This window comes from Tamandua tetradactyla, chromosome 16, assembly GCF_023851605.1.
Source record: "Tamandua tetradactyla isolate mTamTet1 chromosome 16, mTamTet1.pri, whole genome shotgun sequence".
Lineage (NCBI taxonomy): Eukaryota > Metazoa > Chordata > Mammalia > Pilosa > Myrmecophagidae > Tamandua > Tamandua tetradactyla.
This window is the reverse complement of record NC_135342.1, coordinates 75,506,884-76,034,815: the sequence shown is the minus strand read 5'-3', so window position 1 is coordinate 76,034,815 and position 527,932 is coordinate 75,506,884. Positions and strand designations below refer to the sequence as shown.

Here is a 527,932-nt window from a genome sequence, read left to right as displayed (position 1 = left end):
CAGGCTCCAGCCAAGCAAAGATCTAGACCGCAGAAATCAACACTGGATAGGCTCAGCGATCTCTCAAACCCTAATGTTTCCACATGGGAATGTGGAATGTAGCTGTCATTTTGTTCAAACATTAGGTACTCAATAAGGTGCCAATAAATTGTCAGTTTGATGAGGACCTAAGACCAAGGTCTGAAAGAATGTGGACAAGAGGCCAGCATTCCAGATAAAGCAGGATAGGGCTTCATCGAATCATCAAAGTCTTCTTTAACCAACTCAGAGTCACCAAGAAAGTCTTGGGTTTGTATCCTGCACCAGTCAAGATTTTGGAGTCACTTGCAGGAATCAGAAAATATATCTGCTTTCAGGGCAATATAAGAGGAGGAAAGGATATCACTAGTGGAAAATCCAGACTTTTCCTTTCTTTAATATGCAGCTAAAAGTATTTATGGATGAAATGATAAAATGTCTTCGGATTTGCTTCTAAGTAAAGGGAAGGGGGGAAGTGGATAAGGATAGAGATGACTAAAAAATGGCCATGGTTTAATAATTGATGTAGAGATTCATTGTACTCTCTTCTGTATTTTTTTGTGTTAAATTTTCATAATAAAATGTAAATAACAAACAAGATATGCAGCTCAAGCTTATCTTCTCCATGATATCTGTCCTGCCCCACTCCCTGGGAGCAGTTGACAGTCCTCTCCCTGAACAGTTGCCAAACTTTGAACATTGCTCTGTCTGGAAAGTTATTGTAATGGGTTTGTTTATCCATATCACCTGCTAGCTCACATCTTATTTTGTGTCAGTTCCCAGGTCCCAAACACAGTGCTTGCACATGGTAGTGCTCAATGAATGTTGGATGGATGGAGGGATTTTAAAAACTGAATACCAGATACCTAATAAATATTTTCTGAATTGCATTCCCCATTCTTAATGTTTGTCTTCTTTCTCAACTGGGCTGTTGTTGAAGTAAAAAATGGCATATATGAGAGGGACAGTTCTCTGTACAATTTCCATATTTCATAAATACCTTTGACTAATTGCTTCTTCAAATGTCAGAGGTTCCAAGCAAAACAGAGCTCAAAAACAGAGTCACAGTGAGGTAACCCCAGAATGGGAGTGTTGCTTTAGTTGAAGTGTAGGTATTAGTCAAGCAGGCTCTTCCTAGTACAGGTGAACTGTTTCTGTGTTTTGACGGGAGGAAGGAATAGAATAGTATGGCGGATTGAGTTGTGTGCCCCAGTTTGGACATGTTCTCGGTCTTGGTCCACATTCTGGTGGGTGTGGACCCATTGTAAATAAAATCTCTGCAGAATGTTACTTTAGTTAAGATAAGACCCAATGAATTAGATGGGGCTTTAATCTGGATCACTGGAACCCTTAATAAACAGAGTGAAAAGACAGGGAGCAGCCAGAATCTAGAAGTCAACGGAACCTGGAAGAGAAAGGAGAAGACTGCCAGGTGCATTGTCATGTGACAGAAAAGCCAAGGAATCCCAAAGATTGCTACCCAGCCAGGAGATACTGACCCTAGGAGGAAGTAAGCTTTCTAGCCTCTGAAACTGTAAGCCACTAAATTCCTGCTGTTAAGCCAACCCATTGTATGGTATTTGTTTTCATAGCTGAGTAACTAAAACAGATGGCTTGGGCAGAGGGTCAGGGAAAGGGTAGTTGCTGGCTTGAGAGGGTCACATGTAATAGGAAACGAATCAGCTGAAGACTTTATGTATACTTTTGATGCCATCCCATTGTTTCTGGTACTCCCTGTTCTCCCCATCTACCTGCTGAACTCTTATGAATCAAAACTCAACTCAAACATAACCTTGAGAAAACCTTCCCCCAACCAACTTCTAAGGGCAGAGTGATTAAGTCACCTCTGTGCTCCCTGTGCTATGTCACGTTCAGTGCTGCATTTACCACATGACACTGTAATGCATGGATTTATACATCTGTTCCCCTATTGGATCATGAGTTCCTGCAGTATAGGAGCAGGGTTGTATTTATCCACATGCCAGAGACTCACATCATACCTGATGCTCACATCATACCTGATGCTTAGTATTAGGTGCCTTCCGAATGCTTTATATACGTAGAGAGAACAGTGATGGCAAACCAAGTAAATGATCTAGGCAGACGATGTCAGACAGTAGGAGCAGGTGGTAGTAATAGGAACTGGGGAACGTGCACACCATCTGAAATGGGAGGCTACCCTCAGCTCCAGCTGATTGGTCCATGAGATAAACACCCAGTAGTGCCAGATCTAACAAATTTTCAAGAGATTCTGAAGATTCAGATTTCAATTGGGATTTCCCAGTATTACAGCATTACAAACTAATTACACATAGGGGAAAAGGAAATGTACAATGGATCAAATTTTGTCTACAGACAGGATCTAGCCTCAGTTCATTTCTAGAGGTAATAGGGAAATTGTCTTAATCAAAAGAATGCTGAGTTCTCAGTAAAAATTGTTGAGTTGAACTCAGATGTCCAAGAAAAGTTCATTCTGTTGCTCTGGGAAAGGATTTGGGGGCTGAGTCCACCCTCCAAACTGCTGCTGCAGCCACTCCTGACTGGGCTATGATCTGTTTTGCTTGATGTTGCTCAAATTGAGCTGCCCTTGATATGATTTGGGCCCATCATATCATATTTTGTGTTTATTGTGTCTCTACATTCCATAGCTATCTAGCTACCAGACGTCAACGGTGGTTGTGAAATGTGTAATTTAAGAGATCCAATATTGTCCTGGCAATTTCAGTCTCTGATGACTGTAACTGAATGCTCCTGGTTTAGAAGCTAAACCCCAGAGCAAGGGTTTGTTTTTTTTTCTTAAGCGCTTTCTTTTGATGTTCATGGGAGTGTATTCACAAAATATTAATAGTAGTCATTCATTCAACAAAATATATTAAGTACCTTCTAAGTGATATATGCTGAGACCATGGTGAAATACAGAGGTGTCTCAGCGGTGTCATTAAGGCATTTTACTTCTTTGTATTTTTCTCTATTGTTCACCTGTTCTGCCCTTAGCATATATCATTTTACAAGCAGGAAAAAAAAAAATACAAGAAACAGTCTCCATTTGCAAAAAAAAAAAAAAAAATTAGTTCTTTTACTTTTGAAAAATAAGCTCTTGAAGAAAAGAAGAATAACCTTGGAGTTTGGGAGGTTATTATTTTTTTTAAAACAAATGTTAGAAAGAGGAGAAGCTAAAGAGGAATCAAGTAAAAGAAATACTATAAAAAAATTAACAGTTGGAATGTTCTTTAGAAAACATCTAAATCCAGCAGGCTCATTGCATGGATGAGAAAGTTGAAGCACCACGAGTGAAGGACTCACGTATGACTTCATCAGGACTGAGGCCTGGGTCATTTTGTCTTCCAGCCCTGTAAGCTTTTCAGTTATACCAAAGTGACTCTTCTTAAGCATGAATTTGGTTGAGACAATCTATTCTGATTCAATTTAAGGCAGCCTTCAAATATTTTATTAGGTAATAAAATAGGTAATTTTATTAGGTAATCTGTGATTTTCCCAAATCTTTATATAGCTGTTTTCTTTCCAGAAATTTAAGCTATTGCTAAGTCAGAAAACATCTCAGTATTTATAATGCTTGACAGTTGGTTCTATATATTTCCGTGGTACTCAGAAATGTCTCAGACACCAGTGCACTAATTAAATTGTAATGAAGCTCCATGTAGGTAGCAACTGTTTCTGTCCAAATCTGTGCTGCACCCCCCAGCACTCAGCACAGTGCCTGACATGTAATGGTCAATAAATATTTGCTGAATGAATAAAGGCTAAGAGATAGGAAGAACTGAGATTTTTCTGTTCAGGATGGCTTATTTCAGATTTATTTTCTATATTCCCCACTGTATTCCAAATTGGTATATCTGACAGCCTGTTTCCAATTCATTCTCTAATTGAATATCAAATAAGCTTGTGGAATGTAACATGTCAGAAAATAAACTCCTGGTTTTATCCCTTAAATCTAATGTTTAGACTTGTTTAAATTTCTATGAAGTCATCTGAATTCCTTTAAATAACTGGCTTTCCTAACTGCCTTCTCCCTGGGTCTTGCTCTCAACCCTTGGATAAGACTTCAGATAAGTTACTTAACCTCTTCAGTCTCTCAGTCTTTAAACTTGGGATAATATAGTACCTCTTTACAGAAAGGTTGTGAGGATCAAATAAGATGATACTAGAAAAGTGCTAAGAGCAGGGTCAGGCACACAGTAGGTGCTCAATAAATGCTACATGCTGTTATAGTGATAACTGATATCACCATCATGGTCCTGCTTTTAGGGGCAGCCTTGCCCAACTCAGGAAGCAACAGCTTCTAGTTGACTTTCATGTCGGCATACAGCCTCTTTATCTCAGTTCCCAGGGCCCCCACCAGGCACACCTTCTCCAGTTTTAGGCTCACAACCTCCCTTCTCATTTTTTCCCATACTTTAATGCTTGGCTTTAGGTGAACTTCCTCTATATTCTATCTGACATCTTTATTTCCTATTCTAGGTCTTAAAGCATCTCATTCTATTTCCTTTATTCCATGCTCCAGGCTTTTAGTTATTTTTTAACATTTAAATTCTTTCTGATATTTCCTAAAAATCCATCAGACCTCTTCTTTAACCAGCAAGTTTGTAAACTAATTGATACTTTCATGCATTTATTATCTTTTAAATCTTTCCTTATTAGGGTAACACAATAAAGTACGCTACTCAAGTGTATAGCCCAATGAGTGTTTCCGCATGGTTATAGCCATGAAATCACCAACCAGATCAAGATAAGAAAAATTTTCAATAATCCAGAAGACTCCTTCAGCTCCCTTTCCAATCAACAGCAGCTAGAGGAATCCACTCTTCTTTTTGCTCTCAGTATTGATTAGCTTTGCCTGTTTTTGAACATTTGTGTTTGGCTTCTTTCACTCAATTTTCACTCCTTGAAACTCCTCCATTTTGTTGCTTGTGGCCATAGCTGGTTCTTTATTGCTGTGAGTATACCATTGTGTGAATATGCCACAACTTATTTATCCATTTTCCTACTGATGGACATTTGGATTATTTACAGTTTGGGGCTATTATAATAAAGCCTCTGTGAACATCCTTAAGTCTTTTGGTGAGCAGATGCCCTTTTCTCTTGGTGCCATGTCTAAGATTTCAATTGCTAGGTCATGGCCTGGGTCTACGCTCGGCTTTCGTCGATACTGCCAAAGAGTTTTCCATAGTGGTTATACCAAATTGCACTCTCACCGGTAATGTAGGAGAGGTCTGGTTGCTCCACATCAAGTAATTGGTGGTATCAGTTAATTATACCCATCTGGTGGGTGTGAGGTGGATTATCTTGTTGTTTTAATTTGCATTTCCCTCATGAATAATGAGGTTGAGCACATTTTCATATACTTTTGGACCATTGAATATCTTTCTTTTTGTTAAGTGTTTGTTCAAATCTTTGACTCATCTTTTCACTGGAGTTTTAAATTGACTTTTAGGAATTCTTTATTATATAAATATTTAACCACAAATTTCTTTTACCAGTCTGCGACTTGCCTTTTCACTCTATAAATGGTGTCTTATAAACAGACATTCTTACTGTTAATGCAGTTCGATTTATCAATCTTTTCTTTTGTAGCTAGTACTTTTCTTGTTCTGCTTAAGAAATCTTTGGGGTCGTGACGATTAGTCTCTTACGGGTTGTTTTTTGTGTGTTTTCCGTTTCACATTTACGTCTATGAGCCACCTCAGATATGTGGATTTTCTTAAATTCGGCTCAAAATTCAATTCTTCACCGGCTCATTCATTCATTCATGCTTTTAATCATTCATTCACTTAACAAAAATGTTGCGCATCCACCATCTGCCACAGGCACTTCTGAGAGACCAAAAGCAGTTAGAGAGTTGAGATTTAAGGAACTTACAGACACTTAAAGGAAAAGAGTGAGATTTGCACATGAATACTATCTAGAAAGTAGTGACTTAGATGGAAAACACGATGGGGCCTGACTATCCAAATATACCTCCCAGAGCAATCTCCTCTGAACGATGGCTTACTCCCCGCACCTGCCAGTGATCCTGTCTTTGCTATAGTTCACGGTCCCCCATTTCCTCCAGGAAATTTTCTCCCTCCTCACCGTCCTCTGGACATCACTGCCCTCCATCCTAAACCCTCAATGCTGACCCACCTGAGTTCCTGAGCAGGTTGAGCTGTTTTCACTCTGCTAGTTCTTTGTAGCTGCTTTTCCCTCCTGCCTGGAACCCTTCTTCCCTGACTTTGATGCCTGAAGAACTTCTGCTCCCTGCTCCAGCATCACCCTCTGCAAGCCTCTCCTGGCTTCTTTCTTTCTTTGCTGAGTTTTGGAATCTACCTCTGGAGCCAGATTGCTGGGCCCAAATCCTGCCTGTCTCACTTACCAGCTCGATGACCCTAGATATGTTATTTAATCTGTTTAAGCCTCAGGTTCTTCACTGGGCACCATTGTGGCCCCTGCTTTATATGCAGAATAAAAGAAATTATTCATATACAGTTGCTTAATATAGTGTCTGGCATAAAATAAATGCTCAGGAAAGGTTAGCTTTAAAAAATAGCCATATCCATCATATGACATTCATTTCTTAATATATTAGTATTTTCACCAGACTGGGAGTTTCTTGAAATCAGAGATCATTTCCTTAATTTTTCTACAATTGCACTTGTAGTGGCTCTCCTTTGTGGAGTTCTTACTCCATACAACTCCCTGTACAGGAGCTTTATGTTCATTAGCCCAGTGAATCCTTCCATCCGGAAAGAGAAGTATCAGGATTTCCAGGCTGTGGTTTAAAAAGAACCTGAGGCTTAGAGAGATTCAAATCTACCCAAAGTCCCTCAGCGAATTTGTGGAAGAGCCAGGATTTTGGATCCCTGCTGCATCGTAAAGCCTGTGAGCCCTTCTGTGCAAACCTGGCACCTGTACAGTGAGTTTGATTAAGTATTAAGTAAATGGGAATGAGTGCAATAAATCCTGAACCTTTCCAAATTTGTCAGGAACATGGGTTTATCTGGGCTGCTCAAGTTCTGAATATACCCCTCAAAATCCAGCCATCAGTGACTGAGACCCTTCAGGCAAAGCAGATGACATCTAGCACAGGTGAATGTGTCTTCAGTTTTTACCTCTTGGGAAACAGAGATTTCGACATCAATAATTTGTACTTTGTGACTTCAAGGTGTGCTCTTTAATTGACACAAAGCTGCCTTTCCAGAGGAACAGGTTGTCACTTTTGACAAAATTTGTCCTATTTAATGAAACTTTTTGTTTGGTGTCTAATTACCTGCCACTGCTTCTATTGCAACCTTACAGTCTCCAGCTTCTAAAACGGTGTGCCAAGAGTCTTGGGAAGACCCTTTTCAGACAGATTCTGGAAGCTTACCCTCTCCAGACCAGTTGTAAATGAATCAAGAGGAGAGACGGCATCGTGTCCGTCTGTCTGTCCAATGGTACCTGACCTTGGTCAGGCAGGAATTCAGTTAAGTATTTGCCAAATTCATTTTTCAAGCACCTGTTTCATGCTAAGCATTGGGCTGGGTCTTGGAAGGGAGAAGAGAGGAATCAGGAGCTCCCGGTCTAGCCCAGGAGATGAGATTCAAGCATAAACAACTAACATCTGATATGGAAAATGATGTGTGCAGTGGGAGTGTAGCAGAGACCTTCCCTGGGTAACCTCCAAGATTTGTGGGGAAGAGTCCAACATTACAACGAGCATGGATATAATATGGAGTACAGTGCAACATGTGCGTGCATTTTAAGGTCAAACAGAAGATTTCAAGGTGCTATGTAAGGTAGATACCCTGCCGTCCTCCTTGGTGAGGGGGATCTCCTCTCCTCTGCCATTCTCAGTGTTTTGGTGGAAGCTGAATGCTGCCATTGGCATTGGACAGACCAAGGTTTCAATCCAGGTCTTGCTGCCTTGCTTCTGTGTGACTTCAGGCAAGTGGCCCGAGTTCTCTGAATCTTGTCTTTTCTTCATGGTTTCTGTGGGGATTTTTGTTTCATATAAAGCTTTCCCACCTACATTGTAGCTTTTATATTTATTGTGAGGAAATGAACTGTGGGTGAATGGTTGGATGGATGGATGATGGGGTAGGGAATAAACCAGTCTGTCGCTACATAGCAAAAAAAGTCACCTAGTCCCTCTGTCATTAATACTTTGTAGTTCCATGGCACTTTCATATTCACAGAAAATTTAAAGAAAGTAGAGCTATCCTTATTAAATCCTTAATCCTCCAAGCTGATGCATGCAAAGGTTCTTTACTTTTCTTTTTGAAAATGTGAAGCAAGCGATGGATCCTACCCTCTTTAAGCACACACATACACTTGTAAGTTGTTTCAGGAGGTCCCTGGGCTCCCCGAGGCCCCTCGTTGCCCCCTCAGATGCTCAGGCCTCTCTAAAGCAAACATTCTGAGCCTTACTAGGCCGCAGAAACCACCACAGCCTGACCAGCACAGCAAACGTCAGTGGCTTCAGCCAGGCACAATTTGCCACCCCAGGTCTATAATCATTTTAATTTGTAAAGTTTATCTTTCAATAAATACACAAAGCCAAAGCATCCATTTCCCTCCCAGACTTTCGCAAGCGTTGGAGGAGATGAGAATGGAGATTATCTGTATTTTATAGACCAAACTTGCCTGTGTATTAATGGAATTGGGTGGCACCCAGTGAACAGGGCAATGCTGAGATGAACTATGATTATTGGCCTCAGGCCAGGCAGTGTCTTCATCATTGTGAAAGCCGAAATTCTCCACTGTAGATAAAGAACCAGGCTCACAGCTGAGGCCGTGCTGTTCATATGCTCACACAACACATCTATTGAGCACCTACTGTGTGCCAGGCACTATTCCTGACCCTTAGAATACATCTGACTCTAAAACCAAGAAAACTCCCCAGGGTAGTTCATATTCTAGTGGGGAAGACAGACAAATACTAATAAACATTAAATAAGTAAATTACACACTACTTGAGAAAGTAAAGTGTGCTATGGGGGAAAAAAGGAAAAGTTAAGCAGGATACGGGGATTTGGAGTGTGTGCAATAGAGAAGGCAGTTTATGATGTTCAAGTTTTCAGGAAAGGCCTCACTGAAGGGGAGATTTTGGCTAAATCTCAAGGAGGTGATACCACCCAAGTTGCTGGGGGTAATTCCTGAAAATAAAGAACCAAATGCTTCCAATAATAATGCTATTGGTTAGTAGCATTCACTCAACAAATATTGAGTACAGTACAAGCAGGGCACTTGTGGATGGCTAAATAAAGGCTCCCAAAGATATCCAGGTCCCAATACCTGAAAATTGTGAATATGCTACTTTATGTGGCAAAGGGACTCTGAAGCTGTGATCAGGTTACCGATCTTGAGATTGTCCTGTGTTGTCTGAGTGGCCCAATATAAGGGAGGGAGAGGGACATTTGACTACAGAAGAGGAAGAAGGTTTGACTACAGGAACCAAGGAATGAGGAAGCTGGAAAAGGCAAGGAAGATGCTCCTCTAGAGCGTCCAGAAGGAATCAGCCCTGCTGACGCCTTGATTTTGGCCCCATAAGACTCATTTTGGACTTCTGACCTCAGTAACTGTAAAAGAATAAATCTGTGTTGCTTTAAGCAGTACTAGGGAACAAATACAGCACTGTCCTACACGCTGGGGACACAGCTTATAGCTAAGAGCAAAACTCCCTGCCCATGTGGGCGCCGCATCTGTGACCACTCACTCTGAGCCTGGGCTGGCCTGAGTCCTGGGTGTGCAGTACCCCTGCAGTTATCACATCCAGCCTAGGAAATGCTGCTCTTGTTCTCCACATTGGACAGGCAGGGAAGGGCCTGGGAAGGGGAAGAGCCTGTCCAAGCTGCCGCAGTAAGAGGAGGAACCGGGATTCAAGCAGAAGGTAGTGGGCTCCAGAGCCTCTTGAAGAGCCTCCTGAAGAGCCTTCTGATTGTCCAAAAATTGGTGTGGATTTCTTGAGCGATGACTATTTTGGATAGGCCAGTGATCTGCTTGTGCCATCTGTGATTGCACTGGTTGCAATCACAACCAGTGATTTGGTCCAGGTTGACTGGACCACTCTGGGTCCCAGGGAAGTTGGTCCCTTCCTCTCTCATTGTGCCAGGGGTGAGACCCTTCCCAAACAGAGGTGGACTGTCCTTGAGTCAAGCTTCTGTGAGTAGCATCCTCTGCGAGAATCGCTCAAATAATCTTAACACTTACATGCAAGTAACTAAGTGGCAGGACTGTTCTAAGGGCTTTAAGAACATTAATTCATTTCATCACAGTAGCCCTATGAGGTAGGTTCTGTTATTTTCCCTGTTCTACAGATGAGGAAACTGAGGCACAGAGAGGTTAAATAACTTGTCCAAAGGAATAGGTCATAGGGTAGTCAGGGTCAGGACCCAAAATCCATTCTCTTACCTGCTTTTAGGGTTCATTAATAAAATAGCTAAAATGTATTGAGCAGCTACTAGGTGTCAGGCAATCTTCATTGAAGTTTCACCTCTCTTTGGCTGAGGGACTACTATGCCTATTTTATGGACAATGAAACTGAGACACAGAGAGGATCAGGAGCTGGTAGTGAGACTGGGGACCCTGCTCTTTACTTACTGAGCTACCCTTTTAGTCCAGTCCCAGGCACTGTATTAGCCCCAAGGGCAAGTCATGAATGAGATTGAGACACTAAAGCTGGTGATTGAGAAGTTGGAGTTTGGAATCTCAGTTACTAGCCATGTGATCTTGGGCAAGTTACTTAACCTTTCTGAGATACAATTTCCTCATCCATATTATTGTTATTATTTGTTATTGTTATAACAAGAAAGCTCAGTTCCTGCCCTTAAGGACATCAAAGACTAGGGAGGATATTAAAATAATGTGATTATCATGTCCCACCCACATTAATTCCAATGGTAATTTGAAGAGCCTTGAACTAGGCTAAGGCCTCCTGATGGCCCAAACTAAATGGCACACGGTAAACAAAATCAGAATGCTATAATGACCTTCAGACATTCATGCCTTTCATGGTTACCAAAGCCACCTACCACCTCTCCTACCTCTGGAATGGGGTATAATCTACAGGGATGTCAACTGTCCTCAGTCCTTCAGTACACAAGTGATGCACATAAATAAAGAAAATACTGGTCAATCCCACCAGGATTTATGACTTTGTGAATGGAGCACAGATGTGTTGGACTTACCTGGATCTTCACCAGGACCCAGTGATGATGATGGAGGAAGATAACTAAACCTCAACTGCAGGAAGAGCCATGCCAATCCCACTGCCTGAGGCTTCCATATTGGCTTCCTGGTCTCTGGTGCATGGCCTTGCTAGGGCCAGCAGAGATGCTGCCTTACCATTGTTCTTGCTGGATCCAGGAGACATCTTCCAGGCACTGAAGGAAGAAAGGGGATACATCTTTTGTTTCTACCTTGAATTTTATCAACCCCAAAAGATGACTGTTCTGCTGGGACAACTGAGCATCCACATGCAAAAGAATGGAGTTGGACCCCTGCCTCACATAGACCAGTGGTTGTACAAAGTTTTTGGGGTGGTGATGAAAATATTCTAAAATCTATTTTGGTGATGGTTACATGTGGTAGTTAGATTCAGTTATCAACTTGGCCAGGTGAAGGTGGCTAGTTCTGTTGCTATGGACATGAGCCAATGGTACGTGAACCTCAGCTGTTGCTCATTACATCTGCAGTCAGCTAGGAGGCATGCCTGCTGCAACACATGATGTTTGATTTAGTTGGCTGGTGCTTAAATGAGAGAGCTCAATGTAGCACAGCCAAAAGCAGCTCAGCATACCTCATCTCAGCACTTGCAGCTCAGCCCAGGCCTTTGGAGATGCAGAAAGGAATCACCCTGGGGAAAGTTGTTGGAACCCAGAGGCCTGGAGAGAAGGCCAGCAGAGATCACCCTGTGCCTTCCCACGTAAGAAAGAACCTCAGTTGAAAGTTAGCTGCCTTTCCTCTGAAGAACAAAACAAATCCCCTTTTATTAAAAGCCAATCCGTCTCTGGTGTGTTGCATTCCAGCAACTAGCAAACTAGAACATTGCACAACTCTGTGAATATACTAAAAACCACTGAATTATATACTTTGAAAGTGTGGATTTTGTGGTATGTGAATAAGATCATAAGAAAGCTATTATTTTTAAAAAGTGACCGTTAGCCCTTGATTGTCCTTGAAGAAGCCATCAAAGACTTCTCTTTAGTTAAAAGTAGATCATTTGTCTTTAGTTGAGTGCACATAAATCAAGGTCTGGCTGAAATTTTGTCTTTTGCTACGGCCCATCTTCAGGTTTTCCAAACTTAGCATGTTCTCTCCCAACTTCATGCTTTTACACACGCCCCTTTCTCCATCTGAATCCTTAGTTTCACCTTGCTACCTACCTGCTATCATCGTGAACATATCAACTTCCTGGGTCCCAAGACGGCATTTGGTGCCCTCTGAATGCTCCCCCTTCTTAATCCCATTCCCCAGCGTCATGGTGGTTTCCTTGGCTGGGTCCTTCATTGTTAGACGCTCCCTGGGCTGGGTCCTTCATTGTTAGACGCTCCCTGAGGACAGCTGAGATACTGGTTTTGTTCACCATCGTATATTAAGGAAGGAAGGAAGGAAGGAGGGAGGGAGAGAAGAAAGGAATGTATGCTTAAAAAACAATATGTATTTACATACAGTTGGGAATATGGGGGATAGGAAAGAATAGGAAAAAGTAAGTGGGGAAAATTTGAGCTAAAATTACAGTAACACATGTACACATTTTTTCTATTTTTTGAGAAATGTATTTTCTGAGCTCTACAGCTATTTTGACCATTTGACCTGTAAGATCCCAGAACGACTTCATAGTTTCCTATGAATCAAGCCAAAAACCTTTGGCCTTTAAGGAAAACATCCAAAACTTTGTTCTTCTACTCTTTGGCTCAGAAATCCCACCTTGGGAATCTAGCCAAAGAAAATAACAACAACCACCTGAATTTAGGGTGGGGGAGGGGATCAAATGCTGGAATTTCATATATAAATCTACTTACCTTGGTGTTATTTATAATAGCCAAAAATTGGAAACAATCTAAGTGTCCAACAGTTGTGGAGTGGCTGGGTAAGTACATCTTGCCATGTCCTGAAGATGCACCCATTTAATGAATTTAATGAGCTGGGAAAATGCTTGTGTCATATGTTAAGTGAAAAACAACAGGTTATAAACTGACGTGTAGGTTTATAACCCAGTCACTAATATGTAAAACTGTGCACAGAGGGGAAAAAAAAGAAAGAAAGAAAATAAAATGCTGGAAAAAACACACCAGGATGATTTCAATGGTTCTCTCTGGATGGTGGCACTGTAGGCATCTTCTCCATTCCTTTTTTTTTTTTTTAACCTATCCATACTTTCTACATCATCACGATGTATTTTTTCATCAGAAAACAAAACAAAAAACCTCCTCTAATTCTCTCGCTCTTTCCACTGCCCTTTCTTGGGAAATTCACTCTATACGTCCTTTGGCTCAGTCAACCCACAGCCGCCTCACCCCCAGCTGCACCCAACCCACAGGGACCACCCCTTGCCAGGTGGCTCTGGAGCAGCTCCTGAAGTCCCACCCTCCCCGGGAAGCCTTTCCTGCCAACCAGGAAGAGAAGAGGCTTCCTCATTCCCACCCTGTCCAGACACAATGCTCCCCCAGCTCTCCATGCAGGCTGTGCCCAGGAAAATATTCTGTCTCTCTGCTGGTGCCCAACCTACATCAAGAGGACACTTCCTGATGCCACCCAGCTGGTGCTGCCTGCCCGGTGCATATTTCTCTGCGGGGTCTCTGTGTACAAACTGCCAGCAGGGAGTTGAAGTGTGGAGGCCATGGATTTCATCATTGTTGCACGATGAGGAAGATGAGGATGACTTTTCCACCTGCATGTCCTGATCTGCCATGGGAAAGACTTCCCCCGGTCATTTAAAAACCACCCAAACAGTCTTTAAACAGCTTCAGGAGTGATCAAAGGTGTTTGTGCTTAACCTGAGGGAGCAACCTTCTGAAGGAAGGCAGCCCGGCGCTGGCCGCGTTGGTTAGGAGAAAAGGAGAATGAAGCAATACTGCAGATGTGACGCCAATGCACTTATGTTTCTTGTAGAATGATTTGGCCAAGTCCATATCCAGTTTATTCCTGAATTGGAATCAAATTAGAGGAACGTGGAAGGGAAAAGTTAGGCGTCAGTAAATGTTTGAACACCTACTGCGTGCCCGACACTTGAATGTCTTACATCCCTTGGGAAATGCTATGGTTTCATCAAAGCAATAAACAAAGCCTGGGTGATTTTTTCCTGTAGAGCTTCCTGGTCAAAGATTACACCCACATGAAGCATAACAAGGAAGTCTTGGCGGATGAAATGGACTTTCCAGCAGCTCCTTCAAAAAGGGAGAGTGCATCTCAGATCTTGGGGAGGTTTGAGCTGATCCCTTGGTTTGCATGTGAAATATGATGGAATTAAGGATCAGGATAAATTGAATATCTCAGTCTATGGTGTTTTTGAAACGGAGAGGAACAGATTTGGTGCACCAGACTTCCTCATCTGCCTGGTATTTTACCTCTCATTTTAAACAAGGTAAACAAACCATGTACATATTTTTCCTCCCCACAGAAGTGCACCCTTTTGTCAAGGTTAGGTCTGGAACTATTTGGCAATCGGAATTGAGTGGCACAGAGGTGGGGAAGTATGTCTTTTTATTACACCCTCTTCTCAAATACTTGAAATAGAAGAAGTAGGCATTGAAAGTCTTTCACTTTTCACATTTTTCAACTCTTTTTCCCTCCCTGCAACCCAAATGCAGACCTCAGTGATGCTTTTCTTAGGCCACCCTAGCTGATCTTTCCTCCTGCTCCATCTTCATGTGGCTGGAGGTAATTCTGAGAAAGAGAGAGTGGTCTCTGCTCTGCCAGCTCAGGGTCCGTGTCTCTGTTGGGGTGTACAAGCTGAGGGTGACAATGGAAATGCTGGAGATGACAGGCAGAGGCCCAGGGGAGGGGAAAGAGGAAACATAGTGGAGAATTGGGGGTATTACCGTGTGCGTTGTATGTGAACTCTCTTCTCTGTCTTCCCAGGAGATCTTCGGGAAAATTCCCATTACCTGTTGGTGCATTATGGAGTTGGATCTGCCTTTTGGGCATCCATTCATTCGTTCCACAAATATTTACTGGGTGCCTGCATTGTGCCAGGCAGCGTTCTAGCTGCTGAGGATAAAGTATTGAATAAAATATACACAACACGCAATAACTTGGACGAATCGCCAGGGAGTTTTGCTGAGGGGCAAAAAGCCAATCCCAAAAGGTTAATACTGTAGCAGTCCATTGTAACATTTTTGAAATGACAAAATTGTAGAAATGGTAATTGCCAGAGGTTGGGGAAAGGTATGCAGGGCAGGAGGGAGGTGGGGCTGGGTATAAAAGAGCAATAGAAGGGACCCCCTGGTGATGGAACTATTCAGTATTTTGACTGTGGTGGTGGATACACAGCCTACACAGAGGAGAAAACTGTGTAGAATATAACACACACACACACAAGTGCAAATAAAAGTGGGGAAATCTGAATAAGATTCCTGGGTTGGATCAATATCAATATCCTGGTAGTGATATTGTATAATAGTTTTGCAAGCAGTTACCATTGGGGAAAACTGCATAAAGGGTAATGGGCTCTCTCTCTGTATTATTTCTTACAACTGCATGTGAATCTACAGTTCTCTCAATAAAAATTTTAAATTAAAAAAAAAAAACATACCCAACTCCCTGTCCTCATGGAGCCTACCTTGGAGCAGAAGCTAAATGTGGCTTCATGGTGGCTTCAGGGCAAATGCCAAGGCCATCCTGGAGAGGACGGCTGCCTCTGGGTTATTCCACCCAAGGCCACTGGAGATGCTGTCCCAGCCTCAAGTCACATCATGGAATCCCCGTTGGTGGTTGAATAAAATTCAGGCTCCAGGAGGAGGCAGGTATAGAATTTGGGTGCAGATACCAGTCATCCTCAACTAGTGATGTGGGTGCCTGGGAATTATCTGGCCTGCCCTTGGTTCTTTAAGTCATGCACCAGGCACCTGGTGAACTACCAATGTGAGGACCAGATGTCCGCAGGGCTCCCAGTTGTCCCATGGAGTCTGGCTTGACTTGTTCCCAACTGCCTCCATCCCTATTGCCACTTGGCTCAGAGACACACCAACCTCCTTTCCCTGCTGCCCAAATGCCTGACCTGACATGCCGTGCATGACGCTGGGAGAACCTTCTTTCCGCCATGCGCGCCGACTTGGCTCATGTTCTGGTTCTCAGTATCAGGCAAGAACTCCCCGTGTCAGCCACGGTCCCAGGACTCAGTCAACCCTGGCTAGTCGGGTCAGCGTCCCACCCCTCAACCCTGCCTGCAGAAGGGAGACCAACACAAATCTGTTAGTCCCGTTCCTCAGTCGTACAACAAGGCATCTTGTTGGCTACAAGCTGTCTAGCTCTACAACTCTCATTTATTGCCTTAGAAGAACTTCAGAGGAAAGAAGCCATGTAAAAATAAAGTGAGGTCTGAATCGACTTTAAAGTTTTTATTATTTTGCATTATGCCATGTCTTGCACAGAATGACCACAATGCAGCATGCCTTCCCAGCCACATAATTTACTAACAGGGCATGGTTGAGAAAGCTAGAATTCCCAGAGGTCTCATTTAGTCCATTAGAAGGAAGGAAGGCGGGAGGGAAGGAAGGAGAAAGAGAGGGAAGAAGGAGCAATGACTAATATTTATCTGTTTCTTCTCTCATGGGTTAGCGGTTTTGTTTTTCTTTTTTGGAGTCCATGGGCTGGGAATAGAACCTGGGTACCCCACATGGCAGGTGAGAGCTCTACCCATGCACCCCTTGATAATAGTGATTTAATACAATATCTGATTCACGATCAAGGCCTTTGTAACAAAGAAAAGAGGCTTTCTTCGAAGTGCTATGGAGTTAATAAATATTTGATTGACTTTCAAACAAGTGTTTTTGTGACTAAAATAAAATGAAAGCAAAGATTCTGACAAGCTCCATCTCCCATGCCCTTGTCTGAAAGCACCCACAGAAGGAAGACATACAAAATGAAAGATGGACCCCCCTCCGCCCAGAGAAAGGAATCAAGTGTAGAGCCCTGCAGGATGCTGCCTAGGAGACAAGCCTCGGCTCCATCAGGTCTGTGCAGCCGCCTCCCCGACCAAAGCCCCGTCCTGCTGTTCCTGGGAAGGCACCTGCTTTCTCGCTTCCCCATCCACGTCTGGAATGAATAACCCGTGCAGGTCCAGATGCATTTCCACATCAACAGATGCACGAGCCAATTCCGTGAAAGTTTTGGCATCCAGAATAAGCAGAAAAGGCGGTTTCAGAGGATCGGTGGAGATGACAGCTGATAAGATAATTCCTTTGGGGAGCACAAAAAGAGATGCTCAGTAAAAAATGTAGCCTTGGACCTCTTTCGGGTAGAGGGGTAAGTTTCTCAGCTGTGACTCTCTGTCACTTTTGACTTTAAGTATCTCATCAGAACAGAAGGGCAATGAATGTGATATTCTGTGTGAGCAGAAGGGAAAAAACAGAAGGGAAAGGAATGGGAAGACCTGGCTCTAAAGCTTGGCTGGACCAGTCCCTTTACCTCTCTGAACCTCAGTCTCTTCATTCGTAGAGTGGGGATCGTCAGACCTACCCTCAAGAAATTGCTGGGTGCCTCTCTGGCCTGGTAGTTTGTGAAAGCACATTGTAGATTGTTGTATGTGTTGAAGAATGGCTATTTTCCTACTAGTTTGTAGAAACTACAGAAAATTAGTTTTGGTGCTGTGCTTATCACACATGACATTCAGCTATGCTTGGGCTAATTGCACTCAAATGGCATTTGAATGAGCCCAATTTCCCTCTTGTATGTGTAGCACCCCAGGAGTCTCATTTCCACCCTCCTTAAAATGGAACTACTCCAAGTGCTCACCCTCAGATGACAGAGGGTTAAATAAAATAATGCATATAAACTTCCAGCAGGGAGTCAGCATCCAGTAAACTCTAGTGATTCCTCCTAGGCCTCCCGGGTTGCACAGTGGTCAAGCACAGGGGCAGTCAGCTCAGCCTGGATTCAAATCCTGCTTTGGCTGAGTGGCCTTGGGTGTGTCATCTTTGGTCACACAAAGACCCTGGCATTCCCTCTCCACTGAGAGAATGTGCATGGAGCACTGGCCCAGCGGGAGAGGGGCCACAGCAGGAGGTCGTGCCAGCCTGTACCCCACTGATGAGGTGACAGTGACATGGGGGTCTCTGGCCTGAAGTGCCATGCCTGGATCCACAGCAGACCAGGCCAGGGGAAAAGCCATGCTCTTCGCACCTGCAGGGAAGAAGGGGGCAGGCCCAGTGGAGGGCCACCCTCCCGGCAGGTGTGCGTGCCCCCTCACTGACCCCACCCAAGGTCCTGGACATCCCCAGGGATGCGGGAAGGACATTTCTGAGGCTGAGGCTGAGGCAAGACGGGGAAGGAGCACTTGTTCGTGTAAAAATCTGGGAAAAAGAGGGAGGCCACAAAGATGCATTTCCAGGGACTCTGCAAAAAGGCTAGACTTAGAGTTTAAAACTTGGGTCCGATTTCCACTTACTAGAAGAATGGGAAAATCAACAAATCAGAAGAACCCTACTGAAATTAAGGTCGACAAAGGACAAACAGGAAGGAACGTCTGCCACACTTACGGAAAATAAAGGGTTAACGAACAAACTCAGAAATGTAGGGGGAAAACGATTCCGATCTGGCCATGCCGATGGGTTCTCAGACCACGGTTCTCTGCCCCGGGGGCGTGTGCTGTCGCTCAGTGTGGGACATGGGCTCTCCTGGGAGCTGTGCCAGCTGCGTGAGCTGGGGGTCAGCTGTCCCCGAGGGTTGCCTCTGTTGGGAGTGGCAGCGAGTAGCCTGGCCGTCTCCGAACCTTACCATCATCCTCCTCGCAGCTGCCCGGCGTGGGTACGAACAGGGGCTCCGCAGGCCAGCAATGCTCCTCTCCCCAATTTAAGGATGACTTGGTGCGCAGGTCATATTTCAGTATCTGTGCATCCAAAAGGGAGAAAGGTGAAAGGCGTGTTGAGACCAGGCTTAGACCTCGGGCACCGAGGCCCACATGGCGCCAGGGCACGCCTGCTGGCACGTCCTCCCAATGCCAGCCAGCCCTGTGACAGCAGAGCCCCAGAAACGACAGGAGCTAAGCTGACCTCTCTCCACCCGCTTTTAGCTTAGGTCCTTTGGCCAACACAAAGCTGACACTGCACGCTGAGTTCTTTTAAAAATAAAAATCCTGAACTTCTCTGATAATTGGCACACTGATGTACGGGAGGCAAACCTTTCACGTAGAATACAATTCCGTTGTTGTTCTGAGAGGGGAAGTTCCTGGCACTCTCTTTATCTCCCATAGGTCTGCATCCCCCCAGGCTGGGGATTAGTGGAGAGGGACTCGGGTGTGTGCATCGTGTGTGTGAGAACCTTAATTTTTTGCATTGTGCATTTCTGCACTGTCGGCATTTTTAAAAATGACTTTCCATTTTGTCATTTGAAAGTGGAGATTTGAAGGGACAGGGGTGATGGTACACTTAGCACAGGCCTTCAGACAGAGAGAGTGCTCTGCAGAGAGGAGCTAGGAAAACCAAACCAACCTCCAAGTTTCACTACGCCTCTCTGCTGGGACTTGAGAAGGCCAATTCCTTAAGGACAGGGATCAGGGCCCCCATCCATTTCCTTCTCATCATACCCACTGCATTGCAGCTTATGGTAGGGGCTCAGTTGATGCATATAGAATAAAGAAATCAATAAATGAATTCTGGCCACAACCTGTTGTCTGAGCTTCAGCCAGTTTAGTATGACTCCCTCTCTTGGGTGGTTCCTCATTTCTTGAAATCAATTTTTTCCCCACACTGGCCTCACTGTCTGACCAACCTCCTGTCCCCAGGGAAACCTCGCTTTTGCTCTCCCCTCTTCTGATCAAGCCTCACCTAGTCTCCAACCCTCAGAACTCACCATGATTGCGGGGAAAGGCAGCCTGTGATAACCCAGGAATGAGTACCTTGGTTGGGACGGGACTCCACTGAACTTCCGCAGCAAAGACATATCGGTATGGCTTCCCATTGTGAGCATAATTAATCCGAGGTAATTCCAAGCCTAGAGAGAAATGACACAGCTGATGAAGCCCCTGTCACGGGGTCTGGGATTGCTCACATTTGGTGCAAGGCTGGGCACCCTTTCCACAAAGACAGCTCCCAATCCCAGGGCTCCTGAGCTTGGGTTAGGCCCAGGGTCGGATCAAAGGAAATAGGAACTCATTGGAACAAGGAAGCCAAAGGGCAAGGGGAGGGGAACATCTGACAATTAACCTGACTCTATTAGAAGGTTCAGGAACAAGGTAAGATTGACCTGGGTTTTTAAGAGTACAGACATCTTTAATTATCCAAGATAAAAATCAAAGGAAAATGCATGGTTAAAATCAGAGGCTACTGTAATTTCTTAATGCTCTTTTAAAAAGAGTATGGTTGTGCACGTGTGCATGTGTGTGCATTTGTGTGCACGTGTCTGTGTGTATATATGCATGGTATGCTTATGGATGTGAGAGAAGCCATCTAAAGCAACATCAGTGGGGAATAGTTACATCAATCTGGTGAACTCATATAACAACTTATTAAGTAAAAACAATGTTCACAAACTATTTTTCAATAACATGAGAAAGTGTTCATACTGTAAGGTTACTTGAGTGCTAAAGGCTAGTTATAGATCTATCTTCAAAATAAACAGAAAAAGCCTAGAAGTATTACTGGGATTGTAATTTCTTTCTATGTGTATATTCTATATGTACCTTTTAAATTTTTCATTAAGTGTAACTATTATAAGAAAAAATTTTTTAATGTTTCTATATAAATATATATGCTTATATGTACCTGTTGTGTTAAATTAAATTTCTAAGTTCAAATACTGAAATGAAATTCTCCCTAAAGCCTCTTATGAACTAGTCCAGGTAACTGGACCCAACTGCTGGTGAAGCTTTAACATCTCAGTCCAGAGGAAGCAGAGCTGGAAATGCCCATCAGGGAAAGGTTTTGTAAAACAGACCTTGAGGTATAACTGCTTATGGGGCTCAGCTGAAGATGGAGTGGGAATGGAATGTTGAGATAGGAAGGAAATGCCCAGTCCCACAAGTTGGTAGTTAAGAAGCTTCCAAATCCCAGAGTCATTTGGGCAGTGAATGAAGAAGTGTTTGCAAAGTCCCTGTTCTAGTTTGCTAACTGCTGGAATGCAACACATCAGAGACGGATTGGCTTTTAATAAAAGGGGATTTATTTTGTTAGTTCTTCAGAGGAAAGGCAGCTAACTTTCCACTGAGGTTCTTTCTTAGTGGGAAGGCACAGAGTGATCTCTGCTGGCCTTCTCTCCAGGCCTTTGGGTTCCAACAGCTTTCCCTGGGGCAATTCCTTTCTGCACCTCCAAAGGCCTGGGCTGAGCTGTGAGTGCTGAGATGATTTAAGCACCAGCCAATTAAGTCAAATGTCATTCATTGCAGCATGCATGCCTCCTAGCCGACTGCAGATGTAATTAGCAACAGATGAGGTCCACGTACCATTGGCTCATGTCCGCAGCAACAAAACTAGGTGCCTTCACCTAGCCAAGTTGACAACTGAATCTAACTACCACAGTCCCCTTGCAGAACTGGGGAGAGAGGAGGAAATATTCAACTTCCCCATTTGGAGAATTTCTGATATTCTTGCCAACAATGGGGACAACCACATCAATAGGCTGAGCCCTTGATCTTGGGGTTCACCCCTTTGAAACTTATTCCTGCAAAGGACAGAATAAGCCTACTTAAAATTAAGTAGGCTTAAGAATCACCCAGAGAACCTCTTTTGTTGATCAGATGTGGCCTCTCTCTCTCTCTAAGCCAATACGGAAGTGAATTTACTGCCCCCCCAACCCCCACCAAGTGGGATATGACTCCCAGGGGTGTAAATTTCCCTGGCAACATGGGACGGAACTCCTGGGGTGAGCTGGGTCCCAGCATCAAGAGATTAAGAAAGCCTTCTAGACCAAAAGGGGGAAGAGAGAAATGAGACAAAATAAAGTTTCAGTGGCTGAGAGATTCCAAATAGAGTTGAGAGGTTATCCTAGAGGTTATTCTTATGCATTGTATAGATTTTCGTTTTTAGTGTATGGTGTATTGGAGTGGCTGGAGGGAAACACCTGAAACTGTTGAGCTGTGTTCTTGTGGCCTTGATTCTTGAAGACGATTGTATAAAGATATAACTTTTACAATGTGACTGTGTGATTGTGAAAACCTTGTGTCTGATGCTCCTTTTATCCAGGGTATGGACAAATGAGTAAAAATATGGATTAAGAAAGTAAATAAATAATAGGGGGGACAAAGGGTAAAATAAATTGGGTAGGTGGAAATACTAGTGGTTAATGAGAGGGAGGGGCAGGGGCTATGGGATTATGAGTTCTTCTTTTTATTTCCTTTTCTGGAGTAATGCAAATGTTCTAAAAAATTATGGTGGTGATGAATGTACAACTGTGTGGTAATATGGTGGGCCGCTGGTTGTACACCATGTATGGACTGTATATGTGTGAAGATTTATCAATAAAAATATTTAAAAATAAATAAATAAATGAAGGAAGCTTCAAAAAAACAGGTCAAAGTGAATGTGAAGAGAAGGGACCATCCATAGACTAAAAAGAGGGAAAGATGCCCACAGGTGGCCCCCAATTAGACCTGAAACTTCTCATGACACTCTCAGTTCCTGACCTAGGACCCCACCTCCCACCCCATGAATGGCCAACCCTAGGCACTTGGCTAAGTGAAGTTTAATTCATCCCTGCAATGAAATTCTGTGCAGTCATTAAAAGCCAGGCTCTTGAAGGAATCTTCAGGATATGGGAAAATGCTCATGTTGCATTGGTTAAGACAAAGAAGCAGTTTTAGAACCCTCTCGAAGGTATGATATATATCTTATAAAAGTATAAGTGCAGATGTTAAGGCTGCAGGCTTTTGAGTTGGAGAAACCTGGGGTCAGGTGCTGGTTCTCCTGCCTCTCCTTTGTTAAGTCACTTACTTGCTCTTAGCTTTGCTTTCCTCATCTTTAAAATAAGAATACGTAGCAACTCCTGCCTCTGAGAATTGTTCTAGTAGCACCCACCTCTCCTAAGCCAGGCCCTAAACTAATCCCTTTATGAGCATAAACTTGTCCGATGTCAATAATAACAAATGAGGCTGTTGGGACCACATGAGAGGACATCTGAGAAGCCTCTAGAAGTTGCCTGGCATCTGCTAAGCCACTCATCCATGATGGAAAGATGGGATGGAAATCTCCAAAGCGCTGTCTTGGGCACACCATTATAGGTGCTTTGTCCATAGTTGTACATTTCGGTATTGCCCGAGTTTGCTACAAGAAACAAGAATGCTCTTCTCAGAATAAAAGGGCCATAATTTTTTCCCCCTCCATCTGCCCGTAGGGAGGAGGATCTGGGACAAAGATCTACATATTTCTTTCTAGAGACTCCAAGAGGCTGGAATGCCACACAGACTGGTCACAGGATCCCTGGACTTCCTTCTAGGGAAGGAAGTAGATTCACAGGGGCCAAATCTAAGGCTGTCCTAGGTGAGGCCACAAAGATCATGTGTCCTTCCTATGCCTAAACCTGGCACGGGGCAGCCGATAGAATCAGGCCCCTCGAAGAAATCCACACTTTCCCACTCTCTAGTTGCACAGCCTCAGGCAAAGCCAGTGCATCCACCCTCTCTGCTGGACCTGTCACGTCCTGGTGATGCACAGTGAGCGCACACACGTGGCCCTGGCCTTAAAGACTTGGATTCTAGGGCAGAGCTTCTCAACTGGGGTTTTGGTCTCTCCTCCCCCCACCCCAGGGGACACTGGCATTTGGGGGAAGAGGCTATAGGCATCTAGGGGCAGAGCCCAGAGATGCCACTCAACATCCCACAGTGCACGGGACAACCCACCAGAAAGAATTACCCTCCCCAAACATCCACAGCGCTGAGGCTGAGAATTTCATTCTGTGGGGATTTGTGTTCTGGGTGCAACTCAGCCTCCCTGAGGCCCAGCTTTCTCAGCTAGAAAATGGGGTTGATAATATCTATTCGGCAGCCTCACTGCGAGCACGTAGAGGTCGAATTACAAATGCACTTTGCCTGGCACACAGAGAGAGTCGAGTTCAAGAAGTCGCAGCATTTGCAGAAGGCTGGGAAAATCGGCGGGTCAACTGCCACCCCAGTGCCTTCCTGGGAGGAATGTGAAGGTACATTAAAGAGGTGAGTCCTGAATGCTTCTCAACATCCCAGGAGCCCTCTTCTAGGTCCCTGCCCAGGCACATTGCCTCTCCCAGGGAAGGAGGTGCGACAAAAAGATGCCCGAGGAATCTCCGCGAAAGTCCGCCCCTTCTCCAAACGCAGCTAGAGGTTGCATTTTACCTTTGCAAAGCAATTCAGGCTGGCAGTACACTTGGTCATCCTTTTCCTTGAGGGCTCTTGCTGTTGTGGAGGCCAGCTGGATTAAATTCGAGCCCACTTCTGCATTCTGAAAAGAACCCGTTTGCAATAAAATGAGACCTTGTTATCCAGAGCAAACATTTGCTTTGCCGTGTACACTTAAAATAATGCTTTAGCATACATCATCTTGTTTCCACCTCACCTTAAGGATGGGAAGTAGCTACTGTGTTGTTATTCTTTTTTTTTAGTTTAAAAAGAACGAGAATGGGCAAGAAGTGAGCTCCCCAGGACTGCACAGCTAGGAACAAGGAGGCCTAAACCCGGGGCTCTTTCCCTCCCGCTCTGGGCCACCTTAGCCCTCAGAGGTAAAATTACTGTGCTTATAAGAATGAGTTCTCACTTTTAAGATACTGGATGATTCACCTATTAAAGGCTGCATCAGTCATTAAAAGGATGTTTATAAAGAGTTTATAATAACATGAGAAATGCTTATGAATTAATGCTGAGTGAAAAAAACAGCAGAGCAAATTATATACACAGCCTGAGCCCAACCATGTAAAAAATTTTACATAGAAAAGAGACTGGGGGAAAAAGATCAAACATTAACAGTACAGTGGGTGCTGGGATTATGGGAGATAGTATTTGCTTTCTCTACGCTTATCTGTTTTTCCCGTATTTTTTCCTATGAAAATGGATCAGTGCTGAAATGAAAATAAATATGCAATGAAAATTACTTGAAGAAAAGGAGCTTTCAAGGACATTTCTTGGTCTCAAGTTATAGCCAGGCTTTGCCCCATTCAGTATTTTACTGCCATCTTTGTATATTCCAGAAAGGGATTTAATGTGGTCAATTAAATATCCACTGAGCATCTACTACTTCCTATTTCCCCCCACATCCAAGCTCTGGAAGCTTGAGCAAATCACCTAGCCTCTCCTCAGCTATGTCCTCATCTGTCTAATGAGGGTGATAATAGAAATGTTCCGCACAGATTAAATATGATGATCCATGCAAAGGGTTTCCAAGAGCGCCCGGTTAACAGAGTGTGCCCAATAGATGCTAGCTGCTGCTGCTGCTGCTGATGGCAGGATCACTGCTATTATTATGGCTGTCGTTATGCTGCTGGGAGTGGGTACAGGGACGGCACTAGAGGACACTGTGGAACCAGACCCCAGGCCTTGTCCCCAGGGATGGCAGGAGGATTATCCATATGTTTGACGTCTCCTATTCAAACTCTCCTTTCTAAATTTTCCAAAATGAGACTTAATAATTAAAACAAACCCATTTACATTATAACAGTTATCTGTTGGGAGTGGAGGGAAGTTTCTAGGATTTTTGAGGTCAAACTGCAAGGATCCTTAGAGATGTGCTTAGTTCAATCTCCCTCAATTTCTAGAAAAGGAAACTGAGATCCAGAAAGGGAAGGTGACCTGTTCAAAGCCACAGAGGAAGGAGCGGGAGCCTGGGGCCCCAAGCCTTTGCATTGTAAATCCTCTTCCTGGAAGTAACAGTATTGCAGGCAGATGCAAAGCAGGTGCAAAGGCCCTGAGGCTGACCTGTTCCCAGCCTGTGAGTTTCAGCTCAAGCACCCCCTGCACAGAGAGGTCTTTCCTGATGACTCAATCTGTATTTTCTGCAAGGCATTCCTCAGAGCTGTAAATATCTGCTGGGTGGATATTGTCTTTCATGCTTGTCTTCTCAGGGAGAGCAAGGACATGGAAAGCTCATGGCATATAGTCAGCTCCCTGTAAATAACTGCTGAATGAATGCATGACTCGATGGGGCTTCTCCTTCAGTTGTTAAGGGGAGAAACATCTGCTTTGCAGGGTGGTTCTAAGATCGAAAAGAGATGAAGTGCATGGAAAAGGACCCAGTGCCAGGCACATCAGTGGTTTCTTACAAGCAGGAGATCTCGGTGCCTCCGATAGCAAGCCCCTATAAACCAGGTCAGAGGCCACGCTGGGGCCTGCAGGGCTGGTGACAGCAACAAAGCCTCCCAGGTGTGTCCCGGACTTGATCCTCAGCGAGCTGGTCTGCAGAGAAGCCACAGACCTCCAACTGAAACTGGCCAGACAGATTGAGGGATAAAATGGGAATTTTTTTTCCACCGAGGCAGTAACAAACCTGACTCAGCTTTGGGCGGCATCATGCTCAGTGTGGGGAAGAAACTTCTTTCCAGCCAGAATTAACAAAGCCCTGCAGGCTTGCCTTGAAAATACTAAATTCCCAGGAGAAGCGGTAATCTTTATCATCGCTCACATGCTGGCTTTGGGATCAGGCAGCCCCAGGTATGGAGAAGACCCTTTCACCTTGCTGAGCCTGTGCCCTCCTCTGTGAAATGGGTGACTCATAACTTCTGGGCTGGCGGCACATATGGGTGGTGAGCCGCCTATGGGTGGTGAGCGGCCGGTGCTGCTCTGACCTGCCGTGGAGGATCAGGGTTAGGATTAAATTAAACAGCAGCCATGGAAACACCTTGTACAATGCAAGACACACTGAGGACAGAAACTGGGAGCCAGATGGGCATGTACTCAAATCCCACGAGTAATCCTGACACATTGGGCAAGTCACTTTCTCAACTGTGGACTGGGAATATTAAACACCTCTGAAGGACGTGATGATGTGATTAGATGAGAAGAAGCACACAAAACAGGCAGCAGCTGAAATCTGTAGGGCTCAGGGCAGAGTTAGGTCCAACTACATCAAGCAAATTCATGAGTGAAATACCCTTCTCTCCCCTGCTCTGACAAACATTATTCCTTCTCAATGTTGCACAACCAAGCTTTCCAGACAGCAACCACCAGCCACGTGAGGCTATCCCGATCTAATTTTAAATTCATTAAAGCAAATTAAATTGATCATTTGGTCCCTCCATCGCACTGGCCACATTTCAATAGCCCAACAACACACGTGGCCAGCGTCTAACGTGTCGGGTGGTGCAGACAGAAGAGGTTCCCATTACTGCAGAACATTCTAGTGCACAGTGCAAGTCTGGAAGGAGGGGTATGAATATACAATTCTGGGACTCCTTGGAGTTCTGAGCTGGGATAGGGCGACCCAGCGAGAGCCAAACCCTGGCCTCTGGCCCCTTCTCTTCCCCACGCCCAGCTCTATCCCTTGCCTGCAAGCTATATGGACACCCAGCTAGCACAAGCAAACCACAGCCAACCCTGGCCACCTTGTGAATTTGGAGTGAGCACAGCAGTGGTGCAGTCTGCTTTTAAGAGGACAGAGGCAGCACTTGAAGCTCTCCCCGGGGCCATTTGGGCAGGGAGTTCTCAGATCCCAGGTATCTGGAGCATGGTTGGGGTGGGGGAGGGTGCCACTCTGGGTGGGCAAGACCCCCTCACCCTGGGGAGAAAGAGCTCTGCTGGAGAAAGGCCAGATCAGGGCCTTCCAAAGTGCCAAGCACAAGGCAGGACCCCTGGGACATACTGAACTCTCCATAAATGATAGCTTCTTACATCTGTCTATATTTTTGCATTTGGAGGGCAGAAAGCAAATCTCCTGAAGAGGCAGCTGAAGCTACCCCCTTTATGGCCTCCTGTGATTGTTCCCTATGGACAGAGGGTGTCGGGAGGGAAGTCAGTGCTATGGACCCCACTTCCGAGGCCAGAGGGAGCCACCTGGGGGAGGGCAGGGAAGCCGGTTCAGAGCTGTCTGGACATGCCCATTTCCCTCCCCACCTGGTCCCCTCCCCAGCTGAGCCCTGCCTTGGACACCCCCACACCACCCAACACAAAGGGCCAAGGGTGCCCAGAGGCCCTGCCAGCCCTACCTCCTCTCTGCCCCCAGTTGGCACAGACCTGCAGAGAATCTGGGGCAGTGGGCAGGCCTCGGGCTTTTCAGTATAACTCATGACTACCTGCTTTGCGTGGCAAGCACTTCTTACTTGGCAAATGTTTTAAAGGCTGCGAGAGGACCCATATCCTTTTAGAGAACCTGCCTTCCACTTTCCATCCATCTATTCTCTCGAAATATTCAAGTGCTTAATGAGCACCTCTTAGTGGCAGGGCCTGCCAAGGCAAAGGAATGAGCTGCTGAACAAGACAGAGAGTTCCTCTCCGACCCTGCCTCAGCAACAAGGCGGCGGGGGGTGGGGGGGTGGTGGCAAGCAAGTTAAGTATATTAGACATAAATGCCAAGCAAAAAGCTACAGAGTGCCTGCTGCAAGAGTGGGCACACGAACTGATCTGAGCATGAGTCCCGTGGCTGAGGGCTGAGGATGCGGGGGCTTTACTAGACTCGGTAGCTCTCTGTGCCTGCCACGGCCTGGGGAGCTGAAGCCACGATCCACCCCTGGAGACAGGAAATTAATTGGTCGGCACCGTCTCAAAGCCCCTGCCCGACCCCGTGGGCAGCCAGGGTTTGGCGTCAGCAGATGGGAATGGCAGTAGTAGGTGTGACGGCGGGAGGACAGCTCTGCGGGCAGAGGGGACAGCCGTGTGCAAGGGCCCCCAGACCAGAGGGAGCCTTTCAGAAAGGACAGCCATCTCCCTGCTGTCACCTCCTTAATAAATCGTTGACTCCCGTGGAGTCACAGCAGCGATGGGACACTTAAGCCCACGCCCACCTGCTCGACGTCCCTCTTTCAATGTGCAGGTGGAGTGACTTGAAAGTGAAGTTACCGAGACATTTTTAAGGGACAATAAAGAGCAATTTAAAAGCGTGGCCAGAGCTACCTTTCCCAGTACTACCTCCTCTCTGCTAGTTTCAAAGCAGCAGATGGCTCACATGGCAGGCTTTAAAACATACCTGCTCAGCTTCTTAGACTGGTTCCACGGAAGCTAATCAATTCTCAAGAGAGCATGATAAAGGCTCTGAAATCCCAAGTTGGGTGGGCAGTAGCATCTCTCAGCCCAGGGTGGTCTGAGACAGGGGCCGGGTCTTGGGGTTTGTCCCCGAGGGCTTTGTGACATGAACATGTGGTGTTTCCCAGAGCAAGGGGTCCAGAGGCCAGGGGTGCAATGATTTTATGGGACACAGTCCTGAATCACACTGGGGAGAAAATTAATTCCTTTTTCTCTTCCACTCTTTCTGCCTGTGTCCTGGAGAACGTCTCAGTTAGGTGCTATGTCTTTTACGCCTAATATTTTAAAATATGATCTGGCTAGAGTTTCAGACCTTTGTTTGATTTCCTTTGTTTTATCTTCAACCACTGTCTTCTAATTGCAGCAAGCAATGCTGGCTTTTCATTGGATCCTGAGATGTTTCCTTTCAAACGAGTTAAGTAAAGAGTGAGTTGATTTTATACAAAACATGAATTTGTGACTGTTAATAGAGGTGATGTGAAATATGGCACAAATGATGATGGAGACACACAATGACTGTGGGGAATATCAGAAGGAACCCCAACTCCGGAGTCAGGCAGACCTAAGTTCAAATCCCTGTTTCCCTGTTCACAGGCTGGAAGCATGGCTAAAACCCGTACTGGAGAGCCCTCTGCAGTGTGCATGGAAGAAGTTTCCCCCAGACCAGCAAAAGTCCAGGGGAGAGAAGAGGAGTCAGCATGAGCTACAGGAGCTTGTTCCTTCCAGGAATTAGCCCTGGGAGAAGAGCAGAGTCACCCTGCCCCAGAAACAGTGATAGATAAACATGAGGGTGCAGGGTCCCATCCTGGTTCTGCCATTGTATGCTGTGTGGCCTTGGGCATGTGCCTTAACCTCTCTGAGCCCCAGTTCTTTCATTTGTAAAATGAGACTAACCTGAGAACCTCGTGCATAGGTTTTGATCATGAAGTGAAGTGAGGTCAAGAAAATGCTTAGCAAAGCACCTGGTACACTTCGAGCCCTCAAAATTTAATTTCATTTAATTTGGTTTCGTTTACATTAATTAAGTCATGAAGTCAGTAGGTTCTGGAGCCAGAAGCGTCTATAGCCTCTTTCAGTCAAGCCCAGAGCCTTGGCAGCAGTCCCTGACTGAGGGTGACGTCTTGCCTGATGGACACTGTTAATGTAAGAACAGGATGACTCAAGGGCAGGGCAGGGGGTCAGCACACGGTGCTACTTCCCTAGACTGCCAGACAACAATTAAACCTAATGTTGGAAGTGAGTATTTAAAGTCATGGACATATGCTGAGATATACAAATAGGTGAGAAAAGCTGTACACAAAACAGTGTGTACACATTAGATAGTAAAAATAACTGATGTCCTGGGTGCACAGGTGGTTCAGCGGTAGAACGCATGCCTTTCATGCAGAAGACACGGGTTCAATTCCCAGACCACGCACCAAAAAAGAAAAAAGAAGTCCTGACACATGCACAGTGTGGGTGAACCTGGAAAACATCACCCTCAATGAAAGAAGCCAGACAGCAAAGGTCTACATGGATGATTCCATTTATACGCCATGGACAGACACATCCACAGGGACAGAAAGTAGATTCGTGGTGGGCAGGGGCTCGGGGGTGGGAGGCGGTGGGAGTGATGGCCAAGGCAGCGGGGTTTCTTTTAGGAGTTGTGAAAATGTTCGCAAATCGATTGCAGTGATGGTTGGACAACAATGTGACTATGCCGAAAGTCACTGAGTTGTATATCTTAAGGGGACAAAATGTATGGTATGGGAATTAAATCTCAATAAAGCTATTAAACAGCTATGCACAGCACAACTTCTTTTTTTTAATGTCTGATCTTATTTATTTGTAACTCTTAGAAAATCTTATTTCAGACTGGACTCAGACCTAGCAGCTCTCAGAGAGGACAGCCTCTGTCACTTGGCAATCTGTTCCCGGCATTTTTCTTTAGCCTCCTTTATTCTCTTGGCCAAAAGTTTAGCATATCCTGTGGCCTCCTCCTTATTTTTCTTAGTATTCTGATGTTGATGTTGCCGGACATGTGAAGTAGCCAGACGCTGAATCTGCTAGCTCTTTTGGGCCCCAGGTGACAAGGCACAGTAGTATCAGTCAGTCCAGGAATTTCCTTCTCTCTTTTTTAAACAATAACGGTTGAGCACACACAGATTGGCACACACAATACAATCACCTTGAACAGATTTGCACTTTCTTTCTCTAGTTCTCCTTGGTCCATAACAGGAACGCCCCTTACTCAGCAAGAGACAGACAGAGCCGTGGGCCAAGACGCCCTGTTTCATGGGGAAACCTTGTTTGTTGTTTCCACCACTGATTCAGACAACATAACCCTTCCACCATTCGCCCAGAGCATCGGCAGCAACTTCTGTGGCCGTTCACTGCTCATAAAGGGTACCAAGTTTGCATTCATCTTCCACTTCAATGAGCTCCTGGCAGCCACTGGCTGGGAAGCAGATGTCCAGCTTTATGCTGAGGCAGCCAACTACCTCCTAGGTGCCACGAAAAAGAGCAGTTCAACTATTTTCAATCATGAGTTTGCAAATGGTACCTCTTTCATTCTAATTCAGAGCTACGGGGTTCTTTCTCCCAATCCTCATTTGCATCTCCCATCTCCCACAACGAGAGCTCTGGATTCCCAAAGTATTCATGTATTTATTCATTTGCTCAATGTTATGCTATATACAAAATAGCTTCAGAAATTGCTACATCTATTCCACTATCAACACCAACCTACTAAGCAGGCTTCAAGATTTTGTGGTTTTGTTGTTGTTCTTTTTTTTAAAATTAATTTTATTGAGACATCTTTGCACACATACAGTTCGTACATAGTATACAACCAGTGGCTCACAATATCAGCACATAGCTGTGCATTCATCACCATCATTTTTTTTTAGTTGTAGAACGTATTTCAGACTTTGGCATATTTCACAATTTTAGGTTTTTACTTCTAGCTGCTCAAAAATATTGGAGACTAAAAGAGATATCAATTTAATGATTCAGCATTCATATTCCTTTGTTAAGTCCTATCTTCTATGTATAATTCTACCATCACCTTTGATATTTCCATACCTCTCTTTAGGCTTGTTTGGGCTATGGCAATTCTAAATTTTTGATATTGGAAGGGTCTGTCACTAATATGGGGTAGGGAGATGAAACTATCTGATGTTCTGGAAAGACTGAGCTAAGTTTCAGGATTTATCTGGACCAGGGACCCATCTGGAGGTTGTAGGTTTCTGGAAAGTTACTCTAGTGCCTGGAACCCTTGTGGAATCTTATATATCGCCCTAGGTGTTCTTTAGGATTGGCTGGAATGGTCCTGGTTGGGGGTTGACAGGTTATGACAGGTAGCAAGGTCTACCTGAAGCTGGCATAAGAGCAACCCCCAGAGTAGCCTCTCGACTCTATTTGAACTCTCTCTGCCACTGATACTTTATTACACTTCTTTTCCCCCTTTTGGTCAGGATGGAATTGTTGATCCCAAGGTGCCAGGTCTGGATTCATCCCTGGAAGTCATCTCCCACGTCGCCAGGGAGACTTTCACCCCTGGATGTCATGTCCCACGTAGGGGGGCGGGCAATTATTTCACTTGCAGAGTTGGGCTTAGAGAGATTGAAGCCACATCTGAGCAAAAACCGAGGTCCTCCAGAAGTAATTCTTAGGCATGCCTATAGGTAGGCTAAGCTTCTCCGCTACCTACATAAGCTTCACAAGAGTGAGCCTCATGATCGAGGGCATGGCCTATTGATTTGGATACCCCTGAATTGTGACACAGTATCCGGGGATTTCCTGATGGTAAGGTTTAATAGTTCCATAATCTTTCTCCCCTCCCTCAGAGGATTTTGCCAATACTTTTAAATTATCTCCTTGACATATTCTAGGATGTTACCAGGCATTACAATAATCTATACAGGATTAAAGAACCTCTTCCTTATTCTGGGCTTCCTGTGTTTCAGTTGTTCAAATGAGCTATGCAGATAGGTTGAATTAGATTATGCACTACAGAAAATTTCAGTTCCAGATCAAATAAACCTTTCTTTCATTGGTCTCAAAGATCAATGGAATGTGTGGTTCTAAAATAAAGACACTGTCTTCCTTACCCCTCTGCTCTGAATTACTTTAACCCCAACCTGTTCAGCTTCATTCTTATCTCTAAATATCAGGTTATATATATAAAACAGCCTCTCAAAATCCATAAATAATAATCACCACTCTGGACTTAATGTATCTGCTCTAAAAGCTTACGATCTAGGCCCCTGTTTTCTTACAAGCATTTTCTAAAGGTAACCATAACATTGTTGTTTTTGTTTCTGGCTTATTTTGTCTCATCAAATGTCCCACAGGTTCATTTACATCGTCACATGCCTCACGATATTGTTCCTTTCTGTAGCAGCACAACCTTAGTTCACCATCGTTCGCCAGTCTACTTCTCCATCAGTGCGTCCTTCAGCCACCTGCATTTGTCGGGCATCACGTAGAGGGACCAAAGTCCACAGTCCATCAACATTCTCAATTTTAGATAATTTAATTGTTCCCAAGAGACAGAAAACCAATAAACACGTCCTTACCAAATAGGAAATCTAAATCTCCTCTTAACTCTTGTCCCTCACCCCATTATTTACCTCTGCTGTGGCTGTGGTAGTGCTGATGGTTTCCTTTTGAACATAGCTCATAGCATGCAACTTCGTGCTTTGGAGTGCAATGACCTATACATGTCTGTTAGCTGTAATTCATTTATCAAGTTATTTGACTTCTCTATTTCCTTGTTGATTCTCTGTCTGGTTGTTCTATCTGTAGAAGAGAATGGTGTATTGAAGTCTCCTACTATTTTTGTTGAAACATCTATTGCTCCCTTCAGTTTTGCCAACGTCAGTCTCATGTACTTTGGAGTGCCTTGATTGGGAGCATAAATATTTATGATTGTTATATCTTCTTGGTGAATTGACCCTTTAATTAATATATAGTGTCCTTCTTTGTCTCTTATGATGTCTTTACATTTAAAGTTGATTTTGTCCAATATTGGTATAGCTACTCCGCCTTTCTTTTGGTTACAACTTGCATGGAAAATCTTTTCCATCCTTTCACTTTCAATCTATTTGTATCCTTGTGTCTAAGATGAGTGTCTTGTAAGTGGCATATAGCTGAATTATGTTTCTTAATGCATTCTGCCAATCTGTATTTTTTCACTGGTAAATTTAGTCTGTTAACATTCAAAGTTATTACTGAAAAGGCGTTTCTTGATTCCACCATCTTATCTTTTTTATTTTATTTATCAGATCTATATATTCTTTTCCCTCTTTCTCTTTGTATTCTTTAAATCGCTCTCAGTGGTACTCTTCAATTCTGTGCCCTCCCCCAGACCTCCCTCTCCTGTCTTTTTTTTTCAGCCAACAGAACTCCTTTCAGTATTTCTTGTAGGGCCAGTCTCTTGTTGACAGATTCTTTCAGGACTTCTTTGTCCGTGAAAACTTTAATCTCTCCCTCAGTTTTGAAGGACAGTTTGGCTGGGTACAAAATTATTGGCTGGAAGCCTTTCTCTTTCAGGATCTGGAATATATCATATCACTGCTTTCTCGCCTCCAGGCGAGTCTTACTTGATTTCCCTTGTCTGTATTAGATTGTTTGTCTCTTGCTGCTTTCAGGATTTTTTGCTTCTCTTCAACATTTGACGGACTACAGCAAAATTTGTTTTTTTAAAAATTGATAAAATAGGTATACATATACATACATATATATAACAGACACTCTTATCCTTCCATATATATATATATATATATATACATACACACACACACACACACACACACATACCTATAAAGATTGGGAGACAACACAAATATACCCACACATGCTCATATTGTGCTTATGGGGATTTTAAATTTTTTTACCTATATTTTACAAATTGCTGCCACAAGTACATTCCATTTTTGAAAAAATAATGAACACCATTTTCTGCTTTTCTTTAAGGACAACTCACTTCCGGAGTTGAATGTCCACCACAGAATGGCCCCAGTACTCTGCCAAGGCCCGACCCCATGACAGCAGACTCTGTTTTGGCCGCTTACCTGGGGCACGTGGAGGGGCACGGCGAGCCTCCTGAGGCTGGGGATGGACGTGGCCCTGGAGTTCTCCTCGAAGTCCTGGTTCAGGTTCGCCAGGTAGAAGAGCTGGTAGAGGCTGCTGTCATCGTAGGCGATGACGTCGAAGACCACGCAGCCCCCCTCTTCGTAGGCATTGACGTGATGAAAGACAACCATGGTGTCCGTGTGAAACCTGGCCGGGACAGGCTTCCTGGTCCTCCGGTCGATGATGTGGATGTACGTCTGGAAGAAGATGGACAAGGAGCGCTCGGTGCCCCCGCCTTCTAACCAACGGTCCCTGCGGCCATCTGGGTGCTGGGGTCAGACCCGTGTGCACGAAACCCGGCCCTGCTCTCCACCAGCTGGCAGGCCTCGGAAGTCCTCTTCCCTCCTTGAGCCTGTGTCCTACCCCCAAAACCACCAGACACATAAGAGCACCCAGGAGACGGGAGCTGTTCCTTGTTGCCTGTCCATGAGCTTGGCTTTAAGATGGAGAGCAGGGAAGCTTTGCCCCTGGGGCTTCTGGGGCCACCTCCAGGAAAGGGTGCCTTGACCCCTTGCTTTGCCTCTGACTTCCACTCCATCCCAGGAGGGCCACCTAATACTGCCCACCGGGGAGGGTCTGCCGGGGCCTGCTAGGTCTCCGTGGGCTCCATCCAAGTCCAGGGGGCTTAAACCCCAAGACCACCTCTGCCCTTCTAGGTTCCTGACTTCTGCTGCAAAGGCTGTTTTTCCCAGTGTGCCAGGACCTGGCTGTCATGGCAATGCCCACCCGCCTTCCCCAAGGGCTGCAGAATGGCCTGGCCCCCGTTCTGTGCCAGGGAGACCACCTGGGAGCATCAGCTCACTGGACTCTGGCAGCCAGCATCCCCCTGGGTGGTCATGAGCCAGATCTGCAGCCAAACCCAAACGGGTGGGGCGGGGGGTGTTTTTCTCCTTTGGCACCTCTGGCCTAACCATCCTCCTTCCAATAGGGAGGGGCCCCTGCAGGTGCCCTTGGCACCTCCTCCTCGACTTGTTTGCCCCTTTCTCCCCTTCTCCGGAATCGAAGTTTTAATTTTAAGAGGGGATCAGAGGAAGCAGGCTTCCACGCACGGCAAGGGGAAGTGCCGGGACAGTGTCTGTAAGGGAAGGCCAAGAGAGGTGTGATTAGTTTAGTCTTTCCTTCCCCATAACCCCAATCCTTGGGCCGCTCACAGGGACTTTTCAGAAAGTTCTCTTCCAATTGCATTCAAAGCCCTTCCCAGGGTTCTCTGCCCTGCACACGGGAGCTCGCACTCTACTCTCTGTGGGACCTTCCACAGGCCCAGAGATGCCAGGGCTGCAGGTTCCAGGCCTAGCACCCTGCCTTCCCCGCAGGGGTGTGTGTGGGGAGCTCCATCACGGTTTCTGGGAAAAGGGTTGCAGAGCCGACTCAGTCTCAGCCGGCACCCTGCCCTTTCCCCCACTCTGCAATTCATCCCACACAAGTTTATGGAGGGCCTACTGTGTGCCAGGCACTTTTTGGGGAACTGGAGAGACAAAGGAAACCTAAGGCTCTGCTTTCATGAAGCTTATGTTCTAGTGGGGCCGACAATAACAGACAAAATATAGACTGTGCCAGGGACTAAAGAGTCACTGGGGAGAAGACAGCAGATGGAGGTGGAGAAGCCCAGGGGCTCTAACTGTGAAACCTGTGGGTCAGGGGACATGGAGGGAAACCCCAAAACGGAGGGAGGAAGCCAGTGGGAGGATGAGTGTTCCAGAGGGGATGGAAACGCAGATGCCTGAGTTGGGAATGTGGACAGGCAGGGATTTACAGACTGCGGTGAAGCCTCTGGACTTTTCCCTCCCCCATGTGCAGGCACCGGGAATCGAACCTGGGTCTCGAACCTGGGTCTCGGGCATGGCAGGTGAGAACTCTGCCTGCTGAGCCACCGTGGCCCGCCCAAGCCTTTGGATTTTATTTTGAGGAAGACAGGAAATTTCTAGAAAGTTCTGAGCAGAGGAGGGCCTTGACCTAACCCCTGTCCTCCCAGCGGGTGGCCAGCCACAAGGGGGGCAAATCCTTACAGATGGACAAAAAAGTGCACGTGAAGATACAGAAAGGGAGCGGAAGGACGCGGTGGCGGCTCCCTCTCGAACGGGGCGGGGGGGGGGGGAACTTTCTTGTGCCACCCTCTGTATTTGTGCAATAGTTGACTAGAGAACACTGAGCATTGCTTGATTTAAAAAAATAATAAAGTAACAACAGCAAAACATAAAACAAAATGAAATCAAGTTGGAACCCGGAGCTCTGAGGCGTTATCTGGACTGAGCAGCGGTTCCCGCTGCGCCCCGAGGGAAGGGCCTGCCGCTCCCGCGTCTGCTCCGAGGCCTCCTCTCCCAGCCCATGCTACGGTGCTGCAGAGAAGCGGGAAGGGCCTCGGGCGGGGCAGCCACCTTGCCCCAGGTCACATCCTCTTCCTGGACGACCTAAGGCTCGGGACCCCTTGCCCCACCTTGGGACAACCCTGGAGGTCCCGAGGGTGGGTTGATACCCCCCATCCTGCTCGTCTACATCCGGAAACCCTCCCCAGCAGCCCCCCTGCAGGCTCGTCTGTGCCTCGGCGTCTACTTCCGGGGAGCCCACCCAGGGCACCCCCCTCTGGACTTCCTCCGGCTGCAGGCCCGGCCAGCTGCCCTGGGCCGCACCTCCCGGCCAGGCCTTACCTTGTCCTCCCGGTGGAGAGCCAGGCAGGAAGCCCAGCTGGTTCCCCGGATGTACGCGGTCGCCATCTTGGGAATATCCAACCTGAAGGGCTGCTCCAGGAAAATGATGTAGTTCTCGGTGACTCCGAAGCTGTGGTGGTAGCTCGGGGAGAGGACGGAGTGGGAGGGGATGGAGCAGAGCACCTCTGTGTGCTTCAGGGGGCTCTTGCCCGCCTTCTCGGCCCCTAGAGCAAATCAGTCCTTGGGAACAGTGTGTGTGTGGAGGGGAGCCTGGCTGCCCCCAGGGTGCCCGCGCTCACCTGCAGCCGGGCTCTCACACTGACGCTGGTGCTGAGAACTACCCAGACACAAGGGGAGCTGCTGCAGCTGACACAGGACAAAGGCTCAGAAACCTTGCTGCCAGCCCTCCCTCACCCCTCCCTGCCTCCTCCTCCTCCTCCTCCTCCTCCTCCTCCCTCTTTCACACACACAGACACACGCACACACACTGGTGGGACCTGGTTCACAATCTGAAAACCACTGGCCACAGAGTTAGGCCTCTAGACCTGCGGTCCACCCACTATGGTCCAAACCCGGCCCTCCACCTGTTCCTGTAAATAAGGTTTTACTTGGAGCAGAGCCACAGCCGCTGGTTTAGGCACTGTCTATGGCTGCTTTTGTTTTCCAGCTACAAGAGTGGAGCCAAGTAGATGCTAGAGAGACCATATGGTGTGCAAAGCCTTCACTATTTGCTATCTGGCCCTTTACAGAAGTTTGGTGGCCCCTGTAATGTGCATGTGAATCATCTGGGATTCATACGAGAATGTGGAACCCTGGGGTGGGGCCTGAGATTCTGCGTGTCTGTTGAGCTCCCAGGTGATGGGTGAGCCTCCCGGGATTCAGCTCTGGCACTCTGCTGGGAACCATTTGGCATAGACCTCACAGGACCTTTGTGAATTCTTCCTAGCATTGCCCATTCCAGAATGACTTGAAATGGGGATGAAGTACCTAATGTGTTTTTATAGATGTCCTGACAATGAAGATAAGCTTTATGATCTCCACTTCACAGGTTCTTGAAACTGACCATGGGTGGAATGGTCTGCCATTATGACCAAAGCCAAGGAGATAAGCCAAGAAGACAGCTCCCTTAGCCTTGGCTTCCTTCTCTGTTTGGGGGGGGGGGGGTTATAACACTCAGACAGTGAAGGTAGGAACAGAATGAAATAATATAGAAGCTCAACTTCCTTTGTCAGTTCTCAAAACACCAGGAGTGCTCCATATATGCTCCTTCTGCTGATTCCTATGCAAGGATGCATCATTCACTGGCCAAAAGGCCTCCCCACCTGGGCCTGGGGCTTGTTTATAATGAGTGATCTGCAAGCGTCCCCACCTTTCCTGTGGCCACCTGTGCACACTGGTAAACAGCTGGCTGGTGGGAGGGATGCCATGGGGTTGTAAAGGAAACTACCTTTCCTTACAAAACAAATGGAGCACAATGCAAGCTGAAATGAAAAGTACATGGGCCTGGGAGGCAGGATTCCAGGCATGAAGCCCAGTGCAGCCACCAGCAGGGAGCAGGTGTTCAGAGGGCAGCTGCTTGGAAGAGGTCGATGGCTCCTGTGTGACCGTGGGCACATCACCTGCTCCTCCTGGAACTCATACTCTTCCTCTGTAAAAGCACGGCAAATTCAAATGCCTAGATGATGCCCTGGTCTGACATTTTAGGATTCCAAGCTAAACCCGATACTTCCTTTATTGGCTTAATTAATGGGTGTTCCATTTAACAAGAATTATTTGAAGGAAGGCCAGGTACTCATTGTACCTTCTGACCTCTAGGGGTTCTTATCTCCCAACAAAACCTGGTAATTTGCTCAGGAAGTTCTACGGGACGGGGATGGGGTAGGAGACCAGCAGGGATCACAGATGGAAATCAGTTTTCCTACGCCAGAAGGTCCTGTCGAGCACACGTGTAGGTTTTCACTCTGTTTCCTGAATCCTTGGAGGTCTAGTTTCCTGGGTGTGGTTCCCAGGAGGGTCCTGAATACACATGGGCTAGGAGCCTTGCCCTCCTTCCCCTCATGAAATTACAATCACAGTCAGCCTGGGCTTTGCTCCAGCATCCTAGCCCAAAATGGAGACGGTCCAGGAGGCCCAGGGAGAAGGGTGGGGATCTGGAGTGGTTCCCAGCAGGGTGGAGCTCTCTGAGCCAGTCTGGCTTCAGGGGCTGGGGGTGAAAGTGGATGGCATAACCCTGGCACATAAAGGTTTGTTAAGAGACTGACAAAAAAAAAAGAATGAATGAATGGATGGATGACAGATGGATGGATGAATGGATGATGGTTGGTTGGATGACTAAATTAATGAATTAATGTACTAAATCCCAAAGAATAGGATAAGTGGATGGATACACGGATGGGTGATGGATGAGTGGGTGGATGGATGGATACTGTAAAGAGCAGGTTAGAATGAAAGGGATTCTCTTCTTCCATCTGCCTCCAAAGGGAGCCCAGCAATTTCCCTTTCCCCTATAGAAGAAAACTATCTTTAGGGTCATCTGAATAATTTATGGGGGAGGTGTCAAACTGAGTCTTGTGTCATTAACATAATTCAAAACTCTTTAAAAGGAGTCATATTTGTCCATTTATGCTTCATTATATTTCCCAGAGAGACAAACAGTGGGTCACCTCCTACCTGGGGCTGTAGCGGGGATCTTAAATATCACATATTTTGTCTTCCCCTTGTCCATAATGGATGTGCCTATGTTGAGAATGTTTCCATCCGCATCATAATGAGGATGTGATGTTGCCAGATTTACAGCCACATATTTACGATAATCCACCTGCAAAATACAACAGCCATTTAGTTTTTAAAAGAAAGGAAGGTGAAATCCTGTGCCCAGGATTTATTCTAGGTTCAGAGAGGTTGTGAATATTTTTGCCTGTCTCCTGACCCAAAAATAAAACAGAATTCACCTTAAAGTCCTGTTCACTCTTGGGACCCGATATAACTTCCAAACAAGGGGTCTCCTATAGCAAATTGATTGCAGGAGAATGAGTGAGCTGATGGTGTTTTGGGGGGTATTTGTTCTGGTACAGCTGCCTGGCCCTGCCAGGGGTTCTTCAGTAGTGGAAACAGGCCTCCTCACCAGAGGAAGCTCTAAGCCATGACCACGCTGATGTAACCAGTGCCTTGCTGGCAATGGTACCAGCTGAGCCCCATTCCAGGTTCAGGGGTCCCACTGAGAAAAGAATTTAGACAAACAGAGGGCAATAAGGAATAAGTAGTAAAGTTTATCAACGAGAAAGAGAAAGAATACAGGTTAAAGAGGTTAATGCTGATGGGCCCAAGGGAGGGATTCACACTGAGTGGGAGAGGGTTCGGTGCTTTATGGGAAGGTTTTGCTAGTGACAGGTTTCCATGGTAACCTTTGAACACTAGAAGCTTACAAGGTTTGTATTAACTGGTGCTTACAGGGCTAGCATAGTTTCAGGAAGAGAGAACTATTGATGCTGGTGGCCAGCTGGTTATGTATCCAAAATTTGTCTTTGTACAGATGTTTAGCAATCTTTACAACCCCAGGCTTTCAGTTATTCTTTCTGTTTTTAACTAAGAGTTTGCTTTGGGTCCATGATTTTACAAGCTTTTTTGGTTCGAGGAGGTTTTGATGGTTTGGGGAGGTTTTGGGGATTTAGGGAACATTTTTGTCCCAGGATGTTTGCAGCTGAAGTTTGCAGTTTGCCTTACTTCCTCTGGAGCTAGATAAGAAACGAGGGACTTGCTGTTGTCCATTAATTCTGTTAAGAGGTGGATAGGAAACTAGAGCCCTGCAGTTGTCTGTTAGCTCTTTCAGAGCTGGGTAGGAATCCAGGGACTTGCAGTTGTCCTATTCTGTCCTGCCTCACTTAGAGTTAGCCTTGGAGTTCATGTTGGCTGTGGTTTAGGTCATTCAGGTGAAGTCACTTAGATATTTCCCTTTCGAATTACAAGGAGGCATAAATCTCCAGGCCTCTCTCCTAGGATTCTTCTGGTAATGGAGAGGTTACAAAAACATCTAAGAAAGTGAAATTCAGCTAACAAGCTACATAATGACCCCTTAGCCCAACAGGCACAGCTCGAGAACAATGCAGTGGCCAAGGACCAATTGTCCACCCTTCCTTCCCGTGAACCGCAGAGGCTCCAGCCAAGACATTCTCCGTTCTTTCCCGCCATCTACTCTCTGTAACTTTGGGGAAAACGTACATCAGTTGGGTCCATGCTGTCTTGCTTAAAAAAGCTGGCCGTAATTTCACAGCTAAGAAAAGTACCCTCTTTAACAGATCGTTAAACTGCATTGTGAAGACATCTGGGCTTTGAACAGCCAGCTGGAGAAAGCGGAAAGTGGGTCTATTGATTTTTATGAAAATGTTGACTTGAGTTTTCCCAGGAAAGGTATCTATCTGCTGGGGCATTTATTTTTGTGCCCTTGCTTTCTGCCTAATGCCTCCCTCTTCAGGTCAATAAAAGGTAGGGCTGCTGGGAGCCTCGGACATCCAGCATCATCAGTCATTCAACCCCCCACAGAGCTCCTACATAGATAAACACAAAGACGAAAATAACAAAGGAGCTTAGACTCTAGGGCTAAATGTTGTGTGAGGAGAAGCCCAGGATCCAAGGAAATTAGAGCCAAGCCGGCCTCACCCAGGGGCCCCCTTTCTTGAGTTAGAAACTGATGCTGATTGTAGATTTGCTGATACCTTCTCCAGGGTTTCCAGAGTCTGTGGGTTGATTTTCCTGATATAATTGGTCTCTGTGGTCGCATAGAAGTCTTCTCCGCACTTCATGATGTTAATCAGGCAGTTGTCTGTGAAGTCCGGGATGATGTGAGACAAGTAAGAGAAAGCTCTGGGGAGAAAAGCCAATCAATGGAGACAGCAGCTCTGCTCAACTAGCTGGAAGGTTCCACCCTGGATGCCTTTATTCTTCCTACCACTTAAAGCACTTTACTTCAACTAAGGGTGAAAAAAAGGACTGGGTCCCAATGGGTCATATGAGGAATCCCGAGAACTCAGATATCAGGTTGCCCAAAGAAATCACCATGCTGAATCAGCTAAGGAGTGAGTCGGCTGAAACAACGTGCAGCCGCCTGAACAACCCCACCCCCACCAGGCTCGCAAAAACCCAAAGAGGCTTGGCATAGCCAGCCAGCAGGAGCTGGCAGGTTGCTCTGAAGGATTTCAAGAAGCTTTGTGGAAATCATACATGTACCATTAATGGCCCTCAAAGACTAGCAAAACAGCAAATCCCAGCTTTTGGCAAGAATGTGAATGCACACTGATGGCCTCAAATTTGTTATGGTAATAGTTTTTTAAAACTTGGAAAACAAGTTAATCATGAGTTAAGAACTCATAATTAAACTCAGTAGGAACAAAGAAAAAGCAAAGGCTGGCGTTGGTGACCTTGGCCGATTCTAGATCCACGTATTGGTTAGTGTGCCCCCTGCTGACAGATGGTGCAACAGCAGGGATGCCTTACAGATTGTGGCTTTAAATTCCTTCCCTCTCTCCCTTTCCTTTGCCCTCCTCCCTGACTCCTCCCCAACTGCAAATGAGAGTTCAGTGCTCTGGATTCTGGAAGCGGGAGGATGAACTCAGTTTTGGAAAAGCAGAAGCAATTTTCACCCCTGGGTCAGTCTACCCGTAAGGCATTTCATTAACTCATATCTATGTCTAAGAATTTCGGGAAGGAAATACTGAGGGCAGGCCTGATCCCCTGGCCAACAATTTAATTTAATTGTTGAATATGTAATTCATCCATTGACATCATAACCTAGATGCTTTAAAAGATATATACCTACAAAATTTCCCCCATCCTTGTCCCCCATTTGCCTATTTTCCATGCCCCTCATATGTCCTTCCAGAATTTCTTTACAATAGCCAATCTAGAGTCCCTCTTCTTTCTATACAGAAAATATAGCATAATATATGCTCTTTCTGCTCCTAGTTTTTTTTTTTTTTAATTTTCCTTTTCACTTAAGAACATATTTTGGAAATCTTTCCATGCAGGCAGAGAGAGCATCTTCATTATTTACCTCTGTGTCATATTCTCTTGCATCATTTTACTATTATTTATTTAACCAGTCCCCCGTTGCTGGACATTTGGATTGTTTCCCATTTCTTATTATTAGAAATAATGCAGCCATGAACAACTGTGGACATTTGTCATTTCAGATATGAGTAAGTGTATCTCTAGGCTAAAGGGAATGCACCTTTGTAATTTTGGTAAATAATTCCAAATTGTCCTCGCACCAGCTATGTGGGAGAACATTAAATAATTTGTCAAGTGCCCTTGGCCTCTCTTGCTATCAGTGATCCAGAATTGCACAGAGTGTGGCCAAAGGCCAGATGGGAAATTCTTCATTAGTCCTAAAGAGAACTGTCAGAGGAGCCAATGCTAGCTGTTTGGACCACCCAAAATAATGAAAACCATGAGCAGATTAAAAATGGGCTGTTACTTAGAAAATATGTTTTTGCAAGGGTCCGGATAGGCCATTGTTCCAAACTCTGACACCACAATCCTGTTTGCCTCGATGTTGGCGTTATAGGTGTCACTTCTCAGATATTTGCTTCTGTATTCGACTTCACCTGGAAGAGAATAAGCAGCATCTCAGGTGGACACCTCTGCGGGGCTCTGAAATTGATGTCAGCCCTGCTAGGGTCTTTCTGGGAACGTGGGGCAGATTCGCTGTGTAGGACATTCTCCTTTAACATTTCTGCCCGATACAACTAGGATTTGTAGTGTGTGGTCCCACACATTTTCTAACTTGAGGCTCAACCCAAGGTTACTCTTCCTATTCTTAACTCTATCTAATACACGAGGGAGCTGAGGCCCACAAATGTCCACAGCATTGCCCAGCATTGCCCAACAGAGAGGTCCTGACCACCCAATCTGCCTTATGGGGATCCTCCCCAGGTTAAAGTCCAGATCTGGAGGACTGGACCAGGAGGCTGCAGACTTGGGCTGAGTTTCCAGGCCCTGTTCAGTCCTGGTAGCCCTGCCTTCAGCAGCTTCCTTTGACAATTTCATGCCCCTGGAATGACATTTGATATCTGCTGCAACCAGGGAGTGACCTAACACCGAATTCTGTGTACATTTCAAGTCTGTACATGTGCTTAATGTCTGATTCGTGTGGACACCGGAGAGAGCCTGACTCTTTCATAAAAGCAATGTGTGGTCTCTTGACCAGCCCATCAAGACCAACCTCAAATATGCCAGGTGCTTCCTGACCTATATTAGTTTCCTTTTGGCGTGGTAACAAATTACCAAAAACTTAGTGACAACACAAGTTTGTTATCTCATAGTTTTGTAAGATACAGGGATAAGGAGAGAGAAGGAGAAGACAGAAAGAGAGTGAGAGAGAACAAAAAAGAGAAAGAGAGATCCTTCCTAGCTGGGTGTGGATCAGGAAAGGCTTCATGGAGGAGGTGACACTTGTAATAGCCCTTGAAGCATGAGTAGGATCTGACTGCAGTGGACTGGCGAGGGGTTAGGGGCGAAGGTAGAGTGCTCCGATTCACCTTTCCCAGGAGCTCTGTAAGTCAAGGTCAGGAGGTGGGAAGATGCAGAGCATGTCCCACTTGAGCAGAGTCAGGCTGGGCTGCAGCATGAGGTCAGGATTTGGGAGCAGCAAGAATGAGATGTGCTTGTGGGGTGGGAGAGTAGTTATGGGGTGGGAGGGCAGTTGAGGGTGGGAGGGTGTCATACTGGCCGTGTAGTCCATGAGTGCCCAAGGCTCTCACACTTCATTAGGTAGGCAATGGAGACCTTGGAGAGTTTTTTTAATTCAGTTTTATTTTGCTGCTAATTAGCAAATGAAAATATGTTAATTTTTTTCTTAGTGGACACATTCTTAGTTGTAGTGTAATATGTGCTTCCAGTGCTAGTATGATTACTGGTGTGCAGAAAAGGGGGCACCAACTGACATTTTTATTCTAGTAAAAAAAAAAGTGATAAGAGAAATGCCCCAGCATATTCACTGCCACGGGAGAATATTTATTAAGCATCTATGGTGGGTCAGGAAGTGGGGCTGTAACCTTGAGCAGGGCAAGCAAGGGCCTCACCCTCAAGGAGATTAACTTCTCCACATGCATACTGAGATGAAAAAGAAAGATGGGTCAAAGGCTTCAGCTCTGGGCTTAGTCAGAACCCATGCTTTGTAGCTGCTCCATCTTACACAGCCTCAGTTTCCCCATCTGGGTACCAGGGATCAGAAAGTCATCCCCTCACAGGGCTGGGAATTTGTGCCTTTGGAAAGTCACGGGTGCTGTAACTCTGGACTGTCCAACAAAATCCTGGTGGCAGGAAGGCCACACAGGGTGGACCTCAGACATGCTACATAGAAGGAGATACCTGTTTCACGGCTGTCTGGCCTCCTTGTGGGCCCGTCTGTCCTCTGCTGGTCACTTCCAGGGCACTCACATGGCATTGACCATGGCCATATGGGCCGTTTGCCAGAAATTCTGAATTTTGTTCCCTTGAAATATATAGACCGGGCTGGCTTGTCAACAAATGGCCCATTGCCTAAAAACATCCAGCCACAGAGCACAGAGCTCCCAGGGGCCACAGGGGTAAATGTGTCTCTGGAATTGCTCAAGGCAGACACTTGAGTTAGAGGTTGAGGTTAAAGAAGGAGCCACCACATATTCCCCCACCCTGCTGGCGGCGGGGGGTGGGGGTGGAAATTAGCCCCATTCCACCTGGAGGGACTCAAGTACACAGACGTGCTGCTGCTGTGGAGCGCCTAGAAATGGGTCATGCTTCATTCGGGGGGGTGGAGAAGGAAGGCATTTACCTAACAAAAAAGCAAACTTTCCAAAAGAATGCTTGGGAACTACAAATAGAAAAAAGCCGCGCTGCCGAAGCAAAATTCTCAAGAGCTCCATTTGCTTCAACTCATGGTGACTCTGGTCCTTGGAATTCATGTGGTCAAGTCCTCGAGGGACACTTGGAAGGACTCTGCTTCTCATTACAAAATTATCAAACATCAAATGGAGAGAGACCAAATCCCTATGCCTACTTTTTTTTTAAAGTCTGAACTGATTTTATTTTTAACATTTTAAATTATGAAATATAACATATATACAAAGAAACAAAAAACAAAACAAAACAAAAAAACCTGATACATTTCAAAGTACATTGTAACAAGTTGTCATGGTCAGGTTCATGTGTCAACTTGGCCAGGTGGTGGTACCTGTTTGTCTGGCTGGGCAAGTACTGACCTGGCTGCTGCAATGAGGACATTTCATAGAATTAAATCATGATCACGTCAGCTGCATCCACAGCTGATCCATTTGTAATCAGCCAAGGGGAGTGTCTTCTTCAATGAGTGATGCTTAATCTCATCACTGGAAGCCTTTTAAGGAGGATTCAGAAGAGTCAGGCTCTCTTCCTGCTTCGGCCGGTGTTCTAGCTTGCTAGCTGCTGAATGCAATATACCAGAAACAGAATGGCTTTTAAAAAGGGGAATTTAATAAGTTGCTAGTTAACAGTTCTAAGGCTGAGAAAATGTCCCAATTAAAGCAAGTCTATAGAAATGTCCAATCAAAGGCATCCAAGGAAAGACACCTTGGTTCAAGAAGGCTGGTGAAGTTCAGGGTTTCTCTCTCAAGTGGAAGTCACATGGTGAACACAGTCACGATTTCTCTCTCAGCTGGAAGGGCACATGGAGAGCATGGTGTCATCTGCTAGCTTTCTCTCCTGGCTTCCTGTTTCATGAAGCTCCCTGGGAGGTATTTTCCTTCTTCATCTCCAAAGCAGTGGCTAGTGTACTCTCTGTTTCATGGTGCTGCAGCATTCTCTCCTCTCTCTGAATCTCCTTCATCTCCAAAATGTTTCCTCTTTTATAGAACTCCAGAAACTTATCAAGACCCACCCAAATGGGTGGAGACATGTTGTCACCTAACCCAGTTTAACAACCACTGTTGATTAAATTACATCTCCAGGGAGATGATCTGATTACAGTTTCAAACATACAATATCGAATAGGAATTATTCTGCCTTTACGAAATGGGATTTTGATTAAAACATGGGTTTTCTAAGGTCATTACATCCTTTCAAACCAGTGCAGCTGGCGAGCCTCTCCTGTGGAGTTCGTCCAGACCCTCCATCAGAATCGTCGGCTTCACAGCCTGCCCTGTGGATTTTGGACTCTGTGTTTCATGGTTACATGAAACAGTTCTATAAATTTTATATTTGCGAGTGTTTCCTGTTGATCCTGTTTCTCTAGGGAACCCTAGCTAATACACAAGTAGTTATAGAACAGATTTCAAAGTTTGGTATATGTTACAGTTCCACAATTTCAGGTTTTTCCTTCTAGCTGCTCCAGGATACTGGAAACTAAAAAGAAATATCAACATAATGATTCAGCAGTCATATTCATTTGTTAAATCCTAATTTGTCTATGATCATCCCTCCTTCTCCTTTGATCCTTCTCCCAGTCTTTAGGGATATTTGAGCTATGCCCATTCTACCTCTTTCATGTTGAAAAGGGGTATCAATGATATGGTGGATTAATGATACTGCTTTCACAGTGCCCGTCCATGCGAAAAACAAACAAACAAAAATTATGATTATGGAATCATTGCGTAGTTATTTCTCTTAACTTCCTACTATATTAGAATAGCCATGGGGAAACACCTAAAATTACTAAACTGTATTCCAACTGCCTTGATCTCTGGTAATGATTGTATAACTATGCAGCCTTTACCTTGTGACTGTTAAGACCTTTTGTCTGCCCCTCACTTATATCCCCTTATCCTGTTCTTCAACTTTAGAGTCTTTTTTTTTTTTTAACATGGGCAGGCACCAGGAATCAAACCCAGGTCTCCGGCGTGGCAGGTGAAAACTCTGCCTGCTGACCCTCCGTGGCCCACCCAACTTTAGAGCCTTATGACCACTAAAGACAGCCCCTAGTGTTTATAATGAAGGGCGTTTAGTCAGCCCAGAACTAACCCACCCCAATTCCAAAGCCATGTTGATGGACAGAGCTGGATCTAACCAAAACGGGCCCACCTGACATGTGCAGTAGCTTTAACTTTGACTTTCAAGTGACCTTTACCTTATTATAATACTAAAAATCATGCCCATCATCATTTTAAGGTGGCCATTTTCTAACACACATTCTGTGGCTAAGCATGTACTCAGTCTGCACGTGCTCAATAATTAGACTGTCTCTGACCTCATCATCTCCAGCTATTGTGCTCACTATCCTAAAACCTGTGCAGCTTTTGATACTCTAAAGCCATCAGAGTTACTGCAGTCTAGGGAGACATATTTTTGAGCCGATAGGTGATTGGATTTCCTGCTTCGCGCCTAGCAGTCAACTCTTTCTTTCTCTGAAACCCCGGGTGTCCCAGGAATTGGTCATTTGAACGCATCAGGTGGAGAACCCACTGCTTTTGATCAGTATCAAAGTCTTTTCTTATTGGTTTGTCATTAAGTGTAGATTCTCCATCTTGGTTCATTACAACTCACCTAACCAGAGGACAGCTACTGACGTCAGGAAATTGGCATACTTAATAATACTATTACGTGAACTAGAGGCCTTATTTGAATTTCACCAGTTTTCCCTTTCCCCCCAATGTCCTTTTTCCAGTTGTTGTTGGTCTCCCTTGGGTCCCCTCCAGTCTGTGACAGGTCCTTAGTCTTTCCTTGTCTTTTACAACATTAACACTTTTGATGAACACTCGTCAATTATTTTGTAGAGTGTCTCTTGATTTATGTTTGTCTGATGTGTTCACATGGTTAGATTCAGGTTGTGCATTTTATTGGCAAAAACACTGAAATGATGCTGTATCCTCCTCAATGTGTCATATCCGGGGGAAACATGCCATGAATGTGTCATTTTATTGGTGATGTTGTAACTTTCACCACTTAGGTAAGGCAATATCTGTTGGATCTCGCCACTGAAAAGTTACTATTTCTCCCTTTTAATTGGTAAGTACCTTGGGTGAGATACTTTGTAACTATGCTAATATTCTGTTTCTTCTCAAGCTTTTGCCCACTAATTTTAGCATCCATCAGTGTGCCTTGCATACAGCGATTAATATTACTATGGTATTCTAAAATGGGTTTCCATCTCCCTCATTCCTTCTACATGCATTAATTGTAGTTATTCTGTAAGGAAGAATTGTTCCTTCTCCCCCATCTGTTTATTTCTTCAAGTATTTCTTTCTAACACTATGGATGCCTGGATATTTATTTTATTCTATGGGTTATGATCCAATACTATCATTATTTATTTTGTTCAAAGCGTTCTGGCTTAGGCCATTTGGAGCTCCTTCTGGTTGGATCCTTGGTCATCTTTTGGGCACTTCCATATTTCCTTCTAACACCCACGTTTGAAAGGTTGGAAAACTGAGGTTGCTCAGGGAGAGAACAGAGGCACCTAAGGCCACACTGTGGTTAGGGGGCCAAGACCAGCTCCCAGCCCTCTCATCCGTGCCAGCATTCCTCCCTTCTCCATTCTGCCTCAATTCAAATCCTTATTATTACCTTCTTTTTTTTGGTATGCTGTATGGTGGGGAACACATTTCATTCTTTTTCCATGTCGCTATCCCATTATTGCAACACCGTTTGGGGGTGGGGTGGGGAGTGCATTCACTGGGAATGGAAGCTGGGTCTCCCACATGGCAGGCGAGAATTCCACCACTGGCTACCCTTACACCCCGTCTTACTGTTACTTTTTTTTTAACATGGGCAGGCACTGGGAATCAAACCCAGGTCCTCTGGCATGGCAGGCAAGCATTCTTGCCTGCTGAGCCACCGTGGCCTGTCCACTATTACTTTTTGAAAGCATTAATGTCTGCTGTCCTCTGCAAAAGAGACCTATTTTTTTTTTCTGCCTTTTCACTTTTGTGCTCCAAAGTCTTCTTCTCACTTGGCTTTAAATGTAGTTTCTCCACCCTGACTGCACATTGGAATCACCTGGAGTGTTTTTTTAAATTAAAGAAGTCTGGGCTCCACCCTCCAGCACCTCTCATTCACTTGGTCCTGAGCTGGCCTCTGCAAACAGGCTGAACTTTCATGGTAGAGCGAGTCTCAAAACTCAGTGTACTTGGGCTCCCCTGGGAACCGTGCTAGAAACAGATGATTCACTGAAGTTCTGGGTGGGGATTTGCATTAAGAAGCAGCCTAGGGGATTGAGAAACACTGGCTCAGGTTACCTGCAAATCAGATACCCTGATTTCTATGTGCAGGTCCTCTTCTGAATCAGCTGTAGTTGTGTTTAGCACTTGGGGATTTACTTCCATCCTTAGATAACAGGGAGCTACCGAGAGTTTTAGAGGAGAGGAGAGAAGAGACTGGGCTGTGCCACACCATGATGTTTGGCCATCTGTTGGCACCAAGAGTGCTGGTTGGAGAGCTGGGGAAAGACAGAAGCTGGGTTGGAGTTAGGATTTGGGATACTGGATTTTAGAGCATTGGGTTTATATCCAGCCTCTGTCACTTCTTAGCTGTGTGTCTTTGGGGGAGTCACTTGATCTCTCTGGGCCTTGGATCCTCCTCTTTAATATGGTGATAATAACCATGGTACCTGGCTCAGGAGATGCAGTGAGGGCTGAGGAGTGGCTGTGAATGAAGCAGTTAGGGCATGTCAGCAAGCACCCTCTTCATGGAGCAAATCTTAAGGAGATCAGTTGAGAAAGCGTTGCCTTCTTCTTTCCAGACAACATCCACATCATCATACTATTTCAGCTCCATCAAGTTTCCAAGTACTTCTCTGTGCCTGGCTCCATGCCAGGTGACAGGAGCCCTGTACCCCGGGGCCTCCCAGCCGGCATAGGATCCCAGTAAAGCAAATCCCATTGCAAAGCCGAGTGGGACACACACCATGGTACCTGCACAGGCTCAAAGGTGGGACAGCAGAGGGAACAAGTAGTTGAGAGTGTTCCCTGTACTTCCCATTTCCCCCCATAGTTTCAGATTCTGAGTGAAAACTGTCCCTTTCATGCTCCTTACTTTTTTTCATGTAAAATAAGACTTTTATTAGCTAAAGGACAGATTATATTTTACATTTTCTCAAAATACTAAAATAGCACACAGCATGGTAATTAAGCACACAATGTAAACTGATACATACAATCAATAATCCCCCAAATGATTATTTTAAGTCTTACTTTGGAACACCTTAAAAACTTATACACAAAGATGATTCTTAAATGACTTTTATCAAAGTTATCCACATACAACAAAAGGAGTTACTGCAAAACAAAACAAAAAAAAGAAAACACCAAAGTGTAAAAGATTGATCCCTAGAAACTGGGAACTTACTGCAATGGAAACATTTCAGTTGCCTCTCAAAAATACCCTTCTGTTATCACCCAGCTTGTCAAGGGTTTAAATGGCACTTAAAGTTCTCGAGTCCTACAAACTGATGCAGGAATTTAATGGCCGCACTGTTTGCATCTAGATTTAGTGTGAAAGAAATCATTCTAAGACAATTTATAAAATTAATCTCACTGTTTCTATTGTTCTTCCTGAGCCCTAACTATGGCATAACAGATTTGCTAATCCAAGAGCTCATGGAGCCATTAATCCCAGTGTCATCTGCAGAACATCGAATGCACTTTTTACACTTGCAGACGTTTTCTTGTATTCTATTGTTTGCTCTGAAATCCTGGGCTTTAATGAATCAAAGAAAACATATTTTGTCTCATCACTCAAGAGTTCTTCAGGACACGCCAACAGGGTTGCAGAAAAGATGGAATGCAAGCCAGACACTCCAACTCAGAGCCCATCCCTTGAGGAAAACACTCGGCAGTTCATCCACAAAAATTCCCATTTTTAATTGCAGCAGATTCGGTTTTTGATGGCAGGGTCATTGCGACAGTCAGTGCCCCCACCAGAGCCTGGCCAGCAGTAGGGCACACCTCAGCAAAGTGCCTTTCTACTGGAGCACAGGACAGACTTGCGGCTGTGCCCGGAGCAGCTGGGGATGCTTAGTTTGTTCTTAGTGATCCTCCCAAACACGGCAGCATTTTGTTGCCATTGAGAAGCAAGAGGTCAGTTTTGCTCAAATAATTTTTCATTTTCAGTTGTTCTAGTTTGCTAACTACCAGAATGCAATATACCAGAAATGGAATGGCTTTTTAAAAGGGGAATTTAATAAGTGGCTAGCTTACAGTTCTAAGGCTGTGGAATTGTCCAAATTAAAACAAGTCTATAGAAATGTCCTATCTAAGGCACCCAGAGAAAGATATCTTGGTTCAAGAAGGCCAATGACATTCAGCATTTCTCTCTCAGCTGGAAAGGCACATGGTGAACATGGCAGCATCTGCTGGCTTTCTCTCCAGGCCTCTTGCTTCATGAAGCTCCCTGGGAGGTGTTTTCCTTCTTCAGCTCCAAAGGTTGCTGGCTGGTGGACTCTCTGCCTCTTGCGGCTATGTCGTTTTGAAGCTTTCTCCAAAGTGCTTTCTCTTTTAAAGGATTCCAGTAAACTAATCAAGACCCACATAGAATGGGTGGAGACACGTCTCCATCTTATCAAGTTTAATACCCACAATTGATCTGAGTCACATCTCCATGGAGACAACCTAATCAGGTTTCCAACCTATCGTACTGAATAGGGATTAGAAGAAATGGTTGCTCCCACAAGATCGATTAGGATTAAAACATGGCTTTTCTAGAGTACATAAATCTTTTCAAAACGGCACAGCAATGCTAACTCATTCTGTGACTCCCCTTTTCTGGCCCGCTGCTTTAATGACCCAGGAAGACGGGTGGAAAGGACTCCCCCTCCGTTTTCTGTCATTAGGCCTGTGCAGCCGAGGCGTGTCCTCCCGCACCTCGGCTGTGGCCAGGCGGCTGCCAAGGGCCCCTCTTCCATCCCTCGTGTTCTGTATCCCTCGACTCAGGGAGCCTGTGAGGAAGGCATTCAACGGACCTCACTGTGAACCTGCAGGCGGGCTTGGCGCACCATGGAAGCTGCGACTAGAGCGAGGGAAGTGGATGCGCAGTGCCAGGCCGGGTTGGAAAAGATGAGCAGCTGCGGGTGGGACTTTGCAGAAGACCCCATAGGAGCCGGCGCCGCGGGAGCCACAGCCAGGCCCAGCGCAGCCACTGCCGGATAGAGACCCGCGCGCTCCCCAGGGCCTTGGCGAGCTGAGCAAGGGAGAGGGGGCGAGGCCGGCAGGTGGGTCGGGCTGGGCAGCTCCGCCCATTGCTCGGGAAGCGTCTCGGGGCCGTGTCACTTACCTTTTACAATAAAGATTTTGAATTTGAAAACCTAGTAAACTTTTTGGAAAGTCTAAACAGCAAGGGATAACTTTTGTCCCTCATGTGTTTAGCCTGTTGGAGGGTCTTAGTGGACCACGGTGTGCTTCCTCCCTAAGATAGCCATTTGGATAGTCGTCTCCCCCTGTGTTACCTGTGTCCCTGGTGGTCTCTGTGGAGGTTGCGGGACCCTAAGCTCTGGGAGTTGTAGGGCGCCCCTCAACCCGTGCCGGTGCAGGCGGGGCCATTTCAACAACCTGCCATTCCTTGGGTAGTTGGTGTGTGTGTATGTGAGTGGGAGAACAGTTTAGGACAGCAGAGGACATTATAAACTTTAACTCCGGACAACACAGGTTCAAATCCCAACCCTACTTCAATGGTGTTGGATGTCACTCTTACCCCCTAAAGTTTCCTTTTCCTCATCCACAAAGAGGGGACAAGAATGACTCCCACACAGCGTTAACATGAACCCTGGAGGGAGACCGCGAAGGACCTGGTGGCCTGGCAAAGCAGAGCCTCGAGGGAAGGGAGCCATTGGTTGACCTTCTGTGCACCTCCAGACCAGCACCCATTTCCCCAAGAATCATCGGCAACTTCTCTTTAGGAAAGGGGCTTGGGGGGTTCATAAGACTTAGGGCTGTTGGGGAATATGGCACCACCTACTCTGTTAGCTGAGGCACAGTGAACTGTAAGCTTTTAGAAACTCAGAGCTTATACCTTCGTACATGTTGCCCCTATTCATTAAATGTTAGGGCAAGCTGCTGGCACAGAGCATGAACTCAAAAAATAATTGTGGGCTAACCTGAAGAAATTAGCTGTCATGGGAACATAATAGCTCATACTTAGTGAAGCTGCTCACACATATTCATTCAAACCTCACAACAACTCTGTGAGATAGGTGACTGATAGGTCCGTTTTACAGATGAGGAGACTGAGATGCAGAGAAGGTCATTAATGTGGCTATGAGGATGGACATGGGCCACAAGCCACAGAATGCAGCCTCTAGAAACTAGAAAAGGCATGGGATGGATCATCTCCTGGGGCCTCCAGAAGGAACACCTGACAACCCATTACAGACTTTTGACCCCCAGAGCCATGACAGAATAAGCGTGTGCGGTTTTGAGTCGCTCAGTCTGTGGTCAGTTTTTACAGCACTCTCACCGTCTCTAATCGTGAAGCTGTGGAGCAAGGCCAGGCCATCGAACCAATGGTTGTATCTCGTCTCCCCCACTGTGTGCATCCCAGGCCCGTTGCGAAGAAGGATTCCCTGCAGCCATGCTGGAATCTTGCCTGTGAAGAGAAAGGATGCTTAGTTTCCAATCTGCAAGTCCAAACTAAAAAACTAGAAGTGGTCATGGAAAGGAAGCGAGTCCCAATGTGGCATGTGCTCATTTTATCAGCAGTCATTTCCAGAAAATGGGTAATGTGTCTGGCACTGTGCTAGCACTGAGGACACTGAGCTGAGTGGACATTTTGCCTTGTCCTCTCACTGCTCATGTTGTCTGAGCTGACCAATGAATCCACGGACACTGAAGATACACTGTGAAAAGTAGAGTGCTAAGGACTCAGCAGGCGGTGCTGCAGGAACCTGGAACAGAACTTCACCCTGAGGTAGGTGAGAGCTGGAAGGTGCAGAGTGCTTCCTGGAGGAGGTGACTTGGCTGAGAATTAGAGAACAGGGGTGTTGGCCTTGGAAAGGCATAAGGAAAGGATATTATAAAGCTGGGCTATCCAATATGGCAGGCACCAGCACCATGTGGTGACTGAGCACTTGAAATGCATCTAGTCTGAGTTGACAGGTGCTGGAAAATATACACAGGACCTCAAAGACTGAGCATGAAAATAGGAATGTAAAATATCTTGTTAGTCATTACTTATATTAATTCCATATTAAAGTGATGATATCCTAGATAGGCTGTGTAAAAAGGGATTACTACAATTAATTGCATCTATTTCTTTTTACTTTGTTGAATGTGGCTACTAGAAAATTAAAAATTCTGTGAGTGGCTATCGCATTTTATTTCTATTGGAGAGATGGGGTGCTATAGCAGAGCTGGTGGCATCTCACTCATGTCCCTTCTCCTGCAAATACCAGTGGTTCTCTACCTTTTGGCCTTTTATGTTTGGCCGCAGGAACATGTTTCATCCAAACTTTGGATGATCTACCCACCATGCAGAGTAACGTCCCTGAAAGCAGTTCTCAACCAAGGATGAATGGGGAGCTGGTGAACAAATACCACAACTCCATGTCCTCGGCTGGGATAACTCCAGCATGTTTGACACTGTCCCTACAACTCCCAACAGGACTGAGCTCTGATTGTTCACAGTGTTCAATGGCTTGATAACTCTTTCTTCATTGGCTTTCCTCCCAGTGTCTCTTGGGATCAATTCCTGTGCTGGTTTGAAACTGTTGTGTACCCTAGAAAAGTCATGTCCTTTAATCTTCATTCAATATTGCTGAGTGGGATCTTTTTTATTATTTCCATGGAGATGTGACCTACCCAATTGTGGGTGGTAACTTTTGATTAGATGGTTTCCATGGAGAACCATTCAAACTGGGGTTGCTTACTGGAGCCCTTTAAAAGGGAACCGTTTTGGAAAAAGCTTTAGTGTTGACAGAGCACACACAGCCAGAGAACTTTGAAGATAAAGATGAAAATGCCTCTGGGGAAGATGTCTGAAACAAGAAGCCAAAGGACCAACAGATGCCAGGCTCATGCCTTCCCAGCTGCCAGAAGTATTCTGGACCCATCGGCCTTTCTTGAACCAAGGTATCTTTCTCTGGATGCCTGAGTTTGGACATTTTTAAAGGCTTAGAACTGCAGAGTTGCAACTTTATTAATTTATTCATTCCCTTTTTAAAAGCCCTTCCATTTCTGGTATATTGCATTCCGGCAGCTTTAACAAACTAAAACACCTTTGAAATAAACGACTTACACTCGAATCCTTGTCTCTGGAAGAACCAGACCAAGACAGATGCAATCAGTCCAAAGACCAGGAGATGTGTAAGTGAGACTAACCCATAATTTTTAAGCAAGGAAGTTATGAGAAATGAGGTTGGAGAGTTAAGTAGGGTTCAAATGACAAAGGTCAACAAGACTGCAACCAAGAGTTCTGATTTGAGCCTCAGAAGAATGGGGCCCTATTGAAGATTATAAGCAGTGAGTGATGTAGTCAGCTTTCTTTTTGTAATTGTCTTAATTGAGATAAAATTCACATCAGATTCACCATTTTAAAATGTGCAATCCAGGGGTCATTAGAATATTCACAATGTCATGCAACCACCATCACTATCTAATTCCAGACCATTTCCATCACCCATAAAAGAAGCTCGAAACCTATTCACAGTCACTCCCAATCCCCTCCATGCCCCACCCCCTGGCAACCATGAATCTACTTTCTGTCTCTATGGATTTTCCTGTTGTGGACATTCCATATAAATGGAATATGATCAGATTCGGAATTTCACAAGCTGTCTCTGACTGTGGCATGGCTGTAGATAGGCAGGGGAGCAGGAGCAGAGAGATGTTAAGATGGCAAGATGGAGGATCAGGGTGGGAGCAGAGGGATGCAGAGAAATGGATGGAGATATGGAGGAGGGAGAACTGATGGGACTTGAAGTAGATTGAACATGGGCATAAGGGGAAGGGCAGACTAAAAAATGACAGCCAAGTCTCCTGCCTTGGGCAACTGGGTGACTGATGGGACTATTCCAGGAGGCCCAGGACACAGGAGGAGCAGGTTTGCAGCAGAACAGGGAGAGAAGATGAATCTGAGAATTAAAGCCCTAGGTATGATAACAGCAAGCATTTATTGAGCACTCACATGCCAGGCACTGTATTCTAGGTGGAATAAATCATTTAATTCTTGAAGCAACCCTATGTGGTAGGTACCATGCAAACTTGAACATCTAAGGAAACTGAGGCAGGGATGGTTAAGTAACTTAGCAACAGCAGGTCTCAGAGCCAATAAAGAGCAGCCAGACATGAAGCCAAAATGTTGGTATGGCCCCTCCGGACGAATGGGTGACACAGGTGCAATCTTCAGTTAGCTATCTGCCAGTGGACTTGACCAACTGCTTAGGCTTGACCCGCGGCCAGAGACCTGGACTGAGGGTCAGGAGGCCCAGCCTCTGTGGGCTGCTCTCTAGCCCTCCGTTCACATCTGGGAGAGGCGCTGTCTACAACAGTGGCTTTGACCCCTGGAATCACCTGGGGGGCTTGTGGAAGTGCAGGTGGCTGGGGCCCACCCCTAGCACGTTTGATTCTTGGGGTTTGGAGTAAGACCAGAGAACTTGTGCTTCTGACAAGCTCCCAGGTGATGCCAATGCTGCAAGTCTGGGAACCTCCCTTTGAGAACCAATGTTCTAGATGCTCTCAGGGGGTCTGTCCAGCCTCTCAGTTTCTACGACACTTATTTTCAAAAATTTCCAAGGATTTCCATACAGCCAATAAAGCATGACAGGTAAAGGGAGCGATGTCAGGGCAAAATGTTCACCATTTTGTTCACCAAACAGAGCACAAAACAGTGGGTATCTTTTGGTCCCTTTTTGAAAATACAAAGTTAACAGTAAATATACATTTGCTTTTTGAAAGCAATTCATATATCTATATAATAAAATATAACAATCTCTAAAAACTCAAAGGAAATATACCAAAGAAGGAATACAGTAGTATTTAGTTCCTTCTGTTTTCCTTTATGCTTCCAAATTACATACAGATACATATATATACCATTATAGTGCATTATCTTTGCAATCAGAAAAATATATACACATGAAAGCACGATTTCTTTAAGAAGTCTTCTAAACCCTATCCTAAACTGCAGGTCTGAGATCCTTCTCCCAGAGCGCGCTCTCTGCTGCCCTCTGCTTGCGAGAAGTCCCGAGCCCGTGGAGGAGAGGCGGAGAGGCCCCCGGCTGAGGCTGGCCTCGAGCTACAGGGCAGCGGCGCTCCGGGGCTCAAGGCCTTCCGGGCGAGGCAAGGTGGTGCCAGGCCGCACAGGAGGGGAAAGACAGCGAGAGAAACAGGGAAACGCCAGGCAGGGAGCCCCCGGAGGGGCGGGTCCTGAGGCGGGGCGTCCCTGGGTCTGTTTTCCGCGCTCTGCGGGGACTCCCAGGCCGCGTGGACGCGGGCATCGGCAGCGCCCTGCGAGAGCTCACACCGCTTCTCTCACCATTGCAAAGTCCACTCAGGGCACGGGCGTTTGCACAAATACTGCACATGTTCACACAGACAACATTTTGCATTATAATCTCCCTTTTAAAAATTCATGGTGCCATATGAAACCTAAAATTTGCCAATTTAACCACATTTACGTTTACATGTCAGCGACATCAGTTACATTTATTTGCTGCCATATCATCGTCACCAAAACTTTTTCACCACCATAAACAGAAATTCTATAACCTCATTATATTTATATGTAATAAACAATACATATAACGATATATAATATAGTGTATGGTGTGTAATAATATATAATAACATATAATGAGATTATAGAGTTTCTGTTTTTACATGTAATTATAACTATTAAATGTATATAGGCCAATTATAGCATTCCTGGGACTTTCCCCCTGGAAGCAGCGAGAACAACTCTCCTTAGGCACCTTGAGTTACAATGTACACCTAGATTTTCACAGATAAATGCCTGGATTATGGGCTATATTTTTCTTTTCCTATATACTGTTTTTTTTTTTAAAAATCATTTACAAGTATTACTTTTATAATCAGAGAATGTATGTACATAGCAACAGAGCAGCAAGAGCCCATCTCTCATGCAACAGTGACTCACGCTCACCTGTGACCTTGGCCTTCACAGGTTCCGGCTGTTCTTTCTTATTTTTGCCAAATATTTTATCCATCATGGGAGGGTGCTGAGAGGGACCCTCGTGGTGAGCGCCGCCCTCCTGCGCTTGGAGGGAGTGGCCGCCCCTCTCCCTTCCTTTCTGTTCTTCTGCCTCGGCCTCTATCCCCGGCTTCCCGTCCGCTTCCCGTCCGAGGCCGTTTATTTCTCCTTTGGCGCTTTTTGCTCCTCGGTCTCCCTTTCCCAGTCCGAGGGCCCGGGACCTTCTGGGGCCTTGGTCGAAGGTCACTCCCCAGCCCAGCCGAGCGGCAGCTCCCCTTGAAGCCTTCCTTACTGGATTGCCCAACTCAGCTGCTCCAGTTTCACTTCTGGCTTAATCTGGGAAAGCTGGTTGGGTCCTAAATTGGTGGAGACAGTTTGGTGCATTCCGCTTAATTATGTTGTGGCAATAGCCCAGTTCAGAGGCGGCAATGGCGGGTGATGGGAACCAGGAGAGAGAGGCGCGGCTGGGAGAGCTCAGAGGTGCCTAAGTCGGGGGAACCCACAGCACCGGCACCCCATGTGTTGCAGTCACACTTCAGGGAGCTGCTTAGGCAAGGATGGAAAGATGCTTTGTTTTGTTTGTAATAAAGACCCCTGACCCTCCCTCTTAAAATCATAAGTGAAGAGCCGCTTAATGAGTTGTTTTCATTTTTGAGGAAAGAAATAGAAGCTGTTCCGTGTACCCATTTGAAAAATAAATCCAGGAAACAAACAAAAAACTCTACCTGGGAACTCTGAGGAATCGTAGAAACCGAACTTCAGTTCTATCTTCTAGCCCGTTGAGAGGGTGAAAAGTTGCTTGTATTTGCGTTTAGGGTTTTCTTATACAAGATGTGAAGCTGGCCTAAAATTGGTATTCAAGTTGCAAAAATTTTGGGTGATGAGTTAGTGAACAATTGTTTCTTAAAGGAAGAAAAAAATCCCCTCTCATTCTCTCTGTGGGTAGACTAAGCTAAGGGTGTGGGGCCAAACTTTAAATAAGGTGGCTGGATCTGGGTTTTTCCATCTGGGCTGAGACTTTGTTCCAAGGACTCAGAGCTGTTTCTTCCTGAGGGCAGAGTGAGCTAGGGGCTGTGCTGCCAGCCTCGGCTGAGCACTCGAATGACCTGGTTGAGAGTTTTTGAAATGCCCGTGCTGGGGACCACTCCAGCACCACTGATTTGGAATTACCTCCAGATGATTCTAATATGGGCAGCAGGAGTTGAGAAGCTCTGGTGCGAGGCAAAGAGGCTACATGTTGGCGTTGATACTAGATTCAAATTCCAGCTCTCCCTTTCCTGTTTGTTTGGGGCACGTTACTTACCCTCTTGAGCCTCCATCCCCTGAACTGTAAACTGGGGGTGTAATGACCTCGGGGTCTCAAGGCAAAGTCAAGGGTCTAGCGGGGAGCCTGGCTCTAAATAGTTCTCCGTCGATGTTATTTCCCACCCCGTTTTAAGGCACTTTTCTTTAGACCCACATTTCCATTGAGCCCCATAACTTGCCTGTTTTATTTTCTGCTGTCTGGTCTAAACTTGTATATCCACTTCAGATTTATTTATTTCTAGGTTATGAGAGCCATGTTCTTGTGAGGATTAAATGAAAATGTCGGGCCCACACTAAGGGCTCGGAAAAAACTGCAAGACAGCTAGGGAGCAGACTGCAAGCACAGGGCCAAGAGCTCAGAAGACCGTGTGATTTAGTCACACTGAGGCTATTGTCACACGATCCCTCTGAACCTCACTTTTCTCATCTGCAAACGGGGATGGCAATACTCACAGGGTTTGTTGGGAGGATTATGATGACATTTTATAAGTGAAGACATGACTGTGCCTTTTAGTTTGCTGAAGTTGCCAAAATGCAATATACCAGAGAAGGGTTGGCTTTTACGATGGGGATTTATTAACTTAGATGCTTACAGTACCAAGGCCATGAAAATGTCCAAATTAAGGCATCAACAGGATGGTACCTGGACTCTGAAGACAGGTGCCGGCATCCTCAGCAACTCTGCCACAAGGCAAAGCATGTGGCAGGTCTTCTCTCCCCAGTTTCACTGCTTCCAGCTTCTAGCTTCTCCATCTGTGGCTTCCTTTCTTGGCTTCTGTTTCTTTTTCTCTCTCAGCTTCTCTGTCTTTCCCTCTTTTCTCATCCTCTTATAAAGGACCCTAGGAAGAGGATTAAGACCCACCTGGGGCTTGCCTCAGTAGAAATAAACTAGTCAAAAGGTCCAACCCATAATAGGTCTACACCCACAGGAATGAATGGATTAGCTTTGAGAAGATCTGGAGTGCATAACATCTCCAAACAGTCACACCGTGTCATCATTTCTTCTTCATTTTTGCAAATTGAGAAAAGCAATGGCCCAGTTCATTGAACACTCTCTGAGTCTGCTGAGTATTTTATTTTATTATTGTTTTTTTAAATACCAAAAAACACAAAGAAAATGCAAACATTCCTATTTTGATCATTCCATTCTACATATATAATCAGTAATTCACAATATCATCACATAGTTGCATATTCATCATCATAATCATTTCTTGGAACATTTGCATCTATTCAGAAAAAGAAATAAAATGAAAACAGGAAAAAAATTTATACATACCATACTCCTTACCCCTCCCTTTCATTGATCACTGGCATTTCAACCGCTAAGTATTTTACATGTTTCAGCTTGCTCTGGGTTTACAATAATCCCATGAGTTGGGTCTTCTAATCACCCTTCTAGAGAGGAGGAAACTCGGAGAAGATAGCTTGCTTGCTGTAAATCAGACAGCTACTAAGAGACGGAGTTGGAAATCAAAGCCAAATGGCCTGACTGCAACGTACATACTCTGTGACAATTCTATACAGCTCCTGATGCATACAGGATGTTTGTCAGATTTTTATTGGATGAATTAATGGTCATATGTATCAATGGAGGCATGGCCCTGAGAGGGACAGTCTTATGTTGATATCATTGCCTTTTATATAATACTGAGGACCCAATTGCACCCCACAGACAGTTAACACTGTAAGTAAAGGTGTTTTGATGGCGGTGATGTTAAGTTGATGATAACAATAGATATTATTAAGGTACAATGAGTTAAGAGATGACACTTTGGCTGCAAGTAACAGAATGTCTAGTGAAACCCCAAGGATGTGCATTTATCCTAGATATCAAGTCATCTGGGGGTGGGGGTCCCGGGTTGCTCAGAAGCTCCACTGGGCCATCAAGTCAGGGCCAAGTTCATCCTTCCAGACCATCATCCTCAGAGGAGGACTTGCTTGTCCCTATCCTTGGGCTTGTTCAGTTTTGGTTACAAACGTTTGCCTCTGGTCCAGGAATTACATCCTTGATAATTGCCAAAACAGGGAGGTAAGGTGGGGACTGAGGAGTTTTCTTCTTGCGCCTCTTTTTTTTCCCCAGAACCTTCTGAGCAGACTTTCTCTTATAGCTCGTTGGCTGAACTGTGTGACGTGCCTCCCCCCACACCCCCGCCAACCCAACCCATGGCAAAAAGGAACAGGAGTGTCTTGATTTCCATAAACCAATTGCAAGTCTCCCCAGGCTGCTGCATTGCCTCTGAACCATTGGGATCCCATGAGCAAGGAAAAAGAAGGGGATGGTGTGAGATAGATGGCAACGTAGAGTATCTTAAATGCGTGCATTCATTCATTCAACATATATTTACTGAGCAACTATTGTGCACTGGAAATAAAGCGGTAAACAAAACAGAAAAAAAATTCTGTAACTTCTTGGCTCATACATCTACTATGTGTCAACTGGGGATATAGAGGTGTGAATGAGACTCAGACTCTGCCTTCTTGGGCTCCCATCCTGTTCCTTTTGTTCAAGGGCAGAGGGTGGACATGCATTTCCCAAAAGCATTAGGGCTCCTGCAGTGATTAATGGAATGCTTTCCGGCTAAGCATCTGTCCTCCCGTTTTATAAACAGAAATGACAAGAAGCAGAGGCTTCACTCTTCCAAGTAGTTCTGGGCTCATTCTGGCTCCCTGGAGGCCTGACCCCTGCTTCCTACATTTTAGATAACAAGGTAAGAGCAGGACAAAGGACTTGTCCCCAGTAGGAGCTGGTTCCAGGCCTGATCTGCTCCAGCCTGTGATAGCCTCTAGTCCCTGGATGCTTGCCCTGAGCCAAGCACTGTGCCATGCATTTCATTAGCAGTCCTTCCTCTACTCCTCTATGTCCCTGCAAGGGGGTCACTGGCAACCTTACTCAGAGATATTAAGTCCCTCGATCAAGGCCATGCAATGAATCAGTGCATGTTCTTCCCCACTGCGTGGCCACACCTTCCACTTTTGTGAGCTGCCAGATGGGAAATAGAAGTAGATATGAGAGCAAAAGTGGATATCCCATTGGCAGTTTCTATCCTGTATTCACTGTTTTAAAATAGGATTGGGAACTGGCCAGTGCCTGAGAGAATAAGGGCACTGGGAAGGTAGAAGGAAGTAGTAGACCTTACACAAGCATTTCAGTTATTTATGGCTGTGTAATCAATGACTCCAAAACTTACTGACTTGAAGCAACCACCATTTTTAATACCCCTCCCAGTTCTGCTGGTTGACTGGGCTCAGCTGGGTGTTTCTTCTACTCTTAGAGCTCAGTATCCCTAATATGGCTGCAAGATGGGTGGTGGCTGGCTAGGATGCTGAGGGGGCTGGGCCTGACCTTACTCCTTCTCCTGGAATCTCACAACCTCCCTCTTGAGACTCTCCATGGGAGCTCTCCAGCAGGGTAGCCAGACTTCTTACATAGCACCCAAGGGCTCCCGAAAGTGAGTATCTCAAGAGAGAGAAAGCAGAAGCTACCAGTCTCCTTCCAGGCTAACAGCAGAACTCGCAGAGTTCAACTTCCTTTGCATTCTGCTGGTTAACACAAGCCACAGGGCCCCCAAGATTCAATGGGGAGGGGCTACATAAGTGCATGAGTACTGGGCTCTGGACCATGTCATTCTTTGGGGGTGACTTTTGGAGACTAGCTATGCCAGCAGGCCCATTAGGTTGTGAGCCTCAGCTCTTCCACTTCCTGAGTGTTCTCCAGCCACTTACTTAAATCTCGGACCCTCAGTTTTCTAATCTCTAAAATAGGGGTCATAAGATCTGCTTGGTGGGTGCAAAGTTTAAATTAAAGAATATAAGCTCTGTGAGCATGGTTGTCATGGTGCTTAGAATATAATAGAAGCTCACAGCTTGTTCCTTTTCCTGTCTTTTCTCGGGGAAGAGAGAAGAGCTGGAAAGATCTGCCAATATGATAATTAATTGCCGTGAGCAATTACAATGCAGGAAGCTTTGGCCCATCCCTGAAACAAGAAGTGACACCAAGGGCCTTGGGTCAGGTGTCAAGTTTCTTCTAACCTGGATGTGGAGTGAAGACAAGTACACAGTAAGTGATAACTCATTGTCCCCCATAACTGTTCTCTAACAGGCACAGATAGGAAGCATCGCAAGAGTTCAGAGGAAGGAGAGAGTGCTCATGCTGGGAGGGTTTGGGAGGAAGGCTTCCTGGAGGAGGAGACGTACAGCCAAGCCCTATAAGGTGGGGAGGATTTGGATGGACAAAGAGGAGGAGGAGGCCTTTCTAGGCGGCAGGACCAGTGTGGACGATGGCACAGAGCTGAGCAATGGGGGATGGGGAGGGCAAAGAAGCTGGTTGGCTCTGCCAGGGATGTAGAGAGAGGGAATGATAATTATAGGTGAGATTTATGGAGAGCTCCCTAAGTGCCAGATGCTCTAAGCCTTTTGTACTTATGAGTCGTGGCCTCCTGACAATAATCCTGGGTGTGGGCGTTTCAGTCCCATTTACAGATGAGGGTGAGGCACAGAGGGATTTATAAGAACTGGGACTTTATGTTGTAGGCAGTGGTGTCCTAAGTCAAGAGGTGATGTCAAACGATGGCATTAATGTAAGAGCTTAGCTGTACTAGTCCCATGTGCCTATTTAAATTTAATCATAAGCTGATCATGATTTGATTAAATTATAATTCAGTTCCTTGGGTGCTCTGGCCCCATTTCCAGGGCTCCGTTTCCACACGTGACTGCTGGCTGTCCCACTAGACAGACCATTCCCATCACCCCAGAAAGTTCTATGGACTGTGTTGAGCTAGAGGGAGAGCTGCTACGATGGCCTTTACCTGTGGAGGGTGGACAGAGAGTGAGGACCAGCATGACAGGTCAGTTTACAGGGTATGAGCATCAGAGAGGCCCGTGGCTGACAATGGTTAGAATGCTAACTTGTCCATTTGTTCATTCATTCACTCATTTATTCAGTTCATTCATCTGTTCCATAGATACAGAGTCTCACCTGTCCAGGGGGAGCAGCTCCATGTCAGAGGTAACAGCCCCCCATGGTGGGTGGGAGGAACCAGTGGAAAATTCTCCACCTCACAGAAGGCTTCCAGACGGGAGCAGTGCTTGAGGCTCAAAGGATCTCAGTCAGGAACTGTCGAATAGAGAAGATGGGGAGAGTGACATTACAAAGGGGAGCAGGGTGTGCAAAGTTTCAGAGGCATAACCCAGCACAGCTGCCACACAGTGGTTCTGTGTTATTGGAGGGAATGGGGTGTTTATTAGTTTCCAAGGGCTGCCATAACAAATTACCAAGTGGGGGGCTTAAAACAGCAGAGATGTACTCACTCACAAATCTATAGGCTAGAAGTCTGAATCAAGGCGTTGGAAAGGCCACGCTCCCTCTGAAGGCTCGAGGAGAGGATCCTTTCTGGCCTCTTCCAGCCTCTGGTGGCACCAGGTGTTCCTTGGCTTTTGGAAGCATCACTCCAATCTCTGTCTCCGTCTTCGCCTGGCCTTCTTCTCTCTTTGTATGGATCTCTGTGTCCGAATTTCCCTTTTCCTGTAATGATACCAGTTATACTGTTGCGGGGCGCACCAGAAGAGAGACCACACAAGTCAAAGCAATTTGCAAGCCAATCAGGAGTCATTATTAGCTGGCCTGCGACTGCCTCAGAAACTCAAGAAGAAGGAATCAGAGAGCAGCCCTGAGGAGTTCTCAAGGGGGGCTTATAAAGGTAAAAACCACAAGCATATCCACAGAAGCAGGAAAAAGGACATTATCTTTTTGAGCCACATCTTGGTTTGCAGCTGTAAGCAAGCAATCTTATCTACAGAAGCAGAGAAATGCCATTTGCTCTTGCACAATACATCCCATTCTTTTTGTTTCTTAACAATGATTATTGTTCACTTTTAACTCTTGGGAACTTCCCGCCCTGGATCTTGTGACTCTGGATACCTTCTTCTAGCTAGGGCCTGATTTATTGCCTGATTTATTGCTCCTGACCCCCCACAATACTGCCCTAATCCAGTATGACTTTATCTTAAATTTATGACATCTGCAAAGATCCTGTTCCTAAATAAGGGCACATTCACAGGTACCAGGAGTGAGGGCTTCACTATATCTCTTTGGGGGACACAGTTCATCAGCCCATGACGGGGTGTGTTGTGTGGAGGCCATGGTAGGAGAGAAGAAGGAAGGGGGAGCAGGGGCCAGGGGAAATGGTAAGCAGGAGAGGAAGGGAGGGAAGAGGTGAGGAGATTAGGACTGGAGGTGTGAGTGGCTGTTGAAAAGAGCAAGGAAGTAGGGTAGAGAGGAGAGCTGGCGTTCCATGGAGGCATTTACTAATGCCCCTGGGTGTTGGGTTGGGCATCTCCAGAAGCCTCTCCCAAATCATACATGTTTGCACAAGTTGGCAATGCTGCCTCGGTAGCAATCCAGAGACTTGGAGAAGAGGATTCACTTCCAGAGGGTGGGGGTGGAGACTTGGGACAGAATCATACACTGTCTGCCCTCGAGGGTCCTAGCTGCTCACTGGGAAAGCAGGAAGGCTTCAACTCTTCCTCCCTTTGAGAGGGAGAAAAACCACGAACATTGGGATTAGAGAAGGAAGGGATTTCACATTATGGCATGCTCTCTGCTCTGTATTGTACACACATTACATCTGCTAATACTGGCAAAGACCCTGTGATGCAGGTAGTAATCTCCCCATTTTACAGATAAAACAACTGCAGTTTGGTGAGGTTGTGCCCCTAGGTCAGAAATCACACTGTAGGTGGCAGAGGTAGAAGATTTGATCGTGGGATCTTCTTACTTCGGTAATTTGGAGGAAGGAGTAGGGAAGAGGGGGCTATACTTCCCTGGGACCACTTTTTCCATAGGATGCATTGAGACTATAAATAGTCATGATGTTAGGAAGTAAAATTTAAATTCATAAAGAAAAGCTTTAGCATTGGTCTTATTTTGCAATTTTGTATCTCCTGTTACAAAGTTATCTAAAATGAGTTAATATTTCCCTTTCGTTATCATATCTAAATTACTTTACAATTTTCCAATTAAGTCAGCTTCTAAATGATGCCTCTAATTAGCCAAGGTGATAAGGTGAGCAGATAACATTGAAATCGTTAGCAAGAATAGCAGGGTTCAAGGTGACAGGCAAAGTCCCACAGTGCAGAGGTGGCAGCTGCCTCCTCAAGGGAGAAGAACATTGGTGCTGAGACCTAGAAAGAGGAACTGTTCCCTCTCTACAGGCCTGGTTCAGGAAGCAGGATCTAGAGAGTAGTTAGAGAGCCTTCCTAGGCCTCTGGGAGAGAAAATTTCCCCGCCAAACAAAAACCCTTAATTATGCCATTTACATTTAATAGACTCCATTAATTCCACAAAGTCCTACTGACCAGCTGGGACTGGCATTATGTTAGACCTTAAAGATAAGACAGTGGGATATCATAGCTCCTCACCTCAATGAGCACAAAGTCTAATAAGGGAGATAGAAATGCAAATAATAATTACAACATAATTTGATGCATGCTGTAGTTTATGTAATAATAATGTATAATACTGATATGCTGTACTCAGGAGGTAGAATTGGCAGGAATGAAATACCGAGGGTATTACTGGTAGAAAAAGAAGGGTCTCCTAATGCCTGAAATGGAACTGTTCAACTTTCCACCTATCAATGAAGCATGACAAATATTTATTTAAAAAAATAACTTTTGAGTTATCATCTGGACCGAATTCTGGCAATTCTACCTCCAAAATAATCTTTTAGATTTGTTCCTCTCTTCCCTAGCTCCTCAGGCACTGACCTCCAGGGAGCAGCCTCCTCCCTGCCTCTAGGCCCACCCACTCCAATTCACCTATCCTGGTGTCACCAGGTAACCTGGCCGAAATTCCAACCTGATCATGGCACTCCCATGTTTAAAATCGAGTCTAGCACAGCGCCTGGCAAATATTTGTGCTCAACAAATATTTACTGAATGAACGAACAAATGAATGAAAGAATGGAAGTGACCTCATTGCGCAACATAGAAATTTAGCAAGACAATTTAAAAATGGTGATAGAAAAGGCTGTTGATAGATTTGCTTTTTTGCAGACAAGTTCTGGTAGTTCCTCTCTTCCTCTCTTTTTTAAACCATGCCATCATGTTTAAACAGTGCCAGAATGGAAGCATATTAGGTTGCTATGTTTGCATAGGAGCTATAGCATTAACTCTTGCAGAGTCTGGGGAAGGCTTTAGAGAGAAGCTTTATATTTGAATTATTCTTGTAAAAGAGTTTAAGTTTATAAGCAAGTCTATATGGGAAGGGATTCTCCATCAAGGAAACGTGTGCAAAAGTGTGGAGGTGTGACTGGGCAGGCACTGCTACCCATCGTGGGATCAGGTGTTGGTGGTTGTGGTTTAGGTTGGACCTGGGATACTGGGTGCGTGGGTGGGTCAGTGGTAGAATTCTTCCCTACCCTGCCAGAGACCCGGGTTCGATTCCTGGCCCATGTACCCACCCCATCTCACACCCCCCAAAATCAATAGAACACGGCTCACCTTTCCAATGACTCAAGTTACTCTCAGTTGCTTTGGGGTGGCCCCCGAGCAAACAATTGAAACCATCAGGAATGTCGGCTGGATTCTGCTCAGCCGTGTGAACAGAGCCCCAGGATTTGATCCAGCTGTCGGAGTCTTCAGGCAGGATCAGTAAGCCGAGCACCCAGCAGAGCACTGAGTTCCCAGATGTGCACGCCTGGGGTCCAGCCCTCCCAGGCCTGGGAGTGTACCTGTCTAAGTCAGGGTCCTTCAGAAACAGAGCCTGAGACAAGGATTCAAGCACAAGTAGTTGATTTGGGAGACAAACCCAAGAAATGCCAGTAGGGAAGTGGGACCGGGAGGGAAAGGAGAAGGAGCATTATCAGACCTGTTACCTTTGTATCTTGGCCCAGTGGGGAGCTCTGGGAGACGAAGGGAACATGCCTCAGAGTTACTGGATGATGATGGTAAACTCTCGACTTGGACGATGCTGGTCATCGTCCAAGTCGAGAGTTTCTCCTGAGGGGTGCTAACTCCCAGGCACTTCCACCCCATCCCAAGGGTGCAGAGGGAGTCAGAGTCACAGGTGTTACATTCCGAAGTCTGAAGTGTTAAATGTGAGGGTTACAGGGTGGGGTGGGGACTGACAGTGCCTGCTGCTGTCCCTGAGGCATCGTGCAGCCCAGGCTACATGTAAAAAAGTGCAGGAAAATGTTCCTAACGGTGTGGCCCGGAATCCCCAATCCAGGTGACTGAAAGAAGACCGGACACTACACCAATGCCTGGCAATGTGGGAACGGCTTAGTAAGTGTCCATTCAGGGAAAGGGGGGCTAAGCCACGTGGCAGGTCAATTTCAAGGTCCATTAGTGGACGTGGATAAGGTTTACCCTCCAATGCTAAGGAGGGAATGCGGGATGCAATATGAGCTCGTTATACCCCCACGGGAATTGTGCCTGGACAAACTTCTGTCTGCAAGGGAAAAAGCATACAAGGGACCTGGAAAGAAATGAAAAGGTATTAAGGCGGCTTTCGCTGTGTCATCATTTTGACCTAAAAGAAGACAAAGGATGGATATGACAATAAAGATGCCAATCCACTTAGAGAGCTGTACTCCCTCCTCCTCTGATGGTGATCCCCTGAATCATTCCCCCCTCCCCGTGGGCCACCCCCTTATCTCCCCCAATAAACTGCTTGCCACTGAATATCCCCTGCACTGAAAGGTTAGGGCCGCGGGGCGTACGCATCTTTATGGTTCTTTTTATCTGACTCGGTGCCCTGCTTAAATCAGATTTGTTCTCATGCTGTTTTCATGTTGCTCATACATCTCGCAGGCCCAGACAGCTGGATGAAATCATACGAAACACATACACAGAGGTTCAGCCACACTCTGCTTGCTTCCAATGTGAGTTTCGTGTACCCAGAGGTTAATGCACATTTGGAGCCGACAGCACCAAGATGTACTCCAGACCCAGGAGTCTGCGATTTGTCAGAGTGTAAAGCATCCTCAAATGGAATTTAGCCCACAGATCTGAATTCATTATCAAATGTCTCCAAGCATGTTCCATTAGGGAAATAAATGAGGCCTTTACCCGGGAGATAACGTTATCACCGCGTGCAGCCATCCACATCGTTTTCCAGTGGAAGTCATTAGGAGTTTGGCCCCCAGAGATAACAGACCAGATCTGTCCAGGCTGTGAGTCAGCAGCGAGACCACGTCCTGTCCGGGCACTGGCCCTTCTTTACATTCTGTTGGGAAGAGCCACCCCACAGGGTTTAGAAGTTTCTAGGAAAGGGAGGGGAGATGGAACCAGATGGCAAGTGTTCACTGACTCTTACTATGTGACAGCCATGGGATAAGCAGAGATGGAACGATACGGTGCCTCTCCCTAAGTATCTCACTGAGTCACATAACCCAGCATCCATCAACTGATGAATGAATGTAAACAACACGTGTTCTCTCCATGCAATGGGATTTTCTACAGCCTTGGAAAGGAATGCAGGTCTGGTGCAAGCTACAACATGGATAAACTTTGAAAGCATTTTGCCGAGTGAGAGAAGCCAGACACGTATTGTATGCATCCATTTATATAAAATGTCTAGAACAGGCAAATCCTCAGAGCCAGGGAGGTGATTCGTAATTGCCAGGAGCTGGGGAAACGGGGAAGGACAGTGACTGTTTCACGGACACGGGATAACAAAAGTGTTCTAAAACTGTGAGTTTGCACAGTTCTGTGACCACACTAAAACCCACCAAATTATACACTTCAAATGGGCAAATGGTATTTTATATGGATTTTAACAAAAATATTGTTTAGAGAAATAAGAAAGAAATTCACAGAGAAGAGAGGCATATCACGTGAGGCGAGTTCTGCAAAGCTCACCAAGGCAGTGAGGTCCGAGCCGAGTGAAAAGGATGAGAGGTGGCCAGGGAAGGTCAGCCCAGGCAAAGCACAGGGATGTGAAGGAAGATCACCACCAATGGAACAGGAGAGTCAAGCAGAGCTGGGGTTTTCAGTTTAGGTGGGTGGGGAGAAGGGGGTCATGATGGACCAATGAGATTAAAAAAAAAAATTATTATTTTTGAACTGGGTAATACATTCACATCGTACAAAGCAGAAAAGTTGCAAAAATATGGCCAAAAAACCCACAAAAGTCCCCCTCCCTTCTCTATCTCCCAGTGACCTAGCTCCTCTTTCCTAGACAAGCACCATTGCCAGTTTCTTGTTTGTCCTTCAAGGGATCAATCCTACGCATATAAATAACTGCACATATAAATATAAGGTTTTATACAGATGATTAGTGGACCATACACAGTGTCTCACACTTTGCTTTTTAATATTAATAAAAACCCTAAAGTGGGTGGAAGGGTAGTTCAGTGGTAGAATTCTCGCCGGCCATGCGGGAAACCCGGCTTTGATTCCTGGCCCTTGCACTTCCCAAACAAACAAAACCAAAAAAATGAAAAAGTCAACAAATGGTGCTGCAATAAGGGGATACTCACATAGAAAAAGAATGAAATGTGGCCCCCACCATACAGCATACAGAAAACAAAAACTAAGACAAAATAGAGAGAATTAGCTCATTTTTAATTGGGTATGTAGGATGTACCACATTGTGTTAACCTGTTTCCTACTAATGAATGTTTCCGGTGTTTCCAGTTTTTCCCTCTTGAAAAGTTCTGCAATAGACAACCTTACACAGTCAGCATTTTTGCACTCATATAAATTTATCTGTACGATAGATTCCTAGAAGTGGAATTGCTGTAACAGAGGGTTTGTGTATTTTAAATTTTGACAGCTATCGCAAAACTGCCCACTGTGTACTAACTTATACTCCCATCGGCCCTGGGTGAGAGTTCCTGTTTCCCCACATCTTGCGGGAAGTCTTTGAAAGTGGTGGCAGAAGCCAGATATTTCAGAGTCTGTATACCAAGCCGAGAAGTGTGAACCTGATCCAGAGGTGATGGAAACCCACTGGTGGGTTTAAGCAGAGGCGAGGATGAGCAGACATGAATTTTTGAAAGGAAGCTTATTTTCATGATGACATCTAATGAATGTAGTGAAGTTTTATTCTCCAACCAGGCATGAGTGATAACATGACGAATCAGAGAGAGGTACAAATATCTATTAGGACTTAAGTCAGGCTGGGAGAGAATGATTATCCTTTGGACACACCTGTCCCTCTAGACAATAGAACTGGACATGAAGGCGATGTGGGGTCTTTGCCATCCCATAACTCTAACTTTCCTCCTATTTTTTCTTTTATCGATTGCCTCCCACATGCTTCTCATGAAAGAGCTGGCTCTCAAGGGTAATGACATAAAATCGATGGAAGGATTTTTTTTATCAAACACTAACAGTTGACCAAATGACAAACAGACAGAAGATAAAGCAACTTTATCTTTCTCCAGAAGACAATTTTGCATATTCATCGGGTTTGGCACAGGCTTTGAACACAGAACTGGGCAAGACAAAATGCAGACACATTCATCCTGAGACTTTTGTTTATTGAACAAAAGGTAGCCGCTATGATTTGATGCAAAGAGACAAGGAGAGACTGATGGCTGATGATTGCCAAAAGACCAGCATAAGAAGTTCGGGAGAGTGAGCGCCATCGAGATGCTCCCATAGCAGTTCAAGGATGAGTGCAGGGGGCTTGGTACTCTTGGGGCTCACTCTGAGTTTTAGGGCCACTGCTGCTAAGCCAGAGAACAGCCTCTGCTCTCAGAGCCAGGTAGCCTTCAGAGATGCTTGCTATGAATTTGTACCACTCAGGCATACCTTCCGTGGTGCCCAGAGCTGGTGCGAGGGGCAAGGAGGCCACTTGGTCTTCATTCGGGACGAAGGCACCCAGCAGTTTCTGCAGAAGCACATCTCCCAGGACAGAGAATGGTGGATTGGATTCATGGGAAAATCCGCACAGAATGGAACAGAAGGTAGGTGATACCTACGGGAAGCTGGCAGCTGAAATTCTTGCCATCTCTTCTCACCCAGAGCTTGTGGAGCAAATTAATCTTGCCCAGTACTCATGGTAAGAATAGCCTCCTCTTTGTTTTGAAGAGCAAATAAAATAATTCATGTATGGTGCTTAGCACCAACTCCAGCTCATAGCCGATGCTCTAGAAATGTCAGGGTTTTTCGTATGCTCCAAATAATAACAAAAATTACAATAACAATATTGGAGATTGGATCACACCCCCCACAAAAGACAGGTTTAGGCCCCAACCCCTGGTCCTGTGGGTGTGAACCTATTTGTAAACAGGATCTTTGAAGACGTGATTAGTTAAGGGTGGTCAAACTGAATGGGTAGGGGTCTTAATCTAAAATGACTGAAATCCTTAAAAGCAAAGGAAAGACAGAAAGAAAGGCAAGGGAAGAAGCCAGAAATCAGTGGCCTCAAAGGAGAAAGGAAAAAGCATAACCATGTGCATTGCCATGTGACAGAAAAGCCAAAGAGCAAGGGTCGTGGGTGGCCAGCCCTGGAGTTCCACAGGCTTTGGGGAGAAAGCATGGCCTTGCTAATGCTGCAATTCTGACTTCTGGCCTCAAAACCATAAGCCAATAAATTCCCATTATTTAAGCCGACCTATTGTATGGTGTTTGTTTTAGCAGCTGGGAAACTAAAACAAACAATAACAACAGCATTGATAATAATAATAATAGCTGTTACTTCTGTTCTTACTAGCCAGGCCTCTGCAGACTGCTTTAAGTCTGTCATTGCGTTGACTCCTCGCAACAACTGATGAGGTAGTTATTCCTGTGGCCCCACTACACAGATGAGGAAACTGAGCTCCTGGGCTCAGAAAACAATTGCTAATCTATTTCAAAGTGTTCCCACATGTCTTTTCCCACTTGCTGTGAGATTAAAGCAAGTTGAGCACCTGGCAAAACTCCATTCTCTCTTTTTTTCTTTTTTTGCATTGGGCGGGCACTGTGACTCGAACCCGGGTCTCCGGCGTGGCAGGCAAGAACTCTGCCTGCTGAGCCACGGTGGCCCACCTCCTCCATTCTGTTTTGATAGTCTCACTTTAATCATCCTCCAGGAAACTCTTACTTATCCTTTGGGGTCCTCTGACCCACCACCACATCCCGCCCCACCCCAGGCGCAGTCTGGTGAGTCCTTCTGAATACACCTCTATGATAGTACCTTGGGCATGACTTAAATCATTCAGGCAGCTGTCTTTGCCCCACACTGAGTGCTTCTAGGGAAGTGCCTTAGTTTCCTAGGGGTGCGTATCACAAACTGATATGGCTTAAAACAACAGAAATGTATCATCTCAGGGCTAGAAGTCTAAAAGATTCCGTGGGGCCCTGCTCCCTCTGGAACTTGGAGGGGAGGGGGCCTGCCTCTTCCCACTTCTGGTGTTTGCCGGCCACCCTTGGTGTCCTTTGACTTGTGGACACATCACTCCACTTCCTGTTCCTCCACCTTCTCATGGTGTCACCCTGCGTCTGTGTGTCCTAAAGTCCTCTCCTCATAAGGACACCAGTCATCTTGGGTTAGGGCTCACCCTGAACCAGTTTGGCCTCATCTTAACTAATCACACCTTCAAAGATACCATTTCCACGTAAGCCACATTCTTAGGACCAGGGGTTAGGACTTGAACATGTCTTTTTTGGGGGGACCCCATTCATCACATATGCTGGTCATTTTGTTCCCCCACGACCTGCGCATAGCAGCAAATGAATAGCTGGACACTTGGCTTCCATTCTTACACTGACCCCCGGACACAACTCCCCTTACTTTGTGGAGGAGGCAGAGGAAATCCAGAGAGAGGAACTGACTCACTCAAGATGACCCAGCTTGGGAAGGGCAGTGAGAGGCTGAACCAAGTTGGAGCAGCTCCTAAGACCAGACTCCACTTCCACTGGCTGCCCAGACACTCCCTTTGTCCCTGCAGAAGCTCCTGGGTTTAGAAATGCATTACTTGGTCCGAGCTAAGCACCTACAGAAACATCTCAGAGTGGATGGAAATGCTGGAAGTCATGAGCAGTTGGGGAAGCACATTAAGGAAATGCACAGCCAAAGGGCTTTGAATTCTTAAGTTGCATCTTCAGGCAGTGTCTACTGAATGGCTTCTTGATGTGTAGACATTGCAATTGTGAACTTCTTTGTATGCAAAGTCCATTCATATGGAGTTAAAGGAGATATGTCTACTTAAACTCTCCAAGAAATATTATGCAGCTATTGCAGAAAATGAGGTAGATCTAAGGCTGATATATAACATCTTCTAATATAGCTGTTAAGAATAATTCTGAAAACCTAGTTAAGAAGCAAGAGGCGGCCTCCGTGTGCAGTATGATGGGATTTGTGTAAGCAGATTTCAGGCACTCATAGATGCTGATAGATGGTTACAGTCCTGCCTGGAAAGGGACATAAGAGATTTACATAAATAATAATGAGCGGTTCATAGATTGGGAGAGATGTTTATTTTTCATCTGATACATTTTGCCCTATTTTTTTTTCTTACCGTGTGATTGGATTTATTTTCTTTTTAAAATTAAAAGATACATTTTGGAATCCTCTAGAATGTAGTTTAGATCAATGTCACCCAAATTGTTGTCTAGCACTCTAGTGTTCTTGAAATGCTTTTCTCTGTCTCTCTCATGCAAACACACACGTGTACACACATGCACACACACACGTGTACACACGCACACACGCGCACACACACACAGGAGGCACCGTCTCCAGAGCCACATCCGTGCATTGACGTCTCTGAAGAGTCCTGAAGTAAAGAAGAACATTCACACTTTAACTCAGCCTCCCCCAGAGGGGAGCTGTGGGGGGGGGGGCGGGACGCCTTTGAACGCCCAGACACACTTCCGTGCGCTTTTGGATTATGGTTAGATGGAGCCGCACGCTTTGTTAATTTAATCCATCACCCTTTTATGGGTTCTCCAATTTGGTGTCCAAGTTTTCAAGTCAGGCGGGTTCTCTTGTTCAAGGGTTTGACAAGAATGATCAGGAAATGTCCCTCCCTGGCCGGGGGACGGGAGACCCTTAGCCTTTCAGCATGCACGGAGCATTACTGCATAAAAGTGAGGAGCTAGAGGCAAGCCCTGCACATTCGCCACGTCCTGACCCTCTGCTCCATCGCAGGGCTGGGGACCTGGCTGGACACCTCCAACCTGAGCTACAGCCACTGGGGCGCAGGGCAGGACACGGCTGCCCCCGGCACCTGCGGCTACATTGGGAGAGGCCCCTTGTCCTCGTGGGCTGCCGTGGGCGACTGCAGCCAAGCCTTCGCCTTCATCTGCGAGTTCAGTAAGCCGGCCCTTGGGCTGGGCTCCCCCTCTTCTTGCCCTCTCCCCCTTCCTTTCTGATAGCCCATTTTCTCCAGCTGTGTCTTTTTCTCTCCTCGTGGTGCCTCCATCTCTCTTTGACCCTCTCCTTCTCTGTGATGCTCTGTATCTTTCTCTGCCTCCCTCTCTCTCCCTCCACCCATGTGATGTTCTGTCTCTGTCTCGCCGTCTGTCTGTCTGTCTGTCCATGTCTCTCTGTAAATGCCTGCCTGTCCCACCTCCTCTGTGATGCTCCTCATCTCTCTGTGTTTCTCCAGCACACATCCCTGCTGCCTCCCTGCCCACCTGCCTCTGTCTCCAACTTCACCCAGGGGGCCTCAGCTCCACTCACCTCCTTTTCTGGTGCTTCTCATGAACCGAAGCGAGGCGGCCAGGATGTGGCCCGCCCCCACCCTGCCCCCACCCTGCCCCTCTTGTGTCCTTGTGTCTCCCAGCCCTGGCCCCTGAGAACCTTCCAGAACCCTGCCCTTTGGTGGCCGGGAGCCGTCCTGAGGTGTCTCCCGCCCCTCACTGCAGGGCGCGGCCAGGGCCTGGCGTGCGAGGGCTCCACTGCCACCATGCACTGCGGCTCGGGGGAGGCCATCCAGATCCAGGAGGCCTTCTACGGGCGCCAGACCCCCCATTACTGCACCCGGGACCCCCGGCGTCCCCCACCCCCGGAGGAGGCGTGCGGCTGGCTCAGCGTCAAGGACGAGGTGGCAGGTAGGCCCCCAGGGCCCGTCGCTCAGGCTGAGCGCAGAGGGCGGGTCCCAGGGCTCTGTGCCAAGGACGCCCGGCTCCGCAGGCACCGCCGCCTGCCTCTCCCGCCTCGGGCCTCCAAATGCGGGGAACCCGGGCGGCCTCCGCCCGCAGAGCTGCGCGGGGAAGCAGGGGGCCTGGGGCTCGCCGGGCGCGGGACACCCGAGCCCACCGTGGCGGAGCAGGCGAGCCTTTGGCTCTCCTGCTGCACTGGGATGCCCGAAACATCACGGTTTTTTTTTCTCATTTTAACTTTTATTTTGAAATATTTCAACCATATAATGAAGAATGAAAAATATTTCACTGAGCTCCCATATACCTAACACCCAACTTTGTCAAATCTTAACATGATGCCTTCTTTGCTTAAGATTCCCTCCAGGGGGAAAAAATTGAAATTGAATCCAATTTTACAGCAGCTCAGACCCCTGGGCAGCCCTCCCTGGACCCGTTCCTGTTGTGAATTCTGTGTTTACTAATTGCGTACATTGTTTTCTATTTTTGCCTTCAATTTATGCCTCCCTAAAGAATTGATAACATTGCTTTGCAAGTTTTTTAATGTTTATGCAAATGGTATCATACTGTGTCACTGTGCGTTTTTTTGGGTTTTTTTTTTTTTTTTTGCTCATTATGTTTTTGAGATGTATTCTCTATCTTGATGCATATCCTTCGAATTTAGTCATTCATCTCTTGTATAAACAGGCCGAGATTTGTCTGTCTTCCTTTTGAGAGACTGGTTCTCAATCTTTGGGATGTTTCTTAACCTTTGCCCGTGGGAATAATGCTGGAACCTATTCCTGACGGTAACTCTTGATCAGGCAGGGAGGTTTTCCCCCAGGGTGGCAGGGATCTGATCTCAGGGTTACGGGGCAGCCTGCACCCTCCCGGCAGGTGTAGAAGCCTCAGAGGCCTCTGTCGTGAAGGCTCAGAGACCTCCACTGTCTCCCCTCCGCCGCTCTGAGTCCGGGTCAGCCCGCAGGGTCCCGGGGGGGGGCCGGCGACTGCTCTCCCTGGCTGTGCACGCTGAAGGACCCGCAGTCCTCTTCCCTTAGAGCCGCTTCTTGCTCCCCTGCCCCCACCACAGTCCTTTGGCCCACAGTGTCCTCGCTCCCCCGGGAGTGGATGAGGGCGCAGAAATGGTGAAATCAGCTCCTGGCTTCTCTCCAGGCTCCTGTCACCCCCACGCCCGGCACATGCACTCAGCAGGCCGGGCGGGCTCTTTCCTCAAAGTCTTAGCTGCAGGTTCCCTCAACGTGAGGACACCATTGGGGGACCCCTGCACCCACTTGGGAGGCATCGGAGGAGAAGCGTGCAGGCCCTGGGGGTGTCTGTAGCTAAGTTCCACTATCACTCGCTCATTCGATCAGTTGGTCAATAAACAGTTGCCGAGCCCCAGCGTTGGGTCCTGGAGTTCCTGGACTCTGGGGCTAAGAGTTGAATAAAGCACTGCTCAAGGGTCTCTCCACATCTGGGGGTCCTCGGATGGAGAGAGGAGAGGGTGGGGGTGGGTGGGGACGGAGAGCAGACCTACCCTGGGGATGCGAGAAGCCTGGGTTCCTCTGTGATAACTAATCGGACACCCCGACTGGGAGCTCATGGGGAGGGATGGATCGGGGAGTCGTCAGCACATGGCTAATGGCAGTGACACCTGGGAGGGATCCAGGGCCAAGCAACCCTCTGGATGGAGGTGGGGGCAGTGCCTGGCTGAGCGACTGGGCAGGCAAGAGAGCATGTCAGGGTCTGGAGCAAGCATGGGTTCCTAAGAGGAAAAGAGACCCCGGCATGGGGGACAGCCATGAGGATGCTCTTGGGCCGGGGAGGGAGCCAGCGCCCCAGTGGCTGCATGGCCTGCGCCCCCCTGCCCCCAGGCTTCTTTGCAGAGATCTGACACGGACGATGGGCTGGAGGGAGAGGAGGAGGGGTGACCCCGAGGCTTTCGGCAGGGCTTTTCATGTTCTTCCTCCTGTGGGCACCTGGCACCCTGCTGTCGGTCGTCAGGTGTGGCTTTCTACTAGATGCCAGAAGACCGGTGATTCTCAAAGCAGGGTTCCGGGGCAGAGGCAGCACCTGGGAGCTCCTGAATCAGAAACTCTAGGTGGGGCCCGGCCATCTGTGTCCTGACCAGCCCTCCTCTGGGGCGATCTGGCACCTGCTCAAGTTTGAGACCCCTGTGTCAGACCATGAGCTACTCGAGGACAGGAATCCTACTTCTTTACTCTCTTAGTTCCCACCATGGTGTCTGGTCTGAGTAGACACCAAGAGATACTTGTTGGGTGGGTGTCGGATAAACTGAGGAACAATCAGTCTCTGTGCAGCTCTGTCTGAAACATACTTCCCTTCTGCCTTCCACGCTGCTCCTGCTTCTGCTAAATGCGGCTGCTTCTCAGGGCAGTGCCAGGGGCTGCAGGCATGCCAGGTGGCAGCAGATGGGACCTACTTTGGAGACCTTTGTCCCGCCATGGGCAGCTACCTGTGGGTGCGCTACCAGTGCCAAGAAGGTGAGTCCCCAACTGGCTCAGAAACGGGAGTTTCCATCTTCTTTCCATGGCAGGACCAGCTCCCTGGGGAGCAGAGGTAGCGGCCACCCATGTGGGCCCACCTGAAAAAAGAGATTTTTCCCTGCAAAATACCTTCCTTGCAGCCTGACTATTCCATTTGATTTAGCCTCTTTGGGGCAAAGATTTGAAGCTCCTATTCCAAATGTTCTTTAACAGAAACAAGCCATTAAGCCAGGAATTAAAAAAAAAAAGTTTCTTTGGCCCCAGGAACCTTCAAATTAAATTGTATAGGGTGACCCAATAAACACAACAGAAGCAAGGCTGCTTTATTGAAAGGGATCACAGGTCCCTCACCCCCACACCCCATACTCATTCAACTACCACCCATCCCATAGTCGACATTTGGAACACATAAGGACTTTTAAAAAATAAAAATATTGAAAGCTATAAAAATAACCCACATTATCACAATTTATAAAAATTTTATAAATTAAAAAGGTAATATCTTTCCTTTAAATTCTACTATCTTATTTCCCATAAACAAATCACTTCTAAGTGTTTAGAATAATTTTTTTAATGTTTGCATGCACATGCAGAGCTGCATGTGTCGATGAATACATGTACATCTTCTATAAAAATATAATCATGTTAAACGTATTGGCTCACGTTTTAATTTTATTGGTCTACAGCATAATAATTTATCCTGGCCTCTTTCTAAGGCACCCTCTTATCCTTTTAATGACTGCATAGATTTCCATCCTAAAATTATGGCAGAATTTATTTAACCAGTTCCCTTGTTGATGGACATTTTTTGTTGTTACATATTACACTGCAATGTTCATCAGTCTTAGGCATTTTTGTTTCTACATGCCTGGTATTATTTTGGAGGAGGGATTCCTAGTAGTATGAGTTTTGGGTTAATAGAATTGCCAAATCACCCTCCAAAATGGTTGTATTGATTTCCATCCCTAGAAACAGTGTATGAGCGCACAGGTTTCCCCTAGGGCTATGAAGTACAACATGATGCTATTGTTTGATGAGCTAATGGGTCAGCATAGCTCCTTCTACTGAGAGCAGGGGCTAAGGCAGCTCTGCAGGGAAATGATGAGTCAGGGGAGGTTGGGGTCCCCAGCAGGGCCTTGTGGTAGAAGGAAAGAGGACAACACAGAGGAGAGGGGACAGCAGCATCCAAGACAGATTATTCCAGTGGCATTGGTTTGTTGGACACGCCTGGGTGAAATAAGAGCAAGCAAGACGTCACCTTCTACTTTCTGGGAAGAAGTCACGTGTTTTGGAGTGACGTCCATTTGGTGGTTTTGCTAATGGACAAAAGGCGCCTGATGCCCTTTGGATGGCTGCCAGGCTAGTGCTGGCAAATGCATGGCTTAGGGCAAAGGGTGTGTCCCGGTGTCTTAGGTCTAGTGACCACACGGGCAGATTTTCTGCCCCATTCCTGATTTCAAATGTTCTGCTCCTCATGGCCTTGTGAATCTCTGCGTCCTGATTTCTGATTTGGGAACAGAAAGATTTTATCCAGCCCCAGTGAGTGTCCCCAGAAGGGCCTAGTGACCTCCGGAGCATTCTCAGGTGGTTGTAAATCACTCTGTCCCCACAAATGGGACATGATGGCTTTCTTGTTAGCTCATGAAAGCCCTTTTCATTTGCATTCTGTTTCTTGTATCATTTCCCTTCTCATTTTGTGCTAAAAAGCTGAAAGATTTTGCTTCCAAGTTAGCCCAGGACTGTGTGAAGCCCCGGCAAATTCTACTTCCTTCACCTCATCCCCCACGCCAGCTTTTGAAGCTAAAGGTTTTGTCAGATTTAATGCCCTGAATGTCTTACGATGATTCACCAGCCAACTAAGCTAAGCAGATTTTCTTAAAGGTGCTTTGCCCTTTGTCTTTTTAAACATTTGCGCAATCAACAGAATCCTGGTTAAATAAAGAGGGTACATTATGCCACTATTAAAAAAGAACAAAGGTTCTAAATATTCATATGGAAGTAAATCCAAGAAACACTAAGTGAAAAAAATAATAATAAGGTCCTGAATACTGAATATACATGCACCATTTTTATAAACAGAAGGTACGATGTGCCTGTGTAATGTGTAGAAGTCTCTGGAAGGTGACCAGGAAACCATGGTTGCCTCTGGGGAACACAACTGGGTAACCCAAGGATGGGAAGGGAGGGGACGCCTTTTCGTCCCTGTACTCCCTTTTACACATTTTGAATTCTGTATCTTGGGCTTGTATTACCTGTTAACAAAAAACAAAATTCAAAATAGCTTTAAAAGGTAAAAAGAAAAGTTTAAAAACTTTAAAAACCCCAGGGAAGAATAAAGGGCCTGTGGCTAGGAGAGAGCAGGTTTTAAACAGAAACCTGCAGTTTTGCTTTGCAATGACACGGTGTTTTTGCAGGCCTGCAGCTGATGGTGGCCAATGAGAGTTTCATCTTTGACAATGTCACCATCTCCCTGACGTGGCTCCTCTCTCCCTACATTGGAAACCTGTCTTGTCTCATTAATATGGGAGATGGCCACACTTTTGATCCCTACTACCCACCCAGGTAAGATGAATCTCTGAGCCTTGAATCAGGTTGTGTTGAATTGAATCAGGTTGCTGTGTAACAAATCACCCCAGAACTCAGCGGCTCAAAACAACATTATGGGGTGCATGGGTGGTTCATGCGGGAGACCCGAGTTCGATTCCCAGCCGATGCACCCCCAAAAAACAACAACAATGAACAACATTATTTCTCATGGTCCCTGGGTTGACCAGATAGCTCTTCTTGTCTGGGCCTGCTGAGCTGGGGCCCAGTGGCCAAGGAAGTCCTCACTCTCAGGTCAGCGGCTTAGCTGGACATCACTGATGCCATGCCTCTGTCATCTCCAGGTTCCTTCCCATGGTGGCAGAAGGATTCTCAGCAGCCAGTGAGAGCAACCCCCAATATGCAAGCTCTTTTCAGGCCTCTGCTTTTATCACATTTTCTGATGTCTCAATTGGCCAAAGCCAAGATTCAAGGGGTGGAGAAACAGACTCCAACAGTGGCAGAGCCACGCTGCATAGGGGGCTCATGCACGGAGAGGGATCGTGGCTGCCATTTTCACCAGTGACCACTCAGATAGGTTTTCTCACGGTGGAGGCCATTGGCCAAGTCACGAGAGGGCGCTGGGTCCTTTTGACCTGGTTCTGTCTAGCCTCTTTGTCAGCTGGGTGCCACTCCAAGGAGTCAGGGGTGAATAGACAGAAAGGCTCATCTCAGGGGCGGAGAGGGGACTTTTTTGTTTATTTGGGTAATAGAAATATTAAATGCAGTTCGGCTAAGCAGTTTTCACCCCCAGTTCCATTTAATCCTCACAAACACCATCATAAGCCAGAACTGTGGTATCTAATCCAGAGTCACCTGGACACATGTGCTTACTGAGCATTTGAAATGTGGCTGGTCTGAATTAAAATACGGTCCCAGGGCAAAATACATAGGGGATTTTGAAGACAGTACAATTTTTTTTTTAAATAGTGCAATATCTTGTATTTTCCACAGTGATTACATGTTGAGATGACAATATTTTGGATAGATTGGGGTAAAATATTGCTTTCAATATTTAAAAATTGCTTTCACCTGTTTCTTTTCAAGGTTTCAATGCAGCTATTAGAAAATGTAGCATTCGACACATAGTTTGCCTCATATTTCTTTCGGACAGCACCGAGCTGGAGAATCATCTTGTTTTACAGATGAGGGACTTGGGGTCAGGGTGGGACAGGGGCGTTTCCCAAGCCACGCGGCTGCGGTTGTCTGGCATTCCAAGCGCAGACTCATCGGCCTCCGGCCTCTCTGCCTCTCCCCTGGAGCTGGAAGCGCTTTCCCTAACCCCCTCCCAGTTGTGCTTCTGGGCCCACTGGAAGCTAAACCCAATTCTTAACATTTCCAGGACTTCCTTAGGCCTGGGGAAAAGGCAGTTCTGTCCTTGTGGGTGCCCCAGACTGATCCTAGAATCTCCAGGCCCTCACCGGGTTTTGGGGGACCATACAGAGGACCCCGATGCAATCAGGTTACCCAAGGAAATCAGAGTGGCCCAGGCTCCCCGGGCAGGAAGCCCTTCTCCTAAGCCCCAGGCAGCTCCACTCTCGCCTGTGGAGCTGGAGGTTCTCAAGCCCGAGTGACCCATTGTGCCCTGCAGCCCTGAGTGGGGTGGACCAGCAGGGACACAGCCCTGTCCAGAGCCCAGCTCTAACGCAGCGAGTACAGAGCTCATGGGTGCCACTGACATGGCACCATGATGCCAAATCAAGTGGTTCACACTGGGTGCCTGGAGTCTGAGGTTCCAACCCCAGTGCTGCTGCTAAAGGGATGTGACACCCTGAGACCCGCCCGGCCTTGCTGGGCTTCCCTCCACTTCCCTGCAGGCTTTATATAGTCACCTCGATGGCTTCATGGGGTAAAATGAGAACCCATAATGTGAAGGTTCTTCAGGAAAAAAAGTGTCAAAATGGTAGAAATATTTAAGGCATTGTTCTGCTTGTTTCTTCTCTCTTTGCTATCAATTTATCAGTAAAACAATAGATACTAAATTACATAATCTTTTAGCTCCCAAATCTTATTCAACTTGAATTTGACATAATTCAAAACCAACTGTATGTCGTCCTAGTAAGACCTTTACATACACGATTACTTCCCCAGAAATAAACAAATAGTGGTTAAAAATGAAAGCAAATAGGACAAAATGCTCATATTTGTTAATTATGGATGGTGAGTCCAAGGGTATTTGCTGATAAGTTGTAGACTCCAGGGCATTATCTCTAAGTGAAAGTTGCTGGCATTTTTTTTTTTCTCTTTTAAAAGAAATGTCCTCTCTGGTATCCCCCCAGCCCCATCACTCTGCCCAAATAATCCAATTTCATCTCCTTACTGATGTCTTGGACCATGAAGCTACCTAACTACCTTCTTTTATCATTTTTGTTTACATTGGAAGATACGTTTCTGGTGCTTTCTTATCAACATAAGGAGCCTCCAAGCTCATTTCACAGCATCAGAAAACGGTGTGATTTTTTTATTATAGAGAAGCCATATACTTTATAAGAACATCACACAGCTTTTATGTTTGTACGCTCCCCTGCTTTTCTCCAGTCCTTTTGAGGCTAGGCAGTAGATGTTTTTAAATTGGTCCCTCCATCTTCTCCATCAGTGATAACTAACATGGCTTATGGGGGAGAAGCCAGCCTCAAATAGCAGCAGCACAATAAAAGTCAAAGGATTTCCCCTTTAGAAGCTTCTTCTCGCCTTGAACTCCCCATTTCTGTGTTCAGTCAGCAAGGTGAGCTGCTTCGCTCCCCTGATCGTCCTAGAAAATTTCTGTTTCCAAAAGTTTATCGTGGCCCTTGGGGGAACAATTTGCACAAGGTGAAATTTGCCCAATTCCTGTACTGGGGAACTAGGTGCTACCTACTGACTAGTCTGGGGAAAAGGAAAATCCTTTGATTTTTGTCATTCTATTATGCAAAAAGCTACAATAACTGAGTCTACTACATGTCAGATATTTTCTCAGCTGCTGTCTCATTTAAAGCATACAACAATCCAGCAAAGATTGGCATTGTCTCCATTTTGTGGACAAGGGACCTGAGGCTCACAAAGGTTTGTTGGGTAATTTGGTTACTCAAGTAACTGGTGGGGACCTAAGGAATATAATTAGCGGTTCCCTGACGTGGCCTACCTTGGTCAGATGGCTTTATCCACCGAAGCTGCGATTTGTCATACATAATATAATAAGATATGATACAGACTGTAGTGTGTTCTTAGCGATTTGGTTTTATGAGCTAAGACCAACATTGTGAGCTTTCCTCTCCATTTTCTTTCTTTTTGAAGAAAATTTGCATCAGCTATCAAATAACGTGTATAAATCACTGAATGACAGTCTTGAACTACTTTTCAACTTTATTTTGAAGTATAATGTACATCCAGAAAAATGCAAAAAGAGTATAGCTCAATTTTCACACACTGAACTCACCCATGTAATCAGCACCCACAGTAGTCAACAAAGCATGACTCATCTCCCAGACTCTTGCTCATCTCCCCTTCCCGTATCCCACCCACAAGGATGACTGCTAGAGTGATTGCTAACATCAAAGACTCGTGTTGCCAGATTAGTGTAGATTCGATATATCAGTTCATATGCATGGAATCATAAAGTATATACTTTTATGTGTTTGACTTGGGCTCAACATTTCGTTGAGGTTTATCTATGTTGTGGTGTATAAAAGTGATTTGTTTGTTCTCATTGTTGTATAAACTTCTATTTGTGCTAAAATATCTCAATTAACTAATCCATTCTAGTGCTGATGGTCATTTGGGGGTTTCACGTATTCAGCTATTACAGATTGTGCTGTTGTGAATATTCTAGTACGTCTTTTGGTGAATATATGCATTAATCCAGGAGTGGAATTGCTGGGTTATAGGATGATAGCACACATTTTTGAGTTGCGTCTCCATCTCTTTGAATTCCAAGCATGTCTTTCCTTTGCTGGCAGCAGTTTCTGAAACCACTTTGTGGTCTTTTCCCTTGGGTGAGATCACTGAGGGAGAAATCAGGAAAAATCCATTTCTCTGCTCTTTAGGCCTAGGCAGTTTCAGTTGGGACCAGAGCCCAGAGAAAAGAATGAATTGCTTTCTCCAGAACAGATGATTGAAAAACAGGTGGATTTTTGCTATTCAAAACCATCCTTTGCATTTCCATAAAGGGTTACTATTTTCTTGTTCTGAAATCTACATTGTCTGGTGTTAATGACGGCTGCTCCAGGGTTCTTTTGATTGGTATTTGCTGGTACATCTCTCCTTCATCCTTTTACTTTCAATCTACCTATGTCACTATATTTGAAGCAGGTTTCTTGTAGAAAGTATATAGTTGGTCTTGTTATTCATTTGTTTTTAAATCTGATCTGGCACAATAATTGGTGTGTTTAGGCCATTGACAATTAATCTAATTACAGATATAGTTAGATTTAGAACTACTATTTTGTTATTTATTTTCTGCTTGCCCCTTCTGATGTTTTCCTCTGCCCCCCCCCTCCTTTCTTGCTTCCTTTTGGATTATTGGAAGATTTTTGGTATTCCATTTTAAATTATTTACTGGCTTTTGGCTAGATCTCCTTACATTGCTCTTTATAATGATTGCTCCAGGGGTTACAAAAAACATATTTAACTGTTTGCTGTCTACTTAGAGTTACTATTTTACTACTTAACATTGGCACCTTATTATTGAAAAGGTTTGTTTACTCACCTTTCTTTATAATTGTCACATGTATGATATCCACATACACTGAAAATCTATTTCAACAGTCATAACCTATTTTAAAGAATGTACATGTACCCAAATATTTACCATGTCTGTTGCTCCTCAGTCCTAAAGTGCCAAGTTTCCCTCCAGTATTATTTTCATTCAGCTGGAAGAACTTCTGTTAGCATTTCTTTCAGAGCAGATTTTCTAGCAAAAAATTCTCTTTTCATTTATATGAGAATGCCTTTATTTTGCCTTCATTCCTGGAAGATATTTTTGCTGGATATAAAATTCTCGGAGCCTATTCTTCTCTTTCAGTACTTTAAAGATGGTTAGTGGTTTTCTGGCCTCCAGCGGTTTCTGTTGAAAAATATGCAGTCATTCCAATTGTTGTTTTCTCCTATATGTAATGTCCCATTTCCTTTTTGTATTTTCAAAATATTTTTCTTTATCTTTGAGTTTCACTAGTTTGATTATTATATGTCAGGGTGTTGTTGTTTTTTTAATGAGTTTTTCCTGTTTGGGGTTCACTTGTTGAATCTGCAAATTTATGTCTTTCACAAAATTTTGGAAGTTTTCAGTAATTTTTTTCCCTCAAACATAACTTTTGTACACTGATCTGTCCTCTCTGGTACTTCAGTGACACAAGTGTTAAATTTTTTGAACTATTGCATGAGTTGCTGGTACTCTGTTCATTTTTAAAAGTTTAATATTTTTCTCTTTGTTCTTCAGATTGAATAGTTTCTATTGATATAGTTTCAATCCACTGACTTTTTCCTCTGCTGTCCCTATTTTGCTATTATACTTTTTCAGTGAATTGTTTGTCCCAGATATTGTATTTTTAATTTCTAAAGTTTCCATTTGGTTCTATTTTATATATATAATTTCACTCCAAAAGTGTTTACTTTTACTTCACAGAGCATGGTTATAATGGCTGTTTTAAAGTCTGTATCTGGCCATCCCAACATCTGAGTCATTGCAGGGTTGGCATGCATTGATTATGCTTTTCCTTGAAATTTGATCACATTTTTCTGGTGCATTGTATATCAAACACTTTTGGATTGTATTCTGGATATTTTGAATATTATATTTTGAATCTCTGGGTTTTACAAAAATTTTCTGGAAAATTTGTTTCATCAGGCATCCAACCTGTTCAGACCACAAGTTCTGCCTTGCCTTTTGTGATCAGTGGTTTCGCAAATGTCAGTTGGCTTTGTTGTGCTGTTTGGGTTTGCCCCAGGCATATGCCACAGCAGGGTGGTGGTTTATATTTTGATTGATTTAGTTTGCAAAGCCTTTGCAAGCTTTCCTTGGGTGTTCCTTGGGTCTGTTCCACACACATACAGTTTGGAGGGTGAGCCCATGATTGTTGGTTCATACACAGAAGGGATCCCCTTCTCTAGATTTCTCCTTTCTAGGATTTTCTCCACCTCCCCAACAACCAGAGTCTCCTTTCCTCAGTTCCATTGGACAGAAAGATGGAATTTCTCTTGGGACTTCAGGTGCCAGTATCACTGCCACACTGGTGGGGCAGTTTCAAGTCAGGGGCCAGGACAGAAAAAAAGAAACAAAACCAGTGCCTTTTTATGTACTCTCTGGCTCACCGAACCCCTTTTCCTGGACCTCTGGCCAAACAGAGTGGGATTTTGTTGTCTTCACCCACTGTGCAATTGCATGACTCAGGCCACCCTTGGGTCAAAGCTGACAGATAAAAGAGATTTAAAAAACAAAACAAAACACTGAACTTTCATTGTTACAGGTCACTCTTCAAGTTTTTACTTTCCTCCCCAGTGTACTCACTATTGTTTAATGTTCAGAGCCCTCAACTAGTTTCTTTTCGTGTTGCGCCCAGAGTTTTTAGTTGTAGTTGGTAGACGAGATAGGCTGTCCTGGGCTTGCTCCATTTCAGCCAACCCTGAAAGTTGGATTACTGTTTTCCAAGCTCTTTCACAAATATATACATTTGCCAAATATTCCTTGAGCACTCACTATGTGCTAGACACTACACTAGGTGCCATATTTGTAACAGAGGACCAGACAGACATTGAAGCTCTGATGGCGTAGCAGGGAATGATGGCACTGAATAAGCAGCCACAGGTGATATGAGTGCCCCACAGGAGAAACAGGGGAGCTGTGGCAGCTAACCTAGCCTGCAGGTGAAGGAAGGCTTCCTTGGGGAGGTGATGATTACGCTGAAAATGGAAGGAGGAGGTGGAGTATGAGCAAAGAGTTGGAGAAGAGCCTTCTGTGTCATGGGAACAGCGCATGCAAAGGCCTTGAGGCCTTGGTCTATGCTGAATAACCGTACAGTTAGCAAAAGAAGTGTGGCAGTGTATGAGCAGGGCAGGGCAGGATGGCAAGGACATATGGAGATTTGCATGCTCTATTAGAGCTTCTTTTATTTAGGAGATGTATTAGGAATTTATTATAAAGATTGAACTTTATGCAGTTGTGGTTCTGATAAAACCATCTCTGCGAGGCTGTTGTTTCGGCATCGGGGACTGGCACCTGAGTCCCACAGCTCAGGCAGGTGGGATGGGAAGGTGAAAGGGAAATGAAGGAAGTAAGGATAAGCTGGGGCATGCAAGGCTGGGCTGGAACCCACGTGGTCTAGATGGGATGCTCATTAGTCTCCAGTTCTCCAACTTTGATGATGGGGAGGACCTGCAGAGAAGGTGCAGGACTTCCACACACACACCTGGCCTGGGGTGGAGAAGCTGAAGAAGGATCCAGCAGGAGCTGGAGGTGCTGCGGACTCAACTGCAGCCCCATGCCAAGCGGGCGAGCCAGTGGATAAGCAATGACATGTATGAGCTGCCACAGGACCTCCTGCCCATGCAGCAGCCTTTGGTGCATGAAAAGAAAGCTGCTGTTCCACTCTGCCTTCCACATCTTGAGCAGATATCTCTTGTGGCCTACACTAAACCCAAATTATGTAGGGAAGAGAATTCTGGGAAATGTAGTTCCTACTTAGCTAAACTGGCATAATACAATTCCACCTCAGTCTACCCTTTATCAACTGGGCACACTTAGGCACTGCTTTCAACAATACTTAACTTCCAAATAAAAACAGTAGCACAGTCACAGTTCCATCCTATTAACATAGGACAGTTATCCTCCATGCTACTAAAAACGTGCTGATCCTATTTCCAAAATTGGATACAAAGTCCCATTATCCAATTTCAGATGATATTGATTCCTCTTCTAATTGTGTCACATTTTTCCTTTGCTGTCCTGTAACCTAAAAAGTGAGATATAAGGTTATGTACTTATGTTTTAGAGAGTTTTCATGAGGTGCCTTAGGAAAGTGAGGGAATAAACATACCCATAACTCTGCCATGTTTACAAAGGGAAAAATAAAGCTCAGAAAGCTTGACGAGGACACAGTATTTGACTTATGAAGCAAGCGGGTGCAGAGAGGGGGATTTGTAGTGAGATTTACAGGGGGAGTAAATGTCAGAAAAGGGATTTGTAGCCAAACGTTCAACTCCCCGATCTGCGCTGTTTCCACCAGTCTTCACCTCCTTCCCGTCATCTCAATGGAACTTTCGACAACACCAAGAGTTTGGGTTGGTCATATACAATGTTTTTCTTAAACTTATTATCTCTGCAGAGCAGGGAGGTGTGAGGTACCTGACTGCAGGTGTGCACACATGTGTGAATGTGTATGTGTTGTGCGTGTCTCACATGGCTAATTCTCCTAATGCTGGCAGTTTGTCCAGCGACGTGATCCACCAATTCACGTCTCCCGGGGAATTCACCGTGTTTGCCGAGTGCACGACCAGCGAGTGGCATGTGACAGCTCAGAAGCACGTGACGATACGAGATAAGATGGAGAGGCTCAGTGTGACCGGATGTTCTGGCCTGTCTGTGTCAGGGACCGACCCCCTCTGCTGGACTGTCTTTGGGGACCCCATGTGGATCCAGGTGGAGCTGGAAGGAGGTAAGCCTGCAGAAATGGTCAGTTTGAGGCCACTTGTAAAATCTTTCTCAGTTGCCTCCAAGTGTATCCATCTAGCTCCCAGGCCCACATAAATAATGACTGCTCTCATGTATTGAGTTAATTTGTTAGCTATCATTTCTTCACCTATTTATCACCAAGTGTGTACCAGGCATACTTCTGAGGGCTTTACGTGCTCTAGCTCACTCAGTCCTCACAACCATCCTGTGAGATATGCACTGTTATTGTCTCTATTTTACAGATGAAGAGACGGAGACACGAAAAGGTTAAGAAATTGGTCCAAAGTCACAAGGCTAGTAAGCTAGTAAGAGCTCCCTGCCTTCCAGGATTCTCAGCTGCACATGGGCAGTCACCTGGACCTGTAGGAAATGCAGAATTTGGAGCCACACCTGTATCTATTGATTTAGAATCTGTATTTTTACCTGCTCTCTAGGTGGTGTGGGCACATTAAAGTTTGAGAAGTACTGAGCCAAAGCTGAGTTTCATGCAAGGGGAATTAGACACAAGGCTTTGTTTTAAGAAGGAGCCTATGAAGCCATTTCCTTCTAATGCCACTGGTGACCCCCGACCCCTGCCCAACTGAACACTCAGCCTGCTCCTTTGAAAGTGGGATCTCCCTGAGAGCTTGGGGCTGGTCATTCTAACTGGATGCTAAATGGATTTTAAAGTTGTGGTTAACTTTAAAAATCGGATTTAAACCAAAATTAGGAGTCTTTCCTATAGAAAACTAAGCTATGGTGTTGCTTGTTTCTCTACTAGCTCTTATAGCTGCTGCCCATTCTGAATTATCACAGTGTCTTTTCTCATTGGTCACAATGTCCATTCTAATTCACTGAGCATCCATTCTGATTGGTCATGGTGTTCCTACTGATGGATGACCTCCATTCTGATTGGTAGTGGTATCAATTCTGATTGTCATAGTGTCCATTCTGATTGGTCATGGCATCCATTCTGTTTTGTCACAGCATCCATTCTGATTGATCACACTGTTCTAATTCGTCAGAGCATCCATTCTGATTGGTGGCAGCATCCAGTTTGATGTTGCCAAGGGTGCAGATTCTGACTCATGGCATACATTCTGATTGGCAGGTGCCTGCCAGTTTCAGTTAAATATTTTAAATAACATGACCATTTTCAATGTCCTCACCAAGGACAGCATCTTTCCTCAATGCACAGGCCCAACTTGAGATCTGGGGGGAGGCCCCCTAATTTAAACTGTGCAGGTGAGGCCATGGCTTGGTGTCACCTTATGTGCCATGTGGGGCATCGCTTCCAGCCTTGATTTAATGGAGTGATAATGGGGCTTCATTCGGATGCTGGTGGGAATCCTTTCTGTCCTTGTGGGCTTGTTGGCTAAAGATGGTTGATAAGTGCATTTGGGGACATTTAAAATATGTATTTATTCACTCTACAGATAAAACTGTGTGCCTGCTCTTTGCCAGGTCCTGGGAGGCAGCAGTAAATATGAGTCAGGGTTCTTGCTCCTGTGGGACTTATATCATTGTCCTCCTCCTCCTCCTCCTCCTCCTCATCATCATCATCATCATCACCATCACCATCACCATCACCACCATCATCATCACTCAAACAAGCAATACCATAGCTTAGTTTCTATAGGAAAGACTCTTAATTTTGGTTTAAATCCTATTTTTAAAGTTAACCACAACATTTAGCATCCAGTTAGGATGACCAGCCCCAAGCTCTCAGGGAGCTCCCACTTTCAAAGCAGCAGGCTGAGTACTGGGTTGGGCAGGGGTCAGGGGTCACCAGTGGAGTTAGAAGGAAATAGCTTCACAGGCCCCTGCTGAAAACAAAGCCTTGAGTCTAATTCCCCTTGCATAAAAGTCAGCTTTGGCCCAGTACTTCTCAAACTTTAATGTGCCCACACCACCTAGAGAGCAGGTGAAAATACAGATTCTAAATCAATAGATTCAGGTGCGGCTCCAAATTCTGCATTTCCTACAGGTCCAGGTGACACCCATGGCAGAGGTCCAAGGAGCAGGGTTTCATCTGTAATACTCTAACACTTGGCCCTTAAGTCATGGATCTCTCCCCACCCCCTCACATCTTGGCCTCCTTAAGACATCTTGGCCCCTTCAAGCCTCCCCAACAGTCACTGACTTCAGGAATATGATTTACACTGCACGAAGGAGGCAACTAAGAGGGTACACTGGCCAGCATCCCCAAAAGAATGCTCCCTTCTCCCAAGATGTCCCTATCAACAAAATGTTTTACCTTTCTTATTGCAAAATTTAAATTACACAGGTAACATACATGCAGAATAAATTAGAATATGCAGATGAGCAGAGAGGATGCAAAAAGATAAATTGCCCATTAACCCAAGCCTCAGAAATAACCACTGTTTATATTTGGGGGGTGTACGTAACCTTATATCTTTATTTCTATCACTATCTATACCTATAGCCAGCTCCAGCTCCAGAATCTGACTTTAGAACTTGAGTCAGAACGATCCCATTATATCAACTTCATAAATTCTTAAATGCGTCTTAACCCATTTAGGAGCCGGGGTGACTTACACCGTGCTGTCGGGTGACGTGACCCTGGCTGAGTACAGCACCCAGAGGGGCGCCCTGCCCTACAACCTGACCCTGGACCGAGCCGCGCAGCGGCGGGTGGGCCCCGGGGTGCACGCCCTGCAGATCTGGGCCCGCGGCAGCACCGCGCCCTCCGTGCTCTCGCGCACCGTCTCGGCGCACTTCCTGGAGCCCTTGCTGGGGCTGCAGGCCGCCTGGACTTCCGGCCGCCTGCAACTCGGACAGGACCTCCTGCTCAACGTGTCGGTGGCTCAGGGCACCCCGGAGGAGCTAACCTTCCAGGTGACAGGTCTCAGCGCAAACTTCACCCACCAGGAAGAGAGCTCCGGGGCGCCATCTGGGATTCACCACGTGCCAGTCCCTGCTGAAGGTACCGGGGGTCGGTGGCTTGGCTTCCATTCGGGTCTGACCTGTCGCCGCGGTGGAGGCAGTCCGTTCTTTTTAAGTGTGTCCCGGACACAAACATGGTTAATTGCATCCCGCCTGGGTCACAGAGTAAGGAAGAGACAGATATTGTCTGCTTTATCCTAGGGTTTCTCAGCATCCCCGGCTCCTGCCCATACATGCCACAAGCACACACCCACCCCCGGTCCTGACGACTAAAAATATCTCCTGATAATATTGACAGATGCCCCCTGGGGGATAAAATCACCCTGGTTGAACATCCCTGGGAGAGAACAGGCAGATTTAGATTTCTTCCATCATTTGGTCTGGAGACAGCAGGGAGAGGGATGGAGAGGAGAGCTCCCTGAGCGGGCTGCAAAAGAAATAGACCTGGCAGACTGGCTTGGAGGGGTGGGGTGGGGGGACGGGACTGACATGCACCAGCCAGAGGAGGAGGCCAGAGCAGAAACTTGCATTTAATCTGGAGGGAATGGAGAGTCCTGGTGGGAGCTGTGGTGAGGCCCGGAGGTGGCTTATCCCGCCCTCCACCCTGCCCACTGCTCCCCCTGGATATCGGAGGTGAAACTGCAGGCGGGGGTCGCCGCACCCTCAGCAAGAGATTGGCATAATGGCAGGGTACGGTAGATCTGAGCAGAAAAACACTGGACGTTTGCCAGGTACCAAGGGTCCAGCACGGAACAGGAGAATCCAGAGGTCACTGAAACTAAAAAGTTTAATATGCACAATACATAGGATATAATCTAAATGCAAAATTGTCTTTGTCCCACTGTGCCTATTAAAGTTACTCAGTGGAGGCAGTTTGATAGAATCTCTGCATACTCCATGCCTTTTCCCCCTCACTTTTAGATGGTGAACAGTCTTCTCCTCCTTCCCCTGACCAATAAACTTATCCTCCTCCAGGGGTAAAGGGGGAGGGAGGGAAGAAAGGGAAAGCAGTAGGATGTGGGAACATTCTCCGTTTGTGTTGTAGCCCGATCCTGGCTGACTTGGCCCTCTGGGCCAAGGAGATGTTTGAAGCCGCTTCTTTTAGGAGCTTCTGTGGGCTCTTGAGTTGCCTTGCTGGGCCCCTGGACCACTTTCCTGGGAAGTGGATATGCCCTGTTCCCCCCCCCCCCCCACCGCTGCTTCTCCTGGGTGCCTCCCCACTCTCTCTGTGGAGTCCCTCATTCTCCTTACTCTTTTCAGCACCCCCTCTCCCCAAGACCACATCTGGCCCATAGAAAACTTATCCTTCCTTGGCCTGCTGCCAGTGGACAATAGTATTTCCCAGTGCAGAAATGCAGTGTCCCCCTCCCCTATTGTAGACTCTTCCTTTAAGGGCATGAAAAGGAACCTGAGCATGGGGTCCCTCAACCTCAAAGAACTTATGCCAAGTGCTCCAAGGGTTCCAATTGAAGTCCCACTCTCTAGACTTGAGAAGAGAATAAATGACACCCACCATCCCTTCTCTGCCGGAGAGGTGTGGGAGATGCGTATATTAGCAGCTCTTTCAAAATAAATGTAATTACAAATCCTACTCTTTCTTTTCTACTCTCTTGACCCTTTTAAAGAATTCTTAAAGTACATGGGGAAGTTCAAGATTCGTGGAACTGGTTCTTAATGGGAATTAAGAAACCTCTAGGGGAATCTGCCTACATTCACTTTTGTATCTAATACGCATCTATATTGACGCCTTCATTGAACTATCAAATATTAACAACTTGCTACAATACCTTTAGCAGTACACAATGTGATCAGTCATTCTTCCTTTCAACAGTTACTTACTGAGTGCTAAGAACTGTGCTGGGAAGGGGGGCGGCGAGGAATCAAATAGTCACGGGGTTGGAGGTGTGAGGGCAGAAGATGCAGGGTGGGGGGAGTCTGGGGAAGCACATGGGTGTAACCCAAGTGCAAATTGGATTGTCCATTCACACCCTGGTCCTTCCGGGTCTTCTTGCTAGTAGAGGAAGAGGACGGCATTGTCACCAGCATTCTTGCCCCTTCTGAGGGTAGGATGGAGCCAGTTCAACCATCTGTCATCCTTTCTTCTCCTTCTTCCCATCTGCCATGACCCCCTGAGTCTGGCTGGAGTTTTAGAAAATGGGGTCTTTCCTTAGAATCTTCCAGAACCCTTCACAAAAACGATGACCGCCATTTGGGGCAGGACCTAAGATGGAAACGCATAACTTCACATGTGTGGTTGCCCCTAACAACTGGTGATATCTTTTATCTGACTAGTGCAATATGCATGGATTCCGACTGATTTCTCAGAAGATAATAGGAGCTTATGTTACGGACAGAAGAACCATATTAAACCAGAAATATCAGGCTTTTCAAAGTAGAGATTTAAAGTAATAGAAAGCATTCTCCCTTACAGACCCCCACCCCACTAAGTTGTCAGGGGCACCCCCTCCCTCAGCCAGCAAGCCCCAACTCACAGAGAGTGCTTGTTGATATTAAATGGAGTCTCCATTTTTCACAATGTTTCCCGGTAGTATCCCTTTAAATAATGAATTCCAAACCTATGTAAGATGTGAGTTGAATATTAAAAATCAATAATGCTCATCACCCATAAGATAAGCAGCCTCCTCTCCTGCCCCACACTGTTATTTCTAGGCTCACCTGGTGACTGTGGAGCTTGTCTCTCCCTTCTCTGCTGCCCAGGGCATAGCTCTTTACCCTGTGTCACATCATGAATATTATCAACTGGGTCTTCTCACATGCGTTGTCTTTTCAGCTGACCTCATCTCCTCCACCACCCCTAACTTTAATATTCCTTGGGATTCTGTGCTTGGCCCTTCTCGTTTCTCCTTTATGCTCTCTCAGAGATGTATCTAGTTCTGTCCCATAGACTTAATCCCCACCACAGGACTCCCATATCTCTATCTCCAGCCTGGACTCTTTTCCTGACCCACCAACCAGGCATCTCCACCATTATGACCCATGGGCTTCTCAAACTCACTACATCCCAAACTCAAGCTATCATCTGTACCCCCTTCAATCTGATCCTTCTCCAAAATTCCTGCCTTGGCAAATGGCACAATCAGGGTTTACAGTTATCCAAATCAGAAACCTGGATTCACAGACAGGTCTTCATTGCTCAGCCCCCTTCAGATATCTTTGGAACTTCAGTTGTAAGCAAGGGACACTAGGTCATGCTAACCAAATAGGAAAGAGAATTTTAAAAATATTCCTGGCAGAATCTGTTGCTCCATCTTAGGTCACATGTCCATCCCCTGACCTGGGCCAGATGGGACACCTTGCTTGATGAGTCTGCCAAGGCTGTATGCTGTCGGAGGTGGGCAGGGATTTAGTTTCCTTGTTACTAATGCAAATACGTGCAATGGTCTGGCTTAAACAGTAGGGATTTATTGGCTCACAGTTTTGAGGCTAAGCGAAGTCCAAATCAAGGCATCATCAAGGCGATGCTTTCTTCCTGAAGACTGGCATTCTAAGGCTGGCTGCCAGTACGCCTTGGTCCTGGGCTTCTCTGTCACATGGCAATGCACATGGCGGCCTGTCCTGGCCTCTCACTTCTTTTTGGATTCCGTTGACTGTCAGCTTCTGACTGAACCCTCTGGGGCTTTTTTCTCTGCCTTTATAAGGCCTTATAATAGTAATAGGGTTAAAACTCATTCTGGGCCACACTTTATATGAAGTAACCTCCTCAAAAGGTCCTATTTCCAAAGCTTTGCAAACATAGGAAGTGATTAAGTTTAAAAACATGTTTTTCTGGGTACATAGTTCCAAACCATGACAGGTGGGTACCCAAAGAAAAGTAAAGAAAAAAAATGGTTGAGAAGGAGCACCGGAGAAGCTAAACCATGAGAAATATCTACCGAGACATCGTGTCCTGTGACCCTCCCTTCTTAATTTCACTCCCTTCCATCACCCTTTTCTATCCTTGCTGCTGCCATTCCAGGTCAGGCTGCCATCATTTACCCTCCAAACAAGTGCAACATTCTCCAAGCTGACCCCCACTCCCTAGTCTTGCTCCTCTCTATTCCATCTTTCACGCCACATTCAGGGTGCCCTCTTTAGAATTAAACTCTGCAAAGAAAGTGAACAAAACTACAAAATGTAATTTTGACCATGTCTCGCCCTGGCTTGAAACCATTCAAATATTCCCTGTTGCCTGTAGAATAGTTCCCATATTCCTTCACGTACCCCCTGAGCCCTTTAGGATCTGGCACTTACCTACCTCTCAGCTGTTCTGCTATGTTCTCATATCCACCTCAAAAGGCACCAGGCTGATTCACCCTTTTAAGCTCTCATTTGTGTCTTTTCCTCTAACTGGTGAACCACAATCAATTAGTTTTTTGAAATTTAGCTCTAACCCCATTGAACAATTTCTTTTCCCTCTGAAGTTGAAGGGAGACCCCTCCCCAACCCATGCCCACAAAACTCATGCCCAGAGTGCCCCCCATTGATTCTTACCCTGGTGCCACCATCACTAATTTGCTTATGTGTCTACTAGGCTATAAGGCCCCTGAGGATTGGACCGTGTTTCATTCATCTTGTGTCCCCAGAGCCTTGTACCAGGCCTGGCATACAGTAAGGGTTCATTAAATATTCAGAAGATGAATGATTCAGGTACTGCCATCAGTGGACTGGATAAGTACCACCTGGGAGAATTTTCAATTGTGCAAGTCAAGCAATTAACTACAAAACCCAATAATTTTCCTACCTTTGCATTGCAGGCACCTTTCTGGTCACTGTGACGGTGAGGAATGCCATCTCAAACTTGAGTTTGGAAGTCGGAAGCATCACTGTCTCAGGCAAGGAGTGTCTGCAGGGGACATGAAAACCTGGCGTTAGAAGTCAAATGCATTTTACTTACTCAGGATCTGAGGAAGGATACTTAAAACAGGGCTCTGAATACTTATTTCATTCTGCAGATATTAAAATTTCCCTGGTAGCTCCCAACTTAAAAAAAAACCTAGCCCTAAATTCCTATCTCAATTACTATGCTGTAATTAGACATGAATCATATTAACATTTTAATATCTTCTGAGCATGTTAATTGAGTGTACCGTTTCCATTTTTTTAACTTGACATGTGGACATTGTCAATAGATGGATAGTTTACAAAGCAATATGATGGACAGCACAGCAGTCTGTCTTCCTGGAGCCCTGAGAAGGGATTGGCTTCAGCCTTCTTTTATAGATGAAGAGATTTGGAAAGAATAACTAGCCTGCCTGGGTTCACATAGCTGATAAGAGGCAGTCTCAGGTTGTGAAACACTGAGTTTTGGATCCAACCCCTTCTAGTTTGCCAAAGCTGGTTGTGCCATCATTTCTCAACTCCACATTCAATGAAGTCAGGTTAGTGGCTTGAAATGGACCTTGGTGGGTGTGGTTACAACACAGAAAGTAGCAAACACTACCGACCAGGTCTCCATCCACCTCTTGGCAGGATGTCACACACCAGCAGTGTACAGCTGTCTCTGTCTGGCTCTAAATCCTGTGTTTTGTCTGCATGGATAGTTGCTTGTTTCCTTTCTACCAAAGAGAAGTCTTTATCCTCATGTTGGATATGATGGTCTCTGCCCTGGCATCATTTCCCTGTGACCTGGATGTTTACTGGGTTCCCCTAGAACGTTTCCAAAGATGGACAAAAGGCTCCACACACTGTCATGTCAGCATGTCCCTCTGATTCTGTCCTTTAGCAACTTTGTAAAAACCACCAGAGATTGATGTTCGTTCTCATTATGCCCACAGCCCCTCCCAGTCTCCAAGAACCAACTGAAACAAATGCTGAAGATGAAAATGTGAGTATTTTTTTTAAACGCTTAACCTCACAAGAAAAAAGATGTCCAAGTCCTGTTTTAGTTTTTGAATTTTGGTTTGTTGATGCCAGTAGTCAGAGCACCAGGAGTCACTGAAGTGTCTTGTTTGAAAAGAACTCAAAAGGGTTAAAATCAAACAAAACATATTTTCTAACCATAACAAAATTATGTTAGAAATCTACAATATCAAGCTATCTTAGCTATCTAGAGATGTCTTAGATATCTTGGAAATGAAAGAGCATGTTTCTAAAAAAAAAATCCATGGGTCAAAGAAAAACATCAAAAGGGAATTAGAAAATATTTCAACAAATGATAATGAAAATACAACCTATGCAAATTTGTGAGATGCAGCTAAAGAAGTGCTCAGAGGGAAATTTATAGCTTTTAATGCTTATATTAGAACACAGGCCAAGGTTCCTTAATTTTAAGCAAATTTATAACAAGACTAAGGCTTTGACTCCTTGCTGTTTGCATTCATTCATGCATGCATTAATTCAATAAAAAAAATTAGAGAGCCTGGCATTAGGGGCCAGGGATTAACAGATACTGTCCCTGCCTTTGTGAAGCAGGCGGTACCATAGTGGATGAGACTAACAAATAAATTAGCATATAATTAGGAACTGGGATAAGTGATAAGTGTTACGGCAAGAACCACTAGGTGCAGTGATAGCAGTGAACACAGGATGGACTAGCAAATGCGGTCAGACAAGGCCCCTCAAAAAGTGACAATTAAGTGGGACCTGAAGATCAGAGAGTCAACCAGGCAGGACAGAAGACCAGAAGCTTTCTGGGTGCACAGGATGAGAAGGCCCTGAGGCTGGACTTAGCCTGCGGCCAGCTTGGCTGGAGCAAGGTGAAGGAGAGAGAGGGTGACAGGACATGAGGCCAGAGAAGTGGACAGAAGCCCAAGGACATGGGATCTTAGCTGCCAAGGCAGGGAGTTTGGATTTTATTCTCAGGCCATGGGAGGCTCCTGGGGCTTGAGTTCCAGGGCAGCCTTGTGTTATTCCAGGCCAGGCCCTCAGGCTGGAGCAAAACCCCAGAGAGCCTGAGCTGTGGAACAGGCCCCGTGAGAATGTACTGGGGGAACAGAGCTTGTCCCCCGCCATCCCCTCCTAAAAGAACCCACATCTTCTGTTCTACCCAGTGGGTCCTTAGCCCTCCTCCTTCCAGGTTGTTCTGGTTCCCTGCCCTCTGGGGAAGCTTCCCCTTACCAGCACTGGCTGGTTTATAATTCTAACAGCCAACAGCCTTTTCTGTGCTGGACATGATATTAAGCAGCTTACCACATTTCTCTCATTTAATCTGCAGCAACTCCAGGATTAGTTGCTATCAAACCCTTGGAGGAAAGGAAGCTCAGAGAGGCTGAGAAGCTGACCCAAGGTCACAGGGCTAGTGAGATTCGGCTGACCCCGGGGCCTACATTCTTTCCTTCCATTTCCCTCCTCTACACTCTCAGAACCCGCGAGGGTCCCCTCTCCAGGAGCAATGATCCCTTTGGGTTTTAAGAGTCCATGTCCTTCTTCTGTCTTCTGTACTAAACGTAAGGACAGAGGCCAGGTCTCTTTGTTCCTGCATCTCTAGGTGTGGAGCACAGGGCCCAGGCAGGCCCCGGCCAGGCTCTGCTTGTGCTGCAGAATGCAGGGTGGACCCACAGCCAAGGATCTGAGCTCCTGAGTGCATGTCCCTTGAGGAGAAGTCGGGTGAATCAGACATGGTCTCTTTCCATTCTGTGCGTTATACTGTTGCCACACATGGCACAGATGCTCTGGGGCAAAGGGTGGGGTGCCCACAGCACCCTATAGTGAGGATGTGCTGCTGCACGGAGAGGGGCGCCTCACAGCTGTCTGCCTTTTTCTGCAGGTGGCTGATGGTGAAATGGAGGTGTACATCGAACCTGGCCGATATGTGGATCCTTTCACAACAGTAACCCTGAGCTGGCCAGGCAATGACACAGAGTTACACTTCCAGTGGTCATGCGGTAGGTGACTTCAGAGTTCCTGAACTGTCCTATCTCACGAACAGGTGCTGAGTAACTGACATTTTATTTAACCTGTATTTTATTTAATGTTTGACATTTTATTTAACCTATATGTGCCAGAGATTGTGAATTCCATTGAAATAGGAGGTAGGAAAACAAGGGCAAACTGAGGGGGTGCAGTATTTATTCACTGTGGGAGGGCTTGGCCCCAAATGCACAAGCAAAGAGATGCATTGTCTGTAGAGAATTTAAAAGCAGTAAAACCAATGAAAAGTTGGTCTGCTTTTTTTATTTTCACCATGTGCCAGTGTTTTGTTTGCTAAAGCTGCTGAAATGCGATATGCCAGAATTGGGTTGGCTTTTACAAGGGGGATTTGTGAACGTACAAGCTTACAGTTTTGAGGCCATGAAAATGCCAAAGCATCAATAGGCGATGCTTTCTCCCCCAAGACCGGCTGCTGGCAATCCTGGACTCCTCTGTCAGGTGGCCAGCCACATGGCGTGCTGGCTGGTCCCCTCCTCTCCCGGAATTTGTTGCTTTCAGCATCTGGCTGTTGCATGTGTGGCTTTCTTTCTCAGCTTCCGTGTCTTTCTCTCTCTGCTTTGGTAGCTTTTTCCTGTCTGTTTCCCTGAATTTCATCCTCTTATAAAGGACTCCAGTTGGAGGGTTAAGGCCCCCCTGGGGCGAGCCTCAACTCAGATGACCCACCCACAATAGGTTTACACCCACAGGCATGGCTTCACTTTAAGAACATGATCTTCTGGGGTCTGTAAAGCCTCCAAACCATCACAACCAGCAATTCTAAATAATATCAGTAATAAAATGCTCCTACCCTCTGGGACAGACCCTGCCTTTCATCCCCACTCCCTTTGTATGTCACTGGGGAAAGAGTCTAGAAGCGGGAAGTAGAGGAGGCATTTTCTGCAAACCGAGATGGTAGCAGGGATGCTCCTTTTTTAGAGATGGTGTTCTTTTTACTGAGATATGTCCTTCTACACACACACACTTTTAGAAATAAAATTAATTTCATTCCTACTGTTCGTATTTATTTTATTTTATTCATTTAAGAATACATCCTGCATATTTTAGGGCGGGCCGCGGTGGCTCAGCGGGCAAGAGTGCTTGCCTGCCGTGCCGGAGGACCCCGGTTCGATTCCCGGCCCTAGCCCATGTAAAACAAACAAACAAACAAAATATAATAAAACAAGAAAATGTTTAAAAATGTTTCCCTTTCTTCCTCCCTTCCTTCCTTCCATCCTTCCTTCCTTCTCTGTCTTTCCTTCCTTTCCTCCCTAAAAAAAAAAAAAAAAAAAAAAAAAAAGAATACATCCTGCATATTTTAATATTGTGCTATGGTTTTTCCCAGCTTGGTTTTGATAATAGCTGCCTAGCGGACTGCCAGTTTCACGTGCTGTCACGCATTTACGAGTGCCCTGCCTTTGAACATTTAGATTGCTTCCAATTTTTTTGCCTTTTTCACCAACCCTGCAGTGACCATTCTTATGGTTCAAACTTTATGTTCATCTGTGGTTATTTTCATAAATAAATTTCAAGTCTGGTACAATTTTAAGGCTTTTGATACTGGTTGCCACATGGTCAGTCCATCCTTCTGAATAGTGGGTCTTGCTATCTGAATTAAGAGAGGATACGATAGATGAATAGAATTTAGACAGTTGAGCTGCTGAGCCTGACCCTCGAGTGTATCCTGTGACAATTGTGTGTGTGTGTGTGTGTGTGTGTGTGTGTGTGTATGTGCGCGCGCGCGTGCAGGGGGGTGATTGGTGGATAAAACATCAATTAGCAGAAACAAAAACTTATGATGCTGCTAACATACTAACAGGAGATGCAGAGCAGCCCTCCAGGTGGAGGTTTGGCCTCCCAGGTCCCAACAGCACCCCCCAAAGGTGATACAGCCATGGACAGTCAGATCCACGTGGAGTGAGAACCACAGCAGGGATGAGATGCAGCCCTGGGCACTTCTTCCTGGCCCTCTTCTCCATCCTCCTGGCTGCCTCTCCTGCTTAGATGGCTGCTCCGCTCGCCAGGTGCAGGTCCCTGGTGCAAATTGACCCAAGCAGATCTTGCAGGTTTACTCTGAGGCTGGGTGAAACGTGGGCCATTCTTCCAGAAGCATCCCTCAGCAGAAGCAACCCTGCCACCTGCAAGTGAAATGTTTTTTTTTTAATTAAAATATTGGGAGCCTATTTTCTTATCCATGACCCAGCAAGAAGGCAGCCAGGTGTGTCAAGTTCAGGGCCCTGCTCCCTGGGTGCCTAGTAGTGTCTATCCATCCCCGCTTCCCAGGCCATTGCTGGGCTCGTTGGAGCCACTGTGTGCAGAGGCAGCTGTTCCACACGGACCAGCGAGAGCTGGTGCTTCCCCCCTCCTGCCTGCCACCGCCCAACTCTGCCGGCACCTTGAGGCTGGCCATAAGGAGAGGCCAGGAGCTGGAGAAGAGCCAGGAGCAGTGCCTGTACGTCTCTGCTCCCCGGGAACTCAGGCCTCGAGTCAGGTGAGATGCGAGCAGCACCCTCCATCCCTTCGTGCAGCCGGTGTTGAGTGAGTGCCACCCTGAGGCTGGCGGGGGCTCGATGGGGGCAAAACCGGACCCATCTCCGTTCTCACGGGGTTCGTTATCTGGCAATGAGATGGACTCACACAGATGAAGTAAGGAGAGAGCACACTTCAGGAGAACTGGCCAGCCCAGGGCTTTGGGGGGGGGGGCTTTCTCAGGAGTGGGGGGCTGAGCAGAGAGGTGAAGCGTGAAGGGGAATTAACCTGGCCGGGAAAGGGTGGCGCTGGGGAGGAAACAGAGCAGGCAAAGGCAGGCAGTGCGGAGTAACCAGCGAGAGAGGCTGGGTGGCTGGGTGTGTGGGGTGAGAGGGCCAGGGAGGCAGAGGGCTGGGCAGGCCTGGCCCAGGTCAGCTGTGCAGGTGATGTCAAGTCTTGTGGTCTTGTTCCTCAGGTAGGGGAAGCCATGCAAGGGCTTGCGGCAGGGAGGGGCGCCATCACCCTGTGCTTGGAAAGCTTTGGCTGCAGGGTGGGAATGGCCTGGCAGAGGGCCAGAAACATCTCAGGGAGAGCATTCAGACTCTTGGAGGAATCAAGGTGAGAGCTCAGAGTAGCTTTGCCTTGAGCAGGGCCCCTGCGGGGAGCTGACTGAGCCCTCGATGTGGGAAGGGAGGGAGTCTGTTCTCAAAGGAGGGGGCAGGGATAAGAGACAGAGCTGGGGATGGTGAGGCAGGGCTACACCGCGGATGGCCATCACCCTAGGAGGCCTCCAGGGTACAGGGAGGGAGAGGGCAGGGGAACTTGGCGGGGGGGGGGGAGGGCAGGGAAACCCAGAGGGAGGGGGAGGACAGTAGAACCCGGGAAGGGGGGGATACTGGAACCCAGGGGGAGGGAGAGGGCCTTGGAACCCAGGGGCTGGATACTGGAACCCAGGGGGAGGGAGAGGGCACGGGAACCCAGAGGGAGGGCTGCGGAACCCAGGGGGAGGATACTGGAACCCAGGGGGAGGGAGAGGGCCTTGGAACCCAGGGGGAGGGAGAGGGCCTTGGAACCCAGGCTAGAGAAACACAGCTCAGCCGGCTGCAGTGGGTCGGAGCAGGAGCCAGGAACATCCTCTCTGCTCTCACCCTGCAGTCCCTTGCCAATCCTTCCCACCGGCCGATCCCAGCCAGTGGGTGCGGGGACTTGGGTGATGGGGTCTGAGAGGACAGTGTCCTAGGACACAGCCAGAACGCGTCGGTGCAGAGCAGCTCTGGAGGGGTAGATAGCAGGCACCCAGGCCATTTAAACGGGAATGGACGGGTAGGAGAAGTAAGAAGATTCAAGAGCTATTATGAAATTAAGGGCCTGGAGATGGACTGGGCGCACAGCAGAGGCCGAAGGAGGGGGTGTGACGTTTTTGAGACGGCTCGGGACTTGGCCCACGACGGGTCAGCCTGTGTCCCGGCCACCAGGAGGGGGCCGCCTGCGCCAGGTCACAGCAGCTCATGTCTCCGCGGGGTGTGAGGCATCGCCCTGGGGTTGGGGTGAGCGAGTACCACAGTCTGCTAAGCCAGCAACCGTGGAAGTCATCAGAGCTGGAGAGACCCACAGAAAGAGCCTGGTCTTCTCCCTTTGCCTGCAGGTGAGGGAACTGGGATGAGAGTTTCTGTTGCTCGCCCCAGGTGAACACGCGTAAGTGGCAGGGTCAGCCTGCAGACCCAGGGTTTCCCTCTCAGCCTCGTGCGCCCCCCCCAGCTCTCACCCTGTGCAGTGAATGAAGAAGGGAAGTCAGTCAGCTAGAGCCACTCCAGCTTCACGAGCAAGACCGTGTCTCCGTTTGGGTTGGGATGGGTGGCTTTAGTCCATCTGTCACCTGAACATATGGCCACGTGGCCACCTCCCCGGGGCATCGCCCGAGGAGCCCCCCAACCCATTCCTTTCCGTTACAGCTGCGAGAGGAACTGCGGACCCGTGCATGCCCATGATAACGTGAGGCTTAAGGTCACCATAGACGATGGCTCCCTGGCGGCCACATTCAGCTGGTATTTAGATGACCCCTCACCAGAGAGGGTGAGGACACTGGCAACTCAGAAACAGCAACCCTCTTCCCTCTTTGGTTGATGAGACCCACAGTGCTTGCCTGTATTAGGAGTATAATCTGACTGTCACATGCCCAGTACTGACCCCCGGGATGTGTCATCTCAACCCGGGGCTAAGGGAGTGGGCGGCAGGGTGGGATTATCCCCAGAGGAGAAGGGGGGACCTTGGCTGCAAGGGAGAACAGGGGCAAGGGGGCAAAACCAAGGGGGAAGCTGCAGCAGATGCTGGGGACATCCCAGCCAGATGCCATAGGGGCTGGTGACCCATGCCCCAGAGGCTGTCAGTGGCAGACAGATCGGGCACCCAACGGCCTGGCCCCCTCCTCTGCACGAGACCCTTTCTGTGCTGTGATTCACACTCCCCAGCTCCCCGTGGGATCAGGCTGCCGTGGAGGCTGCACCTGAAACCACATCTGCTCGTTTCATTCTCTGCCCTGTTCTGCTCCCCTCGCACCCCCACTGGCTCCCCTGAACTCCCCATCTCCATAAATGACCTGCACATTTCACCCCATCTCAGGCCCCACTTCTAGGGAAGTGACCATGACAAGCTCCCGAGCAGGCCTGGAGTTTGGAGAATGGGCTGAATGTGTCACCCTTTCTCCAAACTGGTCCTGCGGAGCTTGGGGGGCCTGACTGCTGCCTCCGGCCTCCGGGCCATGCTGTCTTTCAGGCCGCGCCCCTCCCGGCCGCCTGCACACTCAGCGGATTTTGGCGGCGCTCTCTGACCCTCCTTCAGAGTGAGGCCTCCACGCTGCTGCTCAACAGCTCCTTCCTGCAGAGCTGGGGGCCCAGCCTCCGCATCCGAGCCATAGGTGCGAAGGCCGCCTGCAGCCGCGGCACAGATTCGGCCTGGGGCAGAGGGAGGACCGGCACAGGCCCGAAGTGCTGGACCGTGGGGCTCCGTGGGTCAGTGGGCGCTGGGGGGCAGGCCCTGGTGGAGATGGCCCAGGTTTGAATCCCACCGCTACCACACGCGACCCGGGCAATGTTGGGAGAGGAGGTTAACCACACCGTGCCTCAGTTTCCTCCTACGTAAACTGGGCACAATAAAAATGGCTGCCCCGCAATTCTTATTCTGAAGATGGATGAAATGAAATCGGCAGTACAAGCAGATCATTCTGGGCTCATGCGAACTGTGTGCCCGCCAGGATAATTTAGTTCTTCTCATTTGAGATAAACCCAGTGTGGGAAATGTAGATTCTCCAAAAGACAAATGGCGGGGCCCACTGTTCTTTTTGGCAAAAGTTCCTTTCATGCAGAATTTCTCAGTGTGGCCCATAGACCACCTACACCAGGATAACTTGGGGTACTAGTTAAAACTGCTCACTCCTGGGGCCACCCCGAGTCTCCTGAATTGTCAAGGCCAAGGAATTAATTTTAGCTGATTACTATTCTCTTCACGCCCAGCTCTTCCAAGACGCGTGCCCTTTTTGAAAAACAAATTATACCAGGTGATGTGGTGTGTTGTCACATATCTAGTGGCTTTTCACAGGCTGTGGGATCCTGGAAAGAGAATGGGGGTGTGATGGGGCTCGGGTTATTTCCAGACCCCGGCCCTGACCCTCCGTAGTTCTATGATCGTGAACAAGACGTTTTTACCCCAATATTCTTGCTCCTCACTAGAGCCCTGGCAGGAAGGTATTGCTTGCCCTGTTTTACAGATGATGAGCTGATTCTCAAAAAGGTTACGTCCAAGTTCACACAGCTCGTACATGGTCATCTTGACCTGAGCTTCAAGCTCAGGTCTGCCTGGTTCTGTTTTTCTCTCTCTTCCCAGTTTCTCAAAGTGAGACCCTGGGGTCCCCTGCCTCAGGGGGAGTTGATAGATATGCAGATTTCTAGGCCCCACCTCAGAAGCTGCAGCGCTGGTTCGGTGGAAGGACCTGGGAATCTGCAGCTTTAACAAGCTCCCTGGGTGATGCAGGAGGACAGTGGCGCCTGCTAAGCCCCTCTGTCTCTGCACCCCAGCACTGGCCGGGCACGCCTATGGGGAGGACACCTATGTCATCAGCACGGGGCCTCTCCCCGAGGTGCCAGCCTGCACCATGGCCCCATGGGAGGGCACGGTTCTGACCAGCTTCGCCATCTTCTGCAACGCCTCCACAGCCGAGGGCCCCCTGGAGTTCTGCTTCTGTCTGGAATCAGGTAGTGGCCGGCGACCGTGCCCTCCTCTCGGCCCCTGGGCGTACCTTTTCCTAGAACAGGGTCCAGTCTCTCTGGGGACTGCAGAGAGTGTGACCCAGGTGAAAGAGAGGTTTGCAGGATGAGGGCACCCCTAAACCTTAGCCCCAGTCCCAACCCTGCATCATGATTCTGCATCCCTCGAATACCCCAAGAGAGATGAGAAGTGGGACCGTCAGTATCCCTACAACCATGGAGGCCAAAATGACCTCTGTCCTGGCCTGAGGGATAAGGAGAAGGTTAGACAGATGAGGCTGCCTACCACCAGGACCCCATCCCCCAACCCATATCCACTCGGAGTGGCCGTGGCTCCGGGGAAATCTGGCACTACACAGGAAGACAGGTGAGCCTGAATCTACAATAATTTTATTAATCTCACTTTGCCAATGACATTGGGAAATGGGCAAGGTCACAGGACAAGCTAAACTGGGAGGAGACTATTTCTAAAAAGGCTTACAGGTGATGGACTACTGAAGACCCCGTCCCCATTACCCAGTCCCTGCACCGTCGCCCTCCCATCACCATAGCAACACTTGCCCCAGGATGGCAGTGGGGGCCTTAGGAGGAGAGACGGGGGGCAGCCCACACTGCATCTCTGCTCCCCATCTGGAGGTGACTATCTTTGGAGGGCTCACTTGAGTCCCCGTTCCCTCCTAGTGAGCTTTGGCATGTGTGACCCTCACACGAGTTCTGAACAATTGTCAAGTCAGATTGGAACCTCCTTGAACCCAGGCACCAGGAGTGCTGCTAGGGGGCCCCCCTCCAGCCCCCGTACCTAGCACCAAACACCACAGCGGCATAAACTGCACACTTGACTAAGGGAAGGTAGACGTAAAGACTCTAAGACCCAAGTGAGTGTAGTTTTCATGGGGTGGCTCTGGAGAATAGACGCAGAAATGCAGGGTTAATGAAAGGCCTTTGATGGGTCCAAGCCTGGAGAAGAAAAGTTCAAGCCAAGGTTGGTAGATTTCAATGCAAACCTGCTTCCACCTAAGTGGAGAGACCAGGAGAGCTGCTCCAGTTCCAATTGGTTATTCCTTTTTAGCACTTCCATGGCTCATGTAGGTGAGCAAGAAGTCAGGGAAGTTGCAACCATAGAAAAAACGAGTCTTCAATCACAACTCAATGACTTTAAGACTATTTGCCCTCTGCATAATTGATTAGTGGTTCCAATAGTGGGTGGGCCACATTTTTGTTTTTAATTAATTAAAAATTTTTTTAAATACCAAAAACCACCAAATGCAAACATTCTTAACTTTTGATTTTACATATATAATCAGTAATTTGCAATATCATCACATAGTTGCATATTCATCATCATGATAATTTCTTGGAAAATTTGCATCTATTCAGAAAAAGAAATAAGAAGAAAACAGAAAAAAATTCATACATACCATATCCCTTATTCCTCTCCTTCATTGATCACTAGCATTTCAATCTAAATTTATTTTAACATTTGTTCCTCCTATTATTTATTTTTATTCCATATGTTTTACTCATCTGTTGATAAGGTAGATAAAAGGAGCGTCAGACACAAGGTTTTCACAATCACACAGTCACATTGTGAAAGCTATATCATTATACAATCATCTTCAAGAAACATGGCTACTGGAACACAGCTCCACATTTTCAGGCAGTTCCCTCCATCCTCTCCATTACATCTTTTTTTTTTCTTTAATATTTACATGGTGCAAAGCAAATGATTCACCTCAAAGGGATATATGCATAGTTTTGAAATTCATGAATACATCTTGACTAACAAGGTTATATCTATTTAATGCGTGAGAATAACCTCCAGGATAACCTCTCGACTCTGGAATCTCTCAGCCATTGACACTTTATTTTGTCTCATTTCACTCTTCGGTGAGCCACATTTAAGGATACAAAAAATGTTCATTCATTTTTACGAATATGTAATGAATGCTAGGCTCTATTCTAGGTGCTGGATATATAGCAGGAAAGAAATAGATGAATTCCCATCCTCACTGTCTTTACAGTTTAGTGGTGGAGAAAGTTGGGGGAAAAGGCAAATATGATTAGTGATGCTGGTTTAGATAGAGGGGCCAGGGAAGGTGACATTTGAGCCTAGGTATGTTTGTTGTTGCCTTTTTAAAAACATGAACTTGACTTTTTATTTTATTTTTTATTGGAAAAGTTGTAGGTTTACAAAAATATATTATGCATAAAACGCTGGGTTCCCATATACCACCCTATTATTAATACCTTGATTAGTGTGGTCTATTTGTTACAATTGATGAAAGCACATTTTTATAACTATACTATTAACTACTATCCATGGTTTACATCAGGGGTCACTGTTGGTGTGATATAGTACTATGATTTTTTGTTTATTTGTTTTTTAATTTTTTATTCTAGTAACATATATACAACCTTAATTTTCCTCTTTTAACCACTTTCAAATACATACTCCAGTTTTGTTAATTATGTCCACACTGTTGAGCCACCATTATCACATCCATTACCAAAGCTTTTCCATCAACCCAAGTAGAAAGTATGAACAATTTAAGCATTAACTCTCCATTCCCTACGCCTAATCCAGCCCCTGATAACCTATATTCTAATTGTTGACTTTCTGAGTTTGCCTATTCCAATTATTTCCTATCAGCAGGATCATGCAATATTTGTCCTTTTGTGTTTGGCTTATCTCACTCAACATGACGTCTTCAAGGACCATTCATGTTGTCGCATGTATTAGACTTTCATTCCTTTTTATGTTTGAATAATATTCCAATATGATATATATTACAGTTTGTTTATACATTCCTTGGTTGATGGACACTTGAGTTGCTTCCATCTTTTGATGATTGTGAATAATGCCACTATGAACATCAGCGTGAAAATATCTGTTTTGAGCCTCTGCTTTCAGTTATTTGGGGTATATAGAAGTGAGATTGCTAGGTTATGTGGTAATTCTATACTCAACTTCCTGAGGAACCACCAAATTGTCTCCTACAGTGAATGCACCATCTTACATTCCCATCAATAACGAATGAATGAATGTTCCTATTTCTCCACATCCTCTCCAACCCTTGTGATCTCCCATTTTTTGAGTTGTAGCCATTAGAGTGGGTGTGAAATGGTGCCTCATTTTTTTTTTTTTTTTTTCATGGGTAGGCACCGGGAATCAAACCCGGGTCTCCTGCATGGCAGGTGAGAACTCTGCCATTGAGCCACCATCACACCACCCCTCATTTGATTTTGATTTGCATTTTCCCAATAGCTAATGATATTGAACATCTTTTCATGTCCTTTTTGGCCATTTGTATATCTTCTTTGGAGAAATGCCTATTCAAGTCTTTTGTACATTTTTAAATTGGGTTGTTTATCTTTTTGTTGTTTGAATTGTAGGATTCTTTATATATACTGTGTATTAAATTCCTATCAGTTTAGCATTCATGTAACTCTGATAAATGTATTTATAGATTTTTTCCTTCCTTGTTTAATTTTTTAATATTTTTATTATGAACAATAAAAAAATACAAACATTCTTGATATGGTTACAATCAGTGGCTTACAGTATCATCACATAGTTGCGTATTCATCACCATGATCATTTTTTTGAATATTTGCACCTCTCTAGCAAAGGAAATAAAAAAGAAAAAAGAAAAAACCTCATACATGCCTCACCCCTTATCCCACCTCTCAATGACCGCTAGTATTTCAATCTACCCTATTTTAACCTTTGTTCCCCCTATTATTTGTTTATTTCTTATCCATATTTTCACTCATCTCTCCATACCATAGATAAAAGGAGCATCAGACACAAGGTTTTCACAATCACACAGTTCCTTGCTTTAATTTTAAATTGGCTTATGAAGCATATTGAACAAACAGGCTTTATGATGATTACTTAGATATTTTTTAAAATATGCCTATGGTTAAGCTAAGATATCCATTTTTGGTGGTTCTTTAAAAAAAAAATCCTTATCGGACATGTGGTTTCCAAATATTTTCTCCCATTGTGTAATTGTTGCTTTACTTTCATGATAAAGTCTCTTGAGGTACAAAAGTTTTTAATTTTTAGGATATCACATTTATCTATTTTTTCTTTTGTTGCTTGTGCTTTGGGTGTAAAGTCTAAGAAACTGCTGCCTCCAACAAAGTCCTGGAGCTCTTCCCTATGTTTTCTTCTTGGAGTCTGATAGTTCTGGTTCTTATATTTAGGTCTTTGATCCATTTTGAGTTGGTTTTTGTATTTGGCATGAGGTAGGGATCCACCTTCATTCTTTTGCTTGTGGCCATAAGCCTGAGTATGTTTTAGGCTAGACTTAAGGTATGTTTTTGCAATTTGGTTTACCACCTTGAATTAAAAAAAAAAAAAAAAACCAAAAACTATACACAGTATATTTTTTTCTGCAACTTTAAATAGATTTTAGTAAAATTATTCCAAAGTCCCAGCATGACTTAGTGAGGATAATGAGCTGTCTTCTCCCTACATATATGGACCCCTGAGTGCTTACTGCCCCTTCCTGGGAGATGGTCTTGGGGTTCCTGTCATCTGGCCCTACCTTGGCAGGTTTGCTGTCTTCCTGGGATTGGAGATGCCCCCAGTATCTCACTTCCCATTTTTCCAGGTTCCTGCCTGCATTGTGGCCCTGAACCAGCCCTCCCATCAGTGTATCTACCCCTTGGAAATGAAAGCAATGACTTTATACAGACAGTGATCATATCCGTCACCAATCACGCAGGAGGCAGACAGCAGACCCATGCAGAGGTGAAGGTGGGTGGAAGCAGTGGCCATTGCTTCTTTTTAAAATTTTTATTGTGAAACATATCTAAAACACAGCAGTTTCCCATTTTCACTTCTTTTGAGTATACAATTTCATAGTGATAATTACAGTCACAATGTTGTGCTACCTTCACCACTATCCTTTACCAAAACTTTTCCATTGCTTCAAATGGAAACGTCATACCCATGAGGTCCTAGCTGACCCCCAGCGATTGCTTCTTTACTGAGAAAAATTATTGTCAGGTCTGCCCTCACCAAGAGGGTGGCTGATTGAAGGCAGCCAAGGGTATGGCCAGCTGGGTCACTGATTCATTCGTTCATTCATTCTTGCAGCAAATGTAGACAGAGCCAGGACTTGGGGCCATGGGAAAAAACAGACATGGTCTCCATCTTTGTGGATCTTATGACTTAGTGGCAGAATAGGGATTGGGTCCTGGGACATACTGTGGGGGCTAAGTTGGGAAACATGAGGGGCAGAGGGGCCCAAGGATGAGTTAGTCCAATGCCCTTACAGAGTCCTGAGGAAGGAACCCTGGGAACCAAGATCAGCCAAGAAGGTCGCAAAGCAAAAGCCTGAATAAAATTGTCGGGAGATTTCAAGCATGAGAATTCAAGTGCAGTCAGCAGGAATTGAGAGCATGATCAAGAGGGCAGTGGGAGGGGAGAAGTGTTGCCTTGTCCAAGGGTAGATTTTGGTAGCTATCAGTGGGTCCAGTCCCCTCAGGAGGGGCCCAAGAGCCCCCATGCCAGGCACAAAGTCTTCCATGCCTGCTCTGGTTTTCCACATGAAGATCCCATGACTTTAGGCGCCAGGTTCTTGGACAAAAACAAGAGAGTTGAGGTCTTCCCCTGCACTGAGCTCATTTCTGCTTTTCCCATTAGGTGGGTCTTGGAGATGTGCATGTTGAGGATGTGGCATTCCAGTCTTCAGTGTCAGAGAAAATCACTGCTGCTCTGGAAGGCGAGCATGGTCCTGAGCATATCATCCAGCTGGCCAAGTCCCTGTCCTCCATGCTCAATCAGGAGCACCAGGGGGAGGGCTCCAGGCAGCTGCTGAGAATGGACACCAGGAAGAAGGTTCACAAGATGAGCTCTTATTATACCTTTCCACTGGGTCTCCAGAGCCTGCAAGCAGCCATCTGGGGTGGGAACATGGTTCATCCATGGGTGGAGAAGTTTGGGGTACCTCCCAAGCAGCTGACATCACCTCCCTCTCCTGGTCCATTTGGAGAGTGCCAGGAAGCAGAGAAAATGCTTGCCTTGTCAATTATCTGCTTTCTCCATGCACTTTCATGGAGTGACATACTTCTAGGGCTGCCCCTTCAGTTTAAAGGTGGGGAAACTGAGGCCCAGAGCAGAAAAGTGACTGGGCCTAGATGGCAGGGTTCATGATTTGGGGTTGGACCTTAAATGGAATCCTGGTTCTGTTATTTACCACCTGTATTGCCACACGTGGTGACAACCTCTGTGAGCCTCAGTTTCCTCATCTAGAAGATGGGGGATAATAATACATTTGGTGGTAGTATAGTTTGCACCATATAGAATTGCTGATGTTCAACTGGTCCTGAACCACAAAAATGACCATTTCATATGTTTCAGCCTAATAGAAGTCACTACTGAAGAATATATGGATTATTTCCATTCCACTTTGGAGTGTGCTTGTGTGTGTGCACACACTGTCCCACACGCACCTACTGGGCATACAGGAAAGAAGAACGGCTCTGAAGGGTTTGCTTGAAAGTACCTGGGACTTGCAGGGCACAGATAGCACTTCATATAAAAAAGCATTGGCCGTTGTCAGCATTTCCAATAGGATCACTAACATGTATTGAGCACCTGCTGGGGGCTGCCAGGCCTTGAATTAGGGCTTCTTGTATGTGTAATCCCCATTACAACTCCCCATTAAGGTGAGTTCCCCATGCTGCAGATGAGGAAACAGGGGAGAAAATTGTAGTCGCATGCCCCGTCCACAACCCAGGTGCGGCTCTTCCCTCCCCACCTCCCACACTCCGAGCCCTCCCGCCCCAGACCTTTCCTCCATGTCAACCCCCTAATATAGACCCACACACTTACATACACTTGCACACTTCCAACCCTTACACACTCACATACACAATCACATAAACTCACATATATGGGAAATCACACACACGCACGCACACAGTCGCACCTCCCATCAGCAGCCCCCGGGGCAGGGCAAAGAAGGGGCCCAGAGGTGGACACCAGATTACTCCATTACCTTCGTCTCCCTTCCAGAACACTCAGAGAAGAGTCTCCTCCTGCTTCTCTCGTGGCTGGAAGCGAGGGCCACGCTGAGCAACGGGCAGACGCTCCCCAGCTCTGCAGTTGCCTTAGAAGATCGAGGGAGCTGCGGCTGGAGGGCCACGGGGAGCCCTGTGCCTGCTCACCTGTGCCCTGCTGGCCAAAACCGCTCACCCCTAGCCACCTACAGCCACTTAAGATTAGAACTAAAATGAATAATTCAGTTCCTCCGTCGCACTTGCCACTTTTCAAGTGCTCAGTGGCCACCCATGGCTAGCGGCTTCTGTATTGGACCTTGTGGGCATAGAACGTTTTCCATCAATCTGGAAAGTTCTATCAGGCAGCGAGTGTTGAAATGATATTCGTAACGTTTCTCTGCCACTGCCGAAGCCAGCCCCCCACCCCACCCCTGCCATTTTTACTCTGTGGCTTAGGAATCATATGCCCAGAGGCTGCAGGTCTGGCCCGAGCAGGGGTAGTTGGGGAGCCCTCCAAAGGCACGCAGGACCCCAAGTCTCCATCAAGATCTCCCATCCTCCCAGGGCCAACAAAACAATGCAACTTCTGGATTTCATGCCATTCTAGTCACTGCTGCTCCCCTGGGACAAAAGTTTTTTGAGTAATGCTGCATTTTACAGATTGGATTTGAGGCATTGGAGAAAGCTTCAGGCATCCTATATTAGCTTCCCTTTGCTGCTATAACAAATACCCACAAACCAAGTGGCTTGAGACAATGTAAATTAATTTTTTTATAATTCTGGCAGTCAAAAATCCAAAATGGGTGTCACTGAGCTGAAGTCAAGGTGCCGTCAGGACCTGCTTCCTCCAGAGGCTCTAAGGGACTCTCCCTTTCTTTGCCTTGTCCAGATTCTAGATGCCGCCCACATTCCTTGGCTCATGGCCCCTTCCTCCATTTTCAAAACCAGCTTTCTCACTCTCCAACCTCTGCTTCTGTCCTCCATTTCCTTCTCTGGCCCTGTCCCTCCTACCCCCCACTTCTAAGGACCTTGTGACTCCACTTAGGGTACACCCAGATAGTCTAAGATAATCTGCCCATGCAACCTAACCCCATCTGCGAAGGCCCTCTGCCAGGCAAGGGCACATTCTACAGGCTCTGGGGGATGCGGAGGTCTTTGGAGGTCACCACTCTGTCTCCCACACATCCTGAGGCAAACGAAGGTCTACAGGGCTTTGGAAAACCCAGATGGTCCTGGTCCCTTGATCCAACCCCACAGCTTTCTGAAACAACTCCATCAAGCCTCTGGAATTACATTTCCTCTCCCCACCTCCTTCCCCTGTGCCCAGGTCAGAGAGTGGGTGCTGGGGTCTCTGTCTGCGGTTACCACCGCCCTGGAGGAGATGCAAGGGGTGCAGGGGCTGGCCGAGGCGCTGAGAGAGGTGACTCGCCACAGCGAGGAGCTCACACCCTCAGCCCAGGTGAGCTGGTCCCACCCACTGAGCTGGCCCTGGGGCATGTGCCCCCATGGAGGGGGGAAACTCACCCCAGCAAGGCCGGGGCCACCCCTTGCCACAAACTTGTGATTTGTGCTTTAACCCTAGGAACATGGTGTCTTCATGGGGGTTCCCCAAGACCCTGGGGCAGGGATTTGAGAGCAGGAGCCCATGGGGGCAGAAACACAGGGCGTGGGTGGGATGTGAGGCTGGTGGAGCCAGCCCATTACCTGGGGGGCTCAGTCCTGCTGGGGAGTTTCCATCAAGAGGAGCAGGGGAGCTGGGGCATCTGTACAGCAGCCCCATCCATCAGTGAGCCCCGCACCCATTCCCTGACACTTCCAGCCTGCCACGTGGATGGGCACAGTGGGTGCTGGGGGTCAGAGAAGCCCCCAGGCATAGAAAGGCAGGTGCTGGCGTTCACCAAAGTGGGGGCACAGGTGGGTCAGCGGCAGCATCTGTACACACACTTGGCCACCCAAAGGTTAATAAGGCTCAGTTGTTCCTCAAGTTGTTCCCGGCATATGGGCAGACAGGTCACCTCGCCCAGGCGAGGCCTGCGGTCCTGGGGTCTGGCGACACCCATGCAGGACCCATGGAAACAAGAGGGTGGAAGTCGTAGCAGCTCCAGGAGAGTCCCTCACCTACGCGCAGAAAGTCCTGGCTGTGAACTTGGCCTCTCATGGGAGGCCAGCCATGCCGTCCTCTCCTGTGGGTCCCTGCAGGGTCCGGGATCTGGACGAGGCTGGCTCTCCCTTCTCCACGGGCTGAGAGTGGGAGCGGGGGGAGAGGCAAGGAGAGCTGAGCAGGGTTTGTCCTCATCTGCTTATGGAAATAATAGTGGTGTGAGCAGGGCCTGGGCTCCCCTTGTTCCCCGTCCCACCCCCAGCTGAAGCCAGAGGGTCCGGCTGCTACTTTAGGGGCAGAAGCACCGCCTGTAGGATGTTTCCCACTTACCTCCATTTGCTTATCCATGTATTCCGCGTGCACGCACGTATACACGTCTGTGCAGAGACCTCTGTCCCTCCATCCTTCTTCTCATTTGCATAGGCATTCATTCATTCATTCATTCATTCAGCTGTGCTTTCTGAATGACGAGGAGGTGGCAGGCAATGACCGTGCACGTCACTGGGGAGTCAGCTGCAAGTCACACAGATACTTTCAGACCTTGAGACCGCTGGGAGAGCCAGGCATTGAACAAATATATGTATAATTATAAAATTGGAAAAAATGCTGTGTCCATCCATCTATCCATCCATTCCTCCGCTCCCCCTGGGCTTCTCCCCTGCAGGAACGTAGAGCCGCATAGGGACGCAGGCTTTGGCCTCAACTCAGCAGTACAGGGAGCTGAGGGGAGGGCTCTGCACAGTCCAGCCCACTGCTCCCCTCTGCTGCAGCCCTTCACCCCTCAAATGGTGGGGGGATGTTCTACCCAGGACAGGAGCTCATGTGGCTTTTCCTTCTCCTTTGGGGAAACCCAGCGGGAGGCCAGCCACGCCCTCCTGCATGCGAGTGAGACCCTGTTGGCAGCAAGTGCCAAGGCCCATCCTGATGACCAGCAGCGCCAGGCGGCCACTAGGGACCTGTTCCAGGCGGTGGGCAGTGTGCTGGAAGCTTCCCTGAGCCACAAAGCAGAAGAGCCGGCAGAGGCCCACGGGAGCCAGGTGGGTGCGGGGCCCAGCGTGGGCCTCACTGGCCGCAGGTCCAGCTCACACGAGCACTCCTAGCTGAGTCACTCTCCCCATCTGCGGCTCCAGAGGTCAAAGTCTTTCCTAGGTTGCTGGATGAAAGATCCGGAGACCAGAGCTTCAAGGAAGCAGTGCGGTGTAGGGGACCAAGCGCCGGTTCTGGAGGAGGCACCCCAAGTTCGGATCACTTCCGAGCTGCGTAACTCGGGCAGATACACGATTGCTCTGAGCCTCGCTGCTCAGGCCTTGGGGCTGCACCATCTCAGAGAGGCCACACGCTGGAGCCACCTCACAGACCCCTTGCAAAAGTCACTGTCTCTATTCCAGGAAGAGCTGAACTACACCCCCCACACACAACCAGACACACTCAAACACCTTCGCACACACACGCACATGCACAGTTTGCTCCAACAGGAGCTCTGTGCCAACATCCAGCCTTCCCGGTTCTCAGGCCAGCTAATGTTAGCGGGGCCCACCTTCCCAGGGGGTCTGCGCGGGGTCCCTGCCTCTGGCCTTCCAGGTGCCCTGGGTAGGAGCTGGGCCGCGGGGGCGGGCAGGGCTAATGAGCCGTGCGGAGGCTCCCAGGGCTCGGGCTCTGGTGTGAATCTTCCAGCTCCCCTTTTGCCCACCTGGGGCCTGTGCAGTCCCTTCCCCTGCCTGTGCCGTGTCGTTCTCATCTGCCAGCCCGGGACAGCAAAAGGACCTGCCTTGCAGGGCTGCCCTGAGGGTGAACTGGGCTCCCATGAGTCCTGTGTCTGGAATCTTCATGTGTTGCTCTTCTCAGTATGGACAAAGCGGGGCACTCAGTCCGCAGTGCTCCATGTCCCCTGTGCTTTCTCTGCCCTCCTAGTCCCCACTGAGGGTCCTGCACTGGTCTGGTGACAGCCACCGAAGGCTGATGGGTCTGCCCTGATATTTCCCTGCTTCCTTTCCCAGACGGTGCCGCGGCTGCTCGCGGTTGTAGAACACGTGCAGACTGTCCTGCTGCTGGGGAGGCTGCCCGGGGCCCTTCCGGCCTCACTGGTCACCCGCTCTGTCTCCGTGTACACAAACAGGTGACCGGCTGCTCTGTGGGCCCCATGACACCTTGTTCCTCGACCTTGCTCATTTCACAGCTGTGCCCCAAGACCCGGGGGAAGGCAGAGCCCAGGAGAGCAGCCTTGGAGCAGGGAGGGGGCCTGGAGCTGGGAAGGGCTTTTTGCTTCAGGAAGGACCCTGGGCTGTGTATTTGTTCAGCTCAGGAAGGGAGGCATCGGGTGCTGGCCTAGGGTCGGGACCACCGGAGTCCCCAGAGATGGGACATGTTGGAGCTGTGCAGGCCAGGGGGCTGCAGGATGGGGGCCGCCCCACCTGGAACCCTGGCGCAGGTGTGTCTGGTCCAGCCCATTGGTCCACGGGGCTGCGGGGATTCAGGGTAGAACCGGTCCGGGAGGCTCTCTGTCACTGAGCACTGGCCCAGGACGCGGGGATGTCCTCGGCCCTCCGTTCCTCCAGCTGGCAGGCAGGGGCTGGGCAAAGCTGCAGGCACCATAGGCAGTGGCGTCAGACCCCTGCACCCAGCACCATCCCTCAGCTCCTCTTGCCAGGACTGCCCTTCTCGGTCCAGGGGCCGTTTCCCAACGCCGCATCCAATCTCAACCACGGGGCAAGGCCAAAAGCCAGAAAAAAGGTGGTGCTGGGAGCCCAGGAACTCAGGGGCCAAGACAGGCAGGAGGGAGAGACCTGCTTCAAAGCCCGTTTATTACTGGCCTCCTGTTATGTGCCAGGTGCTGTTCTAGGCACTGGGGGTGCCGAAGCAAACAAAGCAGACTGGAGCCCTGTCTCCACAGAGCCTACAGCTCAGGACAGGGGCCTTTTCTGACCCTCCTGCTGTGAACTGGCAGAGCTATCTAAAGGGATGTAAACAGGGCAGCCCACTCTGGTAACGTCAAAGGTTCCCTGCAGGGCAGGGAACATGGGGCTTTCCCTCTAACTGCCTCTTTCTCCTCTCTCTCCTGGCACCTCTGCTTTCACCTTGTGGCCAGGATGCAGCCACGGACCTGGCTGAGCCCCTCCATGCACCTGGCCTCTGCCAGCTCTGCGGCCTTCACTCTGCCGGCAGCCTCCTCGCTCATCCCTCTGGCAGACGCCCAGGAGCCTGTGGACATAAGGGTAATGGTACCGGCCACCTCCTCAGGAAAGGTCAGCCAAGCGTTTTTGCACGCATTTGCTCACGTGTGTAGTCCTGTCCACTACATGGGATCATTGTGCCCATTTTACAGATGAGCTGGGATTCTGGCTCCCAAATCCGTGTTCTCTTTCACTGTGTTGCAATATTTCTCCAGCAGCCTTAGTTTAAATAGTTATTGGAAAGAAAGCCCTTCAGGCTTAGTTCCACAACTAGAAAAGATCCTGTGTTCTTTTCTACCCCCAAATGAGGGCGCCTCTGACTGTCTGCCCCCCGAGCCCTAATGAAAGTGAGAAGCATCTTTCTTTCGGAGATGTATTGACTCCTCCAGGAAGAAAGGCTTAAACCGTTCTGCATTCTAGTAATTGCTCAGCCAGAGCACGTGTGACTTGGGTTCTCTGCTCCAAGACTGCTGAAGCCACAGACCAGAAGTGCAGGGATGGGCCAGGAAAACCAGCAGCAGAGGCAGGTGGTGGCCTCAGCCGCCCCACACGGCAGGGCACGCGCCTCTGTCCTATCCAGGGACACCGTCTCACTCACAGAAGGACCCTGCTCAGCTTCCAGTCCTGCAGGCGCCTGGGCCAACACTCCTTGCTCTTGGTTGCAGATCATGAGCTTCCCGAACAGCCCCTTCCCGGACCGTGGCCGTTTCAATGTCAGTGGAACTGTCGGTGGCCTCTGTCTGACCAGCCCTAGTGGACGGTCCCTGCCTGTGAAGAATCTGCAAGAGAATATCGAGGTAGAAGTTGGGGGTGCTGTTGGAAGGCGGGTGGCGCTTCTGTCTTCTGCTTTAACCTGGTTGGGACCAACGATTTACATGGTTATGAAAAGAAATGCATGGAGGGGAACCATAAAACAGGGCCCTTAGTATTAACCTTAAACATGTATTTAACTAAAACGATATATGTACTTTCATTTACCACTCTTTGGGTATAATACAAAGAAGTTTTCTATAAATCCATTAACTGGAATTTTACTCATTTTCTTTGAGTAAACCACTCCAAAATGCATCTTCTACAATTTCCATTAGCTTTTCTTCCAAGTTGTGCTTGTTTGAAAATATGATGTACCCCCAGAAAAGCCATGTTCTAAACCTGATCCAATGTTGTGGAAGCAGCCGTTTCTTTTAATTCTGATTCAATGCTGTAGGTTGGAAACTTTTGATTAGATCATCTCTATGAGATGCAGTATGCCCAATTGCGGGTGTGACCTCTGATTAGAGGGAGATGTGACTCCACCATTCCAGGTAGGTCTTGATTCATTTACTGGAATCCTTTAAAAGAGGAAACATTTTTGAGAGAGTCAGAAATGGTGGAAGCCTTGGAGCCCAGAGAAACTTCACAGCAGAACTGACACAGATGTGGGCACATGGAGAACAGACACACGGATGCCTGGAGCCCAGCTGTAGCCAGAACCTGGCGAGAGCCAAGGGAAGCCAAGAGATGAAGGCCAGTCCCGGAGAAGCCAAGGGAGGAGACGCCACAGAAATAGAGTCTGAAAGCAATGGAGCCCAGGAATAAGGGACTCGCAGATGCCAGCCACGTGACTTCCCAGCTGACAGAGGGGTTCCTGATGCATTGGTCTTACTTGAATGAAGGTAACCTCTTGTTGGTGCCTTAATTTGGACACTTTCACGTCCTTAGAACTGTAAACTTGTAATTTATTAAATTCCCCTTTATGAAAGCCGCCCCAGTTCTGGTACACTGCATTCCAGCAGCTTTCAGACTAACATACAAGCTAAGCAAAAACTTAAGCATACTAATGATGCAATCTGAGTTCAGATTCCTTCAAGATTTTAATCATTTTTTCCCTAATCTTCCATATAGTTTTCTCATCAGTGACTAACAATTTTTAGTAGCTCATCTTTATTGAGTCTTCTCAAAGCATTTAATTTATTCAACTTAAGTTTTTTATGCAAACAATTCTTTCTGTTCACACTCCGATTTTGTCACTTTATGTCCTATTTGAACTAATTCTAATTGTAGCAAGTACAAGGGGCATAAACAGGTTTGGGATTAAACACAACTGCCTTTCAGTGAGCATACAATTCATCTGGCAGAAGATATCTGCCCAGGGTCACTAAAAAGAAGCTGTCACAGGCTGGGTTCTCTGGAAGCAGCCTCTGACCGAGAGTTTGGGGTTCAAGATGTTTCCTGAAGGGCAATATCTGTTGGTATTGCTTGGGCAGAAGGAGACATCAGACTCAGTGCAGGCCTGACAAAGCCTCAGCCAACCCAGAGGGAACTTTGGAGCAAGGCTTGTCCATCAGGATTCCCCCAGCAGCTCCTGGACTTTCTCCCTGCACCCTTGCTCCATCACTGGGTACAGACTCCAGGGTGGGGTGTGACCCCACTGGAAGGGAGTGTGTGTCCCAGAAAGGGTGTGACTTGGGCGAGGTGGGTCTCTGCAGCTGGCAGACCCTGGAGAAGCTGGCAGCTGGACCTGTCTGCTGACCTCACTCCCTGTTCGTGGGCAGCAAGTGCTTCCTGGAGGGGCACAGGAGGGCACGTTTCCATGTCTACCATGGGAGGCCACCAGCAATAAGGGGGCAGCACACAGCAGGCATCACCAATACGCTTAAAAAGAGAATGACCTCTTTTCTGGCTGGAATCACGGAGGGTGTCAAAGAGAAGAAGAAGGTTCTGGCTATGCCAGAAAAAGTGAAGGCGTTTTGCCAAACTCAAGATCAAGCTCTTGAGAAAGAAGCAAGAAGCTTGCCCAGAAGATGCTTCGAAAGGCAAGGAGGAAGCTTATTTATAAAAAAGCTAAGCACTATCACAAGGAAAACAAGCAGATGTCCAGGACTGAGATTTGAATGGCTAGAATGGCAAGAAAAGCTGGCAACTTCTGTGTACCTGCAGAACCCAAATTGACATTTGTCATCAGATGCACAGGTATCAATGGTGTGAGCCCAAAGGTCCGAGAAGTGTTGCAGCTTCTTTGCCTTGTCCAAATCTTTAATGGCACCTTTGTCGAGCTCAACAAGGAAGGCCTCAGTTCCTTGAGAACTGTGGAACCGCATACTGCACGGGGCTCCCCAAACCTGATGTCGGTGGAGGATGGATCTGTAAGTGTGGTTACGGCAACATCGATAAGAAGTGGGTTGCCTTGACAGATAACTCTTTGCTCGCACAATCTCTTGGTAAATACGGCGTCATCGGCATGGAGGACCTGACTCACGAGATTTATGCTGTTGGAAAATGCTTCAAAGAAGCCAACAACTTCCTGTGGCCCTTTAAATTATCTTCTCCCAGAGGTCGAATTGAAGAAAAAGACCACCCATTTTGTACAAGGGGGAGGTGCTGGCAACAGGGAAGACCAGATCGATAGGCTTATTAGAAGGATGAACTGAAGTGTTTACTACGATTATTTCTGTAATCTGGTCTATGAATGAACAATGACTGCTTTCAAATTGAAAAAAAAAAAAAAGCTGAATGGGTAGATGGAGGTGGTGCCAAGACAAAATTGTGAATGTACTAAATGTATTAAATGCCACTGCATTGTTCACTTTAGAATGTTTGGATTTATGTTGTGTGAATTACACCTGTATAGAATAAAATAAGAAATCGCCAAAAAGGGGGAAGAAGGGGGGAATTTAGAGTGTCAGCTGTGGAGAGCTGCGTGAACAGACAACAGCAGGAGAAACAGCAGCTGCTCATTGTTGGGTGTGATTTTGTACTTGGCACTTTAAGTATTTTGGATGCAACTTCACCTTTAATACTCTCCAGTATTAAAGTCTCTAAACTCTACTGATGATGAAGATACCAAGGCTCAAAGTGGTACATTAGTTGTCTCAAGGTCAAGGTCACACAGCTAACCAGGGGCAGAGTCTGGATTCAAACAGAAGGCTCTCTGCCTCCAAGGCCTGTGCTGCCAGCTTGCACGTCCTTGCTTGGTGCTTCCATCACTAGTTCACGCAGCCCCTGGTGCAGATGAGAAACAGGGGGCCGAGGTCGGCTGGGATGCAGCCCCGAGCCACGGTGCGTGGCTTGGTGGGTGTGGTCAGCTGAGTGGCAGCTGCCTGGGATGGCCACATCCTGCCCTCGGATTCCTGGGAATATGCTGCCCACATGACAAAGGGACTCTGCAGATGTGACTGAGTTAAAGATCCTGAGATGGGGAGATGGTCCTGGATTATCCAGTGGGTCCAGTGGCATCAGAAAGGTCCAAGAGGGGGGGCTGTGAGATTTTTGACTACAGGGAAGAAGCTGTGATGGGGAAGCAAGAGGTGGGAGTGGTGTAAGGAAGGGGTCACAAGCCCAGGAGTGTGGGCAGCTCCAGAAGCTGGAAAAGGCAAGGGAGCAGATGCTCCCCTGGGGCCTCAGGAAGGAACCAGCCCTGCCGACACCCTGACTCCAGCCCAGTGAGATCAATGTGGGACCTCTGGCCTCCAGAGCTGCAGAAGAAGGAATGGGGCTTTTTTCAGCCACCAGGCTTGTGGTCATTTGTTACAGTGGCAATAGGAACTAATATAATGAGCGAATCACAGACTGGATTTCAGTTCCCCAGGCGTTCACCCTCAATCGGTGACCAGCCCTGACACCCACTGGCATCTGCACAGCCTTGACTTGATCGTTTCTGTACCAGATCCTGCTGCCCCGGCTTTCGGAAGGACTCGGCGAGCCAACCGTGCTGAACCTGAGCCGTCCTGAGGCTCTGCGGGTGAACCTGACCTCAGGGGAGGCGGCTCTGGGAATACAGCTGCACTGGAGACCTGGCATCCCACTCACCCTCAGCCTGGGCTATGGCTACCACCCTAATGAGACCAGCTACGATGCCCAAACTCACCTTCCACCAACGGCTGCTCCAGGTAGTCTCGTTCCTGCTGCTTCTTGGGGTGCTACCAGGTCAAAACCTGAGAGTCAGAAGCACTTGCAGAACTGACCTCACGTGATCCACCTGGGGTAGGGACTATTGAAATTGCCACTTTCCAGATAAGAACAGAGCGATCAAGTAACTGGCCCAAGTCACACAGCCAGTAAGGGGCAGAGCTGGGATTTGAACCATCATCTGTCTGACCTGCCAGCCCATGCTCTGAACCCTCACCTGGAAGAGACTGCTCCTGGTCTCAGGGGGAGGGGGGACTCCTCAATTTGGTGGAGACCATCAGGGTCTCCTTCCCTGCAGGGACTCCTCGGTCCCCCTCCCCCATCCTCTTAGCCCCATCTTCATGCGGCTTCAGGCTGACCTGGAGCCCCCTTTCCTGCAGATGAGCTGCCCACGTGGATCCTGAGCCTGGAGGACCTGGGGTTTGGCGAGGGCATCTATTATTTGACTGTGGTCCCTGAGTCTGACCTGGAGCTGGCCACCAGCGTGGACCTCACAGTTGGCATCACCACCTTCTTGTCCCATTGCGTGTTCTGGGATGAGATCCAGGGGACTTGGGACAACTCTGGGTGCCAGGTAAGGTGAGGGAACTGAAGAGGCAGGCAGGGCAGGATTGCTTGGACGTGCCCAGCTCGTGTAGTGTCCGCCCCTGGTATACCATCTCATACCCCACCCCAGGGCCTTTGCATATGCTGCTTCCTGGACCTGGACTGCCCCCACCCCCGCCCCGCCATGGCCTCCATGGTTCCCCCTTCGGGTCTTGCCTGAAGTGTCGCTCTCACTACACCAGACTTTGCCAGTAAATCCTCAGAGCACATACATCCCTCCTCCATAGCACCCAAAGGAGTGGTGATTTCACATGTACTCGTGAGACCATTTAATTAGTGTCTGTCTCCTCAGTGCCCCATGAGCCGGGTGAGGGTAGGAACAGTGCTGCTTTGTTCTCCACTGTTGGTGAGCAGAGGCAAGGCTGACTCAGGAAGCCCTGAGGATGGCCAAGGAAGGCCATCGTGTCACTTCTCAGGAAATGAACCCTCAGCGGAGCTGTTTATTATATGCAGGTATGGCACTCCCTGCTTTAATTCCATTGTTTCATCAAGTCTTCACAATGATTTCTAAGATGGTTGGTATTCCCATTTTATAGGCAGTAAAACAAAGGCTCAGAAAGCTCAAATCACCTGCCTCAAATCCCAGAACTTATAAGTGGAGGAGCTGGGACCGGAACCCAGGTCTGTAGGTCTCCAGAGCACAAGCCTTAGCAAAATGTGTCACAGCTTCTCCAGCTCTCGGCCCAATCTTGCTGGGTGGCGAATGGTTTTGTTAATTGCAATCAATTTCAAGTAACTGTAGTTGCAGTCAAGTCACCGTCTCAGCTCTGCCGCCAGGAGCCCAGGTCTGTGACAGTGTCCTAGAAGTAGATGCTGGCTTTGAGGCCTTGGATACATCTCCAGGGTCATCGCTGTCCCCCTCCCCCCTCCATGCCTTTGCATGTGCCGTCCTCTCCCCCGAATGCCCTTCTCACCCCTGCCTGGAAAACTCCTATCCACTCTTTAATCTTCCACTCCAAGTCTTCTTGGGGAGACTCCCAGACATCTCAGGGTTCCCTCTGTTGGCCTTTCCCAGAATTTCCTACCCTTCTCAAGGACGGCAGCCTCCACCTCTAGGCTGAAATTGATCTGTTTACACACCTGTGCCCCCTACTGGCTAGAACTATGTTCTTTCCTTCATTCAGTAAATGTTCACCGTGTGCCAGTGGTAGGGATATAATGGTGAGAACAAAAGCGAGCCTTCGATCTAGCAGAGGACCAGGCAAGAATCACACAACACCTATTGATGTAAAATGACAACAGTCAAAAGTTCCGTAAGAAGCCACCTCGGCAGAGTCTCCGAGCTGAACTCCATCTGTGTTTTTTCTGCTGCAGCCTGGGTTCCTGGTCAGCCCCAGTGCTGGCCTCCGGCTGCTGGCCATTGGGCCTTCCCCAAAGCACCAGGAAGAGACAGGAGCCCACTGAGGTGCCAAAGAGACAACAAGGAACCTACTCATAGCGCAAGCCCTGGCACGTTGTGAAGGAGCCCCTGGGTGTGGGGTGACGTTCTAGAGCTCCTCACACCCAGCAGCTAATTCCCACGTTGCTCACACAGAATGCCCTCTGCAGCTCCCTCTGAGGGCCAGAAAGAGGTGGGATGGTGTAGGGGTCAATGGCTTGGTGTTTGCCATCAGACAGACATGGGATTAATCCCAATTCATCAGTTACTATCTGGGAGACCTTGGACAAGTCACACCACTTCTCTGAGCTTTTGCACCCAAAAGCAGGGATAAGGGACAGTTATCACTTAGAACTAGGGTAAGATTAAGACCTTAAAGCACTTGGCATGTTACAGTAAAAACTCCACTGATGAAAGTGGTTGTTATTTTAAACACACCCTTTGTGTGGATAGAAGACAGACGTGTGTATAGAGTGGAAAGAAGGCAGTGATGAACATGGGATTCAGGATGGTCGTTGGGTGGGGGGAGGCGTAGGGATGGCGGGGGTAGAACCATATTGCTAAATGTAAGGTATAGGGAAGTTTCTAGCTTTGGAGTACACTGGTGGGTCCTTAGGTGCTTATTATGTTATTAAAACTTGACACTACTAACGTGTACTTTCATAAAAAGGGATATGCAGAGACCACCCATGAGAGTGTCATGAACCAAAAGCCATGATTAGACCAAGGCTGGGGACTTCATCCTATGATAGATAACATGGATAGATAATAGGTGGTAGGTAGACAGATGATAGAGAGAGAGAGAGGGAGTGAGAGGGAGAGAAGGAGATGGAAACAGAGGCAGAGCCAGAGATAGAGCTACATAGAGATTGTTGAGGAGTCATAAATAATTGTGTGGGATCATCAAGTTTGGGAGGAAGACTGCCACTATCATCATCTCAGAGCTCAAGAAAGTCCCAAATCTATGGACTATAAACCCTTATCAGGGCGAGGGGTGAAATTATCAAAGGAGCCTGAGGACTCACGTTCTCATCCATATATCTTGTCAAAGGTACTAAAAGTACAGGCACTGTTGTGAGGGGAGCCACTGGTTAATTCTGATGTGTGAACATGCCAAAAATGTGTGAACCCAGGAGGGCAAAGATGTTAGAGCTCAAGTTCCCAGCACCTAAGACGGTCTTGTCACTGACCTCTGTTAGGGTTTCTTCTCTGAAGCCAACCCCACCCCTTCTGGGTGTGACGGGGTATTCCAGTAAGTTCTGCAGCTGCATGCCAGATATTGACAAAGATTGGGAAACAGTGAGAAAAACAGTGAAACTCAGAAAGGAGACCCACGTGAACTATATAAATAGGTAGTAGGCACCAAGCCACGTGTTGGGGTCAGCCCTTTGTTGGGTGGCTTGTTAGGGAAGAGAGACAAATGTTACTGTTGGGGTATGTTTTGGTCTGTGGAAGGTTCTCCTTTACTAGGTGCTTGAACAGAAAAGAGCTTCCTGGATGCCTGTCTCTTCTACCTGCACCCCCCGCCCCCCCCCCCCCCACACACCTCGTGGTGAACCCTGGAATGAAAAGGTGCTGCTGAATTGTAGGGTTGTATCTTCCTTGGCCACCAAGTGGCACTGGGGTGGGGTGTGGGGTGGCAAGCACGCTGTGGGGTTTAGGTAAGGGCTTCCTGGAACCTTCCAGAGCCTGGAGCTTCAGTGCACAGGAGGCCCCTGCCCTGACCCACTCCTGTCCCCTAACCCGTTCATTGTCCCACGCCACAAGTGATCTCGCATACCCAGCCCCCATGCCCACACTCCAGCCACGCATCTCCATAGCCACCTCTTGCCACCTGCGGGCGCAGGAGTGGGCACACCAGTGGCACCGTCTGGCTTGGGAGGAGGAAGCTGAGGAACAGGTCTGTGCAGGCTCTGGAAGCAGGGAATTCTGAGGTTCTAGGTACTCTAATCACAGTCTAGAAAAGGGGTCCCCGCACTGGAGTTAGGGTGAGGCATCTAGGGCACAGTGTAAAGACTCACTCGGGGAGGCACATCCTCTAGGCCAGGTGACTCCTCACCCTGTGCAGAGGGGGCAGAGGTGCAGCTCAGGGAGGCTCAGAGTGGGGTCCCTTCAAAGCAGGAGCCCGGGGAGGAGATCTGTCATCTGGATCTAAGGGTGGGGAAGTTTAGGCAACATCTTCCTGGGGTTGAGACACCAGCTTCGGATGTAAATGTTTGTCTTTGGTTTCCCCAGACCCTGTCTGTTTGTTCCCAGGTTGCCCGGAACTGAGGAGGGTCCCCAGGATGCAGGACTTGCAGTTTTAAAAGCAGAAAATTCCGGGGCAATCTGCAATAATTTGGTCACCCCGGCTCCTCCCAGTTCCTCGCCACTGCGCATGAAATTAGAACGCAGTGAACATTTCTCAAATGAATATCAGGTGGCAGAATGTACCAGAAGGATACACTCCAAATTTATGCCAATGGCTGCTTATGGAGGGCGGGAAACTTTAACTTTACTTGCACTATTTCTCAAAAAGCAGATTGAGAAAAACGTACACAGCTGCTCTTTGAGAATACTGGGTAAAAATATGTTTGTTATAAATGTTCTCTGCACTTCTAAATTAATTTCTAATTTTAAAAAAGGCCCGGGGCGGGGGGGGAAGCGTGAGGCTACCCTCTCGGCAGTCTCCCCAGCCCACACCCCAGAACAGCATCCATCCCTCCAGGTGGGCACCCTTCTCCTCCCAGAGGCCCAGCTAGGGCTGCGCTCCCCGAGTGGGCGTTTTCACCCAGGGCCTCTCTGGGGGTTGCAGGTGGGGCCACGGACCAGCCCCTCCCAGACCCACTGCCGCTGCAACCACCTGACCTTCTTTGGAAGCACGTTCCTGGTGATGCCCAATGCCATCGACGTCCGCCAGGCCGCCACGCTCTTTGCCACCTTCGAGGACAACCCCGTGGTGGTGACCGCCGTGGGCTGCCTCTGCGTGGTCTACGTGCTGGGGGTGATCTGGGCGAGGAGAAAGGATGCTCAGGACCGCGCCAAGGTGAGGCCGGTCCCCAGAAGCGGGAGGGAGGAGTGGGGACGGGTGCACGTCCAGGGGCCCCAGGGCAGACGCTGTGGGCAGTCTGCGTCCAGGGCGCCGGGTGATGGAGCCCAGGTGGGAGCCGAGAGGCCAGCTGCCCATCGGGCCATGATGGCTGGGGCGGCTCAGGCTGGCCGTCCCTCAGCCTCTCGGTCTGCAAAATGAGAACGGTTGTAGGTGGCCACAGACCAAATCATGAGGAAGTGTATGATCCTGCCCATCTGCCAAGGAGCCACTTGGGGCTCGGCATGCCCCATTTAATGCTTGCAGCTGCCCGATGTGAAAGGTGCCTTCATGGTCTTAGGGAAGAGGCAAGAATCAGAGAGGGCAAGTGGCTGGCCCAGAGCCACCGACCGAGAGCCCCAGTCCAAACCCAGATCTGTTTGACAATGAGACAGGTCTGGGGATAGAAGATGAGCTCAAACAGTGACAACGTGTACAACACATTGTTTGCAAAAACGAAGTCCCTATGATTATTCCCAATATATGCACCACGTCTGGCACCGAGCAGGCATTGGATAAACATTTCTGAGTGGCACCTCAATGAACAAATCAATGGGTAGCAGGGTGCGCTGCTGCGAGGCTCGGAAAAAACCCTCCCTTTCCCGCCTGCCCCACCCACAGCCCCCCCACCTCAGGATGGTGACATGGTAAAAGACTAACAGGTAAGAGCTTCAGTGTTTATATGGCAGTCTTGGACTCACCTAAAGGGTTAAACGTTAATACTCGAAGTGCCTCCGCTGCAGTTTGGCTCCTGAGGCAGGCGGCTCTGGGACGGAGAGCGTGCAGGGTGCCCAGCAGGGCTGGGTATCACTGAAGCTGACCCCTGTGAGACCAGAAGGGAAGCAGGCCGGGCAGGGAGGCCTTGAGCCACAGTGCAGCCCAGGACGGCTCAGCTGACCCCGGGCGAGCGCTGGCCAAGATCCAAGGTCTCGATCACCTGCATCATCACCTGCTGGCCATGGATGAGGGAGCGTGACCTGACGGAGGCGCCCTTTGCATCCATCCCTAACGGGCCCGTCCTCCCCCAAGGCTGGCAACCAGCACCGCCCCCCGCAGATGGGGCCACATGGCGGGAGGCGCAGCAGCCACATCGCGGAGTCCACTGCAGCCTGGGAACTTTTCTCGCGAAACCGTCTCAATGTTTTGTTCCTTCTAAATGCCCTCAGCAGCAGAATCTCGTTACCAGTGTTGGGCGAAATTATATGGGAACAGAGCTCCTGTGGTTCACTGGCTCGAACACTGAATATCCTCAACTTAATACCCAATCTCATTTTCAGTTTAACTACGTTGGGCCATGTTTTATAAAGAATGCATTTTGTACTTTTTAATTTTACAGCTATTTTTACTTGAAACCCTGCTTTCAGAAAGAGCCATTCTCCCTTGTTGGAGTGAATAAACAGTGCATGCAGAATTTTGCTTTCTCTCACTGTGGCATGAGTGCCAGCTCACACCTGGTTGCTGGGTGGTGGATGAACCCACTGAGCAGACCCACCCAATGCTGCCCTTCTTTCCAGGTGAAGGTCACCGTGCTGGAGGACAATGACCCCTTTGCCCAATACCACTACCTGGTGACGGTCTACACTGGACACCGGCGGGGGGCAGCCACCTCCTCAAAGGTACCTGGAGCTTTGGGGCCTATTGGTTCATCAGCACATCCCCCCCAGGGAAGCTCTCCCCAGGCCCTGCTTTTACTTTAGCCCAGTGCATTTTTGTATTTTGGGTGTTTTTTTCCCTACTCTTTTGGTTTTTGTTTTTTAGAGGAAAGAATCTTTTTGTCAAACAAAATACTATCTTAAGTCCTAATATATTAAAAGATAAAGGAGGAGTGGGCTAAGAGAACATTGGGGTTTGATGCTCTACCCTTGGCCACCTCCCTTATCCTTTCCAAAGAATATCTCAGACTCACAAATTTGCTCACATGGCAAAGAGAGTGGACAGCATACTGTTATCAGCGAATGAAAGTGAAAAACACATACACACACACAAATAATAAAAACAAAAAACAAAAAGTGAAAACAGGCTTTAAAAGGGAGGAGAGGAAGAGGGGAAGAGGTAAAATGTTGCCCATTTTTGGAGAGGTAAATTGGTTAGCTGGCATCTAACCAAGAGGGCAGCCTGGGCCATCTGACCTGAAGCAGGCTGATTTAGAGATATTGAAGAAATTATTTCAATGTGTATGGATTCTCCAAAACCCTTGAGAGTTTGGCTGTGGAGCATTCCGCAAATTGTCTCTGTAACATCTCGGCATCCTTAGTAAGTCCAGCCTGTGCCATATCACTCATGAGAACATCTCGTCCCCCGCCTTAGCCTCCAGGTTTCCTTTACTGAAACTGAGGGTTCTAAGGAACACAGTTTGAGAACTACTGGACCTGCGTATAACATCCTGGAGAAAGCTCTATTGTCTTCAAAACTGTCATTAAGATACTCAAGGACAGGACATTTGTCTGTTGACTTTACTGCCTTCTGCAGCTAGGACAGGCACCTGACACAGATTAGGTGCTCAGTAACCATGGAAACAAATGTAGGAATCACTTTCACCCATCTAATGAACAACCCATCACACTTCCTCTTGACACTGAGGACTTGACCTCAATAGAAAAGAACTGGAAAACCTGTGATCCACAGGCCATTTCTCTCTGTGAATGGTTGCATTCACATTTTGCTTCGATATTATCTTAGATTGGATTCCCCTAGAACATGGTATGTTCTGAACTGGCACGTGATCTCGGCAGTACTGGAGAGATTTTTGGTTATTCCAACAGGGTGGAGGGTACTACAGGCATCTAAAGGGCAGCAGTCCAGTATACTGCTGAACGTCCTGCAGTGCACAGGACAGATCCCGCAACAGAATTCCCTACCCAACACATCGACAGTGCCAAGGTTGGCAAGAGTCTGTAGAAGCAGAGTCAGAAACAAAGATTCAAGTGCAAGAAGTTTATTTGAGAGGGGATCTCAGAATAAACCAAAAAGGGGTGAGAAAGAGATAGGGAAAGCAAAGCAGTCAATAGAGGCATTATCAACCCCTGTGGGCAACTGGAGCCCAATCCCACTGGGAAATTCCAGGAAAGTGAGGAGCATGTGCCCCCAAGCCCTCCCACCTGAGGGATGAGAGAGCCAGAGCATCTATCCACCATCTCCCATCGTCACTGATTGAGGACGGCTTGCAGAGGGCATTAGTTCTCCTGCACGTCTGACCTGCTGCTCTAGCCACCAAAGACAGTCCTCAAGCAAAGATACATGGATGTGCCATTAGGAGTTGGTGCAGGTAATGGTGAGGTAATGGTGAGGCTGAGGGATATAGGTAGGCACAGGTGACCTCTGCTGTAGTTATCTTTTTCACTGGGGATTCACTCATCACCTGGAGCTCTTAAAAAAAAATAGAGAGATTCCCAGCCCGAGCCTCAGTGTTCTTACTTGCTAGGTCTGGATAGGGGCCTGGGAGTTTTTAAGGTAGCTGGCACTTGTTCCTCTTCCAGCACTGGGCCACCTGAGAAGCACTGGGAATGTATTTGTTGGCAGGGGTGTGGGGGTGAGTGGAGAAGCACAGTCCCTGCCCTACAAGGCTCACAAATAAATATACAGAGCATTTGAAACAATCACCAGGAAGCATTTTATGAGTTTAACTTCTCTTGAAGACCTGACTGCAAGTAGTGTTACCCCAAATCTTCATGCCACTGAAAACTAACTCAGGCCTGAGATGGGAGGAGAGGGCAGGGTGAAAGGACCATCCTTCATCAGAAGTGGGGGCCAGCGGAGCTCAGCCACCAGGTGGAATTAGCCCTTCCTGGTCTCTGGATTTCAGGTGACTGCCACCCTGTACGGCCTGGACGGAGAGAGTGAGCCCCATCACCTGTCAGACCCTGAAACCCCGGTTTTTGAGCGAGGAGGAGTGGATGTCTTCTTGCTTTCCACCCTTTTCCCCCTGGGGGACCTGCAGAGCCTCCGGTTGTGGCATGACAACTCAGGGGACCGGCCATCCTGGTGAGTCATGGCGGGCCAACCGAGAAGGCCTACTGAAGGCGGGGCTCAGGGACAGGCTCTTTACATTGGGTTCTGGCTAATCCTCACAAACTGCAGGACACACAGAACCGACCCCCATTTCCCAAGCGAGGAGCCCGAGGTTATCTGTAACCACCTGGACCCCGGCCCACACCGCCTGGGTCAGTAGCGAGAGGGACCAGAAGTCGCAGCCCTGGGTCCAGCGCTGGCCCCACCCACGACCTCTCATTTAGCCGCCGGCTTCCGCAGCTGTGGAAGGGGAGAGGCGACTCTCCGGTGGGAGAGGAGGCCGCTGCCCTGAGCACCGGGTGTGCCCTTCGGTCATTTTCTCATTTGAGCCTCCTGAGGATCAAATGGGGCAGTTCCTGTTGCTGTCCTGGCTCTACAGGTCAGGAGAACAGGAGCTCAGGGAAGGGAGGGGCCTTGCCCTCCAGCGGGCTCCACCCACTTCCGCCTTGGGCGCTGGCCGGACCACCCAGCGGCACCACCTGGGCAGCTCTAGCAAAGCAGATTCCTGGGCCCCACTAACGGCATGCCCACTTGTTGGGTCTGGGCACACCTGGGAATGTGTATTTTTTACATAACTGCTTTTTGAGATATAATTCACCCATTATACAAGTCACCCATTTAGAGTGTACAGTTCAGTGTGATTTTATTATATTCTCAGTATTGTGCAATGGTGACCACCACAGTCTAATTTTAGAATATTTTCATCTCCCCAAAAAGAAATCCCACACCTATTAGCAGTCACTCCCCACCCCACTCCCTGCCCCGCTCCCATAGTACCTGGCAACCAGGACACCACTTTTTGTCTGTATGGATTTGCCTCTTCTGGACATTCCTTACACATAGAATTATATAACATGTGACCTTTGGTGTCTGGTTTCTTTCATTCAGCATCAGGTTTTCAAGGTTCATCCATGAGTAGCACGAATCAGTATTTCACTCCTTTTTAAGGCTGAATAATACTCAATTATATGAATATACTGTACCACATTTTGTTTATTCTTGCATTGGTTTATGGCCATTTGGGTTGTTTCTACTTTGGGCCTCTTATGAATACGTTGCTGTGCATATTTATGTACACATTTTTGGGTGGACATATGTTTTCATTTCTTTTGGAAATTGCGGATTGTCTGGTAACTCCATGGTGAACCAAGGAATCACCAGACTGTTTTCCAAAGTGGCTGCACTATTTTGTATTTCCAGCAGCAAGAAGTAAGGATTCCAATATCTCTACAATAATACTTACTATTATTTATCTTTTTTATTATCGTGATCTAGTGTGTGTGCAGTGGTATCTCACTGTGGTTTTGAATTGCATTTCTCTAGTGGCTAATAATGTAGAGAATCTTTTCATGTGCTTACTGGTCATTTGTATATCTTCTTTGGAGAAGGAGAATTTGTAATTGTAAAGGTCCCAGGTGACAGGTTTGGGAGCCATTGCTTCCGACCGGAATCTTCCAAGGTCTCTGCCCCACCACTTGCAAAACACACCCTTTTGCAAGGAGACCCTTGCAAGAGACAGGCCAGGTGGGACCTGAGAGGGACCCCATCCTGAGCAGCTGTGCAACCTTGAGCAATCCCTCCAGCTCTATAAACTTTGACTTCTTCATCTGGAAAATGGGGTTGATCATTGTTTCTTCCTTATAGGGTTGTTGTGAGGATGGGTTGAGTAAACGCAACTCAAGAGCTTCTTACCATAATTCCCTTTGTATAGTAAATGCAGCGTGCAGAGAAGCTACTGATGTCACTATTATTCCTACTGGGTATGCAACAACAGGGAAAACTGCTGCTCCTGGCCCTGACACCCCAGGATAGGCAAGATGATTTCACTCCATCCCTGGACCTCAAAGACCTATATTGGGTTTGATCAGACCCATGACGCCCTGGGCCCAAGACAGATGGAAGGTTCACTTGCTGGTTAGATGCCTATAGAAAGAACACATTTATGTTCTCCAGCCTGCACTTCCCTGAACACAGACAATTTACAATCTACAACTTGGCTTTACTCACCTATGATTGAACACTGGCCCTGGGCTTGGAGCCATCCTTAGGGTTTCACAGTTTCAAAACACACCCTTTTGCAACATATTTGTAAAAACATGGCAATCTCCCAAGTGGGCCCTCTAAATTAACTGAACTCTCCATATAAGGCCAAATCCACCTACAGATTGGGGCAGTTTGATCAAGACACCAAGAACACTGAAGAGAAATACAAAGTATTTTTTTCCAGGAGCTCTTATTCTTGAGGTGCGTTTTTGCAAAGGTGTTACCTGCATGGTGTCCAAATAAATCTCGTTCCCCAACCTTAATCTCAAAAGTTTGGGTCCCTTCTCCAGGTACGTGAGTCGGGTGCTGGTCCATGACCTGGCGTTGGGCCAGAAGTGGTATTTCCTCTGCAACTCTTGGCTGTCCATTGACGTTGGAGACTGTGTCCTGGACAAGGTGTTTCCAGTGGCCACAGAGCAGGACAGGAAACAATTCAGGTAATTTCTTTACAAGTTTTTTTTTTTCTAGCAAATTCTCTTTACTTTGTTCTTTCATCTCTAGGGAGTTACAGCACAATTCAATCACAGCCAAATAAAAGTAAGTTTCATCTAAAGGGGTTGGGCAGGTTTGAGTATATGTCTATAATGACCAGTCAGGTTTTCTTGTTGGGAATGAGGTCCCTGGGGACCAAACTGTCGTCCAGGTGGTGAGAGGGTGTATCTTTGTGCATGTTATAGAGTAATATATTTTATATCAGAGAACAGAGTGATTTGAATGATTATTGTTTTGTTTTATCGCGGATGTTTCTTTCAGCAGATGCTTTCCTTTGTTTTATTCACGTCCCCATTCCCTCTCCTGTTGTGTAGACGTCCACATCTGTCTCCAAACACAGAAAAGTATAAACACATGCACACGCGCACACACACGCACACACTACAGATTGTGGTTGATTATGTATCTTTTTAAATGGCACCATCCTATACACATTATCCCAAATGTGTTGCCATTTTTCCTTAACAATATGTGAGGAACATCCTTCTGGCAAAGTGTATTTGGACCACGTTGTTTCCTTATTGGCTACGATAAATAAAATAGAAGTTCTGCCACACAGTCAACGATTCTCGTGCCAGTAGGCATTAAGGATGTTTCCAGCACATTTACTCAGGTGACTTTTCTCCCAAAGGCCACTGTCAGTGGCTTGGCCTCCACTTGGGAAAAAAGTGTGAATCAGATTGAATCAAGTCTCAATCAGTTTTGAACCCCACGAGAGATAAAACATAGCCATGAACACAAAGACATGCCTTCCATGTACTTGCCCATGACCTTGGATAAGACACCTCTGTAGGTTCCAGTGTCCTCTTGTGAAAAATGAATTGCTAACTCTACCTACCCCCAAGGGGACCGGTGCGGATCCCATCACGTGATGTATGTAACGTGCTTAGGATAGTACGTGGCTCAGAATAAGTGTCAATTTCAGAAGTGAATATTATCGTCCGATGGCATCACGGCACGGGATGCCTTGAAACCAGATAGGGAGCTCTGTGAAGGCAGGACTCCATCATTCAGCCCAGGAATCCAGCTGCCCACGAGAGTGCCTGGCACCCTGATCCAGGCTCGCCAAATATCTGTTGTGTGAATAATATAATAACATGAAAAATCATTCTTATTGGTACCTGGCCTCTTTTTTTTTTTTAACAGTTATATACAAATTACTTTTAGTGTGGAATGCAGGCAATTATTGTGGTATTTCCTGATTTGGTTTTTTAAACTTTTTTTATTATGAAATATATATATACGATAAAGTAATAAATTTCAAAATACATTAAAAATAGTTTTAGAACAAATTTCAAAGTATGATATGGATTACAGTTCCACCATTTCAGGTATTTCCTTCTAGCTGCTCTAGGACACTGGAGACTAAAAAGAAATATCAATATAATGATTCAGTAGTCATATTCATTTGTTAAATCCTATCTTCTCTGTTACGACTCCTGCTTCTCCTTTGACTCTTTTCCCAATCTTTAGGGATATTTGGGCAATGACCATTCTAACTTCTTCATGTTGCAAAGAGGTGTTGACATTGTGGGGTAGGAGATGCAACTGGCTGATGCTCTTGGAGAGACTGGTAGCTCTGGGTTCCAGGGCTGATCTGGCCCAGGTTATAGATTTCTGAAAAATAAACTCAGTGAGTGACACTTTTATAGAGCCTCAGACAGAGCCCTGGGTATTCTTTAGGGTTTACAGGAATACTGTTGGTTGGGGCTTGGCCTCCCATAGTATTTAGTTGTATCTAGCTGAAGCTTGCATAAAAATAGCTTCCAGAATAGTCTTTTGACTCTATTTGAAATCTCGTAGACACTGATACTTTATTTTACTACATTTCTTTTCCCCCTTTTGGTCAGGTAGGCATTATCCATCCCCCGGTGGCAGGGCCGGGCTCATCCCTGGGAGCACTGGCCTCTTTCTTTATGTGCCTTCATTCTAACTCCAACCCACATACACACCCTGGAGTGATGGTCAAAGTATTTCACAACCCTGGAGGGTACTGGCGCTGCCCAACCAGAACAGTCACCAGCTGGGACTTTCAGCTCTGCCCCCTCTCAGGAAAACCTGGGCCGTTGAGGAGCTCCTTGGGAGAAACTACACTCTCCTTCTAGGGAAATAATGCAAACTCTTAAAGCGAATAGGGTGCAATTTTCAGAGACCCCGCCTCGCAACTTTTATTCTCTCAAACCGCCTGAACACAACAGAACCCGGGATTTTTAGCCACTATACTCTAACGCCCTCATTATAACAAAACTAATTATTATAATTGCTAGTGTTTATTGAACACTCATCACATGCCAGCTATTGTGCCAAATGCTTAACAAAAATGATTCTTTTTAATTCTGCCAGCAATCCGGAGAGGAAGTTCCTGTCACTATCCCCATTTTACAGATGAGGAAACTGAGACACAAAAAGCAAAGTGGCCTGAGGTCACACGGCTGGCAGGAAGACAGTTGAGGTTTTCACCCCAGCCCTGTCCAGGCTCCCTGCCCTTAACTCGAAGCGATGCTAGGTGTCTCTGTACTTCTTCTATAGTAGAGAAAACATATAATAAGTCTCAGAAACAAATCCCTGCCCCCCTCCCATGCCAGGGTTGCTCCAAAGATACTAGTCTCTCCCCACTACTGCCTCCCTCCCGCCCGCCGCAGGCACCTGTTCTTCACGAAGACCTCGGCCGGCTTCCAGGACGGCCACATCTGGTACTCCATCTTCAGCCGGTCCCCTCGCAGCCGCTTCACCCGCACCCAGAGGCTGTCCTGCTGCTTCTCCCTGCTCCTCTGCACCATGCTGACCAGCATCATGTTCTGGGGTGTCCCCAAGGACCCGGTGGAGCAAAAGTTGGACTTGGGTATTTCCCACGATCACGGTGGGGTGGGGGTGGGGGTGGGGAAGGGAGCCGGGCTCTGGGCTCGGGGCTCCGTCTCTCCTTTGACCTTCTCCCTCTCTTCCGCCAGGCAAAATTGAATTCACTTGGCAGGAAGTGATGATCGGGCTGGAGAGTTCCCTCCTAATGTTCCCCATCAACCTCCTGATCGTCCAGATATTTCGGAACACCCGTCCTCGGGCCCCCAAGGAGCAGATCACCGGGAAAGGGGGCCGGGAGTCCCCCAGCCGGGCCCCCTCCTCACAGCCAGTGGGGGGTGGCGCTCTAACTCCTGAAGCAGTGACCAAGGCATGTCCAGCTTGGGTGGGGGGTGGGGGGTGGGGAACGGGTTGGCAGAAGTGGGGGTAGGACTGGGGTCTGGTGCCAGGCGACCAGCTGCAACCCCACGTGGCCTGGAAACATCAGTCACCAAGATTTATCAACCGAGCACGCACATACACACATTTTGGGGTCCCTACTTTGTGCAATACATCACACCCTCATAGGGACTCCCAGGGTGGAATCACAGACAGGGCTCCTTCCTCTGCAGTTATAGATTCAATAAGCACTGTTAAGCAGCTGCCATATTTGACTCCTTGAGGAGTAGAGGTTTGAAGGCGTCTGTTCACACCGCTGAAAAGGGATTTTAGAGATGAAGGGTGGGCGTTCAGCGAGGTCCGGCAGCATCTCTGCAGGCAGAGCTGAGATCCGAGCCCAACTCACTCAGCACCAGGATGCTTGCTCTCAGCTTCTGTCCGCAGCCCCCTCCCCTGCGGCTCACGTCGCCTTAGTCCACCTGGCATGCCTTGCAGGACGTGCGGAGGCTCGTCAGCTCACTGTTCACAGCTCTGAAGTTGCCACCCCCTGCCTCGGGCTGGGACTCAGCGAGCTTGTGGGACATCAACGAACTGCTGGCCTTGGTGGAAGATGTCATTTGTCTGCAGAACACGGCCGGACAGTACTTCTGTGGAGAAGAAAGAAATAGAGAGGACCCTGTAACCCTCACTCTTGGGCCCGTGCATGTAAAAGGTAAGTCCTGGGCATTGCTGCTTCTGGTCAGGAGAAACAGCATTTCGGAATCAGGTAGAAAAGGTCCAAGGGCCATGTCTGCATCCCGGTGAGGTCAGAAAGTGAACCAGGGTCTCCATCGCCAGCCTCGGCTCAAACCATTCACCGCCTCCCCCAACACCACACTGCCCTCCCACTCCCACTAAAGGCCTTCACGTATGCTGGTCCCGTAGTCTGGAATGTTCTTCTCCCAGTCTTTGCCTAGCCAATTCCTACTCAACTTTCAGTCTCGACTTAAAGCATCACTTCCTCAGGGGAACCACCAGAGCCCTCCAGCCTGCATGCAGCAGGACCTCCAGTCCCATGTTTGTTAGCCCCTAAGCTTCTCCTTCATCGCCTCCATCCTGCTTGTTGCTAAAAATGAATTGTGAGACAAGTTGCTTGATGCCTGCACCCAGCTTTCTGGAATGTGGGCTCCTTGGGGTGGGATTCAACCCTCTGTCTTGTCTCTACTATCTCCCCAGCGTCTGGCCCCATGTCCCAACTGGAGATTGTGCAACAAATATCCATGAAGTGAGAGGTCAGGAGGCCCCTGTGGAAGGCATAAAGCAAGATGGCATGTGTAGGGTGGTAGGAGGAGCAGTGGGTGGCCTGCTAACCTGGGCCATTCTGCAGAACCATCTGTGGGCACTGACTGCAGTAGCAGCTGTGCCACTTTGGAGAAGTTGCTCAACTTCTCTGTGCCTTAGTTTCCTCCCCATACACTGGGGCTATTGATCTGCCTAACTTCTTGGGTTATTGTTCAGAATGAATGAGATCTTAACATACATAAAACACTTTGAACCGAGCCTGACAAAGCAGCCATTCAGTAAGTGGTGTTATGATTGGTAATGATAGCATCTTCCAGAAACCTCGCCAGAATGCATCTTCTGGGAAAAAGCCCAGGTCAGAAGGGTAAGGGCGGAAGTTGCAGGTGGGAGGGGGCTAGGAGCCTTTACCAATACCCCGATCCTTTGTCAACACCCTAACCTAGTCTATGAGTCACGAGGCTGTGACGTGCCTACGACACAGCCTTCTCCACACACTTGTGTTGTTTCTCATTTAACCCTCACTGGTGCTGGAGGGGGTCATGGGGGGGGGCGTGGCACTCCATCCTGCCATCTCCTATAGCCAATTTCATGCACCCCTGTGCAGATACCATGGGGCTGACTGGGCCCGATCACCTGTATTAGTCACCCCTCTTCCCTAGGGTTGTGGGGACGGTGGAACACACAGCACCTGCGCTGGACAGTTTACTAGTCACCTACCCTCACAATCCGGGGCAGGAGGACGCAGCAGTTTACTCAGGGCCACAGGCCCTGTTCACAGGAGCAGAGTGAACAGGCAGCAGCTGCAGGAGGCCGGCTGTGTAGCAATAAGAGCTCTCGGCTCCCGCGGGAGGCAGTGAGTGGCTTGTTTGCCACCTCCACAGGCTGGCTGGAACTGAAGGCCACCACTCAGGCCTAAGTGGGCACTGGGCCTGGTCCCTGCAACAGGGAGTGCTTTCTGGCCCTGGGCCCTTAGCTGTGGGAGCGGAATGGGGAGGGGCTTGTGGTCAGGCCGTCTGAGGCCCTCCCCATTTCGCACATCAGAGCACACACAATATTAATTTTAGGCCTTAAGCCACACCGCCTGGGAGAGTGTGTCCCAGGGACAGAGCCCCGTCCCGCCTTTAGAGGCCAAGCTTCTTTAAAAAGGCACAGGGGATAGTGGAAATGTTTTGCTTCATTTTCTTGAAGTGAATATGCATTACCTCTTTAATCTAAAATTAAAAAGTTTAGAAAGTTTCTTTAGGAAGCTGAAATGTGAACAACCTAACTATAGAAAAACATTCAAAGCAGGCAACACTTGACCACTAACTGGATATTTAGGTACAATAAGGGATTAGGGTAAATTGTTCTAAAGATTTGATAATAACATTGTGGTTGTTTTTAAAATGAGTCCTTTTATTCTACAGAAACAAACTAAAATGTTTAATGAAATGCTATCGGGTTTGTCATTTGCTTCAAAATCATCCACGTGGGGAGAGCGGGAGGGGTGCTGGGGAGAGACGGGCGCCCGAGAGGTGCTGCCTGGCCGAGCTGGGCACTGAGTGCATGTGGGCTCAGCGCATCCTTCTCTCTACTTTACTTTCTGAAACTTTTCATTTAAAAACAAAAACAAGTTGAAAGCAAAAGATTACGATTTAGACCTTTTTCAACACTGGCCAACTGGGAATTAAATTTGAATCTTATCCATGTTAAAGTGCTTGCAGATGAGGTAATCCGATGTCTAGGATTTGCTTGAAAATACTCCCCCAAAAATGTTTGGGGAGGAAAGGGCAGAGAGGAAACAAGATGGGCCAAATGCTATCGACAGTTATCAATTGTTGCAGTCGGATGGTAGGTATATTATTCTCTTCTCACTTGAGGAAATTTGGAAAACTTCCTTGATTGAAGACTAAAGGAGAAACACTCAAACCCTGAGCTGTACCCCGCATCTCTGAGCCTCAGACTTCCGGGGCCTGGAACGTAGTAAGGGCTCAGTGTGCAAAATCACAACTACATCACTATTCCTGTTGTTTTATGGCAGCCGATCTGCTCCGTCACTCGATGCCAGTTCATGCTCTTTCCCTTCTTGTCTCCCAGAGAAAACACAGCGTCCCGCACCTGAGGTGGCCATGTGTGGCCCTGAGAAGGACAGCGCCTACAGGCAGTGTCTCTATGCCCAGCTGGAGCACGTGGAGCAAGAGCTGCGGCTGCTGGAACCCCAGGGCTTTCCCCAGTGCCACAGCCACGCCCGGGCCCTCAGGCAGCTGCGGACCCTGCAAGAGGGCCTGGGGACACAGCCCAGCACCCCTGGCCCAGCAGGCCCCTGGTAATCCACTTCCTGGGCTCTGAGTGGGCACCTGCCCCCTGCAGCCTGGTGTGGTGGGGAGGGGGCGTGTTGGGGAGGGGGCGTGCTGGCAAACTTGGGAAGATGCTCATCCAGGTACCCCAGGCAGGAGTGATTAGGATTCCTGCACAAATGCAGGGGGTGGGGGCTTGACAGGGCTCTTCACCAGAGACTTAGTTAAAGACTTTTGTACAGCACTTTGCAGTTTATAACCATTTTCTTGTGGGCCACTTTCTCACTGTGCAACCTTGAGCAAGTCTCTTAACCTTTCTAAGCCTCAGTTTCCTTACCCTTAAAATGGGAGTAATAAGAATACCCATCTCTTGATTCAAACTTTTTAAAAACACATTTTCAAAGATAACCAGTGAAATCTGAATGGACTGGTTATTATACGATAATAAGGAATTATTAATTTTGTTAGGCGTGACAATTGCATTGTAATTCAGTAGGCAAAAGAACTTTTCTTGAGATACTTTCTGAAGTAGTGATGTTATATTATGCCTGAAATTTAAGAATACACACACACTCACACACTAGAAAAGAGGGTAGAGAGAGGTAAAATGAGTCTGAGAAGGTGGTGGTAATGGCTGTTGAAACTGGTTGATGAGTACATAGAGGTTCCTTGTGCTCTCTAATTTTTGGATGATCGTCAGATTTTTTTTAAAACTATACAGTACCATCCTTCTAGACTTGCTGTGAGAAAGGAGCAAATCCCCTTAAAGCACTTAGCAACGGGACTGGCCCTTCCCCCGCCCACCCCCTCCCACCCCCGCCGGGTAAGCTCCGAATGAACGTGAATTCTTCCCTCTGTAGAATTCTTTAGCTCTCAACAGCCCTCCAGGTCGGTACAGGCTACAGAGGAAGAGACCGGGGGTCCTAGAAGTCAAGAAACCGAGGTCGCGCGCTGGCAGGGGCGGTGGGGTCTGACGCTGCGCCCTGCCGGCTCGGCGCTGACCGTGCGCGCCCCGTTGCAGCTGCCCGCGGGCGAGCCGGCCCCCTGGCGGCCTGCCCTGGTGGTGCGCCCTCGTGGGCTGGCTCCTGGTGGCGGCCACCAGCGGCACGGCGGCCTTCTTCACGGCGCTCTACGGCCTGCGCTACGGGCGCGCCAGCTCCCTCCAGTGGCTCATCTCCATGGCGGTCTCCCTCGCCGAGAGCGTGTTCGTCACCCAGCCCCTGAAGGTCGGGCCCCTCCCTTGCGCCCGCCCCTTCCCCCCTGCCGGCAACCCTGGCCCTGGGTGGAGGTCGTTCCTCCCGTTATTCGTGCGGCTAACAGGATCGATAGTAAAGATAGCAGGATATTTGCTTATTAGACGCTCTCTTGGGGCCAGGCTGTTCCGAAGATTGTCACCTTTCATAATCTCAACCACCCTTGGGAGAGGTGTCCCCATTGTTTTATAGACGGGACGCTTGAGGTTACAAAGTTAAGGCCACGAACCTCCTGCCCTATGCTGCGTGTATAAATACGAATAAGACCGTAAATCCTAATGCTCAGGTGGGATAGGTCAGCAATTTAAACCAACTTTCCCTTTGGAAAAAAGCTGAGCCGTGAATCCCGTGCATCAATCACAATGCAGAAGCAATAATACTTCTGTTTCTGAAATGTGAAATTACAATGGGGAGCACGTTAGAATCAAAGAAATGCTGAGCCCAGGGCTGGAGCTTGGGGGTTCACAGCTTCTCCTGGAAGGAGTGGGGGCGGGAGAGGCCAGACAGTCTCTGGGGAACCCCATGGGAGGAGGGGATACTGTGCCTAGGGGAGGGTTGCTGCAGAACAGAGGGGACACTGAAAGTGAGTCTTTACACCTGAGATATTGTCATATCCTCCCCACCCTCATTCCACCCTTTGAGCCCCCATTCTACAGGCTTTTTCATAAGATTTTAAAAACTTCTCTTCTACCCCACCCCACCCCCCAAATAGACCCAGGGCATATTAGGAACAGGGGGGCATTGTGAGCATTTCAGTTCCCCAACCAAATCACAGACTCCTGCTACACCTGTGCATAGTAGGGGTAGAGCTCATGTAAAAGGATGAATTCATTAATACGGTAAGGAAAGGGGGATGGGGGCGATGAGAAAAGGTGAAGCCGCCATGCTAGAGTTAAGAGGAAGGAATGTCTGGCAAGAGAACACCAGGTGGGAGGCGCTGGGGTAGCTCAAGGAGGTCCCTGCCTGGGACTGGTGGCCAGGTGCATGCAAACCTTGGCTCTCATTCTTCGCAGGCACCTCCCTCTGTGCAGAGGGTGGCCCGTTTCCCACCTGACATCCCCAGAGCGTGGCTGCTAGCCCAGTACACTAATGTGGCCCCAGTCCCCACCCTACTCTCCAACCAGGAGCCAAGAGACGGTTTCCACGTGGGTTTGGGGTTCATGGTGGGTCTTCTGCAGGTGCTGGGGTTTGCCGCTTTCTTTGCGCTGGTCTTAAAGAGAGAGGAAGAGGAGGAGGAGGAGCCCACCATGTCCCTGGTGGGACAGCTGTCTGGCCCAGGTAAGGGTGCATCTGGTGGAGAGGTAGGCACCAGGCCAACTGGTGGTCCTGATGATCTGAGCAATCCCTGGGTAGTCCAGACCCCAGGTGGTCCTGGCGTCAAGCAGCTCCCCAGATCTTTGCTCCCCTTCAGCCTTTCACCCCTCTCAGGGTTTGTTAACCACCCGCAAAACCATCCAGAAAAAAGTGACTCCTTCATTGTCTCCTGACGAGCCTTGTTCTTGCCCTAACTGGGCTTTTCCCCCTGACACCTGAGCGTAACCCCTCAGCCAGGTGGCAGGTTGGGGACCACACTCTGCACTGGCCCTCATTTTCCATGTGATCTCACGCAAGCTGCTGTGTTCTAGGGACTCAAGGATTCAGAGTCTCTGGACTTTAGAAGGAAAGCAGGATGGGAACAATCTTGCAGCTGAGCTGTGAGATTTTAAGTTAAGAAGCTCTAGGACAGGGGTCTGCAAACCATGACTCATGGACCGTATCTGGCCCACTTCCTGTTTTTATGAAGTTTTATTGGAACTCAGCCATGCCCATTTGGTTGCATATTGTCTCTGCTGCTTTAGTGCTACAATAGCAGAGGTGAGTAGTTGTCTGCCCCCCTGTTCTAGGAGACCAGTGGCCACTCTCCTTCCTCTGACCTGACTGCTCACTTCCCAACCATAACTCCTGAGGGAGCTGCCAACAAGAGAACTCCCACAAAGAAAAGAGAATCCACACTTTAACCATCTATGAGGAGATCATGGCTTTCAGGGAAAACAAAAACAAACTAAAGGCCCTGTGCACACACCAGAAGCCAGGCTGGTCACCTCTTCAGGTCCTGGATTCTCCTACTTTGGGACAGCATTTAGCTTTGCAGATCCAAAAGGCCCATTAAAATCTCCTTTCCAAAACAACAGAGTAATGTTTCTCCACAGGGATGCTAGCCTCCAGAACAATGAAGTGTTCCTTCAGTTACTCCTTCAGCAACAATTTGGGGGGGGGGTACTGTGTGCAAGGGACCATGCTGGGAACACAGCACTGACTTGACCAAACAGGTCATTGTCCTTGGAGGGAAGAATCCACTTAGCAAGAGGACACTAAACAAGTAAATACAGATGTATACATGTGAAATGGGATCAGCACTGGGGGATGGGAGGAGATAAGAGGGTACAGGGCCTCTCTGCTGAGGTGGGCCCTAAATTGACTCCTGAAGGATAAGGGAAGTAAGTGTTTGCACAGTGAGCATGTGCAAAGGCCCTGGGGCAGGACAGAGCTGGTCCTATTGTAGGAATCATTGACAGTGTGGAGGGGGAATGGTTCAGTTCAAGATGGGGTCAGAGAGGCATAGGAGACAATTCATGGAAGGTCTTGTAGGGCCTGGTGCAAAGCTGGGGTTTTGGGATGTTTTAAATATGAGAGTAACGATCTGTTTTGCAATTTTAGAAAGATTACGGTGGCTGTTCTTTGGAGACCGCATGGTATTGGGTTAAAAGTAGAAGTGGGGAGGCCAGTAAGGAGGCCATTGTAATGGTCCAGATAAAACATGATGGCAGTGGTGGTGGGGTGGACAGGACTACACAGGTACAAAAGATAGCTGAGTCATCACACACCTATCAGAATGGCTAAAATAAAAAATAGTGATAATACCAAATACTGGTAAGGATGTGGGGAAATTGTATCACTTACACATTGCTGGTGAGAATGTAAAATAGTACAGTCACTCTGGAAAATAGTTTGGGGATTCATTTCAAAACTAAAAATGGCTTTACAGTATGACCCAGCAATTGCATTCTTGGGCATTTATCCCAGAGTGATGAAGACTCATTTTCATGCAGAAACTTGTGCATAAATGTTCATAGCAGCTTTACTTATAACAAACAGAAAACATTTGGCCACTTCTAGGTATCTGCCCCAGAGAACTGAGATTATATGCCCACACGAAGACTTGGATGTGGACATTCGCAGCAGCCTTATTCATAATGGCCCAGTTGAACGGCCCAGTAAACGGTGCCATCTCCCTACAATGGGACACTACTCAGCAATAAAAAGGAACAAACTACTGACACATGCAACAACACAGATAAACCCCAAAACAGTATGTGAAGTGAAAGAAACCAGACACCACACCAGATACTATATCACTCCATTTTATGAAGTTGTTCAGAAAAGGCAAATCTATAGAGACAGGAAGCTGATCAATAATGGTTTGAGGACAGCAGAGAATGGGAGTGACTGCTATAATAATTTCTTTTGGGAGTGATGAAAATATTCTGGATTAGTTGTACAAACTTGTGAATATGGTAATAATCACCAAACTATATACTTTAAAATGGTGTATTTTATGGTATGTGAATTTAATCTCAATTTTAAAACATTGAATTATAGTGGTATACCATTCAACTCTCCTTTTCATATAGGTTTGACCATCCATTGACTTAAAATGGACAAGTGGGAACCTTTTGGGGTGATAAAATATCCTGACCCTGGATTGTGACAATGTTTGCACAACTCTATACATGTACGAAAATTATTGAAGTAAACGCTTTCAGTGGTTGAATTTTATGTAAATTGTATTTACATGATTAAATGCAAACACAGAGGGCAGCATCTAGGGGGTCAGAGGGGACTTCCAGGAGGGGAGGGCATTTGTGCTTTCAGGAATGTGGATGACTCTGAATTCTAAGCTTTGGGATAGCATGGGCAGAGGCACTAAGTGTCAACTTGAGAAATGGATTCCCAGGAGGAGGAATGGTGGAGTCCATTGGGCCCAGTGAAAGAGGGATCTTCTGGTTATGAAAGTAAAGCCTTGTGTCACTGCCCATCTGGGGACTGTCCTTGTGTCCTTGCTTTCACAGACCCCTACGCCTTGTTTCAAGCACGAAGAGAGAGCAGAAAGGCCATCTACCAGCCACCTCCCACTGCTGACATTGAGAAGATGAGAAACACCCACCTCAAGGAACAGAAAGCATTCTCCCTGATCAGAGAAATCTTGGGTAGGCAGCCTGTTGGCAATCTTCCCACTCACTGGTTCTCCAGAGACCTGTGGTGCAATCCTCAGTGAGTCCCATGCTGCTTCTGGGCCTGTTTCCCTAGATGTCAGCTTGCTGCAGCCTCTCCCCTACACTTAAAATCCTTCAGTGACTCTCTGTGGCCGTTCAGACAGCCTAAGTTCCTTACTTTGGCTCTGCCCACCTCCAGTCCCTTCTCAACCCATTGCACAGTGAGCTCTGATCATGCTGGATTCAACAGCTCCAGGGACACTGTGCCCGCTGTTGATCTAGGCCTTTGTCAAGGCTATTCCATTTTGTCTGCTTGCAACATGCTCACCTCTCCTCCCCACCTTTTCTTCTGGCTAAATTCCTCTTATTCTTTTATTCTGAACTCAAAGGTTGTATCCTCAGAGTCTTCCCCTGACCAGGAGCTTTCAAACCTTTATCTATGTCTTAGTCTGGGTTCCCCCACAAGCAAAGTTGGTTGCAAGTAGTTTATTTGAGAGGTGATCCCAGGAAGCCAATAGAAGGGGCATTGATGACTGGGTCCGTGTGGACAACTGGGGCTCACTGCTGCTGGGGATCTCTGGGGGAGGATGTACGAGCATCTCCAAGTTGTCCTACCCAGCGGTAAGCAAGCTGAGCCCTCACCCACCAGGTCTCTGTGGAGCGCTGCTCCTGAGGGCACTCACTCTGTAGCACTGCCAGCTGCCCTACCCACTGGCTGAGCATGCTATTTTGGCCGGCGAAAGGCCTCAAGTAGAGTCCTGGCACTTGCAGTAATAGGCAGTAGTGTGTGCAGGAATAAAGAGGGCCAAGGGGGATGTGGGCAGGGCCCAGAGAGCATCTCCTGCAGTGTCCACGCAATCATCTGTGGGCGTGGTTGCTCACGATGCAGATTCCCAGGCCCCACCCCACCCCAACCCCACCCCAGGGAGATTCTGGTTAGTGGTACTCTTCATCTCTCACATGATTCAGGTCTCCTAAACTAAATCTTTGCATCTTTTGTACCCTTGTATCTCGGTCACCTGTCTCCTACAAAACAGGTGCGTTCCATGAGGACAAGGAATGTGTCTTACTTTTTCATTGCTATATCCTCAGCATTGGACACGGCAGGTGTCCTGTTTTAAAAACAATTCTACTTAACAAACACTGTAGGCACTGCTTTACGTGCTTTGTAAATATGAATTCAGTGGCTCCTCATCCCACCCTGTGTAATCAAATTACCAACCTTATTTTACAGATGAGAGGAGGGAGGCAGAGAGGTTCAGTCATTTGCTAAGCTCACATGACAGGAAGTGGCGGAGCTGGGAATTGAACTGAGGCAGTAGCCTGCATGGTCTGTGGGTGTGGCTCCTGGCCGCTTCCTCCATGAGGATTAATTCCATTGTCACTAGAGGGGCAGAATGCCGGGTGTACTTGACCTTAACTGCCTGGATCCATTTCATTTCCTGCCCCGTATTCACTGCCTTGGTGGGAGCCAAGGATCCTTCCTGACCAGGGTATGCACCTCCCTCCTCAGCATATGTGGGCTTCCTGTGGATGCTGCTGCTGGTGGCCTATGGGCAGAGGGACCCCAGCGCCTACCACTTCAACAGACACCTCGAGCACAGCTTCACCCGAGGCTTTTCAGCCAGGCTAGGCTTCCAGGAGTTCTTTGCATGGGCCAACACCACCCTTGTGAACAACCTGTACGGTCAGCACCCAGGTACGACCCCCTCCCTGGGTCTGTTGCCAGCGCCTCCTTAGCACACTCCTTTCTAGGAGTCACCGTCAGCCTGGTAGCTGGGGAATAGCTGAGTATGAACCCACTAGGTAGAAACGGTGCACAAGGCAGAAGGAACAGCAGATGAAAAAGTAAAGAAGCTTGGAACACCACAGCATGTTCATGAAGCTTCAGAGCTGAGTGTGGCTACAGGGGTGCGGGGTGGTGAGTTGAGGACAGAGAAATCATCAGGGATCTCAGAAATTCATATTTATCCTCAAGGAAGTGAGGAGCTATTGAAGCTTTGGTTTTAATTTCTAGGCTACTAAAACAAATACCATACAATGGGTTGTCTTAACAACAGAATTTATTGGCTCACCGTTTCAGAGATCCTTGAACTCCATTTCAGAGTCCTCAACTCACCAGCCCCCACCCCTGTAGCCATACTCAGTTCTGTAGCTCCATGAATATGCTGTGGTGTTTCAAGCTTCCTCCTGCTTCAGCAGTCTTTGGGGTTCCAGGTCTTTTCCACTACATGGCCATGCACATGGTGGCAACTTCTCTCTTTTCTGGTTCTGTTCAATTACAGTTTCTGGTTGTTCCTGCGGCTTCTTCTCTGTGTTCAACTTCCTTTGCTTATAAGGACTTCAGGCATGTTGGATCATGGCCCACCCTCATTCAGTTTGGACACACCTTAATTAATGTCTTCAAAGGCCCTATTTACAAATGGGTTCACACCCACAGCCCTGGAGGTCGAGAACCAAGCATCCCTTTTGTGGGAGACATGATTTAATCCCCAATATTTTCTATGTGAGAGAGTAACATAATCAAATCTATGGTATAAGAAGGATCACTCAAAAAACAGGCAGATGTTGGAGTAGATGGTGTGCAAATTAGGATGCTGAGGAGAAATGATGGGGGCTGATCCAGAGACAAGGGACAGTGAGATGGAGAGAAAGGGATGAGTATATAAAGCACTGAAGAGGTGGAATTGATGTGTGGATTGACGGAAAAGAACACAGATGGTCTCTGGGTTGATGACTGGGTGATAGGGTGCCATTCACAAAAAGAAGTTATACAGGAAGTAGAACAAGTCCAAGGTGGGGAGATGGAGAGGTCATTTGGATGAATGTAGCCTGTGGTTTGCCATAAACCTTTTAGGTGTCTCCATAATGGGTACACTAAGTTTCACGTCAGCAGGGAACTGGGCATGTGTTAAGATGATTTTAATTGCTAGATTTACCCACCTGCTTTTCATCTTTAGGCTTTATCACCGATGGAAACGCCAAGCTGGTTGGTAGTGCCCAGATTCGCCAAGTCAGGGTCCAGAGAAGCTCTTGCCCTCTTGCCCATCAGCTTCAGTCTTCTCTCCATGAATGCCATGCACCATATTCCCTGGATGTTGAAGACCTGTCAGACTATGGGGAAGGCTGGAATGCCTCTACCCCCAATAACAGCAATGGCTTTCCCCAGGCTTGGCATTACCAGAGCCAGAGTCAACGCCGAGGGTATCCCATCTGGGGTAAACTCACTATGTACAGGGGAGGAGGCTACGTTGTTCCCTTGGGGACTGATCGCCAAAGTGCTTCAAGGTAAGGCCGATTTGATTCATATGCAGCAGACCACAGAAATTTGGCTAGAGTTCAGGAGTTATCAGAGGGTATAACCTTCACAACAGGGCTGATTCAGGCTTGTTCATGTCAGTTTGGCTGCGCCTGGGGGCTTCAGAATTGTTCAGGTGGCATTTCCAGGCCCCCTGGAAATGTTGGAACCTCAGAATTCAGCTCCTGCTAGAGGCTGACAAGGGATTGAGAGCTCACCACCTTACAGAGCAGTCCATCACTAGGCGGTTAAGGCTTTGCCAAGACTTGTATAGGGTCTAAGAGTTTGCCCTATTCACCAACAAGCTAGCCTATTACTGTTTCATGGATGTGGGCAGAAGACACAAGGCTCTTGGGTCAGAGACAAAGGATTTTATTACTTACAACTAAAGCAATAACCACAGCTACAAGTTTTTTTTTTTTTTTTTTTACCAGTTCTTCATGCTCCCCAAGTCCTGTAAAGGCAATACAAAAGGCCATGATAAATGCCAGCAAGTGAGGTGGGTTGTGTTTCAGGAGAGAATCATTGAGCTTGGCAGAGTCACTGCTTTTATAGCAAGTGGAAGCAAACCTGCTCTTTGTCTGAGGGAATGCACATTCACATCCCTCAGGGTTGCTCTCTGCAAACACAACCCCGAGAAATAGCCTGGGTAAAGAACAGCCAGGGCCTTGCATTCTTGACATACTCAGGATACATGATGGACTAACTCCTATTGGGCCCTAGAGTCAGGGAGCCCTAGATTTTAAATCCTGGCATTGCTTTATTTTTTTAATTGTGAAATATAATATATATATACAAAAAGGTTATAAACTTCAAAGTACACATAACAAGTAGTTATAGAACAGGTTTCAGAGTTTGGTATGGGTTATAGTTCCACAATTTTGGGTTTTTCCTTCTAGTTGCTCCAAGACACAGGAGATTAAAAGAAATATCGATATGATTCAGCAGTCATACTCATTTGTTAAATCCTATCTTCTCTGTTATAACTCCACCTTCTCCTTTGATCTTTCTCCTGATATTAAGGGGGTATTTGGATTATACCCATTCTAACATTTTCATGTTGGAAAGGGCAATCGATAATATGGGATAGGGGGATGGAACGAAAGATGTTCTAGAGAGGCACTTCTGGGTTTCAGGACTTATCAGGCTTAGGAACCCATCTGGAGATGGGTTAACTTTCTGGAAAGTAAACATAGTGCTTGGGATTTGGGTAGAATCTCAGAGCCGTAGATGTTCCTTAGGGTTGGCAGGAATAGTTTTGGTTTTGGTTGGGACTTGGCAAACTGTGGTGAAGAGCAATATCTAGCTGAAGTTTGCATAAGTATAGCTTCCAGAATAGTTCCTCAACTCTATTTGAACCGTCTCAGCCACTGATACCTTATTTTGTTACAATTCTTATCCCCCATTTGGTTAGGCAGGCACTGTCAATCCCATGGTGCCAGGGCCAGGCTCATCACTGGGTTTCATATCCTAAATTGCCAGGGAGACTTTCACCACTGGATGTCATGTCCCATGTAGTGGGGAGGGTAATGATTTTACTTGCAGGCATACCTTAGGTAGGCTTAACTTTTCTGCTAGATAAATAAACTTCACAAGAGCAAGCCTCAAGATCTAGGGCTTAGCCTAATGACTTGGGAGTCCCTAATGTTTAAGACAGTCTCAGGGATTTCCCCGGTGATAATGCTTAATAGTTCCATATTTTTTCTCCAGTCCCTCAAGGGACTTTTCTGGCATTGCTTTTTTATAATTGTATACTTTCAGGCAAATTAGTGAACCTTCAGAACTTCAGTTTCCTCCATTGTATTACAACACTGAAGCTGTAGGTAATGGCTAGGTGTCCCACCCCACCCATGAACAGGGAGCAAACCCAAAGGAGATGCCCCTGAATACCCTTTTTCCCACAGAATTCTCCAGTATCTCTTTGACAACACCTGGCTGGACACCCTGACCAGAGCTGTGTTTGTGGAGTTCACTGTCTACAATGCCAACATCAACCTCTTCTGCGTCGTCACTCTCACCCTGGAGACCAACGCCCTGGGTGGGCAGCCTTGCTTGTGAATCTGCAATGTCCGAGGAGCTTGCTGTCCTTACCCTCCGGGCTAGAGCCTCCTGAGCCAGCAGGCCAGAGCTCTGGGGCATATCGTTATTGGGAAACTTTGTCTCCCTTCAGCCATATGCCCCTGAGAACTCAAAGGCAAGGCCTTGGGTCACTCCCACCTTCCTGGCAGCTGGCCCTCCTTCGTTCTCTCTGGTCTTGCCTCCCAGGATACCCTGAGGGACCCAGGTGGGATCTGAAAGCATCTTAGCCACCTCTCATGCTTGAGGGTCCCACCCCACTGGGGATGCAGGTTAGAGGTTGTTGGGGGGAGGCTGGTAGTGAGGAGGTGGGGAGAGGTTGACCCGGTAATGGATGACTTGGTCTAAAACAATATTTTACAACTTCTACCTCAATCCACAGCACGGAATACATTTTACACTGTAACTCAAACCCCCACACTGTTGGGGAAATATAATTAAAAGCAAAATTACCTACCAACCCAGAAAAATCTCTCCACAGAAGTAGACGAGAAAGAAAACAGTTCTATTATTGAACAAGCATTAAACCAGAATGTGATGCATCACAGGCAACCTACTAAAGAGATCACAAAGCAGAAAGCTCACCCTTTTATATAGCCAGGTAGATATAACCCATTACCTACGTGTTCTCAAGATAAACCACAACTAGTCCTCAAATAAGAGGGCCTGATAGCACCTGTTGTCACACGCAGTTCATCTTTTGTTCCCCTGGTAATTGGGGTGGCCATCTATATTAACTAATTGCCTTTATCCAAAGGAAAAATTAACTTCTCATGTCTTAATGACAGGAGGTAGGTTTCCAACCTAGAGCCAGGCGCCCCCTGAAGCTAGAGTGAGCCTCCTATACCCCACTGAACCTGGAGAAAGTGATGCTAGCTTCCCTGATGGTCACATTCCAAAGAGATGGCTGCCAGGTCCTTGAGAAAGACATTCCTGGGCTCCAAAACTGGCTAGATGCTTATTTAGCTTTTAAAAAGATTTACATACATCTCACAGGGACAGAGAAGGAATGTACAATTGTAAGTTTTCTAAAAGAAATGCTCTATGAAAAAGTCTCCCTTTTTGCATGAGGGAATATTTTTTTCTTCTCCAACTTATCCTTACAACAAATACCTACAAGTGAAACAAGTTTCAGAAATAATATTTTCCTTAACTACATGTGATGCACTCTGGTATTTTCTGTTCTATTTATTTCTCCCATCCACCCTCATTTTCTAAATGCCTAATCACAATCCACCAAGAACACTAACCTAAAGTCTGTTTGGCTAATGATGAATTTCCCTAAAATTCAACTTTCTCTCCTTTAAAAACTGAACATTTAAAAAATAATGTTACCTTTTTATTCAAAAGTCAATACATGCTACATTTATTTTTCTTAATATCAGAATCGTGCAAAGTAAAAGGTAAAAGGCCTTCACATCCCATTACCGCTCCCCACTAATAGTTTCTTTCAAATTTTTTTTGGGGGGGCTAAGGGTGGGGGTGCTGATTTGTATCTCTTTTGTTATCCTATGTTTTTTTTTTTTTTTTTTTGCTTTTTAAAGGATTATTTAAGCAATTTGTCCAAAACCTCAGCTGATAAAATGATATATTTCTAAATAAAAAGTGTGCTGGTTTCAGGCCTGGTTGGTTCAGCGGCTCACTGATGTCAGCAGTGACTCAGATCATACCTGTTTCTCCAGTCTGTCATCCTTGGGGTGACTTTGTCTTCATGGGCATTAGCCTTATGTGTCAAATTGGTTTGAAAGATCATTACAAAAATCACTACAATGCCCAAAACAAGAAAGATACGAAAAAGGAAAGACACCCAAAAAGATGAAAAATGATTCAAAAGAAGATTGAATTGTAGGCATATTGGTGATGAGATGAATTGCTCTTTGGTGAACTGGGTTTGGACAAAATTGCTTTAAATGAACCCCCCCCGAAGCAGACTGATTTGACATGAGCACAAGTGGCCGCAGGTGACTGAGCATGCCCCCATGGGCAAAGGGCTGGGGGCAGGTCTCCCATCACAGCTCCCTTTGTTCCTTCTGGTCTACCCACTGCCCTTGGTGTCCACCATCTATATCTATATGCAGTCACTTCAGTCTTTGGGTCTGAAGGACCTTTACATGCTCCTCTGCTCAGAGCAGCCCAACCTACAGTATTTGAACCTGAGTCATTCAACCTGATGGCATCCAAGTCAGAAGGGGCGGCTCTGGATGGAGGGTGGCGGGGGATGAGTAGAATATGATTTGCTTCCCAGGAACCTTCTTTCTGCACACGGACCTGCAGAGCCTCCGCCTGTACCCCTTCACTGATGGTTGGCACCCCTTCGTGGTGGCAGCAGAGGTTGTCTATTTCCTCTTCCTCCTCTACTACATGGTCGTGCAGGTAAGGGGTGGGTTTGTGGTTCCGTAGGCCAGGAATGGAGGTGGAGATGTGCCTGTTCCTTCTCCCACTTCTTCCATCTCTGGGCTGGGGCCTGAAGAAGGGGACGGGAAAGACTTTCCCATATGCATTTGCCTTGGCAACCTTGAGACGCATCTACTGGTCATGATGGTTAATGGAGCTTGCTAGCTGTAGCCTCAGAAACCCAACTTTGGCTCCTCTCAGGAACTGAGAACACACAAGGTTGGTCCTTCCTAGATGGGGAAGGGAGAGGAGCAATGGTCTCTTTTCCATTGAACTGAGGCCTTCCCAAAAGCCCTTGGGGAAGCAGCTGCCCCCACAGCTGGGGGTTCTCTGAACTTAGATTGTGGGGGTCTTAGCATCTTTTTCTCTCACCTGTGGTCCCTGAGAAATAGGAAAAATTCTGTTTGCCACCTGGATGTCAGGGTTTCCCAGAGAGAAACAGAACCAACAGGATATATATTAAGAGATTTGTTATAAGGAATTGGCTCATGCAGTCGGGGGGGCTGTAAAGTCCAAATTCCATAGGCAGGTAAGAGGCTGGAAATTCCAGAAAGTGTGATGCTGATTCTCAAGCCCAAATTCCTTAGACTGGAAACTGAGGACAGAGTGGTGGGTATAATCTTGAGGCAGAATTCCCTCCGATCCCTGAATCCCTAAGTGCTTGCGTTAAGACCTACAGCCGATTGGAAGACCGCCTACTTGATGGAGGGTTATCTCCTAATTTACTGAAGGTCAATTGATTGCAGATGCTAATCCATCTGCATAATACCTCCATAGAAACAACTAGGCCAGTATTTGACCAAACAACTGGACAACATAATCTAGCCAAATTCGCACTTAAAATTAACCACCACACCACCTTTACCACATCGTTGCACATGAAAGTGTGACTATTAACTATGACAGAGCCTTGAGGATGGTGGGAACTCATCTGAGGCTGTTTATATGGTCTCTGCCCCTGCCCCTCACCTCACTAAAAATGCCTCAAAGGAGCATCTTGGCCCTCCATTCCTTGCCCCATCCACCTCTTTAAAGTAACAATACTTTGGATGCTTACATTGCAGCAGGTATTGAGCTGAGTGTGGATTTTCTCCTTTAACAAAACCAGGAGAAAGGTCCTATTGGCTCCCATTACAGGGTAGGTAGTTCAGAGACGTTAAGTAAATTTTCCAAGGTCAGGATTTGAACCCAGTAGTCTGATCCCAGATATTCACACTCAACCCCTACGCCACATCATCAGCCGCATAAAGCCTAGGGCCCACGTGATCTCTGAGCATTGCCAATTCAAGCCCAACTGCCAAAAGTTATCAAAATGCAACTGGAGTCTTTTACTTGCATTTCTCTAAGGATATAAAAGGTGGCTTGTTTGCCACTTAACCTTCCATTTTTTTCCTCCTCTTATTTATTTTTGCACGGGCAAGCATCAGGAATCGAACTCAGGTCTCCAGCATGGCAGACGAGACCTCTGCCTGCTGAGCCACCATGGCTCACCCCTTCCTTTCCTCTTGATTTCTCTTATACTGTCTGCAGCTGCTTCACAGTCTCTCCAAAATCCTCAAATCTCCCTCAAAATGCTGCTTAGGCAGCTTTAAAAAATCTTCTCTCTCCATTGCTTTGTTATGGAGGCAAATTTAGCCTCCTATAAACCACTGTTGAATCTTTCATCCTTAGGAGTGGGTAAGAGGAGAGAAAGGGAACAGATGGTAGAAGGTTCCCTTGAGTGGAAAGGAAAAGAAGGAAATAGAAGGAAGGCTGAGGACATGCACAGGGTAATTATTTCTGACCTGTGACACTCCCAAATCCTGTAGCTCGGGTTAGTGATGGGAACAGATGGGGAGAGGCCTGGGACTATGGGACTATGGCTGTGGGAAGCTACCCCCAACCCCCTACCCCCAGGATCTGGTAATCTCTGGCCAGGGGTCATTTTGGGCCAGGTGCGAAGCAATCAGGTGGGTAGGGGGAGGGTTCTGGCACAGCCTTCAGCAGAGCTGCGGGTTCTTTTCCTAGGGCAAGCTCATGAGGAAGCAGAAGTGGTGCTATTTCCGCAGCAAATGGAACCTTCTGGAGCTGGCCATCATCCTGGCCAGCTGGAGCGCCCTGGCGGTGTTTGTGAAGAGGGCCGTGCTGGCAGAGCGTGATATCCAGCACTATCGGAGCCACAGAGAGGAGTAAGCGTCTCTGCCCCAGCCCGCTGTGCTCCTACCACTTGCCTTCCCTCCCTCAGCTCTGTCTAAGGCCCAGGGTTCAAGGGAGGCTTAAGAAGGCCTGCGGACCTCAGAGGATCAAGGATCATTCATCGAAGCTGATCACTTAGATTCAGCTGCCACTGAGATTCCGGTTTGGGAATTGAAGCCTATACATTTGGAGAGAACTCTTGAAAACAAAATATAAAAATATCTTACTTTTGAAAATCTTACCAAAATGAGGACCATCTGACACCTGTTAGAGTCCCTCCTAGCCCCTTGGGGAGACCCCTTACAAAACATTAGTGCCCCCTCTGTAACTGCTTACCCAGGTCCCTTTGGCACCAGGCATCAAATCCTCACGAGGACCTACAGAGGTAAACATTACCATTATTCCACTTTACAAAAAACGAAATCGAGACTCACAGAGGGAATATAACTTACCCAAAGCCACGGAGCTAAAGGTGGCAGAGAAGTAACATAAAGCCTGGCTTGTGTGGCTCCAGATCCGGGAAGGACCCTTACTGTGAACCATTGTCTCAACTCACCCGCTATGATGAATGAAGGGGCTTAAAAACAGGAATTTATTGACTCCTAGTTTCAGACGCCAGAAATTCAAAGCAAGACATTGGCTAGGAGGCTTGCTTCCTCCCAGTCAGTAGGATTCTGGCTGGCAGGCAATCCTTGGGTGCCTTGGCTTTTTTTTCACATGGCAATGTCCTCTCCCTTCTCTTCTGGGTTCTGCTGGCTTGGGCTTCTCCCTGTGGCTCTCTCTTCTGCTGCCTGAATTTCTTCTGCTTAAAAAGGACCCCAGTAGTCTGGATTAAGTCCATCACACCTTAACTAGAAATAGCATCCTCAAGAGGTCTTCTTTTTCCCCCCCAAGTTTATTGGCTATTTATATTTATTCTTTTGAGAATTCTTGTTCATTTGTTTCCTATTATTCTCTTGGAGAGTTTGCCATTTTTGTTTTGTAAATTTTTTTGAATTAAGAATATCCCTCCTTTGTCATATGCTGTAATTGTTTTCTAGAGTCATTTGCCTCTTTTTTTGCATGGGCAGTCATCAGGAATTGAACCCGGGTCTCCGGCATGGTAGGTGAGGATTCTGCTACTGAGCCATCATCACACCACCCTGTCATTTGCCTTTTAATACAGTTTGTGGTGTTTCAGTGTAGAAGTTCTTTTCTTTCCATGTACATATGAACATGCCTTCCCCTTCCCTGGGAATGGTTCAGTATCTTTATTTTCTTCTAGTACTTTTATTATATCACTTATCTTTAATTCAAAAGGAACTTTTAATCCATCATGAATTTATTTTGGGATATGGTATGAAGTAGAAATTTAATTTTAGTTTTCACAAAAAGTTGACCAGTTAGCTCATGATCATATTAAATAAACCCATTTCCCCGGTGGGGGAGGGAGGGGAGTTCCTATTTAAAATGGGCTCACACCCATAGGAATGTGGATCAAATTCGTTTACCCACATCTAAATTAGAGCACATTTACATAATTCAACCTAACACGCTCACTCGTTTTATAGATGTAGCTAACATTCATTAAGTTAATCCTGGATGCCATCCACTGTTATAAAAACACTACTTTAAAAGCATTATCTCATCTACCTTAATCTTTCTCAAACCTCTAAGAGATCCTATTATCATTTTCACCTGTTTTACAGATGAGGCAATTGAAGCTCAGACCAGTTAAATTGCTTGTACAAGGTCACACAGCAAATAAATGCAGAGGTCAGAATTTGAACTGTGCACTCCTAACCTCCACTCTGGGCTGCCTCCTTCATTCAACAAGCCAGCACTGAGCTCATGTTTGTGCCACACCAAAAAAAGAATAAACACTACACCCTGTCTAGGGGCCCTCTTCTGTAGAAAAGTCTTCTAAATTGGTAGATGCACTTATGTCTATTTAGGGTGACTGGAAACTTATGCAGAACAATCATTTCAAAAACTAAAGGATGTTTCACCTCTCAAAGGGATCAGCAAAATATGGCCTGAGAGCCAAAGCCAGCCCTACCTGCTTTTGTAAATAAAGTTGTATTAGAATGCAGTCACAGGTATTTGCTTACAATGACAGTGGAGTAGATAGAACAGACAGTCTGGCCCTTTGTTTGTTTACCTTTATATTATTTGGTAAATAAAGCAAAAAATATTTACCATCTGCCCCTTTTCCGAAGTCTGTCAACTCCTGCTTAGAGCACAGAGCCTTTGCTCTAAGAAGGAAACAATGGTGAGTCTAAGATCACATGTGACTGAGGTAATTAACATCAAGTACAATGTTTTTTAAATAGGTTTTTTTTTTTTGGCATGGGCAGGCTCCGGGAATTGAACCTGGGTCTCTGGCATGGCAGGGGAGAATTCTGTCTGCCACTGAGCCACTGTTGCATCGCCCAAAATGGTCTTTGTTTTTTTTTGTTTTTTTTTAAGCACAAGTGTTGAACCATCTCTATACCTTTTGCCTTTCATTCTCCTAACAACGATCCAAAACATGTCTGATTCTTGACATCCACACTGTCGATGGAGAAAGAACAAACTAAGCCACAAGGCACAAAAGGCATTTATTTGGGGGTCTTAAAATTGTAATTCGAGGAGCACAGATTCAGGTAGCAACCCAAATCATGTCCTGTCTTGGCATTTCTAAGCAAGGATTTTTAAAAGAAAATAAGATTACACAAATTGTTGGTAGTTAGGTGGATCCTAGAGGTACTTCAGTTGTCCTTCGGGTTAGATAGTTAACTGAGTTCTTTATCTTTTGGTTTTTTATGGTGCCCAGATGTCCTTAGGGTTTTCGGGAATGTTGCTGCTTTGCGTCTTGTGGCAGACTGTTATCTGGTAAGACCTATCGCCTCCGGAATAACCCCCTAACCCCCCAACTCCATTTTAAATCTCGTAGCCATAGAAACTGGAGTTTGTTTTATTTCTTTTAACCATGAAGAAAGGCTTCTCACCTCGATGGGTAATAAAACAATTTTATAGCCAGAGTTCTTCTCTTTCTACACTGAATGTCAGAAAACGTCAAAGAAATCTGCCACTTGTGATAGAAAATAGTGTAATTTGGTCTGACTTGAAACCCTCAGTTGAAACTGATCAATCAGTTAACTAAAGTTTTGTGTTTATTTCTAGAACTTATAAATTTAATTTTCTTCCTGGAATAGACAAACCATTTTAAAACCCAGGACTTGACTATTAAAAGCGCTCTTTTAAACGGAGTGGGTGGTAGATGTTCATCTGCCATGCGGGAGACGCAGATTCGAATCCCAGCCCATATATTAACAAAACAAAACAAAACAAAAAGGCCAGATATTTGTTTCAGTTTCCCTTTAACTCAATGATTCTCAACCCTGGCTTCTCAGCAGAATTAGGTGGAAAGATAATCAGTAATCCCAAAGCCCCAGCCAGGCAGCACCTCAGAGCTACCAAAGCAAAATCTCTGGCCTGGGGTCCAGGCACCAGTGTTTCTCAAGGGATTGCCTGTGTAGCCAGGACTGAGAACCATGCCCCCATTAGAGCTAACTCCCTTCATGAAGAGGGGCTTACCTATGTAGTTTTATATTTTCCGTCCTCATAAAAGGGGCTTATATGATTGCTTTGACATATATGAGCAATTAAATGGCATGAGAGAGGGTTAGATATTTAAAAGGGGCAGGAAAAAGATGCTGCAGGAGTCAAAGGTGGAAGCAGTCGTCTATCCTAGCTGCTCCTGTCGCCTCACAGGGGAGGAAGATTCTGGAGGTAGGAGATTAAGTTTTCACCCAGGTCTGGCCAGGACCCACGTGGAGCAGCAGGACCCTGTCCCTGCTCCCTCTGTGTGACCCTGCAGAGACGGGCCCTTTGTGGGTTTCTAAACCCTGAGAAACTGTACAGGAAAGGCCAGGCAGTTATTGGGCTTCAGGTAAGGCAGTGTCTCCCTGGGCAGGGGTTTAGGAAAGCTGCTTCTCTCAGACTGGCTTCAAAGTATACCCCACACTTCTTTATGTTAATAATAAATACAAGATTTATGCATAAAACTTGAAAAATACAAAAACAGAACTCTAACACCCAAGAGAGGATTACCTGTTGATCTGTTTTCTTAGAGGAAAACATATATATACGTATGTGTGTATATATCATTATTTATTGGGTAGAATTAGATTCCATATATTCCATATATTTCATATGTTTCTATTATAGAACATTGATACATTATATATGCTAAATATATGGAAATATATTTGCATTATAATTTTTTACATAGTATATATAATAAAATATCTAAATTGTATATATGAATGCTTTCATTAAATGGGGATCATACCACATTGTTCTGTAAGTTGTTTTTTCATTCCCTGCCAATAGGATTGATCTATGGCATTTTTAATGGCATGCTAATATTAATAATTTAAAGTACAAAGGCACAAGAGGACAACGGAGGGCAGGATGGGCTGGTGGGAAGAACTGGACTGTGGAATCAGACGCATCTGGATTCCAGTTCTCATTCTTCCGCTCAAAAAGCTGTCTCTTCAGTTGTCACCAGTTGTGCAGCCTTGGGCCAACCCTCTGTCCTTACCTGTAAAACAGAGGTAGCAACACTTACTTTATAGATGGTCTTAAAGTTGAAAAGAGACAATGCAAATGAAGCGCATTAGACACTTAGCACAGTAATTTCCATCCTTCCTTCAAACATAAGGGTGGCCATGGACATATAATCAGACAAACGTGCAGGAAGATGTGGCATCTAGTGACCTCATGGCCCCACCCTCTTAACCCTGGCAGGACCCCCTCTGCCGTTCAGCCACAGCCCTGCAACCATTAGCCACGACTGCTTCTGCTGAAGCCCCAATGTCATCACCACCATCATCACATCACCCTCATCATCACCTCAACCTCACCGTCGTCACCTAGCTGGGGAGACTGGGACAGCCCTGTCTCCTGGACCTGTTTGCCTCTGAGATCCTGCTAATCCTTCATTTTCAGCTGAACTGAGCCTAGATGAGCTCTCACTGAACTGCTCAGTCTCTGAGACCCAGCCTCTCTGCTCTGGTCCGGCAGGGGAGTCAGTTTCAGTGAGACAGCAGCAGCGGATGCGGTGCTTGGCTACATCATCGCCCTCCTGGTACTCCTGTCCACGGTGAAGCTATGGCATCTGCTCAGGTTAAACCCCAAAATGAACATGATTACATCAGCCCTGCGCCGTGCCTGGGGGGACATTTCAGGCTTCATCATCGTCATCCTCATCATGCTCCTGGCTTACTCTATTGTGGTGAGTAGCTCCTCATTTGGGAAACCCTCAGGGCTGGTCTCCAGGAAAGCTAAGGCTTCTCAGTGACGGGACTGGGTGTTTAGGGTTTGGGAGGCCCTGGGAACCTGAGGGAGATGGTGGATCTTCTGAGCCTGGGGCCTTGGCACCAGTCATCCCAAACGGCAAGGGATAAAGACTTCAGTGGGGTAAGAGTGATGAGGCCTAAGCGGAAAGGAACCAAATTCCCCTGAAGAAGGATCTCTTTCTGCATTCAGATCTGCTTGGATGTGCCACTTTTCCTCCCATCCCAATTGTTCAAAGGCGTGGTGGTTTTTGGTTAATTCCCAGATGTGTACAGAGCACTCCCTCTATGCCGGCAGATGCAGAGGTGAATTTGGAAGTACTGTCCTTGAGCTAGGGCAGAGGTGGGGTGTGTGGGGGTGAATACACCCACTGGCAATGCCCTACGCAGGGCATGGTCTCAGTAGGGCCAAGGTCATTTTCATACAAACCCTTGACATTGACATTGAGAACATTTGGACAATCACATCTCTTTTGTGGCTGAAAAAAAGTCAAATCTTAAACTTTCAACTATTTTTTAAAACCAAGTGAGAAACAGACCCTTTCCCACCCCGCCCTCCCTGCCATATCATGCTCGCCATCCAAACATGCCCCCCATCCCCACCGACCCTAGGAGTCCCATTCTAACCATGGTCCCCACTCATCTGATCCTTCAGCCTGATCCCCACCAACTCCCCACCCCAGGCCCCTCTCTGCATTCTCTCCTAGGCCCCCACCCAGTTTCTCACCTTCCATCATCCCCCTGATGTCCACACGCCATCACAGACCCAACTTATCCATCTTCACTCCAGCCCTAAGCCTCTCCATTCCTGATCCCTTCCCTATCCCTGACTGTCACTTCTACACTGATCCCACACCATCCCTTACCCCACTCTGTCTTCCTCAGAAACAGGTGATAAGTTGGATTCTATGGTTTTGTTGAAAATACCGTGTCCTTACACCCTAATTCAGGTGGATCTGTTCAGTTCTCCATATGCAGTGCATGGGCCACAGGGAGATTGCAGTGTCCTCTGGAACCAGGAATCACCAACCAGGGTTGGGGGTGCTGGGCTTCCCTCTCACAAACAGCCTAGGGAGGTCCTTGGGGTACGAGAGGAGCTGTGGTGGGAGAGGGCCCTGCCTAGACAAGGAAGCCCCCCGTCTGTCCATCCCACTGCCTACCCCAGAGTACAGAGGTTGGGGCTTAGGGGAGCCCAGTTTCATACACGGAGACTCTGAGCAGCTATCTGGGCGAACACAGCACTGGCTCAGGAAGTTTGAGCACTCCCTTTTCCTGGGAGTCTCAAAGACGGACAGCTAGTCACCCGAGGGGCTGTGAACAACAGCAAAGGTCTTGGACAAGGTCATCCAGAAGTGCATGTGTATGCGCGCTCACACCCAAGTACATGTATGCACAAACCAACACACCTGGGTTCACCTGTGAACACTCACAGATAGGGACCCACTTGTGGCCTTCCACACACATGCCCACAGTGAGAAACACACGCACCAATACAGAACTAGGTACACACGCGTACAAACTTGCACGCCTCTGCAGGCATGCACAACTTTTGCCAAGCCAAGCCGAGGATGTGACCAGTCATCAAACAGCAGGCTTTGGGGGTCTTCACGGTTTCTTTCCCTATTTATGAGAATTTTTTCCATGACAGTCAAACTTAATATTTGGTTGGAAACTCCGTTCCTACAAAACCCTTTTTGATGCAGCAGAAACAATGATCAGTCTTCAGCTAGGAATCTTCAACTACGAGGAGGTAATGTGTGGGCTGGGGGTGGGGGCATGGTCACTGTCAACCTACACCAAACCTTTATGAAATTAGAAACAGCACTCCTGCTGTCCTCCCCATGGATGGGTGCATGGCTTGGCAAATACAGGGAGACTTTGGACAAATAAAATTTCCCTTTCCTCTGGGCAGACAGCTCCATGCCAGGGCTGACAGCTCACCTAGGGGGCCCCTGCTTACAGAACAGCAGGTGCCTGCTACCCAGAGGAGGACTGTACTCGGGGCCTCTGTAAAGGAACTGCTTCCTGCCCTACCCAGAAACAGTGCTCATTTTTGGAGGTGCTGGCAGTGGGGAGGAGGGTGCTGCCCTTCCCTCCCCTGGCCAGCTCTTGAGAGCACTGTCCCTACTCAGCCCTTAGGGAAGAAAGGGACATCCTTGCTTCCAAATTCAGCTTAGTGCCGAAGATCAGTTTTCCCTCTGAAGGTGCTTCGTGGGGGTGACCTCTAGGAGCCGGGACACCAGCCAAGGCTCTGGCTTTCTTCCTGGCAGGTCCTGGACTACAGCCCAGTCCTGGGCTCCTTCTTGATTGCGTCTTGCATTGTCTTCATGACGTTTGTAGTGCTGAATCTGTTTATCTCTGTCATCCTGGTGGCCTTCAGCGAGGAGCAAAAATACCATGAGGTGAATCCCTTTGGACCGTTCTTCAACAATGACCTTGTACTGTGAAGAGGCTGGCTGAGTGGCATTCCAGTGATGCCTAGGAATGGGGAAAGGTGTGCAGGGTGGTAGCTCCTTCTCTGAACTTTCCCTCACTCTCACCTGAACTAGGCTTCCTAGACACTGAAGCTCAAGGTCTTCATTTCACAGCAGGAGAAACAGACCCAGAAGGAAAAATTAGTTTCCCAAATCACATAGTTGGGACTAGAACTTGGATCTCCTGATTCCCAAGTTGGAACTCTGGTTCATGATACCAGTGACTCTCAGCACTGACTGTACATTAGAATCATCTGGAGACTTTTGAAACCCGCTGCCACCCTACCCCACCTGACACCAATTATAACAGAATCTCTGGGGAAATGATCCAGGCATTGGTATTGTTTTGAAATCTCCCCTGGTGATTTTAATGAACATCCAAGGGTTAGAGCCCCTGAGCTACACTCTGACACCTGATTCCACATCACGTGGATGGGGGATGTCATGGAGGACTGTCTGCCCACTATGCTTCTTGTAGGAAGGATTTTAGAAATTTGAACATACATGATGGGGTACTTGCTCTGTGCCAGGATTTTATTATTAACAACTGCCTCCATTTATGAAAAGCTTTCTTCATAACATGCTGAGGCTTCACATACATTATCTTATCTATCCTCAAAACAACTTGGTGAAATAAGTGATTATCCACATTTTGCAGAGGAGACTCAATGAACTTCATCTGCCTAGAACCACAGATGGGATTTGAACCGAAGTCTGTATGACTTGGACTCATATTGCTTTTTCTTTACCCTGTCCCTCTTGTTAAGGGGGAGCTGAGTAATAGCTTCACCCTTCCCTTCCAGGTCTGAAGAGTCCTTAAAACCTTACGGAGCTATGTGTCAAACTAAGAAATCCTTACGACATTGTTACTTTGATTTTTCCATTTCGCTATAAGAGCAGCATTAAAAAAAAAAATTCATTGTAAAACATTATATAATGGAGATGAATTCCACCACATTAAAGTATCATTTTAAAGATAGGGGTGTTTTTCTGGAATCTACAAAATTACCAACCACAGAATGAAACAATGGTGGCCCCTTGTCTGTTGCTGCACCATCACTGGCACCCTTGTAATTTGTGTGTCCTGAGTCTGTCTGCGCCCTTGACCTGAAAATTCTTGGTAAATTAAATCAAAACCATTTTGTAATGTTCAAGAAACATGTTTTCATTTGTGCAAGGAAGCAGACACCACTGCTGGTGCCAGATGTTCAAACTGTATCTTCCTAATTTGGAGGTAGCTCACTGGCAATTGGGGAGAAACTTTTAATTGAAGTCAGTTTTTCAGAGTGGGTTCCTTCTGGCAGAGGACTAAACTTGTCTGTTTGTACATAAATTCTTTCTTTATATTAAGATAAAATTCACATACTATAAAATCCACCATTTTAAAGTGTACAACTCAATGGTTTTTAGTATATTCACAGAGTTGTGCATCCATCATTATATCGAACTCCAGAATATTTTTGTAACCCCCAAAAAACCCTGTACCCATCAGCAGTCACTCCCCATTTCTTCCTCCCCCCAGTCCCTGGCAATCACTAATCTATTTTCTTTCTCTATAGATGTGCCTATTCTGGATATTTTATATAAATCAAATCATGGAATGTGCAATCACACAATGCATGGTCCTTTGTGTCTGGCTTCTTTCAAGGATTATCCATGTTGTGGCATAAGTACTGTATTCCTTTTTATGGCTGAATAATATTCCACTGCATGGATACACCACACTTTGTTTATCCATTCATCAGTTCATGGACATCTGGACCATTTCCACTTATGAAAAATACTGCTATGAACATTCATATACAAGTCTTAGTGCAGATGTATATTCACTTCTCTTGGGTAGAGTCTTAGGAGCGGCATTGCTGGGTCATATGGTAACTGTATATTTAAATTTTAAGGAACTGCCAGATTGTTTTCCAAAGCGACACAGCCATTTTACACTGCCACAGCTGTGAAAGATGAAGGCCGTCACGTACACATTCTTAACAGCTTGTCTGGGGTGGGGGAGGGTGTAATGAACATAATCTTTTGTATCTACAGCCCTTATGCACTGTCTTGATTTAAAGTGAGGAAAAATTATTTCTATTTCCTAGAAAATGCTTTGTCACTTTAATTTTTTATATCTAAGAGGTTGGGAACAATGGGAAAGCTGGGGAGAAACACCAATTTAGTTTTTTGTTCCTCAGAATTTCCTCTTTTGCTAGTTATGCTAGAGGGTAAAAAGAACAGTCAGAAATAGAAATAAGAAAGGGGGAAGAAGAAAGAGTCACTATGAGCACTCCACCTTGGAGGGAAATGAGTGACAACCACTTCAGAAACAGGTCTGCACACTGCAGGTGCTCTTAAGTTCACGGTCAGTAATCCAGCTGAGGCTCTCTCAGTTCTGGCTTGGAAATTAAAATGTGCCAGGAAAACCCTGGCATCACAGGAGAGAGGAAGAGGGAATCCACTGGGGATAAAGGAGGGAGCACATACCCTCGGGACTCACAGACATGGGCCAATCCCAATATAAAACCGCCTCTAAAAATGTGAAATGTCTTAGCCTGTGACCAAATGGGACAATGAAACCATGGCTTTACACATTCTGTGTGATTCTTTTTTTTCCCTTGCAGCTATCAGAGGAAAGAGAAATTGTGGATTTGCTGCAGAGGAAAATACTCAGTTTCCTGGGCATTAAGTGTAAAAAAGATGAGTCTGGAAGCAGCAGTGAAAAACCTGAGGAGCCGTCAGAGACCCAATCCCCTCAACCCGCACAAGCTGTGCCTTAGGGTTGAGCTGCTGGTCCACCCTCAGGCAGTCATCCCGAGTGTGGGACCTGCAGAGACTTGGGCCGACACCCACCAAGGAGTCTATAATTCCTCCAGATCAGTATTTTTCCTTGTCTTTAAAAGAGCTGTCAAGCCCAGCAAATTAAAAAAATATATACATACATACATACATGACATTGTGACTACTATGACAGTTTATGCAAATGTATTTCTTCCTAGAAATAAAAGGAATATTGTCTAGAATTAGGGAAAAAGTTCTGTTCCATCTGTTTCATCTTCTGCATCGGCCTGGGGCTCCCTTTAAGTGGTTCTAGTTCAGAGTTGCACAATCTGCGTCCGGGAGAAGATGATCAGAATCTTCTTCAACCCTCAAAGGTTTCTGGATAAATAAATGTGGAAAACACTGTAATGGAGAAATTAGGAAAAACAAATGATTATGACTCTGAATATATATATATATAGATATTTCATTTTACTGTCTAGTATTATTAGAAGAGCCAGAAGGAAATATCTGAAATTGCTGAACTGTAATCCAGCTGTCTTGATCTTTGATAATGATTATATAACTTTATAGCCTTTCTCTTGTGACCTTGTGATTGTAAAAAACTTGTGACTTACCCTCATTTGTAGCCCCTTTTTCCGGTTTTTCAACTTAAGACTCTTAAAATCACAAAGGTAACCCCCTCATGTTAATAAAGGAACTTGAGTCAACTCAGAACTAATCATTGACTTGTTTTTGTAATGGTTAGCTTAGTTCTAGCATAGTTCTACTCCTTCACATTTACAAACTGTGGCTGCTTATACTTGCTGTTGTAATGGTAACAACTCCATCTCCCCATGTTTGAATCCATGAAAAGTTTGAACTCCTTAAACTTGGGGAGACAGATTTTTGGGCGAATAGGCAGTCTGATCTCCTGCTTCCTGCCTAGCAATAAACTCTTTCTTTCTGTGAAACCCCGGTGTCTCAGGGATTGATTATTGGAGTGCATAGGGCACAAATGCATCAACACCCAGTTCCACAAGGTTCCAGGAGTTCTTTAGCCTGGGAACTGTCGGAGCTTTAAACATGCTAAATTTGCACCATGAGTGTCCAGGAATGAGCATAGGAGATGAAATGTGTAATGATTCCCAAACCTCTTTGACTAAAGCATTGAGTACAACTAAGGCATTGAGTACAGAAGCATCTCACTCAGGGCTAGTGTCCCTTAGACAGTATTTTCAGAATTGCTGATCTATACCAGTGATTGTCAATGTTGACTGCAGGCTAAAAGTCCCAAAATTTATCCCAATACATCAGAAATTCTGGCGTGAGACCCAGATATCATCATTATTTTTTTAAGCTCCCCAGGCAATTTCAATTGAGGTCAAACTTTAGAACCAGCGCACTGAGAACCAGGGGTCTAGATCATGAAAGGCTTTAAGATGCCTTCGAGGGTAAGTGCATATTTTCCCTCCTCCATCCAGGGAAAGTGCTTTATGCATCCTTTCCAGCTCACCCTGTGCCTTGCTGGTTGTAGCAGATACTGTAGGTTGCCTACTCCAAACCCTTCCCACGCTTTCCTCTGTGTTGTCAGAATCCTAACTTTGTTCAGGTAGCTATCCAGCCCTCCATGACAAGCCAATGGGACGGTAACCCTGTACACATCTCAAAGGTAAATTCTGATTTGTCTCAGTAATGGTAATCCACACCCCCTGCCAGGGAGTGGTGTAGGGTAGACATGTGACCCAATGCTAGCCAAGGAAAAGTGAGGGATTCCTTGCCAATAGAGACACATGTGCTTTGTTAGGCCCCTGGCTGCTGACTTGTCCAGGTATGATGTCTGGAATTTGGCAGCTGTTGTGAGACCACTGGGGAACAATCTAAAGATGGAAGAGCAGAAACATGAGAGGAACCTGGGTGCTTGATAAAGTCTTTAAACCACTGATATATTCAATTTTGGAACTGAACAACTGCTAATCTTCTAACTGGATGAGGCCATGAATGTCTCCTTATGACAGCTGAATTAGGATCCCACCCTACTACATCCTATTACAACCTGACCACAAAAACCCAAAGACCCAAGATCTTTCATAAACAGAGAGTCACATAACATACAAAATACCTAAAACCTTGGGAAATTCCATCATCTGCTATCCACTCAAAAGCTCACCAACCATTCTTTATCGTGTGAAGCATGAACCTGAGCTGTGCTCGTAAAAGTGCTCACCACACAGTCTGCAGGGACTGGTACAGAAACTCATCCACATCGACTTTAAATAGAAAGGTGCCAACTGATATGTTGAGAAGATGTAAATTCTTCACCTCTCTTTTCCCTCTTTCTCATCTACTCTCCACTTCCTTATTTGCTACAAAAATCAAACTGGTGACTTCTTCAATCATATTGTTAAAAGAGAAAAAATACGTATCAGTTCAAAGAGATGAGGTGGCCTCTTCTGAGACACCTGCAAGAAGTGGCCTGTACTTCTTGCTGTGATTTGTAGGAGCCTGTATCAAATGTGCAATGAGATTTTCAAATCTCAAGCTATGGATGTTACAAATATTATCAGGTTGGATCCCCCCTCCCCCAAAAAAGAAGTCTTGAGTGTCCTCAATCTTCTTAGGTAAAAAAGACTCCATTTTTTTGTGTGTGTGTGGAAAGGCTTGTCATGTAGTGCATACACTGACGTATGACCTTGTTCTTTCCATCATATGAGTTAGCTGAGTAGGGAATAAATCTGCATTTTAGGGCATGGGTTAGATTATACTGCTCTGATTTATATGGTAACAAAACAACAATAAAAATATTGGGGTGCAACTGTAGTTCAGTGATAGAATGCTCACCTGCTATACGGGAGACCTGGGTTCGATTCCCGGTCCATGTACTTCCCCCAAACAAACAGACAAGCAAACAAACAAACAGAAATTCAACAAATGGTGCTGCAATAACAGGATACTCACATGGAAAAAGAATGAAATGTGACGTGCCCACCATACAGCATACCAAAAGAGAGAGAGAGAGAGAAAATTTTGACTATTACAGAATCTAGTCAAGGTCAGCAGTTTAGGGTAGGCCAGTGTGAGCCAGTCAGCATCCCAAAAGGAAGCAAGTATAATACAGTTTAATACCAGGAGTTTACAAACTGGTCAGATTATAGGTCAGTTCATACCACTGTCACCACATGGTTGCTTAAACTATCAGAAGCCTTCCTCATCCCACTCCTGAGCAAGTTTTTTGAGGCTCTGGCACTTCAGCTATAAAATGAGAGTAACTGCTACCAAAAAGGGGTTTGGAGAGAATTTAAAAGACAGTTTCACAGGGCGGGCAGTGATGGCGCAGTGGCAAGAGTTCTCACCTGCAATGCCAGAAAGCTGGTTTGATTCCCGGTGCCTGCCCATGCAAAGAAAAAAAAGATAGTTTGCACACTGTCTGCCACACAGTAAGGGGGCAATAAATGGCTATTATTTACTCAGGAATATGGAGCATGAATGCCCTTGCAAACCGCTGCATAGAAGTGGTGACAACCAGAAGTGGTGACAATCGCTGGTTTATACGTGGGACAAAGCACAACGCAAAAACATACGGTCTCCTCACGTGCCCACCCTATGATGCGGTAGCAATGGCACCTAAGGACGGATTTTCTGTTTCTTTGCTAACTCAAGCCCAGTCCGTAAAATCTGTGCTGATGGTGAGGACTTTTCCAGAACTCCTTGGTTGGGGAGACAAGTCTCTTCTGTTCTCGGAAGGCCCTGGTCACAGGCAAGCAGCTTAAGTAAGGAACTGTCTATTCTGGGTCTCAACTTTGCCTTCGGATGCTCCTGCGTTAGTCGACCGGCTCTGATCCGGTCTCCAAGAAGCCACTGACCCCTGAAAAAGTCCTTTCTCCTCTCTGAGCTTCATGATTTTGTTTGTCCCGTCTGGGGCTCTGAGCCCCTTGGATCTGCAAAGCAATAAAGGGGGTTCCGAGAATATTTTCGGTATTTCAAAAAGGAAACTGCCTGCCTGTCAGCGCGGCTTTAGCCAACGCCCAACAACTAGCTTTCGGCTGGAGATCCCGGTAAGACCTGGCTATGAATCGGGCTATGGACCTTGATCCTCAGACGAAGGGCGAGTCTGTAACCTTTTACAGGATTGGGGGCGCCAGGATCCCCGGACTCTAGGGTTCACTAGCATGAAAATGAGCCAGCCCAGCAAAGCCATCCCCGCCTGGAGCTCTTCTCGCCTCAGCTCTCTGCAGACAGAGCCGTTTGCGCGGGTGACCAAGCCCTTTCACGCGCCACGAGGCCCCAGTGAACACGGCCCGGCCACCTCCCACAGGCGGCCTATCCAGGCCCCCGCTCACCGCGCTCGTCCCCGCCCCTCGATTACGGCCCCATTCTAGCCTCAGGGTCTTCCACCGCCCACGTTCCCCGCGGGCGCCACCCTATCCAAGGCTGCGCCCTCCCAGGAGTTCCCGCCTCCCAGCGCTGCCCTATCGGACCCGGCGCAGCTTCCCCCACCCCGCGTATCCCCACCCCTTCGTTGGGGCCCCGCCCCGCGCCCAGGTCCAGCCGGCTTGCTCCGGTCCGGAGCCATCCTCTCCCCGGCTCGTCTCTCCCCGCTCAGTCCCCGCTGGCCGGCTGTCCGGGTCGCTACACTGCGAACCTGCGCACCCCTGTGAACATGGCGCTGCGCGCGGCCCGGAGCGTGCAGACCGCTGTCTGCAGCCTGCGCGCGGCCTCCGCGCCCGCCACCTCCTGGCCGCGACGGCCCTGGGGGTTGCGGGCGGCCGCCGTCCGGACGCTGCGCACCCGCCCCGCTCTGCTCTCGGGTAAGCGCTGGCGCGGGGACCCTGCGACCAGACACGTGGGAGACGCGGGCCAGCCTCGGGGCGAGGGAGGGGCGGGCCGCGGCTCGCTCCTTCCCCGCAGGGAGTTGAACTTGTAGAATGTTAAGTTTCAACTCCTCACCCGGCCCAGATCAAAGCGAGGGTTAACCGTTTCCATGCTTCCTTTTATTAGTGCTGGATCCCTGGATTTATCTGGCCGTTTTTCCTTCCTTTTAAGTAGGCATGGAAAGGCACAATCCGCCTTCGTAGTATGAGGCTGGATGGAGACGAGAGGAAGGCGGCGTGCGAGGCGGTGGAGAGCCTGGTATGAACGCCAGGCGATGGTACCCGTGGTCGCGCACTGCCGGAGAAGCCAGGGGAAGCGTCGCTAAACTTCTAGTGACCTCAGTTTATCTCTCGTTTGTGTGCCTCGTGAGATCCTCCATGTGGTTACAAATCACAGGCTTTAGTTTACTAACTAGACTACTGAGAACATTATGTAAAATTTAAGGCAAAAACATTAAAATTAAAGCACTGGGTCTAGATTTTTGCTAGCCAAAATGAGCATAACGTTGAAGACTCAGATGTTTTCCAAACGTTAAGAGAAAGTGTCTGGACTTTTTACAGAGGAGGTTCTGCTAAAGTATATTGAGTCACTGTGTTTAGGGGTCTAAAATGAGGCCAAACGGACTTGAAATAACTGCGAAAACTACCCATCTGTTTTTGACCGTTTGTGCTCCTTAGAAAGACATAACGCCCGGGGCAAAGTTTTCTTATGTTTTTGGGCAAATATTTGACACTGCCCGATCTTATTCAGGGTGTATATACAGATCTGTGATGGCTGTTTTTTCATTTGAATTCATGGTTTTAGAAAGCTATCAGGGTGTAGGAAGAATGATAAGCATATGAAGCATAAAGATTTGCTCCTCTCTCCTTGCTAATTAATATTCCTTCAGCTATGTTGTGACATCCATAAGTTACTAATTTGAATACAAGGGTGGAGCATTTCTCAGGTAAGAATTTCCAATCTGTTTTTTTCTTTATTCACTGTTACATTATAGCTAGCTGTTTGTATTTTCTAGTTATGTGGTTAAATATTGCCCAAAATATCATTACCCATCAGGTTAAGCATCTAGGTTTTTATAGCAGACAGACCTGAATTCCATTTCAGATTCTGTCTCTTAAAGGCTATGTGGTATTGGACAGAGTCACGTCACTCGTGTAAGATTGTTTCTTGTCAGAAAAATGGAGATAACTACCTCAAAGAATTGTTAAGAGCATGGAATGAAATAATGTAACTTTTGTCCATACAATATATACATTAATAACACAATGTTACTTGTTATTAAATATTAGTGCATAGTGTAAAATGAATAGTAAAAATATTTGCCAGTATTAATATGAAATATTTTGACTGCTGACTTTGAAGGAGGAAAATGCAAAATTTTCATATATAACTCAAAACTCCAGATTTCCTGAGCCCCCAGAACCATATTTTTCACAGCTCAGTAAGAAAATAATTATTTACCTAATCTCCTGTCCACTTCTTTCCTGTTAGGCCAAGGGTTAAAGGAAAACTGTACTAATCATTTAAAAAAAAATTTTTTTTAAATATAGCATACAAACATGAACATTCTTACCATATGATCATTCCATTATCGGTACTTAAACAGTAACTCACAATATTATCACATAGTTGTATATTCATCACCATGATCACCTCTCAGAACATGTGCATCAATCCAGAAAAAGAAATAAAAAGAAAAAAATTCGTGCATACCGTACTCCCTACCCTTCCCTCTCACCGATCACCAGCATTTCAATCTAAATTTATTTTAACATTTGTTCCCCTTACTATTTTTAATCCATATGTTTTACTCATCTGTCCATACAGTAGATAAAAGGAGCATCAGACACAAGGGTTTCACAATCACACAGTCACACCGCGAAAGCTATATCATTATACAATCACCTTCAAGAAACATGGCTACTGGAACACAGCTCTACATTTTCAGGCAGTTCCCTCCGGCCTCTCCATTACACCTTAGCTAAAAAGTGATATAATGCGTAAAAGTAACCTACAGGATAACCTCTCAACTCTGTTTGGAGTCTCTCAGCCATTGACACTTTATTTTATCTCATTTTGCTCTTCCCGCTTTTGGTCAAGAAGGTTTTCTTAGTCCCTTGGTGCTGAGTCCCAGCTCATTCTAGGATTTCTGTCCCATGTTTCCAGGAAGATCCACATCCCTGGGAGTCATGTCCCACGCAGAGACGGAGAGGGCAGTGATTTTGCTTGTTGTGTTGGCTGAGAGAGAGAGGCCACATGTGAGCAACAAAAGAGGTTCTCTGGGGGTGACTCGTAGGCCTAATTTTAAGTAGGCTTAGCTTATCCTTTGCGGGGTTAAGTTTCATATGAACAAACCTCAGAGGGCTCGGCCTATTGCTCTGGTTGTCTCCACTGCCTGTGAGAGTTTCAGGAATTCTACACATGGGGAAGCTGAATTTTCCCCCTTTCTTGCCATTCCCCCAAGGGGACTTCGCAAATACTTTTTTATGCATTGTTCAAATCTGGATTTTATCAGGGCGTCACTCTGACAAACCTACAAAATCTCATACTCTACTCAAGGTTCCATGTTCTTGTGGTGTTCAATTAACCTGTCCACAAGTTATATTAGGAAATGAGCGCGCTAGTCAAAATATAAATTTTGTACCAAATAACCATTTTTTGCTTCAGTCTCACACATAAAAGTTTTAAAATATGAATGACATCTATTTTCAACACCCTGCAGTACTGACATTTCTTTGTTCTTCCTCATGCAAAAACATTTTTAAATCTGTACATTCAGTCACTATCGTACACTCTAGGCATTCCTAGATTATACCATCTCAGTCTTTATAGTCTATCTTTCCTTCTGATTTCATTTGTGTACTCAGGCCTCCTCTTGCTATCATTCTCACATTCAGCTTCATTCAGTGTTCTAACATTATTGTATTACAGTTAGGTAGTGTTGTGCTATTCTTTTTCCGAATTTTTACAATCAGTCCTGTTGCACAATCTGTATCCCTTCAGCTCCAGTTACTGAATATCGACCCTGTTTCTACCTCCTGATGGTCTCTGTTCTTAACTGAAATTCTCCAAGTTCATTCACTAGTGTTAGTTCATATCGGTGAGACCATACAGTATTTGTCCTTCTGTTTCTGGCTAATCTCACTCAGCATAATGTCCCTCAGGTCCATCCATGTTGTTACATATTTCATAACTTTATTCTGTCTTAACAGCTGCATAATATTCTATCATATGTATATACCACAGCTTGTTTAGCCACTTGTCTGTTGGTGGACATTTTGGCTGTTTCCATCTCTTGGCAATTGTAAATAATGCTGCTATAAACATTGGTGTGCAAATGTCCATTTGTGTTCTTGCCCTCATGTCCTCTGAGTAGATACCTAGCAATGGTATTGCCAGATCATATGGCAATTCTATACTTGCTTCCTGAGGAATTACAAAGAATGGCATAGTTTTAAAAAAGGCTTATAGACTTTGAAGTCAAGTGGACCTACATGCAGTAAGCTTCATAATATTGCTAGCTTTTCCTCTAATCTGGTGGTCACTCAATTACTAAATTGAGTGTGACAGCAGAGTTACTCCTAAAATAATTTTTACCATTAGTTATGGTGGCAAAGCCAAAATCAAGATGATGTTTTGAGAGGTCATAAATGTATATTTGTTTTAGATATAGCTTAAAGGGTATATTAGCTTTAATTGCTCATAATTGTTCATGTAATTAGCCAGTTCCATAGTTGTAACAGAATGACAGGAAGAATTGAATGTAGTAGCTAAATAAATATATATTAATTTGCTCAGAATCTTTTTTACTTAATAAAATAAAAAATTATTTCACTCTTTCAGCTTTTGAGTCCCAGCTATGTGCCAAACTCTGTATAGAGCTGGGAATACAAATGGAAATAAGACAGACCCTGCTCTTGCTTGCACTGTGCTTTCCTCCTTGGAGACAACTGACCAGTGGGCTATTTCAATGTAGCTGTTAAGTGCTGGGGAGAACTAGCGCAGAGTGGTGGGATAGCACTTAGATTGCCGAGGAACCTAGCCTTTTAGAGGATTAGAAGAGACTCAGGAGGAAAGGGCTACTAAGCTGAGACTTGAAGTAATCAAGAAAGGGTGGAGGGGGGTAGAATGGTAGTTTAGTGGCAGAATTCTTGCCTGCCATGCCTGAGACCTGGGCTTGATTCCCAGCCCATGCACTTCCCCACCAAAACAAAACAAAACAAAAAAATCAACAAATGGTGCGCAGTAACGGGATAGCCATATGGAAAAAGAATAAAATGTGATTCCCACCATACAGCACACACACACAAAAAAAGGTGGAAGCGAGAGTATTACAATCAGAGCAATACAAGACAACTAACCTTTCTTATCAGATTGGTCTGAAGCATTCAGTTACACCAAGTGGAATGAAGCAAAGCAAATTCCCTTATGATGGATTTTGCAACTTCTTCCTCTGAAAAGTATAAAATGTAGAAAGTTTTACAATGATTAGGGGGATGAGGAAAGCAGTTATAAGTTAAACCCTTTACTGCATATCAGAATTGTCATTAAAGCAATTTTATGCTGTTTTAAGTACAATTATGTTTCATTAAGGGCTAGGAATGAACCAGCAAGGCTTACTTTAATATAGTATTTGAATTAAACCATTTTGCTACTAACTTCTCATGCATTCTCTTTGGAAAGACACTTGGCTTAAGAGTGTAATATATATTTAGGAATACAGCATTTTGTTGGTTTTTTTTTTTTTTTTAAAGCAAGTACTTTTAACTGTAAATCTGAAATAACTTTTTTCATCTCTTGAATTTTGGGCAGTCTTTCTTGCAGGAATTGCTGAATAGTTTGACCCAGTCTTTGAACAGAAGAATCTCATAAAGCCAAGGGCTAAACTGTCCAATGAATTATGAGCAGAGCTTGATTGCTATATCAGTTAATGGCTTATCTGTGGCACAGCTCTTAAGTTCTTGTCTTATAGTTTGCTGCTTTAAATGATGGTAGTCATTCTCTTAAAAGGCAGGGTTTAGTTAGATTAAAATTGAATTTTAGGAATTCAGTCATTCAATTTGATCCCTGTGAAATTTCACTTAATAACTTAAGTTGTAGTGGGAAGTCCTGTTATGTCAATTAATAGATAAGGACACATTTTAAAAATTGCTCCAATTTTTTGCGTGTATACTGTAGACTAAGGAATGTTAGAGCAAATAATCAAACTTCCAGAATATGCACAAGGTGATTTTCTAAATGATACCTACTACTGTTGAGAAGAGGTGCCATCTTTTCACATGATCTCTGGTCTTTCCTGGGCAGTGTACTATTTAGTGCCAATGTCAAAAAGTCAAATACAAATATTGGGAAAGTCTTGCCTTTTGAAAGCATTGATAGGAAAAGGGTGTTTTAAAAAGTAGTGCTTTCTAACAGAGAACATATTTCTTATTTACCAGGTTTTCTTAAAAAGTTAGTCTTGAAATCATTGCGTCCCAAGATTTAAATAAAATCAGCAACCTCTTGAAAAAAAAAAAAGTAGTGCTGCTATTTTCCTAAAATACTGGTCTTCTATTTTAGTGCGAAAATTCACAGACAAACATGAATGGGTAACAACAGAAAATGGAACTGGAACAGTGGGAATCAGCAATTTTGCACAGGTATTGGATTGTTTTGAAATGTGTGACAGTCTGTTCTTGCCTAAATGGGATGGTATGAACTTTTAAAAAATTTTGTTTATTCTGCTCTTAGTACAAAGAGTAAGGTACTAAGAAAAATGCAAAGTGTGTTTTGAGAGAAATCTTTTTGGGAATATATGATTTGTGATAGATAGAGGCTGACAAACTATAGTCTATTGGCCAAATCTGGCTGGTGGCTGTTTTTTTTTTACAACCCTTGAGTTAGGAATGGCTTTTACATTTTAAAAAGGGTGTTTTAAGGAAAAATGAAGAATGTAGTCCCCTAAAGCCTTAAATATGTACTGTGTGGCCTATTAGGCAGAAAATTTATGTTGGCTCATCAGCTGTAGGGGATTCAGTGTATGGTTTTCTGCCTATTTACTAGGGATCCAATTTGATTTCTTACTGTTTTTTTGTTTTTCTTTTTAAAGGAGGCTTTGGGAGATGTTGTTTACTGTAGTCTTCCTGAGGTTGGGACAAAATTGAACAAACAAGGTAAGTTTTTATGTGCTCTGAATTCTTCACCTAATCTTTACCTGGAATAAATAATTTGCTTGCATCCAGGATCAGTTAAAGTGTTTCTGACACAACAGAATGCTCAAATAAAAGTAGCTTCAACAATAGGATTTATTAATAGCTAATATAAACTGTCTGAAGACTAACGGGTATAGGGCTGGTTTGGAGGCTGAGTGAATGTCATGAAGGACACAACATCTTTTGGTCTTTTTCTGCCTTAAATGTGTCAGAGATAATAAGATGGTTGTAAAATCTTCAGGCATCACATTCTCAAATGATAATATCCAAAAGTAGGAAGGAAGAGACAAGCTTTCATCTTATTCTCATTATAGGGGAGGAACATCTTCACCAGAAATTACCCAGCAGACTGTCTCTCATGTCTCATTAGCCAGTTCTACGTTAGGTTGGCAGAACCTAGTTTTTAAGCCTCACTTCATAATTTTTAAGCTGTGTAACTTTGGAGAAACTACTTAATTAGGTCTCATAAATATCTATGGGGTAATGATACCTACACCTCATAGGGTTGTTTTAAGGAGTAAATGAAATCAGTACAATGCCTGGCATAAAATAAGTGCTGCACAAATGTTTGCCAGGGGTACCACATCTATTATTCATGAGTTTCTTGACATATGTAAGCTGTACAGAATTTTAAGTATTGTTTTAGTTTGTAAGCTGCTGGAATGATATATACCAAAAACAGAATGGCTTTTAAAAAGGGAATGCATTAAGTTTATGGTTCTAAGGCTATGAAAACGTCCAAATTAAGGCATCCAGATAAAGAACTCTAAAGAAAGGGCTGATGAAGTTTGGGGTTTCTCTCTCATTTGGGAGGGCACATGGTGATGTCTGCTAGCCTTCTCTCCTCATTTCATAAGGCTTTCCTGGGGGCATTTTCCTTCTGGATCACAAAAGGTCTCTGGCTGTGTGGGCTCTGTTAGTTTTGAGCTTTTTCCAAAATGGCTCCCTCTTAAAGGGCTCAGTTAGGCAACCCCGTCTTGAATGGGTGGAGACATATCTCCATGGAAACCATCTAATCAAAAGTTACCACCCACAGTTGGGTGGGTCATATCTCCCACCCAGCAATACTGAATAAAGATCCCACCCAGCAATACTGAATAAGGATTAAAACACTTGGCTTTTCTGGGGTACACAACAGATTCAGACCAGCAGAAGTACCTATTTTCTGTACATATTTGACAGTATTAGCCATTATCTGAATAATGGCTTATAGTGCTTACATTTTCCTCCTTAATTTCCCTTATTTGAATTTTTTCAGCTTCCTGGCTCTTAATGATATGGTTTGTAAAGGTTATGTCCTTTTTAAAGGCCTTCCTAGAAACCTTTTCTTATATCACAGCAAGACATGTTTTGATTGACAAAACTGAAGGTTTTCTTTCATGGTTTTGACTACTCCACATGGCATAGATGGGTCACTCTCTTCAAGTTAAAAGCCATTGAAAAACGTGAAAACTCACCTATGCCTCCTTTCTAGAATCTGCTTGCTTTTGTTCACTATCTAGTGTCTTTAGTACCCAGAGCATTGATTTTCAAATGTTCTTTTCTAACAAAAGCTACATAAAAATTTCCCTTTAAAATCACTATTTTACCTATATTCACAAATGTTTTATTTTATAATTCAGTTCACAATATTTTCTAATTTCTTTTGGATTTCTTTGATCCACGAGTTATTTAGGAATATCATTAAATGTCCAGATATTTAGTTTTTTTCGCAATAGCTCATTGTTACTTCTAATTGAATTAGTTGCAGTTAAGGATCACATTCTATACAATTTCATTTTTTTTTGAAATTGTGACTTATAGTATAGCAAGTGGTCTGTCTTCATGAATGTTCCATTTGTAGTTGAAAAGATTCTATATTCCTTATTTGTTGAGTACAGTGTTCTATAAATCTCAGGCTAAGTTGGATGATGAAACTGTTCAAAATGACCTTACGGGTTTTTTAATGAGAATAATGTGAAGTTTTTCAGTAATAATTGTATATTTGTTGATTCTCCCTTTAGTTCCATCAATTTTTGCCTGGTACATTTTGAAGCTCTCTTCTTAGGTGTACATACTTTTAAGATTCTTAGTCTTCCTGATGAATTGACCCTTTTAATATGAAATATCCCTTATCTCTGGTAATTGTCCTTGTCTTGGCCTCTATTTGATATTAATGTACCCATCCAAGCTTTCTTATATTTATTGTTTGTATGGTATCTCTTTCCATTCTTTTAATTATAACTTCTTTGTGTCTTTATATTTAAAGTGCATTTCTTGAAGACAATTTATAGTTGGGTCTTATTTTCTTATCCAGTTCTATCTGCCCTTCAATTGGAATGATTATTCCATTTACCTTTAATGTAATATTGATATAGATGAGGTTAGGTCTAAATGCTTTTGCTCTTTGCTTTCTATTTGTCCTGTTTGTTTTCCCTCTGCTCTCCCATTCCTGCCTTTTTTTTAGTAAACTGGATATTAGTGTTTGATTTCATTCCCCCCCCCCCCCTTTTTTTTTTTTTGCATGCTGTATGGCAGGGACACATTTCATTGTTTTTCCATGTGACTATCCTGTTATTGCAGTACCAATTGTTGAAGTTTTGTTTGTTTGGGGTGAAGTGCATGGACTTGGAATCGAACCCAGGTCTTCCACATGGCAGGTGGGAATTCTACCACTGAACTACCCTTGCACCCCCTCCTACATTGGTTTTTAAACTCTTCTATTCTTTTTACTATTTTTAAGCAATTATTCTAATATGCTACTTTATCAGTTTGAGTTAATATTGTATCACTTCATGTAAGAAACTTGGAATGGTATAATTTCATTTGCCAGTGCATTCAATGTGCTATTGTTTTTAGTATGTTTTACGTCAACATATGTAACAAACTCTACAACGCAGTATTATAATTTTTGCCTTAAACAGTGAAGTGTCCTTTTTAGGAATTAAGAAAAAAATATAGTGAACGTAGTGTTTTATATATTTGCCATGAGAAAAAAACCTCTAGTTTTCTTTCTGTACATCTGAGATCTCATCTTGTATCATTACCTTCAGCCTGACAAACTTCCTTAGTATCTCTTGCAGTGAAGGTCTGCAGTGACTGTTTTCATTTATCTGAAAATATTCATATTTTCCATTTATTGTTAATGATATTTTTGCTGCATACAGAATTCTAGGTTGACAAATCCTACTTCCCTTCACCCACCAGTACTTTGCAAAGTTTTCATTCATTTGTTGCCTGGCTTCCATTTTCCTAGATGAGAAGTCAGCTATTATTCCTATTGTCATCCTCTGTAATGTTTTCTTTTCCTCTAATTGCTTTCAAGATTTTTAGTAGTTTGACTATAATGCACATAGGCATGGTTTTCTTTATATTTATCTTGCTTGAGATTTGCTGGGCTTCATGAATATGTAAGTTGATATTTTTTCACCAAATTTAGAAATTGTTTTGTCATTTCTTCAAATATATATATTTTTCTACTCCATTTCTTTTCTCCTTTTGGGAGTCTAATTATATATATGTCAGATCACTTGATACTCTATTATCTCACACGCCACTGAGGCTCTGTTAATTAAAAAAAATTTTTTTTAATTGAGAAATCTTTACACACATACATTCTATACATGGGGTACAATCGATGGCTCACAATATCATCACATAGTTGTGTATTCATTACCATGATAGTCTTTTTTTTTCATGATAGTCTTTTTAGAGCAGTTCCATCACTCCAGAAAAAGAAATAAACAGAAAAAAGAAAAAACTCATACATACCATACACCTTACCCCTCCCTTCTCTTGATCACTAGTGTTTTCATCTATCCAATTTATTTTACCCTTTGTCCCTCCCATTAATTTATTTTTTACCCATATTTTTTACTTATCTGTCCATATCCTAGATTTAAGGAGCATCAGACACAAGGTTTTCACAATCACACAGTCACATTGTAAACATTACATCTTTATACAATCATCTAGGCTACTGGAACACTCTTAATTTCTTAACTCTGGTCTTTAGGTTGTATAATTTCTGTTGCGTTTTTAAAGTTCATTCACATTTTCCCTGCTGTCTCTAATCTGTTATTAATGCCATCCAGTGAATTATTTTAGATATTGTGCTTTCTAGCTCTAGAATGTCCACTTCTTAAATAATTTGTTTCTCTGCAAGTATTCCTCGTCCCCTTGCTCATTATATATAACCTTTTCTTTTCATTCACTGAACATATAATTACTACTATAAAATTATCTGCTAATTCTAATAGGCATGCCATTTGGGATGTTTTTGTCATACTTTCTGTATGAACTATTTTGCCCTTCTTTCTAGGATTTCAGCCCTCAATTTCCAGACATCCTGGTAGCCCCATACTCCATCCTCTGACTCCCCAAGCAAATAAGATAGGGCTCTCTGCTTGTGTTCTAGTCACCCTATGCTGTTGGATGATGTATTGTTACCAAGGGAAAAGAATCTCATTGAATTTGGTGTCCTTTCAAGGACTGGGTCCCCTTTTGGTCACTCTACAGATCCTTAGATCTGTATTATAATAATATATATATTATAATATAAAAAATATATAATTGTTTTTTATATTTTGTTCAGCTTTTATAATGGTCATCTGCAAGAAGGTTAGCCTGATAGGAGTTATTCCACCATTACTGGAACCTCCTAATATTTTAATTTTTTTCTGAGCCACAATATATTGAAATAAAGTTGAATTTTATTAAATTTAAATATACTTGGTATTCAGATACATCATCATTTGTTATTTACTGTGCCCGTTTTATTAAGGATATTCATATTCTTATAGGTGATATGAGCATAACAAAACCTGTGACTTTATTTTTAAAGCTAGATAGATTTTTTTATTTTATCATGACTGTATTACCTTCCACGTTTATATTTTCAGGGTATTATTTTTGACATGTAACATTTTCATCAATTTTTTGCTTTTAGAGGAGTTTGGTGCTTTGGAAAGTGTGAAAGCTGCTAGTGAACTTTATTCTCCTCTATCAGGAGAAGTAACAGAAATTAATGAAGCTCTTGCAGAAAATCCAGGACTTGTCAACAAATCTTGTTATGAAGATGGTAAGTTGTTGCTGAAAATTTTTCAAAGGCTTATTGCTGTAGTTAATATTTAATCTAGAATTTAAAGCAAGCTTAGTCAATTGTGATTTAATCTTTTTCCACTTCCTGGAATCAAACAAAATTGTTCTTCTGTTTTTAAAAGGAAAACACTGATTAGCTGAATACATGAGATTATGCTTAAGATAACTGATTATTAAAAATATTGCCTTATTTTTCAGAGTTCTTAGTGTCATAGTTGTGGACTACTTGATTATAATGTTTCTTCAGATGTAAAGCATCCACACATTGTGTGATGTAGATGGGAATAGAATGATACTGCCTTTCTCACGTATTAGTTCATTTTGATCCTCACAGTAACTCAATGAGGTAGGCTATCAGCAATTTTATGCATTTTGTAGATGATTTAGGACTCCAGAGGATTTATCTATTAGGGTCACACAGCCAATAAATGGCAAAGCTAGGATTAGCTTTCTGTTTTATATCACTTAGCCCTTCTACCTCTCCTGTTTTGTTGGTGTTCCTTTCATTAAAGAAGGATACACCTGGCCTTATGTATTTGGCATCCTTATTTACATTTTTAAATGTCAGCTGTTGATATTTATTACAATCCGAGTTCTCAATCCACTATGATAGACTCTATCTGGTTGGAATTCTTTTCAGTTGTGATATAAAAGCACATTAACTGAATTCTGAAAAGCTCCCTGAACAAATATTTATTGAGTGGTTTATGTAAAAAGTACTAATTTTGAGGCATTCAAATATTTATTTTGATTTGTACTCTAAAAAGACAATTTGGGATGAAAGATCACTTTTTCCCCTTTTGATTGCAGGTTGGCTCATCAAGATGACACTGAGTAACCCTTCAGAACTTGATGAACTAATGAGTGAAGAAGCATATGAGAAATACATAAAATCTATTGAAGAGTAAAAATGGAACCCCTAAATAAACTAGTCTGAAATAACTTATCCAGCAATATTTTAAATTACTGGTGGATAAAAATTTGTAATTGCAACTTTTTAGCAGTACCAATAGGAAAACAGAAACTATTCATTCCAACTATGTTACTGAAAAAAATACTCCTTAACTTTCTAATGATAGCAGAGAAACACAATTTGCATCTTTTTTTCACAAACTCAGTGATTTAGACTAGGATCTAGTTATTATATTCAGAATTCATGAAATTATCTGAGGTAAAAACTTCTTGTAAAAATTATGTAATGCATGGGTAACATGGTTACTTTAAGCTTACATGATATTCTGTCTTACATCAGTCCCTGGATTTGAGTCAGAATACCCTCAAATTTTCAATGGAAATAACTGGGAGTGGAGGTAAGTTTTTGTTAGCTGTATACTGTCAGTGAGGAAGAGTACTATACCACTTTTGCTGGTGGTGTTTTATACAGTAAAGCAACAGCCTTGCAGCAAAAGAAGAAACCCTTTAATAACAATAAAACATTCAACTTCTCCATTAATCATGCGTTTTTGTTTTGATGTTAATGTTTCAGTGATTCTATTTGTTGAAATGGTACTTTAGTCAAAATCTGATTTTTCTTGATTAAAGATCTAATTGCCTGATAGCTTTATGTATTTATTTTTATTATCTTTGGTATAATCAAAAAATAAATAACTAGCTTTGGTTTTCTGTCATGCTAGATTAAAAGAGAGAAGACAAAGAAAGGTGAAAATTTTGGTCAGCATAACACACAGTAGTCTTAAGAAGTTAAACTATATTAAGACTTCCACTTAAGTAATGAGAATAGAAATGGACACAGAGTGAAACTTTATGAGCTCAGACACTAAGATGAATACTGTTTGCAGCTTAAGTATATATATATAAGTTCAGAGTGCTAAGCGTGACATGTTCAATGGTTAATATGCATATTCTCTAATTAAGCCTCAGCTGTCGTATGCTGATACTTTGGGGGAAAGGTTTATTATGTACACATACATACACACACAGATACAGAGCCAGAAAGGCAGACAAACTGCTCTATCAGGTACAACGAACAAGAAAAGGGAGGTTTTAGATACAATTACCTTTTCATGGTGAATAAACAGCAAATATGAGAACCTAGAGGAAGTGTGTAGGTAAATAACATACAAATCTTCAACAAAAAAGAAAACAATTATTGCCAAGGTATTCTGGATAACTGTCTATTTTTTTTATGTAATCAGGTTATTGACTACTAAAAGTAGGAAGTAGAAATGGCCTTAAGTCCATCAGTGATTGTGGTCTCTTTCCGAAATAGATGAGTGCCTTTTTTTTTTTTTTTTTTCGCATGGGTAGGCACTGGGAAATGAACCCGGGTATCTGGCATGGCAGGCAAGAACTCTGCCTGCTAAGCCACCATGGCCTGGTGAGCAGCTTTTTATTCCCCTTTCCAAAGACAGACAAACTATCTCTGTAACACCCACTCTTTTATGAGGTTGTTCAAATAGTAGACTATAGCAAATTGGTTTTTCACTAGATAGAATATGGGGCCAATTCCACCCTCACTTCTATCCTAGTGCTGCCAAAAACAGGCTTTGAAGGGCCTTCAAAATTGACTAAACAGGAAATTTAATTTTGTAAACCTCATATTCCTTTTGAATATTTTCGGCCTTATATAGCAGTTCAATAAAGGTTTTGAAGAGTATCTCCTAATAAACTCAAGAAATGGAGAAGATTGCCTGGAAAGTTTAACAGTTTAAAGAAGTTAACAGTATTAGGTTTTCATAAACCACTTAAGGGCTATCTACAAAGGCATGCTAGTATGAAAATGAGGTAAATGTTCTAGAGCCACTCCCTTTAACATTAGAGTTTCCAAATGGGATGAAATCCAACTGAAAGGAAAATTGAAACTCAAAGGTAAAGTGATTTGCTTACCTCTCCATAAGGCCAAATGCTTGGGTTGGAGGGGGCTGGAGCTATGTTCTGCTTCATTTATGCTATTTGCTTATTAGTTTTATTTTAAAGAAACTCCTCTAAAAATGCTTATTTGCTAAAGATGATCAAAAGTTAAAATATAGTTTAAATAATTTTGCAGATTATATCAGTTATAAATTTTTATTTGCAACTGTATTCTTTGTGTAGTTTTAAAGCCTTCCAAATTTTAATCTTTAATAATTTGATTTGTGAGAATAACAAAAATTATCTGTAAATAGAATATCAAAACACATTTGACAAAAAAGGAAAATAAGACTTCATCACACTAAAAACATTTATGCAAAAACAAACTTTATCATTCCCGGTGCCTGCCCATGCAAACAAACAAACAAAGAAACAGACTTTATTTATCAAGAAAGTAAAAAAGCGATGTCATCAACATGGTGACAGAAGACATCCTGTGAAAAAGACTTGCTAGAGATTTAGCAAATAAAAGAACAAATCCCACTTGCTTAGAACTCTGGTCAATGGCAGAGATGGAGAAAAACTCCACAAACACTTCAAGAAACAAAAAATATCACATAAGTAAATTCTGTCCCAGACTGTCATTCCTCTCCCCCTCACTTGGTCCCATGCAGCTTGGGAGTTGCACAGAGGCAGCATGGCCCAGGTGCCTTCTACCGTGGGCAGACTGCAGACCAACTCAAGCAGCAAGTCAGAACTCCATGCATATACAGGCATAGGGCCCCAAGTCTACCGAGACCCAGGGAAGAACACAAACTGCAAAGGAGTGCTTCATAGAAAAGGATCCCTGGGAGGAGAGAGGGAAGAACCCATACTAAAATGGAAGGAAAAAAGGGGAGGGGAATATAAAACTGAACTGCTGGGTGGGCCATGGTAGCTCAGCAGGCAGAGTTCCTGCCTGCCATGGCAGAGACCCAGGTTTGATTCCTGGTGCCTGCCCATGCAAAAAAACCTGAACTGCTATAAAATAGGATGAGCCCCAGAATTTAAAAGTGTAAGGAAAATGGGGCACTGAGTGAGGGAGAGAATTTAAACAAATCACAGGAGCTGGGGGGAAAAGTCTGCACAAAAATGAATGGAACAGATCAAGATACCTGAAGAAGGAACAGATGAAAAAGAAGTTCTCTCTTGGAAGTGACAAAAATTTTATCATGTAGCCAAGGCAGAATCAGATGACGAGCTGAAAAAATCTAAACAGTTTCTTAAAACAGGTTATTCTAAAGGGCTAGATTAAGCTAGACCAAGCATCAAAGAGCCTTAATACAAAGGCGATCAAGAATAAAACCCTAGGCAAGTGGGCCTTCAGATTTAACTCTAGATAACCAGGTGCCTAGACATCAGCCAAAAATTACAAGCCATGCAAAGAAACAGGAAGATACGCCTGTCAAGGGAACAAATTAAAACTTCAGAGAAGAGTCAGAAGTTGGAACAAAGATGTTAAAACAAATCTAAAGCAATTCAAGATGCAGGGAAATATGCAAAAGGATGAAGAAACAGTGCTAAATGGTGTGTGACTGGTGGAATGGGGAAGTTTAGAATCATGCATATCACCAGAAGGAAAGTTGGAGGTTAAAACGTGGGAATATATAATACAGTGAATCTTGTGGTACACAATGTTTGTGATTAACTGCACAAATAAAAATAGTTCTTTCATGAACTAAAACAAATGTATGACTATTATAAGGAGTTAATAGTAGAGGGGTATATAGGAAAAAATTGCAAACTATGCACTATAATTAACAGTAATATTTTAATACTCTTTCATCAACAGTAAATACTATGGGGTTCAGTAATGGGGGAGTGGATAAGAGGTATGGGAGGATTTGTGTTTTCCTTTTTTTTTTTTGGAGTAATGAAATGTTCTAAAATTGATGATGGGGGTTGTATGTACAACTATGTGATGCTACTGTGAGCCACTGATTGCATAACTTGGTTTGTATGGTGTGTAAATACATCTCAATAAAACTTCATTAAAATGAAGATATTAAGAGGACCATGTGTGAGAAAGAAGAAATTGAAGGTATAAAAAGAAACAAAAGAAAATATGGGGATGAAACGCACAATAGTAGATTTAAAATACACCAGAGGCATATAACAACAGACGTGAACAGGCAGAAGACTCAGCAAACTAGAAGACAGGAGAATTGAAATTATAGTCAGAAAAACAGATAGAGAAAAGAATAGAAAAAACTGAGCAGTATCTCAGGGATTTCAGTGACAACATAAAGAGCACAAACATAGGCATCATGGGTGTCCCAAAAGGCAAAGAGAAGGAAAAGGTGGCAGAAAGAATACTTGGGAAATAATGACTGAAAATTTCCCAACTCTTCTGAAAGACATTTACATGTCCAGGAAGCACAACATATTTCAAACAAAGAATAAATCCTAGTAGACCTATTCTAAGACACTCACTAATCAGAATGTCAAATGCCAAAATAAAGGGAAAATTCTAAAAGCAACAAGAGAAAAGAGATTAATCACATACAGGGGATCCTCAATAAGACTAAGTTCCAATTTCTCATCAGAAACTATGGAGATGATTATGCAGTGGTATGGTATATTTAAGTACTAAAAGAATAAAACTACTAAAAAATTCTTTATTCAGCAAACCTGTCCTTCACAAATGAGGGAGAGTTTAAAGTATTCACAATAAAGAGAAGCTAAGAGAGCTCATCAACAAAACACCTGCCCTATACTAAAGGTAGTTCTGCAGATTGAAAGGAAAAGACAGGAGAACATGACTTGGAGTCAAGTGAAGAAATGACTGTCAGGGGAACTAGAAGGGTTAATACAAAATTCCATAGTACTGTATCCTTAATATACAACTCTACTCTTTAATTCATATAAGAATCAGATAAAATTAAATAAGAAAAAGGTATATTTCCTGATAACAGGTGTGCAAAATGTAAAGTGGGACAAAATCAACATAAAGAAGGGAAACAGGGATATAGTAGGAGAGAATGTATGATAGTGAAGCTAAGGTGGTACTTTTACAAATTAGTAGGTTACAGATGTAGATTGTATAATAGAAACCCCAGGGTAACTACAAAGAAAGTATTTTTAAAACACACAGAAACAGAAAGGAGAAAGGACTCAGATACATTTCAAAAGATCAACTATACAGAAAAGGAGGGTGCAATAAACAAAAAGAGGGACCAAAAAAAAAAAATGACATATAAAAACAAAAGGACAAAATGGCTGAAGTAAGTACAATGAATATTCAACATTGTATTGGAAGTTCTAGCCAGAGCAATTAGGCAAAAAAAAGAAATAAAAGGCATCCAAATTGGAAAGGAAGAAGTAAAACTTCCACTATTTGCAGATAATATGTTGCTCCTACATATGAAAGTCCCAAAAAATCAACAAGGAAGCAACTAAAGCTAAAACAAATTCAGCAAAGTGACAGAGTACAAGTTCAACATGCAAAAATAAGTAGTGCTTCTATACACTAATAACGAGAAAGTTGAGAAGGAAATCAAGAAAAAAATTCCACTTACAATAGCAACTAAAGAATCAAATATCTAAGAACAATTTTAACCAAGGATGTACAGGACTTGTGCCCAGAAAACTACAAAATATTGCTAAAAGAAATCAAAGAAGACCTAAATAAATGGAAGGGTATCCTGTGTTCAAGGATTGGGAAGAATAAACATAGATAAGATGTCAATTCTATCCCAAGTTACTTACAGATTCAACACAATCCCAATCAAAATTCCAACAGCATTCTGTGACAATATATTTGGAAAGGTAAGGGGCCCTGAATATTCTAAGCCATCTCGAAAAAGAAGAAAGAAGTTAGAGGACTTACATATCTCAAAACTTATTACAAAACCACAGTAATCAAAACAGCATGATACTGGGGCACAGCGGTAGTTTAGTGGTAGAATGCTTGCCTGCCACTCAGGAAACCAGGGTTCAATTCCTGGCCCTGCTGTCTCCAAAACTCTTTGTTCTGCAGAGAGTTTTAGGGGAGCCACATGAAAAGAAAGTGAGCTTCTTGAAGTTGTTTATTGGAGCTGCTTAGTTGATTATATACCTTTGCTATTGTTACTATTTTTAGAACAGTGTTGAAGTCATACATACTAAAGAAATACATACGCATGTGAAAAGATTTTCTTTAAGTTGTTTATCAAGAACCAGCCACGAGGAACATTTTCTAAGGGAGGAAAACATCTTGTATGAAGGAAAACAGGACACCTAGCTGGCGCAATCCCAAAAGGCCAGGCTGTTTTCAACCTTGTCATGAGGCTTTCCGTCATTCTTATGGAATCTTAGCCACGAAGCACTCTACCATACCGCCACTCTCCCTCCATCCCCACCCCCACCCCCACAAAAAAAACAACTCAGCATGGTACATAGGGTGCATGGGTGGTTCAGTGGTAGAATGCTCGCCTTCCATGTAGAAGACCAGGGTTTGATTCCCGGACCATGTACCTAAAAAAAACAAAAACAAAAACAAACAAAAAACCAGACATATAGACCAAATGAATTGAATTGAGAACTCAGAAATCAACCCTCACATCTATGGCCAACCAATTTTTGACAAGGGGGCTAAGACCACTTAGATGGGAAAGAATATTCTCTTCAATAAATGGTGCTGGGAAAACTGGATCTCCATTTGCAAGATGAAAGTTAACTCTTACTTCACAGCATATAACAAAAATTGACCCAAAATGGATCAAAGACCCAAATGTAAGAGCCAGAACTATAAAACTCCTAGAAGAAAATGTAGGGAAGCATCTTCAAGACCTTGTGTTAGGTAATCATTTCTTAGACTTTACACCCAAAACACAAGCAACAAAAGAAAAAATAAATGGGACCTTTTTACAATTAAACTTTTGTGCCTCAAGGGACTTTACCATGAAAGTAAAATGAAAAGCCACACAATGGGAGAAAATATTTGGAAACTACATATCCCATAAAGGTTTAATATCCAGAATATATAATGAAGTAATTCAAAGGAATTAAAAGCAAGGAACAGATATTTGCACACCAATGTTCACAGTGGCATTATGCACAACTACCAAAAGATGGAAGCAACCCAAATGTCCACTGAATGATGAATGGATAAACAAAATGTGGTATATGCATACAATGGAATATCATTCAGCCATAAAAGAAATGACGTTCTGATGAATATTACGACATGGATGAAGCCTGAAGACATCATGTTGAGTGAAATAAGCCAGACACAAAAGGACAAACATTATATGATATCACCGATATGAAACTAGGATAAGCAAACGTACAGAGTCAGAATCTACGATATAGGGTACCAGAGAACAGAGGAGAGATAGACAATAGAGAGTTAAGGCTTAAAATGTAAAATAGAACAATAAAGTTTCTATTTGGAAGGATAAAAAATTTTAGTCATGGATAGTGCTGATGGTAGCATAACATTGTGTATGGATACAACAACACGGAATTATACATTTGAATGTGATTTAAAGGAGAATTTTTAGATTGTACATATTAATAATATAAACTAAAAAGAAATTAATTTAAATTTTTCAGGTTCTTTACATGTCTCTAGAATAAAAACTTAAAAATAAACATAAGGCACAACAATGAACCCTAAGTCAAACCATGGACCACGGTTAAGAGTACAATTATTTAAAACGTGCTTTCATCAGTTTGAATAAATACCACACCAATCAAGGGGTTAGTAATAGGTGGTATATGGGAATCCTGTGTTTTATCCCTGCCTGTTGTATAAATGGACATCTTCTCTAATAATAATAATTTTAAAAATGCCAATGCCCCTGTCACAGGGTTGTAGTGCCACAGGAGAGAAATTCAAGGATCGTAGATTGGTACTGCCAGGGGATTCAAACCAGCAGTGCTCTCCAGTCAAGTAAGCCGGTGCTTAAGAAGTTAAAGAATAAACCTTACTCTGAAATTTTCGGCCTCCATCACCGTAGCATAGTGGTTGGAGGTTTGGGGTCGAGTCTGTCCCCCAGGTCACATCTGGTCATGTCCGAACACAATTTTGGTTGTCACAACTTGGGTGTTACCAGAACCTAATGGGCAGAGGCCAGGGATGTTTCTAAACATCAAAGCCCAGGGCAGCCTCCGACAATGGGATTATTCCGTCCCAAAGGTAGCCAATGGCGATGCTGCGAAGCCCTGCCTGAGCAACTGTGGCGGTGCCTGTCTTTTATCCAAGTTCCCTCGCGCTCTCAACCCGAGGGTTGCACAGCAGTTAGACACCCAGCCCCGCCGTCTACTTCCCCGACGGTGGTCACCCTGTACCTCGAGAAGGGAGCGTCGCCCCGGCTTCCTCAGGCGCTCGTGGCGGGGGTCCGCGGCCTAGTCCGACCAGAGGGACCAGATGCGCGACAGCGCAGAGCCTGTCGGGAGCACGCGCCAACCGCCACCAGCGAGCTCGCCGTGAGGCGCGCTCCCTCGCGTCACTTCCGCTACGGACACGGGCGGGTCGCCTCCAGGCCACGCCTACAGTGTCCGTAACCCAGGGCAACGGCCGGGCCTGCGGCGGAGTGAGTGGTTCTCCAGCCCGCGGGCCGCGACTACCTGACCCGGGGCTTTCCACGCCGCTCGGCCCCGCATGAGAGTGTGAGCGGCCGCGGCGGCTTCCCCGCCGCTGGGGAAGGCCCCAGACCACCCCAGGGCGGTAAAGCGAGAAGCCCTGCCCAGTTTTAAAATACGCGGCCTTCTGAGTGAATGAAGCTTGAGGTAGAAGCAGTGCGGGACAGGATGGGGTAAGAGTAGGCGGGACTTGGGGGAGGAGCGGGACGCAGTGGATTGGGGCGGTGGGAGGAGCCGTCGAGTGGGCGGGGCTGTGGATGGAAGCGCTTGGGTCGAGTGGGGACTTTTGCTGAGACAGCTGTTGAAAGGCGAAACCTGCTATGTAAAACGGTAGGAATTGCTGGAGGACTGGGAAGAGCCAGGAGAGGAAGATAGGAGGATTTTGGTTGAAGGGGAGGAACTTGGCGGAGGAAAGTGAGGAGCCTGTCAGGAAAAGGGGGGCCTGTGAGGTAAATGGAGGGGCTATTAGGGAAGAGGGAGGGGCTTGGGAGGGGCGGGGTCATTGGGGAAAAGGGCGTGGCCACGGGGGAAACAGAGGCCAGGTGAGAAGGGCGGGGGCGTCGGGAGGGACAGGTGATGTTTGTGTGTTTGATGACTGGTACTTTCTTATAAGGCGTTTGCAGTGTAAGGGCTGGGAAGACATGCATTGCTCTACTATTTTGAGTCCAGTGCTAGGGATCTAATCGGCTGTTATTGAATGAATGAATGTAAGTACAGTACGTAAGGGTTGGGGTCTGGGATTGAAGTAGAAATGAGCTGTCAGGGGGGATTCCGCTTCTTAGAATCATTGTATGAATATTTCATCAGGACCACTCTGGCGTGTGGGTGTAAATAAATTTAAGGTACAAAGAATTAACATGAGATAATACTCTTGAGAATGTGAACAAATTGTGCAAGGTGGTGGTACATTTGCTTGACTTTGAGGTAAAGGTTCAACTCCCTGCTGAGTTGTACTCCAAAACTGTAAGTTCTATTGGAGTCCAAAAGGCATTTTCCTGTAGGAACTGTTACCTGGAATAGGATGCCCATACTTATTAACCACTTAGGTATTCCTGAAGCTTAGCTCTGTACTTAAGAACTAAACTTCCACTCTACTAACAGTATTTCTCTTCGTGTATGTCTTCATTCAAAATGCATTGTTGAGAAGCCACAGGAAAGTCTGCTCAGAATTCAGAATACCAGAAACCTATCTTCTCTTGTCTGAAATCCTAACAATAGAGAAAAGATTCCTCTAAACCTGCAACTTCTAGGAGATGGGGGTGGAGGTGGGGCCACAGTGGAGAGTGACTGAGGAATTGCCTCAAAGTGGTAAAGAATTTTGAGGACTTTTTAGGGACTACAGCCTGCTTTTGACGCAAATACTTTACACTTTTAACAGCTGCTATTTTTTCCAGTAAGTCCTTGTTCAAGGTCTGTATCACACCTTAAAATTACAGAAAGCATGTTATTCATTCTTTAATCATTTATTTCAGTTTGCTTAAGGTCAAAATTCATGGTACCCTCACCTCCACCATGATTCCATTTTCTATTTTTAAAACCACTCTCCTTAAATAATGCCTTAAAAAAAAACATTTTATTATGGAAAATTTCACACAAATAAAAATAAGAGAGAATAGTATAATGAATCTTCATTCCCTTATACCCATCTTCAGCAGGCACAACTCATGGCTGTTTTTGTTTCATCATTCCCTCTGTAACCATTGCCCCCTGTCCTCAGGATTATTTTGAAGCAAATCATACTGACTTATGCTTCATTGGTAATGTAAAGTATTTTACAATTTGGGGGGTTGATCATTTCCTTTCTGTTCCTGTCTTTTAATGCCTCTTGAAAGATGATATTTTCTGGATCTTAGTGATTCCCATAGGCTATATTTCTTAGACACTCATTTACTTTATTTCTTTTCTAAATATCTTAAGTGCTTTCATGAGTTTTTCTTTGGATTTATTCTTGTTTATCTAAACGTGCTTTTGGGGGTTGGAGCTCAGTCAACAGTTTCTTCTTTGAAGATTTGGGTTGTAGTCATGGCAATAGCTGTGTAGTTATTTGTTCAAAGCTTTCTGACGTCCCTTTGTGCACCTTTCTGCTTTGTACTTCAAATCCAATTTTCTAGTTGCATTGGCAAAAGCATTTTCCTTGGCAGCATTTTCACTGTGATTTTCTTGGAAAATATTAGTAGGAAATAATTCATACCAGTGATTTTCAAACTGAACTGGGTTGCAAAGCTTCCTTGAAGTCAAGAGATGTAGAATAGCATGAGCTATTGATTTACTTCAAATGTGTGAGTTAGGATAATTTTATTATCAGAAAATATGAGTATTATATAAATGCAGATTTCTGCAGTCCAACATGAAAGTAAATACATAAAATTTGTAAGAAGTCACATCTGCACTGTTTTAGTTGATCTTTGCTTCTTTTATATTTGTTATATGTTAGCGGATGCTAGAAGATAAGAATGGACAACCAATGTACATTTATAGGAAGAAAATTTGAATTTAGGGCTATTCCATCCATTAACCAATTTTTTTTTCTGAGTAGTAAAGGACTACCAATATTATATTTTATAAGTGAAACTTCTTGGTCCAGTTTGAAGAACATCAGTATTCTGAAGGAGCACATAGCAATCTAGTATGCAGTAATCTGATAGTTTGACAAATAGCGCTACCCTGTTTTGGGGCATAACAAGTCAGTATAGATCCCCACAGTCCTCCACTAAGTGAATATAGTGCTTATAAGAATGTAGTGTTTGTTAACATGTGTAAAGTGCTTATAGCAATGGCTGACACATAGAGCAATGCAACAGTAAGTTTTGTTATTAATGTTATTATTGTTTAGTAAGTCTCTCTTGGTATTTTGCAGTAAAACATGACTGGAACCTCTTCTGATGCCCTCACTGGATCTGCTTTCTCCTGGATAGGGAACTAGGGGCTTACCCAGAAACACATCTTTTGGCCTCTGCTGTTCATCTCTCTCCATATATGGAACAGTGCTTATAGTTTTAATCATTTGTTAAATAATTTTATTTCCTTTCAGATATCATTCAATTCCTTCCATGTCAAATTTGGAAAGACTGGGGTGTCTGAAGATATTTGAAAGTTCTATAGGTGAGTAAATTTTATTACCATCAAAGTGCCACTTTAAGTCTGTGTTGAAAAGCAAAAATGATCTTTAAACATAAACTGTTATAAGAAGTACTGATCTCTACATCAAGAGAAAATGGAAATAAGCAAAATTCTGGTCAAGGCCAAGTTTGGGTGAGAGAAAGCAAGGTATATGTCCCCAGTGGCTTCCATCTCATCACACGCAAGGAATTCTTTGAGAAGTTACTGAATGCTCATCAGCACTCAAATGAGGTGGGTGGTAGTCACTGCTTAGGCATTTGAGGTAAATATCCCTGGCTTACATGGTCCCCAGGGGGAACCCATGTTGTTGGGAAGGTACTGTCATCATCCCTTTTTTGTAAATGAACTAATAGACCCAGTAAAGTAAGTAACTCATCCAAGGCCACACAGTTAGTAAATAGAGACAGGATTGGAACCCTAGCTCTTTGACATCAGAGTCCATGCTTCTAAACGTGTACTATCCTGATGAGGATTACATGTGTCCAAACCCTTTGACTGGATTACAATTGCCAGTTCTATTTTTTTTTTTGCATGGGCAGGCACTGGGAATCGAACCCGAGTCTCCGGCATGGTAAGCGAGAATGCTGCCTGCTGAGCCACCATGGCCCACCCTGCCAGATCTATTTTTAAACCCTGAAAATCATCAGTTAAGGACAGATAATATCATTACTGCTACCACTACCACTGCTGCAACCACCACCGCCACCACTACCATCACCATCTATCTATTGATTTTTTACTATGAGCCTTTGAGCCAGATACTTGATATTTTATATGTATTAACTAACCCTCACAACTCTCAGAAGTGGTCAATTCCCATTTTGCAGGTAAGGAAACTAAGGCTGAGAGAGATTGATTGACATAATGTGGCAAACTGGCATTTCCCTCCTATTTATCACCTTATTCCCTAAAAACTCCAGTGAAGTAAATATGTGTACTGCCTTGCAGTTGTGCCTTATTCTTTCAGCAAATATTTCAAAGCCTCTTATGTGCTATGTACTGCTTTTAGGCACCTTGTGCTAACTTTGCCTTATCCATAGGAAGGCGTGGTCTTAGCCCAGAATATTTTCTTATCTAACTATATTTCTTACCTTCCGTCATTCCATTCCTGGCCAAGTCCCAAGTGGTTTAACGTTTACATTTTCTTGCTTTTCCCTGGCAGTCTCTACGCTCTACTGCTAGCCCTCTATTCATCCCCTCTTAGCTTGACCAACACAAAATACATTTTGGCAGTGGCATATATACCAAGCACCATTAACAGTTTGACCACTTTCCTGCTCAGAGGAAAGTAGAGTTATATCGTAGGCTATGTTGACCTACTTGGATTCTCTATTCTCTCCATATTATCTACATGAATACTGGCCTCTTAGAAATCTTTTTAGTATTCATATCAATTAGAAATAGTTATGTTTTAAGTAACAAATACCAGCTCATTGGAGCATATAACTGAGGAATCTATAGGCAGGTCTCAGGCAAGGCATAATCCAGCAGTAACTAAATATGTGACTTCTTTCCATCTCTTTATTTCAAGCTGTGTCTTTATATTTAAAGTACATCTCTGGTAGCGTGTTTAGTTCTAGCTTTTTCATCCATTCTGAAAACCTCTAACTTTTAATTTCAAATATAGTCCATTTACATTTAATTTAATGTGACATAGTCAGATTTAGGTCTGCCCTTTTACTATTCGTCCCCTCAGTTTTTCTGTTTTTTGCTTTCCTGTCTTCTTTACTGCCCCCCTTTCCTATGACGTGCCCCTCCACTTATTTACTTATATTATTTTCTTAAATTAAAAAAAAATCAAACTTACAGATGCACAACTGTGTGATGATACTGTGAGTCATTGGTTGTATACTTTGGATGGTTTTTATGGTGTGTGAATATATCTCAGTAAGGTTGCAAAAAAGTACACTAGATTATATAATAAAAACAAAATAGGGCGTTGTGACTGTGGCTCAGTGACAGAATTCTCGCCTATCATGCTAGAAACCCGGGTTTGATTCCTGGTGCCTGTCCATGCCAAAAAAAAAGCAACCTAAAGAACATTATAAAACTACAGAAAACATATACAGAGAACTCTAACATACCCATCCCATGTGCCCCAAATCCACCAAATTTAGCATTTTGCCACATTTGCTGTATAATTCTTTATATCTAGCAGCAGTAACGATCTGTATTTAATTCTTGTAGCTGTTTCTGGGCTGCTAAGACTCTAATCCATAAATAGGAGTCAACCAGAGATTTGAGAAGAATTTATCTACTGAATTTTAGGATATCCATCCCCTCTTCTGGATTGCTCTTTTCCAGAATTTCCCCTATTACACTTTCCATCTGCTGTGGTTATCCTGAACTCTGCCGCTTGTAGAAAACAGGAAACTCACTCATCTCATTGTCTTTTCCAGGGTTGAAATCCTAATGACTGCCTGCTTGCTTTTAGTTCTTCTCCATTGCCTTTGGGAAATTTTTTTTTATGTTTTTTTCAGTGATAATAGAAGGTTCATTTAATAGGAGTTTTTTCATCCTTTACCAGAAGCTGAAGGTTACCTGATTTCTTTCCACTTCTTTGCTCTGCCTTTTGCATTTTTGGCCTCAGCATCAGGCTGTTTTCCCCTTAGTCCAGAAATTGTCCCTTAAAGTTCAGACATAATATTAAACATCTCCTAGGCTATGTATTTCTTCTTTTGTGACTAGCAGAACCAAAAGAGTATCTTTGTCCCATCAGTCCCCCAAAAGTTCTGTTTCATTTTGATTGAGCCAGCTTAGGCCACAAGCCAACTTGTTAACCAATTGTTTAAAAAATTTTTTTATTGAGAAAAAATTCACCTAACATAAAATTTACCATTTTAACCATTTAAAAATGTACAGTTCAAGGGCGGGCCGCGGTGGCTCAGCGGGCAAAGTGCTTGCCTGCTATGCCGGAGGACCTCGGTTCGATTCCCGGCCCCAGCCCATGTAACAAAAACGGAGAAACAGAATACAATAAAACAAGAAAATGTTTAAAAATGTTTCCCTTTCTTCCTTCCTTCCTTCCTTCTATCCTTCCTTCCTTCTCTCTGTCTTTCCTTTAAAAAAAAAAAAAAAAAAAAAAAAAAAAAAAAAAAAATGTACAGTTCAAGGGTTTTTAGTTTATTCACAGTGTCATCTTGCTATCGCCACTGTCTTATTCTGGTTCATTTTCATTACCCCCAAAAGAAACTTTGTACCACTCAATTCTCCCCTACCCTTATCTGCTGGTAACCATTAATCTGCTTTCTGCCTCTGTGGATTTGCCTAATTTTCCTCCTTGGACATTTTGTGTAAATGGGATCCTACACCGTAAGGCCTTTTGTGTCTTCTTTCACTAAGCATGATATTTTCAATATTCATCCATGTTGTAGCATATGTCAGTACTCTATTCCTTTTTATGGGTGAATAATATTCTATTGCATAGATACATCATGTTTTGTTTACACACTCATTGACTTATGGACATTTATTTTGTTTCCACTTTGGCCACTGTTAAAAAAGCTGTTGTGAAAATTCATGTACAAGTTTTGTGTGGACATACGTTTTCATTTCTCTTGACTATATACCTAGGATCAGAATTGCTGAGTCATATGCTACCTCTGTGTTAAACTCTGTGTTTAACTTTTTGAGGAGGTGGTGAACTGTTTTCCATTTTAGATTCCCTCCATAATGTATGAGAATTTCAATTTCTTCACGTCCTCACAAACACCTGTTATTTTTCTTTTTTGTTTCTTGTGTGTGTGTGTGTGTGTGTGTGTGTGTGTGTGTGTGTGAACCAGTCTTTATTTTGGGAAGTGGTGTGGGGACATAGAGGAAGAGGTATAGAAAGGGAATGCACCAATTAATTTATCCTGTACCAGCTTCCTTGGAAGTTTGAGGCTCCTTAATGAAAATCAAGTGTTGTTGGGAAAGGGAAGGCAAGGAGGAGGGTAAGGGGGGTGGAGGTACTAAAATCATATATATCTACTTTAGCTCTTTTGATATTATTAAATTATCATTTGGATATTTTTGGAGTGGTAGGGTGGGGATACTTCAACTTTCATTCCTTATTCACACTGTGCCCCATCACAAGGTATAATGCCTATCTTGAAGTCTTTCTATCCTCTTAACTTCAACTATAACTTTGATTTTTAATTAAATCCATTAGTTTTTAATTAAAACGAGACTTACCTTTTTACAGTACCAATATTAGCAATGATGGTTTTGTGCTGTTTGTTCCTAGTCTATTCCTAAGTGTGTCTAAGAGATATTTCTTCTGAGTTATTAAATTGCTTTTTTAAACAGTCAGAATTAAAAACTAAGTTCAATCCACATTTCAAACTGCAGGCAGAAGATGTTAAAATCTATAAGAAATAATCACAGTAATGGATCTCTGTCAGAAATGTGAGACTGATTTAGAAAATACTGAAAATAATGAAATTCAAAGCACAGAAGAAACTGAATTCACCTATACTTGTCCAGATGAAAAGAGTGAAAAGAATCATGTTTGTTGTCTTCTTAATATCAGTGACATTACACTTGAACAAGATGAAAAAACCAATGAGTTTGTTATTGGAACTGGATGGGAAGAAGCAGTGAGTATCCTCTTCATTTCAATCTCTTGAACATCAATATTTTCAGTATGTCTTTTTTTTTCCATAATAGTTATTGTTATCAAAAAATGTGGAATTGATGAAATATAGAAACCCTGGGAACAGAGGTGAAATACTCATGGCAATGATAATAGCAGTACCTTTTATTGAGCACTTAATATGTGGCAAGCACAGTGCTAAATGCTTCACATACATTAAGTATTCAACCTCTCAGTAGCCATGTAGGGCTGGTATTATTAATAGCCTTACATTTCTCATGAGGAAACTGAAATCACATGCCAAAGACCACAGCTAGTAAGTAGCTGAGGCAGGACTTGAATCCCGATCTTCTGGACTGCAGAATGCCTAGAGTGAGCCAAACTGTGATGATAGACACATCCTCCAAACTGCCATGTCTGCCCAAGACTTCTGACCACAACTGCAAGGACTTAGGGTCCAACTCCAGAGTTAGAAGACCACACAAGACCATCTCACTCCTGACACCAACTGTAAGTTTGAGGATTCTAAAACCACCCTTCTGTTTACTAATTCACTAGAAGGACTCAAAGAACTCACTGAAAGCTATTGTACTCATCATTACGGTTTTTTACTGGGAATCGATATGGAAAATCAGCCAAAGGAGAAGACACATAGGGTAAAGCCAGAGAAGATACAAATGTGAAGCTTCTGTTGTCCTCAGGACACAACACCCTCTTGATAGCTATGTGTGACAGTATTCATGGAATACTGCCAATCTCGGGAGCTCACTAGAGCTTTGGCGGGCAGTTTTTGTTGGGACTTTGTGATGTGTTGCTCATTTGGTTAAACTTTGTCTCCATACCCCCATCCCCAAAAGTATGGTTGGTAACAGTGGAGCCTAACATGTGTTACCTTGTTGGTATAAACCATCACATATGGTCTGAGGGGCCCACTGTGTATAACATAGACAACACTTTTACACAGGAAATTCCAAGGTTTAGATGTTAAGTGTCAGGAGCCAAGGACAAAGCCCAGCATCTCTTTTGGGCAAGGCCAGATTCTTTTTTCTGAGCTCCTTAACCACTTTGCTAAACTTCCTGAGAAACCAGGAGCTTCTGTCATAGTGGTTCTACTCAGAACCCTGTGGATAGTCTTTAACCATTTTCAAATATCCTAATTCTAGAACTGTAAGGAACCTTAAACAAACACAGTGGTTCTCAAATGGCATTTGGCAATATTTGGTCATACTTTTGACTCTCTCATTTGGTGGATACTCTTGGCACTTAGTGGGTAAAGACCAGGCATGCTGTTAAACCTCTTATAAGGCACAGAACAGGGCTCCACAACAAAGAATGATCTGATCCCAAATGTCAGTAGTGCTTCTGTTGAGAAACCCTGATATAATTCGTTTATTTTATAAATATGGAAACTGGGGCCAAGGTTGGCAGAATGACTTCCCCAAATCCATGTGACTGTTGAAAGAATGAATCATGTCTTCTTTGGGGCTCCAGAGCCCTCCCCTAGTTCTCTCTCTACTGCACATAACGCCACCTCTGCTGTAAACATTGTGACCTTCCAGACTCCCACACCCATGCTGGATCAATCACAGTTGTAGAGAGTTCTGTTTAAAAAATTAAAACTAAGTTTAGAATGTTCAGTTTACTATTCAAGGTAACAACTTTGAAATATATATCCAGGGGCTGTTTAGAAGGATTTTTTTTTTTTCATTGCAAAACGTTCTCCATATGTCCACATGCTTTACCTCAGGAATGTTTGCTGTTCACACTCTGTCTAGAATGATCATGTTGCCCCATTTTCTCACCCTTAACTGACTGCCTGCCACTCTTTGCTCTTTTTTTTGCCCATTCCACGCCCCCACCCCATACCCACTTCAACTGGTGACCTTGCCTGCGGAAGAGGGTGATGTGAGCCTGCTTCCCCCAAAGGCCAGTCCCTTCTTCCTATGCTGGGTCGTGACCCTTTAACCCTTTCTGTACTATGTGCCAGGGACCCCTTTGCTAGCATTTGAAGGAGGCTCTGGATATGGATAAGAACAAAGAACACCTTGGTAGGCAGCTGTTTGTGAGGTTTTCTTATCTTGTGGAGCTGAGACACATCCCTCAAGACTGCCAATGGATGCTTCAAAGGAGTACTTTTTCAACCGGGACTGACCTGACCCGAGAAGGCTTTCCTGTCACTGCCTTACAGTTCCTCCCAGTGGTAGCCCTCTCCCACCTCTTGGCGGCTGTCGGGGGATACGATCAGAATGGAGGGATAGTCAGCTCATCCTGCAGATTGGCCCTGTGTCCCAGGAGACATCTGGTTCTTCCTGGGACTGCTTAGCTAGCCTGGGACACCCAGCCTGAAGGGTCAAGAGAGCCAGGCGTGACCCCCACCGACCTCAGGACAGGATCCCCCACTAGGCGATTCAGGTCCTCTGTGCCAGCCTCATCCCAGTGTGGGCTCAGGTGCTTTTTAAAAGTCTACTTTCCTGGGCCCTCTCCTGAATATTGACTTAGTAGGTCGTGGGTGGGTCTAGGAATCTAGGTTTTTAAACCACTCTTCAGTGGGGAGTCTTATGGTCTGGAAGAAGTAGAAAGCTTTTGGTACCGAGGGTGCAGGCTCATCAGGTGGGCCTGTTCAGTAGAGTCGGAAACACAAAGATCACTTCAGAATTAAAGTCCCTGACCAGTGTTTTCTGAAATAGCTAACAAGCACCTGGGGTTTGCCTTGTACCCTGGTAGCACAGCTCTCAGGGCAGTGAGGTTTAAAGCCAGACAGCATGATCCTCTTGCAGACTCCGTCACCAGCTTAGGCAGCCTGCGAAATGAGATGATTCCAAAACCAAAAGCAGAGGGAGGAAAAAGCTAGGGAATGTGTCCTGGACTGGACTCAGTGGGCAGGGCAGGTAATTTGCAGTCCCCATATATAATTGACATCAAAGTATCTGGACTTAATCATGCAAAAGAAAATCTGTTCCCTGTTGGAATATATCCAAGGCATCAGTGAGGCTTTGGAAAGAGCAAGGACTTTTGGATAAGAAAGAACCAGATTCGAATCCAGCTCCACCTCTACAGGCAGCTTACCTCAGGGAGAGTTCATTTCTGTTGGCATCAGCTTCTTCAGCTGTAAATTAGGGATGTATACCCTGTAACATCGGGTATAGTGGGGAGAACCTAATACTTCATTCCAGGCCAAGCACTTACTAGACTTTTTTTAGGTGAGGCTTCTTAATGCTTGTGCATTTTTAATGAGAGGGCCTGGGGAGGTAAGGAGGAAGGTCGGTAAAGGGATGTCCTTGTGCAGGCTGCAGCCCAGCCATCAGTCCTAAGATCCACTGCTGCTCGTCATTGGCTCACTTTGTCCTCTGCTTTAGAATACACTGAATCTGAATGGGCAAGAACTAACTGTCCTTGACTTGCATGACTTTTGAGCCTCAATTTCCTTCTCTGTAAACTGGGCATCAGGATACCTAAACTGTGAGAATTAAATGAAGTGGTGCTAGTAGGTCTTCAGCTGAGGGTCTGGAGTATAGTAACAACTGAAGCCAATTTTTAATTATATATATATATAAAATATATTTTATATATTAAATTATATATATATTAAATATATATATATTTAATCAGAGAAATTATGGATTTTAATCAGATAATCATGAATAAAATACAGGGTTCCCATATACTACCCCACCACCAATACCTTACATTGATGTGAAACATTTGTTACAATGCATGATCACACACTTTTATAATTATATTATAGTTACAATACTATTAATTAAAGGCCATGGTTTAACTTATGGTTCATTGTGTAGTGTAGTTCCATGCATTTTTCTTTTAAAATTTTTGTTTTGTTACCATATATAGAATCTCACATTTTCTCTTTTAGTCATATTCATATATGTATTTGTGTTATTGATTGCATTCACAATGTTTTGCTGCTATCACCACCATCCATTACCAAAATGTCTCCATCATTCCAAATAGGAACCCTGTACATTTTAGGCCTTAACTTCCCATTTCTTGGCCCCACCTTGTCCCCTGGTAACCTATACCCTAGGTTCTGACTCTGAATTTGCTTATTCTAATTGTTTCAAATCAGTGAGATAATAGAATACTTGTCCTTTTGTGTCTGGTTTATTTCACTCAACATGTCTTCAGGGTTCATCCATGTTGTTCCATGTATCTATTTTAACGGTGTCCTCTGTGGTCAGGTGGCTGAGGGGACTCGGGCCATGGATGGTGTCATGGTCAGGTTCATGTGTCAACTTAGCCAAGTGGTGGTTGGGCAAGTGCTGGCCCTTCTGTTGCGATGAGGACATTTCATAGAATTAAATCATAATCATGTCAGCTGCATCCACAGCTGATTCCGTTTGTAATCAGCCAAAGGGGCATGTCTTCTGCAATGAGTGATGCTTAATCTAATCACTGAAAGCCTTATAAGGAGGATTCAGAAGAGACAGGCTCTTCCTGTTTTGGCTGGTGAGCCTCTCCCGTGGAGTTCGTCCAGACCCTCCATCGGAATCGTTGGCTTCACAGTCTCCTCTGTGGATTTTGGACTCTGCATTCCCGCGGTCATGTGAGACACTTTTATAAATTTTATATTTGCGAGTGTTCCCTGTTGATTCTGTTTCTCTAGAGAACCCTAACTAATACATCTTGGTACCAGGAGTGGTTCTTAAGAAACAAAATCTTAAAAATGGATTTTTATGAATGATTTTCTACTGTGACTGAACTCAAAGACACTAAGGACTCTGATTCCCGTAATCAGAATGACACTCCCAGTTGATGGAGTGAGTTGGCAAAAGAGATAGTCAAAATATCACCATTCGATTCTCCTAATGTTTTGCTTGTAAGAAGCCAGACTCTGGGGGATAATGTTTTTGACACCTTCAGGAGTTTTGTTTTCTAGAAATAAGAGGTATAGAGATGTTGGTTGGTTGTTATTAGATACACTGGCTACATTAAGGGGTGAAAGGGATGGACTTAAGACTTCAAATGAGAAGCTTAAGCGCCATCTGAAAGATGTAGACGTTTTTATGAGTATCCTGAAGGAAAATCTTATTTCCTGTAGCCGTAGACTTGAGATCTCTGAAAATCAGATTCAGAATCTTATTGTTTGAGTAGCAACTTTACAATGTAAACTGAAATCTCAATCTTGCATGGTGTCTGCCATTAAAGTGAGGGCATTGATTGAAAGGAGTGGGACCCTGAAAAATGGGATGGTGACATATGGATTGATAATGATGTCGGGGGTGAGGTTGAAACCCTAGATCATGCCGAGTCTTCTCTAGATAACCCTGTAATAGTTTGCCCTGAGGACGTAACTGCCCCACCTCCAGCCTACCTTGAGGAGTTGGCTACCCAACCCGAAGGGATTAGCCCTAGAGTGATTAATCCTATTTCACCAGATGAAACTGCAAACGAAGGCCCTGAAGCAAATGGCTTGGAAGATATTTCTAATTCTTTACATGAACCACCCCCACCACCCCTCATTTCTTCCAGACCTATAACTAAAGTCCCAACAGACCCCTAAAGGTGAGGTACAAAGTATCACACATGAGGAGGTACATTATACTCCAAAAGAACTGTGTGAGTTTTCTAATTTATATAGACAGAAATCAGGGGAATATGTGTGGCAATGGATTTTAAGGGTGTGGGATAATGGTGGAAGGAATATAAGGCTGGATCAGGCTGAATTTATTGATATGGGCCCACTAAACAGAGATTCTGCATTCAATGTTATAACTTGAGTGGTTAGAAAAGGTATTACTGGCTTGTTTGGATGGTTAGTTGAAACATGGATCAAAAGGTGGCCAACATTACCTGAGGTTGAAATGCCAGAACTGCCCTGGTATAATGTAGATGAGGGGATCCAGAGACTTAGAGAGATTGGAATGTTAGAGTGGATTTATCATGCAAAGCCTGCTTTTACACCCAGGAATGTCCAGAGGATGCACCTTTTACCAGAACAGTGAGAAATAAATTTGTGAGACTAGCACCATCATCCCTAGAGAGCTCTGTGGTTGCACTTCTCTGTAGGTCAGATATTACTGTAGGAACTGCTGTCACTGAGCTGGAATCCTTAAACACAATGGGGATGACAGGATCCCGAGTTGGCAGAAGCCAGGTGGCAGCACTTAATCGCCAAAGGCAGGGTAGATGTGGCTATTATAATAGATAGCAAACTCAAAGCAGGCATCAAAATTATATGACATACAGAGATTTGTGGCATTGGCTAGTAAATCATGGGGCCACCTATAAATACAATAGAAGGGCAGTCTACTAAATTCTTGTTCGAGCTGTATAAACAAAAGAGTTTTAGGTCAAGTGAACAGAAGTCTAACCTGAATTACAAAAACACAAAATCATGGCCCCTTAATCAATTTCCAGACTTGAAACAGTTTACAGACCTAGAGCCCCTTGAATGAAGGGAGGCCAGATCCCTTTGGGGGAGAACCCTGTTACACTGCCACGAATTTATACTGTTAATCTTCCTCCAAGCCTTCCCCAAGGAGACCGATGGCCTTTTACCAGGGTAACTGTGCATTGGGGAAAAAGAAATGATCATATATTTTGGGGATTATTAGACACTAGTTGAGAAGTGACATTAATTCCAGGGGACCTAACACGTCACTCTGGACCACCAATCAGAGTGGGGGCTTATGGAGGCCAGGTGATCAATGGAGTTTTAGTCAGGTCTGTCTCACAGTGGGTCCAGTGGGCCCCTGGACCCATTCTGTAGTTATTTCCCCAGTTCCAGAATGTATAATTGGTACAGACATACTGAGCAACTGGCAGAATCCCCACATTGGCTCTCTAACTCACGCAGTGAAGGGCTATTATGGTAGGAAAGGCCAAGTGAAAGCCACTAGAACTGCTCCTACTGAGCAAAATAGTAAATAAGAAGCAATACCAGATTCCTGGAGGGATTGCAGAGATTACTGCCACTCTTAAGGACTTGAAGGATGCAGGGGTGGTGATTCCCACCACATCCCCATTCAACTCTCCTATTTGGCCTGTGCAGAAAACAGATGGGTCTTGGAGGATGACAGTGGATTATCGTAAGCTCAACCAGGTGGTAACTCCAATTGCAGCTGCTGTTCCAGATGTGGTATCATTGCTTGAGCAAATCAGTACATTCCCTGGTACCTGGTATGCAGCTATTGATCTGGCAAATGCTTTTTTTTCTCAATAGTTATTAGTAAGGACCACCAGAAACAGTTTGCTTTCAGCTGGCAAGGTCAGCAATATACTTCCACTGTTCTACCTCAGGGGTATATCAACTCTCCAGCCTTATGTTATAATCTTGTCCGCAGGGACCTTGATCGTTTCTCCCTCCCACGAGACATCACACTGGTCCATTATATTGATATCATGTTGATTTGGCTTAGTGAGCAAGAAATAGCAACTACTGTAGATTTACTGGTAAGGCATTTGCATGTCAGAGCTTGGGAGATAAATCCAACAAAAATACAGGGACCTTCCACCTCATTGAAATTTCTAGGTGTCCAGTGGTATGGGGCATGTTGAGATATCCCTTTTAAGGTGAAGGATAAGTTGCTGCATCTGGCCCTTCCCACAACCAAAAAAGAGGCACAACGCCTAGTTGGTCTTTTTGGATTTTGGTGAGAACGTATTCCTCATTTGGGTGTGCCACTCCGGCCCATTTATCGAGTGACCAGAAAAATTCCTAATTTTGAGTGGGGACCTGAACAAGGGGAGGCTCTGCGACAGGTCCAGGCTGCTGTACAAGCTGCTCTGCCACTTGAGCCGTATGATCCAGCAGATCCAATGGTGCTGGAAGTGTTAGTTGCAAATAGAGATGCTGTCTGGAGCCCTTGGCAGGCCCCTATAGGAGAATCACAACGCAGACCCTTAGGATTTTGGAGCAAAGCCTTACCATCTGCTGCAGATAACTACTCTCCTTTTGAGAAACAGCTTTTGGCCTGCTACTGGGCCTTAGTAGAGACTGAATGCTTAACCATGGGCCACCAAGTTACCATGAGACCTGAGTTGCCTATCATGAGCTGGGAAATCCTCCCAGTGGACAGAACTTCGAGCAGTGCACCTGGTTGTTCATTTTGCTTAGAAGGAAAACTGGGCAGAGGTGCATTTGTATACTGACTCATGGGCTATTGGTAATGGTTTGGCTGGATGATCAGGGACTTGGAAAGACCATAATTGGAAAATTGGTGAGAAAGAGGTCTGGGGAAGAAGTATGTGGACAGACCTTTCTGAGTGGGCTAAAAACATGAAGATATTTGTGTCCCATGTGAATGCACACCAGGGGGTGACTTCAGCAGAGGAAGATTTTAATAATCAAGTGGATAAGATGATCCGTTCTGTGGATACCAGTCAGCCTCTTTCCCCAGCAACTCCTGTCATTGCCCAGTGGGCTCATGAACAAAGTGGTCATCGTGGTAGGAATGGAGGTTATGTATGGGCTCAGCAACATGGACTTCCACTTACCAAGGCTGACCTGGCTACAGCCACTGCTGAGTACCCAATCTGCCAGCAGCAGAGACCCACACTCAGCCCCCGATATGGCACCTCCCCGAGCTGACCAGCCAGCTCCATGGTGGCAGGTTGATTACATTGGACCACTCTCTTCATGGAAGGGGCAGTGATTTGTTCTAACTGGAATAGACACATACTCTTGATATGAGTTTGCTTTTCCTGCATGCAAAGCTTCTGACAAAACTACCATCCATGGGCTTACAGAATGCCTTATCCATCTTCATGGTATTCCACATAGCATTGCTTCTGATCAAGGAACACACTTCACAGCAAAGGAAGTGCGGGAATGGGCACATGCTTATGGAATTCTCTGGTCTTACCATGTTCTTCATCATCCAGAAGCAGCTGGATTGATAGAACGGTGGAATGGCCTTTTAAAAACTAATACACAGTGCCAATTAGGTGGCAATACCTTGCAGAGCTGGGGTGATGTTCTCCTGGAGGCTGTGTATGCTCTGAATCAGCATCCACTCTATAGTGTTGTTTCTCTCATAGACAGGATCCATGGGTCCAGGAACCAAGGGGTGGAAATGGAAGTGGCACCATGCACTATTACCCCTAGTGATCCACTAGGAAAAGTTTTGCTTCCTGTCCCTGCAACCTTGAGCTCTACTGGTCTACAGGTTTTAGTTCCAGAAGGGGAGGTGCTTCCACCAGGAGAAACAACAGTGTTTCAATTGAACTGGAATCTACGACTGCCACCTGGTCACTTTGGGCTACTCATGTCCCTGGATCAACAAGCCAAGAAGGGGATTACTTTACTGGCTGGGGTGATTGACCCTACTGTCAGGGAAATAAGGCTGCATGCAACTACACAATGGAAGTAAAGAAGAGTTTTCCTGGAATATAGGAGATCCTCTAGGGTGTCTTTTAGTATTATCATGCCCTGTGATTAAAATCAATGGAAAACTACAACAAACCAATCCAGTCAGTACTACCAATAGCTCTCAAACTTCAGGATTGAAGGTTTTGGTTACCCCACCAGGCAGAGAACCATGGCTAGCTGAAATACTTGCTAAGGGTAAAGGAAGCATGGAATGGGTAGTAGAAGAAGGTAGTGATAAATATGAAATACGACCACATGATCAGTTACAGAATTGAGGTCGGTAATGCTATTTTGTTCATGTTATACCATTTAAGTTGTAAGATATCAAGTATTTAAGTTGTTAGATATTAAGCTTAAGAATGAATATTCACCGAGGACTTGCACCTGGTTGTATGTGAGACAGTTGAGTATTGTTAAGTGAAAGAAAAAAATGTGTGTTTTATTGTATTTTATTTAGAAATTAGGTATGGTTTAAGGTGGTATGTATAGTTGCCAAGTTGACAAGGGGTGGACTGTCATGGTCAGGTTCATGTGTCAACTTGGCCAAGTGGTGGTTGAGCAAGTGCTGCCTTGTCTGTTGCGATGAGGACATTTCATAGAATTAAATCATGATCATGTCAGCTGCATCCACAGCTGATTCCATTTGTAATCAGCCAAAGGGGCATGTCTTCTGCAATGAGTGATGCTTAATCTAATCACTGAAAGCCTTATAAGGAGGATTCAGAAGAGACAGGCTCTTTCTGTTTTGGCTGGTGAGCCTCTCCCGTGGAGTTCGTCCAGACCCTCCATTGGAATTGTCGGCTTCACAGCCTACTCTGCGGATTTTGGACTCTGCGTTCCTGCGGTCACGTGAGACACTTTATAAATTTTATATTTGCGAGTGTTCCCTGTTGATTCTGTTTCTCTAGAGAACCCTAACTAATACAGATGGGAATTGGGGAAATGTAGGTGGGCCTGGGGGGATGCAGGATTCCTATGCACCCCAGCAACTGCCTCTGCTCCTTTGTTTTCCCTCCAAACAGTACTTCCCCAAGGTGTGATAAACAGTGCTTCTCCAAGGTGGTAAGAGGACAAACAGTTCTTATCCTATTTTGATAGTTCAGAATTTATTTGAATGTATATCTGAAAAAAGTAGTATCAGCACATCAAAATGGCCAGTTACAAATATTATTGCTTCGTATGAGGCTCAAGTGGGTATTTGAGGTTAAAAAAAAAAAGTGGGTGAAAATCAATTTTAAGAAAAATATCAGTTAAAATAAGACTGCCAAAATGGGGGTGCAAAACCAAGAAGACTGGAATTTGGGAAGCAGGGTGGAGAGTAACAGGCTACTTTAATTGCAGGTCCGAGGCTGGGGAAGGACTTCTCCAACGGCTTGCATCTGGTCAAGGAAGAAACTCAAAAAGACAAGGATGGGAGAAAGTGCCAGCAGCTGCTTACTTTGTGTCAATCTCTCCCAAGGAAACCCCGAGGTCAGGCCTCAGATGGAGACTGGGAAATTAGAGGCAGAGGCCGGGGCTCTGGCTGAGGTGGACCCCGAAAGAAATCAGAGCAGCCCTTCCCAGCCTCATGGGGCCTCCCAAGGTCCCAACATAGCCTCCAGGGAGATCAGCAAAATCTGCCTTCCCTCCAGTCATTTGGAGAAAAAAAGCCTGCCAATAAAGGAGTTCATATGGTGCACAGAAGACTGGGCCGCTCCTGAGACCTTTAAAGGCAAGGACTCTAAAAATGAGGAGCGTCCCTCTGGAAGCGGCACTGACAGAGGTTTCTCCCTCTCCGACTCATTGACTTCCAAGGCCCTTTTAGTGTTGCCTCCTCTGAAGGCGTCGGCCGCCAATGGCTCTGATGCTCTGGGTAAGAAGAGTAAGAACTTTTTCTTGCAGCCTGAAGAGAAGGTGCTGAGTGTGGAGAAGGATGAGTGTGTGGCTTGTACATTTAGATGGAGAACAGTTGATGGGAAAGGTGAAAAGAGATCCTTTGAGCTGAACAAGCATCTTAAGTTCAACAAGATGCCTCCTTTCCCTTCCCAAGTGGCCCGGACATCCCCACTGGCCCCTGCTGAGCAGTGCGGCCTGTACTGGTCTTTCCTGCCTGAGAAAAACTTGCTCTGTCCACCCAACCCCAACAACGTGCAGTATCTCGCCACCTTGCGGCTTTTGCAGAAACAGGGAGTACAAAACTACAAAGCCAAATTCAAACCCGAGGAGCCGGGACTTCCCATGAACATCCAAAAGCGCTTTTTCACGGAGGCCAAGCAGGAAAACCGGCCTCAAATGCTGGAGGCCAAAGTGTTCCCAAGACCTCTCTTGCCATCCCTCACAGTGAGCAGAGTTGTTATCCCGGCCTCTACTCACAGACTCCTCTGAGTTGGCACAATACAATTCCCAGGAAACCAGCAGTGTTCGAAATTCACTCAACCTTTCTCTCCACTCTCTCTCTCTCTCTTCCCACTCCCTTCATCATTTTCTCCCTCCCTCCCCGCCTCTCCCCTCCTTCTCTTTCACTTTTTTCTCCTTCTCTGTGTCCTTTCACTCTCCCTTCTCTTTTCTCCTTCCAACCTCTCCCCTCTCTCCTTCCTCTGTCTTTTGCTCTCTCTGTCTCTCATTCACTTTCCTTCTCTCTGACTTTTTTTTTGTAGTAGAACCATATCAAACCTCACTGGTGGGGTTGAAATCTTCATGGGTTACCTGCTTCTGCTGCCTAGCTCTGCACAGTGTATACTGGTCCTGCCAGCCCTGGCCTCCAGGTACCTTCATCTCCACTAACCAGTGGAAGCTCAGTGGACGGTGGGCATCCGACAGGGGTTCTTCTGCTGGACCCCAGTACTTTAAGCTAGGTATTCTGGGCTGGTTTAGAGCAGGTTGCTTCCTGATCCTTTGAACCAGGTACATACCTGTTTGCTGCCCACCTGCCCCTGCAGCAAAGGTCTGACATATTTCTTTTATAAAAGATTTCAGCCGATGTCCAAGTGAACAGATAGGTGTCACGTCTTTCCGTTATTGCAGCCTCAGACTAGTCCTCTGTGTCTGGGAAACTTTAGCCACAGCTCTACAAAATTCAACCTGAGAAGTAGGTTAAGGGTTTTCAGTATTTGGAAGAAAAAAACCACTGTGATTTTTGTCACCTGCATGGCCTTCACTTTGTATCTTAAATTTGGGAACTACCATCTCAGACACTTATGGGATGGTCCGTTCCCCCCTCCCTATTTCTGCCCCACCCCCACTCCTTTTAGTTCCTAAAGTTGTATGTAACTTAAACATTTGTAAATGAGTTGTTTTTCAAATGCTAGGTGATGTAGAGAAATGCTCTGACAAACCATTTTGTGGTGCAATAACTGTCCTCTTTGTAATTACATAGTTTGAATCTGCTTAAGGTGGGCTGTATTTGTACTCCATACTTGATAGAATATACAGCTGTATTTGTGAATGTCTGTTTTCCATAGTTGTTCTTTGCCATGTGGGGTCTGTTTAAGGTTAGGTATTCTATTTTGTTCTGTCTCTCTGCTCATAAGAAACACTAGGAATGCTAGATGACAATAGCACAAGAGTCATTGGAAGGTACATTTTACCTGTTGAGGTTTGGTGCTTCTTTACAGTCTAGAAGTAGTTTTTAGGTTTTGCCTTCCTCTCTGAATGAGAAAACCATGTGGATTTGTCACCAAGAGGAAGGCTGCTTTAGAACCAATTAATGTTGGGCCCTTTGCTGTTGGATGAGCTTCCTGCCCTGGCAGCCTGCCACCTGAGGCCGTGGTTTCTCAAGCCCCCTTTTTTAAGCAGCAGAATAATGAACAACCCAAAATGTAAAACAGTCAGCAATGCTTGTGGGCAGTCCCCCAGCATGAGGGAGGGGCTAAGCCCCAGCCACTCAGCCCAGATACATTTCCCCTCAGACATCTTTAAGCACTTTGAAAATGCTGATCTAAGATACAACAATTTTTTTTTTTAAGAAAAAAGTCTTTTGTTCATATAAGTCAATTCTATAGATTTTTTCATATGGTAAATTCTATAGATTTTTGTGTAAACTACAATAATTTAGAATTAGGAGGGCCAGCCTGGACAAAGGAAGGGCCCAAATTTACTAAAGATGTATAGTATCCTTCTATTTGAGCAAATAATTAATTTGGCCAACAAAATATTGACTAGAAAGATTCCTCTGTGAGTAGAAAAGAGTGTATTTTTGTTAGGCTGGATTTAGTTTGTTTTTCTGTGGATAAAGTCACTCTAGGAATTGTCCCAATTTTCATTCAGATTAGATCAGTATGTCTAAACTGGTCCTCTGCATCCCTTACAAAACTTTCTGGGGAAAGTTGAACATGTTATCATATTTGAATGTAGGTGCTAACAGCCTCTTCCTATCCTAAGGTGATTCTACCTAGTCCTTTCCAGATGGGTTTCATTCCTCCTATTTTTTATTTTAAAAAAATTTTCCCCTCTTATTTTTTATATCTCATTAGTAGAACTTTCCAAACTCCTATTTGTCTTAAAGTCTTAACAGTCACCAAGTAGTTCTCTGGCAACAAGTGACCTGACCCAAGGCTCCCACCTGGCCTGAGGTCACTCATAGTGCAGGGCCAGGCCCAAGCCCGGGATGCTGCTGAGGGTCCAGGTGAGGCAAGGGAGGGTCTGGAGAGGCTGGGAAGCTCCCTGGCAGCCAGATTGTCACCGTAGAGCGAGCCGAGTTGTGTAATGATTAAAGGACAAGGTGAAGGCTTTAAATCGGGATAAAGCCTGACTGCATTTGGACAAATACATAAGATTTTGGCTATTTGGAGAGACTTTCCCTAATTTTTAGCTTTATTCATTTTATTCTGGTCTTTGCCCCCTAGTGTGAAATTTACCTGTCTTTAAAGATCATGCTAAAAATTTATTGAATCCAGAAACAAATTTACTTTCAATCTCTTTCTCCCTCTTAAGTTAAAGAGCTTCAGTGACCCAGAATGAGGACAGAAGCTCCAGCTCTTCTAAGTGAGGCACCTTCTGCTGGGCTAGGGGCAGAGCTGTGAGGCTGGAGGCCCTCGGCTGGGGCGTTTCGTGATGCCTAGCTTTGGCCCAATGCAAACCTCAGTGCTACAGTTTAGAGGTTACTGATAAACAGACCAGAAAAGAAAGAAACAGAGAGGCTCCTGTGGCTTGGATCAAGGGGGAAAAGGGCAGTCCTTGCCGGCGACTGTAGGAGACAGTCTGCTAGTTAAACTGGGACTGCTAGAGCCAGAAGTGGATTCAGTGTACATGATTACCAGGCTATACTCTGCTCATAGTTCTGACAGGCAGTCATATGACACAATAATTCCACTTAATTTATCAGACACACTTCTTTCTAAGAGTTCAAAGCTTCTTCTGGGCATGGACGTGAGAATCAGAGATCATTTTCTTCCTTTGACCCAAGGAGAAACTGATAACCAGGGATCAAGTTCACTCAGGCCAGGGTAGGGTCTGTAGCTTGGGCTTCTGAAGTCTCATAGTGTCACAGGTCGGGCAGTCGGAACACCAGTTGGAAAATATCCCATAAGGTTTAGGAAGGTTTAGGAATGTCCTTCCTTCCTGTAAGATGGGAACAACTTTCAGACACAGGATTGTGGTCAAGAAGATGAGGTAATGCACATAAAATGCCAACAGAGATTTGCAGTTTTCCTTAATGTGTTGATCAGCTAAATGTAAGTATCTGGATAATTTCCCAGTATGAATAATTGGCTTTTCAAAATAGTACGGAAATCCTGTGGGCGTGCCAAGTTGTCATTTGGAGGTTTGATGGTTCATCACTCTTTACTATCTCATCCAGGCTTAAGACCGCACCCAGCCAGTCCACGAGCAGTCTTCATTCCTGTCCATCATTCTCATTTGCGTGAATTTCAACTGCACTACTCAGAGCATCTGTGCTCTGCAGTCTAATATCATGCCTCTTATACTGATTTTGTGTCATCCTGAGGTGTAGAAAAAACCTTACTCCTCAAGTGTCGTCTTCCAGACCAAAGCTACTGTAAATCTTTTTGAACACAGTCTTACTGTAACTTCAGTATCCAGTGCGATAAGTAAAAACTGAACTACCCTCCCTTTTCCTTGAGGCTCAGAACTAGGCATTCAGAGCCTTGGTTTTCTCATACCCCAGATTTGCAACTGCGCACTGCTGCCCTTCCCTGTAAAATGAGGGGTCGATACGTAAGGTCCTTCTCGATTCTCTCAGTTTAGCACATTTAACCTGCATGCACACATTATTGTTAGAGATTCAAAATGGTGAACGGTTCTTTCTGAGACAGGGTTGGTTTCAGATGAAATTAAAAAAAAAAATCCAAGTGAGTTTTGGTTTGTATTTTTCCAGCATTGTTAGCTCACAATAAACTCTCTGGAGATTTTTCAAAAAATATTTTAAATAGGACTATGAGGACTCAACCCTCTCTAGTACCACATACTTTCTAAAAATAAAACATATGCTTCTTAAGGGATGGAAGGGCCCAGCTTGATATTGCATTTACAACATATGTTTTATTTCCACCCAAGTGGTCTACCTCTAGGGCAGGGCTTTTCAGCCTGGGCATACTCGAATTGTGGACTGAACCATTCTTTGCTGTGGGGACTGTCCTGTGATTGTAGGATGTGTAGCAGCATCCATGACCTCTACTCATTAGATACCAGAAAACACTGCTCCCTTTCCTCCCAAGTACAGCCAAAATGTCTCTAGATATTGCAGCTCCCCGTAGGGACACAATTGCTCTGTTGAGAACCACTGCTCTAGAGAAGTAATAATTCTAAAATCAAATGCTTCTTTTCCAACTCGGTTCTTGAAGGGCTTATGTCAGTGCAGCCCCAAGACCAAAGAATATGCCAAGCACAGAGTTAGATGTGAGTTTTATTAGGGCTTACAAACGGGGGAAGGTCTCCAGAAGCGGCCATCCAGAAAAAATGGAAGTAGTGCTTTGCAAAGGTGCGAGTGCAAGGGGCAGCTTATATGAAATTAGGACAGACATTCTATAAGGTATAGGAATAGAGTTTCAGCAGGGTCTCATGACACAGGGGTCTGGAGATTTGTTGCCAGCAGTGATCAGGGGAGAGGAGTTTCAATGCTTTATAAGATAAGTGGTTTACGATACCATTTGTACATTCTTTCCTCCTCCAGGAGGTGTGTTGACCTTCAACTTCTGTCCTGGTCACGTAGGCAGCAACTTACTCCCAGTATAGAGAGGGAGCCTTGGCCATGGGTTTCTACAGCTTGTTTGCAGCTTCTCTGACAGCTCTACTTAAATGGCAGTTAGAGGCCTTGGCCCAGGCTTGAAGGGAATGTGATGAAAATTCTGCTGGCCTTGTTCCACAAGGCACAGGTGTTCTGATTCTAACACTCCACAGTGCTCTCTGGTTTACCCTGGACCTTCAGGTCTATCCAATGGCACCTACCCCCCACCCCCCCCCAAGAGAGAAGTGATAGAAGCCTGCATTCCTTCTTTTGCCTGTGTCTTTCATATTAACAGTAGGACCTGTTTAGGCAGAGCCAGGAATAACTGTTGGCATTCTCTTATTCTTCCATAAGGAAAATGTGCAGTTTTGTTTTGCAAGGGTTTCAAGATAATTCTAGCGTGTTAAATCAATATCTTATATTTATATTTGATACTATTATTCAGAATTCTCTATTGTTTTAAGCAATAATATTGCTTCCACATTCATTGCTTGTGATATACAGGTATAAATATTAAGAGGCAGCCAACACTGCGTATGACACATCTTAGTAACCACTAATGGACACTGTATTTGATGTGCACATGAAAATAGCTTTTCCCATTTGCCTCAAACTGCAAACCGTTCTTTAATATGGAACAATTTTAATATTTTTCTTTTAATAGAGAACAGTTTCCCTGCTTATTAAAATTTAAGGACAGCTGACTCGAAACCATAATATCAGCTAGTCTCTTATTTTCAGCACCTCAAAATGGTTATGACTATTCATTAAACCTCACTGTTATGTCATTTGTTTTAACCTTAAGAAAACCACAAATTTAACATTTTGTTTTGGATAAATATCACAGATCTTGCTACTGTTTTTATGGTTCTGTGAATGATTAGTTTGTTTGGCTCTTCACTCTAATCCCTAGGACTGATTTCTGTAATGAAAATTTTAGGAAAATAGGATGTCAGGAGAGAGTTATTGTAGATATTTAGAGAATGTTAAATCTGATACTTTCAGATACTAATTAGAACTTTCTACAGAATAGTGATTTAAATGGTTTTAATTATACTACATCTTTACCAGAGAAGGTACAAAACAAAAAAAAGTAATACCTGCTTGTAATTCTTTAATAGCACTCTGAAAGAGAGCAAAACAAAAACTGCCCATGAACTGAAATAAGACAATGTTAGAGTATATAATTCCTAACATATTACACATAATTTGCCAAAGTTTGGGTGGCTTCTTAAAAGTGTAATATAGAATCTTAATTTTAGGGCAGTGCAATGGTGGCTTGGTGGCAGAATTCTTGCCTGCCATGCCGGAGACCTGGGTTCAATTCCCAGAGCCTGCCCATGCAAAAAAAAGAAAAAAAATCTTGATTTTATAGATTCATTCTAAAATTTTTTTTATTTTTTATTGATATATATTCACATACCATGTAATCATCCATAGTGTACAACAGTGGTTCACAGTATCAAGCAGGCTCATTTTTTAAATAGGGAAAAATTACTGTGGATGGTTTTAATTGTAAATACCCTTTTGTGATAAGCTAATGCATTGACTTCTGCCAGTTTTATTGCAGCATGGGCTCTACATTTTCTGAAGTCACTAAATTTCTCGTTGCAGCACAGGAAAAAGAAGATAAAGTAGGAGAGGGATCACTTTCAATTCAGTTCTAAGCTGCAACATGTTTGAGATGCACTCATAAAACCAAATATTTCAGCCAGGACTTGGAAAAGCAGTGGATCAGCAGAAAGTGAAGAGTAGAAAGCTGCAAGCAGAAGTAGTAAGAAGATGTACCATGCTAATAAGCTCAGTCTTTTTGGCGAAAAATAAAAGTATTTGTTCATGTTGAGGTAACGTAGGTACTTTTGAGAGTAAGAGTCACCAAGGAGAAAATGTATTTCAAAAAGTTTTTCTTGTTTTCAGAAATATTTGACTCTATTTCACTGCTAAAGGAAAAGAGAGTATCACTTATTTTTTGTTTTTTCAGTCTCATGTCCTGTATTAACTTGCTTCAGAGTATAAAATATCAAAAGTTAACGGGAGGTCTGTGGTATTGAGTTTCTTATAGGCCAAGCTTCACTATTTTGGGATTTGTGGATTTAGAACAAAGTTACATATATATTTAATTTTGTTATTTTTGGTTAGGCAATATAAAATTTGTATTAAGTGTTTTCTGGTTTGTTGGAAGAACTGAATGAATATTGGTATTCTTCCAGTTCATTTATAGACAGTTCTGCTTTTACTCATTCTTGTAGTCTGGACATTTGCTCTTTTCTAACAGGCATATTTAAAAATATAGTGCCCACATTTGTTAACGTTTGAAGACAACCTGAGAATTGTCCCCATTTGTACTTTAGCCTGCCTCTCTTGATATGCAAACTAATGTATCAGTGTGTCTACTAATAAAAAAAGTTTGAACAATGCCTTTGGCATTACACAATTGCGAAATAATGGGTATTTATTCATCTTCTTGGCTTTAAGAACATTTACTAGCCCTCATCTTGCTGAAGAAACTAAATTAAAATTCATGTCATATAACAATGAGAGCTTTTTGGATACTGGGAGTATGTTGAGTGTTATCAGTGATATATGTAGCCAAAAGTTAACATGCTGTCCTCTCTTAAGTGTCAAATCTAATCAATGGTACTTTAAAACACTTCTGGGTGAAAACACATAAGATACATTGTGAGAGAGAAGAAAAAGAAAACTGTTTAATGCTTCACACTTCCTTTACCCCTAAATTTCTCAGAGTTACATGTTCATTCTTTCCTTTCTTTGAAAGCTTTCAGAGGACGAGTTTGAGAAGCACTGCTTTAAATATATCATATAACAATGCTCCATGGAGTCAATATTAGATTTGAACTGGAATTAAGATAAACATTCTGAAATTGAGTGCTAAGTGAAAATACCACCTTGTCATTTGCTACTATTAATGAAACTATTCCTAGATTGATGTTTATTTTCTTCAGATCAAAGTGGCTTCAAACCTTATTCAGCATCTTTCAGGTAAATCTATACTTTTTTCCTAAATACTTTATTTTTTATCTCAAGGATATCAGAAACACACTGATTTGGCTTCTTGCAAATCAGTGACTGAGCCAAGAACTACTCATATATTCTAACCCTCTTAAGCCAGAACTACATCATTATTTACAAAGATAAAACATTGTCATATATGGCAAATGCATGCATTGGAATAGTTTCCTTTGAATACATTTTCCGAAAAATTAAATCCAAAGGTTTATATTTCTGATCAAAATCAAAATAGAACTTTGGTAATGGAGGGTCTTTTCATTTACTATTAAGAAAATTGTCAGCATATTTGTGCTGGTTTGAAAGGAAGTATGCCCCCTAAGAAAAGCCATGTTTTAATATAAATCTCATTTCTTAAAGGTAGAATAATTCCTATTCAATACTGTATATTTGAAACTGTAATGAGATCATCTCCCTGGTTGATGTGATTTAGTTAAGAATGGTTGTTAAACTGGATTAGGGGATGACATGTCTCCACCCATTTGAGCGGGTCTTGATTAGTTTCTGAAGTCCTATAAAAGAGGAAATATTTTGGAGAATGAGAGATTCAGAGAGATTCAGAGAGAGCAGAGAATGCTGCAGAACCACGAAGCGGAGAGTCCATTGGAGATGAAGAAGGAAAACGCCTCCCGGGGAGCTTCATGAAACCGGAAGCCAGGAGAGAAAGCTAGCTAATGACGCTGTAGAATGAGGAGAGAAAGCTAGCAGATGATGGCGTGTTTGCCATGTGCCCTTCCAGCTGAGAGAGAAGCCCTGACTGTGTTCGCCATGTGCCTTCTCACTTGAGAGAGAAACCCTGAACTTCATCGGCCTTCTTGAACCAAGGTATCTTTCCCTGGATGCCTTTGATCGGACATTTCTATAGACTTGTTTTAATTGGGACATTTTCTTGGCCTTAGAACTGTAAACTTGTAACTCATTAAATTCCCCTTTTTAAAAGCCATCCCATTTCTGGTATATTGCATTCCAGCAGCTAGCAAACTAGAACAATATTTATATGAACAACGGTAAAACAACAACCAGGTACAATCATTTCATTATGTGACTTTCTGAAATGCATTTTTGAAAAGGCAACAAAAGTCACCTTATAAGTAGACTGAAGTAGTCACACACACACACACAAACACATACACAAAATAATGGTAGAATTCTTTTTATCACCTTATAAGTAGACTGAAGTAGTCAAACACACAAAAAAACACACACACAAAATAATGGTAGAATTCTTTTTAATCACTGAATTTCAGTTTTTACAAATACTTTTAGAACAATTCAGGTAACTAAGGTTTTGGGGGGAACAGTTCTTGAAGAACTCTATTACATGCTCCTGCAAATAATTCTATTGGCTAGATTAACAGATACTGCCACAGAAATAGTGTTTTTTGTTGTTTAAGCCATAGATCAATGCATTTATATTTACAAAAAGCCATAAACAAACATGCATTTCTCCTTTATTGGGAGGTCTTAAATAGATGTTTAAACATTAAGGCAGTGATGATTCTAAATCATAATGAAATTCTAAGTTAAGGCTTTATTTTGAAACCCATATTCATAGGCAACTGTGATCAAAGCAAACTCTTTCTTCTACTAAATTGAGTTCATCTGCCCAGGATGTATGTTATTTACCCACTGCCAACATGTCCTCTGTATCTGATGTATGGAGTATGAATTAGTAGTAATGCCGTCATTTTACTTTAAGAAATTATTAGTCCCCTTGCAAGGTTTTCTTTTGAGATTTAGCCTTCAGTAGCACAAGTGTGTATAAACGAAGGGACCAAGCATTTCTTTGTAAACTTAGAACACTTACAAACTGCACCAATTCTTACTTTTCTGAATGTTAGCCAACAATTAAGCACAATTTCCTAAATACAGAAAATCCTGAAAGCATACTTGACCATGTTCCTATCTCAAAACAAAAAAAATGTTCGTGTTGACTGAAACAACAGTCTTTGCCTTCTTTATTCTCTTTGAAGCAGACTGTTGGGTATAACTTTTTTGAGAAAAAAATGCAGGCTATTGTATTTTAAGTAGTTCTATTCTATAATTGCTACCCTCAAGGCACAAGTAATTCCCTTGCTAGACAGATGTCTTTCAGAAATCATTCAAGGAAAAGAGATGGGTGGTGGTTGAAGGAAGGTGGGTTACTTCATTCTTGCCCTAGTAAGCTTAGTAGAAGTGTTACACATTGAAATTTAGGGGAAAGTGTCCTCCCCCCTCCCTTTTTTAAACATACAGCATAATAAAGCTCAGATTCAGCTTGTGGGTGCACTTTGGGAACAGCTCTGGGGAGCACTCTAAACTACTATGACTTACACAGCAGGGTGTGGGTAGGGCACCCCAATGTTTCCATGCTGTGGATGACTTACTGCTAATTCAACTGGGAGGATCACTATTTACACATAAGTCCTCACAGTTATTCCTTTACACAAAATTTTACAGCCATGAGCCTCTCGTGAATAAAATACTGTACACTTAACATTGGTATCGATAACAGCTCATGTAGAGAAGTTGACTACATGAAAACTATTTCAAAAATTAGAGACAACTATAGTTTTCCTTTGTGTCTTCAAGTCAGAAGGGTGAGATGGCAAAGCAGATGAAGCTGTAGGCGGCACGAGTCTCAAACCATGTAAGTGTTGTGGTTTAAATCCACTTTACAGGTTACTATCAGGAAATAGGAATTTCTAACAAGCACTGTTAAAAATATATTATAGGTGTAATTTAATTTAAGTATGTTACACTCCAACATAAAACATTTAAAGATTTGAAAAGTTTGTACTTTTTTTCTTGAAAAGTTAGTTTGTACTTGCTAAGTTTAGCTTTAGCTAAATGGCTAATATTGTTTTTAAAGGTGTGAAATACATTTACTTTTTAGAAGGAAAGACTAGCTTTGAAGGGGCAATGGTAGGCAACACAGAAATCATTTTTAGATCAATATCATACACTTTATAATACACTCACATTTATACGCAAATTTCATGTTTACAAATACAAAAGGCAAAAGAACCACAAAGAATCTAGACATCTACATTCAATAGTTAATACTGTTGTCCCCAATCCCCATTTTCTAAATCCAGAAGAAAACTAAATGGCATCCTGAATGTGGACTTCACTTTTAGAAGTTGGAGACTGTGTGTAGTTCTGCACATGTCTGAGTTTCCACAGAACTGAACTGAGACTCCATCGTGTTCCAGGCCAAATCAGCCAGAAGGAAATCATCCATGGCTGTCTGAGTTTCATTGCTGGTGAAAAACAAACTCCCCAGGGTTTCAAAACCAGAATTCATGGTCTGTGTTTCTGTACTGTTCAGCTGAACTTTGCTTTCTAGAGCAGGGAGGTTTTTAGTGGAAATCACTTCTGTTTGGGTTTCTGTGTCAGATGAATCAGTGCTCATGGAAAAGCTGGAGTGTTTCAGAAGACTGCCCAGAGGCAGATGAGGGCTACTGTCTAAAAAGAAGTTTAAGTCTGTCTGCGTCTGCGTATCAAACATTTCAAGGCCCAAGAAGTTAGCATTTCCCCTACAACTGTAGGACTGAGCAGAGGTGTCTGCAAGTAAAAAGTCAGTCTGGGTCTCTATGTCCAGTGATTCCAAGACTGGTTCAGTGTTCATACTGCTAAGTTCACTCTCTTCTGTTTGAGTTTGGATGTTTGAGGCTGAAAAGAACTCTTCAATATCAAAATCTATTCCGGGATTCTGGGTTGGGCCAGATGGGAGCTGGGTGTCGGGTCCAGTGTTCGTGTCAGACAAAAGACTGCGATTATCCAATGTCTGACCTGGCAGGTTACTTGACAAGATGTTTTCTAAATCGCTTAATAAATCTATGGTTTGGGTCTGATTATCTGTCATGTTTTGTGAAGGAAGTATACTGTTCTGCTCACTGAAGTTTATAATTGGTGCAGATTTCTCAATATCTTGATTTAAAGTCTTAGGGTCATTCTGAGGTAACAAATCATGAGTTATGGTCTCTGCTACCAAACTGTTGCTTATAATATTGTCTGTAGAAACCCTGAATGAAGAATGGACATTCTCAAAAATGTCTCCACACATTACTGCTTGGTCCATGTGTACTGCGTCATCTGTGGAACTTTGCAGTCCACTAGTTTGAGTTTCTCTGGAGATCCCACCTGACTGGAAACCAGCATCTGAAAAAGGATCGGTCTGAGCAGCGATGGATGAAGTTGCTCTGGAACTGGGTAACAGTGTTTGCGTATGAACACTAATGGGAAGTGAAACTTGAGAACCAAATGTCAAATCAGTCTGAGAACAAGACGATACAGAGGAGTCTGGGGAAGCCCATTGTGCAGAAGGCATGAAGCTTGGTGAGGCATAAGACAGATCTGTCTGCACATTGATGGAAGAAATGCTGTTCTTCTGACATGTATTCCCTAGTTGTTGTAAAGTACTAGGTGGACTTTTACCCAAGTTCACTTGAATACCTGTGCTAATTGGCTCCACATTCATGGGATTCACAATTTTTGACAGAGGCAGGCTCTCCCTAAGAGAGCAAGCCTCTGAATCTAGGCCGAGGATCAGGGTTCCTATGGACAAGGGAAGCAAGTGAATGGTGCCCATGGCAGAGCCCTGCTGATCCACACCCACCACCACAGGCTGGGCTGAGGAGTCGGCTGTAGTAGGCACAAAGACAGGCATGGGAGAAAACTGCATAACTGGTAGTTTAACTAAAGCCACTTTGGGCTTTGGTAAAAGCAACTTCTGAGGATATCTTGGAGGTGTTGTAAGAGTCTGTTTTCTGGCATTAGAGCTGCAGGAGTCTTCAAAGGAAGCCATCAGCTTTATTTCTGAAGTTTCTAGTTCTTGTGTGTCTGGCGTTGAGGATGGTTTATTGAGCAATGATTCAATGGTCTTTTTTGACAACTTCTGGTTGTTCATGGAGTTCTCCATTTTCCTTTTCTTACTAGGTGGATCCCTGAAAACAATGACAGGGTAAAAGAGAAAAGCAGCTTAAAATGCAGCTTTCTTCAACTTACTCCATTTCCCACAGCTACAGCAGAGATCAGATTTAACCCCCAAAAGACAAATCCCTTCTTCTGTAACCCTGAGACCCGGGCCTATTATAGTAGGTGGAGATTCAAAAACATGTAAACAGGGAAGAGGGAGCATACTTTTTTTTTTTAAAGCTCCAAGTTCTAGAATTCAACTCAGATCTGTAAGCATAAGGAAGCTAACATGATATAAGGCAACTTTTATCATTTATGTTACACCAAATATATATTTGATCTTTAAAATGACATTGTTTCATAATAACGTACTCTTTCACAATATAATATCTCTCTCTGATAGAAAATGCTAGAAGTTGAGATTTTCGAATGGGAATCTCAAAGGGGCTGGCAGAAAGACCATGGAAGATCAATTGGGTTTTCAGTTACAGTCCTACGTGTGGGCCCTTCACCAGCTGCTACAATTCAAAAGTAGCAGTTCTTCCATGTTATATATTTTCCCCACCATTCCTTATTTTTCCAACACAACACTCCAGGAAGCTTCATGTGAAATTCTTCCCTTAGCTACTGACTTTTCGGCACTCTTTCTTTCCTCTTTACCTGTGCTCAGCAGGGATCTCATGGCCAGTTCGGTAGATGTGTGACTGCAAGGCAGTTCTGCTGGCATAAGGACAGCCACACGTGCACTGGAAGGTCTTGCCACAATCCTCTGCATGTCTTTTTAAATCCCATTCAGTACCATAAGAATTGCTGCACTTACTACATTTATGCTTCTTTTCAGCATGCATTTTCATAAAGTGCTGGAAAGAACATAAAAGAGACTAAAATGAAAAACAGCAACTGCTGAAAACATTTCAAATATCACAAAGCCAATCAACAATGATTTTAGATGTATAAAATAAAGCAGACCAAATCAAAAGAATATAAAAGAGGACAAATGGCAGTTTATCAAAGACTTCTTCACTTTATCACTTTTGCTTTGTTAAATGAGAGGAGATGGTTTTGGAAACAATCCATATCCAACAGTTAGGCTCCAGGCTACAGATCAGTGATGTGGACAGAGAAAATATCTTTGCAAATGCTCTTCCCGAGACACCCTTATAGAAAATCCTCGGGGCAATACTTCAGAAGGCAGTCTCTTCCGGTCCTGAATCAGTCCATTTCCCAGATGTTGGGGCCCTCTTCTCCTTAAAGTATCTGCTTCTGAAAGGCTCCCTCTAGTTTCCTTCTCCCCCGAAGTACACTGTCCTCTTGCTTTCTGCATGCATGCCCTTGGAGGCACACACATTCACACAGCAGATCCCAAAGCACCTTTCCTCACTCTTTTCCAAATGGGTCTATTCTCATTGTCTCAGAACCCACTTCTGGACACCTCCTCCAAATCAAACCACGGTTCCTTCCACTCACACTGCACTCACACTCTTTCCCCAACCTGGGGGACACCAGGGCCTCTACTCTCACAAGCCGCTTTCTGCTGATGCCTCTAGTTATGTGTGGTACGTCATGAGAATGCCCGCCAGGTTCATACCATCTGTGTTTCATCCTCAGAGAAGTGTACTTAAGACAAGTGAAATACCTGTTTAACAAGAGAGAATTGAGAAAATGGTCTGTCGGGGCCTCTGGGGCATCCTTCAATTGGACAGCAGTAGAATTTCGGTACAGTTTTCAAATCTTTCCTTATAGTTGGATTTACTATGCCATCCTGCAAAAGAAAAATTACTTTAAATAATTGCTTAAAAAAAAAACAACAGAACAGGTTGGGGGTAGGAAGAAGAAATGACCGAAAGGACACAAAGGATCTCTCTCTCTCTCTTTTTTTTACATGGGCAGACACTGGGAATTGAACCCAGGTCTCCAGCATGGCAGGCGAGAATTCTGCCTGCTGAGCCACTGTGGCCCACCCTACAAAGTATTTTTTCAGGGTGATGAAAATGTTCTAAAATTGAACTGTGGTAATAGTTGCACAATTGTAAATTTACTAAAAAAAAAATCATAATTATTCACTGATCACTGTGCATTTTATGGTTTGTTAATTATAGCTTATTAAAGCTGTTTATTAAGAAAGAGAAAAGAACTGGAATTTAAAACCATACTGCTATCTATTCCTTTAACATGCTTCCTCTTAAACTTAAAATCTCGGCTCCTGAAGCCAGCGTCTGTATTTGTGAGTAGAATTGTCTTTACAGTGACCCAGGCTCAGGATCTGGGTCATCTGCAGGAGTTCTGTTCCCTGGTATCTCCCCACCCAATTGTCTTATTCTGAGCCCCTGAAGAAAACCTCTTCGATTAAAACCTCGATTAAAATCGAGGGCCTTCCTAAGAAAAAACACTGTGTAATGGGCTTTCTCTGATCATGACAGTTCCCCTAAGGAGCTGAAGCCAGCTGACATAATTTTTATATACTGTTTTATATATAGGCACCATGCTATGTTTGAAATTTAAAATGATGGTGATGGTAGCCAAACATTGTGAATGTAATCAATGGCACTATATTTTATATTTGAATGTGGCTCAAAAGGGAAATTTGAGGTTGTATATGTTACTAGAATAACAATAAGAAAACCCATGGAATTGTACAATACAGTGAACCCTAATTAAACCATAGACTATAGTTACTGGTTCAATTATAAAATGTGCTTTCATCAATTGTAACAAATGTGTCACACCAAAGCAAGATAATAGGGAGTTTCATGGGACTCCTGTATTGTATGCATGATTGTTCTGTAAATCCACAATTCCTTTAATAAAAAAAAAGAAATTTAAAATATTAAACTATTAGTGGCCAATACTAATAATAGCATTTCCTATTGTGCCAAACACTTATATATATTAACTCATTTAATCCTAATGAGCCTTTGTTATTAAGTATGTCATTGACTTTTGGAGTTTAAAAATCCTTGGTGAGTTAATTCAGCTTAGGGTGTTCCAGCTGTCTTGTTGCCCTTGATGTGCCCAGGTAGATCAGGTATAAGATCCCTGGAGACTTCAGGGATAATTCTTGTCTGGCCCCTCCCAGCTGGCCCTGAAGGAAGTGGGGCCAGTGACAGCCCTCTCTATTGGTCACCTCAGGCAGCAGGATTCCTACAGGCTTTATCCACTACTAGAAGTCCAGTCTGTGTAGTATTCTGATGAGAAAGGAGCCACTGCTTTTGGAACATCCTACCTTCTTCTCTACCATATTGCATACCTAAGAGGTGAGAAGTAAATTACTGCTCTGGCTAAGACTCCTTCCCTTTTCTTTCCCACTGAATCTCAAGAGGAACATGTTGATTCTGTTGAACCTGTGTCCACTCATTTAGTGGGGGGAAAAGTAGCTATTCTTGTTTTATTTTTCTGTTTTTGGGTGCATGGGCCACTGAACCAACCATGCATCCCATTGTTTTATTTTTAAACTATACAGTTTATCTTTCATTGCTATCAAATTCAGTTATTCCTCTATCTACTCTTTTTAATCCTAAAGGTGTTAAAGGAACTCTAGGAATTCATTTGATTTAACTGCTCTCCCAAATAATTTTCCTTCTTCTTCAAGCCTTATCCAAAATTTGACATTCCAAAAAATTATTTTGTAGTTACCTAACACTGTTTCTTAACTTATTTTTCTTTATTACAGAAAAATCATGCAGAAAATACAGAGTTCACATATACTCCCATTCGCACCAGTTTTCCCTCTTAACACACTGCATTAGTGTTAATGGTTCCTTTGTTACAACTGATGAAACAATATTATTTATACTATTAACTATAGTCCAAAGTTTATGTTAGGGTACAATGTTTGTATTGTACAGTCCTATTGTTTCAAAAATCTTTTTTATTCTAGTAACATATATACAAGCTAAAATTTTCCCCTTTAACCACCACTAACATAACTAAATATAATTAACAGTGGTGTTAATTATATTTGTAATGTTGTACTACCATCACCACTATCTATTACCAAAACTGTTCCATTATCTCAAACAGAAACTCTGTACCAATTAAGCATTTACTTCCCTAATACTGTTTTTTTTTTAATTTTTTTATTGTATCGTATAACATATATACAAAACAAAGAAATAAAAAAGCAATAACCTTCAAAGCACTCTTCAATAAGTAGTTACAGGACAGATCCCAGAGTTCTAATACTGCTTTTAAAAAAAAAAAGGAATGGAAAATAAAATCCCAACTCCTCACAATACTTCTAACTACCTTGACAACCCTATCTGCTTCTGTCCCCTTCCCCACACTGCCCCGCTCAGCCTAATACTTATCCCACCTCAAACCCACAAACTATATCCATTCTTACGGACAACTCTCATTGGAAGGCCCACTCTGTGACCCTTCCTCGTGGCTTCCTTCAGGCAAAATGCGAGAGTGGAGAAAGCACGCCAAACCTTGTGGCTGATGTGGCATCAGACAGACCTTGGTGGGGTTGTAAGCCATTTCTATCACTGATTAGTGGCATGACCTTGGAATCTCTTTAACCTCTCTAAGCCTATTTACTTGCTTATAAAATTGAGATAACACCCAACAGCTCAGGCTTATCTTGTGGCTTATGGAACATAGGCATTTTAACTAGCATAGAGCCTAGTCCAGATCATATCCTCAATAAATGTTTGCTCCATTGTTTGGGCACCACTCCAGATCTAAAGAGCTATTTCTTCTCTGAATTTTAAGATAGCCCCAATTTAAGCTACCTTAAATACTGTTACTTTTCACCTATAGTTCTTGTCTCCCCAACTAAATTTCTTAGGGGCAGAAACAATTTTATACGTCTTGATATTGTGCTCATGCTTAATGAAGAGAGCAAATCACATGCTAAATGCAGAGCATTTTCAGAAAGGCAGGCCAGCGCGCAGTGGTTCTCAACCCTGGTAGCACAGGGAAAACTCTTGGGGTACTTTACAACTATGTCTAGATCCACCCCCCAGTTTTATGATGTAAATGGTCTTGGGTGGAAATTAAGGATCCAGACCTGGTTTTAAAAACTCCTCATGTAAAATGCAGATCAAAACCACAATGAGATACCATCTGTACTGGTTTGAATCTGTGGTGGACCCAAAGAAAAGTCATGTCCTTTAATCCTCATTCAATATTGCTGATTGTTCCCATGGAGATGTGACCCACCCAACTGTGGGTGATAACTTTTAATTAGATGATTTCCATGGAGGTGTCTTTCCACCCATTGAAGGTGGAGTTGCTTACTGGAATCCTTTAAGAGAGGAAACATTTTGGAGAGAGTCCCTTTTGTTGAGCCATGAGAAAGCCAGCAGACGCCACCATGTTCGTCATGTGCCCTTCCAGCTGAGAGAGAAACACTGAACTTCATCAGCCTTCTTGAACCAAGGTATCTTTCCCTGGATGCCTTAAACTGGACATTTCTATAGACCTGTTTTAACTGGGACATTTTCTCAGCCTTAGAACTGTAAACTAGCAACTTATTAAATTCCCCTTTTAAAAGCCATTCCATTTCTGGTATATTGCATTCAGGCAGCTAGCAAACTTGAACACCATCCTACACCTAACACAAACACAATAGTTAGTAATAACAAAATGAAAATAAGTATTGGAAGGGAGTACATTGTTGGTGGGAATGTAAAATGGTACAGCTGCTATGGAAGACAGTTTGGTGGTTCCTCAGAAAGTTAAGTGTAGAATTAGCATATAATCCCAGCAATCCCATTTCTAGGTATATACCCAAAAGAATTGAAAGCAGAACAGATATTTGTTCACCCAAGTTCACAGCAGCATTGTACACAATTACTTAAAGGTTGACGAAACCCAAGTATCTGGTATATACATCCAATGGAATATTATCCAGCCACGAAAAGGAACAAAGGTCTGGTAAATGTGACAACATGGATGAACCCTGAACACATCATGTTGAGTAGAATAAGCCAGACACAGAAGGACAACTATTGTATGAGATCACCAATATGAAATAATTAGAACAAACAAATCCATAGAGTCAAAAATAAGAATAAATGTTATTAGGGACCAACGTGGGGTAGTAGAGAGTTAATTTTTAACTGATGTAGAGTTTCTGTTTGGGGTAACAGAAAAGTTGTGGTAATGTATACTGATGATGGTACCACAGCATAGTGAATGTAATTAAAACCAATGAATTTGGTTAAAAGGAGAAATTTTAGGTGGTATTTATAGTGCTAGAACCAAAACCAAACAAACAAATCCCAACACAAGGCCGTTCACCACAAATAGTGAGCTGTAATAGTTAATAATATAATCATAGTAATATTCTCTCAGCAATTGTAACAAAATACTACACTAATGCAAAATGTCAGAAGTAGGAGAAGGAATATGTATCTGTATTTTCTGCAAAGACTTTCTGTAAACCTACAACTTCTCTAATAATAAACAACAATGAAAAGACAAAAAACAAAAAACAAACAAAAAAACCCCCAAGAAACCAAACCCCTGAGATGATTCCAATGTGAATCAGCTTAAGAGAGTGGTTAAATAGTGGTATAGTGGTTAAACCTGTGGGTGCTGTCGTTGAATTTTTAACTCTGTCAGTTTACTGCGGCCTTGAGCAAAAATACTGTTTCCTCATCTATAAAATGCATAGTTATGGTACTTACTTTAGGGCTTTTGTGAGGATTTATGTGTGAAGGGCTTAGGACAATGACTATCACATAAGTATTCAAGATTAACTGTGAGACTTTATTTGCTGTAGAGATTTTCATTTCCTCATTTGCTAGCTGCCCAACAACATAATGCCAATAAACTAATCTAAACTAGTACTTTACTGATCCTGTGAAAGTCTCACTGGACTGATGCTTTTGTTAAACACTGGCATCTGCCAGCTTTCAACAACTGATACTCCCTTTTCACTAACTTCACTCCACTCAACAATTCATCTGATGTTCTGTTTTTATGATACACTTTTCATTTTATCCACACAAGCACACACAAATTCTTTTTCTCTCTTCAGTTACAGTAGATGGAAAAAAAAAGATTTAGATTCCAGGGTAACATCTCCTTCCCTGTTCCTCAGCTGTCAAACGTTCCATAAAAGTGCTCATGGGGTCACTACCAAATTCATGCTCACCTTGGAGACGCTCTCAGTGCTGCTGAGCAAATCCTTTTGTGTCCCCTTTCACACTCACCTTCGTCCTCCCATAGTAGCTATTTACTTCTCCTTTCATGCCCTCGGGACTGTTTGGACTCAGACATTAACCTTTTCACTAATTCCTAGACCCTCAATCTCTTTTTCATTCACACTTTGCCAGGTTCATCTTTGTAAAGAATAGCTCTGATCATTTTATTACCTCATTCAAGCATCTTAAATGGCAACCCAATACCACCCAAGTACAAATTTCTCTACCCTAACATTCAAAGTCCTTTACCAATCGCTTTGAATACTTTTCTCTTCTTTCATTAGTGCATTATATCTAATACTTACCATCTGGAATTTTTCACAGTTCCCTACACCTTTTCAATTCCTTTTCAAGGGCAGGGGTATATTTGATTCTTCTGTTGCATTTGGGGGTATTTTGAACAGAGTAAATGTTCCATAAATGCTTGTGGCATGAAACAGAATGTGTTCAAATGACCAGCTAAATCACAAATGTTATCATGTGTGGGACAGGACCACCGTCAGCAGCCAATTAGACATTAATAATACCACTGTTGTTATTCTTACAAAGGCCACACGACAGCCTGGCTCTGCCTACTTTCCTTGTTTCTGAGGACCAACTCCTAAGTCCTCCCCATCTCCACCTCTGTGCCCTGGTTCCTGGGCCTTCTTCCCATGCCTGCTATCAGATAAGACTCAGTGGGAATGCTGGCCGAAATGAGAACAGGGGAGCTCAGTGATGGTGGGGTACTAAAACAGGAATCGCAGTAAGAAAGTGATGTTTCTGTCCTGATTAAAATATATATATAGTTTTGTTTTGCTTGGGTAGGCACTGGGAATTGAACCCGGGTCTCCAGCATGGCAGGTGAGAATTCCGCCACTGAGCCACTGTCACACTGCCCTATATATTTTTTCAAGAATAAAATCTGCCAATCTTTTTGTACTATATCTTTTGTGTGCATAAATTAAAAAAAAATTATACAAAAATACTTCATGTCTATGAAACATTTTAAGTGATAGAATTTGAAAAAGAAACATGAGGAAATAACAGAAACACGATAGAAAAAAGGTACAGATTTGAAAGAAAAAAGCAAAAGGGAGGACACAATTGAAAAGGAGGGTAAACAAAGGATTATAAGAACCATAGCAACAACTGAGGGGTTTATAACTAGTCTAGAATCTGACTGCCTTCACAGAAAACTAGTTTGCTTTGTCATCTTAATGTAAATGCATAGTTAGAGCTGTCTTTGTCCAATATGGTCTATAGAGCAACCTGGAGATTCAGTGGCAGAATTCTTGCCTGCCATGCTGGAGACCCACGTTCAATTCCTGGAGCCTGCCCATGCTAAACAAAATAAAAAATAAAAAAAATAATAATATAATAAAAATAAAAAAAAGTAAACCCTGCCCTGAACACAATACAAAATCCGCTAAGAATTTAAAGTGCAAATATTGCTTGGTAATTGGTTCAAGTACCCTACCACCCTCTTCACTGCTTTCAGACATGGGGAGTAACCGAGTTAGAAAAGCCCATTTGCTTCTATTCTTCCTCTCCCTGTTATCACTAGCTTTCATTTGTCCATGGATGCCACTGTAGGTTTAATGCTAGGCTAGGCTATTTCCAAATTCCCTTACAGGATATAGAATATAGACATAAATATTAAGAAGTCACACAAACAAGGAACATGTACTCAACATCTATAATTCAATTTCCCATTCTTCCCCATCATCCTTTGGAAGAGTTTGTTCATCATCTATGTCAAGGAGGGTTTGCTTGGTTGGCAGAAGTAGGTGAGGGGGTGTCTTATGAAGGAGGATTAGAATAAAATAAGAACAATATAGCAACTCATAGGGAAGGGAATTGTGGTAGTAAGAGTCAATTGTCAACTTGGCCAGGGGAAAGCACCATTGGACATGAGCCAATGGTACGTGAACCTCATCTGTTGCTGATTACATCTGCAGTTGGCTAGGAGGCGTGCCTGCTGTAATGAATGACGTTTGACTTAATTGGCTGGTGCTTAAATGAGAGAGCGCAATGTAGCACAGCCCAAGCAGCTCAGCATACCTCATCTCAGCACTTGCATCTTCAGCCCCGGCCTTTGCAGAAAGGAATCACCCCAGGGAAAGTTGTTGAAACCCAGAGGCTTGGAGAGAAGGCCAGCAGAGATTGTCCTGTGCCTTCCCATGTAAGAAAGAACCTCAGATGAAAGTTAGCTGCCTTTCCTATGAAGAACTAATGAAATAAATCCCCTTTTATTAAAAGCCAATCCATGTCTGGTGTGTTGCACTCCCGCAGCTAGCAAACTAGAACACGGATAAAAGATGATAAGCTAGAAAACACAAAAACAAGGAAAGGAACTGGAGTTATGCAAATAACTGTAGACAAGCAATGGAAAGGAAAATTTCCACTGAATATTGAAGAAACTCTGCTAAGGAGATATACTGTGTGCTGGTTTGAAAGGAAGTATGCCCCCTAAGAAAAGCCATGTTTTAATATAAATCTCATTTCTTAAAGGTAGAATAATCCCTATTCAATACTGTATATTTGAAACTGTAATGAGATCATCTCCCTGGCTGATGTGATTTAGTTAAGAATGGTTGTTAAACTGGATTAGAGGATGACATGTCTCCATGAAGAGACATGAAGAGAATAAAAAGCAGAAAACAGAGAGCTCAGAGCCAACACAGAGAGCAGAGAGATGAAACCTAGTGAAGGATGCAGAAAGAAAATGCCCCTATAGAAACAAAGAGAGGACCCACAGATGCTTGGAGACAGAAAATGCCCCAGGAGATGCTAAGCTATAAACTGAAATCCAGAGAAGCTAAGAGAGGACCCACAGATGCTGAGAGAGGGAATATACCACAGGAGAGGCCAGAGGGACCCACAGGAGCCTAGACAACCATTTTGGAAACCAACCCAGGAGAGAAGGGCCAGCAGTACTTTCCCTTGTGACAGAGAAACCCAGACTCAATTGGCCTTTCTCGAGTGAAGGTGACGTTGATGCCTAAGTTTGATAATTTCATGGCCTTAGAACTGTAAATTTGTAACCTAATAAATTCCCTTTGTAAAAGTCAATTTATGTCTGGCATATTGCATTCAGGAAGCTTTAGCAAACAGAAACAGGTCCTAAGGGTGTATACTGATTCTCTGAAAAGCTACAATTTAAGTAAAGATTTGACTGTTAAAATTTGTATTTGCCTCAAATGTATTCTTCCTTCTTAGTCCAATCATAGTTTATGTATTGGTATCTTCTGAATTCTTTTTTTTCAATTTTATTTTTCGGTGCATGTCGGGAATTGAACCCAGGTCTCCTGCATGAAAAGTGAGCATTCTACCACTGAACCACCTGTGTACCCCGATTCTGAATTCTTGAACTTTACATATTTTAAAAACATAATTAGGGCCCTGGCCAGACTAAAATGGCAAAGGGAGAAACCACAAAGAGAATATCAATACAGAAATGGAAATTATGAAAAGAAACAAAACAGAGCTGAAAACCACAGTAACAGAATTCATTAGTGGGGTTCAACAGCAGATTGGACTGGCAGAAGAAAGAATCAATGAACCTGGAAGTTTTGACAATTGAAATCATCCAGGCTGAGGAGCAGAAAGAGGAAAGAATAAAGAAAAGTAAACTGAGCCTTAGGAACCTGTGGGATACCAGCAAGGATGGCAAAAGATACATTGCCTGGAAGTGAGAGGAGAGAAAGGAGCAGACAGAATATTCAAAGAAATAATGGCTGACAATTTCCCAAATTTAACGACAACCTGATTATATACATCTAAGACACTCAATGAACTCCAAACAGGATAAACTCCAAAAGACCCCAATGACCTTGTTATAATCAAACTGTTGAATGCCAAAGATAAAGAGAGATTCCTGAAAGCCACAAAAGAGATGACACACATCCCATATAAAGGAGCCTCAGGATTAAGTGTCAATTTCTCATCGGAAACCATGAAGGCAAGATGGCAGTTGGAAGAATATTTAAAGTACGGAAAGCAAAAATCTGCCAACCAAGAATTCTATATCTGGCAAATTGTCTTTCAAAAAAATGAGGGAGGGGTTAAGACATTCCCAGAAAAACAAAAGCTGAGGGACCCTGTCACCAGTAGACCAGTCCTACAAAAATGTTAAAAGGAGTTCTGCAGATTGAAAAGAAAGGACATTAAACAATTGACTGAAGCCACATGAAGAAATAAAGCTCTCTGATAAAGATAATGACATGGGTAAATATAAATACCAGTACTACTGCATTTTTGATTTGTAACCCTACTTTTTACTTCTACCGTAAAAAATCTGAAAGGTAAATGTATAAAATCTAATATATAAATGGTTTTAGACTCATCATATATAATATGTCATTTGTGACAAGAACTACATAAAGGTGGGGGGACAGAGGGGTAGAGGAGCATAGTTTATGGATACTTTTGAAGTTGTTAAGGTGATATCAAAGTAAATGAGATTGTTACGGATTTAGGATGCTAAATGCAAGGCCCATGGTAACCACAAAGAAAACAGAGTATATGCAATCTCTAAGAGACAGAAAGTAGCATGGAGTTTACCAGGGGAGGGGGGGGAGGGGCAGTGGGGAGTTAATGTCAAGTGAGTGTAGAGTTTTTGTTTGGGGTGAAAGGAAAGTTCCAGCAATGGAGTTGGTGAGGGTATTGCAACATTGTGCATGTAATTAATCTCACCAAAATAGTCTGCTTGGGAGGGATTGGGATAGGAAAATTTGTTATTTATGTTTCCACAATTATAAAAAAAAGAAAGAGAAACTAAAGAGATGATGACAATTCAATGCAGTATTTGATATTGGATGGGATCTAAGAACAGACAGAAAAGGCCCAAAGGACATTATTGGGACATAAGAAAAAAATGGATAATAGAATATAAGTTTTATATCAATGTCAAATTTCTTAAGTTTGATAACTGCACTTAAGATGATTACATAAATTGAATATCCTTGCCCACAGGGAATGTACATGGATGTATTACGTATTCAAGGATGATGATGTGTACAATCTGCTGGCCAGTGTTCAGTAAATAGAAAGAATGACAATAGACACATTGTGGGAGTCCTGGAAGGAGAGTAACGAATGATATGGCAAAATGTTAAAACTGGTGGATATGGGTTTCTGGGGGATAGGGTTGGGGGTATGTCCAAGTTCTCCTTATGGAGTTTGAATTATTTTTGCAACTGTCCTGTAAGTTTGAAATTATCTCAAAATAAAAAGAAAAAAAATTAAAAACAATTTGAAAAACCTACTGTATACTATCAATATAGTCCTAAAGAGTAAGTGGTATCTTTATGCTAACTGCCTTAACTAAGTCTTGAGAGACAGAATGCCAAATAGCAATTCCAGAGGAAAGAACAATATAAACTGCTGAGACTTGCTTGCTAGTGATGTCCAGGCCAATGCGAGGAGGATCCTGCTCGGACTGGCAGTTTCCTGCTGTGCTCAGGGTGTAAGGGTTGCCACGGCTATCTCTCAGTGATGGACATTATATGTGAGCTAAGAGAACCAAGGGATTAGGCTGTAGAATTCCTACAAATATACAGCTCATCCACCCAAGTTGGGATATGGTTAAGAGAAGGAACACTTTGGTAACAATTCAGTATGAGAGAGCAGACAGTAGATTGTAGACCATTCCCCGAGTTCCTGAACTTGAGGGTGTTTGTGCTAGAGGACGCTCAAACTATTCTGCAGAAAACCGTGGCCCCACCTGCAAGACCTCTTGGGAACACCTCCACGTACATCTATCTGCTCCTTGACCTTCCTGAGAATGTTGCTCCCTCTCTGTTACTGGTGGACAAAGTACACTGCCCTTCGTTTGCAACATATCTGCTCTACTGTGAAATTCTTATCAGAAGCCTGATTCTAAGAAAGCTCCTAAGAATTTCCCGGAAGGACTGACAGAACTCATTCTCCTCTGGGTAATCTAAATTTACTCTGGAATCAACTCAGACCATCTAAAGGTACCTATTCACAAATGATTTAGTGACTTGTGCTCTCATATTTTGTCAGTGCTGGCCAGAGAAAGACTCTAAGTGGTGGGAGGAAACTTCCTATGGTAATAACTGAGAAATTATAATTTAATAGGTCTTGGGTGGAGCTGGACATCGGTATGTTAAATAAGCTTTCCACAGATATGAACCAAAGGTTGAAAATCTCGGCCTCATTTTACATAATGTGGAGGGGCCGTTCGGATTACTGTCACCCTGCACTGCACTGTGTTCCCTTTTGAAAGGGGACCTAGATTTCCTGTAGGTCTCATTTCCTGAACAAACCCGATCCTACTAACACGGTGGAACTTGTAACCGATGTGCTTAGAGCCCACTCTGCAGCTCCCCTCTAACAACCAGGCAGGCTGCAAAGGCCTAAAGGCGGTCCTGCGGGGGCGGTGGAAAGCACACGGGCTTTAGGACCCGAGACCCGGGTATAAATCCCAACACTGCCTATGCTGTGTAACAGGTCTCTCGTCATAATAATGGGCATAACGCGTACCTCACAAAGTTGCTGTGGGTACTGACGCGTAAAATGCCTGGGCCAGTGTCTGGCACGAAATAACACGCCAGTCACTAATGGCCTGTCTGAGCCTGACACTTGATCGGCTTGACCCAGTACTTGCCCCATATCGTGTACTCATGTACACCAGCTCTTAATTCCCCCCCAAAAAGGATGCCCCTTTTTATTTCGCCTGCTTTAGGTATCAGACTCTAACCACGAAGATGCTGAATACAAGCAACTGCAATTCACAAACTGTGGACGTGCCCCCGGTGCCGCCCAGGAGTCCGGGACTCTGCCTCCTTCCCGCGCCAGCTGCGGGCGTCGGGCGCTTTGTTGCGCGCAGGCTTCCCCGGACCGGCGCGACCCCCGGCGGCCCCGCGGCGCGGGCTCACCTGCAGGCGGTGGCTCTTGACCAGGTGCATGTTGAGCGCGGGGCTGTTGGGTAGGATCTTGCCGCAGCCGCGCACGGTGCACAGGATGTTGGTGCGCACGGCCCGGGACAGCTCGCTCACCGACGGCTGGATCAGCTCCCGGGCAGGCAGCGCCGGGGTTGCGGGCTGCTGCCGTGGCGCTGCGGGCCGCGACCGACTGCCCCTCAGCGGTCCAGGGGGACCCCACGGGCCCGAGGCGGCGGCGGCTGCCCTCGCGGCCGCCAGGACGGCCGGGGCGCCCGAGCACAGAGCCGCGGGGTCCGCCGCCGCCGCCTCAGAGGCCGCCATGGCTCCCGCACGGCAGCAGGGCCGAGCTCGCAGGCCCCGCCCTCTGCCGCACCACTTCCGGCATGGGGCGGGGCAACCGGCTCATTAGCATCCGGCGAGCCCCGGACCGCGCCGGGTCTCCGCGAGGTTGGCGCCTGATTGATTTCAGTGCTCCGCGGCGTACGTGGGGAGAGGTAGGAGGTATTGATCCCACCCATCTATCTTTCGCCTTCCTACGAACGTGGCCTCGGCAGTAATTGGATAGAAGAAGAAGCAATGCGTTCAGTTAAAACCCTACTCCCCAAGGATTAGAAAGAATCCAAGACCTCCGCGCAGGTTGTACTCTAAATACAGCGATGAAGGATTGAGGGCTTCCTATATACGCAGTTTTCATTTAATACTTCATTTTGTCTTCGAAACAATCCTAGGGGCCATGTACTGTAAGTTACACGCTCACTCGCTTTCTCACATACACACACGCAACACACACACACTACGCATTTTGCAAAGAAGGAAATTCAGGTTTAGAGAAATTAAGTAACTTGTCCTGGGCCACACTATACAAATGAAAGGATTGTTGCAAACGACAGTGCTATCTTTTTAGGGAGGCTGGATGTACTTATCTAATTGCTGAAATTTTGTTATTTCCGGTGAGTCAGTGTAGCTCAGTGCAAGGTCCCCAAACCAGAATACCTAGAGAGACTAGGTAGGTCATAAATGGACCTAGAGGCAAGGTGTAGACAAATGGAAGGAGGTGGGGGTGGGGGTGGGGTTCTGCAGCGAAGGGAAGAATACATCCTTTGTTTAAAGGAGGCAGCTGCAACTCGTATTTGGTATTGCTAGATTTAGTTTTCAAGATATTTACATGAAAATTCCTTTTATATACTAGCAACTGTGTTAGTTTTCTGTTGCTGCAATAATAAGCCACACAAAACTGAAGACTTAAAACAACACACACTATCTTACAGAAATTTGAAACGGGTCTTACTAGGCTAGAACCAAGGTCCCAGCAGGACTGAGTTCCTATCAGGAGGCACTGGGGGAGACCTTATTTCCTTGCCTTTTTCAGTTTCTAGAGGCCTTCTGCATTCCTTGACCCGTGGCCCATTCCTTCATCTTTGAAGTCAGCAATGCAACTCAAGTCTCTCCCATCTCATTGGTCTGAGTTGTGTAGTAGTGACACCACCTTCTCTCTTCCATTCCTCTCTCACCTTTAAAGACTGCTTTGATTATATTGAGCCCACCGGGATAATCCAGGCTATGCTAGCCACTGCCACGTCCCTTTTGCCTCCTAATGTACAGATTTCCAGGATTAACACATGGGCATTTTTTGGGGTGGGGTGGGGGGTGGTAAACAGATTTATGGGCAGGCTAGTATCTATGGGGCTTGGAGTTTATCCTAGTGCAGCCACTTAATAATCAAAATTTTGGTTTCCACTTCAGTAGAATGAGACTAATACTGCTGCCTGTGCTATAGGATCTTCATGAAAATAAGATAATGCACCTAGAACAGCACCGTGCCTGTGGCATAGTAAGTACTCAATAAATGTTAGCTATTATTCATTCTTGTAGATTCTGACTAATGTGAAAATTTTCCTTTGAATCTGGAAATCACTGGCCCTGAATCTACTACTGCGTATGAATGTAGTATGTGTCTCTGGAGTATCAGGTACATAAGAGGAGTTCAGTGAGTCCTCTCATCTCCTTGAGTAGAAGCTTGTTTAGGAGAGCCACAGGGTGCAACCTCAAGTGGTTTCAGGGTAAACTGAAGGAGAGACCACCTATGTCTCTCCTCCAGACCTCCAGTTCCTCAAGGAGGGCTGTGAAACTGTAGGAAGTCATTCTGGGAAATGCAGGGCTTGTGTGCAGATGCAATACAGGCATGCAGCGCTGACCGTGTGCACACATCAGGAAAGATGCCTGATTTAAACCAATGACTATGATCTACAATGGAATTGGCATTGTTAGGCCCCTATGGACTTGGTGCCTCACTCTGAGATAATGGAAGTATGTATTATATTTGCTACTTAAATTGAAAAATATAATAATTTTCATATTAAGTAACTTACAATCAAGGGCAATACCTTTACTGAACCTTTTTTTGTCTGATTGTAAGTGTTAGGTCGGGGGAACAGGGAAGGTCACCATGACTTGAGCTGTGTAAAATGTGCCGCCCCTTCTAGACATCACCTAACCCCCTTGCTTAAAAACCGACCGCACCAGGACCCAGTGGTGAGCTCGCAACTCCCTACCTGGAGTTCTTTGAGCTCTGCCCAGGAGCGCAGGAATAAACTCACTCACTCTGAGGTTTTTTGGTCTGCCTCTTCTCTTCTTTCACCTCCTAAAACCTTACAGTAAGTAGATAGAGAATAGGCCTTTACACCTTGAGTTGTTTTCTTCATGGGGTGCAGGATTCAGCCATTTCTCTGACGTTCTTATGCCCAAAGCATATGTGAAATAGCCTAGTTTAGAATAAAGCCTGGATCATGGAACCCAGATATGCTGGCTGGAGCGGGTATGCAGTGTACAATGTTTGCATGCTTCAGTGAGCGGCCTAGGTAATGTGCTTGTTTGTATCTTACAGGTTCTATGGATTTTATAATTGCTGTTTTCTTCTCTGCTTTGGCCCCTGGCAAACTCCAAGCCCAGTTTTCTTCTGGCAACTGGTATATTCTTACATAGTAATCTTATCCCTAGCTTCATTTTGTTTCCTTTTTTTTTTGTTCTCCCATTTGCTCAATTTTCCTAACCTTCTAATTTTACCAAAATTGTACCATGTGTTTTTGTAATCTCAGACCCTTCCTGGAGCAAGACAGGGAATAGATTAAAAACAAAAAAATATATTGTTATAAAAGGACATACTACTTAATAATGATCATTGAAGGATTTTCACAAAAAAGTAACCAATGTACCAGTTTTTAAATATCTTTATTCATAAATCAGTAAATATGCCATAGTCAGTTTGAATGCCATATTTGTGGTAAAACAGATAATGAAATGTATAATTACATTGAAACCATTTTTTATAACGGAATCCTGTAATAATACTTTAATGGACCTAACTCTACTCTCTGAATGGACTGATTTAATGATTCTCCCAGAAAGTTTTGAATTGGGTATGGTTTCTTGTTTCATTCTGTGATCCAAGGCTTCAGAGAAAATCCCTGGAAATAAGCAGTTGGAATCAGACCACCCCAGGATTGAGGAGCGAGGTCAGGGAAAAGGACACCAGGGATGATGCCATACAGTCTCAATCGCTGTGCCAAACACTTGATTTTGGAGCATTTTGGCATCAAAAGGTCAAGTCTAGAGCCATATGTATATATACCCTATCCATCTCAAATGCCCGCGTTTGTTAGATTTTGCAGGATACTGGGGTAGGGAGGGGACATGTAGTGGAGGAGGAAAGAATCAGTCCCAACAATTATATTAGCATTCTAAATTTTCAATACCAAGGATAAATTTCTAAAATGCAAGTTTATAGGCAGAAGCAACCCAGCTAGCCATTAGTTTAAATGTATGTGCAATATAGTCAGAGAGCTGCTGTGCTTACAAAACCACATAAATCTTATTTATCTCTGATTTTAAAATAATTCATTCCCTTGTTGGGTATGCAAGTGAGTAACGGAGAAAGTGGTGCATCCGCAATACCTGAAATAGAAAGAAAAAAAAAATTGATATAATCACAGGGGCAAGATGTGAATCGGTTTTAAAATGGCCAAGATGAGAGGGTAGAACACGGACGCCCCCATTAAGTGCAGAAGCAGAATGTGCAAAGCAGTGCATGATGAGACATCAGACTGGAGATAATCGGCCAGCAAACGGAGGATTGAATGTAGGTAGGCAGCTAATTTTTCTAGCTTGTAAAATAAGCTGACTACTCACCGGCTGGAGCTAAGGATTTCAACGCTTCCAAAAGATGTGGACTAGAGAACTTTATTAGGCACCTAAGGGGTTCTTCCCTTTCAGCTAAGATGCCCCTGTTTAAGTCACTTTTGAACTTCGTTTCGAGCTGTCAACAGATATATTTATAAATAACTGTTAAATATGTCAGCTGGAATGTAATAAAATAAATATAATAAAATCAGATCATGCATCTCATAAATTCTTGTCATCAAGAAATGTAAGTACTAATGGGGGCAGACAACATTTAATTTGCTGTCTGCAAATGTAGAGAGCAATTAGTAGTTAAATGACATCATGTGTAAAATGCCAAGCACACCCAGCACCTGACACACAGGAGACGATGAATGTCAGTTCCACCCTCAGATGCTCTTTACAATTTGCATTCCTAATGGAAGATTAGCACTATCTTTTGTAATCTGTCATTTCAATGTAAAAATGCCATGTCTTCTGAACCCCTATTGCTATTTCTTTTTAACTTCTTAATTTGGAAGATACTGAGCACATACAAAATTAAGAGCACAGTATAAATGGATCTGTGTGCACATCCCCCAGCTTAAACGATGATCAACTCATGACCAATCCTGTTTCTTCAACTACCCCACTTTCCATCCCCCATTGGATTATTTTGAATAAAATCTAAGACAGCATAGCATTATATCTGTAAAGTTATCAGTTTGTATCTAGAAGAAAAGGACTCCTTTTACAAGCTTTACTGTAATACCATTATTACACTTAAAGGAATTAATACCAATTCCTTAGTTATCATCAAATATCCAAGTACTGCTATAGGTACTTCAATAGACATTTATCTCTTACACTCTAAGTCTCAAATTTTCTTAGAAATGCTCCTTAAAATTTAGAATTGTTATGCTGAAATATTCAGGAAATTTACAGTGTCTGCAACGAAATCAAAATTATCTAGAATATAGAAAGAAAGAAAGCAATTGTGGTAAAATGTCTGGCAAATTGAAACAAAGGGCAAATGGAAGTTATCTAAGAAAATATAGGGAAACATCAGTAGCATGTCTGAATATATGTGCACACTGACTTAAAGAATAGAGCCATCTAGCTGTGTGTAAAGGGTAGTTAGGTGAATCAAATCATATATATCCTAGACCAGTGTTTCTCCAGTTTTAGTGTGCAGCATCAGCTAAAAGGCTTACTAAAGCCAGATGGCTGGGCTTCCCCTCCAGAGTTCCTGATTGAGAAGTACTAGCACAGGGCCAAGAATATACATGGGGTATAGCTTCCCAGGTGATGCTGATACGGCTGGTCTACAGTTTGAGAACCACTGTCCCAAATTATGAGCTGATTGTTTCAAGGAACTGGGTTAAATCCTGCAGTTAAGGGAACCCAACCTGAAAGCTGCCAATCATTTTCTCTTACTGAAAACAAAACAAACTAAAAAGCCTGAGCCTAAGAGCAGATCAGTGGCAGATTTAGAGTAGGACTATGGGGAGGCTGAGCAGAAAGAATCTTATTGGAGGATTTGGGGCAAAGACAGTATTTACGGCAGGCTTTGGAATTGGAGTAAGGTGATGATGGAAACATGAGTGGTTCTAATGGTGGCCATGGGCTTGCATTAAACCCCTGCAGCCTCCCAGCTGGCACACTTCTGTGTGGTTCACAGTACTGTTTGGGAAGCAGGGTTTTCTCCATGACAACTGTGTTAAGCAATGACTTATTCAGTCACTTTTATTTAACAAGTACCTGTGAGCACCTATTATGTGTTGTTTTAGGTACAGATGGGTTAGAAAAGTATAACTTACAGATAAGAATTGAGCAATTTATTTTTCCACAAAAATACAGATACAGCCAATTATGCATAACTGGATATGAAAGATGCATTGAAAAGACAAATTTAAATTTTCAAAATGTCTTCTCTGCTACTGTGAGATCTTATAATCTAGAGGTCTATTTAACACATAAATTTATGATACAAAAAAGTGATAAATGAAAAGGGAAGTTTCCTTAAAATTCTTTTTCCATAAAGGATTTGTCCGTTAAAAAAAAACTGATAACTTACAGCTAATGTTTACAGCAATGTCCTACCTTGTATTGTGCAAATTCTAATCTTGGCTGAGGATAGTTTCCAAAAGTTTCTTCTGTCACTCTTTGGACTCTCTCTTTTTCTATTTTATTTTCATGAATGATCCTCGAATCCACTACAAATGGAAGATTTCAAATGAAAACAGCTGTTAGGGACATATTTCATCCTCAAAGTATTCGCCTTTCATTCCTAACCCCTCAATTTGCTTGTACAATTTTAAAATAATGTTTACTGCCTCTTCTCTTGATTAACAAACACAATTTTCCGTTCTGCTTTCTTCACTTAATATGACATCAGCAGTCCCATGTCATTGGAAAGTAAAAAAAAAAACTGTTCATAATGACTGCACCATTCATTTTATTGCCAAATTGTTGCCAAGAGATAGAAAAGCTTTCATTTTAATATGTTTCTTTTGTATCCCACCATGTTTCTGAAGTTTCTTGTATACTTCAGCAGTTTTATGTTCTATTCTCTTGGGCCTTCTAGGAACAAACATGTGACATCTTTGAGCAGTGATCCAGTCCCACTTCTGATTGTTCAAAAAACAATTTATCCAGCACTACAACTCTGAATTCTAGACTCAGGCAGACCCAGGCTTCTCATCCTACATTGCCAATTCTAACTGTGTGATTTTGCCTAGCAAGTTACTAAACCTCTTTGAAATACAGTTTCCTGTACAGTATATTAATGGGCCTATTGTGAAGATTAAGACAACAATACATATAATCATCTTAGCAGGGTGCTTGGCACAAAGCAATGCTCAACTACTAGCTATTTTTTTGTTTTTGTTGTTATTATTAGATGGCTCCTTCAACAAAAATTTAACTGTAAAATTTTCTGAAAGCAGTCAAATGGTTTTTTGTTTTTTTTTTTTTCATGGGCAGGCTCGGAACCAAACCTGGGTCTCTGGTATGGCAGGTGAGAATTCTGCCACTGAGCCACCATTGTACCACCTCAGTCAAATGGTTTTAAATCAGAAACCAATTACATATATGTTTTGCTGAGTGACAGGAATGTAAAAAGGAATGAAGCACTTCCATATTTCAGTTTTATCTTAAAGCACACATACTATTTATATCTAGCCCCAGGCTTCTTTCCTGTAGAGGTGTAGCAGAGTTGTGAGTTTCAAAGGCCTAGAAGACACAAATAAATAAGTAAAGTGAATATTTTCCTAATGTAACATTTAAAGGATAGATAGTAATTGGCTTTAGTATATAAATGTATGCCAAATCTTATCTTCTTTATTTTTTCCAACAAAAACACATTTGGGGTCACATCCTGGCTGAGTTAAGCATTTCTCCTGGAGCAGGATGCTGACAGTGTGACTGCTGGGGGGAGTGCAGGGTGTTTGGTGTGAGGAGCCTGCCCTGTACTTGGTTTTCATAAACTGGATCTGTAAGAAGTACAGGTGGTAAGAGCAAAAGCTAGAGGAATCAAAGGCTGGATTTGCAACGTGATGTTCCAACTTCATAGCCATGTCTTTACAGCCCTAATTCCTTCAGGAATAAAGTAACTTTCCTACTGTAAGTCTGAATCTCTTCCTTTATCCCACCTTCCTTCACTAAAGCCATTGTTTTTCTAAGGTTTGACAATGTGAATTTTCCCAGGCATGTGATTGTCACATTGAAGCAGAAGAGTTTATACCAATTTTGTGGGAGGGTGATGAGTAGGAGCACAGAGGCTGGTTATGGGAAAAAATCAGTATTTAACTTCTTAATGTGAGATTTTTTTCCTTAAAGAGTGCCTTGCAGACAGCCATTACGTCTTTCCTTTAGAACAGATGAAAATTTCTAAGTATGACACATTCAAGAACTCAAAGACACACAGAGCATTAATAATCCACCTACAGGAGATCAAACACGTGAGCACACATTTGCTGTGCAGAGGAGGGAAAAAAAAACCCTGAGCCTGTGAATAAAGGACAGATACATTCGTCATTAGTGGGACACTACATTTAAATAGTTTTAGCAAATAAATAAATTGTGGGATGTAATAAACCATTACTTTCTCCTTTCATTCCAAACCTTGTATCGCTTACTAGAAGGGATAAAAAATAATTCTGCTTCTATCTTGTATAATAGAATGATATAATTAGCTTCAAAAGACAGCATCACCTTAAGTCTAATGAGAAAATAAATTCTAATTGGAATAGGTAAATAGAAAACTGGGATCTATAACATATACTCCAATGGCAAGTGAAGACAAAATTATAGAATGATAGTAAGCAATTATTTTGCTTCCTTTTCTGTTAATCAAGTGAAAGCTTTCTCTGTTGTAGGAATATCTAGCATGATCTTCCCTTGTTGGAAGGGGATGTTCCCACCTCTCAGTGGCTCCTAACTCATGTAGGAAACCTAAAAGGGAGACAACTTTCAAGAGACCAACTGATCAGCTCACCTGATTATACTGTTTAAAAACAATAGCCTTAAGAGAGTCCAGATACCGGCTTCTGAGGTCCATTTTCATAATCTGGTGGTGTTTGCTAGCAATTGTCAATGCCTTGAAATGAAAATCATCAAGACTGTTAGAATTTCTGTTCCTGGATTTACAGTATTTGTGAAAATAAAATGTAGGAGCTGTAATCAATGCAGAGTTTCCACTTAAGAGTGAAAAGGAAATCCAGACAAATTTAATCTTATGACCTATTAGTTTAAATAACAAAAAACATGGCTACTGGCATTAAGAATGCCATAAATGTAAAAATTTTGTACAAGTTTTAGAAAAGTGATCCTGTTTAAAGTTAGGAATTATAATAAATCAACCTCATACTTAGCAGTAAACAATGAATACTTAAAATGCTGACAGTTTTAGAATACCAATCATCTAATATTAGATACTGCCAAACAAAAATACAGTATGTATACTTTAGAACAAATATTGAAGGAAAAAATGTATATTAAAGGCAATTTGTAAAAGCCTTCCATCTATGGAGAAACACGCTAGCAGAAAGAAACAGAATAGAATTAGATATTTATGTGGAACTAGAGAACAGAGATAAGTTTTGCTTTAAGATACACAATGGAAGTGAACACTAGCCTCTGGATTAATGTTTAAGCCAGCTGTGGCAGAGTTTAATCTCACTGTAAGTGGAAGAATGACCACTATCTATAATGGGGGAAGAGGCCCCAAATGTAAATTTATAGGGAAATAGAAGTAGAAATCTTGCTGCCATTTCAGCAAACAACCAAGTTGCTTAAATACCAAGAGAGCAGGAACCCTGGGACCCTCTATCTGGTTCAGCCCCCAGTGCTCTACCTGGCTACCAGTGTGTGCACAGGAGGCAGAGCTGCTTCCCTACATCCAGCTCAGCTCAGGAACTAATTTGGGATGTTGCTATAGTATAGCTGTCAAGGTTGATAAGAGATGGTAGAAGCAGCAGCAGCTGCCAAGGCCAATGTAGGGATGGCTTATTTTGCAGAAAGAGGTCAGGAAGCCTATGAAGCCAAAGGAACAAAGAGAAGTAGGCTCTGAACAGAGGAAACTTTTTAAGTTAAAGCAGTTTTTTTTTTTTTTAATTTCTGTACAGAATGTGGGAGAAATGGTTACAAAGGAAAACAACATTCACCAATAGGCAAGTTATGTTGTCATGAAAAAGCAGCGAGGTGTATTCATATGTAACCAACTGGAAAGGTTATGTTAGATTAAAAAAGCAATTGGCAGAAAACATGTACCACTTAGTTTCTGTGATAGAACATCTTCCAAAAGGTAAAAACAAAATTGTTAACAGTTTTTTGGAGGGAATAGGATTGGGAAAGCTCTTAATGACAAATTTTTTATTTTTACAGAGTTTGGTATGGGTTGAGTTTTTTACATTAAGTATGCATTACTTCCAGATTAAAAGACAAAAAACAAACAGTTCCAAGTCAATGTCCTATATGCCAAATTCCCAGGTGTAGAAAAACTTTGCACTCCTTATTTAAGGAGATCAAGAATTATAGGTGACATTCTAAAGCAAATGTTTCTTGAGCAGTTTAAATCTAATTGACTTTTGAAATAAGGATGATAAAATAATCCTAGATTTTATAATCCTTTGTTCCATACCTGGCCCAGCAGGGGTATATTGCTCTTTACCCTGGTGACAGAAGTGAAGGCGTATGGAGTCTGGGGGTAATACACAACAAAAGTCGCTTTGTACTGGTTTGGTTTTGTATAATGGGTTCCCCAGGCAATTCGAATCCACACTGCATTCTCCTCAGCATCTCTGAAATTGACCATCACCTTTAAAAAAGAAGATTTACGTTTCCTAATTAAAATCTCATGGTAGCACTAAATAAAGGTAGTTTTTAGGGGTGAAAGATGTCACTGTAATCTTGCACACAGGTTGTGATCTGGCAGTCTTTTCTCCTATTTTTCATTACAGTGCTTTGGGGATCTTTGGGAAAATATTTTACAGTTGTTTTTTAGAGGTACTTTCATGCCTTGCAAAGTCATTTGGAAGAACAGTTTTGTTTCTTTTTAAACTATAATCAGGGAATTTTCAATAACTTCTTGGGCTTGTCCTGAAAAATCTATGTTCCTCGATCCATAAAACTTTATGAAGTAAGACAGCCTTACAAAGGAGATACTTATTTTATAATGAAGTCTTTTTAGCATCTAGGACAGACCTAGCGTGCTTATAAAGCTTAATAGTAAGATTTCCATATAGTACTGGGCTTAAAAATATTCTAATCCTAATGCTTTCATGCATTTAGCTCTGACACTAAAAATTACTCTAAAGGAATATTATTTGGTGAAAATATAGGAAATTTGGTTTCCATTTCATGGCTAAAATACTGGCCTTTCTAAACTTTTCAACTTAATTGCCTACTGGTCTGAAATTTAAAGCTAGCCCCTAGATCATCAGCTCATCCCTGGTTCAGCTTTCCCCTGGAGGTCTGCCTTGTAGAAAGCAGGCTCTTGGGACAGCAAACTCTGCTTGTCTGCACCTCTTGTTTCCTCTGTCTGGTGTCTTCCTCTATGAAAAGCAGTTGTTATAGTAGTTGCTGGCATTAGCAAAGAAGGCAGTTACTTTGACCCCGCCACTCATTATCTGGCTGTTTTCCTAAATTCCTGTGGTGTGCCAGACTCGGAACCCTTCCCACTGTGGGGCGTGGAATTGTCCAACTTTCCCCTGAGCAAGCAGCACAACGCCTGGCCTCTGAGAGGTGCTTAGGGGGCCTCTGTAGCTCCAGAAATGCCTGTAGAATTGAGATTGCAGTATTTGGAGGGCACATTTTCATTAGAAGAAAATGACAGCACTCATGTTCATGTTCTTTAGTCTAGAATAAGGGTACTTAAGTAAGGGCTCATAGGGTGGTTTGAAGAATTGGAAACAAAGTGGGGTGTACATGTCTAAGCATACACTTTTTCTGGAGAGAGGTGCCATCTCTCTCTCTCATCAGAATTTTCATAGAGGCCTGTGATCCAAAAAAGGCTAAAAATCAATGGAGTAAGAGAAAAGGTTGTCCAGAAAATACAGTATACTCATGAGCCTTCAAGAGCTCCACTTCATATTCTTGTACTAAAGGAGTTACACTGATACCTGAAAAGATAGGGCCCAAGTATAGACCTTTATTATTTTCCTAAGAAACTATCTCAATAAATGCCACTCTGCAATGACATGGATAGGCATTTTCCACCAGGCTTAACACAGATTAATTTTGCTAGGTAACTAATCCAGCAGTGTCCTAAATGGCAGGCTAACCTGAGAACAAACCGCTGCTCAGAGTAGCTGTGAATAGTCATAAACTCAGTACATGGCTATGACCCATAAGCCACTGAATAGACTAGAAACTAATGTAGTATGAGAATCAAATGAAACTTGTGACAAACAGAATCACCACATATTTAACTATATTAACATTTAACACAGACTAGCATCATTATACTATATGGTGTGCAGGCATAAGAAAGGAGAGTAAAATGTGGTAACTTTTTATAATGGAAACTTTGTCTGATCTTACTTGGTAAGTTTTCTAAGACCTTTGTATAGTTTTCTAAGACCTGGTAAGATGTACAGTTAATCCTTCTCTCTCTTTCTCCCTACCCTTCTCCCCCCCGCCCCCCAATTTCTCTCCATTTTCCTCTTTCCTCTCTCTCTCTTTCAGACACTGGACTAGATTCCCCGAATCATAGGCTCCATTCATCACTTCCCAGTTTTATTTGCACTAATTTCTAACTGAAATTTTATTTCTCCCAGGCAACAAAACAGTCAAATTTGTTGGACCTGTAAGTTTGTTATCAACAGAAATCCCAAATGTTTTATGATATTACAATTGTTGCATGTTTCAAACAATCATTTATGCCTATCACTTTGAATCTATTTGATTTTAGATCCTGTTATATAATTATTTTGTTACTAAAGAAGCACGTGCACTACTAAATCACAAATCTCAATTATAATATTTTAATATAATAGGCTTCCCTGTAACTCTGTGTATTCTATTTATTTATTTATTTATTTATTTTTGGGTGCATGGTCCAGGAATCGAACCGGGGTCCCCCACATGGAAGGTGGGCATTCTAACCACTAAACTACCTGTGCACTCTTTGTATTTTATTTTATATCATTAAAAAACACTATTCTGAAAAAGTAGTCCATAAGCTTCACTAGATCAATAAACGGTGCTTGGCACAAAGAAAGGTTAAAACAACTGTTCTAGAACAACAGGTAAGTTACTCTTTACTCTTGACTACTAAGAACTGAACTTTGCAAGAATTATAGTCATCAGGCTTTAGGAAAGTGGAGATTAGCCATTGTTAGTGAAGATATGAGGGGGCAAGTGAAGACATGCTGGGAATCGTTGATAAAAAGAGAAAAGGGGCTAGGAGATACGGGCCAGTTCTGAGTAGGGAACAGGGAAGAGAGAGGACACAGCAGCTTTATCTTTTTATTCTCATCGTCTAAAGCCTGCACTCTCTGGCCACTGATGAAAGGAATGGGGAATTTGCAAAGAATATATGAAATTCATTTTTCCCCTGGAATATTGTTGGGCACTTCCCTCTGTGACAGTGGGGAGCATGATGGTCAGAATTTGCCCTCAGGGACCTTACAGGTAGGGGAGGAAGACTGACAGTGAAAGCAGAAAATATGATGTTTTGTTACTGGAGGAAAGAGAGATAGAAGTTCAAGACAGGGAATACTATTTCAGCAGAGGTTAGTAGGTCAGGAAGGAGTGAGCTGTGCAAAGGCCAGGGTAACTAGAGTTTGTTCCAAGGGGAGGAAGCAGCCTAAAAGTTAGAAGAGCAAGGCAAGTTTGAGATCTTGAAGATATATGGCTGGAGTGCAGAGTACAGGGGATGAGATCAAAGGGGCAGGCAGTGCATCGTGAAGGGCATGAGAAAAATCAAATCAATGAGCAGAATACAGACTAGAAATAAACTGAAGGACTCTGAAGAATCCATGGATGGTACAGCAGTAGAGAAAGGTGAATTTGCCATCAAATGGTGTTTTGGAAAGGAAATGATAGTCTAAGTTATATTCCTAGCCCCCCTCCTTCCTTCCGCCAAAGTAAACCCTGTAGCTTATCCTCATTAAAGAAGGAAGGCTGAGTGCAGAACCTTGTGGGATGCTCTAGCACAGGGCAGATTTCATCATGGAGACAATAAAGGAGCAGTTAGCTTGGGCAGAAGACAACGAATCAGGAATGAGGGAGTCATCAACTGCCAGTTTTCTGAGAGTGACTTTCTTGAACATAAGAAGTAAATGTCGCACATCTTTTAATACTTAGCATCTGGTACATGGCCAAGTGTTGAGATATGTGGATGCTCTCTAGATCCTCCTGCCTGGGTTTAAAACCCTGACTCTGCTGCTCACCAGTTGTGACCTAACTGGCTTCATTCTGAGGAAGCAATAAGTTGGTGACTGTAAAGTGCTTAGAATAGGGCTGGAATACACAGGTATTTGCCATTGGCAATGCTGTTCAAAGAAAAAATATCACTGGCCTCTTGAACATTAGTTATCAAACTTAATGGTGCAGCAGAGTCACCTGGAGGGCTTGTGAAGCCGGGCTGCTGGATCCACCTCCAGAGTGTATGATTTATTTGTCTAGGATTGGGCCTGGGAATTTGCATTTCTAACAAGTCCTCAGGTGACAATGATGCTACTGGGCCTGGGGTCACATTGGGAACTACTGCCTTTTGAAGTTCAGTTTCAATATGGTGGTGAGGGCAGTAGCCAGAATGCAAGGGGTTTAACCATGAAGTCAGAAAAGATATATAATCCTTTCAAAGTGTTCGGGGGGTAGGTCTTTGAAGGGGGCCAATCATTAATACCCTTCTTCCGAACCAGCTGAGAATTAAAGCAAAAGAGTTGGCAGATGGAGACCAACATATAACCTATAATACCAAGAAACTGGCGACTGCCTAATTCAAAACCCAGAGTCAGGCAGAGTGACCCACCCAGTTACTGCTGAACCGCCCTTGGAGGCTTTTGTTGCAGGGGCAGAGCTTGCGCTGAAGGAACAGACCAGAAGACATGCTCCCTGCAGGCAGCTGCTCTCAATCAGGTTAAGTCATTGCTCCAACCTGAAAAAGGTGAAAGTTGGTGGTGAAGAGGGGCCAGATGTTATGTCAGTGGGATTTCCTCACTGAGGAATCCCACAAGAGGGAAACATCAGGAGCAAGAAATAAGTCTTTCCCCTTGACAGTCCTGTGGTAAAAAGAATAGGGCTTAAAGATAGGCATGGGAAACAGATGTGCTTTTATTGAGACTTGAACATGTTTACAGCAGTAGAAGAGATTAAGAATACGAAAGAGAATAGAGACAAAGAAGGTCCGAAAAGGATGTAGGAAATGGATTCTGAAAGCACACAGAAGGGTCAGTATAGGAAAGGAAATCAGAGAATAAATAGCAAGTATGGCAGAAGTTACAGAAGAAGCTTAAGGTAAAGAAATGGAAAGAAAGGTCAAGGAGTTTGTGTGTGAACAAAGGGAACAGTTATTCTAGAGAGGACAGCCATAGGATGGTGGATGTGACAAAGATGTTTTTAGTTTGTCTTTATACACAAGGAAGGTGAAGGCAGACGAAGGTGAGAGGATGAAGTGGGGGATACTGTGGGAAAACCATGGCCTCCGCCCAGGACAAGGTGATCGGTGGTGCTGAGGGAAAGGAGCAGAGGCGGAACACTCTGAGAATGTTCTGGAACTGCCCAGCCAACAGGGTGGCCGCTAGCTCTGTGTCGCTACTTAATTTAAATTAATAACAGTTAAATAACTGGACTATAGTTAATAGTACAACTTCAAAAATATGCTTTCATCAATTGTAACCAATATACCACGCCAATGTCAGTTGTCAATAATAGGGTGGTATACGGGAACCCTGTATTTTATGTTGTGATTTTTCTATGAACCCATGACTACTCTAAAAAAACAAATGTTAAATAAAATAAAAAATTATTTCCTTGGTCACACTAGCCACATCTCAAGTGCTCAACAGCCACATGTGGCTACGCCCCAGCCTACAGCATGGTGCTGATATGGATCATTTGCATCATTGCAGAGGATTCTACTGTACAGTGCTGCTCTTGGAAAAGAGGCATCAGACCCCGAATTGAGAGGTGAGAGGAAAGAAAAGCTTTCCTAATACATGCAGACTGTCTCTGATATGAAGTAGAATAAAGTGGAATATTACTAATTGAATCTCTGAAAAATTAAAAAAGATAACAAGTACATAGGTATCATGAAATTAAATTTGATAGAAATGCAGATGAATTTTATTCTTACATTTTTTAATGCTCTCTGAAGAATTTTCCTAAATGAACTTTTAAAACGTTCCATATCAAAAAGGTCAATGTCTTCACCTATCAAGATGAAAAGAAAAAAAATCAAGAAAGGTACACCTCTTTAATAAATACATTTGCAAAAAATCCTGAAGCTTAACATTTTGTGTAACCACAAAGAGCAATAATAATCAAATCACATCAATGCAAATGTTCACTTTAAAATGGAAAATATTACCTGGTCCTTTACTCATCTGATAGACATCCCAAATTTTCTGGTGCCGATGAGCCTGAGTATCTGAGAGAGGAAGGAAGAGTATATTACTTACTGTCATATCATAGAACTTTGAGGAATGATGAAATAATTTCAATAATGTGAAACTAATAATGGAAAAAATTTTACTAATTTACAAATCAGGTTATGCAAATTTTTATTCAAAATATAAATTTTACATGGATTAAATTTATTTCAGAGAAATAAATCATTAAGAATTTCTTACTACAACCAACCTTGCTAATATATTACAGTTTCAGCATTTATTTTTAGTTTAGTCAGACCATTTTATTCTGTTTCCATGCAGGTTTGCTCTAAAAGAATACCACATTTATCAGCATGACAGGGAATAATGTGCTTTCCTCAGCATCTAGCACACTGTCTCAAACATAGCAGGTATCCAATAAACATGATGAAACAAGCAGAGACCTACTTTCCTGCTTATAAGGAATAATTGAACTTTGACGGTGCAGCCATCACTGTCAGCAGTGAATTGTGTCCCCTCCAGCTGTCACTCTACTTACTCATGGAGAGTTACTGATTTACTGTTGCTAGCTCCTCCCCTCCCAGTCTCTAACCTCATTAGAATTGCCTTTGTCAAGGTCAGCAATGATTTCTACATTGCCAATTCTCCATCCTTCTCCTTCTTGACCCCTCAGCAGCAGCAGCAGCTTTTCACAGGGTTCCTTCCTTTATTCAAATACTTATTAGATACTATACATGTATGTATATGCCAGCATTATCCTAGCCACTAAGGAAACATCAGTGAATAAAAGAAGCAAAGATCTCTGTCTTCAGAAGCTTATATTCTAGCAGGGGGCAGAAAATAACAAACAAACAATAAATACCATATATGGTGAAGCCAAGCCACCATGATCTCTTGTCAAATACTGTGGCATGCCAAAGTGGTCTGGCAGTGCACATTCTCACCCTTCCTAGGGTTTCTTCATCACACAGCAGAGTAACAGGTTTAGAATATGAATCAGATAGATTTCCACTCAAAATGCTCCAGTGGTTTTCCATCCCATGCAGAGCACAAACCCAACTTTTTGCCATGGCCATCATGGCCCAACATGATTTAGTCCTTACCTCACTGTCATAGGCTGGGTTCTCTGTGAAGCAGCCACTGAGACAGGAATGCAAAAGGTGTACTGGGGAGTATCCCCATGAGAAGAAAATGGGGAGAGGCAGGATTGGGTAGGGGAGCCATGAGCTCGCAGTCCTGGCCTTTCCAGCCCAACAGGGAGCTCTGGTGATAAGACGGTTAGAGCCAGTTAGAGCAGCCAAAATCGGACACAAATGAGCTAAGTCCATATACAGGTCTTGTGCAGTCACTGGCTGGGGCCTGACTGAGAAGAATAGTCCCCGCAATGTGACCACTGCCTCGCTCAGTCACTGGCTGGGGGCCGCCCAAGACAATGACCTCGGCTTGAAAGCTGAGGTTGACCTTGAAAGTACCAACAGCTGACAACAGCAAGTCCTTCTTGCAGGGGGTTATGAGCACTGTGCCTGTGTCTGCCATACTCTCCCCATCTGCTTACTTCACCTGGGCCACAGTGGCTCTTCTCTGAACACTCCAAGCTCATCTCTTCTTCAGACATCTGCACTTACTGCTCCATTTGCCTGAAATATTCTTCTCCTAGCTGGTTACACACCCAGTGCCCTCACTTCATTCTGGCCTCTACTAAAATGTCACCTACTCAGTGACCTACCCTGATGACCCTACCCAAAATAGCCCCCTATAGCCTGTTTTAGTTTTCTTCATTGCACTAATCACTGCCTGACATTATAGGTTCTATTTTTTCTTGCTTGTATCCCCAACTAGATTCTCATGGAAATTAGGGGCTTTTGTCTTGTTCATTGTTGTACTTTCAGCATCTAAACACTATCCAGAATAAGGAAGCACTTATTATATATTTGATGAATAAATGAATGAATGAATGAATATATATGTTGTAGAAGACATCCTTCAGGAGTTACAACTCAGAGTATTTTGGAGAAAAAGGGACTTTGTAAGTGAACTAGTACAATCCTCCCAGCTTACAACTGTCTTTGTTTTTGCACTGACTTCCTCGGACCCAGGACCAAGGTATTTTCTACCCTATAAAGAGGGGCTGGTGGGCCCAACCCTCAGGGTACCAACTTGCCATGTCTTGTTATTTATTACTTTTTCTATGTTTCCTTAGGCCTGGTATCTTTTTTTTTCGTCTTTTTCCTTTTGGCCCATTTATGGCAATGTGCTTGACAATTCCTAATTAATTATCTGGTTTTGTTTAAAGCAGGTATTAACAGGCACAATGTTGATATCTGCCCAAAAGACTGCATTCAAAGTGTGTGTGTGTTTTTTTTTTCTTGCTAGTAGCTTGTTGCTTGGCTCTGTTTCAGAGAGATCAGAGGGTAATTAAACTCTGTAAAAGGGTGGTACAATAATAACAGGATTTAAAAGTTTTTGTTAATGATTCTATTAAACTTCATTTTCTAAAAGTTTATGAAATAAATGGCAAGGAGTTAATACAAATGACATTTATTACCTCAAGTTGAAAATGCCCTAGAGTAATCTATGATCTCTGTGACAAACTTGGTTGACCTCCACTGTTCCATATCTTAACAAGTGGCTCTACCTTCCTTCTAGTTACATGTGCCAGATTCTTGGAGTTATCTGTGCTACCTCCCACTCTCCCCCTCTCATGACCACACCGTGTCAAGTCCTGTCGATTTTAGTACTTACATTTCTTGACCCCACTCACTTCTCTCTCTCTCTCTGGTCTCTAGTGTCTGTACTATAACCAGTGATCTTTCAAAAAACAGGAACCTAATTATATTTCCTTCTTGCACATAATCTTTCAAAGACTGCATTAGTCTTAGAGTAACGACTAAAATCCTTCAAGTCTCTATATTATGGCCTCCCACCCCCAGCACTTGCACCTCATTTAACCTGGCCTTCCTCCTCCACCACTAAGTTCCATCACCCAGCCTTCCCTCAGCTCCTGGCTATACTCTGTCCCACTCAAAGACTTTCAAAGACACTGCTATGCTTTTTGCCCCTCATACTCCTTAACCTCCCTTCTCCTCTTTGTCTAGTAAACACCAACTCATCCATCAGATGCCAGCTCAAGTGTCATTTCTTAAGGAAGTTTTTCCTAAAACCCAGAGTAAAGCATGTCCCACTATGTTCTCATAAGACTCTGCTCTATTTTTCTCTTTCTAAGCTCTCTTTATGATATGCAAGAATGCATTTGCATGGTTAATTAACCTGTCTCTTTGATTAGACTGGGACCGCCAACGGAGTATGAACCACCTGTTTGTTTACCAGTGCCTAGCATGCTGTTGTTTGGCACACAGTAGGGGCTTAATGCCCATTTGAATAAATGCATGAGAAATGGTAATTGTGTAGGTCCAGTCTTCATGATCTAAATATGACCTAACCACTGAAAATGAGATAAAGTAAGCTAGAGGAATATGCTTTAAATAAATTTAGCTATGTCATAGCAGGAGCAAAGTATTAATATTTTGTTACACTTCCAGGTCATATAAAGCCGTTAATATGAAAACAATTAATTTACATTGTTTAATAAACACCAGGCCTTGTTCTAAGTATTCCTGTACTCTTATGGTACCTGTACCCTTATTTGATCCAAACCATAACCTTATGAGGCATTATCATTATTATCCAGATTTGTTAAATGATAACACCAAGGCATAGGAATGTTACCACTTTCTCCCAGAACTCAGAGAGGCAATGAGGGAGCCATGATATGAACCCTGGAACTTTGGTGCTGGGGCTTATGGTCTTTTTTCTTTTTGGGGTACATGGGCCAGGAATCCAACCCGGGTCTCCCGCATGGCAGGCAAGAATTCTACAAGTGAACCACCAGGGCCTGTGTTTTTAGCCCCTAAACCAGGCTGTCTCCTCAATAAAATAGACAGATATCCAGAAAAAATGCAGAGAGGGGAACTAGAACATAAGGGAAAAAAAACAACAACAAAGAAATGGAAGGGAGATGCAATAACCTACTTTGAGAATAAGAACAAATACTCAGAAATATATTTTCAAATTCTGTAATTATAATTAATAATAGTAACATAAAACCCAACAAATATTTATGACATGCTAATTATGTACCAGTTACCAAGTTAGGAGTTTTCAAGCATTATCTCATTTAATCCTCCCAACAATCCTGTGAAGTAAGTACTATTATGATCTCCACTTCACTTAGGAGAGTCTGAGGCTTAGAAAGGTGATGTTATTTGACAAAGACTAAGACTGGGAAGTTACAGAGCTGGGATTCGAAACCAAGTCACCTCGACTCTAGAATTTGAGTCTTTACATATTCCACACAATATTGATTCTCTGATGAAACAAACTGGTTAAGTGTAAACATAAATCACCAAAACTTACAAATGATGTCTAAAAAGGCTGCATCATTGAGAGTTGCATGCTTCTCCTGAAAGAGATGATAAGTTACTTTTAAGTATGGTGATAGGTTTCATTCTGTCCTATCTGAAGCACATCTGAAAGGATTGGTTAGAGGTGACTATAAGTATCCTTTCAATACTTTACTGACATGGACCCTCTGTCCAATCTACTTTCTCCTGTTAACCAACAAATATACCTTCTGATTTATATCTCAGTACAGGCACTTACAACTCTTCTCCCGCTTTACTCCACATTTATCACCTGAGTTTCTGGTTTTGCTTTTTTTTTTAACATGAGCAGGCACCTGGAATCGAACCCAGGTCTCCGCCACAGCAGGCAAGAACTCTGCCTGCTGAGCCACCATGACCCGCCCTTGCTTTCTTTTTTTAAAAAAACAAAAACACTTTTATTGAGGTAGACCTGACATGCCATAAACTGCACATATTTAAAGTGCACAAATTGGGAAGTGTCAGCATCTGAATACACCTGTGAAACCATCACCACAATTAAGACAGCAAATATATCCATCAATCCCCCAAATTTCCTTATGTCCCTTTCCAATCCTTCCCTCAAATACCTCTTCCTCCTACCCTCTGGTCTTAAGGAAACCCTGATCTGCTGTCATTATAGATTTGTTTGCATTTCCTAGAGTTTCATATGAGTGGTATAAGAATATACCGTTATCTCTTCCATATCACAGGGGTTAAGGACGAGGTGCTCCTGTGATTTGGAAAGTCCATGTAAAATTATCTGGCCTTCCTTTCCTATCAGAGAAGTCTGAATTTTTTGTTTTTCTTTTATGGCGTTTTTATAGTACTTTATTGTAAAATTTGAGTTAAGGACTTGTGTTCCTTCATTTTCAAGAGGAAGCACAGGCACAGGGAAATCAAGCAAGTATCCAAAGAATTTTTTTTGTAAAGTAAAGCCTTGTTGCTAGGACGGACTGGAAACAGTATTGGGCTATTTCTAAGCCATGCCTGAAAAACATTGTCATTAATATCTGCCAGCAGGCAGCACACCCAGTTGCCAACTGGGTCCACCTCCAGCAGCAGTTGTGAGAAGGCAGAAAAGCCTGGAAGGCACCAAGGCCACCCAAGTCCTTCTACTGGCCAGGCCACTCCTCAAGGGCCTTTTGTATTCCTTTAGAAGAGAGCGGTGGGGGCCCAGAGGAGAAGGCTGGGGTGGGGGGATGAGGGAAGGTGCATCTGGGAGAAGCTAACACAGAATCAGGAAAGGCCAGACTACACCAAATAATATCCCACTGCCTTACTGAGTTTCTAAACTTTTCATGTCATTTGCAGGCCTTTGTGTGGTTGTCTGCAGCTTCTACAAAACTCTCCCCAAATTCCCATTTAATTTCTTATGCCAACCCATGATATATCAAAACTGTGCTGGGGAAGTCATGATGTGGACGGGATAATTGTATTTTTTTTCGTTTGGTTTCTTTTACTCCATATAATTGTCATTCATGTTTTTGCATGTGTTCAATTGTATAGCTATATCACAATCTGTTTATCCATTTATCAGTCGATGGACATTTATTTGGGTTGTTTCCAGCTTTTGGCTATTATGAATAATGAGGCTGTGGACATTCCTGTCCACATCTTTGTGTGGACATGCTTTCGTTTCTCTTGGGTATATACCTAGGACTGGAATGGCTGAATCATATGGTAGGTTATACATTTACCTTTTAAAGAAGCTGCCAAGTTGAATTACAAAGCGGCAGTACCATTTTACATTCTCACCAGCAGTGTATATGAGTTCTGGTTACTCTAAGTCTTAGCTACCTATGTATGGCCAGTCTTTTGTAATTTTTTCATTCTATTAAGTCTGTTGGGGTATATTATTGTAGTTTTAATTTGCATTTTTCTGATAAATACTGTTCTGAGGATCTTTTTTCATGTGCTTATTTGCCATCCACGTACCTTATTTGAAAAAGCGTGTGTTCATATCTTTTGCCCACCTTTTCTCTTATTGGGTTGTTTTCTTATTATTGAGCATGAGAATTATTTATTATTCTACAAACAAATCCTTTATCAGATAAATGATTTAGAAGTAGTTTCTACCAGTCTGCGGCTTGTCTTTTTGTTCTCTAAACAATCTTTTTTTTTTAAAACATTTTTACTCGTTATAGAACAAACTTCAAAATATGGTGTGGGTTACAGTTCTACAATTTCAGGTATTTTCTCCTAGCTGCTCTAAGACACTGGAGGCTAAAAGGAAATATAAATATAAAATATAGAGCCCTAGGTCTTCTTTAGGGCTGGCAGGAATGGATTTGGTGGGCGTTTGGCAAACCATGATAAGCAATACTCAGCTGAAGTTAGCCTCCAGGGGAGCCTCTTGACTCTATTTGAAATCTCTCAGCCACTAATACCTTATTTGTTACAATTCATTTTCTCCTTTTAGTCAGGAAAGTATTGTCGATCCCATGGTGCCAGGGTAAGGCTCATCCCTGGGAGTGATATCCCATGTTGCCAGGGAAATACCCTGGATGTCATGTCCCGTGTAGGGGGTAATGATTTTACTTGCAGAGTTGGGTCTTTAATTTCTTTTAGCAGAGTTTTATGGGTTCAGTATAGAGGTCTTACATATCTTTAGTCAGATTTATCCCTATTTCCTACTTTTTGAAGTTGTAAAGTTTTTTTTTTTTTTTTTACATGGGCAGGCACCGGGAAACGAACCCAGGTCCTTGGGCATGGCAGGCAAGCACTCTTACCTGCTGAGCCACCGTGGCCCGCCCTGTAAAGTATTTTTAAATGTCAATTTCTGACTATTTGTTGCTTGTATATAGAAATATAATTGAGTTTAATATATTGATCTTGCTGCAACTTTGTTAAATCTACCTTATTAGTTCTAGTAGATTTTTTGGGGATAAATGCCATTAGATTTTCTACATGGACTATTATGTCACCTAGGAATACAGACAGTCTTACTTCTTCCTTTCTGATCTAGATGGCTTTTATTTCTTTATCTTTAAAGACTGACCGCACTAACACGAACTTCTGGTACAATGGTGAAAAGTGGTGAGAGAATATTCTTACCCTGTCACTGACCTTAGAGAAAAAGCATTCACTCTTTCATCATTAGGTAGGATTTTAGTTACAGGGTTTTTGTAGATGTCATTTATTAGTTTGAGGGTGTTACCTTCTATTCAGTTTGCCAAGTTTTCAACAGGAATGGATTTCATCAAATTCTTTTCCTGCATCAATAGTAATGATCATATATACTTTTAAAAATGTACTTGGTGAATTATATTGATTTTCAATTGTTATACCAGCCCTACATTCCTAGGATGAACTCCACTTTGTTATGATGTTTTATTATTTTACTATATTGTTGGATTCAATTTGTTAGATTTTGGTGAGAATTTCTACATCAATCTTCATAAACAATAATAATTTATAATACTCTTTTGCATTATCTTTCTCTGATTTTGTATCTGGGGACTGCTGGCCTCACAGAATGAGTTGGATTCCCTTCCTTTTTTGGAAGTATGTAGAATTGAAAGCAGTTAGGTGTCTGCTTTCTCTGTTCTACTCATTCATCTGCTTTCCAGGTTCCTAAATTCTGTTGACCTCTCTTGTCTGCTGTGGAATCCTTTTCTTTCTTGTCTTTGAAAATTTCTATGCTTTAAAAATTCCTTACCATTTTATTGGGTTTTGGCAGTGTGGAGGAAAAAATGCCTGTTTACTCTGTATATTTTAAAGGAAAATGTTAAATTATGATTATAAACATACTATAAAAAATTCGGACATAACTCTCTTCATGAAAAGATACTATTATGAGAGTGAAAAGACAAACACAGACTGGGAGCAAATATTCACTATACATTTTCTGACTTATTCAGGATATATGAAGAATTCACAACTCAATAAGACAAAGATAAACCAATAGAAAAATGGGCAAATTATTGAACAGATTTAAGAGAAGATAATATCCAAATGAGTAATAAATAAATGAAAAAGGCTCTTTGTTAGTCATCAGGGAAATGTAAATTAAAACTACAGTGAGAAACCTCTACATTACCTACCAGAGGGCTAAAAAGAGAAAGATAGAAAATACCAACTATGACAAAGATGTGGAGCTGAACTTCCATAAACTGCTGCTCGGTGTGCAAAGTGGCACAACTACTTGTGAAACCTGGTGTTTTCTACTAAAGCCAAATATACTTATACCCTTTGAGCCAGGTATTCCATTCCACACTGCTGGTGAAGGTAAACTAGCAAAACCCTTTTAGAAAATTCTGTTATCATGCAAAATTGAACACAGGCACACCCTAGAAACTACCAATTTCACTCTTAGGAATACACCAACAGATATAAATACAGATAGTCATCAAAAGGTATTGACTATAATGTTTAAAGTTAACAGTACTGTAATAGCTAAAAACTTGAAACCATTAAAATGGACACCACCATTAGAATGGATAAATGCACTGTATATTCACACAGTGGAATTCAGTAACGAAAACGAACAACCTCCAACTACAAGCAACAACGTGGCTGAATCTCACAAAGGTAAGATTGAGTGAAAGAAGCTGACATAAAAGAGTACATATGGTATGATGCAACTTGTATAAAGTATAAAAGCAGGCAAAACTAATTTATGCTGTTAGAAGTCAGGATAGTTGGCATCCATGCAGGTGGAAGGGCTATTATCGTATTTCTACATCTTGGTGTTGGTTTCATGGGCATGTTCAGTTTGTGAAAATACATATATCTGTATATGTAGATTCCCATTAGATTTTAAACTTAATAAAAATTAAGTATCTTAAAATTAAGATACAGAAATGTATACAGTATAAAGTAAAAATTCTTCTCTTCCTCACTGTCATGCTCCCTAAGCCAAGCAGTTAGCAATCTGGTATGTATTTTTCCAGACTCTTTCTGTGTCAGGGGGTCTTAGCCTCGGCATTATTGACATTTGAGGCTGGGCACTTCTTTGTGGTAGCAGTTGTCCTGTGCATTGTAGGATATTTAGCGAGCATCCCTAGCATTGACCCATTAGATGCCAGTAGCATCCCCTTCCCAGTTTATTTATTTTTTTTATTTTGGGAGGAATTAGGATGTAGCCACACACAAAAAGTCCTTTTTTTTTTCTTAACTTTTTATTGTAGTAACATATGTACAACTCAAAATTTCCAATTTTAACCACTTTTAAGTGTACAATACAGGTGTGTTAATTACATTCACAATAATGTACTACTATCACCAATATCCATTATCCCAATATTTTCATTACTTCAAAGAGAAACTTGGTACCCATTAAGTAATACCTCCCTCTCCCCATTCCCGACTCCTAGTAACCTATAATCTATTATCTGTCCATAGGTTAATTTGCTTCCTCTAGGTATTTCATTTGCTATCATACAAAATTTGTCTTTTGGGGCTTGGTTTATCTTCCCCCAGTTTTAACAACCAAAATGTCTCCAGACATTGCCAAATGTCCACTGGAGGGGGGCAAAATTGCCCCAGTTGAGAACAACTGCTCCAGATATATACATTTATTTATATGCATAGTTATATAGTTTCTTTCCATGTTGTATACAAAAAACTAGTTTATTTTTTTCAATGGCTGAAGAATACTGTTATGTGGATGTATTATTATTTATCCGATCTCCTACTTAAGGTTGTTTCCAAATTTTGCTTTTTACACGACACTACAGCTAATACCTATATATATATATATAAAATATGCCACATGAATATTCCTGTTATAATATTATTATTTATATATGCCGGTTTATTTTCTAGCATTTCCTTAGTATAAATTTCCAGAAGTGGAATTGATGGATTAAAAAGTAAGTATATTTAAATGTAAAAGAAGGAAGCGTATATTGAAATTCTTTGTATTGTATGTGCAGCTTCTCTGAGTCTGAAATTATATTACAATAAATAAAAACATGTGAGAGGTCTACTCATGACTTTGCCATCACATTTGAGTATCATTATCTTTTCATCTTTGACAATCTGATAGGTTAAAAAAAAGTACCACTCATTATTGAATTTTCCTTGTCTGTTTTTTGACCCCCTTTTATTGTATTCACTTTTTTCCTGATTGATTTATAAACATTCTTTGTTAAGTTAAAGCTATTTAAAAAATAGTTACCTCTCCACTAGAGTAGCACATAGCTTTCATTGCTTCAGTTCAGTAGCTGCCTTAAACCCCCTCCTTTTATACAAAATCCCTTTTGGACTAAGGAAAAGAAGAAAGAAAAAGAACAGCAGAGTAGCACATTCAAGGTTACTCAGTCTGAACCCTGTTACCTCACAAAGCAGAATCAAGTCCTGGGCAAGAGGCTCCTTTCTCTGCCGAAAGTTTACAGTCTGCAGTTGCTTTTCAGACAAAAAACCCCATGCTTTTAGGATTGTTATCATTTCACTCATAGGGATTTTCAAGAAGGTCCTCTTGATAAACTCTGCAACAGTCTCATCCATCTCTTTGGCACTTTAACAACAATAGCACAAAGTATTAACCAAACACAAAAGTTTAACCAATTGTGAATTTTTCAGCACCATATTTTTAGCTGGTATTTTTACTTGTAGGTCAAACACCCAAATTTTTACCTTTTTCAGTCACATAGCAAATAGTTTCACGTAAGGACTTAATTATTTTCTCATTAAGCTATATATTTCAATATGCGATAGTTTTAAAAAATTAGTGCTATCTCTTTGAGTATTTTAATCCTTTGATGGCAGTGATATATAAATCATTCATTCATTCACTGATTCCTATAACAAATTACTGAGCATCTGTTTATCCCAGACACTTATCTAGGCACTAGGGATTGATATATCCATGAACAAAACAGAAAACTTCCTGCCAATATGGAGCACCCATTCTAGTGGGAAAGAGAGAGAAAAGTGGTAAGTGTATTGGAAAAAAATGGAGTGCTGTTAGGCAGATTGGGAGTGAGGCAGAGGCAGGGGGTGAACAGATTAGGCCTCCTAGAGAAGGTGACATTTAAGCTAATCCTTGGAGAAGAGGGAGCTAGTCACATGGCTATCTGGTGGAAGACCTTTCCAGGTAGAAGGAGGCAGAGCCTGCCTGGGGCCTTCAGGAAACAGTGAGGAGTGCAGAGAGGGAGGGGGCACAGAAAAGGAACTGAGATCAGATGTAATGAAGGACCTGTCTGGGCCACTGTTAGATTTATGACTTGTACTTTCAGAGAAACATGGCACTGGATGGTGCTGGTGTTGGGCAGAGGCACGCTATGTTCTCATCCTGGTTTTCTACCAGGATCAACCTAGCTACTGTGTTGGGAATGTCGTCCAGGGAGACTAGGGCAGAAACAGGAGACCAATTAGGAGGCTGCTAGGATAACACAGGTACAAGATAATGCTGGGCCAATGTGGAGGACTTGGAAAGCAGTCAAATATAAAGTATTCTAAAGTACTTTATACTTTAGTGTAATTATAGGTATACAGGAAAATTAAAAAGTACAGTGTTCCCATACACACCCCCACCCATCAGTGTTCCCTATTGTTAACATTTTGAATTAGTGTGGGCTATTTATTATAATTGATGAACCAATATTATTAGAATTATATTATTAAGTAAAGTCCACAGTTTCCATTAGGGATTACTTTCTGCACTGTACAGGTCTATGGGTAGGTGGGTTTTGGTTTACTTTGTTTAATTTTTATTGTGATAACATGTATACAACATAAAATTTCCTATTTTAATCATTTTTAAATATACAATTCAGTGGTATTAATTACATTCATAATGTTATGCTACTATCACCACCATTTCAATATATTTTGGAGAGAAAGCCTATAGGAGTTCCTGATGGATTAGTAATAGAGTGTGAGCGAAAGAGAAGAATCAAAGTTAATACCAAGTTTTTTCCCATGCAGCGCAAAGGATGGACTTACAGTTACCTGAGATGGAGAAGACTGTGGGTGGGGCAGAAGAAAGCACAAAATTTCTATTTGGAACCTGTAAATTTTAAGATAAGCATTAGACTCCATGTGGAGATACTGAATAAACAGCTGGATTTATGAGTATAGATGACAGAGCTGGAGATAAGAAAGGAATAGTTCTAGTCTGCTGATTCTTTATAGAGTTGCCAATAACATGGAATTATTACCTGCACTTTTCCGGCCCCATTCCTGAAGATGATACTCTTCAACTGTCCAAAGTCTTGAACCCCAAATCTGTTGTGGCTCACCCCATAATAGGGAAGGACAATAATCTTCAAGAGCGTGACCTAGCAGTAGTATTAAAGATGATGTACAGGGAAAGGGGATTCAGAGCCCTTTTATTACTTTCTTTTTTATTACTTTCCTCAGGGCATAAGCTGTGTGCCAAGTGTGACAGCTGATTGCAAACTCTTGCTACCTCATTTGGGTACATTTTTGAATATATGACATAGAAAGCAAGCATGGTTTCTAAACAAAGAATGAGCTGGATATCTACAGATTTTAACTTCTCTTAACAGCCTATCTTCCAAGCACACAGATACTGGTATAAGTCTGTCAGAAATAAGTTTGTCAATTCCGCTTGCTTCCACGTTAACTATAGAATTTCCAATCACACAACAGAGGAGTGTTCCCCTATAAGAATCCTGGATGTGACTTATTTCTATACTGAGTATTTTTTGAATACTACATATAATTTATTATAACTGCCCATTTCTGAGAAGATATGGGCAAGTGACTTTTAAGATACTAAAAATTATAGATGAAACAAAGATAAAGAGGAATGATTAGGAAACATTTAGAAAGAGAAAAATAATTGAAATAAAAACATGGGAACAGAACCAAGATCATGAAAATTGAGTCTGATTTGTTTCCTCGTCAGAAAACAGGACCATCCTGCCTTATAGTTAAGATTAAATTCTTTACTGTGGTCTACAAGGTTCTGCCTTGCCTGGTCCTTGCCTCCATCCCCATCATCAACTATTCTCTCCTTGGTTTTCTGAGCCCCAGCTCCAGTGACTTTAAGTTTCTCTAATGTAGAATGATCTCTCAGCAAAGAACCATTGTACCTGCTGTTATTTCTCCCCAGAAGGTTCTTCCTAAACATACTATATGGGTGGCTGCTTCTTATAATTTGGATCTCAGCTTGTCTTCTCAAAGAGGCGTTTTCTGACCACCCAATTTCAAGTTCCACCTTCCACTTGATCTAAAATGTTCTTGTTTATTCTTTAAGGGGAGGGGCTATGTCAGTTTTATTCATGGCTATAGCCCTAAAAACTAGAACGGTATTCTTGTCAGCCCACCGTCTAATATATATTTGATAAATACTTGCGGCATGAATGACTAGATACTCTCCCTAAACAATATGCCTGAGGAGATAAATCAACCTGGGAATGATTAAAAAGTTCAACAGCCAGTGAAGTATCAATCCAACACTTTTCCCATCGAGAATATTTTTGTGGGGAACGAGAATTGCTTAACATAATGATTCCTAGGCTCCATCAGTTAATTGGGGCGGGGGAGGGGGAGGTGTGTGTGTGTGGCGCACGTAGGGCTTGAGATTTTGCACTTTAAAAGAACACATCAGACGATTCTTAATTCTGGGGGAAAGTGTGCAGAACGCCATTCTAAAGAATTCTGGGAGAAGGAGCCCAACTCATTTCACCAATATAGTCGGAAAATCCCTGAAAAGACTTCTCTGATTTCCGATGATTGTCTTTTTAATTTTTTACGTATTACTTAGCAAAGTATCTGGAATGTAGCAGAATATGTATGGAATAAACGCGTGATAAAAGACCTCTCTTAAATAACGATCCTGTACACATACCGCTGAAGAGCTGCCACAGGAGTATAACGGGTAATACGAGAGGCAGCATGGACGAAAAAGGACGGAAGCCAAGGCAAAGTGAAAATCAAAACAAAACTCCTAATTCTGGGTGAATAAGACTTTCACGAAGCTATGAAGGTATGACGTGGGGTGGCGGAGACAGCTGGTCACGTGACAACTGAAGCCCGCTCCAGCGCAGACTCGGGCCCTACGGAAGGCCCCGCCCCGTCCGCGGCGGACGTGACGCCACGACCGAACTGCATTGTTCTCTGCCATCTCAGCCTCCTCGGGAGTCCCCCGCCCCCCGCCTGAGGCCAAGCGTCCGCCCCGCACCCTTAGGGCCTGCGGTTGTCAAGAAGAGGCCGCCCCTGAGGCCCGGGACCTGCTCTCCTTGAGGCTCCCACCACCCTCCGCGGCCCGATCCCAGCAGTCAGGGACTCCCTTACCGTCCCACATCTCCCGCGGCCTCACGCCTCAGCAGCAGTTCCCGCTCTCTGTACCTTCAAAACCACCAATGGCAGTTTCCGCTGCCTCCTGAGCCCCGCCCACCGGCGCTCAAACTTTAGGCTGCACCCTAAGTATAGGGGACCACAGGGAGGGGAGCGAAAGGAGCGAAAGGCGCCGAGCCCCAGCGTCACTCTTCTTAATAGAAAGATGTTTACGTGAATTGTTTCTGAGTAACAAATCTGTTCTGATGGTTTGGTTTGTAGTTTTGACACTGCTGTGCCTCAGTGGACTCACTTCCTCAACCCCCACAGCGCTAGAAAATGGGCCGGCCCAGGGCGGATAGCGCATGCGCCGCAGTGGCCGCGCGTCGGGGGCGGGGCCGTCCAAGTTTACGGTGGAGGGCGCCCGAGTCTTCGCTGGGTCGGGGCGGGCAGGGCTCAGGCTTCCCGGGACAGGTGGCCTAGGGGTCATGAGTCTTCGTGAATGAATAGCGCTTCAGACTTCCAGTGGCTGCGAGTCGGGTGAGTCTCAGGAATCCGGGCTGTTCTGAGGAGTGGCCTCTTTCTTGGCCTCGCCCTGCCTGTGGGCGCCGGGGAGGCCACGGGGCACCCCGCTTGGCCTTGCTCACGCCCCGCCGTGCCACCTTGTGCCCGACTTCTCGCCCGCCCTCCTGGATTCGGGCCAGGGAGACCGGCCTCTAGGGGCCTGGGGAAAGGGACTTGGCACCCGGAGCCATGCAGACAAGTCACTGCGCCTGGCTTTGGGGGGCGATCCTAGGCATTCTGCGAGGATGGCAGGGGGTGCGTTGTAAGACCTCTGCCCTCAGGTGGTGTAGAGTAGATCTGTTGGGATCCACCCGGCGACTCATAGCAGTGTGACCTTGGACGTCCCCCCACTCCCACCCCGCCTTGACTTCCTTGTCTGTGAAATGGGTGTAAGCCTTCTCATCGGCTGTGAGATTGAACCTTTAACGCTGTTTAACTTGGTGAGTTCTCAGTAGATCATATTGTTGCCAATTCTCGTTCATTTAGAAATTTCGAATTTGCATGTAAAAAATGGGTGCCTGTTAGAGCTTTTCTTAGTGCAGTGATGGTTGTCACCAATCCATCTTGCTACGTGAATCCAGTAAGTTTTCCAGCAGTACCCTTTTCAGGAAGAGTAGACATTAAAAACCCCTTTATCGGTAATTCAGAACACAGGAAAACATTGTCTATATTTTAGAACCTTGTCTACTCTTTGAGACCAAAGAAAGAAAGGTTTATTTTGTCTAGAACCTAAATTTTCTGTAGCGCATAATCTAACTCAACCTGCTCATTTAAGCAATCTAAACACAGGGAGCCCAGAAGAAGAATGAGGGCCTTTAATCCTGTATAGCTTAATGTAATGCCCAGATACATCCCAGAATATATTAAGCATGTAATTAAAAAGTATTGGCAAAGTTCCTTGAGGAATGGGAGAAAAAATATGAAACTATGGAACTTTACCACCAGGGAAACCCCTAATACTGTATCAGACATTACAGACACCCAAATCAATAGGCCAAGCCCTTGATCTTGAGGCTTGCTCTTGTGGAGCCTATGTATGTAGCGGAAAAGCTTCACCTACCTGGAAGTATGCCTAAGAGTTACTTCTGGAGGACCTCTTTTGTTGCTTAGATGTGGCCTCACTCTCTCTAAACCCAACTCTACAAGTGACATCATTGCCCTCTCTCCTATGTGGGACATGACATCCAGGGGTGAAAATCTCACTGGCCGCTCCCAAGGATAGCTCCCAGGGATATCTGGCCTTAGCACGACGAAATCAACAATGCCATCCTGACCAAAAGGGTGAAAAGAAGTATAACAAATAAGGTATCTGGTTGAGAGAGTTCAAATAGAGTCCAGAGGCTATTCTTGGAGGTCACTCTGACGCATACTTCAGTTAGACATTACTACCTATCATAACTTGCCAAACCCTAATGAAAACCATTGCAACCAATCCTAAAGAGCACCAGGGTGGACAGCCTTTCCAACATGAAAAAGTTAGAATGGGCATAACTCAAATACCCCTGAGGAGTGGGATAGAAAGATCAAAGGTGATGGTCAAGTTAAACAGAGAAGGTAGGGTTTAACGAATGAGTATAATTGTTGAATCATTATATTTATATTTCTTTTAGTCTCCAGTGTCTTAGAACAGATAGAAGTAAAAACCTAAATTGTGGAATTGTAACCTATACCAAACTCTGTAATCTATTCTATAGCTAGTTGTTGCACTGTGCGTTGAAATCTATTGTTTTTTTGTGTGTATGTTATTTTTCACAAGAGAAAAAAAGTGATGATAAAATAATATATATTCCTTTTAGCCTCCAATGTTCTGGAGCAGCTAGAAGGAAAAATCTGAGATGATGGTATGGTAGCCCTTGACAAATTCTAGGATCTATGCTGTAACTATTTGTTGAAGAGTGTTTCGAAAACTATTGCTTTTTTCTTTCTTTTTTTTTTTTTGTACATATTTTATATTCTACAATAAAACAAAACCAAAAAACCTTTATTGGGTTTAAAGATTACTGTACTTGTATTTTCACAATAGTGTTCCGTGAAGAGGCTTAAGCAAAGAGAACGTTTGGAAACTTTCACTTTAAATGGAGCTTTTCACTTTAAAGAAGTTTTTACTGGCAAAGGAATTCTGCCATTTATATCTCCTTTCATGTAAATTCAGGATTTTGTGTTTATTTAGTGGATTTGAAATCAGCTTTATCTCCATTCTTATTTTTACCATGTACCAATTGTGCTACGTACCAGTTCTCAATTTCTTTTAATCATAAATTCAACCTTTTGTTAACATTTTTGGGAAATTTACTGTGCATTTACAAGAATACTCCCTTAGTAGAACTTCGAGGTGTATGGACGAATTTTTTCTCTGAAATTCATCTTACTTGGCAGAATGCTCTGCATCTATTAAGCGCTGGTAAATGTTTGTTCAGAGAAAGATACCATGTGGTTCCGTTCCTTCAGAAACTATGCGTGGAAGACTCCCAGCATCCCTTTCCCCAGGAGCCCTGGGGTTGTTGTCATTATTGATGTGGCATGGTCTGTACTCTGGTAGCACCACGTACTCAGAAGCATCTGTTTACATTTGGTGACTTTGCGTCTGTCTGTCTGTGATAAGTCAAAGTAGATAGGGTAGATAGACCCCTGCTGTGTCTGCTGCCTCTGTTGAAATAACATTTCATAGTTTGAAAAGATTGGACAATACTGATTTAATATCAGTGCTTTCAGAAATGTAGGCTTTTTAAAAATATGTTTTAAATTGCATTAAATATTTAAAGTATTAATTTGCAGTTTTCCCTGGAAAACAGATTCTTCAGATTTTGAACAAGATCATTTTACTGACCTTGTTTTTTTGCTTGTTTAAAAATAACATTAGAAATTGCAATTTAGTGGAAAGTTCTTTCTTTAGTGGAAAGTTAGTCACACAGTTAGCAAAATCTTTTTTAAGAAACAACAAATGGCCTTAAAATACAGGGTTCCCCTCCCGCCTTTGATTATACATCTGCTCAAGTGTGTTATCAGAATCCTTACCCTATTTCTTTACTAGAGTTAATATATTTCTTACTCTAGATTTCTTTATTTTCTGAAATTATGCCACCTGGTGGTTGAAGTCTGCTCTCTATCCTAGAATACTCATCAGGAAAAATTTACCTGTATCTTATAGAATAAAGTGAAGAAGTGAATAAAATAAAACTATAATGTTTATATCGTCAGTGAGAGACCCTACCACTTCTACCCTCCCAGCCTACCCCAGTAAATCTTAAAATTGCTTTGCAATGGCCTCTCAGATATCAGAACAGCAAATTAATTGCCACAGCTGAACATTTTTAAGTTTCAATGAACTGTTTTGGAATCATTGAAGTGTGTGTGCATCCTTAAGGAAGTAAGGGGGTACTATCAAAGAAAGGAGGTGTAATTTTGACAAGTTGACCCTTCTAATGTTAGCAAAATGCCAGTGTTATAAGTTCTGACTGAAATATTGTGCTTAATTAAATAATAGCTCTCTCACTGCAAATGGATTTTATCTCTCTCTCTCACTGCAGACACCCACGCCCAGGGTCTTGATAGCAAATAAGTGTTCCCTTCATTTTTTTCTTTAATGTAATTTTATTGAGATATAGTCACACACCAGGCAATCCATGGTTCCTAGTAAATCCTCACTTAGTTGTGCATTCATCACTATAATCATTTTTAGAACATTTGGGTTACTCCGGAAAAAGAAATAAAAAGAAAACAGAAAACTCCAAACATCCCTTACCCCTTATCCCTCCTTCTAATTGATTGCTAGTACTGTAGTCTGCTCACTTAAAAAAAAATTTTTTTTTTATTGAGATATCCTCACACACCGTGCAGTCCTCACACAGTATATAATCTGTGGCTTACAAAATCATCACATAGTTGTGTATTCATCACCATGATCATTTTAAGAATATTTACTTCTTTCCAGAAAAATAAAAATAAAAACCGCATACGTCCCATACCCCTTACCCCTCCCTCTCATTGACCACTAGTATTGGAATCTACCCAAAATTTTTTACCCCTTATCCCCCCATTGTTTGTATTTATTTTGCCCTTATTTTTTTACTCATCTGTCCAGACCCTGGATAAAGTATGTGTCAGCCACAAGGTTTTCAGAACACATGGTCACACCTCAAAGCTACTTAGTTGTATGATCGTCCCTAAGAACCAAGGCCCCTGGGATACAGTTCAGCAGTTTCAGGTATTTCCTTCTAACTACTCAAATACACTAAAAATTAAAATGGGATATCTATATAATGAATATGAATAACCTCTAGACTCTGTTTGAAATCTCTCAGCCACTAAACTTTATTTTGTCTCATTTTTTCTCATGTTGCCAGGGAGATTTGCACCCCTGGGAGTCACATCCCATGTAGTGGGGAGAGCAGTGATTTCACCAACTGAGTTGGTCTACCCACTTAAAAATTTTTTTAATTGTAAAAATAACATACATACAAAGAAAGACAAAAGTAATAATTTTCAAAGCACACTTCAAGTAGTTACAGAACAGGTCCTAGAGTTAGTCAGGGACTACCATTCCATCATTTCAGATTTTTCCTTCTAGCTGCTCCAAAACACTGAAAGCTAGAAAAAATATCAATATAGTGATTCAGCAGTCATACTCCTTTGTTAAATCGCATTTTCTCTTTTATATCTCCTCCTCCTACTTTAATCCTTCTCTCAATCTATAGGGATCTTTGGGGAATAACTGTTCTGACTTTTTCATGTTGAGAAGAGGTGTGCATACTAAAGGATAGGGGGATGTGGTTAATTGATAGCCCTAGAGGGGCTTCTTTCTCTGGGTTTCAGGATTTATCTGACCTAGGAACCCTCTAGGAGTTTTATGTTCCAAGTACTTAAACCCTTACAGAGTCACAGTTCAATCCCTACGTATTCTTTTTTTTTTTTCTTAAACTTTTCTTTATTGTATAGTATAACATATATACAAAGCAAAGAAATAAAAAAGCAATAGTTTTCAAAGCACTCCTCACAAGCAGTCACAGGACAGACCCCAGAGTCTGTCATGGGCCACCACATGATCCTCTCATATTTTTCCTTCTGGCTGCTCCGGAATATAGGAGGCTAGAGGGCTTAAATACTTTTTTATCATCACAATCGATTTTTTTCCTTCTTTTTTTGTGAAAAATAGCATATATACAAAAAAGCTATAGATTTCAAAGCACAGCACCAGAATTAGTTGTAGAATGTATTTCAGACTTGACATGGGTTACAATTTTACAATTTTAGATTCTTACTTTTAGCTGCTCTAAAAGGCTGAGACTAAAAGAGATATCAATTTAATGATTCAGCATTCATGTTCATTTGTTAAGTCCTATCTTCTATGTATAATTCCACCATCACCTTTGATCTTTCCATACCATTCTTTGGGGTTGTTTGGGCTATGGCAGTTCTAAATTTTTGCTATTGGAAGGGTCTGTCACTAATATGGGATAGGGAGATGGAACCATCTGATGTTCTGGAGAGGCTGGGCTAGGTTTCAGGACTTCTGTGGACCAGGGACCCATCTGGAGGTTGTAGGTTTCTGGAAAGTTACTCTAGTGCCTGGAACCCTTGTGGAATCTTATAAATTGCCCTAGGTGTTGTTTAGGATTGGCTGGAATGGTCCTGGTTGGGGGTTGGTTTCAAGGTCTACCTGAAGCTTGCGTAAAAGCAACTTCCAGAGTAGCCTCTCGGCTCTATTTGAACTCTCTCAAGAGTGCCACTGATACTTTATTAATTACACTTCTTTTCCCCTTTTGGTCAGGATGGAATTATTGATCCCACGGCGCCAGGTCTGAATTCATCCCTGGGAGTCCTCTCCCATGTCGCCAGGGAGACTTTCACCCCCGGATGTCATGTCCCACATAGCGGGGAGGACAGTGATTTCACTTGCAGAGTTGGGCTTAGAGAGACCGAGGCTACATCTGAGCAACAACAGAGGTCCTCCAGAAGTAACTCTTAGGCATGCCTTTAGGTAGTCTAAGCTTTGCCGCTACCTACATAAGCTTCACAAGAGTAAACTTCATTGTTGAGGGCATGGCCTTTTGATTTGGGTATCCCTAAGGTTTGACACAGTATTGGGATTCCCTGATGGTAAGGTTTAGTAGTTCCATAGTCTTTCTCCCCTCCCTCAGGGGACTTTGCCAATACTTTTTGATTATCTGCTTAATATACTTTAGGATATTTCCAGGCGTATAATCCATACAGGATTAAAGGACCTCTTTCTTATTCTGTGCTACTGTGCTTTAGTTGCTCAAATGAACTACGCAGATAGTTTGAATTAGATTATGCGCTACAGAAAATTTCAGTTCCGAATCAAATAAACCTTTCTTCCATTGGTCTCAAAGAGCATGTGTGGTTCTAAAATATTTACCTCTGTGTCCTGAATTACTTTAACCCCAACCTGTTCAGCTTCGTTCTTATCTGTAAATATCAGGATATATATATATAACAGCTTCTCAAAATCTAGAAATAAAAATCACCACTCTGGACTTAATGTGTTTGTTATAAAAGCTTACAATCTAGGCTTCTGTTTTCTAATAAGCATTTTCTAAAGGTGATCATACCATTGTTGTTTTTTTTGTTCCTGGCTTATTTTGTCTCACCAAATGTCCTGCCTACTATATAGAAAACCCAACAAGAGTGCTATGGGATCTATTTAAATGGAACCACTGCCAGTCTGGACTAAAAAGGACAAATTGAAGGAAAAATAACTTCAAAGGCAGACCCATGGAAGATAAGGTCTGAAGCCAAGAAACCTTAGGTTAGAGGAGCTGACCCACCCATCACTTGGAGAGGGTGAGTTCGTCCTGAAGGCAGAAGACAGGCCTTCCTTCCACTTCAGTGTTCTGGAAGAGTTGTGCTGCCTCAGGCCTTGGAGAGGGTGAAGCACATTCCTTGGGAATTGGGGAGAGCCTGACTGCTACCCCATTGTTCTGGAGGGATTGAGCGTGTGCCCCAGAGTTGGAAGAGATCCCAGGTGCTGCCCCAAACCCTGGAGAGGGTAAGCTGAAAAAAAACTTGTCTCCACAATGACCCCAAAGTTAAATTTGGAGAGAGCCAGGCCTTTGCATAGGCCCTTTGAACTGGTGGGATTGCCGCTTTCTAAAGCTCCAGGATAAATGATTCTCAGACTTTGAAATAATGAAGTTTGCCCTGTAAGTTTTCATAACTGTTTGGGTCCAGTGACCCCTATTCCTTCCAGTTTCTTCCTATGGAAATGGAAACATATTCTATGACTGTCCCTCCTTTGTATGTTGGCAGCAGATAACTTTTTCTGAGTTTTATAGTTCTATAGCCAGAGGATATTTTGCCTTAGGACAGACCATACCTGTAGCAGACTTTGTTGAGATTTTATACTGTTTCTGACTTTGTATTCTATTTATATTGTTACTGAAATGGTTTAAGACTTTGTGATATTGTGATAGAATGAATGTATTTTGTATTTGGAAAGAACATGTCTTTTTTTAAAATTTTTTAAATTTTTAAATTTTTAAAAAAATATGACAACAAAGAAACACATTCTTAACATATGATCATTCCGTTCTACATATATAATCAGTAATTCACAATATAATCACATAGTTGCATGTTCATCATCATGATCATTTCTTAGAACATTTGCATCAATTCAGAAAAAGAAATAAAAAGACAACAGAAAAAAATTCATGCAGCCCATACCGCTTACCCCTTCCTTTCTTTTTTTAATTAATTAATTTTTTATTTATGATGCGTAACCACATACAAACACAAACGTTCTTATCATATGATCATTCCGTTCTTGTTACATAATCAATAACTCACCTTATCATCACATAGTAGTATATTCATCATCACGATCATTTCTTAGAACATCTGCATCAATTCAGAAAAAGCAATAAAAGGAAGACAGAAAAAATTCATACATACCATACCCTTTACCTCTCCCTTTCATTGATCACTAGCATTTCAATCTACTAAATTTATTTTAACATTTGTTCCCCCTATTATTTATTTATTTTTAATCCATGTGCTTTACTTGTCTGTTGATAAGGTAAACAAAAAGAGCATTGGACACAAGGCTCTCACAACCACACAGTCACACTGCGACAGCCATATCATCATGCATTTATCTTCAAGAAACCTGGCCACTGGAGCACAGCTCCAAATTTTCAGGTAGTTCCCTCCAGCCTCTCCATTACATCTTGACTAACAAGGTGGTATCTGTTTAATGCGTAAGAATAACCTCCAGGATAACGTCTTGACTCTGTTTGGAATCTCTCAGCCATTGACACTTTATTTTGTCTCATTTCACTCTTCCCGCTTTTGGTCAAGAAGATTTTCCCAATCCCTTGATACTGAGTTCCAGCTCATTTTAGGATTTCTGTCCCAGGTTGCCAGGAAGTTCCACACCCCTGGGAGTCATGTCCCATGTAGAGAGGGGGAGGGCAGTGAGTTTGCTTGTCGTGTTGGCTGAGAGAGAGAGGCCACATCTGAGCAACAGAAGAGGTTCTCTTGGTGGTGACTCTTAGGCCTAATTTTAAGTAGGCTTATCCTATCCTTTGCGGGATTAAGTTTCATATGAACAAACCCCAAGACGGGGGCTCAGCCTATAGCTTTGGCTGTGTACACTGCTTGTGAGAACATCAAGAATTCAACTTGGGGAAGTTGAATTTCTCCCCGTTCTCACCATTCCTCAAAGGGGACTTTGCAAATACTTTTCCATTCACTGATCAAATTGCTCTGAGATTCATCGGGGCATCACTCTGGACAGACCAACAAAATCTCATGTCCTACCCAAGGTTCCAGGTACTTATGGTGTTCAATTAAGCTGTCCACATAAGTTATGTTAAGAAATGCACTAGTCAAAATATAAACTTTGTACTGAATAAACATTTTTTGCTTTAGTCTCACACATACGTTGAAGTTTTAAAATATTGCTTACCATCTATTTTCAACACCCTGCAGTAAGGACATTCCTTTGTTCTTCCTCATGCAGCAACATTTTTAAAATTGCACATTTAGTTACTATCATTATACACCCTAGGCATTTCTAGATTATACCATCTCAGTCTTTATTGTCTATCTTTCCTTCTGATTTCATTTGTGCCCCCAGGCCTCCTCCCTCTATCATTCTCACATTCAGCTTCATTCAGTGTTCTAACATTATTGTGTTACAGTTAGGTAGTATAGTGTTATCCAGTTCTGAATTTTTACAATCAGTCCTGTTTCACAATCTGTATCCCTTCAACTCCAGTTACCCCAGTATCTATTGTATTTCTGTCTGCTGATGGTCTCTGTTACCAACTGAAATTCTCCAAGTTCATTTACTAATGTCAGTTCATATCAGTGAGACCATACAGTATTTGTCCTTTTGTTTCTGGCTAATCTCACTCAGCATAATGTCCTTAAGGTCCATCTATGTTGTTACATGCTTCATGATTTTATTCTGTCTTACAGTTGGATAATATTCCATCATATGTATATACCACAGCTTGTTTAGCCACTTGTCTGTTGATGGACATTTTGGCTGTTTCCATCTCTTGGCAATTGTAAATAATGCTGCTAAAAGACACTGGTGTACAAATGCCTGTTTGTGTTCTTGCCCTCGTGTCCTCTGAGTAGATACCTAGCAGTGGTATTGCTTTATCATATGGTAATTCTATACTTAGCTTCCTGAGAAACTGCCATGCTGTCTTCCACAGCGGTTGTGCCATTTGACATTCCCACCAACTGTGGGTAAGTTTGCCTCTTTCTCCACATCCTCTCCAGCACTTGTCATTTCTGTTTTATTGATTATGGCCATTCTGGTGGGTGTGAGATGATATCTCATTGTGGTTTTGATTTCCATTTCGCTAATAGCCAGGGAAACTGAGCATCTCTTCATGTGCCTTTTAGCCATTTGTATTTCCTCTTCTGGAGGAAATATCTGTTCAAGTCTTTTTCCCATTTTGTAATTGGATTGGCTGTCTTTTTGTTGTTGAGTTGAACAATCTCTTTATGTATTCTGGATTCTAGACCTTTATCTGACTTATCATTTCCAAATATTGTCTCCCATTGTGTAGGTTGTCTTTTTACTTTCTTGATGAAGTTCTTTGATGCACAAAAGTGTTTAATTTTGAGGAGTTCCCATTTCTTTCTTTCTTAAATGCTCATGCTTTGGGTGTAAGGTCTAGGAAACTGCCTCCTATTATAAATAAGTTGTTTCCCTGCATTTTCTTCTAAAAGTTTTATGGTCTTAGATCCAATGTTTAGGTCTTTGATCCATTTTGAGTTAATTTTTATATAGGGTGTGAGATAGAGATCCTCGTTCATTCTTTTGTATGTGGATATCCAATTTTCTAGGCACCATTTATTGAAGAGACTCTTCTGTCCCAGGTGAGTTTGCTTGACTGCCTTATCAAAGATCAATTGTCCATAGATGAGAGGGTCTATATCTGAACACTCTATTCGATTCCATTGGTCAATATGTCTATCTTTATGCCAGTACCATGCTGTTTTGACCACTGTAGCTTCATAATATGCCTTAAAGTCAGGCAGCGTGAGACCACTGACTTCATTTTTTTTCCTCAGAATACTTTTACCAATTTGGGCACCCTGCCCTTCCAGATAAATTTGCTTATTGGTTTTTCTATTTCTGAAAAGTAAGTTGTTGGGATTTTGATTGAATCTGTAAATCAATTTAGGTAGAATTGACATCTTAACTATATTTAGTCTTCCAGTCCATGAACACGTTATGCCCTTTATCTATTTAGGTCTTCTGTGATTTCTTTTAACAATTTCTTGTAGTTTTCTTTGTATAGGTCTTTTGTCTCTTTAGTTAAATTTATTCCTAAATATTTTATTCTTTTGGTTGCAATTGTAAGTGGAATTTGTTTCTTGATTTCCCCCTCAGATTGTTCATTACTAGTGTATAAAAACACTACAGATTTTTGAGTTTTGATCTTGTAACCTGCCACTTTGCTGCACTCATTTATTAGCTCTAGTAGTTTTGCTGTGGATTTTTCGGGGTTTTCGACATATAGTATCATATCATCTGCAAACAGTGAGAGTTTTACTTCCTCCTTTCCAATTTTGATGCCTTGTATTTCTTTTTCTTGTCTAATTGCTCTGGCTAGGACTTCAAACACAATGTTGAATAACAGTGGTGATAGTGGACATCCTTGTCTTGTTCCTGATCTTAGGGGGAAAGTTTTTAGGTTTTCCCCATTGAGGATGATATTTACTGTGGGTTTTTCATATATTCCCTTTATCATTTTAAGGAAGTTTCCTTGTATTCCTATCCTTTGAAGTGTTTTCAACAGGAAAGGTTGTTGAATTTTATCAAATGCCTTCTCTACATCAATTGAGACGATTATGTGGTTTTTTTGCTTTGATTTGTTGATATGGTATATTGCATCAATTGATTTTCTTATGTTGAACCATCCTTGCATACTTGGGATGAATCCCACTTGGTCATGACATATAATTCTTTTAATGTGTTGCTGGATTCGATTTGATGGAATTTTGTTGAGGATTTTTTTGTCTATATTCATTAGAGAGATTGTTCTGTAGTTTTCTTTTTTTGTAATATCTTTGTCTGGCATTGGTATGAGGGTGATGTTGGCTTCATAGAATGAATTAGGTAGCTTTCCCTACTCTTCAATTTTTTTGAAGAGTTTGAGCAGGATTGGTACTAATACTTTCTGGAATGTTTGGTAGAAGTCACATGTGAAGCCATCTGGTCCTGGACTTTTCTTTTTGGGGAGCTTCTTAATGACTGATTCAATTTCTTTACTTGTGACTGGTTTGTTGAGGTTGTCTATTTATTCTCGAGTCAAAGTTGGTTGTTCATGCCTTTCTAGGAAGTTGTCCATTTCATCTACATTGTTGTATTTATTAGCATAAAGCTGTTCATAGTATCCTGTCATTACTTCCTTTATTTCTGTGGGGTCAGTGGTTATGTCTCCTCTTCCATTTCTGATCTTATTTATTTGCATCCTCTCTCTTCTTCTTTTTGTCAGTCTTGCTAAGGGCCCGTCAATCTTACTGATTTTCTCATAAAACCAGCTTCTGGTTTTGTTGATTTTCTCAGTTGTTCTCATGTTCTGAATTTCATTTATTTCTGCTCTAATCTTTGTTATTTCTTTCCTTTTGCTTGCTTTGGGGTTAGTTTGCTGCTCTTTCTCTAGTTCTTCCAAGTGGACAGTTAAGTCCTCGATTTTTTTGCCCTTTCTTCCTTTTTGATATAGGCATATAGGGCAATAAATTTCCCTCTTAGCACTGCCTTTGCTGCGTCCCATAAATTTTGATATGTTGTATTTTCATTTTCATTTGCCTCAAGATATTTACTGATTTCTCTTGTAATTTCTTCCTTGACCCCACTGGTTGTTTAAAAGTGTGTTGCTGAGCCTCCACATATTTGTGAATTTTCTGGCACTCTGCCTATTATTGATTTCTAACTTCATTCCTTTATGATCTGAGAAAGTGTTTTGTATGATTTCAGTCTTCTTAAATTTATTGAAACTTGTTTTGTAACCCAGCATATGGTCTATTTTGAGAATGATCCATGAGCACTTGAGAAAAAGATGCATCCTGCTGTTGTGGGGTATAGTGTTCTATAAATGTCTGTTAAGTCTAGCTCATTTATTATATTATTCAAATTCTCTGCTTCTTTATTGATCCTCTGTCTAGATGTTTTGTCCATTGATGAGAGTGGGGAATTGAAGTCTCCAATTATTATGGTAGATGTGTCTATTTGTCTTCAGTGTTTTCAGTCTTTGCTTCATGTATTTTGGAGCATTCTGGTTTGGTGCGTAAATATTTGTGATTGTTATGTCTTCGTGCTGAATTGTTCTTTTATGAATACATAGTATCCTTCTTTGTTGCTTTTAACTTGTTCACATTTGAAGTCTGAGTTTTTGAATATTGGTATAGCTACTCCTGCTCTTTTCTGGTTGTTATTTGCATGACGTATCTTTTCCCAACCTTTCTCTTTCAACCTGTGTTTATCTTTGGGTCTAAGATTTGTTTCCTGTAGACAGCCTATAGATGGGTCCTGTTTTTTAATCCATTCTGCCAGTCTATGTATTTTGATTGGGGAGTTTAATCCATTAACATTTAGTGTTATTACTGTACACTTCTTCTACCATTTTGCCTTTTGGATTTTATATATCATATCTAATTTTCCTTTTTTTTTTAACCTTTACTCATAGTCTTCCTTTCTACACTCTTCTCCACACCTCTCTCTTCTGTCTTTTCGTATCTGCCTCTAGAGCTCCCTTTAGTATTTTTTGCATAGCTTGTCTCTTGGTCACAAATTCACAAATTCTCTCAGTGACTTTTTGGTCTGTAAATGTTTTAATTTCTCTCTCATATTTGAAGGACAATTTTGCTGGATATAGAATTCTTGGTTGGCAGTTTTTCTCTTTTAATAATTTAAATATATCATCCCACTGTCTTCTTCTTCTCCATGGTTTCTGCTGAGAAATCTACACATAGTCCTATTGGGCTTCCCTTGTATGTGATGGATTGCTTTTCTCTTGCTGCTTTCAAGATTCTCTCTTTCTCTTTGACCTCTGATATTCCGATTAGTGAGTGTCTTGGAATACATCTGTTTGGATCTATTCTTTGGAGTACGCTGCACTTCTTGGAACTGTAATTTTAAGTGTTTCATAAGAGTTGGGAATTTTTCAATGATAATTTCCTCCACTAGTTTTTCTCCTCCTTTTCCCTTCTATTCTCCTTCTGGGATACCCACAACGTGTATATTCGTGTGCTTCATATTGTCATTCAGTTCCCTGAGTCCCTGCTCATATTATTCCATTTTTTCCCCTATACTTCTTTATCTTGTTGGGTTTCAGATGTTCCATCCTCCAGTTCACTAATCCTATATTCTGCCTCTTGAAATCTACCATTGTAGATTGTTTTTTTCATCTCTTCTACCATGCCTTTCATTCCCATAAGTTCTGTGATTTGTTTTTTCAGACTTTCAGTTTCTTCTTTTTATTCATTCCTTACCTTCTTTATATCCTCCCTCAAATCATTGATTTGGTTTTTGATGAGGTTTTCCATGTCTGTTCGTATATTCTGAATTAATTGTTTCAACTCCTGTATCTCGTTTGAATTGTTGTTTTGTTCCTTTGACTGGGCCGTATCCTCAGTTTTCCTAGTGTGATTTGTTATTTTTTGCTGGTGTCTAGGCATTTAATTACCTTTATTAGTTTTCTGGAGATTGCTTTCAGTTCTTTTACCTAGTGTTTTCTTGCTGGATGAATTTGTTGTCTGTCTCTTCTTTGACGTTTAGTTCAGCTTTTTCTGGACCACTAGCTTAGGTTTTGTTTAACAGAGAAGAATTTTTCAGTTCTTGTTTTCTTGTTTCTTGCCCTGCCTTATGGTGCCTTTTCCCCCACCCTTAGGGGGTCTACTTAGCTATTATAGATCCCAGCTGGATTTTCCCCGACCAAACTGGCCTCCTATCAGGAGGAAAGAGTCACCTGCATCAGTTTTCCCTGAGGGTGAGACCCAGCAGATTGAAAGACTTTCCTGTGAAGTCTCTGGACTCTGTTTTTCTTATCCTGCCGAGTATGTGGTGCTTGTCTGTCTGCAGGTCCCTCCAGCATAAGATGATGCGGTACCTTTCACTTTGGCAGACTCTCCCTGCTGGAGGTGTGGTGGAGACAGAGGAGAGGTCTTAGACTGTCTTTAATGGCTTCGAATTACCAAACCCTGGTGTCTGAATTCCTTGAGGGAGGGATTCCACCTGAGCTGGGCCTCACCCCTCCCCTGGGGAAGGTACAGGCTCCAGACAAGGTCTCAAACAAGCTTGTTTCTACCTATGCCTGGGGCTGTAGAGCCCAAGAAGCCCTGCAGCTATATCCAAAGAGCAGTCAAGCTGTAGAAACACAGCCACAAAAGAGAAAAAGAGGACTTCCGGAGAAGATGGCGGCTTAGTAAGACGCGTGGGTCTTAGTTCCTCCTCCAGAAAAGCAACTAAAGAAACAGAAACAATACGAAACAGCTCCCGGAGTCACGACAGAGACCAAAAAGACAGCGTACCCCATTCTGGAACAGCTGAACGGGCAGGGAGAATCTGCTGCGGTGAGATACCCGAGGGGCGCGCGTTTTCCCGGCCGGGGCGGCTGGCGACTGGGGTCCCCTCCACGCACGTGACTCCCCGGTCTGACTGGGAACATTGGATAGCGGGGTCCTCCCGCCACGCTTGGCGTCTCGGGCCAGCTGGGCAATTTGGACCGGCACTCCCCCAAGCCGCGGAGGCCAGCGACCCCCCCCTCCACGCGCGGTTTCCCGGGCCGACTGCCCCGCAGACAGACGAGTGCCACGAGCGCCACCTACTGGGCAGGAAAAGAAAAACAGAGCCCAGAGATTCCACAGAAAAACCTTTCAACCAGCTGGGTCCCACACCCAGGGAAATCTGATCAAATGCCCAGACACCAGCAGAAAATAATGGATGACGCTCGGAAAATTGAAGATATGGCCCAGTCAAAGGAACAAACCAATAGTTCAAATGAGATACAGGAGCTGAGACAACTAATGCTGAATATACGAACAGAAATGGAAAAACTCTTCAAAAACCAAATCAATAAATTGAGGGAGGACATGAAGAAGACATGGGCTGAACAAAAAGAAGAAATAGAAAATCTGAAAAAACAAATCACAGAACTTATGGGAGTGAAGGACAAAGAAGAAAAAATGGAAAAAACAATGGATACCTACAATGGTAGATCTAAAGAGAAAGAAGCTACAATTAGTGAACTGGAGGATGGAACATCTGAATTCCAAAAAGAAACAGAAACTATAGGGAAAAGAATGGAAAAACTTGAGCAGGGAATCAGGGAACTGAATGACAATATGAAGCGCACAAATATATGTGTTGTGGGTGTCCCAGAAGGAGAAGAGAAGGGAAAAGGAGGAGAAAAACTAATGGAAGAAATTATCACTGAAAATTTCCCAACTCTTATGAAAGACCTAAATATACAGATCCAAGAAGTGCAGCGCACCCCAAAGAGAATAGACCCAAATAAGCGTTCTCCAAGACATTTACTAGTTAGAATGTCAGAGGTCAAAGAGAAAGAGAGGATCTTGAAAGCAGCAAGAGAAAAACAATCCATCACATACAAGGGAAACCCAATAAGACTATGTGTAGATTTCTCAGCAGAAACCATGGAAGCTAGAAGAAAGTGGGATGATATATTTAAATTACTAAAAGAGAAAAACTGCCAACCAAGACTTCTATATCCAGCAAAATTGTCCTTCAAAAATGAGGGAGAAATTAAAACATTCTCAGACAAAAAGTCACTGAGAGAATTTGTGACCAAGAGACCAGCTCTGCAAGAAATACTAAAGGGAGCACTAGAGTCAGATACGAAAAGACAGAAGAGAGAGGTATGGAGTAAAGTGTAGAAAGAAGGAAAATCAGATATGATATATATAATACAAAAGCCAAAATGGTAGAGGAAAATATTATCCAAACAGTAATAACACTAAAAGTTAATGGACTGAATTTCCCAATCAAAAGACATAGAATGGCAGAATGGATTATGACCCAGCAATACCACTGCTAGGTATCTACTCAAAGGACTTAAGGGCAAAGACACAGACGGACATTTGCACACCAGTGTTTATAGCAGCATTATCTACAATTGCAAAGAGATGGAAACAGCCAAAATGTCCATCAACAGACGAGTGGCTAAACAAACTGTGGCGTATACCTACAATGGAATATTATGCAGCTTTAAGACAGACTAAACTTATGAAGCATGTAATAGCATGGATGGACCTAGAGAACATTATGCTGAGTGAGTCTAGCCCAAAACTAAAGGACAAATACTGTATGGTCCCACTGATGTGAACCGACATTCGAGAATCAGCTTGGAATATATCATTGGTAACAGAGACCAGCAGGAGTTAGAAACAGGGTAAGATAATGGGTAATTGGAGCTGAAGGGATACAGACTGTGCAACAGGACTAGATACAAAAACTCAAAAATGGACAGCACAATAATACCTAAGTGTAATGTAACTATGTTGGAACACTGAATGAAGCTGCACCTGAAATATGGTTTTTTGTTTGTTTGTTTGTGTGTTTGTATCTTTTGTTTTTGTTTTTTTCTTTTTCCTTTTTATATATATATATTTGTTATTAGTATTATTATTTTAATTCTCTTCTCTATATTAACATTCTATATCTTTTTCTGCTGTTTTGCTAGTTCTTTTCCTAAATCGATGCAAATGTACTAAGAAATGATGATCATACATCTATGTGATGATACTAAGAATTACTGAGTGCATGTGTAGAATGGAATGATTTCTAAATGTTGTGTTAATTTCTTTTTTTTTTTGTTAATAAAAAAATTAAAAAAAAAAAAAAAGAGAAAAAGAAAAATCCTTTTCAGAGCAGAACCCTGTTCCTTAGGTTTGTCAATCAAGAGCTTAAGTTGGTATGTTGCTCTGTGTATCTCCAGGTCCTGTGTGCCCCCTCCTTTCCTGCAGGGCCCAGGCCTTTTCAGATCCAAAAAACCCTGTTTTTTTTTCTTTGTTCTTTCTCTGTCAGCCCTGCCCCCTCTTCGCAGGGGCAAAAACCAGTGACCTCTGCTGTTACTTGAGGTTCAGCTGAGCTGGGGGCCTATTTTTTTGTAGTCAGAATTTGTTAATTAATTCCATAATTGGCGTTTGGTTGTGTTCAGCCTCTGCTGCTAGTAAAGTCTCTTTCCTTTACCCTCTGGGAAGCAGCCTGTGGAGGAGGGATGCCGGCCACTGTGGCTTGGGGCACTCATGGTTGTGGGGGGCTTGCAGCCTGTCTAGCTGGTCCAAACTGGGATATGCTGTGTGTTCGGTCACTGACATGGCCCCAGCAGTTTTTCTCTGCTGTTTCTGACTATTCACTAGCTGCTCTAAATCCCACACCTCGCTAAGCTGCCATCTTGGCTCTCCCTGCAGTAGAACATGTCTTTTTGGGGTCCAAAGGATGGAATGTGCCAGTTTAAATTTGTTGTGTACCCCAGAAAAGCCAAGTTCTTTAATCCTTGTTTAGTATTGCTGGGTGGGATCTTTTTATTATTTCCATGGAGATGTGACCCACCCTATTGTGAATAGCAACATTTGACTAGATGTTTTCCATGGAGATGGGTCTCCATGCATTCAAGGTGGGGTTGCTTACAGGAGCCCTTTAAGAGGGAACCATTTTGGAAAAAGCTTTAGAGCTAAGAGAGCCACGCAGCCAGAGATCTTTGGAGAAGCAAAAGTAGAACACCCCCGTGGAATCCTTACAAAAGAGAAGCCAGGAGAGAAAGCTAGCAGATGTTACCACGTGCCTTTCCAATTGACAGAGGTGTCCTGGACCCATTGGCCTTTCTTGAATTAAGATATCTTTACCTGGATGCCTTAGTTTGGACAATTTCACAGCCTTAGAACTGTAAGCTTGCAACTTAATAAACTCCCCTTTTTAAAAACCATCTTGTTTCTGGTATATTGCATTCTGGCAGCTTTAGCAGACTGCTAAATTTGAGCTTTCAGAAGAAAATTTTTCTCATGTTTCACTTCATTGTTTAGTTTATGCTTCCTCAACCACATGTTAGGAAGAAAAAAGTCTAAATTCACACTAATGCGAGTCTGACTAATGGCTCTTTATGCTCTCTCAGATGAATGCACATTATTAAAATGATCAATAAGCCAGTTATCTTAATTGGTAGAATTTCATCTGAACAAAGTGAGTCATAATGAACTTTAGGAATTGTGGGGAAAATGTTTGAAGTCAAGCTTACCAATACAGGCAAGCCTTTTCTGTTTTCCAGGGTTGGGTCTGTTGAAGATTCCTTTTCCTACTTCTGAATTTACAGGTTCTCTAAATACTTGTGATAACTTACTGAATATGTTAAATCATTGGATAAGGAAGCTGAAACTGAAGTTCAATAACTTGTCTGATGTCATACAGCTGGTTAATGGTCAACATTTTTGTCTGGTAACGGTCACTGCAGGTTCTTATTGAAAATAGTTTTAGATCACATTAACAAATATATTCATGCATATTTAAGGCACTCTTGTATCCACAGGTTGCTCTCCTGTGATTATCACCTTCTAAAGATGCACCCGGACTTATCTGCACACTTGCATACTGAAGAATGCAACGTCTTGATTAACTTGCTAAAGGAATGTCATAAAAATGTAAGAGTTCAGAAAAAATACCATAAAGGAAGAATGAAACTTAGGTACAACACATTAATATAAAATGTTATCTGTATTTATAGAGGGAATGATAATGCTCTAGTCAATGTGGATTTGAGAGCTTATTAAAGATTAGCAGTTGATACTTGTGAATTTTCAAAAAACACCTCCTTTGTTGATTAGTAAAACTCAAGCATGGTAACACAGTGGCATAGTTCTTACCTCCCATGCTGGAGACCTGGGTTTGATTCTCGGTGCCTGCTCATCCAAAAAAAAAAAACCACTCAAACATGACAGTTTATAAATGGTATGTTATAGTTGGAATCCATGTTTTTACTATAAATTGCTTTCCTCTTCCTAATTAAAGAGTGCTGGAACAATGTTAGGCTCTGAGTCTTCTGAGCAGGATGGAATTATTGTAAGATTTTCTGCTTCTTGATGACTACCTTTCTGTTTAAAGGAAATTGAAACATTTTATAATTAGATGTTAACTAGATCTAATTTATATTTGGCTTATTTTGACCGGTTTACTTAATTTTTAGTGGAATAGAAAACATTCCACAATTAAAACCAAAATAGAAAAGTCCATGCTTGGAATGTATTAAATCAGCCTGGTATTTTTATAGATGTGGACTATCTAGCTTTTTTTCATTTATTTGATGCATGACACTGTTGTTTTAAGACATTCATGTTTTTAAATTTGCATGATGCATTAGTTATTTTTCTCAATGATATTCATAAACTACATACATTAAATTATAATAATAGTAAGCATCATTTAAATGAGTAAAGTATAAAGACCAACAATGAGGTAGTAATATGACTGGTGAAGTCATATATTTTTACCTGATCGAAGAATGTTGTTTATGATAATATCCTTCAGACAAACTGTTTTCACCAAACATTTAGATCAAAACTTGGGAGTGCCTAGAGAACTGGATATCCATATGCAAAAGAATGAAAGAGGACCCATATCTCACACCCTATACAAAAGTTAACTCAAAATGGATCAAAGATCTAAACATCAGGTCTAAGACCATAAAACAGTTAGAGGAAAATGTAGGGAAATATCTTATAAATCTTATAATTGGAGGTGGTTTTATAAACCTTACACCTAAAGCAAGAGCACTGAAGAAAGAAAGAAATAAATGGAAACTCCTCAAAATTAAACACCTTTGTGCATCAAAAAACTTCATGAAGAAAGTAAAAAGACAGCCTACACAATGGGAGACAATATTTGGAAACAACATATCAGATAAAGGTCTAGTATTGAGAATTTATAAAGAGATTCTTCAACTCAACAACAAAAAGACAGCCAATCCAATTACAAAATGAGAAAAAGACTTGAACAGACACTTCTTAGAAGAGGAAATACAAATGGCCAAAAGGCACATGAAGAGATGCTCAGTTTCCCTGGCTATTCGGGAAATGCAAATCAAAACCACAATGAGATATCATCTCACACCCACCAGAATGGCCATTATCAACAAAACAGAAAATGACAAGTGCTGGGGAGGATGTGGAGAAAGAGGCACACTTATTCACTGTTGGTGGGAATGTCAAATGCTGCAACCACTGTGGAAGGCAGTTTGGCGGTTCCTCAAAAAGCTGAATATAGAATTGCCATATGACCCAGCAATACCATTGCTAGGTATCTACTCAGAGGACATAAGGGCAAAGACACAAATGGACATTTGCGCACCAATGTTTATAGCAGCATTATTTACCATTGCAAGGAGATGGAAACAGCCAAATGTCCATCAACAGAGGAGTGGCTAAACAAACTGTGGTATATACATACAATTGAATATTATGCAGCTTTAAGACAGAATAAACTTATGAAGTATGTAACAACATGGATGGACCTTGAGAACATTATGCTGAGTGAGACTAGCCAGAAACTAAAGGACAAATACTGTATGGTCTCATTGATATGAACTGACATTAGTGAATAAACTTGGAATATTTCGTTGGTAACAGAGACCATCAGGAGATAGAAATAGGGTAAGATATTGGGTAATAGGAGCTGAAGGGGTACAGATTGTGCAACAGGACTGAATACAAAAACTCAGAAATGGACAGCAAAATACTACCTACTGTAATATAATTATGTTAAAACACTGAATGAAGCTGCATGTGAGAATGATAGAGGGAGGAGGGCTGGGGACATATTGAAATCAGAAAGATATATGTTAAAGATTGAAATGGTATAATCTAGGAATGCCTAGAGTATATAATAACAGTGAAATGTACAAGGTACAATTTTAAAAATGTTTTTGCATGAGGAAGAACAAAGGAATGTCATTGCAGGATACTGAAAATAAATGGTAATTAATATTTAAAAATATCACCTTCTGTGTGAGACTAAAGCAAAAAATGTTTATCTGTTACAAAATTAATATTTTGACTAGTGCATTTCCTAATATAACTTATGTAGATAGTTTGATTGAATGCCATAAGTACTTGGAATCTCAGGTAGGACATGAGATTTTGTTGGTTTGTCCAGAGTGATGCCCGATGAATCCGAGAGTGATTCGATCAGTGAGTGGAAAAGTATCTGCAAAGCCCCCTTCGGGGAGTGGTGAGAACAGGGAGAAATTCAACTTCCCCAACTTGAATTCTTGATATTCTCATGAACAGTGTGGACAACCAAAGCTATAGGCTGAGCCCCCAGTCTTGAGGTTTGTTCATATGAAACTTAACCCCGCAAAGGATAGGTCAAGTCTACTTAAAATTTAGGCCTAAGAGTCACCCCCAAGGGAGCCTCTTTTGTTGCTCAGATGTGGCCTCTCTCTCCAGCCAACACAACGAGCAGTCTCACCACCCTACCACTCTCTACATGGAACATGACTCCCAGGGGCATGGACCTTCCTGGCAACGTGGGACAGAGATCTTGGAATGAGTGGAGACTCAGCATCAAGGGATTGAGAAAACCTTCTTGACCAAAAGGGGGAAGAGGGAAATGAGACAAAGTGTCAATGGCTGAGAGATTCCAAACAGAGTCGAGAGGTTATCCTGCAGGTTATTCTTCTGCATCAAGTGGGTATCATCTTCTTATTCAAGATGTAATGGAGAGGCTGGAGGGAACTGCCTGAAAATGTAGAACTGTGTTCCAGTAGCCATGTTTCTTGATGATGATTGTATAATGATATAGCTTTCACAATGTGACTGTGTGATTGTGAAAACCTTGTGTCTGATGCTCCTTTTATCTACCTTGTCAACAGATGAGTAGAATATATGGAATAAAAATAAATAATAGGGGGAAGAAATGTTAAAATAAATTTAGTTTGAAATGCTAGTGATCAATGAAAGCGAGGGGTAAGGGGTATGGTATGTAAAATTTTTTTTTTCCTGTTCTTGTTTTATTTTTCTGTTGTCTTTTTATGTCTTTTTCTGTTGATGCAAATGTGTGGGAAATGATCATGATGATGAATATGCAACTATGTGATGATATTGTGAATTGCTGAGTGTATGTGTTGGGAATGTTTGTGCTTCTTGTAATTTTTTTTAATTAATAAAAAATTAAAAAAACAAAAACAAAAAAAACTTGGGAACTTTTAAGTGAAAATGAGTGCCACCACATAAATAAAGCACAACTTTAGATTTTTAAAAGAAAAGATATAAAATGTGTACTTTTTTTTAAGAATAGGAACTGATAATTTGCATTGACAATATTTCCATTTTATATATGGTCAGTTACAGGCAGAGGTAAAAGTGAAGAGGATCTTTTGGCAGAAAAAAAGCTTAGTGAGGAGATGGAGACTGTCTGGAATTACATAGTTTTGTGTTTGAGGATTTTTGCCATGACTACTCTTTAGATGTGAATGTTTTTCATAACATTAAACGTAAAGAAGGATATCAGCTATTCATTTATATTTCTTAGGTCAATCAAATTAAGGCAAGGGCCAGAGTTTTCAGTCCTTCCTTTTAAGTAATCTTTGTTACATGGTTATATTTGCATATTGCCCTTTGGTCCATGGTTATTTTAAAATTGGAGTCAAATTTAAAATTTTCCCCCATTTGAAATTATTTCTTACAATAAAGGAGGCATCTCAGCTCATTGAAACTAAAGGTAGACTTTTAAAAAATTAATTTTATTGAGGTATAATTTACATACAATAAAATGTACCTATTTTAAGTGTGTAGTTTCATGAGTTTTGATAAATATAGATTCACAAAGCCACCATCCCATTTAAAATATAAAACATTCCCATTATATCAAGTTCTTTTGTGCTTTTTCATAGTCATCCCTAACCCTCTACCCTGGCCTGGTTTAATCATTGAACTACTTTATGTTGTTATAATTTAGTTTTGTTTGTTCCAGAATCTCTTATAAATGGAATCTGCGTTGTACACTCTTGCTCAGCATATTTTTTTGAGGTTCATACCTGCAATTGTGTATGTGAGCAGTTACTTCTTTTTTGAGTCATTCCACTGTATGAATAAATCACAGTTTTTTTGTGTGTGTTTCTGTGCGTTATTTGTTTTTGTCTGTTGATGGCCAATTATTTAATTTGCAATTTTGAATAAAGCTGTTATAAGCATTCATGTTCAAGTCCTTGTATGGATATCTTTTTTATTTCTCTTAGGTAGATACCTAGGAGTGAAATAACTGGGTCATGTGGTGAATGTGTGTTTAATTAAAAGAAACTGCCATACTTTTTCATTCTGAACTATTTTACACTCCCACCAGCTACCTTACCAGCACATCTTGATGTTGTCTTTTCAACTTTAGTCATCCTATGGGTATGTGGTAGTATCTCATTATGATTTTAAATTATATTTTCCTGATGGCTAATGATTTTGAGCCTCTTTTCATGTGCTTTTGGGACAGTCTTATCAAATCTTTTGCCCATATTTAAAAATTCGGTTTGTTTTCTTATTGAGTTGTCAGAACTTTTTATATCATTGGGTACACAAGTCCTTTGTCTGATAAATATGTATTGTGGATATTTTCTCCCAGCCTTGGCATCCTTTTTCTGTTTCTTAAGATGATGTAACAAAGAGCAGCTTGATGAAGTATAATTTATCATTCTTTTTTTCTTTCATGGTTTGTGTTTTTTGTGTCCTTTGTATATTACATGATTACAAAGATTTTCTCCTGTGTTTGCTTCTATAAGTTGTATAGTTTTTAGTTTTTACATTTAAGTCTGTGATTCATTTCAAAGTAATTTTTTGTATGGTGTGAGGAGTTAAGGTTTATTTTCTATCTCTATGGTTATTCAGTTGTTTTAGCACCATTTGTTGAGGAGACTGTTCTTCACTGAATTGCCTTAGCCCTTTGTCAAAAGTCAATTGACATGAGTGGATCTATTTCTGGGCTCTCTAGTCCATTCCATTGGTTTTGTGCCTTTCCTTCACATTACTACCACACTGTCTTGATTGTTGTAACCTTGTAGCAAGTCTTGAAATTAAATGGTGTAAATTCTCCACCATTGTTCTTTTCCAAAATCATTTTGGCTATTTTAAGTCCTCTTCATTACCATATTAATATTAGAGTCAACTTGTTGGTTTCTATAAAAAAAGTGGTTAGTAGTTTTTTTAGTAGTATTTTTATGGCATATCTGGAGTAGTGTTTACTATGGTATTAGTTTAGTGCAACTACTAAAACATGATTTTTTGGGGTCTTCATTGATCGACTTGAGTGGCCAATGAGATCTCTACACATAGACTCGCAGTCCTGTGTGAGCTCTTTGCATTTTTCAGTGTATAGCTACTGTTACTGTTCTTTGCCTGGCTTTGTGAAGTTTAAACCCACACACGTGCAGATGAGTATTCAGTCAGTGACTCAAGGCAACCCCTGTGTAGATTTCTGCATATCTCTCTCCTCTACTCTTAACTCACAAATTCCAGCTATATTAACTTTCCCAGATTCTGATATCTGCCTCTCCCACACAATGAAATTGTCATTCTCTTGAGTTACATTTCCCTGCTTCATTGTTTTGAAATTCCTCTAGGTAGAAAGCTTGGGGTGAACATAGGGCTATTGTTTCAATGTGTGAAAATAGTGGTTTCATATCTTTTGCCTAGTTTTCTAGTATTTTGCAATGAGAGGGCTAGTTCTTTATCAGTTATTCCTTCATGGCTGGAAGCAGACATTTGAAAGAAGGATTTTTAAATAAATGACCCTAAGACAATTATATAGCCATTTGGAAACATAAAATTAGATCTATACCTTATACCATACATATGAATCAACTTCAATATCTCAGAGATCTAAATGTCAAAAATGAAACCATATGAGAAAGGGGGAAAATTCAACTTACCCAACTGGAGAATTCTTGATATTCTCACAGGCAGTGGGGACAGCCAAAGCAATAGGCTGAGTCCTCAATCTTAGGGTTTTTCATATGAAACTTAATCCTGCGAAGGATAGGCTAAGCCTACTTAAAATTAGACTTAAGAGTCACCCCCAAGGGAACCTCTTTTGTTGCTCAGTTGTGGACGCTCTCTCTCAGCCAACACAACAAGCAAACTCACTGCCTTCCCCCTGTCTACATGGAACATGACTCCCAGGGGTGTGGACTTCCCTGGAAATGTGGGACAGAAATCCTAGAATGAGCTGGAACTCAGCACCAAGGGATTGAGAAAACCTTCTCAACCGAAAGGGGGAAGAGAGAAATGAGACAAAATAAAGTGTCAATGACTAAGAGATTCCAAACAGAATTGAGAGGTTATCCTGGAGGTTATTCTTACGCATTAAATAGATATCACCTTTTTAGTTAAGGCGTAACAGAGAGGCTGGAGGAAACTGCCTGAAAATGTAGAGCTGTGTTCCAGTAGCCATGTTTCTTGAAGATGATTGTATAATATAGCTTTTACAATGTGACTGTGTGATTGTGCAAAGCTTGTGTCTAATGCTTCTTATATCTACCTTATGGACAGATGAGTAAAACATATGGATTAAAAATAAATAAATAATAGGGGAAACAAATGTTAAAATAAATTTAGTAGATTGAAATGCTAGTGATCAGTGAAAGGGAGGGGTAAAGGATATGGTATGTATGAATTTTTTCTGTTTTCTTTTTATTTTTCTGAATCGATGCAAATGTTCTAAGAAGTGATCATGATGATGAATATACAACTATGTGATAAAAAAAGAATGTTCATATTGTATGTTGATTGGTTTTATTAATAAAAATTTTTAAAAAATGAAGCCATGCAAATACTAAGAAAGCATGGATAGATTCCTTTATAACTCATATATGCCTAACTTGGACTCATTTTATTACAAAGGCAATAAAATAAAAAATTGATAAGTTTGAATATGTTAAAAAAAAAACAGGTGCAAAGTCAAAAGAGCAACCACAGATGGAGAGACAGTATTGATAACATGTAACACAGGTAATGGGATAATAGCCAACTTAGGACTTAAAAATTGAGAGGGAAAAGAAGCCAAAGGTTTTATAGAAAAACGAGCAAAAACATGAACAGAAAATCCAAGAAAAAGACAAGAAATGTCTTTTCAACATGTGAAAAGATGTTCAGCCTCAATCATAGAGAAATGCAAATTAAAAACTACACTAAGATGCCATTTCTTATCTCTTGGCAAAAATTAAACAGTATGAGCATACATTCTGTTGGCAAGGATGTGGGAAAGGAACACTCGTACATATCTTGTTGGACTGCAGATTGAGACAAGTCTTTGTGATGGGGATTTGATAGTCTGACAAAACTGCTTATTGTGCTTACCTTTTGACTCAACATTTCCATTTCTAAGAGTTTATCATATTTCCATTTCTAAGAGTTTATCATAAAAGTATACTTCCAGCAACATGAGATTCATTAGCATAAAGTTGTTCACTGCACCATTGTTACAAATATAAAATATTGGGGAAACCTGAATGTTTATATTTTAGAACAGTTTTAGATTTGCAGAAAAATTGAAATGATAGTACAGAGTTCTCAAATACATAATTGTACATTAGTTACAATTAACGAAACAAAAATACTGCATTACCATTAACTAAAGTCCATACTTCAATCAGATTTAATCATGTTAGGTTTTTACCTGATGTCCTTTTTCTGGTTCAGGATCCCACCCAGAATACCACATTATATTTATTTGTGATATCTCTTTAGATTTCTCTTGGTTATGACTGTTTCTCAGACTGTACTTGTTTCTGATGACTGGGACAGTTTTGAGGCATATAGTGGTCAGTATTTTGTAGAATCCCCTTCTAATTCTAATGTTTTTCTCATGGTTAGACTGTGGTAATGTTTTTATCGGGGGAAGAGGACTATAGAGGTAAAGTGCCATTTTTATCACAACATATTAAGGGTACATACATCAGCATTATTTATCACTGTTGATATTGACCTTGGTCACCTGGTTGTGGTAGTGTTTGTTAGGTTCTTCCATTGTAAAGTTCATCTTTTTTTTACCCCGTTTTCATAATGAACACTTTGGAAGAAGTTACTATGTACAGTCCACACTTAAGGAGTTAGAAGTTATGCTTTTCCTCGAAGTATCTACAAAAATTATTTGGAATTCTTTTGCAGGGGGATTTGCCTCTTCTCCATTTATTTGTTTATATTAATGGGGACTTAAGGATATATTTGTTTTATACTTTGGGTTATAGTCCAATAATATTTCTTTATTTTGTTGCTCAAATTGGCCATTGGGAGCTTTTTCAGTTGGCTCCTGTATACAGCTATTTAAAGAAAAAAATTTCTACAAACTGATATGGAATAACTTTGAGGATGTATTAAGTGGACATATCAAAGTACAAAAGAATGTCAGTAATATCCTTCTATTTCTATAAAAAGGGCAGTTGCAGGGGGACGCTAATTAAATTGTGTATGTATCTGCACATTTGTACAAAAAGAAATACAAGATAAGCCAGAAATGAGATTCATTACCTTCAAGAGGTGGGGTGGGAGCACGGTTGAGAGAATCGAAGAATGACATGTTTTTTATTTTATCCTTTGATTCTATCTATGGTTCTTGCTTTTGGAAACTTATTAATCTTTCACATGTTGAAAAAAGCAAGGATGGAGAAAGAACTCAAAAATGGAATACAAACAAAACCACATGAATCTAACTAGCTGTATTTCAGAAGAGTCATATAATAACAATAAAGGGAGAAAATGAACCAACCCAAATAACTTAAACATAGGCTGAAGAGAAAAAGAAATCTTGTCAATAACTTTGGTTTTTGCATTGGTATGGATTAGCAGTTCTGAAGCTGGCTTCATTGTATTCCAGGATTAAACAAGTAAGTAGAATAATTACATAATAAGAGACAAGTTTCTCATTGTATAAATATGGAAAGGGGGAAGGCTAGAGTGAATTCTATGTTGTTGGAATTGGAGGTGACAGTGTAAGCTTAATGGCTCTTTATATATTTTAGATACAGAATAGATACAGGTGTGTGCATGCGTGTGTATTCCAGTAGCAGTGAACATATGCGGTTCCAGGTTTTGGTTACTAAATCCACTCTCCATTAAAAGGAAACAGGGATCCTTGGGGAAATGGGTGATTCTAGGTTAAGGCTTGGAAAGAACAAGTTGAACCAGCAGCATCTTATACCAGAAAGTAAGAAAGTTATCAAAGAATGATGGGATTGTCAAAAGAATAGGAACCAACTTTGCAGGGACTCTCACAGCATCAAAGAAATGAAAATATAATGTAATCAATTGAATATAAATACATACAAATAAATAAGTGGATGAAGAGAGAAAGTTTTCTTTATATTAGAATGCCAACTAATATAACAATAATTAGAAAACCACTATTTGGCAATCATCTTAGTTCTGATTCAGGCAAGAATCATCACTAGTGAGTGAAAGTTTGAGGAGTAACAGAATAGTTACATGGTCTCAAAGTATCTCCCCTTAATAATAATAGGAAAAATTATTAACTTTAAAATGAAGGAACTTAGCAGATAGCTCCTTACCCAGGTAATCAGGGTTAACATCATCAATAATGGGACAGATTTTTATGTGCCTCTTAACTGACACACTGAGAAGAATGCAACATCACTTCTGTGAAATGTAACCTGAATCTAATTGTGAAAAAACAACAGATGAATCTAAATGAGGAGCGTTCTATAAAATAACTGGCCTGTATTTAAAAGTATCAAAATAATGAAAGACAAAGAGATTGAATTGTTCTAAATCAAAGGAAACTGAAAAGACAACTAAATGCAGTGTTCCTAGACCAAGAAAAAAGCATCTTTTTTTTCTCTTTTGCCTGAGGTACAATATGAGGTCAACTTGTGAAATTTGAATAAGATGAGTAGATTAGATACTGGTATGGTACTAATGTTAATTTCCAGATTTTGATAATTGTACTGTGTTAAGTTCTTGCTCATTTAGGAAACATACTTGTTTAGAGGTAAGGATATATCATGTGTGCAACTTTATATGTTGAGGGGAGAAGAGTGTGTATATGTGAATAAGAGAATGATAAATGTGGTAAACTGTTAACTTTTGGGAAAATCTGGGTGAAGAGTATATGGGAATTTGTTATGCTGTTGTTGCAGCTCTTCTTTAAGTCTGAAATTGCCAAAAGCTTTTAAAAAGGGTTTCTAATGTATCATGTCATAAAATTGTTCATTGACATCTTATTTATCTTGTATTACCAGAAATATTTTACCTAAATGATCTTTTGATACACTTATGCTTTTTTTTCTTTTGAAACACTTATGCTTTTTAAGTGTTAAAATTAAAAAAGTTAACTAAAATTTTACATGGAGGATATGGCCTTTGATTTTATTTCTTTCTAAAGATTTTATTGAAGTAGACTATACATGCAGATAAGTGTTTATAAGTTTATATAGCTTGATGAACTCTCACAAACTCACATAGCCATTTAACCAGCCCTTCTGGTCAAGCAACTATATCAGTAGGACCCTCATGCTCCCTGCCCAGTTACTGTCCCTGCCAAGGGCAATCAACTGCTTTCATAACTCCTCACAGTAGAGTTTAATATTGACTGGCTTTGTACTTGATATAAATGGGAACATACCAAATGTATGTGTGTGTAAAATTGTACTTTGATAGAGCTCAACCTTTCTACCTACTTTCCAGAATTTTCTAAGCATATTAAATACATATCCACTCAGGGTCTTAGTTGTTTAATCAATAAAATAAATGGATGAAATAATCAAAACTGACTTCTGTCCTTGAATTTGTATAATTCTGTATTTCAGTATTTTTTGCTGATTAAGTCATCATTCTGAATGCCTGGAGTGCTACAGTACTCTCTAACCCTCATGAGATATGCGTGGCTGTATTATTTCCATATGGCCCTAACTTGCTGTGATCTTTTTCATTCTTTCAGTGTTTTATAGTTCTTCTCTGGTCTGTGCAGCCAAATATCACTTCCATGGTTGTTAGTATCTACTGATCCACTGGCATATTTTGCATCCATTTTTCAGCAAGTAGCATCTACAGTTAAAATACAGAATTTAGAACTGCTGTTTTCATCAGTTACCTGGAAGTCTTTACATGATTTATAAAAGAATACATAGGTAGTACATGCCATTGTAGATAGTGGTAAAAACCTGGGAAAGTGTAAAGAAAGTAAAAATTATCTTTTATTCTAACACCCAGAGATAAGCTTGGGTCTATCCAGCATGGTTTTTATCTTTCTTCAGATTTTCCCCTTGTGACTTCCTCTTATTAGCATTTTAAAATGCTTGCATCTTTCCATCTTGAGCAAATGAAAACATATCTGATACCATAATCCCAAACTTCTGGCATTCTATGTCTAGCTTCCCTTTCAGAGCTAACTATGAAAAGAAAGATTATTCACTTTCTCTTCTCTTTTTCTTTGTCCTCCCCCATCAATAGGTCCTGCAACTGCCAAGGTCACTAATTACTGCACTACTGTTAAATTTGATTGCCATTTTAATTTTCTAATTTCTCTCCAAAGCAGAATTTGATTCCTTCTTATAACACTCTCTTCTACAGGCTTTTACTAAACTTATCTCTTCCCTGATTTTTCTTTTATTTCTTTGGCTACCTCCAGTCTCCTTGGCCAGTTTGACTGGTCTCCTTGGCCAACTTCCCCTTTCTCTACCCTAGGCTTTATATCTCTTTATTTGGGAAAATCCATTTATTCCAATGGTTTCAGTAGCTCTGAAATCTCTGTTTGACTCATATTTCTTCCCTGAGAGTCAGATCCGTTTATCTCAACTATATTCTGGACTTCACAGATAAATATAAACAGGTCCAGATACAAACTTATCTTACCTCTTTTTTTAAAAAAACAAAACAAAACGTTTTTTATTGTGAAATATATATACAAAGAAAAGAAAGAAAAAGCAATAACTTTCAAAGTACACTTCAACAAGTAGTTACAAAAGAGATTTCAGAGTTTGGTATGAGTCACTATTCCGCTATTTCAGATTTTTCCTTCCAGCTGCTCCAGAATACTGGAGGCTAAAAGAAATAACAATATAGTGATTCAGAAGTCATTCCATTTATTAAATACTATTTTCTCTGTTATACCTTCTGCTTCTCTTTTGATTCTTCTCCCAGTCTATAGGAGTCTGTAGGTGTTGTAGTTTGCTAGCTGCCGGAATGCAACACACCAGAGATGGATTGGCTTTTAATAAAAAGGGATTTATTTCATTAGTTCTTCAGAGGAAAGGCAACTAACTTTCAACTGAGGTTCTTATGTGGGAAGGCACAGGGTGATCTTTACAGGCCTTCTCTTCAGGCCTCTGGGTTCCAACAACTTTCCCTGGAACCCAGGGAAACTGATTGCCTTCTACATCACCAAAGGCCTGGGCTGAGCTGTGCCTGCTGAGATGAGGTATGCTGAGCTGCTTGGTCTGTGCTACGTTGAGTTCTCTCATTTAAGCACCAGCCAATTAAATCAAACATCATTCATTGCAGCAGGCACGCCTCCTAGCCGACTGCAGATGTAATGAGCAACAGATGAAGTTCACATGTCATTGGCTCATGTCCACAGCCATAGAACAGGCACCTTCACCTAGCCAAGGTGACACCTGGATCTAACTACCACAGTAGGCCATGCCCATTCTGACTTTTTCATCTTGAAAAACGTTGTTGACCCTAAAGGATAGGGGGAGGTAATTAGTTGGTAATCTTGGAGAGTCTGATCCCTCTGGGTTTCATGATTTATCTGGCTTAGGAATGCTCTGCAAATTGTAGGTTTCAGAAAACCAAATTTAGTGCATGAAACTTGTAGAGTCTGAGTTCAAGTCTCAGGTGTTCTTTTTGTGTGTGTGTAAAAAATAACATGTATACAAAACAATAAATTTAAAAGCACACAACAACTACTCATAGAGCAGATTTCAGAGTTTGGTATGGGTTACAGTTCTGCAATTTTAGGTTTTTCCTTTTAGCTGCTCCATGACACTGGAGACTAAAAGAAATATTGGTATAATGATTCAGCAGTCATACTCATTTGTTAAATCCTATTATCTTTGTTATAACTCCTCCTTCTCCTTTAATCTTTCTTCCATTCTTTAGTGATATTTGGGCTATGCCCATTCTAACTTTTTCATGTTGAAACGGCTGTCAATAAATATGGGATAGGGCGATGGAACTGTAGAGGCTGGCCCCTCTGGGTTTCAGTACTTATAGGTGTCTGGTAAGTAATCATAAGGCATAGAACTTTTGTAGAATCTCAGATAGAGTTCTAGGTGTTCTTTAGGGTTAGCAGGAATGGTTTTGGCAAACCATGGTAAATAGCAATATCTAGCTAAAGCTTGCAAAAGAGTAGCCTCCATTATAGCTCTTGATCTATTTGAACTCTCTCAGCCACTGATACCTTATTTTGTTACAATTCTTTGCCCACATTTGGTTAGGCAAGCATTGTCGATCTCATAGTGCCAGGACCAGGTTCATTGTTAGGATTCATATCCCATGTTGCCCGGGAGGCTTTCACCCCTGGATGTCATGTCCCATATAGGGGAGGGGGCAATGTTTTTTTTTTTTTTTTAAATTTTATTCATAAAATAACATACAAGCACATACATTCTTAACATACATACTTTCCAAACAAACATGGTGTACAATCAATGGCTCACAATGTCATCACATAGTTGTATATTCATCACCTTGATCAGTTTTTAGAACACTTGCATCATCCCAGAAAAAAGAAATAACAAGAAAAAACTCATACATACCATACCTCTTACCCCCCATCTCATTGACCACTAGTTTTTCCATCTACCCAACATATATAGCATGTAAGTGTTCTAAGACAATACGAAAAGAAATAAAACGAACACAGGAAAAAAAGAAAAAAAAAGATTATACCTACCATACGCATTACCCCTCGCTTTCATTGATCACTAGCATTTCAAACTAAATTTATTTTAGCATTTGTTCCCCCTATTATTTATTTTTATTCCATATGTTCTACTCGTTTGTTGACAAGGTAGATAAAATGAACATCAGACACAAGGTTTTCACAATCACACAGTCACATTGTGACCGCTATATCATTATTCAATCATCCTCCAGAAACATGGCTACTGGAACACAGCTCGACACTTTCAGGCAGTTCCCTCCATCCTCTCCATTACATCTTTTTTTTTTTTAATTTTTTATTAATTAAAAAAAATTACAAGAAACAAACATTCCCAACACATACACTCAGCAATTCACAATATCATCACATAGTTGCACATTCATTATCGTGATCATTTCTCAGTACATTAGCATCAATTCAGAAAAAAAAATAAGGCAAAAGAAAAATATAACAAACAGAAAAAAAAAAATTTACAGGCCATACCCCTTACTGATCCCTTTCATTGATCACTAGCATTTCAAACTAAATCTATTTTAACATTTGTTTCCCCTATTATTTATTTTTATTCCTTATGTTCCTCTCATCTGTTGACAAGGTAGATAAAAGGCACATCAGACACAAGGTTTTCACAATCACACAGTCACATTGTGAAAGCTATATCATTATACAGTCATCATCAAGAAACATGGCTATTGGAACACAGCTCTACATTTTCAGGCAGTTTCCTCCAGCCTCTCCATTACATCTTGAATAACAAGGTGATATCTACTTAATGCATAAAAATAACCTCCAGGATAACCTCTCGACTCTGTTTGGAATCTCTCAGCCATTGACACTTTGTCTCATTTCCCTCTTCCCCCTTTTGGTCGAGAAGATTTTCTCAATCCCTTGATGCTGGGTCTCTGCTCATTCTGGGATTTCTGTCCCATGCTGCCAGGAAGATCCACACCCCTGGTAGTCATGTCCCATGTAGACAGGGGGAGGGTGGTGAGTCTGCTTGCTGTGTTGGCTGGAGAGAGAGGCCACATCTGAGCAACAAAAGAGGTTCTCTTGGGGGTGACTCTTAGGCTTAATTTCAAGTAGGCTTGACCTATCCCCTGTGCGGTTAAGTTTCATATGAACAAACCCCAAGACTGGGGGCTCAGCCTATAGCTTTGGTTGTCCACACTGTTCATAAGAATATCAAGAATTCAACTTGGGGAAGTTGAGTTTCCCCCCATTCTCACCATTCCCCGAAGGGGACTTTGCAAATACTTTTCCACTCACTGATCAAATCGCTGTGGGATTCCATCACCTGGACAAACCAACAAAATCTCATGTCCTATACAAAGTTCCATGTACTTAAGGTGTTCAATCAACTATCTACATAAGTTATATTAGGAAATGCACTAGTCAAAGTATAGATTTGTACCAAATAAACATTTTTTTGCTTTAGTGTCAAACATTAGTTGAAATTTTAAAATATTAAGTACCATCTATTTTCAGCACACTGAAGTAATGACATTCTTTTGTTCTTCCTCATGCAAAATTTGTACATTTTTAAAATTTGTACATTTAGTCACTATCATTATACACTCTAGGCATTCCTGCATTACACCATCTCAATCTTTATCGTCTATCTTTCTTTGTGATTTCATTTATGCCCCAGCCCTCCTCCCTCTATCATTCTCATATGCAGCTTCATTCAGTGTTTTAACATAATTGTATTACAGTTAGGTAATATTGTGCTGTCCATTTCTGAGTTTTTTTTTTTTTACGTGTATAATATTTTTTATTTTTTGTCATATTGTCTCCTCACCACCTCATTTCTGAGTTTTTATATTCAGTCCTCTTGCACAATCTGTACCCCTTCAGCTCCTATTACCCAATATCTTACCCTATTTCTATCTCCTGATGGTCTCTGTTACCAACGAAATATTCCAAGTTTATTCACTAATGTCAGTTCATATCAGTGATACCATACAGTATTTGTCCTTTTGTTTTTGGCTAGTCTCACTCAGCATAATGTTCTCAAGGTCCATCCATTTGTTACATACTTCCTAAGTTTATTCTGTCTTAAAGCTGCATAATATTCCATCGTATGTATATACCACAGTTTGTTTAGCCACTCGTCTGTTGATGGACATTTTGGCTGTTTCCATCTCTTTGCAATGGTAAATAATGCTGCTATAAACATTGGTGCGCAAGTGTCCATTTGTGTCTTTGCCCTTAAGTCCTCTGAGTAGATACCTAGCAGTGGTATTGCTGGGTCATATGGCAATTCTATATTCAGCTTTTTGCGGAACCACCAAACTGCCTTCCACAGTGGTTGCAGCATTTGACATTCCCACCAACAGTGAATAAGTGTGCCTCTTTCTCCACATCCTCCCCAGCACTTGTCATTTTCTGTTTTTTTGATAATGGCCATTCTGGTGGGTGTGAGATGATATCTCATTGTGGTTTTGATTTGCATTTCCCGAATAGCCAGGGAAACTGAGCATCTCTTCATGTGCCTTTTGGCCATTTGTATTTCCTCTTCTAAGAAGTGTCTGTTCAAGTCTTTTTCTCATTTTGTAATTGGATTGGCTGTCTTTTTGTTGTTGAGTTGAAGAATCTCTTTATAAATTCTCAATACTAGACCTTTATCTGATATGTCGTTTCCAAATATTGTCTCCCATTGTGTAGCCTGTCTTTTTACTTTCTTTGTGAAGTTCTTTGTTGTGCAAAAGTGTTTAATTTTGAGGAGTTCCCATTTCCTTCTTTCTTCAGTGCTCTTGCTTTGGGTGTAAGGTCTATAAAACCGCCTCCAATTATAAGATTTATAAGATATTTCCCTACATTTTCCTCTAACTGTTTTATGGTCTTAGACCTAATGTTTAGATCTTTGATCCATTTTGAGTTAACTTTTGTATAGGGTGTGAGATATGGGTCCTCTTTCATTCTTTTGCATATGGATATCCAGTTCTCTAGGCACTATTTATTGAAGAGACTGTTCTGTCCCAGGTGAGGTGGCTTGACTGCGTTATCAAAGATCAACTGTCCATATATGAGAGGGTCTATATCTGAACACACTATTCGATTCCATTGGTCAGTATATCTATCTTTATGCCAGTACCATGCTGTTTTGACCACTGTGGCTTCATAATATGCCTTAAAGTCAGGCAGCGTGAGACCTCCGACTTCATTTTTTTTCCTCAGGATACTTTTAGTTATTCGGGGCACCCTGCCCTTCCAGATAAATTTGCTTATTGGTTTTTCTATTTCTGAAAAGTAAGTTGTTGGAATTTTGATTGGTATTGCATTGAATCTGTAAATCAATTTAGGTAGAATTGACATCTTAACTATATTTAGTCTTCCAGTCCATGAACACGTTATGCCCTTCCATCTGTTTAGGTCTTCTGTGATTTCTTTTAACAATTTCTTGTAGTTTTCTTTGTATAGGTCTTTTATCTCTTTAGTTAAATTTATTCCTAAATATTTTATTCTTTTGGTGGCAATTGTAAATGGAATTCCTTTCTTGAAATCCCCCTCAGATTGTTCATTACTAGTGTATAGAAATATTAGATTTTTGAGTTTTGATCTTGTAACCTGCCACTTTGCTGTACTCGTTTATTAGCTCTAGTAGTTTTGCTGTGGATTTTTCAGGGTTTTCGACATATAGTATCATATCATCTGCAAACAGTGAGAGTTTTACTTCTTCCTTTCCAATTTTGATGCCTTGTATTTCTTTTTCTTGTCTAATTGCTCTGGCTAGAACTTCAAACACAATGTTGAATAACAGTGGTGATAGTGGACATCCTTGTCTTGTTCCTGATCTTAGGGGGAAAGTTTTCAGTTTTTTTAATATCATTGAGGATGATATTTGCTGTGGGTTTTTCATATATTCCCTTTATCATTTTAAGGAAGTTCCTTTGTATTCCTATCCTTTGAAGTGTTTTCAACAGGAAAGGATGTTGAATTTTGTCAAATGCGTTCTCTGCATCATTGAGATATCATGTGATTTTTCTGCTTTGATTTGTTGATATGGTGTATTACATTAATTGATTTTCTTATGTTGAACCATCCTTGCATACCTGGGATGAATCCTACTTGGTCATGATGTATACTTCTTTTAATGTGTTGCTGGATTCGATTTGATAGAATTTTGTTGAGGATTTTTGCATCTATATTCATTAGAGAGATTGGTCTGTAGTTTTCTTTTTTTTGTAATATTTTTGTCTGGTTTTGGTATGAGGGTGATGTTGGCTTCATAGAATGAATTAGGTAGCTTTCCCTCCACTTCAATTTTTTTGAAGAGTTTGAGCAGAATTGGTACTAATTCTTTCTGGAATGTTTGGTAGAATTCACATGTGAAGCCGTCTGGTCCTGGACTTTTCTTTTTGGGAAGCTTAATGACTGATTCAATTTCTTTACTTGTGATTGGTTTGTTGAGGTCATCTGTTTCTTCTCGAGTCAAAGTTGGTTGTTCATGCCTTTCTAGGAAGTTGTCCATTTCATCTACATTGTTGTATTTATTAGCATAAAGCTGTTCATAGTATCCTGTCATTACTTCCTTTATTTCTGTGGGGTCAGTGGTTATGTCTCCTCTTCCATTTCTGATCTTATATGTTTGCATCCTCTCTCTTCTTCTTTTTGTCAGTCTTGCTAAGGGCCCATCAATCTTATTGATTTTCTCATAGAACCAGATTCTGGTTTTATTGATTTTCTCAATTGTTTTCATGTTCTCAATTTCATTTATTTCTCCTCTAATCTTTGTTATTTCTTTCCTTTTGCTTGCTTTTGGGTTAGTTTGCTGTTCTTTCTCCCAATTCTTCCAAGTGGACAGTTAATTCCTGAATTTTTGCCCTTTCTTCTTTTTTGATATAGGCATTTAGAGCAATAAATTTCCCTCTTAGCACTGCCTTTCCTGCGTCCCATAAGTTTTGATATGTTGTGTTTTCATTTTCATTTGCCTCGTGGTTTTACTGATTTCTCTTGTAATTTCTTCCTTTACCCACTGGTTGTTTAAGAGTGTGTTGTTGAACCTCCACATATTTGTGAATTTTCTGGCACTCTGCCTATTATTGATTTCCAACTTCATTCCTTTATGATCTGAGAAAGTGTTTTGTATGATTTCAATCTTTTTAAATTTGTTGAGACTTGCTTTGTGATCCAGCATATGGTCTATCTTTGAGAATAATCCATGAGCACTTGAGAAAAAGGTGTAACCTGCTGTTGTGGGGTGTAATGTCCTATAAATGTCTGTTAAGTCTAGCTCATTTATAGTAATATTCAAATTCTCTGCTTCTTTATTGATGTTCTGTCCATTGAGGAGTGTGGGGAATTGAAGTCTCCAACTATTATGGTAGATGTGTCTATTTCCCTTTTCAGTGTTTGCAGTATTTGCCTCATGTATTTTGAAAGCATTCTGGTTTGGTGCATAAATATTTATGATTGTTATGTCTTCATGTTGAATTGTTCTTTTTATTAGTATATAGTATCCTTCTTTGTCTCTTTTAACTATTTTACATTTGAAGTCTAATTTGTTGGATATTAGTATAGCTACTCCTGCTCTTTTCTGGTTGTTATTTGCATGACATATCTTTTCCCAACCTTTCACTTTTAAACTATGTTTATCTTTGGGTCTAAGATGTGTTTTCTGTAGACAGCATATAGAAGGATCCTTTTTTATTATTTATTTATTAATTAAAAAACTAAACAAAATAAAACAACATACATAATCAGTAATTCACAGTATCATCACCTAGTTACATATTCATCATTTCTTAGAACATTTGCATTAATTCAGAAAAAGAAACAAAAAGACAATAGATAAAGAAATAAAACGAACACAGGAAAGAAAAAAAAAAAGATTATACCTATCATACCCTGTACCCCTTGCCTTCATTGATCACTAGCATTTCAAACTAAATTTATTTTAACATTTGTTCCCCCTATTATTTATTTTTATTCCATATGTTCTACTCATCTGCTGACAAGGTAGATAAAAGGCGCATCAGACACAAGGCTTTCACAATCAGACAGTCATATTGTGAATGCTGTATCATTATACAATCATCTTCAAGAAACATGGCTACTAGAACACAGCTCTACATTTTCAGGCAGTTCCCTCCAGTCTCTCCATTACATCTTGAATAACAAGGTGATATCTACTTAATGCGTAAGAATAACCTCCAGGATAACCTCCCGACTCCGTTTGGAATATCTCAGCCATTGACACTTCATCTCATTTCACTGTTCCCCCTTTTGGTTAAGAAGGTTTTCTCAGTCCCTTGATGATGAGTCTCAGCTCATTCTAGGGTTTTTCCTCAATCCCTTGATGCTGAGTCTCAGCTCATTCTAGGATTTCTGTCCCACTTTGCCAGGAAGATCCACACCCCTGGGAGTCATGTCCCTCGTAGACAGGGAAAGGGTGGTAAGTTTGCTTGTTGTGTTGGCTGGAGAGAGAGGCCACATCTGAGCAACAAAAGAGGTTCTCCTGGGTGTAACTCTTAGGCCTAATTTTAAGTAGGCTTGACCTATCCTTTGTGGGGTTAAGTTTCATATGAACAAACCTCAAGACTGGGGGCTCAGCCTATAGCTTTGATTGTCTACACTGCTTGTGAGAATATCAAGAATTCAACTTGGGGAAGTTGAATTTTCCCCCATTCTCATCATTCCATGAAGGGGACTTTGCAAATACTTTTTTATTCACTGATCAAATCACTCTGGGATTTCTCAGGGCATCACTCTGGACAAACCAACAAAATCTCATGTCCTACTCAAGGTTCCATGTACTTATGGTGTTCAATTAAGCTGTCTACATAAGTTATATTAGTTAATGCACTAGTCAAAATATAAATTTTATACCAAATATACGTTTTTTGCTTTAGTCTCACACATAAGGTGACATTTTAAAATATTAATTACCATCTATCTTCAGCGCCCTGTAGCGCAGGTCTCTTGTTGACTAGTTCTCACTTTGTTTGTCTTTCAAAATTTTAATCTCTCTGTCAATTGTGCAAGACAACTTGGCTGGATAAACAATTCTGGCCAAAAGCCTTTCTCATTCAAAATATATGTATAAATGATGTATGTATAAATATATCATACAACTGCCTTCTTGCTTCCATGGCGCCTTTTGAGTCATCTGAGCTCAGTCTTACATGTTTTCCCTTGTATGTTGTAGACTGCTTTTTTCATGGTGTTTTTGGGACTTTCTGCTTCTGTTCCACATTTGACAGTTGGATTAGTATGTGTGTTAGAGTAGGACTACTTGGATTTATTCTATTTGGAGTTTGTTAGGCCTCTTTGATTTGTATATTTATATCTTTTATAAGGGTTGGAAAGTTCTCTATATCTTCAACTAACCTTCCTAGCCCTTTCTCTTCCCCATTCGGGCACCAGTGATTCTTATATTTGAGTGCCTTTTTGTTATCCATCATTTCTCTAAGATCCAGTTCCATTTTTTCCATCTTTCTTGCCGTTTACTCTTTTGTGCGCACTAGTTCAGTTGTTCTGTCTTCTGTCTCAGTTATTCTTCCTTCTGCTTCTTTGAATCTGCTATTGTTTGTCTCTAGTATATTTCTAATTTGGTCTACTGAATCTTTCATTTCTGTGAGAGCTCCCATTTTTCTATTTAATCTTTTGAATTCTTCTTAGTGCTCTTTTAGTGTCTTCCTGATATCCTTTATTTCTTTATAAATATCATTTGAGAGTTCTGTATTCTGTATCCCATCTGGTGTTTTGATTTGGTCGTTTTGCTGGGCCATTTCTACTTTGATCTTCACATGCTTGGTGATTTTCTGTTGTGTTTGGGGCATTGAATTATCTCAATAATGTTATTTTGCAAGTTAGTTTCCTTAATTCATCTAAAGTTTTGTATTTATTTGGTTTTGTGTTTAAGGTTTCCTTTTGTGCTTGGTGTGCCAGTAATTCTCTGCCAAATTGTAGGGGGTACAATTCTACTTTAGAGTCTATTAAAATCTAGACAAGGGTGCATGGATAGTTCATTCTCATATTGCCCGCCACACTGGAGACCCAGGCTAGACTCCCAGCCCACGCACTTAATAATAATAATCATATATTTTTAAATATGAAAAAAAAAGAAAAATACCTCAACAGTAGTAGGCCCTAAAGTCAGGAGGAGACACCCCAAGATATATTGGGAATGAACTCAGACCGATGCCTACAGAAAGGAGAGGAAATAAATAAGAAATAAAATATTAAAATAAAGATATATAAAAGTAAAGTTATGAAATAAGAAATAATAATAAATAGAAAGAAATGTCTTAAATGAAAAGTGCCAGACTGCACTTACCATTTCTTCCCATCAGGTGGTGTTCCTGAGGCATCTCTCCTCAAGCCCACCTTTCCCCGACTGCAGCTGCCTACTGGGAAGAGGGCATGTGTGATGGGGGGCAGAGGAGTGTCTGTTCCCAGCATGAGATGGGGTAGCCAACTGCAGTGGCTGGAGAAGCAGCTGAACCACAGCACCCGGCAGATCTGCCATTTACTGTGTCCGGCCGGGCAACTTTCCCCAGTGCCCCAGCAGTGTGGGTCTTCGTGGTGGATGGCCAGGCATGTCTCTGGGCTTCCTGTGCTTAGCACTGACTGTGGAGCCGCTTGGGAAGGCCTCCCCAGCCAGAAACTGGGACAGGCTGGAACAGAGGGGTGGTCAGTTCCCTCAGATCTTCAATTCCCCATGCACCTCCATCTGCTCTTGGTGGGGTCAGAGCCTGTCAGACCCACCCTGCTCTCCCTGTTCCGATCCCCTCACGTCTCTCCAGTAAACAGTGAAAATCCTCTTTGATCACTCACTCCTCGAGACTGCAGTCTGGGTCATTCTCTCCCTGTCTCCTATCTTGACCCACGGAGCAGGGTGGCTCCAGTCCTCCCCACTCCCCTATCTTCCCAGAGCTCTGCCTTAACTGTTTTTTGTGTGTCTAGCGGTGAGGCTCTTATTTCATTCTTTTCCATATGAACATACTGTTACTGTAGCACTATTTGTTGATTTTTTTTTGGAGAGCATGGGCTGGGGAATTGATCCCAGGTCTCCCATGTGGTAGGGCGAGAGTTCTATCACTGAACTACCCGTGCACATTTTCTTCCCTCTTTTTAAAGGATGTCCTTAGTGAGTGAGTTATTTGAGCCAGAAACTAGTGTCATCTTTAATTCTTCCATCTCCCTCACCTCTCACACCTCAGCCCTCACCAAGTACAGCCCCTTGTCTCTGCTGATCATCTGTTCAGTCATTATTCTCCATTGTTAGTGCCACCATTGTAGTCCATTTTAACATTTTCTTACTGAGAACCCTGTAACTGACTTTTAACTGGTCTCCTATTTTGTCCTCTCTCCTAACCCACTTTCCATACTACAGCTAGATTGATTTTTCCAAAAGTTTAATTGTTGTTCCCTTTCATGGCTTCCTTTGCGTATAGAACAAAGTCTAAGTTTCTTAACTCATATTTCTAGGATTTCATGGTCCTAGTTCCTACCTATCTTTTTAGCTTCCCCAATAACCCCACTCCCATTCCTGCATGTTCTTTTCTGCAGTTATACTAAACCATTTTAGTTCCTGGAGCCTGATATTTTTTTCTCATAAGACTTTGTACTTACTTTTTCCTTTGTTTAACTTAGAAATTTCCTATCTCCACTTACTATTTACTATACCAGGTTTTGTTCATACTAGGCTTTACTAGCTTAATTTGTTGTTTCCTCTTCCTTTTCTCCTTTCCCAGCCTAGTTTCTCTTAATATGGTCACTCTGAACTCCAGGAGCAGCATGTATTTCATCTAACATTAAATATTTTTTACTTTATGACAGTTTTTCTTACACTTTTTGCTTCCACGTTCTTTTACACTCTTAAACATTATTGAAGACCCCAATGAGCTTTTGTTTATGTGGGTTATATCTACCAATATTTACTGAATTTAGAAATTAATACAAATTTTAAATCACATTAATTTATTTAAAAATTACATGTTAACTTAAATGTTTATTTTTCATAAAGATGTTTTCCAAAACAAAAGGATGAAAATAGTGACATTGCCCTTGCATTTCTGCAATTTCTTCTAATGTCTAACTTAGTAGAATACAGCTGGACCTACATTTATTTTGTTGCCACACTTGTAGCCTCTGGATGACTCCACTGTATCCCTGTGATAGAATAAAAGTGAGCAAGACAAAGTTTTTTTTTTAATTAATTAAAAAATTTTTAAAAAAATACCAAAAAAGAACCAAACGCAAACATTCGTAACTTTTCATCATTCCATTCTACATATATAATTGGTAATTCACGATATCATCACATAGTTGCATATTCATCATCATGATCATTTCTTGGAACATTTGCATCTATTCAGAAAAAGAAATAAAAAGAAAACAGAAAAAAATTCATCCATACCATTACCCCCAACCCCTCCCCCTCACTGATCACCAGCATTTCACTCTAAATTTATTTTAACATTTGTTCCTCCTATTATTCATCTTTATTCCATATGTTTTACTCTTCTGTTGATAAGGTAAATAAAAGGAGCATCAGACACAAGGTTGTCACAATCACAGTCACGTTGTGAATGCTGTATCATTATACAATCATCTTCAAGAAACATGGCTACTGGAACACAGCTCCACATTTTCGGGCAATTCCCTCCAGCCTTTCCACTACATCTTGACTAACAAGGTGATATCTATTTAATGCATAAGAATAACCTCCAGGGTAACCTCTCGACTCTGTTTGGAATCTCTCAGCCATTGACACTTTATTAAGACAAAGTATTTTTATTATTAAGAAAATAGTTTTGACCTCATGGCCCCCTGAAAATCTTGGGAACCTCTAAGTATTCCTGGACTTCGCTTCTACTTAGGTTCTTCTCTTTGACTATGTGCTATGCAAGTAGGGCCCAGGTTTGCCATGCTCACTGTTGGATCCTTAGTGCCAGGGACATTGTCCTCCAGTGGACTGTACTCAGGAATCTATTGCTGAACTCATTTTATTCACTCAATTGCTCTGTCACTTTGGTTCTCTAGGAGTAGGTATCATCAGGTCCTAGAGACTTACACCATGTACATAGACGAGAATCACAGTCTGTGGGTGTTCCTTTTACCAACTCCACCAGGGCATGTGGGGCTTAGTGTTTTTCATGTAATGTCTTAAGAGTATAATTCTGATTTGGGCTTAGCTGATACTGAGGGGAAAGCAAGCATACATTAGTTATTGTTTTGGATCTTTGACATAAGAGATCAAGGTATGCATAAGGGATGATATGGATTAATGTAAACTAAATAATGAAATACTTACTGCCTTAAATTCTAAAAGTCTAATTCTTTGTATTTTCTACTTTGCCAGAAGATGTAGGAAAATGCATTGTCCCTGTTTTTTTGTTGTCAAAGGACAAGTTTAGGAAAAATGCATAGCAAATATTTGTTCTGAAAAGGCCATACCATTTGTAATCAGGAAGACATCTTAGTTGATCTTAAATTCTTGCCAGAAAAATTCTTACCATTTATATGAAGAAAGGACATTTAAAGTGGCGATGAAGCAGGATAAAAAGAAACAGCATGTGGCATATCTTATTAATTATGTGTTATCTGGTTTCCATGAAAGCCTTAATTTTGAAAGAAAGGAAAAGATATGCTTATTATTACAACTATAAGTTTAGTGTTTGCGGAATGTCATTACAGCAGATCATCTACCATGTTATCTGACCCCCCTTTAAATATCAGTAAGTGCAAGCACGCTCATTATGACTCTGCTAAAATTCAGAGTCTTTGACTGTCTTTTATCTTAACACTCTTTGGCGTACTCATACTTTTTGCCATAGTAATAGTTGTAGGACCTGAGACCACTAGGACATTTTAACTTTTATTTTTTAAACGAAGTAGACTTTGAATTTCATGAGTATTCTTTTTTTTTTTTTTTTTAATTTTTTTATTAATCAAAAAAAAGAAAAGAAATTAACACAACATTTAGAAATCATTCCATTCTACACATGCACTCAGTAATTCTTAGTATCATCACATAGATGTATGATCATCATTTCTTAGTACATTTGCATCGATTTAGGAAAAGAACTAGCAAAACAGCAGAAAAACATATAGAATGTTAATATAGAGAAGAGAATTAAAATAATAATACTAATAATATATATATATATAAAAAGGAAAAAGAAAAAAACAAAAACAAAAGATACAAACACACAAACAAACAAACAAAAAACCATATTTCAGGTGCAGCTTCATTCAGTGTTCCAACATAGTTACATTACACTTAGGTATTATTGTGCTGTCCATTTTTGAGTTTTTGTATCTAGTCCTGTTGCACAGTCTGTATCCCTTCAGCTCCAATTACCCATTATCTTACCCTGTTTCTAACTCCTGCTGGTCTCTGTTACCAATGATATAGTCCAAGCTGATTCTCGAATGTCGGTTCACATCAGTGGGACCATACAGTATTTGTCCTTTAGTTTTTGGCTAGACTCACTCAGCATAATGTTCTCTAGGTCCATCTATGTTATTACATGCTTCATAAGTTTAGTCTGTCTTAAAGCTGCATAATATTCCATCGTAGGTATACGCCACAGTTTGTTTAGCCACTCGTCTGTTGATGGGCATTTTGGCTATTTCCATCTCTTTGAAGTTGTAGATAATGCTGCTATAAACACTGGTGTGCAAATGTCCGTCTGTGTCTTTGCCCTTAAGTCCTTTGAGTAGATACCTAGCAGTGGTATTGCTGGGTCGTAATCCATTCTGCCATTCTATGTCTTTTGATTGGGAAATTCAGTCCATTAACTTTTAGTGTTATTACTGTTTGGATAATATTTTCTTCTACCATTTTGGCTTTTGTATTATATATATCATATCTGATTTTCCTTCTTTCTACACTCTTTTCCATATCTCTCTCTTCTGTCTTTTCGTATCTGACTCTAGTGCTCCCTTTAGTATTTCTTGCAGAGCTGGTCTCTTGGTCGCAAATTCTCTCAGTGACTTTTTGTCTATAAATGTTTTAATTTCTCCTTCATTTTTGAAGGACAATTTTGCTGGATATAGGAGTCTTGGTTGGCAGTTTTTCTCTTTTAGTGATTTAAATATATCATCCCACTTTCTTCTAGCTTCCATGGTTTCTGCTGAGAAATCTACACATAGTCTTATTGGGTTTCCCTTGTATGTGACAGATTGTTTTTCTCTTGCTGCTTTCAAGATCCTCTCTTTCTTTTTGACCTCTGACATTCTAACTAGTAAATGTCTTGGAGAACGCCTATTTGGGTCTATTCTCTTTGGGGTGCGCTGCACTTCTTGGATCTGTATATTTAGGTCTTTCATAAGAGTTGGGAAATTTTCAGTGATAATTTCTTCCATTAGTTTTTCTCCTCCTTTTCCCTTCTCTTCTCCTTCTGGGACACCCACAACACGTATATTTGTGCGCTTCATATTGTCATTCAGTTCCCTGATTCCCTGCTCAAGTTTTTCCATTCTTTTCCCTATAGTTTCTGTTTCTTTTTGGAATTCAGTTGTTCCATCCTCCAGTTCACTAATTGTAGCTTCTGTCTCTTTAGATCTACCATTGTAGGTATCCATTGTTTTTTCCATTTTTTCTTCTTTGTCCTTCACTCCCACAAGTTCTGTGATTTGTTTTTTCAGATTTTCTATTTCTTCTTTTTGTTCAGCCCATATCTTCTTCATGTCCTCCCTCAATTTATTGATTTGGTTTTTGAAGAGTTTTTCCATTTCTGTTCGTATATTCAGCATTAGTTGTCTCAGCTCCTGTATCTCATTTGAACTATTGGTTTGTTCCTTTGACTGGGCCATATCTTCAATTTTCCGAGCGTCATCCATTATTTTCTGCTGGTGTCTGGGCATTTGATCAGATCTCCCTGGGTGTGGGACCCAGCTGGTTGAAAGGTTTTTCTGTGTAATCTCTGGGCTCTGTTTTTCTTTTCCTGCCCAGTAGGTGGCGCTCGTGGCGGTCGTTTGTCTGCGGGGCAGTCGGCCCGGGAAACTGCGCGTGGAGGCGGGGGTCGCTGGCCGTGGCTTGGGGGAGTGCTGGTCCAAATTGCCCAGCTGGCCCGAGACGCCAAGCGTGACGGGAGGGCCCCGCTATCCAATGTTCCCAGTCAGACCGGGGAGCCACGTGCGTGGAGGGGACCCCAGACGCCAGCCACCCCAGCCGGGAAAACGTGCACCCCTCGGGTATCTCACAGCAGTGGATTCTCCCTACCCATTCAGCCGTTCCAGAATGGGGTATGCTGTCTTTTTTGGTCTCTGTCGTGACTCCGGGAGCTGTTTCGTATTGTTTCTGTTTCTTTAGTTGCTTTTCTGGAGGAGGATCTAAGACCCGCGCGTCTTACTAAGCCGCCATCTTCTCCGGAAGGGCTCATGAGTATTCTTATATTGTGAATTTTTTGGCTTATTTTATATGGCTTATGCGGGTTGCCTAATAATAGTGTTGCGTAGTTATGATGTATTTTTAATGGAGGCAAATTAGAAAATTACTTTGCCACCAAGCATTTACCAGATAACCTTTCTATGGAATGGAGTCTTTGCTAGTGAGATTACTAGTTTGGTTGTGCTGTGGTTTTAGCATGTTCCTTAAAGAAAAAATTTAGTAGAGGGTTATAGCTGCTTACATGTGATCTTTGTAAGGTTTTGGTGGGATAATAGGCTTCCCTTTTATCAAGGAAGAGGTCTTTTTATTTTTCATTTATTTTCTTCCTTAGTAGGTAGGACCAGGAGAAGCCTGTTTATTTGTAAATTTTATACATGTAATTTAACTGTTATTGCTTCCTAATACAGTAACACATTAAACTCATTTCTGTAGAAATAAGTGTTTAAATTCTATGTGCCACAGACTTTAAAGTATTATGGGATGAAATATTTTGCCCTTTTCTTCCTTTTAGCACAGCATTCTGAAATTTTTTGGTCACTGCAATGATCTTGATCGGGAGATGAGAAAATGCTTAAAGAATGAGGTAAGAAAAGTGCCAAAGAATGAAAATGGTTGAACAATAGGACAGAATATCTATATATATATATATATATTTAGGACAGAATATTTTTGAACAATATTATATATTGTTGTCATCATTAAATTTTTTCCAAATTTTAGTATAACCGAGAAAGTTGACTTCATACATATAACGTCTCCGAAAACTAGTGGAGAAATGAAAGCCTCTTTGGGGATAGTTTTAGAGCATTTGCATTTTTTGGCCATGCACACAAATGTAAACAACTTCCTTATTATAATCGCTGCAACTCATCTAGACAAGTTTTTTTTTTTAATATTTTTATTGAGAAATCTTCACACACATACAGTCCATACGTGGTACACAATCATTGGCCCATACCATTGTCATATAGCTGTGCACTCATCACCATGACCATGCTTGGAACATATACATCACTCCAGAGGAAGAGATAAAAAAGAAAAAAGAAAAAAACCCGTTGTTCTAGTTTGCTAGCTGCCGGAATGCAATATACCAGAAACAGAATGGCTTCTTAAAAAGGGGAATTTAATAAGTTGCTACTTTACAGTTCTAAGGCTGAGAAAATGTTGCAATTAAAATGAGACTATAGAAATGTCCAAGCTAAGGCATCCAGGGAAAGATACCTTGGTTCAAGAAGGCTGATGAAGTTCAGGGTTTCTCTCTCAAGTAAGAAGGCACATGGCAAACAGGGTCAGGGTTTCTCTCTCATCTGGAAAGTCATGTGGCAAACACAGCATCATCTGCTAGCTTTCTCTCCTGGCTTCCCTTCAGAGAAGCTCCCCAGGAGGTGTTTTCCTTCTTTATTTCCAAAGGTCGCTGGCTGATGGACTCTCTGCTTATTGTGCCTATGTCGTTCTGTTCTCTCTGAATCTCTCTCATTCTCCAAGATGTTTCCTCTTTTATAGGACTTCAGAAACTAATCAGGACCCACCCAAATGGGTGGAGACACATTTCCCCCAATCCAGCCTAACAACTCTTGATTGGGTTACATCTCGAGGGAGATGATCTAATTACAGATTCAAACATACAGTATTGAATAGGGATTATTCTGCCTTTACAAAATGGGATTTTGATTAAAACATGGCTTTTCTAGGGTCCATACATCCTTTCAAACCAACACACCCATACATCCCAAACCCCTCACCCCTCCCTCTCACTCACCCCTAGTATTTCAGTCTAACCAGTTTTTTACCCTTTATCCCTCCTATTATTTATTTATTTTTTATCCTTATTTTTTTTTATTCATCTGTCCATACCCTGGATAAAAGGAACAACAGGCATAGATTTTTACAATCACACACATTGTAAAAGCTATATTGTTATACAGTCATCTTCAAGAATCAAGGCTATTGGAACACAGCTCAGCGGTTTCAGGTACTTCCCTCCCGCCATTCTAATCCACCATAAACTAAAAAGGGATATCTATATAATGCATAAGAATAACCTCCAGGATAACCTCTTGACTCTGAAATCTCTCAGCCACAGAAACCTTATTTTGTCTGATTTCCCTCTTTGCCTTTTGGTCAAGAAGGCTTTCTCAGTCCCATGATGCTGGGTTGTGGCTCATCCTGGGAGTTCTTTCCCACATTGCCAGGGAGATTTATACTCCCTGGGAGTCATGGAGTCATGTCCCATGTGGGAGTCATGTCCCATGTATTGTGGGGGTAGGGGGAGGGCAGTGAGTTCACCTGCTGAGTTGGCTTAGAGAGAGAGGCCACATCTGAGCAACAAAAGAGGTCCTCCAAGGGTGACTCTTAGGCATAATTATAAATAGGCTTAGCAAGAATAAGTGTCATGAAGGCAGAACCCCAAGATGGAGGGCTCAGACTATTGAATTGGTTGTTCCCACTGCTTGCAAGAATATCAGGAATTCCCCAAACGGGGAAGTTGAATATTTCCTCCTTTCTCCCCAGTCCCCCAAGGGGACTTTGCAAATACTTTTTTATTCACTGTCCCTATTACTTTGAGATTTATCAAGGCATCACACTAATCTGAACAAACCAACAAGATCTCATGCCCTGTTCAAGATTTTGTGTATTTATGGTATTCAATGAAACTAACCATAAAAGTTAAATTATGTAATGTACTACCCAAAATACAAATTTTGCACCGAATGAACATCTATCCCTTTAGTCTCACAGAGAAGTTGAAGTTTTAAAAAATGGACCATATCCATCCTTTACCCTGTATTCTGGGGTTAATCCTATCCAATCAGCTCCGTTCTTATCTCTATAGATGAATTTTAAGGTTTAGGGAATTGAATCTTTTCAACAGAAATACTGGGCTATGGGCAACTAAAACTCTTTGGTTCCTAATTTCCTTATACATAAAATGAGTTGGTTAAGCTTAGACTCTTTCCAACTTTAAAATTCTGATTTTCTCTGTAATTATGGTAGGTACAAGCCACAGGGTTTTTATTTTTACTTGTTTGGGAAAACCATCATCTAAACCCAGTTTTAGGCTGTGACTTGGAGTTGGACAAAAAGCTAAAGCTCCTAGTCCATTGTCTTTCCCAAGTACTGCTAAACAAGCAGAGCACATCTTGAACCTTTGAAAATAAATTCCATTCCATTTTTTGCCTTGTTTGTACATCTGCTAACCAAGCAGAACCCATCTTATACCTTTGAAAATAAATTTCATTCCATTTTTGCTTTGTCCATCAGAGTTTTAAGAACCTTTAAAAATGTATAACTACTGAAAATCAACCTTCCTAGCTTCATTTTCTGTTTTTGAACTGTTGTTTTTTTCCCCTTATTAGCCTAATAAGGGGAAAAATATTGTACCTACTACTCATGAAAGTATTAGGTACAATATTGGAAGCTATCAAGCATCTTATCTTTCTTTATTTTGCGTATTTTTCACTCTAGGGCTTTTTAGTTTTCTTTCCTGGAATCCATTTTCAGTGTGCTATCTATATTGTTTGAAATACTTTCTGGAGTTCTCAGTTAAGGGTCAAAGTTTTCTTTGTGTGCACATATGTGTACATGTATAAGTGTTCTAAAATTATTTTGAAAACATTTTTTCTGTTTTTCTAAGTCCTAGTTTATATGGAAACTAAACCTAGGGTTGTGTCCCTGTTTTAATAAGCTTATGGAAAAATAAAGCTTGTAGTATTTTATTCAATATGATTGTTTATTTTTCACATGCCCTTTCAGTTAGTCATATAGGATAGCTTTTTCCTATGTTTAGATATTTTTCCCCCATAGTTCAATAATTTTGCCATTGGTTTGGTGAGGAGATCTTCTAATGAAATTTTCTTCCCAGGTGGTTCTCAGCTCTGTTAGTGAGTATTTGGTGGAATGTTGTGGATAGACTATATTTTAATTTGCTCTACAACTTACTTTACTGGCCTACTTTTTGAAATATTACCTACTGAAGACATACTTTCAAGATCATCATTCCTTATGTATAATACTAGTACATATCCTTAATCCATAATTAATCCATAATTAAGGATATGTACTAGTATTTTCGCCAGACGGGCTATCTCTCCATCTTCTAAAATAGTGGTTTTTGAAAATAAAACTTTTTTAAAGTAATAAGATCTTTTGTTCCCAACAATTTTAAAAGGAAACTTGATGTATGGCTGATAAAAAGAATGATTTCAGTTGAAGGGATCTAATGCTTTTTCTGTAATTAGAAGTGGCCCTTTATGAGGGAGAAAAAAATGTTTGAGAATTGTCATTCCAGAAGAAGATATGTTAGGATTCTAGAATCAAAACTTTAGGCCTAGGAAACTTGTTAATTGTTATCTAGACCAATTTTTATATGTGAGAATACTGGCCCAAAAGAATGAAGTAACTCAAAATCATTTTGCCTCCGGGAAGGGAGGGTGGGTGGAAATTAGGTCAAGTCCTTGTTTAGTTCTCTCACTTTGATTTCTATGGCCTCTTTGGCCATATCTTAAAAGATTTTGATGTTTGGCCATATCCTAAAAGATTTTGATGTTCAGTTATTCCAATATTCTTAAGTTTTTGTTTTTGGTATTTTTTTGTTTTCTGTTTTGATTTTCTTAAAGTTTTACTTTTTTCCCGCTTTGTCCAGGAATCCTTCATTCACCTTTAAAATATGTTTATATTGGTGTATATATTACAAGCCTATAAGTATACACATATATATAAATATTTATATTCAAGTTTCTCTCCTTTAAACATACGTTAATAACCTTATGGGTCTTTTTGTTTTTTAGAAATTCTAAGTACTTTTTCTAAGGGATAGGCTCCTGTTTTCCTGTTAATTTATAACCTGCTGGCCAGATTAGAATATTAGGCTTCTAAGGTGAAAACTGCATCTAGAGCCAATTGATGACAGAAACATTAGATTTTGGGAGAATCAACTTTGATCTTTGTCATGATGAGAAAAAACCCGAGAAGTTTAGTTGATCTTAAGTGCTGATAGTGTAATATGGTCACTGTGCTGGTTTAAAAGGAGGTATGCCCCCCAGAAAAGCCATGTTTTGATCAAAATCCCATTTCATAAAGGTAGAATAATCCCTATTCAATACTGTATGTTTGAAACTGTAATCAGATCATCTCCCTGGATGGATGCCTTAGATTGGACATTTCTATAGACTTGTTTTAATTGGGACATTTTCTTGGCCTTAGAACTGTAAACTAGCAACTCATTGAATTCCCTTTTTAAAAGCCATTCCATTTCTGGTATATTGCATTCCGGCAGCTAGCAAACTAGAACAGTCACTAAGACCCAATTTGTTCTTTTCGGTAATATTTGTAGAAATTTAATGTGTCTGAGTCACAAGAAATCATAGGCTTACGTAGTCCACATCTGCCAGATTATTTCTAGAGGACTTTATTTAATTCTGCTTGTGATACTTTTTATGAGGAACATTGACATCAATATGCTTTCTAAAATAAAAGGCATTTTTTACATAAGACATTAGAAAGTAGAAGCCATATTCTTTGGAACAGTTATAGAAACCAGGGATGTTCAGCCTGAAGAATAAGCCTAGGTATTCAGTGGCTTACCTGTAATAAGACATTTGGAAGATTTTAGCGGGCCAGAAGAAATAGAAGGCAGTAGGAGAATTTACAGGAAGACATGAACTTTGGAACAGGTAAAATTGTCCAACAATAAAAACAGGGTTCCTCTAAAGGTAGAGTCCCTCTAACTAGCAGAGTAATATGACCTGGGCAACAAACAAACCTAGTTCATGCCTGGATATTTACTTAATCCGTATTTTGGGAAGAAATTAATTCAGAAAGTATTTAGGCCCGTGTTAGGACATAAGTGCTGTACTATATTGAATGAAATTATGTTACATTTCCTCTAAGGTCACTGTTTCAAATCTTAGATTCATTTGAAATGGTAGAAAAAGTCAGAACTTTGGCAGTAAAAGCATTTTTATTTTATAAATATTTCTTAAGATTTAATTCATGTAAATAGTGTTGTAATCTGCTGTCTCTTTTCTCTTCCCTTTCTTCCTTTTATTTTCCAGTATGCAGCAAAGAGAACCAAGAGCAGGGAGCATGGCAATGCGATGAGAAAGAGACTTTTTAATCCTCCAGAGGAATCTGAAAAGTAAATTATGTTTTCACTGGATGCCTTGGCTGAGAGAAGACCTAAAGACTCTTGTTTGTTAGCTGAAGCATCCTGTTACATCTCCATGGTCCTTTGACTAAAAGATGCGACCCATTTTTGAACCATGTAATAAAGGGGATCCTAGAATCTGAATATGTGTTGCATGGAGGCTTTAGTAATAGTAGTATCTCCTGCTAACAAACCCGACTTCTAATACGTTCCTTCCTTTTGTCTGTAGCCAGTTCACCTCTAAGTAACTTATCTCCCTCAATAAAATAATGTATTTTAATCATATTTCTGAGACCTGTGTTAATATGTAAGTCAGCAGCTTCTAGCCATTGCCATGGGAGGACCTTGGTTTTCTTGTCTGATGAGGAGTCAGGGGATAGATTGTGAGTTCCAGCCAGTGGAATTTTGTGTATAATGCCTAGCATGAGGGCTTGTTGGCGTCAGTATTAATAAGTAATATCTCCGCCACATGAGGTGTTCAGGAGACTAGACAGTCACCTAGTTAGGTGATTATAGAGGTTAATAGACTTTAGATGAAGGGATTGGGGGAAGAAGTAGAATTAATTCTGAAGTCATGATTGAGATTGTATTATATTACTCAGTTTCCCTGAAACGTCAAATAGCACAGACATAGGTACAGAAATGAGGTATTTTGCCTTTAGAGGTGTGTAGTAAACTGACCATTTGACTATTTTGTAGTAGGGTGGTGAGTGCCAAAATTAGATTGATGAAAGAAAATATAGAAGAGGTATCCATGCCCAGCCTTTAGGGAGAAGGGGGCCATTCCACGAAAGCTACTTAGAAAAGATAGCCTTTGACAATCTGAGTGGAAAACGGTATTTTTTGGGGAACTGTAGATTGTATGGCATGACTGGAATATGGAAGCTGATGGTAGAGGAAGACCACAAATGGCTTTGAATTCTGATGGAATTTTACCTTCAGTGCTGTGATGACTGGTTGCAGATTCTAATATGTTGATTAGAATTTGGGAAGGGAGGGTTAGTTGGAAGGATGATGTGTTTCAGTTTTTACTGTAGTGAGATTTTTATGGTTGTAGTTTGGTGGATAAGTTGGAAGGAAAAGGGAGATGGACTCAGGGAGAACAATTAGATTTTTGCTTTAAGTTAGGTGAAAAATGAGGGCCTGAGTGAAAGAAGTGGTTTTGGAGATCAAGAGGAGAGACTGAACTTGAGGGGAGTTTGGCTATAGAAGCATCATGACTGAGTAAGGGTAGGATTTAAGGAAAAGTCTAGGTTTGTGCTCGGATGCTGATGGTACCTGCCCCAGTAGGGTAGGAGTACTGGTGTGGTGTGGTGTGATGTACTGAGTTTCAGATGTGTGTGGGAGATGTGGGTGGAGGCCACAGAGAGTGCTCAGATCTGGAGCGTGTTGGAGTTGCATGGACTGAATCAGAACTGGGGGATAACTGCATGCAGGTGGCAGTTATAGCCCTTTGGACTAATGTCCATAGTCAACTGAGGATTATGGTTGTGTGTGTGTGTGCACACGCGCATGTGAGAGAGAGGGTTGTTATAAAGAGCAAAGTGAAACTTTGGGGATCACTTAATTTTTCTTTTAATTATGTAAGTAATACATTAGTACATTTTTATGGAACGTTGAAACAATGTATAAGTGTAAAGGTTGGTATCCTTGTCCACACCCTGGTACTACTTGACTCCCTAGAAGTATCTAAAACTGACACTTAGGTGGATTTTCCATGTGTTTATATAAATACATTTAAGGACAGGAAGAGGAGCCCCATATGTGGGAAAAAGGATGCTCCAAAACATACCACGGAGAGTGGTGTCACAGATTGCCAAGGGGGTTAATGAAGAGGGAGTACCATTGGATCAGAGTAAGGGCTGAGGTGCCAGTTGATTTGGTTCTTCTGCCAACTGTGACCTTAGAGCCACTTTAGTGGTGTAGTGAGGAGTGATTGGAAGCTGAAGTGGAAATGTAGGAGAAAAGCAGATTTGAAACAAGAAAATGGTGGTAATACTTGGGAATGGGTTTATACTGAAAAGAATGCCAGAAAAGAAGGAGGGATTAATTTATGGGGAATGATATCTTTGGGGATATAGAAATAGATGAGATTCTGGGCCTACACTGACAATAATTTACTTTTTCTAGAAAGATCAGACACTCTAAAAACTTGAAGCACTAGAGAAAATGTAAAGGATTCCTTTCATAGAGCAGTGAATTCTATTTTTACAGAATGCACTGCTTTACTTTCTACAAAGAATTAAGAGCACAGGCTTTGTTTCTTCTTCCTGAGGGCCAAAATCTCAGACATATTAATACAACACCCATTACTAGTGATATACCTGTAAATGTTTAATAACTGGCTTTGTGGGGAAAAGGGTCCTCATATGTAGCATTTGTTCATTTTCTGTGGTGTAAATACTCCTCTGCCCTGGCTGATTTCATGCTGTCTACCTGGCATCACTGAAGGTGGGGTGGGAAGAGATTTGCGCAGTAGGTGCTCCTGAACCGGTACCAGGGTGGCTCCAGCGCACCACTGCATGCCGCTGCCATGCGGAGGAGCCGGGAAGAATGATCAAGACAAGTGCTTGCCCACCGTAGGCACCTTCTTCACCTTCAGCATTTTTCCAGTTGAAAGACCTAGAACCTGAGGAGTATACTAAAGCAAGACTGTTATAACTTCTGTGACAGAGCAGCTCTAGTTCAGGACCACTGGGGTGTGTCACTTTGCAGAAGACAAATAACCATAGCCCAGTGGGTTTAGAAGAGAAAGAGGCTGGCCTCTGCCATGATAGTAGGATTTGAGCCCCAGGATTTCAGAAGTTCAGATGCTGCTGGCCTCCTGCTGCCTTTCCCACAGTCACATCACTCTGGCAGCCAACTCAAAGACTGGGGATCTTCAAAAGATGGCATAAGCTATTTATAAGGATGTCACCTAGCTGTGCGACTTCTGACAAGGTGCTCAGCCTCTCTGGACTTCAACTCCTATTTTTTTTCCCCATATATTTACTTTTTTATGGATTTGTTAATACTTGTCATAGAGTAATCCTGTCCTAGTGGTCTGCTGTCTGCATTTCTTTCTGTTGTCACACCACCTTCTGGTTTAGGGCACGTCTCCAGTCTTGCCTATTTGTGAACTGTGGAGTCCATTATGGATCAAAGTGAGATTTCAGTTTTCTCTTTTTTCAAGCAAGCACACATTCCTTCTGAGGATTTCTAAGTTGTTCTCTTTTTTTGCCACTTTCTATAGAAGCCTGAGGCTAGAGAGAGATTGGAGTTGGGGAGGGAGTGGTTGTCTCCGTGTCTTCTGTCTTTACCCAGTCTCCACAGTATACCTGGCACTGTACTAGGCACTGGTCCTATGATGAACAAGATGGGCCAAGCCTGCCCTCATGCAGATCTGTTCAGCAGGAAAACAACAGGCAAATCAAGTAACAATTCAAATGCAGTGGGAAAAACACCGACAGGTGAGGAGGGGTGGTCAGGAGAGGTCTTGTGAGGAATGAAAATTTAAGCTAAAACCTGAGAGATGAGTCAGGGGAGGGTGGGAGAGCCTTCCAGGCAACAAAACCGCTTATACGAAGAACTGAAGTTGGGGTAAATGTGATGGGAGCGAGGGACTTTTTTTTTTGGATTCAAGGTTTTATTAAGTCATACATGCACTAGCAAAAGATCAATGTAAAAACTCTCCACAGTTCTGCAACTGTCAATTTAAAGGATTTTGTTCCAGTGGTTGAAAGGCCCAACATTGTATTCTTGCCAGTGTGTAAGATGCATAGAACATAGCTAGCACTGGTACTGAGTTTACAGAACCTCCCAGACCCAAAATAGCATTTTTAGGAAAAGCAATAATAGACGTGTGTCCACGTAGGTGAGGTAAGTCTGGGAGATGATTCAGGGCAGGAAGGACCACTATGTCCTGTTAAGGAGTTTGTCTTCTTCTGAGTCCAAGGTGAAGATAATAGGGTTTGTGCAAGTTGCAGAGCAAAGTAATAGATTCCAGTCTGTGCCTTTGGGTCATAAATGACCATTTTTTTAAAAAACATTTTTATTGATAAATTTTTATACACATACATTCCATACATGGTATACAATCAGTGGCTCACAATATCATCACGTAGTTGTGTATTCATCACCATGATCATTTGCATCACTCCAGAAAAAGAAGTAAAAAACTCATACATACCTTACCTTTTTCTCTCATTGACCACTAGTATTTCCATTTACCCAATTTATTTTACCCTTTGTCCCCCCTATTATTTATTTATTCTTTATCCATATTATTTTTACTCATCTGAAGGACCATTGCTTGAAGAGCTCAGGTCAAGGTTTTCCTGAGAAAATGCTGTGAACCTTGCTGTTCTTGGCATAACAAGTTTATTAGTGCTTCATTGCAAGAAGCACTACACAACCTTTTTTTTTTTTGCATGGGCAGGCACTGGGAATCGAACCCGGGTCTCTGGCATTGCAGGCGAGAACTCTGCCTGCTGAGTCACCGTGGCCTGCCCAGCACTACACAATTTTATTTAAGAGTGAGGATAGAAAGTTGAGCTTTTTCTGAGTTTCCATACAAGGATTTTAAGATCAGGTTAATTTCCAAGGAACTTTTAGCTTAAGATAGAAGAGCTTCTCAAAGAAGCAGCTCAGGCTGAACAAAATGTGTTATGTCTTTGATGCATGCCAAGTTCCAAGTGAGCAGCTGTCTTTCCCTTATACCTTGAAATTGAAATTAGGACCCTTTAAGTGATGTTATATCCGGGGATCTATGCATGCCTGAATCCTATCTGAATCCATAGTCATGCCTGCCTCTCCTGCTGAAGGAGATGTGTGCACAATGGAGACTGGCAAGAGAAAGCAAAGGGATACTTTATTTTACCTTCCCCTGCCTCAGTGGACTCAAGCTGGAGCAGGAGGCCTAGGCTGGAATCCTTTGAAATAGTTTCCTTCTCCTAAGCTCAAGTCTGATCCCATCAGCATCTGGTCCCACGGGAAGATGGGAGATTGAAAACACGAGAATGTTGGAGAGACAGAGTAAGAGAACAAGTTGGCTGAGCCTCTTGTGGGTAGAATAGAAACTGGATCAATGTCTTGAGAAAAGAGTGCCACATGCATGTGAATGAACTTTATTTGTGCTAACGTTGCTATTTTAAAAAATGAACTATTTCACATTTACAGAAAAGTATACAGTATGAACACCCAATACCTCCTGTGGTAGGAGGCAGTCCTAGCATGTCCTGCCCTTTCCTGGGACCCACAAATCCATCCTTTGCTCAGGACCACACTCAATTAGCACACTTCCCTAATAGATAAGGAAACTGTTGGGACATTCCTTCCCCTGCTGACCCAAGCATGATATTCACTGGACACACGATCTCTGGTGGGCATGTTTTATGGCATCCAGCTCACAGCCTGGCATATCTGTCCTTGGTGGGGAGAGCGGGGTTCCTCCACTTCAGTTCGGACACAAGGAAGGACTTCGTGCATAAGACATCTCCCTGTGATGGCCACAGATTGAGATCCACTGGCTGTGGGAAACCAATAGTCCACTAGTGAAGCTGACTGATTACTCTTCTCCATGTGAGTAAAACATCTTTCCGTCAGAGCCTTTCCAACAAAGTCCAGCTTCTGTTGGCGACCCTGATGCCTGTATTGCAGTGGGTTGACATTTTAGGTGTCTCTCCTGACTGACAACTATCTAGATTTGTTAATAATATTTTGCCATTTTGTTTCAGTTTTTTAAAAATAAAACATTATAAATATGCGTGAAGCTTCTTGTGTAGCTCACCCCAATCCTGTTCCCCTCCTTCCTTTGTCAGAGGTAACTACCACCCAGACTTTAATATATTTCATTCCCATACATGAGTCTATACTTACAATATATATTGATTTCCATAAACAATATATTATTTTGCATGTCTAAGCATTTTGCTTAGAAGGCAACATGATATACATAGCCTTCTGTAGCTTGCTTTTTCATGAAATATATTGATTCATGAAGTCCTTGTTCATTTAACTACTATATAGTATTCCATTGTATGACTATACCACTGTTTGTGTATTTTTCTGGTGATGGCTATTTAGCTATTCAATGTTTGCTATTATAAATGGCGCTTTAATGAGCAGTCTTACAAATGTCTTCTTGTAGTCATTTGTGAGTGTCTCTTGTGTACGTATCTTAAATACCTTCTAGTAAAGTATTCAGCCTTACTAGAAGTTGCTAAATTGGACCCCCAAATGATTGTACACTGTTAATTAATACATCTTAATAGTATTATGATTTTATGTATATGATGTTAGTATATCTCCATTTAGTCTGGTCTTTTATATTTTTAAAGACAATTTCATTTTTTTTTTCAAGATCTGGTACATCTTTTGCTAGACTTGTTCTGAGGTGATAGTTAAAAACTGTATATTCTAATTTCTTATTACTGTATATTAGGAGACAATTGATTTTTGTACGTTGGTCATATACTCAGAAAGCTGGCTGAACTTGCTTAATTTTAATAGTCTGTAGATACTCTTAGATTCTTCTCTGTACAACCAGACCATCTGCGTTTATCAGCAGTATTGCATCTTCCTTTCCAATGCTTAGCCTGCCTTTTTTCAAAAATTGTCCTTGGTTAGAACATCCAGTACGATGTTTCAGAAAAGCATTGGACTTCTCCTGTTACTGACATTAAAGGGAATCCTAACATTTCACCATTAAGTAACATGTTTGTGGCAGAGGATAACTTGTATCTCATTAAAGAAGCTCCTTTTTGTGGCAGATATTGTGGATAGACTCACTTAACATCAATCCTACTTCCTTCTGGTACACCTCCCTGTACTGCTGAAGCTAGAAAATTAAAAATTGCAAATTCACAGATTCTCTTACAGCTAGGCTTCCAGATATGATTTAGTATTCATAAATCAGTGAGATTTAAATATGGTTTGACTTAAGCAGGGGAGGAAACAGGATTTGAGGCATCCATTTTGCTGGTTTAGATCATGGCAGAGATGGTGGAGTTATAAACCCAGCAACTTTAGCTGCAGTGTGTGTGTGTGTGTCTCTGTCTGTCTGTCTGTCTGTGTTTTACCGGACATCTCCCTGATTGTGTCAGAGACAGCTATCCAGTTCTGCAGTGTGGTGTTGGGAATTGTTGCTAAAGTCTTTTCATCCCTTCCAATAGTTATGTAGTTAATTAATACCCTGTAATAAATACCTTTCCCTATTACATACAACACTCTCCCTTTTAACCTTCATTATATAAACTGTAAGTGAGTATGTATTTAATACTCACCACTAGTCTTACGTCAATATCTTTAGTCATTTTGGTTGTCTGAAGTTTGTTCTCCAACACATTCCTCAGGAATGTCTCATGGGAACAGTATTTCCTGAGTTTTTGCATCTTGATAACAGTTTCTGCCCTTTTTAGTTTCTCAACTTGTAGGAGTCTTGATTCAGATACATTTTCTAGCTTTACAGAGCTCCCTCTTCTATTGCTTTTGTTAGAACTAAAAAATACACCTGCTTCCTTTCTGAGGTTCTTGGTTTTGTTCCTTCTTCCACTTTTTTCTGGACCTTCTCTTTCCTTCACCTTCGTTGCCACTATCCTGCTCATTTCAATTCCACTCCAGCAGTGGAAGGGGACCCTGGAGCACGGGTTTTGGAGTTCATACAAGCTAACCTTCAGCCCCTTCAGATCTTCCTGCCGGTCCCTTTTACTCACCACTATTGAAGTGGCAAAACCATGCCCATTTTCAACTGCTATTCTCACATTGGCTCACCGGCATTTACAATGAATAGCTTTCGGCTATTTGGGGTTTTCTGATACCTGGGTCTTTCAGATGCTCCCTAACTTCCCGCTGCTGCTTTCAGCCAAGATGCTGACACTTTACAGGTCTAGGTGACTCTATGATTTGTCCTCACTCACTCACTTATATTTTGGGGTTTGTGGTTTTGCCTTGTCATCAATTTTGTTGTAAATTTTGTTTATGGGTTTTGGTTTTGCTATCCAGTATCTCTATTTTCAACTTAGCCTATGCTTCCAGAGCCACTCCCTTCTTCCCAGAATTCCCCACCATTAACCTTTTGATATGCATACTTGACTTAACAAAGGCTTAAGTCAATCAATATCTCTAATCTCCTGGATAGAATGAGCTTTATTTCACTTCTTACACCTTATTGTTATTCTCTGTTTTAGAGAATTCTGTTTTTATCCCTTGAATTAATGATTATTTTATTTTGTATATTCAACACTTGTTTAGGTTTGCCATCATTTGCTCTGTATTCCAACTTAGATCCCTCTCCTTCTAGGTTTAATTACTTTGTTCTGAAAAACAAACCTTAGAATGTCTTTTTAGTCAAGCTGTATTAGTTGTAAACTTTTTCAGGGTTTATCTGAAAATGTTTTATTTTTGTCTTCATCCTTGTATGATATTTAAACTGGCTATAGAGTTCTAGGTTGAATATCATTTTTTCTTATTATAGTAAAGAAACTTTCCTATTGTCTCCTAGCCTATTGTTACTGAGAATTCTGTGGTCAGTCTAATTTCTCCTCCTTTGAAAGTAATCTGTTTTTTCTTTGGTTGCTTGTAAGATCTCTTTGTCTTTAGTGCTCACCAGTTTCATTATGATATGTCTCCATGTGGGTTTTAAAAGTCTTGCTTGAGATTTCTTCTGCCTCCTGAATCTAAGGATTCATGCCTTTCTGAAGTTTTGGAACATTTTTGGCCATCATTTCTTTAATCGTTTATTTTCCTCTACTCTATTACTGACTTTTAGAACCCCTATAAGACATATATTGGGCCTCCTTATTCTGTTTTCTGTATTTCTTATACTTGTTCAAATTTTCTGACACTTTACCTCTCTGTTTTAGAAAATCTAAAATCTGTCTTCAAGTTTCATTATCACTTCTGCTGTGTCTTCTCTGCTGTTTAATCAATCTATCAAGTTTTTATTTTCAACAACTTGAAAATTTCCAATTCTTATATCGACTATTTTCTTTTTCTAGAAGCTTTATTTGATTTATTTTCAAATATGCCTATTCTGTTCTCATAGAGACATTTTCTTTTTTTTATAATTAAAAAAATGTTATTAGCTGTATAACATATATACAAAGCAAAGAAAGAAAAAAGCAATAGTTTTTTGTTTGTTTGTTCGTTTTTCACATGGACAGGCACCGGGAAATGAACCCGGGTCTCTGGTATGGTGGGTGAGAACTCTGCCTGCTGAGCCACCATGACCTGCCCAGCAATAGTTTTCAAAGCCCTCTTCAGCAAGTAGTTACAGGACAGATCCTAGAGCTTGTCATGGGCTACCATACCATCCTCTCTTTCTAGCTGCTCCAGAACATTGGAGGCTGGAAGGAATATATATATATTTTTATCATCACTTTCTTTTTTGTGAAAAATAACATATGTACAAAGCAATAAATTTTTTTAAAAATTAATTTATTTATTAATTTAAAAATTTAACAAACAAAAACATTAACATATGATCATTCTGTTCTACATATATAATCAGTAATTAATAATATCATCACATAGTTGCATATTCATCATTTCTTAGAACATTTGCACCAATTCAGAAAGAAATAAAAAGACAATACAAAAAGAAATAAAACGAAAACAGAAAAAAAAATTATACATACCATACCGCTTACCCCTCGCTTTCATTGATCACTAGCATTTCAAACTAAATTTATTTTAACATTTGTTCCCCCTATTATTTATTTTTATTCCATATGTTCTACTCGTCTGTTGACAAGGTAGATAAAAGGAGCATCAGACGCAAGGTTTTCATAATCACACAGTCACATTGTGAAAGCTATGTCATTATCAATCATCATCAAGAAACATGGCTACTGGAACACAGCTCTACATTTTCAGGCAGTTCCCTCCAGCCTCTCCATTACATCTTGAATAACAAGGTGATATCTACTTAATGCATAAAAATAACCTCCAGGATAACCTCTCAACTCTGTTTGAAATCTCTTAGCCATTGACACTTTGTCTCATTTCACTCTTCCCCCTTTTGGTTGAGAAGTTTTTCTCAATCCCTTGATGCTGAGTCTCAGCTCATTCTAGGGTTTTTCCTCAATCCCTTGATGCTGAGTTTCAGCTCATTCTAGGATTTCTGTCCCATGTAGATGGGGGGAGGGTGGTGAGTTTGCTTGTTGTGTTGGCTGGAGAGAGAGGCCACATCTGAGCAACAAAAGAGACTCTCTTGGGGGTGACTCTTAGACCTAAATTTTAAGTAGGTTTGACCTATCCTTTGTGGGGTTAAGTTTCATATGAAGAAACCCCAAGACTGGGGGCTCAGCCTATAGCTTTGGTTGTCCACACTGCTTGTGAGAATATCAAGAATTCAACTTGCGGAAGTCAAAGAAATAAATTTTAAAGCACAACAACAATTAGCATAGAACAGATTTAAGAGATTGTTATGGGTTACAGTTCTACAATTTTAGGTTTATACTTCTAGCTGCTCTAAGATACTGGAGACTAAAAGAATATCAATATAGTGATTCAGCGATCATACTCATTTTTTAAACCCTGCCTTCTCTGTATAACTCCACCATCATCTTTGATCTTTCCCCCACTCTTCAGGAGTATTTGAGCTATGTCCATTCTGTTTTTTTTCACATTGGAAGGGCTTCAATAATAAGGGGTAGGGAGATGGAACTATCTGATATTCTGGAAAGGCTGGCTTCTCTAGATTTCAGGACTTCTCTGGTCCAGAGACCCATCTGGAGGCTCTCGGTTTCTGGAAAGTTACCTTAGTGCATGGAACCTTTGTAGAATCTTATATATTTCCCTAGGTGTTCTTTAGGACTGGCTGAAATGGTTTTGGCTAGGGTTTGGCAGGTTATGATAGGTAGCAATGTCTACCTGAAGTTTGTGTAAGAGCAACCTCCAAAGTAGCCTTTCAACTGTATTTGAACTCTCTCAGTCACTGATACATTATTTGTTACACTTCTTTCCCCCCTTTTGCTCAGGATGGAATTGTTGCTCCCACAGTGCCCGGGTCAGACTCATCCCTGGGATTCATCTCCCACGCTACCAGGGGGACTTTCACTCCTGGATGTAAAGACGTTTTCTTAGTTTTTTAATTCTTTCTTTTATGTCTTATTTTTAAAGTTTTTTAAAAATATTTTTTATCCAATAGTCCTATTGTTTGAGGTTCTTGATATCTAATACTTCTGTTTGTTTGTTTGCTGCCTCTTCCTCATGGTAGATTATTTCCTTGTGTGATTTTTCATTTCTTTATTGTAAGCATATTTTTAGCAGGATTTATTTTATTGGGTTTTGGGGAGTCTAAACTGAAGGTATAACTCTCCTGAGAGGTATTGGGTTGGCCCTGGGTAGGCATCCCAAAGATATTCCTGACTCAAAACCACCTTTTAGACTCTGTGGTTCCTGGATCACTTGAGTAGTGAAAATTACTTGCATAATGAAAATACTCAAGTTTAGAGAAGGGAAGTTTCGTGGTTATGAATTGCAGGGAAGCTATTCTCTCTGTATGCTGATGATTGGATGTTGTTTTCTAGTCACCTTTTCTTAGAAGGGTGTATTAGTTTTTGTTTTAATTTGTTAATCCATATGAGTGAGGCATGATAATATTTTTCTTTGTTTCTGACATTTTATTCAACATACTGTCCTTAAGGTTCATTCACCTAATTGCATGTTTCTCAAAATGTATTGGTTTCGTAAGGTTGCAGTAACAAAATTACTACAAAGTTAGTGGCTTAAAAGAACAGAAATTTATTCTACCATAGTTCTGGTAGCCATAAGTCTGAAATGAAGGTGTTGGTAGGATCACAGTCCCTGGGTTCCTGGGGTAGAGTCCTTCCTTGCCTCTTACTGTGTCAGATGGTTCCAATTGTTCCTTGTCTTGTGGCAGCATAACTCTGATCTCTGGCTCCATCTTCATGTGATCATCTCCCCTGTTACTCTGTGTGTCAAAACTTCTTCCATTCTCTTTTAAGTATACTTGTCATTGGATTAAAAACCCAACCTAAATCTGGTAGGATCTCATTTTGAAATCCTCAGCTTACACTTACAAAGACCCCTTTTCCAAATATGCCACATTTACAGATTCTGGAGGTTAGAACTTGAACCTATCTTTTTTTTTTTTTTTTAATTTTTTTATTAATCAAAAAAAAGAAAAGAAATTAACACAACATTTAGAAATCATTCCATTCTACAAATGCACTCAGTAATTCTTAGTATCATCACATAGATGTATGATCATCATTTCTTAGTACATTTGCATCGATTTAGGAAAAGAACTAGCAAAACAGCAGAAAAAGATATAGAATGTTAATATAGAGAAGAGAATTAAAATAATAATACTAATAATATATATATATATATAAAGGAAAAAGAAAAAAAACAAAAACAAAAGATACAAACAAACAAACAAACAAACAAAAAACCATATTTCAGGTGCAGCTTCATTCAGTGTTCCAACCTAGTTACATTACACTTAGGTATTGTTGTGCTGTCCATTTTTGAGTTTTTGTATCTAGTCCTGTTGCACAGTCTGTATCCCTTCAGCTCCAATTACCCATTATCTTACCCTGTTTCTAACTCCTGCTGGTCTCTGTTACCAATGATATATTCCAAGCTGATTCTCGAATGTCGGTTCACATCAGTGGGACCTTACAGTATTTGTCCTTTAGTTTTGGGCTAGACTCACTCAGCATAATGTTCTCTAGGTCCATCCATGTTATTACATGCTTCATAAGTTTAGTCTGTCTTAAAGCTGCATAATATTCCATCGTAGGTATACGCCACAGTTTGTTTAGCCACTCGTCTGTTGATGGACATTTTGGCTGTTTCCATCTCTTTGCAATTGTAGATAATGCTGCTATAAACACTGGTGTGCAAATGTCCGTCTGTGTCTTTGCCCTTAAGTCCTTTGAGTAGATACCTAGCAGTGGTATTGCTGGGTCGTAATCCATTCTGCCATTCTATGTCTTTTGATTGGGAAATTCAGTCCATTAACTTTTAGTATTATTACTGTTTGGATAATATTTTCCTCTACCATTTTGGCTTTTGTATTATATATATCATATCTGATTTTCCTTCTTTCTACACTTTACTCCATACCTCTCTCTTCTGTCTTTTCGTATCTGACTCTAGTGCTCCCTTTAGTATTTCTTGCAGAGCTGGTCTCTTGGTCACAAATTCTCTCAGTGACTTTTTGTCTATAAATGTTTTAATTTCTCCTTCATTTTTGAAGGATAATTTTGCTGGATATAGGAGTCTTGGTTGGCAGTTTTTCTCTTTTAGTAATTTAAATATATCATCCCACTGTCTTCTAGCTTCCATGGTTTCTGCTGAGAAATCTACACATAGTCTTATTGGGTTTCCCTTGTATGTGACAGATTGTTTTTCTCTTGCTGCTTTCAAGATCCTCTCTTTCTCTTTGACCTCTGACATTCTAACTAGTAAGTGTCTTGGAGAACGCCTGTTTGGGTCTATTCTCTTTGGGGTGCGCTGCACTTCTTGGATCTGCAAATTTAGGTCTTTCATAAGAGTTGGGAAATTTTCAGTGATAATTTCTTCCATTAGTTTTTCTCCTCCTTTTCCCTTCTCTTCTCCTTCTGGGACACCCACAACACGTATATTTGTGCGCTTCATATTGTCATTCAGTTCCCTGATCCCCTGCTCAAGTTTTTCCATTCTTTTCCCTATAGTTTCTGTTTCTTTTTGGAATTCAGATGTTCCATCCTCCAGTTCACTAATTGTAGCTTCTGTCTCTTTAGATCTACCATTGTAGGTATCCATTGTTTTTTCCATTTTTTCTTCTTTGTCCTTCACTCCCATAAGTTCTGTGATTTGTTTTTTCAGATTTTCTATTTCTTCTTTTTGTTCAGCCCATGTCTTCTTCATGTCCTCCCTCAATTTATTGATTTGGTTTTTGAAGAGTTTTTCCATTTCTGTTCGTATATTCAGCATTAGTTGTCTCAGCTCCTGTATCTCATTTGAACTATTGGTTTGTTCCTTTGACTGGGCCATATCTTCAATTTTCCGAGCGTCATCCATTATTTTCTGCTGGTGTCTGGGCATTTGATCAGATTTCCCTGGGTGTGGGACCCAGCTGGTTGAAAGGTTTTTCTGTGGAATCTCTGGGCTCTGTTTTTCTTTTCCTGCCCAGTAGGTGGCGCTCGTCTGTCTGCGGGGCAGTCGGCCCGGGAAACCGCGCGTGGAGGGGGGGGTCGCTGGCCTCCGCGGCTTGGGGGAGTGCCGGTCCAAATTGCCCAGCTGGCCCGAGACGCCAAGCGTGGCGGGAGGACCCCGCTATCCAATGTTCCCAGTCAGACCGGGGAGTCACGTGCGTGGAGGGGACCCCAGTCGCCTGCCGCCCCGGCCAGGAAAACGCGCGCCCCTCGGGTATCTCACCGCAGCAGATTCTCCCTGCCCGTTCAGCTGTTCCAGAATGGGGTACGCTGTCTTTTTGGTCTCTGTCGTGACTCCGGGAGCTGTTTCGTATTGTTTCTGTTTCTTTAGTTGCTTTTCTGGAGGAGGAACTAAGACCCGCGCGTCTTACTAAGCCGCCATCTTCTCCGGAAGTCTCGAACCTATCTTATTTGATCCACTGTTCAACCTGCTACAAAGGGGATACCCAGTGGTGGACCTGGTTTCATGTGGTATTCTTAGTTACCATACCAACTCTAGTACAGACTCAAAGTCTTCCCTCTTTTTCCAGTGTGGGAATGAAAACCTCAGCCTCCTAGGTTACTGGAGGTGAGCCGATGCACTTACCTCTCTGGTTTACAGTCTCGTTGTTTTCAACCCCCAGGGATTTTTCTTTACTTTCTTGTGAGCTCAACTCTAATTTAAAAAAATATGTGTTTAATATATGTTAGGTAGTAGTTTTAGAAAGCTTTGTAGCAGGAGGTTTTTCAGATTATTCAATCAGCCATATCACCAGAAACAGATGTCGCATGTATAAAATTTTGACCTGGAGATACTCTGCCCAGTAGGAATGATTGCATTTTGAGCAATTGAAGAAATAACTCCTCATTCCTGAAGGGAAAGAAGAGGGTGAAAGGCATAGGGAGAGTGGAGGGTGGTAGGGAATTTATGGCAAAGAGAGGAGTTTAAGAAAACATCCCCTTCCCAGCTACATTTATCTACACTTGGACCCTTTCTACATAAACTGTGGTCCATGGACCAGTAGCTTCAGCATCTATTGGAAGCTTATTAGAAATGCAGAGTCTCACACTCCACCAAGTTCTGGTGACTGAAACTCTGCATTTTAACAAAATGCCCGAGTGATTTGTGTGCACATAAAAATTTGAGAAACACTCAGACTACTATTTCTGATGTAGCTGCCTTCCATACAATGACTACTTCTTTGAGGCTAAAGACCTACTTCCACTCTTGTCAAGGATTTCTAGCTTAGCCCTTTTTCTTCAGTCAAATTTTATGCACTTCCCTGAAAAGGCTTTTGTACTGGAGTTTTTGAGAACAGCTCTTATTGGCAATGTATTATATTGAGGATGCTATAATATGACATAGTGTCATATGAAATATGCTAGCAAATTCTAACCTGCCTTGAGAGCAAACCCATTTTGAAATTCTCAGAGTATTTGCTTTCTACCAGCCCGACAGGGTAGAGAACTGAAAACATGAAGCATTCTGCAATTCTGTATACAGAGCTTTAGACCTGGTTATTTTTCACTGGAGTGTTTGTAAGGCATCCATATTTCCAAATATCCCTTGATTGTTGATCTGTTGATTAAACTCACTAGGAATATTCTAAAATATTAAAGGGTCTTTTCATGGCAAAGAAAACAAATTTAAAATAAAGGAGGAAACTTCTTATAAAAAGTACAAGTTGGCATGAGGTATTCACCTGCTAATATTATAGTTTAGTTCACATAAAAAAATAATTTATCAATATGTCCCATGTTGTGTGGGGTTGAGGTTATAGGTAGACTGAAGCTCACTGTGGGCAGGGATCTTTCCTTTCTTGTTCATTTCTGTACCTGCAATTCTTACAACAGTGCCAGAATGAACAAATTATGTTGAGTTCATTGTTAGACTGAAGGGCTTTAAAATGCACTTTCCTGTCTTTTTCTGTTGATTTCTTGGAGGTACATGGATGGCTATTTGCAGTTTAAATGAGAAAGACTCTGTATTAGCTAGGGTTCCCTAGAGAAACAGAATCAGCTGGAACTATCCGTAAATATAAAATTTATAAAAGTGTCTCATGTAACCATGGAAATGTACCGTCCAAAATCCGTTAGGGCAGGCTGATGACTCTGATGGAAGGGTCTGGACGAACTCCACAGGAGAGGTTCACGGCCAAAGCAGGAAGAGACTGTCTCTTCTGAATCCTTAAAAGCCTTCCAGTGATTAGGTTAAGCATCACTCATTGCAGAAGGCGCTCCCCTTGGCTGATTACACATGCAATCAGCTGTGGATGCAGCCGATGTGATCATGATTTAATTCTATGAAATGTTCTCATAGCAACAGACAGGACAACACTTGCCCAACCAGACAAATGGGCAAGTTGACAGCCTAACTTGACCATGACAGGCTCCATATGTCGACCAATAGGGAACAGGTTCTATAAACAATGGCAAATTTACACAAAGGTGTACCACGTTCCTGTAAAAATGAATAAGAAAGATTATATAGAGATAGAGGCAGATATACATATATAGCTATAGATATAGTAATTTCTGGATATATTAAGTGAAAAAGCCAAGTACAGAATACTGTTGATAGAATGCTACTGTTTGTGTATGTGTGTGTGTGTGTATATATATAAATAATTCACATTCCATAAAATTCACCCATTTAGTTAAATGATTTTAAACACATTCACAGTGTTGTGCAACCATCACCGTAGTCTAAATTTACAACATTTTCATCATTCCCCAAAAACTCTGTTTTAGCAGCCACTCCCCAGGCCCCTCCACCTCCCAGCCCTAGGCAACCATAATGTATGTTTTAGCGCTATAATATTGTCTATTCCTGATAGGACAAATATATAGAGAGTCATACAATATGTGATCTTTTGTGACACTTCACTTACATAATGTTTTCAAGCTTTATCCATGTTACAGCATGTATCTACTTCATTCTTCTTTATTGCAGAATAAAGTTCTTTATTGAAGAAGTTCAGCACATAAACATAGAAAGAATGACAAAATTAGAAAATCACCATTTGCAACCCCTGATGTAAAAGTGGATCAGTGATGTTTAAAGATGCATCATTGGAGTACTTACAGGGGAAATGATAGATACGTAGGATTTGCTTTTTAAATGCCAGCAAAGTGAACGTTGAGGGGATTAGATGAAACAAGATTGGTTATGAATTGATAACTGTTCAAACTGAGTGATAGATTCATAAGGGTTTCTTACACTTTTCTCCCTTTAATGAATGCTTGAAAATGTATATAATTTTTAAAACGAATCTTAGAGTCTTAGAGTGAAGAAGCAATTTCATTTAGAATATAACTTGTCAGAAATACATAATTTTCAGAGCAAAGGACTCAGAATTTGCTGGTTCTTCTTTTTCTAAATGCACAAGGTTTATTTTGCCCTTTTTAACTCTGAAGGCTCCTGGGTTTTGCTGCTAAAGAAAAAGCACCCTTTCAAATAAAGACAGATACTGGTAATGGATCTGCTAGGGGTGGAGTAGGGATATGGCCAAAATATGGGATATATATGGCCACATAGAAGTTTCCCTGTAACTGTTTTCTAAGGTAGTTTTATTGAGAGATATTCACACACCATACAGTCTGTCCAAAACATTCAGTCAGTGCTCACAGTATCAGCACATAGTTGTGCATTCATCACCATGGTCATTTTTAGAACATTTGTATAACCCGTAAGAAAGAGAAAACAGAAACCCCCAAACATCCCACACCTCTTTCCCTACCCACTTATTGACCACTAGTATTAGACTCTACCCAATTAAAAGACTTACAATAGATATAGGTTACTAAGACAGTGTAAATACTGTCAGAAATGTGTATATATATATATATATATATATATATATATATGTATGTATGTATGTATCAGTGGAATAGAAAAAAACATCCAGGAGTAGACCCACACAAACCTGAGCAACTGACTTTTTTTTAGCTATATAGTTTTACAATCATTGTCAAAGACCAGTGCTACTAGATTACAGTTCAACAACTTCAGGTATTTCCTTTTAAAACATAGACACTAAAAAGAAATATCTATATAATCCTCTTAACAAATTTTTAAAAGTATTTTTATTATAAACAATGAACACACGTACATTCTTGACATACAAACATTCTTGTCACCTCATAACAATTTTGAAGGTTTTTTTTTTCTTTCTTCCTAGGGCCTCATTTTCCCTAACAAATTCCTATAAATCCAAAATGTCTGTTTCAGACCTTGTTGAGAGGCATTGTTCTGCTATAGTCAGGAGTTTGAAATCAGACAGATCTATACTCAAATCCCAATTCTGTCACTTCTGAGTTGTGGTGATGTGGGACAAGTTTATTGAAACTCTTTGAACCTCGGTTTCGTCATCTGTAAAATGGAGATAATTATAGTACCACTTGTTTACAAAAAAATTAAACTTGACTTGTCTTCCCTGTCTGTCCACAGGGAAGAGAGTAAGAGGTAAAAATGAGACTTAAGAACACTTTGATTTATTGTGGAAGTTTCTGTCGGATGCCACCTGGGCTACACAGATGAGCCAGACCCAGCTTGTTCCCTCAAAATGACTTGGGACATAGCTGTGTGTCTTAAGGGGAGAAGGAAGAAGTAGTGATGGCATGAAAGGCAAGTTTTAGAATCAGAAATCTTAATTGGGATCTTGGCTTCTCCATATATCTTTGCAAGTTGCCTCACTTTACCTCTTCAAACTTGGTTTTCTCATCCATAAAATGAGGATCTCTGCTTTACCAGTTTTGTGGATTAAATGAACCAGTGTTGCTATTTGTCTGTAGAAATACCAGCTACTATTTTCTAGAGAGAGAATGTAAGACTTCTTTTGGCACTCCAAGAGGCTTTAGAACAAGTGAGGAGCAGCCCCTGAAGGGTGAGCTGACTGCTCTTTGGCTTTGGGAGCTCTGTAGACTCTCCTGTCTATAGTGTCTGAAAGATAAGCTGGGCCTAGAGGATCTAAAGAAGAGTGTTGCCCCTTTGTCTTGTTCTGCTGTCCTGGGCCCAGACAAGGAAGTTTCCCAGGCTGTGGTCCCAAGTCCATATTGCCACCTCCCTTGAAGCATGTAGGGAAGTCCTACTCAGCAAAGGGAAGCCATGAGAAACCACAGTTTATGGTGTCACTATGTGCCTTCATACAGGAAGTCCTTACTGAATTCCCAAAGTGTATACTCAGTGTACTTAGCGTTGGGGATAATCATGAAAACAACAGATGTGGGGTTTATAAATCTGGTGAGAATTCTGCTAGACCTTGCGTGTCTCTGGTCCAGCACTCTCCAGTAGAACTTTCTATAGTAATGGAAATGTTTATGTAGCTGCACTATGCAGTGCAGTAGCCACTAGTCACATGTGAGCATTGGGCTCTTGAAATGTGGGTAGTGCAACTGAGAAACTGAATTTTTAGTTTTAATTAATTTTCATTTAAATAGCTACACATGACTAGTGGCTACCATATTGGACAATATTGGACAGCCCTGGAAACATTCTGAGAAGGTTGGAAGAGAATCTAAGCAGGTCAAAGGCTTAACTTCGAAAGACCTGTTTCTAGATCTGCCTCCCACTGTGAATATGGATTCATCATGGCAGTTGGTCTCCTTTAAGCTTAGTTTCCTGATCTGTAATGGGAAACTAGGAAGGATGAGATAAAATTTTTTTTTTTTTAGCGCAGAATCAATATACTTCTTTATTTCAGGATTTGACACATTAAAAGAAAAAAACAGTCCAACACATTTTGACAATGTACTACAAATAATAAATAAATATTTAAAAAAATCATATATTCCCTTTGAAGTGCTATGCATTTTCAGTTTTCCTAAATGAGACTAGCCCTCTCCATGGCTAACAATGGCATGCTACAGATTTTGGTTATGAAAATTATGCTGATAAATATACAGCACATGTATATATTTTCACAGTTACCAAAAATAAAAATTGCATACAACTCTACATCTATAAACATTCTAATTCTTTACTGTATGAATTTTGAAGAAATGGGAATGCAAAGTCTTTTAACAGTGGACTGCAGATGTCTTTCACACTACCTTTCAGAATCTTTCTGCAATGTGGTCATGCTCTGAGATGATGGCAGAAAGAAAGAATTATGGTGCGATGAGGCAACTTGGGCTGGGCTTTGTCTTCCAGCCCATTGTATGATGGCTGATCGAAGTCAGTCTTTTTTTTCCCCCAATGATTTTATATTGTGATATAATCATACAAAGTATACAATCAATGGTTCACAGCATCACCATAAAGCTGTGCATTCATCATCACAATCAACCTCCAGACATTTTCATCCCTCCAAAAACCAAGAACGAAAATTAAAATAAAAGCAAAAACGAACACCCAAAACATTCCACCACCCCATACCCCCTATTGTTTTTTAATTTTTTTGTCTTTTTTTTACTCTTACTCATCTGTCCGTACACTGGACTAAGGGAGTGTCAGTCACAAGGTCCCCACACTCACACACTCACATGTCAAAAGTTCTATAGTTATTCAATCATCTTCAAGAATCAAGGCTACTGGACCACAGCTCGACAGCCTCAGGCATCTCCCTCCAGCCACTCCAACACACCGAAAACTGAAAAGGGACATCCATACACTGCACAAGAACCTCCCAAAAGACCTCTTGACTCTACTTGAAATCTCTCAGCCACTGAAATTTTACTTTGCTTCATTTATCTTCTCTGTTTTGAATCTAGTCTTTTTAATGTCATATTTTAAGGCAGTCTGAATTTTACTCGAATGTCCATACCTCTAGGTCCTGAACTATGAAGTCTTCCTTTTCAGAAAGGATGTCATCACTGAAAGTGCCATAGGAGTTGCTTCATCTATGGTTGTAATCAGCATCTAACCATAAACCAAACCATCCCCCACTACTGCCAAGTTCTGAAGCACCTAGGTCTCCATTGACAAGTTATGGATTTCTCCATTCCACTTAAAGACCTTGAAATTAGAGCTAAATATGTAGAGAAAAGTTTCACCTGTACCATAGCAGTGGTCAGTGAACTTGAATGGATGAGTTGCATATTTCCAAAGATCTGGTTGTCATATCTTTGATGACCAGTAAGACAGGACTATCCAGCCAAGCCAACTTTGGGTAGAAAGTTTTCAAGCTGATTCATGCTCTAATGTGCTATATGCGAGTCTCCATGGATACCCTTGCACCACTGGGCCAGCTGCTCCACGTGCATGTTCTCCAGCAGTGCACTGTGGGACTTGCAGGATCGGCAGGATCTCCTCATCCTCTCTACATAGTAGCTGCACTCTTCCGGTGCTTTGCCTCCTAAGAGGTGATGATCTTCCAGCTCTTGGTGGTTGGCTAGCTGAAGAAGTTGACAATCCTCTTCAGTTCTTCCTTTCCACAATCAAAGATGCCTTGCTCTTTGGCATCTTTCCCATAAATGCCAGAAAACTACTGAACAAAGGATGTGTACAAAGGATCCAACCTCTCCCGAGGAACGGCAAACCAGTACTCTGGCTGCTTTCCTTGTTTGACTATTGCTGGACCATGATGGCTGTGTGAATGACAAAGGATTTTCTTTTTGGTTTTTCCACTTTGATACACAGAAGCATGGGTGGAGTCTTGCTTTTCTCTTCCTTTGAAGGAAGTGTACCTGAATTCTGTTTAATAGCCATAAGTGAATTTTGGATTTATTATCCATTTATGCACCTTGGCAGCTGTTATCCAGGGAAGATTCCAAAAAAGAGTCTAGAGACTCTTTAACCCTATTTTCTTCTGTGGAAGAGCCTAGTGTCATTGGAAAAGGATCTCTCTCATCCTGGCTTCAGCTGGTGGTTTATTGCCCTCAGTTGGGAGATCACCTGCTTGGGGAAGAGAACTACTAAGGGTGATTCTATCCCCACTGGTTCAAGTCTTTTTTCATCACTTAATTCTGTCTTCTGTGAATTTTTCTATAACTATGACCCATCTTTGTTCTTATTAAGGTAGCATTTGATGAGTTTAACTTTGTTTAGATCTTCATTTATGATCAGTGTGTTTTTCACCTGGCTTGCTGGAGAACCAGATGGCTTGTCCACATCTGGCATTATGTCTTGCTTCTCACATGTTTCTAAATCTGGGGTCCCCTTCAGTTCAGTACCACTCTCTGTTCCTGAAAACTTCAGGGCTGACTGTACCTGCTTTTCTGTAGCAAAACTGATTGTTTGTGACTTAGCCTCCTTTAGGTTCTCTGAGTCAAGAGCAAGGCACTCCTTTGAGGTGTCCCTTTTGCCAATCCACCAACAGTTTAAGAAAGTTCTTCCAAGTCAACAAAGTCATCATCTTCCCCTGAAAGGGAATTTCCTTTGGCTGTAGATTCAAAAGTGGCGTGAGTGTCAGGAAGTTCCTTGCTGAGCTCTGTCACGGTGGTAGATCTGTTGTTTGCCTCCCTAGAGAATTCCAGTTTCTTGAACTTTCCAGATACAGAGCTCTCTAGGGGCTTTGTATGTGTGCAATCTATTGACTTTTCCAAAGGTGTTATTGATTTGAAATCTGAAGTGATAGTTCTCTCTCCATTCTGCTCTCATTTTCTTTGTAGAGAGATTTGAACTTACTGAATGGGTTGATGTCCTTTTCAGAAGTTAAGTCTGCCCATTTTCCAGGTGATGGCAAGGCATCTTTGACCCTCATGTGGGAAATGTCCTTGCAGAGGGCAATGGAGACCACGTCTTCTGTGGGGCAGATGAGGCCGTACTCCTTGCATCCATATTCAATAACCAGAGGATCAGACTTGTGAGGGTCAAATATGATGTTGTTTGGGGTGACAATCATGATGCCACCCACAACACCCTTTCCATAAGTGATGTATCGACAACTCATTTTTTATTTTTTTTGAAAATTATCTCAATATTTTTACTGAGATATCTTCACTCACCATACAGTCCATTCAAAGTATACAATCAATGGCTCACAATATCATCACATAGTTATGTTTTTATCACCATGATAATTTTTAGAATTTTGAATTACCCCAGAAAAAGAAGGAAAAGAAAACCGCCATTATCCCTCCCTCTAATTGACCACTAGTATAGCAATCTACATAATTTTTTTACCCCTTATTTCCCCCCTCAATTATTTTACTTTTTGTCCTTAGTTTTTTACTCATTTGTCCATACCCTGGATAAAGTGAGTTCGACAATCCATTTTTAAAAACGTTACCACTCCTGGCTCATCTTCTTCAGAGGTAGATGATAAGACTCTTTCAACAGGTTTTGAGGCCTTTCTTGCTAAGTCAGCATCTGACAGTTTATCATATTCTGCATCTGATGGTGGAGAGTCAATAGCACCAAGATTAGATGTTGATAAACTTAAGGTACTAGGAGAAAAGTTGGCATCTGGCACAAAAAGGACCTGGCCTGGAACACAAATATGTGTGAAAAGTTTATTCAGTTTTACTAATTTATTTAGAGTGATGTTAAACATCAGTGCTATGGAGGTTTGAATGTCCTGGCTTCCAGAAGTGTATGCCGTAGTCCCGTGGGGCTTCTGAATCTCCATCTTCTTCCTTTTTTAATCATGTGTTTCTTTTTGTCACCAATACTGTAGTATCTCTTTAGCTCTGTATGCTTGACCTCCTTTAAATGATAAATTTTTCTCTTTTTTTTCCTCGTCAATAATGTATTCCTCCTTGTCCACGGGAATGTTGCACTTGTCTTGTTCTAGAATGTCTGTATTAGCATCTTCTTTTCCAGTATGGGTCCTTGTGGCTGAAGGTGAAACTGTCACTGCATTTTGTTTTGCTTGTTTTTTCTTTTTCAATAGAACAAAATAGCTTTGTTTCTGTTCCCTCTTCTCTTCCTTGGTGTATTGGTTTGCTAAAGCTGCCAGAATGCAATATACCAGAAACGGAATGGCTTTTAAAAGGGAATTTATTAAGTCGCAAGTTTACAGTTCTAAGGCTATAAAAATGTCCAAACTAAGGCATTCAGGGAAAGATACCTTCACTTAAGAAAGGATGATGGGTCCAGAACACCTTTGTCAGCTGGGAAGGTCTTGGTCTCATGTTAGCTCTGTCACTTCTGTTGACTATGAAGCTTTTTACAAAATTGTTCTTTCTTAAAGGATTCCATTAAATGACCCATTTTGAATGGGTCAAGACACATCTACATGGAAACCACCTAAACACAGGGTCCGACTCACAATTGGGTGGGTTAAATCTCCATGGAAACAACTTAATAAAAAAGCTACAATATTGAATCAGAATTAAAGAACATGGCTTTTCTGGGGTACACAACACTTTCAAACTGGAATGCTTGGTATCCACAATACACCATCAAAAGTACAAAGTAAATGTTTGGAAAAATCTTCTTTTTAATTAATGTATTATAACTCTAGAGGAGGAAGTGTGGGCTCCTTGTGTCCTGGAAAAGGGGTTAGGGCATATGCATTTCTAGGAGTGGTGGCTGCAGATAGGGGTGGCTGGAGGGAGCACTCTAGGAGAAAAATGCCCCAGAGAGGAGCAGGGATAGGAGGTGGATGCACTGAGGCACTGGCCCGTGGCCCAAGCTGGGGAAGGAGTCAGCTGCCAGCATTCCTCAGCCTCTCGCTCCTTGCTAGCTATTAGGGCATCAGCCCTCATGGGCGTTCAGTGCTATATTCTTGATTTTATTGTGATTTGTTTCTCACTAGTAATCTAGTAATAGTGGATTTGCTCTAAATCAAATGCTGTGGCTGTTGGATGCATGGAAGTTGTTGTCTGTTCACGTGTTACAACCCAGCTCTGTCCTAAGACCAAAGGATATGCATGGCGTCAAGTTAGGCATGAGTTTATTAGGACTTACAGACAGGAAAATCTCTTCCACAGTGGCAGCTGGCTGTGGAAAATGAAGGTTAGTGCTCTGCAAGGAACGGGGAGTGCCAGAGGTCAGCTTATAAGTGTTCAGAACAAAGAAATTTCATAGAGTGTGACAACAGAATTTCAGCCAGGTCTCATGATGCAGGAGGTTGAAGCTTTGTTATCAGCAGTGATCAAGGGAGGGGAGTTTCAATGCCTTGTTTACAATACCATTTGTATATTTTAACCCCTGAGAAAGTCTAGTGACCTTTATTATCTGTCCTGGTTATGTAGGCAGCCACATGTAATGACCTGCTTTCAATGTAGAAGGGAATGCACTCAGTATTGAGGGGAATCCCAGGCCTTAGAGCCCCACACTAAGGGAAGTATTTTCTAGTTTTCTGAATGGAAACTTGAATTTGATTTAAAAATTCATGCCACTACTGTGAATTTTCATGAATGCTTTGGGTCAGATCATCTTTACTATGGAAGGGTAAGTAGTCCCAAATTGCAAAACCATCTTGAAAAAGAACAAAGTTGGAGGACTCATACTTTCTAATTTTAAAAGGTATTACAAAGCTACAGTAATCAAAACAGATGGTACTGGCACAAGGACAGGCATATGGACCAATGGAATTGAATTGAGAATTTAGAAATCAACCCTCACATCTTTGGCCAACTGATCTTTGTCAATCCAAGTCCTCTCAGTGGGAAAAGATTAGTCTCTTCAACAGATTTTTCTGGGAGAACTGGGTAACCACATGCAAAAGATTGAAGGTGGACTACCTCACACCATATACAAAAAATATCTCAAAATGGGTCAAAGATATAAGAACTAAAGCTATAACATTCTTAGAAGAAAAGCAGGGCAACGTCTTCAAGACATTCTGATAGGTAGGGGTTTCTTAGACTTTACACCAAAAGTATGAGCAGCAACAACAAAAAAGATACATGGGACTACATCAAAATTAAAAACATTTGTGCATCTAAGGACTTAATCAAGAAAATAGAAAGACAACCTACAGAATGGGAGAAAATATTTGGAAATCAAATACTGATGAGGGTTTGGTATCCAGAATTTATAAAAAAAAAAAACTTATACAACACAACAACAAAAAGACACATAATTCAGTTTAAAAATGGGGAAAAAAGACTTGAACAGACATTCCTCCAAAGAAGATATACAAAGACCAATAAGTACATAAAAAGATGCTCAAAATCATTAGCCATCAATAAAATGCAAATAAAAAGTATGGTGAGATACTGTGATTATTAAGTTCATTTGTCAACTTGCCTAGGTTATGGTGTCCAGTTTGGTCAAGCAAGCACTGGCCTGATTGTTACTGTGAGGATATTTCATGGATTTAAAGCATCAGTAAGTTGATTTATTCTATGGCTGTGTGCATCTACAAAGAACTGAGGAGATTATCTTCTGCAATAGAGAAGCCTCATCTAATCAGTAGAATGTCTTAAAAGGAGAACGATGATTTCAGTAGTCAGAGGGAAGAATTTCTGTCTCTACTTCAGCCAGCCAAATTTTCTTGGGGAGTTCATCTACAACCTTCATTGGAGTTCCCAACTTGCAGTCTGCTCTGTGGAACTCAAACTTGCTCATCCCCACAGTCACATAAGCCAATACCTATAATAAATCTTATAATATTTACATAATGTATGTATGAACCGCAAATTGGGATGTTTACTTGGAGAACTTGACTGATGCAGATTTGGTAGAGGGACTGGTTCTTGAGAAACAGAATCTGTTTTTTTTTTTATTGAGAAATCTTCACACACCTCCATTCTATACATGGTGTACAATCAGTGGCTCATGGTGTACAATATCATCACATAGTTGTGTATTCATTACCATGATCACTTTTTAGAACATTTGCATCACTCCAGAAAAAGAAATAAAAAGAAAAAGCTCATGTATACCAAATACCTTATCTCTCCCTCTCATTGACGAATAGTGTTACCATCTACCCAATTTATTTTACCCTTTGTCCTCCCATTACTTATCTATTTATTTTTATCCATATTTTTTTACTCATCTGTCCATACCCTGTGTATGAGGAGATCAGACACAACATTTTCACAATCACGTAGTCACATTGTAAACGTTATATCTTTATACAATCATTTTCAAGAATCTAGGCTACTGGAATAGCTCAACAGTTTCAGGTACTTCCCTCCAGCCACTCAATATACACCATAAACTAAAAAGGGATATCTATATTGTTCTAGTTTGCTGGCTGCTGGAATGCAATATACCAGAAATGGAATGGCTTTTAACAAGGGGAATTTAATGTTGCTAGTTTACAGTTCTAAGGCCGAGAAAATGTCCCCATTACAACAAATCTATAGTAATGTCCAATCAAAGGCATCCAGGGAAAGATACCTTGGTTTAAGAAGGCCGATGACATTCAGAGTTTCTCTCTTAAGTGAGAAGGCACATGGCGAACACAGTCAGGGCTTCTCTCTCAGCTGGAAGGGCAGATGGTGAACACGGCGTCATCTGCTAGCTTTCTCTCCTGGCTTCCTATTTCATGAAGCTCCCCAGGAGGTGTCTTCCCTCTTCATCTCCAAAGGTCGCTGGCTGGTGGACTCTCTGCTTTGTAGTGTTGCTCTCTCTGAATCTCTCTGAATCTCCAAAATATTTCCTCTTTTATAGGACTTCAGAAACTAATCAAGATCCACTCAAATGGGTGGAGACATGTCATCCCCTAATCCGGTTTAACAACCATTCTTAACTAAATCACATCAACCAGGGAGATGATCTCATTATAGTTTCAAATATACAGTATTGAATAGAGATTATTCTACCTTTATGAAATGGGATTTATATTAACACATGGCTTTCTTAGGGGGCATATATCCTTTCAAACCAGCACATATATAATGCATAAGAATAACCTCCACGATAGCCTCTCAACTCTATTTGAAATCTCTCAGCCACTGAAACATTATTTTGTCTCATTTCTCTCTTCCCCTTTTGGTTAAGAAGCCTTTCTCAATCTCTTGATGCTGGTCCTGGCTTATTCTAGTCTTTCCATCCCACATTATCAGGGAGATTTACACCCCTGGAAGTCATGACCCACGTAGGAGGGAAGGCAGTGAGTTCACCTGCTGAGTTGGCTTAGAGAGAGAGGCCACATCTGAGCAACAAAAGAGGTTCTCTGTGGGGGTGCACTCTTAGGCCTAATTCCTTTGCAGGAATAAGTTTCATAGGGGCGAACCCCAAGATGAAGGGCACAGCCTATTGATTTGGTTGTCCCTACTGCTTGTGAGAATATCAGAAATTCTCCAAATGGGGAAGTTGAATATTTCTCCCTTTCTTCACATTTCCCCAAGGGGACTTTGCAAATACTTCTTTATTCACTACCCAAATCACTCTGGGATTTATTGCGCATCACACTAACCTGGACAAACCAACAAAATCTCACACCCTATTCTATGTATTTATGGGGTTCAATGAAACTGACCATACAAGCTAAATTAGGAAATGCACTACCAAAAATATAAATTTTGCACCAAATAAACAGCTCTTCCTTTAGTCTCACACAGTTTTAAAATATGGATGATATCATCCTTTACCCAGTCTTCTGATATACCTTAGTCCTATTCAGATCAGCTTCATTTATATTTCTACTCGATGTCTGAACACTTTGAGAAACAGAATCTTGATGAAATTTCTGGGTTGGTTCTGGGGTTTTTGTAATTGGTTCTCTAATTTGATTAGATGCAAAATTACTAATGACTAATTTCCAGTGATTAAATTGTCACTGGTATTCCATGGCATGAATTGCTATTAGTGATAGACAGAATATCATCATCGGATACTGCTATTCAAATGCTTATAAAAGGCAAGGCCCTGAGTGAGACTAATTGACACTTTAACAGAGTTTTGTGGAGTTAAAAAGTTTAATGACATTGGTTGGTTGTTTGTAAGTATGCTGGATACAGTTATTAAAGAAAGGGATGAGCTCAAGGTTTCAAATTCCCACTCAAGTGCTGCATGAAGGACATGAAAATGTCTATGTATTCCCTGAAAGAAACCCTTATTTTGTGTAGCTGTAGACTTGAGACTTCTGGAAAACAGACTGGAGATCCAGGGCCCAGGATTCCCCTCAATATTGAGTGCATTCCCCTCCCTATTGAGAGAAGGTCATTGCACGTAGCCACCTAAATGACTTGGACAAACATTAACGGTCATCAGACCTCAGGGGGGAAAGAATGTATAAATGGTATCATAAACAAGGTATTGAAATTCCCCTTCCCTGATCATTGCTGATAAAAAACCTCCAAACCCCCAAGACCTTGCCAAAACTGTTCTTATACCATTGTGCTAAACCCTTACAAGCCCTTGTACTCCCCTGCCCCTTTTAAAGGCTGCTAACTTCATTTTCCACAGCTGACAGCCACCATGGAGATCTTTTCCTGTCCATAAGTTCTAATAAAATTCATGTCTAACTCCATGCCTGACATGTCCTTTGGTCTTTAAACTGTCCTGACCTAAGCCCTCCAAGAGCTGGATTGAAACGCAGACCCAGAATCTCATTGTGTATGTGGCTGAACTACAACATAAATTGAATTCCCAATCTTGCAGAGAATCTGCTGTTAAAGTGAGGACATTGACTGGAAAGGAATGGATCCAGAAAATTGCAATGGATACATATGAGTTGATATTAATGAAGGTGAGGACATTGAAACCCTAGATTTTGTTGAGTCTTCCTTGTCAGATAAAACCCTGATAGTCTGCCTTGAGGAATGGAGCTGCCTGACCTCCATTCTGCCCTGGGGAAACAGCCAATCCAGCCTTCACCTGAAGAGATTAACTATACTGTGCCTAATAAACCTGTAATTGCCTTGCCTGAGGAGCAGTGCTCACATCTCTGTCTGAAGAGATTAATCCTGTCCCACCAAATGAAATTGCAATAGAATGCCCTGAGATAGTTTGCTTATAAGAAACTGCTAATTCTTCTTGTGACTCATCTCCACCATCCCTCTTTACATCCAGACTTATAACTAGACTGAAAACCAACCCCAAAAGGTGAGGTACAAAGTATGACCCATGAGGAGGTGCACTACACTCCAAAAGAACTGCATGATTCTTCCAGGTTATATAGACAGAAATCAGGGGAATATGTGTGGAAATGGATATTAAAGATGTGGGATAATGGAAGGAATATAAAGTTGGACCAGGCTAAATTTATTGATATGGACCCACTAAGCAGAGATCCTGGATTCAGTGTTGCAGCTCAAGGGAATAGAAAATGCTCTAACGGTGTGTTTGGGTGGTTGGCTGAAGGCTGGACAAAAAGATGGCCTACTTGCCTGAAGTTGAAATGCCAGAGCTGCCCTGGTATAGTATAGATGAGAGGCTCCAAAGGCATAGAGGAATTAGAATGTTAGAGTAGATCTAACATGTAAGACCTGCTCACCCACTCCAGAAATGTGCAAAGGACGCACCTTTTCCAGTACTGCAAGGAATAAATTTGTGAGGTTAACTTCTTCATCCATAAAGAGCTCTGCAGTTGCCCATCTCTGTAGGTCAGATATTGTGGGAACTGCTGCCACTGAACTTGGATCCTTAAACACAATGTGGATGCTCAGATCTTGGTTTGGCGGAAGCCAAGTGACTTGATGGTGGGTGTGGCTACTATCACGGACAGTAGACTCAAAGCAGCAATCAAAATAGCAGAGACCTATGGCATTGGCTAGTAGGTCATGGGGTACCTAGAAGTAAAATAGATGAGCAGTCTACTAAATTCTTACTTGATGTATGTAAGCAGAAGAGTTCTAAGTTAAGTGAACAAAAGTCTAACTTGAATCACTAAGACAGAGTCACAGGCCCTCAATCAATTTCCAGACTAGAGAGTTTAAAGGTCCAGAACCCCTTGAATGAAGGGAATTTTGGGTCCTCTTGGGAAAGGACCCTGCTACACTGGCCAAAATTGCTCATCTTCTTCCTAACCTTCCCCAAAGGACCTTTGGCCTCTTACCAGGGTAACTGTGTATTGAGGAAAAAGAAATTATCAGACGTTCGAGAGATTATTATATACTGGCTTGGAAGTGACATTAATTTGAGGAGACCCAAAATGTCACTGTGGTCTACCAGTCAGAGTAGGGGCTTGGGTGATCGATGGAGTTTTAACTCAGGCCTGTCTCACAGTAGGGCTTGTGGGTCCCTGAAATGTTCTGTGGTTATTTCTCCAGTTCCAAAATGCATACTTGGAAAAGACATACTCAGCAATTGGCAAAATCCCCAAACTGGTTCCCTGACTTGTGGAATGAAGGCTTATTGTGGTAGGAAAAGCCAAGTGGAAGCCACTAGAACTGCCTCTACATAATAAAAATAGTAAATCAAAAGCAATGCTACATTCCTGGAAGGATTGCAGAGATTAGTGCCATCACCAAGCACTTGAAAGATTCAGGGATGGTGATTCCCACCACATCTCCAGTCAATTCTCCTATTTGTCCTGTGCAGAAAGCAGATGGATCTTGAAGGATGACAGTGGATTACTATAAACTTAACCAGGTGATGACTCCAATTGCAAATGCTGTTCCAGATGTGTTTTCACTGCTTGAGCAACAAATCAACACATCCCCCTGGCACCTGGTATGCAGCTATTGATCTGGCAAATGCCTTTTTCTCAATCCTGTTAGAAAGGACCACCAGAAACAGTTTGTTTTCAGCTGGCAAGGCACCTTCACTGTCCTACCTCAGGGATATATCAATTCTTCAGCCGTATGGCATAATTTAGTCCTCAGATTGCCTCTCCCTTCCACAAGACATCACTTTGGTTTTCTCATCCCTCTGAATCAACAGGAAAAGAAGGGATTTCTGTTCTGTCTGGGGTGATCGATCTGATTATCATGGAGAAATTGGACTGCTGCTACACAATGGAGGTAAATAAGAGTTGCTTGGAATACAGGAGATCCCAAAGGGCATCTCTTAGTACTACCATACTCTGTGATTAAAGTCAGTGGGAAAATACAGCCTAATCCAGGCAGGACTGCTAATGGGCAAGAAACTTCAGGAATGAAAGTTCAGGTCACCACACCAGGCAAAGAACCACGGCCAGCTGAGGTGCTTGCTGAGGATAAAGGGTAGTGGAAGAAGGTACTTATAAATACAAGCATGGCCGTGTGACCAGATACAGAAATGAGAAATGTAATGGCTATTTTTCCCTGTTTTGTTATATTTTGTATATAGACATAAAGCAAATATCTTTGTTTTCCTCCTTATTATCCCCTTATCATATAACATAAGTCATATCAACTTCATGCCATAATATTTAAGTTATAGGACATGAAGTTTAAGAGTAAATATTACCCTTCACTGCCCTACTATGAATTACCTTGAGTGCTTTGGGTCAGACTATCTTTACTTAAAGGTTGATTAACTCATGAATGTGTTTCCAAAACATACTCTTCCAGTATTTGAAATACTTCCCACATCACACCTGGTCTCAAAAACATGTAGAAGAGGATTACGAATGAGTTTTTTATTGCAATTTTATTGATATATATTATTTATTCACATACCATATATTTTAGTTTGTAAATGCTGCTGGAAAGCAATATACCAGAAGTGGAACAGGTTTTAAAAAGGGAATTTATTACAAATTTACAGTTCTAAGGCCATAAAAATATCCAAACTAAGGCATCCAGAGAAAGATACCCTGACTCAAGAAAGGCCAAGGGAAAGTGCATGGCTGGCATCTGCTGCTGTTTTGGCTTCTGGTTTAAAACCACTTGCCTGGGGGTGTTTTTTTGTGCATCTCCAAATGTCTTTGTCTGTGCCAGCTCTGAAGCTTTTTCCAAAATGGTTTCTTCTTAAAGGACTCCAGTAAGCAGATTAAGACTCACTTTGAATGGATGGAGACACATCTCCATGGAAACCACCTAATCAAAGTCTCCACCCTACAATATATATGTATTTTTGTATGGGCAGGCACCAGGAATTGAACCCAGGTCTCCAGCATGGCAGGCGAGAACTCTGCCCACTGAGCAAATGTGGCCCACCCTCCACCGTACAATATTGAGTCTGAATTAAGAGAAACATGGCTGTCCCCCCACCCCCAAGTTTGGATCAGGAATAGGACATGGCTTTTCTGGGGTATGTAACAATTTCAAACCAGCACACCATATGTTCTAGTTTGCAAGCTGTCAGAATGTGATATACCAGAAATGGAATGGCTTTTAAAAAGGGGAATTTATTAAGTTGCAAGTTTCTATCTTCTAAAGCTGTGAAAATGTCCAAATTAAAGCAAGTCCATAGAAGTGTCCAATCTAAGACACCCAGGGAAAGATACCTTGGTTCAAGGAGGCCAATGAAGTTCAGGATTTCTCTCTCAACTGGAAAGACACATGGCGAACATGGCAACATCTGCTAGCCTTCTCTCCAAGCTTCTTGTTTCATCAAGCTCCCTGGGGGTGTCCTCCTTCTTCATTTCCAAAGGTCTCTGGCTGAGTGGGCTCTGGTGGCTTCATGGTTCTGAAGCTTTTTCCGAAGTGTTTCCTCTTTTAAAGGATTCCAGTAACTAATCAAGACCCTCTTAGAATGGCTGGAGTTACATCTCCCGCTAATCAAAAGTTAATATCCACAATTGGGTGTGTCACATCTCTGTGGAGATATCTAATCAACTTTCCAAGCTACAGTTCTGAATAGGGGAAAGAAACGGCTGCCTCCACAAGACGGATCAGGATTAAAACAATGGCTTTTTTAGGGCACAAAATCCTTTCAAACTGGCACACCATATAATCATCCAAAGTGCAAAGTCAGGGGTTCACAGTATCATAGAGCTGTGCATTCACCATTGCAATAGATTTTTGAACATTTTCATTATTCCAAAAAAATAAGAATAAAACTAAAAATAAAAGTAAAAAAGAATCCCCAAAACATCCCATAGCTCCCAGTCCCCTTATTATTAAAATACAAGGTCATAGCATAGAAGCTATATAGTTAAACAATCATTGTTCTAGTTTGCCAGCTGCCAGAATGTAATATACCAGAAATGGAATGGCTTTTAAAAAGGGGAATTTAATGAGTTGCTAGTCTACAGTTCTAAGGCTGAGAAAATGTCCCAATTAAAACAAGTCTATAGAAACATCAAATCAAAGGCATCCAGGGAAAGATACCTTGGTTCAAGAAGGCCAATGAAATTCAGGGTTTCTCTCTCATCCAAGAAGGCACATGGTGAACGCAGTCATGGTTTCTCCCTTGGGTGGAAGAGCACATGGAGAGCACAACGTCATCTGCTGGCTTTCTCTCCTGGCTTCCTGTTTCATAAAGCTCCCCGGGAGGCATTTTCCTTCTCCATCTCCAAAGCGCTGGCTGATGGACTCTGCTTCATGGTGCTGCAGCATTCTCCAATCTTCAATCTCCAAAATGTTTCCTCTCTTATAGGACTTCAGAAACTAATGAAGACCCACCCGAATGGGTAGAGAATGTCGTCACCTAATCCATCTTAACAACCATTCCTGATTACATCACATCTCCAGGGAGATGATCTAATTACAGTTTCAAACAAACAGTGCTGAATAGGGATTAGAAGAAATGACTGCCTTTACAAAATGGAATTAGGATTAAAACATGGTTTTTCTAGGGAACACACATCCTTTCAAACCAACACAATCATCTTTAAAGATCAAGGCTATTGGATTACAGTTCAACAGTATCAGGTATTTCCCTCTAGCTGCTCCAGTACACCACAAACTAAAAAGGGATGTTTATATACTGCATAAGAATAACCTCGAGAATGACCTCTCCACTCTATTTTAAATCTCTCAGCCACTTAAATTTTATTTTGTTTCATTTCTCTTCCCCCTTTTCATCAAGAAACCTTCCTCAATCCCACAATGCCAGGGGCAGGCTCATCCCTGGGAGCCATGTCCCCTGTGCCTTGGGCTTTTACAAAACTCCTGGGAGTCATGTCCCATGTAGGAGGGAAAGCAGTGAGTTCACCTGCAGAGTTGGTTTAGAGAGAAAGGCCACATCTGAGCAACAAAAGAGGTTCTCCGGGGGTGACTCTTAGGCATAATCATAAGTAAGCTTAGCTTCTTTGCAGGAAAAAGCTTCATAAGGGCAAGGGCTAAGGTCGAGGGCTTGGCCCATCAAACTGCCAGTCCCCAGTGCTTACGAGAATATCAGGTCTTCCCCAGGTGGGGAAGTTTACTATTTCCACCTTTTTCTCCAGACCCTCTAGGGGACTTCGCGAATACTTTCTTCTCTTCTGCCCACATTACTCTGGGATGTATTGAGGCATCACACTAACCTGTACAGACCAACAAGATCTCACTCCCAGTTCAGGGTTCCATGAAGTTATGGTGTTCGAATAAGCTGACCATACAAGTTAAATTAGGTATGATGCTATCAAAAATATAAATTTTGCACCAAGTAAACATCTCTTCCTTTGGGCTCACGCAGAAGTTGATGTTTTAATGTACAGTCAATATCATCTTTTACCTTTTAGTATGATTTACCATAGTTCTACCTAGATCAGCGTCATTCATATCTCTAATTGAAGTCTGATCACTTTTTCAGTGTTTTTAACTGTTGCTGTATGGGGTAATGCTGGCTTTCATAGTTGCAGAACTCTAGCTTTGAGTCTCATGTGTGTGACTGGGCTTTGAGTTAGGTAAACCCAAACTGTGTTGCATCCAAGTGAGAGGAAAAAACATTTGTTTGATCAGCTGGGTAAGTGGTGTTTCTCTAATAGTGTATTCATAAATTTGAAAATGTAAATGATTGGCTCTGCCACAGCTCAAGAACAGCTTGTAACTCTGATTTGGAATGCCATGTTTTCCTGTTATTTAATTGAATCTGAGAGCAATGGTTGGGGAAGTGGGTTTTGTAAATATTTCTCTGAAGCTTTCAAATTTCAACAGAAAACAGATGCCAAGTGTTTTCATTATCATTAGTGTTCAAAGTTATTGGAAGGAAACACAAATCTATTCCTCAATAAAGCAAAATGTCAGAAATGGTCTAGGGTGGGGGAGCACAGAGGGTGGGGAGAGGAAAATGTATTTGTAAAATTTGAATGAGAAATAAGTTGGCTGGAAGAGAATAATTTTTGTAACATAGGCTGAAACATAAAATATTTATTACTAGGGGGATATGGAAACACAATTATAATTTAAAGTGTGAGTCACAACACTGCCTTATTCAACCAGGGAACAAAATGACTTAGAGGCAGGATGAAATTACTTCATTTATGTCTCTTAAGGACATGATGTTCTTTCGGTCTGCTCACATCCTTGGGTTAAAAAGCAGTTCCCCTATGTGGTCAGGGGCTTTATTACCAGCCATTCATTGGTGTTGCTTTTCGAAGAATTAATCATAATAATAATGCATTTACTAAGTGCCAGGCACTGTGTTTTGTGCTTTACTTACATTATCTCATTAAATCTTCATGTTATTCTATAGGGTAAGTATCATTATTCCCATTTTATAGATGAGGACACTGAGGCTAGGAGATGTTTAACAACTCAACCAAAGTCTCCTGGCTGCTTGGTGTCAGAAGTGAGATTTGAACGCATTGCTGTCTGATTTAGAGCCCAGCTCTTAGAGCACTTGCTCTTTCCTCTCTGATTATGATGGGCTCAGGAACTTCCTGAACTCCCTTGCCTCTCTTGAAAGCCCATATGACTGCTCTGGCAATTTTGCTCTTCTGTGTTCAGCCGTGGTAGCTGTCATCAGGAGGGATGGCTGTGTATACGGTTTGGGCTACTTTGCAGTCTCTCAGCACTTAGGCAAATTTCACTTTGATTATAGCTCTTCAACATCCCTCATTTCTAAATGGGAGAGGAAACAGGGTTCTATAACTTCCCAGGGATGGAGGACAAAATCTTTTTCCTACATCCAAAGAATGTTTCACTTACTTCCCAACAGGAAGAATATTTTTTACCCTTCAGATTCCTAATCAGTTTTTTTTTTTTCCTGATGAGTTAACAGCCTGGTGTTCAGTGTACTTGTAGCTGGCACTTGAATTCTGTGAGCTGATGTGATAGAATCCTGCATTCACTCATGCAGTCTTTCAAGTAAATACCTCCTGAACTACCACTCTGTGCCAGGCCCTGGGTCAGGTGTTGGGGGAACGCTGATGAACACAGTACACCTGGCCCTGGCCACCCAGAGCCTACAGCACTTTCACTGAGGGCCCGAAGAAGGTTTTTTATTTTGTGGGTCTGTCCAGCTCATTGCAAGCTATTTAACACCCCTAGCCCTTACAGTAAATTCCCAGACAGGGTGTGTGCTTGTTTGAAACTGTTATATACCCCAGAAAAGCCATGCTCTTTTAATCCATTTTTGTAGGGGCAAACCTGTTGTTGGGTGGGTTCTTTTGATTAGATTATTACATGGAAATGTGACCCTGCCCATTTAAGGTGTGTCTTAATTAGTTTACTGGAGTCCTCAAAGGAGCTGACACAGAGAGCAAGCACCTAGACATAGACGTTTGGAGATGCTTGGAGAGCTGACACAGAAAACCACTGGAATCAGAAGCTGAAAGCAACACTGCTCGGGAGTCAAGGACCAAAAGACACCAGCCACGTACCTTCCAGTTGACACAGAAACCACAGACATGATCGGCCTTTCCTAAGTGGAGGTATCCTCTTGTTGATGCCTTAATTTTGACATTTTCATGACCTTAGAACTGTAAACTTGTAACTTAATAAATCCCCTTAATAAAATATACCATGTTTCTGTTATATGGCATTCTGGTAGCTTTATCAAACTGAAACAGGGTCACAACAAAAAACTGCCATCATTATTTCCATGTGCCTCCAGAGGGCACTACTGCCCCTGGTTGAGAACCAAGGCAGGTAAAACTGACTCCGAACAAATAAAAATAAGTACAGTTGGAGTCCCCATGAATCCCATCTTGGGGTGTGGTGCACATCTGCCTTTTTTTCTAGGAATTTTTCTCAGATTAGTTAAGACAGTCGAAGGTGGTATTTGAAAAAAGCAGAGAGAAAGCCAAGTCCATTTAGCAGGTCTTATGCTGAGACTTGGTCAATCTTAATAGTAGAAAGTTGATGTTTTTAGAGGCTTCCCGCTGAGGCTGGACCAGGAAGGCTGCTCTTTCCTCCATCTCTCCTTTCATGTGTTCAGCCTGAAACATTCCCCACACCACTCACCCCTTCCCTGTCCCACCCCTCAGCTCCATCTAAAGGTAAACCAAATGGACCTGAATGACCGATAGCTTGACTCAGAGCCTGAGCAAGACCCTGGCCAGCAGGGATGAGAGCGGAGGGTTAAGTGACCCAGAGCACTGTGGGGTAGGAGAAAAGAGGGAGGACTCCTTGATAAAGCTGATAAGCTCCTGAAAGGCAAAAGTAAAGACATCTTTCCCCTTGCCCTGTCCTCTAGATTCTGTGTGTGTGCTGATGCAGCTAATAGCAAGACTTTCCCAGTAAACAGATGATACCTTTCTTACCTCTTTCCTGTTAACAACACAGCAACAGAATTACAGAGAGGAGAAGAATGAGGCAGGGCCCCTGCTCTCAAAAAACTCATTCTTACTTTGGGTACTTATGTGACACCTGAGACTCAGCGTTAGAGTCTAAATCTATGAAAGTCAGCAGTACTCCATACAGGAACTGTTTGAAAAGTTGAAAAGAGGATCAGGCTTCACCTAGAGATGTGAATGAAGTTGATATGGATAGGACTAAGGTTTACTAGAAGACTGGATAAAGGATATCGTCCATATTTTAAAACCTCAACTTTTGGGTGAGACAAAGGGTGAGATGTTTATTTGGTGCCAAATTATTTTGGTACCAAAATTTATATTTTGGGTAGTTCATTTCCTAATGTAACTTTTGTGGTCAGTTGAGTTGAACACCATAAGTACATGGAATCTTGAATAGAGAGTGAGATTTTGTTGGTTTGTCCCCATTTGTGTGATGCCTTGATAAATCCCAGAGCAATTTGGGCAGTGAATAAAGAAGTATTTACAAAGTCCCCTTGGGAGAATGGGGAGAAAACAGGAAATATTCAACTTCCCCATTTGGAGAATTTCTAATACTCTTGCAAGAGTGGGGACAATGAAATCAATAGGCCCAGCCCTTGAGCTTGGTGTTCGCCTCTATGAAACTTATTCCTGCAAAGGATAGGCTAAGCCTACTTAAAATTATGCCTAACAATCACCCCCAAAGAACCTCTTTTGTTGCTCAAATGTGGCCTCTTTCTCTCTAAGCCAACTCAGCCTGTGAATTCACTGCCTTTCCTCTACATGGGATATGACTTCCAGGGTGTAACTCTCCATGTCATCATGGACAGAAAGCATGGGAAAACCAGGATCCAGCATTGAGAAAGCCTTCTTGACCAAAAAGGGAAAGACAGAAATGAGATAAAATAAAGATTCAGTGGCTGAGAGGTTTCAAAGTTGAGAGGTTATCCTGGAGGTTATACTTATGCACTACATAGATATCCCTTTTTAGTTTATGGTGCATTGGAGTGGCTGGAGGTTCCAGTAGCCTAGATTCTTGAAGATAATAGTATAAAGATATAACATTTGCAGTGTGTCTGTGTGATTGTGAGAACCTTGTATCTGATGTGCCTTATATCCAGGGTATGGACAGATGTGTACAAAATATGAATAAAAATAAATAAATAAATAATAGAGGGGGAAAAAGTAAAATAAATTGGGTAGATGGAAACACTAGTTGTCAATGAGAGGGAAGGGTAAGGTGTATGGTATGTATGTGTTTTTTCTTTTTTCTTTTTCTTGAATGATGCAGATGTTTTAGAAAATGATCATGATAATGAACATATAGCTATGTGATGACGTTGTGAGCCATTGATTGTGCACCTTGTACAGAAAGTATGTGTGTGAAGATTTTTCTCAATAAAACAATTAAAAAAAACAACTCATCATTTCCATCAAGAAAACTGCCAAGAGCTAAGCACTGTCTAGGGTCTGGGAGGGAATGAAATAAACAGTCCTTGCCTACATGGCATTTAGAGACTGGAAACAGTAAGAGCAACAGACCATTTAAAGAAGACTCATGAGATTTACAAATCACAAAGGTGGACACAGTATGATGGCAAGGATGTGGAGGGACAGAACTCTCAAACACAATTGTGGAAATGCAAATCGGTCCAACCAACCACTATTGAGAACAACAGAAGTTAAAGGTGAACATAGTTTATGACTCAATGATTCCAGTCCTATTTATATAGCTAACAAAGCTCTCCTCCAAATACACAAAGAGTCACGTACTGAGAAAGTTCACAGCAGCTTTCTTTGTAGCAGTAAAAAAAAACAAAAACAATAACAAAGAACAACCTAAATATCCATGAACAGGAGGATGAATAAATAGATTCTGGTGCATTCATACATGGGGAAAATTTGTGAATGGAACTTCACTGATTCCAGCGGATACATCTCACAAGTATGAAGAACAATAAACACATGTTTCAGAATAATAATTACAATATGATCTCATTTATATTTAGTTTTAAAACAAACAAAATACAAAATATTGCTTAGGCATACAAACACATATAGTACAAATATAACAAAATACATGGGAATGATAAGCCCTAATCCAAATTAGTGGCTATCTCAGGGCAGGAGTAATGTGCAGGGGAATACAGGGACCTTCGATATATTTGGCTGTATTTTATGTTTTAAAGTGGCTGGGTTGGAGGACACATGATATTATTGCCTTATCATTTGTATATAATAGATATCTACCCAGCATCGAATCTCCTCTTTATTTTTCCTCACAAGACTTCTATTTTGTTTAAGTAACCACCCCTCTCTTTATGCATATTATGGGGCCACTTTGCTGACCCCACCCTCGCGTTCAAGGTGCAGGGCTTGAATGATTTAAGGGTGATTCCATACTTCTTGCAGTGATTGGTTCAAGAAAATGAGTGTGATCTAATTTTAGCCAATTAAACATGGAGAGGTTTGCTGTAGGCTTCTGAGAAGCACTTTCTCTAAGGAGAGAGCTACAACAAGGCAGTTTTTTCTCTCTCTCTCCTTTTTTCTGGATGTGAAAGAGGAAGGATGTAGCCTTGCTCGCATGGCAGAGTAGAGAGATAATCAAATCCATGTCATATCAACTGTATCAACCCAGCACTAAAACCTTCTCCACCTTTGCTCTTCCAGAACGTGTCAGTCACTCACTGTTCCTGAGGTTTAAGCTACTGTGATCTGGGGTTTCCATTGTCTTTCAGCTGAAAATTTTCTAACTGTACCACGTGGGTTGCTATGGAAGCATTTAGCAGCCTTTCCTATTCAGCAGGGAAATTAAGCATTTCTTAACTTACTCAATTTTAAGTTTCTCTCCTTTTTTTATACTTAAACATTTGTAGCCTGCTCTGATGGCTGACTGTTAGTCCTAGCAATGGTTAGACACTGAGAAAACCCAAGAATAAGAAGGAAACAAATATTAATGTAAATGATCATGAGGAGTCCAGTGTGTCAGCTTGTAATTTTCTAAAAACATGTGTATTAGTTTCCTGCGGCTGCCATAATAAAGTAACATAAACTAGGTGGCCTATAATGATGTATTCTTTCACAGTTCTGGAGGCCAGAAGCCCAAAATCAAAGTGTTGACAGGGCTGTACTCCTTCCAAGACTATGGGGGAAATTGCATTCTTTGCCTCTTCCAGCTTCTGGTGGCTGTTGGCACCACTCCACTCTGCCTCTGTCTTCATAGGACCTACTCCTTGTAACTCTGTGTATCTCCTCTTCTATCTTTTTTTAAGGAGACTTGTCATTGGATTGAGGACACCCATATAATCCAGATGACCTCATTTTGAGATCCTTCCCTACATCTGCAAATTCCCATTTTCCAAATAAGGTCATGTTCACAGGGTCTTATTTGGAGGTCCACCATTTAACTAATTACAATATAGTTGCTCTTCCTTGGTCTTCTCTGCAACAGAAATCGTGAATCTGTATTCAACCTGAAAAGTCATTTCTGATTCATAAAACAGGAATAAATAGATCAGTCTTACTCCTGTTCCACAGAAAGCATTGTCTTCTTTAGATGAATGCTTAGTCAACACTTGAGAGATTTGTTTTTAAAGATTTTAACAGAGAAAGTAAAGCTGGACATGTAAATATCAGTCCACGTGTTTTTGACAGTGTAAATTCCGACTCTTTGGGAGACAGGCAATGCTCAGTCTCAGATACGTCCTAGGACAAACGTGGCAAAGAGGCTCACTGTCAGATAAAGTGTTGCCAGGGGAAAAAAATACCCATAAAAGTATCAGAGAGCAGATGCATATGAGAAGGGAAAAACTAGCCATGTTTTTAGGTGATTTAATCTCCTTTGAGAGGTTGTAAATGGATCCCAGAAAGACAGGTGTGGTCGTTGGAAAGAAGAGAAAGGACAACAGATTTGAAATCAGCTAGATGTGATTTATGTTTTTGCCATACTTCCATATGTTCTTGGGTAAGTAATGTGCTCTCCTGAATCTGTTTTCTCTCCTCTAAATTTTAGGAAAATTTCACTTCCTGCCACAATTTTATTTCATAAAAATAGAGATAATGATCCATAGCTCTCAGAGTTGTTAAGAGGATAAACTGAATTGTCCTCTGTGAGAATAACTGCACAGGGTGGAAGCTTAGGAAATGTTTCTTGAATGGAAATCTGAACTAGAAATGTCTTCAGTGGGTGGCAGTTTGGGAGCACCTACAGTGTGGGTGCATTATTACAACTCTTCAGATTCAGCCAATTTCTATAAGACTTCAACTTGAAAGAGGTCAAGATGGAAAACTGAACTTTAATTTCTAGCCATCATGGGGTAATAGGTACAGATTAGCCTTCCCACTCTAAACAAATATAAACCTGGAAAATATTTGGGCAACTTTTTTTTTCTGACAGTGCACAACAAGACTGTGATCCCTGAAAGAAGGGAAATTCAAGAGTTGAGTCCCATAATTTTCTAGCTCCCTCCCTAGGGTCAGTTTCCCAACTGTAGGAAAGAGAACTGGAATTTGAGCAGAACAACATGATTCCACTGACTGAAGGAGACAGAGATAAGAGTTTAGGGAGACTAAAGAAGCTGGATTCTGTGCAGCAGGATACCAGAGAGGAGGAGGTGTACAGAGAGAGCTGTGTGTGGAGATCCCCCAAAAGTCTGTAGCTGAGAACCACATGCACAGAGTAAGGCCATCTGAGGCTCACTGGATAGTGGCTACTACAGGTTGAGAGCAAAATATAGAGGTTGAGCCATCCTAGGGGAAGGGCAGTGCTGGAACTCATTGGGTTTCAGCCTTGTCAGAGTGAACAGATTTCATTAACAGCTTATTAATATCTTTGGCAACTAACAGGGATACCATGCTTCTAGGAATAAGAATTGGGCCCTACAGCAGGGTTTCTCAACCCCCACACTATTGACATTTTGAGCAACTTAATTCTTTGTTGTGGGAGGCTGTCCTGTGCATTATAGAAAGTTTAGCAGTATTCCCAGTCTCAGTAGCACCCCCCACCCCCAAATTGTGCGAATAAAAATGTCTCTGGACATGGCTGGATATCCCCTCAGGGACAAAATCACTGCCCTAGAATAAGACTTACTCTGTACCCTCCCTAACAAATCTCAGAATAAAGCCCTGACAAGATTTGCAGTGGAGATAGATTTTGGAGGTTGATTCCTACCAAGTTATACGGGCTTGGGAAACACTTTGGGCTTTCCACAGATCTGCACTAACAAATTGTAAAACCATACCTATACAAGTTCAAGGTATTTAGTTGGCAACTGAACTGCTGAATCAATAGTTTTCAGAAGATAAGAGTCAGATTCTGTGGGATGTATTAATCTCAATATCCAGTTTTCAACCAAGAGATATGAGACACACACAGAAATAGAAAAATGTGATCAGTAATCAAGAAAAAAAAATAGTCATTAAAAACTGAGCCACATCCAACTGTACAGATTTTGAACTTAGAAAATAAAACTTTAAAGGAGCTGTTATAATTATGTTCAAAGAATTAAAGGAGCAAACAGATAAGTAATCTTGACAAAGAAATCAAAACTACAGAAAAGAACAAATAGGAATTCCATATGTGAAAAGTAAAATTTCTGAAATGAAAAAGACCTTCAGGCTCTTAACAGCAGATTGGAGATGGCAGAAGAAAGGATCAGGGAACTTGAAGGCAGAACATTGAAATTTGTCCAATCTGAGTAACATTTACTGAAAACAAATAAAAACAAAGCCTCAGGAACCTGTATGAAATTTTCAAGTGGTCTTATGTGTGTTTAATTAGAGTCTTGAATGAAAAGAGAGTGGGGAGAGATCTTGGGAAAGATGAAATATTTGTATAAATAACAGCATAAAATTTCCCAAATCTGGTGAAAAAAATCCAGTTTACAAATCTAAGAGTCTCAGTGAAACCCAAGCAGCATACATGTAAAGAGAACTACACCTATACCCAGCATAGTCAAACTGCTGTTAAGGATAATGAGAAAAGTCTTGAAAACAGTAAGAGTAGAATGATACATTGACATACTGGGAAGCAAGGATTAGAATGCTGACTGCTAGTCAGAAACTGAAGACAGAACACAAAGAAAAGCATTGTTATAGTGTTGAAAGAAATCAATCCCAGAATTCTACAACCAGTGAAAATACCTTCAAAAATGAGGCTGAGATAATTCACCAGCAGTAGACCTGCACTATAAGAAATGTCAAGGGATGTCCTTCAGACAAAGGAAGGTGATACCAGATGGAAACTCAAATCTACAGGAAGAGATGAAGAGCAACTAAAATGATAAATAAGTGGGCAAATAAGAATATGTTTTCTTTCTTTTTTGTAATTTCCTTAAAGATAATTGACTTTTTAAAACAAAAATAATTACACTGAAAGATGAGGTTATACTGTATTTAGAAGTAAGGATAAATGACAATAATTATACAAAGAATGAGGGGAATAGACAAATGGGATTATGCTGTTATAAATTATGTGTGAAGCAGAGAGTGGAAAATGGCACAACCTTAATTATAGTTGGCTTTTGATAAAAGTTCATACTTTTTAGTCTTAGATCAACTATTAAATATAAAAATAAATGAAAGGGACAGATATGAAATAATTAGATTAAGCAAACTCATGGAGTCAGAATCTAGAATACAGGTTACCAGAGGCTGGTTGGGGGTAGGGGATAGGGAGTTAATGCTTAGATTGTACAGAATTTCTATTAGGGTTGCTTGTAAAGTTTTGGTAATGGATGGTGGTGATGGTAGCATTGTGAATTCACTTAACAGTATTGAATTCTACATGTGAATGTGGTTAAAAGGGGGAAATTTTAGGTTATATGTGTTACTAGAATATAAGTTAAAAAAACATAGGACTATGCAACACAGTGGACTAATATTTTTAACAGTGTCTATAGTTAAAACACAATTATAAAAATGTTCTTTCATGAATTTTAACGAACGTACCTTACTAATGTAATATTAGGTTGGTATGTGGAACTCTGAAGTCAGAAAAGGAATAACGAAGGAACAAGAAACATGGAAAAAATAGCAAGATGTTATACCTAAACCTAGTCACATCCATAATTACATTAAATGTAAATGGATTAAACCCACTAATTTAAAAAGTGGAGATTAAATTACCTTTTTTTTTTTTTAAAGACAGGTTGTTTTAATTTGCTGCCAGAATGCAATATGCCAGAAATGGAACAGAATCTTTTTTTTTTTTTTTTTTTTGCATGGGCAGGCACTGGGAATTGAACCTGGGTCTCCAGCATGGCAGGTGAGAACGCTGCCTGCTGAGCCACCATGGCCCACCTGGAACATCTTTTAAAAAGAGAATTTATTAAGTTACAAGTTTATAGTTCTAAGGCCAGAAAAATGTCCAAACTAAGTCATCCGAGAAAAGGTAACTTGACTCAAGAAAGGCCAATGTCTCTCACATGGGAAGGCATGTGACCAGCATCTGCTGGTCCTTGTTTCCAGTTCCTTTGCTTCCAGCTTCTCATGTCAGTGGTTTCTTCTCTAAGCATCTGTGGACCTTGACTTAACTCCTCTGGAACACAACTCTGGGCTCTGGCTTGCTATAATCTCATGAGAAGTCACATGTTGATGTTTTCTGGACTCTTCATCTCCAAACATCTCTGTCTAGGCATCTGCTATCTTTGTCAGCACTCCATAGATCTCTGAATGTCTGTGCCTCTCTTGTATTTGAGCTTTCTCCAGAATGTCTCTTTTAAAGGACTCCAGTAAACTAATCAATACCCACCATGAATGGGCAAAGTCACATCTCTGTCTAATCAAAATGTCACATCTGTAATAGGATATGCCATATTGCCAAGGGAGTAATATAATCAAAAGGTCACACCATCACTGGGTGTGTTGCATCTCCATGAAAACAACCTCATCAATAAGTCTGGCCCCATAAAGATAGGATCAGGATTAAAACATGGCTTTTCTGGGGGTACAGAATAGTTTCAAACTGGGATATAGGCCAAAAAAATAAAAAAAAGCAGAGATTCGTGAGACTGAATTATATGTTGTCTCTAAGGGATGCATTTTAAATATTAAGACACTGATATGTTGGAAGTAAAAAGATTTGAAAAAAATGCAAGCAATAAGTGTAAGATAAAGAAAATAAAAGGCTGTAGAACCCTAGTGGAAAGCAAAATAATTTAAGGAACAGAATGAAAATTTTAAAAATTTAAAAATTTAAAAATTTAAAAAATCATCTTAGGAAAGTGATCCATGAAGTAATAATAAGCTATGAAAAGGAAAAGTCAGAGAACAAGAAAGAGTTTCAGAAATTGTGTTATTTCAGAAATTAAAAATTCAAATAAAGTATTGAAAGATAAAATACAGAAAGTCTATGAAAAAGAATAATACAGAGATAAACAAAGAGACACTATACGAGAAAACACAAGGAAGATAGAGAATTAATCCAGAAGGTACAACACCTTCCTAATATGAGGTCCAGAAAGAGAAAATAGAAAAGAGAGAATAGAAGAGATTGTGAAAGAATAATAAGATGATTTCTCAGAGCTTAAAAAACTGAATCTTCCTACTGAAGAGAACTACTAAGTACCCAACCTAGGGAGTGAAAAAAAATTGCATGTAGAAATTGTGAAATTTTAGCACATTGTAGGTAAAGAGAAATGAAAGTTTTCAGCCTGTATTTTGAAGATGCAGAGTTTATTCAGTAAGTACTTATTAAGCCCCTACCAATGCCAGGTTCTCTTACAAGGACAATAAATATAGCAATAAACAAGGCATGTAAATCCATTCCTCAGTGGAGTTTCATTCTAGTAAAGAAGACAGCAAACAGTAAGTAAACAATTGAATACATAATGTAATTTCAAATGATGATAAGTGCAATGAAGAAAATAAAGTAGAATAAGGGAATGGAGAGTGGTAATGAGGTGAGAGCTTTTTATAAAAATGGAGGGAATTCAGGAGGACCCTTTGTGAGTCTCTTTAGAGAAATCTTTTTTTTCTTCCTCCCTTGTTTCTCTTGCAATAATCTCAGATAAGCATGACCAGATCTTGACACCTTTGCTTGCAGGAGAAAAATTCCAGCCAATTTCTCCCTTTTTCTAAGTTCCCAGTGATAGAGATGGTAAATTACCTGAAAATTCACCTTCTATGAATCAGTCTATAATGCTTAAATTTATTATTAATGTTACCCAAATAACAATATGGATCAATCTAGGGACCGTGCCATGTTAAAGCACCACCACCACCAAAAACAAAAGCAATCATATAGCCCAAAGCAAAAATAATTCCAAGGCTCACATGGAGAACCCCAGTAGTATTCAAGGGAGTCAAATTCACAACACATAGCGACAATCCCCGAAATCCTTATGGTGGTTTTAATGTCCACAAATTCTTTGACATGCCTCCTTTTACAAGGGAGAGCTTATTTCCCCACCCCTTGACTGTGGAACGGACTCAGTGACTCACTAATAATGAGTAGAATATGATGAAGGGATGTTATGTGATTTCAAAGATTAGGTCCTAAATGGCATTGATTTTCTCCATGTTCTCTCTTAGACCCCTCATTCTTAGGGAAGCCAGCTGCCATGCAGGGGGGATACTCAAGCAAGCCTTTGAGGAGGAACTGAGGCCTCTTACTATCAGCCAGCAATGAATTGAGGCCTCTTGTTTTCAGCCATCTAGGTGAGCCATCTTGAAAGTAGTCTTCCAATCCATCAAGTCTTCAGATGACTTTGACCCTGGCTGATATCTTGACTGCAACTTCCTGAGAGACTTTGAGTCAGAATAACTCAGCTAAGCTTCTCCCAAATTCTTAACATTCAAAAACAGTTGATAATAAGTGTTTATTGTTTCAAGCTGCAAACTCTTGGGATAAATTATTATGCAGATGTAAATGACTAATTCAATCCCCTTTCCCAATTTGAATAAATTTGAATAACTATTAAGGGCCTGAAACTCCCCAAGTTTGGTGAAAATCATCTCTCACATTATGCAACTGCTCTAAAACATCTTGTCTTGTTTCTTATTTTCCATTATTTCAAAACCTTCACAAATACCCTGACTGTGCAGACCCACTTCTGTCTACCTCCTATTCCTTCTGCATCTCTCTCTTTTATTAACTGCCTTATTGAGATATAATTCATATACCATAAAGTTCACGTATTTAAATTGTAGAATTCAGTGACTTTTGGATAGTCTGAGTTGTATGCTAATTAACACAATGCAATTTTAAAACATTTTTGTCATCCCAAAAAGAAACGTTGTACCCATTAGCAGTCAAGCCCTATCCTTTTTTCAGCCCTAGATAACCACTGACCTACCTTCTTTCTCTATGAATTTGCTTATTCTGGACATTTCATATTAATGGAATCATATAGTATTCAGGCCCAGACCGAGTTCATGCAAAGCAGTGCTGCCACGAGACCAAAAAACACACCAGGGACAGAAGTAGACACAGATTTATTATGTACAGGAGAGATTCTCTTCTGGTGGCTGGTCCAGGAAATAGCACTCCACAAAGGGGATGGGAGTGCCAAGGTTTAATTTGTATATGATTTTAGAACACAGACATTCCATATAGTATGAAGATATCAGGGTCTAATATAATCACTTATAGGTCTAAGATCTGATGTTTTACTAAGATTAATTTTTAGACTAAGATACAACCAGTCCATTTTACATCTGTGATCACAGTTTTCTCCCTCCAGGGAGATTGTTTACTTTCTTGACCTTTGTGTTGGTCAATGCAATCCTGTTACGTGCTTGGGGTTTTATTCCCATTTAGGAGGGGGCATGGGCCCTGAGCTGCCACACACAATATGTGGTCCTTTGTACCCGACTTTCACTTAGCGTGCTTTCAAGGTTCATCCATGTTGTAGCATACATCAGTACTTCATTCTTTTTTATTGTTGAAAATATTTCATTGTATGAATAAGCCACATTTTATTCACTACATTTTATTAATCACTTTTTGGCTATCAGGAATAATGCTGCTATGAACATTTGTGTATAAGTTTTTGAGTGGCCATATGTTTTCATTTCTCTTGTGAATATACCTAGGAGAGGAATTGCTGGTTATATGAGCAGTCCATGTTTAACTTTTTGAGAAACTGTTAAATTGGTTTCCAAAGGGATGGCACCATTTTACAATCCCACTGACAATGTATGAGGGTTCCATTTTTTCCACATCCTTGTCAACACTTGTTATTGTCTTTTTGACTGTTGCCTTCCTAGTGATATAAAATGATATCTCATTGTGGTTTGGATTTGCATTTCCTTGATAATGTTAAGCCATTTTTCCTGTACTTATTGGCATTTGTATGGCTTCTTTGAAAAATGCCTATTGGATCCTTTGCCCATTTTAAAGTTATTTTTTTTTAATTATTGAAGTTTTATAGCTTTTTATATAGTCTAGATACAAAAGTCAGATATATAAATTGCAAAAATTTTCTCCCATTCTGTGGGATGTCCTTTCACTTTTCTTGATTCTCTCTTACTTTATTTGTTTTTGTTTTTGTTCTTTTCCATTGAAAATCCCCATCCCTACTTCTATTATTCTTCTCCTATTGATTAACCAGATTTTCACAATAAGACCTCAAAGAGGGGAGAGCATTGGAGAAGGGAGTGAGGGAGGAAATGCTGACCAACTAATACCAGCCTTTCTTGAAAAGGAGAGGAAGGGGAAAAGCAACAGATATACATAAATCAACAATTTCCCCCTATTAAATTAATATTTATGACAAAAATTTGTTATTTGCTTACTATTTGCTAAGTATTATGTTAGAAGCTTTAAGTGTATGTATTTAATCATAATAACCATCCCAAAGAGGTTAATAATACTCTTATTTTTAAAAATATTTTTATTGAGATATTTTTACTCACATTCAGTCCATCCAAAGTATACAACCAATGGTTCACAATATCATCATAAAGTTGTGTATTCATCATCATGATAATTCAGAACATTTGCATCAGTCCAGAAAAAGGAATAACAGGAAAAAAGAAAATACCCATACATCCCATACCTTGCACCCCTTGCTCTCATTGACCACTAGTATTGCAATCTACCCTATTATTTTTTTTACCCCTTATCCTCTCACTATTATTTATTTATTTATTGTCTTTTAAAAAAAATTATTATTCACCTGTCCATACCCTGGATAAAGGGAGCGTCAGCTACTAGGTTTTCACAATCACACGGTCACATTGTAAAAGTTATACAGTTACACAATCATCTTCAAGAGTAAAGGCTACTGGAACACAGTTCAATAGTGTCAAGTACTTCCTTCTAGCCACTCCAATACACCACAAACTGAAAAGGGCTATCTGTGTAATGCATAAAAATAACCCCAGGGTAACCTCTTGACTCTGAAATCTCTCAGCCACTGAAACTTTATTTTGTCTTATTTCTCTCCTCCCCTTTTTGGTCAAGAAGGCTTCCTCAATCCCATCATGCCTAGTCCCAGCTCATCCCATGAATTCTGTCCTACATTGCCAGGGAGATTTACACCCCTAAGAATCACGTCCCATGTAGGGGAAAGTCAGTGAGTTCACCTGCCAAGTTGGCTTAGAGAGAGAGGCCACACATCTAAGCAACAAGTGGGTTCCTTGGGGGTGACTCTTAGGCATGATCCTAAGTAGGCTTAGCTTCTCCTATGCAGGAAAACACTTCATAAGAGCAAGCCCCCCTACTGAGGGCTCATCCTATTGAATTGGTTGTCCCCACTGCTTATGAGAATATCAGGAATTCCCCAGATAGGAAAGTTAAATATTTCCTCCTTTCTCTCCAATTTTCCAAGGGGACTTTGCAAATACTTTTTTATTCTCTGTCCAAATTACTCTGGGATGTATCAGGGCATCACATTAACCTGTACAAACCAACAATATCTCGCTCCTTATTCAAGATTCCATGTAATTATGGTGTTCAAATTAACTGACCATACAAGTTAAATTATGGAATGTGCTACCTCAAAAGTTTTGTACCAAGTAAACATCTCTTCCTTTAATCTCACACAGACGTTGCAGCTTTAAAATATAGACCATATCATCCTTGACCATGTATTCTTATTTACCTTAGTACTATCCAGATCAGCTTCATTCATAGCTCTGGTTGAAGTCTGATCATTTTTTCAAATTTTTAAACAGTTGCTGTATGAAGTAATGCTGACTTTCATACCTTTAGACCTCTAACTCTGAGGTTCAAGTGTTAAACAAAGATATCTAAAGTTTCAGGAAATGATCAGGTTATACACAAATGGTTCAACATCTCAGAATTTAGAAATAACAGTTGCAGCTCTGGAATAAACGTAACTACCATAAGAGCTTACAATCTAGGAACCTTTACAATAGGCCCCAACCTGATAACCCATGCTCTCAACTTCAATTCTCTGAGTTTGTTTACTATAGTTAGTCCATATGAGTGAGGCATGATAATATTTGTCTTTTTGTTTCTGACATAACTCAAAATGGTTCAAATGCTGACATATAAGAGCCAGGACTATAAAACTCCTGAAGAAAATATAGGAAAGCATTTTCAGGATCTTGTGTTAGGCAATGGTTTCTTAGACTTTACACCCAAAACACAAACACCAAAAGAAAAAAATTGATAAATGGGTCCGCTCAAAATTAAAAACGTTTGTACATCAAAAGATTTTGTCATGAAAATGAAAAGACAACCTGCTCAGTGGGAGAAAATATTTGGAAACCACATAGCCAATAAGGGTTTAATAACCAGAATATATAAAGAAATCCTACAGCTCAACAATAAAAAGACAAACAACACCATTAAAAAATGGGGGAAAAGACTTGAATAGACATTTCTCCAAAGAGGATATTCAAATGGCTGAAAAGCACATAAAAAATGCTGAACATCACTAGCTATTAGGGAAATGCAAATCAAAAGCACAGTGAGATATCATTTCACATGCATTAGACAGGTCACTATTAAAAAAATGGAAAGCTACACATACTGGGAGAGGATATGGAGAAATAGGGGCACTCAATCATTGCTGGTGGGAATATAAAATGGTGTGGTCACTCTGGAATCTGAGTATGGAATTACCATATAATTTGGCAAACCCACTACTAGGAATACACCCAGAATTGAAAGCAGGGAGTCCAACAGATATTTGCGCACCAGTGTTCATAGCAGTATTGTTCACAGTTGCCAAAAGATGGAAACAATCAAGTGTCCGTTAATCAATGAATGAATAAAAAATGTGGTATGTACATGTTCTAGCTTGCTAGCTGCCAGAATGCAATATACCAGAAATGGAATGATTCTTTAAAAAGGGGATTTAATAAGTTGTTAGTTTATAGTTCTAAGACTGTGAAAATGTGCAACTTAAAGCAAGGCTGTATAAATGTCCAATCTAAGGCATCCAAGGAAAGATATCTTGGTTCAAGAAGGCTGATGAAATTCAAGGTTTCTCTCTCAACTGGAAAGGCACATGGTGAACATGGTGACGTCCACTACCTTTCTCTCCAGGTTTCTTGCTTCATGAAGCTCCCCCAGAGGTGTTCTCCTTCTTTGTCTCCCAGTGTCTCTGGTTGCATGGGCTCTCATGGTTCTCCTGGCTGTCTTGTGGCTCTGTTGTTCTCTCGCCAAAATGCTTCCTCTTTTAAAGGATTCCAGTAAATTAATAAAGACCCACCTGGAATGGTGGAGTCATATTTCCATCTAATCAAGTTAATAGCCACAATTGGGTGTGTGCCACATCTCCACGGAGATACTCTAATCAAAAGATTACAACCTACATTATTGAATAGGGATTAAAAAGAAATGGTTACTCCCACAAGATTGGATCAGGATTAAACATGGCTTTTCTAGGGTACATAATCCTTTCAAGCTGACACAATACATATAATAGAATATTATTCAGCCATAAAAAGGAATGAAATACTGATGTATATGATGACATGGATAAACCTTGAGGACATTACACTGAGTGAAAGAAGCCAGGCAGAAAAGGACAAATATTTTATGATATTACCAATATGAACTAATTATAATAAGCAAACTCATAGAGTTAGAATCTAGAATATAGGTTACCAGGGGATAGACTGGGGGTAGAGAATGGGGAGTGGACACTTAATTTGTACAGAATTACTATTTAGTTCAATTTAAAAGTTTGGAAATGGATGGTGGTGATGGTGGCACATAATTGTGAGCCTAATTAATAAAACTGAATTATATAGGTGAATGTGATTAAAAACAGAAACCTTAGCTAGGTTTTATATGTTATTAGAATAAAATCAAAAGATAAAACATAGGATTGTATAACAGAGTGAATCCTATTGTAGATGATGGTTCTTGGTTAATTGTACAAGTATAGAATGTTCTTGCATAAATTATGACAAATGTAGGACACTAACACAAGGTGTTAATAATAGGGTGGTATATGGGAAAAATATATCTAATATAAACTATGGATGATAATTTATAGTACTATTGTAATAATCCATCATCAGTTGTAATAAAGGTAACTGCTGTTAGAAAAAGAGTATAATTGCAAAAAAGTGCTATCATCAGTTGTAACATATATTCCACACCAATGCAAGGTGTTGGTAGTGGGGTGGTGTAAGGGAATCCTGTATTTTATGCATGATTGTTCTGTGAAACCACAACTTCTCTAAAAAACTTTAAGGTATATATGCATGTGCAAGTGGGTGCATAAACACGGTATAGAAGACAAGTTTTGAATGATAAAAGCTAACATTTATGGAGTGTGTGCTTACTGTGTGTTCTATGCACGTGGCACATTTGAACTCATGTTCAATTTACAGCTGTACTCAGTAGGGCCAGTGCTGTGCCTTGCATACAATAGGTACCTTATGCTTTGAATAAATAGGTTAATGAAAAGGTGACTATACAGTGTTTCCTAACTAAATCCAATTACTATTCAGCACACAGTAAACATTAAATGTCATTAAATGTCTGTTCACTTTGCTCCAAATTTTTATCTATTAAAGCAATGATTTTTATAGTAAAAAATAATATTTGAAGCTGGGGATTGTATCTGGGGGCTTAATAGTCTACTGAGTCAACTTTAGTTTATGTTTAAATTTCCCATAACAAATGTTTAAAAATAAATTTAAAAATTATAAATTAAAAAAAAATACAAAAACCCACAGGGTTGACTCTTCACAGATTCAAAGCCAGTGAAGACATTTTAAAGCCCGTGTTGCCTAATCTACCTTCTTGGGCCAGACAAAAGTCTTGGATTTCCAACTCCTACTGAGTTGCAGCAGCCTTTCTCTCTCTTCAACTTCAGACACAATTTGTGAGTGGAAAATTCCTGAAATGTCTGGGTTTTGGAAGTGAAGTCTAATTTGTCCAAAGCTGAGCCAGGCCATGAAATGAAATCCTGAGGAAAAGATGACCCCATCGCTGCCTTTCCAATGGTCAGCCACTACAGGAGGGGGCAGGACCATTTGCCCCATGGGACTGAAATTAAACTCTCTTGGTGTCTCACAAACATTTTGAGGTTTGGCATTGGAAAGCACTGGCCTCGGCTGTTTCATGTTATCTTAGGTTTTGGAAAGGACGTACGTCTCTAAAAAATATTTATTTTTATAATTATGAAAGTAGCCTAATAATGCAGTAGAAAACAGAAGAGGAAATTACTCATAACCCCGATGCCCTGAGACAATGAGTATTCTCATTACACACTCATCAGGCATCCTCTCAGGCCATTGAACTCTAGGTTTTCATTAGATCTCTGTCTGGGTTCCAGTTGAAAGCTGTAGCATTCAGGGCTATTTTGTGGGGTTTTTTGGCCATTAAAATCTGGCTTGTCTGCAGCTGCGACTCTGTCTCTGATCAATTCCCTCATCTGGGAATTTTTTGTTCTCCTCCCTCCTGGAGGGCTCCCTGGGATAAAAGGTAGATTTGTCATAAATTCCATTGTTCCAGCACTTGTTCGTTTCTTGGCATGCTCTATTGTATTATTATTTGCTACTATCATCTCTCTCCATCTGAGGGGATTATACATCCACATCCCTTGCCGCTTGATTTCCAAGAGTTATTCCAGTAAACGGAATATATTTCTTCCGAGAGTTATTTCAGTAGGTGGAATGTATTGTCAGACTTGGCCATTTGATTTGGTCAATATGATCTATGCCATGTCCTACCAGAAGCTTTCGATGAGATTGCATAGTTGGACTTGGCCTCTTCCTGCCTTCTGCCATAAGATTAGCATGTCCCAGATGGTAGCTGCTTCTTTAGCTTGAGTGTTGAAATGCGAAGACATGTGGAACAGAGCTGAGCAGAGATGCAACTGGCCTGCAAACTTGAGAGTAAGAAATAAACCTTTGTTTTTGTGTTGTTTGTTACAGTAGAAGTTGACTAATATACTTGATTCTTTAATAAGCCATAGCGTGTCCCCACATCTTTGGGGGCTCACTGTAGGTATCTAAACTACTTCCAGCCTCCTCCCTGAATAGAGGCATAACATCACTGATACAATTCAAGTATTTGCGTGCTTTTCCATCATGTTTATGGAGAGCAATCTAGCAGGGTGATTGAGTTGTAGCCAGAGAGGCCTGCATCTAAAGTTCACACACTGACCTCTGCGTGACCTTGGGCAATTTGCTTAACCACCTTTTTCCTTATTGCACTCACTTTGGTATAAAGAATAGAAACCTTACAGTTGTAATGAAAAGCATAAATGCAATAAAAGATAGCTATTAAGCTTATTGTTATTACACTCCTTCCAAATGACTGACTCTTTCTGTCTAGGCTGTTATGAGGGAAGCTCATAGACTAGAAGGAAGAATTCTAGACCTAGTATTGCAGGCCCAGGGTTGTTGGAACTCCTGCTTCCTGTCTCTCATCCCTTATTGTTTCTGATTGACTTTATCCCTAAATATTGTCTTTCTCCAAGATCCCAGAGGCAAAGGACTTCCACCTACAACAATCTCCATTTATTTGTTGAATATGACTCCATTTACAGTGGTTTCAGGGAAGAACTTTGATGGGCCTGACTTGGGTTGCCATGTTTTCATCCTCAAACCAACCTTCTCAGTCCAGGTAGCTGTACCTGGGTTCCTTTACACTTTCCTATGGTATGGAATGGAGGCAGGGTCCATTGCTAGAAACAAATAACAAAAGTCATCACAAAAGCCAGCATGCAATTACTGTAGCTTAGAGGTGGTTTTGTGGTAGCTGGCAACAGCATGAAAAACACCAGAGCTTGGAAGTTGGACAGCTGTGTGACCTTGAGAATATTACTTAATAAACTTTGATGTCCTCATATAAAAATGGGGATAATAATTTCCCCCTCCCAGGTTTATGAGTCAATGAGAGAACATATGAAATCACCTGGAACATATGCTTAACTAATGCTAGTTATTATTCCCCAAGTTCTGCTATACTTGCACCTGGGCTGCCTATACATAATGCATTCCCTCCCTTCTGTGACTTGCCCATTTCTTACTTGGCGGTGAGAAATACAGTTCTCAAATGGACCTAGGGGTTCCCATCAGGAGCCCACTGCATTCTTTCCCTGGAGGCAAGCAACATGGGAAACCAGATTATCAGATGGCAGCGGAGAATGAGATTGGAATTTAGCTAGCATGCCGAAACATTTTCACTCATTATCCTAGCACTTAACCTACTTGGGATAATGAATCCCTTTGAGAACTTGATGGATGCTATGGACATCTCCTCAGAAAGATGCACAATTGCACGTACAATTTCAGGAGGCTCACAGAACTCCAGGAAGCTCAATTGTGGAACTCCAGGTCCAGAGCCCCTGCACTCAATGGGTAATCTTGCCATGGAAACTCTGACATTCATTTAACCTGGGTGGTGCTGGAATGGGCACTGCCAACACTTACCTTCACAACCCTCCTTTGTCCATGCATCTGTGTCTGCCCAACACTCCTTCTGATAGACACAGTCTATGTCAGGTCTCGACATGACATTTGCCCTCGATATATCTTTGTTCCATTATGTTACAGTCAAGTCTTGCCAGCCGCAGGTCCATTCTGTCTCTTCAAGATGATGACATACTTTTATTTTGATGGATGCCATGTGGATTTTAAAGTTTCTCTCCCAAAAGATATTCTTATTTCAAAGTTCTTCAGGGACATCAAGATACTTTTGCTTACAATAGATGGAAAATCCACATTCACAATGATTTAGGTAAAAAGAGGAAATGGCTCACCCAACTAAAAAGTTCAAGAGTCACAGCTGACTTCAAGTACAACTCTAGCTAGGGGCTCAAATGTTACCATTGGAGCTTAGTCTCACTCTATTGATAAGTTATTCCTTTCTACACTCTCAGAAATGCAAAAAAGCCTATTTGAAACAAGTTCCCTAAGACCTGCCTGGGAAAAAGGAAACAGTGCCAGTTTGAAAGTATTATGTACCCCAGAAAAGCCATGTTTTAATCCTGATCCAATCTTGTGGGGCCAGACCTATTGTTTGGGGAGGGGACTTTAATTGGATTGTTCCTATGGAGATGTGACACACCCAATTGTGGGTGTGGCCTTTTGATTAGTTGGAGATGTGACTCTACCCATTCGAGGTAGATCTTGATTAGTTTAGTTTCCCCTTTAAAAGGGGGGACATTTTGGAGAAACATCAGATGCAGATGCTTGGAGAGCAGTTGCTTCAGACCTGACAGAGACATGGATGTTTGAGGAAACCTGAAATGCTGACAGAGAGAGCAGATGCCCAGACATGGGCAGAACCCAACGGATGTCACCATGTGTCTTCCCATGAGCTACTAAGCAAGCCAGAACCCAGAGTTGTGTCCCAGAGGAGCTAAGTGAAGGCCCACAGACACTTAATGAGAAAACCACTGGCATCAGAAGCTGGAAGCCACAGAACTGGGAACAAAGACCAGCAGATGCCAGCCACATGCCTTCCCATGTGACATCAGCCTTTCTTGAGTAAAGGTATCTTTTACTGGATGCCTTAGTTTGGACATTTTTCTGGCCTTAGGACTGTAAACTTGTAACATAATAAATTCTCCCTATAAAAGCCACCCCATTTCTGGTATATTGCATTCCGGCAGCTTTAGCAAACCAATATAGTGAAGTGGGGTGCTGCAGTTTCTAAATACCAAACATATTGGAACAGCTCATTAAATGGATAAGGGGAAGATTCTGGAATATTTGTGAGGAGCTTGATAGGGAAGACCTGGAATGCTTTTTGAGAGACTGTTGGTAGAAATGTGGACTATAAGAGTACTTTAGATGAGGCCTTGGGAATGATGCATGTGTTGTTGCAAACTGGAAGGAAAGTGATCCTTGTTTTAAAATGGCAAAGAATTTGGCAAAATTGATGGCTAGTGTTGAATGGAAGGCAGAATTTAAGGCCACAATCTGGGATACCTAGCTGAAGAGATTTCCAAAATAAATGTGGAAAATGAAGCCTGGTTGCTTCTTGAGGTTTATAGTAAAATGCAAGAGGAAAAAGTTGAACTGTAATCTTGGGTACAAAGAAAGCAGAAATTCATGGTCTGGAAAATTTTGGGCTTCCAGAAAGCGAGACCCCAATGAAAAGGGCCCCATGGAAGCAGTCAGCCATTATGAGACAAGGAAGGATTGGAGATAGAGTTTTCCAGAAAGGATCTGTGGAAAGTCCTGTTGTCTCATGGTTATGATGCCAGTATCCTGCATAGAAAACCAGTAGAGTGTTGTGGGGTCTGTATGAACAGAACCACTGCCAGTCTGGACTAAAAGAGAAAGAAAAGGGACAAATTGAAGGAAAAATAACTTCAAAGGCAGAGTGATGGAAGCCAAGGTTTGAAGCCAAGAAACCTCTGCTAAGAGAGCTGACCCACCCAAGCACTTAAAGACAGTGACTTTGGGGCAGAGGATGGGCCTTCCACTTCATTTTTCAGGGGAGTTTCGGTGCCCCAGGCCACAGAGAGTGTGGAGCACATAAACCAGGGATTGGGGGGAGCCTGGTAATTGCCACATTGCTCTGAGGGGATGAGGGGATCGAGTGTGTGCCCTGGAGATGGCAAACAGCCTGGGTGCTATCCTCAGTGTTTGGAGAGGTTGGAGCCGAGAAAAAAGGTGGTCCTCCCACTGAGCCCCAGTTTTGCAGCATCACCCCAGCATTTGGAGAGAGCAAGGCTGCTGCATTGGCCCTTGGAAAGAGTAGGACTGCGACTTTCTAAAGCCCTGAGGATAAATGACTCTCAGACTTTGAAATCAGTGGAGTTTGTTCTGCAGGGTTTTGGAATTGTTTGGGTCCAGTGACCCCTATTTACCTTTCAATTTCTCCGTATGGCAATGGAAACGTTTATTCAGTGACAGTCCTTCCTTTGTATATATTGGCAGCAGATAGCTTATTCTGAGTTTCACAGGTCAGAGTCAGAGAATTTTTTGCCTTAGAACAGACCATGCCTGACTTTGATGAGATTTTGTACTCTTTTGACTTTGTATGGTATTTGTATTGTTCCTGAAATAGTTTAAGGCTTTTGTGATACTGTGATGTAATGAATGTATTTTGCATGTGGAAAAAAAACATGTATTTTTGAGAGTTCAAAGGGTGGAATGGGCTAGTTTGAACTATTATGTACCCCAGAAAAGCCATGTTTTAATCCTGATCCAATCTTGTGGGGCCAGACCTATTGTTTAAAGTGAGGAAATTTGATTGATTATTTCTATGGAGATGTGACACACACAATTGTGGGTAAGCCTTTTGATTAGAGATGTGACTCCACCCATTCAAGTAGGGTCTTGATTAATTTACTAGAGTCCTTTAAAAGAAGAAAACATTTTGGAGAAACTTCAGATGCGGACACTTGGAGAACAATTGCTTCAGAGCTAACAAAGACACGGATGTTTGGAGATGCTTGGAGTGCCTACAGAGGGAGCAGATATCCAGACATAGGCAGAGCCCAAAGATGTCACCATCTGCCTTCCCATGAGATGCTAAGAAAGCCAGAACTCAGAGTTGTGTCTGGAGGAGCTAAGTGAAGGCCCACAAATGTTTAAAGAGGAAACCACTGGCATCCGAAGCTGGAAGCAACAGAACTGGAAACAAGGACAAGCAGATAACAGCCCTGTGCCTTCCCAGGAGACAGATATCGGCCTTTCTTGTGTCAAGGTATCTTTTCCTGGAAGCCTTAGTTTGGACATTTTTCTGGCCTTAGAAATGTAAACTTGTAATGCAATCAATTCCCTTTATAAAAGCTGTTCCATTTCTGGTATATTGTATTCCAGCAGCTTTAGCAGCCAACAGACAAACCTAAGATAATCTCCATTCCCCATCTCCAACCAAAACTTATTCATTCATCCTTGGTGATCCTTTACTGAGCACCTACTTTATTTGAAGTCGTGTGGCATATGGAGGGGGTAGACTGAGATATAACTTATAGAGCAAGTATAATATAGTAAATTACGTATGGTGGGGATAGAGATGGGGAATAGATGTAATGAGAACTTAAAAGAAGGAATTCTGTTCAGGGATTCAGAGACGGCTTCCCTGAAAAGGGTATATTTAAGCTTTGTCTTGAAGCATGAAGAAGCATTTTCCAAGTAGAGAAGCAACTGAGAGCGATCTAAGCAAAGGAAACATCATATGCAAAGCCTTAGAGGCTTGACAAAGCAAGGAGTGTTCCGAAAATGGTGAAGAGTTTCATGTAGCTAGAGGAGGATGCTTGAGTGGGAGTCCTGGCAGATGAGAAGGGACTGGGAAGAGTGACAAGGAGCACAATACCTTGTTTATCATGAGAAGTCTTGGCTTTATTGAAGGACAAGTGGCAAGCTATCAAAGAGTTTTAAGCCCCTGACATAACCAGATTTGCATTTTAGAACGATCACTTTGACTACACATGGAAGACAGATTGGAGGAGAAAGGCCTAGAGGTAGGAGGCATCTAGAAAACTGTTGCCACCTTCCAGGAGAAAAGTGATGAAGGCCTGAACTGAAGTCAATGAAGATGGAATGGATTTGTAAGCTCTTTATGAGGTAGATTGACAGAACGGGGGACAAGATAGATGGGAGATGAGGAAAAAGAAAGGTCCTGGATAACTCCCAGTTTTCTTTGTTTGGAAACTGGGTGAATGGTGGTAGTCTCTGAGAGAAGAAACATGGGAGAGGAGCAGGGTAAGAATAAAGGGAAGACAGTGAGTTCATTCTTTAACACATTAGTGTCCTTGGAACATCAATTGCCTGAGTTTAGGGCTCTGGAGAGAGGAGGGCCTGGGGTCCAGGCACGGGGCTTATGGACTATTCATACATGTTACTTTGTTTACTCTTGACCCTGACCCTGAGATGTAGATGGCATCTTCTCCAGTTTTTCGAAGGAGAAATGTAGGGCTCAGAGATACCAAGTGATTTGCCCAAGGCCATGGGGCTGGAAAGTGGGAGCCGAGGTGCCAACCTGAGCCTGTCTGTCCACAAGACCAGGCCTCTTTCCAACTTTTCACCACCCTGCAAGACAGCTGCAAAGCTGGTCGCCCCAGGAAATTCACCTCTGTGACCACATCTCTCTGACCTGGAGAGATGGTCCATAGGAACACTCAGGGTCCCGGAGCCCTGTCTGTGCCCAGGCTGCTCCACGAGGGTCTAAACAAACTCCCAGGGTCAGGGGGTTTTGCTCCTAAGGCAAAAGGAGCCTGTTCTCTGGCCAGATGTCCCATGGGCCACTCAGGTTTCATTCCCAGACTCTCTGCTCTTTGTCCAAGAAGCCAGGCCCAGGAGACTGCAAGGGATTTTCTTCTTCTCCAGGGAAGCCAGGATTAGATTAAACTGGCAACTCTTGTGGCAGGAGAAGGAAGGGGTGGCAGGGAGCCCAGTCAACTTCCTCCAGAGTCTGAACTCACATCTCACCGAGGCGCTGGCTTTGTCTCAACAGTACCTTTGGCAGCAAACTCCGCGGTCCAAGAAAGTAGGTCAGTGTGGCCATGGCTTCCGGAGGCGACTCTGCTTCCTGCCCTCCCCTCTGCTCTCCCCCCCGCCCGCCCTGTCTCCCTGTTGCCCTCCTCTCCTGTTCTCTTTCTCCCTCTTTTCTCTCCTCCCCTTTACTGTGCTTTTTCCCCTTTGTTTATCCCTTCTCTCTTGCTTCTCTCCTTTCTACTCTCTTCTCCTTTCTCTCCCCTTGGTCTCTGCCCTTCTGTCCACCTGACACCCTCCTCTCCGCTCTTTTTTTGCCTCTCTTCTCCTTTAACTTCTTGGCAGGTTTACTTAATAATTAATAAAAGATAACATGTTTGTTATAAACAAATCAAAAGATGCAGAAAAGTCCACACATGGAAAAAAGAAAAATCTCACCACAGAAACAGGCATAGTTAACCCTGGGTGAACTCTAGCCAGATAAATTTTCATGTATATATGCAGTTAGAGGATAGATATAAATATTATCTAAAAATGAAATTATAAAGCAGATGCTGTTTTTTATGAAAAAGTCTTCAATACAATTTTACTTGAATTCAAATCAAGAAAAGAAACTATAGAGTAACGGAAAGAAATGTTGAACTGTAAAGAAATGTGTTTTTTACCACAAGAGATATAATAAAATATTCCTTTTAAAAAGAGAAGGAATTAAGTGATTGGAGATTTTGAAAACCGTTGTTTCAGTTTTAGTTACTATTAATCCCTGCTAAGAAAGATGAGAGCATTACCACACATTTCCTATTACTTCTGTCTTGGTTTCCTGATTTTTTTAAAGCTACATATTACATTGTTATTATTTTTAATTTTCCAGGTTTATAGCATCACATCCAGTTATATAAATACATATCCACATTTTTTTTGGTATTGATACCATATTTAAATAGATTCAGTGCTCACCACCGGCTCTTTGACCATGTCTTTTCCATTCCCGAATTATTTATTTTATGTCATCTCTTAATTGCTTGGGTTTCATTTTGAAGTAATTGTTCCAGGAATGACTTATGGGTTCTTTATTCCTTGAACAGCATTGTGGCTGGATATAATATTCTGGAGACATTCTTTCATTTAGAAATTTGTAGCCATTATTCCATTCTCTTCTGGCATCATATGCTACTGTAGGATTGTCTGAGGATAGCCAGCTTTTTTTTTTTCCTTCCTTGTGGATGATTAATTTTTGTCTCTGGATGCTGGAAGAATTCCTTTTTTTTGTTTTGCATGGACGGACTCTGGGAATCAAACCCAGGTCTCCGGCATGGAGGGCGAGAATTCTGCCACCATTGCACCCTGGAACAATTCCTTTTGATTCTATATAATCCCAGTTTAACTGGGATTATTTGGCATTGGACATTCTGAATAAAATTTCCTGCAATAGATTGTGCCCCTTTGAGCTAAATAGTCACTTCTTCCTTCATGTCAGGAAAATCATTTTGTATTATGTCTTGAAATACATCTTCTATTCCATTTATTGGATTTTCCACTTAAGGGATCAACTATCCATGTGTTGGATGAGTTTCGTCTTCTACTTATATTATCTTCTTTCTAAAAGTTTTAAGATATTGGTCATTTTAATTGTAATGCAAGCCTTTTTATCTATTTGAGTAATTCAATTTTCAGCATAGAGTCTATTCTTTCTTTGCTGCCCCAAATTATTTATTGGTACCATAGTTCTGTTGTTTTGGTCCTTAATTTATTTCCTTAGATCTTCAATTGCTATTAAAAATATTATTTTGTTGTTTTATCATCTTGTTCTGGAGCTCTTGCTTTATTGAGATTCATGTTCTTATTTATGTTGTTGTGAAGTATGAAGTAAATGTAAGAGATTTCCTTCTCTTCTTTGAGCCATGCTTTCTTCTCAGTTGAGTTCTTTGTTTTAGTTTAGCATGCCCTACTTCTTCCTTCCTTCCTACCTTCCTCCTCTTTCCTTTTTTGTAATAAGTCTGTAATGTTTCTATGACATTTCTTCTCATCTTGCTCATTCTTAAGTAGCTCTAACTGGAGATTCTTTTTGCAATTTCACAGTATAGATGAGTTCTTGATTCTCTTCCTACCCCATCTGAAAACCAGATTGTTACCCCTCTAAGGTATATTTTGGGAACCAGCTATCTTGTGTTCCATTCACTTACCTGTGGCCTGGGGAGACAGTGGAAGAAGGGAACGAGATCAGCAGGGCAAATATGCTCTATGTTAGAGTTGGCTGTGCTCTATTCTCTTTCCTAAGATTATGTCAAATACGCTGGATCAGTTGGGAAGTGGGAAAAAGATCAGTATTGGGAGAACAAGTAAAACTTCTCCGATACTGGTGATTTATAGATGCAACTTCCAGCTAGGTGGAGAGCCAACACATGTTATATATTTTGCTTTGCTCCAGAATTGTTTGTTTCTTTCCTTGATTGATCTTTCATTAGTTTACACCTTTGCTCTTCTTTGTAGCTATTTTAATTATTTTGTTTATTGTGATAGGTATTGGGATTGAAAAATTTTGGAATGCGATTTCAGCCTCCATCTTAAATTCATAACCTAATTTCTGAAGTTGTGCTCTTTTCATGATATCCAAGTTCCCACAGGCCCATCACTTTGATTTAAAAAACTTTCCTTTCTGGCCCTTACCCATATTCATTCATTCAATCATTTGATCATTCATTCAACAAACACTATGTCCAAGACACTGTAATAATTATACTATTTCTACACTTCCAAATTGTACATACATCCCCACATCAAATAGATCCAAACAGTTGAACTAAATCAAGAGTATTGTCACATTATGTAAGAACTGCCAGAAATGAAAAATTTAAGTTTGTTTGGAAACTTTTTGTTAAACCTTTTAAAATTGTTTTACTTCTTTGTATTGTACATGCTTTCTAGTTTGGCTGAAATATATACAAAAATGTTTACCTTCCAAATTTTCAAGGGTGAAATAACAAAAAAAATCATTTTTCCACTTATAAATGGAAAATTTGTAAGTAATAGAAATATCATAAATGGATTTGTCTGTAACACAGATTAAGATAGTAGATCTATACTAGATATCAAGAAAGAATAGAAAATGACTATTTTTTTTACAGTGATTAGCTTTGTGGTAGAAATAACATAATTCAGTGCTATAGTCCTAAACTTTCCCCTAAAATGAGGCACAGTTTTAAAAGTGAAAGTATTGCTTATTCAGTTGGGTTTGGAAACTTTTTCCAAGCTGCTAAAAAGCAGCTTGGGAAATACATTCAACTGCAAACATATTCTTTCAATTAGAAAATATTCCAAAGCAAACATCATAGAGACAGAGAGTAGTTAATAGGTTACCTCTCGACTGGGGGTGGAAGTGGAGTGAGGGCGGAGAGAAGGAGTTATAGCTTAATGGGTAGAGAGTTCTATTCGAGATGATGAAAATGTATGGGTAAAGCATATCAGTGATTGGAAAATAATATTTTGAGTGTAACTAATGCTACTGAATTGTACAGTTGAAAGTGGTTAAAATAGGAAATTTTGAGTTGTATATTTGTTACTACAATAAACAGTTTAAAATAAAAAAAAATGAAGTCTTCTAGCAAGTTCACTTCAGGACATACTCATAAAATATATACACAAAACCTGAGATTAGTTAAAACCTTATGTCATCAGCCCAGCTATTAGTCCTCCAACTTCCTTTTGAACTCTTCCCTAAAGTTTTTGTTATTATCTGCTAAATGCAACATTTTTGCCTACATAGCACATTATAGTTTAGAAATTATTTTCCTTCAGATTTGTTTAGTTGACACTCATTATATGCCTCAAAATACAAATGAAGAAACCAAAACTTAGAGGATGTGCTTTTTTTGGGGGGGAATGAGCTGGCACTGGGATTCGAACCCGGGTCTCCAAGGATGTGCTTTTTGTACACAGCTGGCAAGGGAAAGATCCAGAAGAAAAGCAGAATTCAATAATCCATATACTTGTTTTCCAAATATTATTGGTCCCTGCTATCTTTAAATATATGGGATGGTTTTGTTTAAAGGGAATAAATATTTTTCCATGTATTTTATTTATTAAATGTACCAACATACAAACACAAACTTCCTTACCATACGATTATTCCATTCTACATATATAATCAGTAGTTCACAATATCATTACATAGTTGCATATTTATCCTCAAGATAATTTCTTAGAACATTTGCATCAATTCAGAAAAAGAAATAAAAAGAAAACAGAAGAAAATTCATACATACCATATCACCTACCCCTCCCTCTCGTTGATCACTAGCATTTCAATCTACTAAATTTATTTTAATGTTTGTTCCCCCTATTATTTATTTTTTTTTAATCCATGTGTTTTACTCATCTGTCCATAAGGTAGACAAAAGAAGCATCAGACACAAGGTTTTCACAATCACACAGTCATACTGTGAAAGCTATATCAATATACAGTCATCTTCAAGAAACATGGCTACTGGAACACAGTTCTACATTTTCAGGCAGTTCCCTCCAGCCTCTCTGTTACACCTTAACTAAAAAGGTGATATCTATTTAATGCGTAAGAATAACCTCCAGGATAACCTCTCGACTCTGTTTGGAATCTCTCAGCCATTGACACTTTATTTTGTCTCATTTCACTCTTCCCTATTTCAGTAGAGAAGGTTTTCTCAATCCCTTGATGCTGAGTCCCAGCTCATTCTAGGATTTCTGTCCCACATTGCCAGGAAGGTCCACACCCCTGGGAGACATGTCCCACGTAGAGAGGGGGAGGGCAGTGAGTTTGCTTGTCGTGTTGGCTGAGAGAGAGACACCACATCTGAATAACAAAAGAGGTTCTCTTGGGGGTGACTCTTGGACCTAATCTTAAGTAGGCTTAGCCTATCCTTTGCATGGTTAAGTTTCATATGAACAAACCCCAAGATTGGGGGCTCAGCCTATTGCTTTGGTTGTCCCTATTGCTTGTGAGAGTATCAAGAATTCTCCACTTGGGGAAGTTGAATTTCCCTCCTTTCTCACCATTCCCCTAAGGGGACTTTGCAAATACTATTTTATTCACTGTTCAAATCCCTCCGGGATTTATCAGGGCATCACTCTGGACAAACCTATAAAATCTCGTGCCCTACTCAAGGTATTTAAAGGGAATAAAATTTAATTCTTACTTTTGATGAAAACCTACTGTACATAAATTTTTTTTTTTTTTGCATGGGCAGGCTCTGAGAAATTGAACTTGTGTCTCCAGCTCGGCAGGCAAGAATTCTTGCCACTGAGCCACCGTAGCACTGCCCTGTACATATAATTTTGCATCAATTTTTTCTCCTACTCAACACTGTCATTAGAATTTTTCAGTTCTCTTTAGTTTCCCAGCAGTCATTTTAGTGGCTATGTCATAATTTACAATGCCATTCTCCAAGAGTTGGGCATTTAGATAGTTTCTATTTATTGTTATTTTTCTGTAACCGTTGACAATATAGCTGATAATATAATAAACATCTTTGTGACATAAAGCTTTTTGCTTTTGTTGAATTATTTCCTTAGGATGTTTTCTGGAGTGAAATTACAGGAAATGTTCTATAACATTGCTTTCCAAATAGGTTGTCTTAATTTATAATGGCACCTGTAATGAATGAGGGTTCTCATTTCACTCCAACTTGGCCTACATTAAATATTGTTTATTTTGTGAAACTTTGCCAAGTTGGACAGATTCAAAATGATATGTTAAGGTTGCTTTAGCCTGCATTAAAATTTAATAGCATGGATTTTTCCCCTTATGCTTTTTTTTTTTTTTGCCATTTGTATAAATCTTTTTATGTCCTTCACCTATCTATTTATTGGATCTTGAAGTGGCCATATAAATCTGAATTGCCTCAGGGTTTGACATACTTAATTTAACTATTTTCCTCAGTTTGTTTTTTCACACTTAATTTTTTAAAAATTTGTAATTTACATGTAGCAAAATTCACTGTTTTTAGGAGTTTTGCCAAATGCATATAATAGTGTCACTACCACTACAATCAAGAAAAATTCCATTACCCCCCAAATTCTCTCGAGTCCCCTTGTAATCAATTCCTTCCACCAACTGCCCTCTCTGGCCACCACTGATCTGTTTTTCTCTCCCATAGTTCTGCCTTTTCCAGAATGTCCTCTACATGGAACCATACAGTATGTGGCCATTTGAGTCTGGCTTCTTTCACTTAGCACACTACATTTTGGATTCTTCCTGGTACAGTGTTCTTTCTCATTGTTGAATTGGATTCGGTTGGATGGCTGTAGCAGTCTGTTTATCCCCTATCTGCTATTTTTGGTTTTGTGACATCTGCCTTTCTAAAAGCTGTAAATTTTAAATATTTAAGTTTGTCGGCCCACCTTTTCCTTTAAAATCACTTCTATTGAGAAGATTTTACTTATGCAATCGCTTCTGCAAATAGAAGAATTGAAAGAATACAAGTCATACATTTGTTCACTGTCCTTTCCTGGAGCTACTGACATTTGTCAACATCCCTTCTTCTACCATGATAGACCAATTTCTGGACATCTTGGGTTGCATGGCACAATCTTGAGAGCTCTCTTGCTATGAACTCTCTATTTTTATGGAATTTTAATCATCAGCAGTAGAAATGAAAATGCTGAAAATAAGTAAAAGTGTTCTGCTAAAGGCAGAAGTGATTGCCTGGTGCAGCAGAGATACCATATCATGAAGGAGGAAGAGAGATGAAACAGCATCTTGCCTGGTTGGAATACTCTGATGCACTCCACAGTGGGCACTAGTTTAAATTTGAGGAAGTGGTTTGTTTTTGTATTAGGTGAATACTCCAGTAATCAGACAGTCTCCTTGGCAACTTCTTAAAGCCCCTGATAGATTATTTCCAATTCCTAGACTAGGGTATTATTAAGATTGAGTTTGTATAGCTTCCTTGGAGATATGTGGGAGAAGTCGTATGCTCATGGACCTGATTTGCAGAGGGACTCTTGTGTGCTGTGGGAAGAACATATGGCAAAGAATCTGGGGAGTTGCCGGATCATGACCGGGGATACATCAAACACTCTTCTCTGTCTCCCTTGGCAGAGTAGCTTGCTGGATAGAAACAGCTACCTGGAGCCTCAGGAATCAGAAAGCTGCCCCAGGTAGCAGCAGAAGGCTGAGGGATGGTGAGGTCTGGAATAGAGTCACGTTGTACTATTTCTCATATGAGGGAACGCTACCTCGGTTGGAGCAAAGTCCACAAATAAGCTCTTTTCAGTATGCTGCTTCAAACTGAAAAAGTGTGAACGTGTGGCTAAGGATTATATAGAACTCCCCAGCTTTTGAGAGTCACCCAGTGGGTTACAGGAGGTTATATGGGCTAGGGACCAAGGAAGGCACACAGCCAAGCAGGGATTTGCAAGATCGTAAACATATTTCTTTGAAGTGACTGGTATGTAGCCCGAGTGGTTTGTAGCATTTGCCCATTCCATGGTATAAATTTTTTTACTATAGCCAATTTCAAGCTACCAATGTGATGTCACTGAACATGGAGTTGGAAAGAGAGGAGTGCAATCAGCACTTGCTAGCTAGCAGGCATGAGTTGGTTCCTGCACCCTCCTGAACCCAGTCACCAAGACTTTATAAGTCTTTATATTATATTAGACACCTAGCTTTTCCCCTGTGTCCTCCTTCCCCTCCGCCATCACCTTGGCAGCCCATTTAAGGAAGGATGCTTGGGGAGGAAATTCGGTGTCCAGTGTGTCTCATTCAACCTTTGCTTGATAAATTCATTCATTCAAATAACATTTTCCAAGGTGCAGTTTTATGTGCTGTGGTTTCAACAGTGAACAAGGCGGCCAAGGTCTGCTCTCAAAGAGCTTAGGGTCTAGTGGTAGAAACAAACAGAAAACAATATCTGACAAGCAAATAAAATATCAGGGAATAATAAGTGCTGTGTGCAGAGTCTAAATATGTGGAAGTGATAGAGAGTTCTGGGAAACTACTTTATATGGATGAGCCAGGAAGACCTCTCTGAGGAGGTGACATTTATTCTGAGACCAGAATGACAGCAAAGAGCCAGAGAGTGTGTCTAATCTTTTGTCACTCCATCTATACTACCCACTTTGGTTTTTCTTCATCAGACTCATCATCCCCTGATACAGATTTACCTATTCATTGATTGCATCCCTAGTACTTAGAATGGCACATAGCATATAGTTGGCACTCATAAATATTTATTGAATGAATAAATAATTGAACATGATTTTCAGTTTTACCCAAAAAGCTTAGGCTTCAAGTTCAACACTGTGTCCCTAAATACTGGAAGTTTCCAAATCGCTGGGACTGGATTTCTAATGAAAGGGAAGGGGGCTCTAGGATTAGCAAAAGTATTCTAAAGCAATAGCTACCAGCAAGGGGGTCAGAGAAGACTTTGCTGAAGACACGGTGCCTGAAAGGCTGAACCCTCCCCTGGAGCCCAGTTTTCCCTTCAGGACCATCCCATATGGAGATATCTAAGGGTCTGAGCCACAACTCAGAAGATTTGCAGCTGAATGAAAACTAAGCCAAGTTCAAGTTAAGGGATCATCTTTTTATTACCTCTTCATAGAACAAATTCCTTTCTTCCAAGCACTATCTTGGTTTATAATTACACATTCGTTTATATGATTTTGTGATTAATGCCTGTTGCCACCACTAGACTATAATCTCCATGAAGGCAAGGGCCATGTTTATTTTCCTTACCATCATATCATCAGGATGTAGTACTTGATAAATATTTAGTAAATAGATGCATGGATGGGTGTATGGATGAACTAATGAACTGAAAACTTTTTGTTCAATTTTCTGAAGCTCCAAACACATATATCATGTAAATACATTCGGGAAGCAGACCATCCTCCCCTCTCCCCTCAAGATGCAGTGGGATGTGAGTTTGGAAGGCAGACCTCAGCTGGGAGCAAAAGAGCTACCTGAAAGATGTTTTAATTTCCAAGATGCCAAAGATCTGGCTGAAAAGTGGACACAAACCTGTGCTGAGGAAGTTCTGAATGTTTAGATAATCCATGGGAAGTTGACCCGGCAGGATATGGAAGAACAGTCTGCGGTTCACTCTGATAGTCAACAAGGCCAGAAAAGCTGAGCTCAGCCTGATGGGGGGAGGGGGCTCTCTCCCAAATATGGGGTGGGAGAGGGAGATTCAGAGGAGCAGACATAAGACAATTCCTTGGTACAAGAAGGTGCCATTAACTGGGCTGTTTTGGAGTAAACCTCACCAAATCTCCTGAATGTATGTATTTTCTATGCCCTCACAGCCACCTCTTTTTGTATCTTTAATGCCTCATTCTTCAATATAATATGCCTGCAGCCACCACCAGTTGCTAAGTCTTAAACCAGCTGCAGTAGACATGGATTGTTATTCTCAGCTTAAACTAAGTGATGCTACCTCAGTAGTGGGACTTACTGAGCCACATAGGAATGCAGACCTGGGCAAGTGGGTACCTTGGATAAAGGAAAGGGGGCATATCCTTGTGTGGGCAGATGCTGTGGGTGGAGCCCAAATATCTGTATGAATCCACAACATCGCTTTTGTTTTATTGTGTCTTTTTTTTTATGTTGTTATTGTATAGACGAAAGTGACAAATTGCTGAACTTTTTCTCTTTGTAACCATTTGCTTCAGAATTAGTTAAGGCCCAGAATCCACAACCTGGTATCCAAGCAGAGACACAGCTACTGGCCAACATGGAGAAGTCTGACAGGGACAGTTGCTTGCAGGGAACCTGGAAATCAGTCACAAATGACAGAAACACAAACTACATTCACCTCCCCTTTGCTCAGCTCTAGCTGGATATCTGGAAAACCCCGGACCTCAAAACATCAGAAATAGAACTCCTGACATTCTCCTGGGGACTCCTCTCTCCATGAGAAACAGCTCCAATGTATCTTCTTTCTCATGTTGGAGAAAGACTGTGAGTCATCTTGACTTTCTCCTTCCCCTCACTTCCGTACCCAGTCAATCAGCAAGTCCTGATGACTATATGTCCTACATGTCTCTCCAATCCTTCCCTTCTCTCCATGTTCTCTAGCATCTCTTGCCGGGGTTAATGAGTGTGGAATTCTCCTAATGGATCTCCCTCATGATTCCAGTCCTCAAATCCAACATACCATGACCCAGAGGCTCTGCATTCTCGTAGGATAGAGTTCCTTCATGATCTTGCCTTTGTGAGTTATCCCTGACAACTCCTGCTTTATCTCCTGACTTAGCCTTCCTTGCAATCTAGGGTCCCAGACATGAGGAACCGCTCTCTCAGATCTTCTAATATGTGGGCTACTCTCTGCACTTCCCCCAACTCCATCTCATTACCCCCCTGCCTGGCTTATCCTTCCCACCCATTGTGTCTAGTTAGACATCATTCACTGGCCCCCTAGTCTGGCAGGCAAGGTAGGGGCCTTTCTGTGCATCCCCAGAGAGCCCCTTGCTTCCCCCATCATGGCAAAGGACAGGCTGCATTGTAATTACCTGTTTACTGTTGTAGCTTCATTGCCTACTACAGTGCCAGGCTCACAGTGATGCTTAATAAATGTTTTTACAATGAATGAATGATCAAAAGTAAGAGAGAGATTGGCTTGGCATAAAATAGACATGAGAGTCCTATCAGTATGCATTAATAGGAAATTCTGAATTTCTGGGTAATGGAATAAAAAGTGATCCTCTTTTTCTTCATCTTTTCTTTCTTTTCCTCCTCCCCTCCCCTTCCTTTTCCTTCCCCCTCCTCCTTCTCCTCCTCCTTCTCCCCCTTTCTCCCCCTCCTCCTCCCTTCTTTTCCTCTTTCTCCATCTTATTTATGCATTTTCTAAATTGTGTACAATCAGCATGCATTTATTTTATAATAATATAAGAAAAATGACTTTTTAAAACTTTTTTTATTGTATAGTATAACATATATACAAAGCAAAGAAATAAAAAGCAATAGGTTTCAAAGCACTCTTCAACAAGTAGTTACAAGACAGATCCCAGAGTTTGTCATGGGCTACCATATGATCCTCTCATATTTCCTCTCATATGATCCTCTCATATCCTTCTAGCTGCTCCAGAATATAGAAGGCTAGAGGGCTTAAATATTTTTTCATCATCACAATCGGCTTTTTTTCCTTCTTTTTTTAGGTGAAAAATAACATATATACCAAAAAAAGCTATAAATTTCAAAGCACAGCACCACAATTAATTGTAGGACATATTTCAGTGTTTTACACAGGTTATAATTTCACAATTTTAGGTTTTTACTTCTAGCTGCTCTAAGACACTGGAGACGAACAGAGATACCAATTTAATAATTCAGCATTCATATTCATTTGTTAAATCTTATCTTCTCTGTGTAACTCCACTATCACCTTTGATCTTTCCATAACTCTCTTTAGGGATGTTTGGCCTATGGTGATTTTAAATTTTTATATTGGGAGGAGTTGTCACTAATAGGGGATAGGGAGATGGAACTAGCTGATGCTCTGGAGAGGCTGGGCTAGGTTTCAGGACTTATCTGGACCAGGGACCCATCTGGTTGTAGGTTTCTGGAAAGTTACTCTAGTGCATGGAACCCATGTGGAATCTCTTATATTGCCCTAGGTGTTCTTTAGGATTGGCTAGAATGGTCCTGGTTGGGGGTTGGCAGGTTATGATAGGTAGCAAGGTTTAACTGCAGCTTGCATAAGAGCAACCTCCAGAGTAGCCTCTCGACTGTATTTGATCTCTCTCTGCCATTGATACTTTATTAATTACACTTCTTTTTCCCCTTTTGGTCAGGATGGAATTGTGGATCCCATGGTGCCAGGTCTGAGTTTATCCCTGGGAGTCATCTCCCTCGTTGCCAGGGAGACTTTCACCCATGGATGTCATGTCCCACGTAGGGGGGAGGGCAATGATTTCACTTGCAGAGTTGGGCTTAGAGAGACTGAAAGCACATCTGAGCAGCAACAGAGGTCCTCCAGAAGTAACTCTTAGGTATGCATATAGGTAGTCTAAGCTTCTCCACTACCTGCATAAGCTTTACAAGAGTAAGCCTCCTGATCGAGGGCAGGGCCTATTGATTTGGGTGTCCCTAACATTTGACACAGTATCAGGGGATTCCCTGATGATAAGGTTTAATAGTTTCTTATTTTTCTCCCATCCTTCAGGGGTGATATACTTTTTTTGATTATCTGCTTAATATACTCTAGGATGTACCCAAGCATTAAAATAATCTACACAGGATTAAAGGACCTCTTTCTTATTCTGTGCTCCCTGTGTTTCAGTTGTTCAAATGAGCTATACAGATAGGTTGAATTAGATTATGCACTACAGAAATTTCAGTTCCAGACCAGATTAACCTTTCTGCCATTGATCTCAAGGAGTATGTGTGGTTCTAAAATATAGACACTGTCTTCCTTGCCCTTATGTTCTGAATTACTTTAACCCCAACCTGTTCAGCTTCATTCTTATCTCTAAATATCAGGTCATAGATATAAAACAGCTTCTCAAAATCCAGAAATAATAATCACCACTCCAGACTTAATGTGTCTGCTCTAAAGGCTTACAATATAGGCCATGTTTTCTCATAAGTATTTTCTAGAGGTGACTATATCATTCTTATTCTTTTGTTTCTGGCTTATTTTGTCTCACCAAATGTCCCACGTGTTCATTCACATCATTGTATGCTCACACTTTGTTCCTTTTTGTAGCAGCACAACCTTCATTCATAAGTATACACCATTGTTTGCCAATTGACTTCTCTGTCAGTGCATCCTTCAGCCACCTGCATTCATTGGGCATCATGTAGAGGGCCCAAAGTTCACAGTCCATCAACATTCTCAATTTTAGATAATTTAATTGCCTCAAGAGAAAGAAAACCAATAAACACACCCTTGCCAAATAGGAAATCTAAACCTCCTCTAAACTCTTGTCTGTCCCCCCATTATTTACCTCTGCTGTTACAATAGACCCTCTGCTGTTGCTGTGGTAGTGCTGATGGTTTCCTTTTAAACATAGCTCATCGTGTGCAATGGCAGTTTTCCCCCTGTACCCTGGACTTAAACACTTTTTTATACAAGAATCATATCTTTGAAGCAATTCTTGCGAGAACTCATTCATATTTCCAGTGTCAGTGGGACACGTAGGTCGATACAACTCCTTTCAATCTTGTTCATCTTCAATATAGTAATATTACTTACAGACCTACTAGAGAACCACCTTCACTTCTATCTATTCCCTTACATTGGAGTTCAACCTTATTAGCTAATGGTTCACCCATCTCTAGCTTCTATGTATCTCTACGTCCCTTATATTCTATATTATAAGCCTCTGATTATACCTTTATGCTGGTCATAAAAGTGGACTCATACAGTATCTATCCTTTCGTATCTGGCTAACTTCACTCAGCATTATGTCCTCAAGGTTCATCCATCTTGTCATGTGCTTCAGGATGTCATTTTGTCTTACTGCTGCATAATATTCCATTGTATGCATATACCACATTTTGTTGATCCACTCATCTGTTGATGGGCATTTGGTTTGTTTACATCTTTTGGTGATTGTAAATAATACTACTATGAACATTGGTGTGCAAATGTCTGTTTGTGTCATTGCTTTCGGCTCTTCTGGGTATATACCAAGTAGTGCTATTGCTGGGTCATAGGGCAACTCAATATTTAGTTTCTTGAGGAACCGCCAAACAGTCTTCTACAGTGGCTGCACCATTATATATTCCCACCAGCAGGGCATAAGTGTCCCAGTTTGTCCAAATCCTCTCCAACATTTATAGTTTCCTGTTTGTTTAATAGCAGCCATTCTTATAGGTGCGAGGTGGTATCTCATTGTAGTCTTGATCTGCATTTCCCTTAGAACCAATGAAAATGAGCATCTCTTCATGTGCTTTTGAACCATCTGTATTTGCTCTTCAGAAAAATGCCTATTCATATCTTTAGGCCATTTTATAATTGGGTTGTTTGTTCTTTTGTTGTTGAGTTGTATGATCTCTTTGTATATACAGGAAATCAAACCTTTGTCTGATATGTGATTTCCAAATATTTTTTTCCCAACGAGTGGGAGAACTCAATGCCTCCTCACTTTTTTGACAAAGTCTTTTGAGATGCAGAAGCATTTGATTTTGAGGAGTTCCCAATTATCTATTTTTTCTTTTGTGCTTTGGGTATAAAGTTTAGGAAGCTACCTCCTATTATTAGGTCTTGAAGATGTTTCCCTACATTTTTTTCTAGAGGCTTTATAGTGCTAGTTCTTATATTTAGGTATTTGATCCACTTTGAGTTAACTTTTTTATAGGGTGTAAGGTAGGGGTCCTCTTTCATTCTTTTGGCTATTGATATCCAGTTCTCCATGCTCAATTATTGAAAAGACTATTTCGTCCCAGTTCAGAGGATTTGGGGGGCTTGTCAAAAATCCTTTGACCATAGTTTTGGTGGTCTGTTTCTGCATTATCAATTTGATTCCTTTGGTCAATGCTTCTATCTTTGTTCCAGCACCATGCTCTTTTGACCACCGTGGCTTTATAATAGGTTTTAAAGTCACGGAGTGTTAATCCTCCCACTTCATTCTTCTTTTTAAAGATGCTTTTAGCTATTCAGGGTCTCTTTCTCTTCCAGATTAATTTGGTAGTTAGCTTTTCCAAATCTTCAAAGTTGTTGGAATTTTGATTGGTAGTGTGCTGAATATGTAGATCTATTTGGGGAGAATTGACATCTTAACTATATTTAGGCTTCCTCTCCATAAGCAGGAATTGTCTTTCCACCTATTTAGATCTCCCTTGATTTCTTTTAGAAATGTGATGTAGTTTTCTGTGTACAAGTTCCTTACATCCCTAGTTAAGTTCATTTCTAAGTACTTGATTCTTTTAGTTGCTATTTTGAATGGAGTTTTTTCCTTAAATGACTCCTCAGCTAGGTCACTGCTTGTGTATAGAAATGTTAATGATTTTGGGGCATTAATTTTATATCCTGCCACATTGCTGAATTTGTTTATTAGCTCAAGTAACTTTGCCATAGATTTCTCAGGATCTTTCAAGTATAGTATCATATCATTGCAAATAATGAGAGTTTTACTTCTTCCTTTCCAATTTGGCTGCCTTTTATTTCTTTGTCCTGCCTGACTGCTCTAACTAGAACTTCTAGCACAATGTTGAATAATAGTGGTGACAGTAGGCATCCTTGTCTTGTACCTGATCTTAGGGGGAAAGCTTTCAGTCTCTCTCCATTGAGAAAAATGCTGGCTATCAGTTTTTCAAATATTCCCTTTATCATATTGAGGTCTTTACCTTTGATTCCTACCTTTTGGAGTACTTTTATCAGAAGAGGATGATGAATTTTGTCGAATGCTTTTGCAGCACCAATCGAGATGATCCTGTGATTTTTCCCTTTCGATTTGTTAATATGCTGTATAATATTAATTGATTTTCTTGTGTTGAACCATCCTTGCATTCCTGGTATAAACCCCACTTGGTCATGGTGTACAATTCTTTTAATGTGCTGTTGGATTCAATTTGCTAATATTTTATTGAGAATTTTTGCATCTATGTTCATTAGGGAGATTGGCCTGTAGTTTTCCATTCTTGTAGCATCTTTACCTGGTTTTGGTATTAAAATGATATTAGCTTCATAAAGTGAGTTAGGTAGAGTTCCTTTCTCCTCAATTTTTTGGAAAACTTTGAGCAGGATTGGCATTAGTTCTTTCTGGAATGTTTGATAAAAGTCTCCTATGAAGCCATCTGGCCCTGGGCTTTTCTTTGTAGGCAGATTTTTATGACTGATTGAGTCTCTTTACTTGTCATTGGTTTGTTGAGATCTTCTATTTCTTCCTGAGTCAGTGTAGCTTGTTTGTATGTCTCCAGGAATTTGTCCATTTCATCTAAGTTGTCTAGTTTGTTGGCATATCATTGTTTATAGTATCCTCTTACGATTTCTTTTATTTCTTCAGGGTTTGTGGTAACACACTCCTTCTTAGTTCTGATTTTGTTTATTTGCATCCTCTCTCTTTTTTTTCTTTCTCAAACTTGCTAGTGGCCCATCGATTTTATTGATTTTCTCAAAGAACCAACTTTTGGCTTTACTGATTCTTTCTATTGTTCTTTTGTTCTCCCATTCATTTATCTTTGCTTTAATCTTTGTTATTTCCCTTTTTCCATTTGCTTTTGAGTTAGCTTGCTGTTCTTTCTCAAGTTTCTCCAGGTATGCTGTTAAGTCCTTGATTTTTGCTCTTTCTTGTTTTTTAAGATAGGCATTTTTAAGGCAATAAAATTCCCTCTCAGCACAGCCTTTTGCCACATCCCATAAATTCTGATAAGTTGTATTCTCATTTTCATTCATCTCCAGATAGCTACTGATTTCTCCAGCAATTTCTTCTTTGAACCACTGGCTGTTTAAGAGCGTGTTTTGTTTTTTGTTTTTTTTTTTTAGGTCAAACGAGGTCAAATAAATTTATTTACTGAAAGAGGGTTTAATATCTTTACATACCAATAGATGTTGTGACCCTACAAGAGAGAAATACAATAAGCAATGTTTATCAAATTAATTTGACCATAGAACCCTTATTTTACAGCATTTCATGAGGACAATTATCCATGGATCATATTTTGGGAAATACTGAATTCAGGGATGGCAAAAAAGAAATGAAATAAACAAAAGGGAGAAACAGAAAGGAAGTCTCTGTATATATATTAAGCTTAAAGTTTAAGTTTGTTAGCCTAAAAAAGGAATTTTAAAAAAAGATATGTAAGAGCATACAGAAAAAAATGTGAGATTGGAGAACCAAGCATGGAAAAGAGAACAGGCAACTCCAAAGTGTCTAAGAAATAAGACCTTTTGGGGACCTATTTGGCCTAGCTGGACTCACATAACTGCCCTTTGGCATGGGGACTTGGTTAATAAGTCCCCTTCCTCCAATTTAGGAGAAGTAGGCCTTTAACAAGAATTCGAGTACTATTACACAATGAAATTCAAATTGACACTGGGAAGCCAACAACAATAAATGTGGGGATAAAAAACATGGAAACCAAGGAGAGTAAAATTTCAGGAAAACAATGGTTAGATCCAAATAAAATATAAAGACCAAGTCAGAAAAAGAATGGGGAAAGGCATTAGACCTTAAAATTAAAACATAATTGTTTATCTTAAAAGGAGAATTTTCTTAAGAGAGGTGTTAGAACCAACTTGCTTGAGAGTGATTGATACTGAGATGATGATGAGCCTGGATCTAGAATATTTCCAAAGGTTTGGTAACTATAAGAAAGATGGAAGTAAAGCAATATCTTCTGTGATGGTAGATTAATGTGTCAACTTGGCTAAGTGATGGTGCCCAGTTGTCTAGTCAAGCAAGCACTGGCCTCTCTGTTGCTGTGAGGACATTTCATGGACTTAAATCATGAGCATGTTGGCTGTATTCATGGCTGTTTACATCTGTAGTTGGCTAAGGGAAGTGTCTTCTGCAATGAGTGATACTTAATCTAATCACCCCAAGGCTAATTAAGGAGAATTCAGAAGAGAAAATCTCTCTTTCTCTTTCACCTAGCCAGACTCTCCTGAAAAATTCATTGAAGACCTTCATTGGAGCTGCCAGTTCCTGGCCTGCCCTACAGATTTTGGACTCTTGCATTCCCACGATTGCATGAGACACTTTTATAAAGCTCATATTTATGGAGATCTCCTGTTGGTTGTGTTTCTCTAGAAAACCCTGACTAATACATCTTCCAAAGATAGAAAGGTCAAAGAACAGAATTTAAATAACTTTTTTAAGACAGGGAAAAACTTAGCATGTTGATAGCTCTAAAGAAGAACATAGAATAAACAGAAAGGTTGTAGATATAAGAAAAAGAATAAGTGATGAAGAAAGTTGCAATAGAATACAAGTAAAAATGGTGCTGTGGATGTCACAGACACATGCTAAATAGACATCTCCCAGTCCTTGCCTATTCCCCTGACCCTGCCTCCCTTTCTATTGTGCATAGATACTTCAGGCTGTTTCCATTCCACAAACCAGGGGAGATGTTAGTTCCAATGAAAAGGCCCAACTATACCTTGAACCCAGAAACCAGAAAAAGTAGCGCCAGCTGCTTATCAGGGTAGGAACTCTTATTGTCAGGGCCCTCTCCCTTAGGTTCATATAAATAACCTACCCTTAGCAGCACAGATTTGACTCTCCCCTATCATCCAAAGTGGGGCATGTATAGCTGCCATCTACCAACCCTGACCTAAGGAATTTTCCTCCCCAGGAGACCAGCCATTATGGTATCTCTTCCCCTACTGTCTTGGACCCTTTGACTATGTAAATAAATTGCTGAACATTATTTGTGCTGTATAAGTCATTTCCTGAAAGTTTATGTTTTACCTGAGCCTATGTTTCCATCATGTAGTAACTTGCTGTACAAATTTAGGCACAGCAAACAGAGTACACAGGAAAGCAAGGAGAGGGTTGAATTTTTGGCCATTCTTTTCATTGTTCCTGCATTCCTTTTGTACAGGAGCATTGTGCCCATTCAAAAGGATTATTTACCCTAGATAAACTATGTTTTAGTCCTAATCCATCTTGTGGAGGCAGCCATTTCTTCTAAACCCTATTTAGTACTGTAGGTTGGAAATTTGATTAGATTATCTCCACCAAGATGTAACATGCCCAATTGTGGGTATTAACCTTTTTTTGGGGGGGGAAATTCTTTAAAAGTTTATTTAAAATATTGCATTTAACATCTTTCTTCAATAATCTCTGTCCATTTTCAGATTATTTCTTTTTTTTTATTAACGGAAAAAAAGAAATTAACCCAACATTTAGAAATCATACCATTCTACATATGCAATCAGTAATTCTTAACATCATCACATAGATGCATGATCATCGTTTCTTAGTACATTTGCATTGGTTTAGAGGAACTAGCAACACAACAGAAAAAGATATAGAATGTTAATATAGAGAAAAGAAATAAAAGTAATAATAATAGTAAAAAACAAAACAAAACAAAACAAAAACCTATAGCTCAGATGCAGCTTCATTCAGTGTTTTAACATGATTACTTTACACTTAGGTATTATTGTGCTGTCCATTTTTGAGTTTTTGTATCTAGTCCTATTGCAAAGTCTGTATCCCTTCAGCTCCAATTGCCCATCATCTTACCCTGTTTCTAACTCCTGCTGGACTCTGTTACCAATGACATATTCCAAGTTTATTCTCGAATGTCCATTCACATCAGTGGGACCATACAGTATTTGTCCTTTAGTTTTTCGCTGGACTCACTCAGCATAATGTTCTCTAGGTCCATCCATGTTATTACGTGCTTCATAAGTTTATCTTGTCTTAAAGCTGCATAATATTCCATCGTATGTATATACCACAGTTTGTTTAGCTATTCTTCTGTTGATGGACATTTTGGCTGTTTCCATCTCTTTGCAATTGTAAATAACGCTGCTATAAACATTGGTGTGCAAATGTCCGTTTGTGTCTTTGCCCTTAAGTCCTTTGAGTAGATACCTAGCAATGGCATTGCTGGGTCGTATGGCAATTCTATATTCAGCTTTTTGAGGAACCGCCAAACTGCCTTCCACAGTGGTTGCACCATTTGACATTCCCACCAACAGTGGATAAGTGTGCTTCTTTCTCCGCATCCTCTCCAGCACTTGTCATTTTCTGTTTTGTTGATAATGGCCATTCTGGTGGGTGTGAGATGATATCTCATTGTGGTTTTGATTTGCATTTCTCTAATGGCCAGGGACATTGAGCATCTCTTCATGTGCCTTTTGGCCATTTGTATTTCCTCTTCTGAGAGGTGTCTGTTCAAGTCTTTTTCCCATTTTGTAATTGGGTTGGCTGTCTTTTTGTTGTTGAGTTGAAGAATCTCTTTATAAATTCTGGATACTAGGCCTTTATCTGATATGTCATTTCCAAATATTGTCTCCCATTGTGTAGGCTGTCTTTCTACCCATTTTGTAATTGGGTTGGCTGTCTTTTTGTTGTTGAGTTGAAGAATCTCTTTATAAATTCTGGATACTAGACCTTTATCTGATATGTCATTTCCAAATATTGTCTCCCATTGTGTAGGCTGTCTTTCTACTTTCTTGATGAAGTTCTTTGATGCACAAAAGTGTTTAATTTTGAGGAGCTCCCATTTATTTATTTCCTTCTTCAGTGTTCTTGCTTTAGGTTTAAGGTCCATAAAACCGCCTCCAGTTGTAAGATTCATAAGATATCTCCCAACATTTTCCTCTAACTGTTTTATGGTCTTAGACCTAATGTTTAGATCTTTGATCCATTTTGAGTTAACTTTTGTATAGGGTGTGAGACATGGGTCTTCTTTCATTCTTTTGCATATGGATATCCAGTTCTCTAGGCACCATTTGTTGAAGAGACTGTTCTGTCCCAGGTGAGTTGGCTCGACTGCCTTATCAAAGATCAAATGTCCATAGATGAGAGGGTCTATATCTGAGCACTCTATTCGATTCCATTGGTCGATATATCTATCTTTATGCCAATACCATGCTGTTTTGACCACTGTGGCTTCATAATATGCCTTAAAGTCCGGCAGCGCGAGACCTCCAGCTTCGTTTTTTTTCCTCAAGATGTTTTTAGCAATTTGGGGCACACTGCCCTTCCAGATAAATTTGCTTATTGGTTTTTCTATTTCTGAAAAATAAGTTGTTGGGATTTTGATTGGTAGTGCATTGAATCTGTAAATCAATTTAGGTAGGATTGACATCTTAATTATATTTAGTCTTCCAATCCATGAACATCTATTTAGGTCTTCTGTGATTTCTTTTAACAGTTTTTTGTAGTTTTCTTTATATAGGTTTTTTGTCTCTTTAGTTAAATTTATTCCTAGGTATTTTATTCTTTTAGTTGCAATTGTAAATGGGATTCGTTTCTTGATTTCCCCCTCAGCTTGTTCATTACTAGTTTATAGAAATGCTACAGATTTTTGAATGTTGATCTTGTAACCTGCTACTTTGCTGTACTCATTTATTAGCTCTAGTAGTTTTGTTGTGGATTTTTCCGGGTTTTCGACATATAGTATCATATCATCTGCAAACAGTGATAGTTTTACTTCTTCCTTTCCAATTTTGATGCCTTGTATTTCTTTTTCCTGTCTAATTGCTCTGGCTAGAACCTCCAGCACAATGTTGAATAATAGTGGTGATAGTGGACATCCTTGTCTTGTTCCTGATCTTAGGGGGAAAGTTTTCAATTTTTCCCCATTGAGGATGATATTAGCTGTGGGTTTTTCATATATTCCCTCTATCATTTTAAGGAAGTTCCCTTGTATTCCTATCTTTTGAAGTGTTTTCAACAGGAAAGGATGTTGAATCTTGTCAAATGCCTTCTCTGCATCAATTGAGATGATCATGTGATTTTCTGCTTTGATTTGTTGATATGGTGTATTACATTAATTGATTTTCTTATGTTGAACCATCCTTGCATACCTGGGATGAATCCTACTTGGTCATGATATATAATTCTTTTAATGTGTTGCTGGATATGATTTGCTAGAATTTTATTGAGGATTTTTGCATCTATATTCATTAGAGAGATTGGTCTGTAGTTTTCTTTTTTTGTAATATCTTTGCCTGGTTTTGGTATGAGGGTGATGTTGGCTTCATAGAATGAATTAGGTAGTTTTCCCTCCACTTCGATTTTTTTGAAGAGTTTGAGGAGAGTTGGTACTAATTCTTTCTGGAATGTTTGGTAGAATTCACACGTGAAGCCATCTGGTCCTGGACTTTTCTTTTTAGGAAGCTTTTGAATGACTAATTCAATTTCTTTACTTGTGATTGGTTTGTTGAGGTCATCTATTTCTTCTTGAGTCAAAGTTGGTTGTTCATGCCTTTCTAGGAAGTTGTCCATTTCATCTAAATTGTTGTATTTATTGACGTAAAGTTGTTCATAGTATCCTGTTATTACCTCCTTTATTTCTGTGAGGTCAGTAGTTATGTCTCCTCTTCCATTTCTGATCTTATTTATTTGCATCCTCTCTCTTCTTCTTTTTGTCAATCTTGATAAGGGCCCATCAATCTTATTGATTTTCTCATAGAACCAACTTCTGGTCTTATGGATTTTCTCTATTGTTTTCATGTTTTCAATTTCATTTATTTCTGCTCTGATCTTTATTATTTCTTTCCTTTTGCTTGCTTTGGGATTAGTTTGCTGTTCTTTCTCCAGTTCTTCCAAGTGGACAGTTAATTCCTGCATTTTTGCCTTTTCTTCTTTTCTGATATAGGCATTTAGGGCAATAAATTTCCCTCTTAGCACTGCCTTTGCTGCGTCCCATAAGTTTTGATATGTTGTGTTTTCATTTTCATTCACCTTGAGGTATTTACTAATTTCTCTTGCAATTTCTTCTTTGACCCACTCGTTGTTTAAGAGTGTGTTATTGAGCCTCCACGTATTTGTGAATTTTCTGGCATTCCGCCTATTATTGATTTCCAACTTCATTCCTTTATGATCCGAGAAAGTGTTGTGTATGATTTCAATCTTTTTAAATTTGTTAAGACTTGCTTTGTGACCCAGCATATGGTCTATCTTTGAGAATGATCCATGAGCACTTGAGAAAAAGGTCTATCCTGCTGTTGTGGGATGTAATGTCCTATAAATGTCTGTTAAGTCTAGCTCATTTATAGTAATATTCAGATTCTCTATTTCTTTATTGATCCTCTGTCTAGATGTTCTGTCCATTGATGAAAGTGGGGAATTGAAGTCTCCAACTATTATGGTATTTGTGTCTATTTCCTTTTTCAGTGTTTGCAGTATATTCCTCACGTATTTTGGGGCATTCTGGTTCAGTGCGTAAATATTTATGATTGTTATGTCTTCTTGTTTAATTGTTCCTTTTATTAGTAGATAGTGTCCTTCTTTGTCTCTTTTAACTGTTTTACATTTGAAGTCTAACTTGTTGGATATTAGTATAGCCACTCCTGCTCTTTTCTGGTTGTTATTTGCATGAAATATCTTTTCCCAACCTTTCACTTTCAACCTATGTTTATCTTTGGGTCTAAGATGTGTTTCCTGTAGACAGCATATAGAAGGATCCTGTTTTTTAATCCATTCTGCCAGTCTATGTCTTTTGATTGGGGAATTCAGTCCATTAACATTTAGTGTTATTACTGTTTGGATAATATTTTCCTCTACGATTTTGCCTTTTGTATTATATATATCATATCTGACTTTCCTTCTTTCTACACTCTTCTCCATACCTCTCTCTTCTGTCTTTTCGTATCTGACTCTAGTGCTTCCTTTAGTATTTCTTGCAGAGCTGGTCTCTTGGTCACAAATTCTGTCAGTGACTTTTTGTCTGAGAATATTTTAATTTCTCCCTCACTTTTGAAGGACAATTTTGCTGGATATAGGAGTCTTGGTTGGCAGTTTTTCTCTGTTAGTAATTTAAATATATCATCCCACTGTCTTCTAGCTTCCATGGTTTCTGCTGAGAAATCTACACATAGTCTTATTGGGTTTCCCTTGTATGTGATGGATTGTTTTTCTCTTGCTGCTTTCAAGATCCTCTCTTTCTCTTTGACCTCTGACATTCTAACTAGTAAGTGTCTTGGAGAATGCCTATTTGTGTCTAATCTCTTTGGGGTGCGCTGCACTTCTTGGATCTGTAATTTCAGGTCTTTCATAAGAGTTGGGAAATTTTCAGTGATAATTACTTCCATTAGTTTTTCTCCTCCTTTTCCCTTCTCTTCTCCTTCTGGGACACCCACAACACGTATATTTGTGTGGTTCATATTGTCCTTGAGTTCCCTGATACCCTGTTCAAATTTTTCCATTCTTTTCCCGATAGTTTCTGTTTGTTTTTGGAATTCAGATGTTCCATCCTCCAAATCACTAATTCTATCTTCTGTCTCTTTGAATCTATCATTGTAGGTATCCATTGTTTTTTCCATCTTTTCTACTTTATCCTTCACTTCCATAAGTTCTGTGATTTGTTTTTTCAGTTTTTCTATTTCTTCTTTTTGTTCAGCCCATGCCTTCTTCATGTCCTCCCTCAATTTATTGATTTCTTTTTTGAAGAGGTTTTTCCATTTCTGTTCGTATATTCAGCATTAGTTGTCTCATCTCCTGTATCTCATTTGAAGTATTGGTTTGTTCCCTTGACTGGGCCATATTTTCAATTTTTTGAGTGTGATCTGTTATCTTCTGCTGGCATCTGGGCATTTAGTCAGAGTTCCCTGGGTGTTGGACCCAGCAGGTTGAAAGATTTTTCTGTGAAATCTCTGGGTTCTGTTTTTCTTATCCTGCCCAGTAGGTGGTGCTTGTGGCACACGTTTGTCTGTGGGTTCCACCAGTAAAAGGTGCTGTGGATCCTTTAACTTTGGAAAACTCTCGCCGTTGGGGAGGTTCACCAGCCAAAGCGGCTTGGAAGAGTGCCAGCCGGCTCGGGGGTCCGAACGCGGGGAGGGTCGCCGGCCGCCGCAGCCCGGGAGAGCACCCGACCGAATTTCCTAGTTGGCCTGGGGCGCCAAGCATGGTGGGAGGGCGCCAGCCGCCGCAGCCCGGGAGAGTGCACCGGTCCCAGCCGGACCGGTGAGTCACGTGTTTGGAAGGGACCCCCCAGTCACCGTTCTCCGCGGTCTGGGGATTTCCGACCCAACTCTCTGTTGGTCCGGGGGGCCTCGTGTGGTGGGGGAGCCAGCCGCCGCGGCCCGAGGGGACCGCCTGCCCAATTCTGCCAGCTGGCCTGGGAAGGAGGAAGGGAGGGACTCCGGCCACTTGCCGTCCCGCCCGGGAAAGCCCGCGCCCCTCGGCGATCTCACCGGAGCTGGTTCTCCCAGACAGTCCGCCGTTCCAGGATGGGGTACGCTGTCCCTTTTATCTCCGTCGTGGCTCCGGGAGCTGCTCTGTATCGTCTCCACTCCCCAGTAGCTGTTCTCAAGCATGCAGCTTTCACGAAACCTGAAAATCCAGCAACAGGGAGCAAGAGTGTGCTATTTTAATCTCCATGTATTTGTGCATGTTCTCATTCTTTGGTGGATATTGAGACCCAGTTTCATCCCATTGTGATCAAACAAAGTGCTTTAGATAATTTCACTGTTTTTAAATTTATAAAGACCTGTTTTGTGCCCCAGCATGTGATCTATCCTGGAGAATGTTCCATGAGCACAGAAGAAGAATGTATCCTTGTGCTTTGGGGTGCAATGGCCTATATATGTCTATTAGGTCTAATTCATTTATCAAGTTATTTAACTGCTCTATTTCCTTGTTGATCTTCTGTCTGGTTGTTCTCTCTATAGAGGAGAGTGGTATATTGAAGTCTCCTACTATTATTGTTGAAACATCTACATTCCCTTCTGTTTTGCCAATGTCTGTCTCATGTACTTTGGAGCTCCTTGATTGGGAGCATAAACATTTATGATTGTTATATCTTTTTGGTGAGTTGACCCTTTAATTAGTATATAGTGTCCTTCTCTGTCTCTTACGATGTCTTTACATTTAAAGTCTATTTTTCTGATATTGGTATACCTATTCTTGCTTTCTTTTGGTTACAACTTGTGTGGAAAATCTTTTTCCATCCTTTCACTTTCAATCTATTTGTATCCTTGTGTCTAACATGAGTCTCTTGTAAGCAGCATATAGCTGGATTATGTTTCCACCAATCTGTATCTTTTAATTGGTAAGTTTAGTCTGTTAACATTCAAAGTTATTACTGAAAAGGTGCTTCTTGATTCCACCATCTTATTTTTTTAATTTTATTTGTGACATCTATATATTTTCTTCCCTCTTTCTCTTTGTATTCTTTAAATTACCCTTAGCGGTACTCTTAAATTCTGTGCCCTCCTCCAGACCTCCCTCTCTTGTCTTTTTTTTTTCATCTGGCACAACTCCTTTTAGTATTTCTTGTAGGACCGGTCTCTTGTTGACAGATACTTTCAGGACTTCTTTGTCTGTGAGAACTTTAATCTCTCCCTCAATTTTGAAGGACAGTTTGGCTGGGTACAGAATTCTTGGATGGAAGTCTTTCTCTTTCAGATCTTTAATATATCGTACCATTGCCTTCTCACCTTTAGGGTGCTAGTTGAGTAGTCTGAACTCAATCTTATTTGGTTTCCTTTGTATGTAGCAGATTGCTTTTCTCTTGCTGCTTTCAGGATTTCCTGCTTCTCTTCAACATTTGACAGACTGATTAATATGTGTCTTGGGGAAGGCCTATTTGGATTTATTCTGTTTGGAGTTCATTAGGCTCCTTTGACTTGTATATTTATGTCCTTTATTAGGGTTGGGAAGAAAAAGCACCCTGTTTTATAGCTGGATCTTGTTCTTTTGGACTGGACTTTCAAGAATTGAAACATCTAGGAAGGGGCTTCTACTCTTTTCTCTCCTCCCCTGTTCTGGTTACCTAAAGCTGCATAACAAGTTCCCCATACTCAGTGGTATCAAACAAGAACTTAAAAAATTTATGGAAATTTGAATTTATGCCCCTTGGGCAGGAATTCAGGCTGGACTCAATGGATGTTTTTGTTCCCTTTGTTTGGGGCCTCAGCTGGGGTGGATACAAGGCTGGGGGCTGGAACTGTCTGGAGGCTCATTCTCTCTTGGCTGTTGGTGGATACTGCTATTAACTGGGGGTCCCAGTTCTTCTTAATGTGGTTCCTTCCATGTGATGTGTCTGTCTGGGCTGGTTTGGGCTTCCTCACAGTTTGATGACTGGCTTCTCAAGAGAAAGTGTCCCCCCAAAGAAAGAACCGGACAGGAGCTTACAGTCCTCTCCTTTGCAATGCTAAGGCAGTGAAGCTGTACTGCTGGGGTAAGTTGCGCTGCTTGGGACAAGGTGTGCTGTTTGGGCAAGGTATTGCTGGTTGTAGGACAGACAGTGCAGTGCCTTGGACTGTGAGGAAACTGTTTCCTAGGTAGGAGGAAACATTCCTATCCATGTAAATGGGGATTTCCTAGTGTCACATGCATATGCTCAAGATAAGAGGCATATGCAGAAAGGACCCCTACGCCTGGCCTGGAGCTATTCTCTAAACTCATTGTATGGATAAGCTCTGAAGGAGAGAACTCACAGGAGTCAATCTGCAAAGACTGGGAGAAGTGTTTTCTTTTATCCTTTGTTTTGGTTAGCTCCTGGCATTAAAGGAAAGCTCTATCATAACACTAGTTGGATACATACTTAAGGAACAGACTCCTCAGAGTTGAAATTCTGGTGATAACACATTAAAATATCAAGATATCCAGGTTGAAACTAAAGATTATAAAACATACAAAGAAATAGGAAGTGATGGTCCAGGCAAAAGAGAAGATTACAGCGTTAGAAACCCCAATGAGAAGGGCTAGACCAGGGGCATACCAGCAAAGCAGTAATACTAGATATGTTCAAAGAGCTGAAGGAAATCTGGAAAATGATAGATGAACACATGAGAAAATCAATAGAGAGCTTCTGTTGCTACCTCCAGTGCCAGGACCCTCAGAGTCACTTCTGTGTCGCCCCCTGCCCTGCCATGCCATCCAAGAAGGTCCCACTTATACTAAAGGGAAGGGTATTGCACAGATGTGAATACCCAATGTGGGGATCACTGGGGGGCATCTTAGAGTCTGTCCATTTGGGAACAGACTAATTTTACAGAATTTGAAGGCTCAGACCTAAGGAATGTTCACAGTGATATTTGATCTCTAGTGAGAGTGGGATACTAAGACAGTGGGGTCTTCATCACCTGATGTGGGAGACCTGAGTTTTAATCCTAGCTGTGGCACTCACATGCTATATGAACTAGGGCAATCATTTGCCTTTTCTGAGCCTTCCTTGTCTGGTCCTGTAGAATAAGGATCTGGAACCACATCAGGAAGTTTGAACTTGGGGATCGTGGCTGAAAAATCTTGACATTGAATGCAGAATTTTAGGTGCATGTGAGAATGAATATTTTTTAATGGAAAAGGGTTCATAGTCCTTTCATTATTCATTCATTCCAAAAGTGCATATTGAGTGCCTACATGAGTGCTAGGTAGTTGGGTATACTGGTATCACCAAAACAGGAATGGATCATACCTGGGGGAGCTCAGAGTCTAATGAGGGGGCAGATAATAAGGATGATACTAGTAACAATAGCCAAAATTTATATAGAATTTATCAAAATCCAGATACTTTTCTAAGTGCTTTACATTTATTTAATACCTATAATTATCTACATTTCTAGATGTAGAAATGAGGCACAGAAAGGTTTGAAAAGTGGCCCAAAGTCACATGGCCATTAAGTAGTAGAGCCAGGATTCAAACCTAAGAAGTTCAGTTCTTAACAAATGTCATCTGTATTTACATTATTCCCTTAGATTTTTAGAGGGATCTAGAACAACTCTAAAAGCTAAGAATCATGGACTAATATTGCAAACATCCTGTTTTTGTTAGGACCCTTTCAGATGCAAGTGAGAAATACCTAATTCAACCCACCTTGAGGCCAAAAGGTAATTTATTAATTCATGTAATTGGGAAGTTTGGGGGTTTCAGGAAAGGCTAGATCTAGATGATCAAGTGACATAGTAGAGTATTATCTGTCAACTTGGTGTCTTTGATTAATGGCTTAATTAGGTAGTCAGGCAACCCATTGGCAGTCTGTGGTTTCTATTCCTGCTTGGCAACCTCAGCAGGAAGGACTGTCTTCCTCACTGGCCAGACACTAATCCAGGTGAGACTTCTCATTGGCTATTTTGGGTCACAAGCCCAGGCCTGGACCAACTGCCATTGCCCAAAGATAGGGTAGTGCATGAATTTACTGTGTCTGCTGTAATAAATGACCACAAACTTGGTGGCTCAAAGCAACATGAATTCATTATCTTACGGGTTCTGTAGGTTAGAGGGCTGAAACGGGTATCACTGGGCTAAACCAAGGTATCAGCAGAGCTATATTCCTTCTGGAGGCTCTGGTGGAGAATCCATGTCTTCCTTTATCCAGCTTCTAGTACCTGCCCACATTCCTTGGGTCATGGCTCCCTTTTATCTTCAAAGCCAGCAACAAACCATCTCACTGACCCTGCTTCCATCTTTACATCTCTTTCTCTGCCTTTCTCTTCCATTTTTAAAGACCTTTGTGATTACATTGGACCCACCCAGAAAATCCAGGGTAATCTATCTTAAAATCAGCTGATTAACAACCTTCATTTCATCTGCAACCCTAATTTCCCCTTGCTAGGTAAGGTCAAGTATTCACAGGTTCCGGGTGTTAGTACATGGACATCTGTGGGAGTGGGGTGGGGCATTTTTCTTCCGACCACAGACAGAAAATAAAATTGGCCCAACCTGGTTCAAGTGGGGAAAAGTGGGCAGGGCTCCATGATTGACAAAACCTACCGCCCCTCAGAAGATGAAGACAGAAAGGTTTCCTGAAGAAATAGTGGGCTGAGCAAGCAGGGAGAACACACGCCTACTTCATTGTCCTTCTGAGAGTCCAGGCCAGCTCTAGGAAGCTTTTGTGGATGCCAAGTAAGATTTCTTGCGACTTGTTTGCTCTGCTGTAGCAGATGCTTTAAATGAACACTTCTGATTCCAAAGAGAAAGGGGCAGAATTTCACATGGAAAGAGCACTGGGCAAAGAGTCAGCAGCCCCTTTCCTTATTGGAAATGATTCTTAAAGCTCTGTCCAGCACTGGCATTCTAGAATTCTCTGGTCTAAACTGGGCTGCTGCTGACTGAAATCACCAAGAGGAAAGAGTCAGCGTGAGAAACTTCTGGCTGGCTTTTCACTAGGTGCAGCAGGTTCTTAGGAATTGGACGCAGTTCTCACCTGTTACAATAGAGACGGGTCAGAATCCATCACAGCAGTGCCTTTTATCTACTGCTTGCAAAAGGCAAACATAACCAACCAGGAAGTTGGCTGGTGCCCAGAGCTGTCTAAGGCTGTGCAGGAGAGGCATACACTCCAGCTTCCCTAGAATGCTTTTTTTTTTTTTTGTATTCTGGATGCTGGGAGAGGCAGGTTCCCAGTTCCATGCAGATCTGGATCCCAAGCCTCATTTCCCTGTCAGGGGTCTTGGACTCATGCTACTGCTTAGACCTGGAGATAGAGCTGGGCTGTGGGGGGGCAGGCAGGAAGGACTTGATGGTTTTACAGAGTGGGTCAGCAGCCAGGGACAGTGTCAACTCCCCATTTCTGGGGTTTTGGAGTTGTTTAGAAGTGATAAATATCTGTGTTAAGATTTCCCCCCCCTGTCTTTTTTTCCCTAAATCCCAGGGGGAAAGTGACCATAAAAATTACAGAGGAAAATGCATATTTCATTCTGAAAGGCTGAAAGCAGGTACCAGAGTTTACTTGAGTTATTTATAAGTTCAGACAGATCTGTTAAAAAAGTGGTTGATAGAACATTACCTTCAAGATGAACATAGTACAGGTAAGCCTGAGAATATTCTCCAGCTTCAGGGTGGTTTGCAAAGGAAAATTATACCTGGGAAAATAAAAACAAACGTAAGCTTAAAAGGTAGAGAGCAATGAAAGGTGGCTAACCAACTTGGATGTGGATGTTTGCATATCTTGAAATCTTGTCCTGAATTCGTTTTGTTTAGGGTTATATTTTGATTTGATTAGAGACTTTTATTACTATATATTTTGAAAACCTTCTTATTACTTCATTTTCCCTCCATCCTATCCCAGCATATGCCCTTTCTGTATTTACCAGGGTCTGTGAAATTTGCTATTGTTGCAAAATGGATCAGTCAAGGTGAGCATAGCAGTTTATTTAAGTACATGTACATCAACTTAAGTAGATGTATGAAGAGATTTGCCTCATCAAACAAATACTACTTTGAGTAGGCTAGCGAATGTAATCTGCAAATTAGAAAGTTTTGCCTTGTTACTTTATTTTTTTTATTTAACGGAGTATAAAATCCAGTGGAAAAGTGTTTTTAAACTCTCTCTGTAGGTGGTTTAAACCAGGATTCCCCAAGTACCACGTATAAATCACCTGGGATCTTGATGAGAATACAGATTACTCGGTTTGCCCCTGATGATTCTAATTCAGTGGGTGCTGGGCCAGGCCCTGGTATCTGCATTTTTAAAACACTCCCTCAGATGATCAGGGTGACCTGTTAGGTTGGGGACTACAGGTTTACACCATGAACTTCTGCCCACTTGGCATGTCCACCTGAGGTCAGCGCCTGCCAGCACCGGGTGCTTCCTGTACTTTTGTCCTGTGAAGCCACTTTCGTACCCCCACCTTCCAGAGATGCGCGTGGGATCTAGCACTAAGCCAATCGGCATGGCGCTAGCCTTCTGGCCGAGTGATTGGGTGAAGGCTGAGCATGTGACCCAAGTTAATCCAATCAGAGTGAAGGCCAAAACTTTCCCAAGAGCTACCCTGAAAATTTTTTTTTGTTTTGTTTTCCTGCGGGAGTTGAACCTGGGAAGATGTGAGAGGGAAGTCTGTGTGAGCTGTAGTTGGCACACAGAAGTAAAAGGTGGAGAGGAGCTGGAATGGGTGTCCAAGCCCCTGAAACCAACCATGCTGCATTTTGCCTTATGGTAGGCCTTTTTCAGCTTTATAAGCCAATAAATTTCCTTCTTAAGTCGTTTTGGGATGTCTCTAATCATAGCCCTCGTCTGATCCCATGCCTACAATTCAGGACCAACACAGCCCTCGGCTTGCCTTCTTTTGATCTCATTGTGCATTGAACATTTACTCCCCGGTGGCTTCAACACCTGTGTAATTTATCAAAGAGGACTAGTGTAGACACAGGTTTTCTGAGTGGCAAAATTCGTCCCCAAAATAGTATACTTACTGCTCTTCCATTTGAAATGGCTTCACTGTCAAGTCACACCGAGAGGTTTTGTCCCCTTCATTCTAGGTGTGTAACATTGCAACAAAGACCCAAGAAACAATTTCCCTTTTGGGTGTGACTAAATATAGAACTAGCTGTTGCTAGAAACCAATGTGCCAGATAAATATACTCAGTGGAGTTTTGTAAGAGAATGAATGTTCTTAAAACAGTTCTAAACTAACTAGTGTTTTTATAATGTTTTACCCTTTGCAAAGAATTTATATATAAAAATATAAAATACAAAGGAATATATATATCTGATATATATATATATATATGATTGAGTCAGTCCAGGTTAAAATAGGGTATTATAATTCCCATTTTATTCATTTGGAAATTGAAGAATAACTCATCCGTGGCATCCAGCTGAGGATCAGAGATGGGATTGGAACCCAGGTGACTGACTTTAAAATCCAGTGTAGCTCACACTATCCTATTCTTGTAGAATGAGGAAGTTTGTGACAGTGTTAGGTGTGTTTTAGCTTGGAGTCTGTTTTATATTCTTTGCAGCCAAGATAATCCCCAAGACTTCCTTGGATCATAGACTAAAGGCCACAGAAAAACTAGAACATCCTTAATGGAAAGCTGTGCCAAGAGTGAAGAGCTCACAAACCTTATCTTCACTCTCATCTCTCACCAAGTCCTGTTGATTTTGATCTAACCTACAGATCTATCCATCTCTTCATCTCCAAGCTGCTGCCATTGTTTATCTGGGCCATGCCTATGTTTCCTCCTACATCTCCCTGTTTCTACTCTTGTCAACTCCAGCTCATTCCCCAAAGGGTATCGGAATGAAAAAAAACAAACACAGTTTGGATGATGTCTTTCCTCTACTTAAGACTTTTCAATGATTCCATCATCCTTTGTGATAAAAACCAAAAGCTCTTGGGGTAGGGCATGCGCTGAGCTCTCATTTCTAAGCTCCAGCCACACTGGCCCTCTTCCAGTTCTCCCCAGTTCATGATCCCTTCTGTCCCAGAGTCTGTCCCCTTATCTGAGATGCCCTATCCCTTCCTCCCATGCACACAACCCCTTTCACCTCATTTATCCTGCCCATCCTTTCACCTCAGTCTTCTCTGCTCACTCCTCCTGGGATATGACTTCATTTGACTATTTTCTTATCTCGTCTCCTTGAGGTCTAGGATTCAAAGTTCATGAGCTATTTTCCAATTCATGTTTAGCCAGTTTGTAAGTCACATTCTTACATTTTATTTTCTTCTAAAAAAAATTGTCTTAAAGAGGTCTCCAGACCAAGGTCACCTGTTGATTTTGAGAAGGACACAGGATCAGGAGACCCCTGGATGAGCCAGAAATTACAAATGCTGAGCAATGTCTGGGCTGTTGCATTTTGATTCTCTCTTCCTCTTAGCTGCTGGGTGGAGGATTGGATTAACTCTTTGTGAACCAAGTGGTGAGGTAGTGCAAAAGGCTCTGAGGCAGAACCAGCCTAATGCTCAGAGGTTTGGTTATTAAAGGGTTCCATATGCCAAAGCATGCAAGACAGAGTACACTTGGCAGGACACTGTGGGATCTCATTTATTGGATCCATTATCTGAATTGGGAATGATTTGAAATTATGAACATGAAAGAAATAAAAGATATTGAGATAAGAGTGTTTGCAATATTCTTTGGCTCTGCTTGTCTATGTTGTGGGCCTCTTCCACCTTTCTGCATCTTCCAGAATCATTTAATTAAGTTATTTTGGACCTCAGAAAAGGAAGAAGGGAACCAGCATTTGCTATGTGCTAGGCACTGCATTTTAATCCTGAAAACCACTAACAGCAGTTTAGATTTTCATTTAATTCTCCAAGCCTCCCTATATAGAAGGTATTTTTAGCCATATTGTATGGGTGAAGATATGCAGAAGCTAAGAAAGATTGGGTTACCTAATTTTAGTCCCTTAGCTAGTTAGTATATCCATTCCTCTATCTGTCTGCCCATCTATCCATTCATCCATCCAACTGTCTGCCCAAATATGCCTCCAATTGTCTCTCTGTCCATCTATTCATCCATTGCTCAAGTAATTACTTATTGAGCATGTTTCATATGCCAGGTTCTGTGCTGGACACCTGAGTAAAATTGGGGCAGGAGACACTTGGACTTCTTCCTTCATGGAGCTCACAGCCTAGTGGGGTGTGTGTTCAGATCTCCCAAGGCTGCTTGGGGAGGATATCTTGAGATTTTCCTGTCTGTAGTCCCACCTTAAGTTCCCCTACACAATCTAGGTATGGGCTTGGGTGCCTGGAGGATTTGGTGCTTCTCAATGACGCATGTGCTGCCTGCCCTCAGCTCTCCAAAGGGAATGTGTTTTAGGGTGACTAACAGTCTCAGATGCCCAAGACTGAGTGGTTTCCTAGGATGTGGGGCTCTCAATATTAGAACCAGAAGAGTCCCAGGCAAATCAAGATAGTTGGTTACCCTAGTTCAATGGTTTTCAACTTGTGTTGATTTTGCACTGCTCCTCACCTCCCTTATCCCATCCCAGGGGACACTTGACAATGTGTAGAGGCATATTTGGTTGTTACAACTGTGGGAGAGTGGTATTGCCATCTAATGGGTAGCAACCAAGAATGCTTCTATACATCCTGCAGTGCACAAGATAGCTCACAAAAAGAGTCATCCAGTCTACATGTCTGCAGTGCTGAGACTGAGAAACCATGCCCTAGTTGTGGTTGAGTGGGAGATAAGGGGAAAGAGTAAATAGCTGGTAGATGGGTCAGCTTGGACCAGGATGGGACCAGGATGGGAATTCAGGACTGAATGTGGCTCTCAGGTGATTTAGGTCCCCTGATTGTCTCAAATCACATTTCCGTGAGTCATTGTTTCTCAACCTTGGGCATAAGAATTGCTCAGAGTTCTTGTTCACAATCAGGTTTCTAGACCCCACTCAAGTCCTACTAAATCAGAATCTCCAGGAGAGGAAACTGGGAATCTGTATTTTTATTAGATGACTGTAGGAAATACTGTGCTGAGTCACTGAAGGAGTCACTCAAAGCAGAGGAGGCTGAGAGCTTTGACGGGAGCCTGAGAGACTGATTTGGCTCTTTTGGGAGTGGCCTCATCACACCATCATACCAGAAAGCAGGAAGTGCCCCTTGGGTACTCATGGTCTTGCTCATCCATTACTTGGAGCACTGGTCGGTTAACTGGCCATCTGCTCTGTGAAATCATCCTGGGTGGATGCCCTTAAAGCTGGAAGGACTCTTTGTGGCCTTAGGGACCCCCTTGCTATCCAAATGAGGAGGTGGAGGCCCTGAGATCAGGTTAAGTGACTTGTCTAAAGTGCCAGATCGAGAGATCACAAGGAGCCAGTACTAGGACTTTAAGGACGTTTTTTACTACTCTCTATACTCTCTCTCCAGAGCTGAGAGCTAAGGGTTTGCAGTTGGGGGAAAGCCAGCAGGCTCCTCAGGGCCAACAGGTGGTAAAACCACTGATGGATTCATTCTTTTAGCAGAGAAGGATAAGATTATCTCCTTGCCTGATTTTGTTTACATCCTGTCATGTTTTGAACCAATTTACAAATAACCCATATGTAAAATGTACATAAGATTTAAAAAATTAAGCATAATTATATATAAGAATGGGAATCATCCTCAACTGTGACTGCCAGCCAGTGCAAAAAGGAAGACACTGTTATTGCATAGGTTCTGTGTCAGAGATTTTTTAGAAGGCATGCCGTTTTTACAGGGGTGGCAGGAAATAGGAGAATTTCTCCCATGGATTTTCAGGTAGGGGCAACGTGTAGGACCATTTTTCCCAATGTCATCCCTGGTATAATGCTGTGACCCGTTTCATAAGACTGTCCTTATAATTACACTTGATGAAAGCCAAGAGCGTATATATAGGGAGCAATAATTTTAGTGGTTAAGGAAAATTTTATGGCACTACCAGTTACTTGTGAAGGATCTAAAGAATATTTTGATATATATATGTATATATTGCTATATCTAAATCATTGGACAGATGACTTAGAAATTTTGTTTCTAGAAATCTCTGTCCTAGGGAAATAATTGTGGGCAAAGATTGCATACCAAGGTGCTCACTGTCACTGAAGCATTAATTAATTCCTTCCTCAAATATTTATTGTGTTTCTTTGATGTCAAACTCTATTCTAGGTGTGGGTGTGCAGTAGTGATTTAAACGGTCATGGAACTTAGTCTTGCCTAGAGCATTGCTCTTATTAATGACATTGTCATTGAAAGAGACAAATACAGTTGTGTGTGTGGGTGTGCTTGTAGTAGGAGTCCTCACCTCTAACAGTACAGAACTAATAGGTGATTAATTTGAAAAGTCAGTTAAAGTGGGGGATAAATGCAACCAACTCCTGGTAAGATGAGACAAGTCATCAGGTAGAGGAAGAAGTGTTGAGCATACCTATCAGCTTTAAGGGCTCAGTGGGTACTATCAGAATGAATTACAGAAAGGATAGAGAATACTGGTTCATCTGGAGAGTGATGAGGTGAAGGTGAAACTTCTACTGCAGATGAAGCAATGTTGCCCATGCCCTGCCCATATCCTTTGGCCTCACTGTTCTAACATCTTCTACTGCAAGTATCCCTGGCTCTCCACCTGGGGGCTTGCTCCAGCCCAGGCAAGGGGGATAGGCAGGAAGTGCCGAAGAGTCACTAATACCAGGAATATCCCTTGGCCAATGGTGGGTGGGAATTAGAGGTTAACTACCCAACTTCTTCACCTGTTAGATGGGAAAACTCTGCGGCATGTTCTACACTGTTTCCCAGACTTGCCCAGTGGGATTGAGTCCCAGCTGCCCACCATGGTTGCCTACCAGGGTTCAGGGTTCTCCAAAGAAACAAAACCAACAGGAAAAGTGTATGTATGTATTTATTAAGAGATTTATTATAAGGAACTAGCTTATGTGATTGTAGGGGCTAGGAAATCCAAATTCTTAGCACAGGTTGGAGGCTGGAAATTCTGGTAAGGGTGATGCTGAATTCCTTAAGTTGGAAACTCAGGATGGAGTATAAGATATAGTCTTGAGGAAGAATTTCTTCTTCTCCCTGGAACTGCTCAGTTCTTTGCTCTTAAGGACTTCAACTAATTAGATGAGGCCCACCCACATTATGGAGCGTAATCTTTTTTACTTAAAGTCAACTGATTGCAGATGCTAGTCCCATCTATAAAATACCTCCACAGCAACATCTAGGGCAGTGTTTGACCAAATAACTGGACACTATGACCTAGCCAACTTGACACATAAAATGAGCCATCATACTTGCTCAGTAGCACATTCCTTTATCAGCTGCCTTCCACTCCCTGACTCATTTCCCCATTCCCTATCTGGTGCTCCCTTTCAAATTACTTGCACTCAAATCCTCAATTGGTGTCAGTCTGCTTTGGGGGAAACCCAATTATTTATTTATTTATTTATTTATTTATTTATTTATTTATTTATTTATTTATTTGCATGGGCAGGCACTGGGAATTGAACCCAGGTCTCCGGCATGGCAGGCGAGAATTCTGCCACTGAGTCGGAGTCACACCACCCCCAATTATTTTTATAAATAGAAAGTAAAATATAGTCAATTTTATTTAAAAGATAATTATGGATAAACCTCTTAGAAACTCCATCTCACCCCAAACCCACCTCTCTGGCCCCCAATCTCACTTCCACAGTTCTATGGGATAGTAAACTGCAGATGTGTGAGGGCAGGCAGTCACACGATGCCGAATGGACTGTACATGCAGAAGCTGCTCGGGCACACACAGATGTGCTCAAAGTGACTTAAGAAGTGTGTGTGTATTGGGGGCAGGGTGGGGATTGATGTGGTACATCCTAAGAGAGAATATAACCAGCCAGACCAGGCTGGGCTTCCTTTGACTTTACCCCAGTGACAGATGGGCATCATTTCCATTGGCCTTGATAATCATTACACTGAAGCTTTTTGTACCATTGGTGAGTGTGGGCTCTTGTGATGGGATGGGTAAGATTGCAGGGTCTAGAGTCAGAGAGATGTGGGCTTGGAACCTGAAATTGACATTTACTGGGCATTTGGTGTTGAATGGTTTTCCTAAGTCTCTTGCCTCATGTGAGTGTTACGAAGATTAAATGATAAAATGCGCATAGAATGATATATTCTGTTCCCAGTAGCATACCATATAGTAGAATGAAGCAATGACTTATATTGGTGTGTGTGTGTGTGTGTGTGTGTGTGCATGTGTGTTTGTGTTTGTCCCCATACATAATATCTATATATTAAACATAATTTTGCATTTGCTAGTTCTCATTGAGTCTAGAAAACCTGGCTGGCTCCTCATGCTCCGTTGTACATACCTGCAGAGCAAGTGGGGGAAAACATCTATTTTCTTAATTTTTATTTTAATTTGGAAAGTTCAAATATACACAAAAGTAGAAGGAATAATATAATGAACCTACAAGTATCCATCACCCAGCTTCAGCAATTATCAACCTTTTGCTATTCAGGTAGTATCTGTCCGTTCTGCAACATTTTCTTTCCTTGGAGTATTTTGAAGCAAATTCCAGGCAACCAGTCACTTAAACTGTCCTACTTCAGTTTGCATTGCTGACTGATGTTGCCTCATTCTTTTTCATGCTGTGCTGAGGCCCCTCTCATTAGTGGGGACCTGGGGTAACTGGGGCTCATTTGTTCCCTCCTGAAGCCTTGGGCCCCGACTTCTTCTCCCTCCCGCCTGCGCTCTCCTCCCACCGCTGGTGTTTGTAGTGATGGCTTTGAGGCCATATCTCATTTATATCCAGGTGCCTGCTGCCAGCTTTTCTAGACTTATCTGGCGTAATTCATGCTGAGCACCTTGTCTCGTCTCCAGGAAGGTGCTGCTGCCTCTACATTTCACAATAAATATCTTTTTAAACGGCCTGGTGTTCTGGCTCATTTCTCATTTCCAAGGAGGCTTTTGACTGATGACCTAAAGAATTGCGTTCCCCTGACTGACAGGGTAATGCAATATCGCAGCCTTTCCTTTTCTCTCCCTGTACCAGCCTGGGGCAGAGCTGCGACTTCCAAGTGCCACTGGCTGCTCCGGACAGAGGCATTTACCCCAGGTTACAGCCTGTTTTCCTCTGCCCCTGTGGGGTGGCGCTGGCCAGGGAGGAAGGCAGCATCCAACCTGGGGATGATCCAATGGGATGCATTTTTTCAGGGATTCAATGTGAAAGGCCCCCCAAGGGACAAGGTGAATTAGGGCTCTTTGCCCACTGGGCTGTGGGAGTGCCCTTGCTGAAACCTGTAGCTAGTCTGCAGAGCCACCCGTTTACTGGAGATCTTGCGCACCGGTGAATGCCCAGGCTCCAAGAGGAAGCTGTGGTTAGAATTCTCCCAAGATCCAGGCAGGCCATTTTAGGCTCTCCCTAGGTGTTAGGCACTTCGCTTTGTGAAGCCCCTTCCTACATCAGATCAATCACAATACATTACAGCTGCATCCCATATGAGATGCAATTCACAAAAAAGTCAATTGTGATGATAAAAAAAAATTTAAGCCCTCTAGCCTCCTATATTCTGGAGCAGGTAGAAGGAAAAATCTGAGAGGATCGTATGGTAGCCCATGACAACCTCTGGGATCTGTCCTGTAACTACTTGTTGAAGAGTGCTTTGAAAACTATTGGTTTTTTCTTTCTTTGCTTTGTATATATGTTATACTATACAATAAAAAAAATTCATAAAGGAATGTTGAGTTACAATGACTAGTTGACATTCTGTAGACATTTTTAATTAAACATCTCTTATGCTTATATTCTAAGTTGTGTTCTAAAATGTTACCTTCTATAGATGTTTAATCACACATCTATTAATTTGGTATTTTGGGGCAAATTCTTTTTATTTTCCCTGTCTGAATCATACTTGGAGGCTCTTGGAAAGCTTGTTGATCTCAGGTATTTGCTGCACGAATCCAGGATTTCCCACCGTCCTGATAGCTAGCTGGGCATCCTTCCTAGAGTCACAGGCATCCTCTCCCATGTTCAGTCTCAGCAGACAAGTACACTCAGAGATTTCACAAATTCTATTGCAAATAGAAAAGAAGAATCCCAGTTTGAATCATCTAAGTGTATCTTGGCTCCCCAAAGCAAGTGGCTTGTGCTGGGAGCTTTCTATGTCATCACAAAAGACATTCTAGAGTGGGTTTCCTGGGGACATGCATTGTTATTTCTTGCTTGCCCTGGACCTCTTCTTTCTTCCAGCAAAGAGCATGGGGACTGAGAGCATAGTCTTGGGAGTCAAGCTGCCTGGGCTCAAATCCCAGTTCTAGCAGGGATGGCTGCACGACTCTGTGCAACGGATTGCGTACCTTCAATGGGTGAATTGTATGATATGTGAATTCTATCTCAAAAAGAAGCTGTTTAAAAAATCCTGCTCAATTACTCATTAGTTGACCTTGGGCAAATTACTTAACCTCTCAGTGCCTCAGTTTCCTCATCTTTAAGATGAAGGATGATAATAATACCTATTGTCTTACTTTCCTCAGGCTGCCGTAACAAAGTATCCCAAACTAGGTGGCTTAAAACAACAGAGATTTATTGTCGCACAGCTCTGGAACCCAGAAATCTGAAATCAAGGTGTCGGCAGGGCCGTGCTCCCTCTGGAAGCTCTAGGGAAGGCTCCTCTCTTGCTTCATCCAGCTTCTGGTGGCCCCAGCATTCCTTGGCATGTGTTAGACTCACTCCAATCTCTGTCTTCTTCTTCAGATGGAACTTCTTCCCTGTGTATCCTCTTCTTTTCTAAGGACACCAGTCAATGGATTTAGGGCCCACTCTAAATTCAGAATGATCACCTCACTTTGAGATCCTTAACTAATGACATCTGCAAAGACTATTTTGAAATAAGGTCACATTCTGAGTTTCCAGTGGATGTGATTTTGGGGGGGGCGGATACTTTTCAACCCACTACATTTACTCCATAGGGAAGTGGTACAAATGAAAGGAATTAGATGTCTATAGCCCATCATGCTTGGTAGATGACGAAGGCTCTAAAAGCATTAACTACTATTATTACTTTGGCAACAACAGCGCCGCCAACATCGGGAAGATTATTTTCCACCCCTGCCCTTTATCTTGGAGTGCAATGGGAGCCGCCATTTTCTTACGTTGCTGGCTTGAGGGGAAACACCGGGCTCCGCTGAACCTCACCACTCCTGCCATCATGTTTAGTCCTTCGGCAGGCACAGAACCCCAGCTGAGCCAAGCCAAGGGTTTCCCCCAGACCTTTCAGACTGGCGAAGAAGTCCTTGCCGGCCTTGCAGCAAAGCTCAGAGCTGCCAACATGGTGTCCCCTGCTGTGTGATGAGTGCTTGAGAAAGCAGGGCTCCAACAGAAGCAGATGTGCAAGAGTGAGGCAAGCCTCATGTTTCAGACTCCTTAACTGAGGCTTGCTTCCTCCAAACTTCTCACCCACTGTGGGACAGTGAAGTCCTCGTTCTCCCTCCGCAGGTTTAAATTAGGCCTTTGCTGTTTGTAAGCAAGAATTCCAAAAAGCAGGTTCAAAGACAGCCTCTACTCAAAGTAACAAAATGGGCAAGAAACATGGACTAGGCTGGCCTGAGACATCCATACAGACCTTTGTGCCTGGATTGGGGCCCAGTGTGGGTTAGTGCAAACCCATTCATGTTTCTTTTCAAGGTAATAGTACTGTGGGAATACAGAGGAGAGGAAATAAGCCCTAACCCGATGGAGGGATGAGGTAGATGCCCTCTTTTTACCTCTGCACACACTTCTGGCCTTCCTCTTGCATCACTTCTGCAGAGGCTCTAATGCTCGGTTCCTCTGTATGACCAATGAGTAAATGTGCAGCATCACGTCAGACTTGATGCATTGTCAGTGTCCTCATGGGTGGGTTTGGAACGGGGGTCATGGCCCCTCTCCACCAAATCATGTATGTTCAATGGGGCCTTTGCATTCATAGAAATTTGTCTCTCTCTTGGGCCTTCTGGTAGAGAGAAAAGCCTGGAGGAGGATGTTATAACCCACCAACTTGCATTTTCATGGCATGGAGCAATTTGGGGAGCAAAGAAGGAGGAGAACTGAGGGTTGTAGGAAATTGGATAAACTACAGTCACCAACAATGGCCCTAGGGAGGGGTTTATGGTGAGATAAAGTCAAGCGAGGGCATGCATTGAGATCCAGAGGGGCTCAGATCAAGGGAAGGGAAATGGCAGAGAGAGTTGGCATTCCAGGCAGATGGATTTTTTGAATATGCCAGATGAAAACAAGACCAGGCAAACCAGAAGACAGGGCCCAATCACTGGGAAATGGGGCTGGCCTAGTGATAGTCATATGATGAAGTAGGATTTTCCCAGCTGTCTAAGTGAAGAGCAGGGGAGGATGTAGAGATTGTGGCTGCTTTAGAGACTAGGCTGCCATGGATGGAATTGCTAATGTGCTCAGGGCACTGAGAAACAGGCCAAACTGGTTCTAAAATCTGTGGTTCTGTAGAGTAAGGACTACTGATATTATTTCTGCCCTGCTGAACTCTCATTGATTTCAGTGGAACTGTGGGCAGTCTAGAAGATGACCATTTGCTGATTCCTAACAATTTTGGGAGCAGGACATAGCGTATAGGGCAGAATGTGTTATAAATTGATAAGAGACCATTTGATGTGCTCTGGGAATTACAATGAGTGAGAGATCATGCTTGAAGTTACAGGAGAAACATTCTTTCTCTGCTTCTTATAAATACTGGGGTGTGCAGGGGTGGCTCTTTTTTGCCTGCCCAGTATCCTATGCCTCTCCTTCTGGTATCCAGCCCCCTGAGTTTGCCTTGCAGAACTACCCAGCTCCCATTGCAGACATCTTGGCAGGACTGTCAACCCCCCAACCAAGAGATGGATTCAGTTTATGCCCATGCTACTCTTTCTTCTGGAAATGTGAGTCTCCGGGGCTTTGCTCTTGAGAGTGTGGTCTGTGGATCAGTGCCATCAGTATCACTTGAGAGTTTATTGGAAATACAGAAGCTCAGATCCCACCCCAGACCTATTGTATCATAATCTGCAGATGCACATATGCACATGAAAGTTAGAGAAGCATTGATTTATAGGACTTATATGACAACAGAAAACACTTGGTGCTGCTTCGCCAAAATGATGGCCATCGCACAAGTCTGTTAGTCCCTGTGGCCTCAATACCCAGGCTGCTTGGTCTTGCTCTTTCTAAGATCTGTTTCTTCCACTTTTTCTGTTACTACTTTTATGATCTGTCCCATACTGCTCAAGTAAGTCAGCCCACCACCACATTTTAAGAAGCTCCTTTGGGTTTCCATTGCCTGCAACCGAGTGCAAGAGTCTCTTAGCATCCAGAATTCAACGTTCTGCATTTCAGCTCCTCCCCAAAGATTGTGATGGCGCACAGTGCTTGGTAACTTATTTTCCCTAACTATAAACGTGAAAGTGAATTTTTGTTTGAGGCTAGGCATTAGCTGGTGAGTGAGCTTAGCAAACTGATCTAGCAGGCTTCCACTGCTCAGAATGGCTCAATAGACCTTTACTCATTGCTGCTCATAAGGCAGCCATTGGAAAGAGATGAAAAAAATGTTTTCTGAGAATGCTAGCTCTGATACTACCAAAGAAAGCAAAGAGGTGTAAGAAAGTGATGACTCTTGACTTGTTATTCTTCCACCAGACACCTCATTAAAGTCTGAAGAAGCAAACTAAAAATTTCAGTTGTATCTTTCTGTATCTTATGACGGAATTGCCCATTAATTGCCCAAATTTGGAGTTTTGTGACATAAAAACTAAGTTTGCAATTCCAAATAACTCATTACAGTGGCAAAAGCAATCTGGTCTTCTGATTTCTAGATGACTTGGGAAGATTGTTCAGTCTTTAGTTATGAATGGAGGCCAATTTGGAGTGACTGAGTTAATTCTGCTTTAATAATTGATGATGCTTTGAAGCCCTTATCCAACTCCATCTTAGAAGTCGGCCAATAAAAATTAAAAGTGCCATAAACAAGAAGGGCCTCAGGAGCATATTTGGCTGGAGGCCACAAGAAGGCTCCTCAGTAGCTCTGGCTTCTCCACTCTGAGAGTCATTACTAGGCCATCTCTGTGAGCAGTTTGGTGATGACCATGGCACTAGTTCTAAAAATGGACTTCTGCCTGGACCCCTCTCTGTAAGATGCCTCCTACCTCCAAGCCCACTATTTCCACCCAACCTCCCAGGGCTGGAGTGTGTACTCTCGTTGTGTTACAGCCTGGTTCTCTGCATTTACACTTTCATGATGCTGGCTCGCAGAATTTGTGAAGATCATTGGTCCTGAATTTCATGTTACTTTGCTCTATAAGCCCTTCATGGTGCCATCATGGACTTTGTTTGTCCATCATCCTTCCTTTGGAAAACCTCCTTTCTCCTATTCCATGTGCTTCTTTTAGGGCTGCCAGCCATAGTATCTGCCTTCCCTCCGCTGGACCACCTATCTGCCTCCATGCTTATTCTGTACACCATTATTCTTGACCAAGAAGCATTTGGAGGTCCATTGGATATAGCGGGAAGAGGGAGTTGAGATGACATCTGGTATTCTGACTTGATCCTCTGCGCAGTTTGTTGTGAAACTGGGAACATGGAAGAAAGAGCAGATTTGGAGTTTATACTGTGTTGAATAATGTCCCCCAAATTCATGTCCACCCAGAGCCTCAGAATGTGACTTTATTTGTAGATAGGATCTTTGCAGATGTAATTAGTTAGGATAAGGTTATATGGGTTAGGGTGGGCCTTACATCCAGTGACTGGCGTCCTTATAGGAAGAGGGGAATTTGGACACAGAGACTCAGAGGAGACAAACACGCACATGGAAGATGGCTATGTTAAGACAGAGGCAGAGATTAGAGTGATGCTGCCACAAGTGAAGTGATGACAAAGATTGCTGGCAGCCACCAGAAGCCAGGATGAAGCAAGGAGGGATTCTTCCCCGAGCCTTAGAAGGGAGCCTGGTTGTGCCGGCACCTTGATTGTGGACTTCTGGCCTCCTGAGCTATGAGAAAATACGCTCTCCACTAGGTTAGTGGTGCCAGGAAACTAATGCAGGGAGACAAAGGATGAACATTGGCTTTCAACAGCTAAGAAGTAAGCAGATAAAAGTGATATTTTAGAACAGCTGGTGGAGGATTGAGGGGGAGAGTCTGGAGGTAAGGAAGTCAGGAGAGAGAATAATTGATCCATAGAAGGAAGGGAAATAATGGTATTCACCAGCCCCTTCTGTCTTCTCAGGATCCTGCCAAAGCCAAGCCTCTGATCCAATGAGCACAGTTCTCAGAGGCATGCTTGGAGCTGAGTTTGGGAGAGAAAACTGGGGAGAGTTCCCTATTTTGCAAGAGATAAGGAAGGGCATTTGAAGTTCCTGAAGGTAATCAAGAAATGAGGTGGTAAGAGAGAAAGAAGGAAGAAGGAAAGACTAGCCAGAGGCCTGTCTTCTTCTGGGTGCTTTACATGGAATAAACTGACCAGTGAAGACTGTCTGGTGGAAGAGCCAGAGGAATGGAAAAACATGATATCCAATGTGTAAGTCTCAGTCCTTTGCTGTGCTCCAGCTCACCCAAACTTCCAGTTGTGTCTCCAAGCACACAAACTGCTTACTCAGTTTGCTTAGTTTTGTTTCTAAAAGGAAATAGAGGAAGGGTCTGAACTGGGATACTTTCAGCAAAGGAACAGCATCAAAGATGTCATACACTGCACACACTGAGCAGGTCACAGTTGACCAATGGTTTCACTTGTGCTGTTCATTAGCAGCTTAAGTCTAAATTCACCAACAGGTTGTGAAGCCCTTTTGCAGAGTGCTGGAGCACACCGCAGAGTCTCAGCAAGCTTTTGCTGATTGACTGATTGTCTCAAAAAAGTCTTCTCTTGAGAAGTCCCTGAATGACCCATCTTCTTGTCCTGTTGGGTGACCTGGCCTTGGCAACACGGCACAGAAATTGCCCATTGCCACTTTGAAGCTACAGTAAGGGACTTGGCTGCACTCAAGGCAAAGTCCACTCAGCAGCTTCTGAAATACTTTCATTTTTCCAGGCAACTTTCTGTTCTGCCAGCAGTTCTTAATTGTGACCTAAAAGGGACGAAAGCCCCAGGGAACCCTGTTGCCTAAACTTCCTTCTATTTATTGACCTCCCCACCCTTCCCATCACCACTGGGAGACACCCTCACTGAAATCCAAGCTTCCTAGGCTACTCTGCAGGCCGGCCCTGCTTGCCCCCTCCTCCAGCCACATCCCGTCTCAGAACTCATCTTATCAGCCGCAGGCCCCGTGCAGACCCATAGCTGGATGGCAGCCACTCAGAGACCTGGACATTGGCATGGAGCTTAGGTCCACACTGCCTCCCTCCTGCTTGCAGCAGGCCATACTGGGCACCTTGTTCTCCCTTTGCTCTGGCCAAAGCATGTGTGCAGTTTCTTGGTCCACATTGCACACAAATGGCTGGGACTCATGTTACTATATGAGCTTTTAACTTTGTGGATATGTACTCTGGAAACATTGACTGTAAATTATTTTTTTTTCAGTTTGCAGAGTTAGTTTATTTGATCCATTAGCATGTGCATCCCCACTTTCAGAAATTCCAGACCCCCATTTTCCTTGTCTTTGAACGGAAGTAGTGATGTGTCTGGTTTCCCGGATCTGACTGGGGGCAGGGCCAAGAATCCCCTCTTATAAACACTGCTGTGCCCACGCCCATTTAGAATCCTCCCCAAACCCTGACTCATTCTCTTTCTCACCATCGTTCACTCATTACAAGATACCAAAACCTCCAGAGTGTCAGGGTCTGTGCTGGGTGCTCAGGCTGCTGTGCTCAATAAGGTGGGCGAACTTTCTGCCATCGTGCAGTGTAGAGTCTCCTGGGGATAAATCCGTCAACTGCTGAATCCACTGGTACAATAGGAAGAGACAAGAGCGCACAAAAGGGACACCTAGTTCAGGCTTGGCAGCTCAGAGAAGGTTTCTGGAAGAAGTGCCATATACGCCGGGGCTGGAGGATGTCGGCGCTGGGCAGGGAGGGCTGGTTGCTGCCTGCCTCTAGCCTTGGCCTTCACCTGTCAGATGGGCACATGCCATCAGGAAATGGGGAAAGATATGGATGCAGGGGTTTTTCTATCACTTGATACAAAGTCTCTTCAGTGGCAACTTTAAAAAATGGAGCTTTGGTGAATCACTTGTCACATTTTTCTCTTGAAAGTATAGTCAAGCCTTTCCTCAGCATCCTCATAGGTAAGCTCCATTTTCCTCTGGCAAAACTCTAATAGGAGCCTCCCTGTACCCCCATAAGCCCCACTCCCTAGGCAGTGACCATGACCTTTCTATGGGGAAATGCTTTAAAAATAAATGCTGAGGGTGGGGGGACAAGGAAAAGAGCACCTATTTTTTTAAACACTTTTACTCATAATGTATAATATATATATATACAAAGTAAAGAAAGAAAAAAGCAATGATTTTCAGAGCACACTTGACAAGTAGTTACAGAACAGATTCCAGAGTTTGTCATGGGCTACTATTCCATCATCTCAGATTTTTCCTTCTACCTGTTCCTAAATACTGGTGGCTAGAGGGAATATTAATATACTGATTTAGAAATTGTACTCATTTGCCAAATCCCATTCTCTCTGTTATACCTCCTCCTTCTTTGATCTTTCTCCCGATCTGTAGGGATCTTTGGGCACTGGCCCTTCTGACTTTTTCATGCTGAGAAGGAGTGTCGACACTAAAGGATAGGGAGATGTAATCAGTTGATAATCTTGGAGAGGCTGGTCCCTCTGGGTTTTAGGATTTATCTGACCTACGAATCCTCTGGAAATTATAGGTTCCAGGAAAGTAAACTTAGTGCAAGAGACCTTTATAGAAGCTCAAGTCAAGCCCTAGGTATTCTCAAGAGTCAACAGGAAAGACGCTGGTTGGGGTTTAGCAACCCCTGGCAGTCAGCACTCTCTAGCTGAAGCTTGCATAAAAGCAGCCTCCAGAATAGCCTCTGGACCTCACTCCACCTCTCCTGGCCCCTCAGGCCTTGTGTTATTTCACCTCCTTTTCTCCCCTTCACCCTGGCAGTGTGGTCAGTCCCACAGTACCAGGACAGGACTCCTCCCTGGGAGCCAGGGCCCACGTCGCCAGGGAGACCTTCACCCCTGCGTGTCAGCTCCCACGCAGAGGGGGAGGGCAATGACCTTCCTTGCACAGTTGGGCCTAGAAAGAGAGAGAGAGGCCACATCTGGGCAACAAAGAGGCTTCTTGGAAGCAATTCCCAGGCCTCACCTGCTTCTCTCCAACAGAAACAAGTTTTATAAGGGAGAGCCTCAAAATCAAGGGCCTGGCCCATTTTCCTGGGAGCCCCCAATGGTTGAGAGGGTATCCAGGGCTTCCCAAATGGGAAAGTTCAATAGTTCCATACATATACATATATATATACATATATATATTCCTGTCCCCATCTGTGGGCCCTCGAGGGACTCCACCAACAGCCCCCCGTCATCAGCCCACACAGTCTGAGATGTGTCCCCACGTTACACCGAGCTACGCAGAGCTACAAGGCCTCATTCCTCTCTGGACCTGGGAGTCTGGGTCATTCAAATGAGCTGTCCAGACAGGCCAATCCAGATTAGGAAGAGCACCTATTATTATATAGCATAAATTTATTATATTTATTAAAAATATATGTATAGGAATATATGTATATGTGTGTATATTTATAACCAAGGCAGCTAGGACTTTGGAAAGTTTAGTTAAATTTAGAGTTTAAATTCCAGTTAAATCTGAGAGTGGCCGGAAAAGCCACACCACCCCAAAACTGTCCTACTGTGGGGAGAATGAAATCAAGTTGCTTATGTCCGCGCCATGTGACGCCTGATGACTCATGTGAGCAGCGTGCCAGACACGCTGCTCACAGCCTCACCCTCCCTCGTGGCCACTAGGGGTAGTGACACCCAGTCCAGCCCCGAGTGTCCCTTGTCCCACCGGCAGAGTCTCTCTGTAGGCCGGGCCTGCGCCCTCCGTGGATTCTGCTGCACTCATGCCCCCACCGGTTGCATCTTGCCTGACCATGGGGCAGTTTTGTCCCTGCGCCTGCCCGTTCAGACTGAGGACTTTGGATGGCCCACATGGTTCTCTCTGTCCCATCCTCCAGAAGGAGGAGGAGGAGGCTTCAGGTTTCTGACTTTCCTGGGAGGAGGATTCAGACAAGGGCAGAGCTTCAGGGAAAAGGGGAGGGAAGAGAATGAGAAAGAGGAGAAAGAGCATAGGGAGAGACGGCCCATTCGAGGTCACTAATTGTGGCCTTGAGAGAAAGGGCCACATGCCTTAAGCCAGATATAACCCCTACCCTTTCCCGTGGGAGAGGAGTTGGACTAATAGCAACAAGAGACATTTCCAATAAAACAGCTAAAAAGCAATGGGTTTTCAATTCCCCCAAGATACCTATAAGAAATATTGCATGACAGATATAAAACTAAGTAAATATCTTCCTGGAAAGCTTACTTCTCTGGCCAGAATAGGAAATAAAATGATTTTTTTTTCCTTTTTAAAAGACTCACATACTCCATGAGAAAGGGGATGCGGGCCTGGGTTTGTTCACGTGAATCCTTAGGTGTGCCTGTGTGCGCGCGTGTGCGTGCATGCACATGGGGTTCTTTGCACGCACGACCAGGAAAGCGCAGTGTCGCAGTTGGTTTGGAAACAGCACACAGCCTTTTTGTCCTGCCACAGCATGGGGACAGGAGGGTGTGGCCTGGTGGGACATGGCGCTGTGCAACTTGGGATTCTCACCTGGAAACAGCACGTCTCTGCCGTTGGCTCCTTTCCTTTGGTGCAAGTGGACTGGGCTACGGAGACCCCCAAGATAGGAGGGGCAAGGAGGTCTCTTTCGAGGAAGTTAGGGAAGCCTCGTCTGGAGGCACAGATGGACAAGAAAGTGGCCACGCGGCCTTGCTCTTGCATCCTTATTTCCTGCTGCCCGAAGAACAGAAACCAGTTCCTCCCTCCTTTTGAGCCTCTGCCTGAGGAGGTAGGGTCTAGGGGTGGCAATCCTTTCTGGCCACGGGGGATATGATTTTGGGGGTTCTAGAGAGCACCCTACCTTTGCTTTTGGACTATGGATGTGTCAGCAGTTACATTGTATTTCAGAGTATAGAGGACTTTTGTGATTCCCACTGGTCAAATGAAACAGATCAATGTGTAAACACTGATTGGAGAGATGGCCTTGTGGGAAAGCTCGTGGTTATAAATGCAGACTTAGCAGGGGTGTGTGTGGGTGTTAGGACACCTGTTCTCATAAAAATCAAATATAAAATATTTATTTAGAATACTTTCTTTCATTTAGGAAATCAGTGAGGATCCCGGGATGGAAGACGGAGTTCATGCTGACATCTGTCCTGAACTTGCCATCATATCACATGGCAGCATAAAGGTATGGTTTTGTTAGCTAAAAAAAAAAAAAGGATCTTTTTTTTTAGTTTTAGAGGAGAGGGATCTTTTGGAAATAAATGGTAATAATTGCTAAAACTCACTGCATCCTTTCTCTGTACTTTGCAAGCACATATCTAACCAGGGGTGGCTACAACTCTTTTTCTCCTTTTACTATTAAAGGAATGGAGGCTTGGAGAAATGAGTAATTTGTCAAGGTCAAATAGCTTTGTTCAGCAGGAGAGCAGGGATTTGAGCCCACAGAGTTTGATTTCAGAACATGATATCTTAACCTCTCTGCTATCTAAAGTTGGATATCTATCAGGAGAGAAATTTATTATGCCTTACGAAGTTGACAATTTGCCTTCTTTCTCATTCTGGGAAATATTACCAGACCAGATAGCATTTTTCTTTGATAGCTGGCATCAAAGCAAATCTAATGAAATGTGTAACTTGAAAATAAAAACTCTCTGAAATTGTAGTAATTTATGATCATAAAAGGATTCCTTGTGTTTGAAAATAACGTTATCTAAAGAATTAGGAAAACAAAACAATACTCAAGGGAACTAATTTGTATAACTGGAAAAGATCTCCAGAGAATTATTTCTTGCATTGTATAGTATTGGAAACGTATTTCATGCTGTCGGATTTGCATCTGGAAGTAATGACACACACGTACAACCCAAACACGTGGCCTGTAGGAAGAGAATAATATATCACTGATAACGTCTTTTATGTGTAAAGCCATCACTTCAGTTTTTAGAATTTTTCCCTTTCCTGATACTTTGGTTGAGTTGGAACTCACAGAAGAAGTAAAACACTTTTCAGATAATATAATGCTTCAAAAACTTTTGCTCAAGAGATTGGAATATTTTGGGTGAAAGTGAGTATTTTGGAGCAGGTGCCTTGCACACACCAGGCTTCACCCTTTGCCAAGCCATTCCTTCCTCATAGTCTGTCTTCACTGTCTCTTACTTGTTGAACTCTTACTCATCATGCAAAGCCCAGACAGATTGTCACCTCCTCACAGAAGCCTTCCTAATGGCCACAACCACATGAGCTATTTGCCTCTATTGGACCACAGAAAACTTTGGAAGTTGTCTTGACTTTGCAACATCTTATTTTGCATTAAAATTGACCTATCTTTATCTCACTATTCCATTAGAAAGTTCCCATTTAGTAGGTTGCAGGGGTTGCCAAACTACAGCCCATGAGCTCAATCCAGCCCACAGCCTGTTTTTACTTTTTTAAATGGTTGGGGGAAAAAAATAAAAGAGGAATAATATGTCATGACACATGAAAATAATATGAAATGCAAATTTCAGTGTCCATAACTAAAGTTTTATTGGCATACAGCCATGCTCATTTGTTTATGTGTTGTCAACAGCTACTTTTGCTATTGGACAGCAAAACCGGGTAATTGAGTCAGAGTCAACCTGCAAAGCCTAAAATATTTTCTACCTGTCTCTTTACAGAAAAAGTTTGTTCACCTCTGCTCTAGAGAAGTGTTTTTCAAACTTTAGTGTGTTTTTCAGAATCATCAGGAGAGCCTGTTAAATAAGGGATTGTTAGCTTCCCAGAGTTTCTGGTTCAGCAGGTCTGGAATGGAGCCTGAGAATTTGCATTTTTAACAAGTTCCCAGGTGGTTATGCTGCTGATGGTCCTGGGACCACACTTTGAGAACCACTGGTCTAGAGGTAAAGGATGGTCCTTTTGAAGTCACTGAAACATAAGTAGTGGTATTATCAGTCAAGCAATTAACCTCTCTGAACTTCAGTTGCTTCATCTGTAAAATGGGGCTAATGACAACCTTGTACGGTGATTTGAGAATTAAGTAGCTGAGATCTGTGAATGTGCCTGGAGCATGTGGTAGGAATTCAATAACTGGCCATTTCTATCTTTCCCTCCCTCTTTTCTTCCTTCTTTCCTGCTTCCCACACCTCCCTCTGAGAAAGAATTGCTGGTACTTTATTTTCTCATTGATTCAGAATCATCCATCTTCAGGGCCCTGCTTGGAAATTTATAACAGTGCACAACTCATAATGTGCCTTCTTCCAACGTGGTGCTTGTCATGTGACCCAAGCAAGGCAGGCTGGGGAAACCATTTTTACCTAATTTATTTGAGCACCTTCTCTATCTAGGTTTTTGTGCTAAGGAAGACAATTACAATCAAGGCCTGGAAAGGAGATCCATTTATCTACTCCTCACAAGTTTTTATGATAAAGCAGAGGCCAGGGTTTAAAAAAATTAGTGGTTGCCCTTTAAATCATTGTAATCAGGTGATTTTATCTTTGTTCCCAGGAAGAATAATAAAGGGCAAGTGCTTTAGAAACAAAATTCTGCTGAAATCTTTAAGAACTAGAGCTATGAGTGCTGTCAAGGAAATATAGGTGATTGGAAAGAAGCATTATTTTCTTAAGTCTGGTTTTAAAGCTAGAGTTAAATTAAGTACGCAAGAATACCAAGTTTTCCTAGCATTTTTTTCCCCTTAAAAATTTGCCATTCCTGCTGCATAAAGTTGTCATGAGGGTCAACTGAGATGATTAATGTAATTGCACTTGAAAATGATGAGATACTGTATAAATGTAAGGGAAATAGATTTGCTGTATCACGCCACAACCTAATTAGGAAGGAAAAGGGCATTTTTTTTTTTGATGAATAGCAGAGGGTTCAGAGAGTTGGGGAAGGCTAGAGCACCCCACTTCTGTCTGTTTTAGCCTTTGGAAATCCATGCACCTTAATTTTTCTGTTAGGCTAATTACAGAGAAGGTCTTTAACTTTTTCGCACTCAGATTTTTGTTTCTTTCTCTTCATGGAGCAGTACCTGAAAGATGAAGAATTAACCTCATACAGTGCTCCTCTCCCATACAGAGGGAGCAAAACCTGTTACTCTCTTTCTCTTACCCAGTTGTTTAGATGCTTTTTCACCTTACCTTTACAGTTTTGCTTTAGTGTGCCCCTCCCATAGCTCTTTGACTTCTTTCACTTGTTTTAGTAATTCCTACTGAGAAAAAGTGTTTTTAGGCAGTGGTGTGCTGGTAAATGTTTAACAACCAGCTGTCTGAAAAATATATATATGCAGAAGTTTATTATGAATTTTACTGATCTAAAGTATGTTTACCTCGCAACACAATTTACTACTACTGCAATACTCTTAATTGTAAATTTCATAGAGCCGATCGCTTTTCACGGGGTGTTCACTGATTTCTTTCTTTTTTTTTTTTTTTTGTAATCTTGTATCCATAGCCATAGCTATGGCTACATAGCTACATAGCTGCAGTTGAGCAGCTAGTGTAGTTCCAACATGAATGTTGATATTTTCTTGTATGATAACCAGTAAGATGAAAGTGAAACAACCAGAGGTGTATGTAGGGATTTCTGTCAGTGATGTAAACAATTTCTTTGTTGAATCGGATAACCAGTAAAAAAGTGAGACTAACATTCTGGTGGATATGTCTTGAATTATTTTCTCTTTTTTTTTTCTAGTTCAGAGGTCCTTTTTGATTTACCGATTATTATTATTTTTTATGTTGTGAATGTTTACTTCCATTATGTCTATGGCTTTGTTTTTAAATCTATTTTATTCATTCTATTGTATACAACAGAGATCTAGAATCTTATGATACGTAATCTCTCATTCCCCTGGTATTTAATCTTAAAGTTACTTTCATCCTTTGTCTTATTTTCCCCTGCTTTATATTTTTTCAGACTTGTCTCCCATGTAACTGACTCAGTATTTGCACTGTTGACTCAGTTTTGCGCTATTCCTTGACTGCTGATGCATTTCAGTTCTGCAGTAGTCGTATTTTTTTCACCTCAATTTCTTTTTTTAAAATTCTGATCCGTTCATCCTATTCTTGTGCCTTTGTTGTCTTGCTTTTTTTTTTCCCCATTTTCTTTTCTTGGGTAAGTCTTCTCCAAGACTATTCCCTATCTCATATACTATTTTCCTTCCTTAAAAGTTTTTTGCAAGACATTTTGCAAAAATCCGTTTTTATCATTATTACATTTTGTTTTGCTTACATAACTTTGACCAGTCTGGCTATTTTCCCCAAATATGTGAATTTACGTTTGGATTCTCTCCTTAGATGAACTTTTATCTGGAGGTGGATGGTTTCCTTTCTTTAGTCGTCATTTTGCTATGAAAGGGATAGGTGGGGAGAGTGGAGCGTATGGAGAAGGGCTCTGGAGTCTTGGGCAGCCAGACCGGAAATTTTGTCTCTCTACTCTTTCCAATTTTATGAGAAGTGTCTCTTTGGTGGTGCGATGGTTGGAAGCTGTATGTGTCCCAGAAAAGGACAGTCTTAATCTTAATCCATTCTGTGGGTGTGGGCCCATTGTAATAACTTAAGGTGCGGCCACCTCAATCAGGATGGGACTTATGACTGGAGTCCTTTATAAGAGGAATGAAATTCAGGCAGAGAGGGAGCAGCCAGAAGCTGAATATCAGTGGAACCCAGAAGAGGAGGGAGAGACCGGGAGATGTGCCTTGCCACATGCAAGCTAAAGACGAGGATCACCAGCAGCCAGCCGCAGAGTGCAGTCTTCAGGAAGCAAGCATTGCTTTGACGATGCCTTGATTTGGACTTTTATCTTAGCCTCAAAAATACATTTCCACTGTCTATGCCCTCCTATTGCATGGTAGTTGCTTGAGCAGCCAAGGGAACCAAAACTCTGCATGTCGGCACCTAGAATGCCTGTCATGATATATGCTTGAAGAATGGGTTGAGTGAATGACTGAGAGGTGCCCCCAGGACTTTGGTGTGCTTGCCCTCTTCAGGGGACCCACAGGTCACCTTGCTGTGCGGTGCTTTTAGGTCTTGGACTTTGGGGTGCTGTGCCAGCTGCCTCTGATTCTGGTGGAGGCACTTTCTCATCAGAGAATGGTTCCCTGTCCTTGGGTGCCATTTCACAGGGGAAATGACAGAGTTTAGTCATTCTCTGACTTGGGACTCAGTGCATTGTTCATCCAAAGTGGAGAAACTGCCTCCAAATGGAGCCCCCTGTCCATCCCCCCACCCCCACGCGCCCTTAATTCCAGTTTTTTCCCTCCAAGTTGGGGGGTATCAGTGACATTGTCAATGTTCACAACATATTCTTTGTTAATTTTACTTTTCCCGCATTTCTTTCAATTTTAGGCTTGAAAGTTTCAGATCGCTGCCTTGAAGCTATCATTCTTGGGGTTTTCTCATATTTTAACCACTGTAGACTTTTAAACATTTTATAGAAGAAGAAAATGAATAGCAATCATAATCCAGAGTCTCTGATTTTGATATGGTTATCTCTGGTCACTCTTTTTGATGCACTTACATATGCAAAGTCACACTTTCTTTCTCCAACCAAATTAGGGCCATAATGTGTACACAATTTTTAAAACATCTTTAGTGAAGTATGATGTATACCCGAAAAGTGCAAAATAGATGAATTTTGCTAAGTGAACATGGCCATATAATTATCACCCAGGTCTAGTAATAAAACACTGCCAGCCACTCAGACGTCCTCCTCATGCCCCCTACAAATTTCTATCTTCTCCCTTTTCCCAAAGTTAAACAGTATCCTATCGTCTGACATAAATTAATTTTTCATAATATTGCGCTTTGGGTAGTAAATAGAAGATGTAGAATATACTCTTTGTGTCTGTCTTTTGATCAACAGTATATTTCATCCTTAAGATTTATCCTTGTTGCATGTAGAAGTAATTTATGCATTTTCCTTGAGGATTGTTTTCCATTGTACAAATATACCATAATTTATTTAGCCACTCTACTTTTGATGGATGTTGGAGTTTCCACTTTGGGCCTATTATGAATAATGTGGCTATGAACATTCTTCTAATATATCTTTTAGTGCATGCATCCACTCATTTTTTTAAATTATAAAAACCTTTTTTATTAGAGAAGTTGTGGGTTTACAGAGCAATCATGCATAAAATGCAGAATTTCCATATACCTCCCCACCACTAACACTTGCATTGGTGAGGAAAATTTGTTACAGTTAATGATAGCACTTCTTTTTTTGTAATTCTATTTTTTTAACAGTAGTTACATTTATTACAGTGATTAAAAATTATTAAAGTAGTACTATTAACTATTGTCTGTAGTTTACATAGGGTTATTCTTCCCCCAAATTCCCAACCTATTATTATATTTTTCCATGCATGTATTTATTTTATTGTGCATCTACCCATACACTGGATAAAGGGGGTGTCAATCCCATGGTTTTCACAATCACACAATCACAGATAAAAGCTATGTTGGTTATACAATCATTATCAAAGATCAAGGCTATTGCACTATAACTCAGCAATTCTATGTACCTCCTCTGGACACACCAACACACCAGGAACCAAAAAGACACATCCATACAATAAGTCAACAGTCACAATCTTTTGTTAAATCATAACTTCTCACTTACAGCTCCTCCCTCTCATCTGTTCATTCTCTCAATCTTCAGGTTATTTGGGCAATGACCATTCTAATGTCTTCCTGCTGAAAAGAGGTATCAACATCATGGGATACAGGAACAAAACTGGTTGAATTCTTGGAGAGCCTGGTACCTCTGTGTTTCAGGGTTTATCTGGTGTAAGAGCCATCTGGAGACTTTATGTTTCTGCAAAAAACATAATAGGCAAAACTTTTATGGAGTCTTAGATAGAGCCCAGGGTATCCTTTAGGGTTTTCAGGAATACTGTTGGTTGGGGTTTGGTATATTGTGGCAGTTTGCAATATCTGGATGATGCTTGCATCAGAGTAACCTCCAGAAGAGGTTACTCTTGACTCTATTTGAAATCTCTTAGCCACTGAAACTTCATTTTTTTTCGCTTTTCTTCCTCCTTTTGGTGAAGAAGGCATTGTTAATCCCTCTACTGCAGGACTAGGCTCATCCCTGGGAGTCATGTCCCACCTCGCCAGGGAGACTTATACCCCAGGAAGACTTACACGGGTGATGGTACTGAGATTATTGTATATACTCATTTTGATAGGATAGATGCTAGGAGTAAAGTTTCTGGGTCAGAGGTCATGCATGACTACAACTTTAGTAGATAATGCCCAGCTGATTTCCTAAGACATTTTTAAAAATTTACGCTTTCGTCGGTGGTATAAGACATTTCCTGTTGCCCTACAATTTCACCAACACTTGGCATTGTACTTTTGCTCTTGAATCCTTTTTTTACACTTAACATCACATCACGAATACTTTAAGTGTTATGAGTATTCATTATTTTAATGGCTTCATATAATTTTATTGTATAGAGCAGGGTTCAGCAGACTTCTTCTACAAGGGCCAGTTAGTAAATATTTTTGGTTTTGTAGGCCTATAAGTCTCTGTTGCAGCTACTCAGCACTGCCACTGCAGCACAAAAGACATCCTAGACAACATGCAAACAAATGATAATAGCTGTGTTCCAAAAAAGCTTTTTTTATAAAAGCAGGTAGTGGGCCGAGTTTGGCCCATGGCTATAATTTGCCATCCCTTGGTATTTGTTCAATCTCTTCATTAGAATAGTTTTCAAACTTCTTTTTAATCATAAAAATACTTAATTCCACAACAAACATTTATTTATTGAACACCTATGATGAGCCAAGTACTGTGCTATAGTTTGAGTACCTAACTCATGGGAAGGTTCTTCATGGATCTTATATTCTAGTTGGGGTAGATGGACAATAACATATATTTATTATTTATATATAAATAATATCTAATTATGTAATTTATTTACATATAAATGTTAATGTGCATATAAGTGTGAATGTGTATATAAATGTGAATATATATATAAATGTGAATATATATATACATATATATATGAATCTTAACAGGTGGTCAATATATAAAATAAATTAAAGAAGAACTGCTTGTACTGGAAATATAGAACTCAGGGTTCATTCAGCTTGAGTATTTTCTGACCCTACTGTTGGGTGCTGTGTTTAATTCTCGGATTCTATATCACAGCATGAAAACCATGACCCATCTGGCAGTTGTAGGTTTTTGACAGTTTTTGTTATTATGTCATTGATTTGAAATATTTGTATGTAAACATTCGATCAGATTATTTCATGCCAGTAGATTTCTAGTAATCAAAGGATCTGATTAATTATAAGGCATTGGTATATTTTGCCAAAATATTTTTCAGTCCATACCATTGTGAGCACTATTATACAAGTTGTATATTGCCTTTGCCAGCATTCAGTATCAGCATGTAAAGATACTTGCAAATTTGATAAGTAAAAAATATTACCTTGCTTTAATTTGTATTTCTTTAATTAGTTGAGTGCTGAACATTTTTTCATATTTATTATTTATTTGCATTTCTCCCTCTGAATTGATGGAATAGGACATTTTGAGCATAATTTAAATAAGGGTTTTGAAAAAAGATTAATAAGTTTTTTTCTTCCCCAGACAACAGACTTTGAGTTGGAATGAGGTCATGGTCCAGAAAAGTACCTGCTGAAAAGCAGAATTCTGTAGAAGCCTCCTGGGTACCCAAACCTGTATTTTATTCTAGATACATTCCTGTCGTAATTAGATAAATAATGTGACTTTTTAAAAAGTGTTTAAAAATAATATTTGAAAATATATAGGTAAAAATTTAAGTATGAGAAAGAGGATGGGGTCGTTGTTCAGCAGAAGGGGGAAAGGAAACTGGATTTAATGAACATAATTGGGTGGGAATGACATTTGGGGGTGGGTGGGGGAGAAAAAGTGGGTAATTTAACCACTTCACTTTTCTATATTAGGACAAAATCTTCGTAAACAAAATATTCGGGCGGCGCCATGGCGGCGCAGCGGCAGACTTCTCGCCAGCCGTGCTGGAGACCCGGGTTTGATTCCCGGAGCCGGCCCGCGGCAAAAAAAAAAAATTCACTCGCCGAACTCAGTTCCCTTCAGTATATGAAAATATATTTAAACACCTTCCTATGCTGAAATATGGGTTTCTTCCAATCTTTTTTTGCGGCTAGCAAAATAACTTTTATTTTTAATTTTAAAGTAACACTTTATTGGGCGGTGCAACGGTGACTCAGTGGCAGAATTCTCACCTACCATGCCGGGAGAGTCGGGTTCGATTCCTGGAGCCTTCCCATGCCAAAAATGAATAAATAAACAACACTTTATTCAGATGTTGGCTGGATCATCAAAAGAAATATCCCTTCCTTTAGTTTCTCCTTCTTTTTTTTTTGGCAAGGGCAGGCTCGGGGAATCAAACCTGGGTCTCTGGCATGTCAGTCTCCCTTTTTTTTAATATCAGCTTTTTCCTTGTCCTAGAGTTCTCTTAAATCTTCTTTTAATTATTATGGAGTTAAAAAATACATAAAGATAGAAATAATAAACTCCTATGAATCCGTCAGCCAACAATACTCTTTTATTGCAGAAAAATTTGAAGCTGTAGGTAAGCAAAAGAGAAAAGAAAATTTATTTTATGCTACCATTTACATTTTTGTTTATATCATTCTCTTTATCTGTGTGTATCATCTATAAAACAATATACATACTGTTTTATAGCCTGCTTTTTTTCTACATTTAGTAATGTATTGTGAAGATCTTTCCATATTGTTGAATATCTTTTCCTATGATTATTTTAATGGTTGTGTAGTAGTCTGTTGTAGGGAAGGAAATAAACAATTTATTTAATCAAGTAGTTATTGCTAGAAATTTATTCTTAAAATTTTTTTGTAATTAATTGCCTTACTGCAATAAATAACCATGTATCTAAATTATGCATATCCATAAGTAGTTGCATAGGATAGAGCCGTAGAATGAACATATTTTCTACTTTTCTTCATCATTTACTTTCTTCTTTTGTGAATTGCCAATTTATATTATTTTCCTTTGTTTGTTTTTTTTCTTTTTTGCAACTTCAATATTTTCTTAAAGATAAATGCTTGTTATCAGTCCTTTGTTCCACCCTGTAACTTCTCGAGTTTGTGATTTACCCAGTGTGGCAGCTTGTGTTTTCCAAAGATGATCTTGACACTCCTCCCACCAAGTGGTGGGCTGATGGGAACTTCTTGAATCCCAGGGAGCTTGCATTCCGAAGGCTATCTGCTTTGTTCACTGGGACACCCTCTTCTGGGGCCCCGAGCTTCCATGTAAGAAGAGCGACTCCTCTGAGGCAGCCATGCTGTCGGGAAGCCCAGGCCACATGGAGAGGCCTTGTGTAACTGCTTCAGTTGGCAGTCTCACCTAAGATCCCATTTAAAGCCACTACCCACAGCCCAACATGGATGAAGACACCTGGAGATCATTCCAGCCCACCAGCACGTGCAGACTTTGAGTGATTTCAGCTGGCTGAGGCTGCAGCCTTCCCAGAGCAGAAGTAAACCGGCCCTGTCATGCCCAGTTCCAGACCTCCACCCACAAAATCTGTGAACATCATAAAATACATTTAGGGGATAGCTTTTAGCCAGAACACATTATAATTTTGTTGTGAAGTTTGTGACATAGAGACATTTAGCATTTTTATGTGGTCAGATGTGTCAGTCTTCCTTTGATTTCTGCCTTTTCTCCCCTCTCATGATTAGAAGGAATTTTTCCATTCAAAGATTAAAAGAATATTGTGCCCCATTTTTAAATGACACTTTAATTATCATATAGCTTACGTTTTTCCGTCTTCATCTTCTTTGACTTCTCTGGAACACTGGCGACCTGCTTAGCTTCTTGCCTTGGATTCTTAGACTCTACCCTCTTTTGGTGTTGGCCCTTCCTTCTGGATAGTTCTTCTTAGTCTTTTTTCACATGTGCATCCTTCTTTAGCTCAATCTTGAAAATTTGTTGTTTATGAAACTTCAGTCCTGGACTCTAATCTTCTCACTCCATTCTTTCTCTAGGATACCTCATCCACTTCTGTGGCTTAAATGAGTACTTAGGAGTTGACGGTTCTCAAATTTACATCTCCGTTCCAGACTCTCTTCTAAGCTCGGGACAATCTCCAGCTACTCCTTTGTCCTCTGTGGCTGTCTCATAGACACTTAGAAATAAATCCTATGAGTCCAAAACTAAACTCAGGATATCTCCCCCTTCTTGCCCTCCTTCTGCCAAACTTGGTCTCTCTCCCCTGTTCCTGATTCCCTGAATGGCCCACCTGTCACTGTTGGTCAGTCCTGACCTTGGGGTCATCTGTGCCACCTCCCTTTGCATCACGCCCACAGAAAATCAACTACCAAGTCCTGTTCATCTAACCCTTAAGGGTGCTTTATATCTTTGAACCTCTATCTCTCCTGCACTCACTTTAGCCCTCCATACCAATTTTTTAAAAATTTTTTCCTCTTGCTTCTGAGACTTCTTATTGTTCTCCCTGTCTCCAGTTTCCATCTTCCAATCTACTCTACAGCCAGAGTGATGTTTTCAAATGCAAGTTTAGTTATGTCACCCTCTTGTCTAAAGCCTTTCAATGATTTCTCATTGTTCTGAGCCAAAAAGATCCTTACCCTGAGCTTCTGGGCCCTTCATGGTCACTGATCCCTGCCGCTTCCACAGGCTTATCCTGCCCCTTTCTCTCAACCACTTTCTGAACTCCAGCCTGAGTGGCTATCCTCCACTTCTTTGAACTGCATGCCCCTGCCAGCTACCAGGGCTCCTCCATGTGTGCCCAACCTCCCCCTCAGCCTCTCTGTTCTAGTTTAATTCCTGCTCACCCTTCAGTGTTCTCACATATCCCCAGGGAAGCTTTGCTTGACCCCTGAAGTTAGGTCAGAGCCGCTGTTCTGTGAATTCCTTGACCCTGGATTTCTTTGGCATAATCACAAATGTGATTAAATAACTGATCGGGCAATTCAGGCTTTGATGTCTGCTTTACAATTGCCATATAAATTCAGACAGAAGCAACTGGAAGACAGAATCAGAGACCTCACACTATACCTGTTCAAACAAATCAGAGAGAGAGAGAGAGAGAGAGATGGAGGGTGGGGAAAGGAGAGAGGAAGAGACAGATGTATGGACTTAGGCACGTAAACATTTTTTAAAGTTGAATTTCTCTTCTTTCCTCATTAATTGTGCCCCTGGTTAAGGAAACATCAGGGCTGACAGGATATATTATCTTCTTATTTCTACCTTTGCACTCTGACTGGGAGATCTCCTCTCTCTTCTTAGGAGCTTTTGGTTTTCTACCTTCAGCATTTACTCATAAGAGCTGAAGAAGCCGGGCTTTAAAACATCCGGTGCTTGATTACTTCCCTATCCAATATTTTTCATGGGTAAACAGGAAACCAGGAGTTTCTATCTTACTATCACCAAGAGAAAGTAAAGAGCTTTCTGGTGGCTTGGTTCACCACATAAAAGAAATGCAAGATGGAAGGCGAAACATTACCTAAATCTAGAGTAGCTGTGAGTAGACCCCTGATATTTAACGTTAGCATATTTTCCCATTTCCTGTGAAGTTTTTGGAGCACACTATTAAGTCACCATTAGGTGTAGCTAGATTGGAAACGCCATAAGTGTAGGGATGCAGGGATCTTGTTCACTAACGTAACTTCACTGCCTAGCAGTGGTCATGCTGGTAATTTGTACTTGATACGTGTTTTTTTTTTTTTTTTTTGGCATGGATAGGATCTGGGAATCGAACCCAGGTCTCTGGCCTGGCAGCCCAGAATTCTGCCACTGAGCCACCATTGCACCATCTCAAGTGTTTTTTAAATGTATGGAAGAATTAAACTCTTAATCCATTTGGCATTTATTTTATATGTGTGATTTAGGGAACGATCTTTATATTACTCCGTAAATGATTAGTCAGTAACCTTACTAGCGAATGTAATTTATCCTTTTCCATTTGACTTGAAGCACTATACGTCATATATCTACCAGGTACCGTGTCTACATTTTCTATTCCATTTTAAAATCTGTTGGTCTATTTTATACCATTACCACACCCTTTTAAAAATTACTTTCATTTATGTTTTTTCAATGTTTATTGAAAAATTTACGTTTTAATAGACTTTGTTCATAGACTCTACAAGAAGATAATACATGAATATTTTTAAAACTTAGAGCCCAAATCACAGGCTATCAAGCCATGGCATTCTGTTAACTCATTTTGGTTAATTTATACAGTGTATTAGTCGTCTCATTTTCAATTGCACAGCTCTATTTTAAAAATAAAAATACAGACAATCCTAAAAGTGACTGTGCATTCTACTGAAAGTGTGGTTTACTAGAGAAATGCAACTTCTAGCAATATGATTTTCCTTCATTGAGTGAGCTAGAAGAAGCCGAACTCCTGGACTTCTGGAAGACGGTAAGAGAAATTGTATAACACGTTATGCACTTCTAGTATGGCTTCTTCATTACTGATTTTCAAAATCGTCTTAGTTGTTCACGCTCATTATTCCAGATAACCTTATAATTACCGTCTCAAATTCTGAAAGGGAAATCCTGCAGATATTTTGACTGGAATTGAATTACATTTAAAGATTAATTTGGGGGAAATTTTAGATCTTTGCACTATTGAATATTTTCAGCCAGGAATATGATATATATATATATTTTTCTTTTTAAAAGTCAAAAAAAATTTTGATACTCCTTAATAAACACTTTTTTGGCTTCATATGGTTCCTACGTATATATTTTTTAAGGGTGGGTATCTATTGCGAGTAGATTCCCCGAGCCCCCATTAACTTTTTTTTTTTTTACCATAAGATGAGCTTTATTTTAAAGCTCGTTAAAGACTTCACAATCTCAGTTACATGATCAACATTTTTTCCATGTTCACACATGACTGTTTATTAGCAAGAGAGAGATTATGAAGTTTTTGTTCTGCATGCTGCTACTAAATTTCACTAGCTTTTGCTTTATTCATTGAATTTTTAATAATACCAAAGCAGAAAGTCATATTCTATTGGACAGGATTAATTTTAGAAAGCCCTTATGAAAGCAGATTTAATCTTGCTTATTGACATTCACACCCATCCACATGCTGAAATGGAGAGCAAAATGCAAGAAAACTACCTTGGCAGCAATGTGTACTTAAAGGTTTTAATGACAATGCTCTGGAACCTACAGTACAGTTTTTTTTCCTCTGAAAGGCAAAAGAAATTTTACCCTCAGGGATGCAAATGGTAATATTGCACAGAAGCCTAGTATGAAAGTCATAATGCCACAGGAATCTGAAAGTTTAGGATCCTAAGGAGTGCAGATTTATGCTTTTTTCTTTGTCTGTAAAATACACAAAATTTCTTAACATCCTTAGAAAATATTAGTAGTCTCAGGATGTTAAGGTAGGCTCACATACTAGGCAAAAATATTTCATTTATTTTCAATATTTTATTCACTTTCTCTGTTCCAAGTCCATGTTGGCAGAGTTCTTCTCGTTCCCCCCTATTAACTTTTCAAAACTGGTCAGAAATTCAAAGAAAAAATCATCGAGCACTCGTGTAATGCCAGTCTTATTCCCAGTATATGGAAAAGCCATTGATTCTTTTTGAGTATTTTGTGCCAGACTCTTTAGAAAACTCTCCTTTTAGTTTCAATAGTTTTACAATAGATTCTTTTGTTTTGTAATTATATAATTGTGTTGTGTATATATAATAATGCATATGTCTCGTTTCAAGTAGGTGTCTCACCTACTTTTCTTGCATTATTGCAATGGCACAGGCAGAGCTTCCGCCATAACCTCAAATAGCAGAAACAATTATGGACGTCCTTGTCTTCTTGTCTATTTTAATGAGTCAGTATTTTGTTCATGATAAGTATGCTGTTACCTCCTGGACTGCTATTGATATTCGTTACTAAATTAGAGAAGTATACTTCAATTCCTATTTTATTGGGACATTTAAAAATAATCACAGATGGCTGCTGTATTTTATAAAATGTTTTTCTACTTTTACTGAAATGAACGAAGTTTTACCTATTTAGTCCTATTAATATGGGAACCAATTTTGCATTCTTAAAATAGACTTTATTTTGTTGTATGATATGAATCTTTTAATATGCTGCTTAGTCAAGTTTGTTTGAACGTTGTTTGAATTTCTATGGTGATATTTACAAATGAAATTTCTGAGAGCGAGAGACAGAGAAAATGACACATACACAGAGTTATATCTCATCTTTCAATCTTAATGTTCTGTGCTTGTATTGTCTCTCTCATTTCTTTTTTCCTTATGAAACTTGCTAAAGCATCCTCTACCTGACTATTTTAAAGAAACAGTATTCAGATTTATCAGTTCTACTGTATTTTCTAGTGTAGTAATTTCTCCTTTTGTTGTAAATATTTACTTCCTTTTCTGTAAGTTTATAGTTCCCTGTGTTGAATGTTCATTTTATGACTTCTTTTTAAATTACAAAACATTTAAAACTATGAATATTCTTCTGAATACAGCTTTAACTGAAGTATTTGAAATGTACTATTTTTTGTTGTTGGTGCAATTTTCTAAATTGTATCAATATGTTTTTATTTCCAATCTGACTCAAGAGCTAGTTGGTAAAGCCTTTAAAAATTTTCCGTGGTACAATAGTGCGAACACATGGCCTGTAAAAATTCCATTTTTGTAAAGATTTTGAGGTTTTCTTTATAGACTAATAACCACTTTAAAAAAATATATTTTTATTGATAAAATAACATACAAACATAAAAGCATTCTTAACATACTAACATTCCATACATGGTGTATAATCAGTGGCTCACCACAATATGACATAGCTGTGTATTCATCACAATAATCATTTTTTTGAACACTTGCATCACTCCAGAAAAAGAAATAGAAAAAAGAAAAACTCATAATACCATACCCCTTACCCCTCCCTCTCATTGACCACTAGTATTTCCATCTACCAAATATATTTTAGCCTTTGGATAACCAGTTTTTGTAAAGTCCTGTTAATATTTGAAAATAATGTTTATTGCCTATGGTACAAATTTTATAGATAACTCTTTAATTAAGCTGTCTAATTATAATGTTCATAATTCATATTTCTTATCTATGTAAGAGTAAGGAAATAATCTCTCTACCTATTTTAGTTCAAAGGCAAGTGTATTTGTTTACTTCTTTAGTCAATTCCTCCTTGAAATTTGTAATAATTGCGTTCTGTATTTTGGTGCTAGTACATAAAAGGTCTTGACTGTTGTGGGTTTATTGATTGTACCTTTTACCAGGTATTTGCTTTTTGTGTGTGTGTGTGCTGTATGGCGGGGTCACATTTCATTTTTTTTCCATGTGCGCATCCTGTTATTGCAGCACCATTTATTGAATTTTTGTTTGTTGGTTTTGCTTATTTGTTTTTGGGGAACTGCATGGACTGGGAAATGAACCTGGGTCTCCTGCCTGGCAGGCAAGAATTCTACCACTGAGCTATCCTTGCACCCCTGTTGTTGCATTTTATGTGAGCGAAATGTTCCTGAAGGCCTATCTAAATTCAAGACTGTCTTTCAGAATAAATGTAAAGTGTGTGTGGGAGCATGTATTTTTGGTGTGCATAAATCTTCAACCATTGTAGGATATTTCTGCTTTAACGCTTCTTTATTTTTCAACCTTCTTCATATGTTTTTTTTGTAGGCATGGCGTATCATGATGTTTTTTCCCCTTTTAATAATGTTTTTCTCTTTTTTTTTTTTCACATGGGCAGGCACCAGGAATCGAACCTGGGTCTTCGGCGTAGCAGGCGAGAATTCTGCCTGCTAAGCCACTGTGGCCCAGCTTTTTAAATAACATCTTATCAAATCTACTGTCTTTTTTAAAGTTACTGATTTTGGGGTTCCATTTTCTGCAACAGTAATTATATTATTATTTAATGAAAATTCTATAAATTTACAAGTATTTAAGTTATAAACTATGTTTACTACAGCCTATTATTTCTACTGTATGCTACAGTAAAATAATCAATGCTCAACAAAACCATCTTTAAAAGTTCTAACACATTTAACAGCAATATGGTTTCTGGGACAAAGACAAGGACAGTGAGTGCATTTGTTTTCTGCTAACATGGTGACATCATGTGGTAACCTCATGAAGCATCATCATCATCATCACCATAGCAAACACGAAACAATACTTCCATATGCCAGGCTTGTTCTATAAATATACTTTTCTTTCTATAAATTATATGCATTCTTTAAATATATTAACTCACCTAATTCTCATAACCTCATATGTGGTAGCTATTATCATCCCAATTTCATAGGTGAGGAAATCGAGGCACAGGAAGACTAACTTGCCTATGGTTGAGGAGCTTGTAAATGCCAGAGCTGTCATTTAAACCCAGGTGGCCTGGCCCTTGAGTCCAAAATCCCAGCTACCACACTAAGCTATTACACAGTTTATTCAATTGGTTGTCAAGCTCTGTAATTTTTTTTAAAGTAGGGCTTTTTTATTTTTTAATTCTTTATTTTTAAATTTATTATTATTATTTTGTTATTTTTTATATGCTGTATGGAAGCTCTGTAATTTTTCTAATTTTTTTCAAGTTTAAAAATTATGGGATTTTTTGCATTATTTCAAATTTTGCACATACAGTAAACTTTTCTTAATATGTCTATATCACACTATTTAATTTGTTTAATTTAAAATCACACAAAATAAGACTGCAGTATTTTGTCAAATTGTATTACAGAAAGTTTGCATGAGTGTATCTCTATCACTACTACTTATACTATATAATATAAGTAGTATATAATTATACATATATATACTATATATGTATAATTATATATAGTATATAATTATACTACTGTGATTTAAAGAATTCTTTTTCAACAAAGATAAATGTAAAATACCCATTGTCTCCTCTGTAGATTTTCTGCTTATTTCAATTTTTCTACTGTAGGTTTAGTATTTTACATTTTAGACTTCTGAAAAGCTTTTCTATATCAGAGATATTAAATCATCCTTCAAATTTAAAGAAACTTGAAAAAATACGGCAGTTGGATTTTGTGTGATTTTGAATTATACTTGTTGCAATTTTTTTGTCTGCCTTTGTTCCTGAATTTTCCTTCTGAGCTTTTCTTTGGTAAATAGGAAGTTTATATTTTTATGTTATCAAGTTAGTTGCTGTTCCCTTATATAATTTATATAAAACTCCTCCTTCGAGAGCTTGATAAGTATTTAATAATATTTGTTCTATTTTTTCTATGATATAATTTTTAGTTTAACTTTCCAATCCAGCTGGGATTTCTTTTTTAGTATGGTGAAAGGAAAAATTCTTAATTTAAAGCAAATCTTTATACTCCTTTCACAGTTGTTAGCCTGTTGTACTAACACAGTTTATTAAATCACTGACTCTGATTTCTGATACTATTTTAATTAAATTAATGTGCACAGTAGATTCTATTGCTCAGTGATTGTTTTTGTTCCACTGATCTCTTTATCTATTCTCCTACAGTATCACACTGTTTATTCACCTTGAAATAGCTGTTAGTGCTAGTGTACCTCCCTTAGTATTTTTTTTTTGATAATCTTAACTAATTATTCTTCCCACTTTGTTTTAAAAGACAAATAGCAGGGGAATTTAGAGTGTGGACTCTGGAGCTGGACTTCTTGAGTTCAAATCCTGTGTTGGAGCTCACTAGCCATAAAACTTTGAACAGGTTGCTTAACTTCTCTGTATGCTTCAGTTTCCTCATTTGTGCAATAAGAATAATAGTAGCATCTTCTTCATGGGTTGTTTTGAGGATTAATAGGTGAAAATATATAAAATATAAGTTAAAATACAATACCTGGTATAGAATAAGTGCTAAATAACATTAATTATTATCACAATATTGTCAAGTTCAAAACTCATCCCATTGAAATATTAATTGGAATCATATAAACCAAATCTATACATTGGTTTAGAAGGAATTAATAGCTCCTTGTTCAGGAAATTCACTTGTTTTATTCAAGTAATAATGCCCATTTAATCAATAAGCATTTGCAGTTTTACGCATACATAGTGCTGCAATTGGACTCAATTGATGAGAGCAGTTAAGATGTGGGTGGCAAAATATGGCAAGCAAACTCCCCATCCTCCCCCTCTCTACATGGGACATGACTTCCAGGGGTGTAAACCTCCCTGGCAATGTGGGACAGAAATCCTAGAATGAGTTGGGACTGAGCAACAAGAGACTGAGAAAGACTTCTTGACCAAAAGGGGGAAGAGAGAAATGAGACAAAATAAAGTGTCAGTAGCTGAGAGATTTCAAAAAGAGTCGAGAGGTTATCCTGGAGGTTATTCTTACGCATTATATAGATATCCCCTTTTTAGATTAAGGTGTATCAGGCTAGAGGAAAGCGCCTGAAACTGTAGAGCTGAAACTGTAGGTGTTCCAGTAACCATGTTTCTTTAAGATGATTGTGTAATGATACAGCTTTCACAGTGTGACTGTGTGATTGTGAAAACTTTGAGTCTGTGATGCTCCTTTTATCTATGGTATGGACAGATGAGTAAAACATATAGATTAAAAGTAAGTAAATAATGGGGGAAAAAGGTAAAAAATTAAAAAAATATATATACATTGGACAGATGGAAATACTAGTGGTCAATGAGCGGGAGGAGTAAGGGTTATGATATGTATGAGTTTTTTCTTTTTATTTCTTTTTTTGGAGTGATGCAAATGTTCAAAAAATGATCTTGATGATGAATATACAACTATGTGATGATATTGCAAATCATTGATTGTACACCATGTACAGAATGTTTGTATGTTAAGAATGTATGTGCCTGTATGTTGTTGTATCAATAAAAATTAAAAAAAAAAAGATGTGGCTGGCAAGGAGGGATCTGATCTTCCCAGTCCCAGCCTGATGTGACCACTGAACTGAATATTTGTCACCTGCCTCTTGAAAAGGGTGCAGTGAATAAAGACAGTACAGGTGGCTCAACTGTACATCTCCCTGATGTGTCATTTAAAAAAAAATTTTTTTATGTAACACATACAAGCCCATACATTCTTAACATACAAACATTCCATACATGGTGTACAATCAGTGGCTCATGATATCATCACATTGTTGTATATTAGTCACCATGATTATTTTTTAGAACATTTGCATCATTCCAGAAAAAGAAATAAAAGGCAAAAAGAAAAAAGTCATACATGCCATCCCTCCTACCCCTCCCTCTCATTGACCACTAGTATTTCCATCTATGCAACATATATAAATTTTTTATTTTAACAGGTTCCCCCATTATTTATTTATTTTTAATCCATATGTTTTACTCATCTGTCCATACCATAGATAAAAGGAGCATCAGACATAAGGTTTTCACAATCACACAGTCACATTGTGAAAGCTATATCATTATACAATCATCATCAAGAAACTTGACTACTGGAACACAGCTCTACAGTTTCAGTGAATATCCTCTATCCTGACACACCTTAATCTCAAAAGGGGATATTTATATAATGCATAAGAATAATCTCCAGGAGGTTATTTAATAGATATATTTAGCATCTTGACTGTTTGAAATCTCTCAGGCACTGGCACTTTATTTTGTCTCATTTTGTTCTTCCTCCTTTTGGTCAAGAAGGTTTTCTCAATCCCTTGATGCTGAGTCTCAGCTCATTCTAGGACTTCTGTCCCATGTTGCCAGGGATGTTTACACCCTGGAAGTCATGTCCCACGTAGAGAGGGTGAGGGCTGTGAGTTTGCTTGCCATGTTGGCTGAGAGAGAGATAGGCCACGTGTGAGCCACAAAAGAGGTTCTCTGGGGGTGACTCATGCCTAATTTTAAGTAGGCTTAGTCTATCCATTGCAGGGATAAGTTTCATAGGAACAAACTCCAGGATTGAGGGCTCAGCCTATTGATTTGGTTGTCCCCACTGCTTGTGAGAATATCAGGAGTTCTCCAAATGGGGAAGTTGGATTTTCTCCCCTTCTCCCACTTCCCCCAAGGGGATTTTGCAAATACTTTTTTACTCACTGTTCAAACTGATGTGAGTCTTGATCCTCAGGCAAGACCCTCTCTGATTTGGATGTTCTTGCTGGGGCCAGATGTGGCTGGAACAGTGGCAACGTGCAGTAGGCTCAACTGCTTCTGGTTACCGCTAAGCAGGCTTGTTAAAGAGAACAGCTCAGCCTCCCCCCACCATCCCGGACCAGTCTCCAGTCCTTTTCAGAGTGTGCACACTGCTCCAGCTAGAAGTGGAAGCCTTAACCCCTAAGCTTGTTACATAAGAAGAGGGATTCATTTGTACAGACTTGTCTGTTCCCTTATTAATAACTGTATTGGTTTGTTAAGCTGCTGGAATGCAATATGCCAGAAATGGAACAGCTTTTATAAAAGGAATTTAATAAGTTGCAAGTTTACAGTTCTAAGGCCAAGAAAATGTCCAAATGAAGTCACAAACAATAGGCTACCTTCACTCAAGAAAGGCTGATGCTGTCCAGAACACCCCTGTCAACTGGGAAGGCATGTGGCTGGCTTCTGCAGGTCTCTTGCTCCTGGGCTCCATTGCTTTCAGCCTCTGTTCCTGTGGGGATTCCTCATTTTGCCTTTCCTAGGCTAGCTTTCATCTCTTGGTTTCCCTTGGCTCTCTCCAGGTTCTGACTTGCTTAGCATATCATAGGAAGGCACATGGTGACGTCTGCCTGGCTCTGCCCATGTCTAGGCATCTGCTCTCTGTGGCAGTACTCCAGGTATCTCCAAACATCTGTGTCTCTGTCACCTCTGAAGCAACTGTTCTCCAAGCAGCTGCATCTGCATCTACATTTCCAAATGTCTGTGTTTGCACCTGAGATTTCTTCCAAATGTCCCCCCTTTTAAAGGACTCAAGTAAACTAATCAAGACCCACCATGAATGGGTGGAGTCACATTTGCAGCTAATCAAAAGGCCGTACCCACAACTGGGCACATCACATCCCTGTGGAGATAATCTAATCAAAAGTTGCTGCCCTATAATACTGAATCAGGATGAAAAGAAACTGCTGACCCCACAAGATTGGATCAGGATTAAAACATGGCTTTTCTGGGATACGTAGTAGTTTCAAACCAGCACAATTACACTAGTAAGTTATTAAAAGAACTTATTGGCTCATATCCTTTGTTTTACTCAGGTAGGCAAAATTTCAGTTTGCAACAACATTCTTACATTTATCACTGGCAGGCCAGTACAAAGTGGTACTTTTGCTTTTTTAACAAGCACATGCTGTTTCATAAACACATTTGGAACTTGTTCTCCTTTTCTTATCTCTGAAGGCTAGATAATAATTAAACAGCACTTATCAGTAAATATTTTTAGTTTTCCTTGTATGTTGCAATATTTTTCATTTAGATGCTTTATATATGCTGGAGTTCTTTTGTTGTTATCATGAATTGCTTTTTTTTCCCTAATGTTTTCTGATTGGTTATTAATATTAAAGTAAAATTATGATTTTTAAAAGTGTATGTGTTTTAGCAAGGTACTTCAGTGTTATCTATTTTCCACTTTCATATTTTCTATTGGATTAATCAAGTTCTCCTTGTTTTCATCCCCCTGCCACTTCTGATTTAGAAACTATACATTCTTTTCTTATTCTTTTTGTGTTTTCCTTAAATTTTCAATGTGTGTATTTGACTTAAAGTTTAAAATTAATTATTATTTTTATCCTCTTTCCAAACATATGAAGACTTTAACATGCTTGAACCCTGGTCTCCCCTACCATTTTCTCCATTTTTATTGCATTATATTAGTTACATCTTGGGTTTTTTTTTTTTTAACTTCTTATTTTGAAATAAATATAGATTCACGGGAACTTGAAGTTCAGAGTACAGAGAAGTCCCATGTATCTTCTGCACAGTTTCCCCTAATAGTTACACCTTATGTAACTGCAGTGCACTTTCTAAACCAGGAAATAGACATAATCTGGATCAGGGCATGTGTGTGTCACGTTAACATGACATGCAGATTCATGCAGCCACCACCACAATTAATAAACAGAACAGTTCCATCACCATGATGACCTTCCTTGTGTGTTCTTTTAGGTCTCACTCCCCCATCATATCCCTTCTAACCTCTAGCAACCACCAACCTGTTTGCCCTCTTAATAATTTTGTCATTTCAAGAACGTTATATAAATGGAATCACATGGTATGTGACCTTTTCAGATGGGCTCTTTTCACACAGCATAATGCCCTAGAGATCCATGCAAGTAGTCAAAAGCATCATTTCACTCCTTTTTACTGCTGAGCATACTATGGTTTTCATTTTAATCCATCAACATGTTTACTATTGTTAATTATGTTATTATTGTTATTAGTTATCATTATTATATATTTATTTTAGAATTATTGATATGTTTACCAGTGTCTCACTTACTGTGATTTCTTGCATCCCTCTACTTCCTTCCAAGTCCAATTTCCTACTTCCTTAAGTTCTATAGTCTTTAGTAATTCTTCCAATGATAATTAATTATTTCATTCTTTGTATTCCAAAATTATCCCCCTTCCCTGACTTACTCTGAATGGTAGTTTAGGAGGATAAAGAGTTCTAGGTTTAAAGTCCTTTTTCCACAGAACCTTGAAGATATTATACCCTCATCTTCTGGCTTCTGTTGTGGCTGTTGAGAGTCCACTGTCTGTCCAATTGTTATTAATTTATAGGTAATATGTAGCCTATCTGGAAAATGTTTCATGTGCACTTAAAAAGAATGTATGTTCTACAATCATTGTATGGAGCATTCTAAATATGTCAAAATGGTTGATAATATTGTTCAAGTTTGCTGATTTTCTCTCTAGCTCTATCATTTATCAAAAGTGAGTTACTGAATTTCCAACTTATATTGTTTAACTGTCTATATCTCCCTCAGTTTTGTAAATTTTGCTTTATGTATTTTGGAGGCACCTCTTTATCTCTATTAATATTTCTATTTCAAAGTTTTTTAATCATAGATTAATATAATCACTCTTCTTGTTTTGCGTTACATATTATCTTTTTCTGTCCTTTTACTTTCTGCCTATTTGTGACTTTGAATTTAAGGTATGCTTCTTTGTAGACAGCAGGTAGTTGAATCTTGCTTTTTAAATGCAATATGTTGATCTCTGAAGTTTAGTAAGGTTGTTTAGAGCAACCACATTTAATGTTATAAATAAAATGTGATTTACATTTGCTGCATTCCTATTTGTTTTCTATATGTTTCCTGTCTTTTTTTGTTCCTCAGCTGTCAATTTACTGCTTTCTAGTGTGTTTTATATTTATTTTGTTCATTTTAATTCCTCCATTAATTTTTTTTACTATATAATTAAAAATTGTTTTCTTAGTGATTACTATAAGGATTGCAATTTATGTCATAAATTTATTACAATCTATTTCTGATTAATGCACTCTCAATATTAATAACATAGAAACTGCACTCCAACTCAGTTCTATTCCTACACACTTTATACTGCTGTTGTCATTTACATTACATCTCTCTATATTAAAAGCCACCAATCTAATATATAATATTATAACCATTGCCTAATCTAATGTATTTTAAAGCAATTAAACAAGAAATGAGAAAACATATTTATACTGTCTTTTAGATTAACCCATATATTTACCATTTCTAGTGATTTTCATTTCTTGGATTTCATTTCTGTGGATAAGTGTTACTGTCTGTTATCATTTACTTTAAGCCTGAACAACTTCATTTATTATTTATTATAAGATGGGTCTGTTAGCAACAAATTCTCTGTCTGTATTTATCTGAGAATGCCATTATTTTACATTCATCTTTGGAGGATAGTTTTGCTGCATATAAAATTATTAGTTGACTCATTTTTTCCTTCAGCATTTTAAATATGTCATTCCACTGCCTCTGGCATCTTTCGTTTCCAATGAGAAATAAGTTGTTAATCTTGTGGTTGCCATGAGGGCAATTTCTTCTCACTTCAGTGGCACTGTGGCTGGAATGATGCTGCTGTCACTACCAGCCTCCTGGAACTCTGTCTTAGTGCTTCCTCTGATTCCAATTCCATACCCGAAGTGTCAGCTCTGGAGCAAACTGTATAAAAGCAGTCTTCAGGTGACACCTGAAAACAAGTGTTGCCAGGACTAGGACTGGGATGGACTGGAGGTCTTAGGTGGGTGAGGGTAAACCACAAGCTGACCAGATGCCCAGCCTCATCCTGGTCTCCTTTGGGCTGCATGCCATTTCTCTTTTACTGCTGTCAAGATTTTCTCTTTGTCTCTGGTTTTCTAAAGTTTGACTGTGATGTTTCTAAATGTGAGGCTCTTTATTTTTATTATACTTAGAGTTTGTTGAGCTTCTTGGGTGTGTTGACTAGTGTTTTTACAGAATTTTGGAAGTATCCCACCATTATTTCTTCAAAAAGTCTTCCAACTCTCTCACTCTCCTCTTGTTCTGAGACTCTCATTTACATGTATGTTGTGCTTGATGTTTTCTCATATGGCTCTGAAGTTCTGTTCACTTTTCTTGAACCTTTTTAAAATCTATTTTAAAGATTGGATAATTTCTATTGATCTCTCCTTAAGTTCATTTATTCTTTTTTCTGTTGTTTCAAATCTACTGTTGAGCCCCTCTGAGATTTTTCATTTTAATTATTGAAATTTTCAACTCCAGAATTTCCATTTGGTTCCTTTTAAAAAATATTCTATTTCCCTATTGAAAATTTCTATTTGTTTGATTCATTGTTGCCATACTTTCCCCAATTGTTTAAGCAAAGTTTCTTTTAGTTCTTCAAATATACTTATAAAAGATTCTTTAACAACTTTTAATACTAAGTCCAACATCTGGGGACACTCAGAAGTGGTTTATATTGGATACTTTTTTTACTCTGTATTGCTTACTATTTTTTGTGTTTTACACTTTTTATTGAAAACTGAATATTTTAGATAATACAATATAGTAACTTTGGATTCTGAGTTTTTATCTCCCTGAATGTTATGGTTATTGTTGCATTTGTCTAGTAACTTGCTGGGCATAAACCTGTAAAATTAGTCTCTTTGGTGGTAGGTAGGAGACAGCCACTGCTGTCTCTGCTCAGTTTTAAAAAATTCTTATTTTTCACTTTAAGCCTAGATTTTTAGGAGTTGCCTCTGTGCCTGCCTAGCTTAGTGGACATCCAGTGAGTGGACAGAAGTTGTGCTCAAACACCTTGAGTTAATATGGCCTCATCCTCTGCTTTTGGGTCTGTGTGTGGGTAGAGGAGTACATGCAAAGTTTAGGATGTTTTAAGTCTTCAGTAGCTTTAACTTTTGCTGGGTCCTATTGTGTCTCATATGTATGTGTGGAGCCTCTGGTTCGGTTTGGATTGTGTGAATATCTTATCCCCTCTCTGGTGTCTGGTACACATGAATGCAACATCTGCTGGATATATGCTTGCCCCAGTGACAACTGTACCCTCAGGCTAGGAGAGACAATTGGGCCTCAAAATTGTCACTTACACTGCTAATACCACTGAGTTTGTCTATTGCCTACCACTACATATTGATTGAACTCTCTTTGACCATAGCATTGGTCCTCAATGTATGTCCAACCCTCTAAGAATCTCCACGTTGGGGGAAATAGGAGCAGCTCTAGGCAAGAAAGCCATAGATTCTCAGTCTTCTTACTCAAAGTTCAGCAATTTTTTCAAGCATCAATTCTCAGATTGCTGTATGCCTCTGGTTAGTTTACACAGTGCTGAAATGGTTGTTTTTGTCAATTGTGTCCAGTTGTATAGTTTTTTGTTTGGGGAAATGATTTACCCAGAAAGGATCTTCTCTCTTGATCATAGTTGTAAGTTCTGCACCTCTCAATGGTCTTCTAAAGAGATATAAATAAGAAAAAATGTATTGATCCTATACTTATCCATGCAATTAACATTTTTGGTGACCTTCATTCCTTTGAATAGATTCATATTTCTATATGGTATAAGTTTTATTATTCCTGAGATTCCCTTTAAAATTCCTTATAGTACTTATAATGAATTCCTTCAGCTTTTATATGGCAAAAAAGTTTTTATTTCATTGTTGCTTGTGAAAGATATTTTTGGCTGGATATAGCATACTTAGATGATAGTTTTTCAATTGAAGATGTTGCTCCATTCTGTTCTTGTTTGCATTGTTTCTGATGAGAAATGTATTGTCATTGTTTTCTTTGTTCATTTGTATGTGTAGTTAAGTTCAAGTGTCAAGTTGGTCAGGTGATGGTGCCCAGTTGTTTTGTTGCTGTGGACTTAAATCATCAGCATGTAAAATTCATTGATGGTTTATTACATCTGCGGTTGGCTAAGGGGAGTGCCTTCCACAATGAGTGATGTTCAATTTAATTAGATGGAGGCTTAAAAGAGAGAGGCCAGAAGAGAGTTCAGCAGCTTAGACCCAGACATCTGGAGATGTAGAAAGGACATGCTCCGGGGAAAGCCATTTGAACCCAGAATCTGGGAGAGAGGGCAAGAAGATGTCACCACGTACCTTCCCATGAGATGGAGAAACTCAGAGGAAAGCAGCTTTCCTCCAAGGAACTGTAAATTTATAACTAAATAAATCCCCTTTATAAAAGCCAATCCATCTCTGGTGTATTGCATTCTAGCAGCTTTAGCAAACTAAAATAGTATGCAACAAGTGTTTTTTCTCTGACTGTTTTTAGGATTTTCTTTTCACCACTGATTTTCTGCCATCTGATTATGAGGTGCTTTAGTGTAGTTTTCTTCATGTTTCTTGTGCTTGGGATTTATTGGAGTATTTTAGCTCTCTGGGTCTGTAATTTTCACCCAATTTAGAAAAATTTTGGCCACTATTTCTTCAGATATTTTTTCTGTCCATCCTATCTTCCCTCTCTTTTAGGAACATGCATATTAGGGCACTTGAGGTTGTCCCACAGCTTAATGATATTGTATTTATATATTTTTAATTATCTTTTCTTATGGTTCATTTTGGATAGTTTGTATTGCTGCATCTTGGTGTTCACTAATCTTTCCTTCTGCTGTGTCTAATTTGCCATTAATCCCTTCATCTCATACATTATAATTTTCATCTCTAGAAGTTTAGTTTGGATCTTTTTACATATGCTCTGTCTCTAACTCTTTGAATATATGGAAATCATAATAATTACTGTTTTAATGTACTTGTCTGCTTATTATAACATCTATGTCAATTCTGGGTAAGTTTCAATTGATTGAATTATATTCTCAATTTGAGTAATATTTTCTGCTTCTTTGTATACCTGGTAATTTTTTATTGGATGCCAGAATTGTAATTTTTGTCTTATTGGGGGCTATATATTTTTGTTTTCCTATAAATAATCCTGTGTTTTGTTCTGGGATGCAGTTAAGTTGTTGGAAAATGGTTCAATCTCTTTCCTCTCTTGCATTTAAGGTTGGTTAGGAAATAATAGAACAGTGTTAAGTCTAGGATTACTTATTCCCCATAACTGAGTTAAGGTCTTACTGTCTTCTCTAACCAATGCCCACATATCTTGAGGTTTTCTAGTCTTGCTGACAGGAGCAGGCACTGTTCCAGACCCTGGCTGCTGTCATCTTTATTCCTTTCATGTGGTCTTTCTCAAAGCTTGGGTAGTTTCCTCATATACTTGCACTGGATGGTCCAGAGGGATCATCTGCAGATCTTTGGAATTCCATTTTGGGGGGCAGCTCTCTCCTCTCTGGTACTCTGAGCTGTAAATGCTAGCTACTTTGGTCTCCTTGGACTCCTAGCTTTGTCTTCACAGTTCAGAGTCCTCTAGGTTCTGCCTGGCCTCTCCTTCTCTGTGTTAGGCCTGGAATCTTAAAGAAATATAGCTACTGGAACACAGCTCTACAGTTTCAGGCACTTCCCTCTAGCCTGATACACCTTAATCTAAAAAGGGGATATCTGTATAATGCGTAAGAATAACCTCCAGGATAACCTCTCGACCCTGTTTGAAATCTCAAACAGAGATTGGGATGTAGTGCTATTCTGAGTCCCCAAAAGCCCACTGCATAGGACACAACCATATTCTAAGGTTCACAAATTCAGCCCAACTTAAAAATTTTTTTACAGTATCTGACTAGCCATTCTTGACACATGGTTGTTCACCTTAATATTCTTATTAAAAAAGTAAGACAAACAATGTAAACATTAAAATAATACAGATGTATAAAATTGAAAGTGAAACACTCCTTAATTCCACACCCCCCCCAAAGAGAATCATTATGTACAGAATAACAATGTGGTACTTACTCTTCCACATATTGTTTAAGAATATACTAACATATTTGTGTGTATAAAAAGTTGAGTATTTATGCATATGCATACACAGACACAGGCCATAACACACTCACACTTATGTGCACAAGTATGTAGTTATACAATCTCTCTCTCTCTCTCTAATCTACTTTTTTTGTCTTTTCTTCATCATTTTCATCATCATAACTTTATCTAGATGTGTAACTAGATTTTAAATACTATTTTCAATACTGTGTTTCTTAATACCTATTTCTTTCTGTCAATTTCTAGTAGATCTCTTACTTGGAAGTATATATGAGATATACATATATAATTCATTTTAAAGAATGATTTGCAATACACTTTTATGGATGCACTATCATTATGGATACACTAATAATGTATTTGAATGTTGATGTGATTATTCAAATTTTTCATATATTAACCAGTCATCGCCAAATCTTACACTCACTTCAAAAATGCATGGGCTTGTCAATTTACCAAAACCTAGCTACCTATCTTATTAACCTTGTATATTTGAGAGTTTATGTTTCATATCTTTTCATCTTTATTGACAATTTGCATTTCTTGTTTTGTGACTAACCTGTTCAAATTTGTTTCTCATTTTCTATTTAGGTTGATTGTCTTTCTTTATTAACTCATATCTGCTCTTGAAAGGATGTTAAAACTTTGTGATATATGTTGTAAAAATATTCTCTAGCTAGTCATTTTTTGTTCAAACTATGTATTTTTTACAGATGTATTAAATTATGTCAGTAAATTCATCCCAAAATTATGAATTTGGTGTCATATCTAAGAAACCACTGCCAAATCCAAGGTCATGAAGATTTATCCCTGTGTTTTTTCTTAAGAGTTGTATAGTTTTACTCATATATTTAGGTCTTTGATCCATTTTGAGTTAATTTTTATATATGCATAGAATCTGTAGACCACTTAGGGGAATATTGCTAACTTTAAAATATTATGTCTGATAATCCCTGAACAGAGTGTCTTTCCATTTATTTAGGTCTTCATTCATTTCTTTTAACAGTATTTTATAGTTTTCAGTGTATGTCTTTTACTTCTTTGGTGAAATTTATTCCTAAGTATTTTATTATTTGTATAGCTATTGTAAATGTAATTATCTTCTTGGTTTCCTTTTAAGATTGTTCATTGCTGTATATAGAAATACAGCTGAGTTTTGTAATGCTCTTATATCCTGCAACTTTGCTGAATTCATTTATTAGTCCAACATTTTAGTGAATTTTGTAAGATTTTTTGTATATAATATCGTATCAAAATAGAGATAGTTTTATTTTTTCATTTCAAATTTTGATGCCTTTTATTTCATTTTATTTAGCTGCCTTTTCTAAATTTCCAGTACAATTTGAGTAAGAGTGCTGAAAGCAGGCATGCTCGTCTTGTTCTTGATTTTAGGGGGGTATCTTTCAGTCATTAACTATTGAGTTTGATATTAGCTATGGGTTCCTCATAAATGCCTTTTATCATGTTGAGGAAATTCCCTTATATTCCTAGTTTGTCAAATATTCTTATCATGAAAGGGTGTTGGATTTTGTCAAATGCTTTTTTTGCATCAATTGAGATGATTATGTAGTTTTCCCTCTTATTCTGTTAATATGATGTATTACATTGGTTAACTTTAATATTTGAAGCATTCTTGCCTCTCTGGGTTAAATCCCACTTGATCATGGTGTATAATCCTTTTAATATGCTACTGGATTTGGTTTGCTAGTATTTTGTTGAAGATTTATGCATTTATGTTCACAATGGATATTGGTCTATAGTTTTTCCTTATCTGGGCTTTAGCATCAGGGTAATGCTGGGCTTGTAGAATGTGTTAGGAAGTATACACTCCTCTTTTATTTTTTGGAAGACTTGAGAAGAATTGAATTAATTCTTTTCATGTTTGGTAGAATTTACCAGTGGTTCCACCTGGTCCTGGACTTTTCACTGTTAGGAGGCTTTTAATTACTGATTCAATCTGTTTAATTATAGGTCTGTTCAGATTTTCTATTTCTTCTCAAGTCAACTTGATTGTGTGTTTCTAGGAATTTGTCCATTTCATTTAGGTTATCTAATTTTTTGGTGCACAGTGTTCATAGTATTCTCTTATAATCTTTTTTCCCTCTAAGATTGATAGTAGTGGGTAAGTTTCCATTTCTAATTTTAGTTATTTGCATCTACTTTTCTTAGTCTAGCTAAAGATTTGTCAATTTTGTTGATCTTTTCAAAGAACTGTTTCTTGGCTTTGCTGATTATGTCTTTTGTTTTATATTTTCCATTTGTTTTAAAACTCTATTTTAATCTGTATTATTTCCTTCTTCTACTAGCTTTGGATTTAATTTGTTTTTCTATATCTGGTTGCTTAAGATATAAACTTAGGTCACACTTTCTTCTTTCTAGTTTTCATGTGTTTTTTTTTTAATTTTTTTTTACTGCTGTACATCTGCTATTTTAAAGTGTCTGTTCAAATATTTTGCCCATTTTAAATATTGCGTGGTTTGTGTGTTTATAATTACTTTGTAAGAATTTCTTATATATTCTGGACACAAATCCTTCTTTGTCTACAGAAAGGGTGAATATTTTATTCCAGTTTGTAGTTTATGACTTCAGCTGATTTTCAAGGAGTAAAAGTTTTAAGTCCCTCTTTGTCCGCCGGCCCGGCGCGGCGCTCACGCCCCGCCAGCCAGCCCGCCCTCCTCTCCCTCTTCCCCCTTCTGCTCCGGCAGCACTCCATCCACCATCTTATCCTTCCCTTTCTCCTCCTGCTCCGGCAGCTCTCCAACCACCACCGTGCCCTCTTCTGCCTTCACCGGCTCCTCCGCCACTGGCCTCGACAGCCTTGCCACCCTCACCTTTCCTCCTCCAGAACAGCTACTGGGGGAGTGGAGACGATACAGAGCAGCTCCCGGAGCCACGATGGAGATCAAAGGGGACGGCGTACCCCATCCTGGAACAGCTGACTGTCTGGGAGAACCAGCTCTGGTGAGATCGCCGAGGGACGCGGGCTTTCCCGGGCGGGACGGCAAGCGGCCGGAGTCCCTCCCTTCCTCCTTCCCAGGCCAGCTGGCAGAATTGGGCAGGTGGTCTCCTCGGGCCGCGGCGGCTGGCGCCCCTACCACGTGAGGCCCCCCGGACCAACTGAGAGAGTTGGGTCGGAAATCCCCAGACTGCGGAGAATGGTGACCGGGGGGTCCCTTCCAAACACGTGACTCCCCGGTCCGGCTGGGAACAGTGCACTCTCCCGGGCTGCGGCAGCTGGTGCCCTCCCGCCACACTTGGCGCCCCAGGCCGACTAGGAAATTCAGTTGGGCGCTCTCCCGGGCTGCGGCGGCTGGCGACCCTCCCCGCATTTGGACCCCCAGGTCGGCTGGCACTCTTCCAAGCCGCTTCGGCTGCCGATCCTCCCCCATGGCGAGAGTTTTCCAAAGTTAAAGGACCCACAGCAACTTTTACTGGTGGAACCCGTAGACAAACGTGTGCCACGAGCGCCACCTACTGGGCAGGATAAGAAAAACCAAACCCAGAGATTTCACAGAAAAATCTTTCAACCTGTGGGGTCCAACACCCAGGGAAATCTGACTAAATGCCCAGACGCCAGCAGAAGATAACGGATCACGCTCAGAAAATTGAAAATATGGCCCAGCCAAAGGAACAAACCAATAGTTCAAATGAGATACAGGAGCTGAAACAACTAATGCTGAATATACGAACAGAAATGGAAAACCTCTTCAAAAACGAAATCGATAAATTGAGGGAGGACATGAAGAAGGCATGGGCTGAACAAAAAGAAGAAATAGAAAAACTGAAAAAACAAATCACAGAGCTTATGGAAGTGAAGGATAAAGTAGAAAACATGGAAAAAACAATGGATACCTACAATGATAGATTTAAAGAGACAGAAGATAGAATTAGTGATTTGGAGGATGGAACATCTGAATTCCAAAAAGAAACAGAAACTATAGGGAAAAGAATGGAAAAATTTGAACAGGGTATCAGGGAGCTCAAGGACAATATGAACCGCACAAATATACGTGTTGTGGGTGTCCCAGAAGGAGAAGAGAAGGGAAAAGGAGGAGAGAAACTAATGGAAGAAATTATCACTGAAAATTTCCCAACTCTTATGAAAGACCTAAAATTACAGATCCAAGAAGTGCAGTGCACCCCAAAGAGATTAGACCCAAATAGGCATTATCCAAGACACTTAATAGTTAGAATGTCAGAGGTCAAAGAGAAAGAGAGGATCTTGAAAGCAGCAAGAGAAAAGCAATCCATCACATACAAGGGAAACCCAATAAGACTATGTGTAGATTTCTCAGCAGAAACCATGGAAGCTAGAAGACAGTGGGATGATATATTTAAATTACTAAAAGAGAAAAACTGCCAACCAAGACTCCTATATCCAGCAAAATTGTCCTTCAAAAATGAGGGAGAAATTAAAACATTCTCAGACAAAAAGTCACTGAGAGAATTTGTGACCAAGAGACCAGCTCTGCAAGAAATACTAAAGGGAGCACTAGAGTCAGATACAAAAAGCAGAAGAGAGAGACATGGAGAAAAGTGTAGAAAGAAGGAAAGTCAGATATGATATATATAATACACAAGGCAAAATGGTAGAGGAAAATATTATTCAAACAGTAATAACTCTAAATGTTAATGGACTGAATTCCCCAATCAAAAGACATAGACTGGCAGAATGGATTAAAAAACAGGATCCTTCTATATGCTGTCTACAGGAAACACATCTTAGACCCAAAGATAAATATAGGTTGAAAGTGAAAGGTTGGGAAAAGATATTTCATGCAAATAACAACCAGAAAAGAGCAGAAGTGGCTATACTAATATCCAACAAATTAGACTTCAAATATAAAACAGTTAAAAGAGACAAAGAAGGACACTATATACTAATAAAAGGAACAATTAAACAAGAAGACATAACAATCATAAATATTTACGCACCGAACCAGAATGCCCCAAAATACATGAGGAATACACTGCAAACACTGAAAAGGGAAATAGACTCATATACCATAATAGTTGGAGACTTCAATTCACCACTCTCATCAATGGACAGAACATCTAGACAGAGGATCAATAAAGAAATAGAGAATCTGAATATTACTATAAATGAGCTAGACTTAACAGACATTTATAGGACATTACATCCCACAACAGCAGGATACACCTTTTTCTCAAGTGCTCATGGATCATTCTCAAAGATAGACCATATGCTGGGTCACAAAGCAAGTCTTAACAAATTTAAAAAGATTGAAATCATACACAACACTTTCTTGGATCATAAAGGAATGAAGTTGGAAATCAATAATAGGTGGAGTGCCAGAAAATTCACAAATACATGGAGGCTCAACAACACACTCTTAAACAACAAGTGGGTCAAAGAAGAAATTGCAAGAGAAATTAGTAAATACCTCGAGGCGAATGAAAATGAAGACACAACATATCAAAACTTATGGGACACAGCAAAGGCAGTGCTAAGAGGGAAATTTATTGCCCTAAATGCCTATATCAGAAAAGAAGAAAAGGCAAAAATGCAGGAATTAACTGTCCACTTGGAAGAACTGGAGAAAGAACAGCAAACTAACCCCAAAGCAAGCAAAAGGAAAGAAATAACAAAGATTAGAGCAGAAATAAATGAAATTGAAAACATGAAAACAATAGAGAAAAATCAATAAGACCAGAAGTTGGTTCTATGAGAAAATCAATAAGATTGATGGGCCCTTAGCAAGATTGACAAAAAGAAGAAGAGAGAGGATGCAAATAAATAAGATCACAAATGGAAGAGGAGACATAATCACTGACCTCACAGAAATAAAGGAGGTAATAACAGGATACTATGAACAACTTTATGTTAATAAATACAACAATGTATATGAAATGGACAAGTTCCTAGAAAGGCATGAACAACCAACTTTGACTCAAGAAGAAATAGATGACCTCAACAAACCAATCACAAGTAAAGAAATTGAATCAGTCATTCAAAAGCTTCCCAAAAAGAAAAGTCCAGGACCAGACGGCTTCACATGTGAATTCTATCAAACATTCCAGAAAGAATTAGTACCAATCCTGCTCAAACTCTTCAAAAAAATTGAAGTGGAGGGAAAACTACCTAATTCATTCTATGAAGCCAACATCACCCTCATACCAAAACCAGACAAAGATATTACAAAAAAAGAAAACTACAGACCAATCTCTCTAATGAATATAGATGCAAAAATCCTCAATAAAATTCTAGCAAATCGAATCCAACAACACATTAAAAGAATTATACATCATGACCAAGTAGGATTCATCCCAGGTATGCAAGGATGGTTCAACATAAGAAAATCAATTAATGTAATACACCATATCAACAAATCAAAGCAGAAAAATCACATGATCATCTCAATTGATGCAGAGAAGTCATTTGACAAGATTCAACATCCTTTCCTGTTGAAAGTTTTAAGTTTCATTGAAGTCCAATTTATTAACTATTTTTGTTAATGTTTAGTACCTAACATGTTCTAGGTAATTGTTGCCTGCTCCATAGTTATCAAGATTTCTCCTGTTTTTTCTTCAAGTACTTTTATGATTTTATATTTCATAATTAGATTTGAATCCATTTTGAATTAATTATAGTGGTTGGATTGAATAATGGTTGAGGTTTATTTATTTCCATATAGATATAGATCTCTAATTGTTTTAGTATCTTTCATTCCAAAGAGTATCTCTTCTTCAATAAATTAAGTTGGAACTTTAGAACTTTTCTCTCTCTCTCATGTCTCATTTTGATATCAAGGTAATGCTGATCTCAAAATGATTTAGAAAGTGTTCCCTTGCCACTTATTTTCTAAGTTGATTATGTGTAGTTGGCATCATTTTATCCTTAAATGTCTGAAAGAATTCACCAGTCAAGCCACCTGGACTTGGAATTTTCTTTATGGAAATGCTTTCGATTATGAATTCAATTTCTTTAATTTATACAGGGATATTCAAATTTTATATCTTTCCTTGTGTTAGTTTTGGTAGTTTTTTACTTTATCTTTTTAATCATTTTTTATTATTAAAATTATTATGTGAAATTAACATATATTTTAAAAAGCAATATATTTCAAAGTACATTTTAACAAATAGTACCACCATTTCAGGTGTTTCCTTCTAGCTGCTCTACGACACTGGAGACTAAAAAGAAATATCAATATAATGATTCAGTGGTTATATTCATTTTTTAAATCCCATCTTCTCTGATACAACTCCTCCTTCTTCTTTGATCCTTCTCCCACTCCTTAGGGATATTTGGGCAATGGCCATTCTAACTTCTTCATGTTGGAAAGGGGTGTTCACATTACGGAGTAGGGGAATGCAACTGGTTCATGTTCTTGGAGAGACTGGTAACTGTGGGTGCAGATCATGGGGGTTGGAGACTGTGGGTCAGGTGTAGGCATTGTGGGGTGGGCCATGGCCCTAGAGCAGATGCACAGGTGCAGGGAGGTGGGGTAGAGGTCCACACCTGTGCAGGGCAGGGGCTGTGTGTTACAGATGTGTGCTTGAGCACCTGTCAGGGTGCTTGTACCAGGGGGTGGGACAAGGGCATGCACATGTGTGGGGCAGGCGGGGCAGGTTTCTGGGATTTGAGAGGCTGGTGCACCGATGCCTGGGTGCCCTGCAGCAGGATGTGGCTGTGTGCATGCTTGGGTCTAGGAGGCAGGGCCCTGGTGTGCATGGGTCTGGGGGTCTGGGTGCTGGTGTGCGCATGCATAGAGCACAGGGGCAATGGGGTAGGTTGTTTCTGCATAGGCTGGGGGCGGGTATGGCCTGTATACACAGGTCAGCACCTGCCCACAGCTAGGGGTGGCAGGATAGGTGTGTGTCCGTGCATGGAGACAGGGATGTCGTTTTGAGCATGTGTGTGCACAGATCTAGGGGGTCCCAAACTTTGATGTGCATATGCATAGTGTTGGGGTGGGGCATGGTAAAGCAGGATTGTGTGACTGCATGCATTGGGGGCAGGTGTAGCCTGGGTTTGCAGGTGAACACCTGCAGCCCAGATGCGCTGGTAAGCGCCTGTAGGGGGGCAGGGAGGGGTTAGGTGGGAGTACGGGGGGCTGGGTGCAAGTCTTGGGAGGGGCAGGGTAAGTGTGTGTGCTTGCATGGGAGAGGTGGATCGGGCTGGGTTAGGCATGTGTAGGGCAGGGGTTCGGGGTGGGAATACACATGTGGGGGGTCAAGGAGGGGGTGCTTGGAGCATGGTGGGTCGGGTGGGCAATGGCATTAAGGTGCATGGGGTGTGTGTGTGGGGCCATGGCTCGCTGGGCTGGGGCTTCACTTGTGGGTGTTGCGGCTTGGCTTATGTCATGGTCAGGTTCATGTGTCAGCTTGGCCAGGTGGTGGTACCCGTTTGTTGGTTGGGTCAGTGCTGGCCTGTCTGTTGCTATGAGGACATGTCGTAGAATTAAATCATGAGCATGTTGGCTGTATCCACAGCTGATTGCATTTGTAATCAGCCAAGGGGAGTGTCTTCTTCAATGAGTAACATTTAATCTAAACACTGGAAGACTTTTAAGGAGGATTCAGAAGAGACAGTTTCTCTTCCTGCTTCAGCAGCAAACCTCTCCTGTGGAGTTCATCCAGACTCTTCATCAGAGTCATCAGCTTCACAGCCTGCCCTACAGATTTTGGATCCTCAGTTCCCACAGTTATGTGAGACACTTTTATAAATTTTATATCTATTTCCTGCTGATTCTGTTTTTCTAGAGAACCCTAGCTAATACAGCTTACTTCCTAGTCCCCTTCTCTCTGTCCAGGCATTCATGAGGGCTCGGGGCCTCCATTTGGAAAGGGGCACATTAGGCTGTGTGTTAGTTTGAATCTATTGTGGACCCCAGAAAAGCCATGTCCTTAAATCCTCATTCAGTATTGCTGAGTGGCATCTTTTTTATTGTTTCCATGGAGTGTGACCCACCCAATCATGTGTGGTAACTCTTGATTAGATGGTTTCCATGGAGATGTGTCTCCACCCATTCAAGGTGGAGTTGCTTACTGGAGCCCTTTAAGAGGGTACCATTTAGGTAAAAGCTAGAGAGCCACCAGCACCGACAGAGCCCACGCAACCAGAGACCTTTGGAAATGAAGAAGGAAAATGCCCAAGGGGAGCTTCATGAAACAAGAAGATGAGGGAGAGAAAGTTAGTAGACATCTCCATGTGCCCTTTCAGCTGAGAGAGAAAACCCCAAACGTCATCAGCCTTTTTGAACCAAGGTATCATTCCCTGGGTGCCTTAAATTGGACATTTTCATGGCCTTAGAACTGTAAACTGGCAGCTTAATAAATTCCCCTTTTAAAAAGCTGTTCCATTTCTGGTATATCGCATTCTAGCAGCTTATTAAATAGAACAGGCTGTTTGCACTAGCTGGATGGTTTTCAGTTCTCTGCATCTCAGTTCTTCAGCTTTTGCAACCAGGACCTCCCTATGTTGTGGAGAAGACCCGCCAAGGTCACCCAACCCCTGGAATCATTGTCTGGGTCATTTTTTTCTGTTATGTCTCTAACTGTTCCTTGGAGCAGGGGTGAACTTGACCTATCCTATTCCACCATCTTCTCAGAACCTCTCCCTCACTTTTGAAGTACAACTTTGCTGGATAAAGAATTCTTGGATGGAAATTTTTCTCTTTCAGAATCTTTAATATATCATACTCTGCCTTCTGACCTCCCTGGTGCCTGTTGAATAGTCCAAATTTAATTTTATTTGGCTTCCCTTGTATGTAGTGAATTGCTTTTCTCTTGCTGCTTTCAGGACTTTCTGCTTTTCAGCACGTGACAGTCTGATTAATATGTGTCTTGAGTGGGTCTATTTGGAATTATTCTATTTAGAGTTCGTTGGGGCTTCTTTGATTTGCATATTTATGTCTTTTATAAGGGTTGGGAAGTTTTTCCTGATTATGTACTCAAATAATCTTCCTAGCCTTTTACTATTCTCTTCTCCTTCTGAGGTACCAGTGATTCTTATATTTGTGGGCTTCATGTTGTCCATCATTTCCCTGATATCCAATTCAAAATTTTCCATCTTTTTAGCCATTTGTTCTTTGGCGTGTTCAAATTCAGTTGTCCTGCCCTCTAGTTTGCTTATTTTTTATGCCTCTAAGATCTGCTGTTATGTATTTCTAGTATATTTTAAAATTTGATCTACAGTAGCCTTCATTTTTGTAAGATATACTATTTTTCTATTTGCTCTTTCAAAATCTTCTTTATGCTTTTCTAGTGTCTTCTTGATATCCTTTATGTCTTTAACCAACCCATCGAACTTATTTTGGAGATTTGTATGGACATCTTTAATTAATTGTTCCAAATTCTGTGCCTCCTCCAGGATTTTAATTTGGTCATTTGGCTGTGCCATATTTTCTCACATCTTCATTTGCTTTGTAGTTTTCTCTTGCCTTTGAGGCATTTGATTATCTTTATAAGGCTATTTTGAAGATTGATTTCACTCTTTCTCTTAAGATTTTGTAGTTGCTCAGGTTTGTGTTGAAGGTCTTCTTTTGTGCTTAGTTTGTCAATAACTCCTCACCAAACCACGGCTGGGACAAGAGGCACAGTTCTAATTGGAGATCTGTAAAAAGCCAGACAAAAAAGGCAGTTTGTCAGACTGCACTTTCCACTTCTTCCCAGCAGATGGCTGTCTTGGGTCGCCACTTCCCCTCAGGCCCAGTTTCCCCACACTAGGTCAGCTGACTGGGCCAGGACTCAATAAGGTACAAATCCAGTCAAATCCATAGGGCTCCATGTGTCCTGAGAGCTGCCAACCCAGAAGGTGGGCTGTGGGCACCTCAGTGGAGAATCCACTTGTGGGCAGATGGGTCTGGTGGTGCCCACATGGAAAGACCTTGAGCTGTGGACTGAGTATTTCAACTACCCCTGCCCATAGCCAGGGAGCAGGGGTGAAACTCAGCCTACCCTATCTTGCCATATTTCTGGAAGCTCATTTTTTTACTTTTAAAGAATTTGTCTACTTTATCTAAATTGTCAAACTTACTGGCATAAGCTTTTTAATGTAATCCCTTGTCTTTTTAATGTCTGTAAGATCTGTAGTGATGTTCCATTTTAATTTCTGGTATGAGAATTTGTTCTTTTTCTCTTTTTTCTTATTTAGTTAATCTAGAATTTATCACTATGATTCATCCTTTAAAAGAACTAGATTTTTATTTTACTGATCAAGTGTTTGTCAATGTTTTATTTCATCTATTAATCATTGCTATTTGCTTCCTCACACTTACAGTGGGCTTAATTTCCTATTCTTTTTCTAGCTTCTGATGTGGAATTTTAGACTGATTTTAGAACTTTCTTTTTTTTTCTAATATAAGCATTTAAAGTATTAATTTCCCTCTATGCCTTGTTTTATCTCCATCTCACAAATTTTTATATGTTTTTTTTCATTGCTCTTCAGTTTGAAATACTTTCTAATTTCCTATGTGATTTATTCTTTGACCTATGGGTTTTCTTTTTAGAAGCGTATCGCTTAATTTCCAAATATATGGGGATTTTCCAGATATTTTTCAGTTAAGTTCTAAGTTAATTCCCTTTTCCCAGAGAATGTACGCTGATGATTTCAATTCTTTTAAATTAGTTGAGACCTCTTTCATGGCCCAGCACATGTTCTATTCTGGGCTATATTCTATGAGCTCTTGAGAACAGTGTATATTCTACAGTAGTTAGGTGTAGTTTTTTATGAATTTAAATGAGGACAAGTTGGTTGATACTGTTGTTCCAGTAATCTACATCCCTGCTGTTTTTCCATGTTTCCCATTTTACTGGAAGAAGAGTGTTGAAATTTTCAACTTAGATTTTATATATCTTCTTTTAGTTTTACACAATTTTCTTTTATTAAATTTATACATATTGAAAATAATTATCTTCTTGTGGACTCTTTTGTCATTTTGAATGTTCATCTTTGTCCCAACCAATACATCTTGCCCTCAATTCTAGTTTGTCTGACCTTAATATAATCCATCCAACTTTCCTATAGTACTGTTTACATGGTATGTCTTTTTCTTTTACTTTTAACCTAAGTTTGTCTATATATTTAATGTTCATTTCTTGAAGACATATAGTTTTTTTAGTAGCATATAGCTGTGGTTTCTTTTTTCAGTCTGATAATTGCCTTAATTGGTGAGGTTAGAACATTTATACTTAGTGTAATTATTGATACAGCTGTGTTAAAGTCTTCCATTTGGTACTTGTTTTCTAGTTCATTCTTTGTTCCCTTCTAACTCTTTTCTTTCCTTCTTTTTTATAATTTTTATAATTTCTGGTGCTCTTTATTTCTTTTTCTAGATTTTATTTTCCATCTGGTGTCATTTCCTTCAGCTTGAAGTACATTTTTATGCTTTCTTTTAGTACAGGACTACTACTGATGAATTCTTTCATGCTTTGTGTATTTGAAAAATAGTATTTCATCTTTATTTTAAAGGATTATTTTTACTGGATATAGATGTTTAACAAAGTCCATCCATTCTGATTGGTTGGAAGTAAAAAGTTTCCCAGTTCTAGGAATGGCTTAACGTGGAGCTTCCTAGGTCCACCCTACACAAGCAGAATCTACTATTCATCAACATGCACAAAGAGATCCCATACAGACTTTTTGCTCTTTCTCTGTGTAGCTTTCTCCTTTATGGAATAAGCCTCCAAGATTCCAGTTGTCTTGGCCTCTCCAAATTCCATAATCTATCTCCTCAGCTCAGTGGTACCTCCACACTCTGCTTGGTCTCTGCCTACTAACCTGTGCTGCAGTTTGGAAAGTACCTTCAAACAGAAAGCCAGGGTGATTTTAGGGTTCCATGCTGGTTTTTCCTTTTTCAGGGATCATAGTTTTGCATCATCTGTTGTTCAATAATTCTTTTTATTCTAGTTTAGCATTTGTGTACAGTGGGAAGGATAGTCTGTATTAATTCTACAACAAGGTTCAAAGTGGGCAATACTTTTTGCTCACTAATTACAATATAGTGAGAAATACTAATTTTGAATTTAAAAAGCCTCGAAAACCTCTTTTCTTTCTTTCTTTTTTTTTTGGTTGTTAGGTCTTTTTCTGGGGGTGGGTTGGTTTTGATGTAATTAAATAAATTTAATGAAATTAGTAATTACAGCATTTTCCCTTTCGTAGTTAACCACTTTATCTTCAGCTGAAGTCACAGTCAAAGATACAGTTGCAGTCAGCATCAATCATTTTCCATCATGTTTCTTTTCATTTCATGTATTTTTATTCAAAGGAAAATATTTTTCAAGCATTCTTATCATACTGCATAAGATAGTACTATCTTTTTTTTCTTTTTATAAGCAGGACTGGTGTTAGATTTCTGGAATGCTTGGTAAAATTCCCCTGAGAAGCCATGTGGCCCTGGACTTTTCATTGTAGGAAGATTTTTGATGACTAATTGGTTTGTGGAGATCTTCTATTTCTTCCTGAGTCAGTGTAGCTTGTTTGTGTGTTTCCACGAATTTGTCCACTTCATCTAAGTTGTGTAGTTTGTTGGCATATTATTGTTCACAGTATCATCTTATGATTTCTTTTATTTCTTCAGGGTCTGTAGTAATGACCTCCCTCTCATTTCTGATTTTGTTTATGCATCCTCTCTCTTTTTCTTTTTGTCAGCCTTGCTAGTGGCCCATCAATTTTATTGATTTTCTCAAATAACAACTTTTGATTTTATTGATTCTTTCTATTGTTCTTTTGTTCTCCCATTCATTTAATTCTGCTTTAATCTTTGTTATGTCTCTTCTTCTATTTGCTTTGGGGTTAGCTTGCTGTTCTTTCTCAAGTGCCTCCAGATGAGCAGTTAAATCCTCAATTTTTGCTCTTTCTTGTTTTAAGTATAGGTAATTTATTTAGGGAAATAAATTTCCCTCTCAGCACAGCCTTTGCTGCATCCCATAAGTTCTGATATGTTGTAGTCTCATTTTCATTCATCTCCAGACAGCTACTTATTTCTCTAGCATTTCTTCTTTGACCCACTGGTTGTTTTAAGAAAGTGTTATTTAATTTCCATATATGTGTGCAAATTCTCATTCTTTGGTGATTATTGATATCCAGCTTCATTCCATTGTGATCAGAGAAAGTGCTTTGAATAATTTCAATGTTTTTAAATTTATAAAGACCTGTTTTTTTGCCCCAGCATATGATCTATCTTGGAGAATGTTCCATGAGTTCAAGAGAAGAATGTATGTGTTGGTGTTTTGGGGTGTAATGACCTATATATGTCTGCTTAGTCTAGTTCATTTATCAAGTTGTTTTAACTTCTGTGTTTTCTTGTTGATCCTCTGTCTGGTTGCTCTCTTTATAGAGGAGAGTGGTGTATTGAAGTCTCCTGCTATTAGTGTTGAGATATCCATCACTCCCTTCAATTTTGCCAATGTCTGTCTCATGTACTTCAAAGCTCCTTGATTGGGAGCATAAACAATTAGATTTTTATTTCTTCTTGGTGAATTGTCCCTTCTATTAATATATAGTATCCTTCTTTGTCTCTTATGTTGCCTTTACATTTAAAGTCTATTTTGTCTGATATTAGTATAGCTACTCTTGCTTTCTTTTGATTACAACTTGTGTGGAACATCTTTATTCATCTTTTCACTTTCAATGTATTTTTATTCTTATGTCTAAAATGAGTCTCTTGTAAGCAGCATATAGCTGGATTATACTTCTTAATCCATTCTGCCAACCTGTATCTTTTCATTGGTAAATTTAATCTGTTAACATTCAAAGTTATTACTGAAAAGGTGGTTCTTGAATCCACTGTCTTATACTTTGGATTTTATCTGTCAGATCTTGTCATGGTCAGGTTCATGTGTCAACTTGGCCAGGTGGTGGTGCCCAGTTGTCTGGTTGGGCAAGGGTTGGCCTGTCTGTTGCTGTGAGGACATTTCATGGACTTAGATCATGATCATGTTGGTTGGCATCCACAGCTGATTGCATTTGTAATCAGCTGAGGGGAGGGTCTTATGCAATGAGTGACACTTAATCTAATCACCACAAGGCTTTTAAAGAGGATTCAGAAGAGGCACTCTTCCTGTTTCACTCTTCCTCCTTCAGCCAGCGAGCCTGTCCTGTGGAGTTTGTCCAGACCCTTCACTGGAAATACCAGCTTCACAGCCTGTTCTACAGACCTTGGACCCTACCTTCCCGGGGTTGCCCAGCCAGCCTCTTTTGAGAGTTTGTTGAAGGCCTTCATTGGAGTTACCAGTTTACAGCCTGCCCTACAAACCTTGGACTCTACATTCCCACAGTTATGTGAGACATTTTTATAAATTTTATATCTACAGATATCTCATGCTGAGTCTTTTCTAGATAATCTGTAATAGTCTGCCCTGAGGACATAGCTGCCCCATCTCCAGCCTGCCCTGAGGAATTGGCTACCCAACCTCCACCTGAATGGATTACCCTAGAGTGATTAATCCTGTTTCAGCAGATGAAACTGCAAATGAATGCCCTGAAGCAAATGGCTTGGAAGATATTTCTAATTCTTTACATGAACCACCCCCACCACCTCATTCCTTTCAGACCTATAACTAGACTATAGTCCCAACATGTCCCAAAAGGTGAGGTACAAAGTGTCGCCCATGAGGAGATACATTATACTCCAAAAGAACTGTATGAATTTTCCAATTTATATAGATAGAAATCAGGGGAATATGTGTGGCAATGGATTTTAAGGGTGTGGGATAACGATGGGAGGAATATAAACTGGGTCAGGCTGAATTTATTCATATGGGCCCACTAAGTGAGATTCTAAATTCAATGTTATAGTTTAAGGGGTTAGAAAAGGCATTGTTTGTTCGGATGTTTGGCTGATACATGGATTGAAAGGTCATCAGCATTACCTGAGGTTGAAATGCCAGAACTGCCCTGGTATAATGTAGATGAGGGGATCTAAGAGCTCAGAGAGATTGGAATGTTAGAGTGGATTTATCATGGAAAGACTGCTTATACACCCCAGGAATGTCTGGAGGATGTATCTTTTATCAGGACTGTGAGAAATAAATTTGTGAGACTAGCTCCATCATCCTTGAAGATCTCTATAGTTGCCCTTCTATATAGGTCAGATATTACTGTGGGAATTGCTGTCACTGAGCTAGAATCCTTAACTGCAATGGGGATGATCAGATCTCAAGTTGGTAGAAACCAGTTAACAGCCTTAACTGCCAAAGACAAAGTAGATGTGGCTATCATAATGGACAGCAGACTCAGAGCATGAATCAAAATAATTTGACTCACAGAGACTTGTGGCATCGGCTAGTATGGGGTACCCAGAAGTATAATAGATGGGCAGTCTACTAAATTCTTGTTTGAGCTGTATAAGCAAAAGAATTCTAGGTCAAGTGAATAGAAGTATAACTTGAATGACAAAAACAGAGAGTCCTGGCCCCTTACTAAATTTCCAGACTTGAGACAGTTTACAGACCCAGAGCCCTTTGAATGAGGGGGAGGCCATGTCCCTTTGGCAGACAACCTTCTTACACTGCCACAAATTTATACTATTAATCTTCCTCCAACCCTTCCCCAAGGAGACTGATGGCCTTTTACAAGGGTAACTCTACATTGGTGAAAAGGAAATGGATAGATATTTCAGGGATCATTAGACATTGGTTTAGAAGTGACATTAATTCCAGGGAACCCAAAACATCATTCTGGCCCACTAGTCAGAGTGAGGGCTTCTGGTGGTCAGGTGATTAATGGAGTTTTAGCTCAGGTCTACCTCATAGTGTGTAAAGTGGGACCCTGGACCCATTCTGTATTTATTTCCCCTGTTCCAGAATGCAAAATTGGCATAGTCATACTGAGCAACTGGCAGAATTCCCACATTGGTTCTCTAACTCATGGAGTGAGGGCTATTACGGTAGGAAAGGCCAAGTGGAAGCCACTAGAACTGCCTCTACCTAGCAAAATAGTAAATCAGAAGCAATACTGGATTCCTAAAGGGATTGCAGAGGTTACTGCCACTCTTAAGGACTTGAAGGATGCAGGGGTGGTGATCCCCACCACATTCCCATTCAACTCTCCTAGTTGGCCTGTGCAGAAAACAGATGGGTCTTAGAGGATGAGAGTGGATTATTGTAAGCTCAATCAGGTGGTAACTCCAATTGCAGCTGCTGTTCCAGATGTGGTATCATTGCTTGGGCAAATCAGTACATCTCCTGGTACCTGGTATGCAGCTATTGATCTGGCAAATTCTTTTTTTCTCAATAGTTCTTAGTAAGGACCACCAGAAACAGTTTTCTTTCACCTGGCAAGGTCAGCAATATACTTTCACTGTCCTACCTCAGGGGTATATCAACTCTCCATCCCTGTCATAATCTTGTCCACAGGGACCTTGATCATTTCTCCCTCCCACAAGACATTACAACACTGGTCTATTATATTGATGATATCATGTCGATGGGACCTAGTGAGCAAGAAGTAGGAACTACTCTAGACTTATTGGTAAGGCATTTGCATGTCAGAGGATGGGAGATAAATCCAACAAAAATACAAGAACCTTCTACCTCAGTGAAATTTCTAGGTGTCTAATGGTGTGGAGCATGTTGAGATATCCCTTCTAAGGTGAAGGATAAGTTGCTGCACCTGGCCTTTCCTATGATCAAAAAAGAGGCACAATGCCTAGTTGGTCTCTTTGGATTTTGGTTACAACATATCCCTCATTTGGGCATTCTTCTCTGGCCCATTTATTGAGTGAGCAGAAAAGTAGGTACTTTTGCATGGGAACCTGAAGAAGAGGCTCTGCAACAGGTCCAGGCTACTGTACAAGCTGCTCTGCCACTTGGACAATATGATCCAGCAGATTCAATAGTGCTGAAAGTGTTCATGGCAAATAGAGATGCTGTCTGGAGCCTCTGGCAGGCCCCTATAGGAGAATCACAATGCAGACCCTTAGGATTTTGGAGCAAAGCCTTACCATCTGGTGCAGATAACTACTCTCCTTTTGAGAAACAGCTCTTGGCCTGTTACTGGGCCTTAATAGAGACTGAATACTTAACCATGGGCCACAAAGTTACCATGAGACCTGAGTTGCCTATCATGAGCTGGGTGCTGTCTAACCCACCCAGCCATAAAGTTGGGCATGCGCAGCAGCACTCTGTCGTAAAATGGAAATGGTATATACAAGATAGGGCCAGAGCAGGTCCTGAAGGCACAAGTAAGTTACATGAGGAAGTGGCCAGAATGCCCATGGTCTGCGCTCCTGCCACATTACCTTTTTTCCCAGACCAGAGCTATGGCCTCTTGGGGAGTTCCTTACAGTGAATTGACTGAGGAAGAGAAAACTCGGGCCTGGGTTACAGATGGTTCTGCATGATATGCAGGTACCACCCAAAAGTGGGCAGCTGCAGCACTACAACCCCTTTCTGGGATGTCCCTGAAAGACAGTGGTGACGGAAAATCCTCCCAGTGGGCAGAACTTCTAGTAGTGTACCCAGTTGTTCATTTTGCTTGGAAGGAGAACTGGCCAGAGGTGTGTTTGTATACTGACTCATGGGCTATTCCTAATGGTTTGGCTGGATTGTTGGGGACTTTGAAAGAACATGATTGGAAAACTGGTGACAAAGAGGTCTGGGGAAGAAGAGGTGTGTGGTAGACCTTTCTGAGTAGGCTAAAAACATGAAGATATTTGTGTCCCATGTGAATATGCACGAGAGCATGACTTCAGCAGAGGAAGGTTTTAATAATCAAGTGGCTAAGATGACCCATTCTGCAGACCAGTCAGCCTCTTTCCCCAGCAATCCCTGTCATTTAGTCAGTGGGCTCATGAACAAAGTAATAGTGGTGGTAGGGATGGAGGTTATGCATGGGCTGAGCAACATGGACTTCCACTCATCAAGGCTGACCTGGCTACAGCCACTGCTGAGTGCCCAATCTGCCAAGAGCAGAGACCCAATATAGCACCATTCCCCAAGGTGATCAGCTGGCTACATGGTGGCAGGTTGATTACATTGGACCACTTCCATCATGGAAGGGGCAGTGATTTGTTCTAATTGGAATAGACACATACTCTGGATATGGGTTTGCTTTTCCTGTACACCATGCTTCTGCCAAAACTACCATACGTGGACTTACAGAATGCCTTATTCATCATCATGGTATTCCACACAGCATTACTTCTGATCAAGGAACCCACTTCACAGCAAATGAAGTGTGGAATGGGCACATGCTCACAGAATTATCTGGTCTTACCATGTTTCCCATCATCCAGAGGCAGCTGGATTGATAGAATGGTGGAATGGCCTTTTGAAAACTCAATTATGTGCCAACTAGGTGGGAATACCTTGCAAGACTGGGGTGATATTATCCAGGAGGCTCTGTATGCTCTGAATCAACATCCACTGTATGGTGCTGTTTCTCCCATAGCCAGGATCCATGGGTCCAGGAACCAAGGGGTGGAAATGAGAGTGACACCACTCACTATTATCCCTAGTGATCCACTATGAAAATTTTTGCTTCCTGTCCCTGTAACCTTGAGCTCTGCTGGACTACAGGTTTTAGTTCCAGAAGGGGAAGTGCTTCCACAATCAACAATGATTCCATTGAACTGGAATCTATGACTTTCACCTGGTCACTTTGGGTTACTCATGCCACTGGATCAACAAGCCAAGAAGGGGGTTACTTTACTGGTTGGGGTGATTGACCCTATCAGGGGGAAATAGGACTGCAACTACACAATGGAGGTAAAGAAGAGTTTCCCTGGAATATAGGAGATCCCCTAGGGTGTCTTTTAGTACATTGATTTTCATCACAGACACCCCTGTGATTAAAATCAATGGAAAAATGCAACAACTTGATCCAGGCAGAACTACTGATGGCTCTCAAACCTCAGGAATGAAGGTTTATGAAGCAAAGAACCATGGCTAGCTGAAGTGCTTGCTGAGGATAAAGGGAACATGGAATGGATAGTGGAAGAAAGTAATGATAAATATGAACCAAGACCACATGATCAGTTATAGAAATGAGGACTTTAATTCTGTTTTGTTCAGGTTATAGTATTTAAGTTGAAAGATATCAAGTTTAAGAGTGAATATTACCCAAAGACTTGCACCCTATTCTGGGGAGATTTAATGCATTTCCAATTGTACATGGGACAGTTGAGTATTGTTAGGTGAAAGAAAATGTGTCTGTTATTTTTTTCCATTTGGAGATTAACTATGGTTTAAGGTGATGTGTATAGCTGCCAAGTTGACAAGGGGTGGACTATCATGGCCAGGATCATGTGTCAACTTGGTCAGGTGCTGGTGCCTGGTTGTCTGGTTGGGCAAGTGCTGGCCTAACTATTGCTATGAGGACATTTCATGGACTTAAATCATGATCATGTTGGCCACATCCACAGCTGACTGCATTTGTAATCACTAAGGGGAGGGTCTTGTGCAATGAGTGACACATAATCTAATCACCACAAGGCTTTTAAGGAGGGTTCAGAAGAGACAGTCACTCTTGCTGCTTCAGTCAGCGAGCCTCTCCTGTGGAGTTTGTCCAGACCCTTCATTGGAGTCGCCAGCTTCACAGCCTGCTCTACTGACCTTGGACCCTTACATTCCCAGGGTTGCCCAGCCAGCCTCTTTTAAGAGTTTGTTGCCTTCATTGGAGTTGCCAGTTTATGGCCTTCCCTACAAACCTTGGACTCTACATTCCCATGGTTATGTGAGACACTTTTGTAAATTTTATATCTACAGATATCTACTGCTGATTCAGTTTTTCTAGAAAACCCTAGATATTCTTTATATTCTTTTCCCTCTATCTCTTTGTATCCTTTAAGTTACCCTTACTGGTACTCTTTAATTCTGTGCCTTTCTCCATACCTCCCTCTTCTGTCTTTTTTATTTCAACTGGCAGAACTCCCTTTAGTATTTCTTGTAGGGTCGGTCTCTCGTTGACAGATTCTTTCAGGATTTGTTTGTCTGTGAAAATTTAATTTCTCCCTCAGGTTTGAAGGAAAATTTGGCTGGGTAAATTCTTGGTTGGGAGTCTTTCTCTTGCAGGGTCTTAAATATATCATACCAATGCCTTCTCGCCTCCACAGTGCCAGTTGAGTGGTCTGAACTCAGTCTTCTGTGGTTGCCTGTATATGTAGTAGATCATTTTTCTCTTGCTGCTTTCAGGATTTTCTGTTCTCTTCAACATTTGACAGTCTAATTAGTATGTGTCCTGGGGAAGGCCTATTTGGATTTATTCTATTTGGAGTTCATGGGGCTTCTTTGATCTACATATTTATGTCCTTTATAAGGGTTGGGACGTTTTCCCCCATTATACCTTCAACTAATCTTCCTAGCCCTTTAGTCTTTTTTTTTTTTTTCTTTACATGGGCAGGCACCGGGAAACGAACCTGGGTCCTCTGGCATGGCAGGCAAGCATTCTTGCCTGCTGAGCCACCGTGGCCCGCCCGCCCTTTAGTCTTGTCTTCTCTTTCTGGGACACCAATCATTCTTATATTTGTGTATTTTGTTTTGATTATTATTTCCCTGAGATCTGATTCAAATTTTTCTCTTTTTTGTCGCTTGCTTTTTTGAGTGTTCAAAATCAGTTGGTCTGTCCTCTAGTTTGCTTATTCTTTCTTCTGCCTCTTCCAATCTGCTGTTGTGTATCTTTAGTATATTTTTTATTTGGTCTACAACATCTTTAATCTCTGTGATATCTGCTACTTTTCTATTTACTCTTTCAGATTCCTCTTTATGGTCTTCTAGTGTCTTCTTGATCTCCTTTATGTCATTAGCCATCCCATTTATTTTATTTAGTAGAGTTATATGAACATCTTTGATTAGTTCTTCTAGAGTCTGGGTCTCCTTTGGTGTTTTAATTTGGTCCTTTGGCTGGACTATGTCTGCATCTTGATATGCTTAGTGATCTTCTGTTGTCTTTGTAGAATGTAAACATCTTGATTGGTTTACTTTGGAAGTTTATTTCCTTTAATGGTCTAAAACTTTGTATTTGTGGGATGGATGTGGGGCATGGGGTGGGGCACAACAGTATGGTGATGCATTGCAGCTCAGGTATAGGCACAGGTTGGGAACACTACACTGGTACCTTTGAGCAATGGGTATGGGTTGTGGGGTTGTAGAGGTGCAGTGCGGGACCATGGGTCTGTGGTACAGCTCACCATGTGGTTGAATAGTTGTAGAACAGATTTCAGAGTTTGCTATGGATTACAAATCCACATTTCTAGGTTTTTACTACTAGCTGCTCCAAGACACTGGAGATTAAAAGCAATATTAATATAATGATTTAGCAATCATACTCACTTGTTAAACTCTGCCTTCTCTGTGTAACTCCACCATCATCTTTGATCTTTCTCCCACTCTTTTGGGGTATTTGGGCTATGTCAATTCTAACTTTTTCATATTGGAAGGGGCTGACAATAATATGGTATAAGGGGATGGAACTAGTTGATGTTCTGGAGAGGCTGGCCCCTCTGCATTTCAGGACTTATCTGGCCTAGGAACCCATCTGCAAGGTTGTAGGTTTCTGGAAAGTTACCCTAGTACATGGAACCTTTGTAGAATCTTAGATAATGCCCCAGGTGTTGTTTAGGATTGGCAGGAATCATTTGACTGGGGTTTGGCAAGCTATGATAGGTAGCAATGTTTAACTGAAGCTTACATAATAATGACCTCCAGGGTAGCTTCTTGACTCTTTGAACTCTCTCAGAGCCTGATACCTTATTTGCTACACTTCTTTCCCGCTTTTGGTCAGGATGGAATTGTTGATCCCAAAGTGCCAGGGCCATGCCCATCCCTGGGAGTCATCTCCCACACTACCAGGGAGGATTTCACCCTGGATGTCATTTCCCATGCAGTGGGGAGGGCAATGATTTCACTTTAAGAGTTGGACTTAGAGAGAGAGAGAGAGGCACATCTGAGCAAAAGAGAGGTCCTCCAGAAATAACTCTTAGGCATACCTATAGGTAGGCTAAACTTCTCTGCTACATACATAAGCTTTGCAAGAGCAAGCCTCAAGACCAAGGGCTTGGCTTATCAATTTGGGTGTCCCTAATATTTGACGTAGTATCAGGGGTTTTCCTGGTGGTAAAGCTTAATAGTTCCACATGGTTTGTCCCTTCCTTCAAGGGACTTTGCCAATAGTTTTTGATTATCTGCTTAACATACTATGGGATGTATCCAGGCATTACATTAAGCTATACAGGATTAAAGCCTTCATTCTTATTCTGGACTCCTTGTGTTTGGATTGTTTAAATGATCTATCCAGATAGGCTGAGTTAGATTATGTGCTACAGAAAATTTAGATTCTCGACAAAATAAACCTTTCTTTCTTTGGTCTCAAAGAGTAGGTGAAGTTCTAAAATACAGAAAGTGTCTTCCTTACCTCTGTATACTGATTTACCTTAATCCCAACCTGACTGGCTTCATTCTTATCTCTAAGTACCAGGTTATACATATATAAAACAGCCTCTCAAAATCCAGAAATAACACTTACTGCTCTAGGCTAAATGTGACTGCTATAAGAGTTTATAATCTAGGCCCCAGTTTTCTTATAAATATTTTCTAAATGGGACCATAAAATATTTGCTGTTTTCTTTCTGGCTTATTTTGCCTCACCAAATGTCCCACAGGTTCATTTACATGTTTCATGCCTCACAACTTCATTCCTTTTTGTAGCACAATGTTCTATCATATGTATATGCCATCATTTGCTAATCTACTTTTCAGTCAGTGAATCCTTTAGCTTCCTCCTTCCATTGGGCATCATCTATAATATCCAAAGTCAGTAGTCCTTCCACACTTTCAATTTTAGATAATTTCATTGTTTCCAAGAGAAAGATAAGTAATAAACAACTATTTCATTTTTTTATGGCATGTATTATGGCAGAGGAGAACTTTTCATTCTTTTTCCTCTGGTCAAGCACTTAAAGTATTTTTCCTTTCAGTTCAGTTTAACAAATATAAATCAAGCATCTATCGGGATTAAGCAGTTTTTTGAGACCTACGGCAGCTAAACTGACAGCTTCAACTTTCCTAGAGCTTAGAGTCAATTGTGGATGATTGGTATTAAATGTATAATTAAAATATGATGAATGCTAGTGTCAGGTCCTTGTTCAATAAGCAAGGTTTGGTCGTTCCATCCTGGCAGTGAAAAGAAAGAAAGCACGAGGAGCCATTGGTAGAGTGGTCAGGTGGTAATCATTTCCCTCAACGTTCCAAGTTATGCACTGATCGGCTTTTATACCATAGTTACACGAAGGTGGCAACATGCCAAAAAAGTTACATAACATGTGCTGAGTCATGGTTATATAACAGGTGCTGAATCATTCTCTTCTGGAAGTTCAAAACCAAAAGTTCTATTGCAGCCATTTAGCAGGCTGTTTACATCTTCAAATAGCCTGGGCCCCACACTCCACCCCTAAACGACCTGTGTTTTGAGGGATACCTTACCCCACAGGGCAGCACCTTTGGCTCATAGATCAAAAACAATAGAGAGAGCAACAAAAGACTACCAAAAACCCAGCCAGACAAGCCAAGGTGACTATCACCCATTGCCGTACTTCTTTCCAGGCTGGGGAGCTGTATTTAGTCTCCTCTAGCCAGGTCCAGTTTTGTTCAGTAGCAGGTGTATCTGCCATGGGAGTCCTTTGGCTGCATCTGCTAGAAGTTCATTTACATATCCAGCAATGAGAGACGCTATGGACCCTTGCGTATGTGTGGGCCCACAATGCCAGACTGTTGGCTGCAATCAGCCTGGTCCCAGCCATCAGCTACCCAACAGTCAAGGAGATAACAAAGCTTTAGAAACCGTTATAGGCAAATCTCAACCCTCAGGCATAATACATGCCACCTGCTCCTCCTGTGAAAGGACAGTGGCAGCAAGGAGTTTCTGCCCCAGGTGGGAGTACCAAACTAGGTCCCTCAGGCCATGCTGGCATGATCAGGATGAAGCCTTGAAGCAAAGAACCTTTCCCATCCTCAAGAAGGGACACATGTACAGGAGCTGGCCACCCCTGAATCCAAGTTTGTACCTGCAAACCTCTGGCTATCTTGTAACCCCAAGGCAAAAGACATACCACCTAGGAAGGGGCTTTTGTTAGCATTTTCCATGGCCAGGTCCATTCATCTATTGTCCCTGGTTGTAAAACACAGGGGAGTAGTAATAACAACCCTCCTTCCCACACATGAGGTGTTTACAACACATAGCTTCCTTCTACTTGTATGTGCAAGGGCAATGCTCATCCAAGTCTAAAGAGGAATAGCTTGTGTGCCGAGGCTATTCAGTCAGTAAGTGAACAGCAGTAGCCAATTGGGACAGCCCACCCCTTCAATGTCAGCCCCTTTGGGCTAAAACCCCAAGCTTTTCTTACAGGGTAACTTTCAATCATTCCTACAGTATGTGGCTTATATGAGAATGCCATGTCCACTGTATATCCAGACTCACCAATCCTGGTGAGACCTTGGGCCCAATCCTTAACCATAAACCCAGTAAAATGGGACCATCTATCACTTGCAATTTATGCTGGTCTCCCCAGCATCCGTCTTGTTCTCTTGTTGAACTACCAGCCACCAGTCATGGCCTGTGCCTCCACATGCACTCTAGACTTTGCATTGAGCTTCATCCATAATGGGGACCAAAATCCTGTGGGAACCTTGCGTCTGCCTTGATGCTGTCAAAAGCCCCATCCAAAACCTAGTTGATGGACTGTCACATCCAGGTGGAAAGGAACTGCCTTATCCACCACCTGTAGCACTTGTGTGCTACTGCCCTTTCTGCTGCTGTGAACATGCATTTCTGGTCATTCTCCCAGTCTCGGGGGGTTCCTTTTAAGCCAGGCATACAGAGGGGGTAAAATCTGAGCCAAAAACACCCTCCAGTACCCCAAGAGGCTTACAAAAGCTTGTAGTGCTTTACATAGTTGGTCTCAGACATGCTTCTACCTTATCTGTTACTGCTTCAGGGATCACTTTGGTCTTACCCAACCAGATAACTCCCAAGAACTTAACAGACCATCCAGGCCCTTGGACCTTGGCCTCGTTGATTGCCCATCCCCAGGTATCTAGTGCACAGCACAAGCTGGCCATGGCTTCCTCTAGATCTGTGAGGGGCTATGGGCCATTCTTATGATTCCTGCCTTTTCCAGCTGTAGGATTGTTTGCCCAGTTTCCTCATATCCTTCAAGCAACTGGTAGTGTCATACCTTCATGACCCTTTGAAGCTCCAGTAGGCACACCAGTTTCAATACCAGTATCCATAACCAGAATTCTTCTTGGATTGTTCTCAAAGTCAGTCCTTGTAAAATGTCCATGCCCAATATATCCACTGGAGCTAAAATGCATTGTCCATTGTGAGGGGAACAGTATATGGATAGTTCTACATGTGGCCTCTGGTCTCCTGGTTCCCTCACCACCTGGGCTCCTCAGCTGGCCTGTCAGTCAAATGAGTCTGTTACCCCTACTGCTTCGTAAGACATCACACAAGCACAGTGGGTGACTTTTCTACTTGCTTTTTCCCTTTTAGTTTGATGAATTGTTGCTCTAGGGGCAACTCTTTCCACAAAGCCAATAATAATACTTCATTGGGTTGTTGATCAATCTTCTCTGGATCCATCCCTGTGGCCAGGAAGTCCACCCTGGTGGGACCATCAGCTTTGCCAGCCCCTGTCTGTTCATGGGGCTCTTCCACTCAGTCAGGGGCCCTACTCCTTTCCACACTGGATGCACCCCCTTTTCTTGTTTGTATGTTTCCACACCCCCCAACTGTGCCATGGCCATGGTTACTTCATACACACTACAGTCCACATAGGGGGCTAGAATTGCAGCCAAACAACCAAAGGTACCAGGAGGTGCCATGGCCAAAATCATGTTCAGGTGGTGAACAGCTCATCATCAGGGGCTCTTTACTGGACCTGGTACATCATCTGCTACATCCTCATTTCCTGGGTGATTTGGACTATGTCCATATACATAGTCCTCTTACTTACTCTCTGGGAGTTCTCCCAGTTTCTGCAAGACCTGACAGGCCAGACTCATCACCCAGTTGATCAATGCGTGATTACCTTGTGCTAGTCATCAGCTGCTTTGTATACACTGTCTCATGAGATCCCTGCATTCCTACGGAGCATATGCTGTGTATGTCGTCTGCCGGTAGACCTGTGCGGGGCCCGTCAGTCCACCCCCTGGACCCAGGGGCTGGTCATGCTTGACTTGTTGTTTTACTATGGGGTAGGCATGAAGTAAGGGGGGAGTACTTGCCCAGGATGGCAATGACGTGCTTCCGACTCTCTCTGTTCCAGGAGGCTCTGGCATCGCTGCTTCCTCTTCCAGGGCGCGGACCCAGGTTTCTAATTCTTTTTTCCATTGCTGCAGCTTCTGAGCATGCACTTGTGCTGCTAAAGCTTCCTTGTGCTGTTCTCACAGCATGGTTAGAAAAAACCAAGACAGCTCCCCCCAACCCATGCTTTTCCGGGGAACCAGGATATCGGCTTCAAAGTCCTTCAAAACCTTGGCAATTGCTGTGCGGTGCGACCCACCTGACCCCAAGCCTCTGGAGCAGCCCAATGAAGCAAGACAGCTGCTATGGGATACCATAGTCCTGTGGGGGGCTACATCCCATCTGGTCCTTCGTCCTCTGGGGTGGAGGGGCCATTCACCATATCCTGCCGATCACACCGAATGTCAGGTCCCAGCTCAAGGTTCCGTCGTTCTGGTCTGGTAGCAAAAAGAAAGAAAGCACAAGGAGCTGTCGGTAGAATGTTCAGACATTAATCATTTCCCTCTGCGCTGCAAGCTATGCAGCGGTGGGCTTTTATTCTGCTGTTACACAAAGGTGGCAACATACCAAAAAAGTTACATAATGTGCTGAATCATGGTCATGTAGCAGGTGCTGAATCATGGTTATATAACAGATGCTGAATCATTCTCTCTCGGAAGCTCAAAACCAGAAGTTCTATTGTAGCCATTTTTACCAGGCTGTTTACATCTTCAAATACCCTGGGTCTCACAGCTAGCAAAGTTCGAAGTGTTATACAGGACATATGGCTAAAGAATATAGTTCAGCTAAGGAAGAAAGAGAATCTTCTATGAGATAGTGATAACTCAAAAGAGGTAATCTTAATGATGAGTCAGAGTTCGCCAGGCTGAGAGATAGGAAGTGGTGGGGAACAAAAAGTGTATAGACAGAGGGAAAATAGCATGCCAATGCCAGAAGTAGAGAAAATAGGTGCTGCATTTGAGGAAGACTGCAGGATGTCTTGCAAAGGGGAGCCTGATGGCTGAAGTATATGTGGTGGGCCTGGGTAGGTAACCGGATCAGCCTTCTATTTTAGAAAGATCTCTCTGGTTGCATAGTGGCAAATGGACTTGTGTGTAACAATGTAACATTGGTTGTTAGAGGACCAGACCAGGGGCCACTATAGGAGCCTATTTGAAAGATAATTGGGTGGGCCACGGTGGCTCAGCAGGCAAGAATGCTTCCCTGCCATGCCAGAAGACATGGGTTCGATCCCCGGTACCTGCCCATGTTAAAGAAAGAAAGAAAGAAACATAATTGTGGCTTGGTCTTGGGTGGCAGTGGGAGCAACGGAGAGGAATATACAGATGAGAGAAATGCTGAAGAGGCTGAATCAATAGGACTAGGTTTTTGAGTATATGTGATGGTGAGAGAGGAGTGAAAAATGACTTGAGATTTCTGGTTTGAGCAACAGAATACATGATAGTGCCATTTATTAGGATAGAGAACAATGGCACAGAAACAAGTTTGGGAGAGGAAAAGAGGGAAACAAAAAAAGTATGAGCTCAGTTCTAGCCCTGTTCAGAAAATAAAACACATGGGTCTGGAGCTTGTGAGAAAAGATTGAGCAGGAGATATGGATTTGGATGTTGACATATCCATGGTAGGAATGCATGGGGGAAAAGTGGGATTGCACACAAAAGCTGTGTAGCTGGAATCAAAAAGAAGAACAGAGCCTGGATGATTGTTGAAAGTTAAGGATGGAGAAAATGAGGATTTAGGAAATGAGAATGAGTCAAAATACTTAGAAGTGGGAGGGAAACAAGGGAACTATGACATTCCTGAAATCAAGGGGAAAAAAGAGATATTTCTCAAAAATAGTAGTCAACAGTGTTAAATATCGCAGGCAGATTAGGCAAGATGAGGGCAGACAAGTGTCTGTGGTTTCATTACAAGAAGGCCCTGGGTTTTCTTAGTGAGAGAAACTTCAGTGGATTTGGTAGAAGTCATGAGTTGTTCGAGGACTAAGTTGAAGGTAAAGAAATGAAAGTAGAGAGGTTAGACAACTCTTTAAAGAAGTTTAACTCTGAGCATGACCTCTGGATTGCCTAACCCAGAGAACAATTTGCAATCCTACAGTCTTTAAAAATCTGACCAGTAAATATCTTGGTAGGGATATTTATTTGTCAATTTCCCCTGATGTATGGTGGTTTATCTTTTTCTTGAAAATTAAAAATGCTTAGTTTAAGTTTTCTCTTAAACACTTTTGAGTACCACTTTGATCTATTTTCTATTTTTTTCTTTGGAAAATTACTCAGTTGAATCTTTGTGATTTATCCAATTTATCTGTTATTTCCTAATATTTTCATGACTTCCTCAATCATTTTTTTAAATTCTGGTGGTGTTTCTCAGACTCAGTTTCTGCATCATCCAATCAATTTTTGGCAGCAGTAAGCCTTACCTTTACCATTTCCCATACAACTATTTCTCTAAACTTAAACTTTTTATATGGATTGATTTTCTGTTTAGGTTGGATTGTTCTTATTTCATAGAAAATATACCCCATGTATCATAACCTAAGGAGCCTACGATGGAATTGTTACATACTTGTTTGTTTTTTTTTTAAAAACATCGTCTACTTTAAAAATCATTTATTTTATATTTGAAGAGTGATTTCCTACAGTGGATTGTCCATGGTTGGGGTGAGAGCCATTGGACTGGATCTGTGATGGTGAGAATTATATAGGATGGATAAAGAATGGTTTTACCCAATGCTATTTTGTACTGTGAAAAGTGTATAAATTTCGTGGGACAAATGTCATTTATTATTGTGCAATTGATGGCTCGTATGTAGAGGCTGAAAGAGAAACCTCAAGAAGAAAAGCAGAGCAATGAAACGGAAATGATGTATCTTTTCATCAAAGTTACGGCATCCTTCCATTCCTTCAGTTTTTGTGTTGCTGTTACATCAAATCCTGTCGATAAGGGACCTCTGCCACAGTCCGCTGTTTAGATCAACATGGATTTCCTGGAAAATAAAAACTTCATTAAAAAAAATACTTTATCATTTTTATGTGTGTATCATTTTAAAAGGGAATGGGTATAAAGCATATTCTTTCTGTGTGCATTAGAATGGATAAGTAACATATATTGCTGTTTCCATTGCTCAATATTTAGGTTTATTTTATTTTCTCCATTTCAAGTTAATGACATGTTTTTTATGAGTGCAAAATGATGACTTATGTTTAGCACATTCTTCAGGTAGTTTGCATGATGCATTCATATTAAACAAAATTTCTAGGATACACATGAATTTAAATCTAATTTATTTTTTACTATACAATAGGTCTCCCCAAATGTTCTAAGATGTGTTTTTCTTTCTTTCTTTCTTGTCATTCTGCTCATCTGAGATTAAGATATCCAAGTCTGGGAATATGTTATCTGTTATCTGTAAGAGGTCAGATCATGCTATTCTGGCTAAATGTTCTCCCAGTGTAAAACTATCTCATGGGAAAATCTTTGAGCCTTACTTAGCACTTTATTCCTTTCTCTTGAACGTCAGGACATTAGATTCTTTTTTTTTTCTTTTCTGTATACATTTTATTTTCAATAACTTTTTAGAAAACGTTCTTTATTGTATAACATAACATACATAAAAAGCAAAAATGAAAAAAGTAATAGGTTTCAAAGCACTCTTCAACCACTAGGTTTCAGGACAGACCCCAGAGTTTGTCATGGGCTACCATACCATCATCCTACATCATCTCAGATTTTTCCTTCTAGCTGGTCCAGAACATAGGAGGCTAGAAGGAATCTATATTTTTTTTTATCATCACAATTGACTTTTTTTCCCTTTTTTGTGAAAAATAACATATGTATAAAAAAGCAATAAATTTCAAAGCACAGCACGACTAATAAATTTCAATTAGCTGTAGAACAGATTTCAAAGTCTGGTATGGGTTACAATTCCACAATTTTAGGCTTTTACTTCTAGCTGCTCTAAGATACTGGAGTCTAAAAGAAGTATCAATTTAGTGATTCAGCAATCATATTCAATTGTTAAACCCTACCTTCTCTAATCTTTCTATCATCACCATCAACTTTGATCTTTCTACACCACTCTGTGGGGGTATTTGAGCTAAGGACATTTCCTCTCATGGGATCTCCAGGTGTACACTGCCAAATCTGGTGGTGGCAAGAAACAGGAAGAGCAATTAGTTGCTGCCACAAACACCAGCCAATATTAAAAAATTGTCATACAAATATTGTTATCATCTTTGGATTCGATATACTCTTTACATAGCAGATCTTCTAAGCAAGACAGATGAGTCTGCATGGCTGGTTGCGTGCTTGCAGAATTGAAACATCAAACTGCAACAGATGATGAGATGATTCCGTACTAAAGTGATCTCAAATATAGAGGTTCAACATACCCCTTTACCCATCCAAAAAACATCCCCAAATGAATCGCTCCCAAACTCCACCACACTTTCTTCCCTACCTGTCTCTCTTTCTACATTTTTTATCTGGTGTGCAGGCCCATCTGTTTTTCAGAGGCATATTTTTTTTCAAAGTGAGATATTTGTCTAATTCTAATTCAGGATATTTGGTTTCAGTCATTACAACTTTAGTCTAAATAATTTCATACATTCATCGCCATATACAGAACCTCATGAAAGCCCATTTTCCATATACAATTTTAACAGGATACCAATATTTTTCTATTTTAATGTGTTCCCTTTCAATCTTGATCCATATGACTCATCAGGCACTACATTGACTTTCGTTTTCTGTCTACTCCTTCCTGAATGTACAGTAATATATCCAGATCCATTGTTGGAGAGAGCAGTCAGTATTGTTTCCAGTTCCCACAAACGAACAGGAATACTGGTGGAAACCTCTCCCATTTCTGGGGCTGAGGCTGGGTTTGTATGGAGCATGCCTAGCTGTTATGGTGCATAGTGAATGTTTAATGAAATCTTCCTTACTATCCAAGAACCTCTGAGCAATTTAGGCAAGACAAAAGACCCTTGTAAGTTGAGTTATGGTTTAGGAAATGAGGAAAGGTGAGGCCAATGGTTTAAAAACATTGATTGTGAGATGACTAAGGCCCTGGCTCACAGAAGGACAAAGGAAGTGTCAGACTAGAGAATTTCCTCTCTTGCCTCTTAAACCGCCAAATATAGATATGGCCCCAGACATTTTTACTGTTAACAAAGATGATGGAATGACTGGATTCATTATTCCACACACGGTATTGAGTGTCTGCTATGAAGCAGGCACTGTGCTAGTTCCTATGTATATAAAAAATTACCTTGAATTTTTTTCAAGGTAATACACACAGCCCATGGGAATTTCCAGTCTGGTGAGTGAGTGAGGGTGGAGGGTAAAGAGCAGGCAGGTCAACAAATGATACAGTGTGATAAAAACCCTATTTGGTGTGTAGAAAATGCTCTGGGATACATGGATGTTCATAGCACCATTATTTATGACAGCCACAAAGTGGAAACAACCCAAATGTCCATGAACTGATGAATGGGTACACAAACGCACACCCATACAATGGAAAGATATTTGGCAATAAAAAGAAATGAAATATTAATACATGTTACAACATGGATGACCTCTGTAAACATTGTCTTAAGTGAAAGAAGCCAGACACAATGGACCACACATTGGATGATTCTTTTCATATGAAATGTCCAAAATAGGCAACTCTATAGAGACAGAAAGTAGAATTAGTGGTTGCCTAGGGTTGGAGGGGGATGGGGCAATCAGGTGGGTGACAGCTAAGGGGTGTGGGATTTCTTTTAGACATGATGAAAACATTGTTCTTAGATTGATTGTGATGGATGCACAACTCTGAATACATGAAAAGTCATTGAGGCATACATTTTCAATGGGTAAATTGTATGGTATGTGAATTACATCTCAGTCAAAAATGATACAGGAGCAAAGAAAGTATATAGATCACTGCCAATGTTATGGAGATGGTAACTAGCATTTACAGAATGTGTAATCCTCAGAACAGTTTGTGAGGTGAGCGTCATCCTCCCTATTTTCAAAGAATGGACATAACATTTTCCTGGTAACAGAACAGAGCCAAGCCATGGTGCCAGGTCTGTAGAACTCCAGGTAACACTGTTTCTTCCCACAGTTTCTCAAAGAGGAAGTGATATTTATTCTCCTTCTTGAAGTATCTATGATGAAGAGATGGATGGAGAGGGGCATTCCATGCAGGGAGATATAGCACAAGCCAGGATCCTGAAAGGGAAACAGATGGCACATGGAATCTGGGAGATCAATAAAGTGACTACTTCCAAAGGTGTGGATAGAGCTTAAGGGAACCAAACCTGGGAAAGGGATAACCTGCGGCATTGGAGCTAGGGTTGGAGGTCATTATAGGAACACGGAAAAGGTAGCTGTAGACAGGGGGTTCCTGCAGGGGAACACAGCAACAGCCAGTGAGCTGGCAGTGAGGGAATCCAGGGAATAACTGCTCTGATTTATTCTCCTCCTGACTGATCTGCAGCTGCTTCCTTTCATTGGCTGCAGTGAACAAGAGGTTAAAAACAAGAGAGCTCATTGATGTAATCTGCAAAGGCCAGCCCCCTAGGGCAGAGAGCTGGTGCAATGGAACAGAGAATAGACCTGGAGGGGCAAATGGAAGGCATTCCTCACAGACATGGAAGAGCAAAGTGAATGGCATGTTCTAAAAATAACAAAGAGAACACGATACAGTCTCTCCTGATTTTCATTCTTGTGCCCAACCTCTGCCTTGAGACCATGTTTGTGTGAAGAAATCCTGAGTTATCCTTAAAAAGCGTTTCCCGGTGGACTCTAAATCCCTTTGTGTATTTCCCACAGCATTATAACTTCTCACTTTCTTGATTCTTTGTGAAGCCCAGGCTTGTTCTTGTGGCGTATCTCAGATAAGCCAGGCCTTCCAATCACGTCAGGAAGCTCAAGCCTTCTGGGAACTGATGCTCATACCAGAAGAGTATGTGAGCTCCCCAAGGCCAAGGGTGGGGGCCAGAAATTCCTCTTCTTGAGAAAGCTTTGAAGAATGATAAGCAAGTGACTGTGAAGATACATTCATGGCTGCCATCAGGAGGCAGATGTACCAATTTTTTTAAAACATTTTTTTAATTGTATAATTTAACATATATACAGAAAAAGAAATAAATTTCCAAGTACATTTCAACAAGTAGTTATGGAACAGATTTTAAAGTTTGGTTTGGTTACATTTCTATGATTTTTCATTTTTTATTCTAGCTACACCAAGACACAGGAGACCAACAGAAATATCAATATAATGATTCAGCATACTCATTTGCTAAATCCTGTCTTTTCTATTATACTCCTTCTTCTCTTTAAATAACATAGACACATTAAAGCAATAAGTCCATTGCAACAATTAATTGTGGAACAGATTTCAGAGTTCGATATGGGTTACAATTCTGTAATTTTAGGCTTTTATTTCTAGTTGTTCTAAGGTACTGGAAGCTAAAAGAAATATCAGCATAATGATTCAGCACTTATACTCATTTGTTAAACCCTGCCTTCACTGTATAAATTCACCATCACCTTTGATCTGTCTCCCATTCTTTTTTTAAATTTTAACTTTTTTTATTGTATAGTATAACATCTATACAAAACAAAGAAATAAAAAAAGCAATGGTTTTCAAAGCGCTCTTCATAAAGTGTTTACAGGATAGATCTCAGAATTTGTCATGGGTTACCATACAATCCTCTCCTATTTTTCCTTCTAGTTGCTCTAGCATATAGGAGGCTAGAGGGCTTAAATACTTTTTTTTAATCATCACAATTGACTGTTTTTTTTCCTTCTTTTTTTTGTGAACAATGACATATATACAAAAAAGCTATAAATTTCAAAGCACAGCACCACAATTAGTTGTAGAACATATTTCAGACTTTGACATGGATTATACTTTCACAATTTTAGTTTTTTACTTCTAGCTGCTCTAAAATACTGGAGACTAAAAGAATGATCAATTTGATGATTCAGCATTGATATTCATTTGTTAAATCCTAGCTTCTCTGTATAACTCCACCATCACCTTTGATCTTTCCATACCTCTCTTTAGGGATGTTTGGGCTATGGCAGTTCTAAATTTTTTATATTGGAAGGGTCCGTCACTAATATGGGATAGGGAGATGGAACAAGCTGATGTTCTGGAGAGGCTGGGCTAGGTTTCAGGTCTTATCTGGACCAGGGACCCTTCTGGAGGTTGTAGGTTTCTGGAAAGTTACTCTAGTGCATGGAACCCTGGTGGAATCTTATGTATTGCCCTAGGTGTTCTTTAGGATTGGCTGGAATGGTCCTGGTTAGGGGTTGGCAGGTTATGACAGGTAGCAAGGTCTACCTGAAGCTTGCATAAGAGCAACCCCCAGAGTAGCCTCTTGACTCTATTTGAACTCTCTCTGCCACTGATGCTTTTTTAGTTACACTTCTTTTCCCCCTTTTGATCAGGATGGAATAGTTGATCCCATGGTGCCAGGTCTGGATTCATCCCTGGGAGTCCTCTCCAACATCGCCAGGGAGACTTTCACCTCTGGATGTCACATCCTGTGTAGGGGGGAGGGCAATGATTTCACTTGCAGAGTTGGGCTTAGAGAGACTGAAGCCACATCTGAGTTAACAACAGAGGTCCTCCAGAAGTAGCTCTTAGGCATGCCTTTAGGTAATCTAAGCTTCTCTGCTACCTACGTAAGTTTCACAAGAGTAAGCCTCATGATGGAGGGCATTGCCTATTGATTTGGGTGTCCCTGAAGTTCAGCATAGTATCAGGGGATTTCCTGATGGGAAGGTTTAATAAATAGCTCCATATTCTTTCTCCCATCCCTCAAGGGACTTTGCCAATACTTTTTGATTATCTGCTTAATATACGCTAGGATGTACCCAAGCATTAAAATAATCTATATAGGATTAAAGGACCTCTTTCTTATTCTGGGCCCCCTGTGTTTCAGTTGTTCAAATGAGCTATACAGATAGGTTGAATTAGATTATGCGCTACAGAAATTTCAGTTCCAGACCAAATATACCTTTCTTCCATTGGTCTCAAGGCGTATGTGTGGTTCTAAAATATAGACACTGTCTTCCTTTACCCCATGTTCCAAATTACTTTAACCCCAACCTGTTCAGCTTTGTTCTTATCTCTAAATATCAGGTTATAGATATAAAACAGCCTCTCAAAATCCAGAAATAATAGTCACCACTCTGAAATGAATGTGTCTTCTCTAAAAGCTTACAATCTAGGCCCCTATTTTCTTATAAGCACTTTCTAAAGAAGACCGTACCATTCTTGTCCTTTTGTTTCTGGCTTATTTTGTCTCGTCAAATGTCCCACATGTTCATTCACATCCTTGCATGCCTTGCGACTTCATTCCTTTTTGTAGCAGCACAACCTTTGTTCGTAAGTATACACCATTGTTTGCCAATCTACTTCTCCGTCAGTGCATCTTTCAGCCACCTGCATTCATCGGGCATCGTGTATAGGCCCCAAAGTCTATTTTTCTTTGTCAGTCTTGTTAGTGGCCCATAAGTTTTATTGATTTTCTCAAAGAACCAACTTTTGGTTTTATTGATTCTTTCTATTGTTCTTTTGTTCTCCTATTCATTTATCTCTGCTTTAATCTTTGTTATTTCTCTTCTATTTGCTTTGGGGTTAGTTTGCTGTTCTTTCTCAAGTTCCTCCAGGTGTGCTGTTAAGTTCTCAATTTTTACTCTTTCTTGTTTTTTAATATAGGCATTTAGGGCAATAAATTTCCCTCTCAGCACAGCCTTTGTTGCAACCCACAAGTTCTGATAAGTTGTACTTTCATTTTCATTCATCTCCAGATAGCTGCTGATTTCTCTAAAAATTTCTTTTTTGACCCACTGGTTGTTTCAGAGTGTATTGTTTAATCTCTATATATTTGTGAATGCTCTCATTCTTTGGTGGTTATTGAGATCCAGCTTCATTCCATTGTGATCAGAGAAAATGCTTTGAATAATTTCAGTGTTTTTAAATTTATAAAGACCTGTTTTGTGCCCCAGCATATGATCTATTCTGGGCAATGTTCCATGAGCACTAGAGAAGAATGTATATCCTTGTGCTTTGGGGTGCAGTGACTTATATATGTCTTTTAGGTCTAATTCATTTATCAAGTTATTTAACTTCTCTATTTCCTTGTTGATCTTCTGTCTGGTTGTTCCAGCTATAGAGAAGAGTGGTATATTGAAGTCTACTACTATTATTGCTGAAACATCTATTGTTCCTTTCAGTTTTGCCCATGTCTGTCTCATTTGGAGCTCCTTGATTGGGAGCATAAACATTTATGATTGTTATATCTTCTTGGTGAATTGACCCTTTAATTAGTATATAGTGTCCTTCTTTGTCTCTTATGATGTGTTTACATTTAAAGTCTATCTTGTCTGATATTAGTATAGCTACTCCTGCTTTCTTCTAGTTACATTTTGTGTGGAAAATCTTTTTCCATCCTTTCACTTTCAATCTATTTGTATCCTTGTGTCTAAAATGAATCTCTTGTAAGTAGCATATAGCTGGATTATATTTCTTAATCCATTCTGCCAATTTGTATCTTTTAATTGATAAATTTAGTCTATTAGCATTCAGAGTTATTATTGAAAAGGGTTTCTGAAATCCACCATCTTACCTTTTTTTATATATTGTCAGATATATATATTCTCTTCCCCTTCTCTCTTTGTATCCTTTAAATTATCCTTGGTGGTGCTCTTCAATTCTATGCCCTCCTCTAGATCTCCCTCTCCCGTCTTTTTTGTTTTTTCAGTTGGCAGAACTCCTTTTAGTATTTCTTGTAGGGCCAGTCACTTTGACAAATTCTTTCAGGACTTGTTTGTCTGTAAAAACTTTAATCTCTCCATCAGTTTTGAAGGACAGTTTGTCTGGGTACAGAATTCTTGGCTGGAAGTCTTCCTCTTTCAGATCTTGAATATATCATACCACTGCCTTCTTGCCTCCAGGGTGCTAGTTGTGTAGTCTGAACTCAGTCTTATGTGGTTACCCTTGTATGTAGTAGATTGTTTTTCTCTTGCTGCTTTCAGGATTTTCTGCTTCTCTTCAGCATTTGGTAGGCTGATATTATGTGTCCTGGGGAAGGCCTATTTGGATTTATTCTGTTTGGAGTTCTTTAAGCTTCTTTGACTTGTATATTTATGTCCTTTATGAGGTTGGGAAGTTGTCCCCCATTATATCCTCAACTACTCTTCCTAGCCCTTTACTCCTTTCTTCTCCTTCTGGGACACCAGTGATTCTTAATATTTGTGTGCTTTGTTTCGTCTATCATTTCCTGAGATGCAATTCAATTTTTTCCACCTTTTTGGCCACCTTTTGCTGTTTTGAGTCTTTGAATTCAGTTATCCTGTCCTCTCTATCACTTATTCTTTCTTTTGTCTCTTCAAATTTGGTGTTGTGTGCCTCTAGTATGTTTTTTATTTGGTCAAAAGAGTCTTTACTCTCTGTGATTTCTGCTATTTTTCTATTTATTCTTTCAAATTCCTCTTTGTGCTCTTCTACTGTCTTCTTCATCTACTTTATGTCATTTGCTATCCCACTTATTTTATTAAGTAGAGCTGTAGGAACATCTTTGATTAGTTGTTCCGATGTCTGTGTCTCCTCTGGTGTTTTAATTTGGTCATTAGGCAGAGGTATATCTGTCTGCATTGTGATATGCTTAGTGATCTTCTGCTGTCTTTGTGGCATGTAAATATCTTAACTGATTTACTTTGGGAGTTGATTTCTTTCAGTAGTCTAAGGCCTTGTGTTTGTAGGATGGATGTTTATCAGGGAGCAGGGTATAGGGTGGAGCACTCAGGGTGGTGATTTGTTTCAGGGCAGGTATGGGCGCAGGTTGGGGATGTTATGCTGATGCTTGCAAACATGGGTACACAGCAGCTAGGGAGGATGTAGCTGTGTGGGTGCATCGGCCTGGGGGCATAACCCTGGTGTGCACTGGTCTAAGTCACGGGGCCCTTTGTGCACATGCGTAGAGCTGTGGCAGGAGGTCAGCATTATGCCTTTGTGGACTGGGGGCAGATGTGACCAGCCTGCACAGGTCAGCACTTTCTCAGAGTTGGGAAATGTGGCTGAGAGCCGTGCATGCGGCTGTAAAGTGCGTTTCCCAGAGCTGAATGATGTGACTGGGGGTCCAAGTGCATGCATGGGCCTGGGAGTGCCATAAACTGATGTGCTGAGCTTCGGAGATGGCGGTGAGGCTGTGCAACCCTATGGGTGGGGGCAGGGGTAGCCTAGGTATGGAGGTTAGTGCTCTCAGCCTTTATGCGCTGGCAACAGCCTGCAGGGAACAGGGAGGGGTAGGTAGTGCTTGGGAGGGGTGCAAGAGAGGTACGTTGGGCTGCACTTGGGGTGGGGGTGGGGGCCAGGTACATGCACTGGGGGCTGGTGGGGTGGGGGGCACGGAGTGTGGGGAATGGGAGCGGGTGATGGGGTTCAGGTGCGTAGGATGTGGGGTGAGTCCCTGGTCACAGGGCTGCGCTCATGAGGGTAGCACACCGAGGAACGTGGCCTGGCTTACTTCCTAGTCCCGTACTCCCATCCATGCACTCCCATGGGCTCCACATCTCAGCACCTGGCTCCAGCTTTCTGCCTCTCGGTCCTCAGCCTCTACATCTAGGTACTGCTGCATGCGGTGCAGGAGGTACTAATTTTCAAGACTAAGTACTTTAGCAAAGGGTTTTGCTGATGGCTCTTAAGAACAGAGAAGAGAAAAATGGCTATTTGGGAAAGAAACCGAGGGTTTTTTCTTTTCTCTTCTTTTTCTTTTTTTCTTCCCTCTGAAGTTCTCAGGTCAAAGAAACTGCAAAACCCAGAAAGCTGGGAATAGCAGTTGGCGAACTTGATTGACCTTGGTAAATTTATTACCATCTGGGTCATTCCTTCATCTTTTCAGGCCAAGGAGCTAGATTTTTCTTTGTACCAGAGTTTATTTGACCCAGGATCATGGACTCATGCTAACGAGGTTCTCAATTTATTAGTTTACAGTAAGAAACAAGATTGGGGAGATAGGACAGTTGCCAAAGGTAGATTAGCACATTCTTTTCTTGTAGACAAGCTTCAGGCTTCATAATCAGAACTTGGAATGGGAAAAACATGGAGTTGGTGGTATGATTAGTTCATTGGCCTGGTCTGCCAATGGAAAGACCAATACTGCCCTAGTATATCTCTCTCTCTTCCCTGCCTCCATAGCTGAACAATCTTTCATTTGAGAAGGAAGTATTCTATTTTTTTAGTGTGTATGTGATTCTTATATATAATCTCCTGTTGGTTGTTTCAAGAATAAGGTAAGAGAATACTTAAAAGAACAGAATTTGGTGGGATTCTTCATTTCTTTGAGCTGTCTCTAAACTTAAGCCTGTGCCTTTTATCTCATTCTGAGAGTTTATGCACATAGTAAATGCTAAACTGTCCAGAATAACCTTTTCCAAGCATCCTGAGACATTAAGAGTTAAAAAAAAGGTGACAGTTAAACAAGCTATGTTTGCTGTAGGTCAGGGGTCAGCAAACTACAGTTTATGAATCAAATCCAGCCACTGCCTTCTTTTGTAAATCAAGTTTTATTGGAGCACAAACACACCCATCTGTTTATATATTGTCTATGACTGCTTTCACGCAACAATGGCAGAGTTGAGTAGTTGGATGGAGACCTTATGACCCACAAAAACTAAATTATTTGCTATCTGCTCCATTATAGAATAGGTTTGCCGAACTCTGCTAGGAGATAAGAGCAAGCATAAACAGCTACCATGTCCTAATGTATGAATTTACCTCTGTGCATTTCAGTTTCCCATCTTGAAAATGAGGATAGTAATATCTTTGAGTTTGGTTTAGATGAAATTGCTTATTTAAAACAACCTAGCATAGAAGGCCTTCAGGGAATTATTATTAATAAATGGGAAAAATTGACCTAAGCCCTGGTGACAGACTTTTGAAATAAAGGCCATGTCAGTAAATTTCAGTGACAATAACTTTCAACAAGATTCTGAGGGAAGACATTGATTATCTAGAACTACACTGCCCTGTATGGTGGCCACTAGCCCAGGGGACTGTCGAGCACTTAACACACAGCTAGTCCAAAGTGAGAAATGCTGCAAGTTTAAAATGCACATCAGACTTCAAAGTAAAGAAAAATATCTCATTCATATTTTACTAATGATATAATAATAACTAACATTAGTACTGAAAGTCTATAAAAGATCTCATTGATAATATAATATTGATTACATACTGAAATGATAATATTCTGGGGTATATTGGGTTGAATTTAAATTTTAATTAAATTTAGTTTCACCTGTTTGTTCTTACTTTTTTATTTTGGCAACTAAAATTTTTTATATCACATTTATGGTTTATATTATATTTCCACCAGATGACCCTTTTCTAGAATAACTATATTCACACGACCACTGAAGTTAGTTTTGGAAAATCTTTGCAGCATCATAAGAAAATAAGGTCTAATCAACAGTAGAGTTGCAAATGTGAAATAAGGCATTTTCCTTGGAAGTGGGATGGGAAAATTCCTCATAAAAGGATGTAAATTTCAGGGGACAGACATTTGTTGATTCACCTTTATGTTCCCATGAAGTCTACATACAGTAGGTGCTCAGCAAATGTCGATTGCATTGACAGAGACAAGGGAAAGGCAGATCGAGAAGAAGAGGAAACAGGCCAGTAGAAAACTCAGAGCCTGTTTCTGCCTTACTGCAGGAAGGATGGGTCTGGGGAGATCAACAGGCCTAATTCTAACAAACATCTTAAGAGAGAGGATCTGAGGTCCCAGGGGCAGAGTCATCCCATAGTGGAAGCTCCCACTAGCTCATGTCTGGAATGATGAGGCTATTTCCAATGGCAGGGCCATCCAACTGGAGTCAGGAGTCTTTGTAGCAATCTCAGCCCTGGGACAGGCCAACGAGACTCATTCCTTCCTCCAGAAAATTGACCATGTGCTTATTTATATGCCAGGCACACTGCTAGGTGCTCTCCCTCCCTTTCCACTGCTCCCATTGGGCCCCCCTAGATAAGGCAAACAGCAGCTGACTTGTAGACCCATGATCATGAGCTTGAATGTGGTCACAGAAATGCTGAGTATGGGGGTAGTTTGTTATGCAGCACTGTTCTGGAAATAGCTGACTAATGTACTTATCAAGAGTCAGTTAAGTTCTCTCCTAATCTTGTTGAGGTATATTGAACTTTTGTTGTATTCATATAATCTAATTAAATATTATATAAACTATTGAAACCTGGGCTCAAAGGCAAAGAGGTTTTATTAGAGACAATTTTTGGTATACATTTAATGTTTAGAAATATCTTTGTTAAGTATAGGCATTAAAGTGATCTTGAAATCGTGTAGTGTATTAAGGAGTTTTCCATCTTTTTCTATGACCTGAAAGGGGTTAAATAATATTGGATTTATATCCTCTTTAAAGATAAATCCATGTGGACCTGGGGCCTTTTTCAAAGGTGGATGTTTCATCATCTTTCTTATTTCTTCCGTGGTGTCTATTCAAGTATTTTGCTTTTTGAGGGGATAAATTTTGGTGATATATGTTTATTTCTAGGAAATCATTCATTACCTAAAGGTTTTTAAATATTTGCTACAGGGTTACAGGTAGTATTGATACCATAAGCCCGTCTTTTTCCAATAGATGGGCCTGTCTGATCTGGCGCTACAAAGGAGAAACATGTCTCTCATTGAGAAGGTGATTTTATTGCAAATGCACAGCAAGAAACCGGAAGAATCTTCTTCAAATCTGTTCAAAATGAGGATGTAAATTAGGGTTTTTATAGGTAGAAGTAGGGGTCTCTGGTTAAAACTAAACTAAGACATAGTCACATAAATATTATTTTCTTGATTTGTTGGTTGCATCTTTCTTTTCTCAGTGTTACTTCTTAGGGGCAGAACTTCATGATCTTAAGTAATCAGTTGGGAGGTGGGTATCTTCTTCCTCTTGCTGTCCCGTAGTGTGGGATAATATGTTATTTGCTTCTCATAGGAACTCAAAACAAGATTTCATTAGAGTATGCAAAGAAATGTCATGTACAAAGAAGAAAATTTTATTTAAAGATACTAAGCAGTGCCATTGTTATGATTTTTAGCTACTTTTTTTTTTTGTATAAGCTTTTTTTAACTAGCAGTATTTGCCTGCAGTTGTGACTTTTGCATAACACTATCTTCTCCTTTTTTCCTTAAACTCAGAATGGGGCTACTCATTTCATGGGTCTTTTATTTTTTATTTATTTAAAAAGAAATATTTTTACTGAGAAATCTTCACACACACAGTCCATACATGGTGTACAGTCAGTGGCTCACGATATCATCACATAGTTGTATATTCATCACCATGATCATTTTTCAGAATGTTTGCATCACTCCAGAAAAAGAAATAAAAAGAAAAAATTCTTACATTCCATACCACTTACCCCTTTCTCTCAGTGACCACTAGTATTTCCATCTTCCCAGTTTATTTTACATCTTACCCCCCTATTATTTATTTATCTTTATCCATATTTTTAACTTGTCTGTCCATATTTCATGGGTCTTTTAAATCAACCTGCTTTGGGCTATATATTTCCTTTCTATGATTTTTAAAATCTACTTTATTATATCAGAACATGTGTTCTTGATTCCCTTTTCTAATTCCTCTTGTCTTATTTTATTTTTGATCTACATTTTAACGTGAATACTATGTTCTCTATTGTTCATCTTTCTGTAAGAAATTATTAAGGCATTTAAAATGATCAATTTCCTCTGAATAGAGCTTAGGCTATGTCCTTTAAGTTTTGGCATGGAGCCTTTTCATTTTCATTTATTTTCAGAGAGTTATTAATTTTCATTTTCATTTTCTATTTGCTCCCAGGATCACCTAGGAGTATGTTTCCTAACTTCTAAAAAGTTAAGAATTTTCAGTCACTTTTGCTGAAAATAAAATGAATAAATAAATAATTATTTCGAATTTTATTGTAATATAAACAATCTCCTTTGAGACCAGTTTTTATGAATATTTCGTGTATTTCATGGACATGCAAAACATATATTTCCTATTTAAGAAACAGTCTCTGTTTCTGCCCCTCCACTCACAACACAGCCTATTTTCTATCATCAATTATCTATTTATATATCTATCATCTATATCTATCTATCTATCTATCTATCTATCTATCTGTCTGTCTGTCTGTCTGTCTGTCTGTCTGTCTGTCTGCCTGCCTGCCTGCCTGTCTGTCTGTCTGTCTCTCTATCTAATATAATCTTCTGTTTATTCGTTCATCCATACAATCTATAATCTGTCTGTGGTAGTTAGATTCAGGTGTCAATTTGGCCAGGTGCAGGTACCTAGTTCTGTGGCTGTGGACATGAGCCAATGGTACGTAAATCTCATCTGTTGCTGATGACATCTGCAATCAGCTAGAGGCGTGCCAGGTGCAATGAATGATGTTTGACTTAATTGGCTGGTGCTTAAATGAGAGAGTGCAATGTAGCACAGCCCAAGCAGCTCAGCATACCTCATCTCAGCACTCACAGCTCAGCCCAGGCCTTTGGAGATGTAGAAAGGAATCACCCTGAGGAAAGTTGTTGGAATCCAGAGGCCTGGAGAGAAGGCCAGCAGAGACCATCCTGTGCCTTCCCACGTAAGAAAGAACCTCAGTTGAAAGTTAGCTGCCTTTCCTCTGAAGAACTAATGAAATAAATCCCCTTTTATTGGAAGCCAATCTGTCTCTGGTGTGCTGCGTTCTGGCAGCTAGCAAACTAGAACACCATCTATCAGCTATTTATCATCTATCTAAACTCATGTTTATTATATTTTTAATTCCTCTATGGTCTTACTTAACTTTATGTCTACTAGATACCTACGATTCTAAAAGTGGAGTATTGAAGTCTTCCTTGTATTTAAAAAAATCATGTTGTTTTGTATTAGCTGCTATTTTATTTGGTGAAAATAAGTTTCTGACTATTATATAAGTTTCTGACTATTATATCTATTAACAAATTATATCTTTCACCGTTAATAATAGCCCTCCTTGCCCTGTTTAGTGCTTTTAGACTTAAATTCCATCTTATTTGATATTATTGCTTTCTTTCCTACAGATTTTTTCATTGTGTTTTCCTGGCATCTCTTTGCCTAGCCCTTTATTTTTAGCTTTTCTGTAGTATAAAGACTGATATATTTAATTCTATAATTTATATTACTTCAAAATTTTATATTATAAATTTTTCAAATCTTATATTGCTTTATTTACATTATTAATTATTTTTGCTGGTTTCTTCAGGCTACTATTCATTCTATTTTACCCCCTTGTTGATTTGCATGATCTATTGAAATTTTGTTCCATCCTGTTCCCGTTTCTATGCTTATAAGGCATCTATATATTATTATGTATATATAAGATTCTATTTCCTCAGGAAAGGTACACTGCTCTCCCATCATCATAGTCTGCTTCCCACATGGCTCCACACTACAGGAGATGAAACCTCTAGAAAGTTCCCTTTCTCTCTCTCCTCATTGTACCTCCCCACTCCTTCAGGTGAGACTTTTGGTACATTTTCACTTTTTCCTCTCCACTTCTAACTTCTAGGCTTGTCTGAGATACTTTAGGACTTTAGATCTGAATAGTTAAAATTTCCTTTCTGTTTCCAAAGGGATTATTTGGTGATTACATTACGTAGTCCCAAATAGCTCGTCAAGATGCACTTAATTTTATCTGTCTATGCCACTGTGTTCATTGTTTATCACTGTTTCTTCTCATCTTCTCTTTCTGTATCTTGCTGTCTCTGATTTAATGCTCTCCTTTCAAAGTCTTTGATTGTTTTCCTCAGATAGGAATGTGTACAGTATTCTCCTTTTACCTTGGCTGGTGAATACCATCTGACTGAACAGAGGATTTCTGAACTGCTTTCAGCTCAGTCATCGGAAAATATTATTCCATCATCTTCTAGCTTGCAGTTTTGCAGATGAGAAGTCAGATGTCAATAGGATGTTTTTCTATTTGCAGATAACTTGATATTTCTGTTGGGAATTTTCCAAAACATGCCCAAGTGTTTTTCCTTATTATTCAAGTCTAGAACTGTGGGAGTCCTTTCAATCTCCAGACTCCTGGGTCTCTTCAACTTTGGAAGAATTTTCTGCTATTACACATTTTAAAATTATTGCCTCTCCTTTGTTTCCTTTTTTCTTTTACAATTAATATTATTTTTAATTGTTGACCTCCCAGATGTAGCCCTTTGTCTCATCTTTTACCTCATTTTCCCATCTCATTGCATTTTCTGTCCAGCAAGAGTTTTCCAATTTGTTTTCAGCTACTAGTTTATATCTCATCAATGACCGTCCTCTTTAGGACACTCAGTTAAATTTGAGTTTCAGATAAATAGTAAATAATTTTTGAGTAAAGTAGGTCCCAAATATGGTATAGGACAGAATATGTTAAAAATTATTTGTTTATCCAAAATTAAAGTTTAATACTTTTTTTTTTTGCTGTATCTAGCTATGCTGTTCAGTGTAGAAATCATGTGATGAATGCTTAAAAGATTCATTCTTTTTTGTAATGCATTTGAATCTCCTTAAGTGTCTTTATCTATTTGCTTGTTTGAATAGTCTTCTGTCACTTTATAAAAGCTCTATCTCACTGGCCAAGTGTTTTCTTTACTCTCATTGGTCTTCCCAGCTGCCAAGTTCCCTTTCATAGGTTATTTTTAAAATGGGGCACAGGTCTAGTTATTGTAGGGCCCCAGGTGGAGGCCAAACTCTGGTAGTGGAAAGCGAAGGGTTTTCTACCAGAGAAGGAGAGGATGTGGCTGAAGGTGGGTGTAGTCTCTCCTGAGAGCCTGAGAAGAAACCTTTTGGTATCTGTGATTTCCTACATTCGCAGATGCGGAGGACTAAGCCCATAACACTTTAGCTTCGTTGTGTTCTCATAGGGGCCCTGGATGCTGTATTAGCCAGTGTTTTTTAGGGAATCAGAGCCAACAGGAGATATGTGTAAATATGAGATTTTATGAAAATGGCTCACACAACTATGGGGATGCATGAGTCCAGATTCCATAGGACTGGCTGCAAGCTGGCAATTCCGATGCAAGCTTTCTTGAATTCCCAGAGAGAGGCTGGTTGGCTGAAGTAGAGATTAAAATTCTCTCTTTTGACTGTGAAGGCATCACTTCTTCTTTTAAAGCTTCCAACCAATTGGATTAAATATCTCTTATTGCTGAAGACACTCTCCTTAGTTGATTGTAGATGTAATCAGTTATAGATGCAATCAATTTATTGATGCATTAAGTCCACGAAATGACCTCACAGTAACAGTTTGACCAGTGCTTGCTTGACCAGAAAACTGGGCACCATAACCTGGCCAAATTGATACATAAACTTATCCATCACAGATGCCAAATGCATTCATGTAAGACTGATACTGACCCTCATCTCAGAGGTACTTGGATCCCCCTGGGCTATACTTTTTGTGAGTTTTGCCATTTCCAATCCCTTCTTTGACTTCTCAAATTCTGTTGTATGGTTCTTGCTCAGTTCAGAGTAAGGGAGCCCCACAGAAGCTCTGCCCACTGAGAGTCATTCCCTTCGACCACCAGGTTATCCATGTGTGAAGCTGAATGTCCCAAGGGCGAGAGGCAGAGAGAAGTGGGAAGGAAAATAGGTGTTGAGGACTGGAGAGACCTAAAAGATGCAAGTTGCTACAGAGAACAACTGTCGCTTCAATGTGGGTGAAATAGTTGTAAATTATTAGGAAATAAATATTAAAATATAGAAGGATTCTGTTCTCAGATTGTTTCACAATGGTTTTTAAGTTCTCATTCCATTTTTAAGAAGTTGTTTTACTTTCCTAGCTACTAAAATAAATATCATACAATGGGTTTGTGCAACAACAGGGATTTATTGGCTCATGATTGTAGAGGCTAGAAGGCTTGCTTCCTTCCAGGATCTTTATTTTCTGTCTGGCAATCTTTGGGATTCCTTGGCTTTTCCTTCACAAGGCAATGCACATGGTTGTGCCATCTCCTTATTCTGCTGGGTTCCATTGACTTCTACTTTCTTGCTGCTCTCATGGCTTCTCTATGCAGCCCCTTCAAGAAGGCCTCAGTAATGGTATTAAGATCCTGATTCAGTTGGCCACACCTTAACTGGAATAACTTCATCAAAAGGTCCTATTTTCAATGGGTTCACACTCCAAGGAATGGAGTAAGATTAAGGACATTTTTTTTTTTTTCTGGGAGTATAACTCCAAGCCACCACAGAAACAAAGACTGAAAATCACCAACAGGGCTTGTAGGTGTGCTTTATACAGAAAAGTTTACACAGAATTCTTATCCTGAGCTGTCCAAAATAGTAGCAACCAGTTACATATGACTATTTAAATTTAAATTAAACAACATTAAAATTTCAGCTCCTCAGTTGCACTAGAGCCCCAACGGCACATGTGGCTAGTGGTTACTGTATTGAACAATGGAGGTATAGAACGTTTCCATCATCCTGGAACGTTCTACTGAACAAAACTCCAATCAGTTGTTCATGCTCACAGAAAAGTTCTTGCCTCTCCACTTAAAACAATGGTTAACCAATATGTATATGTGTCCTAAAGATGAAATTTTACCTTTAGATTTAAAAAGTTACCTTTTTAACAGTATACCATTTTCACTGACTTTAAAATTTTTCACTGAACAATGATTCATCCCCCAGTCTCATTGTAGAATAAGACTCTACTGTGTTATAGATCATTACATGGTTAGTAAAATGAATAAATAATGATTCAGAAGAGGAGTGGAGAGAGAATATGAAAGTAAGCAACAGGTAGAACCTGTTTTATTTACAGAAATCAAAATGATTTTTTTTCATTTTAAACTTTTTGATTGTGTAACATATATACAAAGCAAATAAAGAAAAAAATGATAGTTTTCAAAGCATACTTCAACAAGTAGTTACAGGACAGATCCCAAAGTTTGTCATGGGTTACCATATGATCCTCTCAGATTTTGCCTTCTAGCTGGTCCAGAATATAGGAGACTAGAAGGCATAAATATATTTTTTTATCATCACAATCATCAGTCACCCATGCTGTTTGCACCATTACACATTCCCACCAGCAGTGCATAAGTGTTCCAATTTTTCCACATCCTCTCCGACATTTATAGTTTCCTGTTTGTTTAATAGCAGCCTTTATTATAGGTGTGAGATGGAATCTCCTTGTAGTCTTGATCTGCATTTCCCTTATAGCCAATAACATCTCTTCATGTGCTCTTGGGCCATTTGTGTTTGCTCTTCAGAAAAATGCCTATACATATCTTTAGCCCATTTTATAATTGGATTGTTTGTTCTTTTGTTATTAAGTTGTATGATTTCTTTGTGTATACAGGATATCAACCTTTGTCCAATATGTGATTTCCAAATATTTTCTCCCTTTAAGTTGACTGCCTCTTCACCTTTTTGACAAAGTCTTTTGAGGTGTAGAAACATTTGATTTTGAGAAGTCCCCATTTATCTATTTTTTCTTTTGTTGCTTGTGCTTTGGGTGTAAAGTTTAGGAAGCTCCTACCTATTACTAGGCCTTGAAGATGTTTCCCTACATTTTCTCCTAGAAGTTTTATGGTGCTAGTTCTTATATTTAGGTGTTTGATCCACTTTGAGTTAATTTTTATATAGGGTGTAAGGTAGGGGTTCTTTTTCATTCTTTTGACTATTGATATCCAGTTTTCCCATGCCTATTTATTGAAAAGACTATTTTGTCACCATTCAGTGGATTTGGGGAGCTTGTCAAAAATCAGTTCACCATAGATTTGGTGGTCTATTTCTGCAGTCTTGATTTGATTCCATTGGCCAGTGCATCTATCTTTGTGCCAGTACCATGCTGTTTTGACACCTGTGGCTTTACAATAGGTTTTAAAGTCAGGGAGTGTTAATCTTCCCACTTCATTCTTCTTTTTTATGATGCTTTTAGCTATTCAGGGTCTCTTTCCCTTGCAGATTAATTTGGTAACTAGATTTCCAAGACTTCAAAGTGGGTTGTTGGAATTTTGATTGGTACTGTGTTGAATCTGTAGATCAATTTGGTAGAATTGACTTCATAACTATATTTAGCCTTCCTATCCATGAGCAGGGAATGTCTTTCCACCTATTTAGAGCTTCTTTGATTTCTTTTAGCAATATTATGTAGTTTTCTGTGTACAAGTCCTTAACGTCCCTAGTTAAGTTCATTCCAAAGTACCTGATTCTTTTAGTTGCTATTTTGAAAGGAATTTTTTCCTTAACTGACTCCTCAGTTAGATCATTGCTTGAGTATAGAAACGTTACTGATTTTTTCACATTAATTTTATATTCTGCCACCTTGCTGAATTTGTTTATTAGCTCAAGTAACTTTGCTGTAGATATCTCAGGATTTTCTAAGTAGAGTATCATGTCATCTGCAAATAAGGAAAGTTTTACTTCTTTCTTTCCAGTTTGGATGACTTTTATTTCTTTGTCCTGCCTGATTGCTCTACCTAGAACTTCTATCACAGCGGTGAATAATAGTGGTGACCCTGGGCATTCTTGTCTTATTCCTTATCTTAGGGGAAAAGCTTTCTGAATTTGTTTATTAGCTCAAGTAACTTTGCTGTAGATATCTCAGGATCTTCCAAGTAGAGTATCATGTCATCTGCAAATAATGAAAGTTTTACTTCTTTCTTTCCAGTTTGGATGCTTTTATTTCTTTGATTGTTTTGTTGAGATCTTCTATTTCTTCCTGAGTCAGTGTAGCTTGTTTGTGTGTTTACATAAATTTGTCCATTTCATCTAAGTTGTTTAGTTTGCTGGCATATAGTTGTTCATACTATCCTCTTATCACTTCTTTTATTTCTGCAGGGTCTGTGGTAACACACCCCTTCTCATTTCTGATTTTGTTTATTTGCATCCTCTATCTTTTTTTCCTTGTCAGTCTTGCTAGTGGCCCATCGATTTTATTGATTTTCTCAAAGAACCAACTTTTGGTGTTATTGACTCTTTCTGTTGTTCTTTTGTTCTCCCATTCATTTATCTTTGCTTTAATCTTTGTCATTTCTCTTCTTCTATTTGCTTTGGGGTTAGTTTGCTGTTCTTTCTCAAGTTTCTCCAAGTGCGCAGTTAAGTCCTTGATTTTTGCTCTTTCTTGTTTGTTAATAAAGGCATTTAGGGTAATGAATTTCCCTCTCAGCACACAGCCTTTGCTGCATCCTGTAAGTTCTGATACGTTGGATTCTCATTTTCATTTGTCTCCAGATAACTACTGATTTCTCTTCCAATTTCAACTTTGACCCCCTAGTTTTTAAGATTGTATTATTTAACCTCCATATATTTGTGAGTGTTCTCATTCTTTGGTGGTATTGAGATCCATCTTCATTCCATTATGATCAGAGAAAGTGCTTTGAATAACTTCAATGTTTTTAAATTTATAAGGACCTGTTCTGTGCCCCAGCATATGATATCCTGGAGAATATTCCATGAGCACTAGAGAAGAATGTATATCCTCATGTTTGGGGTGCAATGACCTATACATGTCTGCTTGATCTAATTCATTTATCAAGTTAACTTCTCTATTTCCTTGTTGATCTTCCATTTGGTTGCTTTACCTATAGAGGAGAGTGGTGTATTGAAGTCTCCTACTATTAGTGTTGAGACATCCATCGCTCCCTTCAGTTTTGCCAATGTCTGTCTCATGTACTGTGGAGCTCCCTTGATTGGGAGCATAAACATTTATGATTGTTATTTCTTCTTGGTGAATTGTCCCTTTAATTAATATATAGTGTCTTTCTTTCCTCTTTTGATATCTTTACATTTAAAGTCTATTTTGTCTGATATTAGTATAGCTACTCCTGCTTTCTTTTGGTTACAACTTGTGTGGAAAATCTTTTTCCATCCTTTCACTTTCAATCTATTTGTATTCTTGTGTCTAAGATGAGTCTCTTGTAAGTAGCGTATAACTGGATTATATGCTTTTGCCAATCTGTATCTTTTAATTGGTAAGTTTAGTCTGTTAACATTCAAAGTTATTACTGAAAAGGCATTTCTTAAATCTACCATCATATTTTAAAAATTCTATTTGTCAGATCTGTATATTATTTTCCCTCTTTCTCTTTTCATCCTTTGTTACCTTTACTGGTTAACTCTTCAATTCTGTGCCCTCCTCTAGACCTCCCTCTCCTGTCTTTTTTTTTTTTTTCTTCAACTGGCAGAGCTCCCTTTATTATTTATTGTAAAGCTGGTCTCTTGTAGGACAAATCTTTCAGGATTTGTTTTTTTGTAAAAATTTTAATCTCCTCCTCAATTTTGAAGGACAATTTGGCTGGATACAGAATTCCTGGCTGGAAGTCTTTCTCTTTCAGGATCTTAAATATATCATACCACTTCCTTCTTGGCTCCATAGTCCCAGTTGAGTAGTCTGAACTCAGTCTTATGTGGTTACCCTTGTTTGTAGTAGATTGTTTTTCTCTTGCCATTTTCAGAATTTTCTGCTTCTCTTCCACATTTGACAGATTGATTAGTATGTGTCTTGGGAAGGCCTATTTGGATTTATATTTGAAGTTCATTGAGCTTCTTTGGCTTGTATATTTATGTCCTTTATAAGGGTTGGGAATTTTCCCCCCCATTATATCTTCAACTATTCTTCCTAGCCTTTTACTCCTCTCTTCTCCTTATGGGACACCAATAATTCTTATGTTTGTGTGCTTTGTTTTGTCCATTTCCCTGAGACCCAATTAAAATTTTTTCCATCTTTTTTTGCCATTTGCTGTTTTGAGTCTTCAAAATCAGTTATCCTGTCCTCTATTCAGTAATCTTTCTTCTGCCTCTTTAAATCTGTTGTTGTGTGTCTCTAGTATGTTTTTTATTTGGTCAGCAGAGTCTTTAGTATCTGTGATATCTGCTATTTTTCTATTTATTCTTTCAAATTCTTCTTTATGCTCTTCTAATGTCTTCTTGATTTCCTTTATGTCATTAGCCTTCCCACTTATTTTATTTAGTAGTGTTACATAAACATCTTTGGTTAGTTGTCCAACGTCTGTCTCTTCTGGTGTTTTAATTTGGTTGTTAGGCTGGCTATATCTGTCTGCATTGTGATTTTCTCAGTGATCTTTTATTGTTTTTGTCGCATGTAAATATCTGATTGATTTACTTTGTAAGTTGATTTCCTTCATTAGTCTAAAGCCTTGTGTTTGTGGCATGGATGTGTAGCAGGATGCAGGGCACAGGGCGGGGCACAGCAGTGCAGTGATGCATTGCAACACAGATATAGGTGCACCAGCTCTGCTGGTGCTTGTGAATGTGGTTGCCCAGCAGGCAGGGTGAATGTGGCTGCGTGTGTGCATGGGTCTGGGGTCATAACCCTGATGTGTGCTGGTCTAGGGCATAGGACCCTTTGTGCACACATGCAGAGCTATGGCAACAGGTTGGCATTATGCCTTTGAGGGCTGGGGGCAGATGTGACCTGGCTCCCAGGTCAGCACTTTCCCAGAGCTGGTGGGCATGACTGGGGGCCGTACACACACACACGGGTCTCAGAGTACTGTAAACTGATGTTATCAGAGCTGAAGGATGTGACTGAGGGCCATGTGCATGCATGGGTCTGGAAGTGTCATAAATTGATGCTCCCAGAGCTGGGAAGTGTTCCTGGGGCCCATGTACATGTGCATGTCTAGGAGTGCCTAAACTGATGCGCAGAGCTCAGGGGCATGGGCTATGCAACTATATGGGCTGGGGCAGGTGTAGCCTGGGTATGGAGGTAAGCACCCGCAGTCTTTATGCACTGGTGACAGTCTGCAGGGAACAGGGATGGTGAGGTAGTGCTCGGGGAGGGGTGCAGAAGACATGGGTTGGACTGTACCTGGGGTGGGGATGTGGGGTAGGGGTGCTTGGAGCATGGGGAGTGGGGGCAGATAAAGGAGTTCAGGTGTGTGGGGTGTGGGATGAGTCGCAGGTGGTGGATCTGTGCTCCAAAGGGTAATGCGTTCAAAGAACAGTGGCTTGTCTTACTTCCTAGTTCCCATCTCCCCGTCCGTGCACTCCTGTGGGCTCCTGGCTTCCATGTTAGGCTCCAGTTCTCTGCTCCTTGGTTCCTCAGTTTTTGCAACCAGGGCCACTCTATGTGCTGCAGAAGACTCTCCCAGGTCAGTTGCACCCTGGAATCGCTGTCTCAGTCACCCTCCAGTCCCTTCTCTAACGATTTCTTGGAGCAGGGCTGAACTTGATGTACCCTATTCTGCCATCTTCCTGAAACTCCCCAAATGTTGTTTCATTTAGTTGGATAGAACTTAATTTTAGGACAGTTTTCACTGGCATGACACAGATACATGTTTCAGTACTTCCCCCTTGATTCTGGAGGTGAAGGCGCTTGTAGCTCTATCAACCAGCTGGATGTCAGATTAAGGATCCTGGCCCGGCCAGCCAAGCATGATCCATGATCTCAGTGCTCCCTCTTGAAAGCCCTCTTGAAACCCCCTCCGTCCTCCAGCCCCCACCCCCATCAGACCAGTAGTTTCTTGTATTTTTCTCCCCTCAGTATAAGTCCCATGAGGGCGAGGACCACGTCTGTTTTTGCTCAGTATTGCATCCTGGGTAATGAGCACACAAAATGATATCAATAAATATTAATTGGATGGAAGATTAAATCCCCCAAAAGGTAAGCACCTGATGATAGCAGGTGTGCCCCAACAGGGTTCTCTTCCTTCAAGGGGCAGGAGATTGGACCCCAGAGGCAAGAGCATATTTCATTTACATTTCTACCTTGGATCCAAAAAATATCACATCTTTACATCGCATTTATGATGGTTTCTGGGAAATATTGCAGGCTCATAACCAGGCATGTTAAGGCCGAAAAAAACACCGTTGAAGAATCAGCTGCTTGTTTTTTTAAATAAAATTTATTTCACAATATATTTCTTATCTTATCAAACAGACAGGAAGCTCAATGTCTAAAGAATTTTAAAGTAAGCATCCTTTCCAAAATGAAGACAAGCTCTTAAACTTCTCTGTTAACCAGTCTCATCGCAATCTCTTTATGAAAGCTTGTGCTGTTTTGAGACTAGTGTGTGCTATGTAAGTGGGATGCACACAGAAAGAAAACCACAAAGGAAAAACAAAATCTTTAATTCTATTTAATCTTGAATAATAACCAATAATTACACAGGAAATAACTGGGATCTTAAAAAATATAACCAGCTTTTTTTTTTTTTTTACATTTCCACTGACAATTTAAACATGTACCTTAGCAATCAGAACAAAGTGTTGAAAGTTCATTTTCAAGGACTTGGAAATAAAAAAGGCAAATAGCAAAGCATATGCCAAAATAGGCAGCTTCTGAGTAACTTCTTATCCCAAGACTCTCAATGTCTTTGTGAAAGAAATATCAATCAGGATCTTTCTTCTTACATAAATAAGCTGAAGGAAATCTCTTGATTTTTAGACCCTGATACGATTTCAAAACAGGAAAAGCTTCAAAGCAGATGCATTACAAAAAAGAAAAACAACAATATATTTTTTCCCAAGGCAATTCTGTACACTAGAAATAGTTGAACAATACTGCTATTAACCCTTTCCCTTGTTCTGACATCTTTAGTGTTGACTTGGATCCCATTTCCTCATCTAGGTCTTGAGAAAATGTGGTGCCCTGAGATTCTGCCCCTAAATAAAACTCTATATTCTTTGCAAGTTCTCTACCTTGAGAATAAAATATGCATCTAAATTACAAGAAGGAGAGGGCATGGCAACTGCATTTTAATAGTTTGTGGAGACAAAGGAAACCTTCTAATGCCAATATTTATTTCCTCTATAAAACCCTTGTCATCCTCTCTGGGCTGGCTCGTTCCAGAATTTTGGGGTATCTGAAATGCCCAACATATTGGTTGTTGCAAACAGAATTGCTTCTAGTTTTCTATCCCCTGTCTGCTCGGGCTTAGGTTGTGGGCATTTGTAAATAAGATCTCCTTAAAGCAGATGCTGACTGCGTCACACCTGTTAAGGTGACTATTATTTAAAAACTAGAAAAAAACCAGACTTGATATGGATGTGGAGAAATAGGAGCCTTCATCCATTGCTGCTGGGAATGTAAAATGGTGCAGCTGGGAATGTAAAATGGTGCAGCTGCTGTGGAAACCAGTTTGGCAGTTCCTCATAAAGCTAAACATAGAATTAACATATTACTCACCAAGTTCGCTTCTAGGATGAGGTAGATTGGATTATATGCGCCCTCTAAAGACATGTGAATAATCTTAATCCACATTCCTGTGAGTATGAATTTATTTGTAAATAGACCATCATCTTTTTTTTTTACACTACAATATTTTTTTAATTTAATTTACAGAAAGATTCTATTAAGTAGAGGCTGCAGAAAGAAAATGTTTAGTGTTTATTTGCATTCCTTTTAAAACTCTGCTCTGTACAATTTTTAAAAATTTATTTATTTATTAATTAAAAACCATTAAGAACAAACATAAACATTAACATATTCTGTTCTACATATATAGTTAGTAATTTTCAATATCATCACTAATTGTATATTCATCATTTCTTAGAACATTTGCATCAATTCAGAAAAAGAAATAAAAAGACAACAGAAAAAGAAACAAAATGATAACAAAAAAAAAAGATTATACATACCATACCCCTTACCCCTCGCTTTCATTTATAACTAGCATTTCAAACTAAATTTATTTTAACGTTTATTCCCACTATTATTTATTTTTATTCCATATGTTCTACTTGTTTGTTGACATGGTAGATAAAAGGAGCATCAGACACAAGGTTTTCACAATCACACAGTCACATTGTGAAAGCTGTATCATTATTCAATCATCATCACGAAACATGGCTACTGGAACACAGCTCTACATTTTCAGGCAGTTCCCTCCAGCCTCTCCACTACATCTTGAGTAACAAGGTGATATCTACTTAATACATAAGAATAACCTCCAGAATAGCCTCTCGACTCTGTTTGGAATCTCTCAGCCATTGCCACTTTGTCTCATTTCACTCTTCCCCCTTTTGGTTGAGAAGGTTTTCTCAATCCCTTGATGCTGAATCACAGCTCATTCTAGGGTGTTCCTCAATCCCTTGATACTGAATCTCAGCTCATTCCAGGATTTCTGTCCCACGTTGCCAGGAAGGTCCACAACCCTGGGAGTCATGTCCCACATAGACAGGGGGAGGGTGGTGAGTTTGCTTGTTGTGTTGGCTGGAGAGAGAGGCCACATCTGAGCAACAAAAGAGGCTCTCTTGGGGGTGACTCTTAGGCCTAAATTTTAAGTAGACTTGACCTATCCTGTGCGGGGTTAAGTTTCATATGAACAAACCCCAAGACTGGGGGCTCAGCCTATAGCTTTGGTTGTCCACACTGCTTGTGAGAATATCAAGAATCCAACTTGGGGATGTTGAATTTCTCCCCATTCTCACCATTCCTTGAAGGGGGCTTGCAAATACTTTCCACTCATCAAATCACTCTGGGATTCATCGGGGCATCACTCTGGACAAACCAACAAAATCTCATGTCCTACCCGAGCTTCCAAGTACTTATAGTGTTCAATCAAGCTATCTACATAAGTTACATTAGGAAATGCACTAGTAACAATATAAGTTTTGTACCAAATAAATATTTTTTGCTTTAGTCTCACACATAAGTTGAAATTTTAAAATATTAATTACCATCTATTTTCAGCACCCTACAGTAATGACACTCCTTTGTTCTTCCTCATGCACAAACATTGCTCTGTACAAATTTAATTCTGATCAATATGAACAGTATTTTTGTAGGTCTATATACAAAGCCTTTTCATCAAAGTGTTAACAATGAATAAAATAGCCTGATTACATTTTTAAAAAGCTGACCATCTGAAACCATTTACACTGAATATGTAAGGGCAAAGGTCATGGACACTCAAATACAGAACATAATGTCAGCCTGTAACTTCATTTTGATAAAGGCTAAAGCTATTTATATGAAATATTGTGCTATATATGCCAGTCTATATTTAAGTTTTATAGTTTGGAGTTGATAGTGAAAGTGAATTTAAAAATAATTATTTTCTATAGTGTTCAAGTCTGCCAATACTGTTTTATCAGGTTAGTTGTTCTTACTTTCATTATTTTAAATTCAGCATTTAAAAAGATCATTATATTGCATTTTAATACACAGTTGCTATTAGAACTGCCCAAACTGGCCACTGACAAAAAACGACCCTCCTTTGTGTGACCTTATTGAGACACATTACTGGAATGAGCAGGTGAAATCCATCAGAGAATTGGGTAATTATGTAACTCACCTGTGCAAGATGAGGATCCTGTCACCTGAAGGCTGGCTTTTCCACGGCCGTGACAGGGACTCCTGTGGTCACTGAGGCAGTGCATGCACG

At 41.7% G+C, this 527,932-nt stretch overlaps 7 protein-coding genes, 3 long non-coding RNA genes and 2 pseudogenes across 21 annotated transcripts; 7 read left to right on the top strand and 5 right to left on the bottom strand.

Annotated features, from left to right (window-relative positions):
* Window positions 1–16,502: 16,502 nt before the first annotated feature.
* On the bottom strand, window positions 16,503–60,386 carry BCO1 (beta-carotene oxygenase 1). The gene is made up of 11 exons (XM_077133121.1): window positions 60,070–60,386; window positions 55,429–55,557; window positions 44,510–44,639; window positions 42,753–42,900; window positions 40,711–40,858; window positions 38,041–38,264; window positions 35,335–35,592; window positions 24,452–24,557; window positions 20,051–20,145; window positions 18,931–19,042; window positions 16,503–17,394 (listed from the first exon to the last, which is right to left on the bottom strand). Exons 1-11 carry the CDS (start codon window positions 60,134–60,136, stop codon window positions 17,165–17,167), a joined length of 1,647 nt encoding a protein of 548 aa, XP_076989236.1. The 5' UTR covers window positions 60,137–60,386; the 3' UTR covers window positions 16,503–17,164.
* Window positions 29,436–30,070, top strand: LOC143660387 (uncharacterized). The gene is made up of 3 exons (XR_013164001.1): window positions 29,436–29,535; window positions 29,643–29,704; window positions 29,873–30,070. It is a non-coding gene; the product is annotated as an uncharacterized LOC143660387 (long non-coding RNA).
* Window positions 60,387–73,893: 13,507 nt separating the features above from the next.
* On the top strand, window positions 73,894–171,417 carry LOC143659804 (polycystin-1-like protein 2). 2 transcript variants are annotated; one of them, XM_077133106.1, is made up of 43 exons: window positions 73,894–74,339; window positions 77,507–77,671; window positions 78,226–78,411; window positions 80,832–80,942; window positions 83,360–83,507; window positions 91,932–92,152; window positions 94,691–95,095; window positions 99,810–99,887; window positions 100,830–100,879; window positions 102,761–102,878; window positions 105,184–105,391; window positions 107,322–107,442; window positions 108,142–108,283; window positions 109,440–109,616; window positions 114,248–114,393; window positions 115,285–115,479; window positions 117,970–118,101; window positions 119,598–119,786; window positions 120,741–120,859; window positions 121,829–121,955; window positions 122,579–122,710; window positions 126,559–126,781; window positions 127,181–127,374; window positions 131,579–131,809; window positions 133,366–133,467; window positions 135,654–135,832; window positions 138,193–138,339; window positions 141,037–141,236; window positions 141,343–141,560; window positions 142,064–142,280; window positions 144,926–145,154; window positions 146,147–146,351; window positions 147,557–147,656; window positions 150,488–150,625; window positions 152,145–152,330; window positions 153,592–153,919; window positions 155,834–155,967; window positions 158,251–158,378; window positions 160,407–160,567; window positions 165,624–165,834; window positions 167,544–167,645; window positions 168,166–168,297; window positions 170,982–171,417. In XM_077133106.1, exons 1-43 carry the CDS (start codon window positions 74,045–74,047, stop codon window positions 171,135–171,137), a joined length of 7,386 nt encoding a protein of 2,461 aa, XP_076989221.1. In that variant the 5' UTR covers window positions 73,894–74,044; the 3' UTR covers window positions 171,138–171,417. The 2 variants fall into 2 exon arrangements, with proteins under 2 accessions (XP_076989221.1, XP_076989220.1); XM_077133105.1 differs by having other exon boundaries at window positions 91,923–92,152.
* LOC143660003 (large ribosomal subunit protein uL30 pseudogene) lies at window positions 124,560–125,323 on the top strand (annotated as a pseudogene).
* LOC143659811 (uncharacterized) lies at window positions 170,464–196,849 on the bottom strand. Its single transcript, XR_013163757.1, has 5 exons — window positions 196,383–196,849; window positions 194,486–194,564; window positions 180,351–180,442; window positions 178,005–178,227; window positions 170,464–171,540 (listed from the first exon to the last, which is right to left on the bottom strand). It is a non-coding gene; the product is annotated as an uncharacterized LOC143659811 (long non-coding RNA).
* GCSH (glycine cleavage system protein H) lies at window positions 175,648–188,205 on the top strand. The gene is made up of 5 exons (XM_077133119.1): window positions 175,648–175,925; window positions 181,549–181,628; window positions 182,078–182,141; window positions 187,108–187,239; window positions 188,070–188,205. Exons 1-5 carry the CDS (start codon window positions 175,778–175,780, stop codon window positions 188,165–188,167), a joined length of 522 nt encoding a protein of 173 aa, XP_076989234.1. The 5' UTR covers window positions 175,648–175,777; the 3' UTR covers window positions 188,168–188,205.
* C16H16orf46 (chromosome 16 C16orf46 homolog) lies at window positions 196,548–225,123 on the top strand. 7 transcript variants are annotated; one of them, XR_013163755.1, is made up of 6 exons: window positions 196,548–196,849; window positions 199,708–199,778; window positions 204,307–204,373; window positions 214,720–214,759; window positions 215,039–216,441; window positions 222,474–225,123. XR_013163755.1 is itself a non-coding variant. In XM_077133109.1 (5 exons), exons 1-5 carry the CDS (start codon window positions 196,812–196,814, stop codon window positions 216,059–216,061), a joined length of 1,239 nt encoding a protein of 412 aa, XP_076989224.1. In that variant the 5' UTR covers window positions 196,548–196,811; the 3' UTR covers window positions 216,062–222,467. The 7 variants fall into 7 exon arrangements, 6 of the variants coding, with proteins under 6 accessions (XP_076989224.1, XP_076989225.1, XP_076989226.1 ...); XM_077133109.1 differs by lacking the exon at window positions 222,474–225,123 and having other exon boundaries at window positions 215,039–222,467; XM_077133114.1 differs by lacking the exons at window positions 196,548–196,849; window positions 222,474–225,123 and adding an exon at window positions 197,260–197,383 and having other exon boundaries at window positions 215,039–222,467.
* ATMIN (ATM interactor) lies at window positions 225,099–243,150 on the bottom strand. Of its 2 annotated transcripts, none has more exons than XM_077133107.1 (4): window positions 242,824–243,150; window positions 230,422–230,547; window positions 229,446–229,645; window positions 225,099–228,814 (listed from the first exon to the last, which is right to left on the bottom strand). In XM_077133107.1, the coding sequence occupies exons 1-4, from the start codon at window positions 243,148–243,150 to the stop codon at window positions 227,002–227,004; spliced, it is 2,466 nt and encodes an 821-aa protein (XP_076989222.1). In that variant the 3' UTR covers window positions 225,099–227,001. The 2 variants fall into 2 exon arrangements, with proteins under 2 accessions (XP_076989222.1, XP_076989223.1); XM_077133108.1 differs by lacking the exon at window positions 230,422–230,547 and adding an exon at window positions 230,266–230,421 and having other exon boundaries at window positions 242,824–242,932.
* Window positions 242,830–328,369, top strand: CMC2 (C-X9-C motif containing 2). Its single transcript, XM_077133120.1, has 6 exons — window positions 242,830–242,847; window positions 244,573–244,660; window positions 258,479–258,621; window positions 293,251–293,362; window positions 322,454–322,525; window positions 327,996–328,369. The coding sequence occupies exons 2-6, from the start codon at window positions 244,628–244,630 to the stop codon at window positions 328,080–328,082; spliced, it is 447 nt and encodes a 148-aa protein (XP_076989235.1). The 5' UTR covers window positions 242,830–242,847; window positions 244,573–244,627; the 3' UTR covers window positions 328,083–328,369.
* CENPN (centromere protein N) lies at window positions 246,679–274,005 on the bottom strand. Of its 4 annotated transcripts, none has more exons than XM_077133115.1 (12): window positions 273,674–274,003; window positions 271,361–271,418; window positions 269,744–269,924; window positions 263,457–263,502; window positions 259,022–259,081; window positions 258,788–258,864; window positions 253,127–253,303; window positions 251,483–251,584; window positions 250,155–250,218; window positions 249,088–249,200; window positions 247,015–247,141; window positions 246,679–246,780 (listed from the first exon to the last, which is right to left on the bottom strand). In XM_077133115.1, the coding sequence occupies exons 3-12, from the start codon at window positions 269,912–269,914 to the stop codon at window positions 246,698–246,700; spliced, it is 1,020 nt and encodes a 339-aa protein (XP_076989230.1). In that variant the 5' UTR covers window positions 269,915–269,924; window positions 271,361–271,418; window positions 273,674–274,003; the 3' UTR covers window positions 246,679–246,697. The 4 variants fall into 4 exon arrangements, with proteins under 4 accessions (XP_076989230.1, XP_076989231.1, XP_076989233.1 ...); XM_077133116.1 differs by lacking the exon at window positions 273,674–274,003 and adding an exon at window positions 273,228–273,491; XM_077133118.1 differs by lacking the exon at window positions 247,015–247,141 and having other exon boundaries at window positions 273,674–274,005.
* On the top strand, window positions 273,896–281,022 carry LOC143659812 (uncharacterized). Its single transcript, XR_013163758.1, has 2 exons — window positions 273,896–274,195; window positions 280,851–281,022. It is a non-coding gene; the product is annotated as an uncharacterized LOC143659812 (long non-coding RNA).
* Window positions 328,370–348,959: 20,590 nt separating the features above from the next.
* On the bottom strand, window positions 348,960–352,022 carry LOC143660386 (nuclear receptor coactivator 7-like; annotated as a pseudogene).
* Window positions 352,023–527,932: the final 175,910 nt, after the last annotated feature.

Coding starts and splice junctions, on each gene's coding strand:
- LOC143659804 (XM_077133105.1), top strand. CDS start 74,045: ATGAGTGCAGGGGGCTTGGTACTCTTGGGGCTCACTCTGAGTTTTAGG. Junction 126,782..127,180: donor TCCACCAACGGCTGCTCCAG/GTAGTCTCGTTC, acceptor CCTTTCCTGCAG/ATGAGCTGCCCACGTGGATC. Junction 131,810..133,365: donor ATGCTCAGGACCGCGCCAAG/GTGAGGCCGGTC, acceptor CCTTCTTTCCAG/GTGAAGGTCACCGTGCTGGA.
- BCO1 (XM_077133121.1), bottom strand. CDS start 60,136: ATGATGGATAAAATATTTGGCAAAAATAAGAAAGAACAGCCGGAACCT. Junction 20,146..24,451: donor GCCTGAATTGCTTTGCAAAG/GTAAAATGCAAC, acceptor ATTTCTCTCTAG/GCTTGGAATTACCTCGGATT. Junction 17,395..18,930: donor CAGCTGCGAGGAGGATGATG/GTAAGGTTCGGA, acceptor TGCTCCCCAAAG/GAATTATCTTATCAGCTGTC.
- GCSH (XM_077133119.1), top strand. CDS start 175,778: ATGGCGCTGCGCGCGGCCCGGAGCGTGCAGACCGCTGTCTGCAGCCTG. Junction 175,926..181,548: donor CCGCCCCGCTCTGCTCTCGG/GTAAGCGCTGGC, acceptor CTTCTATTTTAG/TGCGAAAATTCACAGACAAA. Junction 181,629..182,077: donor GAATCAGCAATTTTGCACAG/GTATTGGATTGT, acceptor TTCTTTTTAAAG/GAGGCTTTGGGAGATGTTGT.
- C16H16orf46 (XM_077133109.1), top strand. CDS start 196,812: ATGAAGCTTGAGGTAGAAGCAGTGCGGGACAGGATGGG. Junction 196,850..199,707: donor GCAGTGCGGGACAGGATGGG/GTAAGAGTAGGC, acceptor ATTTCCTTTCAG/ATATCATTCAATTCCTTCCA. Junction 214,760..215,038: donor AACAGTGCTTCTCCAAGGTG/GTAAGAGGACAA, acceptor CTTTAATTGCAG/GTCCGAGGCTGGGGAAGGAC.
- CMC2 (XM_077133120.1), top strand. CDS start 244,628: ATGCACCTAGAACAGCACCGTGCCTGTGGCATA. Junction 258,622..293,250: donor ATCAGACCCCGAATTGAGAG/GTGAGAGGAAAG, acceptor TTGTATCCACAG/GTTGCTCTCCTGTGATTATC. Junction 293,363..322,453: donor TAAAGGAATGTCATAAAAAT/GTAAGAGTTCAG, acceptor TCTTCCTTTTAG/CACAGCATTCTGAAATTTTT.
- ATMIN (XM_077133107.1), bottom strand. CDS start 243,150: ATGGCGGCCTCTGAGGCGGCGGCGGCGGACCCCGCGGCTCTGTGCTCG. Junction 229,646..230,421: donor AATTCTCTCTTGTTAAACAG/GTATTTCACTTG, acceptor TGTTCTTTCCAG/CACTTTATGAAAATGCATGC. Junction 228,815..229,445: donor GAGATCCCTGCTGAGCACAG/GTAAAGAGGAAA, acceptor CATTGTTTTCAG/GGATCCACCTAGTAAGAAAA.
- CENPN (XM_077133117.1), bottom strand. CDS start 269,914: ATGGATGAGACTGTTGCAGAGTTTATCAAGAGGACCTTCTTGAAAATC. Junction 258,865..259,021: donor TCAGATGAGTAAAGGACCAG/GTAATATTTTCC, acceptor TCATCTTGATAG/GTGAAGACATTGACCTTTTT. Junction 246,781..247,014: donor GAAATCCTTAGCTCCAGCCG/GTGAGTAGTCAG, acceptor TTTCTATTTCAG/GTATTGCGGATGCACCACTT.